This window comes from Thermobia domestica, chromosome 1 (assembly GCF_964235325.1).
Source record: "Thermobia domestica chromosome 1, izTheDome1.hap1.1, whole genome shotgun sequence".
In the NCBI taxonomy this organism is placed as follows: Eukaryota; Metazoa; Arthropoda; class Insecta; order Zygentoma; family Lepismatidae; genus Thermobia; species Thermobia domestica.
Genome location: NC_137454.1, coordinates 69,463,600 through 70,040,315, shown reverse-complemented (window position 1 = coordinate 70,040,315; position 576,716 = coordinate 69,463,600). Strand labels below are relative to the sequence as shown.

Sequence of the window (576,716 nt, the reverse complement as noted above, 5' to 3'; positions counted from 1 at the left end):
ACCACCCGGAGAGCATCTGAACTACTGTAACGCAAAATACTGCTCTGATCTTTCCCCAACTTAATAGTATGCCCCAAGCGATGAGGAAGAGTCAATCTTCTATGCTTCTATATAAAATAGTATTGAGCTAAAGCTGCAGGATACTATAGATAACGTTCATGATACACTTATTACTAGAGATGCAAGGGCTCGGAAAAAAACCGGCTTTTTTGGAAAAAACTCGGTTTTTTCTGCTTCGCTTTTTTGCTTGGGAAATTTTGGGCTTTTTTGAAAATTTTGCTTTAAACTGATAGAACAGACTTTGTTTCGCTTCTCTACAACAAAAAAAAAACTCATTTAAATAGTGGCTGATGCAGATAATAATATGAAACCTCGAAAATAAACCATGAATTTCAAAAAGATTTTTTAAAATTCTTAACATATTTACATTATGAATTCCGGGGGATTAACCAATATATGTAATAATATTTTAACCTCGTATATACTATAAGTACTTTAAAAAATGATACACAAATAACTAGCAAAATTGTATGTAGTATTTTTACTTTAAAATATCACACACCCTATTTTTGAAGCAAAATAATGAAAAACATGAGAGAAATCTGCACATCAAGAGCTTCGTTTCGGGTGGTTCTGTACATTCTTGAAATTTTTCAGTTAAGTTTTAACTTTCATATACAATGTATGAATATTTCAAACAAATTTTTCACTGATTGATCACATACGTAATAATCTGTTACCACCTATCAGTACTTTCGGATCTGCAAAATCGGTAAAGCTCCAAATTCTGTAATGCACTGACTGCTCCTTATGCTTGTTCAGAATCGGGAAAGTATCGAATTTTCTGTTCATGCATGATATACGTAATACACAGTTCATCTGAGCGTATGGTTTCCTAGGCTGTAGAATATATAACCACCATCACGGTTTCTGAAGGTTTCTAAATTTTTAAATGCTGAAAGTTTCTAAATTTTTAACAAGAAAATTCAACATAGGCTATAGTTGCGATTTTTTTTTTTTTTTTTTTTTTTTTTTTTACAAAAAGAAAAACTATGGAATACATTTAAAAAGAGTGGAAAATTCACATTTACTCTTCTAATTCATATGAAATTATTGGAGATTATCAGTGTGAATTTAGTCGAAACCGACCAGATATTTACCATTTAACAAATACTCGAAAAGAAATAGGAATATATTACCCAGTACATCAACTGTTTATTGATTTTAGAAAAGCTTACAACTCGGTAAGGAGGGAAACATTGTACATTCTTACAGAATTTGGAATACCGAAAGAGCTAGTTAGATTAATAAGTAAATCAATTCCAGAGTAAAGTCCGAGTAGAAAAATGCGAGCTTCCACGTCTAGATTGGCCTGAAACAAGGATATGCGTTATCGCCGTTATTATTCAGCTTTGTTCCGGAGTACGCTATAAGAAAAATCAAAGATAGGAACCAGGGCCTAGAGTTGAATGGTATTCACCAGGTTATGGTGTATGCTGATGATGTAAATCTGATAGAACGATCGAAACAAATGCAGAGGCCTTATTAAACGCTTGCAGGGACATGAGTAAATGCAGAGAAATCTAAATACAAGGAAGTTACGGCAAATTATGAATGCGTTAAAATGTCAATTAATACTTTCGACACAGTGGATACTTTCAAATATCTTGGATGAGTATTACCAGACCAAAATCATACCCACAAAGAAATTAAATGTCGACTAAAATCAGGAAATTCTTGTTATTATTCAGTTCAAAATATTTTGTCGTCGCGAATTCTGTCAAGGAATTTAAAGCTTAAAATATATAAAATGATAATCATGCCTGTTATGCTTTATGGTTGTGAAGCATGGTCGCTTATGCTAAAGGAAGAACGCAGACTGTAATTATTTGAGAATGAAATTCTGAGACGAATATTTGGACCCAAGAGGAACGGGAATGGGGAATGGTAGAAACTTCATAAGAAAGAACTACATAATGTATACGTTTACCAAACATCGTTCGAGTCAAGCCTAGGAGGCTCAGGTGAACAGGTCATTTAGCCAGAATGGAAGAAAGTAGGAACGCTTTCAAAGTTTTAACTGGAAACCCAATCGGGAAACGTCCATTAGGAAAATCTAGGCCCTAGCAGAAATAGGAATACAGAGTAGAAACTGGATTGAATTGGATAAGGACAGAAGTCAATGGAGAGCTTTTGTGGTCATAGAGAAAGTGAGAGTTAAGCACAAGTGCACAACAAACATGGGTGAGTGGTTAGCTTTCGCGCTTCTATCGTGAAGTCAGGGATTCAACTCCGCATTCGACCATTTTGACAAAAGTTTTTCTTAATTCCATCTGTGAATGTAGAGATAGTGCGTGTACTGTGAATCCTGGCCGACTTCCTTTCTAATCGTTTTTAAATCTTTGTTATTATTAATTACCAACAGTGATGGATTTGCGAAGAGGGTTAGGGTGGGGATGTCTTTCGGATTGAAGCCTCTACCCCGAAATTACGGAATTTCTAAAACAAACTAAATATTTGTTTTGCCTGTATTCATAAACTTCAAGCTGTTCTCAAATAAAAAATTAGGAATTTTTAGAAAAACTAATCATTAAAAAGAAACCCTCCCAAAATACTTTTCTAAATCCGCCACTGATTATCAGTATAAAATGGTATTCAAGGTTGTATCTGGAAGATTATAGTTGAATATACAAACGAAACGAAATATTTGTTATGCCTGTACTCATAAACTTAAGCTCCTCTTAAATAAAGTTAGAAATTTTTAGAAAAACCAAACATTATTGAGAAAAAAACCCTCCCAAATATTTTTCTAAGTCCGATACTGATTATTTCTATCAAACGGTATTCAAGGTTGTGTCCGGAAGATTATTATTAAATCATTGCACAGCTACAGTATAACGAAATGTGGAAGTACGCTCTGACAGATATATTGAAAAACGCACGCTCTGATGTTTATATTGAAAACCATAAGTTTAATTATGTGATAGAAGCTAGAGTACTAAGCTCTAAGAAGTGAAACACGGATGACTAAGAAATGATCTAGAGAAGAAAAAATGTCGATAATTCAGATGTTAAAATCAAGTTAAATAGCTTCTAAAATTGCCCTCAAATACTACGTACTTTATTTTTACTTTAATTCATAAACCATGTGCTCCATCCATCATGATGGTGAATTACAGAACGAAATATGGCATTCAGGTCATGAAATCTTATTTAACTTTAGAGTATACTATAAGAAAGCTATTTAAACAGAAAAATCATGAAAATGAAAAAAGCCAAAATTTCCAAAATTCTCGTTTTTTTCCCAAAAAAGCCGGCTTTTTATGTGCAAAAAACCATCGATTCAAAAAAGCCGGCTTTTTTGCATCTCTACTTATTACAGAAAATACTGGATTAGGAAACCGGAAATACTGAATCAGTATTTTTTACTACAATTATTGAGAATGAAACAACAAAATAAAACATTTTTACCAAGGTGGTTTAAACAGTTTTTTTTTTAAAAAAAAAACTGTTTGAAACCAAAAAACGAAAAATGTTCTTAAATGTATAAGTTTTTGTAAAATCTTGATGAACACACATTTGTGGGTTATCACGTTTCACTCCCGTATATTATTAGTATTATATTCAGACCTAAATTCCCCACTCATTACTCAAAGATTATACTACAAAAGCAACTTTTTATATATAAGTTTATGAATGTTTGTTTTGTGATTTTTTAATAGTTTATTATTATTGTTATGTAATTGCAATCAAAGAAAAATTCTAAATATTGTTTCGTTTTAATAATGTTTACTATTGACAAAATACATCGAAACGCCGTACTTTGTGTGTGTGTGTGTGGGGGGGGGGTATAAAATCCCACGAGAGACATTTAGTGAAATGAGAAGTATCTTTGGTATCTATTTATGCATAAATGAGTGAGCGGAAGTGGACTCAAATAATTCGTGTCTTTATTCACTTTTCTTACTGATATGCAAATTAAGTCGTCGTATTACTTTAACTTGGACTAATAAAAGTCGTTGTTAACTAACTTGGACTAAATTAGTTCTTCTGTACTCTGTAGTACTTTGAAATTGTTCATATGTAATTCAGTATAATGGTTTCACTTCTAAAACTTTATCTTTTTGTCCCTCTGAAATGACTGACAATTATGTTAACAAGTACGCCCACGTCAAGATCAGTACAAGAGGCGTCCTTCGTGAGTCGGCAGACGTATCGCATTTGTGGCCAATTAGTCCTGGTTCGGAGTTCAAATGGAGGACAATTTCTCTCTGATGTAAGTCGAGAAGGGGTTTGGATTCCACTTTAAGCTTATGTGATCCCTTCCAGCATAACCCGGTTGTTGCATAATTACACCAAGGCTTATTTCTGTCCATATATGATATGAATACATAGAGCAAATTACTTAAACCAAAAAAAAAAAAAAAAAAAAATGGTTTAAACGGAAAAAACTGATTTAAACCAAAAAAACCTTTTTTTTTAAAAAAAAAAAAAACACGATTTTTGCCAACCTTGTTTTACACTACATTCCTTAAAACTTACGATCTTGCAATTTGCACCAGAATTAATCACGAAAGTACCCGTACTTAACTGCACCACATAATTGCACTAAGGCGAATCTCTTATGTTGTTATAAATAGATTTTATGTCTCTACTAACTTGTGCTTGAAATACAAATACCACTCAAACGTGATGTCGCAGAATGATACTGTCTAGCTTCTCATACGATTCCTAGTACTTTGAAATCATTATTCGCAAAATACTACCCGTATGAAATTAATTCTGTGCATCACCTAAGGCTCTAAAAATGTAATCAATCTGCTCAAGGTAAGCATGATTCATCAGTGACAAGTTAATGAGGCAATTACATAATATTGCTTTAACGTCCGACTCTTCACAAAAAACAATGTTTGTTCCTTTTCTGTTCAAACTTGGAAGTACTTTACGAAAGACCTATAGTTCTACTTCGGTGCCACAAAAATAAGCTATTTTTGTATACCTTACATGTAAAGCGCAAATATAGTTGGCACTTAACTATATTTGCATCAGTCATTAAGTATTTGCATATTATTGATGATGTGTTAAAAGTCAAACATACTTACCAATTTCAAATGCAAAGTTGAAACTTACGTTTTAAATAGATAATTTGGATTATGGAACTAATCAAATATAAACACCCATTAACCCCCCATAAGCTGTATGTTGTCTGCACTGAGCTGCCTGTGCGTAACAACAAGAACAGTATACACCCGGCGTGCTTTGTTTTTAATAAACATATCAAACAAATGTGTTTACGAAATAAAAGTGTTTAAACATCATATCATAACTACCACACAATAAATGATCAAGAAATTGAAAAATCTAAAGACCTAATGATAATAAAATTGTAATATTGTCCCCAAAACAGACAGAAAAAAAGACTGATCTTGGGGTATATTCAGTAACGGTTTGCGTCAACGCAAGCAAATTATATTAGCGTAATAACTATTTACGTTGCGTTGATGTACGCAGAATTCTGTGAAGACTGGTGCGGAAACCGCTATGGTTATGGATAAGCTGCTGTAGATATGTTCATTAAGAAAGTTGGTTTGTTTATATCCTAGTATATACAATCATGTTCCAGCAAAAAAAAAAAAAAAAAAAAACTTTCCTTTTTGGCAAAACACATCTGCTCTGAGTTATATTTTATCAACGACTTCCGATTTTATACACACAGTAGAGATTTTATTTCCTAACACGCTATGCGAAGTGGAGAGGTAAATACGAGATCAGGTAGCTATGACAGACAAGTAGCAGAGCGGACTAAAATGTCGAAACTACAGTGGAAGACCTGATTTTTTAGTGACAAAACTAATTTAAGCTATTATTTATACGAGATATGGCAATTAAATAACGAGACTCCCCACCTCCTGTCGCTAGGATCGTGGGAGCAGGTAGCTAATGATGTGTTGTTGATTGAATCTTCATGAGCAGCCACTGTTTGTTTCATAATTCTGAAAGCTTTTCTTTTCTTTACACGCTTGCATGAAGAGGACAGTGTTCTATAGTAGTGTCGGAATCATGGTGAACAGTAAAGTTGAGCAGCGCATTAACATCAAATTTCTGGAGAAATTAAACAAAACACCAACGGAATGTTGTGCAATGTTAAAAGCGGTGTATGGTGATAATACTATGTCACATGCGCGAGTTTTCGAATGGCATAAACGATTTTCAGAAGGTAGGGAGGAGGTTGAAGATGATGAACGACCCGGCTGCCCTTTGAGTTCAAGAATGGACGAAAATGTTCAAAAAAATTAATGAACTTGTGCGGAAAGACAGACGTCTGAGCATTCTGATGATGACGAACACTAACAAAGAGACAGACAAATTTTGCATGACAATTTACACATGACAAAAGTTTGTGCAAAAATTGTCCCGAAAAACCTCTCTTAGGAACAAAAAGACATTCAAAAGACCATTTGCTGTGACGTCATGGAACGACTCAAAGCAGAAACATGGATTTTCCAGTATGACCTCGAGACTAAGCGTCAATCCAGGCACTAGAAGACTCCTACATCGCCAAGAATGAAAGAAGGACGAATGAGCAAGTCGAAAGTGAAGGCAATGCTGGTCGTTTTCTTTTTATCAGGAATATCATCATGACTGAATAGATGCCTCATGGTCAAACGGTAAATCAGACCTACTACAAAGAAGTCCTAATCAAGCTGAGGGAAAGAATAAGGAAGAAGAGACATAGTTTGTGGAAGAACGATGCATGGATCCTCAACCAAGACAATGCGCCTGACCATAATGCCCCTTCTGTGAAACAATTTTTAGCAGCCAAGCGCATTCCTGTGCTCGACCATCCTCCGTATTCCCCAGACCTGGCTCCATGTGACTTTTATCTATTCTCAAACGTGAAAAGTGCATTGAAGGGAACACATTTCCAGTCTGTGGAAGAGGTGAAAAGAGAAACTGCAGAGTTGTTGAACAGTGTGACATCTGATGACCTACACCATTGCTTTGAACAATGGAAGGCACGTATGCAGCGGTGTATAGATAAGGGAGGGGAGTATATTGAAGGGGATAAAGTCAATTATAACTTTCTTTGCAATACATCACATTTATAACACCAGTCTCGTTATTTAATTACCACACCTCGTATATTTTTGATGCATTAAAACTTTCCAGCCAACTTTTCTCCATTTCTGACTGGTTATTACAAATTATGCAGTTTGGCATTATCAACGTGGTATACGACACCCTTTCTGTTGATAGTTTCGTCTCTTTTGAATTGCTATGATGACTTGCTCTAGAGCTCTAGTTGTTGACAGTAGAGATACAAATCTATCGTCCATTACGACAGCAGCAGTTCGTGATAACGATAAAATAAACTGTGCTTAAAAGTTAATTTTCCTATAAGATCAATATTTCAGAGTTAGAATAGACATATGGAAAATCACAATTAATTCTATTCCAAATTATGAATATTTCGATAACAGTGGAAAGTGAGTAAATGTGATTTTTTCTTTCTTAATTACACAATACCTCACTCTTCGTTTCCCTTGTGTCTTGTGCACTAGACGGGAGACGAACAATTCAGAAGTCGAAGAGAACAAAGCAAGTGGAGTGTTGGTTGTTGAACGAACAGAATGTAGTTGGGTTTGATGTTCTATTAATTGGCTCTTTAATTTATAAAAGAAATTTTGTCTCGACCAATTTATTATTAAAACAACTAAAAATGTTCTCATATCCTTTAGCGTGTATAAATTAGTTTATTTGCAATGCAAAACCATGAAAATTAAATATATTAAAATGGCAAGCTCATAAATGTAAACATAGTGCATTACGTGCCAAAATCTATATATGATGAGTAAGGCGGATTTTCATGTGTCCTTTACCTCCGTGAGTTGCGAGCGATTGTGCTAAACAGCCAATGAAATCACGCATCGGAGATGGCGCGCTACACTCGGGTCAGAGTAGAAATTTGTTCAATTCTGACGGAAGTAGCGCGCGTACACTATTGTATTCACTGACTAACATGGCGGAAGTCGCAAACTTTCTATTTTACGCATGCGCATTAGCTAGGGAGTAGTAATTTGGCGCAATACACGCACGGATGTATGAAAACGAAAATAATTTACGGTGAATACGCTACATGTGATGCTTCCGTTCTAACGCGGGCATGAAAATCCGCCTTAATGAAAAAAATCTTCAAACGTTATATATGGATTCTATTCCAACCAGAGGTAACATTGCGGGAGGACGCGGGGGACGCCTTCCCCCACCTCCAAAAATATGCAAGGCATCCCCCAGTTTCTAAAAAATTACCGACTGGACCAGAATGCGATTGCGAATACGAATTTACCAGCACGTGTAAATAAATTGGAGTGCCTCGATTAGTGTCAACCTGCGAATTGCGAAAATCGACGATAAGGTGCGAATGCGAACGATCCCAACCTGCTGGGCTTGTTCGTTCGAATTCGTGCGAATGGAGAGTCTTCTCCAGAGGAATTGAGCGCTACGTGAGAGAAGAAAGTTTATTTTGCGTGAAAACAGACGACGTTGCGAGGTACGGAGATAAAAGAAATAAATAAAATAAAAAATAAGATGGAAATAGATGTTGATGCTTTAATAAATTGTATTTTTGATAAAGATCCATTGTGGAACCAATTCCATCCAGATTATCAAAAACGACAAGTCATGAACAAATTATGGGCAGATGTAACCAAGGAACTTGGAGTGGAAGGTATATGTATTTTTCTTTGTTTTGTCTTTAGAATACTAGAAAAACTTTTCTTCTTGTTGCTCTAGTTGAGGCAATAAGTTAAATTCTCCCTCTTCATTTCTTGATAAAAATGTCTTTTATCCACATTCGTCTTCTTCGAGCACTCAAGACTTTAAGGTACGAATTTTTAACCAAAAATATTTCATATTGAAGCCTTGAAAGAGACATTTCAACTTGATTCGCAGCCTCAAAACTTCGGATCTAGTACAGGAAGAAGAATTTGCAGATCGCATTCGCATTCGCAATCGCATTCGGAAGCACTGGAGGCGCGGCCTTAGGCTAAGTGAAACGATGATTAAAGCTAGTGAATGATGATGGAAGAATTGGAGGAATGAAGAGTGAGAGGAAACGGGAGTACCCCGAGAAAACCCACCGACACGATGTTTTCCACCACAAACTTACTTGGCCGGGAATCGAACCAGGGGTTCCATCCATCAGAGGTAAGCGCTTTACCACTGAGTCACCATGTCCCCCAAAAGAACGATTTTTTAATACTACTTGATATTATGACTACTAAATAAATACGTTTCATTCTTGCAGTGCTACAACCCAACCAAAAACTTTCAAATATTATGAATGAAATAAGAACTTAAAATAAATATTACTAAGCTTATTGCTGAAGTTTTATATTTCAATTTTGGAAAACGCAAAAGAATAAAATTCTAGTAACAAAATGTATAACTATTTCTAGTGTTCTCTACGGGACAAGACGAGACTAGAAACAATTTACTCATCTCATATTGATTCTTGAAGATTTTTTTTTTCTTTTCTCGGAAAGATTTTCTCTCTTGAGAGCGTACTTACAACGTTTTAACGTCCATTGTAAGCAGAAGCTGCACAACACTTTTCCAAAGTCACTGATCCTGTCTCGAGGAAGCAAGAGTGGTTACTAGGAGGCGTGTGGTTGATAGATCTTAGCACACATTGACTAAATTGTCTAAGATTTTTATAGTACTTTCATTGCACTTTCATTTCTACCTTTCACGGAACTGAAAGTTGGAACTAGGATTGTTTTCGTTTTCACTTTTCTAAAATCATCCGTGTTACAAACAAAACGTCTTGTCACTTCTGTTTTAAAACGTTTTCACTCTCCTATATAGTTCTTAAAACTTGGAAATGATCCGTTAACTATATACTTTTATTTATTTATTATTTTTTTTTAAATCTCAAAATGAGGAATGTTTTACTTGGTTGTTCTTTTTCCTAATCTCTTGAGGAGTGTTTAAAAACACAATGGTTCATCATTTAAGGAAAGAGCACCTGTGATTCAAAATGTGAATAAAGAATGAAACATTAAAATGTTGCCAATAAGTTAACTCAGGACATTTCGTAGGACAGTTTAAAAAACAAGGACAGTTCTCGATTTTCTAGGCGTCTTTGCAACACACAGGACAGCTCTTTGAAAAACAGTACTGTACTGGGAAAATGAATACGTCTAGTCACCCTAGGCTTGGGTGACATTATGGAAAAATGATTAGAAACTAATGAAAGCTTTTGAAATTTGGATATGAAGAAGAATGGAGAGAATTATCTGGCTCGAACGGAAAACTAATGAGAAAGTATTAGAAATAGTTGGAGAGAAACTATAAATTTTAGATATTATTAATGAAATAAAATGAAATTTTTCAGTTTTACGTCCCACTATTATGCCGGTTGATGATGAGTAACGCATGAAATGGTGGAATGAAGAAAGTGGGAGGGAACGAAAGAACCCCGAGAAAACCAATGCACACGGTGCTTGTCCACCACAAAGTTCCCTTGGCAGGAGTTGGGATCGAACCCGGGACCCCAAGCACCAAAGGTGAACTCTCTACCACTGAGCGTGTCGCCACGTTTGGCCTAATCCTCGTTTCGCCTAACCAATTATCTGACACTTTTATGACAAATAATAAGATTTGTGTCCGCCATTTTAGGCGAAAAAAGGATCCTCGTTTGGCCTAATCCTCGTTACGCCTAAAATGGCGGACAATAAGAAAAAATTGTGGAAATTCAACTAGAGGGAAATTATATAAGAGAAAATTTTCTAGCATATAAAGAATTAAGAAATGCAAAATATATAGATTAATATTATATTAACTATTTTCGAGGAGTTAGGATTACCAAAACTCCTTTATGTATTTACTAGGACCATGGATATATACGAAGGTGAATAGCAAAACCCGTTAAATGCACATTTTAAAATTTGTGACAAATCGAGAAAAACTATTTAAACACGTCATCATTGTAAAATAACATTAGAAACTAGAGAACATTAAAAAATTAAGAATAATGTGAGTGTTGGTCTGTCGAAAGCTGTATAATCACACTAGTCTGTGAATTGCGTTATTGAAGAAAATAGTTTGGATTTAACAGGTTTTGCGTATGTAAATGGAAATAACAGCTTTTGTATCTGGACGAGCGGCCATTTTTGTTGAGGCTCAAGATACAAAACCTATCAAAAAGAAAGGGAGTCAGAGTCAGAAATCAGTGTTATGCCTACTAAAATATTGGGGAGGGGGGAATGTATTATCAACTATACATTGCACAAGATTGGCACAAATGAATATGGACACATAAATGCTACATTAATTTTGTTCTAAAATTGAAAACAATGAATCCAAATGTGCAAAAAATTGAATTATGTAACCTCCTCTCCATCATCATCTACTAAATGGAAATCCATATCGTCGTCGTCCTCTGATGCATCACCATTTTCTTGGTTTTCTATTCCTCAGAAACCTCTTTGTAAAACGTGAGCTTTGAGCTGCTTTCAATCGTCAAACCCTTCGTAACTACAAGCGGAGTTAATTATACCTATCCGTATACATTTCCAAACTGAATGACTATATTTTGGAAGAGTTTGTATAACCTTTTATGGACTAACATAGGGTGAATATTAATTTGCCAATTATCCCAATATATGAATTTGAAATATAGCAAAACAAAATGTGCAAATGTTGAGTTTGAGCAAAACAGTGCTAGAAAGAGAATCAGAAATGGTAAATAAGTGGCAAATTTTTTTTAACATGTTGTACCAGAAACATGTTATAATTTTGAATGATAATTGACACGAGACATTTTAAGAAAGAGGTTCTGCTGAAGCTGAAGAGACCGTTTAGAAAAGAACCTAATCCAACAATGTTGTGTTCAAAGTATAGAGTTACCCTGAAATACAAAACAAACGACTTTTAACCATAGATTGTCCACTCACCTTGTCTTTTTGGCTACATTTCGTTTCCAGTTTCTCATGTGTCTTGTACGTTTTCCAGACAATTTTGGTGTTGTCTGATAACAAAATTATGATCATCGCTGGTTAGAGTATCGTTTTCTTTCGATTTTGCGTGCATTTGTCTAGTAATTATTAAAGAAAAGCAAATAAGCACAGAAAAGTTTCACGAACAGTTAGGTTAAGACGTATAGTGTCTCCATTTTCAGTCCAGGGTGCGCGGTGGCTCAGTAGTAGAGCGTTCACCTCTGGTGCTTGGGGTCCCTGGTTCGATCCCAGCTCGCGCCATGTGAACTTTGTGGTGGACAAACACCGTGCTCGTGGGTTTTCTCGGGATTCTCCCGTTTCCTCCCACTCTCTTCATTGTACCATTTCATTCATTTCTCATCATCACCGTCTCCTTTAGCCTAACCGGCGTAATCGTGGGACGTAAAACTAAAGATTTCATTTTTTCAATTTTCAGTCCAAAAATAAAAAAATAATGAAAGCACACACTTCAAATTCTGCCAAATAAAATTTCGAATGATTTACGAAGAGTTGCAATACATATTCAGATTACTAAACTAATCCTATACAGTACGAAACCTCAAATTGTTTAAAATATGGAATTAACCGGGTGTGATTCTGCTTTTCTCATTAGGTTATTTGCAGGTTTGGGATTTAACAGTTTATGAAACTGAATATGGAAGAGGGATTTAACTGATTTTGCATCTGTTGCCGTGATGGATTTAACAAGTTTTGGTAATTGGCACATATTTCAATCTCAATTTTCAACTAGTTAAAATGGCTTTTTCTACTGAATACTATTTGGAAATAATAGCTTTCCAACTAAGGTTTCCAGAGCAACCACTATCTCATTTAAAAAAAAAAATGAATTTAACGGGTTTTTGCCATTGGCCTACTCATATATCGTATATATATCGACACGTTCTCTAACGATCCAAACGATTTATGGTATGGATTCCAAATCTTAAGAATAGATTTCATCTCAGCTTGAGTCTTCTATTAAAGTAAGAACTAGTACAACTTTCGGTTTCAATATTTATTCCTAAATATTAAAAATCGTAAGAGATAATAAGAAATCGTTTTTGATGAGAATTCAGTTTCCGATAAACAGGTTGGATGTCTCACATTATCACCCTATTCCTGCCGTAAGTTATAGATATATTTCCGGTTTCAATACTGAATCTGCATAATTTGGAAATCTACAGTAATTTAACAATATAAAAAGAAACGCACATGTAAGAGAACAAGGTATAAATGTTTTCATAACTTTGCTTACTGCACCAAACACCAGTAAACCTTAACCAAGACGGACACCCAACTGAATAAGGGGTTCAGCCGGATAGTTAGTAGACAACGTTCGCTTCATCGTATGGACTTCAGAAGCCGATAACCCACGAGGTTACTACTTGTCATTATATGTCACTACGGTTAACGTTTTACACTGGCAACAGAGTGCCGTGACTGGACCATAAAAACGAGTAGCATGGTGCGATGCAGGGTTGGCAAAAAACGTTTTTTTTTTTTAAAAAAAAAAGCAACAATAAACCCGTTTTTTTAAACCCGATATTTTTTGAGTTTAAAGCAGGTTTTTGTTTAAATAATTTGCTGTATGTATTTATATCACATATGGAGAGAAATAAGTTTGTTTTATCTTGGTGTCATTATGCAACAACCGGGTTATGCTGGAAGAGGTCATATAAGCTTAAAGCGGAATCAAACCGCTTCTGGGCTTACATCCGAGAGAAATTGTCCTCCATTTGAACTCAAAACCGGGACTAATTGACCACAAATAGGATATGTCTGCCGACTCATTCATGAAGGACTTCTGGTAAAAATACGTTGTGCTGATCTTTAGGTACTTGTTAATGTAACTGTCAAGAGTCATTTCAGAAGGACAAAAAGATAACCAGTTGCACAAGTGAAACCATTATACAGAATTACATATGGACAATTTAAAAATGCTGCAGAGTACAGAAGAACTAATTTAGTCCAAGTTAGTTCATTACGACTTTTATTAGTCCAAGATAGAGAAATACAACGAGAGGAAGAAGAAATAGAATTAATTTGTATATCTGTAAGAAAAGTGAATAAAGATACGAATTATTTGAGTCCACTTTGGCTCTGACCTATTTATACATAAATAAATACCAAAGATACTTCTGATTTCAATAAATGCCTCTCGTGGGATTTGTATGAACCTTCCTCTCCCCCCCCCAAAAAAAACTACAGCATTTCGATGTTCTGTCATACGAGTGGAAACGGAGTGTACCAGCTGAACAACCACCCTCGTAAGAGATCCCGGTTGGCCTCCATCTGTTTGGAGGAGCATTCAACTTCTTCCCGCTGAAACAACCACCGAGAAGCCCGGATTTCAATCTCATTGTGCATCTCAGAGACTTATGCTATGGACATTCCCGGTAGTATGTGAAACGAGTGGAAATTCAACTCAAAAGTTGTAATTTCAAAAGTAATAATAAGAAATGAAATAAATTTTACTTCTTTCTTTGTCAGTAACACATTAAGATGTTTAAATTGTGGAATTATCCAAAGAGCAATTTGTCAGCGGAGCGATTTGTCACAAATCACTCATTGCGATCACAATTGTCCATTGTTAAGTTATGAGCAAATTTAGGGATCTTTTGTCAGATCTAGCTCGAAATAGTTACAAATTTCATACGAATTATAATTACAATAGAATCATAATCGGATCTCTTATAATGCATTAACAGTCTCAAAAAAGCGTTGAAACTGGAATGAAATCGTCTGAAAGATCAGCAAAACCTACAATAAAATAACTTTTGCACTTACATAAGAAGAAACACACAAACTATATTTCCTTTAACGTATCGATTAGCACTACCATTTGACAATATCAGATATTTGGAAACAAACTGCAAACTAAAAGTTACTTTTGAACAGCACTCACCTTTAAACAAAATTAATAACAGGTGTAAATTTTTGTGTTTCTCTCATCTCAAATATAGTCACTATACACCCTGTGGGGGCATTAATATTCTCAAAATGGAACGGAAAAGCAACTGTACAATTGTCGAAACATTTTTCCGAAAGCAAATAGTCCTATTACAAATTAGTTATGGGAAAACTAATTTGTGTTTCTCAGTTCTGGACATAGTAGGGAATATTTTTTTTCGAAAAATTTCCCTCCAGTTTTATCTCCACGATTTTTTTATAATCCACCATTTTAGGCAAAACGAGGATTAGGCCAAACGAGTATCCTTATTTCGCCTAAAATGGCGTACATAAAGTTTATCTTTTATCTGTCATAAAAGTGTCAGATAATTGGTTAGGCGAAACGAGGATTAGGCCAAACGATGCAAGATCACCACTGAGCCACCGCGGCCCCTAGATATTATTAAAAAGAGAATGGTTGGGGCATTGGTTAAGAACGAATTGTATCATGAGGGGTGTGCTAGAGGGCATGATGGCAGGAAAGAGAGGAAGGGGAGAAGGAGACTATAATTGATGAACGATATAAAAACAGAAAAATTGTTAACTGTATGTGAAGACGAAGAGGTTAGAGGAAGATTGTGGATCATGGAAGCACCTCAGTTGTGGCATGTGACTTACCAATAATGGCAAAATATCTATGGTGATGACTTTTGTGAATTAGTATTGCCTACGAGATTAGATAAAAATTAGTTTCGTCTTGAATTTGAAAATGTACTTCTCGTCTCGTAGGGAATATTAATTATTTTTCAAAGTTAAACCCTTTATACAGCAGATTTTAGACAGTCAAGAATCTTAATTTTCTTAGATAATCTACAAATTCAAGACATGACATGGACTTATAGAAACACAGCAGTCTATTATTACTCCATACATTTCTCATCCTACATTTAGTCTTTTCTATGTAAGCGTTGCTTGGGGGAATAGTAAATATGATTATGCACAATGTTCATTAAATTTGCATAATGGTCAATGCAAAACTTTTCTATAAAATTCCGACCTAAATACGAAATTAATTAACTAATCAACATATCTTGGCTTTAAAAAATATAAGTACAGTTCAAGTAAATAAAACGACCAAATTAAAGGTATCTGACTAATGAAGGAGGCATCGAAAAACAAATAGTAGAACCGACCTATTTGATTGAAAAATGGACAATTGGTTACATTATTCTAACACGAAGAAAGAGTAATGAAGATAAAACACCGTGCGATAAAGAACTTATTACAACAGACTAAAGACAGAGGAGCGGTTAATGGAGAAATTTTGTGTGCTTTTCCTATTAGTGTTTGCATATGCAAAACAAAAAAACAAAAAAAAAACAACAAAAAAAAGACAAATAGTTGCCTCAGCCTCCAATAAGAATTTCAGAAAATTCCTTGAAATTGGGTACGTAAACTATAACATACACCACATCTTTAAATTAAGAGATTTTAAGTCGAATAATCCATGCAGAATCAGGCAGACAATAAAATTTAAAAAAAACATGAGTACAGACAAGATTGTTGTAGCTAATGAATTCCACAAGTTGAGGGCAATTTAAGTAGTGCATTGCACACCTTCGTAAAGTTTGTGTAGCGCAAAATGAAACATATAATAAGCTCCGCAAATTTTGCGTATCATTGGCGCAATTCATTACAGAAAAGTACGTGGAGTTTCGTGCTATCTTGGTGTCAAATGTTTCCCGTGAAACGTCTTTCATTTGTCAAAACCAACGTATTTTGTGTGTTTTTGTGTTTACGGCGTGGCGCGTGCGAGGTGGAAACACCTTTCATATTAAAATGTAGTGCAAGGGTTATATGATTATGCATTTTTTATGATATTTTAAAGGAAGAATAATGGAGAAAACTAGGAAATGTTTTTTACATTGTTTACTGAATACTCATAAACCAATTGGACTACCGAACAAAGAAATAATTACTTTAGGAAGGGGCCCAGAAACTAAAATCACAAATAAAAGATGTTCTCGAAATCAAGGTATATTTGTTTTGATTATAATTGTTTAATAATAATAAATGGGTTTTATTTTTATAGGCACACAATTTAAGAAGGAAATACAATACGAGAACTTACTGGCGTACCGAAACTGTATTTTCACTACCTTGGAATGTATTATAAACTGACTTTTTGGTTATAGTTAAGGAGCCGTACTTCCCATTTAGGGAAGGACGAGAAACGCCATACTTTCAGGAATTATTCATTGACTATCTAGGATGTTAAAAAGTAGGTAATAGACTGAGTTCTTGCCCTTGTACTTAGGGTGTTTAGGTAGTGCAACAGTAAGATGTATCCTCGTGCACGGGAGATGAGAAGTAGCTGTTCTTAACTATTACCGACTTTTTTTTTTTTGACGTTTACTGACCAACATCGTATAGATTTATAATATATCTGCAAACGCATACACACTTAAATGCCATTAAAACGATTTATGCAATTAATTTTAGAAGAGTACCTACACTTCAGTAAAATTTATGGAAAAAGATATAATTTCTGGTTTTGAAAAAAAACTTGTAAGTAATTTGATTATATGTGTTATTATCTGTAATTTGCGTAAAACGTGAGAATACGTGCTACAAAGTGTACTCTTACGTGCAGTTTACTATACGAATCCATAATATAAGTAGTAACACACAGAGGTGTAACTTAAACAGCCAAACGTCTATGCGATTTAGCAAAGGATCGCAGTAATCGAACATCAGATGGCTCTCGCAGTGTTTTGAAATGATTCATTATTTCAGGAATTTCAATTTTGTGGAGCGTAGGTTTTGTTTAATTATTTTCCTTATGGGGTAATAAAGTAGCACGCTCTGCGATCGAGTACTAATATATAAAAATTCCAGTATTAATCTCATAAATGATAGTATCAGACTCATTTGCTGCTCTATTACTGCGATCCCATGCTAAATCGCGTAGACCAGAGTTTCTCCATCTATGGTACGCGTACCACTGGTGGTACGTACGACTTAAGTGGGTAATGCCTTGTTGGTACGCTAATGTAAAATGTTGAGAACCCTTGGCGTAGACTTTTGGCTGTTTGCGTTACATCTCTGGGCCAATGTTCCGTTAAGGGTGTCCAGTAATTTCTTCCACACGAAATTTGCAATTCCTCCACTTCTTTCTATTGATTTTCGTGTGATTACATAATATGAGATATTAGGTTAGGTTAGTTTTGGACCACCTTAATGGAACATGGACCCATCTCTGTCTTGTTATTTGCGGTAGTAGTAGTAGGAACGGGTTATAAGCGCCATAGGAGTTTGTTGGGTTCTTGACATAAAATGGGCAAATTAAACGACTTCTCCAGATTTGTCCGTACATTTTATAATCTGCGGATTCCTATAGTGAAACTGCACCCACTTTTAATTTTACGAGAACGTACAATTAAACATGGAAGCCATAGTAAGCAGGGTTATAAGTCTGTAATGATCAGAGTATGCGTAAAGCGTCCGACTCCTTCGAGTCATCGATCTGAATTAACGTACTGGCAGTGATTTTCATGTTCAAAAGCAATGTAAGGAAAAGGCGGTATTCAGTAATGTGTTCAATTATCAGACAAAATTGTAAAAAGTGCATAACCACGTAGAGCACGAAATGTTTTAGTTGCTCCATGAAATGAAATGTTTTAAGTTTCCCGTCCCACGATTATGCTCTTTAGGCTTAGGGAGGCAGATGGTTAAGGTAAGTGAATTATGATGGTAGAATTGGTGGAATAGGAATGTGGGAGAAAACAGGGGTACCTCGAGAAAACTCACGAACACGATGTTGTCGATCACAAACTTACTTGGTCGGGGATCAAACCAGGGGCGGATCCAGGACGGACTTCTGGGTGGGTGGGGGCTGTGGGTTGTAATACTGCTACTTAGAGCTACTTTTAAGAGCTCCAAAATTTGGGATGGGTTTTATTCATATGTAAAATAAGAAAGTTTCCTCTTCTGGGGGGTGAAGGGGGCGATTGCCTTCATGGATCAAACCAAATATAGCCAGAGATAAGCGTTCTACCACTGAACCATTGTACTCCTACTATAGGGGAGGCAGCTAGAGAACATCTCTGACAGTTCGCAATGACGTAGCCACTATTCACGTATCAAGGCTTTTTTCGGTGCATCCATAGTGGCAATTTAACCCCTTCCATTACGATTTATTTTCTGAATTCTAGTAATTGAAGTATAAGTAATAAAAATGTATTATATTTGGTTTATCATTATATAACTTTTAAAGCATCTATATAGAAACCCTGCGTGATGCTACAATAGTTTAAATTTTATGACTAGTGTAGCTCGTCATTGTGTGATTTGGCACCAGGAGGTCATGACGAGCTAGACTCGTCATTTCAGTGCAAGGGGTTAATTAATGGTGTAATACAGAATGACCGTGGTTGTTAACTAATACCAAACTAGGGGCTGCATTATCCTTCGATGTGGTAAGATACTCAGAGACCATTTCTTGTTGGCCCTGCTATAGTGCTCTATAAGGAGGCCATGAAGAATTGAAGTGCTATGTGAAGGAAGTTTATAAAGTGATCATAGAAGTCCTGCGACACACGCAAGATGTGATTTTATGTCATATGAAGTGTTGTACCACTATCCTCGTATATGCATATACCACCGTCGCAGACGTGCTTGCTCTCTCCAAATGCACTGGTGCGCGGTCCTCTCTCCCTGCTGCTCCTGCTCTGATTCGGTTAGATAGTCGTGCTTCTTAGGGATCACGTAGCACAAGTTGGTTTGTGATTTTAAGTTTGTGTTTTACTGTCGACTAGTTTTTATGCAAACTCAGCCCTTCTAAAGTCGATTTGCACTCATTAATGCAACTCCGTCCTTAAGGAACATTGCAGTATGAGTGCATTTCTTGCTAAGAGGAGTTAATATTTCATCGATTTAAGCACTCCTTTTGTAAAATGAGATAGCACGGAACACTCGTGAAAGAAAAACGTGTCAATCTGTGCCAGTTTAGAGGACAGCAATGTAGGTTTACAGGAAGTCGTATTAATAGAATCCGATATAGGTTTAAATTTCTTGGACATGAACATACAACGGAAAAATAACAAACATATCACTTCGATTAACATGATAGATATAGCCTCAGATCTTTTAGTGCACAAGGATTCTTGACACACTCACCAAATAAAAGTCAATATTTGGAAAAAATTCTGCTACGAACATTCCAGTAGTCCAAAGAAGACGACGACTTTCAAAGAGATATACATAAATTATTCATTTGAAGAAAGCAAAATGGGTTCGATTACTGCACCCTACTGAAATGGAAACTATCACCGTTTAGATGAGGTGGAAAATTTATAATTGTTAAAAAAAAAAAAAAAAAAAAAAAAAGTTTCACTTTCTCTCTGGCCAGGAATTTCCGAAGGAATAAACAAAATAGGCAACACGTATAATATAAGTTTTTCGGGGAAATCAGGAACTAACTTTGAAAATTCATTGTCTTCCTACAAAACTTACTACAGAGTGAAATTGGCTTCCCCAGGGATTTATGCTGTACTTGCACTTAATAATGAATCCACATAGGAATGACTAAAAGGAACATCTCCACAAGAGTTAAAGAACTTATGGAGACAACAGGTAAACACCCTTCCACTTCAGACTTACCAAGACATCTACAGGAGTCAGAACACGAAAATTAAAAAAAGTGGAAGTTTTACATGCTTGCTCCAACATCATTCAAAGATATGTCTTCAGATTTTTTTTTTTTTTTTTTTTTTTTTTTTTAATTAGGACATAAGACCCAAAACTATTTAGTTAAGGAAATCTTGATCGTAGTTGAAATTATAAAAAAATAAGAGTTTTATTTTCATCGTACAAACTTTTACAGGTTCACTTTCAGCATTTTTTTTTTTTTTTATTTTACCTAATCCAAGACTTGTCACAGTTTGTAGTTGAGAAAAATCTTGATGTTGATAGTAGTAGAGATGCAAGGGCTCGAAAAAAACGGCTTTTTTTTTAAAAAAAAAAGCTCGGTTTTTCTGCTTCGCTTTTTTGCTTGGGATTTTTTTTTTAATTTTGCTTTAAACCAGACTTTGTTTCGCTTCTCTACAACAAAAAACTGGTTTGATTAGTGGTTGATGCAAATAATAATAATATGAAACCTCGAAAATAAACCATGAATTACAAAAAGATTGTTTTTAAAATTTTTAACATATTTACATTATGAATTCCAAAGGATTAACCAATATATGTAATAATATTTTAACCTCTTATATACAATAAGTACTTAAAAAATGATACGCAAATAACTACCAAAATTTTATGTAGTATATTTACTTCAAAATATGACACACCCTCTTTTTGAAGCAAAATAAAGAAAAACATGAGAGAAATCTGCACATCAAGAGCTTCGTTTCGGGTGGTTCTGTATATTCTTGAAATTTTTCAGTTAAGTTTTAACTTTCATATACATTCTATGAATATTTCGAACAAATTTTTCACTGATTGATCACATACGTAATAATCTGTTACCATCTATCACGTGCTTCGGATCTGCAAAATCGGTAAAGCTCCAAATTCTGTTATGCACTGACTGTTCCTTAAGCTTGTTCAGAATCGGGAAAGTATCGAATTTTCTGTTCATGGATCATATACGTAATAGACGGTTCATCTGAGCGTATGGTTTCCTAGGCTGCGGAATATATAACCATCATCACGGTTTACCCAGTCCTGAAGGTTTCTGAAATTTTAACAAGAAAATGCAACATATCGTTACGAAACTTGTATTTATTTTATTTTATTTTTTATTTTATTTATTTATTTATTTTTTTTACAAAAAAGAAAAACGATGGAATATATTTAAAAAGAGTGGAAGAAACAGTCACTGTTCCAGTTCACAAGAAAGACGACAAAATTGATTGTAATAATTATCGAAGCATTTCTCTTAACATTCTATTAATAAGATTGACCCCATACGCTGATTAAATTATTGGAGATTGTCAGTGTGGATTTAGTCGAAATCGACCAGGTATTTACCATTCGACAAATACTCGAAAAGAAATGGGAATATATTACCCAGTACATCAACTGTTTATTGATTTTAGAAAAGCTTACAACTCGGTAAGGAGGGAAACATTGTACATTCTTACAGAATTTGGAATACCGAAAGAGCTAGTTAGATTAATAAGTAAAGTCCGAGTAGAAAAATGCGAGCTTCCACGTCTAGATTGGCCTGAAACAAGGATATGCGTTATCGCCGTTATTATTCAGCTTTGTTCCGGAGTACGCTATAAGAAAAATCAAAGATAGGAACCAGGGCCTAGAGTTGAATGGTATTCACCAGGTTATGGTGTATGCTGATGATGTAAATCTGATAGAAGAACAATCGAAAGAAATGCAGAGGCCTTATTAAACGCTTGCAGCGACATGAATAAATGCATAGAAATCTAAATACAATGAAGTTCACAAGGATCGTAATACGGCAAATTATGAATGCGTTAAAATATCAATTAATACTTTCGAAACAGTGGATACTTTTAAATATCTTGGATCAGTATTACCAGACCAAATCATACCCAGAAAGAAATTAAATGTCGACTGAAATCAGGGAATTCAATGTTATTATTCAGTTCCAAGTATTTTTTCGTCACGAATTCTGTCAAGGAATTTAAAGCTTAACATATATAAAATGATAATCATTCCTGTTATGCTTTATGAAACATGGTTGTGAAACATGGTCGCTTACGCTGAGGGAAGAACGCAGACTGAAATTATTTGAGAATAAAATTCTGAGACGAATATTTGGACCCAAGAGGAACGGAAATGGGGAAGAAACTTCGTAAGGAACAAATACATAATTTATACGGTTTACCAAACATCGTTAGAGTCATCAAGTCTAGGAGGCTCAGGTGGGCAGGTCATTTAGCCAGAATGTAAGAAAGTAGGAACGCTTTCAAAGTTTTAACTGGAAATCCAATCGGGAAACGTCCATTAGGAAAACCTAGGCCCAGATGGGAGGACAATATTAAGATGGATCTAGCAGAAATAGGAATACAGAGTAGAAACTGGATTGAATTGGATAAGGGGGATACGGACAAAATCTCGCGGCCGAAACCTCGCCGCCCAAAATCTCGCCTGCTCAAAACCTCGCGGACCAAAATCTCGCTTGGCAAAAACCTTGCGGAATGAAACCTTTCCTTAAAATTTACCCAATGAGTTTGTTAATATGCAATTTTATATTATTATTATTATTATTATTATTATTATTATTATTATTATTATTATTATTATTATTAATTATTATTATTACTACTACTACTACTACTACTACTACTACTACAACTACAACAACAACAACAATAATAATAATAAGAAGAAGAAGATACAAAATATCGTGAGCGTGGGCTTTCTTGGGTTATTCCCGGTTCCTCCTACTTTCTTCGTTCCATCATTTCCTTCATCCTGATCATCTACGTCTCCTTTAACCTACAAAACATAATCGAGGGATGTAAAAATTCAGATATTATTTCATACTTTCATAAATATTATTAGATTTTGTTAGAATTTCCTAAGGTCAGCGTCAAAGTGAAGTAAAAACCATCCCAGGCTCAAACCCCATATATGTTGCAAATTTCATCGAGACCAATCGAGTGGTTCAAGAGTTATTAAGTCACAAACGCAGCCACTTTCATTTTTATGTATTTCTATATGTCTCCACCTTCCCCTCCCTCTTCCCGTCAAAGTGAAATGATAAAAACCATCTCAAGATCTAACTTGATTTGTGTGGCAAATTAGATCGAGATTGGTCTCTTGGTTCAAGAGTTATTAAGTTTTATTTATATTTGAATATACCCCCTCCTCTTCGTTGTACCGTCAAAATGAAATTCTAAAATACACCTTAGGCACAAACCTCATTTATGTTGAAAATTTCATCGAGATCGGTCGAGTGGCTCAAGATGTCAAAAAAATAGTCATTTTCCTTTTTATATAGGATAGATTTTCAAAGCACGCGTTAGAATTTTTCTTCCCATTATTTAAAATGCAATTATGTGTTATTGCAAAATATATACAAACAGAAATAGAGCATTCAACATCGAAGAAATTGTCGTGACGACATTTTATACTGACGACATTTCCTCCAGGCGAGATTACGTCCTGCGTAGTTTAGACCAGGCGAGATTCTGTGTCCCGAAATCAGGACCGCGAGGTTTGGCCAGGCGAGATTTTGGGCCGCGAGGTTTTGTACCCAAACCTGGATAAGGACAGAAGTCAATGGAGAGCTTTTGTCCTAGAGAGAGAGAATACATTTAAGTTAAGTACAACTGCACAACAAACATGAGTGAGTGGTTAGCTTTCGCGCTTCTATCGTGAAGTCCGGGATTCAAACTCGCATTCGAACATTTTGACAAAAGTTTTTCTTAATTCCATCTGTAAATGTGGAGATAGTGCGTGTATTGTGAGTCCTGACCGACTTCCTTTCTAATCGTTTTTAAATCTTTGTTATTACTAATTACCAGCAGTGATGGATTTGCGAAGAGGGTTAGGGTAGGGATCAGGGTGCGAATTGGCGGGGGGGATGCCAGGGATTTCCCCCCCTGACAAAAATCTTTCCCACCCTGGAGAAGGAAAATTTTATCCCTGGCAGGGATAACTTTTTCCCCCTCTGGAGTATTTTTAAGTGGACATAAAGATAAGTAGGTCTACTTTGCGTAGCTAACCTAAATATTACTTGAGTGAAAATTTATGAAAGATCTCACATCTCAACTGTTTTGTACTTGTTAGTATATATATATATATATATATATATATATATATATATATATATATATATATATATATGGGGGGAGGACTGGGTGCGCATATGGGTGAAATTCATCCCCCCCTGGGAAAATTTTTCAATTCGCACACTGGTAGGGATATCTTTCGGATTGAAGCCTCTACCCCGAAATTACGGAATTTCTAAAACAAACTGAATATTAGTTTTGCCTTTACTAATAAACTTCAAGCTGTCCTCAAATAAAAAATTAGGAACTTTTAGAAAAACTAAGCATTAATAAGAAAAGTCCCTCCCAAAATACTTTTCTAAATCCGCCACTGATTATCAGTATAAAATGGTCTTCAAGGCTGTATCTGGAAGATTATAGCTGAATATACAAACGAAACGAAATATTTGTTATGCCTGTACTCATAAACTTAAGCTCCTCTTAAATAAAGTTAGAAATTTTTAGAAAAACCAAACATTATTCAGAAAAACCCCTCCCAAATATTTTTCTAAATCCGATACTGATTATTTCTATCAAATGGTATTCAAGCTTGTGTCAGGAAGATTATTGTTAAATCATTGCACAGCTACAGTATAACGGAAATGTGGAAGTACGCTTTTACGAATATATTGAAAAACGTTCGCTCTGACGGATATATTAAGAAACATAAGTTTAATTATGTGCTAGAAGCTAGAGTACTAAGCTCTAAGAAGTGAAACACGGATGACTAAAAAGAAATGATCTAGAGATGAAAAAAATGTCGATAATTCAGAAGTTAAAATCAAGTTAAATAGCTTCTAAAATTGCCCTCAAATACTACGTATTTTATTTTTACTTTAATTCATAAACCATGTTCTCCATCCATCATGATGGTGAATTCCAGAGCGAAATATGGCATTCAGGTCATGGAATCTTACTTAACTTTAGAGTATACTATAAGAAAGCTATTTAAACAGAAAAATCATGAAAATGAAAAAAGCCAAAATTTCCAAAATTCTCTTTTTTTTCCCAAAAAAGCCGGCTTTCTATGTGCAAAAAACCATCGATTCAAAAAAGCCGGCTTTTTTTTTTTTCATCTCTAGATAGTAGTAGTACACATGATGTTTAATTTCATCTGGACATTTTCCTGGCCAAGTGGAAACCAGTGTTCAAAGTAACAAGTAAAAATTAACATCAAGACATAACATTTGATGGAAAAACCGTTACTAGTTCTTGTGTTAGTGGATGGATAATAATTGTAAACGAAATGTTAAAAGTGTAACAAGTATTACAGAAATCTAGTGAGTCCGGGACTTTGGGGTTCGTTTTCTATACATGATTTACATAAGCAACAATGACGGTATTATAGGAGTTCCAGGGTGTAAAAAGGTAACAAGTAGTTGCGAACATGACTCCCGAGCAAGTCGATATATTAACATAAACGAAAAAAAGAGGACCATCGATGCAAAATTAAGCTTTGTTATTCTATAGTAAGATGCACGTCACAGCATGTGTTATCTTACTGATGTGCGTCTTAGCATAGCATATCAATAGAAATGAGTTTTCTCTTGTTTAAAAATTTTAAAGTATAATAAATTCATGAGAATCAAAATTGAAAGAAAAAGAATGTTGCACTAATACCGTTGTAAATTTTGTGCGTGGTCCAGTACTACTATTCCACATACAGTACGCAGAATCGGTCCAAATAAAATGAGAAAAATCAAAATTACGTTTCGGTCCCAGGGATATAGTTTTGCTAATACATGTGGCAGTTAAAGGGTTAAGAAATACCTGTTAACACACACAGAAACATATTGTTGGATAGATTTAATTTGTTTTTGATTCGTGGAAAAATTTCCGGCCTTTTTTTTTTTTTTTTTTCATTTACGTAACGTGTTTTTGTCATAACCGTTTTCCTTGCCTAATTGAATTAACATGTCCAGGTCTTTCTTATGAGAAAATATTTCGTAGGCCCTTAGGAGATAATGTTTTCCACACATTAGCCTTTGTTAAAACAGTATATGAACATTATTTATAGGCAAAATAATCAGAAGAGTTAAGTTCTCTGAAAGCAGAAGCGTGGAATTTATATTGAAGGTCCAGAAAATAGATGCTCTCGGAATGTTCTTTGTCAAAGGTGAATTTATGTTAGCGTTAATACCATTTCTTAGAGAATTCATATTAAGCTCATCTTTTGCTTATATCACTGGAAGCATAATCAATAAATCTATAATATTTGACATTCGAAATCCTCGGTTCAAAATGTTTCATAACTATGTTGGCTAACAGAGAGAATCCGTCATTGATCTCCAACCATCATTTTGTTTGTATGTCGAGTTTTCAAACGCGAAGTAGCTGCGATATTCCAATACTGTGTTGATTTCGTAGGTAATTAAGTACGACATGTTAGTTATTATCCTATTATGTCTCAGCCATTGCTTAGTACATTATAGTAAGGCTCATGGGCATAAAATTAAATATGTCTACCATGTCAGTGGAAGCTAATTTTAAGATATTCGTATATACCAAAGAAGTCAAATCATAGAAAGAAATGCAGAGGTTTTATTAAACACTTCCAAGGTTAAGGGTTTTAGGTTAGCACAAAACTAAGTACAGGGAAATTAACCATGTCCGTAATACTGCCAATTATAGATACGTTAAAATATTTAGGATCAACATTAACAAACCAAAACATGTCCGCGAAGAAATTAAATGTCGACTGAAACGCGGAATTTATGTTATTATTCAGTCCAAACTCTTTTGTCTTCTAGAATTCTGTGTAAAACTTTGATGCTTTAAAATATATAAAACTATAATCATGCCTGTTATTCTATATGGTTGCGAAACATGGTCGCTTACTCTGAGGGAAGAACGTAGACTGAAAATATTTGAGAACAAGATCTTGCGACGGATATTCTGATCCAAGAGGAACGGGAATGGGAAATGGTGGAAACTTCATAACGAGGGACTGCATAATTTGTACCGTTTACCAAACATCGTTAGGGTCATCAAGTCTAGGAGGCTCAGGTGGGCAGAATACAAAAAAGTGGGAACGCTTTCAAAATTTTAACTGGAAACCCAAACGGGAAAATACCGTTAGGGAGACCTGGACGCAAATGGGAGAAAAATATTATGGTGAATCTTGCAGAAATAAGAATACAAAGGGCCCATGATATTTGGGCGCAAAACCTTTTATCCAAATAGGTTTATCTACATACATATGTTATAGCGTATTTCATAACTAGAATCCGGATGTTTAGACACTAAAATATGAAAATAGGCACTGGAAATTTCAAAGAACTTCCACAAATAATTTTGCAGAAACTAAAAATAACATCTTAAACATAGCAAAATTTCTGCATATCATGCACAACTTGTCTCTACTAGTTGAAAAGAAATGAGAAGGAACTGCAGCAGTCCAGTCTCCGTACTATGTGGCTTAGTTTTAAAAGAATATATTTTTTAAATAAAATAAGAGAATGTAATGGAGTCATATAATTTGTGTAAAAAAAAAAAAAGAAAAAAAAGCGTACGTTTTTCGTTAATGTTCAGTTATTTTAAAGATGGACTACATATTCATACTTCATTGTGTACTTAATTTTCTGAGTCAGACATTATAAAATTTATTTTAAAATGTGTACAATACGGTATAGATTTTCATTTCCGCATTTTTTAAAAATAATAAATTATTAAAACGCATGGCACAAAACATAAGAAATGTTAATTAAGTACTAGCCCATACCAAGCGGTCAGAAGAATCGAGTAAGAGCTACTTTGGAATAAAAATGGTGTTTTTAGTGCTATAGGTGGTTCAGGAAGTGAGTATTTATTGAATGCGTTTTTGTTATTCGATCTGTCCATTAGACCGGATAGTTGAGACTCTATTGTATTAATAGAAAGTTATTTCAGATTTAATAAAAATAGACACTTATAGACACTAACTATACATTGAAATAGGAAGAATTGGCCAAATAAAATTTACTGTAGGCAGCCTGTGACACCTCAAAATAAACTTTTGTCCCTTATAATATATCTAACGTAGAGGAACAATACGATTGGGCGGCACGAGAAGAACAGCATTATTTCCAATAAGGATATGGAATCTGTAGGGCAAAGTTCTCAATAACCAGTCAAAGACCGAACAACCATACCGAAGCAGCTAATCGTGGACTGCAGTCGGAGCTTCAAATAGATCACCCTTTGATTTGGCGCTTTATTGATGCACTTCCGAGGACCAAAACAAAACAAAAAGCGAGACTTAGTGTACAATGCAATGTTTCGAGAAGAGCCGTCCAAGAATCGAAGAAAATAGTCTATATTCAGGAAGATGAAAGAATTCGCCGTATTGTACACAATTTTGAAACTGTTGACATTGTAGAATACTCACAGGGTTTGGCCAATAATTCCGTCATGGAATGATAATGTCATGGTAAATGTAAGACTAAAATTATTCGATATCGATATTAGACTTCACTGTTTACTTCTTGTTTCACTGTTGTTACCTTCCCAATTATCTCTGTTGCAAATACATAGTAATAAGAGTAATACAGCGTTATGAATAACTATGAAGTTATGAATAACCAAAATGCCTATTCCTTTACGTTAAAGATGATAGAAAGGTAACTTCACAGAAGTTTATCTTGGGGTGTCATAGGATGCCTAAAGTAAATTTTATTTTAGTACAATACAGATTCATGGTGAAAAAATTTCTGCATGTCGTGGTCTCTCACTTACCTGAAAATAGGATATATCATTCTAGAAACAAAATAATTAGACACGTACTTTTCTTTTTGCATTATACAAATATTTACTAGAAGTAAACCAAGTATTTGATGTAACGGAGTCTTTCAGTGACTGTTTACCATAGAACATACTAGAATATAACGAAAATTTAAGAGTTTTTAAAGATGGCTTTTCAAAGAAAATTGGGGTCACGTTTCACTTTTATAATTTTTTAAAATTTTAACTTGTGCAGTTTTTTATGTTAGAGTTCCTGAAACAACGGAATGAAAATAACATGTATCAATGTAGCCAATACTGTATAAATTTAGAAACATCCATTCTGACCAACAAGAACAATGACCTCTATTGAGTAATGTTTGGAAATGTAATACCTCTCTAAATAATCGAAAGGTGGATAATTGTGTAAATTCAAATGAATACATCAAGAAACAAATGAAGTTGAATGTAAATTCCTTTGATGCTGCAGATAAATAGCTACAGGCAAATGGTTATCCATCTGACCCATATATTCACATGGTCAATATCTTGCAATGTTTGGTTTATGTTGAATTTTGAATCGGATCCCATTGAGTGCCCAAAATGCAACTTTGTGGTGTTTTAGTACACAAATGAGACTATAATCTGGCCAATTTTGAACAAATTCAGAGGAACATTTCTGTACGAAATTCAAAATTCAAATTTTAATTTGAATTTTTGAAATGTTATTTTTTATTGTACAGGTTTTTTCAATATAATACAACTTGTAGAACAATCTTTAAGCTTTCCAATGGTGTTTGTTCCATGTCTCTAATGCACATATTAACCATTTTATGACAATTTTTAATAATCACTGTAACTGAAAAAATGGCCTTTTTTGAAATTTTTGTACACCCTGTATGGGGACACTTCCAAGAGGAGAGGGGTAATATTTGGGATTTTTTCATCTCTCATTGTACTAAAGCTGTGCACAAATTTTTACAAAAATCTGAGATGGTCAAGTCTGATGACTTGTTGATTTGACATGGAATGTCCCTACACATTTTTAGTGCGTAAACATCCGGGTTCTAGTTATGAAATGCATTATAACCCATTTAAGAAGATTGACCTATTTAGATATACGGCTTTGCGCCCAAACGGCCACGCCCTAATGCCTGCGCCACAATGTCCCGCTCCGGAATACAAAGTAGAAAGTAGATCCAGTAGAGTAAGATCAGAAGTCAATGGAAAGCTTTTGTCAATATGGCATTGAACCTTCGGGTTCCATAGACCATAGAGTTAGTTAGTTAGATTAAATCGTGGACAACATTCATTGTTCTTAATTATGTTTTAATAAATGAGAATTTTCGTTTACTGTTATGTATTTCATTGTAATAAAATTGATTACGACATTTCGCTTCAGTTTCTCTAGCTCTTAAACCTCTCGAAGGTTATCACATTGAATGAGACGATATTCTTTCTGCCTGGTAAGTTTGAGTTCAGTTAGATGAAACACTACTAACGTTATGTAAAAACCTTAAAAATGAGATTTGTATCTAATTGTTAGGTCCACTTAAGAACACACAAAGCAATTTATACTATATTGTCACCGCAAACAAGTTTGCATTTAATACGGATATGTGTAGAGAGTTAATGCCACTAGGAGGTAGCTAGCTGTTCCTATACAAAGATATACAAAGAGGAAAAATGCACGACTGGATCACAAATCGAACTCAGGTCTCCGACTGACCGTGCTATACATTGTTGGCATTTTTGAAGTCATCTCAGTCACTCAGACCGTACGGACTATACCACAACTGCTACTGTACTTCGACAACCCATTGTTTACATTCAGAAGATTATGACTGTTAAATTAAGAGCACGACTACTATACCATCGTTAATGTTTTGTAATAACGTTTTAACGATAAGTTCATGTAATGTGATATTGAAAAGTAACTGACTTTAATGTTGCATGCCGTTTCTTTGGCTTCTAGTGAGGTGCATGTCGCGTAGAGAGAATCTTCATGTTTGTTCATTCAGACATAGAAGTATGCTAATAAATGTCAACATTAAAAAATAAATTTATATCCTTTTTGCAGTTACTTTGTTAGCGGATTGTGGTGCCTGTATAGTGCAAGTAACGCAGACTGGTGCAAATGCAAGCGGTGTAAATGGAATTCCACTAAAAAGAAACGAATCTAAGATATTAAAACACTGTGACAAATTAGAATTGTTAAGTGGTGAATATATTCATGTAATAAAGTTCGATCCGGCACCGTCTCGTGACAGTGATAAAGACAGGAATGGTGACTATAAGAGTACAAAAGAACTTAGTAAAAAAGGAGGAAGGGAGAGAAGTCCTGAAGATGATGAAACCGAAGTAGTTAAACAGAAGAAAAAGAAATATGATAGTATTCATAATACCAGTGATATCCGTAAGGACAATGTTGAGCATACTTCGAATTCAGGAAAAATGCTACAAGATACCTGGGAATCCATTGAAAATGGGAAGCTGCTGATTTTCACAGCAAAAGGTGTTGAAGGGCGTAGTAAGGTGAATGTTTTAGTATGTAGTAAGTTCTAATATAATTTTATCTTTCAAAATATAGAGCAGTGTTCAAGGGTTGTTTTAATTTAAATCAATAATATTTTCAGTCATTCGTAGAAATAGTTTGGCGTGGTTATAAAAACAAATATTATTTGTATATTCATAACAGTAAGTGTCCTAGAACAGTGGTCTTTAACCTTTTGATATTCGTGGTCCAGCAAAAGTCGGGGAGAAATGTTGGGAACCGATAAAATAGAAAACATCGTACTTAATTAGATATTTAATTCTAGTATTTATTATTAACTGTCTCGTAGGTTTCAGTCACTACGGCATGGCGCGTCCTTAGATTGCAGATCGAGGAGAAGGCCTCTGGATATAGAGGTTAGCTGCAAATATATTGAATAAGCAATCGCGGACAGACCAAAAGGAGTAGTTCTCCAACTTAGGGTTTGGCGTGGGACTAACAGCCTCATCCTGTAAAAAAGACACTTGTTCACAAACATTTACGGAAGCCTCATATCAGGGCCTATAGCTTGGTACTGCTTCAGCAAAATAAAATAAACATGAGATTGGGAACATGAAATATAAGAAGTCTTTATAGGGCAGGCACGTTAATATCTGTAACTAGTGAGTTAAAGAAATGTAGGATGGGCCTAGTAGAAGGAAGCTAGATGTGAAGAAAAGAGGGCAATGAAGTCCGGAAATTTAACGCTCTTTTACGGGGAAGGGAATAAAAATCACCAACTAGAAACAGGGTTTTTCGTTCACAAACGAATAATATCAGCAATTAAACGGGTTGAATGTGTTAATGGCAGACTATCTCTTATTACTCTTAAGGGTGGGTGGTGTGATATTGTTCTAAATGTACATGCCCCAACAGAAAATAAGGATGACAATATAAAAGAGAGTTTCTACGAAGAAGTAGAATGAGCACTTGACCAACTCCTGCGATGCCATATGAAAATTCTATTAGCAGATTTCAATGCGAAGATATGACGAGAGAATATTTTCAATTCGATTATAGGGAATGAAAGTTTACATAAAGAAAGTAATGACAACGGTGTTAGACTCGTGAACTTTGTAACATACTCGAAAGAGCCATAGTGGGGAGATTCTTGTCCACGAGCTTTAACGTCACTAATGACGTGAAACAAAGAGATGCGTTGTCGTCATTATTATTCAATTTGTCCTGGATGATATATGGGAAATCAAAGATAGCAACCAAAACCAATATCTGAATGGTATTTACAGGGTTATGACATAGGCTGATGATGTAAATATAATAATGAATGATAGGAGATCAATAGAAAGAAATGCAGAGAAAACTAAGTACGTGGAAGTTCACCGGGATCGTAACACTGCAAAGTATGGATGCGTTAAAATATCAAATAATAATTTCGAAAAAGAGGATACTTTCTAATGTCTTTGATCAATATTAACATATTAAAACTATATCCACGAAGAAATTAAATATCGGTTCAAAGCAGGGAATTCGTGTTCTTCAGTTTAAAATCTTTTGTCTTCGCGAAATCTGTCGAGAAATTTGAAGCTTAAAATATATAAAATGATAATCATGCCTGTTGTGCTGTATGGTTTCGAAATATTGTTGCTTACTCTGAGGAGAATAAAAGTACTTGAGAATAAAATATTCGGACCCAAGAGGAACGAGAATGGGGAATAGCGGAAATTTCATAACCGGGAACTGCATAATTTATACCGTTTACGAAACATTGTTAGGGTCATTATGTCTAAGAGGTTCAGATGGACAGGTCATGCAGTCAGAATGGAAGTAAGTAAGAACACTTTCAAAGTTTTGACTAGAAATCCAATCTGAAAATGATCAGTAGGAAGACTAGGCGTAAATGGTAGGACAATATTAAGGTGGATCTCACAGAAATAGGAATACAAAGTAGAAACTGGATCCATTTGGCTAAGGATAAAAGTCAATGGAGACTTTTGTGAACGCGGCATTGAACCTCCGGGTTCCATAGGCCATAGAGTTAGTTATAACTAACACTATATTCCAGCTCAAACCTCTTGACGTTTGAATCGTGTCCTCCTTTTCACAATACCCAATGCAAGTTAGGCGACATTGTCAAATAGCTTTGTTCCTGGATTAGGAGAAAGCAATTTCAAAGATACGTCCTTATGATATGTCATTTTAGCGTTAATAAATTTGTAAGAACGAATTTATTTTTCAATATCTTAATTTCTCGCGTTAGTGTTTCACGTTATGCCTGTGCACGAAAGGAAGTGGAATCCGACAACGTCGCATCTGTACAGCATTGGCTTTCGGCAGACGTCAAGAGGTTTGAACCGGACTTTATTTATTATTTAAATAATTAATTTCGAATTTACGAATTTTATCACAACTGCATTTTATATTTGAGTTTGGAGTTGTACAGCCATACAACTATTTAACTTTTCTCTAAACTTATTTTGTATTTTATTTATTTATTTACTCAATGCGACATTTGCTGGTGTTCTGGTGTTTACTTTCCAGAATATTGTCGATTCATTAATCCAACGTTGAAACTACAGGACATAGAGCGGAATAACGTCCAGTAGTTGCTGTATTTTGACTTAATTACACAGACAGCAGAGAAAGTTGTTTTACAGTTAAAAGGAAATCACTAACAATTTCTAAGCTTTTGTGCTCAAATCAGAATATTCTTCACTTACAAGTAACTAAAACGGATTTAGTGACTTCTTTTTGAATCTAGAGTAGAGAGTTATATCAGAAAAAAGTTCAGGTAAACTTTCCTTCATATCTTGAAGAGTGAGTTCATGGCGGTCTATACCTTCGTGGAAGGATCGATCGGTTTTCTTGCTGGGGATTCTTTTCCTGACGGTTTCAATGGTAGGATAATTAAAGTTTTTAAAATGAATGTGTTAACATGTTGGTGTATAACACGTAATATCTGTTTGCTATTTATGTTAGCGACATTCAGAAGGGGGAACAATTCCAAATTATTTTATGTAATTTTTTTTTTTTTTCAAAAGTTACTCTCTTCCTCAGAGTAGACATATTTACAAGTATGTGATGAGAAATTATGAGAGATAAGAAGAGATAAATTTAGATCATTAAGAAGAGAAAATATATATTGGTATTCTTTGAAACAGCCGAATTTTCACAGGACTCACACAATTCACAGATGATCGGGCATTATGTCGTAGGGTGAAGCTGACCACCTTCTAATGCTGATCTGCAAATAATTTCGCGGACCGCCAGTTGAAAACCATTGGCCTAGAATACTCATCCCGAGGTAATAGCGTGTGATCTATATAGAAATGTCTTGGTATCTAATAGTGAATACTGATATTTATGTTTCAAACTGCTTTCTATCTAAAAAGAATAATCTATCTTAAATATGTTCTTGATTTACACAATTACAAATAACAATGATTATCAATAGTTCATTTCAGTGAGTAATATTACAGTATTTTGATTAAGTACATTTATGAATGATATTGTAAAATTTCGTTTAAAAATAAAAAAGTTTCACATTGTAAATTAGAGAATTCGTTGCAGCGAAACGAAATATTTTGTGTAATAATCCGGCACTGGGCTAAGTGAGATGTATGATAAATGCAGGTAAATAATGGAAGAATTGGTGTAACCGAAACAAGAACATTGAGAAAATTTATGAATGCGATGTACACCGAATGCGAATAAACTCTCAAGACCTGGGATCGAACTACAAATATTTCGATGTGAGCGCTTACCATTAGCTATAGCTTTTATAAGTTTTTTTTAAATGGAAAAAAAAATCAGATTTTTTTATATCCTATAAATACAGTATTTCCGTTCCTTTCCAGATTGCAGCATATGACATAGATGGAACTATAATTGTAACAAAGTCTGGGCGTGTGTTTCCTAAGGATAGTAATGATTGGATGATTGCATTTAATGCTATTCAGCCGACACTTGCACGTCTGTGGAAGGAAGGTTTTAAAATTGTCTTTTTTACAAATCAAGCTGGTATAGCGACTGGGAAGGTTAAGCCAGAAGAATTTAAATCAAAAGTTGAGTCCATCGTTAAGAGAGTTGGTGTTCCTGTCCAAGTGTTGGTTAGTACGGGAAAGGCTATTTATCGAAAACCTGCTCCTGGAATGTGGAATATACTAGTAGAAAAGGTAAGAAATATTGCGAATATTTTGCAGAATAACCTTTCAGAATTTAAAAACGTTTGTTTATCTTCTTACATACATACAGTACTTACCTAAACTTTAAATGCGAGTAACATACATATTGATGTAATTACAAGCACAGCCTTCATATATCTCAATGAACATATGTTTCTACCGTGTGAATTAATAAAGTCGATAATACAGTACGTATTTAAAAGGACCATACTTTTTTTTTTCTTTATTACACTTTTGTAGTCACCGTTGTTATTTTCCCAGTGTAACAAACCAATTACCGGTTTGTTTACATTGGATCCGTATTGTTATGTGTACCGGTTGAAATCGAAGTTGGTTCCCGCATAATATTACTGTGCCCAGTTTTGTTACGTGTAAGTCTACACTAATTTAATGTTAATTTGTTTTTCAGTTTCGTTACGTGTAAGTTTACACTAATTTAATGTTAATTTGTTTTATATTGTTAGTACAAGGAATGGCACAAAAGAATACATGCACTCAATTACACATCCGGAAATCTTTTAAAACTAGTCCTTACTGATTCACTTCAAACTGTAACCGTTTCTTTAACGTCCATATCGTATTCTTAGCTCACACATACGAACAATTAATATAAGTAAAATTAAATACTATTGAAAATTTTACCTTAAAATTTCATCGAATACGATGTAGTTATATTTTATTCATTTGTTACCTACTTCGGCTTTCTTTTGTTACATTATATTACTGCTAACATGGCGATTTCTTTGGTTATTGCCGCAAGAGGGCGTTCGAATCGCCATACGTGGAAATAACATTGTAAAAGATGGCGGCTCGGCGGTGAAAGGAAGTTCTCCGTTACTATGGCAATTTCTAAATAATCACCGGGAGAGAATAATCTTTTAATTATTTATTTATTGAATAGAGTTTTCGGTAAGTTAGATATTAAAATAGATATAGAAATTCATGACTTTTACAGTTAGATTCTTGTACTGATATGTATTTATGGTAAAATAATGCGAATTATAATCAAAGATATAATAGTAGAAACCGCGTTTATAGAGGCCTGGCTACGAGTGTAAGATGACGCAGTGGATTAGTAGATTTCAGTGTGGAAAAATGATGGCTTGTTAGCTCCTCTAAAAAAATTTTAGAAATTTTGTAACTAAAAGTGTAATTCGGCCTGTAACCTAATCAAAATCATGGTTTAGACTAACCTAAGACGTTATTTGGAAGAAATAGATACGGAGGAGTCTAACAAAAGTCAAAATTTAGTGAAAACCTTTTTCGGCCACAAGCCATCAAATGTCATCTCCGCCATTACTAGACATATGCAGTAATGGAATGGGAGATGTAATTCATCGAAGCTGATTGCTGCGGCGGACCGGAAAGATATTCTACGTTCGTGGAGTGTGTAGCCGGTGTACCGAAGGAGTCATCTCTCGATTTTAAATAAGCAAGTAGATGAAACCTACTCTGCGAGAGGACTATTATTCTGTGAAACCTGCGGATAATCGGGTAACATCTTTTCTTATTTTTCTTATAAACAGTATAGCAGTTCAGCAAATGGCGTCTTTAAGAATCAGGATGTGTAACTAAAGTTAAAGGGCGTTACGCGTCTCTGAGCTTGTCAATCGTCAGTATCCACTTATGCTACAAGCATGTATAATTGAATTATTAAATCTTATGTGTGCCTCTACGTAAATTTGAAAAATATGTATGTTGATATTAGGGTAATATTTTACTTTGTACGTACCTTTCGATGGCAATGTACCTTGAAAATTTTGAATATTTAGATTAGATCGGTTATGTTAAATACATTACTGAATTATGTCTCAAATTATGTCCCGTGATGATGCCTTATTTTGTGAAATATTTGCTGTAGGTTAGGTTAGGTCTAATTTTGCAAATGTGTGATCCATAATATCTATGTAGGTTAGGTTAGATTCGCTTTTACCCGTGTTTTCCAAATTTAATACGTGTCTTTTATATATTGCAATGTGATATATGCTATTTTGTTGGGAAATCTTTATCATGAACGCACATGCGAATATTCCGCTATAACGGTCCGATTTTACGGTATCAAAAAAAATCAAGGTTATATTAGATTTAATGTTCAGGTTGCATTAACTTTAGCAAAAAAAAAAAAAGACACAACGATAAAGCTATTATTTATCATCAGAAGTTTCCAGATTCTTGTTTTGTGGCCAACCAAGAATAAGAGTCAACATTGTCCAGATTAAATTAGTATATATAAAGAAAATAAGCAATTAGAACCTTCTAAGTTCAAGTTTATGAATTGTATTTGAAATCATAAAGTCAAATTCTCAAGACTAATTTATTTGTGCCATTAGTTAACGATTACATGATGACAGATTTAAAAAAAATTGTGTCATTAAACATTTGCCTCCATCATGGTATCTCAAAGATACTTTACCAACATCTTATATGGAAATATGTTATCATAATGGTTTAACATATTCGTATTATCAAACATAATTCTCAACATTGATACATATAGGAAATTCTTAATACTAAAACAAAATCGGCGATCCATCCTCTCTATTTCTATATTTCTAAATAAACATCTTAATCAAGCGTTCATTCTTTATAGTATCCCTGTCGTATATCAAATGAAATACAAACATAGGCCATATCATTACTACTACAACGTCAATCTTTTAACTTAAAGTGAATAAGTAGCATTATTACTTCACATTAGCCTATTCATCATTTTCATAATACATATAACGTGGAAAACACTGCTATTAATGAAGAATGAAATATTTACAAATGTATAGTGAGTGAAAGAGAGGAAAAAAAATCTACTCGACAGGTTCAAATATTGAAACGCCTTTCCAATTATTATCATTTTAACTTATTATTGTTTCTGTTCATAATCAGTTAAGCTTGAAGAGTGATGGATACGCGTAAGGAATCATATTCTAGTTGGGTGAAGCAAGTTGAGACATATTACAAAGTTATTAGTTTCGATGAGGCAAAATATATGTTTAATGAACAGGCACATAACTATAATCATGGCACGCTCAAAGTAAACATCAACGTTGCACGAAGTGATAGTTTTAGAAGTAATGTTATTAAATCCGAAAATATGTCCAAATAAATTTCACCGGATCAGCACAGGCCGATATCAACATCAAAGAGTACGCTAATTGAAAATATATATATCGCGAGACAATGTGACAAGACACATGAAAGAGAATTTTAAATTACGAGTATATTACTAGATACTATGAAAAGGACACATCACTAAATAATAAAACACGTTCAAAGCACAATTTTCCCGATTTCACACGTATTGCGCATGCAGAAATGTATTATTAATCAGTATAAAAAAAAAAAACACACGATGAAATATGGAAAGCGCACATACAAAATATATTACGAAATGATATCAAAAGGACACACGGCAAAATATGGAAGAACACGTTCAAAGTACAATTATTACCGGCAATACACTTACGATATACTTTTCCCTAACCTACACAAATGTATTTTTAAAAAAAACAAAACAGTAGTATATAAATGAAGGCACTCCCAAAGAAATTTCATCATCATTAACATTTATCAATGGCATACGTTACAGAGCATTTAATATTCTAACATAAACCGTCAAGTTATCACGAGTGCGTTCAAAGTGAAGTTCACCCCGAAAAAAAAAAAATAAAATATATCACATGGCAAAACGAAAGGTACATATTAGATTTGAAATCACAGGCAAAATTACATTCTCTAACCTAACCAAAATATTATGGGACACATCTTTCAGATTTAACCTACCTACAGACACATATTAAATTCGAAAGCACGGACAAAATTTAATTTCCTAACCTAGCCGACATAAATATTATGGTTCACACATTTAAGTTTGACCTAACCTAACCTACAGCAAATATTCCACAAAATAAAACGTCATCAAGGGACATGCGTTTAACTGAGCTTACCTAACCTAAACATTCAAAGATCTTAAAGTACATTACTATAGAAGAGTGCGTGCAAAGTAAAGGTTTACCGTATCAACACATAAGATTTAATACTTCGATCATACATGCTTATGGCATGCAATTATAAGTACATGAGTGGACTATGATAATGAGCTTGAAAGACACGTGACGCTTTTCGATTTAACTACGCATAGTAATCTTGAAGCACTTCATGATTGAACAAGAAAAACAAAGAAAAGATGTTACCAGTTAGGAAAATTCCACAGATTATGCGAGTCCAATCCTTCCCACTTCTTACACTCCAAAATTGATTCCACTGGATCACCAGTTCGGTACCCTACAAACGCAGGAGACCGTCCGTGTGGCCCATTGTCTTCAACTTCGAAAAATTACATCCCCCTTGCCATCACTATACTTCACCAGTAATGGCGGAGATGGTACTTGGCGGCCTTGGGCCTAACGGTGTTTAAATTAATTTTGAAGTCAGGCTCCTCGGTTAATTTCTTCACTTTCTAATTGTCTCGGTTCACCAAAAGATTAAAATTTAGATAAGGTTAACTTTCCGAATATATACTTTAGCTATCAAATTTCCAAATTTAAAGGAGCCTAACTCAGACCGCCTTCTATGTTCTTTACTTCATGGTGGTCAACTACGTCATCTTAGTCGCGTCACCAGACCTTAATAATCGCGGTTTTAATATTACATGATCAATTACGAACTAAAACAAATTTATATATCTTCTGTTACTATACAAAACTCTATTCAAATAAGCAACCGTTCTATCTATTAAATGACATTTCATAGTTATCGGAAACAACCACATAACATAAATTTTCAAACTCACCTAGCCACGTCTTGAAAACATTTCCCGTTGCTGTGACGACAAGCTGCTCTCACTGTTCAAGCAGGTCGCCATTTGCAAAGTAAATGCCCGCATAGCGATTCAAACGCCCTCTTGTAGTGATAGCCATAATGAGTAACAAATAAACATCAGAATGAGTAACAAATGAACATCAGGGCGCATAACAAATGAAACACGGGTAGTATCACGTGAATAATTGACAGACATACGTATATGAGGTAAGGTAAAATATAAAATAAATTTGTACTATATTAAACTATGAGTGAAATTATTACAGTAACGCGAAACAGTTGTAGAAAGAAACAGTTCGAAGTTTTAGTGGTAAATCATTGTTGTGTTTGCGTATCTCATATAAAACTGATCACTTTTCGTGTCATTTATTTCATCTGCAACAAACCAATTAACGTCAAAACGAATCTTTGGAAACACTAGGGTGCAGTATTACAATACACGAACCAACTTTAACGCTGCCTTAACAACCGGTAAACATTGCAATACGGGTAAACATTACAATCCGGGAGCCAATTCAAATAGAGTGTAAACAACCGTTACTCGGTCTGTTACATTTTTCCCGGCGGCTTTAAGAAAAAAAAAACTTTTTTTTTTTAATTTATTTTTTTTTAATTTTTTTTTTATTTTTTTTTTATGACTATTTAAAGTCTTTTAACAATTCTTCTCTCTTTTCTGGAGAGCAATTGAACAATTTTACGTTCGATAAATTTTGAGTTGGCACTTCTCTCCCCTCCAAATCTTTTAAAGAAACGGAATTGTGATGCACTCGAGTCACAACGAAAGGTCCCGTAAATACTGGCATGTACTTGTGTGTGACCTACTTAAATGCATCCGAGTGAAAATGGGTCTTAACCATAACCAAATCCATTTCCTTAATTTCAATCACATTATTTTGCGATTTTCGTTTTCGTTTTGACAACAAACGGGGTTCCACCTGAATATGCCGTTTAGAATTTTCTACTGTCTTCAGTTCAGACGACCACGGAAATTTTTTTCTCGAAATCTATCGGCAGCTGAAAAAGAGATGAACACCTCAGCAGGCGTACATCCAATGGTGCTATTATAAGAATAGTTTAGCAGATCTTGTGCTGTCTTTAGCACTGTTTTCCACTTAGTGTGGTTATGGCTGCACAATAATCGAATAATTCGGTTGAGTTCTCGATGCGAACGTTCAACGACGCCATTCCCAGAAGGGTTATATGGCGAGACCAAGATGTGCTGAATCTGGTGATCATTGCAGTAATTCTTCCACGTGTTCGAGAGGAACTGTGGGTCCTGGTCGGATATGATAAAATTTGGGTAAGGGAAGAGATAGAAATATTCCTTTTCTAGAGTCCGAACAATCTCAGCAGCCGTGGCAGTCCTCAACGGTAAATAACATAGAAACCGTGAATAGACATCAACAATTGAAAGGATATAGTATAATTCATAGCTATATTGCAATTTCCACAAGATAGGTGCATAATTTGATATGTGGCTTATCTGCCTCAATATGCAGATCCTCACAAGCAATAATTCTATTGGAGAACTTCGTTCGGGCACACAACTCACAATTATTGATGAAATTTTGAAACGTACGGTTTTGTCCTTTCCAGGAAAACAATTCTTGAACTAATTTCAAACATTTACTAACACCAAAATGCCCCGTTTCATGAACCTTCCTAATCGTTCTCTCAATCAATAACTCTGGGATTACTAGCAGCCAACGCTTCGTTTTTGAATTTTGAATATAAACTAAATTGTTCACTAGCCGAATTCGAGAATCGGTACTGTCTGACATTTTCGTCTTTAATTCGTTACAGTACCTATCACCCTCTTGCATTTGCATTAACTCATCTACAGTGAACCACGTACTATCATAACAAACAAAATTAACAAAATTAACAGAATTAACACGGTATTCTTCAGGTTCGGCAGGGAGTTCCGGAGTATTGCGACTCAATATGTCGGCTATTTTATTGTCCACTCCCTTAATGTGCTCGAACCGAAGATCGAACCTCTGTAACTTCAGCAAAATTTTTGTGGTTCGGGGATCTAGGTTCTGTAACGTAAAAGCGTATGTCACTGCGCTGTTGTCACAATGAACTCCAGTTGGAAGATCGAATAGGAAACTTCATATAACTTTAATTTTCTACTTGCATAGCCGATAACGAGAAGTTCTCCAGTATCATCATACTGAGCCAGATAGCCAGCCAAATTCTCTAGTGATGCATCTGAAAATAAATGAAAGGGTTGATCGAAATTAGGTTGACTGAGCGCTGGAGGCTCACTCAACAACTCCCTCAATTGTTGGAATCCACTCAACAATTCCGTGCAAAGTTTTCAAAGGTTAAAATTTCGAAAAGTTGTTCGAAATAAATAAAATGTTCGTCTAAAGCAGAACTAAAGCACATCAGATTATAAAGAAAAATGAACCTATCAATAATTCGGCATTCATTCCTAATTATAAATACTGGTATACTAGAGGAAGACTATCTTTTTCCCGAAACCGCATTTTAAATATATATACTGGGCACAGGTCAATCTTAACCGAACGAAAAGAAATTTTGAAAAGGTTTGCCAAACATTATAATTTTAAAAAGTTCAGCTCGACTCCTGTGTTCAAGATACATTCTACTTATATTTCGATTCGCTGTACTTCCTCCTTCTTCCTTCAGAACAAAGTACGTCAATAAATTTTTAAGGAAGACAGTACAACTCACTTCATCTCGAAACGAATTCATTTTACATTCAAAATATTATTTTGAGGAGAGAAGTTTCAGTTGAGCAAACATCACTTTCTTTTTATGACAACTGCTCAATCTGTTTTCACGAATTAAGATCGAGATAGCTAACAAAATGGGAAACTTTATTGTTATTACTGTTAATGTCATCAATCAATTCTGCTGCAACTAGAGAATGCGGCGATACAACGAAATGGTACGTTTGAAGAGGACAGAGGAATCATCATTGGACCCGAACGAAATTAACTAACAGGTAGGTTTATACTGTTAAACCATACATTTCCGGTACCGCATACTATACTGGTACGTAAACAACTTCTGAATATTCAAAGTTAATCCTAACAATCCCTTTTCGACAGAAATTATTCCGCGGGTTTAGCCAAACCGGAAGATTCATTTATTTATTTTCTTTAAGCCGAAATTATTATGCTCACTGATCAAAGGAACTTGAGTCAACTTGCCACTCCTTTACAAAGTTTCGGTTCTTATGTTAAATAAGTCCACTAAAAGAGAAATTTCTAAATCAAATTTCTAGAATCCCCATTTTGTTAATGCATGTCTATTTTATAATATCTTACCTCCTACGTTATTTATAGAACATCATAACTTAACTTAAACCAATAGAAATACAACAAAGAAGAAGAAAACAAAATTCAGGGTTACAATTTCAATTACAGGAGGCGCTAATACAGGCGGTGAGACTTTTGCCTGTCCTATCCTATGGAGTGCTTCTAGCCACTTCCAGCAATATTTTCCACTTATCATATGTCTCCGCCCCTGGCTAGAGCAATTTCCAACTAACCATCTAAATAGTTTCAATTTACTTATATTAACATTGATGAACAATATCAAGTCAAGTTTTCCTATCTCCTTTCTCCCTTTCTGAGATCTACTCATTCTGATTAGCTTATGTCTTCGTCCCTGGCTAGAACAATTTCCTACTAACCACTTAAACAGTTTCGATTCATTTACATTAATATCCATAAACAATATCAAATTAGGTTTTCCCATCTCTTTTCTCCCTTTTTGAGATCTACCTACTCTTTTGTCATCAATATCCAAGAAATCATCAATGTCATCACCACTCATTATGTGAATCTTTATCGTATCGACTATACTAGACATCGCTACCCTGTCATGCTGCTTTTTGTCATAACCGACATACATAAAAGAGCTTTTATTTACATCATTGTGCATTACTGGGGTTTCGTTTATCAAATATCTACCGACACGTACATTAAATCTACTACTACATACTAAATCTAAACTTAAATCTACATTTACATCATCATAATAATCATCAGTCTCATCATTTAAATTATCCTTAGTCACATTTATGTGAGACTTAAACTCAGGCGCTTCTAATGCAGCCCTGTCATTTTCTAAACTATTACTATCTATCTTATCTAAGACATCACAAAAATTATTATTTGCTAATTGTAAATCTGTGCCCTCAACATTATCAGTTTCACATAACCCCACAGCTCTGATTTCTAGTTTGTGATTAGCGATTATAGTTTCAACTTCTTTTCCAGAAGTCAATGTTGATGACGTTATCGATGACCCTTTAGATGCTACATTATTTTCCAGTTCTCGTTTGACAGTGGATAAATCCGACTGTACACTGGAGAGAGACTCTTTAATCGTAACAATATCTACCTTTAAGTCATTCGTATTAGCGTCCATTTTACCATTTAACTGGTTTATATCAGATCTTAAATCATTGTTACCGGCATCCAATTTACCACTCATGACAGACATTTCTGTTCGCAAGTCTGTAATGATATCAATCAACGTTTTGAGCAATGGTTCTCCATCACTTTCAGTTTCAGGTTCCTCAACGGGTTTTTCAATTGCTGTAGCTAACATCTTATCCAACTTACAGTCGAAACAAACCCAATTATTATTCATGGTACGTAAAATTTCCTGTTCTTTCTCAGGAATATTGAGGCACCGGATAGGGAACCATAGGTTACAAGTTTCACAGCGTATAGACACACTGTCACTAGAATCGTACTTATTGTCACAACATTTAAAATGTTCGGTAGAACCATCTACACTAAGACTTTCGTCACTCATTTTGCATTAATCGAGTCACGCGTCTAATAGCTCACTGTCATCAATCCACTCATTACTTCACATACTTATCTCAGTTTGGCACACAAAACAATAATTATAAAAATATTAATACATATCCTAACACAAATTATCAACTAAACAAATATCCTTAAAGCTGAGGTCGCCAATTATAACGGTCCGATTTTCCAGGAATAAGAACATCTCGGAAATAAATCAAAGATCCTGGATGGTATCGCCAATTATAACGGTCCGATTTTACGGTATCAAAAAAAATCAAGGTTATATTAGATTTAATGTTCAGGTTGCATTAACTTTAGCAAAAGAAAAAAAAGACACAACGATAAAGCTATTATTTATCATCAGAAGTTTCCAGATTCTTGTTTTGTGGCCAACCAAGAATAAGAGTCAACATTGTCCAGATTAAATTAGTATATATAAAGAAAATAAGCAATTAGAACCTTCTAAGTTCAAGTTTATGAATTGTATTTGAAATCATAAAGTCAAATTCTCAAGACTAATTTATTTGTGCCATTAGTTAACGATTACATGATGACAGATTTAAAAAAAATTGTGTCATTAAACATTTGCCTCCATCATGGTATCTCAAAGATACTTTACCAACATCTTATATGGAAATATGTTATCATAATGGTTTAACATATTCGTATTATCAAACATAATTCTCAACATTGATACATATAGGAAATTCTTAATACTAAAACAAAATCGGCGATCCATCCTCTCTATTTCTATATTTCTAAATAAACATCTTAATCAAGCGTTCATTCTTTATAGTATCCCTGTCGTATATCAAATGAAATACAAACATAGGCCATATCATTACTACTACAACGTCAATCTTTTAACTTAAAGTGAATAAGTAGCATTATTACTTCACATTAGCCTATTCATCATTTTCATAATACATATAACGTGGAAAACACTGCTATTAATGAAGAATGAAATATTTACAAATGTATAGTGAGTGAAAGAGAGGAAAAAAAAATCTACTCGACAGGTTCAAATATTGAAACGCCTTTCCAATTATTATCATTTTAACTTATTATTGTTTCTGTTCATAATCAGTTAAGCTTGAAGAGTGATGGATACGCGTAAGGAATCATATTCTAGTTGGGTGAAGCAAGTTGAGACATATTACAAAGTTATTAGTTTCGATGAGGCAAAATATATGTTTAATGAACAGGCACATAACTATAATCATGGCACGCTCAAAGTAAACATCAACGTTGCACGAAGTGATAGTTTTAGAAGTAATGTTATTAAATCCGAAAATATGTCCAAATAAATTTCACCGGATCAGCACAGGCCGATATCAACATCAAAGAGTACGCTAATTGAAAATATATATATCGCGAGACAATGTGACAAGACACATGAAAGAGAATTTTAAATTACGAGTATATTACTAGATACTATGAAAAGGACACATCACTAAATAATAAAACACGTTCAAAGCACAATTTTCCCGATTTCACACGTATTGCGCATGCAGAAATGTATTATTAATCAGTATAAAAAAAAAAACACACGATGAAATATGGAAAGCGCACATACAAAATATATTACGAAATGATATCAAAAGGACACACGGCAAAATATGGAAGAACACGTTCAAAGTACAATTATTACCGGCAATACACTTACGATATACTTTTCCCTAACCTACACAAATGTATTTTTAAAAAAAACAAAACAGTAGTATATAAATGAAGGCACTCCCAAAGAAATTTCATCATCATTAACATTTATCAATGGCATACGTTACAGAGCATTTAATATTCTAACATAAACCGTCAAGTTATCACGAGTGCGTTCAAAGTGAAGTTCACCCCGAAAAAAAAAAATAAAATATATCACATGGCAAAACGAAAGGTACATATTAGATTTGAAATCACAGGCAAAATTACATTCTCTAACCTAACCAAAATATTATGGGACACATCTTTCAGATTTAACCTACCTACAGACACATATTAAATTCGAAAGCACGGACAAAATTTAATTTCCTAACCTAGCCGACATAAATATTATGGTTCACACATTTAAGTTTGACCTAACCTAACCTACAGCAAATATTCCACAAAATAAAACGTCATCAAGGGACATGCGTTTAACTGAGCTTACCTAACCTAAACATTCAAAGATCTTAAAGTACATTACTATAGAAGAGTGCGTGCAAAGTAAAGGTTTACCGTATCAACACATAAGATTTAATACTTCGATCATACATGCTTATGGCATGCAATTATAAGTACATGAGTGGACTATGATAATGAGCTTGAAAGACACGTGACGCTTTTCGATTTAACTACGCATAGTAATCTTGAAGCACTTCATGATTGAACAAGAAAAACAAAGAAAAGATGTTACCAGTTAGGAAAATTCCACAGATTATGCGAGTCCAATCCTTCCCACTTCTTACACTCCAAAATTGATTCCACTGGATCACCAGTTCGGTACCCTACAAACGCAGGAGACCGTCCGTGTGGCCCATTGTCTTCAACTTCGAAAAATTACATCCCCCTTGCCATCACTATACTTCACCAGTAATGGCGGAGATGGTACTTGGCGGCCTTGGGCCTAACGGTGTTTAAATTAATTTTGAAGTCAGGCTCCTCGGTTAATTTCTTCACTTTCTAATTGTCTCGGTTCACCAAAAGATTAAAATTTAGATAAGGTTAACTTTCCGAATATATACTTTAGCTATCAAATTTCCAAATTTAAAGGAGCCTAACTCAGACCGCCTTCTATGTTCTTTACTTCATGGTGGTCAACTACGTCATCTTAGTCGCGTCACCAGACCTTAATAATCGCGGTTTTAATATTACATGATCAATTACGAACTAAAACAAATTTATATATCTTCTGTTACTATACAAAACTCTATTCAAATAAGCAACCGTTCTATCTATTAAATGACATTTCATAGTTATCGGAAACAACCACATAACATAAATTTTCAAACTCACCTAGCCACGTCTTGAAAACATTTCCCGTTGCTGTGACGACCGCTGCTCTCACTGTTCAAGCAGGTCGCCATTTGCAAAGTAAATGCCCGCATAGCGATTCAAACGCCCTCTTGTAGTGATAGCCATAATGAGTAACAAATAAACATCAGAATGAGTAACAAATGAACATCAGGGCGCATAACAAATGAAACACGGGTAGTATCACGTGAATAATTGACAGACATACGTATATGAGGTAAGGTAAAATATAAAATAAATTTGTACTATATTAAACTATGAGTGAAATTATTACAGTAACGCGAAACAGTTGTAGAAAGAAACAGTTCGAAGTTTTAGTGGTAAATCATTGTTGTGTTTGCGTATCTCATATAAAACTGATCACTTTTCGTGTCATTTATTTCATCTGCAACAAACCAATTAACGTCAAAACGAATCTTTGGAAACACTAGGGTGCAGTATTACAATACACGAACCAACTTTAACGCTGCCTTAACAACCGGTAAACATTGCAATACGGGTAAACATTACAATCCGGGAGCCAATTCAAATAGAATGTAAACAACCGTTACTCGGTCTGTTACACCGCGTCTGAGAATTTAAGTATTTCGTAATTCATTTCATTCGCTTCAATATTGCTTTATGATGTATGTCAGTCGTAAACACTAAGATGAAATTTCTTTGAGAGTGCTCTGATATATATATATTAACGTGTCTTTTAATCGTATTTGTAATACATGCATGTAGGTTAGATAAAATTTCCATTTCTTACGTGTAGAACCGGTAACAATTGTGATGTGAGCGTACTTTCCTATATTTTGTCGTGTGTCCCTTTGATATTAATTTGTAATGTATTTTTGTATCCGTGCTTGCCATATTTTGTCATGTGCATATTCAAGACGTGTAATGTCGATAAAATTGCATTTCAAACGTGTCTATTATTATTATTTTGTCGTGTGCCCTTTTATAGTATCTCTTAATACATTAGTGGTTTAAAATCTTCTTTCGTATGTATGATCTTATTTCGTTGCACCATATATTTAGTTTTGTAGGTTAGGAAAATTTGAATATAACATATCCTCCGATGTTAATATCGTATCTTGATGAGTGCGAGTAATAGATCTGTGCCGATGTGGGAGAACTTTACTCTGGACATACCTCCGGAGTTCGACATTCGACATTACTATTTACAAAATACTATTTCGTGCTATGTTTGTTTATTTTCAGTTAGGTAGATATTTACTTTGAACGTGCCATAATTACAGTGCAGAATTAAATGTTCGTGCCTACATTGATATTTGCCTCGTTGGAAACCAATAACGTTGGAATGTTTTTCAACTTGCTATTCTCCAGTAGAGCGTATCCATCTCTCTATAAGTTTAATTAGTTGTAAACAGAGATAATAAGTTAAAAATAATAATAATTCTTTAAAGAGGCGTTTCAGTAATTGGACCCTGTCGAGCATATGTAGATTTTTTTTTTTTCGTTCTCGATAGACATTTGTAAATATATCGCTTTCATTATTAGTAGTGCTTTCATATTAAATGTATTATGCGAATGATGCATAGGCTAACGTAAAGTAATACATGATGCTACTCGTATTTTTTTTTTTTTTTTTTTTTTATTATTTAATTGAAAAATGGAATTGTAGTAGCGATGATACTGCCTATGTCTGCATAACTTGCATATTGTTTGATGAATGACAGGGACATTACAAGCAATGAACGCCCAAGTAAAAGAATCTTCTGTAACTACATAAGTAGAGGGGATGGATCGCCAATTCTTTGATTGATAATGAGTTTTATATGTATTAATGAGATATGTTTGAGAATCATGTTGGAGACTAGATATGTTAAAACAATATAACAATATCATTTCATAAAATGTTGATAAAGTATCTTAGAGATACCACAATGGAGGCAAATGTTTTTAATTTTTTTTTCTCTTTCAATCTGTTATGATGTAAATTGTTAATAAATTGGCACGAATAAATAGTCATAAAAAAAAATTTAGCTCTGTAATTTCAAATATAATTTATACAATTAGAATTTATGAAGTTTTTTTTTTCTTCTTAAAAGTACTCATTAAGCTGAACAATGTTGACTCTTATTCTTGGTTGGCCACAAAACAAGAATCTGGAAACTTCTGATGATAAATAATAGCTTTATCGTTGTGTTGCTCTTTTCTTTTGCTAAAGCTAATGCAACCTAAAAATTAAATCTAATATAACCTTGAATTTTTTTTTTATACCCTGAAAACGTATTTGTTATAATTGGCAATACCATCCAGGATCTTTGATTTATTTCCGAGATGTTCTTATTCCTGGAAACTCGTATTGTTATAATTGGCGACCTCAGCTTTAGGATATTTGTTAAGTTGATAATTTGCGTATGTCTTAATATATTTTATAATTATTGTTTTGTGTGCCAAACTGAGATAAGCATGTAAAGTAATGAGTGGATAAAGTAATGAGTGGATATGACGATGACAAGTTGTTAGACGCGTGACCCGATTAATGTAAAAAAAAAATGAGTGACGAAAGTCTTAGTGTAGATGGTTCTACCGAACATTTTAAATGTTGTGATAATAAGTGTAATACTAGTGACAGTGTATCCATACGCTGTGAAACTTGTGATCAATGGTTCCACATCCGTTGTTTGAACATTCCTGATGAGGAACAGGAAGTGTTACGTACCACTAACAATAAATGGGTTTGTTTTGACTGCAAATTGGATGGTGCGTTGGATACAGAAACTGAACCACCTGTGGTGCGAAATCCGAAAAAGAAAGGTGTACCCGAAATCGAAATTGGTGGGGGACCATTACTTAAAACCTTAATTGGGATCATTAAAGATTTGAGAACTGAAATGTCAGTTATGAATAATAAAATGGATGCTAACAAAAATGAATTGAAGGTAGACATTGTCACAATTAAAGAATCTTTGTCCGTGGTACAGGAGGATTTATCCACTGTCAAACGTGAATTGAAACGTGAGGTGTCACAATTAAGAACTGAATTGGAGGAGAGTAATCAAAATTTAGGCCAAACTGTAGAAAATGTCAAAGAGTTCTGTAGTAGAGAAGTAGATAATTTGCATGTTGAAATTACCAAAGTTAGGTCAGACTTAGAAAATACAAGTAAAATTTGTAAAGAAACTGCCGAAACTGTAGATTGTAAGGTTGAAACTTTGGCTAAAGATATGGAAATCTTGAAATGTGACATTAGCAAAGTAAATGTAAGATTAAATAGTGAACTTCAAAATGTAAAAGAGAGGCAAGTTGAGGAACATAGACAATTTCGGGAAACTAATGAGAAGACAGTCAACATGATACAATCGATAGAAAAAGATGTAATTGATGTGTATCGTCATAGTCGTGATCGATGTGAACGAAATGCCGAAACCTTGAAAAATTTGATTGAGAACCGTGGTAATCTAAATTTAACTGAAACTCCTTTTGAAAGTTGTAGATCGGTTCGAAATGATAAGGCATTGCCGAGAACTCCGGTATTCAAACTCGATGAAATTTTAGCAAATGATACCGAGAATGACATGAATTATTCTTCATCTTCTTCGTCGGACTCTGAAAAATGCCGCAAAGAATCTCGCAGGGCTAATCGTTTGAAAAAGATGAAAAAGACAAAGAAATCGGTTCGTACGGGTATTAGTGAGAATCAGTGTGGTCATAGAGATTTGGTCATTAACGATCAGGACAATCCAGTAAGTTTGGAGCTAAATCAAAAGATTAAGCCTTGGGAAACTAGTCCTTCTTATAAAAGGGGGGCTGGCACGTATCTCAAAGAAATTCATCACTTCCCAAAATTTGACGGTCAATTGACGCAAGGGGTAGCACAAATTTTCTTAGATGATCTTTTACAAACGATGAGTATGTACGTTCTCACGGATAGAGATCGTGTATATATAGTGGGACGAGTTCTAGAAAAGTCAGCTAAAATTTGGTATCGTAGTGTCGCCTCTCAAATCAAATCTTTCTCTGACTTCGTGCGGCTTTTCAAGCTCCAATACATATCGGAACGACTAGAGAGGGCACAAAAGCGCCACCTCTACTCGTTACGGTATGATAAGTCAAAACATGCTTCCTTGTTAGGTTTTGTGAGGCACATTGTAGAAAAATATAATTCAATTGTAACTTCCCCGTCAGATCAAGAGCTGAAGGATCTGATCCTGGACTGCCTTCCTGAGGAAGAAGCAAAGATTTTAAAACTAGGCTCAGTGAGTACAGTGCAAGATTTAATGTTAAGAATAGCTGAGTTAGAGTGTAGTCCGACTCCCTCGTTAGGAAATCAGGGCAATCAAAAATTTCAACCTAGGAAACCACAGGTTAGGAAAACATTCTTTTTACCTAATAGCTCTAATCGAACCGACAATGCAGTACAGACCGAGCCGATTTGCAATGAAGGTAGTGTACAATTTGGAAATAAACCTCAAAATTTTAACGGGAAATTATGCCGTAATAGCTGGAAAAGAAATCGGAACCAAAAACAAGGATGGGATAAAAATAGAAATAATAACTTCAGACCCATGAACGGTATTCAGCCGGTTCCGATGTATGGGGGTGTACCAGTGCCAGTACCATATACGGTACCGGGCATGTATAACTTTAGTAATATGAAACCGGTTATGATGCCAGGTCCTTCCGTTACTATGGTAACTTCTTCGTTTCCCCAAAACTTACCTGTTGTGACTACTGTCACTTCCGCTTTACGTCCACCGTACCCTTCGGTGACTGCGGAACCAACAAGTCCGGTAGTTGTTTCGGAAAACATGTTGAGCAGTCGTCACTAAGGGGAGACGACGGCTGCTCCAACCAACTTCTCTCCCCGAATCAAAATGTTAGTAAACTTTATTCTTTTGAGAAAGAAAATGTGTCGATTGAAAATGAGTCTTCCTTGAAATTACTAACATATTTTGTGTTAAAAGAGGAAGAAGGGAATATGTCCAAACAAGATTTCGAGATATTTCCTTCCCCTTCTATAGATTGCAAGGTGGGGGAAATGCAAATTAGGTGTATCCTTGACACGGGCGCTGAGTTAAATCTTTTAAATTATAATATTTGGCAGAACCTACAAAATTCCTTTCGTTCGGCAAAACTCAAACCAGTGCCAAGTGTACACTTAACTGCGTTTGCAGGCAAAGATAATTTTCCTGTTAAGGGATTGCTTGAATTAACCTTAAATATACAAGATAATCTTTTTAATGTCCCAGTCTTTGTAGTGAAGGACATGAAAGCTGGACTGTTATTGGGCTCGCCATTTTTTGCTAAGTTTAGAGTTACTTTGGATAGTCATCACAGAAAGTTAATCTTGAAAAATAATAGTGAGGAAGAAGTAACTCTGGATATCTCTTATCCAAAGATACTCCTTGTTCATTTAGATACTAATTCTGAATCATGTGAACCTAACCAAATTCTTTCTTTTTCTAGCGAACAATGTAAGGATTATGGTGAGATTTCGGAATTAGAAATTAAAGAATATATTAAAGGTCGTGATGATTTGGATGATGATACAAAATTAAAACTAGAAAATTTGCTCCTTAAATTCAAGCACTTATTTTGCGAATATCCTAAGCCAATCCGATGCGAACCTTATAAAATAGAACTGACAGACCAAGAACCTGTGGTCGGAAAAATCTATCCGATCCCTCAAGCTATGCAAAAAGAGTTTGAGGAAGAATTGAAGAAATGGATGAGGTTGGGGATAGCTAAGGAACATCCCAGCAGTTATCGCAACCCAATTCATTGCGTGCGAAAATCCTCAGGGGGTGTTAGGCCTGTAATCGACCTGAGATTACTGAACTTAAAGGTCGTAAGTCCTAAAATACAGGTCGAACCTATTAATGAAATTCTCACTCGCATCTCTGGAGCTAAAATCTTTAGCTCCATGGATGCTACAATGGGATATTATGGTATTCGACTGCATCCAGATTCCTTCGCATCCACAAGCTTCATATATTTAGGTCGACAGTATGTATTATGTGTCCTTCCAATGGGTTTAAAGTCAAGTCCTAGTATCTTCCAAAATGTGATGAATTCATATTTTGGATTAGATACTAGACATTTTGTTGTAGTCTATCTTGACGATTTAATGTGCTTTAGTTCTACTTTCGATGAGCATTTCATTCATTTAGAACAAATTTTTGAAATTCTAACCTTTGGAAATTTTGCGCTAAATTTCAAGAAATGTCAGTCCGTCAAGTCTGAAATTTTATTTTTGGGACACATTGTGAATGGGAAGGAATTGAAGCCGAATCCCAAACACAACGAAGCGATAAAGTACTTTCCGATACCGAAAACCAAGAAGAAACTTAGATCTTTCTTGGGCATTCTTTCTTGGCGGAGAAAATTCATTCCTCAGTTCGCTGCTCTAACAGCGCCGTTTTTCGATTTGTTGAAGAAAGACAAGAAATATTGTCTAACTGAGGAATTGCTGAATAGATTCCAACAATTGAGGGAGTTGTTGAGTGAGCCTCCAGCGCTCAGTCAACCTAATTTCGATCAACCCTTTCACTTATTTTCAGATGCGTCTCTAGAAAATTTGGCCGGCTATCTGGCTCAGTATGATGATACTGGAGAACTTCTTGTTATCGGCTATGCGAGTAGAAAATTAAAGTTGTATGAAGTTTCCTATTCGATTTTTCAACTGGAGTTGCTGGCAGTATTGTTTCTGTGCGAACATTTCTCATATTACATTTTAGGTAGAAAAGTCACGGTTCATTGTGACAACAGCGCAGTGACATACGCTTTTACGTTACAGAACCTAGATCCCCGAACCACAAAAATTTTGTTGAAGTTACAGAGGTTCGATCTTCGGTTCGAGCACATAAAAGGGGTGGACAATAAAATAGCCGACATATTGAGTCGCAATACTCCGGAACTCCCTGCCGAACCTGAAGAATACCATGTTAATTCTGTTAATTTTGTTAATTTTGTTTGTTATGATGAGAGTACGTGGTTCACTGTAAATGAGTTAATGCAAATGCAAGCGGGTGATAAGTACTGTAACGAATTAAAAGCGAAAATGTCAGACAGTGCCGATTCTCGAATTCGTATAGTGAATAATTTGGTCTATATTCAAAATTCGAAAACGAAACGTTGGCTGCTAGTAATCCCAGAGTTATTGATTGAGAGAACGATTAGGAAGGTTCATGAAACGGGGCATTTTGGCGTTAGTAAATGTTTGAAATTAGTTCAGGAATTGTTTTTCTGGAAAGGACAAAAACGTACGTTCCAAAAGTTCATTAATAATTGTGAATTGTGTGCCCGAACGAAGTTCTCCAATAGAATTATTGCTCGTGAGGATCTACATATTGAGGCAGATAAGCCACATATCAAATTATGCATAGATCTCGTAGGAAAATTGCCATGTAGTTATGGATTCTACTACGTCCTCTCAATTGTTGATGTCTATTCACGGTTTCTATGTTATTTGCCGTTGAGGAATGCCACAGCTGCTGAGATTGTTCGGACTCTAGAAAAGGAATATTTCTATCTCTTCCCTTACCCAAATTCTATAATATCCGACCAGGGCCCACAGTTCCTCTCGAACACGTGGAAGAATTACTGTAAGGATCACCAAATTCAGCATATTTTGGTCTCTCCGTACAACCCTTCTGGGAATGGCATTATCGAACGTTCGCATCGAGAACTCAACCGAATTATTCGATTATTGTGCAGCCATAATCACACTAAGTGGAAAACAGTGCTAAAGACGGCACAAGACCTCTTAAACTATTCTTATAATAGCACCATTGGATGCACACCTGCCGAGGTGTTCATTTCTTTTTCAGCTACCGATAGATTTCGAGAAAAATTTCCATGGCCGTCTGAACTGAAAACAGTAGAAAATTCTAAACGGCATATTCAGGTGGAACCCCGTTTATCAAAACGAAAGCGAAAGTCGCAAAATAATGTGATTGAAATTAAGGAAATGGATTTGGTTATGGTCAAAACCCATTTTCAATCGGATGCGTTTAAGAAGGTCACACACAAGTACATGCCTGTATTCACGGGGCCTTTTGTTGTGACTCGAGTGCATCACAATTCCGTTTCTTTAAAAGATTTGGAGGGGAGAGAAGTGCCGACTCAAAATTTATCGAATGTAAAACTGTTCAATTGCTCTCCGGAAAAGAGAGAAGAATTATTAAAAGACTTTAAACAGTCATAAAAAAAAATTTTTTTGTTAATGTTCTAAATAGTTAAACAAAAATTTTTTTTTTGCTAAGCTGCCGGGAAAAATGTAACAAACCAATTACCGGTTTGTTTACATTGGATCCGTATTGTTATGTGTACCGGTTGAAATCGAAGTTGGTTCCCGCATAATATTACTGTGCCCAGTTTTGTTACGTGTAAGTCTACACTAATTTAATGTTAATTTGTTTTTCAGTTTCGTTACGTGTAAGTTTACACTAATTTAATGTTAATTTGTTTTATATTGTTAGTACAAGGAATGGCACAAAAGAATACATGCACTCAATTACACATCCGGAAATCTTTTAAAACTAGTCCTTACTGATTCACTTCAAACTGTAACCGTTTCTTTAACGTCCATATCGTATTCTTAGCTCACACATACGAACAATTAATATAAGTAAAATTAAATACTATTGAAAATTTTACCTTAAAATTTCATCGAATACGATGTAGTTATATTTTATTCATTTGTTACCTACTTCGGCTTTCTTTTGTTACATTATATTACTGCTAACATGGCGATTTCTTTGGTTATTGCCGCAAGAGGGCGTTCGAATCGCCATACGTGGAAATAACATTGTAAAAGATGGCGGCTCGGCGGTGAAAGGAAGTTCTCCGTTACTATGGCAATTTCTAAATAATCACCGGGAGAGAATAATCTTTTAATTATTTATTTATTGAATAGAGTTTTCGGTAAGTTAGATATTAAAATAGATATAGAAATTCATGACTTTTACAGTTAGATTCTTGTACTGATATGTATTTATGGTAAAATAATGCGAATTATAATCAAAGATATAATAGTAGAAACCGCGTTTATAGAGGCCTGGCTACGAGTGTAAGATGACGCAGTGGATTAGTAGATTTCAGTGTGGAAAAATGATGGCTTGTTAGCTCCTCTAAAAAAATTTTAGAAATTTTGTAACTAAAAGTGTAATTCGGCCTGTAACCTAATCAAAATCATGGTTTAGACTAACCTAAGACGTTATTTGGAAGAAATAGATACGGAGGAGTCTAACAAAAGTCAAAATTTAGTGAAAACCTTTTTCGGCCACAAGCCATCAAATGTCATCTCCGCCATTACTAGACATATGCAGTAATGGAATGGGAGATGTAATTCATCGAAGCTGATTGCTGCGGCGGACCGGAAAGATATTCTACGTTCGTGGAGTGTGTAGCCGGTGTACCGAAGGAGTCATCTCTCGATTTTAAATAAGCAAGTAGATGAAACCTACTCTGCGAGAGGACTATTATTCTGTGAAACCTGCGGATAATCGGGTAACATCTTTTCTTATTTTTCTTATAAACAGTATAGCAGTTCAGCAAATGGCGTCTTTAAGAATCAGGATGTGTAACTAAAGTTAAAGGGCGTTACGCGTCTCTGAGCTTGTCAATCGTCAGTATCCACTTATGCTACAAGCATGTATAATTGAATTATTAAATCTTATGTGTGCCTCTACGTAAATTTGAAAAATATGTATGTTGATATTAGGGTAATATTTTACTTTGTACGTACCTTTCGATGGCAATGTACCTTGAAAATTTTGAATATTTAGATTAGATCGGTTATGTTAAATACATTACTGAATTATGTCTCAAATTATGTCCCGTGATGATGCCTTATTTTGTGAAATATTTGCTGTAGGTTAGGTTAGGTCTAATTTTGCAAATGTGTGATCCATAATATCTATGTAGGTTAGGTTAGATTCGCTTTTACCCGTGTTTTCCAAATTTAATACGTGTCTTTTATATATTGCAATGTGATATATGCTATTTTGTTGGGAAATCTTTATCATGAACGCACATGCGAATATTCCGCGTCTGAGAATTTAAGTATTTCGTAATTCATTTCATTCGCTTCAATATTGCTTTATGATGTATGTCAGTCGTAAACACTAAGATGAAATTTCTTTGAGAGTGCTCTGATATATATATATTAACGTGTCTTTTAATCGTATTTGTAATACATGCATGTAGGTTAGATAAAATTTCCATTTCTTACGTGTAGAACCGGTAACAATTGTGATGTGAGCGTACTTTCCTATATTTTGTCGTGTGTCCCTTTGATATTAATTTGTAATGTATTTTTGTATCCGTGCTTGCCATATTTTGTCATGTGCATATTCAAGACGTGTAATGTCGATAAAATTGCATTTCAAACGTGTCTATTATTATTATTTTGTCGTGTGCCCTTTTATAGTATCTCTTAATACATTAGTGGTTTAAAATCTTCTTTCGTATGTATGATCTTATTTCGTTGCACCATATATTTAGTTTTGTAGGTTAGGAAAATTTGAATATAACATATCCTCCGATGTTAATATCGTATCTTGATGAGTGCGAGTAATAGATCTGTGCCGATGTGGGAGAACTTTACTCTGGACATACCTCCGGAGTTCGACATTCGACATTACTATTTACAAAATACTATTTCGTGCTATGTTTGTTTATTTTCAGTTAGGTAGATATTTACTTTGAACGTGCCATAATTACAGTGCAGAATTAAATGTTCGTGCCTACATTGATATTTGCCTCGTTGGAAACCAATAACGTTGGAATGTTTTTCAACTTGCTATTCTCCAGTAGAGCGTATCCATCCCTCTATAAGTTTAATTAGTTGTAAACAGAGATAATAAGTTAAAAATAATAATAATTCTTTAAAGAGGCGTTTCAGTAATTGGACCCTGTCGAGCATATGTAGATTTTTTTTTTTTTCGTTCTCGATAGACATTTGTAAATATATCGCTTTCATTATTAGTAGTGCTTTCATATTAAATGTATTATGCGAATGATGCATAGGCTAACGTAAAGTAATACATGATGCTACTCGTATTTTTTTTTTTTTTTTTTATTATTTAATTGAAAAATGGAATTGTAGTAGCGATGATACTGCCTATGTCTGCATAACTTGCATATTGTTTGATGAATGACAGGGACATTACAAGCAATGAACGCCCAAGTAAAAGAATCTTCTGTAACTACATAAGTAGAGGGGATGGATCGCCAATTCTTTGATTGATAATGAGTTTTATATGTATTAATGAGATATGTTTGAGAATCATGTTGGAGACTAGATATGTTAAAACAATATAACAATATCATTTCATAAAATGTTGATAAAGTATCTTAGAGATACCACAATGGAGGCAAATGTTTTTAATTTTTTTTTCTCTTTCAATCTGTTATGATGTAAATTGTTAATAAATTGGCACGAATAAATAGTCATAAAAAAAATTTAGCTCTGTAATTTCAAATATAATTTATACAATTAGAATTTATGAAGTTTTTTTTTCTTCTTAAAAGTACTCATTAAGCTGAACAATGTTGACTCTTATTCTTGGTTGGCCACAAAACAAGAATCTGGAAACTTCTGATGATAAATAATAGCTTTATCGTTGTGTTGCTCTTTTCTTTTGCTAAAGCTAATGCAACCTAAAAATTAAATCTAATATAACCTTGAATTTTTTTTTATACCCTGAAAACGTATTTGTTATAATTGGCAATACCATCCAGGATCTTTGATTTATTTCCGAGATGTTCTTATTCCTGGAAACTCGTATTGTTATACCAGTATGTGTCGAAGAGCTACCGGATTTGGCCACCCATCAAAACCATTGTTGTAAAGTTCATTGTCTGCATAAACATTTTCCTCGTTACTTCCGCTGACATGTAGAAAGCTTGCTAACAATTGAAACTGCTCTGCGAGCAATGGAACCACCAGCGTAGACATGACAGGAAAGCCTCACTTGTATATTTTTATGTATGGCAAAAATAGTTCTTCACATCAAAAGCGGAAAAACAAATGCGTTTTAAGAACTTACGTATAAACTTCGGAGTTTGGAGGCTGAAGGTGGTGGCAAAATCTGCTTGCCCATACAATCAGTCTTATGTTTCCAATTCAGTCTGTGTGGTTTAGTCGAAGCTATATTATGCCATAGATTAAGTGTATAGTAGGTTTGAGTTCAATGCGTCATTCTGAACGCGTTTCTTCAGCTCTACAGTCTTCATTGTATTTTCATTGAACGTGAATGCAGTTTTTTCTTACATGCCTTTCATATTTGACTATTCACTGTCATGTATCAAATTCAACGCATAATCTGTAATAATCAGAAAAGTACACATTTCAGATTCTACATATAATGTGCAAAGCAAATGCTAGGACGTATTTCAGAGGGCTATATTATATTTCATTAGAAGCAAGAAGTTGAAACATATTATGAGAACAGAAAACTCGTAGAGTTATATGTGCGAGGAAACTTTCACGCAAGAAATCCAAAATTAGTTCGAAGAATACATTTGTGTTAACATTTCTCGGCGAACTTCGGCTTTATTACGTTATACTTTTGTTACTTTACCGAAGTTCAATGCCTATAGCAATATTACCGTTGACTTTTTGTTTTTCAGAAGAACGATGGAGTTAGTGTTAGTCTAGAAGAGAGTTTCTACTGTGGCGATGCAGCCGGAAGGGAAGAAAATTGGGCCCCGAAAAAGAAAAAGGATTTTTCTTGTTCAGATCGCCTTTTCGCTATTAATATTGGGTTGCGCTTTTACACGCCCGAAGAACATTTCTTAAACCAGAAGCCGGCCAAATACAAGCTTCCAGTATTTAATCCCGCTGAATTAGATCCTAATGTTCCTCTGTGTGATCCTCCAGATTCTGACATCACTGTTTCACATAAAGAGGTAAGTTTTAATTGTACATATGCTTTACTAATTTGACTTTTCAAGCAACTCTCGGTGAGAAAAGACCTGGTCTCTGTCTGGAAATTCTTAACATATTGAGAATAAGGTTTATTAGCAAGATAATCCAGTTTTAACTTCTAGATTACTGACTTCGTTGTTTCGGATATTAAATCTAATTTAGAAAATTTTTTAAACATTTAGGAGCGTATAATTGTTACGTAGATCTAATGAAGATTTTACACAAATCCAACGTCCACTAAAAGGAACTTGTTTATTTTTGTTTATTTTATTTATTTAGTTTTTAATACTCGGGATTGAACACAGATTGCGATAGGAATTTGGAACTGACTTTCACAGCACAATTAGGTATTAAAACCGAAAAGGAAAGAAAATACATCACTTCTAATACTCCTTACAAACAAAAAATAATACATAAAATAAAAGACAATGCCTACGTAATAATAATAAAAACGATCCCTATGCAGAAACAATCTATTGTTAAGCCACTACAATCATCGCAAGCGTGGCATTATTTTGAACAGATTTGGTTCATCTTTTTTCTCGAAAGGCACACTCCATAATTTACAATTATTATTATCCTTCCTACCAAGTAGTACTTGAGAACAGAAAACTCATTGTAGAATCCATTTCCTTAGGAAATCAATTTTAAGTTTATCCTCACTTCTGTCAAATCATTAGCGTTAAGTATTGATGCCTTGCGATAATGAAGGCGCAACAATGAAAAGAAGTTAAATCTGTCTTTTATTACAATGAAAATATAATCTTTGTAAATAAATAACAACAATTAAGTATACGGGGTCTGCGGTTATTCGGTGGTAGAGCGCTCACCTCTGGTGCTTATGGTCTCTGATTCAATCCCAGCTTTTGCCAAGTGAGCGTTGTGTTGATAGGGGCGGATTCAAGACCGACTTCTGGGGGGGGGACGGTGGGTTGTAATACTGTTACTTTTAAGGGCTCCAAACTTTGGAATGGGTTTTATTTATATATAAAACATAAGAAAGTTTTACTCTTCTGGGGGGGGGGGGGGGAAGGGGGCGATCGCCTTATGGATCCGCCCCTGTGTATTGGACATAAACCGTCTGTGGGTTTCCATTTTTTCTCGTTTCCTTTCGCTATCTTTATTCCATCTTTTCATTCGTTATCATCACTGTCTCTCATAGCTTCGGAGCATAATTATGGACGTTAAATTAAAACTATGTACGGTATATATATTATAAATCAGAAATGGCATACTTAATTATAGATAATTTAATATTTAAGCCTGTAGATTTAGTCTGTTGCCCCGTAGATCCGTAGAATGTGTTTCAAACCTGGGCAAAGTGATCAGCGTCTGGGGAGATCTTTTAACTCTACGTGTACCAACTATTTAATATCATAATGTGATCGCACGTAAAACAAAAGCGACTTTTCCTCTTTACTACATTTGTTACACTACAAGTGTATTTTAGATGTTTTCATAGACGATGTAAAGTACAATTGGTCGAAAGAACCTATTCTGTAAGTTGCCTTGAACAAAGAACATCCTACAGCTGCTGAAATTATTGGTAGTAAACGAACTACTACAAATAATGGATCACAGAAAGGTAAAAGATTTCTATTTTTATAATATATTTCCTGCGTTCCATACCAAGTTACTTTAAATATTAATTTTTAAAATAAATGAATATATTTTGATCTTTTGAGCAACAATGTCATATGTGTAGCAGACAGTAAAACTGGTAATGTTTATATCTCAACAAATGAAAGTATTATGGTAATTTAAAATGTCCCCTTATTCAGAATCATTGGTTGGGGGCGCGGTGGCTCAGTTGTAGAGCGTTCACCTCCTGTGTTTGGGGTCCCTGGTTCGATCCCAGCTCGCGCCGTGTGAACTTTGTGGTGGACAAACACCGTGCTCGTGAGTTTTCTCGGAGTTCTCCCGTTTCCTCCCACTTTATTAATTTCACTCATTTCTCATAATCACCGTCTCCTTTAGCCTAGCCTGGAGAACCGTGGGACATAAAACTTAAAGATTTCATTTTATTTCAGAATCATTGGATTGTTTCCTTATATTGAAATTGCATTTATATCGTGCGTTTCACGTAAGAATTAACTTTGAAAAGTGTTCGAGTGAGAATGAATTTGATATTTGTAAGATTGTCGGAATGAATCTAACATCGGAAATATGCTGGAGATATGTAGTGTTGGTTGGTAAGCCTGAGAGAAAAGCATTTGGGTGGGCCGAGATGTAGAGGAACAGATATAAATAGTATTTAGGGAAGATAAATACAGTGAAACATCTCTAGTTTGGATAAGTACTCATGTTTTGAAAACTATTCAAGTAGCTAGACATCCAAGATAGAAAGTATGGACATACATTATAGTATATGTATAAGGATTTTCTTCGGTTCTAGAAAAGTAGGAGAGGTGTCCAACACAGAGGGACGGCCAACTTCAGAAATTTACTTTATTAATGCCCTTGATTGTATTGAATTGCCATAGAATATGATTCACTATCAGAGCTTTGTTTCTGCGGCTTTGAACCTTTGACTTTCTTAAGCCATAATGCAAATAAAATTAATTGCATAATTGTATAACAATAGGAATTATATTCTTTGAAATAGACATGTTATAAAAGCAAATAGACTTAATAATTGATGTTTTCCTGTACCTAGTTTAGTTTGCCGTCTCATGTTTCTGCTTTGTAAACTAATAGAGACTGTGCTCAGACAAATCGAATTTGGAATCTCGCAGATCAAAGCAAATGTTCTGGCCCAATGTTCTAGTTAGTATTTATAAGCTTTTTCTATATTTTTGCACAGTCTAATCAGATTTTCGACTGATGAAAAGCCATTGGATTCAGCTCTAAAAATGGTAGAAGCAAAAGAAAAGACAGGTATGTAATTTCAGTGTGTTTTAACAAGGTGATTATTAATGTAGAAAAGTGCTGCAATGTAACTACCATGTAGTGTATAGTTTTCTGATTATCTCTTTTAAGGTGATTCTGATGGTGGGATTCCCAGGGTCTGGGAAGAGTTTTGTGGCGACGAATCATCTAGTGTCCAAAGGTTACGTTCATGTTAATCGCGATCAACTAAAGTCGTGGCAGAAATGTGTGTCTGTTATGGAAGATTCTTTGAAGAATGGAAAAAGTGTTGTGGTGGATAACACAAACCCAGACAGGGAAACGAGACAACGATATATTGCCGTTACCAAACGCTTCAACGTACCTTGCCGTTGTTTCTTAATGAAAGCAACTCTGGAGCATGCAAAGCATAATAACAAGGTAAGATTCGTCTATCGTATGAAAAGTGTAATTACATAAATCCATTATTCTAATTTTATTTAGTCGTCGTAGTTTTTTAATATCTATGCTATGACACTTAATATTGTTGTTGCAGTAAATTGAAACATCTAGCTTGAGTTGGCTCGCTTATTGGGACGCCACGACACTCACTATTTACACAAAAAATGATGACTAAATTCTGAGACATAAATGTTATGTTCCTTAAAGAGGCGCTAAAGGAGGGAACAGGGTCTTTCGTCTGTTCCATGAAGAAATCGTCCTGGTAGTCACACAAAATTTAAGTGTTTGATTATATACGCTATGTGATGTGTTTTTTTTCCTTCCTGCAATATACTACTATTTGACTAAGTCGATAAGTAAAACTCATGTTGAAGACAAAAGTACTTTGCATTTGAGAGAATTGCCGTTTCTTGAAATACTTCTTTAGTGCATTGTCGATATTACCTGAACTTTCTGGATACACTAGTATTTATTTTCTCATTTTATGTTTTTTATAGAGATCAAAATAATTTAATTTTCACCGATTTACTCCGGCGTTAATAAAGATAGTTTGTTTCGACTTCTGTAAAACACTGAATCAAATTTCTTTTTCAATGAGAAGTTAGTTTAGTTGTGGGTTCCTTTCAGCACCGATGTTATATAAAATGGGGACTTAAAATTTTAACATAAAACCTGAACCACATGACAACCCCCCATCGGAAATCGAACTGACGTCTTCCTTAGTAAAATGAGAAGAAAGGTTCTCTGTGATCTTTCTATATAATCTGTTTGTTGTTTTGAATAATTACTTTATGTTTAAAGTTCTCTAGCCTTTAGCATAAATATCAGAATTCCTGTATAATTTATTTGCAGGTCTGGATAATTACTTTATGCTTAAAATGGTCTCTATCCTTTAACGTAGATATCAGAATCCCTATAATGTAATATGTACACTTTGAATGAAATGAAACGAAATCTTTAAGTTTTACGTCCCAATGTACACTTTGATTCTGTTATATATTTACCCTGTCAGTCCGTGTGGGAGACAAAAAAATCTCAAGAACCAACAATTTTTTTTTTTTTTTTTTTTTTGGAGAATATAGTGTTTCAAAAGTTAGGAACCGAGTTCGTTTCTGGAGCTGATATTTAACCCGGAAGTGGTAGAAACTAACCACTTCCGGTTTTTACGTTGATCAATATAGAGCAAAAACGGTTATAGGTAGTGAAGCGGTTTTCTGCAAGCGATTAAGAATCCCAAAATCCATTGTAGATCCTGTTATTTAAGAACTTTCCCACAAGAGAAGAACGCCATTTCTTGGAAACGTGTTGAAGAAACAATTCCGAAATACAGAAAATTGTGCAATCTTGTACACTTCTTCAAGGATTTTTTTTTCTTTTTTTCTTTTCGTAACAATTACCTATTACACTGAATAGTAGAGAAGAGTGTACAATGGATGAGAATGTTGAGTAGTGAGCTGTCTGTAAATGAAGACACTGTTAAAAACCAGAAAAAAAAGTTCCGAACATTCTGACTGTACCACAACGTCGTCTCGAAATATGTCTTAATCTTCAAATATTGACACTGAGCTCGTGACCGTGTTTAACCTTTCCGTGAAACACTCAAATCTATTCTATCAAATTTACTCTTTTTCAGTGAAATTATTTAAGATTTACTTTCTGTACGGGTACATACAATGTTAGTACTATTTTTATTTAAACTCCGAGAATTTATCTATCCACCAGGAAGCTCAAATCCTGGATTTTGTCCCAACAGGAAGTCGTGTAGTTTGAATCCATGAAAAGTTGTAAGTTCATGTTTCAACTAGGCTTGTTGCTGCAAAGGAAGGCTGAACTTAAAACGAAGCGTAAATGTCAAGATCTTGTATCAAATTCGCAATCCTTCGTTCCAAAGTTGGAATTTTTCTACTGAGTCCCTGGTTTCGAGGAGTTCGAACATTTGGTAATCGAATTTGTGGCTATCAGTACAAGCGTTATCAGTAGAGAGAACAAGTAGCATTCTGTGCCTGACCTTTGCTTTCACATTGTGTACAGCAGAAAATTGCATTATGTTAAAGCTAATAGCCCAAAATATGTCCTAGATACTTGCTGTTCTCTTCCTCTTGAGACATTCGCAGAAGCAAAGAAGAAAACAAGTGAAAGAAGATGATCTCTACGGCGTTCTATTCATTGAAAACAGATTTGAAGAAGAGAGAGAGAGAGAGAGAGAAATTTCTTTATTTTTGTGCTAGGACATCAGTTTGTGATGACCAAATTGAAGCAGACAATCTTCAATAACTTCTCTGTCCATTCTGTAAAGTATATTCCATTACATACTTACCAGAAATAATAACTTTTATTAAAATTGAGATTATCACATAGTTTGTGTTGCTGCAATTTATTCGTATAGAAGATTGAAAGTTGCTTAGTACAGTATTTCGGTAGATATTCAAATATGAATAACTATATGGTGTTGAGAAACCTATGATAAAAAGTATAAGACCCCCTTAATGTGGTGATATTTTCAACATCTGGTTGTACAATGTTCTTCTGATTTTTTATTTCAGTTTCGAGAATTTACTGACACTTCACATGAACAGATTGGAGATATGGTTCTCAATTCGTATAAGTAAGTATTTTGGAGAACTGTAGGTTAACATTGAATTTAAATTTCGTAAACAGTATGTTAAAGCTAATTGTAGAGGCTTAATAATTGACAGTAGCGGATTTATTATTTTAAAAATAGAAAGATGAGATAATCTGTCATAATATTGAAGGAATACATTTTAAATATGTAAACGACTCATCAACGTTCAAGTGTTTTATTATTATTATTATTATTATTATTATTATTATTATTATTATTATTATTATTATTATTATTATTATTTTATTTCTTATAATCTGTTGCCTTCTTCAGGGACTACTCTTCCTCTTCGCAAAGCCTGTTTGGTATTTGCCCAGTAGTATGATATGTTACAGTACTCGAAGAGCACACGGTTTACGAGGGGGTGTTCATTAAAGATTTCTCCTGATACTTACCGTTGACTGAAATTAACGAAATTTGGTACATAAATTAAACCTTCTCTACATAGGAACCTCCAAAAGCCACACTTTTCCCATTGCTTTAGCACCTGTGTAGACCTTATTGGTTGAAGTCCGCATATTGCTCCACAAGTCATGACGTGATTTTCTTAGAAATCAACGTTTCATCGTTTTGGAAATGCTTTCCAGTTAAAACTGTCTTCATGGTTAGAAAGAGGTGGAAGTCAGAAAAATTACGAAGGGTTAGGAGAGATTTCATACCATACGATCGTGCTTTTATCTGGGCAAAATGCGAGTTGTCAGCGAGAGTGTTTTCTCGAAGAATACGGACATCTGTGATCGGCATTCCACGTCTGTTGGTTTTGATGGAATCCCGTAATTTCTGCAGCAATGAAACATAGTATGTCCCTGTAATTTGGTATCCTTCGCCAGGAAACAAATTATCACTAATTCGTGCTGGTTCCCAAAGACTGTCAGCATGACCTTGCTCGCTGAGAGTTCGACACAGGCCTTCTTTGGAGTTAGTAAGCATGTTTCCTTTGCTTTGACTGGACCTTAGTAATGGACTCATGTTTCATCCTGAGCTATTAATTTGTATATTAAAAAAAAAAAAAAAAAAAAAAAAAAAAAAAAAAAAATGGTTTTCTGGTACAGGGTCGAAAGTTCCTGGAACAAGAGACTCTTTCATGTTTTTGAAAAGGTGTCAGTAACCGAGGACTCATCAGGGATACACCTTATGCATATGCAGATCCACATGGATTATTGTTTTCACGGACCCCACACTTAATTTTGATATCTTCAGCTAGTTGGCGAATGTTTATGCTGCGACCCTCCAAGATGCTGGCTTCCACTTGCCCAAGGTGTTTTCATCAGTGGCAGATTAAGGTCATTCTGGAATGAGGACCGTTTCTACGGAAGTCCGACCACATTTGAACTGACGATGCCGGTGCTTCGCAACATCATATAATAGGTTTTCTCTCCATATGTTTCTTTTATCTTCTCAAATATTTCCTTTGATGTGTTACCTCCCAAGCATAGAAACTTAATCACCGCACTGTATTCAATTGGATCCGTCTTTGCACTTTCTTTCATTTTAGTGCTTGTAACACAGAATAAGTTAGGAGTTAAAAGACAAAATTTTCCTCATAACCTATAGATATATATATGTATCAATACACATGTAAAAGTTGTGTTCTTCTACACTAACTGCCACTAGGTCAGAGAAAATCTTTAATGAGTTTTCCTCATAAATATGTAAACAGCTCATTGACATATAAGTTTCTCTTCCTAGGAATACGAGTAGTAATCGGGTCCAACAGGAAATGGTTCTACAAATATGAAAAGAAAAGGATGGGTACTGAAGAAGGCGACAGATCGTAAACAATGAAATTTATAAGCAATAAAATATAAAAAGAGAATACTTGAATATCGTTAAGATGTGTAAGCATATAAAATACACGTGTAGTATAGTTTGATTAATAGTCACTTCTATTTTTTGGATTAATGTGATTAATATGTATGATTGTACGTCGGGTGAAAACACCCTCCGAAATGTAACCAATGGACGGGCCGAGGTCATACGACGCCATAAACTTCACTTGGAAACAGGCTAGGGTATTTAGTAAGTCTGGAGATGTGTGTTATTGAACAGGATATGGGGGAAATACAATGGCGAGTTATGTTCCTTTACATGTTAAAAATGGGATATTCTGCACAGTCAGCCACGAAAAATTTCAATAGTAAGCCTGAACTGGTAAATGAGCGCACCATACGCAATTGGTTTATAAAATGTGTGGGTGCATTGAAAGCTGAGCCTACTACCTACCTACTGCATGTCCCGATGAGTTCCTTATGATCACCGTGGAAACGGATCTTCGGAAAATGATTGTACAATTCCAGATGAGTTAGGGTATACTCTTTATCACTGTTGTTTTACGGTTCCATTTAGTGTGTAAGGTTAAAACGTTGGACTCCTGGTATCACTGAGTTGACGTCGACCAACAGGAATCGCCATCTGGAAATGTACATTTTTTAGATTCTCTGAATCGGAACATCTCTATTGTTGAAAAATGGATTTTCCACAGTCATAAACGACCAGGAAAGTGGTAGGTAGGATTGTGATCATCCGTCCAGAACGATTCCCAAAATTTTTGGAAAGTATTGTTACGGGTATGGTTATCTATGGTTAAGGTAATCCATTATCATGTCTTTCTCCGTCGAGGTGAGAACATCACTGTTGATAATTACAATAATTTTTAGTTGCGTATCTGCTAAACTTCTTTCAATTATTTCACTACATAACAAGGAAATGCTGCAAACTTTTGAAAGCATTATAAACTATTTTTCAATTGTATTGCATTGAGAACAATAAAATTATAACTACAATATATTCAACAATGATCAATAGACAAGTGTTTTCATATTGCCTGAAGATAAATGCCTAAATGTTGCCTAAGGACTGCACACACCCAGCAAATTCCCTTCATGTCTCTTACTATCACCTCTTTCATTATCTTGATTACTTCTTGGCGGGAAAGAACTCCTCTAATGACCGCCCAGTGTAATGTGCAGTTGAAGACTTCGTCATGTCGCAGATTCTAGATTTCTTTCATCATGGAAACCGTTGCCTGAGCGATGGCAAAAGTATGTGATTGCATCCGGGGACTATTTTGACGAACCTTGTGTTGCAATTCATGTCCTTCAAAAGTGACACGCGTCCTCTGGACTTTTCAGTTGTACCAATCAAATGGAAAAATATCATATCTATATCTATATATATATACGAGGGCTAGTCAAGAAAGACTTGGACTGATTTTTTTTTCTAGGCAATTTATTATTACTCAGCAACAGGCACATGATCCTTTTCAAAGTAGTCCCCGCCCATTTGAATGCACTTTTTCATTCGAGTCTTCCAGTCCTCAAACACGTGTCGCAGGCCATTCTTTGAGAGGTCCTTCAAAACCGCCTCCGATGCCTTCAGAACCTCGGAATTGTCGGAGAAGCGGCGTCCACGCAGTCTGGATTTTAGGGCAGGAAATAGAAAAAAGTCGCACGGTGCGGTAGGCGTCTCCACCATCCTCAAACCTTTGCAACAGCTCCCTGCAAGTCTCCACTCGAATGGCCTTCTGCTCTGGTGTCAGGAGTCGCGGAATCCATCGCGCACACACTCGGCTCATGTGGAGGTGGTCATGCAAAATTTTGAAGGCACTGCCATGAGATATGCGTAGTGCGGCTGCCAGATCGTCGATACTGATGCGGCGATCTTCTCTATCAATGACTGCTGCCGTGTTAATGTTCACCTCAGTAACAGCTGACGCTGATACACCTGGTCCACCAGCTTTCGTGATTGTCATTCGGCCCTCTTTGAACTCTTTGAACCACCAGAACACGGTACTTCGTGGCAGAGCGTCATCTTTGTAGGCTGCTCTCAACATTCCTAGAGTTTCTGTTGTACTTTTCCCCAGGCGATAGCAGAACCGTATAGCTGCAAATTGTTCATCTCGTAATGACTCCATTTCTTCTACAGGCGACTTCTAGAGGCGGCGCAGAACATCACCTGCAATAAAACGTCGTGGTTACCAAACATGCAATGATTCCTTAACAACATTTTATATATATGCACAGCAAGACCCACCCTACTTGTATACCAAATTATGAAGCTCCAGCGTTAACAGAACTGCCGGGAAAAAAATCAGTCCAAGTCTTTCTTGACTTGCCCTCGTATATTTGTAATGTGTGGCGTTTTCTTGTCATGTAGTGAAGTAATTGAAAGAAATTTAGGAACTGTGCAACCAGATTTTTTTTTTTTTTTTTTTTTTTTTTTTAAGAAGCTAAGTAGAAGAGTTTTCACGTTGCTTGTTGATTGTAATGCATACATAGCAAATGCTTATATTACAATGATAGTATTGTATACCCATAACATTATATTTTCTTTTCTTTCAATGAATGTTTTCTGTACTTTTTTTAGGTCCAAATATGAAGAACCGTCTGTAGACGAAGGATTTAGTTCAATAGTAAAGATCAATTTTGTGCCGAAGTTTGAAAATCCAGAATTGGAGAAACTTTACAGAATGTATTTACTCGAAAAATAAAATAATGAAAGTAAAAGTACTATTCTTTTTTAAGTATCCTGTAATGATGTATCTAGGTACTGGAAATGTATCAAAATAAATGAAGATAATTTAAATTTCTTTATGAGTACATAATGACCATCCCTTGATAAAAGAAAATAGTAAATAAATAAAATAAAAATGCTGATAAGTGTGCGCATTGCATTATTTTCAAGATAGAGTTCTTTGGAGAGTTTTCTTTCTTCTTATGGCTGTTTAACATTGAATATTTCAGCTTTTGTAATAAGTTATTCGAAAGTTAGAAATAATCACGTTTTAGACTTACAAACTATGCCATGTATAAGTATCGGAAGTCTTATAGAACGTTTGTCTGTCTTTCTGTTGACAGGTCAGAGCAAAACGGTAAGAGAGAGAAAGTTTTTTTTTTTTTTTTTTTGAATCGATTCAGCGTTCTAAGAATATTATCCATATCTCCCTCTTACCCTCTCTTCCTCTTCCTCTTAAGTGGTAGAAATAAACCATTTCCGGTTTTAACGTTGATCCCCATTGAAAACAATGAAACATAGCAGGAAGCAGTTGTTTACGGTCGATTCAGCGTCCCAAGAATACTTGTAGATATTGCATTCACCCGTATCTCTATTGTATACTAAAACCGGAAGCTGTAGAAATCCACTATCATTTCCGGTTTTAATATTAAGCACCATAGAACAAAAACGGTAAGAGATAACGAGAAATGGCTTTCTGACGTAGATTGAGCGTCCCAAGGTTAAGCTTCATCTTTATTTTTCTGTTAAACCAAGAAGTGTTAGAAATTACGATTTCCGGTTTCAGCAGCAATTGCTATAGTGATAAAACGATAATAGCGAGAAACATTTTTTTAAATATATGGAGTGACTATTACATAGATAGGTTTCATGTCTTAACTTCATTCCTCTATTGAAACCGGAAGTAATAGAAATCTACTTTCACTTCCGCTTTCAGTCTTGATCTCCATAGACTAAATATGATAAGAGATAACATCAAATGGCTTTGTAATATTGATTCAGCGTCCCAAGAATAAATTTAATCTGCCTTTCTGTTCTTTTGCTGAAAGCGGAAGTAGTCAGTAAGACTTCCGGTTTTAATATTGATTCCTATATAGCATAGGCGTGCCCACCAAAATTTTTCTGGAGGGGACAGTACTCTTCACTCAACATTGTGGGCCAAATTTAAAGAAAGGCTGATATCATTGCACTTCTCCCCCCCCCCCCCTTCCCAATTTTCAAAATGTCACATAACATGAATTAAAGTGCTGCAATTTAGGATAAATAAATCCTATCAATGGTGATAAGAGAATCTATTCTAACGACACGAAAAATCCTATTCATGGTACTATTGACAATATTTATTAAAATTAATGGGGTTTCCAGGGCAATGATTGATTTGTAGGTTTCATGACAATACAATGAACTTATCCTCAATGAACTGAATACTTATGATCAGTGACTAAGCATATTATTCAAGTTTATGTTTTCATTTAAGATTTGTATTGTTTCCCATTTGGACACTGAAATTGGGTGTTTAAGTGTCCTGTTAAGAAGCTTCAACCTCTGATAATAAGGTCTATCTAGCCATATGAGCCCAAGAAACGTAGATCCTTTTTCAAAAAGCCTCAAAAGCCCAGCTGCTGATCCTCAAAATGTGTTGACAATTCCGTTAGTCTTTATCTTTTCCAACGTAAAGAGAATTTCTTCGTAATGTTAAACAACTCCCATTATTAGACTGAGTCTACAAATTCGCCTAGTGGGACACAAGGGTTTAATGTTTACAATGTTTGAGACGAGACCACCAGCATTAGCCTCGATCAGAGCAGAAAATCTTGACCTTACTGAAAGGGACTGCGAAAACAGTACTCCTAGTTCATGCACCCAGTACAAAGAGTTTCTCACTACTTCTGACGCACTACAGGCACCCTTAATCAAAAGATTAGTACTGTGAGCTCCACAATGTACGTACAAGGCAAGGAGTTACTGTTTACATATAATAGATGGAACACTAATGTTTGCACCACTCGTATTTCCAGAGCCATCATAAACTTGTCCTCTGAGTTGAGCAATGGGAAGCTGGAGTCTCACCATCTCATCCAGAATAACTGAAGCTATAAACTTACCAGTAGTTTATATATATATATATATATATATATATATATATATATATATATATATATATATATATATATATATATATATAATATAATATACTGTAGAACACAAGAAAACTTTCATGAGGACAGAGATCGTCATCAACTCACCTGGCACAAATACTTAATTGTTCTTCACCATTCACATCACGGGAATCATCATACACGATAGAGAACAGAGAATGGTTTTGAGATTTGATTTTGTTACATATATGAAAAGAAATTTCTTGGTTCATGGTTTCGAGATTTCGTTCTGGATTTTAACATACATGAAACTACATCTCTTCGTGTTTTCCTTTATCCAGCGCTTCAATTGTGGAAAATCTTCAGAGCGAAGGCTCATCAACTGAAATAAATTCCTGAACCGGGAGTCATGTCCTCTAAATGCAAGTCCTTGGGTGATATCAAAAAAACTGAGAAGTTACTCATTATTCCCAATTCTGTAGTAGTTACTCGCATTGGTATCAATAAAAAGAGAACTGAGCACTACTTGTCTCGGCTGACCTCGGAGAAGCCCCGCCCTTTTGAAGTAACCACACCTCTATTCTCGAGGCGAGTAACTACTCCGCATTTGATATCAATAAAAATCAAAGACTCCTCTGTGATGCTAGTAACTTCTCCAAATTTGTGGAGCAAGCTAAATAGGTGACTCCGTGCGAAATATGGCACAGTATATGATTGTTTTGCTACGTAGAAAAACTTGTAAACTGGATAGAAATGTTTCAAATGGAGATTACAAAAAACATTAAAGGTTCATGAAAGAAAATGTAGAGTGGTTATCACAACACTTTTTAGGAGAATCAACCGAAATTCGGGGTGGTGCACTACGTAATGAGGAAAAGATGTGGGTTTTCTTGCGTTACGTGAGTGATCCGGGATTCCAGGTCGGAATGTCAGGGGATTCTGGTGTTGCTCAAAGTACTGTGTCTATGACTACTACAAGTGTAATGGATGCGATTATTGCGAAATCTGAAAATTGATAGTTTCCGAAAGTGTGCGTAATATGCAAACAGCAAAGGCAGAGTGGCAAGAACAATATACATTTCAGGGTGCTATCGGAGCACTTGACTATACACACATGGCAATAAAGAAACCTAGTATTTTGGAGACAAATACACCAATAGGAAGAGCTCCTTCGTGGCTAAGCCGTTAGCGTACATGCTTTTGGCATGGGAGACCCGCGTTCGATTTCCGGCGGGAGCTCATGTGGTTCGGATTCTACGTTAACCAGTGGGTCCCGTCTCATATAGCCTCGCTACTGAAAAGGACGTTAAAATAAACTCGACGTTCGTAGGAAGGGTGTATACATGAGAATGTATTTTGTTTATGTCAAGGCGAAAGGGGGCACGTATGGTGTGGAAAACGCAATCAGATGGACATGCATTATGACGTGACTGGCTGGACTTTTTTTTTTTTTTTTAAAGGAAACAAAGGGGCCAAGTGTCTGATTTCGTTTTTAAAACCAAACAATCTACAAAGACCTTGGACAAGACGTGATATGCGCTTGTGTTAATCTTGATATTGCTGGATTTGAATCAACATCCATCAGCTCCAATAGGTTCGTTCCCATGGTTTCAGTGTTACTTTCTTGTTTCCCGTTTTTTAATTCTCGCTCGAATATTAAGATTCTCTTTTGGATTTGTGTCTCAGTCGTAGATGTATTTGGTATTTCGTTGCATTTCACTGTAATTGCCTTCAAATCTTCGACTTTCCTTCGTTTACTTTCTGGAACTGTGACTTTGAAAGTACCACTATCCACAAATGCACTGTGATTGAAGCTGTCGTTGCTACTTGCCCGTTCCATGGCGTTTAGGATACTACGCCATAGGTTAAAAACAACGAAATGACCACGCGACGGACGGGAGAAATGAGTAATCATTTCTTTTATTGATACGACTCACTGCTACGCGCAGAGGAAACGCGAGTGAACATTCATAAATCTGGAGCAGTCTAGACTTGAGTAGTGGCTGGTTTTATTGATACAAAGGAGAGGAGATTACTCCAGGTGTAGTTACTCCGATTCTCGAGCAGGACTTCTCAGGAGTAGTTACTTATTTTTATTGATATCACCCCTTGTCTTGCAAGATAACGTATACTTGAGATTACATTATTTTCCCAGGAATTTCCTGGCTTTCAGTTGTTCATCTAAAATTTGTCTGTTTAGTTGGTTTTCTATTGGATTTTTTTCTCTGCATATAGCGCAGTACAGCCAGTTTGTGGCATTCTGAAGTTTCGTGTATCCGGAATTTCTCTTTAGCCTTCTTCCAGTTGCAAAATCCTACAGTAGAGAGAGCATCTTCCATGGTTTTAGTAAGAACTTCTTTTTTTAATATTTTGCAAGATGTTCATACAGTAGAAACAGAAAATGGCGTTAATTTTGTTTGGATTGACGTGCAACCACGGAAGGAACCAAGTTGGCACAAATTTCAATGTTCGACCTTTCAGAGACTGTTGTGAAAAATTTGTAAGTAACATTAAAGTTTAATTGGGCTTTGAAAACTTCGAAGGACGGGGAGAATCTGAACCATTTGCTAGACGTGGAGATTGAGAGGTTTCTTCTATAGACATTGATGGTGATGGTGACCGATACGAGATTTGAATTTCGATTGTTATTTTCAGGTTGTAATCCATCAGCAAAACTATCATTTGAATTAATTTTTCTCTTTTTTTCTTCAATAATGGCACTGTTTTTACCCACGTACTGTCTTCTTTTCATTTCCTTATGACAGATTGATCCATTTCAAAAAATAAAACAACACTCAACAGAAACAGCAGATGAAAAACTTCATATCAACGTTATATTCACAGTAACACACATAGACACAGCTGTCTAAATAACATTACTGTTGGAGAAAATACGCTGCAAAACATTTCCTTTCAAAAACAGTGGGGCACTTGCGCACAGCCCAGGTGACGAAGTTCAACAGTACATTAGAAAGAACACGCAAAGAGACTTACGTTACCCGCACACGAAGGAAACGGTCTTTTTTAGGCAGGTTTTGAGTTATATTTCCGAAACTAAACACAGTGTTGTAAGTCTTCCACCGATTGTCAAGGTTGATGCAATAATGGTTGTCTTCTTACACGAAGCCGATACAGCAAGAGTCGGTATATTTAAAAAAATCATTCCACGTTTTCTCTTTTCTCTTTGTAATGCTATAAGTGTAGAGAGAAAGGAATCTTTTTAGATACTTAGCGACGTTTTTTCTTCCAGCTACCCCTTTCGTGGAAGACTAAAGATAAAATCTCAAGGCAGAAATATTGAAACTGAGCATGAAACTTTTGATAAGTACTAATTCGAATTCGAAATATTTTTGCCTTGTAAGCAAGTTGTAAATCTTTCACAAAGCGGTAGCTGTTCAAAAGAAAAAGAGACACTAAGAACTGCGTATTTTCAATTAGAATCTACTATTTCCATAAAGATACTAGCTCAGCCTGCGCTCACTACACAGAGCATCATTCACATATGAGCATGAATCTCCTTGTCATTCCTCACAACATTTGTACATGTCTCTCTACAGACACAAGTGAAGGACGTCTTGATAAAAATTGGCAAGGGGTATCACAAAGGGGAGATTTTTTCAATATCTTGCACCGTTTGCAAGATTTGAGCCTACTTCCGGCTGGAGTTTCTAATTCATGTATGATCAGTGTTTTCTTTCTTCTTGCATGCAGTATGCAATGAGCAAACACATTACACACACACAATGAATTATGTCAGTGATAAGCTATATGGTGTTCACTGGGCCAAACACTCTAAACAATAAAGATTCATCTTAAACTGGAGAAATAGTTATGCTTCGTTTTTCATTATCATTTGACCATGAAACAAATGCCGGAGATATATATACTAACCTCGTATAGAAATGTGCGGTGTTGGGAAGTATAACTCGAAGGATATGATGTTTTACTTTTTAAATTTTCAATACTTCCGTGTACTCCTAAAAAATGCAATAAAGAAACAACGTCCATTTAAAAAGAGTAGATAATCAACCTAACTACGAGCGCAATTTTGACCCTTTTTTTCGAACCAGATTATTTAGATATAAAAATTACAAATCCACCACTGACCACCGAACTTTAATAAAGAAGGTGAGAGCAAAGTAGAATGGGTATTGTACACTGTGCATAGGCTTTTATGACATTTAAAATCATAAAAACTTACATCTAAAACTACACTATATATAATTACATCTAAAAACTAACTTATATCTACAACTCTTCTAACTTATAATGACCCCATGGTAGGGTATTGATCCCATCCTTTAAAACACATCTCTTATCATCCACACAACTTAAAGCTAACTTATTTACCTCTATACTGTACAAATCGTGCTTATAACTTCTAATCAGATTCATCTTCTTATAATATTCTCTTTGGCTAATCAAACAGTCCTTATATTCGTTAAATGTAAGTTCTTTATACACGACACTCTTCTTAACACCTTTAGCTTTCTTACAACACTTTTCTTTATCGAACTTACCTTTAAAGTCTTTATCTGTTAAATCTATTTGAGGTGATTTTATACTGTACATCTTACTTCTTAAACCCACAAACTCTTCTATGATTGTACCTTTAATTTCATCCTTCATCTTACCAAGTATTTTCTTATTGATTTGTGGTATTTTATATTTGTTATCTTTAGGGTAATCACTCGTGTCGAAGTATTCAATATAATTTTTCATGTCCTCGTACACTTCTTCTGTTTGGATATGGTATATATAACTATCGGTATCTGTATAACATACTTCTATTTTGTCTTGATATTTTGGTTTCATCACATTATAATGGAAATCGTACATTAAATATTTTGACAAATCTAGAATTGACATACCAACATAAATCGGTTTGTTAAATTGCACTTTAACCTTGTTCATGTGAACTGCTACTAAATTTTCCGTAAAAACTGTAGTGGTCTTATAATTTGGTTTTGCTACAAGCTTCTCGTATTTTTTATCATCACTTACAAGTTTAATATTAATTCTCTTTCTAATATTTTCCATAGTTTTCCCAAATACTGAATTATTCATGAGCTTATAGAAGTCTTTTTCAAAATCATTTGTTGCTTTCGTTCTCATTTGTGTGTTTAAATCAATATATTTATTTAACCAATCTGATTGTTCGAACTCTATTACTCGATGTATCTTGTTAAGTTTTAATCCAAGTGAAAGACATTGTTTTAGGTTTCGATAGTGAATTACATATTTTTCTTTGTCATATAGGGTTGTTAATAGCTTCGATTGTTTTGAACCAGGCGGACATATATTTTGAGGAGCTAATGGATAGTCTTTGTGATAGTCATGTAATTCTTTAGGATATTCAAGATCAACTTCTAATATGTAACCAGTATCAGAATCATCAGGTATATTTGTGAAATCTATTTCTCTTATCTCATCTTCACTTAACCATCTAAATCCCTTATACGGTAAATATTGACTCATTGCCCACCCATACAAGTTATTGGCATCTAGATACATTAAGTAAGAATCTTCTTTATTCTTATCATAATCTTCCATATACTTATTGTTTGCTTTTACATACCTTTTTGAGCATTGACTAATTCCACCTCTTATACCTTTCTCCACCATTAATACCATATCATAATCCCACAATAATTCTAATTTTATATTTGTCATCTTTAACATTGCATCCCAAGCTAAACCTGGTGCTGTCATATACCAAGCAGGATCAAGATCATAAGCTTTAAGACATGTTTCTCTAAAGATCTCAAACACATCTGCTAATAATAATACATCTGTTTTCAAATATAAATCATGGTATTGTCCGAGATTCTTAATGTCAAATGTTTCCCATACTTTCTTTGCATGTTCATAATCTTCATCACTTATATGTGTGTTCATAAGCTTGTTGAAGAATGCTTCCTTTAGTGGTAATTTTCTTTCTCTAAACCTATCCCAATTGTTAACATAATCATATGGGTAAACACCTTTTCTTATTACAAGTTGAAACTGTTCTTGATTAGGATAAAAGTGTTGGGTATGTATCATTTGCTCAGGTTTCAAGTTCGATGATAATTTGTCTAAACTAGAAGCCATAAATCTAAATGAATCTACAAATTTCAATTTAATAGTTCCAACCTTTTTACTGAATGATATGTATCTTTCTTCATTATTGGGTATTAGATCTATTTCTTCTTTATTACATCCAAGTTCTTTTATAAACAAGTGTGAGTCATATCCTGTCAAGTTATGTGTGATCACTGGTACAAACTTTGGTACTTTAACTTTTAAATTGCAGTTATTACATAGAGGTGCTACAAATTTTCCTGTTATATGATCGTGATGCTTAACTTTATGATTTTCTTTAGTATACTCCTGCTTACAGTAATAACAACATTTAGATTCATTGAACTCTTTTCTCTGACTTTTTGTTAATTGTAATTCGTTATTTTGTTTGTATATGTTCGATATATGTTTAGCTTCTTTTGTTAACAGTCTTATAAATTTATTAGCAGCGTTCTTACCTCTATACAAAACAGGATTGGATTTACTTCCATCGCTCTTTACTACATAATAACAAAATCCAGATGGTTTATGTTGATATTTTTTCGTATATGGCTCGTTATCCGGATAACATTCTTCACAACCCATAACTTTATGTAACAAACATTCAAAATCAGCATAAATCACAAATGGCATTTTCATTGTGTATTGGTAGTTTTTAAATTCAACACATTTACCTTCTTCAGGCATTATTATTTTTACTGGCTCATTTAACGAACAATCTTGCTCATGTTTATTTAAAGCGTCTTGGGAGTAAAAGTATAACAAACATCTATCACATAAATATTTTCGAGCTCTCCATTTAGTTAACTGTGCACATACTAGTCTGCTTAAATCCTTAATCCAACAATAATGTGTTTTAACTTGATCTTCATTTTGTTCTTTTATATATAATAAATTGACATGATTTTCTTGCTTGTTTTGTGTGTGATGTAGTATATAGATTGAATAGTCTTTATCATATGCATAAACATTTATAGAAATATTAAGTAATTTTTCAGCTCTTGGAATATCGCATAGTTTTACAGGATTGCTTGTTTATTTTTAATTTTATCAGGTAGATCTATGTATGTTGATCCTCTATATGGTGTATATTTGACGATTGCTAGTTGTAAAAAGTTAATGTTTATAAGAGCCCAGCCAGAACCTCTAGCTTGGAACTCATCCATTCTTGTTCTTAATCTTTGTTTCATCTTAGTTATTTCCTCTTTTAAATTACTTGATTGATATATTTCTTGGTTTTCAGTGTTAAAATAGAAGTTTTGAGTTTCTCCACCTTTTTTATATGTACAACTTATATAAAGATTAGCTTTTAATGAACTATGTTTACTTAAGCTAATTTGTAATCTGTTTAATATAGCTTTAGATGTTGTAGTAATATATTGTTCAAGTGGATCTTGTGACTTATAATCTGTTGTAAATCTCCATGTTTCTAATCTTGATTTTAATGCAATGTTCTGACGTTTTACATCGATTGGTATTGATTCAACTTTGATTCTTGGTTCTTCAATTACTTCTTGTTTAAATGGGAATATATTTCTAATCTGTTCATCATCATATTGTTTAAGAAGGTCTATCAGTTCTGCTTTTCTTAATCGGGAATATCTTTTGATTCCCTTTTCTTTACATAAGTTTTTTAATTCAACAACAGTATGTTTAATTAAACTCATAATTACTCTATCGTTTTATATAGAAAATCTTACTATTACTCAATTTTTTATCTTCGCCGGATTATTTCCAGTCATTTTTGTACTATTTTTACTTCCATATACCCTAATACAACACTTAACATTGTACACTCCTGCCATTGTCTACATATTACGCGTTGTATTAGAACACGACTTTTATGGGAATAACCCATCAAAGTTGCATATACACCCTCCATTCCAAAAGAAACCGAACTTTTGAAAACAAATAGTACCACTAGTGCCATCTGTTGTAATATTTTACCGGTAGATGGCGTAGTCCCTCATTGACAACTGGTATAAATGTCATGACATATGGATGCACGGCAACAAAGTTATTGCGTTTCAACTTTCAGTGTGTTGTGTACATCGGTCGGAAAATGAGTTTCAAACAACGAGCTGCAATTGAGTTTTGTGTTAAACTGGGTAAAACTTTTAGTGAAACGCACCAAATGCTACAAAATGCATATGGTGATGAGTGTCTATCCCGTACGCAAGTTTACGAGTGGTTCAGGCGATTCAAATCGGGTGGAGAGACGCTGGATGATGATGAAAGATCAGGCCGTCTCAGAACCGGATTATCGGAAGAAAACATCGAAAAAGTGCGTGAATTCATCAAACATAACAAAAAATCGTCGGTGAAAGTTATTGAAATGGAATTAGGCATTCCTCAAACAACCGCATACCGCATTTTGACCGGCGGTTTGTACCACACAAACTCACCGAAGACCAAAAAGTTGATCGAATTGCGCATTGCAAAGACATCGTTAAAAGTGCTCGGCAGGATCGAAACTTCTTGAAATCGATTGTAACTGGTGACGAGACGTGGTGTTTTGAATATGAGCCCGAAACAAAGCAGAAAAGTGCTGAATGGAGAGCGCCGGATGAAGGAACTCCCAAAAAAAAGTTGCTTGGTGAAGTCAAAAGTTAAGGTGATGCTGATTTGTTTTTACGATTCAAAAGGAATTATCCACAAAGAATTTGTTCAGCCCGGCCAGACAGTCACTGGAGAGTTTTACTTGGGCGTCATGAAGCATTTGCTGGCAAGAATTCGTCGTATTCGGCCGAATATCGCGAAATCGGCAGTTGGACTCTTTTGGACGATAATGCACCATCACATCGTTCGCGACTTGTAACTGAATTTTTGGTCAAAAATCACATTATTCGGTTGCATCATCCACCCTATTCACCAGATCTCGCTCCGTGCGATTTCTATCTGCTCCCGAAACTGCATTTGGCGATGAAAGGAAAGTGGCAGGCATCGATTGATGCCATTGAGAAGGCGACGACCGCCGTCCTAAAGACCATTCCAATAAAGGACATGGAGAAGTCGTTTGACAACTTGTTGGAGCGTGCAAATATGTGTATCGATGCAGAAGGGGAATACATTGATTAATAAAAATGATTTGTTCCAAAATGTACATTGCTTTTTTGCTTTTTTAAAACGTTCGGTTTCTTTTGGAATGGAGGGTGTACACATATTAAAATTAAATCATTTTTGTAAACTTATTCATCATCGTCATAATCATCACTACCATATTTATATTCATCATCACTATCCAAATCAGATGTTTTTTGTTGTATTATTAATAATTCTTTTTCCTTTAACAGTATTTGCTTCTCTAGTAGTGCTGTTATGAGTTCAAGATCATGATGAAGTAGTTTAAGTCTATCATGTAATAAATCAAAATGTATCTTCATATTTATTATATAGAAAATTAGCAAAAATGATCATTATTTTTTAAAATTTATATATAAAACGATAGAGTAATTATGAGTTTAATTAAACATACTGTTGCTGAACTAAAAACCTTATGTAAAGAAAAGGGAATACGAGGTTATTCAAAGCTTACAAAAGCAGAACTAATAACCTTAATCAACGAACACAGAACAACTACCACAAGTTCACAACAACTAACTGAACTTATAAAAGACATGGCTCAAAAATTAAATCCTGAACATATCGTAAACTACTTTGAAAATCCACTTTGTAAAAATATAGTTATAGATGTACTTAATAATCGAAATGTCGAAGAATGGAGACAAATTTCAAAAATAAAGGATTTATCCGATAACTTTCTACATGCTTTCAAAAACAAGATAAATTGGTATTCAGTTACATCAACGCATAATCTATCACTTTCTTTTATTGAAAATCACAAAGAACACATTGATTGGGTTAGATTATCAAGAAGAAAAGATCTGACTCAACACGAAAGCATTATTAACAAGTATGGCGATATGATTTTCTGGGATAAATTGTGTGAGCCAAAGTATGATTCAAGGTATGGGCGATATTCTCATCTAAAACCAGAATTCGTATTAAAACATAAAGAACATGTAAGACAACATATAAGATGGTATTACTACACTGATGAATATGCTCGACAAATGACGGAAGATTTTCTTAATGAGTTTAAAGAAGAGATTGATTGGCTTGCATTCACTGAAAGAAATAACTGGAGAAAGTATACAGAGAAACAAGCTATTAATTTTTGTACACAATTCAGAGAATACTTATATTGGGATATAATCTCTTATCTTACAAATTTGCTCACACTTGAGTTCCTAAGAACCTTTAAAGATAAACTCTGTTGGGATGCAGTTTCTAAAAAGTGTCATATTGAAAGAAAAGAACAAACAGCCTTCTTGAGCGAATTTAATTCTCTTATCAATTGGCGAGCTATTACACCGAAACTAGATGAAACACATGTAATAAAATACCAAAATAAAGTTTATTGGCCATATGTTAGTTTAGATGATAAAAGCGAAAAATTCATTCTCGAGTTTGAAAGCAAAGGTTTAAATTTAAGTCAGATAGTATATGCTTGTTGGAATAGGAGTTTTTCTGAAAGCTTTATAATGAGAAACAAAGACAATATCAATATAGTTCAATTCTTAAGAATGAATAGACATGTTAGCGATCGCCTTAGAAACAAACTAATGTTACTTTCATCAGGTTTACGCTTAATAGAAAACTCAGAAGAATGTCCAATATGCAAAGAAACAAAAACTGAATTGTGTAAAACAGCATGCGAACATGTGTTCTGTGTTGAATGTATGGTTACCTGGTTAGTAAATAATAACACTTGTCCTTTGTGTAGAACGGTTATACATAATAATAACAATTGATAACCCGGTTTATTCTAGATATTGATAGCACGTTTTTATGAAGAATTAGGTTAGTGTAGATTAATGTTAAACTTTTATGATCAATAATCATAAAAGTTATATTTACATAACCCTTACCTTTATAAATATCTCATCATCTTCTTCTCCATCCACATGACAATCATACTTTTTCTTTTACTTTATTTAGAAGGTTGATTGAGTTTGGGTACTCCCTTACAACTAAAACAATCATCATTCATCTTAGCTTAAACACAAGTGGAATGATTCACTATTCATACTAACCTTTTATGTAATAATAACCATAAAAGACATTATATATTTACACTACAACATTACTTTTATCTATCCAACTATTATGTGATTCATCAAATCCTAACCATTTAACGTATACTTTATCACCTTTCTTTCTCAACACTTTCTCCACCAAGTATTCATCTTTATGTTTCGTCTTTAATAGTTCTGGTTCGTAAAATCTACCTTGTACATCCTCTTCTTTTAAATCTTTAATTCTATAGGTAGGTGGATTAGATGGAATAACTTCGCTAATAACAAATACTTCTGTTGAACAATTAGGTGTATATCCTTTCTCAAATAACCCTTTCGATTTACTTATACGAACATGATCGCCTAATTTGTATTTGAGCTTAACACGCTTATATTCTTTTTGATACACTTTCTTTAATATTGTTTGTTCATTCTTTTTATTAACTTGTACAGGCTTTAAACTAATTGTTCTATGAATTTGATTATTATACTCTTTAACTAGTGTTGGTAATGTATCTATCCATTTATAATTTCCTTGTGTTGTGAACTTCTTCCACATGTTCTGTTTAAGTGTTCTATTGAATCTTTCAACAACAGAAGCTTTCTTACCCCTATAGGTTGAGTAATGATTAATCTTATTTACCTCCAACTTTTTAAATTCTTTATTGTAAAACTCTTTACCTTGATCTGTTTGTAAGTTATTAGGTTTTCTAATTTTTAATATTGGCTCAAACGCTTCTGTAACATTCTTACCATGTGGTAGTCAGCGCCACCACATCGTCCCAGGCTTCTGAAACGTCTCTGGATGGTTCCCAGATTTCTCGCCAGGTGGCAGCGCAGGATCCGGCCAAGGGGGCTGTATACATCAGAGTGAGAAGAGCCCTTCTTCTTCACGTGGGACCCGAAGAGAGAACATCAACAGTGGCAGCAGCGGAAGGGTCGAAACCCGTACCGAAGGGGCAACGGAGACCAGGGTCTGGAAGATGAAGTGCATGGAGTGAAACCAAGTGCGACGAGAATTATAGACTCAGTTATTCTTTTGTGAAGTGCAATGGACAGCTGGATGTCATGATAAGTATCCTATCAACCTCATTATACCTGCACAGTCTGTATCCGATAATCATAAGTATTTTTATAAAATATATATCAAATATTTAAACCTTGATTCTCATTTAAAAATAATATTGGATACCACCTCACCACTCCACGCGCCATCTGCGCAACTAAGGAATATGCACCCTCACATTTACTCTAGCGTAAATGCGACGGTGACATACAGATTATGCGACTCATGGAGTGTTTCCAGTTTCATTAGGAATGGTGGTTATTTTTTTAGACAAGTGTATACTTACGCCTGGTTTCGCGCGGAGTTTGCAGTACCTTGTTTGCGGGCCACGTTCTTTATTTTTTTTTGTTATGGTGAAAGATAAATTGTTCATTTTAATACCTGTAAGCCCACATCAATTTCCTAGTGGTACATGTATGGTCCACGTGGTTTGAGATCCGTAGTTTACATAGGCTCTGTCCCACCCTTAAAAAAAAGCATAACTGTTGGGTAGATTGATCATTTCCGTGCCCGAGTGATATATTTATTTTATTGTAAATCAGTACTGTACAGGTATGTCTTGTAATTTCAAATATTCTCTTTTGTGTTAATTTGTACGTATGTTATAGTTGAGGTTCATGCATGCAATGTTTAGATGTGGTTGCATTGTCTTATCACTAGTGTCATTGAGTGTTTAATTTCATGTACTTGCGCAGTGGACATATAAAAGGCAAAATGGAACCGGTAGACATTGAAGCTATTTTAAGGAGTATTAGGGAAGAGATTAACAGTTGTCGTAAAGATTTCAAGGACACTCTTAGTAAAGAATTAAGTAACATCAGAACGGAATTATCTGAGCGTGTGGGTGAAATCAATGAATCCGTGTCGAAAGTGCAAGGCGAATTAAAGCAAGAAGTAGCGCAATTAAGTACGAAGGTAGTAGATTTAAGTTCAGAACAGGAACGAATTACTCGTGAAGTATCTAGCATTCAAGTTACAGGAAGCAAACAGGCGCGTATTAATGCAGAACTGCAAAGTAAGATAGAAGATTTAAGCAAAAGTTCTAGCAGTGAAATGATAGATGTAGTTAATAGGATAGATAACCTTTGTACTGAGCATGACCAACATCGTACCGCGATGAGAAAGGAAGTAGGTGAAGTCTCCAAGAAACTAGAGAGTCAGAAAAGTGAAGTTATACAATACGTTAGTGCTAGCGTTCAGGACGTTGAGTCTCAGTTGGATAGCCTTTTGTTAGAGGTTAGAGACGTACGAAGAGATTTTATGACTAAAGTTGATGAATCCGTGGTAGAGATTGAATCTAGAACGAGCGAACGTGTTTCAGCTTTAGAGAACCAACTTTCACAATTATTAGCTAAAACAGATCAAGTTGTTAGAGAGAACGCAGCCTCTCACAATGATTACCCGCATGTTATTTCGCGCCAACAGTTACCACAGGACCGAGTATTTGAACGTACTTTACATTCTTCGATTGGTGATGCTGTTGTTACGTTAAGTTCGAACAGCGCTTCACAACCACAATCTCATTCTACAGTAAATTTTGGCAATGCGCCGAGTTGTGAAGTTAGGGAACACACTCACGAAGTTTATAATAATTCATCAGACAATGAAGGTGATAACAATAGGCCGGCACGCACACCACGTTTGAAGTTAGCTGATATTAAGTTGTTGTCTAAATTTAACGGATCACCTTCAGACGTACTTCCGTCCTTGTTTTTACAGCGTTTTGAGCGGGAAATGAAATTGTTAGGTGTTCATCACTCGGATTATCTTGATGTTGTAGAATTCGTACTCGAAGAAGACGCCTTAAAATGGTTCACTCTTAATAGGAACAAGTTCCGTGATTTTTGTGACTTTAGTGACACACTCGTTAATCACTATCAGAACTCGTATGTAGTAGCTAATAAACTTACGATGTTACGCACGGAGAAATTCTCACCATCTAAGCACGGTTCAGTGGAGTCATTCATTGTTAATCGTTTCCAGCAAATGAAGGCCCTTTCACCTAATATATCTGAAGTCGAAATAATCACGTCTTTAATTCCACTGTTACCTTCGCGTTTCCAGAATTACCTTGCGGCCACCCATCACTCAAAATTCTCTGACTTTCTTGCTTGTGTTCAGCGACTGGAATCGATTCCGAATTTGTTTAGTGACGGGAATCAGGCAAATCAAAGGAACAATTATTCACGTGGAAACAACAATCAGTCATACAGGCCTGGCCTCCAGGAACGTAGATCCGCTAATATTAGGTATTCTGACCGTGCCCAACCACGCGACAATGTTAGGTACCCAGAGTCTGATAGCTTGTACGACCGTTCCAGGAACCGGTTCGATCGTAACAGTCATTCCCGCGATCATGACTACAACCGTTCAGGTAATGCTCGAGGAAAGCCTCGTGGTTCACGGCAATTTAATGTACGTCGGGACGATAGGTCTGGTTATAGTTCTTCGAATGCGCAAACTACACAAGTGAATCGAATCGAAGCTGACTCTAACGAATCTAACGATTCTTTAAACTGATTTCACACTCTAGTAAGAGGGGTACTAGAGTTGAAGCTTGCAATAATAGTGTCAATCCCTCAGAAACTGAATTTTTCTCTGTACAAGACACAGCATATCAAGTTAGATCTGTCCATCTGCCATCTAACAATTGTTCATTAGCTAATGATTCCGTAGGGCTAGACACTGCTCATGATTCAATTATCAGTGACAGTGACGGACACGTTCTAGAATTTATGAAACGTAACTGTTCGGCACGCATTAGAATTCAGTTGCTTGACAATGAATACGTGGCTCTATTAGATAGTGGTTCTGATGTAAGCATTATTGATGAAACAGTGTGGAAGAAAGTAAGTAGATTAGTGTCGTCACCACATTTAGAACCTACCAATAACGTCACTTTGATAGATTTTACCGGTAGGCGGCGAACATTAGTAAAAGGGAAAGCTTTGTTGCCACTAAAATTAGGCCAAGTTGAATTGTACGCGTATTTTCTAGTCGTAGCTAACTTGTCTGAGAAAGTGATTATGGGTTTGGATATTATGACGCAGTTAAAGTCTGTTCTTAATTTTGCGGATGAAACAGTGCAATTTTCTGTAGATGACTTCAAGGAAATCTGTCGTTTCTTACCGGTGATCGACACGAGACAAGATAAGAGTATCCCTCCCGCTTCACTCAGCAATGGTGATGCTGCATCATCTCCTGACGAAAATAGTTCCTTCGAGCCTAGAGAAACAATTATTGACGATTTTGAATGTTTCGAGGAAGTCTTGAATGATGAGAATGAACTCTTGTGTAGGGACATAAATATAGATAACGGAAACAATTATGGCATGACTTTTAGTACTAGTAACGAACATGTTTATAATGGTAGGGGAATCGATTTTAGCAAGTTTCCTCAGTACTTCGCGACAGATGAAGAAATTTTTAACGCTGCAGCGAAAGCTACAGCTCTCAGTGACGAACAGAGAAAGCATCTTTTGTCAATTTTGATGTCACATCGTCAAGTATTTGCTAACTTTCCTGGTTTATGCAGAGATTTTGAGTATGATTTGCAAGTGAATGCAAATTCCCCTGTGGTTAGGTCACCGTATCCCATTGCTATCAAATACCGAGAAGCCGTGAGAAAGGAAATAAGTAAACTTAAGTCTTTGGGTATTGTCGAGTCAAGTACTTCTTGCCACCTTAATCCGCTTCATGTAGTCCCTAAGAAAGTTAATAAAGAATCAAATGAAGTTTCTGTGAGAATCGTAGTTGATCTCAGATCTATTAATGCTCTTACACCACTACAACATGTGCGTTCTGAGAAGACCGAAGAATTACTAGCGCGTTTCCATGGTAACGATTGCTTTAGTTCCGTCGATTTTTCGAATTCGTATCTACAAATTCCATTAGTAGAATCTTCACGCCCATTCACCGCATTTTTGTTCGAGGGGGAACTACTCCAATATACATCTTTACCTTTCGGTCAGCGTAACGGGTCCAGTGCCCTCAACAGTTGCTTGCAAAAAGTATTAAAATCTGATCTACTGCCCCATATAGTGAGATACATCGACGATTTATGCCTTGTGAGTAAAGACGCGGAAGAGCATTTACGTAAATTGGACGTGTTGCTAGAAAGAATAAAGTTGTCAGGCATGACACTTAACTTGTCAAAATGTAGCTTTTTTGTGACAGAAACAAAATTTTTAGGATTTATAATTTCAACAAACGGTTTCCGTAAAGATCCCGAGAGTGTGCAGGCCATTGTCAATTTGCCCTCTCCCGTAAGCATAAAGGATCTCAGACATATTTTAGGTATCTTTTCATGGCATCGGAAGTTTATTAACAACTTTTCCACTATTGCCGCACCGCTATTCGATTTATTGAAAGCCGGACGTAAGTGGCAGTGGACACATGAACACGATAGTGCGCTTTCGACTCTAAAGAAAGAAGTCATCAAAGACGTGATGCTATCTTTCCCTGACTTTTCGAAAGTCTTCTATTTGCAGAGTGATGCAAATCCACGGGCAATTGGAGCCGTACTTTACCAATATGAGGGGGAAGAAAAGCGCGTGATTGAATATTTGAGCCGTACTCTATCTGATTGTGAAACTCGTTACACTATAACGGAACTCGAATGCCTTAGTATAGTATACGCTGTGAAGAAATGGGAATCTTATCTCGAGGGTCAACCATTTGTTATTAGGTGTGATCATAAGAGTCTCGTCTATCTGCAAAAGATACGTCATTGGAATAATAGATTGCTACGTTGGTCTCTGCAACTACAGCGCTTTGATTACAAGATTGAATACATACCTGGGCCCGAGAATAAGAACCCTGATGCATTAACTCGTGTTTTAACGACGCCTGAGCACAAAATTGTGCGTACTCATGCATTGCAGACTTTGCGAACCGACGTGAAAGATATTTCAGTAGAGGATTTGGTGGAACAACAACGGTTAGATGAAGAATTTTCTTTAGTTCTTTCTTATCTAGAAAAGGACCGTAATGATGATAGTCAAAGTAACAATGCTGACATTAGTTATCCTCCCAGTAGTAGAAAGTGGAAAGATTTATATCGTGTAGAGAACGGAATATTGCAGATTCGTGATTTTCATTTCCCGAATCGTTGGCGTATATGTGTGCCTTCGAAGTACATTCCGAAGATACTTGACAAGTATCACAATGAAATGGGTCACTTTGGTAGGGACAAGTGCCTGTCGTTAATTTCTAGAGCGTTTCACTGGCCTTACATGAATAAAGACATACGCAACTATATAAGGGACTGCCAAGTCTGCATGAGGACCAAATCACATAAAACACCTATTTATTCACCTATGCAATCTGTCACTGCGACACGGAAAGGTGAACTATTATCATGTGATTTATATGGACCTCTCCCTAGGGGACCTAAGAGAGAAAAGTTTCTATTAACTGTTCTCGATGTTTACACACGGTATCTTCAAGCATACTGCCTCACGGTCGCCACGAGCGCTTCAATTATTAAATGTCTTGAAAATTATTTCGATCATTTAGGAGTGCCTTCTTCAGTAGTCACCGACAATGGTGCACAATTTACATCTAAACGATTCAAGGAAGCTATGGCCAAGTATGGCGTTAAAATAAAGCACTGCACTCCCTTCCATCCGAAATCTAGCCTCGTTGAACGTGAGCATTCCAACATTTCGCGATTGTTCCGCCTTTTTTGTTCGGAAAAGCACACAGACTGGCCGATGTTCGTGTCTCAAATTGTTAGATTACTCAATCACTCTATTTCTGCCTCATTAGGTCTTTCACCGATTGAACTACATCTTAACATTGATCCCGCCAGCAGTATAGAAAAGCAATTTGCGGTACATTTGACCGAGAAAACGGGGGAAGACGAGTTGCAGGATTGGAAGAAGAAACTTGTAATGGCAGACCTGCGTAGAAAGAACTTATTGAAACGCAGAAATGACAAAATCAACGAAGGCGAAAGCAAAAGGCGTTCGATACAGACTCACGATTTAGTGTTCTTGAAACAACACCCTATTAGTAACTCGGTTGATAAACGGATCTCAAAGTTTGTTGATTTGTACCGGGGACCATACATTTGTACTAGACCGGTAGGGCAGAAGGTATTTGAACTTCGGGATCCTCTATCCGGAAAATCGATTGGGGTTCATTCCATTGAAAATTTAAAATTGTGGCTGCCAACTCCGCAAACAAAGGAAACTTGGCACAAAATTGCTCTCCGTCATCTCAATGACGATGATGCATGTAAATTAAAAGAGAAATTTACGATACAGAATGACATCGGAACAGACGCGCCTTCCTGTTCTCCTACACCCTAGATTTCCCCAAACATCCAGCTTCTCGAGCAGAGATGTGATTAAAAAAAAAGTAGTTGTTTTTATTAAAACACACAAGTGCCTCTTTGAACTAAAAAAGTGCCCTTCCTAAGTGCATATTCTGTGTAAATAGAAGTACTGTGTAATAACCAGTTGAGGAACGCTTCCCTGAATTGCCAGGTTGGACTGGAATTATCTTTTACAGTGTATACTGTGGGTGGATGAAAGTACTGTATATTAACAAGTTTTGAAGCCTTCACTATTATTTTGAACTGGAATTACTATTAAGTGTATATATTATGTGAATAGAAATGCTGTTTATTAACCAGTCCCAACATGCTTCATTGGACTGCCTCTTCAAACTAAAATTAACATTGAACTGAAATTACCATCAAGTGTATATATTGTGTGGTTTTGTATTTCATTGTTCTTCAGTTGCTGATGAACTGGACCTATTTGTGAATGTGCAAGTGCTTCGCAGACCTTGGGTTAAAGAAAGAAAAAAAGCACGCATCAAAATTAATCAAGAGCATAACATGATCTCTCTGTGTGTTACAGCACCATTAGGCATCAGATTTCTAATCCTTGTTTACTTTCATGCGCATTTCAGCTGGAATTCCCTGCCTTCGTGAGTTCGTCACCAAAAGTCTCACCGGAGCACCACATGTGGTAGTCAGCGCCACCACATCGTCCCAGGCTTCTGAAACGTCTCTGGATGGTTCCCAGATTTCTCGCCAGGTGGCAGCGCAGGATCCGGCCAAGGGGGCTGTATACATCAGAGTGAGAAGAGCCCTTCTTCTTCACGTGGGACCCGAAGAGAGAACATCAACAGTGGCAGCAGCGGAAGGGTCGGAACCCGTACCGAAGGGGCAACGGAGACCAGGGTCTGGAAGATGAAGTGCATGGAGTGAAACCAAGTGCGACGAGAATTATAGACTCAGTTATTCTTTTGTGAAGTGCAATGGACAGCTGGATGTCATGATAAGTATCCTATCAACCTCATTATACCTGCACAGTCTGTATCCGATAATCATAAGTATTTTTATAAAATATATATCAAATATTTAAACCTTGATTCTCATTTAAAAATAATATTGGATACCACCTCACCACTCCACGCGCCATCTGCGCAACTAAGGAATATGCACCCTCACATTTACTCTAGCGTAAATGCGACGGTGACAACCACTCTTATCTTTAACGGGAACAGCAAATGCATATTTCGAAAATACATCTATAATCGTTAAATACTTATAGTCTTTATTTAACTTAGAGATTCCTTTTAATACACCACTATCCATTTCAACAAGATCTGCTTGCCATAAATCATCTATACCTTTAACAATAACACTTAACCTAGGATAATTCTTTCTAGATGGTTTATGAATTTCTTCTATAATGTCTTCTCTAATACCTTCACCTTCATATAGTCAATCGGGCTTTTTAATGAATTGGGATTTATTAGTACCACATACAACACATATACCTTTCTTAACATATCTTCCATTCATTGTCTGTTCTACTCTAATGGTACCTTTCATTGCACCTGTTGATTTCTTACACTTAACACAATACATCATTATTTATTAAAAGAAAATAATTAAGGTTCTCTTTCTACATACATAATAACTTGCAATGATTTTCCTTCTTCCATAGCTGAATTTTTTGTGCTTGAAACATAATTATATCACCCTTTTTAATGTTTAAAGGAAAATTTACCACTAAAGTATTGTTCAAAAATATATCTAAAAAGTATCTATCAAAACTTAATTCCATATGCATTATTTTTCCATTATAGAGAAATTCATAACCATTAGAGAGATTAAATATTTTGAAAATTGGATCTGGAACATTTCTAGTTCTCAATCGACATAATAAATTTATAGTTTCTTTTTGCATAATTAAATTAAAAGCTTCCTTCTTCATCATTTGGAAATCTTCTTTTGTTGTAAGTGTATTTAATAGGGATGATATTTCTAACTTATATTGATTAAATTCTGAAACAGGAACTTTTGCTTTAAATAGAATAGTAACATTATTATTGGTCTTTTTAAATTCTTCCGTATATTCACCTTCTAAAACCTCAATATCATCTTTCTTTATATGTGTGTCTTGTAATGATTTTAATACATCTTTAAATTTGTTTCTATCACTTTCTAATTGGTTGTTAATATCGCTTTTCACTGACTCGAGCTGGTTTAACGTAATAGCATCTTGTTGATCAATACCATTAGTTATATTAACTATTCTTTTTTGTGTAAAATCAATCCACGATCTATAATTTGTTGTGAAAATTTTATTTAGTTCAGATTTAAAATTTCTACGACTCATTAAATTTTGATGTACATAATAATTTTCTCTTTTGTATTTTTCAAGTTCTTCTTTTTGAACAACACTATCTAAATTCCTTAACCGTTGCAGCTGCTCTTCACTAATATCACTTACCTTACTTCTAACATTACCAAAAATATCCATATTTATTATATAATAATTTGAATTATTTAACAGCAAGTAAAATAGTTATACGAGCTCCACCAAAATCAATCAAATCACCATTCTCATCTTTAATTGAAACTTTGAAATTATTAAATTTATTGTGATGTATTGGGAAAAATATCTTTTCTTTAGATTCATATATAATTGGTTTTCTAAACTCTGCATTTGTTCTAAATGTTGCAATTAAGTCTGTTTCGTTGTGTGTTGTATCATTGTGTTTTAAAATCATACCTTCTGCTAAATCACAGTGAATATTTATAGTATCAAACGGATGAAACCTTGTTGGCTTATCTCCAACATGTTCTATCTTTTCAGCCAAGTTCTTTTCACTAAAACCTAATACAGTATTAATGGTATCTAAGGTTATATCACATTGCTGGCTAAATATTTTAACTCTATTTTTCCTTCTATCCTCAGTAAATTGAATATTTTTAAAAGGATCGTTGGTATATGGAAGGTTTGATTTAATAAATTCTTCTAATTCTTGTAAACTATATTGACCAGGCTGAATTATGAGTTGTTTTGTAAATTGTGAGTTACTATTACAAAACGTTAATTTATTATTTTTTTCTGTAATGTTTGGAGTTAAGTATGTTGTATAAAATCTTGCAACAGCTACTTCTAAATCGTTTTCAAATGGGTAGTGCAAAGACATGTTTAATACAGATGAATAACCATTTAAATTAAATACTTTCATTTATTATATAATAAATAATTAAAATGGATAATTGGGATATTAAAGTAAGGTTAACAGAAGAAACGGCGAAGAGAAAGAGGAATGGTGAGTTGTTATCTGATGATATAAGATGTTTAATAGTTGGGCCTAGTGGTTGTGGTAAAACGACGTTAATGATTGATAATGTTGGCACCTAAATGGTTAAAATATGCAAATGTTTATATTTATTCTAAAAGTTTAAATCAACCTAAATACCAACACTTAATACAACTTTTTCGAGATATAGAACGTAATATTACAGACACAATAGCAATAATAAAAGGAAACAATGAAAAGATTATTCCATTAGATGAATGTGAGGACTATTCTGTGGTACTATTTGATGATTTCATTTTAGAAGAACAAAACCACGTTAGAGAATATTTTACTCGAGGTCGTCATAAGGGTTTGAACTGTTTCTATCTTGGACAAACATATTCTAAAGTACCAAAACAATTAATTAGGGACAACTTAAACTTTCTTTGTATATTTAGACAGGACAATGTAAATTTAAAACATATATATGATGAATTTGTTGCATCTGATATGTCGTTTGAAAAATTACAATCATTATGTAATAAGTGTTGGAGTGAAGAACATGGTTTCTTAACAATAGATATGACTAGGAAGGTGAATAATGGTAAATATAGAAATAAAATTAAAGAATTTCTAAAAGTGTAAACAAAACGTATATGAATGCAGGTGAACGTATATGTTATGTTATGTTATGATATGTTATGTTATGTTTTTATTTTTCTTTATATAATAAATGGATGTTAATAAAGCTAAGAAGTATATTAAGTTAAAAGAAGAACTTAGAAGATTTAAGGAAATTAAACAAAGTAATCGAAATAAGTATGAGAAATTTAAAGAACAAGATCAGCCTGTTATTGATGCAATTAAAGATTTAGAGCAAGATATATCAAAAGTAGCAGAAGAAAATAAAAATCTAATTCAAGAGTTAGTTCCAGTTGTGTATAAAAGTGCGAGAGTGGATTCAAGCTTATTAGATACACCACCTATGTATGATAGTCCTATAAATGACAGTGATACGCCTATAACAGAAGAAATAAAACACATGAAAAAACAAATTAAATATAAAGTAGAAGGAATAGAATCTTTAGCAACAACTCATTTTGGTAAGATTGCCTCAAGATATTATGCAACTAGAGATGATAAAAGTTTTGGAATACAACCATATGATGAAGATGGGAAAATTATACATATGATAGGAAATGCAGAAGTTAAAATTCATGGTGATGATTTAGTTATTAATAATCGACATTATACAGGAACAGAAGGTTTATGGGAATTATTGACAAAACATAATCCAACAAATTATAATGATGATGATCTAGAAAAATATAAACAAATAGTAATTGATTCTAATGTTGCATTTCATAATAATGATCCAAGTACAAGAAAACAAAAATCTAGTAAAGGTAAAAAATATAAAGAGATTATCAAACCTATTTGGGATGAATATATAAAACCAACAACACCTTCAAAAAAGACACCAAAATCTGGAGAAGGAATAAAGGTATATAACGAATTATCAAAAGAATACATATGGATGGATGATGTGAGAAAACTGATTGATCGCTTGATTGTTATTGATGGAGAAGAAAAATTTGGAAATGATAACTTTTATAATGAGAAAGTAGGTATTATGGATATGATTAATTCTAAACTTTCACAATTTATACCTAATGATCCAAAAGGTATAGGTTATTTGATAAAGATATTGAATACGCTGCCACCAAAATTTTGGAATAGTGAGAAGTATGGTAAAGGATTAGTAAATGATTTGATTAATAAACTTCCATTTGAGTTGCATATTCCAGGATTTCAATATTGTGGTCCGGGTACAAAACTTCAAGAAAGATTAGAAAGAGGTGATAAAGGTATTAACCCATTAGATGAGGCTTGTAAAGAACATGATATATACTATAGGGATAATAAAGATACAGAATCAAGACATATTGCAGATAAGGAATTAGAAAATAAAGCTTGGGAAAGAGTTTTTGCTAAAGACGCTAATTTAATAACTGAAAAACTACCTGCTCTTGGAACTGCTTTAGTGATGAATACAAAAGTAAGATTTGGTTTAGGTTTATAAGTAACAAAAGTAAGATTTGGTTTAGGTTTATAAGTACTTTTTAGATTTAGGTTTATATGTACTTTTTATGGAAATTTTTCATAAAAAGCTTTTAATTATATAATATATATGCAGTTAAATGGTTTTACATTTACGACTCCTAATGAGGAACTTAAACAATTAAATATAGATCACATTTTAACTAACAAACAACTCAAACAAAAAGAAGCAAAACTAAGTAAACGACAATGTATGTCTCTATCTCTTTTTATACCACAACTTAAGAAAATAAACAAAAAATGAAGACAAATGATAATAAAGTTCATTATGGTGGTTTTATATTTACTATTCCAACGATTTTAGCTTTAATAGGTGCGCTAGGTTCTGTTGCTGGAGGTGCGGCTGCTATTGCTAAGACTGTAGATGATGCAAAAAAGAATAAAATGGAATTAGAGGAACAAAAGCGACATAACTTAGCAATGGAAGAAAAACAAGGTGGTAAGCTTTCAAAAAACGTAAACTCCAAAACAGTAAAGAAAAAGAAGAAATTAAACCTTTAAGTAATTTAGACCTAATACAACTTGTTAAAAAACTTAAGATAAGAAACTTTAGAGGTGTATTTATGAGTGATGAATTGCCTAAACAACCAAGGAAGAATGAGTGTGGTATTGTTAATTTTGATACGTCTAAAAATATAGGAACGCATTGGATTTGTTATTGGAAAAAAGGAAATAGAAAGTATGTGTTTGATTCATTTGGAGGTAATCCGCCAAAAACACTCGTAAAATATCTTGGTCAAAATATAGAGTACAATAGCAGCCGTATACAACATTTTAACGAGGTAATTTGTGGACATTTATGCATTACAGTGTTAAAAATGTTTACAGATGGGTATAGTTTTTCAGAAATTATTAGTCAGGTGAATAGGAATAAGGATATTTGGAGAAGTTATATTTAAGTTTTTATGGGTTTATTTTATGGGCTTAATTCATAAAACGATTACAAATATTTTTATAATAAATATGGATAAGATAGAATCATATGAATTACAATCCTTTAAACCTAACCAAAAACAATCGAGAATTTAAATAAGCCAAACAGGTCTATTGAATTTGATATTGACGTGGGTGATGGCTTCATACATCCTTATTATGCTGATATTTATGTAACTTTTGAAATTAGAGGTAGAGACGCTGATGGAGAATATACTGCTGGTCAAAATATTAGACTTATTAATAATTTCTTCCCACATTTGTTTTCTCAAATTCAAGTTAGTAAGCATGGACAGATATTAGATATTATAGATTATCCTGGTTTAACTTCAACAGCTGTAAACACATGTACGATTTCAAAATCAGAAGCAAATCATTATGATGAATGTGGATGGGAAGGAATTACGTGGGCAAGAACAGATGAAGAAATAGTGTTTTTGCTAAGACTTTTGCCAGGATTTTGTTCAGATTTTAAAGATATTATGTGGAAAGGAGGATTGAAATATACATTTAAAAGAAGTGGTTCTGATGATAACGCATTTGCCATTTGGAAAACAAAAAAGCAAGATGGAACATATGAAGACAATCAACCACATCCAGGTAAAGTTAAGATTACAAATATGGAGTTAAGAATGCCTATTGTTAATTATGAACCTAACTATGCTACCTTGTTAAGATTTAATATGTTAAAAGAAGGTAAGATTCCTATTTCATTCAACACATATCAATGTTTACAGAAATCAGTTAGTGGGAAGTATTTAGAATTCGATTTAACCACACAATTTAACTCAAGTGAATTTGATATGCCTAATTTTGTGATTGCTTTTTTCCAAACAAATAGGAATGATAATCAAGAAAGAGATTCAAGCTATTTTGATCATTGTAAAGTTCAGAATATCCATTTTCGTAATTCTAGAAATGAATCATTCCCATTAGAGTCTTTAAACTTAGATTTTGCAAAACATAAGTATTTGAAAACTAATGAAATGTATACGGTATATAAGCGAGCTACAATTGGAAACACTGAGATGTATTATTACCCGAAAGAGTTTTTAAAAAATAGGCCGATGTTTGTAATTAATACAAGCAAACATAAATCAGTAACTGTAAGTGATAGAACTAATTTGAAACTGACTGTTAATTTTGAAAGCGATGTACCAGATAAAACAATTTGCTATGTTGTTATGATTGGTAAGAAAAATTTAGAGTATGATGTTGAGAAAGAAAAAATAATTGAGAAGATATAAATCAATTATATGTTTATTAGATTTGTTTAGTTTGTAAGTGTTTTTATGACAATATCATAAAAACTTATTTAATAAAATGACTATTCCAGATAACATTCCACGTGAGAATTTAATTGCGTTAATTGAAGATACTATATTAAATCTTGAGAAGTTATTAATGAAAAACAAAAGGAAGTTTAAGAGAATAAAATGTGTTTATACTACTCTTATTACGTTATCAATTCTATTATCAGCTTCTACAGGGTTCATCAATGTATTTATTCCTGTTACAGTGTATTCAATTATTACAACTGCATTTGCTTCGGCTTCTGCTGTTATCACTGGTCTATCAACACGGTTTAATATAGCTTCAAAGAAAGAATATTATAAAAATATGGTGAATCGAATTGGGCTGTTTAAAGATGATCTTAATGTAATTAAGCTCATGAATGGTGAATTAACAGATGAAAATGTAAGAGATATTGTTAACAGAATCAATGATATACTTAACGAAATTCGAGACTATTAGAAACTGATTTTTTAAAAAGTTCAATATAATAAATACGATGGCGAGTCATATTGAACTTTTAAATAAACTTGGAAGTCTTGAACAAAAACAGGTTATTGGAATAAGAGAATTAGAATTAAATACAGAATATAAGATTGTGAAAATGGAAAAGATTAAAACTAAGTTTGGAAAGAGCATTTTAGTTGAATGTGAAGAGTTTAAGGTATTTTTTCCACCTAGATTTACAAAACACTTAACAGATAAAATGATTGATGAGATCGTTAAAGATGGAATAAAAATCAAATACACTGGTTTAAAAGATAATTGTCCAACTGTTGAGTTCTGTATGTAAATTTCAAATGATGATCGGTTTTGTGAATCCAAAAAATAATAAAAATGATCAAAAATATGTCGTCAGAAGTAAAAAATGGAGTGGATAGAATGGATCTTCAAAAGATATTTATACTTACTAATTTCAATTTAATTGTGAAAAATGTACAGACCGAAGTTCAAGTTGTTTTTGATATTAACGGCTGTCTATTCAGCTTGAATTATGATCAGTGGACAGAGTTAAGAAGTCATTGTTTCCTATTGAGAACGAGGTTAGCAGAAGATTCCATTATCAATATCCGAACTTGTAATTTTAAGTATGTTTTAAGTGTATAAGTGTTTTTATGATTTCATTATGAATAGCCGAACTTGTAATTTTAAGTGTATAAGTGTTTTTATAGTTTCAAGATTATAAAAACTAAGACCTTTGGATATGTAGAACATAATATCATTTGAATTTTAAATATATATGTATAAATAAGGGATTTATTTGAGTTTTTTATAATTATATCCTTAGAGGTATGCAATTTATAAGACATTCAATAGATAGTCAATTTATTTCTCTATCGATTGTCGTTTGAATTTTGAAAATCGGTTAATAAACAACGGATCTATAGTGATATAAAAGATTCGGGAATTTTTTGCGGGTTTATTTTTTAGTTTTCGGGAAAATGTTATTCTTTAAAAAAAAGTCAGATTTTTGTGGCAGTTATGCTAGTATCTTTTATTTTTCAAAAGTAACAATAATTAGTGAAATTATTAAAAATTGGAATCGTATCCTTAAAGGTAGGCAACCAGTTATACATAAAAAAGTAGTACTTTTAAGTCTCTATCGATTGTCGTTTGAATTTTGAAAATCGGTTAATATTCGGTGAAGTTACAGCAAATTTTAACAAACATTCAAAATTTTCGGGAATTTTTTGACGCTTTATTTTTGAGTTTTCGGGAAAATGTTATTTTTTAAAAAAGTCTTAGAATTTTGTTAAGATTATGCTAGAATTTTTTATTTTTCAAATATCTGAATTTTTATTTTTGCAGTGTATACCAACTCATATTTTTTTCTGAAATTTGCCAACTTTTTATTTGATGAGTTAGCACATTATAACTATGGAGGCGTAAAACTACCCTCTTAAAAATATTTTGGGTAAACACTATAATATTTGGTAAGTGAGTTGGAAACACTGACATTTTTTTCTTTTTTGAACATTGATGTTTTAGCTATATTTGCTAGCTAGGTGGGCATTTTAAGAAGTTACTCACTTACTCAGTAGATAGCGCTGCATATCGTGTAGTTTATCACTTTGCTAATAGATGGCGTTACTTGTAGAAGTATTTGTTCATATATAAGGACCGATTTTTTCTTTATTCCACAGCACTAGCCAGTAGCTCAATTGGTTAGTGCGCGGTTCCATAAAGCTTGTGGTTCGTAAACTGATAACGTAGGTTCGAATCCTCGCCATGGAATTGCAAATTTATATCTACGGCCGGGGTATAAATTTGTAATTTCTCAATTAACTGTAAAGTAAATTGAGCTATACAGCTGTCTTTCATCACAAATGGCTACAGTGTCCTCACCTCTGACTCATGTGTGGGATAAGGCTGGGCGTCTCTGTTACTTGGGACAGCGAAAAGGGAAGGAGGGAAACCTGGCGCCAGGGGTGGGACGGGATGAATACAATCAGATTGTGAGCTGTGTGGGTGAATGTTGTGACTCGTATTCAGATAGGTAACTATACTGAGGCTGGGTGGAAAGCCACAAGTTCGCTTACAGACCTCAAAGGAAGAAAGGAAAGAAAGAAGAAAGGCACATAGAAATTGAACAAAAAATCCTAGGATCTATCTGGGGGGGGGGGGAAACAACAACAACGACAACATCAGCGCTGACCTCTCAGATGGATCCTAGGATTTCTGCGACGGCATTTCTGCTGAAATAAACTCTGATTTTTTAAACATATTTATTTAACCTATTTCTTATGATCTCGTGTTGTGGTGTTCCAATGTTAGTACTGGAATCGTTCAAAATGAATCAGTGACAGATCACCTGTTCCGGAGTTGTATGTATTCCTTCTCATTGAGTTTTTAAAACTAATTATTAACGGATTTTCATGATTCAAGTGTCAAATGAAAGCTTATAAACTGGAGATTAAGATGCAATAAATATATTTTGTGTAGGATTCCGTTGTAATATTTTAGATGTAAGTTTTTATGATTTTAAATGTCATAAAAGCCTATGCAATCTCACTTTGGGCTATCCTTCTGTGTTAAAGTACTATAGTCAGTGGTGGCTTCATAATTTTTTGGTAGTTAGGGGGTGGAGGGGGAAATGCGCTCGTAGTGAGGTTGATTATCTACTAAAAAGAATATTAAATTAGAACTCAATCTTCACAAAATTTGCAAACGGCATCTTTTCAGAGTTTCCGAGATATCATTGTTTAAAAAATTTGCCTCAAACATAAATATCCACAAACATGTAAACGTAGCATTTTAATATAGATATTTCAAAATTTTCTTTTTGCTGCAAATGAATGTGTGCACGTTTTATGGTAGTTTTCGACGTAGCTAATACTGTGTCCCTATGTTCTGTACTTCATTTGTATACCCTGGTAATTGTTACAGAATTTTCTTCAATGAAACTGTAATTCTTTCAAGTCCAGGAATTAATTGACAATCGACGTTCCCATTCCAGTATTTCATCATTTTTGCCGATATATTTGGGGAAGAATTCCTGCTTTACAATTTTCTGGGGGGGGGGACAATCCCCCTCATCCTCCCCGGCTGGCACGCCCATGTATATAGTAATAATTGTAAGTGATAATGAGAAACTGTTTCTGATATGATTTCAGCGTCCGTAAAGCTGGCTCCATCTCTGACGTTATCCCTCTAATTCAATTGAAGTTATAGATGTAGCACTGCTGGTTTCCATATTGAATTCACATAGTTTGGAAATTTTTCTTAGTTTCACAATGTGAAACGGAACTCACTTGTTTAAATGTTATAACCATAGAATTTAATTACATCAGCTTCCGAAGGAAATTAAACTCCGCCTCTTCCATATATCGAGAGGGTCAATGATTTAGTTGCGAGGGAGTCCATCTGAAAAGGAAGATAATGAGAATGTTCTTGTCTTATATAAATATATTTCAAATTTTTGATGTTATTTTCTGCTCACAAAAATAATTTCATTCTTATTTAACCTTTCACCAAATTAAAAAAAAAGAAAAGTAAAAAGAAAGTATTGCAACAAATGTGTTAGAGGCGGAAAATGAAAGATGTTAATACATACAACTTCAACTACCAACGTATCTTCATCTAAAGAAATTTTCGGAATGATCTTGAAATCCGTTTGAAAAGGTATCCAACGTGGTCACAAAATGGACAGTTTTCAATAGCGTTTTATCAATCGGACGGCCCACTGTAAGAACACATGTGATTATAGAGTGTATATATATAAAGATCTCAGCACAGGTTTTCTGTTTTCAGTGAATACAGTGCCAAAATGGAAGGAGCTATCGATTTATCAATGTTTGATAAATGAAAAATTATAATAGTGCTGCACCTTCGAACAATAATTTCTTAGACACAGCTTCTGTGTTGATCCTGATGCGTTGGTTCTAGAGGCAAGCGAAGACTACGCATTGTGCATAGCGATTCCAGGGCAACAGATCACGAAATCATTCCCAGATATCAGGACATTGTTTCCTGGTACACGGTTTATCGAATGCCCGCTTATGGGCTTGAATGCTCATAGATCTAGTTCGGTGCCGATGCTAGCTGCTCAACGACGGCAGCGCATTAAATGGTACAGACTCATTGATATCAGTTTTTTTAAAAGGCGTCTAATACGTTGAATTTAGATGCCTTGAGTGATTGGTATCGTGAATACACCTATCATACTTGAAGATTAGATAGGTATTTTGTAGGACAGAGATAGGTGGATTGTTGCGGTATAATGCTGTGGTGATGTATTCATGCAACACGAAGCTTATTATTGGAATAGAATAATCCCTGTCAGCTTATAGTTATCTGAATATCGTGGCGTAACAAGTGTACCGATTCATGTCAACTGTGTACTCTGCAGTGATGGCTATTTCCAAAAGGACAATGCTCCACTGCCAGATTCATCAGGTAGTAGTTCGAAGAGCGTGATGGTTAATTTAAGTTAATACCATGATCAAGCTTTCTAAAAGTGTAGGAGGGGATTGAAGAATGCCTTAGGGTCTCATCCTAAACGAAGAAAAATTCTGACAGTCTTCTTGCGGAAGAAAGTGGGCAATGTCAGGCGGCTAACGTACTGACTGACTCCCGGGATAAGGAGTCAGCCTCTACCAGGTGTTAACGGCCTTCTCTGAGGGGGATGAGAGGGTAAAAATCAGGGCACCTTCTTGTCCTTAGGAGGGAAAACTGTCCTAAAAGGCGGATGAACCACAAGGTGGTCAACGATATGGAGATGTGGAAATGAAATGGGAATACTACATATTTTTTCTCACGAAGGACGAAGGGAAGAGAACAAATACAATGATGGTTCTTCCTGATGTAAAGCATTCCAGAGATAAAGTAGTTCTGAGTTCGGACCTCCGAGTGAGAACTACTCCGGGAAGAATCATCAAAGGAGAAAATAATAACACTAATGGCTTTCATTTCAACATAAGAACCTGGAACGTACGAACTTTACGACGTGCGGGTAAACTTGAAAATTTAAAAGTGAAAATGGATAAATGTAAAATGAACATAGTGAGTTTAAGTGAAATGCGATGATCAGGAAAAGGTGAGATAGTATCGGGAAATTACACAATATTCTATTCGGATGGCGTTAAGGCTGAGGATGGTGTCGCGATACCAATGAAGAACGAAATAGCGAAAAGCGTAACTGAAATGGAATGCTGCAGTGACTGGTTGATGTTTGTAAAGATAAGTGCAAAACCAGTGGATATTGTGATAATTCAAGTGTATATGCCAGACCATGATGACAATGAAGTAGAAGTAATGTGTGATGAGATTAGTGACATACTTCATCAGAAGGGAAGAGGTAAGGTCAACGCCATTAACCAAGACTTCAACAGCGTAGTGGTAGAAGGTGGCGAGACCATTTGGACTGGGAAGGAGAAACGCAAGGGGCCAAATGTTTGTTGACTTCTGTAGGCACCATGGTATGGCAATGTCTAATACGTGGTTTAAGACAAGAAAAACCAAGATGTACATGTGAAAAATTCCAAGAGATAAGAAACGCTACCAAATTGATTACATTCTTGTCAAACAACATTTCAGGAATAGTATATGAGACGTGAAGACCTACCGGGAGCGGACATGAATTCGGACCAGAATTTGCTGTGGCGAAGTGCAAATCTGGTTAAAGTCAATCAAGAAAAATGGGAGAAGAAATCGAAAATGGAACTTAAAACGACTAAGAAGTATAGATAGTGATGTGAAAGAGGATACTGAAGAAAAATTCTGTTCAATGGGTGATATAGTAGACGAGGTAGTAAATGGTTGGGGAAAAGTTAAACAGATTCTACTAGACACACTCCAGTGCCAGCATGGAAAGAGCATCGAGAAAACCATGGATAACTGGAGGAATGCTTAAAAAGGTGGAGGAACGCAGAAGGGCGAAAACCACGAACATCAAGGGATACAGAAGGCTGAATAATGAATTGAGAAGAGAGACGGACAAAGCCAAAGAAAAGTACATGGAATAGATATGTGAGGAAATAATTAAACGGCCCGACAGATACGATGTAATGTATCAGAAAGCACAAGAATTAGAAGTAAAAGCTAACAAAAGTATACACACGTTTGAAATCGAAGATCAACAAAATCACATAGTCACTGTTTATCAAAGAATCCTTAGAATCTGGGAGGAATTCACTAAAGATCTGTATGATCAGAAGAATTGCCCCCAAAGACATTGCGATCGAAGCAGAGGAAGAGGTGGATAATGAAGAAAAAGGACCTAGTATATTGATTTAGTGAAGTAGTACAAGTAAAATATATAAAACGATAATCACGCCTGTTGTTTTGTGGCATGGGCGCTTACTCTGAGGGAAGAACATAGACTGAAAGTATTTGAGAACAGGATCCTTAGACGAATATTCGGACCGAAGAACGGGAATGGGGAATGACGGAAACTTCATAACGAGGAACTACATAATTTATACGGTTTACCAAACATTGTTAGGGTCATCAAGTTTAGGAAGCTCAGGTGGGCAGGCCATGTAGCCAGGATGGAAAAAGGTAGGAACGCTTTTAAAGTCTCAACTGGAAGACCAATCGAAAAACGACCATTAGGAAGACCTAGGCGCAGATGGAAAGACAATATTAAGATGGATCTCGAAGAAATAGGAATACAAAGTAGAAACTGGATCCAGTTGGCTAAGGATAGAAGTCAGTGGAGAGCTTTTGTGAACGCGGTATTGAACCTTCGGGTTAGAGTTAGTTGTACAAGCCATCAGACATACGAAGAAAGAAGACCGCTGGTGACGACGACATACGATCAGATTTGCTCAAGGGCTTAGAAGATAATGTAATGAAAGTACTGACTTCACTTATTAACAAGATCTACCTGAGTGGATAATGGCCAAAGGATTTTCTTGATATTACAATGGTTGCATTACCTAAGAAAAAGCAAGCAAAGAAGTGCAGTAATCACAAAACATTAGCTCTATTTTCCACACTGGAAAGATTATTGCATGCATACTGAACAGGCAGCTGAAAAGTAAGATAGAAGAAATGTTGGAAGAAGATCAATTTGGATTTCGCAAAAGAAAAGACATCAGATATGCTATTAGGTTAATGGGAATTATATCAGAACGAGTTCTAAACGTAAAGGAATTGAAGAAGATAAGAAACCAAATCAAGTTAAATGGATACAACTTAAATATCTATTTGATGATGGATAGCAATTTTAGTTTCTAATCCCATTCAACAATGCCCACCACTGTTGGTAAATAATTTGTTATAATTTCCCCTCTATAATATTAACAGAAAGTGTCGTAGAGTAAGGAATACATTTAAAAAGTATAAGTGAGCAAAAGAACGCTGAATATGAGTGTTTAGCGAGCAGCTTTTTGTCAGAAATTTAGTAATCACAATTTGAAACGTTTATTAGTTTATATAAGTAAAGTTAATTTATTACGACAGTTTAGAGGAATATAATGATCATAGTATCATAAGTTATTCAAAATTCAGTAAGTAAATGCAATAGAACAATTTATATGAATGTGTGAAACTTACAGTGGTGTAAGTCATATTTTCTTGTCTGACTCTTTTCTGATAAGCAGAACAACTGTTTCCTTTATCACTAGAACTTCGACTATCACCTGTTGAAATCTGCCATCTTTCAGAATAAGATTCTGATTTACTTCACAATTTCTGCTAACAGATTGTCTTATCTAGAACTGGATTTTTGTGTCGAAGTTTTTTTTTTTCTTTCTTCCAAAGTTAACTACTGTAATTTTCATGCGTCTATATAAGTGATTCTATTGTACTTCCAAACTGAATTTTGGCCAAGTTATGATGCTATGATCATAGATATCAGAAAATCATTTTGTTGCTGATTCATGTAAAACTTTCAATGTAATTTTCTAGTAATTCAGACAAAAACATACGTAACAGGAATTTCCATATGTTTATTAAAGAAGACTAGGAAGGTAAATACATAAAATATGATGAAAGTATTAAAGCCTTATGAAAATTACTCATTTACTTCCCTTGATCCATGACTCCTTTTAGATAATATGACCAACTGATGTCAGATAAATTAGGATCGGCACACGTTATACTTAATTTTCCTGTGATCGGGAAACTGGTATCGGTTACCGAAATATTCTTTATGTTGAAGTTAATGGTAATGCGATGATCCTGAAATTAAAAGAAATATATTTAGATATGGCCAATAATATACCTATATCTATATCTATATCTATATATACAGGGATTGAAAAAAAATTAAAACGTTTGCAAAAGTGTGAAAATCATACCTAGTATGGTGTGGGGCCTCCTTTTGTGTCCAAAACAGCTTGAATCCGATGTGGAATGGACGTATACAGCTCCTGAATCATGGCGTGTGGAATATTGTACCATTGTTCCTCCAAAACATGCTCCAGTTCCGTAAGGGATGCTGGTGGATGGTAATGGGACCGAAGACGCCTTTCTAACTCAGTCCACAATGGCTCAATGATGTTCAGATCTGGTGGTTGTGGGACCCAGGGGAGGTGTGATAGCTCCTGGTCATGTTCCGCAAACCATGATTCCACCGTTTTTGCAGCGTGACAGGGTGCCAAATCATCTTGGTAGATGCCATCACCATCAGGGAACAATATTTGGGCCATGGGTAGAACCTGGTCCCCCAAAATGGCCTCATACGCCTTAGCATTCATCATTCCATGCAGGGCTATGATGGGACTTGCTCAAAACCACGATATCACTGCCCATACTGTAACAGAACCACCCCCATCCTTTACAGTTGGGAGCAGACAGTCTGTATCATAGGCCTACGACGGTGTTCTCCATAAAAAATAAACACGACTGGTTGTTGGAAACAAGGTGAAGGTCGATTCATCGGAGCACATTACGTGTTTCCACTGCTCATGAGTCCACGCCTTGTGGTCCTTGCACCACTGGATACGCCTCTTCGCATTTACTGCTGTGACCAGGGGTTTGGCGATAACGGCCCTGCCATGAATTTTCATTTTATGAAGTTCTCGTCGCACTGTTTTCGATGAAACCGGGTTCTGTAGGCCGGAATTGAGTTCAGACGTAATTTTCATTGCAGTAGTCTTTTTAGCTGCTACAATCCGTTTTAATGCCTTCCGGTCCCTATCTGACAGGATTGTCTTTCGACCACTGTTGTGCTTTGCAGACGTCGTTTGCCCATGAATTGTGTATGCCCTCATGACATTAGACACAGTACCTTTCGATACCCCCACAATGTTCGCCACTGTTGCCACTGAAGCTCCAACCAGACGGGCACCAACGATCATGCCTCTTTGGAAGTCTGTCAGGTCGCCCATTTTACCGCACCACTTTTACACCACGATACTCAAACTGGTTACAGTACACAGGTGAACTGGTTACTGCTAACGGAAGAGGAAGATCCACATGACACGTTGAAAACAAAAAATGATCGGCAACCGCAACACGTGTTGTACAGTGGAGGGCCAAACTTACGTGTCCTGTATGAAGTATTTTTTTGTCTACCCCTGTATATATACTCAGATAAAGTACTAGTATTTGAACAATGATATGCATTGATAACAATTATTATATAGATGAACTGGTGTAAAAGTAATAACACAGGGTCCTAGAAATGACACAACTTTATTCATAATTTCAGTAACAATTAAATGGGTGACACGAACAACGTTTAACTATCAAAAGCCAAATTTTATTGGAGGCCACGAAAACGTTCCCAGTACTTGTGTAAGAGAGGTTGGAAGTAGATTTGTTACCATTGCGATAGATTTCAATCTTATTCTACCAACATTCCATTTTCATTGGAAGTTATCATTTCCTTTAGTTGAAAATAACATTATTCAATTTCAACATCTGTTTCGCTTTTTTTAAAAAAGTTACAACGTTGTTCGTACCCATTCAATTGTTAAAAATACCAGTTTTTTTTTTTTTTTTTGCTTTTTTTTGCTTGTTTGTTCGTTTGTTCATTTTCAAATAAGCATAGTTTGCAAAAAGACATTTATATAGAACACTTTATTTTATATAACTGGTAATGACTTTTTCACTCTATTCCATGGTAATAGTACCTTGGCAGACTTATGAGCTATGCAGCACTCAGAAGTTAGGTTTTATTAGCCCCTCATATAACCTGTAAAAATATATACACTCAAAAATAAATTGTAATGTTAACATTAGCGTACCCAATAGAATTGGGGAAATTCGGTACCGGTGCTTGGGGCAGCTAATGAATACAATAATATAAATGCAAGAAATAAGAACAATTTTTTTTTTTACAAACCCTCTTTCCTTTGATATTGTCTGATTTATCTTTGATACTGAATGCTGGATGATCGACGGAATAATAGAAGGTTTTCTGCTGAGGAAACACATTCTTAAAAGTTACAGTAGCCGATGCTCCTGCTTTGATTGTAATTGGTCCTTGAGGTTTAGGTAAGTTGCACGTTCCTATGAGCGGAACTCTGGAAAGAATGTTTATATCAGTTTGTTATAGTTTTAAATTGTTTTTAAAAACGATTTGAATTTTTCTTAATCGTTCGTTAATCGTTCCGTTTATATATATATATAATATAATATAAAAATGTAATCCAATTTAACTTTAATTTTCTCTTAACTGATTCTACAGACTGAATTGATTTGAAATTGAAATTAAGTGACAAGTGATATTTCGGGCAAAGAAATAAGAGAACAGAAAGGGATCAAATTATCTCAATAAATCTTTCAATAAGATTGGATTCCAGGAGGAACGTTGGCTCCAGGAAACGAATTCCCCCCTCCTCCAAGAGTAGTTGTTTAATAAGTAAGTTATTAATGTAATAATTGAATAGCATCTCATAAAAAATGAAGTAAATTATCTACTTCTGTTGATAAATGATTTTCTTATATACAGACCCTACTTGATATCAACTTCGTTTTTAATTCAAATTAGAATACAGCAACATATGAGCATCTCTTCTCAATTTTGGTACAAATCGAATACTTAAACTAGAAAATTCAGTTCATCGTTATGAATTTACCGTGGTATCGCTGTCGATAACAACTTCCATGTATTTTGCTGCCTTCTTGAAAGAATAATAAGATTGGTATAATTTAGAAGATTTCTTATCATAACGTATGCAAGTTTCTACATTTAAGACATAATGACATGTATATTTGCAGTCATTTGTAAGTTTATGTGATAATAGTCAATATATCATTGTCTGTAGCTAACCAGTTTCCAATCCAATGTCCCTCCTATTCAGGCTTACTTTCATCTGTAGCATACTTAGCACTCTTACATATTCTGTTTCTGATGAGATCGTGTAAAATATAGACGAATAATGTGAATTCACAGAATAGAACAATTTTTCGTATTGAAGTTTGATTTGTTATTTTTAACTATATCCTATCCTAACTCTATGAATCGGTTTCTGTTAAAAGGACATATGTACAATAAAAAAATTTGTTCAGAAATGATAAAAACTGTTTTCTTAACGAGACAGTTTGGTTTATGAAAAAATGAAAATGCTTTATTTGTATAACAAGTTTCAAGAAACGCACGTCCTTTTATCACAGATTGTAACATCTTCTTCTAAACATCAATTTCTTTAAAAAATGTTAAAATTGTGAAAAATGTTACATACGCCCTTTTAACAGAAACTGATTTATATATAAAACTACATGAACTCACTCGCTGACATAAAATTACGAGTACTTCCGGTTGACATAGAAAGTTGAAATTTGGCATGATTATAGCTTTTCGGTACTAACCCACAGGAAAATTGCCAAAAGTGAATATTTTATTTTATTTTGCGCGGAAGGGGGGGGGAGGGGTTAAACGGCAATGAAGAAATTGCCCATGTTATTTAAATTAAACTTGTCTTTTTAATTTTTAATCTGATTTTTTAGGTACTTAAAATTGGAATAAAAACTTGGAATTCGGTATGCTTGTACGTTTTCGTTAGCATTACCAAAGTAAATCACCAAAAATAAAAAATAAAATCCAACTTCAGTGGGATTTCATAGGCAATTGAAAAATCTTTCCCATGTTATTTATATGAGACATCTTCTACAGTCCAAAATTATTGGGTACTTCCTGTAGGGCTACAACGATTAAATTTAGCATGATTGTAGCTTCTCGGAACTAACCCACAGGAAAATTGCCAAAGTGAATATTTTTAATTTTTAGAAGGTCTTAAAGCGAATGAAGAAATTCCCTATGTTATTTAAATGGGCTTTTTTTTTAAAAAAACTATATCATATTTTAGGTACTCGGAATAAAAGCTTGAAATTCGATATACTTGTACGTTTTCGTAAGCGTTACCTAAGTAAATCACCAAAAATAAAAATGTTCAACTTTACAGTACTTTTACGAGAAACTGAAAAATCTTTCCCATGTTATTTATATGGAATATCTACACTCCAAAATGTTTAGCACTTCTGGCAGGATTAGAATGATGAAATTGGCATGATTGTAGTTTTCCAAAATTAAACCACCGGAAAATAGTCAAAAGTGAATATTTTTAGTTTTTAAAGGATATAAAGGGGGGATTTCATGTTGTTTAAATGGGTGTTTTTTTTAGTATAAGAAAATCTTATCTTTTAGATAGTTGAAATAGGAAAAGAAACTTGAAAGTCAGTACAATTATGGGTTTAAGAGGTGCGAGGCTGTAGGCCGATTAATCGCGAGGGTCTGGGGTCGGAGCCTTCTGCAGGGCCGGATTTAGCATTTTGGCGCCCCTAGGCCCAATAACTTTTTCCGCCCCCTAATCTGGTTAAAGTTACTTTCCTAAAAACCTTTATTAAAAAATTATATCAGGCATATATGTTAATTGCTTAAACACCACTCCACGATGCAATTTTATCACTGCAAGTTTTTTGAGGAATTTACTTGGTTTTGGGCTTAACAAAATACCGTTAATGTATTAAAAAACAATTGAACTTTACCAACAATTATTTGTTCCAATGAACTTCAAAATCAAAATGCTTTATTAGCCTGATTTTTTAAAATCAATTCAAAAAATATGTTAAGTTATGGCTATTTATTTTTATTTCTAGATATTGTTTATTTTTTTCTCTCGGCTGTGCGCCCCCTGGGAGCTTGCGCCCATAGGCCCGGGCCTATTGGGAAATCCGGCCCTGGCCTTCTGTTAGGCAAAGGCTAGTCTTTTATAAAGTTGCCTCTTATTCCAGGTTTATTTATGTGCATAAAGTTTATTTGTTGCAGCTATAATGCACATTCTTGTTTCATTCATATTTTTATTATTTGTTCTCTATTCCTGCACATTACTGATTAACATATATACTCACGTACAAACCAAAATGCTTTTATGCTATGTATGGATAAAGCGAAAATTGATTCTTTTAAATATATTTAATCTTCTGCTTTGAAATGTACCTTTAATTGCATCATTTTCCTATAAGTTTGTGTTTTAATCAAAAATACAGTTACGGAAATACAGACATGTGAATCAAACTAATTGTTTTGCAACTTGTTTGTCCTTGCGACACACACGTTAAGAAATTTTAGTAATTAAGACTATAATATCTTTTCCTTCTTTTTCTTTCCTAATGACACTTTCTACTAGCTTCAAAAGATTTTAGAAGCAAGCTGTAAATAACATAAGACCAAAAAAAAAAAAAAAAAATCTTACCTAATTTCTCCTCCTTGGGCAGATGTCGCTATCAACATAGCATTTATTTTTCCTAACGTAATAGGTTCATAAGTCACATCTACATTTGCTTTTTGACTAGGTTGCACAGGTGCACTTCTATCTGCTGAGAATTCGTTGCTATTAATCTGAAGAAGTTAGAAAGAAATAATTAGAACAGAACATGAAGTGTAACATGAAATTACGAGTTCCTGTTTCTGCTCGTTACACTATTGTTAAAATGTTTATTATTTGAGTTTAAATTTTTAGAATATTGTGAAATTTGTTTCAGGGACGTCATTTCGGACTTCGCTTGGGGGGGGGGGGGGAGGCAAGAGCACCACCGACGTAAGACTTAAGCATTTTGTACTAGTATATTAGTAGACAACCGATTAATGTATATGTATTCCTCAAATTTGGGGGGGAGGCAATTGCCCCCTCCTGCCCCCCTAAATAATGCCCCTGATTTGTTTGTTCAAGTTATATTGAGTTAAAATGTTAATATATTAAGAAATGCATTGCTCATAATTTTAAGCAACAAATAAAAAAAATTAAAAAATGCTTAAAATCATCATCCTTAAATAATGTGAAATGTTAAAGTAAGAAAATTAGATAATGATGCTTCGAGAATGTAAGGCACAATCTTTGGATTGAAGCACAACTGAAAACATCTTCAAGACGATGTTTTCGAAGTCTTCATTAAACTGAGTAGGGTAGTTGGAGAATGACAGCTTGGACTCAGTTTGTTTGACATTACTATTAAAAAAGAAATTCGTAAATGAATAAAATGTGCAGAAATGAAAAACGAACGTTTAAATCACGTAAATCTAGAGGAAGTTATTTGAAGAACTTAAAATTAATGAAATTAAATAGTGTAGTTACAATAAGGGATGAGTAGTGCTTATGTTAATTCAAATGGGTTGCATGTTGTATTTGATTGGCGGGAAAGTTCAGTGTAAATTCTAGTTTTATCAAAAAATCGGAAGATTATACAATTTACGTAAAATAATAACCAAAATTGAGCTTTATGGTCGACATAAGCTTTATATTAATAATTCCAAATGAAACTTCTTTTAAAAAGTGTAGTTCAAATGTACCATTACAGTCGGGGTAATGAAATTTTTGTTTGGAGGGTCCAATTTTTTTGAACGTACTGTATACTGTAGATTTTTCAATATATATTCTTTGGTCCATGTTGTATATTCATTTGTTCCTTATTCAAACCAAAATTAATGTGGAAGCTTTGAATAATCCAGTAGTAATTATATTTCGGAGAATAATACCTTTATTTATACATTTTTTTAAAATGTAAACCCTGTATATTAGCATTTCAAATGGATGAGTATTGAAATTATACACTTTAATGCTATACAAAAACATAGGCCCTCAATTGGATAGAAATTCTTGAAATTATCACCAATCTGATATTTGGCAGAATAATTTAGACCCCCTTCGTCCCTCTGAGATGCCCATATCCTCCCAAAATCCGGTTTCATCCAATTGTTACCATTTTCTATTCGTTTTATATTCTCCGCCGCCAAAACCCTTTGTTCTGATGGGAATTTTTCCGACACTCTAGTATTAAAACGCGCTTCTTGTCACTTTGCTACCTGAAAAGCATCAAACTGGACCATGTTAATTTCACTCCGAAATATATTGGATTTTTTCATGGAAAAGGCAGTATTATCAAGGCAAAATTAGTTGCAAATAATTACTGAATAGCCAGGAAGCAGTTGAGAGTCTCAAAGTATTAAATTTTCAGCTAAATCAGTCAGAAAATTGGTGAAATATGGAATTCAAATCAGCGAACGCCATGTTTACGTTAATAAGTAATTATGGACAGGTTCTTCAAAGTGAAGTGCCTTAATTTCTCATGTTGCCCGTGTGGAATTAGTGCCTTTCATCTGAAATTGTTCTTTCCCCCAAAAGCTCAGATTAGGGTTGCGGTAGCCTGTCCAGATATAGGTAGTTGTACGTAGTAAATGTGATTTTTTAAAATTATTAACATGGCGGTTGGTGAAGGTTTGTTTATAGTTAAGTTGAATTTCACAATGTCTGTGTAATTTAGCACAGGGACTCTCATTTATTCCTAAATTGACCAAAGCTTCCAACAGAAACGGGGTGAACGATTTTTTGTCCGCGCTTTTCCCTTCAGGAAAGGGACTCTTACCATTACTAGTTTCAATAAGTCCTTTCTGGGGCATTGAAAGAAATTGGAAAACTATGATTTAATTGGTAGAAGGGCCACTCTGCTCTGTTTATTCCATTTCTTTTCATAGTGCATAGAGCCGGCTTAGGATGGTGCTTTCAGTAATTTGTTTGATTTATGTGCAGTTGAACTGGGTGATAAGATGATTTAATATGTGTAGTGATATGTATTAATATTTGTGTTCTTGGTCTATGTGGGATGTAGCATGTATGTGTGGAATTTTAGTATTTTGACCGTAGTGATGTGTGAGTGAAAATGCGATTTATTTCTTTATGGACAGTGTATTGCTTAATTAGTCATCTCTTGTAGTCAATTTAAACGGATAAACCAATTCGCATCTCAAATTCATAGTAACACTGTACCGTAATTACTCCCGTAATTACCGTAGTACAGATTTCATTTACTAGTGCAAAGTCAGTTTTCGTACTATTAATGCCATCTTTCGCCGAATTGAGAACTAATCGCCGCTATGTTTTTGTTACTCCGATACTTAGTAAACTGGTCAACATGAAAGTGACCCTTTTTGCAGAAAATGATGAGTAAATATTAGTTCTGACCCATATGAATTGGTATTGGATAATTTACATTGTAAATTAACTTTCCTGAAAAGCACAGTCATTTATATAGTCCAGTAATCAAATATTTAATAATAGTCAAGTTTGCTTTTCCGCTTAACTTGAAGTTTGTCTATATGGCATTACTTTGTTGTCAGGCTGCAGTTTTAAATTTTCTCTTTCCGTTGCTTTCTGTGAACGATCACATTGTTGACATTTTCTGACATATTTTTGCATGTAGTTAAGAATATTGAGTTTTCGTCGCGTACAAAATAATCCAAAGCCGTAAAGTAAAATATACTATGATTTGTTTTGAAAGAATCTGATATCGGTTCTTACAAGCTCACGCGTGTTGATTAACGTATTAGAATAATGTGTTGATTTTAGTATATAAGACTGCTGTGAACATTCCTGGGCGTAATGATGGAGTATAGGGTGTCTGCAAAATAAATCGACGTTATAGAAATAAATATATATATGTGAGTAATAATAATATTAATGATATATGTATGTGTATGATAGAAAGTATGAATAAATAATAAGACACCGTGTATATACGTACCCGGTTGAAAATTTTACTACGAGACATTTGATAGTAAACATACAGGCTAACTGATCAACCGGCCTGACGATACGAATAATGGTCATATAGTGAACGATTTCAGATATTTTCCAGTTAATCACAGAATAGAATAATCGTTTGCAGGAATAATACAGTTTAAATATACGCGTTCAGCATACATTTGCGATACTACTCTGCAACTCTAAAAAAATTTTCCGTCACCCAATCAAGCTAAGTTCATTACTGTCCGCAGAGGTGACGAAGTGGATAGGATCGAATAATATAGAAAATTTATTACAGTAGAATCACGTCATTACCGTACAAGAGTCCAAAACTCCAATGTCCATAAATTTTCATTTCTTTTATTTCTAGTATATAGTGTTTGAAATTAAATGACGCCTCAAGGTTGGCACCCTTGCGGATTTGGGAGCTTCTAGTAAGATTTGGCAAACAACTTACTAGTACAAAATTTATTTTATTTAATTTTTTATAATTTGGCAAATCCCTGTTAGGATTCCTTTGTTTTATTGACTTTAGTCTAGTTTTCCATACTTTACTCGGAACTCTTCTTAGCTTCTGAGGGGTCGGATATTTTTTTTTTAGAAATTCTAAATTAGAGACCACACTGACACTTCCGGTAGTGCAGGGGTCTCCAAGGTCTCAGCCAGCTGGAATTGTGTATTTTTTATTTTTAACCTTCCCCCCCAGTTTTGAACTTGACAAATATCAACTCAACATATATCATTTGAACTTGATTTACCAACTGAGATGTCGCGATACACGATTCGTAGAGGTATCCGTTGATGTGAAATATTGAAGAAACGTTTCTCCATCATATTTTGACTCTGCGATAGCGAGCGATGGTTTAGTACACGATAAAATTTTACTTTTTTCTCCTTCATTATTCGTTCGGAATTCCCACGGAATATCAGTTATTTCTACTTTTGTTTCCATTGGTAACCATAAAAGTAAATATTGTTGTAGTTGTTTTGGGTCCAAAAGTATTGCTACCCTTTTGGAACCATATATTTATACATATTTCTGTGTTTACGTGCCTACCATGCGAATTAAATGTTTACCAGTCTTAATAAAATGCTTGAGAATATTAATCTTATTATTATGTGCAGTTAGTTAGTTATTTATAAATGTGCGATAATACTGCATTCTACTGAATACTTCTCCATTCTCTCTTAGGTGAAGTGTTGCAACCTTGAAAATTTAATTTGTCGGGGTTATTGATTTGAAAGTTTAAATGATTATTGAATATATGTATATTAAGATATAAATGAATATGAGTATGATATTGAAATATGAATATGATATTGAAATAAAATATATAATAGAGAATTGAATAAATATGTGTAAAGGGTCGTGGTATCTGCACCGAACGGCCCTTGGTCGCTATAGGTCTGAGATATCCGATAATGTAAAATGTGAATGTTAGTAGATACCGCCGCATGTTATAGATATTCTCTTCAAACTTTGTAATATTATTAAATAACATATGTAACGACTAACATTATCTGTAATACACTAACTGCATGTAGCACGGGATTTAGGCAGGTCATCGTAACCCTATTGTATCCTTAAATTTACCTTCAAGTTAGTAAACTAAAATCCTTCCGTAAAACTACATTTCGATTTCCATCTCTCTCATACGAATCCTCAAATTTGACCAGTGTTTCCACCTCAGTAGTTGTGTTCGCAATACAAACGAAAGTACTTCTGAACTCGGAAAATTCTCGTTGCTACACATACATATAGTGCGAATCTAACGATAAACGCGGTGCCTAGTAGTATATGGTAATATTAACTGTGAGGTCGTTAGTGAATGAGATAGTAAGCCAATGACAGAATAAGTAACATTAGTCACCGTGATATCAGTGACAAGACTGATCTCAACCTCAGAAATTTGAGAAATGTGTTCGACAGGTACTTCAACGAACAGAATATGTGTCAATTACGATTAATAAATGTAATCTTATGAGTGTTTATAAGGAATGCAATAAAGTGAAATGCATGGGCACCAGAAAGGGTGCTTCGACAATGCGTATGATATTATAGCTCATCTGAAAGTACGAGAGATGACTCGTTTAATTACCTTCAAAATGTCCATAAATTATATAAAGACTCATTACTAACCCTCATTCTTAAGAATTCTTTTCATTCATCATATTGCATGTTACACTTATTCACGAACGTATATCATATTTCCCAGGTTAAATAAAAATATTAAAAAAAATCTCTTTTCTGTTAATTTGTCTGTTTATATATATATATATATATATATATATATATATATATATATATATATATATATATATATACTATTACATTGCTGTTATTTAATTTCATGTGTAGATTGATACGTTTATACGTATACTTATCGCATGTTCATAAATTCTGTGTTTCATTCCTCAGTAGATGTAATAAATGTTCACCAAATTGTAGTTAGATGGTTTCTTTTAAACTATTTTCACCCATGTCGATACTCTGTCTTGTATGTGTATGCGTGAGAATGAATGATAAATTTAGTTTTAAGTGGCAGCGATTAATATTGATTTGCTATGATAGTGTTTATAATAAATGTGTAATAGCATGTTATATGTATTAGTATATGACAGAGATCATGAAAGATAACTAATTCTAGAGTAGTCTAAATCGGCTCTGGAAGAAAAGCCAAAAATAACAGGATGAGCCTGAATAACGACAGTCTTTTCAGAAATCTCAAACTTCTATTTGTGAAGGAAATATACATTATTTTAGATTTTTTCTTGGCTGATTCAAATCTGTTCCTTCGATCTCCATTACAAAAATTCAGATACTGGATACAGGTTAGTTAACATTTCGAAATAATAGACAAACAATTAAATTAAAGCTTCTCGTCACCTCGACTGGATTAGGGAAACTCCCACTTGTGCAGTTGCGTGGATCCAGGTCGGGGTAGTATGAGGGAACATGTGTTTCTTCGGGATCATTTCAGAATTGATCCTCAAGTAATAACCTTCGAATATGAATCACCTTTTAATAATTATTCAAGTTTCTTTACCATATTTCTAGTAATTCTTTATCTCTAGTTCCTTCTTCCTCTTTCCTTTTCCTCTTCCTCTTTTTCTCCTTTCTCCTACCTCCTTCTCTTCTTTCTCACTCTTTCTTTTCCTCTTTCTAATACAACTGAAGAGGAGTCATGACTTGGAGTTGACGCTAAAGACACGGTCATTAAATTGTTTTGATGTTTCTCTTCGGGAGTCCGATATGAATTAGTTAATCGTAAAACATACATACGTAGCAAGAATTCATTAATTCGATTTAATTCATTTTAAATTCATATTCACTAAAATACTTGATTAAAGATTTAATATATAGCGACTCCCCGTTCCCACTCACGACGTTTTGGTTCACAACATTAAAACAAAACATAAGACATTAAAAAGACATTAAGACATTAAAACAAAACACACACACACACACACACACACACACACACACACACATATATATATATATATATATATATATATATATATATATATATATATATATATATATATTAAAAAAGAGGTATATAGAACGTAGGATTTTCAGGCACCCCCAAGCGTTCTCTGATGCTAGAGTATTCTAGACATTCTACAAGAATGTGCCGAATATTCAGTGGGACGATAGAGTCTTTGCAATATGGGCTGTTAGCGCCACATACTAAATAGGAATGCGTGAGATGTGAAAGTTCAATACGCAGGCATGTCACTTGATCTCGACTACTAGTACGTGACGACGTGTCGTAAGTGCCCAAAACACATTTACCTGAGTTAAGTTTTTCATTGGCTTGGTTGCATTCCGTTTGCCAGTGAGAGCTCATCCGTTGAAGAAAATAACTACTAAAATCAGAACAGGGGAGGTGGTGCTCAAGTGCAATATCTGTCAATGCGGCGTTCTTGGGTGCTGTGTCCGCATGCTTGTTTCCCCAAATGCGAACTTGTGGCGGCACCCAGTAAACGACGATGACACAAGCCCTGTTGTAGAGTATATTTCACAAGCATGTCTGAACAAGGGCGTGTCTTCTAAAGAAATTCTGCAGGCTTATAATAACGCCTTGTGAATCATTGCAGATAAGTACACGGCGTATCAAAAGGTGAAAAGCATGGTGAAAGGCAAGCTTTATTGCTATTAATTCAGAAGTAAATACTGAACACAGGTGATTCACACTAAATACTGAGTTGTCCTCGTCCGCGACAAAGGCACAGCCAACAGAATTCTTACTCTTCAAACAGTTCGTATACATCATATTAAAATCGGAGTTCTGTTCTAGTATCGATTCGAACTCCTGGAGGAATTCCTGGTTGCTTGTGTGCTGCTTAGTGTGTGATGCCAACGAAGGTCGAGTAAGCAGTGATGATGAAAGATCACAAACTTGTAGCAAGCAAAGAGATGATCACTTAAATTCTTCAGCAATGAGAGACTAGTAAGTACGAATATACCATGGACGCGTAGTCCGGGGCTGTGCTGCATATATACAGGGAATAGACAAAAAATCTAAAAACACTTCATACAGGACACGTAAGTTTGGCCCTCCACTGTACAACACGTGTTGCGGTTGCCGATCGTTTTTTGTTTTCAACGTGTCATGTGGATCTTCCTCTTCCGTTAGCAGTAACCAGTTCACCTGTGAGTGTCGTGGTGTGAAAGTGGTGCGATAAAATGGGCGACCTGACAGACTTCCAAAGAGGCATGATCGTTGGTGCCCGTCTGGTTGGAGCTTCAGTGGTAACAGTGGCGAACATTGTGGGGGTATCGAAAGGCACTATGTCCAATGTTACGAGGGCATACACAATTCATGGGCAAACGACGTCTGCAAAGCACAACAGTGGTCGAAAGACAATCCTGTCTGATAGGGACCGGAGGGTATTGTAGCAGCTAAAAGGAAGACTACTGCAATGGAAATTACGTCTGAACTCAATTCCGGCCTACAGAACCCGGTTTCATCGAAAACAGTGCGACGGGAACTTCATAAAATAAAAATTCATGGCAGGGCCGTTATCGCCAAACCCCTGGTCACAGCAGTAAATGCGAAGAGGCGTATCCAGTGGTGCAAGGACCACAAGGCGTGGACTCATGAGTAGTGGAAACACGTAATGTGCTTCGATGAATCGACCTTCATTTTGTTTCCAACAACCGGTCGTGTTTACGTATGGAGAACACCGTCGCAGGCCTATAATACAGACTGTCTGCTCCCAATTGTAAAGTATGCGGGTGGTTCTCTTACAGTATGGGCAGTGATATCGTGGTTTTCTGCAGGTCCCATCATAGCCCTGCATGGAATGATAAATGCTAAGGTGTATGAGGCCATTTTGGGGGACCAGGTTCTACCCATGGCCCAAATATTGTTTCCTGATGGTGATGGTATCTACCAAGATGATTTGGCACCCTGTCACGCTGCAAAAACGGTGGAATCATGGTTTGCGGAACATGACCAGGAGCTATCACACCTCCCCTGGGTCCCACAATCACCAGATCTGAACATCATTGAGTCATTGTGGTCTGAGTTAGAAAGGCGTGTTCGGTCTCATTACCCTCCACAAGCATCACTTAAGGAACTGGAGCATGTTTTGGAGGAACCTTGGTACAAAATTCCACACACCACGATTCAGGAGCTGTATACGTCCATTCTGCGTCGGATTCAAGCTGTTTCGGACGCAAAAGGAGGCCCCACATCATACTAGGTATGATTTTCACACTTTTGCAAACGTTTTAGATTTTTTGTCCAACTCCTGTATATATATAAAAATGAAATCTTTAAGTTTTACGTCCCACGGATATGCCGGTTAGGCTAAAGGAGACGGTGATCATGAGAAATGAATGAAATGGTGGAATGAAGAAAGTGGTCGGAAACTGGAGACCCCGGGAAAACCCACGAGCATGGTTTTCTCCGTCACAAAGTCCACACGGCAGGAGCTGGGATCGAACCAGAGACTCCAAGCACCGGAGTTGAACGCTCTACCACTGAACCACCGCGCCCTCCTGTGCTGCATATTGGTTGTAAATCTGGCCACTAGCAATGGAAAGCTGTAGGCTGGTCAGAAATACAACAAATATGGGCTGCATAATTTCTGAAAAATCTCTCACAACGATAGTCTAATGGTGGCTCATTTCCTTCTGAATAAAAACTGGAAACAGGACTAGTGCGAAAGGCACCAGTAGCTAGCCGAATTCCTAGGTGATTAACAGCGTCAAGTTGTTTCAACAGGGAGAAACGAGCAAATGATTAAGCAATAAAATCGTAGTCTAACTTGGACCGAATTAGATTATGATATAATCGTAATAGAATAATATGATTAGCACCTCAGATGGAGACATCCACAATGAGGTTATTTGTTCCCGTCACTTTATGGTGAATGATTAACACATGCTCCACATTAAACATCCAAAATAAAACTTCTGAAAAGATAGTTTAAACGAAAGTTCTACAAAATAACAGATTAGAACAACTGTAAAATTAAAACACAGGTTGCAATAAATGAAATGTAGAATATAGATCAATAAATTAAAATAAAACAGCAATAGTGATAAAACGTTGGTCAGAAACGAGTCATTTCGTATGTTAAGTTTCATTTTTAATTGTATGTCAACGAAACTCGACTGTAAAGCTAATGAAGCCTCTCATACGCACTTTGCTGAAGAGAGATCTGTAATGGGTTTGAGGTGCTCTCTCTTTTCGAAGTTTCCGTCTGTCTATGAACATATGCGAACTTTTTCCTTCTAAGTGGCGAAGGAGTATGCAGAGGCAGTTTCCTCCTCCTATCTATTAAGATGACAATTGGCACGAGAACAGAGTTAAAACAATCTGAATGGTAGGGTCTATGTAGATCATTCAGCAAGTCTGCTCTGAATCGACTCCAGATTTAAACTGCATTGGAAATCTGTTGGGGGGGGGGGGTATTTGGAACAATAGGCTAAACATTTGCAGAAATATTCACTTTCTCTTACTGAATTTTGGGACTCTTTGGTTTGCGAATAGCTTGAAATTAAGATTGCACATATATCCGCAATTTTGTAAAGAGTCAAGTTTCCATGCAGTTCTTGAAACAAAAAGTGGTATTTTTTGTTAGTTGCATTTTGCCAGGGACACTGAAGAAAAATCAATTGATAAATTTAAATGTGTAAATTTATTACATGAATTTTAAAAAGAACTATACACGTGGTTAAAATTTTAATTGCGATTTGTAGATTTGACAATATAATGTTTACATTTCTTTTATTTATTTAGTTTTCATCTCTCTTTGTCTTATATCTTATGGCGACTTGTGATAATAGGGACAAAATCTAGAAATTCACTTTACTTTTCTGTGATTACATGTCAGTTAGAGTTATGTCATATGTATTTCAATACATTATTAATGTTGCAAATGCATGTTTTTGTGTTAAAAAACGTATGCTTACTACTGCACATTTAAGTAGTATAAGAAAAATTTATTTATTTGTTTTAAGTTACCTAATTCCATTTACTTACCTTAATAAGAAAATCTACTTTATTGCGTGTGACATTAGTTAATGGCACTTGGCGAACAACAGAAGACCCTAAAGAAGTGGCAAACTGAACTGGCCGTTCAAGTGGAGCTTCCAAACAGCTAAGGACAACTTCGTACGGATAGATTCCCAGTTCTGAGCTAGTGAACTCAATCTTAGCTTTCGTTTCTCCAACTTTTGCAGGAGTATAAGAGAAAGTTATGTCTTTCTGTAAATAAAAGAGAGCATTGTTTTAATTATCGCACCCATTATATAATTTTAACGAAGAAAGAAATAGTGAAAACTGTAGAAAACAATAATGTAATAAGGTATTCAATATCATTCATATCTCAAGGTACCCACAATATTAATACAACAATAAAATTTAACTTAAAGAACCTTAAACTGTGCCAATTGTTGGAGTAAAACAAATAAATCTGGTCCTTAGATAGATGAGAACTACAATTTCGATTACGCTTGGAAGGCAGGAAGATCTCTATGAATTGAGTGCTATCAGTACAACCATTTAAAAAAAAATAAATATATATTTATTTTGAAGTGTGTTTTTGGTTCTTCATTCCTCAAACTTCGATTAACTAGTCATGTCGCGGAAATTATTTATGCAGGCAAGCAATTCACGACGTTGAATATTTTGATTAAAGTGTACTTACAATATTCAATATGTTCAAATACTATAATTGAGCTGAGCGAAGCGAAGCTCTTATACTCGGGTTAGCCGTTTGGTTGTCCGCGAACTCCTCCTAGACCGTTTGGCCGATCTCAACCAAACTTAGCACGCTGATAGAGTATGTCGTGCTGAGTGACAACATAGGTCGAAATCAAAAATCCGATGTACCATCCAGGAATAATCACCGAAAAACGCTTCCTCCTAGACCGTTTGGCCGATCTCAACCAAACTTAGCACGCTGATAGAATATGTCGTGCTGAGTGAGAACATAGGTCGAAATAAAAAATCCGATGTACCATCGAGGAATAATCACCGAAAAACACTTCCTCTAGACCGTTTGGCCGATCTCAACCAAACTTAGCACGCTGATAGAGTATGTCGTGCTGAGTGAGAACATAGGTCGAAATGAAAAATCCGATGTACCATCGAGGAGTAATCACCGAAAAACGCTTCCATAGACTTAACATGGGGAAAAAGTCATGATTACGTAGTTTAAGCTCGCTCAGCTCATTTCATTGCAATCGGGTATATCCATTGCATTCCTAGTTATTATGTTTGTTAGAAGATGGCTTCTTAGTTGAGTCGGGTTAACTGCTGTATCGCCGATCCAATTTTAGAAAATTTACCGGGTGAATTGGAGGATTTAGAAAGAGTCAAAGAGCCAAACATCCGACTGCTTTGGAAAGAGCCAAACATCCGATGGTGCTAAACTGTTTTTAAGGCTATCAAACTCTCTGAATCAGATTTCCCCCCCAATTTGCACATGAACTTGCTGTTTGCGCGTTGCTCGATCTGAGAAATTGCGCCGACTGATCACTCATTACACACTTTTCCGTCCAGCTACACTACTCGTACACTGCCTGTTATGACCTGTTTACACTTGTCAATTTCATAATTAGACAACCTAAGGACTGTACTCTACAAGATTCATTGAGATTGCATCACCAACTTTTCGACTAGCCCTCGTAATTCTACAATAATAATAGCGTTTTACGGATAAAAAAATGTTCAAAGATGACACATTTGCCAATCAATAGATCTTGTTGTGTTGAACAAAATGATGTGCGTCAGTGCTAAAGGTTATACGTAGACAGGGTCGTGCCGTAGAAAATCATCGCCCGGGGCGAGAGTATACGACGACTTCCCCATACATATATTCCAAGCAATTTTTCATATCTTTTTTCCTTTTTTCTTCCGAATTTTTCGCCCACCTTACTTCGGGGCCCGGGGCCGTTGCCCCGCTCGACCCCCCACGGCACGGCCCTGTACGTAGGCCTCGAGAAAATTATATATATATATATATATATATATATATATATATATATATATATATATATATAATTGTAAACCTAAATATGGATGCTGTATGAGAATTATTCCACTTATTGAGGTGAAACTTATACTGAAATATTGCCTCATTTAGCTCCTTATTTTTACACTAGCAAGATGACAATTCATAATAATAGAGTTAAATAGCCTAAAACTATCATTCACTTTTTAATTTTAATTTCTGTTTAACTAAAATATTGTCTGAAGATAGGACATAGAGGAGGGTTACCAAAGAGTACGCACGCCCTAAGAGCGCGCAGTGCCAATTACGCTGAAGTGGTAACACACAGAATTGTTATTGCTACGCTGTTTGATGCGTCTTTGTGTGAGAGTTGATACGAAGAAAAGGGAAGTTAACGGATCGCTGCAAACAGAAAATACAGGCAAAAATAACTTTTTTGAATTCTTGATGTAATATTTTAATACTCTTAGTTAAGAAATTATTCTGATATAGCAGCTAACTACAGTACTCTTGTTGCATGGTAGGAAACATGAATGCAGATAGAATTGTTTACCATGGCTTTGTTTCGGGGGTCTTGCATATGCAGCCACATGGATGAATTTTACTCGAGTTGACTGCTGTTTCCCAAAGAGTGCGCGTTAGTGAGTTACCAAAGAACGCGCACGTACTCTTTGGGAGAATTTCTTTGATAGCGTGTGTGGGTAGCGGCATTCATATTACAGACTATGGTTATTCTCATCAGTTACTCTCGGAGTGTAATATGATGTTTGAATGGATTGTAGAATTATTTGTAATTGTTTGTCTTCGATTCAAGCACCAACTGTAAATCATATATAAGAAGTATTTTAAATTCACAAAATTTCTTAAATTACAATGATGATGTGGTGTTCTGTCCGAAGGTAGGCGTTTGGTCCATGGTAGTCTGCCATTGTCTTTCATGGTATGATGATGTCATCCTAAGTAGTGAGGAAATGATCAAAATAAAGATTCTGGAAGTGTTCTGGAGGAAGATGCTGAGTGAAATATGGCTTCGATTACTATTGTAATGAAACCACAAACTAAGAATTAAAAAAGACATACACAAGGTGTTGTTCAGGATTTTTTTCCAGTTGGTGGAATAATGTGATGAAACCACGAACTAAGAATTTAAAAAATCATCATTAATTTTACTCATAAAAATCATAATTTGTGGGTGAAACTAAACGAAGATTTTCTCTAATGTTTTAAATTTCTTGTACGTTCGTAATAAATTCTTTAAAACCACATGGACGTGTAATGAAGAAATTGCTGGAAGCAAAATAGTTTAGAATTGCCTGTATACGAACAATTGAAAGCAAACTTTAGGGTAAATTAAAGTTTACGAAGGGGTTTAGGTTTCAAGTATGATAGGTGTTGAGTGCGCCCTCTTAGGGACCACAAAACGCACTCTTTGGGACACTGGTCCTTAAGAGTACGCATTTGAGTTTTTTAACTTTTTAACGTATATCTCCATTTCTACATCTAGTAGTAAACTTTTCTATTTCTTACAATGTGGCCTAAACTTCAATTAAAATTTTGTACAATTTATATAATTTTTGCTTCATTACTTTCGGAACTATTTAAAAATGAATATTAAGTGCGTGCTCTTTGGTAACCTTCCTCTATATCAGCCGAAAGATCACATTCAGCTGAACAAACATGGTCGTGAATAAATTCTCATGCGTAGTTTTCGAAAAAATCCAAAAGAAAAGAAACGGACTACTATGGCCGTAAAAAGTATTTCGTTCGTTGCCAATAATAATTGCCAGTATTATTTATTTATTTATGTATTGTATACGTAAGCAACATATACTGTAAACAAGTAGACTGTATTATTATTATTGTTTATCTTTTTCTAAACAGTAACACACACACACACACACACATAATATATATCACTTGTAATGTTTGTGTTCTTAATGATTCATTCGATAAATTGTGCTTTAAAGAAATAAAAATAACAAATATTATTAATAATAACTATCATTCTCTTTTCTGTAGTTATTCATTGCAATTATTACTGTATTGCAACCATCGCTTCACACCACTGCGTTCATCCTTTGATAACACGAGTTTTCAACCTTTAATCATGCTCTGTTTCATCTTAACATCTTACACACTTTATTAATACAGTGTGATCAAAAAGTCTCACAAACCATGGTTCAAATGTTTTTTTTTCTTTTTCCCTGTTGTTGCAGATGACAAGTGATGGTAATTAACCCAAGGAACTTGTAGTACGACACCACAACAGCACAATGTACACACTAGGAGAAATAATTTTCTTTTTGGAAGAGTATGCAAGAAGTTTGAGTTACAAAACCACCGTGGTACGCAGGCAACATCTTGGAAAAGCATCCTTGAATAAATCCACCATTAAAGGCCTGTATGATAAATTTAAGATAATTATAATTAGGAGCGTGTCAGGTGCCCTCCCTGAGGTGGCAGATCGATAATTCTCACCAAAGACAAATTTGGAGTATTTGGAATCGATGTTAAGAGGGTCTATCATTTCCAAGTTATATTGCCACCTCGTTTTCCCGAGTTCACACCGCCAGACTTTATCTTATTGGAATATCTGAAGTCTGCAGCTTACACAACCCATCTACATACTTTTTGGAAATACTACAGACCAATCTATATATATAAAAGAGAACGTACAAATCCTTTGTTAGCTCATCACGCTAATACGGCTGAACCAATTTCTTTCATTTTTGGGGGGTTATTAAGATTTGGACCCTAGATGGTTTTTATCATATCACTTTAATTTTCAATTACCAGTGTCTTGAGATAATTGACCATTCAAGTGTCCATAACGTACAAATCCTTTGTTAGCTCATCATAGCTAAATCTAACCGTATTTATATGCAACCCACATGACCGTGTCACTCGGCGGGTTAACATAAATGACAGGCGATATAATGTTAACATTTACTCCAATCTTCTATGGTTTTTATCATATCACTTGAAAGCGAAAAAGTAAAAATTATCTAAGTAACAAAGTTTATTGCGTTCCGGGGTGACCCCAGCGAAGCGGGGTGAACGCTGCTAGTATTCAATGAACTGTGAACAACACTTCACGTAGAGCGCTTCAGAGCATGTTCAGTACCACAATCAAAGGTCCACGTGTATGAAACAGTAAATGGTGGTTATTTTCAATATCTTCTGTTGTACCTACATGGCCCTCCCCCATTGGTCAAGCTAGTATGTGCACCGCTGGCGCACATGGTCTCTGATTCGATTCCCAGCGGGAGAGCATAATAATTTAATTTCACAACCATTCACTTTCATTAATCATTCGTCTCCTTTACCCTAAAAGACATAATCGTGGGACGTTAAATTAAAATTATTTAAAAAAATTTATTATACCTCCATGAGTTGCGTAACTTTCTGATCAGCTTGTATTAACAATCTATTTATGCTATATATGACGAATCCTATATTTGCAACAAAGTACAAATAAAAAATCCATTATTCATACTGAACTATAGTAAAAGTGACAGTATAATAACTTCACTGTCACAGATACACATAACCATCTGGAAAAAAAATTAAACCTGTGGTTGAAATAATGTATATTTATACTTACTGAACAATTTGGAGGTATTGTGATTTGTGACGGTAATTGAACATCAACGTTAGTGCACGTTGATGTGAACTGAACAGGAATTGATAAAGGGTTTTCAATTGTCACTCTATTAGAAGCGCATTGTCTCGCACATGTTGTTATACTCAGAGTATCCAATGGACCGCATTTTATAACTTTGTACATCCCCTCAAAAAATTGGTATTCCTCAGTTTTATCATTCTTGAATGTAATCTGTGAAAACATGAAATATGCCTACAGTAGATTTATATAATATAAAAATATCTGTTGTTTTCTATATTTATCTACGTACATATATATTTAACAAAATATTTCCATCATAATCTAAAATAGGGTTACCAATTGGCCGGTGTGTCACCGGCCTGGCCGGAAATATTGCTGTTATTTTGATTAAAACCGGTTACCGGTACAAACTTCTTACCAGCTCCTTTATGACCGGTATTTTGAAATCTGTAATCCAGAATTCGAAATCGAACATCGAAATTCTTCAACAGTGCCAAATTTCTGTTGTATTACACATTAAGCGATATTTTATTTAACTTATGGCAGTTTTTTTCATTTATTTAACATAAGAAATTTGATGACAATTAGATTTTATTGTGACGAAATTTGATGACAATTAGATTTTATTATGAATCATTGTTTTCAACAATAGAGACAGAAGTGTATAATTTGTCGTAATTGTGCAGCATAAAGATAGGGATAAATTTAATAGTGATAAGTAGTACATTTCCTTCCCATGGATGGGTCCGAACAGAGATACTTCACACTCAGGCCTATATCATAAGGGAATTGAAAGGGGGTGCTGGTAATTTTATTTTCCAGCGTTGGCAACGCTAATCTAAAACCATAATCAATCTTAAAGGTCATTAAATTTCTTAAGCTGTGAAGTTCATTGTTTTTTGTTCACCCTATATATATGAAAGCAAGGTTAATAATAATAAAAAAAATAAAATAAGAGCTGTAATTAAAATAATATACCTCAAATGAAATTGAATGAAATCAGATTGTGAAAATTCCTTATATTTATACGATAAATAAACTATACGAGATATTCTATACATTGTTCAGCGTAAGCTCTAAACTCCGATAAACAAAATATTTGTATCCTTCCACTTGTCACAAATACTTTTGGCTAGTGATGTATCACTCCCACTTCCCACGGGGAGGAGCAAATTATGCACGTGAATTTTGACAATACTGTCTCGTGTTGTCCAGAAACTTACAGCAGCAGCAGAAAAGAAAGAAAAAAACTCGAAAGATTTTAAAAATATATATATATTTGAATTTCGCTGGTAAACAATTGTTGCATAGTGAGTAAAGGTTTGCCTTGTTGGCGTTTCACCACAACACTCGCGGAACCGGGATTCATGCCAGTCATCTTTCAGACTTTAAAAGCAGAACACCCGTCCACAGTTGAGTTGGCGCCATAATTACTGCGCATGCTTAGAGTTTATTTCTATTGTTTCATTAGCCACACTCGATTGCAGTATTATTAGATAATCCGTATCATATTTTTGTCATTTATAATAATATAGCAGTTTTATATGAAGCTTCATAGTAAAAGTAATAATGCAATCACATGAACTATTTTGCGGAGGAGTACAAGCGTCCGTAGGACAACAGCAAAATCAGCGAGATTTAGTTTCACGTGGCTTTGTTTATCGCAGTTTAGAGCTTACGCCGAACAATGTTTAGTTCTCGGAATATTTTATTTCATGAAGTTGATGTATAGACTAATAAGCTGAAGTTCCTCAGTGAAGTTCAACTAATGTTTTCATGAACTAAATTTTCCAACTTCCCCTTCCCTAAAAGAAAAAGAAAAAAATGATACCCATACTAAAAAGCAGGATAACATGTTGTCTATATTTTTCTTCTTACCTTAAACAGGACAGTGCACTCCTTGTATGCATAAAAATTGAGTCTGTATTCAATATCACTCATTCCAGGAACAACAATGTATTCTTGCCCTTCTAAAGTATAACTCGCTTCGCTCTTATCCTGTTTCACATCTAGTATTCTTCGGAACCTCTGAGGCACTTTCAACCAGTTATTGATGGTCAACAGTTCAACGTGATTAGATTTGCAAGGAATATCTCTTGCAATTTTCCCATTTAAACGAGGTGGCTCAGCAGTTCCTACCAAGGCAAACATCAGCCCTTGCCCTTCAGGTAAAGGAAAGAATACACTACCCTAGAAGTGAAATTAACAATAAGAATGTATTAATTACAACAAAGTAAAACTAAATATATGTATCAAAATAAAGGATATACACTGTATTATACTTTTTAAATTAAAAAAAAAATCAGTAGTAGATCAATCTACAATTATACTATAAATAAATGAATAATTATAATAAAGTATAACATGAAAAGTAACTGCGCTTCTGTAACATAAAATATGATGCCAAAGTCGCACTAACATAGCTAATACTTACATCATGTTTTTGTTCTGGCGTGGTCATTCGTGTTGGATAATAAGTAACTTCATACGGTTTACTTGAAAGTGGTTCAACATAGAACGAGTCTGGTCCAGAAAAATATTCACCTGTTACACAGGGTCGCAAATCCCACGCCTGGTATGTCCTGAAACAATAATGTATTTCTTCGCTAAACAAGTTTTGAGAATTTGAAATTTGTGAGATAATTGTTATATCATACAATAAGTTATATTGAATTGTATTTCTATAATCACTTAATATGTCTCTCAACATGCAAAGTGCATTATAGGTTTATAACAATTAATACTACTGTATAACGAAACTACGAGGGCGAGTCAAAAAATATCTACACTTTTCATTCTACAGTTTATTTACATGAAGCTAGAGTTATACTATATACATATTTTTCTACGTAATCTCCCTCCATATCAATGCACTTGGCCCAATGGTCAACGAGCTTACGTATTCCTTCCAAATAAAAGGTTTTCAGTTGGTCGTTAAGCCACTTTTGCACCGCAGTTTGCACGTCTAAATCCGACTTTACGAGTATGAAAACCGAGCCCGTCGTGGACGGTTTGATGGGCAGAGCCATGACTGATGTTCAAAGCAGCTGCTACCTCATCGATAGTGATTCGGCTATTCGCCAGAACCATCTCTCGAGCTTGCGGAATGTTGTCATCTGTAGTAGAGGTTGATGGCCGTCCTGCTTCCTCTTCATGCGTTACACTTGTTCGATCACTTTTAAACTTCTCGAGCCACAAAAACACAGTTTTACGTGATAGTGCACTTCTCCCATATTGTGATGATAGTCTGCGATGAATGTCTGCCCTTTGACACCCTCCGACCAGAGGAATAGGATCACTGCTCGTTGCTCCTCTTTGGTGCAAACTTCTAATGGAGCAGCTATGATATATCTGCGACAGAAGGAACAAAAATGGAGTATTTAAGATCACACTTTCACAGCATTACCACAACAGTAAACAATAAAATATGCGAGGTCAGAAGACAAAGTGCGCAATGTAAGAAAAGTTATGATAAAAGTGCAGATAATTTTTAACTCGCCCTCGTATTACGATAATATTCTATTGCTACCTGTAGCAAGACTTTTATGTAAAAATGTTGAAGTTTCTTCTGTAATTTACGTCTTTACCTGGCATTTTGAAACCTCCCCGCCACGGTCTAGTGGCTAGCGCGTGCGTTTGATGCACGTGATCCCGGGTTTGATTCCCGGTAGGAGAGAAAAAAATCATTTTACAATTGTTCACTTTCATTAATTCTCCTATTCCTTTACCCTAGAGGGCATAATCGTGGGACGTTAAACTAAAAGAAAAACATAAAATGATGTATAGTTTTAGTAGTGTGTTTCACTCCCTATACAGTTAGTATTTCCAGTAGTATCATAGACGAAAAGATGTTAGATGGCTTTGTTTGAGTTTTACGTCCCACGATTATGCCTGGGCAGATAAGGGAGGACGTGGAACTACTGATTATAGTGAAATCCGAACAACTTTTTTCGTTCAACTGCACCCCACCAGGAATAGAACCCGGGAAAGCGTGCTAGCCACTAGGCTAAGCGGGGGTCCTTCTGATAATTAGTATCAGAACATAGTCTTGAATCTCTCTGTACTCTTACTGTTCGTTCATACTTTGTAAATCGATTGAAATGTAATACCAAATAGAAAAAATATTCATTAGCCTTACTTGTTTATGATCGTCAAAGATTTTTTCTCCATTTGTCGTACAGGTACAGTAATTGATAATGTTTCCTTTGGAGATGGAAGAGGAACAGAACTTCCAGATAGAATTACTTTAAATGTTTTAAAACCTTCCACATTTAATTCAACCTAGAAAGAGAAATATACCAGATAACAAAATGAGGACTCGCAAAAGCCATTAGACTTTGAACTGCACCCCAATATTTTAATAGACAAAAATAAAGTTGGGCATTTACATGTCATGGTTATGCCTCATAGGTCAAGAGACATGGCCACCTGTCTGGAAATTAAGGCTGGGGCTAAATACTGTATAAAAGACTATTGGGTTACCTATAATTTGGGTAGAATATGTTGTTTATTTTTTAATATTTTTTATTTTGTTTTATTTATTTATTTGCACTCTCAGCGATCACATTTTTAAATAATCTAATATTGAATATATTCATATAAATTAAAACATGCATTATAACTGAATATTTAACTTTAATTGTTACGGTAATATTATAATTAAAACATTTATTTCTGATATTTTTTTAAAAATAAAATGATTGACTTAGAAATATTTAAGACATATGGTAAATTTTAGAATCTCGCTTAAAAGCCCGAAGCTGGGTATGGTGTTTCGGAAACCAGAGGCACGCAAATACTTCCAAAGAAAACCAAAAATCCAACTTTCCCATCGTCATTACAGCCAAAGATATACAATTCTTTCTATATAAAAGAAGTAATCCTGTCTGACTGATCAATGCCTAAGCCAAATCACTTAAGCTAGAAACTTGAAATTTTGACAGGGCTTAAGATTTGAGATGTAAGGAACCAGTAAGGAAGGATTATTGGAAATTAGACGGAAAAGGGGGGAAATGAGAATGTCAATTATTATGGTAAAATTTCCGTATCTCCGAATTTCTGAAGCGTAGAAATATGAAATTTGGTATATTAACTTCCCATTTAAAATGGTTAGACACGTGTTTCAGCGTTCTCTTAATATTTCTCCTAGGAAAGACGAAAACAATGTGGTAAGCAAAAGGATAGGAGTTACAATTGTTGTAATAAAATGGCCATATCTCGAAACCCCTTAAGGTAAGAGGTGTGAAAACTGGTATTTAGGCTTTAATTTAAAAATAATCAAAGATGTGCTGCAATTTTTTTTTTTTGTGTGTGTGTGTGTGTTCTTTAGAAGAAAGAAAAAAGGATGGGGTTGCAATTATTATAATAACATGCCCATATCTCGAAATCTCGCAAGATACGTGTTAGGGATATGCAATAGTATATATACTCCTTGTTCAAAAGAAGTGGCTATATGCCATAGTGTTTCCCGAAATTCCACTTCTAACGAGAGAAGGGGCAATTCCTATTTTTTTTTCTCAATATACAAAAATGACTTCCAGGGTGCCAGTCTCATTATCACACGTGTTTATCTACATTTAATTCTGACATATTCAAAACATGATTGCTACATATGCAAATATTTTGTATCTGTTACAAAAAGTTTGAGATAGAAGCTATAGATGCTTTATAAGAAGTTTTCTTTTAACATTGAAAGTATGAAATTTTATTGTGTAGAAAGAAAGCAACAAAGATGTTATACAACTTAAATGTATCAATAATTATTATTGATACATTATATCTACATACTATGTACGGCTGAAATTTCTAACATTTTGACTTCTATATTTATTTGTCTTTTCTATATTGTCTTGTATATTATTAGCTATTTGTGTACAGTAAGTGTAAAACCTTTTGTAGAACACAAGCAATTAAATTTAATTAATATAATACAATCTTTGTCGTAGCGGTGGGTTATTTTCTATTGATAGGAGAAATTCATATGCTATCTTGTACTTATATTGTCGTGCTGAGCATGTTCTCCAGACTGTAGAAATACAAAGTGTAAGTAATTGGAAAGATTTAAATGATCATAACATGTTCAACACTAACCGGGTCAACTGCTTTCATTCTGAAATATAACAATTAATCCTTTTAAGCAATATTCAAACACTGACTGAAAAGGAAACAAATTTATGGCTAATAATTACTTTACTTTTAAATTATCGAAAATTATCTTCAGGCAGTAAGTGGTGCCTTACCTCAGATCGAAGATTATCTACAATCTCTTGTGGAGAAAATTTTACTGTAAAGACAGCAGTTGTACCAGGAGTAGAATAACCGTCCTTTGGATAAATCTTAAATGATTTGTGAAGTCCGTATGTTCTCCAGTGGAATCTATAACGAAAAAAAAAAAAATGTGGTAAATGACACAGCTTTTGGTGAATACAGTAGTTATTTGGTTAACAACCAGGTGAATTCCACGTTGTCAGATGTTTCGAGAATTGGCTGATTGTTCTCATCTTCAGGGAATATATGAGAGAACCAAACAAGCACTCTTAGTGTTGGCAAAGAAAAAGGTAAAATATGATTGGTCGATAGAGATGCCCAATCAGCATCTATCTAAAGTATTGTTCTAATTGGCTGGTTGTCTGAGTTTGTACGCAGGTCCTGTTGTTTTGTTTTGTTGTTGTTCCAATGAATGAAACCCATGTTTGGCTGAGCTCTCTGGCCGGTGTGTCTGTTAAGATTGTTCCCTTCCTCCAGTATTCCTATGGGTTTCTTGACTTTTCTCTCTCAGTAGCCTGAACAGTTCGCTAGCAAAGCGGTTTCTGAAAACGAGTTGTCTTGCTCTTCAATTATATTATGTTCAGCCATTCCTGATTTTTTCACCGTTTAATATAATTAGAATCTTCTTTTCGCCGAATTTCAACAGTGTGTTTAGTTTGTCCAATGTAGACTTTACCACATTCGCATGGAATGCGATACACTTCGGTGTTCTAGGGCATAAATCATATTTAACTGGAAGTATCAGGGCCCTGAGTTTGGCAGGAAGTTTATGAATAGTGTTTATCCTGTATTTAGCTAAAATTCTGCTTAGTTTTCATGGTAGACGCTAGGTAGTTTCTCTTCGATCTTCTTTTTCTAATGGTATGAGAAGATGTAGTCTGAGAGCGGGCCTTTTGCGGCTCCTTTCTACATCTGCATTGGCTGTAGCCATTAGGAAGTAAGGTTGGTTTTAGATGTTGGAGTTCGCTTATAAGCTATGCTCATCTGGTATGGTAAGGGCTCTGTGCACCAATGTGTTAATTACTGTCATGCATTGAGACTTACGATGAAAACTTTTATTGTGAGATAGAGGTCTGTATATGTGGGTTTTCTATATACGCTGTGTCCTTGGCCGCCATCAGATTTTCTTCTAGTCAGAATGTCCAAAAACGGTAAGCTGCTATCATTTTCTATTTCTATAGTAAGCTTGATATTAGAATGGCGTGTATTGAGAAAATGTAGAAACTGCTGTTCGTGGGGCCACACAACAAAGGTGTCGTCAACATATCTATAGAATTAGGGTGACTTCAGAGGTATTAACTGTAGAATATGATGTTCGAAGTCCTCCATAAACAGCTTGCCCACAGCAAGGGAGAGAGAAGATTCCATGGCAACTCCATCGCTTTGTTCATAGTATTGGCCATCATGAAGATAATATGTGGAAGAATACTGTATGTGGCGGAAGAATTGACAAAGTCTAATGGAAAACGTTTCTCCAAGTCAAGAAAGCCATAGCAATACTGAAGGAAGGCAACAGAGACAGACATACAACTCAGTAACACATGGGTTTAATCCATTAGAACAGCTAGAAAACAAAACTATGTACTTAAGACCTGTGTACAAACTCAGACAACCGACCAATCAGAATAAGACCATAGATTGACACTGATTGGGTGTCTCTATCGACCAGTCACATTCCGCCTTTTCCTTTGGTAGCACTTATAGTATAAAGAGTCGTTCTATTTGGTTCTTTCATAATATTTGCTGAAGATCAGAAGAATGTGGTCAGTTATGGAAGCATCAGACAACGTGGAATTCACCTGGTTATTAGCCTGAGTATTCATCACAACAACAGGAAAGCTTCAGTGCTAATTTCATAGTCTTTTTTTTTTTTACTCATATTTTATTTGGTTTTAATTCCATTATATTAATGTTCGAAGATCTATGATTATTTTCCTCGTTCAACTTGTTTTCGAAATGTAAGCATAATAGATTTATAACCAAATGAGACACAGACAATAATACTAGAAAATATTTCAGTGATTATTTATTTATGTCCATAAAAACTTTGCAACGTATATTAAGAGAATTTTATTTAGAAAAAAAAATCTATCAAAATTGAAGTGTCTTTGCACATTGGGTGAAATATTTTGAGTCTTAAAGTACAAAGGAGATGAACTTACCTTGCACCTATATCTCCTACATTGCTAAGCGCAAGACAAAGTTCAGATGTACACCCTATAATAACATTCCCGAATGGTACATAATTTCTCTCCAAAGTGAACTCCATTGTCAGAGAACTACCTTTTATGAGGAAGATAGGTCGTGATTCTTCCCACGTATTCATCATGATCTAAGACGGAAATTATAGAACAAAAACATCATAATTCATGATAATTTGTACAAACATTTTGCAAATTTGATATTTGTATTTTTATTCCTTTATTTTTTTCTTTTTTTTAAGAGGTGAGTTTTCATTTAGTACTCAATCGAATCGATTCTCTACATCAAAAATGAAATTGAAAGTTACTTCTTAATCCAATTCCTCTATATAGAAATTTATTATAATGAAAGTTGTAAAATACAGAAAATATATTATGTAAGTTAAATAATGGTAATCGCGAGTTCAAACAAAATTTTTTACCCTAAAATAATTCGAGTACTGGAGAAATATTGTTCAATTACTACTCGAAAATTTTGTAATAAAAAGAACACAATTTTAGATTTTATGTCAAATATAATAATAAATAAACTCTGCTAACGACAGTAAAAAGTATTATGTGATTCCATATATGGAATATTCACGAAGCTGTTCTATATTAAGAAAATCTGTAAAATTCTCCATTATACCAACTTTGCATATTATATACTATAATTAAATAATAAACTAATAGTTGAGCACATTAAACCAATTTTATTATAAAACTATCCTATGATAGTTTCGCCAACTGAACGCTTGGCTTCAACAGACACACGTCAGATAATGCCTGATAAAGCGAAGTGTTTACTTAGCGAAATTGTCACAAAATATTAGTTTCATAATAAAATTGGTTTGCTTTGCTCAGCTATTAATTTATTACTTAATTAAGAAAATCTATATATCCTTTAATTGTAGGCAACCAACATTTATTTGCTGTTGTGCAGGTTGCATAGATGCTACGGAATGTTGTTATTATTATAGATTTTAAACAGGATATGAATAACACCAGTTAAGTCACCGTTACCCGCGAAGATGATAACGGATTAACTCTATAGGTATTAACGAACTCAGCCGAAATAATTGCTGTAGCTGTCTATAGAAATAAAAAAAACAGAATTAAAATTTCGCTTTTGTTCAAAGTTATCGTGTAAAATAACGGATGGACGTACTAACTTGTAGATCTTGTAAGTTCCACTGTGTGATCCTAATAATCTAATTGAAGATTCTTTTTTGCCATCTTACTATTTTTTTCCATTAGATGTTTGTTTTACAACTATTCTTACTGATACAACTTGTTATTTTTCAATGAACTTGTTATTTTTCGATACCTGGTTATAACATGTAATTAATTCAGAGACATTCTTTTTGAAGGCTATTGTACGTTATTATTAATTCATATAGCACATACTTTCCTTATTTTTCTTCCTTCATTCTTTAACAGATGAATTCATTCATAAATCTAAAACTAAATCTTCTTAGCCATTTTTAGCTATTGTTAATTATCTTTATTTAATCGTTTCAATCAAGATTATTTTCTTAAAGCAATTCTGCGCTAAAGTACTTTCGTATATAATAATTATCGAAGATACTTTTAAATCTGTAAGTCACAACTACGTTATGCTTTAGAATTATGAGAACAATTAACTTTCAGGCAATAAATATTATACTATGGTGTTTGTGCCATTTCAACCGTATGGTATATTATTTTTAAATAGCCAAAAAGATTCTTGCTGCTTAGATGCTGCACATATCCAGTTTATTCCTGAAAGAATTATTTAAACAATACAATATCCTTCAGCTATATTTATTTATTATATAAATGTTGTGTAAATATTGATAAGAATGAATATGAAATAAACGTTCTCAATTATAATATTCACAAGTCTCTTTCCTAAAGGTTTTCCAACTACAACTCTGTCCCTTCCGTATTTTCTGAGATCGACGAACTAAGTTAAATGGTAATCTCTGTAAAGAGTCAAAGGCAAGAACGTTCTGATTATCAAAAAGATAATATTTTACCTAAGCTTCCTGACCAATCATCATATTACAGAATTGAGGCAAATATACATATCAAATTTTTAAGTGTGTGAGAGAATCTAGCTAATGAGCCATAAATTTATATAAAACACATGTAGTACATATGGCAAACTTCAAAAGGATTTTGCTACATATCGTCAGTGTGTACCACGGCGTCTACAGATAATAGTCCCGACTTAGAAAACATTAATATCATTAAACTACTGGCCCAGGATGTGGAAGCCACAACAATAATACAATATGGTCGGAATTGTGTGTCATGGCTCGAAAAAATGTCAAAAGGAAAAATACTGTTATCAATCGTGAAGAGTATGTGATAATAATATTTAAAGAAGTAATAACAGTCTGTGTGATAGTGAGATGTAAAAACCTAACAGGCATAGGCATCAGAGCACAACGTAAGTCAGGAATGATCGAGTTCCAAAGAGCATTTGCAAAAGGAGTAAAGCTCTAGATGTTATCTTGAAGCCTGAAAGAGTCAAAGATATCTCCTGAAGTGCTTTGTTCCTGAATGGAAGCAGGGAGAAGATTTGGGAACGCAAAATTTAAGATCATGAATTATCTCAAAAATAGAAGGAAAATGACAACAGAGAAAATGAGGACAGAGACAGAGGGAAATGCGTCACAGAATCCAGAGGTAGGGTATTGTTTATTCATTTGATTTATATCTTCTAGCATCCCCCACCAAACATTATTAATTTTTTTATATATATATATATATAAATAAGAAAAGAAATACACTGCTTTATGTTATGTACTAAATTTGTATGCAGTAAGAATTTCTTTCTTTATTTTTTTATAGTTACTGAAAGTTTGTAAACATATATGAATGTTCTTTAATTTTTTGTAATAAAATATAGCAAACATATTGAATGAATGAATGAGTGATTATGATTTAATGTGGACGTCAACAGCGAGTCTATTTGTTCCCGTTATAAAAAAGCCAATAACCGATAAATTCTCCAGAGTAAACATTCAAAATAAAACTTCTAAAAAATGTAGTTTAAACAAAAGTCCTACAAAATAAAAGATTAAAACATAATTATAAATTAAGTCGCGAAATGACTAAGAGAGTAAATAAAATATAGAACATAGGTATAGCAAGAATAGTAAAACATAACAGAAGAAAATAAATTGAAAGCCTCAGAGGACATTAACTATTCCAAGTTCACACAGAATGAAGAGAATACGGTCAATAGAGACTGCATTATACCCCGAAACTTGGTTCAAATTTTTAGGTATTCCAAATGCCCTCTGAGGTCTGAGTATTCTGGACATTTTACAAGAATGTGCCGAATACTCAGCGGGACAATAGAGTCTTCGCAATACGGACGAACAGTACCACGCACTAAGTAAGAATGTGTGAGATGAGACAGGAAAAGTAATCACCGTCGTCATTAATATGCTAAGTTTTCGTTCTCTGTTAAAATAATCTTTAATTTTTGCTTACGGCACACGTGTCTCATTCATCTGATAATAGTAATGATTTCACACGTATTGCTTATCTATCTGTCTTCATAATTCTACTAAATTTATCACTATTACTTAGTGTGTCTTTATAAAAACTCTTGTATTCATAGTTGGCAAAGACAGGCGAGAAATATATTAATGCATTTTCATAAGAGAACTTAGTCATTTCAACTAAATCTATTCTTTTTTATTTATCACCATATTTAATAAGTTACTTTCATCCAAGCGATCATTTTACTGGCTTTTCTTCAATCTAACAATAGAATTTTAACACATACACATAGACAATGCATACATGTTACATTCAATAATAAACACAACTAAACCCTAATATAACAAGAACATAAATGTAGTCCTTTCATCATTCACCTTATCATTAATTTGTCATCGTATTTAGAATAAAGGCCACGATCATCGGTAAAATTCAAAAATAAATGACTAAACATTGCTGAAATCTAAAATTATGTTGGTTTAGTTTAAATTACTGATAATACCGGTAATCGTCGTGAACAGTTACAACAATATTTGAGAAATTACGAGTTTCTTCTTTTTTTTCATAAAGGTAATTTAATACTCATCTACTTTACATAATATACGTATCATGTAGTCCTGGTTATTGAAATAATATGAAATGAAATTTAATGATGTTTAAAAGGGCTGGTAATTACTTTACAAAGAAATTAAAAAAAAACTCCATTTTCTTTCTCATAAACTTGAAGCAATATTGAAATACAAATTTAATCTTTTATTTATTTATTTCATGGACTTATATTTTTCATAGCTTTAGACTGCTTACCTTCGTGTTGAATTCTTTCATTCGAACAACAGGAGAAAAAGTAATGTTTAACTCTTTTCTCGCGTTTGGCTTCAATGAAATTGCTTTACTCGGGCTGATCTTAATTGCTTTTTGTATTTCACTCCAGCCTTCAGCTTCTGGGCTATCAGGTGAAGGGTATTCTGCCAAAGCAAATTTAACTTTAACTTCGGCTTTACTCTTGTTGATCACAGGCACAATTTTAGTGGCAGTATGGCCAACAAGCATGCCTCCGAAATTAACAACTTTTTGCGTCGGGTTCTCTAGTACCACCTAAAAGTAAATGTTAATAACTTCAAATGTTTTACAATCAATTTTCTCAGCATTTACTATAACTACTATACTACTTCTCAGCAAGGAAAATAAAAACATAAATTAGGATAGTTGTAAGCTACAATAAATAAATAAATAAAGAGTATCAGTATAGAGAAGAAGAAAGATAAAGATGAAGCAGATATTGACTCTTATTTTGTGCTAATATATCACCAGTTACGCTGAAATGTTTTGGGTAGCCTCGGAATATTATTTGTAGTATTAAAAAAATATTTCGACAAATTATCCAATATGAATTAGCTAGCCCGGAAGCGGTGGTAATTTTCGGGTTACAATTAAATTATAAAGGACCCCGCTCAGAACTTATGGAAATACGGTTTCAGTTAAATTGGCTGGTATTGCAGTATGTTGTGTATTTTGGTCTCCTTATGAAAAGTCTCAATGGGCACGAAGCTCTAAAATCTCACGTTTTCGAGATATCCGCTGATTATTATCGTCACTTAAAGGCATACGCTACCTCGTAAACTGAAAATAATAATTAGACCTACAGTTTATCTATGAAGTATGAACGAGTCTCACTAGAATATACTAGGGTTTTTGGAGTCACTGATTCCGAATCCGAGGTCGGTTAACCTCCATCACGTCAGGTTCAAGGTCATTTGAAGGTCAAATCAAGAAGGAACTTTGCAAAAATCTGAACAAAAAGTACATGAATGTTCTTTGAGTCGTTTGTTCCGATTATGTCATTCTCTTGACCCGATAAGATCATTTTAAGGTCACTGCAGGGTTGTTTCAAGGTCAAACTTTAAAAACTGTCGGAAAAATCTGAAAAACTTCAGAGATAGAATTTTAGGGTTGTTAAAAAAACTTTCAAAGAATCGCAATCACTCCTACTGCACGGTTTTCAGATCACTGACTTTAACATATATATATGTGTATATATATGTGTGTGTATATATATATATATGTGTGTATGTATGTATGTATGTATATATGTATATCTATATTACGTTTCTACTTTATCTCCTTTCCCCTTCGTCGGATGCAACAAGTACTGGGATAGTTCCTTATTTGATTGTTAGTGTCATAATAAATAAATATAGTGGTCTTTTATTGATGCTGGGTAAGACTATACAATTGGCACAGCAAATTCGAGATCGCAATGCCATGCAGGCCAGAGTAGAAGCAGAGAATTTGGTAAGGAGAAATACAATGTGGCAAGACATTATTCAAGCCGATATCTCAGAATTCCTTTAATTAGATTTTGCGTTTCTTAATCGAATTACGTCGGGTGTTTATCAAATTGAACTAGCACCTTCGTATGTACAGGATTATTTAGATAATGAAAGTACTGATATTTTTCAACTTGATAGAAATAGGTTTGAGCCAGGATTGTTACGTTTTAGTGTCTTTTCAAGATTTAAACGCTACTCGATATCAGCTTTGGATACGCTTTGCAGTGAATGATGATGAATTGCCCGCCATGAAAGTAGGTGGTGGTCCGGTATTAGGGTATTATTGTACTTGTAAGTCCGGTGATAGGGCATTGGGTTGTTGTGCACATGTAGCCAGTGTCGTATGGTTTTTAGGATGGGCTCGGCATCAACAACAAATCAAATACTCTAATCGAGCTCTACTAGAATACATACAATATACTGGTAATCGTAATATGAATAATGATGGAAATGAAGGTGAAATACCGGTGATTGGAGCTCAAGAATGATGAGATGTGAGATGCAGAACAAATCTTTATTGGAAAAGAAGACACTGGAAATGACTGACCGGAAAACAAAATGGACAATACTAGCGGTAAATTCGGTCAACACCGAGCTCGAATTCAAAATCCGCTACCCTTAAAAAAACTATGATTTTTTTTCAAATTTTTCCTACAGTTTTTCAAGTTTGACCTTGAAATGACCTTGAAATAATCTTGTTGGGTCAAGAGAATGACAATCGATCCAGCGACTCAAGAAACATTCACGTACTATGACCGTCAGCATGGCCACAACGTTGCCCTTTTTGGACAGACTGTGTATTTTCTCAACTTTTAATCATCATGCAACATTATTATTTTATTAATATAAAAAGAGAAGTTATTTTTCTTGCTTCTCTCTGAACGCTTCCGAGCTGGTGACAAACTCTGTTCTTTCTTTGCTTGCAGGTGTGCCCCAGACTCTCTATCGCCGTCGATAATACAAAGAAATCACTCCTTCTGAACCAAACGCTTATCTCATTAGCAGAGTGCTTTTTAATTTTCTTGAGTGAAGTTACCAACTCATGATTTTCGCTACTGAGACTATTTTATATATATTCTTCATATCAATAATTATTAACGCTTGGAAATCTTTTTAAACACGAAATTGTTGCATTGCAGGTAGGTGCTCACCAATCCTTGCAGTCTCACGCTCTAACGTTTTGTTATCTTAACTATTCTGGGAACAGTGCTTACAGTCTGTATGAATTGCAGACAGAATGGTTAATCTCCACAATTGCCAATGTGCATTCTTTTTTACTAAACTGTTTTGTATCGAACGATGTGATGAAAATCCATCAGATATGGACTTAATTCTTAAAGTTGGTCTGCAACATTCATCTAATTGCAATCTCCAGTTTTTTGCTCCCACGAAACTAAAACGCGTGTGGCCAGAGCTATTAAATATACCACAACTATATTTGTATCATGTACTAATATACAAACTTCTATATTTCTTTTATTAAATTTTAAAATACACTGTCAACCACAGACATGCCAATCGGGATTTTCCCAGGTATTGGCAGAAGCGAGGAGTTAGTGCTTGGTATTGAGAGGAGGAGGAACCAGAAGTCTACGGCAGACGAACTTATTTATGTGCTAGTAAGTAAATGGCTATGGAGAAGTATTAAGTTTTTTTGTGGAATCATAGTTATATCATCAACTGGAAAAGTTGACAAAGTGTTGCTTACGTAACTACTTTATAAAGTGCATCATCTTTGGAGTGGCAGTGCCTCGTCAGAAGTTAGTTTTTCTCCTCCAACCCCCACACTTATTGCCCCTATTTCGCAGTGAAAGCCCCCTTCAACGTGAATAGTGATTACAAAAATAACAAAAGGGCTATATTCTCAGAGTTTTCATCTACCATGTATATATATATATATATATATATATATATATATATATATATATATATATATATATATATATATATATATATATATATATATATATTCGTGATATTAAGTGTTTTATTTTTCTCAAGTGTGTGCGCAGTGTCATTTGCTCAAGTATTCAAGTATTCATGCTATATTAAGTGAAAATTTTGTGTGTTGTTAATATCATTTCGTATACTATATATATATATATATATATATATATATATATATATATATATATATATATATATATATATATATATACTTGTACACGTCTATTCAATAAATAGGAATTCGCCCAAGACAATACTCTCTTTTTTATTTGTATGTGTTTGAATGCTTATGAATCATCAGCTTTCCAGTCGTATGTACGCAAGTGTGTGTACAAAAGTACCTTACGATTAAACCTGAGTTTCCGAACCACTGAGACTACTTATGTCATATCGCTTATTTTATCTTATTACTATCAATTTGTGCTTCGACAGGACACGATCTCAGTAGTAGTCCCCCCGTTATGCGCGAATCGACCTTTGTGACGTCATAGGTTAAAGGTCAATGACCTTGGCCCGGGGTCAATGACCTAGGGGTACTTAGGACCACCCCCTCTAAATTTCGGCAGGGGTACCTTGGCCCACCCCTTAAATTTTGGCAGGGGTACATAGGACCACCCCCCTTAAATTTTGGAAATTGCCAAATCTAAAAATTGGGTGTGGTAGCCTAGGACCAGGGTATGTACCTCTATTAGTATTGGGTGTCTATGTCGTTCCCTTTCATGGGTAAAAAATTGCCAAAAATTGAAATTTCGGGGGTTTTTGACCTAATTTATCCCCTTGGATGAGGTGTTATTACCTTATATAGTTATATGGGCGTATACAGGGGTTCATTACCTTTCATAAGACATGGGTATATTAATGCACCCCTTGAAAAATTTGGGAGGGGTACCTTGGCCCACCCCTTAAATTTTGGAAATTGCCCAATTTCAACATTTGGTATTATAGTACCGGACCCTAATATGTATTATGATAAATTTGGATGGTCCACCTCGTTTCCTTTTAGGGGTACCAAATTGTCAAAACTATAAACGTAAGCAATACGTTGTACCACGTGTTTGGTTTTCGACCTAATTTATCTCCTTGGATGAGGTCCTATTACCTTATATGATTATATGGTCATGTATAGGGGTCCATTACCTATCATAAGACATAGGTACATTTGTGCACCCCCGGTAGGGGTACCTTGGCCCACCCCTTTAATTTTGGAAATTGCCCAATTTAAACATTTGGTATTATAGTATAGAACACTAATATAGATCACTATAAATTTGGGTGGTCCACCTCGTTCCCTTTTAGGGGTACAAAATTGCCAAAATTTTAGTACAACCACGTGTTTGGTATTTGGTACATTTTATCCCCCTTTGATGAGGTTCTATTACCTTATATGATTATATGGTCATGTATAGGGGTTCATTATCTATCATAAGACATAGGTACATTGGTGCACCCCGGGAGGGGTACCTTGGCCCACCCCTTAAATTTTGGAAATTGCCCAATTTAAACATTTGGTATTATAGTACAGGTCCTCAATATGTATCATGATAAATTTGGATGGTCTACATCGTTCCCTTTTAGGGGTACAAAAATTGCCAAAATATAAACGTTGTACCACGTGTTTGTTTTTTTTTGGTCCATTTTATCCCCTTTGATGAGATCCTATGATTACAAGGGGTCCATATCCTATCATAAGACATGGGCACCCTTCTTAAATTTTGGCAATGGGGGTCCACGGAAATAGTCCAATTGAAGCATAGTACAGGACCTCAATATGTTTCGGTGGTCCTATTTTCAAATTTTTAAGTACAACCACGTGTTCGGTTACTGACTCAATGTATCCTATTTGATAAGGTATGGACGGTATCTCCTTTCAATTTGGTAGTACCCTTCGGGTGTAGTACGGTCACGTGATCAATGATTTGGTTTTGATGCGCGACGAGGTCCCTGGTCAATGTTCTCTAGGAATTAGGTGGAAACTTTGTCCAGGGTTCTCGTCTTATATCGCACAGTTCTTTAGGAGAATCTGATAACGTTGTATATGGAATGGACAATAAAAACACATAAATAAGTATAAATTGTATTTTATTCATTTTTCTGGTTTCTTCTTTTTCTTTCTTATTGACAATGTTTGTATATTGAGCTGGGTTTCTTCATTAGACCGCCTCCTCTTCTTGATTGCGATGATTTGTTTCCATGTTTTGCAGCATAGCACCCGTTTGCAAAGCTTCGTATTGTGAATTCTGTAAAAAAGAACGAGGAAAAAGATGATTAGTATAGAAATAGATGATGATTAAACAAATACACTTACAATGATAAATATGATAAAATTACCTGGAAGGTATATTGCAGCAGTCTACGATCATTAACCGTGGGTACTGTTGTGAACAAATATTGAATTTCACGCAGAGATTTTCCTTGGGCTTTACAGCACAAATAAAAATAAGCATAATAGCCACATACGGATGAACCAAGACTTTGCATTTGGCTATTATTATATTTATAGTACATACAATGAAGTTTTAAGAATGCAACATGTTGTGGTACATAAGGAGGAAGGCCATAGCTGTCAAAATATTCTCCAACACCGCGATGATCAATATAAATTGCAATCCAATGACTTCCTAGTTTTGTGGTTGGCCCACCCCTAAATTTTAGCAGGGGTACATAGGACCACCCCCCTTAAATTTTGGAAATTGCCAAATCTAAAAATTTTGTGTGGTAGCCTAGGACCATAGTATGTACCTCTATCAGTATTGGGTGTCTATGTCGTTCCCTTTCATGGGTAAAAAATTGCCAAAAATTCAAATTTCGGGGGTTTTTGACCTAATTTATCCCCTTTGATGAGGTGTTATTACCTTATATAGTTATATGGGCGTATACAGGGGTCCATTACCTTTCATAACATATGGGTATATTAATGCACCCCTTGAAAAATTTGGGAGGGGTACCTTGGCCCACCCCTTAAATTTTAGAAATTGCTCAATTTAAACATTTGGTATTATAGTACTGGATCCTAACATGTATTATGATAAATTTGGGTGGTCCACCTCGTTCCCTTTCATGGGTACGAAATGCCAAATTTTAGTACAACCACGTGTTTCGTTTTTGACCTAATTTATCCTCTTGGATGAGGTCCTATTACCTTATATGGTTATATGGTTATGTATTGGGGTCTATTCCCTATCATAAGACATAGGTACATTTGTGCCCCCCTTTAAAAATTTGGGAGGAGTACCGTGGCCCACCCCTTAAATTTTAGAAATTGACCATTTTACATATTTGGTATAATAGTATAGGACCCTAATATATATTACTATACATTTGGATGGTCCACCTCTTTCCCTTTCATGGGTACGAAATTGCCAAATTTTAGTACAACCACGTGTTTCGTTTTTGACCTAATTTATTCCCTTGGATGAGGTCCTATTATCTTATATGGTTATATGGTCATGTATATAGGTTCATTTCATATCATAAGACATGAGTACATTGATGCACCCTTTAAAATTTGGGAGGGGTATCTTGACTCATCCACTCAGTTTAGAAATTGTTTAATATAAGCATTTGGTATCTTCGTACAGGTCTTCAATATGTACGACTATAAATTTGGATGGTCTACATAGTTCCCTTTCATGGGTAAAGAACTACCAAAAATCAAATTTCGGAGGTTATTGACTCCTATTTAGCACGTTATATGGTTTATTACCTCTATATGTTTATGTTCTCTTTTAAATTTGGGAATTATAAAATAACATAATTTGGTAAACGTTTTCTAGGACCCATTGGTGTTCCTCTTATGGCCAAATATTCAAAACTTAAAGGTTATTAACCGGCTTTATTATTAAATGAGTACAGGATTTATTACTTTTCCATAAGACACAGGTGTATTTGTGTATCAATCTTAAATTTTGGGAGGAGTACATTTCTTATTGTCGTATCAATAATTGGTAAATGTTCTTTGGGTAAATCATTGTGAAATATTAGTATGATCACGTGATCAATTATTGACCTATGATGGGATTAGGAGTCCAGGACATTGGTACATTTAAACTTTGTAGGATAATTTGAGAATGCGTCATTGGTATTGATTATTACAGCCAAATATAAACGTAAGCAATACGATGTACCACGTGATTGACCTTGAGTTTTAGAAATCTGATAGCTAACCTTATTGAATCTTATGACTCATAGTCTTAAGGGAATACATGCTACAACACTGGCAAAGTTTTTGTTGATGCAATTTGATTGGTTGATCACTATCTTTCGTGCAATCTGATTGGCTGATCACTATCTTTCGTGCAATCTGATTGGTTGCTGATTTTCAAATCTTTGCTGCATTCAGTTTTAAGTTTTGTTTAACATTTAAAAATCTCGGTTTCGTTCAACATTTTGCACTCACTGATAAATATGATCAAAACCGTTTATTTGTTAACCGAATAGTTAAAAACCGGATAAAGTTTGACGGTTAACCGTGAAACGTAAAATTTTTTCAGTTTGAAAATGTTTTGTTTGAAAGTTTTTGTTTGAAAACTCTTGTTTCAAATTTGTGTTTGAATTTTTTTTTCAGAATTTTGTTTTAAATTTATGTTTCAAAATTTTTTGTTTGAAAATTTTTTTGTTTCAAATTTTTTTGTTGCAAAATTTTGTTTGAAAATTTTTTGTTTAAAATTTTTGTTCCAAATTTTTGTTTTGAAATTTTTCGTTTCCAAATATTTTTTGTTTAAAATTTTTTGTTCGAAATTTTTGTTTTGAAATTTTTCGTTTCCATTTTTTTTTGTTTTGAATTTTTTTTCAAAATTTTGTTTGAAATTTTTTTCGTTTGAAAATTTTGTTTCCAAATTTTTTCGTTTCAAAAATTTTGTTTGAAAGTTTGGTTTGACATTTTTTTTAAAGATTGTGCACTCATTAGTAACGAACCGGAACTGTTTAGAACAAAAACCTTTGTTAATATTTTTTTTTCATAGTACACGTAAGAACATGCATAGTACATGCAATAGTACACGTCAGAACATGGGGTTGTACTTGAAATGAAAAAACACAATTCATTGAAATGGATCATTTTATTACACTCCACATACATCCATACCAGATAGTGGTTCTGGATATTGTCGATACAATGTATTTTGAACTTCTTGCACTAGTTTGTCTTTAGCATATAATTTTAATTCCAGTTGAAGTCTTTTAAGGTCTAATGCAATATCAATTGGTGGAAACTCAATGTCCATTTGATCACAAATAAACTGTTTATCAATACATGTATGCACCCAAGAACGATGTTGACAACGATCACAATATCTAGATACATGTTGTACAATATGCATAACACATTTTTCAAAATAGTACTTTTTCAGGAATATACTAGTTTTGTTGCACACTTCCACTGCATGTTTCACACACTGAAATACGTTGATAAATTTGTTCCATTCTGTTTCCGTTAGATACACCATGTTGCGAGGGACATGAAATGTACTCTTTTTACGTAACAGTACCATCTTCTCTTCGAGGACTGTACGCATCACCACTTCATGATTTGAGCCTAATGATTTGACTATGGTCACATTTAGCTCATCATGAAAATAATCGTTCATTTGGTCGATTCGTGAACATAATATTTGCCATTCTTCACAGGTCAGTTGTACACCAAATTGTTCTGCTTTGCCCAATCGAATCACAGGTTCAAATGTTCTAGCACTGATACCAATCATCACATGTTTTGTTTGAAATATATTTATTGGATAATAGCTTGCGAAGATGAACTCTTTATCGTTAGAAGTACACATCTTTCCTCCTGAAAAGCACTTGCTCAAATGATTTCATGGGCTGACACTGTATTTGCTGGTTTATAGTTATTGCTGACGTCATTGGTAAGGAATGTGCTGACGTTTGAATTCATGATTTCATCACAGTTGCTGACGTCATGCCGACCAACCAAATTCATACAACTATGTCTGACGTCAAAGGAATGTGCTGATTCATGATTTCATCACAATTGCTGCCGAATCTGGCTGTGTACTAAATTCAAGTTGATGACTTCGACCCAAGAATCCTTTATAACATAAAGATACAGATCCAGTATTTAAGAAACGTAACAGTTCTTCTTGTTTTGATGCCTCCATGGGTAAATATCTTGCTGGTAAAATTATATTCTTATCATTTTCAAGCTTCACTACGATTCTTAATCCAAACTTTGTAGGGATCATTTGGCTAGCTAAGATTCTATAAGGTACATTCTGTTGTAAATCGGTAAATGATTTCATCACATCACGCGTGTTTAGAAACTGCAGACAAGTAGCCATGATGATATTATCATGAATACTAACTCGAACGATACTTATATATGATGCAAAAATGATGACGTTGCATTATCATGTTCTGACGTGTACTATGAAAAAAAAATATTGACAAAGGTTTTTGTTCTAAACAGTTCCGGTTCTTTACTAATGAGTGCACAATCTTTAAAAAAATGTCAAACCAAACTTTCAAACAAAATTTTTGAAACGAAAAAATTTGGAAACAAAATTTTCAAACGAAAAAAATTTCAAACAAAATTTTGAAAAAAAATTCAAAACAAAAAAATTGGAAACGAAAAATTTCAAAACAAAAATTTCGAACAAAAAATTTTAAACAAAAAAAATTTGGAAACGAAAAATTTCAAAACAAAAATTTGGAACAAAAATTTTAAACAAAAAATTTTCAAACAAAATTTTGCAACAAAAAAAAATTGAAACAAAAGAATTTTCAAACAAACAATTTTAAAACATAAATTTAAAACAAAATTCTGAAACAAAAAATTTCAAACACAAATTTGAAACAAGAGTTTTCAAACAAAAACTTTCAAACAAAACATTTTCAAACTGAAAAAAAATTTTACGTTTCACGGTTAACCGTCAAACTTTATCCGGTTTTTAACTATTCGGTTAACAAATAAACGGTTTTGATCATATTTATCAGTGAGTGCAAAATGTTGAACGAAACCGAGATTTTTAAATGTTAAACAAAACTTAAAACTGAATGCAGCAAAGATTTGAAAATCAGCAACCAATCAGATTGCACGAAAGATAGTGATCAGCCAATCAGATTGCACGAAAGATAGTGATCAACCAATCAAATTGCATCAACAAAAACTTTGCCAGTGTTGTAGCATGTATTCCCTTAAGACTATGAGTCATAAGATTCAATAAGGTTAGCTATCAGATTTCTAAAACTCAAGGTCAATCACGTGGTACATCGTATTGCTTACGTTTATATTTGGCTGTAATAATCAATACCAATGACGCATTCTCAAATTATCCTACAAAGTTTAAATGTACCAATGTCCTGGACTCCTAATCCCATCATAGGTCAATAATTGATCACGTGATCATACTAATATTTCACAATGATTTACCCAAAGAACATTTATCAATTATTGATACGACAATAAGAAATGTACTCCTCCCAAAATTTAAGATTGATACACAAATACACCTGTGTCTTATGGAAAAGTAATAAATCCTGTACTCATTTAATAATAAAGCCGGTTAATAACCTTTAAGTTTTGAATATTTGGCCATAAGAGGAACACCAATGGGTCCTAGAAAACGTTTACCAAATTATGTTATTTTATAATTCCCAAATTTAAAAGAGAACATAAACATATAGAGGTAATAAACCATATAACGTGCTAAATAGGAGTCAATAACCTCCGAAATTTGATTTTTGGTAGTTCTTTACCCATGAAAGGGAACTATGTAGACCATCCAAATTTATAGTCGTACATATTGAAGACCTGTACGAAGATACCAAATGCTTATATTAAACAATTTCTAAACTGAGTGGATGAGTCAAGATACCCCTCCCAAATTTTAAAGGGTGCATCAATGTACTCATGTCTTATGATATGAAATGAACCTATATACATGACCATATAACCATATAAGATAATAGGACCTCATCCAAGGGAATAAATTAGGTCAAAAACGAAACACGTGGTTGTACTAAAATTTGGCAATTTCGTACCCATGAAAGGGAAAGAGGTGGACCATCCAAATGTATAGTAATATATATTAGGGTCCTATACTATTATACCAAATATGTAAAATGGTCAATTTCTAAAATTTAAGGGGTGGGCCACGGTACTCCTCCCAAATTTTTAAAGGGGGGCACAAATGTACCTATGTCTTATGATAGGGAATAGACCCCAATACATAACCATATAACCATATAAGGTAATAGGACCTCATCCAAGAGGATAAATTAGGTCAAAAACGAAACACGTGGTTGTACTAAAATTTGGCATTTCGTACCCATGAAAGGGAACGAGGTGGACCACCCAAATTTATCATAATACATGTTAGGATCCAGTACTATAATACCAAATGTTTAAATTGAGCAATTTCTAAAATTTAAGGGGTGGGCCAAGGTACCCCTCCCAAATTTTTCAAGGGGTGCATTAATATACCCATATGTTATGAAAGGTAATGGACCCCTGTATACGCCCATATAACTATATAAGGTAATAACACCTCATCAAAGGGGATAAATTAGGTCAAAAACCCCCGAAATTTGAATTTTTGGCAATTTTTTACCCATGAAAGGGAACGACATAGACACCCAATACTGATAGAGGTACATACTATGGTCCTAGGCTACCACACAAAATTTTTAGATTTGGCAATTTCCAAAATTTAAGGGGGGTGGTCCTATGTACCCCTGCTAAAATTTAGGGGTGGGCCAACCACAAAACTAGGAAGTCATTGGATTGCAATTTATATTGATCATCGCGGTGTTGGAGAATATTTTGACAGCTATGGCCTTCCTCCTTATGTACCACAACATGTTGCATTCTTAAAACTTCATTGTATGTACTATAAATATAATAATAGCCAAATGCAAAGTCTTGGTTCATCCGTATGTGGCTATTATGCTTATTTTTATTTGTGCTGTAAAGCCCAAGGAAAATCTCTGCGTGAAATTCAATATTTGTTCACAACAGTACCCACGGTTAATGATCGTAGACTGCTGCAATATACCTTCCAGGTAATTTTATCATATTTATCATTGTAAGTGTATTTGTTTAATCATCATCTTTTTCTATACTAATCATCTTTTTCCTCGTTCTTTTTTACAGAATTCACAATACGAAGCTTTGCAAACGGGTGCTATGCTGCAAAACATGGAAACAAATAATCGCAATCAAGAAGAGGAGGCGGTCTAATGAAGAAACCCAGCTCAATATACAAACATTGTCAATAAGAAAGAAAAAGAAGAAACCAGAAAAATGAATAAAATACAATTTATACTTATTTATGTGTTTTTATTGTCCATTCCATATACAACGTTATCAGATTCTCCTAAAGAACTGTGCGATATAAGACGAGAACCCTGGACAAAGTTTCCACCTAATTCCTAGAGAACATTGACCAGGGACCTCGTCGCGCATCAAAACCAAATCATTGATCACGTGACCGTACTACACCCGAAGGGTACTACCAAATTGAAAGGAGATACCGTCCATACCTTATCAAATAGGATACATTGAGTCAGTAACCGAACACGTGGTTGTACTTAAAAATTTGAAAATAGGACCACCGAAACATATTGAGGTCCTGTACTATGCTTCAATTGGACTATTTCCGTGGACCCCCATTGCCAAAATTTAAGAAGGGTGCCCATGTCTTATGATAGGATATGGACCCCTTGTAATCATAGGATCTCATCAAAGGGGATAAAATGGACCAAAAAAAAAAAAACAAACACGTGGTACAACGTTTATATTTTGGCAATTTTTGTACCCCTAAAAGGGAACGATGTAGACCATCCAAATTTATCATGATACATATTGAGGACCTGTACTATAATACCAAATGTTTAAATTGGGCAATTTCCAAAATTTAAGGGGTGGGCCAAGGTACCCCTCCCGGGGTGCACCAATGTACCTATGTCTTATGATAGATAATGAACCCCTATACATGACCATATAATCATATAAGGTAATAGAACCTCATCAAAGGGGGATAAAATGTACCAAATACCAAACACGTGGTTGTACTAAAATTTTGGCAATTTTGTACCCCTAAAAGGGAACGAGGTGGACCACCCAAATTTATAGTGATCTATATTAGTGTTCTATACTATAATACCAAATGTTTAAATTGGGCAATTTCCAAAATTAAAGGGGTGGGCCAAGGTACCCCTACCGGGGGTGCACAAATGTACCTATGTCTTATGATAGGTAATGGACCCCTATACATGACCATATAATCATATAAGGTAATAGGACCTCATCCAAGGAGATAAATTAGGTCGAAAACCAAACACGTGGTACAACGTATTGCTTACGTTTATAGTTTTGACAATTTGGTACCCCTAAAAGGAAACGAGGTGGACCATCCAAATTTATCATGATACATATTAGGGTCCGGTACTATAATACCAAATGTTGAAATTGGGCAATTTCCAAAATTTAAGGGGTGGGCCAAGGTACCCCTCCCAAATTTTTCAAGGGGTGCATTAATATACCCATGTCTTATGAAAGGTAATGAACCCCTGTATACGCCCATATAACTATATAAGGTAATAACACCTCATCCAAGGGGATAAATTAGGTCAAAAACCCCCGAAATTTCAATTTTTGGCAATTTTTTACCCATGAAAGGGAACGACATAGACACCCAATACTAATAGAGGTACATACCCTGGTCCTAGGCTACCACACCCAATTTTTAGATTTGGCAATTTCCAAAATTTAAGGGGGGTGGTCCTATGTACCCCTGCCAAAATTTAAGGGGTGGGCCAAGGTACCCCTGCCGAAATTTAGAGGGGGTGGTCCTAAGTACCCCTAGGTCATTGACCCCGGGCCAAGGTCATTGACCTTTAACCTATGACGTCACAAAGGTCGATTCGCGCATAACGGGGGGACTACTACTATCTCTGACCCAGATTGTTATCAACTGTTTCTTTAGGGAATACTCTGGAAGCCATTGCCCAGGGGAGATGGTAGGTATCAGCACTTTTGTTCAGGTTTTTGCAACGTTCCCTCTGGATTTGGCCTTCAAATAACCTTGAAGCTGACAGGATGGAGGTTAACTGACCTCGGATTCGGAATCAGCGACCCCAAAAACCCTAGTATATACTAGTGAGACTCGTTCATACTTCATAGATAAACTGTAGATCTAATTATTATTTTCAGTTTACGAGGTAGCGTATGCCTTTAAGTGACGATAATAATCAGCGGATATCTCGAAAACGTGAGGACTTGGAGCTTCGAACCCATTGAGACTTTTCATCAGGAGACCAAAATACACAACATATTGCAATACCAGCTAATTTAACGGAAACCGGATTTCCATAAGCTCTGAGCGGGGTCCTTTCTTTTGTATCATTTTTAAAATTTCTTCTGGACTACACAACCAAACTGCGACGTGCACCATCGGATATGGGACTTGAAGTCGTCTTTCCTTCCATAAAGTTAAAGGGTGTCACAAAATTCACCCAATATTTTTAATTTTGCACCATTTATACGGTAAGGTGTTGCCCCCCCCCAAAAAAAAATGCGCGACAGCTAATAGTTCAGGGTTATTAAAAATGAAGAAGAACGTGTTTCCATTGTTGATCAATATTTTAAAAATAATAAAGATTTGGCAGCTACAGTTTGCAATTTTCGTACAAAATATGATCGGAATAGTGATTTAACTTTATCAACTGTGAAGAGATTAATACAAAAAATAGGGAGACAATCAATTTGTGATCTTAAATACTCTGGCCGTCCTTCAACAAGTCGTTCAACACAGAATATTGAAACAGTTCATGAGAGTGTTGCTGAAAGTCCATGAATATCAACTCGGCATCGTGGTCAAGAATTGGACATTTTGGGAAGCTCTCTACAGCGTGATTGCTATCACGGCATAATAAACCAGTTTTTTGTGCCTAAATTGCAAGACATAGATGTGGACGACGTGTGGTTTTAATAAGACGGTGCAACATACAATACAGCCCGAGAAACAATTCAATTACTGCATGAGTCACTTCCTAGTCATGTAATTTCTCGTTTTGGTAATTAGAATTGGTCACCGAGATCAGGGACGTACGGAAGGGGGGGACACGGGGGTCCGGACCCCCCCGAAATTTCGACTTTTTAAAAATTTAGCGTAATTTTAGGGGCAATTTTAGCAATTTTAATATAAAATAGCTTCATATTTAGTTTGAACCCCCCCGAAATAAATTCCTGGGTACGCTACTGACCGAGATCATGAGATTTAACGCCGTTGGACTTTTTCCTTTTTGGTTTTTAGAAGTCTAAGATTTATGCCAAGAAGCCCACAGCCATCCACGTTTGAAGGAGGAAATTGAACACTTCATCAACGAAATTCAGCCACGTTTATGTAAAACGATCATGGGAAATTTCTTCAACAAAAGAATACATATATGCCAGCAAAGCTGTGGAAGACATTTACTCGATATGCTATTCCATACACAACTCTATACTGTATACTTTATGGATCAATAAAAAATTTACAATTTTTAATTTCAAACCCGGGTTTTCTATCAAAATTACTGCTTGTGTGAATTTAGGACATCTGCTATGAATGTCTCAAATATAGTCGGAATTCATCAATAAAATTTGTGATGATATAACGGATATTTTCTCATATTCTACCTACTATTAAGTGACATAATTGCAGTTGTAAAGAGATATTTCATGAAACATGCGAATGAAGATACATTGTGAAATAATTTATTTCAAATAACATATGCAATGGCTTTAATTTACATATGCATGACTTTATATTAATGTATTTTACACTCTTTATTCTGATAGCACAATTTCTTGTTATCCTATCCCATTGTTCTATCATTTTATGCCTTTAGTAATTTTAGAATCCAACTTCCATTAATGGCAATTTAATATAGATTGTATGCAGCAAGTGACGAAGAGTGCTAGTTTGGTTTAATTATCGCAAGATTTATCAAATGTTAGGGTTAGTCATTCAATTGATGAATGGGATGTCGTAAGATTTTTCTACGGTAAATGGCAATTTTATTACCCTTTTAAATTTAAAAACTGAGTGCAGTACAATTAGTAATGGTTGTGCATTATAGAAGCAAGAGCATCTTTTATAATTAAAATTTCCATCGCCTTACCTTTTACTAATGTCATTAAATTCCATAAAAATGGTACAATTTTTACGATTTCAGGGAATATACTTTCTTAAATGAGGAGATAAGTAATTTACTTTGTGATTATTGGCTGTTTCAAGCTCCAGGGATTACACAAAGTCACATAGAATATATACACTAAATTTTATCAAAATTGAATACATTTTACGAAAGCTATTGTGGAACATTTCTTGAATCAATGGGGAACAATTTTCAATTCACTCTTTCATCTTCAATATATATACAGGGTGTTTCAGATAAAACGTCCAGTGCTTATAAATCCGAAACGGCTGAGAATAAAAAGATGAAACAAAAACTGAGATAGGAAAATGTCATAGGGCGAATCACATGGTGTTGTTGTGGTGACCCACAGGGCCCTCCTTCAAGGGAGCCCAGGGGCCAACTTCAAATTTTCAAATAGGAACATGTATTGAATCATACCTCATTCAATAGTACTTGAAAAACGAAACAACTTTTGTAGGAAACAATTTTCGATTTGGGCCACCGTTTTTAAATGGCCGCAAAAAGTGGGTTCTATATCAGATAAAACGTCCAGTGCTTATAAATCCGAAATGGCTGAGAATAAAAAGATGAAACAAAAACTGAGATAGGAAAATGTCATAGGGCGCATCACATGGTGTTGTCGTGGTGACCCACAAGGCCCTCCTTCAAGGGGGCCCAGGGGCCAACTTCAAATTTTCAAATGGGAACATGTATTGAATCATACCTCATTCAATAGTCCTTGAAATACGAAACAACTTTTGTAGGAAACAATTTTCGATTTGCGGCACCGTTTTCAAAATATATATATTCCATTTTCCTAATTTTTTAAACGAAAAATTACATTTTTTAAATGGGAGAGAGATTATTCATTTTTTTTATTCTTGTCAGACTAACTTCAAGCAGTGGGAGTGATTGAGGCCCCCAAAGAAAATATTGCGTTAAAACTGAATAATTTTGGTTAAGTTATGGACGAAAGTTATTTCTCATCACATTATTTAAATAAGAAAACTTCGAATTTCTTGGGAACATACCTCCTTTTACCTGCATCACTATGACTGATTTAATCTGTAACTAATGGTAATAATTGGGATGCTCTATAGAAAATGTACCCCTATGCTTTATAGAAATCGAATAATTTAGTTTAGTTTAGCTTAATTTATACAGCAAAATTGCAATATGGGGTGAATTTTACTACTTTTCCCCTTTATGCTTGTTAGAATTTAAAACGATAGTGTTACATTTCAAAATGTTGGACGAAGGTACATAGAAATTCCATTAAAATCATATATGTTTTAAGAGAGTTATCGTTGAACCAACAGACATAACATGTGTTGAATTGACTGTCTGAAGGTCGCTTCAACTTGAGTGACTAGTGGAGGGTTAATGTGGGCATCAGCACCATAGCTATTGTTCCATACTATTAGAATTAGAAAATCAGATTCATTTGTATTCATTGTGTAACTAAGTTTAACAAACTGGCTTACATAAAGTACAAAGAAAATGACGCATAATAAATTTTAAACTGTTTGCTCCTTAACCAACCCTTCTCTCGCCATCTCCGTATGCATATACCCTAAGATTATTTTCTATATCGCACAGTGGAGTATTTGACCCTAAAACCTGGACAAAAGTCGAAAAAATAAAATTTGAAGAATACATGAAATAAAGTTTATTTCTTGTTCTCCGATAACTGACGGATCTTGTAGAAACAAATTTCATTATTAAAATATAAAATGGACGTAAATAATAATTGCTGAAGTCACTAAATTTTTCTGGCCAAGCAATTTTAAATTAGTGTAGCTGCGAATACAGTTTTGAGTTATTAGTTTTAGTAATTGTATTAAAGTCATTGTCAACAAAAACTGTATTGTTTTAAAGGGCACTGATAGAGGTTTTAATTTCATGATATGTGAACGTTTTTGCTCTAAGTCTTGGTGGTTAAATATGTAATGAAGTGTCAAGAACTTTTTACAAGAAAAAAGTATAAAGTTCATAAGTTAGGAAGTGTTTTTGTTTATGTTCTTAGTCTAGTTGATCAATGATTCATTTTGCACTTAAAAGTTCAATCTTTTATTAACTTAGTCCAAGAATAAAACTTTGCCCGAAATTGCCCCATTAAAATTAATATATACAAGGATCAGGTTTTTCGAATCAATATTACACTTAGCCTACAAAATCCCTATTAACAATGGCAGGTTAAATCATAAGAAGGGAAAACCATAGTTAAAGAGATGAAGAAAAGAAATTCAAATTCCAGTTTCAGAGAAGAGATGGGTTTGTTAGTGGACATCCCTAAGCAAGGCCATGGCAATACGAACGATTGAGAACATTTCAAGGAGGATTTTGCTGGCCACGAAACTACTGCCCAAGTAACTGGTGTAGATTTGAACTTGATAGAAAAAAAAATTAAGATTATTCAGGAGGCAATTTCTAGTCTTCATGAAATAGACGTAGAGAATTTTCAGAACTTCGCTACTGCCACTGCAGAATTTTATGTGAAACTATATAATTCGTATTCGATGACTCAAGCACTAAATAAAGTTTTAATTTATTTAATCATAAAACATGCTATTTTGCTTATTAAATAACTCTTAGAGGGGGCAGCTGAGGCTAGAAACAAACATTTTCGACTCAGAGGACGCAGTTCAGCAATAATAGCAGCCGTCTTCAATGAGCGACATCCTAATCGCGCCCTCCAGCCAAAACGATAATTTCGATTCTTTCCTCTCAAGGTAACATTCTGTCCTATCTACTAGAAAAAAATAAAGAGAGAGTTTCCATCCACACATCCTAAATCCATTCACAACTTCAAAACCGTTCCACATTTTGGAAAAATAACTTTACCATTCTATTTCTTTTCAAAAGAGGATGTTGTTTAACATGTCACACAACCATGTTGCCATTTAAAATAAACAAGTTGATTCCAATATGGCGGCCACCAAGATGGCGAACGACAGCCTTTACCACGTCATAAGGTTTCTCCTTATCACCAACATTGACCCCAGTTAACTTCGGGTCGACTGGATTTAGTTTCTCAAATATTTAGCTTAGTCCAGACTTTTGGCCATACCCTGTACAGTATATCTAAAAAAGTGTATTTTATGTTTATGTTACTTTTTAATTCATTATTTGATGTAGTAAATGTTAATTAATAGCAAAACTAAGAATTTTCTCTTTAAATATTTCAAAATATTTAACTATAGACAGTTCAACGCAATATAAAATATAATTAATACACAAGATAATGTAATTTCCCTGATTTCCCTGCCTATTCAATACAACAGGGTTAGGTTTTGGTTATAATGTACCTTTAAAACTGCAGGTAAACACAAATTAATTTAATTTAGTCGATTATTTTATGATACTAAATGATAAATATTTTTGACCGGGTTTGAAGGCCAAATACTCCACTGTGTATCTCTGGATGTCCCTTTAAGTACAGATGCAATTTCAAATTGTTCCTCTAATACAGGATTCCATCTTTTTAAAAGATTCAGTGGCTACATAATTCCCCTTACTTAGAGAATGATTCCTTATTGATCATGGGCATGAAAGGAAGCTCTTGTTTCCCAAGGAAACATATTAAATAAATTAAACGTTTTAAGATTTCTCTCTCTCTCTCTCTTTTGTGTTTGTTCACTTGTTGGTTGTGCAAAGTATTATTAATTTTCTAACAAGTTATTCAAGCATCATCCGCCCATTATGATTATCTACAATTATACAGGTTTACAATGAATTAGAAATTATCTTTTGATTTCTCATAAGCTTTGATGGTTTTATGTAAGTACAGTTAAAATTACATACTTATAATAATCCATCTACCAAAAAAATGTATAAATAAAAATTAAAAATAAGTAATAGATGAGGCCAACAAAACAGTTTTGATAGCTCACTTCCACAAAGTCAATTGTAAAATAGCTTTAGGTACGTATGAAATTTGTAGCAGAGGGTAGGCCCGGGCCCTAATTAAATACCAAGTTAGGGAAATCTGCGATCACAACACAACACAATAAATAAATAATAAAAATAAATAATAAAAATAAATAACAAAAATAAATAAATTGTAACAAGCAATTATAATTGGTTATTACTCTGCAATTATCGCAAACTCACATGCAAATCGGTCACTTTGAACTATCAAGCTTTTCTTCAAACCAAAAGGTCTCTGTTTTAATTAAACCATCTTGTTGCGACTAATCGTAGAAATTATATTTATTACTGTTGGTAACAAAAGTTAAAGATTCTAACTATAACAAAATCACTCTTTTGCCAACAATGAGCAAACATTTAATGAGAACAAAACAACTGTAAACATGGTTGATTTATCAACAAACCCATGTGTACTTTCTACAGTATCCCTTTAACCTTAAAGTCACGTTTCATTTGACGGTTGAGGAGAGCATCCGAATGCTACCAAACAGAGCCGAGGATTCACTAGATGCTGAACAGCTGTAAGCATGGAAATTAAATAGGAAACTAACAAGTGAGAGTAATTTAGAGTAGGGTAATGAGCTGTTATTTCAATATGACTAATCTCTTGCACATTTTCAGCTGTTTCTTGTTGTCTCTTCACTAATTTCGCATATATATATATGAAGTACATTCTAATTGAATTTTCAGTTCTTCCGTACATTCCGATTGATCTTTTAAATACAGTACAATATATTTGTATTACTGTATCTTGTGTTATCATCGCCACATTTCCCGATGACTGGAGCTCTCTCCACTGAATGGAGCAAATACTGAAGTAATCTAAAACTTATTTGAATGTCCAAGTACTCCTATGTTGAAATCCGGGGCAATATTTCGAAAATAAACAATTCCCTACCTCAAGCCGAAAAATATTTAATCACATGGTAGCATAACTCAAAAATTACAAAGTGTATCGGCATTTTTCTTTTGAGTGAAAGTTATTAAATATTTTCAAGTCTAATCATTTTATTATTTTCCATAAATGGTTGACAGTAGTTTCTGCTTCAAGAAATAATAAAAGATTGTTGATGTGAATTTGTGTTTAGATATCTGGCTTCAGGAGGGAATCCGTTATTCTCGAAACGTTGCCACAGACTTCAACGTCGTATATTAAGTCTTATAGTCTCAAAAATTGTTCGAAAATCGCTATTGGTTATGTAAAAAATATGAGTAATGTGTCACCACTTCGCTACAAAGTGAATATATACACAAAAATGTTTCTTCATTATACTAAAAATGTCCCTAATCAAATAAAAACTTAAAGAAAGCTTATTTTTCCCTATCAATAATTGAAATTGATTACTTCGTTCCATTCAAGATAATGTATTGATTTTTCTGTATTTGTCAAAATATTCTAAATTGTAAAGTTCAATGTTCAAATGTCAATTTGATCAATGCACCAGGAACAAGGAAGAAAATTTAAAAGATAAAATAATACGAAGGCATTATAGACTAAGAGAATAGAAATGAAAACGCGTAAACATGTTGTAACGCGGAACTGCTAGAAAATACTGACATTGTAATTTCCTGTGTGTTTTCAAGGAATGCTTAATAGAATCACGAGTTATCATAATTTCATCTTATTGAGCAAATCATGAGGTGACACAGATCTGATGTCAAAATAATAAAGAAAGAACCCAATTCAAGAATAAGATGAACAACGGAAAAACAAGGAAGTATGTATTTATATAAAACATTATGATTGGGAGAACCCATGGTCTTTTCCGAGATCTGTCTATCCCGTCGTAGACATTCTGATTATTAGTCTTCGGACTGCTGGTCACCAATCAGTCAGTACAGGACTCACTCTTCATTGTCTTGAAAGTTGATTTGGAGTCAGAGAAAGAATGTTAGTTTAGTCAATATTCACAATCGTAATCAAAAACCAACAGACAGCTCTCAATTGAATCAGACACCATCCAGAGGAAGAGAGAGATCAAACCGCCATAACTGCTGTCACGTAGAAGTCCATCAGGTCCATCACCTCAGACTAACAGGAGTCACCAGGTCCATCACTCCGCAGATATAGAAGTTTGAGGTGTTACAGTACCAATTGGAATAGACAGGTCTTTAGTCTTGCTCATATGTGATGTTGCGTTCCATGGCAAATGGTGTATTTTGGTAAGACACTTTGAAAACACACACATACACTCCAACATCCAAAGAGAATTGAAATCACATTAAACTCACTCAAACAATTGCATTCATATTTTTCATTTGTACACTACACAGCGAACCAAAAGGAGTTACGTTGATTAGAGTTACTACTCACAATAGAATGAGAGTGGAAATGGCTCACTCTCATTGGTATTGGAAATAACTAGTTCTCCCCCCCCCCCCGCTAAATCATACCAAACAGAGGAGGAAGTGAAAATAATTTACTTATTCAGATTATTTTATCTCAATTTCAAGAACATTATCAATTGCATTACTTTTTCCTACTATATTGACAAACAAATGGAAGAGTGCATTCAATTTTAATTACTAGAAGGTAAATTTCTCCTTGTTTCATAATAGTTACATACTTGCATGAATACGCCTTCAGCAGAAACATGTACTCGTTTTTCTTCAGTGCCATTTAAAAGAAACAGCAAGGTACTTTCTTCAAAACATTTGTGCTTAGGAATAAATGCTATAGGTATAGCTAACTTTTCGCCGGGAATTAGAACGCCGTTTGAAAAATCTACTTTAAAGCTAGACTGTTCTGTTGATGGCAAATATTCAATCCTAGAAAGTAAATAAATTCAGAGATTATTAAAACCGGACAAATCAATTTTATTTCACTATATATCTATATTAAACGGAATAACATTTCGGCCAATATTTACATTTCGGTACACTTTTAGTGGCCAATATTTATGAATATTGAATTGAATTTGTGTAATTAGTCTTGCAGTTAGTATTAGATTATATACTTTATATATAAATTGTACTGTTGAGGTGTTGTAATAATACCTTTAAATAATAATAATAATAATAATAATAATAATAATAATAATAATAATAATAATAATAATAATAATAATAATAATAATAATAATAATAATAATAATAATAAAACAAAAGCTTCATACAGTTCTTTCATTACAATCATTCCTATATATAAATATATCACTATAAGTGTGTAGATTTGTTTATATATTTGTGCGTTTGGTTTTGTAAATCAATTAAATCGATGGAAAAATTGTTCTAAAATTACTACTTATTAAAATTATTTTTAACATTACTAAAATTAATGCACAACTTCAGATTATTCTCCTACATATCTCTCTGAAACATGTCAACTCTATACTTTTAGTAGAAGAAATTTCTTTTAAACATGAATTTACAACTGATATTTCAACAAATGAAATGGTTGTCGTTTTTCAAAAGAGATTTCAAAAAAAATATTTGAACGTTAAATTAAAACTAAGAAATTTATAAGAGGGTGGTATATATACGGAGAAATATTAGGAGAAATGTTACCAGTTAGTGGTATGGTCATTTGTATTTACAATATTTTTGCAATGGTGAAAATAAGGAATGTTTTTCATTAATTTCTTGAAAAGTTACATGATAGATAAAATATATATACAATATATGATGTGTCTGAATCTATTGAAAATCCGGACATATCTTTATAAGAGTATTTTTATCAAAACAATCAATTCTATCTTTGCAAAATGCAGAGAAATCTGTACTTAGTGGAATCCTGTACTATATTTTACTTCTGTTAAGGACAGGTTTCAGCATAACTCAGTTTACGTAAAGTTAACACAATTAGATAACCAATATCATAATGTTCATACTATAGTGCAGTCTGTTCCATTTGGTGGTCCGCGGACTCGTGAAGAAATTTAAGGGATTCGTGGCATTATCTACATTTCATAATTTATAACGTAGTCAATTTTGCGAAATCAGAAATTTTATAAGCTCTTCGACAGTGCTGGAGAAAGAATCCAATGATATTACGCATCTATCGGTAAAAACAGAGACAAACTGCAGCTGGAAAAATCATTATCAGCAAGTATGCCATCTACCGGTCTAATATGTAACTAATTCTAAAAATTATATTTTTTCTGTCGTGAATTCTGTTCGCATTGGTATGGTGAATTGGTATGGTGATAGAACTTTACAAGCTTACTACATATAAGAAATATTATGGTATCCAAACCTTTGGTGTCTGAGTTACTGGCCACCAAAATTTGGGGTCAGCTTAATGAAGGGTTATTGTATGTGGTATGGTATCGACAATCAGATCTTGATCAAATTTGATACAATGACAAACCTCATGTAGTTTAGTAGGTACATGAAACATGATATACAAATAATTGGTCCTCGTGTTACTGATCACCAAATTTGTGTTTGGACTTAGTGAAATGAAGACATTTTAATACATCAGGATCGATAAAACCCTCCAATATTGATCAAACTTGGTATGGTTGACGACTTTTGTGCACATTTGGGCATAGTATGAAATATTATGGTGCACAAATCTTTAGTTTCCTAATTGTTGGCCATCGAATTTGGGTTTGAACTTAGTGAAATCTGGGAATCTCACTGAAATACCATTGATGGATCTGTCCGATCTTCACCAAAATTGGGATGATAGAATTTCACAACTTTAGTATACATATGAAATATCATAGTGGGCATGCCTTTGGTTACTGAGTTATTGGTCGTCAAAGTTGGGATTCGATTTAGTGAAACACCACTATATGCAGCATGCTATTGACGATAGAAATCCGATCTTGACTAATTCATATGATAGTAAACTTCGTATAGTTAGTTTAGTTCATGAAAAATTATGGTACAAATAAATCATCCTCGAGTTATTGAGCACCAAATTTGTGTTTAAACTTAGTGAAATGAAGAAATTTTACTAAACTGCGATCAACGAAATCTATCCGATCTTGACCAATGAATTGGAAATGGTGAAAGAAGTTGATGAGCTTTATACATGTTCAAGCATAGTATGATATATTATGCTGAACAGATCTTCAGTTCCAAGTTAGTCGAAGTAGAATTTGAACTCAGTAAAATCAAGAAATTTCACTAAAAGTGATTGATAACATTCGATCTTGACGAAATTTCGTACGGAGGTAGATCTTTATGAGCTTAGTTTGTGAAATATGAAATATTATATTGTGCATATCTTTAATTCTCGTGTTATTTGCCATCAGAATTGGGATTTGGACTTACTTGAATCAAAACCCAAAGTTTGATAGTCAATAACTCAAGAACCAAAAGCTTACACGCCGCGGTGTTTCACATGCTTATTAAGCTTGTTAAGATCTACCAACATTTCAAATTTGGTTAAGTGAAAATGTTTAGTTCTCGAGTTATAGCGTATATTGTCCAACTCTTCTGACCCGAACTCAGTGATCCGAGCCGTATAGTCTAGCAGCTATATATTTGGCCTAGTTAGTATTTCCGAGAAAACACTGAGACTAAATCAGTGTTAAACAACTGTTAATTCTCAAATAGAACCTAACAGTAATCAAAATCTAGGACACATTACAAATAGACATCTTCCGTTTGCAGGGATTGAACCCCGTGAACGTTATAGAATGTATTCTTGAACCGGGACAAAAGGAAATGAACCTTAATAATGTTACAAAGTAGCCCTCTAGCGAACAGGGACGAACAAGAATCGAACCCAGGAACGTTATAAAGTAAGTGCAGTGTATATTTATAACTAAGATTTGTTAAAAATCGACGAAGGGCGTTTTTTTTTCGCTAGAGGGGAAATTTACTAGTCCAGCATATAGACTACTTGAATTTATTCTAAGGTTTGCTCTGTGCGGGGTTTTCTCGGGGCTCTCCCGTTTCCTCCCACTTTCTTCATTCCACCATTTCATTCATCTCTCATTATCACCGTCTCCTTTAGCCTAACCGGCATAACCGTGGGACGTAAAACTCAACAATTTCATTTCATTTCATTTTCTAAGGTTTGCTCACTGTTTATAAATATTGCCAATCCTTTCAATAAATAATAATTGGAAAATAAAAGAAAAATGAGAACATAATTCGTTTCTACTTATCGAGTTAGGATGGGTTTCCGTTTCAACATTGGATAAGTTCCATTTGATACTTAGTTAAGTGTTGTATACTTCTTTACAGCCTTATGCAATACCGAAAGGTTATAAAGAATGGGGTCTACTATTAATTAGGCTTCGAATTTCATTGGAATTTGAAAAAATGAAATGAAATGTTTGAGTTTTACGTCCCACGCTTATGCCGGCTAGGCTAAAGAAGTCGGTGATGACGAGAAATGAATGAAATGGTGGAATGAAGAAAGTGGGAGGAAACGGGAGAACCCCGAGGAAACCCACGCACACGGTGTTTGTCCATCACAAAGTTCACTTGGCGGGAGCAGGGTTTGAACCCGGGACCCCATACACCAGAGGTGAACGCTCTACTACTGAACCACCGCGGCCCCGTAGAATTTGAAATCTGTATATACTGTTTTTCAAAGCTAAACCAAGTTTTCTTATCAGCAGTAAAACTGTGATATGGTTGTTAGCGGCCACGTGCGGTTTGTCAACCAGTTGGATGTTGCCGGTATTACAAAAGCTTAGCCGCTGAAGTCTCGAACTATTCTTTCTCTGAGTGTTGCAAACCAATAAGCAGATACATAAAACCAGAATAACCATTTAAAATAGGGATAAAATACGTACAGGTCATTCAACAAGTAATTTGCTCTCCTATTAAAATAATAATAATAATAATAATAATAATAATAATAATAATAATAATAATAATAATAATAATAATAATAATAATAATAATAATAATAATAATAATAATATAGTAGTTTTTACGCCCGAGCCGTTTCGGGCTACTGTGCATTTTCGGTAATGCTCGGAAAATAGAATCGATTCTGGACCGCCCGTTGGACCGATATTGTATTTTTATCCGTATGAATCGGGTTTGCCCGATTGAACCGTACTTGAATGGGGTTGGCCTGATAACCCCGTTTTTATTAAAACAAACTTATTCTGTCAAGATTGTAAATGATGTGTTGTTTCACTTTATTATCGTAACATAAATTGTTCTAACTATCATGCACGAACTCATAACGAGTCTATCGGCTCAAACGGTCCAAACAGGCCAAACGGGTTTATCAGGTCTAAGGATCGAGTAAACCAAACACAAGGGGTATCGTGCGGGTACTGTTTACCCGAAAAGTTCAAGCACTAATTATAGGTTAAAATCATACTTAAGAGCTCTAATTGTTTGCATTCACTTTTTCTTTTTTTTTCTTTTTTTAATTTGCCGACCAACGAATTTGCGGACACATAAATATAAATGCTCAAATCTAAATTATTGCATTATATTATTGCAATGAGCATGAACGTGATTTACTATTAGGAGTTAGCGTAATGCACTAATGTTAGTCTTTTATAAATAGGATTATTATTATTATTATTATTATTATTATTATTATTATTATTATTATTATTATTATTATTATTATTATTATTATTATTTCTTGTTTATGCCCTTCATGCAACTTAGAATCCATCTCACATAAAGCACCATATCAGACCTGATTGATTATTTTTAAAATTCTCATATAAAAAAATAAAATAAAAATTGGAACTTACCCCTTCAAGAGTTTAAAACATGTCCTCATATCCGTTATCCTCACTTTCTGAGGACGATTGATCTATCTCGATGACAACATGATCCTTGTCTCCATCAAAAACATTTTGCAAAACACGATAACTTTGTTCAATGTCCTCGACGTGTCTTATGTAGTTTCTCCATTTTTCAGGAGTAACAGAGTCCACTGCATTTTTCAAAACTGAGATAAGTTCTGATGCTGGACGACCTTTTAAATTGCAAGATGCAACACGCCTTTTTATTTCTGACCAAACTTGCTCTATAGGGTTGAGCACACAATGGTATGGCGGTAATCTTAAAACAATGTGCCCGTGCGAAAGAGCAAGTTCATCAATTACGAATTTTTTTTGGTTCTCTAGGTGATGTCTCCCGAATAAGTTTCATTAAAACAGATTTTATTGGAACTGGCTGAGGTACACTAATTCCATGATTTATCATGTACTGAATTATTTTTTCTTTTGGCCACGACATATTAGGAATTGGGTTGAGAATTCGCGAGTGGTATCTGGCATTGTCCATCACTATAACGGATGGCTCTTCCAATCGCTGTAACACAGAATTAACAAACCATTCCTCGAAAACCTGTGAGGTCATGGTGCCATGGTAGTCGGCTGGGACATTTAACATGTTTCGATGTGTTACTAGCAGAGCGTCTTGAACAAAGCCATTTCGCCCACCACAGTGCACAATTACAATTCTTTCTCCTTTTGACGCAGGAGTTGCAACTGTGCAATTGTCTGTGTCATCACTCCAGTTTTTCATTTTGCATGTGTTCGTATCGAACCACGACTCGTCCAAATATACATCACTATATCCTTCTCCACGCAGTCTATTTATTTCTTCTAAGTAGCGAAATCTCCACGCAACTATTTCTACAGACTCGGATCTAGCCGTTTTACGGAGAACTCTTTTATGTGAGAAACCCATACTTCGCAGTAATCTTCGCAAAGTCCTGTCAGAATATGGAAATTCATAGTCCGTCCCGGCAGTCTTTTCTTTCATCGCTTTCCCTAAACGGCGTATTGTTGGTGATTCTCCTTTCATATAGAATTCATACACCGTTCGTCGGACTAGGTCTCTTGTAAAATCATCTATCTTATCGAAGGACGACTTAATTTTATTGATTTTTTGTTTAGTAGGTGTCTTATATGATGAAACATCCTGAATCGCGGAAATTTTCCTCACTGTGGTTATATTAACACCAGTTGCGTCTGCTGTAATTTTATTTATGTTTTTACTTGGCAAAATACCCCCACTTTTTACTATATCACGCACATACTCGCATACATTTCTCACAATACACACACTCTGTTTTCTCATTTTCGAACCGCTCCCGATCGAATATTCTTTCTTCTTGGTCGGTGTTCGTTCATTCTGATGGCTGGGACCTGGAAGATTATTTTCTTGTTCTGGCAAGGAATGCTCCTGCAACCACGGACGGAAAAATTCAGACATGTTGACAGATCACACTACACTCACTTTGTGCATCCAAAACTAGCTAAACAGAGACAAACAAACATCGCCACCTAAAGAGAGCCAAAGTAGGGACACGCCTCAGGGGTTCTCTAATATTCCCACGAGACGACATACCTAAATTGACATCTGTGCATCTGTGTAGTCTTTGAAGAAGCGGGAAAATTATATTACTGTGTGCATATTCCCAACTCTATTCTTTAAAACATCAAGTTAAAAGTACTGTATTTTGTTTCTAACTGGAATACTTGATTATACTGAAATTACATCTAATCATTATATATATATATATATATATATATATATATATATATATATATATATATATATATATATATATATATATATATATATATATATATATATATATGCGGATCCAAGGGGGAGATAAGGGGCTATAGCCCCCCTTGACGCTCAGGTTTACACTGGATAAAATGGGCTTCAATTCTGCTTTGCACTGGATAAAACGGCAAATTATGGTTTAGCCCATCCCTTGATCATATCCTGGATCCGCCACTGTATATATATATATCCATGAAAACAAAACTTTCACAATTACGTTGATATTAGTTTAATTAGTTTAACTAATAACTATACCAGTGACGTATTCTGGGTTAACTTATTATTATTATTATTATTATTATTATTATTATTATTATTATTATTATTATTATTATTATTATTATTATTATTATTATTATTTGACAGGCCCGTGAATAATACTATAATGAAAATTTAAACTTTTTTTTAAAAAAAAGAAATGGCGTAAAAAGCATTCTATTAAGTATAAAGTTCCTCATATTTATTAATGTATGCGGGATCTGAATAATGAAGCTACCATTACTAATTTCCTGTGTGTACTATCCTACTTCGCAGTTTGTCCAGTTTTTATACACGTGATGCATCACATTAGAATGGAACTGATCAATTGTTCACCTTCCTAACTATATCATAAAGTGATAAATAATGTTCTTATGAGCAGAGCAAACAAACACTCAGAATCTTTAGAATAATAATAACTAAATTCCTTGCGCAACAGCCCTTAGGAGGCCTTGACTTATGGCACTGATGACTGTGGGATGATGTATTGTCAGCACATCGGCTATCCTCGCCTTTAATGCTGGCTTCATAGACTGCAGTTCGCTACTTTTTTCTTTCAAGTGGCTTCCAAATTCAGGGGTATAAAAGCAAAATCTGCTAAATCAATTTTTCAATTTTGTCAGGAAACGAAGAAAAAATGACTCCCGTATGTTTCAGAATTGTTGATTTTTTTTAATGGTCACAGATGAGTCAAATCTACCACTAAAAAAAAAAAATCAATAATTCTGAAACATAAGGGCATCACTTTGTCTTCGTTCCCTAACAAAATTGAAAAAATGGATTTAACAGGGTTTGCTTCTATTCCCCTGAATTGTCCTCACGACGCTGAGTAAACGCTGCAACGCCAACACAATCTGGTGACTACGAATGATCACACTTATCTTTCCTCTGACCAGACCCGGCACTGCTTCACTTCGCTGACCTCACGGGTAGTGATATTCCAGTGTAGCTAGGGCGTTAGTAGTAAAATAATAAATGCATATTGAAATAGTGAGGAAATTTGCAAGGAAATATAAGGAAGTGCTAAACTGACTCCCTGGAGCTACGGTTCATGACGGATTGTGCCTAACCAATGGCGCATTGCAACAACCATCGAGAGCTCCTCCGTGGCTAAGCGGCTAGCGTACGCGGCTTTGGCGTGGGAGACCCGGGTTCGATTCCCGGCGGGAGCTCATGTGGTTCGGATTTCACGTTAATCAGTAGGCCCACGTCTCATATAGCCTCGCTGCTGAACGGGACAAAAAACTCAAACTCAACTCAACTCAACAACAACCATCGGCCACACACTGAAAATATTCGAGATAGGAAGATATCGGCTTTTAAACTGTGTTGCTATTTCTTTACGCAGTGCTCGAAGTGGGAGATCTAAAGAAGTATATCATGCATACCCCCCCCTCTTCTATTTAGATCATTGCCTTTACGTCACTTATGGAGGAAACATAATACAAAGGCTTAGATCGGGAGTAGAGAAGTTTTGCTCTCTTCGGTAATATTTACATGCTTCCCGACATAGTTTACATCAAAGTAATTTGTATTTTAAGCTAAACAAGTAGAATAAAATAGCTTTATTCTATTTCATATGACGTGGGCTGATTGCAAAGCCTAGTAAAAGCTACGGATGCCAGACGGAAGAACCGCAGTACAATGCTACTATGATAACCGTAGTGGGGTTAGTCATACTGACAGCTGAAAAAAGTTCAATGTGAGTTCGAGCGGCAACGCCGGATTCTAGTTACAAAGAAGGATTTATGGTAGGGACAAGTGAACCCTTAGATCTTGACCTTCGAGGAAAAAGTTGGCGATGTTTTGTCGCGTAGTATAGTTCAAATGCTTACAGACTATCGTACAAATACATCTTGCACAAAACAAGAAATTCCAACCAATTTATCCCGCCTCGAAGATGACTGGACTAGAGATCTTAGCTACTCCTGATACTGGTTTTATCATATAGTTACTACTTATTTTAAAATTCATGATAGCGTAAACATTTTCCATCGAATATAAAAAGGTTTATTCACGGTTGCATTGCCAAGACGTTGACCAGCCTCATAAAGTAGACGTTGACCAATAGATGTAATAGGAAGTGCTCGTCAAGCCTTATCGAGAGGTACTGTTATTTTGGCCCTAAAGCCTCAGGATGTTGGTCAGAAAGGGCAACAAAGGTAAGGGAGTCATTGATGATTGAGAGAAACAGAGGTTTTAGGAATGAAATCAATATGGGGATAAGATTAGTATGAAACCACATTTAGCACATGTGAGAAGCATCCGTAGAGAATAGCGCTAAGCTGAGAAATTGGCAAAGATTATGGGTCGAAATTGTTTTAAAACTAGATATTTCGAAAGAAAACAAAGGTAGATGAAAGGTAAAAGTGTGTCTGGTATAGAACCTTTCAAAAGCTTGCATATGACCTGCAATTTGTTTCAAGGAAACTTCAGGAACAGGGTGAAACTAGTGAGAGATTATTCTTTACTAGTGGTTCCATTTTGACTAATTGGAAAGCTTGCTCAATTAGAAAGCAGTTTATTTACATTTGTTTGCATGGGTTAATATAAGTTCCAGTTTCTTTTAAAAATACACTAGCCAAGTCTTCATTTGATAGCTTTTTTTTTTAAGTGTTTTAGATTGATAGCTGTCACAAAACAGTGTTAAAACACGTTAATTTTACTGTGTAACTAAAATTATTCGCAATATATTTCTTTATGAACTAACATTATTGGTTCTTCAGAAAAGCTCTCCACTATCAATTCAACAATATTATAAGGAGTGTTCGACGTCTGGATAAGGCAAGGGCCAAAATTGTAAGACATGAAGGAGAATGTACAAGGTGGAGTTCTTCCAATCCCACTTATGTGAAGTTTGTACGTAGGTCCTCTATTAACCTGAAACAAAGAATAAAAAAGATACATATAAAGAAAAGATAAAAAAATATGTCATACAACATTACTGGCAACATACAATGAGTAATAGACAAAATTGGAACTTTAGTTTTACATCTGTATAAAGCATATGTTCTGCTTAAAACTCGTTCTGTAATACAAAATCAAATTTCGACTGCATTCTTGAACCAAATTGAGATTTCGGATTTCTTTTGAATTCCGATCTTTGCAATATTTAGAATTATCCAAATTTGTAGCAGTCTCATCTACTGCCATTTTTTTGTTTTATAATTTGTGTATTTTGAGTTACTTGCATAATTCTAACCTTGGTGAGTTAACCAGATGTTTTTATATCTGTAGTTACTTATATTTCCATATATATTCCTGAATACAAGATGACTTTCTCCCCATTTTCTAATCAAAGAATTACAAAAAGTACATCTACAGCAAGTACTGGCTATATTTTCAGAGCTTACTATAAAACTAAAGAAACAGTCAAGTCAGATACAGACCTCTCTTAGTCTTTTTTACTGGAAGAGGCGAGGAAGAAAGTAAGGTTAGAACTTGATAGAAGCTCGTGATTCTGTTGGATAAAGAGAACCTTCACATCGTATGTCGCTAAAGCAGGACGACCTCATATTTTGTGGCATGAAATTGTGACAAAAAACTTCGTCTTGGATTCAGAAGTATTCGGTAATTTGTTTACCACTTTTAAAGTTGAACCAGAATCTTGCTATTACATCTAATAAAAGAACACTTCTTGGTGGATACGTTAGTTGTCTGCAAGAACGTATAACCATTTTACATACTTATTTTTTAAAAATAAATTAGGAACGAATGGACCACTTTAGCAACGAAAGTTGCTATATTGGTAAGGAAGTTGCCGAATCACCATTAGTAAATCGCCAAATCGTTTTTAGTAAATCGCCAAATCGTCATTAGTATCTATATTACAAAAAAGTCGCCAATCTGAAAATCGATTTTTTATCGCTATACTTTGGAAGTCGAATTCACTAGAGTTAGTGACTTTTCCCCCAAATTGACAACACTGAATTGTAGCATCTCAAATATTAAGCGATTGCTGTCGAGTTGTAATCTAATCTGATATAAATAAAATAAAAGAGTTTGTTTGTTTGTTTGTTTGTTTGTTTGTGTGTGTGTGTGTGTGTGTGTGTGTGTGTCTGTCCGTCCGTGTGTCTGTGTGCGACCTGAGGACCAGACGAATGGACCAAGAGCTACCAAATTTTGGTCACGGGTACCTTTGTCTAAGCCCCAGACCAAGACGAAGCGTTTTTTTTTTTTAATTCGAACCAGGGGGTCTCAGGGAGGCGTTTACCAGAACATGTAAAAGTAGTAAAAAATGACCGATATTAGTGCCGAATTCATAGTTTTCGCTGTCGTTGAGATCAATGGTGAAACTCCGATCGCATTAACTTCCAAATTCACCCAATTCGGTTGCGGGCCGGGGGGGAGGGGAGGGATACCGAGACAAGTAAAAATAATTTAAATGACCAATAATAGTGTCAAATCCATAGTTTTCGCGGTCGCTGAGATCAATGGTGATACTTCTATTAGTGATGACTTTCAAATTCAGCTACCATTGTATGCGAGCCGGGGTCACCTGCGAGGGGAGGAGAGTTACCGGGACATGTAAAAGTGGTAGAAAATGACCGTATTTTTGTCTTTCGTTGTTCAGTCTGTTTACATAGATATTTTAACTGACCCATGGGAAGAATTTGGTATTTCAGCTAGTACTCGAATAAGTTCATTCGTTTCGTAGTCAGTGTGAAAAGACATGATGAAGTTAAAGTAATGTAATACACTTTCATGCACATAATTGTACAAGCCTATTGTGTTTTAAAAACTCAACAAAACTAATGATTACCTTAAGCGTAACAGGAAAACCACAAACAGTTGTTTTGCGCAGAGGCATAAAACTCATGGTGACTTCACTTTTAAGCTGCGGCATAACATGACCTCTTTTAACAGAAAACGTCAAACTGAAATTCATTCTTTTTGCTTCCTGCTCGTCAAATTCCCAGTAATAATAGAGGATATATTTTCCTAAGTTGGATATTCCGAAGGTGATCGGAACCGATTTCTTTGGAAGTACCTGTAACGAATAAAAGTCAAAACAATATTTATAAAAATACTTAATAGGAATATCATGTATTTTAAGTATTTAATATAGTCTAATAAATTAGTTACAGTTAAGTGCAAGTTATCGAAATTGTTAGCTATTAAAATTGGAAGATACGACATAAGATTGGCAAGTTTTAGATATTGTAATATCATTTTGGTTAAGAGTAAACTGTATAAGGAAATGAAACCATGATATTTAAATCGCAGGCTACGCCACTATTCCAATGAAAAAAAATTCGCACCAACCACCCCAAACTCCATGCCATACTTTTTATGCAAATTCAAAAACTTCGTCAACACAACAATTTCGCAGGTAGCGACATCTATTATTGGCAAGTAAGTAATAGATAGCGCATATAGTGACATGTATCAGCTTGATTGTTTGCTATTAGGAATTAGAATGAGGTATTGATGGTGACAAAAAATAAATAAATTTGTAAACTCTAAACAATTACATCTTTCAATTAAGCACGATTCTAACCTATAGTATACACAGGCCGAAGGCTTGGGCACAACTAGTTTTAGATAGAATAAAAATTACCTGAGAAAAGTAACTATTTGAATGAAATGAGTGCTTTTTTAGGTATAAGTCAAATGATGTGTGGTTACATTTATCAGTTCAGTGGAAACAGCCCTATGTCTCATACTAGGTAAGACACTTTTAGATACTTTTAAATATAATAATAATCTTGACTGATTAAAGTAACTGTGTGAATGAAGTGACTGCTTTTCTAGGTAAAAGTCAAACAATATGTGGTTAGATCCATGAGCTCGATGAACACAGCCCTTTGGACCATTTTAGATAAAATATTTACGCATAAAGGTGGTACTTACAGCTGTTCTTGCTTTACACATGCCGAGTTCAGGATCCATAGTATGTTAGTCACTAATGTTGTAGAAGACTTAAGTGACTGACACATTTTAAGAGTAACATATATCTTTGATTTGGTAATCCTTATATCAAGTGGAGCTCGATAAATCTGATGGATATCTATCTCCATCAAAGGATTTTCATTCGTTCTTGCCTTATAGGTAACTATCAGGGACATTGAAACATCTCTTTTACAGTCTTCGTGAGACTGTTTAATGAAAAGATTTGATGGCGAAGTATGTAAGAGATCAATTGATGGTAGGCTCCATGAGATCGAATAATGCGCAAGCATTCCATAGTAAAGTGTATATGTGAGTCTCTAAATCTGGATGATTCAGCCAAATTTTGGAATTTTAAATTATTGAATGCTTGGCAAAGCACAATTGTCTAAGGCGACTTGAAAGAGATTATTGCTATAAGTTATTGTTACAAGATTGATGCTTAATAATATCTAATGCGGGTCAGGCTTTTACAATATTGTAACTAGTTTATAATTTACTTACTTCACCAAAATCGACGTTATTTATTCCACAACAATCTAGTTCAACTTTTTCATCGTTGATGTTCATGAAAGATACAAATGGCTGCACTACAAAACATTCAGTCTGAACTGTAAGCAGCAACGGGTCAGGCATTGATTTTACTACACATTTTAGTTTAAAGAAAATCTCTCCGGTTCTGTTTGGTGAAAATTTGATGCTGCAAAAGAAAATAAACAAGTTTATTAAATTAGAGAAAAGTTCAGCTATAGGCTGCTTTGCCGCGTAACTCAATTATAAATAATGTAAATATACTCGTAATATAAATTTCAAGTACAAGTAAACACAAAAATCAAATAGCAAATAGCAAGAAATACCAAATACCAAATAGCAAGAAATAAACAAATAGTTTGTTTAACTTACCAAAAAATGGTTAGTTGATAATATGTCCTCCTGTGGGAAAATTAAATATTCTCCAAACGTATCGGAACAACAAGCTAGTTACGTCTTCAGTAGTAAGATAGCAAGGATAAAAATGGGTGAGAATTATGGTATGGAAAAAGGAATTCATACCAACAAATAAATACAACGTGAGAGATGGATAATAAAAACAACGAGCAGAGATCAATGGGCGAAAGAAAGAACGAGCTGAGTTGAAAGAAGTGCAGTGTCTATGCTACGTCACTATTGCCAGATCCAAAATACACATCAAAGGTAGGTAGTCATATTTTATCACTATTGATAGAATCCAGATTTAAAACCGGTTTATATTTATGAACAAAGAATGATTCTTTTATCTCCCGTTGCTTTTTTTTTCTGAAACTAGCACACTAACCTGTTTTATATTGTGCGTATATTGTTTTAGGTGAAGTGATAATACCGACATACCCTCTTCTTCTAATTTTTTGATTGTTTAATGTGTTCTTTAATTCAGGTGTTAATATTACGTTTGGTTTTGCCTATATATGAAGTATCCCATTTACACCAAGTTCGGTATAAATGGTTTGGTTGTTGAAATTTAGCTTTACTTTTCAACATCAAGGCTATATGAGACATGGACTTACAATTTAAGGTATAATTTGAACCACCATAATGTGTTCCACGCTCTCTCACCAGAAATCGAAGTTTCTTATATACTTCAGCCAGTAACTATACATATTAAGTTAAATTGTGCATAATAAAGTCCATATATAATTTTTATTATGTAGCTTATAAAAATAATATTGTGTATTATTTCATAAGTTATTAGAATAGAAGCCTTGTACTTGTTCTAAGTATTCTATCTATTTAAAGGATTGACAAACCCTATACCATTTTCAACAAGCATACGGTCTATATAATGATTAATGATTCAAGTTTAACACAATCAAAGACGAATTAGAGCTATTCAGTTAGTTAACGGTGATCCCATACCGTATTAAGGAGGTAAGTTGCGTTTTCTTAAAAATGTTCCCATCATTTTGATAACTATCTGTATATTAAGACTGCTTTCCATGATTCAGGATATCAGTATTTGTTCCAGAATGCATAATTTAGAAATATTTCTGTGTCCAAAAAGGAAATTGAACTATTCAATATTCATGTTAGACGGCAAAAGCAAATGAAAAAAGGGCATAGTCTTTGGGAAAAGTGTTTCACGTTTCACAAATCAACAAAAATTTAATTCTAGTAACGTTTACGGAATTTTTATTTTACCTTATTTTCTGTTGACTATGAGGATGTAGAGTTCCAGACATCGGATATACTTGCAAGCAAGATGAACGAGTTTCTGAGCACAAAGTTTCACTAACGAAATTGAATTTGAATGAAGTTTCTTCGTTATTATTCAAGATCACGTCATCAGTTGTAGTCATCCCTGAAAGTTAAATATGAAGAATTATTTAAAATATGTTATCTATAATGTTACAAAAGTATCTTATAGAACTAAAAATTAAAAATTTCGTTGCTCTATTCAAGAGACAGAATTAAGTGTAGGCACAAATGAACAGGTGCAAGAAGTATTCTTTTTCTAATTTAGTTACTAAGATATACTTTAATATTGATGTATACTTTAGTTTTATCAACAATATTACCATATAATGATTATTCATCAAGAATTTTGTACGAAATTAAAAGTTTTTAAACTAACGAGAACAAGATTTGCTATATTCACTCTCAAAACTTTAACAGTACTATTTTCCATCATTTGTGATATGAACTGAAATGTGGTGGGTGAATAGTACTAGCCGTTTTAGATTTATTTAGTAAAAGAATATCAAGCATGACAAATATATTGTGTATGTGATATTACATTTTAACGTATTTTAATACAAAGCATTACTAGAATTATTTTTTAAGTATGAGTGACGTATACTAGAATTTTACAATATTTTTGAACAACGATAAAGTTACATTGAAACAAGAGCTGCTGGAATGATGGCTGCAACTAGGGAAGAACCCATGTGGGTGTAAAATAGTAATAAAAATCAAATATCACTGTTCTAGATAGATGAACTAGCTATCAAAAGTGGATAATAAGAAACCATAAATGTTAACATAAGTAGAATACCACGAATGTTACACAATTATATCTTTATATCGATTTAATAAGACAATTAAAATGAAGAGTAGCTATTCCTTATATATATTTTTACGTTAAAATTATGAGTGAATGGCGTACTCTCAAAAGAATAGTAATTTAAGAAGAAGATCTACTGTACCTTCAAAGACTGGTTTCATCACAACAATACTTCTGTTGAAGAAAACTGAAGGTTCTGTAACTGTCCCAACAAATAAGAATGGAACTTCAACTTTATATTCTGGAATATAGAATTTCCAAAATGATTCCTGAATTCCTTTCTTTTGTGAGATAAATGTAAAAACCATGTCTGTTTTTTTCCCACTTTCTACTATACCTTCTAACGTGGAACAGTAAAAAGGACATAATTCGTCTGGTCTTACTTGATCCATATTTTCCCAAATAAAGTGGTAACTATCTTCTGTCGGATTTATCACACAGAATGTTCTGTAAAATATATTGCAATACGTAAAATTAAATGTAATTAAATATAATTAAAATTATGTGAGCAAATTTCTATCATTTCCCAAGTTGGAAGTTCCCACATATATATTTGAGAAGCTTCTACGACAACTGTAGTAAAAATAATTTAATTTTGATGAAATGCAGTGTTTATTTTCTTTAAAGTTTTTCAATAATTCATATTGCTTGTAGTTGAAATCCTTGAATCTATCCCGAATTGAAAGTTTCCGCATAAATATACATCAGCAGCGATGTCATTTGTACCATAACGACACACAATAGCTAACATATAAAGTCCGCAATATAAATGGAAAATTCAAAAATAAATTCTCAGAAAAATGTGACTCAAATATACATTCCAAGAAATAATAGAATAAACAAAAACTATAAAAGTGATTTCTTAAAATCTTTCAACTCTAATGGAACATGGTTTGTGCGATGGTTTCTTTAAGACTCTTAAATCAGATCTAGGGTTGCCATAATTCAAAAATGAAAATCCGTGACGCTACTAAATTACGAGAATCTTTGAAATGCCTAAAATAAGAAGTGTTATATACTAATTTACTTTCTTCCATTATTGTCAGATGACTCTGAAAATCATTTTAAAAACAAGTTAAAGTCTCTGTAAATATGGTTCATGTTCTATGTATATAAATATATTTTTGTAATTTTTTATTTTGTAAATTTTTCTTTCTTTTTTGTTATTTCTTATATACGTTGTTGCATTGTTTCAGTGTAAAATGGACATTGATCTGTATCTGAAACATTTGTAAATAAATAAAAATAAGTAAATAAATTAGATAGAGTTGTTCAAGTATGACATAATCATATTTTTAGTCATTTTAGCAGACCTTCTCCTCCCTAGTTAAGCAAACGAAAGCAGATGATTTACCCCTCCCCCTGGTAAACATTTCTTTAATTTCTCAGAATCTGTCATGTTTCGTGACTTTCACCGTCTGTTTTAGCTCATTCATGGTAGATGTTGTATTTTTTTTTAGAACGGTTAATTCATTAATGTCAAAGTAGTTAAATCGTGAACTTAATTAAATCCATGTTTGATACATTCAGGTTTTTTTTCTACTTTTGAACTTTTCAACTCAATACTCAGAAGTTGAAGAAAATGATTATATACCTAATTCTGTGAAAAAACAAACTATAATATTTCCTTCGTTTCTTCGCTGAAATCTGGGATATTTAACTGTCCCGAAAAATATTTTCGGGACGCAGATCTCGATTCTGTGACGGTCCCGGATTTTCCGGGACGAATGGCAACCCTAATCAGGTCTGTATTCACATCATCCTTCAACGTAAAATTACTAGAAGATAGAAGCACTTTATTTAAAAGTACCTAATGTTTGAGGTTGAATTCAATCAAGAGAAACGGAACATTCGTAAAATATTTCCAAATTTCGTTAAATATGGCGTGCGCTTTCTTCGGAGTTTAAGAATTTCTTTTATTGATTTGGGTTGCAATAAGTCAAGACAAAATCCTTTACACTCGCTTCACGCTTAATGCACGATAATAATAATATAATTTAAAACAATTACCAATTGTTTTCACACTAGGCTATTAACAGTTACGAGTAAGAAATAAATAAACGAATAACAGTAACAGTTGAATTACTATCAAATTATAACCATTAAAAATAAATAAATATCTTTTGCAGAGAGGGAGAAAGCTAGAAAAAATAGCAAAGTAAATGTCTTAAATATTTTTATAATAAATATATAGAAAGAGGTTGATTCACATACTGTACAAGTTTTAAAATCTAAATCTAAAACGGATAATATTTGTTAAAAGGTTTTGGTAATAATATTGTTAAATGAATTGAGACGAACTATCTTCTAGGTAACTTTTTTCAATTGCCTGGAAGAGTGTAAAATTATTCTTTTTCTCGAGAATCTGAAAGAGAAGTAGCATCTTTTACTAAAGGTTACTCAAAAACATTAATATTGTCTCATTACTAGAAATGCGTGTACTTGGCATATACAAAATTTGTAAACTATTTCTAGATGCAAAATTTCCAAAAGGAATGCAACTAACCTAGGATGCATATAATTACCAATGTTGGATCTCTTTGGTGCTTCGTAGCGCAAAAGGGCACTTCTTCTTAGTATAGTGAACCTTTAATGTTGTTATGACATAACACTCTTTGTTGTAGAAATAAAATTCCTTTTTATTTTTGTAATTATAACGAAAAAAATTCTCAATAAAAATAATGATGAGACGAAAAAATAAACGAAGGAATTTATTTCACTATTAGGTCAGCTATTACCCATGTTATATTTTAAACTGCATGATGTAATGTTTACATACCATTTCAAAGAAGTTTGCAACAGAATTAACTTATTCGGATTCATGACAGGTAATATCAATTACTGTTTTTACAAGTTCACATATGAACATTCTTTTTAACTCTTTGAAACAATGGCATTTTAAAAGGGAAAATGTAGACTTTCAGCTAAGTATCTACTGCTTTAGCATTATTCATCCGAGCATCGCGGTTCATATGCAATTCTTTTCAGAATAAACAAGCTTTCAAATTCGTTTATAACGTACATGAAAAGGGAAATTTGAGATTATTCGGAAAATTTTCCCTAAAAATGCCATTTCGGAAAGTTTTGCGCCTCCTGAACCGAGCCTGGCTGCACATACCCGGATACAATCTACCTTGAAATATACTTCTGTTCCTCCATAACTCATGTACCAAATCACATTGTAACATCTTGAATAAATATGAGGAAAAAAAATACTTCCCAATCATGTTGGAAGATCCAAAATTTCGTATAAAAACAGTCAAAAAAAAAAAAAAAAAAAAGCTGGTACATAAAAGTAACCATAGCACTATTCATTTGAGTATCGTGATTCATACGCCACAGAAAGAACAAACGAAGTCCCACATCAATCACCGAACAGTTCTTTCTATGAAAATTAACTGCAAACGCTTTCTTTCAACACAACTGCACTGCAAAGATAACAGTTTCCTGACTTCTTAGGAGTAAATAAGGGTTGAAGTGTGGGAAGAGAGCTGATGAGGTTTATTTTGTCATCTATTGTCATGCACTCTGAACCTTATATCTATAAGGCTTTCTTATAACCTACCTTTCATCCTTGCACGACAACGAAACAATTGAATATTTTTAGTCTTGTGAGACACACGCCAGATCTCAGAAAAGATATTTAAATGTGATGTTAACGTTCCGTCTTTGCTTTCCAGCGAACAATAGAGACCCTTTTCTTTTCAAGCAACATAAAAAAAAAAATAAATAAATAAAAAAAACCAGCCCCAATAAAGAACGAATCTCTGAGAGGGGATAATAAGAGACATATGTCCATGACATAACGTACACGTTATGTCGTGTCAAAGAGTTAATTGAATACACATGAGGAAATGTACTTAAGGTTGATATTCACTTCCTAGATATACATCTTTTCAACTTGATTAAAACTGAGAACTGCGAGTACACATATAATGTAAAGATATGCATTCAAATACTTACTTAGTAATATTAACTCCTATTCCCACCACTTTTACTTCTATTACTTTCGTTTGTGGGTCAAGAGGTGCTCCTGGAAGAAGATCTTTTGGTCCAGGCAATTCAGGGTCTCGTCGGTTATTCATAATGTAATCTGATTCATCAACGTTAAAGTGACAATAGGGTAACAGACCCCTCGCCCGAATATTAATTTGCATATTTTCATCATCCGGTGACAAATTATCCATACTAAAAATAAAATAATAAAATCAAATATTAAATGTGTAGATTAATATTTGTGCAATTGACATTTTTAACAGAAAAACACCAAGAATGTCATAAAACACACACACACACACATAAATACACACACACACATATATATATATATATATATATATATATATATATATATATATATATATATATAATATAGGGGTGGGTCCAAGGAGGGCTATAGGGCTATAGTCCCCCTTGACGCTTAGGTATACACTGGATAAAATGGACTTCAATCCTGTTTTACACTGGATAAAGCGGCAAACTATGGTTTAGCCCCTCCCTTGATCATATCCTGGATCCGCCACTAATATATATATATATATATATATATATATATATATATATATATATATATATATATATCAGTGTTGGGTAAGTTACTTGTAAAAATGTAACGCGTTACAAGTTACTTTACTTTCTCTTAAAATGTAACGCGTTACTAACGCGTTACTTGCCTCAAAAAAGTAACTGTTACTTTACTTCGAAAGTAACGCGTTACTTCTAGATCCGAAACTTTGAATACATGAAAAAATCTTATTAATTCATTTTTCTGTACGACTATTACTACTGCTATTATTATTATTATTATTATTATTATTATTATTATTATTATTATTATTATTATTATTATTATTGTTATTATTAATGTTATTATTATTATTATTATTATTATTATTATTATTATTATTATTATTATTATTATTATTATTATTATTATTATTATTATTATTGTAGCAACACTGTGTATAAACATGAATGATAGGCGGTTTATATCTGAATACTAAAAAAGTAGTTGATTGCCAACCTCGGTAGCCGTGAAGTCTAGGAATCAAGGACATTGTTCACGAGCTTCTGAATTTGGGTTGAGAGTCTAGGTTGAGAATTCGCGTTCGAGCCAAACATTGTTAGGAGTTCATAGGGCACTGGCCAAATATCTTCAAAACTGCTCGGCCCGGGTTTAGAATTGTCAAGGACTCGAGCAGCTCGGCTCACAGCTCATTCACTATCGACCCAAACCGAGAAGTGAGCCGAGACAACAACTCACCCAACCGAGTCGGCTAGAGCCCTTCGCTCAGTTGAGTAGAACCGAGCAGATGGGTCATCCCAACCAAGCCAGCTCGAGCCGATGGTTCACCCCAAGCGAGCCGGCTCGAGTCATCGGCTCAGTTAAGCCGAGCCGAGCTAAGCTTGTTTTAAAAAATCTCTTGTAGTCTCGCTATCGAGACGAGATGAGATGCGAGCAGTTTCCCCTCTCGTGAGCAACACTAAAAGTATTCCATATTACTGCTTAGCTTACATTTCTCATGGCTTTCGCTTTCCAGTGTAATCAGGCCATGATTTCAAAACGAGTTAAAACGAGCGAGCCATTTATAAAACTCGACTCGACTCGAAACTCAACGCAAAAAACAGTGAATGGGCTCGGAAATCGACTCGAGAATATTACTTTTGACTCGACTCGAAACTCGACTTGAATTCGAGTTGAGTTTTAGCTTGACTCGTGCCCGTCCCTATGCGTTAGAAAAAATTGCTTATTATTATTCTGCTGAACTAATTATATAATAATAGCAATGTTGTTATGTAAAATTAAAAATACAGAATATAGAGAAACATTACACTACAACTGACAAAATGAGAACACATGAACTGGGAGTGAATCAAAACTTGCCAATAACTCTAAAATCGATACATGCTTTTTAAAGCTAGTTATTCCAAACTCTATAATCAACGGGACTTTAGAATACGCAAACTGATCTAAAATAACTCTAATATTACATACCATCAACATTACATCAATAAAGTAGACCTGCTTATCAGAACACAGTTTATTCATATTAACCCCTTACTGTATGTCGTTAATTATGGTACCCTAGTTGTTGATAAATATTTCCCGCCAGGGTACCACTTTACTTTCAAATTTTGTTCACCATCATCTTCAGCTTTTAAGAAAAAGTATTCTTTCAAATGTTCGAACGATAAAATATTTTTGTTCTCCATCTTTATAAAAACGTCAATCAAAGGAAAATAGACTACCATTGCACTCGTAGTTCACTTACTGAATGTATTGATTTGGAGCTGTCAAAATCTTTCAGGTGCTTGCAATCAGTACATGTGATTTTCCTGAGGCTGTCCTCATCTTCCAAAAACAGCAAGTGCACTATATTTTGTTATATAAATAAACAAATCAAATTGTATCTATGAATGTATTTGCAAGCCTACCAACATAAAGTTCGTAAGGCGAAACGGGAAAATGCACATCGAGATTTCCCGTTCCGTCTTACATTAAGATGAAAAGTGATAACAGGTTTTATATGCAAATTTCATTGCTAGAGGTCATAAGGCGAAACGGGAAAAGGCGAACATTGTTCCATTCTGAGAAATTCACTTCACAGGAAAGAAACATTTGTTTTCGAAATATATATATATATTGTAGTTACTCATCCGAAATGTAACGCTAAAAAAGTAACGCAAACTAGGTACGTTACTTAAAAATTTGTAACGCGTTACCGTTACAGTTACTTTGGAAAAAATGTAACGCGTTACTAGGAAACGTTACTTAAAAAGTAACGCGTTACAAGTAACGCGTTACTTGCGTTACGTTACTTCCCAAGACTGATATATATATTAAATCATTGCAGTGACTTCACTTCTATAAACATTTTTATTTCTTTCTATTTACCTGTTGTTTCAAAAAGGTTATCGCTAGAAAAGTGTAATACTTTTGAATTGCTTTAAAATTTGAATTTTAACGCCCCTTTCCTGCACCAAGGTTATTTGAGACGCGTCCTACTGTTTAAAATTGGATCCGAACTATTAGTCAGGTTTGTATCCAAGTTACGTTCTCCCAAAAGAAATTGAAGCCGAAACCACGTGCTCAGAAAGCATGGACATTAGCCACTCGGACACACGGAAACACTACTGTAACATGCGCATGCAGGAAAGAAAAACAACTTTTACATATAATCATATTAAATTTCTTATGTCAGAGATGGCAAACCTATCACTTGTTTTTTTCTAAAATATTATTTTGATTTTTAAATTATTATACCTGGCATACCTTTTGTTCGTTGTTATACTCAATTTTATTTCATTAAAGTAAAGAATAAATTATACACTGATCAATAAAATCTAACTGAAACATGGCTTGGTATATACTTAATATTTCTTAGGTTTACACTTGCTTGGGCTAATAAAGAATACTACTTCTAATCAAACAAGTATATTTTTAGCAGGTATTATGCAGTTCATAATAATAGACACTCATCGCTCTCTTGTCCCAATAGTGGGTTTGATTCTGTTATTATGCAACATTCGTAATAAGAGCGTCCGATATGCGGAACTAATTTTCGTTTTCTTGTTTCCAATCTGCTTATCAATGAGAGAGCATCTGTTGGACGAAATAGATACAGAGATCGGAGCACGAGAGATCTTGCTAGTATGGCCTTCAAGTGTATGCACGTGACAACCTAAGGTCGACTCTTGGCGAATTCAACAACCGTGATGGAACAGTACAAATATGAAGCAAACAAACAACCACACAAATTCGTCAGTGTTGATATTCTCGTAGGTATTAACATACCATGGGCGTATAGCCCAAAGACGCGATGCATATTGAAAGCCTGGACCCAATGTAGAGGAAAGTGGCAGAGAGACATATAAAGTTGTAGAAATTACAAATATAATCCACATAGGGTATGTAACTTCGGAGAAATTTCAAGATAGCAGGCTAGCACTGGGTCGTTTGCTTCAGCATAAAAGCTAGCTACTGGACTAGCGCGGAAAGCGTTAGTAGCTAGTTGAGTGACCAAATGATGAACTTTGTTAAGTTGATAAGTTGAATAAATGAGTACATGAGTAAGCAATGCAACTATAGTTCAACTTGGATCGGATTAGACTATGGTATAATCATAACAGAAAAATACGATCAGAATCATAAGTGCTAAGTAAAAGTACACGAAGCAAATTCAGAGCTCGGAGACAAGGTTAATTAATATCATAATTGTATGCTGCTCACGTTAAGCGTAGGACCGAAACTAGAGATAGCCAGAGTCTCACTCACCTGCGAATATCTTCAACTTCCCTTAGACTTTCAGTGGAATACTGGGATGTACGAAGACCATTGCAAAAGTCATACCAATCATATTTTTTTCTCGAAAATAGTAACAATTAAAAAAAAATCTGAAATATGCAAATGGAAGGTTAGTTCATATATAAACATTATCTGCAGGGAGATGGATGAACACACACACCATCATAAAGATATAGCACGAGAAAAAAGACGAAAAATATGTCATTCGTGTTTTACTGTCAATTGTAACAGTACACAATAGTACAGGGCAAGAACACGTACCTGTGACATCTTAGAGCTCCTCGAAGTGGTCTCCCTAAGAGTCCATGACACACTGCGTACTTTGTAATATACTATTGTGTACTGTTTCAATTTACAGTAAAACGCGTTTGAAACGACAATTTTTTCTCGTGCTATATCTTTACGGTGGTGTGTGTATTCATCCAACTCCCTACATGTAATGTTTACATATGAACTAACCTTCCATTTGCATATTTCAGATTTTTTTGTTCGTTACCATTTTCGTGAGAAAAAAAAATAGTTGCCATGATTTTTGCAATAACCCTCGTATGTATGAATGTAATCTCAAGCTAGGCCGCCAAAAGATATCGCCCCCTGCCTCAGTTTTCTGGCTACGGGTCTCATTAAGAAGCGATCAAAAGACAAAACCAGAAATTGTATCGTATCAAGAAATGCGAGGCGAGTGGTACCAAGATAGAAGATTGGATCGAAGAGGAAAATTCATTGGCGACATAGGTGTACATACAGAAAATCGAAAACCTGACTCGTTTGATCAGCGAACAAGATTTATTGAAACTGTTACTAAGATGTCTGGAGCAAAAATAAATAACAAGATTGTCAGCAAAGAACAGTTTATAGACAGCAGTCTGGATGTGAGACAGAACACTGTTGACAACGAAAACAAACAGTGCTTTGTGGGACACCATTATTCTGGAAATACCGCTCTGAGTGATTAAAATACAAAGGCACTCTCTAGAAAAGTCCTTTATGAGCTGTACATATGCCCAAGGAGACCCAAGTTATCAAGTTGTTTTAAAATTCTATAATTCCAAGCTTATCACAAACTTTCTCTAAACCGAACAATGTAGCAACGAGGTACTCACGAGGAAGAAAGTTTTCTTGAATCCAGCTTTGGACATGAGCAAGGTTGTCTGTAGCGGACCTGTAGTATTTAAATCCATACTGGAATTTCTTCAATAGAGGATGCAACTCCAGATATCACAGCTAGAGCTCGTTCACCATGCGCTCAAATATATGTAAGTCTAAAGAACAGTAAGACTGTAACTCGTGACATCCTTGCGGCTTTCTATGGTTTTAAGATTGGAAGGAATAGAACCTTTAGCCCTTGTGGGTAAATATCTCCTCCAATCAGATACAATTAACCAGATGCAATAAAACCAATTGAGTATCATGCAAACCGTTATGTATGTACATACCGTAAGATACTGTAAGTCAATACCTGGAGGAATATTGGACGATTTACGTAACGCAGAGACGAACTCGAGAGCGTTAAGAAAACAATTCTTAGTATTAGTGGTACAGAAATTTAATGAATTCCGCTCGCTACAAATACAAAAGGTTTAAACTTGAGATGATAGTGCTCAGAGTCAGTGGCAGAACAAAAGTATGATTCAAAATGTTAGCTAGCTTTGTGAGGTAAGTCTCCAGAACTTCATCTATTGCTAAAGCTGCCATACTACGAGTAATACTATTGCCATCAAATGAATGAATCCGACGCCGCACAGTGATCAGACATCAATGTTCGATCTTTCAACTTTTGTGCTTCAAAGATTTAATAAGAAAACGCACACGGCCACACAGAATGCGAAACTATTGAAGATTCTCTGCAAGGTGAGAATTAAAAGTGGCGACGACGAGGCATACAAGCCACATGAACCGCCATCGGACGTGTTGCTTCCGCGTTTTGGGCTGAAACCAAGTGTATCATCTTCAACAATCTATTCTAATATATTTACAGACTCAGCTACAGAAAAATCATCAGGAGGGTGACATTTTCTGAGCTAACAAAATGTTGACTAATCAACACGTTTTAATCCCTAACATAACAACTTAAAATCAACATTGTTTACCAAGCTGAGGTCCTCGGAGGACCCAATGATTTCACTTTTCTTTTTCAATTGTTCATTGCGGTAAATTACTAGATAGATCATATTAAGCCGATGGGAGGCACAAATATGAAGAAAAAATAGTTATTATAGTAGGATCACTAAAAATAAAAATATTCTTGTGACCTCCGAGGACCCTTTTGGTTAAGTTAATATCAAATAGTGTTAAAGGTAATAAAATATAAATAAACAACAATAAACAACATACTAGCCGATTAATTTAGCCTTATATTCAAGTACATCTAATGGAGAGAAAACAAGCTGGATTTCAACGCTTTTATCTGGAGAAATCGTCCCCTTTGAAGGAGTAACATTAAATGGCATATAATCATGTTCTGTCCAAGTATACTGAACTATGTCCCCTGTTTCTTGTGAGCTCGGTAAGTCTGAAGGTGATATGGATGATCCTAAAGAAAGAAAGAAATTAATTACAAGTTACATTTTTAACATCTCAATAAATTAACAAACTATACATCGTTTAAAAAGGAAGGATTCTAATTTATTCCTAAAAGAAGGACATAAAGCAGACTGCACTTGGATCAATTTTTCATTGTCAGCAATAATGGAAGAAATCTATTTTAGAAAACAAAATGCTTTTACCAGGAAGAAGCAGACATAACTCCTTATCTCTTTTAATATATGGCAGATGACTAAAATTAATTCGATCAGATACGGTATAGTACTCTAAAATTATCTATGTACCTACAGTACTGATTGTAAAGTTGGTAAAAAAATCACAAGCTTCAATTCCTCAACAGACTAGATGAAGATCATTCTCTACTTGTTGTTTATGAAAGATTAATAACTTTGTTGAGCACTTGAATTATAAATATTGGTTGCAAGAAAGAAAGGCAATAACTACGTGGGTCGTCAGAAAGTTAGTTGCACTCCTTCGTAAATATTTTCGGTCAAAGGCTATTTTGTTGAAACTGTCTGACAACACTGCAGACATGTAGCTGTATCGTGTGACGAAGCGGCTTTCACGAGGCAAGTGGAGATGTTCTGATAATCAGTCGTAAACATGTCTCGACAGATGTAAGTGGCATCCAAGTCGGAAATGCGTGCAGTGATTCGTTTTTTGTGGGCGAAAAGGTGTAACTGTACTGAAATTTATCGGCAGTTGCATAAAGTGTATGGTGAAAATGCAATGTCACGTCCAGCTATCGCGAAATGGTGCAACATGTTTGAGAACAGACGTACTACCATGAGCAAAATAAATGACGCGTCTCTTTATTTTGAAGTTTTTTTGAAAATATCTCAGTTTTCTTTATATGTTCGAAATTTCGGAAGGTTTCCCCAGCAGGACAGGTTAATAACAAACCCGTTTTTAATATTTGTGTTAGATATTAGCTTAAAATAAAGAAATTAGCAGCAAAAAACATTAAATCGACAGAAATCTCGAGAATTACCAACTCTGCTAAAGTGGGAAATTTTCAAGAACGCGAGGGAATTCTGCAGTTCAACACGAAGCAGCGACATCTATGTCATTGAGAGAAGCGTGGATTAGATCTACAAACGAAAATTTTAACGAATATTTCTAGTATGTCTTATTATATGCATTATCAGCGAACTCCAAATATATGAATCTATGCTAAGTATTAACGTATAGATAGTGCAAATAGTGGAAATTACCTATGGAAAAAGACGAATTGTTAGCCCAATCGTAATGAAAAATCGTCTTTACTGTAGAACAGGTTCAGCTTACGTAAGAGAGCAAATAGCTCAGTTAGGTAAAGCAACGAGTTTGTATACCGAAGGTAGACGATTCGAATCCCGTGGAAGTACTGTAATCATTTTTATCACTAAGGTTATTTTATTTATTTTTTATTTGGGAAAGAATCAAATTGTAACGTATGTGTAAAACTCATGACGATACCAAAAAAAAAAAAAAAAAAAAAGAGAGAAAATATCGTCGCATTTGCATTAGTGTCTCTAATTTTTGTTTGCAAACAGATTCGTAATTATTTCCCCTGTGCTCACTGATGCATAACGAATGTTTTCCAGTAAATGTTAATTCTAATTTGGAGAATTTTATAGTTTCACAATGTTTCTCACTACATAGTCTTCTATCTACGTGTTTGGATATTTTGATAACAGATTTCCCTATTAAATGTTTAATTTTCTCTATAAATATTTGTCTTAAATTGAAATTGTTTTGAATTTACTACATAAGCAAAGTTGCCCGAAGGAGGGGAGCTCAAGTAATAGATATTCTACGTAAAAGCAACCTATTGTAGAATGATGATGCTTCTTACCTTCAGCACATAATCTTAACGTTAGAGAGTCAGAGAGAGAAAAATCCTGGTTTTTCCTCCTCTATGACCACCCATCTTAAACCTCTACATATCATTGTTCGTCTCACATAATTTCGGCTCTCCAAAGACATTCATATTTATTATTATTATTATTATTATTATTATTATTATTATTATTATTATTATTATTATTATTAATGAATATGCCACCCTTACATAATGTTGTAACTTTACACATCTTAGTTTAAAGTGCTTTCTTTAGTAATAATTTGAGCAACCACGTCACAAAATTTAAAATATATGAGGGGGCACGACGTTTTATTTCCCCTCCTCTCTTTTCAGCACTCTCCAACAGAAGGTATATAATTTCTGAGAAGCAGGGCAGAGAAAATGAATAAGAAATATATTTAGAGCATCCTTTCCTCCTTCGTGAATGTAATATCACGTAGCATTTTTTATTCTACTGAAGACGACCCTAGGCCGTTATGGTTAGGTAACAAAAGAAATACCTAATATATTTATAGCGCCCCTTATCTGTAATATTACCTCTTCTTTATTTGTTCGAGGCTTCCTTACACAACCAAGGGTGACAAAAAGAATAGGAAAAGTGTCTAAAGATTACAAAAGAATTTATATTTTGTCAGAAATAAGGCAGTATATACACAACATTGCTTTCGTTAACAAGTGTTTCACCCTTGAGTCGCTTATAAAATTATGCAGAATAACTTTTGCCGATCATTGTTCTAGAGGGATTTGTCCAGGATGGTTTGGTGTCGAACTAATAACGATAAGTATATTTATTTACATCACTGTTAAAGAAATAGCAAACTTTCTGAAAGGAACTTACTTAGGAAACAGATCTTCCTTCTACTTAGCCAGAGCCCACTCTGAAAAATTGCATCTGGCGTTCTGAGTGAAAGTTCTATGGGATTATTAGAAAAATATATTCCCGTCTTCACGCTGATGGTAGAATTTCTTAAACAGTTATTGAATTACGTTCGAAGGGTAGGCGTAAATAGCGCCCCCGCAACAATGTGGCGTGGGGACCGCACAAGCTGCAAGGCCAAAAATATACAGAAAGTTATGCAGGGGCGGAGCAGGCCAAATTTTCACACGGGCAAAGTGACTTTTTGGCGCCCTTCCCCTAGTAGTAGCCTATATTTTACATTTTATCATAGTGTTTTTAATAGTTTAAACCAGGAGCGTCATTTCAGATTTTGCTTGGGGGGGGGGCAAGACCTCTTGATATAAGTAAAATTTCGCGTTTTTCACTGATTTACTGCTATTCTAATGATAAAATCTATATACATCTCAAACTCACGGGGGCAAATGCCCCTCCCTGCCCTCCCTAAGTGACGCCCCTGTTTTAAACCCATTTTCAAAAAGAAATCCAGTACCTAGGAAAAGTTCACAAAGAATATGGCCCGCTATAAACAATACCAACTCCACCCCCCCTGGTCTAGTGGCTAGCACGCCTGCCTTCTGTGGTACCGGGTCCAATTCCCGGTGGATTACTGTTGAACGATAAAAGTGGTTCGGATTCCACTATAATTAGTATCCACATCTCCCTTGCCCATTAAGGCATAACCGTGGAACGCTAAACTCAAGCAAACAAACAAACAATACTTAATTCCCGGCACTCTTTATTCTACATGCCATCTCTCAATTTTTCGATACAGCCCCCTTAGTACTATGAAACTCTCTTCTTCCATAGTGAAATGGAAAAAGATCATATAATTGCCACTACTTTACAAGAATATAAACCAAAAACGTCAGTAGAAAGCACATTATAAAATTTACTTTTTGAGGCTCGTTTTGGTGCCCCTCTTTCTCTGGCGCCCCGGGCAGTCGCCCGGCCCTTAGTCCGCCCTTGAAAGTACGGACGCATAACTAAGGACTGCTTAGGAGAGGTTAACCTTCATGTTATGCCACTGGTTTGACGTGTTTGAAATGTTCAGTAAGTGATCAGTTGGTGAAATAATTTCGACAGTTACTGATGTTTAAAGTTTAGCTAAGACAAAGCTACCTAATCAAATACATTTGATATCGCGATGTCACAATTTGATTTTTCCTCACATAAAAAAGATAAAAACAATAGTAATAAAAACCCTTACTCGTACTGGGCTTCTAACTAACTAACAACCTAATTCTTACAGACTAGTTGCTCTGACCAACTGAGTTTCGATTTCTTACGCGAAAGAAGACTGTTATATTAAGAGGCATGCTTTTCATTATCAAAACTGTTCGAAGTAATACGAACATGGCTTAAGAACAGGGACGGCACTGAATTACCACTCGATTGACCTTGAGGGCAAATCACCAAAGCGTAGCTATAAACGTAAGTTCAGCATGCATTTCTCTGGAGTTGTGTTCAGTATTCCCATCTGCCAGTCATGCTTGTTCGTAGGAGTAATATGTTACAAACCTAACCTTTCGATAGAGCACAATGACAGAGAATCAAAATTAATGAATTCTTGCCCTTGTGAACTTGGGATACCACCATGTGCAATAAAACTGTCGCGTCTTCTGAAGTGATATTTTATCGAAAATAACTCGTTTTCCTTTATATATCCGAAGTTTTTGAGGGTTTCAAAATGAGGAAACGTTACTGACAAACAAGGACGCATTTAGGGGTGGGTCCAGGTGGTCCGGACTCCCCTCTGAAATCCCATCTTCTCTGTAAATTTAGCCTAAATTTAAGGATTATCTTTTAAATTTTATTATAATTTATCCTAATATTGAAGTCGGACTTCTCCCGAAATAAATTACTGCATACGTGCCTGCTGACAATTTTCAATATATTCCTTAAATAAGTAAAATAACTAAATTAGGAGCAAAAAGCTTCAACACGGGCTAACTTTTGTCCACTGCCAATATTGTTAGAAGGGATATTAATAGCAAAAACTGCTAGGCAATGCTGAACCTTGGAACTTCACTCCGAACAGCCAGCTTATTATTGACAACTACATATGAAACATTTTATCAAAACTTATCTAGCTTTTACCTGGCATGAAATTATTATATACACCAAAATTCACTCTCCTAAAATGTGTATCTAAACATTGCTCTACGTATTTACGAAGCAATGAAAATTATTTATCGAAATATGTGAGCAGGGAATTCTAACAGCCAGCCATTTTATTTAAATCGTAGTAAACCCTGTAACCGGGCGTTAACGTGAAGACAAAGCTTGGTCCATTGGTAAAGTGTTGGAAGAATATAAACTCAATGTTCGTAGGTTCGAATCTATCCACTCACCATAACATTTTGTTCTTATGTGTAACGATGAAATAAGAAAGAAAAATGTATAACCGTTAAGACAAAACTTCAACCAAGTCTGAAGAGAACAATACTAAAATAGTAATACAATGACGTCAACCAAAAATTATTTCATGTAGCGTTTGGACGAAATTACAGCTGTTAACAATTGCAGAAATAAAAACAGGCTGTAATGCAGTCTAGACTTCTGAATGCATTTACTTCCTGAAAACTTCCGTCTCGTCATTGGTATGCCGTTAATCATTGTAAAACCTTTCAATTGGAAGTGAAATGACACAAACTAAAACAGTTTTAAATCAATAAATGTCTATGTGTAAAAGTAGGTGTCTTTTATCTGTAGTTCTGAGTTCCTTTTACTTTGAAGTGACAAATGAGAGAAGAAAGTATGGTGTTCGAAAAAAAAATCAAATTTGAGATTTCAACGAGTTTACACGTATTATAGCCCCTAACACCGAAAAAGTGATTTTTCGATACATGTCCATCAGTTCGTCCGTCCGTTCGCTACACTTTTCTGTGCACTCGCCTAGAAGCCATACCTGAAGCCATACCTCGCCTAGAAGCCATACTTGAACATACCGTAAATTAGTTGAAAAATTTACGGTATGTTCAACTTATCTGCACCAAATTTTAGTTTAAGATTTTCATAGTATTTCCTATAGTTTTTTTTATTTCCCTCCTACTCCCAAAACAAGGGTAGTTTCCTGTACGATGAAAATAAAAAAAAAGATATTTTCTCATAACTGGCTCTAACGATCTTGTTTTCTTTTTTTTTTTATAAATCAATATTTAATTATCAACCCTATTTTGTGGTATAAGGCATTTATCTGAGAAAAATCTACAAGGGGTAGTTTATACTAAGGGGGTGAGTTTTTTCTCAGTGATTTTCTCAAAATGGACTCAAATGTTTTCGTTCATATTTCAAAAATAAATATTTCGTTAATAACCGAACAATATGGCAAAACTCGTTTGTCCTGAAAAAATATGCGAGGGGTAGTTTACTCTTGGGGGTGTTTTTCCTCCACGGTTTTCTCAAAAATGAGTCAAGCAATTTTGTTCGTACTCAGAAATAAATATTTCATTAAAAATCTAGTAATATGGAATAACTCGCTTACCCTGAAAGAATCCTCAAGAGATAGTTTATTCGGGGAGTTATTTTTCCCTCACGATTTTCTCAAAAATTACTCGGACAATTTTATTGATAATTCATAAATAAGTATTTCATTAATAACCCTATATTTTAGTATAAGTCATTTCTATGAAAAACAATTACAACGGATAGTTTATTTTTGGGGTCAAGGTTTTTTCCCCGACAATTTTCTCGAACGACAGACGATTTTGTTCAAATTTCGCAAATAAATATTTCATTAATAACCAAAAGTATATCTTAACTCATTGTTCGAAACAATTCACAAGAGGTAGGTTACTCCTGACGTGTTCTTTTTGAACGACTTTCCCAAAGTGACTCATTTGATTTTTTTTCATATTTCATAAACAATGATTGCATTAATTGGTCTATTATATGTCTAATGAAAATGTGCTCAAAGTGTGAGTTAGTTTTCTAGTATGGATTTTCTTCAATCGAAGTTTTTTATTCGATAATCTGACATTCGATGTATTTGAATAATACGATAATTTTATTCGTATTATCCAAATACACACTTCAGTAACAACTGCGGCCTAACACAGTTAAGAAATTGAATTGAAAAAGTTTAGTGCGGTGGCCCTGTAATTGAATATTTTTTTAGAAACTCCCTAGCTTTTTGTGGTAAACTCAAGCTTTTCTTTTTCGAGCGACAAAAGAGAGAAGAAAATATAGTGATTGTGAAAATAATATCAAATTCAGATTTCAACGGATTTACATGTTTCATGGCGTCTACATACCGAAAATGTGACTTTTCGACACCCGTCCTTCCGGTCCGTCCGTTCGGCACACTTTTATATGCACTCGCCTAGAGGCCATACCGTTCAACTTATCTACACCAAATTTTAAACTTAGGGTTTACTTAGTATTCTTACAGGAGCTTTTCCATTTTTTCCTACCACCTAAAATAAGTGTGGTTTACAAACAGCCGAAAATCGAAAAACGCTATTTTCTCAAAAATGGTTTTAACAATTTTGTTTATTTTTCATTAATCAATATTTAATTAACAACCCTATATTGCAGTATCAGATATTTCTCTTAGAAAAATTTACGAGGGGTAGTTTATTCTTGGAGGTGACTTTTTCTCGACGATTTTCTCAGAAAAGACCCTGGCGAATTTTGTACACACTTCATAAATAAATATTTGACCTTACAACATGGTATAAGTCAATTGACCTGAAAAATATATGAGTAGTACAGTAGTTTATTCTTGGACTTGAATTTATTACCAGTGAGTTTCTCAAACACGACCAGTTGGCAACCCTGTATCTCGACAACGAAGCTGAATTCGAAAACTGCAAGAGGACCATTTGTCTCCTTTTGATGTCACGAATCACCTCCCGAAGTTTGTGGACATCTTTCAGGTTCACCCTTAATGAAGCTTCTTTTCGAAAAGTTAACTATTAACTTTAGGCATTGTTTATCTTTTTTTAAATCACAAATGTCGTTATTAATTTTAAGGCAGAGAACTACTTCTGAGAGAATAGATCTTGAAAAATAATTTTAAAACTTAGACTTTTGTTTTCGAGACATTCCAGACAAGACGAGACATTTTACAAGCTATCTCGTGTCCAAAACATTGCCTCGTATTATCTTGGATGTCACAAAGCGCGTCTTCTCTCTTTCTCGAGACATGTCTTATCTCGTGCGCATTCGTTAACACTTGGGAAGGATTATCTTTCTACTCAAAGCATTGTTTTTATAATGGTTGCATATTTATGATAATTGCTGTCCACATAAATTACAGTCCTTTCCGTTGAATTAATTTTTATTATTATTATTATTGAAATTGCAATATCTAGTTTAACGTTGGACGATTATGCACCTACGCTAAGGGAGAATGATGATGAATGAAATGGTGAAATGAAGAAAGTGGGAGGAAAATGGAAAATCTCAAGAAAACACATACCCATGCACACGGTATTTGTCCACCTCAAATTTCACTTGGCACGAAGTGGAATCGAGCCACGGACCCCCTGCACCAAAGGTCCCTGCAATGCTTCATTATTATTATTATTATTATTATTATTATTATTATTATTAATAATTGAAGCGAGCTTAACGAGTTTCAACCGTGCGGGTGCCTGTCCCTGTTCGTTCGTCTGCTCCTCTCATAAAAGACATTTCATTTTAATGAAACTAGTAAGTGCCTTCTTTTAGCTCTGCGAAATAACTATTGCTTGGAATATGAATCTGCAAAACATAAGAGGTAAAATTAACCAAATGGTGCAAGTTTCCACTTATATATACAAAACAATTTTGCAATATCAACTACGTGAATCTTGTCCCATAAAGAAGCCGAAACCCCTACACCGAAGAGCCCTCCGAGATTTGATCATTGTCCACACGGACTGAAATTGTCATTTGAAGCCAAGACTTTAATATGAAGCCAATAATTCTTTAAAATAGACGGAAAATTCGGAAGTTATAAGCATTTTCATATTTTTGCCTTTTCCCATAAGGGAGCCGTAGCCCCCTATACTGAAGACCCCCCCGGAGATTTGATCATTGTCCACTCGGACTGAAATTGTCATTTGGAACCAACACTTTAATACGAAGCAAAATATTTCTTTAAAATAGACGAAAAATTCGAAAGTTATAAACATGTTAATAATTTTGCCTTTTCTCATAAGGGGGCCGTATTAGCCTACACTGAAGAGCCCCACGAGATTTGATCATTGACCACTTGGACTGAAATTCTCATTTGAAACCAAAACTTTAATATGAATCCAAAAATTAAACTTTTACATCAATTTAAACTGACTGGGTTCCAGTTCCCCCCACTATTGTTTAGTTTAGTTAAGTGGTAATTTGTGACAGCTTCACATCATCAAAAGAATGTTTCACTTCCCCTCCCCTCCCCCAGGAGTTCGTGCTGGATCGACCACTGGAATCAATAGACACTCTTCCTATTCTTTTTGTCACCCTTGATTGTGTAGGGGCTCCCTCGTACAAATAAAGAAGCGGTAATATTACAATCAAGGGGCGCTATATATTAGGTATTTTTTTAGTTACCTACCCCTAACCGCACAGGGCCATCTTTCGTAGAATAAAAAATATTACGTGATATTCCAATCATGAAAAGGGAGAGGATGATGTAAATATATTTCTTATTCATTTTGTCTGTCCTGCTTATCAAAAATTACTTTCTGTTGGAAGGCTACTGAAATGAGAGGGGCAAAATAAAAAGTCGTACCCCCTCCTACATGGTTGCTCAAATAAGTACTAAAGAAAGCATTTTAAACTAAGATATTTAAGATTTAAACTAGGAAACTAAGATATCCTACATTATGTAAGGATGGCATATTCAGGATTATTATTATTATTATTATTATTATTATTATTATTATTATTATTATTATTATTATTATTATTATTATTATTATTATTATTATTATTATTATTATTATTATTATTATTATTATTATTATTATTATTATTATTATTATTTGAATGTTTTTGGAGCACCGAAATTTTGTGAGACGAACAATGATATGTAGAGGTTTAAGATGGGTGGTCATAGAGGAGGAAAAACCAGGATTTTTCTCTGTCTGACTCTCTAACGTAAAGATTATGTGCTGAAGGTAAGAAGCATCATCATTCTACAATAGGTTGCTTTTACGTAGAATATCAATTACTTGAGTTCTCCTCCTTGGGTCTACTTACCTTATGTAGTAAATTCAAAACAATTTCAATTCAATACAAATACATTGTAAAACTTTTCCGTAATTAAACATCTAGGGAAAATTAAACATTTAATAGGGAAATCTGTTATCAAAATATCCAAACACGTAGATAGAAGACTATCTAGTGAGAAATATTGTGAAACTTTATAAAATTCTCCAAATTAGAATTAACATTTACTGGGAAACATTCGTTATGCGACAGCGGGCATATGGTGAGCAGTGAGCACAGGGGAAATAATTACGAAACTGTTTGCAAACAAAATTAGGGACGCTAATGCAAGTGCGACAACAGCATTTTTTCTTTTTTTGGTATCGTCATGAGTTTTACACATACGTTACAATTTGATTCTTTCCCAAATAAAAAAATAAAAAAAAAATAACCGTAGTGTAGTGATAAAAATGATAACGGCACTTTCACGGGATCGAACCTGCTACCTTCAGCATACAGATTCGTTGCTTTAACTAACTGAGCTATTTGTTTTTTTACCTGAACTGAGCCTGTTCCGGTAAAGACGATATTTCATTACGATCGTCCTACCAATTCGTCCTTTTCCATAGATAATTTCCACTATTTGCTCTATCTTTATGTTAATACTTAGCATATATTCATATATTTGGAGTTTGCAGATAATGCATATAATAAGACATACTAGAAATATTCGTTAAAAGTTTAGTTTGTAGATTTAATCCACATTTCTCTCAATGACATAGATGTCGCTGCTTCGTGTTGAAATGCAGAATTCCCTCGTGTTCTTGAAAATTTCCCACTTTAGCAGAGTTGGTAATTCTCGAGATTTCTGTCGATTTAATGTTTTTTGCTTCTAATTTCTTTATTTTAAGCTAATATCTAACACAAATATTAAAAACGGGTTTGTTATTAACCTGTCCTGCTGGGGAAACCTTCCGAAATTTCGAACATATAAAGAAAACGGAGATATTTTCAAAAAACTTCAAAATAAAGAGACGCGTCATTTATTTTGCTCATGGTAGTACAGATATTGACGATGCTGAGCGCGAGGGAAGACCATCAACTACGACAAATGCAGAAATCGCTGCACGCGTGAATTAATATATTCTTGCAAACAGACACATAACAATAAACGAACTTTCAAAACGACGATACCACTCGAATGACAAGATGAAAGTTGCAGCTCAAGAATGGTTATCGGGCATTGGATGTGATTTCTTTGCAGAAGGCATAAAAAAACTTCCACAACGCCTCGACAAATGCTTAAATAACGGAGGTCATTACGTTGAACAGTAGATTGTGAATGGAAGTTTACGATACAAATAACGTTATTTTAAAATCTCTATCCTGTTTCATTTTTTTAAGAAGTGCAACTATCATTTTGACTGACCCTCGTAACTTTCTTTTACTTTAGAACAGTGAAAGATATCGATATTCACTAGCTTCAGTTTTCAACTACATCAACCATTATTGTTATTACATATATCACACAAAACATTAAAATTGCATTTTTGATACTGTAATTCATTTCTCCATAAAAACTAAAATTACCAATACAAAATTGGCAAAGTACACGTATTTTTATAGCACTAAATATTATAGTATTTAAGCTTTACCTTTATCCTTATAACAGTGCCATTAAGGCATGTCGTCAACACAAAAGAGTAATTATATAATAATGTTTCTAAACGAATGCTTGGGATATGTAAATTTATATCTTCTTTCCTATTCCTACAATTTAGTAATATCTTATGGATTTGGCAGCGACATTTTCTCTTAAATATTAGTTATCAGCAATACCAGCCATAAAACCTAATATGTTCCTGGGGAAAATATGAGATTTATTTCTTATGTTCTTCTGTAAGAGAATTTCTTTACTTTTCATCGTCAAAATATATGGTCCCTTTTATTATGAGATGTAGTAAAATTTGATTTATTAAAGCTGATCATGAGACACGATTAAATAGGAATAAAATGAGAATAATTTAAATAATATATGGAGAATTTCTCTCTAATTTATGGAGAAAGTTTGCAATTCCACGTGAAAGCTAGGGAATTGAATTAATTACGGATTAATTATGAGCATCACATTTAGTAGAATGAAAGTGTTATGAATTAGATGCTCTAACACAAGAAAACGAACCAATGACAACAAAGAGTTATAATTTACGCTAAGGGACCTGGTGCCAGTCCTTAATTGATATGACTACTGAAAGCGAATAGTTGAAACTGATTTATGGTTGAATATGGCAAAGAAGATTTTGTTGAATTATTAGTAGCTGTGGAAATTGAAGTATTTATCCATATTTAGATTTTTAGTAGCTGATTAGTTATTTTAGCATATTAGTTGCGGGATATTAGGATTTAGATGATTTCATCATGTATTGAACCTGATCACTGAGTTAAAAAAATCTAGAGATATAAAAACTGATAGAAATCAACATAGACAGCAGAGGTACAATAATTCACAAGGATTCGGAGTTTCTGGATATTACAGTCCAGAATATTGTTCACAAAGGCTTACAGACTTATCAATAATAATAATAATAATAATAATAATAATAATAATAATAATAATAATAATAATAATAATAATAATAATAATAATAATAAAAGACAGATCAGCTATGGCCTTTCAATAGATTGTCGCAGTTTTTCCTATATGATGTTTCAAGTTTAACATCTTGCCTACGTTGAGATTAAGTTGTGAAACCATTACAAGCTGCAAGAAAAATCAATGAGGAACACATAATTCTGAAAAGACAAGGCCTATGAAGGCAACGGTTATTTAAGAATTCCTTTATATTGAAGGAAGTGGACTTGCATATTGCTTTTGCCGTAAGATCTGATGGTTGAAGAGAGAAGAAGAAATTTTCCTCTTTACATTATCTGTGAATGCAAAAATTATTTAAAAACAAAGAATTCTGCTTTCTCTTCAGAAGCCATTCCCACGAGATCCTTAAACCTTCTTGGTTGCTGATATATTACATTACAGACCACTGCGTAATTAGTTGTAGTTTTTTTCTGTACTATAAGAGTTACGTAACGTTATGATTGAAATCAGTGATGGTTTCAGAAGATTTGGACCGGAGTGGGCTTTGAATAAATGAGAGGTGAAAGTAGTACTGAAAAAATACTGGTAACTTAGGTTCAATTCGATCCGAAAAATGCACCGGAGAAGGGGGAGGAAGGGGTGGTAGCTCTGGAGAAATTCTTTCCCTTTGGCCCACCTCCTGAAATAACACTGATTGAAATAATATATTTTATTTACATTGAAAATTGTTTTAACTTTAAAGGATCACACAAATAGCTATATGAGCACTACGTTCGTACCGAACTTGAATACACAGCTTCAGCTATTATAAAGAACCTTCACACAAAAACAAACATAAATAATATAGAAAAAGTTCAGAATAAATATTTAAGGTACTTGGCATATAGGGAGACACTAGTATATCCGAAGACATACAATAGTTAATCTTTAAATCTAAACTTTAATACATTAAATCTAGAATAGCGACGAATAATGCAAGAAATATTGTATAAGTATTCTCTCAAGCCTTGCTTCCATATTGTCGAACTAAAACACAATAACACAATAAGAAATTTATTTAATAATAAAATCCGTTGCATCGATTTACTTCAAGAATTTAAAATACACATTCCTACGAATGTAACTCGTCTTGAAAATTTCATTTTTTTTCTGCGACAGATTACACACGAATGTAAACAAGAGGTCACCAGTTTGAAGATTGTGTACAACTTACAACTTACAACTTACAATCAAACAAAACACAATAAATTTCGATAGTAATATTAACAGCATAAGTCAATTCAAGACTTGTAATGCAATTATTGTAATGCAATAAGAAATAATTGTAGATGAAAGAACATTAATGATATTGCAACTACATTATAACTATAAGTGTATTATAATAATGAATGTCTAAATGTGTTATAATTGCTGTAATTGGGTTATGTAACTTATTGTGTCTAGAAATAAATAAATAATATCTCAAAAGTGTATACCTGAAGATGATTTACTCTTTCCTTGTTTCTTAGTCAACGAAGTCCTTTTTCCCGACGCCATTGGTAGCGATGTAGCAATTGATGATTCGGTAGCTGCCAGTTCTGGTTTACTTTCATCACGAGATGGCATATCTGACGATTGAGGTGTGGAACACACAGGTATACATCCTTCAATATTAAATTCCAGCCTGAAACTGAGGGGCACTCTTCCTACATTTTTAAGTTCAAATCTAAATATTCTGTTCTGAAATTTAGAAGAAAAGATGTGTATTTCATTCTAATGAAAAATGAATGCAAAAAATGTTGTAAACAACATTATCAATCATTTTTGTTAAGAAAAATAAGATTAAACTTATAATTTATTGAGGAAATCATTAAATGAAGTAGGTTTATGTTTTGTTTAAGAGAAAGTTATTGTATTTTAGGTTTTACTTTAACCAACCGTAAACACCAAAAATTTAGAGTGATTTTCTAAATTTTAGTAGGAGAATTTCTTCAAAATTTCTAAATAATGTTAGGGACACGAAACGCGATAATTGGAATTAAGTAATTGAAATGAGGACGTGAGAAATGTTAAATTCTTCAACGTTAGCGTCTACGATTTGTAGACAGGTGGATCATCTTTAATTGTGCTAGCACAATTTATGAAATCTGGGCTAAAATAGGTTCTAGGATTTAGGATTTAGATTTCTGGGCTTTAGGCATCTATGGCTATGTTAGCCCATCACTTTTGAGGGATGACGTCCATTGGCGAGCACTATCCGGGGAAAGGGAAGGAAGGAAGCGGCCTGGGACATACGTGTTAGGTACTACCCCAGCATTTGCCTGGTGTGAATGAGGAAAACTCAGGAAAACCTCATTCAGAATGTCTGGCCTGGAAAAGCTTTTTACACTTTTCGGCCGAGTGCCCCCACCGGCAGTCGAACCTGGGGCCGCTTTAAAATAGCTTCTTTCGTGAAAATGATATCACTCTTTGTAATTCTGCTTTGTTACATCAAAGTCACTAGACGATAAAAACTATAGGGAAACTCACTTGACATACAGAATCGAGGAACAAGAGAAATCAGAGTATCAAGTTCAAATCTACGAGGAATCCAACAAATTAAAGAAGATATTTTAAATATTTCTATCTACAACGTTAGTAGTTAGGAATCCTCGTTAGGTTATCTTCTAGATGAAGTATTCTGAGCTTTCTGCTGTACTAGCTTTTATCTATACTTAACGAACACATCTTTACTAATAATATGTTCCTTAATTTAAGTTAAAAAGTGAGAGTATAGATACATTTGGAATGCTTGTTTATATTATTGTTTATACGAAGTGAAACTCGCCAAATGTCTAAATCTGTTCAAGGATCAGTCTATGCTTTATTGGTACTAATTCCTTCTTTTTTAAATAATCTGTGAAATTAATGTCTACATAAAAATTAATGGAAAGAAAACTGCTACCATTGCATTTTAAATGAAAAAAGAATTAGCCACACTATTTTGTTCGGTGTCTAACACTAGTAGGCAAAGGAATTAGAACCTCCCTTCGGGCAAAGCACCCAAAGATACAAACATTTTCTAAGTATTCTACAGTATATCAAGTGACCGAATGGGAAGTCAATATTAATGCAGGAACGAAAGCTCGTCTCTACGATACTTAAGGAAATCACAATTATATTAGATACTTATTAGCGTATTAAATTGTTATCTTATAATAAAAGACGTTTTAGAATCGAGATTTACATAATTTTCGCAGTATCCTTATTGTTCAATATAATTAATATAAATGTCAAAGATACAATACTATAACTTCTGAATTTGAAGTAGAAACAAATTCTACTCCATCCGTGATCTTGACAAAACAGTCGTGCTACTTGTAAATATTACTATCCTCTTAGAAGCCGTGCAAATACGAGGAAGAGTCATAAGTCTTGTAATGTTTTCACAACCTAAACAGTAGGCGCGTGTATACCCCGTTATTGACCGTAAGTACAAGGTGAAACTGGCCCTAGATATAGTATGACAAATGGACTATTTGACACGGAGGCCACCTCTTCGTCAGTATTTTCAGTCAGTTTTTACTGGTGGTGACGATGAGTGCTCAACAACGTCTGATACATCTGTTACTTATGAGTTTGAACTTGGGCATTACACTGAGGTAGAAATCTGAAACATTTGCCATGCGAAAGGAGAAAGTACAGTGAACTACAGTACAGCAACTCGTTGGTTCTAGGACTTTCATGTAGGTTATAAAAATGTCGAAGATCAGCCAAGTCCTGGTCGCCCCAGGGTAACAAATTCTGAAGTCATACGACACACGATTGAAGAAAATCTATTCGCCAGAACACGGCGATTGTCGAATCAACTTAGCATGTCCCAGACTATTGAAGTATATCATCTTCAGAAACTCGCAAAAAACATCAGGAACTGCCGCATTGTGCTACATGAGTTGACCCTAGCTCAGCTCTGAAGAAGATGTGTGCCGACAACTGCTGCAAAATGATGTGCATTTCCTGAAATAGATTGTTAATTGATAAAAAGTGGGCATTTTTTCGAAATTCAAATATGAAAAAAATAGTGGATGAAGAATTGCCAACTTCCAGGATTGGTCTTCAAACAGGGCAGTTTTGGGTATAAAATCATGCTCTGTGTGTCGTGGAACTACAAGGGAGTAATTCACTTCGAGTTCGTTTCTAACGGTCGTACCATTAATGCTGGCCTTTATTACGAACAGTTGGAGCGAATTTATTTTGCACTACACCAAAAATATTGCATTGGTGAACTTAAAGCGCACTCTGTTGCAACAGGACAACGCAAAACCACAGTAATACTAATGTTACTTGATCACACTTTTGTGTCCTTGGATCTCGCCATGGTCCACAGGTACGTAGAACTATCCCATTAAAATTTGCCAATGGGTAAACTGGACCAACACAGAAGAGATGTATAGAAGAATCGTTCCCTTTCATGGATAAACAATCACAAAATTTCAAAATTTGGAGATTTTTAAAACCTAATTTTGACGATGTTCTATCATGTTATAGATGAATATAGAGTCCATTGATTTTCATAGGACATATGTTCATTAACCCACCCCTCTAAAATTTCAGGAGAAGTATGTAGGCTCACACCCTTAAAATTTGCAAATTACTATGGTAGGCAGCATAGGACCATGATATGTACTTTTGTAATGTATATATATATCTTTGCAAATTTGGTCGATTCATCTCTTTCAGTTCTATGGGTAAAATATTGCTAAAAATTAATTTTTGTCGTAATGTATTATCTTTGGGGATATTCCATGTCAAATCACCTAGAGCACTGTGCTTCAATGTCTCGGATTCTTTCAAAATGTTTTCATACATAAATGCCAATCAAATTATGCTAAATTAATTTTTCCGATTTTTGGATGAGAAATGGGCCGGGGAGAAATTTTTGAAAAATGTAAATTTTGCTTCAGTTTCACTTTTTTGCACTCAGCATCATGGAACTAAATTACCATAACTTCCTTATTTTTGAAGTTATTGGGCTAATTCAGGTGTCAAATGAAAGCTTAATTTTTGCTCTTTCAGTGGATCTTAAGTAACCTTACAAAAGGTTACATTGTCAAACATTAATGGGCATACAAAGCAAATTTTAGGGTTTTTACAAATTGAGCCATTCCTCAAAAGTTACAACTATGAAACTTTTGAAACTTTTCTTGTACATTCATCTTAACACGTACATGATATAGTTAAATATTTTTGTAATTATTATTTTTGTACGTCAGAGTGCAATTCATGAATCGCTCTGTGCCTTCTATATTCTACTGCCCAGAAAATGAATACTTTTGTTGGATACCTTTTGAAACTGTCATTTGGGAAGATCCTATTTCATCTCTTACAAGCCAATCAGCCCGGACTTACGGGACTGAAAGCAAAATTAAAAGAAGACATCATATCATCAATGAAAAGAATGAGCTGTGAAATATAGGACACAATATTTTGTATGTAAATCTATGTAATTCTAAGAAGTATTACTAGTATGTATGTTTATTGTTTTCGTCTATGTACATTAGTCTATTATTTCTTATTTCTGTTGATAGGGTTTGTAATCAACACGTTACTAGGCCTATATTGCTAGGTCTATATTTTCCATTCACAAAACAGCTGTTATTTAATCATATCTAGTAAATGCAAACTAATCCTATAAAAAAAGTTACAAAAGTTTTATAGTTGTAAGCGGTGGTACAATTGGGAGAAAAGTTAAAAGTCATAGTTAAAGTACAAAAATATAATATTATGGTAATACCTAAACGACACATTACACCAGTTCTATTTTTAAGCATACCTAATATTTACTAAGATGATTATTTGAAAAAGTTTTAAAGTGTGACTGTTGTCACTTCAGAGTAGGGATGACCAAAATTTTCCGAAATCGGAAATTTCACTTTCCGGAATTTTTCCGAATTCCAGATTTTTCCGAAATTGGAATTTTTCCGAATTCCGAAAATTTTCCGATTTTACTTTCCGGAATGCGGAAAGTAAAAATTCCGGAATTGTTTATCGCTACTTCAGAGGAAAGGCATAATCTGTTAACAACAGTAAATCTGTATTTTTATGTACACTTAAAACACAAATAATAATAATTGCAAAAATACCAAAAGCACCTCTTTTATTTTTTAACCATATCATGTATCTGATAAAATGATTCTACAAAAAGAAGCTTCAAGAGTGTCATAGTTGTAACTTATGAGCAATGACACAATTTGCAACAAAACTTAAAACGGTATATTTCCATACATGTAAAATACCAAGAAATAATAATTACAAAAATACCAAAAGCACCCTTTTTATTGTTTAATCATATCATGTATGTGCTAAGATGATTCTATTTAAAAAGTTTCAAAAGTTTCATGGTTAACTTACAAGCAATGGCACAATTTGTAACAAAACTTAAAACTGTATATTTCCGTACATAAAAAATGATAATTACAAAAATACCAAAAAAACACCCTCTTTACTTTTTAACCCTCTTTATTTTTTTTATCATGTACGTGTTAAGGTGAATGTACAAAAAAGTTTTAAAAGTTTCATAATTGTAACTTTTGAGCAACGACACAATTTGTAAAAGAAAAAAAAAACTAAAATTTGTTTTGTACGCCATGCCTATTAATGTTTGAAAGTGTAACCTTTTGTAAGATTACTTAAGATCCACTGTAAGAGCAAATATTAAGCTTTCATTTGACACCTGGATTAGCCCAATAACTTCAAAAGTAAGGAAGTTATGTTATTTTAGTTCCATAATGCTGAGTGCCAAAAAGTGAAATTGAAGCAAAATTCACATTTTTCAAAAATTTCTCCCCGGCCCATTTCTCATCCAAAAATTCGGAAAAAATCAATTAGCATAATTTCATTGGTATTAATGTATGAAAAAAAATTGAAGAGAATCTGAGACATTGAAGCACGGCCATGTTTTAAAATTAGGTGATTTGACATGGAATGACCCTTTGATAAGATCAATGACATATGAAAAATTAATAAATACGTAAAGGACTCGAGTTTGCCAGTAAATAATAATATTTCGTTATATGGTTAGTGTACATGTTACCACAATGGAAGATCCCTGGGTTCGATTCCGTGTGGTGTTTTTGAGAAGTCCTATTTTGATTTCCTGTGAGAACAGATCTCATGTTATGCTATAAATTTATGTTATACAATCCTTTCGTTGTAAAAAGGAACATAAATCTCCAAATTAATCGTTTCTAAATGATCATCAAGTTTTAGATAGGTTGAGTTGAATCATTGATACGTCACACATTTATGTTCGATGTTGCTCATATATGTTTGTTTCGTGAAATAACAGAATCTATTGTTATGAGGAGTATAAGGTTTGAAGAAAGTCAGTTCATATACTGAATTTTACATCAGCACGTTTCTCACCTATCGGCTAATAGTGTTAAAGCACTAAGATTCCTTTCGTTTTTTAATGGTCAGAATTAAAATACAATCTTCTTGAAGTTGATTTTATCATCAGTAAGAAGAGTAGTGAAAAGATATTTTCATAATACATATTGATGAGTAGTACATTTTTGAATGGTATGATCACGACATTGCTCCAATAAAGTTTATCTATACATCTGAACATTTTACATTATTTTATTACGAATCATTTTTCGATGTCTTGATTTTGAATGTTGTAATAAATTAATGAATCATATTTTTGCAAAGATATCGAATCAATTGTATGATGTTATGGTTCAATAATTCTTGCTTACAGGAATAGGAATGTGATAATAACCAACGAAATATATTTTTGTTTGGTGATAGAAATGTGGTAATAATTAAAGAAGCACAATCTGTTTGGAAATATATCGATCCAATGAAATGATGATTCCAAAATATTGATGTGTCTGTGATGTGAAAACCGCATTTATCATATCTGGATGAAACCATATCACAAACATGCATTGTTGTAATGTTGTGTGCCGTCATGACAGCTATCGACTAATCAAATTCCTTTTCAGTTTACCGGTAAGAGGTTTACATGTGCACTAAAAGTTCAGAAACAGAATATTCTGAAATCTAAAATTTCATTGTTTTCCGATTTTTGAAATTTTGAAATTAAAAAAAAGTTTCATATTTATAATTCAGAAAATTTAAAAACTAATTTTTCGTTACAAAAAATTCAGCACTAAAATTTCAGAAACAGAATTTTCTGGAAACTAAAATTTTGCTCAAAAATCTTTCAAATTAAAGAAAAGATTTCAATTGAAATTTTTTAACAGCAAAATTTTGTGTAAGGAAAAAGATGGAACAAAATTCTATTTTTCAGATAAAAGAAAGTTATTAAAACTAATTTATCGTCACGAAAAATTTAACTGCTCCTATTATGTGAATAGATTCATTCTTATAAAAATATCTTAGTGCTGACAAACACTGAACAATGGCCCAAACATTGATGACTACTTCTTGCCGATTAACTGTTGTAGGTTTAGATTGTAATATCACCGCAGTGCTGGCCTCCAGCTTAATGTGATATACGAACGATATAAGCTCTGCTAGTTTCGAACCTAGGTCTTTGACAACAATCAAGCATTTTGAACAAACTAATAGCATTTATTGTGGTTAAACAACAAATAGCTAGTAAGCATTTTACCTCTAAATACATAGAACTAAACAACAAGGTAATGTTTGTGTATTTCTTTATTCGTTCTAAATTACATTGACGAACAAGACGTTTAGCATTGCAATGAAACGATCATGCGATATGAGCAAAATATATGAATGGTTTCCTTTAAGGTCGAACATTAATAACCAGGAAGACTGAAGATGATTCATATGAGGAAAACAAGACTAAACAGTAAAACAAGTCTAAATAGTAAAAGAATATATCTAAATATTTTAATAAAGGTAATAAAAGAATAACACAAACCTAAAAACTCATAAAATATTATTTTAATTAAATGATTGACAAGTTTTACGTTCCTTTTCAACTGCATGGCTATATGAGGCAAGAGCCTATACCATAACGTGAAATCTGATTTACATATATTGTCACAGGAATTGAACCCAGGAACCTTCCATTATGGTAACATGTAAACTAACCATATAACGAAATATTATTATTTAGCAACAATCTAGGGTCCCATATGTATATATTAAATTGCCAAATGACCTTGAACTTATCAAAGATTATAAATTAGGACAAGAATCTTTCAAAATTAATTTTCGACTATATTTTACTTATAAAAGGGAACGACTTGAACCAACCAAACTTACAAAGATACATATCATGGTCCTATATTACCTACTATTAGTAATTTGCAAATTTTAAGGAGTGAGCCTAGATACTCTTCCCGGAATTTTAGAGGGATGCATTAATATATCCATGTTCTATGAAAGACGATAGGTGCCTCTGTGCTCATCCATATAACCATATAACATAATAATCCACCATCAAAGAGGAAGGCCAAAAACATTCCAAATTTATATCCTTTTCGGCATTTTTTACCTATAAAAGGGAATGAGATGAACCACCCAAATTTACAAAGGTATATACCATGGTCCTATACTACCATACCAAATCTGAAAATTTGGCAATTTCAAAAATTTAAGGGTGGCCCTAAACGCTTCTCTCAAAATTTTAGACGGGTGCGTTAATGTACCCTTGTCCTATGATAGACAATGGACATATATACTCAACCATAACGTAATAAAACATTGTCAAAATTAGGAAAAAATCTCCAAATTTTGAATTTTTGGTACCATGAAAGGGAACATGATGGACCATCCAAACACATGGAGGTACATACCATTTTTCTATACAGCCCTCCTGGGGTTGGCCAAGTATTCATTCCAAAATTTTAGATGGGGTTGTCCTATGCACCTGTGGACCATGGCCCTTGATTCAGAGATCCAGGGGTACTAAATTGCGATCAAGTGACATCAGTAGTACAGTGAAACCTGTCTATGTTGGCCACCATTGGTTCCATTGAAAAATGGCCAACTTACAGAAAATAAGTGTGATTGGTGTATTTCTAGAATAGAATCTCTAGTAGTACTTGATTGACAGCTAGTTTTAAATAATGTATATACAGTAATCATAACAATATACAGTACTAGAAAAAATTACTACAGTATGTTTAATATATGTACTTTTACCTTCCTGAAAACTAGTCTGGTACACTTAGTTATTCAGATTGAAAACACAATAACACAAACAACCATAAAATAGAAACATATGTAGGCAGTTTATTGAAATTGATATTGTAGCACTCTGAGGTATTCAGATTGAAAACAAAAAAGCAAAATTATAAATTGAACAATTTATGTGCAGTTTATATGACTTTTTTCGACAGTAACAAGTATTTTCTGTAGATACATTTCCAAAAATAGCAAATCAGTTATTATACAAATTTATTCATGGTGGTTCATTCTAAACGTACTTCTTTTATTTCTTTAGGCACATATGCACATTCTAATTTTGTAATTAACTATCTCTTGTTAATGAGCTACAAGCGTTTCCCTTGGACTGAAAGACGTTTTGAGAAAATCTTAAGAGAATTCATATCTCAAAACCTTCGCTACCTTTCGACAAGCAGTAGGTTCCAATAAATGACAATTGAGATGGTTAGCTTTAACCGTGAGAATTTTCCGGAATTACTAAAGCTTCCCACTGATGAAAGGAGCTGATATAGCTAATGGTTTTACCAAAACAGACAGGGTAAACAAATACGCATAACCATTTCCTGAATTCCTGTACGTGCTTTTTCATATTCACATCTTCCTTCACCACCCCTTTATGAGGGTAGTGTTCTGGTCATTGACCTCCAAGAACAAATCGTGCGAATCTGTGCTTCTTTGTGTCCAGTTACAAATACAGAACATCTGCCTCTCGTATGGAAATAAGAAAAATAACAAAACGGTATTTTGCGTGGCCAAGATACACAGGTAAATTTATCATTATCATCTTAGGGTAAACATTGCGTCAATGCGACCAACTTCCAAGATAGACAGGTGGCCAACTTACAGAGTAATAAGTAACGAATGTCTTATGGGAAAATGCAGGTTCAAGACGAACTAGGCCAAGATAAGCAGGTGGCCAACTTAGAGAGGTGGCCAAGTTCACAGGTTTTACTGTACTAGCACACTCGAAAATACAACAAAAATTGCAGAAACTTGATTGAATATGTCGAGGTGGAACGCAACTTGTATACTTCTTTCTATACAGTTCAATTACTATTCTGTATATATTATTACTATTCTTTATACTAATTACCTCAAACATTAAAGTATCTTTGAAAAATATTTCAGTTACGGAGCAGGCATATATAGAATAATCCGCAACGGCTGATACATAAAAAGATATTTCTCTGGTAGAGCCAGGAACGATTTCGTACGAGGGCTCTTCTTCCATTTCTTCCACTTTCTTCTTCTTGCCTTCTTCTCTACAGAAAGAAAATTAACATTTTAAAGTACAGATATTAATAAATAGTTTGTTAAGGCTTCCTAGTAATCTAATAGTTCGCCTTCAGTAATCGTAAATTCAGGTTTGATTAGCGTTCCTATCTTTCAACTAAGATATAAGTGAAAACTAGACCAAAGGAACAGTTCCGCAGTGGTTATATGGTTAGCACTAGTGGTGGGCACAGAAACTGGTTTTTCGGTTTTTAGGAAAACCGAAACCGGTTTTTGAAAATAAAAGACGGTTTTTACTAAAACCGGGTTTGGTTTTCTCCAGAAACCGGTTTGGTTTTTACACCGAAATCGGCTTTAGTTTCTCCAAAACCGGTTCGGTTTTCTTCAAAACCGGTTCCGGTTTTGTTTTCAAAATTGGTTCTATTTCTGACCAGAATAGTGTTTCATTGTTCTCTGGAAAGCTTTCACCGAAACCGGTTTCGGTGAAAAAACCGAACTGGTTTTGGAGAAAACCGAAACCGGTTTTGCTGAAAATCGAAATGTCGGTTTTTCGGATTTCGGTTTTTCTAGAAACCACTTTCCGGTTTTTATAAAAAACGGTTTTTGCCCATCCCTACTTAGCACACGCATCTTTAGTGTGAAAGACCCAGATTCGATTTTTGGCGATAGTTCACGTGATTTGCATCTCACGTCTCATTCAATTTCCCTGCTGAAAGGGGAGTTACCTTTTAATCGAAACAACTAAAAAAATATCAGTAGTAGGAAAATGCATGACGAGTTTCCCACAAACTGAGAATCTACTTCATGATTTATGTAGATTGTCTAAGATAATTTCAGTTGATTGCATACCTACTGATGGCAATAATAATCAGGACTACATATAAGTAGTACTAGTAGAAAAAGTAGAATAATCACTAAGAAAGATGTCTAAGAGATATCATTCCTCTTAGAATATAATAACATAATTAATTATTAATGACTAATTTAACACACGTAATAAAGTATGTGGAATTATGAAGGTAACTTTTGACTAATTTCAAATTAAAAATTTTTAGGCATATTCATATTATTTTATAATTAATTTCTCAGTAATCGATAGCTCAACAATATCTGGGCCTTAATTATTAGAGAAAATTCTTTATTGTACTAATTTTTATCAATTTTTCACGTACTTGAAGCATTATTATAAAAAGAAAGTTTCTGAGCCTCCCTAATTTTTATTATTATTATAATATTATTATTGATATCTGATCGTTATTTTGAAAGTACTTATTAAGAAATATTTAACAATCAAATCTTTACATTCATTCTTCTGAGACATCCATTTTTATTCATAAATAGAGAGAAGTTGTTCGATATTGTGTTGCCTAGCATAATCTATTAAGTACAGGATTCTGTAGCAACATGATAGCACGTCTTAGTAGACAATTTTGTTTTTAGAAAACAACTTCAATAAAAATGAATTTTAGATTTCAATAAAAAATGAATTTCAACAAATAATTCAAAGTATTAAATTAAATTGTCTTCTACCCAGTATAGAAAGTAAGTTTTTGAATATGCTAGAAAGTTAATGTGGCATTCTAAATTCAAAACTATATGATTTCTATCTAATTATGGAGTTTTCTCCCTTAACCTCCTCAGTGGATTTGTACAGTATACTGTACATCGAACTTAGGTATGATTTAGGGACACTTATTGATTTAGTCGAGATAAAATTATAATTATTGGTCATCAACATTTATTTTGGACCCTTAAGGCACTTCATAATGAAAATTTTAAAAATATATATATATCTACATATATTTTTCAAAATGTACATTATAATGTACATTTCTGCTGCAGCATTTGTATACAGTACACATAAAATGACCAATATCAGAACACTACTAGATTTTCGTTTATGAAAAAGTGTACTATAGAAAGGTCTCTTTTGTGATTACGCACCATAAGAAATCACTTTTGGTACAATTCATTGAAACAATTTCTTTTTTTGGTTTAGACACAAATGCACTTGCTATTTTTGACAAAGAAAGTGAGACCTGAATTTTCCGCATGTCTGATATTTGCAACGGGTTGGTTCATCTTGATAATCATGAGTAGGAAGATGGTCTACTTTCTCCACTTTTACACTTTGTCAGTGAACTTTGTGGTGGACAAACACCATGTGCCTGGGTTTTCTCGCGGTTCTCACGTTTCCTCCCACTTTTTCATTCGACCATTTTCTCCATTTCTCATCATCACCGTCTCCTTTAACCTAGCCGGCATAATCGTGGAACGTAAAACTGAAGGATTTATTTTTTTTCATTTTTACCTGCATTGCAACCAGAATCCAACAAAAATTACACTGCACGGAGTAGAACTTCTGTAGGTAAAATGTACAGTATACTGTACATGGTTTTTCTCAAATACATTTTAACGCAAATAAAAATAATATGAGTGTTAGTTGGCATATAACATTCAAAATTAGTCTTCTGTAATACACAAACGAGCAATTGTTTATTTTGACCATCCCTGTTTACTCAATAAAAACACAGTTTTAAAACACAAGGAAAACAACAATTTTCACAAAGCAAAGACAGTGCCACATTAGTAGTTCAATGATTGACATACAAGTAGCAACACTGTCTATGCACAATGTTCAATGAACATCGAACACTGCAATTAAATGAGCAGAAATGCATGTAAGTGACTGTTAGGCGGTTTTCATTGTTAAAACAAATAGTTGAAAACTATGTACAGTATACTGTACATTTTCCTTCAATGAGTGTATTAAGAAAAAAAAACGTAAATTTGCCACGGAGGAGGTTAATAGCTGAAAACTTCAACTTAAAAATTGAACATAGTGGATAATCAATATGCGCGTTATGTGAGAATTTTGATTATTTGTATCGGCAAAATTTATGTTAACATATAGCAATTTAAATATATCTGTACCCAGGTTCTGTGGCTTCTTCTGTAATCCATTTTACAACCGTCTGTCTTGAATCCCAATCTGATGTAGGTTCAATGTCTCCAGAGTATACAATTTTTGAAACTTCACAAGGCATTGGAACCTATAATGAAAATACGTTCGATGAGTCAGTATACTAATAAATATAATTGGTTAAAGGAGGTAAGCTTATTTGCAGTTAATTTTGTCTCCTCCATATTCCTGATAGCCCAATAGTTTGAACTTTAGTTTCTGGATGTTTCGGAAAACTTAACGGCTTCTTTTATTAAACGGACAAAGCTTCTACTTATCTTTAATTGGTAAAATTTTACGTCTTTATAGTTGTGTGTAACATCTTCTGAAATAGAGTAGTCAGAGAAAATGTGTTATATGAAAGAGTTTTTGATCCCTAGCTCATTAACTAGATAGTTTATATTGTAAGGATCCCCACCTTTCAGTGTGCATTATTTCATCGAGCACATGTTATATCTATAAAACCCGTGCTATTGTTTATAGCCATCAATTCAAGCAAACAACACATGAAGTAAACAGTAAGACACGAAGGCGGCGGAACCGGAGGAGGAAGAAACCACCAAGAAGTCACCTATAAAAGAAGACCAGGAGACATCCAAATTATCAGTTGACTACTGATCGCACAACCCACGCCTGCTCCTGAGGTTGCCCTGGAAGAAGGAGTATCACTTTATCTAAATCCCTGGAGACTACCATGAGCTACGGGATTCCTAACTACAACCTAAACTTCTAGAAGCTGCCATGAGCTAAGGAGGTTACCAGTAATACCATATCCTATAGTCGCTCGAGTTTTTTTTGTTTTGTCCAAGTCCCTTGTTTTGATTTTGCGTCCTCTTTCCCTCTTTTTTCCCTGTTTTTCCTTCCAAATTAAGAAATAAAGAATCCCAAATAAAGGGAAAAGAACATTCGCAATGATGATAATTCGCCGGTTTTGAATGCTCGAGGCACCGGCTGACAGTAACGTGGCTGAGTGAATGTGAAAAAAAAGTTGCTAGAGACACCTTGAAGGCTGCCATGAGGTAAGGGATTCCCGTGCAAAAAGTATTTCTTTCCTTCACCTTTACTTCTGGCACTAAATTATTATCTTTGTACTTACAAGGAAGTTTTGTAATATTTTATAAATAAATTTGGTGAAGGGTTAAATCTCGGATTATTAGTGTTTCTATCAAAATACAATACAATATTAATAGAACTTGCTATATTCACGAATATATTTTTGATGTAACTATAAACATGTAAAATTTTACCAATTCAAGATAAAAAATATAAGCCTTGTTGGTAGATTAAGGAAACCGTTAGCTTTCCGAACTATCTAGAAACTAATATTCAAACTACTGGGCTATCAAGAACATGGAGTTGGATAAATTTAATCCTAAAACTACTTGTGGTAAATTTGATATATTTTTTTTAAATTTATTTATTGCAACGATACGATGTTAAAAATTTAATTCAGACCTCAAGAAGTGCTTCTACAGTGAATGAGATTCTCAAGTTTCGGCTACATCAGCTGATATTCAATTTGTTCTAAAAATAACAGTAGAAAATTCGAACAAGTATTTGGAGATGAAGATTAAGAAAGGTAAACTCGAAATGAAAAGCTTTAACACCGTGTTTGATATTGCAAATTGACGGTGATGAAACAATTAAATAAGAAAATGGGAAAATATTATATTTTTGTTTTCGTATTTAGCAACGTTCTGGAATCAAGTACTTCAACTCTACTCTTTTTTTTAAAAGTCACGATATTCCTCTCTGTCTATTTGTAGTGAGATAATATTAAATAATTTTCTATTATCAACTAGAAAGCAGATGCGCTTAGTGTATTGGATCAATTAACAATCCTTTAACTGCAACATTTTTCATATTTTGCAAAAACAACTTTCAAACAAGTAGCAATAGATGCTTTTATTTAATTTCTATATACTCTAAATAAAACTAAATGTGACTAGATTATAAATATTTGTATGGACTTTTTAGATCATAACATTGTTTTGCCAGAGACCTCTATAAAAATATATCATAAAACCTGAAATTTCAATATCTTTTATCATGTTTTCTTAACTACTTTCATAACAATACAATAGTATTTCAGATTTGACTTTATATTTACTGTATGATTTAATTTATTATTCTTATGGTATTTGTTTCACTGAATTTTATAATAACCATTTTCTCTTAAAATCCAAAATTATTGTGTGGTGTCACTCGGATTAAGTATAAGTTAATTTACACTATAATGAGGAAATGGTTATTCCAGTTTAACAACAATTTTTGATATGTGGAAAGAGACTTCTTGCGAACCAAAATCAAATCAAAATAATTTCATATTTTTATGCAAATATAATTACAGATCAGCGGCTTTTATTATGAAGTGCAAAGGAAGTGGACCCGGCATATAAATACTAGTAGGATACAGAGAATGTGAAAAGTTTGTAATGTTTTAGAAATAAATTCAAGTTGCATTATAACACTCTTTATATCTAAATTTATAAGAAAAGTATTCAGTGGAATAACTTATTGTAATATTTTTTATTACTTCATTAATTTCTTTTCTTATTTTAGTATTTATAGTTTACTGTATCAATTTTCTCTGCATATATTCTTCAGTTTTGTCTTCTTTACTTTAATTCATTAACTAGCAAACCTGGAAAATGAATGAATAATCAGCAAATACGTTGAATAAATAAATTATACTTTTTAAAAAGAAAGTAATTGACTCATTTCTAGTACTCGTATTTTAAAAAGACGTATTGCATATTTAAGAGGTTTCCTGATTGCTTTCGGTCACTGCGACTTTTTCCAACAGGTTAAGTTGTAAAGCAATTCGATCTTCATGTAAGTGACTTAATTTGTAGAATAAGGCTCAGAATAAATGGCTGAAAAAGTTCAGGAAAACTCTTAAAAGACGCAAGAAACAAAGAGATCCACACTAATACTTTATATTTCAATTTTTAAATAAAGCGTTAGATGTAGATATCTCTCTCGAATTATGTATAATAAAGATTCCACGTATCTTCGCGTGTTTTTATTTTTAAATTTGTATTATTTCGATACCTATACATATTAATTTTCTTATATATAATTGAAATTTCTCTGAATATTGCTGTATGGCACATTTCACTGAAAATGAGAGAAACGAAGAAAACTGTAGTTAGCTTGCATATGCAGCAATGCTTCGCGTAGAGTTTGGCAATATACCAGTGCCATATCTTGGGCAATGGAGGACGAGTCTTTCAGTAAACTGATTCCGCTGGTCACTTAGTACATTCTAAACATACAGCGTTATTCGGGACGATGCTTCAATTCGAATAAAATATGAATATTTTAACATATTACATTATGCATAATTTTCCTGTAAAGTTACTTTCAATTAATTAATACATATAAGCGATGCTTTCCAAAATATAATGAAATATTTCAATAATAATTGATGCAATTACTTATCCTCACTTTAAAATTACTTTTTTTCTTTTAGAAGAAAAAATAAGATGTTCTAAAAGTTCTAAATTAGCTAAGAAAACTACGCAGATTCGTTACTAAAAAGCTTACTTGTGTCAATGTAGTAGGCGTTTTAGGCACAAACATAGCAGTAACTTCTTTCGTCATCTCCGGTCTCAAGTGGCCTGTGTAAGGAGTAAAAAACACTGGCTGATCAGTCTTCCATGTAAACTTGAAGATGTCTTTTTCGGATTTATTTCGAAGTCGAAAGGTATATTTACCAAGTTTGTTTATAAAACAAAGCCCATAATCAATATGATTGGCAGTGTTGTCATCTTGTTGTGTCGTGATTAGGTCTGAAGCAGGGGTAAAATTTTCTATTGATATATCGTCAGTGTAAGCATCACCCATTACCAGAATTGTAATCTTCTCAAAAGGATTATCTACAATGAAGAGATGTACTTCCGCGGCAATAGAGCCAGCCTCAGATGGTTGAAAGGTAACGTCAAATGCTGCTTCATTACCAGGATTAAGCAAAAGGTAAGAAGAATATTTTATATCTGGTAAAGAAAAGCAAATAAGAAATTTGATTTCATAATAAAATAATCATAACCGTAAAATAAATATAATATATTTCTAATAACATAAACAACATAAAATAACGAAAACGAAACTAGCCAATATTTAAAAAAAAATATTACCAGTGTCTTCCCACGGATAGCGGAAAGCTTCAGTTTCTTTTGTAGGACTTATAGCAAATCCTGCTTCAATGTAGCAAAATTCCACAACCACCTGGAACACAAAGCCAAAGTAATTTAGTTTATAAATACAGAGTTAGTTGCAGGTAGCTGTTTTGAGTATAATTTTTGAATATGTTTTGACACTTATTTCAATTAATGTACTCATATTCCGTATAAGATTATTACATGTAGATCTATTATTCAATTAAATCAGTATGAAGACATTACGTAATACAAAACTTCATATAACTCAAAACTTACTGATACCAATTAATTTAAAAGAAAACTTATTTTATGAAAACAGAAAGATACCTTTAAACAGAAGTAAAATTTTAATACTTTATACGATAGATTTTTAACTATTAGGAAATGGAAGCGAAATGTGCTAGTCTAACAATGTCACTAATGAGAAGTAATTAAATATACGTAGGAATAGGCAGAAACATACAAACATTTTCACGATAAAATAAAATCATGTTCTGTTAATGAGTCAATAGTATTACCACTAATGTACAACATGTGAGGAATGATTTCAATCTCGTGCAGTGTTTGGAAGAATTGTTTCGTTATGCTTTTAACATCTTACATAATTTTCAATAATAAATCAAGAAAAGTAATGACGGGAGGACGTGATGACCATCTCACGTTCCCAAGTTATGAAACAATTGCAACGTAAACAAATTACATAAAACATCCTTATTTACGTGGGCTATATGAGATGTAACTCAGTCTTGCTGAAACCATAAGTTCTCTTACTTAGAGATAACATAGATTATTGCCACAAGTAACTTGTTCAGCATGTATATGCAATATCCGACAGTTATTGACATTGTATTTCCAACATTGTTCTCAAAAAAATAATGCTCACTTATACGTATGACATAGCATGCCAAACAATTATCTTCATACTACGCAAGGGTCGCTGATGAGGCTCAGGGGATTGTCAATAACTAATTAGCGTGAGAAAATTCTGCTTGTCAACACCGTTGTAAACATGAAAATATGTTTCATAAAAAAGTTATTATTTTGCAACAAACGAAAAGATCATAAACAACTTTAAATTGTTCGTTGTTTTAAACTTCATTGCTATGTTCCCTGGATTTCAGTGGAATGGAAGGATCTGGAAAACAGTCTGTCTTGATAGGTGTAGAGCAGCAGCGTACCCCTTAACTGACCTTCATGGACGTTGGATTACTACATTCGGGTGGCTGTTTTTCTGTACTAACAGATCTACGGCAGTCTCTTGATTTCATGTCGCATTCAAAGTCATCTTCTAGAAACTTTGATATCTACTAACAGGTCGCGTTCTGTGACCAAACTGTGTATTCGTTTTATTCTATGTGTGTCGATTACGTATCACATATGGTCAATTAACCTGTCATTAAACTCCATCTAATTAGCCGTAGCAGATGATCTTCAAATATACAGTAACACGGTCGAAAACAGATGTTAATGATCCACGATAAAGTAAACTCCAAGAACATAGCTTTCACGTAGTAACTGTTTCAGACAACGTTGACACCTAGCACTGTTTCTCATTCCCATACAGTGCGCGTGATAAATTGGCAAAACCGTAGCAAAATAAATAACATACCACAGAAGTGTTATATTTTGAAATAAATTTATTGTTACATGTAAATATATAAATATAACCCTTATTTATTAAATTTTCAAACAAAAAAACTCCATTTGTTGTAATACTAGATTCAATACGGTTTGAGAATCTTGAGCATACTTGGATCAATTTTTTATTTATCCGTGTACATCATTAACGTTTTCGATCTTACTTGTTAGTTTTAGAAGCCTCTCTACTGAATAAAGTTGTTTATTAACGTTTCTCTCACAAATGATTCATCTTCTCTAGGACTAAGTCCTTCTCATCGTAGAAGAATATCGAGATTTAACTTTTTTGGGATTTTTCAATTTCGTTAGCATTTCTTTGGTTTCTTCAAAGATTCTTTCTTATGTATGCTGTGCCATTAACTGGCCTCTTGTAAGAACATACGATCTACATATCTTAAACAACAATCGTGCGAACCGTTGTATCCGACATGTTCCGTTGCGGGATCTTATGGATAATCTGAATTTTGTGGGCGATATCTAGACTTTTTTTTTTTTTGCTGGTGTGGTGATACTATCATCATACATCATCTTCATGTGTGTAAACTGTACGTAAAAGGATGGTATTGAAGTCCGCAATTTCTTTAGCAGTTCACTCTGCACGTGATACATAATTTACGGTTGCTCTAAGATTGTATCCCTACGACATGACATGGCATTTAACACTTATGTACTAGAAAAGAAAATGTTGCATCATATCTTTACAGAGTCCTTTTTTTTTAATTAATAAGAAACGTATCAAGTAAGGAGATACAAAGCTATTGTTAATTTATCTCTCGTATCCTATATATACAGAATACTATTCTACAAGTCAAAATAAAGTGAAAAATACCCTATGTGATCAAAAGTAACCGGACACGTGGCTGAAAATGACTTACAAGTTCGTGGCGCCCTCCATCGGCATTGCTGGAATTCAATATGGTGTTGGCCCACCCTTAGCCTTGATGACAGCTTCCACTCTCGCAGGCATACTTTCAATCAGGTGCTGGAAGGTTTCTTGGGGAATGACAACCCATTCTTCACGGAGTGCTGAACTGAGGAGAGCTATTGATGTAGGTCGGTGAGGCCTGGCACGAAGTCGGCGTTCCAAAACATCCCAAAGGTGTTCTATAGGATTCAAGTCAGGACTCTGTACAGGCCAGTCCATTACCGGGGAGGTAACCACTCCGCCACAGGCCGTGCAGTATGAACAGGTGCTCGATCGTATTGAAAGATGCAATCGCCATCCCCGAATTGCTCTTTAACAGTTGGAAGGTGGTTAAAACATCAATGTAGGGCTGCGCTATGAGAGTGCCACGCAAAACAACAAGAGGTGCAAGCCCCCTCCAAGAAAAACACGACCACACCATAACACCACCACCTCGGAATTTTACTGTTGGCACTACACACGCTGACAGATTACGTTCACCGGGCATTCGCCATACCCACACCCTGCCATCGGATCGCGACATTGTGTACTGTGATCCGTCACTCCACACACTCCTTACACCAAGCGAGGCGTCGTTTGGCACTTACCTGTGTGATGTGTGGCTTATAAGCAGCCGCTCGACCATGAAATCCAAGTTTTCTCACCTCATGTCTAACTGACATAGTACTTGGACTGGAGTTTGGAATTCCTGTGTGATGTTCTGGATAGATGTCTGCCTATTATACTTTACGACCCTCTTCAACTGTCGGCAGTCTCTGTCAGTCAACAGACGAGGTCGGCCTGTACGCTTTTGTGCTGCACGTGCCCTTCACGTTTCCACTTCACTATCACATCAGACACAGTGGACCTAGGGATGTTTAGGAGTGTGGGAATCTCGCGTACAGACTTCTGACACAAGTGACACCCAATCACTTGACCACGTTCGAAGTCCGTGAGTTCCGCGGAGGGCCCCATTCTGCTTTCTCACGATGTCTTATGACTACTGAGGTACCTGGCAGTAGGTGACAGCACAATGCACCTAATATGAAAAACTTATGTTTTGGGGGTGTCCGGCTACTTTTCATCACATAGTGTATATATCATTGTATACTTTTCGGGTCTTCGTCTGGAGACACAAATTGCACTATGTGGCAACGACGCAGATAAAGAATTATAGATTAGATCTACGAAATCATCAAATAGTTACATCCATCCATTTCAGATGATAGTTAAAGTCGATAGATTGTTGAGATTAACACCACTTATTAGGGTAAGAATCGATGTAACTGCTTCGTAGATTCGTAGAACAATGCTAATGGTTCCAAGTTAATGTACAACTTTGCCACATAGTGTTTTTCTTATTACCCATAGCAGCTGAAGGAGGCTCCGGAGGGTCAACATTATGTAGCATTTTCGCTTTATTTTGACATTTTCAATGTATTATTAAATTTCAACTGATATTCAAAGCTAACGTATTTAGCCAATATTATAAAAAATGTTGAATAAATCTCACCTTACACCTCAAAGTGCCTGTGTTTTTAAATGATATTTGTTTTGTCAGAGTTTGGCCGATAACTAATGGGCGGAAAGAAAGAAGTGGGAGCCCACTTTTACTCTTTAGTGTAGGAGATAAGACAGTAACTTGGGGCAAACAACCTTCACCCATAACATCAAGGGCAAACTTCTGAGGAGCTTTGTTTTGTAAACTAGATTCTACCGTTACCTCCAGCACAGTATTGTAAGTCTGTAAAATAAATAAATAAATAAATAAAATTTTAAAAAATCGTCAGTATAACAGAACACCCTAACAGAACAAAAATATAATACTTAACTTTATTTTTAATTCCACAATAAGAATCTTAAAAACAGACATAGACTTAACTAGATTGGATATAAGAAAACATTTCACACATATACAGTACGAAGCTGAAAGATCAAAGCTAATAAGGAGATAAACGAATATTTAATAATATCCCTTTAATATTTTTCTCTTATGTAGGTAAATCAATAAGCAAGGCAAAAATTGTATTTAATATTTATTCAGTATTAAGAAATCATTATTTGGAGTGGAATTTTTTTTAACATACTGCTTCAGTGATTTTAAATTATGTTTTAAAAAATGATCAACATTACGGCATAAATTGTGCTTTTTCTGTCATTTGTTTCGTATGCAAGTTTGCACTTAAAACAAGCTGCATATTGTGAGGTATGAATGAATAAATGATTATGAGTTGATGGGAACGTCAGCAATGAGGCTATTTGTTCTCGTCACGATAAGGGCAATGTCTGACACGTGTTCTATATTAAATATTCAAAGTAAAGCTTCTAAAAAATACTTCAAACAAAAGTTCTACAAAATAAGATATTTAAAGATAACATTAGCCAGGGAAAGACTAAACAAATAAATACAACATAGAGTATATAACAAGGAAATAAATCAAAATAACAACAATAATAATAGTAACAAATCACAACAGGGCAAATCACAACATAACACACTAAACTATATAGCACGCTGACTCTTCCAATCACGAATAAAAGTGAGAATACAGTCATTGCAGAAAACATCATTTCCCAAAGATTTTTAAGTATTCCTAAACGTTCTCTAGGATCTATACTGGACATTTTTATATTGTATATACAAATACCATTACTATTAAATATATATTTAAGTCAAAATATGCTCAATGTTTGATTGTTCAAGCTCATACACTTTAACAAATATATTAAATTAACATTAGAATTACTGAAGTAATTTCAGTATAAACATGGAAATTATTATTTATTAAAATTACCTGAATAGCTGCTGGAGTAAAAGTCAATGTAATATATTGTACGGCATGACTAGGAATGGAGGCTTTCCCTGGAGATACAGTAAAAAACGGCTCGACGATTGCAGCTCTCGAAGATTTTGACGTTGGAGGAGCAGGTAAAGCAGCACTAATATCTGTGGTGATCATTTCGTCATTTTCGAAATGAAGACGTGCTGAAACTGTCTTGCCAACGCACACATTACAAAACATGAATTTGGCTTCCTCCTTGAGATAAACACAATAATGACTTCCCTGTAAAAAAGTTACAAAAAATATATTATCCAGATATACAACAGAATTCACTGTAATATAGCATCGAAACATATAGAAACTTAATATCGACACTTTCGTGAGTGCAACTTTTCTTCTTCAATACGGTAGACAATGTTTGCGTAATGCTTGCTTGGGAATATTATGTGAAGGCATATTTTACTTTGTGGAAGTAATTTTTCGTTCTAGAAGGTAAATAAAACCAGAGCTACCCACTGTAAAGGCACCCGATTGCCTCCACAATCTGCTTTATTTGATTATTTTAGTTTAAAAGAAATTTGGAAACATTCATTTAATTCATTCAAGATAATTACTTCAGTTTCTGAAACTTTTTACCCCTATTGTACTCAGTCAGCCGAAGCATTTGTGAATTCACTCATTAATTTCATCAGGTTGTAGCATTACAGGAAATAAAACCACAGACTGAGTCTTTTTACTATCGCAAATGCATTCATTTTGAAGTGCATGTCAATTCTCCCCGGACACAGACCTCTGAAGGTAAACGAACGCCGACATCAGTGAATGAATAAGAGATGCGTAACTCTTCGCTACATCTTTTGGAGACAAGAGTTTGTTTCCAGGCTGAAGAAGAACTATCGCTAGTTTCGAACGAGGTTTAACGCCATAGAACCACCCATCTCCAATGTGGACCCAGTTCCACAAGTGATCTTGGACAAAGCATCGTCGTTGCCCCTGCTGTTGACAGGATCCACAGCATGAACCTTACAAGTGAATACAAATAACCTAATAGTTTTGCTCCATACATTGTGGATTTAAATTAGATGAAAAGAAATGTTTCCAAATTATGTGAAATGTTTATGCCGAAAGTTTAATTTTTTTTAAAAAAAATTAAATCCCGCGAATATGCACCAAGGCTAAGAATGACAATGGTGCAATAAAGAAGTTTGGAGGAAACGGGAGAACTCGGAATAAAATCACGCACATGATGCTTGCTCACCACAAAGCTCGTTTGATTTGAGCTAGGATCAAACCAGAGACTCCACGCGCCAGAGGCGAGCACTTTACCACTGAGCCATCGCGGATAAGTTTAATTATGGCAATGTTTTGTTAATAAAATTCAATTTCTATTATAGATATTATGCAATATAGACTTTCTTGATTAGACTTGAATTTAGTATTCCGCAATAATAGCACAAATTAAAAATTGGCTTTTAGTCAGTCCTTGATCAGAAAGGAAATATTAATAATAATTTAATTTAATTACATATTTGTAGTGCTAAGTACAGCGTTAGCCAAATATAGCACTATACGATGGTAATTAGATATATAATGTAAATAAATATATTTTTATCTAACATCGTATGAAGTATAAAATTTAGTGTTGAATATCATTGTAAATCAAGTATAAAACATAGAGTTAAAACAGAGTAGTATAAAGTAATAGCTCTCACAATCAAGATTAAATTTGTTTAATGCTAATGCTTAAATATGCGAGCAACATGACGGATTTTGAATGGGTACGAACAAAGTTAACAAAGGATTGAAAATTTGACTTTTTTAAAAAAACTTTTATTTAGAAAAACTGCTTAGGTAAGTACCTCGTCCAATTACATAGATAATATTCAACAAATATGACGATCACAATGGCGTTTACAGCAATTTGATATATCAAACTGTTCTGGAGATACAGTAAAACTGTTAAAGTTTGCAACACTGCTTAAAATTATGTAATTCCGTGAACTTACTGTAATTACATCTACAAAATAATATTGTTATAATATCATAGAATCAAAGATTGTTTTAAAGAGTTCGCACAAATACGCCATTTTAAGCAGTATATCAAATTTTACCATTTTTCGTATCTCCCAAATAGTTTGAGATATCGAATTGCTGTAAGTGGCATTATGAACTTTATGTCTTTTCAAAAATCATGCACGTAATTCGATGTAAAACTTAAGTAAACACTTCCTCGAAATAAAGTCCTTTGAAAAATTCAAATTTTTAATTCCTTGTAACATTGTTTGTATTTGTTCGAAATATGTCATACGATGACCGTAGTATTCGACATTAAGGGGGTTTGGATATGAATTATCCTGACCGTCTCACTTGCGTTATTACTATTGTAGAACTCTCCAAAAGTTGGTTGTTTTCGATGTTTGTGATACTGTAGCATCTCTACGTTGCAATATTGCATAATAAGTGTGGTATTGTATGTTTTCATTTAATACGTAGAATTGAAACATGTAATAACTTGACGTAATGCTATTTGAAAAAAAAAAAAAAACACAACTTTATGTTGGGTTGGTAAGACTGTTAATTTTGTAGTCAGTGGCGGTGAGTAATCATCCAAATATGTTCCCCTGCCTATATTTGGATAGTACGGAATTTCAATATGGTACAAACTAACTTGTTTTGTTCTAATTTCATTTTCTATAAAGCTTATCTAAAATACTTACTTAACTCTGTAACGCAACCTATAGTCATAACTGTAACATATACACGAAAAATTACATACTTACCTTATGAGCAAAATCACAGGCTGCCAAATTTTCTCGAATAAAATGCTCTTGAAATATTCTGTTGATATCAGAAAAGTTAATATACGGTAAACATACTATCACCATGCATTTTATTATTGGATCTTGCATCTCATTAGGTTTCTCGGACACACTAACAACGAACTCCTTTGAAAGAGAAATGTCAAGGTAAAGAAGTTTAAAATTCTATATCAGATATCACTACAACAGATCTATAACTAGAAACCATTTTTAGTTTTTTTCAGTAGAAACAAAGATTCATCTCCCTATTCATTTTTCGTTATTAGAATGCTAGGAATATTGGTCAGCCAGATATACCACTTTGCGAAACTAGAAGTTATGAACATTTGAAACGTACATAAAAATGTTCGCTTCCTTACTACTACTTTCAGAGCAATCAAAATTACAGGGTTTTGCACTTTACTATTGAATACGCTAACTATGTTAATTAAAATACTTGAAAGACATAAATATTGTAACTTTTCTTGAGGAATACTTCTGTTGTAATTAAATTCAAATTTAATTAAATTATATTTCTTCACGTATTCATTTCTGTGTAGTGTACTTTAAATAGACCCATGGGCATAATAATGTGCATTATTCCTTATCTTCTTCTAACACTGGTATTATTATTATTATTATTATTATTATTATTATTATTATTATTATTATTATTATTATTAGTAGTAGTAGTAGTAGTAGTAGTAGTAGTAGTAGTAGTAGTATTTGCTGTAAAACACTCAAAAAATGAATTGCCAGTCATTATAGTATATTATTACGATAGTATATCTTGTATATAATTGAAGTTAAATTGTAATATAAAGTTTGCACTGTTACATTGACATATAATTTAATTGTCAGAAGTACATGATATTTCAAAAAGAATTTTCGGTTTAAAAAGACTATATTTTTTTAGATGCATGGATCATGTGCATTAAAAACCTTGGAATAAAATTTAAAAGACACGTCAAAAATTAAGTTTCTCTTGGCGCCAATTACAAGTTGTCAGTTCACGTGGCTACCGGTAGGAGTCTCTCTGGTGCAGTAGGAGTTTAGCTAGTTCGCCCATTATGTGATTTTCTTTGTGAGTGTTTGTGAAAGTCTCCGTCTATGTGTCTATTCCTTCAATAGCTGTGAGCGATAAGCATCAATTAATGTCCATGTATTACACTACCTTAAAACATATAAAAAGGGGTGACTGTGAAACCATTAATATCACTATTAATATCAAAATTAATTTTGGAATTTCAGTCTTGATAACAAAAACTCAGAAAACATCATAAACATTATAACAAAATTAATCTCAGTGTCCCCAAGAAATAACTAAATTGGTATAAATTCATGTTCTCAACATTTAAACTTATTACTTTTACAGGGAATTTATTACTCAATTGCCGAACCTTGGAAGAAGGCGTTTTAAAGGAGGCTGAAACGAAAAAAAGGGAAAAAAACCTGTGACACCGCATAGAAATAATGTGATTGCAGTAACATCACACATGCTCGCACAAGTAGGGGACGCGTTTACCTATTGTCTAGATTGTATCCCGTGACTTTGGTGGAGGGCACATTGAATATTTGTGTTCCTAAACGTATTTTAATACATACATCAAAATTCTAAGCGTATGCATATAAAAGATACCTTGTAAAAATTGATGACTTTTAAAAGAAAGCACCTTGTACTTGATCTCAGTTTGAATTAAAGTTTGAAAGAGGGAAAGTAATTAAATGAAACTCTTATTAGTATTTGATTACAGCAGGTGAAAAGTATTTTATAAATATTTTCTCATTCCGTGAATAACTTCTAGAACTTTTTAAAAAGTTTGTAACAGAAATTATAAGATTTCTTCCATTTCAAATTTTCTTTCAATAGACAAGTGCACAGAGATAATAGAAGGAAACGTTTTGAGCGAAGTAGAAGCAAGAAAACTGAGTTTTCTTTGCAGAAACAAATTAGCAATATAAGAAATAACTTTTGTTTGTTAAACACTGAAAGTTTATGATTTGAGAAAAGTAATGGAAGAGGTCCATACCCAAATCAAACAACTACAGACAAGGCAAATCCATTACAGACGGACTTTAAAGATCTCTTATTATGGCTGTGATTTACCAAAGTACAAAGTGTTTGATTAACTTATATATGATTGGAACTCATAGATGATCTTGTATTATTGTAGATACTTTGTATAATACTGTACAGTAAAAGATGTTCTCTTTCATTTCTGCTTTGTTTCAATTTGAAATTCAATTCTGGAATCTAATGTATAACTACAAGTCGCTAAATAATTCAAAATATACCTTACATGTTATAATTTCAAGATTTCTAATTGCCTGTACTAATGACGAAGAGAATCAATAAAAAATTCGAGGACCTTTGTATTTTGCCATTTAATAGAAAGACAGGAAGAAACTCTATACAAAGATTTAAAATGTGGAAATTATTAATGTTTTCTTTGAAGAAAATGTAATATAGTCTCACCGCATTAAGGAAATTGCATGTTACTGTGCTCTATACATGTTGCTGCTTAATACACATTACGTTAGTACTACGTAAAAGTTCTCAAGTGCATAAAAGTGGTATGATATACTGGTTCCCGCTGAATATTGGTTCCACTATTTTATATAGAAGGCAAACCACGACAAATTCATCCCTTTGTCGTCCCTGGATTTAAGAGTCTCTCCTCTTGTTGTATTGATCTTTTAAATAGTACCGAATTAAGATTTTTTAATAAAAATTTCAAATGTCAACAATGCATGATATGTTGCGTTAATTAGTGAATTATTAATCAAATAAATCCTGGCAAATTTTACTAAGGACAGAACATAGAATTGATTTAGAATGTGGATGAGTCCAAACCTTACATTCAACGGTTAGTGTATTTCTGTATCTACGATATATATCTGTTGAAATAACTATTTCTACAGAATCAAATGCTACGTATGTATCCACTTAAGATTAACATTTAAGATGTTTGTGGTAAAAAAAAAAGGAACTCCAAATATATTTTATCCATTTCTTGAAGTATTTCGTTCTGTAGTTTTATTCCGTTTTTTAAAAAATTAAGTTGATATCACACTCTTATTTAATTTTAGAGTATTCTTCCTTTCTTTTGCAGAAGCGGGAATATCTTACCAGGTTTTCAAATTTTAATTTCAAAATTCTGTTTTCTTTTTATAAAAATTGTGATAAATCGTATACCAAATTCCATTATTATTACTGTATTGTTATTAATATGCAGAAGTGAGTCCTAAAGCCAAGGTAATTCATAAAAAAGAAGTCACTATTGTTTTCTAAGAGTAAAAACAGTGCATAAATGTAATAGAGATTAAAAAGTTCTTTGAAAACAAAGATAAGTGTAATAGTAAAATACGTATTGTAGCGTACTGCCTTTGCAACCAATTGGAACTTCCGTGCCTGAGTACGCCTAAGAGGGAAGATTAACTGAAAGTTTCCATTAATGATTCATAACAGTACTTTTCAAATGACGTAACATTAAAAAATGTACTTAATAAATAAAAAATGAATGAATGAATGATAACGGTTTAAGTCGCCATCAGAAGTGAGGCTATTTGTCCCCGTCAAGATAAGGTTGACATCTTGTACATTAAATATCCAAAATAAGTTGTCTAAAAAATGCAGTTCAAATTCAAATAAAAGACTTACAAAAAAAGGCATTGAAAATAATAAATAATTAGAAATAGTGTAAGTAAAAGGCTAATAGTCACCGCAAGAAACAAGCCACATTTCTAATTATTATCAACGCTCGCAATATAGTGATAAATAATAAATATTGTCTATTTGTCATTTCATAACTTCATTATAACTAGTCTTCTAAGCAAGTGAAATATAATCTATGATGTAGGTGTTATAGATACATATTATTATTCATTTGTATTTGGTTCCTATTGTTAAGCTTGAGAGTTTCTGTTATTAAATAAAATATTGAAAGGAGAATCGTTTGGGATAGAGAACTCAGGAAAATGCAAAGAAAGAGGAGGAGGTGAGAGGAATGAGAAATTCCCCGTGGTGTGCTTGAAGAATCATTAAAAGAGAGCTATAATTGAAATTATGTCACTGATTCAAGGGAAGATTGCTTTTGAGTCAATGAATTTTCCAGCTTCTCAACCCATACACCTTAGTAAGTTAAAGTCATCTCAAGGTTATGAAGTTAAGAGAAAAGAATTCTGATTTATAATGTCTTGATAAATACCACTTACTTCTTCATATGGTCCACTGGCTTCAGCTGTGCATTCAACTGTAACTTTAAACTTATCATCCGGTAATACTTCGCCGGCGTTAGGCATTATCCAGAAACTCGCTGCTGTAGTACGGCTGCCTTCAAATCTGAAAAATTTTGACAATTATTTGAAACTTATTATAAACTTATTATAAACGATTATTATAAACATATGAAGTAATGTATTGTTACGATACTACGCTTTGCTTGAGTACCGTACCACATGCATACCAATCTGGTGTTCTGTACTTTTGAAATTGTTTTATTTTATCCAAAATTTGATGTTTGTCTTCTTATAAATCATCTTGTGTATACAGATTTCGGATACACCAAATTTCTTGTCCACCAAAGGTATGGAAATTGAAGCACTGTTCTCAAATTGGACTTTTAATGCACTGAAAAGTCTCTGGTTTAATTTGACCGCTTTTCTTCTTTAACTCACTCTTCTTTCTAATACATTATCCTCAAAACTTTGTAGTCAATCCTTTAAGTACTTTTGCGCCCATAAAATTTCGCACAGTACTGGTAAATAATTTATCAGAGTTGATGTTCTCTTCATCATATTTCTAAACTATACTAGAAGTTATTTAGACTCCTTCTGACTTCATCGACCATAGGGATGCGCTCGAGTCGAGACATGTCTCGAATCTCGACTCGACTCGACTCGAATTCGAGTCGAGATTCGAGTCGAGACACACTTTATAAAATTCGAGACGAGTCGAGACAAACGTATTTCTCGACTCGAATTTTCGAGTCGAGACACGAGTCGAGTCGAGACGGCTCTTAAAAATCTCGACTCGACTCGAATGTCTCGAAAATCTTTCTATAATCTTTAATATTATTTTGAAGAAAGTATTCACTCAGAAACAGCCTTGAAACCAATTCCAGCTTTTATTCCTTCAGAAAGGTACAGAACGCATAAAATTAATAGTTAATCTTTAAAGATCAAGATTTAATTTTCAGCTCAATTCAGTTAATTAGAACTAATAGTTAATGTCGTTGTATTTGGTTGTACTGCAAGTATAATGATAATAATAATAATAATTGATTATCTAGTTTGTATAAAACTATTATCCGTAGTCTAAATCTAGTTTGTATAAAACTATTGTGATAAAGTGAACTTCATAAATTCTCTGAATGAGCAGTTGGTAGTCTATAGTAATTTAGCATAGTTATAATTATTGTGTTTTCGTTCCCATAAACGCAATAGGGTTACGTAAGTTCTGGATTATTCGCTTGCCCAACTATTCTGAGGCTTTAATATGTTGCAGCATATCACGAGCTACGGATAATATATAATGTAACATTTGTTGTACATCACATATTATGATACGAGACTATTTTACATAGTATATCTTATCTAATATAAATAAAATAAAGAGTTTGTTTGTGTGTTTGTCTGTCTGTCTGTGCGACCTGGGGACCAGACGAGTGGACCGAGAGTTCCCAAAATTTGGTCACGGGTACCTTAGTCCAGGCCCCAGATCAAGACGAAGCGTTTTTTTTAAATTTCGAACCAGGGGGGTCTCGGGGGGACGTTTACTGGGACCGACCTGGGGACCAGACAAGTTGACCGAGAGTTACCAAATTTTGGTCACGGATACCTTGGTCCAGGTCCCAGTCTAAGGCGAAGCGTTTTTGTCAAAATTGGAACCAGGGGGTCTCAGGGGGGCGTTTAGCGAGACATGTAGTAAAAGTAATCCAAATTGATCGACATTAGTGTCAAATCCATAATTTTCACGGTCGCTTAGATTAATGGTGACACTTCCATCAGCGATGACTTGCAAATTCAGCTACTACTGTATGCGGGCCGGGTGTCAGCGGGTGAGGAATACCGAGACATGTATAAATAGTCCATATTGATTGATACTAGTGTCAAATCCATAGTTTTCGCGGTCACTGAAATGAATGGTGATACTTTCACAAGTGTTGACTTCCAAATACAGCCCCCATGTGAAGAATGGGTATATTAAGCTAGTATTACAATAAATGGACTGCTTGGATGCCAAGAACTAGTACAGATAAGTACCATTCACTTCTATGAATAGGTATTTTTTAAAAGGATTTTTGTAAACACTAAGTTATAAAACAATGAACTACATACAGTAGCTATGGTTTTGGTTCCCAACATAAAAGAAATATGGATTGTTCATGAGATATTGAACTTCAACTTTCACTCCTGGAAAATTTCAATTTTGGAGTTAAGCCACTTGGCATCAAAGCAGTTCACTGTAAGATAAATACATTCCGCACATTAGTAACATAGTTGTTCAGGGGCCTTCGATTTCCATCCTCTCAAATGAAAGCTGAACGATTGCTTGATACATGCTGACTATATAGGAGAAATAGTGTATTAAGTTTTCGAGCTTTGGTGCGTATCCGTATTTACACTCTGATATAACTTTAAGTTCACACTCAAATCGAGCTAATTGTTTAATGCATTTCGAAAGCTTTTGTTTTTATGCAGCTCATTAAGGAAAATCTATTTCATAATCGTAACATTTATGTACTAAGAAACTATGAATGTAAAGTGGACTCGACCTAGCCCCGTGGCCGCTGACTCAGTGGCACAGCTCTCACCCTTGGTGTGTGAGGACTTTGATTCTGTGTGTGTGTGTGAACTCCGCGGCTAGTGTATGCGTCTTTTCCGTGGAAGACTCGGGTTCAATTCTCGGCGCGAGCTCATGTGGTTCGGATTCCACGTTAATCAGTAGGACTACATTTCATATATCCTCGCTGCTGAAAGAGACGGTAAAGTCAAAATCAACTCAACAATATATATATGTGTGTGCTTATGTGAATTTCCTCGTGGCTGTATGGTTAACACATACGCCTTGATCGCGGGAGACTCTGGTTCGATTTACGGTGGAAGCTCATAAAGTTCTTACCGGTATCCCACTTTAAACTGTAGATCCATGCCTCATATAACCATAGGTATAATATATATGCCTTTGATAGACTTATTTTCCGACTTGGAAGCCATCGAAAATTTCCGGACACAGAGTCCCGTAGACCGAAAATGAGAAACATGGGTACAGAGTAAAACAGCCATAGAAATTTAAGCTTTTTAGGCTAACTTAATCCTTACATATAATGCAACTAGCTTGGCCAAGTTATAATGGAGGAAATGCTATCATTGCAACACTCTGAGAATAGAAAATGTTCGTCAGGTATTACTATCGCCCCCTCTCCTGCAGAATGAAAACACTGACTAAAACTCAATATTATATATATAACTATTTTGTGTAATGTAACAAACAGTGGCGGGTAATATTCATGATTTCTTGCAGAGGTCCTTACGAGGGTTTGCTTCCATCTTCCTCTCCCCAAGAACTAAGATAAATTTAAAAAAATGTGATTACTTGTTAATCTTGTAAAGTTGCGATTACTTGTTAATCTTGTACAAAGGACGCAATTAAAGTCCCAGTGTAACACCCTTTCACATTTAGATTTTTGCCCTGGAAGAAAACCAGTTATTATTGTTTCTTGATTTCTCAGTCTCACCTACATAAACATACGAATAGAATTAAAGGATAGGACATGTTTAGAGTGCTTGCACGTGACATCTAACTATATTTCTTATCAAATGTGTCACAAATGAAAATGTCCGTTTGCACTGCCTCTATTTTCTGGTACACATGTTTCATTTATGTTATGTTGCTAAAATTCGTTAGGAAACAAGTACAGACTGCGCCTGTGTGCCTGACAAAACGTAAATGTACTGGATAATTATTTCTTCACTTTCTTCCAGAAAAAAAGTAATCCATCTCATGTCGGCTAACAAAAGGAGGTAGCGGACCAAAGATAGCCGTTGTTTACCTAAGGTCGTTACACAGCAGGGGTTTCATTCAGTCAGAGGGAAAAGAAAAAATAATTAAAGATTTCTACATTTGTTTTGAACTGCAATATACTTCTTTCTTTTATTTTAAGAACCATTTCCTTCTCATTTGTCTGCATCAGAAAAAAAATGCAAAAAAAAAATCACTAGAATGTGCCTATTTACCCAAAGTACGTACTAGATCACTAGTTCAATAGTAAAATCACTAAATCTAGTACGAAATCATAAATGTGGCATCCCTGGGTTGGAGCGAAAGTAATGGTTGGAGTAAAAACTAGTCCGTATTTCTACTGCGTTCTGTTGTTGAATTCACAGAAATGTTCAAAAATAAATTCAAGAAGTAAAACACGATCCTACAAAAGACTGTTTACTTGCTCACTGGTTTTAGTATTGTGAACTGAAACTAAAGTACTACTTACAACGTTACCCCCACATAAAATATAAATTCACCCTTTCTCCCTTCCCTTATTCGAATACAATGAACCGACTCTTTTGCTGAAGAAATATGCTAAAAGAAAATTGAAACATCTGTGTCTAAACTTTCTTTGAAGCGCAGTCATTTGTATTTGTAAGGTTTTGCGAGTGTTTTCGAGATAGCCAAATCTTTTACCATGGACTCCTGCTGCGAACTGACCGTGAGTAAACACCCGATCTCGCTGTGCTCAATTTCTCTCGCACACGTGAAATGGGTTTGTTGTTTCCAAAACAAATAGGAAGTTATTGTGCTTTTGCATTTCTGCACGCACACAGGTACCATTGTTGTTTTAATGATCAGAAGAAATATCAAAACCATCCGATATATATGATACAAAACAGCTAACAGAGGGAGGCAAAGATAAAAGTAGGCCTATACCAAGTTTTCCGCGTGGTACCATTATGGAGAATAAATATTTGATAAAGTCACGTAGATGCGCTTAAACCTATTCCATCTGTCCTTATAATTTTTCTGGTCTCATCAGTTTCTCAGGAGAATACGTACAACATATGTCCAAATTCCATATACGAGGGCTATCCAGAAAGTAGATTACGTTTTCGTCTGTGTCCGCTAGGGGCGGGGCTAACGCGGCCATCTTGGGGTCAGAGCGTTGCGCAGCTCAGTCGGCATCTAGCCGTGCTAGTGAGAGGTTCGTGCTGTGCTCCGTTAAGATACTGTGACGGTTTGAAATGTCTGCGTTAATTGAAAATCCCGCGAGCTGCGAGGTGCGTGCAGTAATAAGGTTTCTGACAGCAAAAAACTGTAAACCGATAGAAATCTATCGGCAGCTGTGTGAAGTGTATGGGGACAACATTATCACTGAAGGTGGAGTGCGACAGTGGGTCATAAGATTTAAAAATGGCCGAACCAATGTTCACGACGAAGATCGAAGTGGGAGACCCAGCAAAGTGACTGCCGAACTTGTCGAAAAAGTCGATGTTAAAGTCCGTGAAAATCGAAAGTTCACAATAACGGAACTTTCTTTGAGTTTTCCACAAATTTCGCGAAGTTTGTTGCACGAAATCATCAGCGAAAAGCTTGGTTACCACAAGTTTTGTGCAAGATGGATTCCAAAAATCTTGACAGAGGACCACAAAAATCAGCGAATGGCTGCAGCGTTGCACTTTTTGGACGCCTACAATAAGGATGGTGACTCTTTACTCGATCGCATCGTTACTGGTGACGAAACATGGGTGAAACACGTGAACTGTGAAACGAAATTGCAATCAATGCAGTGGGGGCACACAGGTTCTCCCCAAAAACCCAAGAAATGCATGCAAACAATGTCGGCAAGGAAGATGATGGCGACTGTTTTTTGGGACAGAAAAGGTGTGATTTTGGTGGACTTCCTGGAAAGAGGCACTACAATAAACGCTCAAAGGTATTGCCAAACTCTGCAAAACCTCAGAAGAGCAATTCAAAACAAGCGCAGAGGAATGTTGAGCTCTAAGATCTTGTTGATTCACGACAACGCCCGGCCCCACACGGCAAATGTCACGCGTGAAGTTCTTGAATCTTTTCAGTGGGAGTTGTTTCCTCATCCGCCGTACAGTCCCGACCTGGCACCGAGCGACTTCCACCTATTCCCAGCAATGAAGAAGTGGCTGGCTATGCAGCGTTTTGATGACGACGAACAGCTGCAAGAAGAGGTAACGAAGTGGTTGAAGTCGCAGGCGGCCGAATTTTTCGACGAAGGAATTTCCAAGCTCGTACATCGCTACGATAAATGCCTTAATTTGAATGGTGACTATGTCGAAAAGTAGTATTTGTGTGTGGCTTTCATCTGTATATAATAAAATTTGTTTCCTATACTTTGTTGATTTTTTATTCCAAAACGTAATCTACTTTCTGGATAGCCCTCGTATACTCTTTCTAAACTAATGAGTAAACTCATTAAGAACACCAACTGATATCAATAAACAGGAAAGAAAACAATACTTTATACTTCTATCATTTGGTACACATCTCTATGAAGCACAGCTTGTTTCTTTTCGAAATAGCTCCTTCGTGTCACAGCTGTGGTTAGTTTTGTTATGTGTTAGGATAAAAGAGAGAAATGCAACATTTGCTTCGCGGTGAAGTTATATATATTATTAAGATGAGCGGTGATAAGCGAGGTTTAACAAAGAGTGCCTTTCGGATGCACAATTTAACGGGTAGTTGCAGTCCGTGTTGAGAATCGAACCAAAGCTATGTAAGACATGTTAATATTGAGCTCTTTTGTGGTAAAAGTGAACTTCAGAAACACACAAAAGACTTGAAACATCAAGCTAATGTAAAGCAATTGAAAAATAGCCTACCTATCGCTGCATCTTTTCTGTGGCTAGGAACATGCAGTGTGTAGCAACAAGAATCGTGTTAAGGACTTTTTTTTTCGAACATAACATTCCCTTCCACACCATAAAAGACAATATAATGTTTGTTAAAAGAAAGTGCACATAATATTTTTAAATTTTGTTTGTGATCCTATCATGCATAATTATAAATAATGCCTTTCATACTACGAGAATGAGTTCAACTATACGTCATGGCCCCTCTAAAGCGGGGCCGCGGTGGCTCAGTGGTAGATCGTTCACCTCTGGTGCTTGGGGACCCTGGTTCGATCCCAGCTCGCACCAAGTGAACTTTGTGGTGGACAAACACCGTGTGCATGGGTTTCCTCGGGGTTCTTCCGTTCACCCACTTTCTTTATTCCACGATTTCACTAATTTCTCATCATCACCCCTCTCCTTTAGCCTAACCGGCATAACCGTGGGACGTAAAACTCAAAGATTTCACTTCATTTTTTCCCTCGAAAGCGATATTTTTGAAAATTATTTATTGTTAGATATTGTAAATTTACGGTATCTATTTTAGTGGACGGGAAATTTTGCATGTAATCGGATAATTTCATGGCTTCTAACAGGAATTCGCAGTTACGAAATTTGCATCACTGTCTTTTGAAAGGATGCCTAGAAAAAATACTACTAGAAAATAACTGAAAACACAAAATGGATTTGATAGCCAAATTCACGTCATCTTGGTGCGTCATCATTTTTCTTTAAATATTTGTATTTAGTATTAGATTAGAGTTTAGTGTCCCTTTCAGCATCAAGGCTATATGAGACGTGAACTTACAAATTAACGTGGGTTCAGAACCACAGGAGTTCCCATCGGAAATCGAACCTAGGTCTCCCGCACCAAAGACGCGTACGCTAATCATATGGACAAGGGTGTTCGATATTTAGTAATGTGTACATAAAGTTGTGAAATTGCGCTTGTATAATGGAATGCAATTCCTTCTACTGACATAAACCTTCACAATACTTAGCTGGACAAAGTATCTTTAAAAAGAAAATGTCACTCTTTATGTTTCAGTTCCTGGTTCGACTGAAGGATGGAACAAATTGCAATGAGCGTTTTTGTATCCTACTTTGTGTAGTTGATTCATCATAAACTTGGTATTTGATACGGATATGAACTATTACACTTATTTGGTGTTTATTTCTAAATAATAAGTCCTAATACAATTTCATAAAGTTGTAATTCTGCTTTAGTTTGTATCACTTTACACAATGACAAATCCAAAAGGTGTGTTGTATCGGTGCAGTACCAGTTTTTCACGTTTTTCAAAATGTTCCAAAACCCAAAGAATAATCTTTAATTTCTGATATTTTAGTCGTCACAAATTACAATTTTATAATGTAGTCAATGTTTATAATTACTGGGCAGTTGGGCGTTTAAACTAATGACATCATAATAAAGTCAAAACCATAATTTTGAGTTGAATTGATTCTGAGTTTAACGTCCCGTTCAGCAGCGAGGCTATGTGAGACGTGGACCTACTGATTAACGTGGAATCCGAACCACATGAACTCCCACCGGGAATCAAGCCCAGGTTTCCAACGCCAAAGGCAAGTATGCTAACCGTTAGCCACGAAGGAGCTCCACCATAATTTTAGTGGGCGATAAGAAATATCTCGCCAGTGCTTTTACAATAAATAAAATTTTATAAGTATTAAAGAATAGTGGTAAGAGATTTTATAATAGCTCTTTTATTTATGAGATATGAGTATTTAAAAAAAAACAACAACTAAAGAATAGGTTGGCGGAACCACAAAAGACTCGTAAATTAAACTTTCTTATAAATACATACGCACCTTACTCACCTTTTATAATTGCTATGCTTACGTTCTCCATAAAAACAGAAATTCTCTTTTAGTGATATTTTACACAAGATCATGAAGTGGGTTCAAATTTAATTAAAGGCAAAATACAATACAATAATCCACAAATATTGCCTCAAGTGAGTTTAAAGATTTCTAAACACTAGTGCGAAACCGGGCTCTGCCGTTGCGATCGATTTACAGGTCTTGAGACGAAAGTAAGAAGGGACTTACGCACACAGTAAGTAAAAACAATTAATTGCCTGTAACTTTCCCCCAAATGGGTGTATCTTAAAACTAACCTCACCATTATTTTTCTAATTAAATTCTAGCCCGAAATTATGTATCACATTACCCTATTCCCATTTTGAAAACTTGACCTTAATTCAAAATGGCGGATTTCAAGATGGCTGCCATCAAGGTCATATCTACCATACGACTTCCCCCCCAGGACTTATATGTATCCACATGGTTTTTCTTCACTTTTCTTCATTAACGCTCCGTTTACAAAGGGTAGTAAGGGACTTCTGTAGTAATCTCTAATAACCACATCACAACTCTTAAAAGTTATTAAAAAAAAAATAGAAAACATGCACCATGACAAAAATTTGTCATCACAAGTAATGATGCATACATGCCTTCTATCAGCAAAAAAAGTTTCATTGAAATTGGAGCCGGACATTTGAGTGATGTCCCTTGTTGGATGTGATTGAACGTGACATCAGAACAAATCGCCCCCTTCCCGGAATTTACGGGAATTAGGTGACCTGAGTGAGCACATGTGGTGCCAGCTCTCTCCAGCGACCTATCAAGGATCATTGCGTGTATGCCAAGACGTGTCGCCGTTTTTATCCATGCCAAAAGTTGACATACTGACAATTAGGTAGGTAGTCATGATGGTCTGGCTGATGTGTGCGTATATTTTAACTCGTACATTTTGTCTCGACTCGAATTCCGAGACGTCTCGACTCGAATTCGAGTCGAGTCGAGACACAGACTGTCGAGTCGAGACAGAAACATATTTTCGAGTCGAGACACGAGTCGAGACAACATTTTCTCGAGACGAGTCGAGACAGGCTTAAATCTCGACTCGACTCGACTCGAATGTATCCCTAATCGACCACTTTCACGTCTACTGCGAATACACGACTGGATAAACTATCTGCCGACGGGCTTTGGTTTGCTCATATACTATGTTCCTCGCCTATTTACGTTACGTCCAATACAGTGCAGAATTTTAGTGGACACGCCTTAAACATTATTCTATTTAAGTTAGAGATGCAATATTTACAGTAGCACCTATGAATGAAACCTTATCCATTACATATTTTTCTTTCACAGTGAATAGAATTTGGTATACTCACATTTACAAGACGCGATAATTATATGCTTACTATCTTACCGAGAACGAAGATGTGTGAGAAATCAACATCAGCTCGATAAGTTTTTCCAAAAATCAACATACAAAAATATATATAGGATAAAATTACAACTTTATACGAAAATAAACTGTAATAGGAATATGAAGAAGTTTTGGAAATCTTCTTCCATAAAAGTTAATCCCTCTAGTGAACAGTGGCGTACAGAGAATTTTATCAAGGGGGAAGGGGCTGAAGCACTCAATCTCATCTTTTCAGGACACATGCCATATTTGTACATATCTATTAATATAGTAAATGTTTATTTTTCCATAATATCTTGCTTGCGAAGGGGGTTAAAACTGCGAAATACCCTTTACGTACGCCACTGATAGTGAATAGAATGAATAGCATATACTTCTAACATTAGATCTTTATTATCTTTCCCAACATAATAATATTTGTTTCATTCAAAAGTTCGTTCTGCTTTCCTGATGACTCTAGTATGCTTAGTTGTCATATCAGTGTCCAGTACGCTTGTGAAACTGTCACACAGGATACATGTTGGCATAAACTTGTCCAATTGATGCAATTATGCGTAGAAATTTACTATTGTAGATGGAAGAAAATAAGCAATATTTTCAGCATATTATTTTAAAAAGGGTAAAAATGTAACTAAGATATGAAAAATGTTTCTACAGTGTATGAAAAAATTTCTGTAACTGATCGAACATGTAAAAATGGTTCGTGAAGTTACTGCTGAAGATTTCTCGCTGGACAATATTCCACGGTCAATTTAATTTGATAGTGATAAAAATGAAGATATTAATTCAGAACAATCTATGTTACATCAGGCAGGAGATAGCCGGCATGATCGAAATACCCAAATCTAACGATGAATATCATTTACACCAGAATGGCAATGCTAATCGCTTTGATGTTTTGGTTCTTATTAAGAAAACAATTTTGAGGAAAAAGTAATTCCTTGACTATATTTCCACTGAGATTTTATATTTAAAAGCGATAAAAACTTCAGGTTTTTCAAATACTTATGACTCGCAGTGAGCAGTAAACAGTGTGGAAAAATATGCAATGTAAGAGATCTTGTTGCAAGCAAGTTGAACCAGTAACAACCATACCAAGAGCAGTCTTCACTAACGTTTAAGTTGGAAAGAGTGCTCTATTATGAGCTTTTCTCAAAGCCAAACGACTCTCTCCAACGATTATTACTTCCAATTAGGGTAACTGAAAGCACTAGTCGACGAAAACTTGTCCAGAACTAGTCAAGAGAAAGCACATACCATCTTTCGTCAGGATAACTCAAAGCAGTGCTTTTTAATGATCTGGCAAAATTGTTATAGATTAGCTGGAAAAACCTGAATTCATTCACACTATTCACCAAACATTTTAATCTTTATAACATTCTTCTAAGGGAAAAAGCTAATTTACTGGAATACTGCAAACATCACATGTAATATTTGTTTGGGATAAAATTATTAAGTAGCCTGAAAGATGGCAGAAAGTATTGGAACAAAATGGAAACTGTACCTTTTATGTTTACGTAAGGCTGAACGAAACTATTTTTGTTAATCTAATATTTATAAATATCTTTTATATGCTCTAGTTTCTTACTAAGCTTAAAATACTAATAAATGAGAACACTGAACCTCTTTCCTTTAGGTTGACTTGTAGCAGTTGGTGTCTTGGATTCTCGTACACTAGCTCGCATGCTTTCTTTAGTCTCTGCGAGGGAAATCCTACCTCCTTTTTCAACCTGTAATTTACATATAAATTTACATATAAATATAAGCAAATAAAGAAGAAAGGCCACATTGCCAATTCCCATTTCCTAAGAAGGTCGTATATGATACTTTTGAACATATATAATTTTTGTAGTTGTTTTAGAGTAATCTTATTAGAGCTACAGTAACAATTTATATGAAAATGTATAACTCTATAATATATCATATTAAAAATGATACCATAAAGCAAGAAAATTTATTATACTTTTATTCAGTGTTGGGAAGTACCTAGGTACATTTAGTATTTGATACCTAGCACCTGTACCTAGTACCTATTTTTAGGTACATTTCTTAGGTGTATATATATTACAAAATCAAGATCTTAGATCTACAAAACCAGCGGATGTTTTCGAGGATATATGCGGCTTTTTTCTTCCAGTCCCATGTCCAACAAGATGGAATTCTCCATTTGACTCGATCACAAAGATTGTTTCGATCAAAAGTCATCTAGGAGACCTATGCGAGCGATTGAACATAGGCAGGTTCAAAACATCTGACATTGATTTTTTGAGTGAATATATCACACTTATGAATCTTTTGGCGTCAGCGCTGGACAAACTGCAGGGTGACAACTGTTATTTGGAATTTGTTTTACTATAGTGAATCAAGTGAAATCGGAACTTCACTCCTTAACACATTTGGAATTCTATTCTCCTCTTGTAAGCTCTATCTTGGATGACTGTATCAAAAGCCTTCCTAAGACACGCTTTCATCGGCAGGTAATACAGCCTAAATGCAAATACTGTCCTATTTGGATGACAAAAGCAAAGATCTGTCAGTATTGCATTCGTTCCCAATTGCGAAACAGATCTATTTGAAATATAATACAATTTTGCCCTCATCTGCCCTAGTCGGACGATTCTTTAGCACCGGAGGACAAATTTTGGCTGCGAGAAGAATCCGTCTAAATGGCGATATGTTTAAAACTTTACTACTTTTAAAATTAAGTTACGCTAAGGAGAAGAAATGAAAAATCAGAAAGTTTGCTACTGGTGAAACTCGAACTGCTTCATTTAGACTCGCAGTGTATTAGTAAAAGCTACAGTGGGGCACAAGGGGAATAAGTGTTTGTATTTTTGAACCATGGAAAAAAAAACTACTCACTTTTTATTAATATAAATTTCGTGTAGTCATTTTCAAATAATGTAAACTAGACCTCTTCTTAAACAGCGACCTAGTACAAATTATTTGTGTTTACTGTTCGCTGTCAATGTTATACTTGCGCACGGGAAATCCTGGAATAGAATTTCTGTTAAGGAAATACATTGAGCTTTCGAGAAAATTGTGTAGTCTGTGATCATGTGTACTTTCTTTCGAGATTCTTCGTCATTTCTGGACTAGTTAGTAAGTGTTCTGCAAAAATTGTATTCATTAAGTGGTAGTATTTCAGTTACATGTATTAACTGATAATTGTTGTTGTGAAAATAATATTTAGCAGTACAAAATCAAAGAAAAATCCGGAAATTTCAGATATAAATGCGAGAAACAACTGGAGCAAAATGAAATGGATAAATTTTGCTCGGTTAGTGAGCATAATTTTTTTTTCTGGTTGATTTGCAATACATCTCTTCGGATAAGGTTTGTTACAAACCTCAGCATACAGTTTCCAAAGAAAATATTTTATATATCGAAAGAGTTTGAGAAATGAACCAGAAAATACAACTATGTTCACTGAGCGACAAAATGGATATGCACTCATAATCTACAAAACTCAACTGTCCTTATCTAATGTACAATAACCCCCCCCCCACCCATGGTCTATTATTATAATTGAATAAGTTATTATTATTAATTAAGTTATTATTATTATAACTTCATTTGACAGACGACTGTTCATTTTTATATGAAAATTCTTGGGTAGCAACTAGTACCTAGAAAAGTACCCTAGGTACTTTGATCAATATCTGTACCTGTAGGGCCGGACTGGCTACTAGTTGGCCCTGGCTGCTGACATATTGGGTTGGCCCCGAATTCTCAATCCCCCCTACCGCCAATTCCCCAATTACTGTTTTCCTATCCTACTGTTAAAAGCACTCTATTATCTTTAGATAAAGCACTCATTTCTTTAGTAACCACACCGTACGTTATAATATACGGTAATCATCATAATGTAGAATCAGGGTATATGTTATGTAAGAATATTTATGAGAACAACACAGACAGTAATCGTTAGCATTTTCTTTTCTTCATCTCGCCTTGGGATGACTGAGATTTGTAATTTGTTGATAAAAAATTACGGACAAATCAATTTAAAGTCAGCACTGGCGGTTTCAGTATTCGGGAACAAGGGATATGATAGGCTGCAAAAAAAGCATAACCTGCATGTATTCCGAAATATTTTTCGACGGGGGGTGGGGGGTGGTATATACCTTCCGGAACAAGCACGACAAAATCTTCTCGTAAGGACAGGAATATCAGTAAGCACATGTGGTCCACGAACTACGTCAAGTATCCAGATTGGGTGTACGTACTTATGCAAATTGTGTGCACATATAGGGCTACAGGCGGGTAGTAATGGAACCACCTAATATGGTTGCTACGTGATAAAAGATCAGGAAAGAAATTATTAATAGTAAATCTTAATATTGCTTTCATAAAGTGATTTAATAAATTTTCATTTCGACTTACGTAATTTTATTCCAAATTAATGTGTATATCCAGTTCTTATCGCAATAGCAATTTGTAGTATATGAATATACGACGATAACCGTGAAGCCGAATTCAACAGATGCCATGGTTTATTTAAAAGAAACAGCTACGTACTAAGAATTTACTAATTTTTCATTTGTCAATCCTGTAGATTCAAGAAGTCCGAATTTATAATCCTCTAGTTAATATAGCACTAACTTCTATTCCCACGGTCATTTTCGAAACGTCACGATAAGGATATACACTACCTCACATTGTGACTTATAACTGACCGCGGTTCGATATATTGACTGATAAAATTGGCAACTACTGAGATGAAAGCAAACACTCATAAGTAGATCGGAGTTTTATGCAAATGCATATTTTGTTTGCTTATATGCATCTCTGTTAAACTTGGTAGGAGTTTTTAACAACCGAATACAGTTCGAATTTGATGTTTTATAGTGCATATAAATGCATATTTCGAAGGTTAAAGCATATATTAACGCTTAAGAGCATATTCAGCATATTATGTACGTTTTGTTTCAGATATACGCTTATAGTATGCAATAAATCCAATTTTAGATTGTATTTTCAATGAATTTAAATGTCTATGTAGCTTTTTTTTTTTTTTTTTATGGAAGGATAGAGGAATATATATGGACTAATATTGTTAGCAACAGATCACCAGAGCAAAGACGCTTATAATTGGCAAGACTTTTAGAGAAATCTGATAAAGTCTCATTGTAATATCGTGTCGACATCAATTCAGGAACAAGAGACATGAAGAATGATGCTCTGTGAATGCTTAGTTCTAGTTAATGAAATTGAGCATGAGCTCCAGTCACTTCCTGGTGAATTAGGATGCTCTGTGGAAAAGAAATTAACGGATATTCTTACCAGAAACCCAGAGTACAAAATAATTAAAGCCATGGGAAATATACCTTCTAGGGTTATATCCCAATTTGCCAGAAAATATAGATACTAATCTTGCTCCTTTCTATAAATGTTGTCCGGTAACATCTGTTGGTGTTGGCAGATTATTTTCTGGCTACAAATGTCACAAACTGATACCAGAAAATGTAGAAAAACATCTCATGATATACCGTAGGGTTAATTGCAGGAAGGACTAAATCCTAGTCCTTAGAAACGAAAACTTACTTTTTTGTATATAAAATATAATTGTGAAGGAAAACTAGAAATTGTGTTCCACTATGATCATTTTAATCAACGTTGCCAACCTCGGAAAACAAAATTATCGATTTTCGTCCTTAAAATTATCATATATTACAAAAAATTATCGTATATTCGTTATAGGCGTGATAATTGCATAAATAAGTATAATACTACTAATAATAGCAATAATATATAATAAACTTATATAGTAATCTTCAGTTTCGAACTCCACATCGGTGTCACTATCCTTATCATACTTAATTACGCAAAGTAATTACGCGATACGTAATTTCACTTGCCACAGAACGATTCTAACTTCTTTGTTTTTCACATCCAAACAAAGGCGCTAACATTCATGTGAGCGAATAATAGAGCCATCTATCATGAACAAACAATATTGCCACCTCCACGTAAATGTGATGGATGCAGGAATGCAGGGTTACCAATTCTCAAATCGTTATTGATTTATTTTGGCGAGAATGACTGTTAAAAATGTGTGTTTTATAATTCTTTAATGCACACCTACAATTTATTGGCACATTCAAGGCTGCTAAAAAGTGTACGTTCTAAAATTATCGTATATTCACCTATTATCGCAAGGGCATTATCGTATATCGTATTAAGGTTTAAATTATCATATATCACAATAAATTATCGTATGGTTGGCAACCCTGATTTTAATCTCATCTATGTATGCTTCAAACATTTTAGAATATATACAATGCAAATATAAGAGAAGACTCTGGAACGTAAAGTACACTTTCCATATTATATTTCACTTACAAAACTTCTGTCACATCGATGTATATTTGAAAGTGTTCTTTTTTATTGTACTGTTAGTGCATATTAAGTGCATATTTTTACACATTTAACAGCATAGTTGCTTACATATTTCATGAATTTTAAGTGCATAAAAATCCGCTTACTACTCATGAGTGACCCCACAATGCCAAAAACACGGGATCTTGTTACAGAGGAGACGGCGCGACGCCGTGATATCATAAATCATGAAAATGATCTCAGATCTCTTTCAATTGGGTGTCAAATTGTTATTTTTCCTAGGCCAAGAAACTACGCTTTCAAGAATTGTATTGTCAGGCCCCTATACTTTCGGCTCGCTTTTATATTGCGCGATAGGAAGCATGTTGGATTTCACTATTGTTATTGCTTGCACCATAGAGGTCTGCACGAGCCGGAATTTTTAGTCCAGGCCCGGCCCGGCCCGTGAATTTATGAGAGATCTGACCAGAGTCCGTTATATAAATTAGCATTTATGCCCGAGCCCGGCCCGAGCTCTAATGATAATCAAATGAGCTCGAAATAAGATCGAATTACAGAAACTTAATAATTAACGCAAAATTGTATTTTTATTTACAACAATTAGGGGCTTAATTTTGCAGCTGTGATTTAAAAGTTCTCCAGAAAGAACGGTCCAATAAATATCGTTGTACAGCACATTTACAAAGTTAGGCCCGAAAAGGTCCGAGAAACATGGTTGTATATTTGAAATTTATGGCCCAAGCCAGCCCGGACCTGAAGGGATATATACTTTGTAGGCCCGAGAGCTGCCCGTGGGCCGGGTCGGGTTTAAGCCAGTGCAGACCTCTATTGCACAGACATGATTTTCAATCTGACATGGACCATTCTTATTTTGAGTGGACGTGAGTCTCAACAAACTTTTAATGAAACGCTCAAAGAGCTTGATTTATGCAGATTGCCGTTGTGACTCTTCACAACAATATTAGTTGTAGTACACATTTTCCATTTTTTTTATTTTTCTCCTGGCCCTCTCTCTTTATTAAAATTTTGATTTGGCCCCCTTTTGATTTGGCCCCTGTCTGGGTGGCGATCACCGCCTAGCCACCTGGGCCAATCCGGGCCTCTGTACCTGTACCTAGGTACATGACCAGCTAGTACCTAATACCTGTACCTAGATACAATTTTTGTCAGTACCTTGTACCTGTACTTAGGTACAAAAAATGAGCACCTAACCTAACACTGCTTTTACTTTTTAAGAAGTATGTTTCTAGTATATTGCATATTTCTTACATAATTTAAGATTTTTTATAATAGACTCGAACCAGACCATAAGGTCGAACTTTATGACTCCGGAAGAGTACAAACGATGTTATAGGAGGAAGGTTTCCCACCCCTGGTCTACTTAAAAACCTATGAGAATTTTGAAAATCAGAAAGAAAGTCTATCAAAACGCTTAAGCAAGGATACAAAATTTTCTCGGAATTAAAGAGCAAAAAGTAATTACATCACAGAGCCAGTTCGTGATATATATTGCATTAGTGTAGCATTAGTCGCTGCATTAGTAGCTACAGAAAAGAAAGTAAAATATATTTTGTTAAGTGAAATGATCACTTTCAGTTAGGTGTTACCATCAGGCCAATAGTTTACCATATGTGTAAGCTCAATTAACATAATATTATTAATACCAACTGCATCTCTAGGTATATTATCGTAGGCTAAATACTACACTGTTTATCGGTAAAAGTTAGAAAATATTTTTTTTAAACATGGAAATTTTCTTCTTATTCGTAATTGAGTACTAACTAGCCCCGAAAGTATTGAGTAACTTTTTTGTTGTTGTTTTTTAGTTAACCTCAGAAGTATGAAATGAATTACCGGTATTTCTGCATCCAACTACATTCGCAAGATCTGTTACTTCTGCAACAATTAAAAGAGGAAAAAATAAATAAAAAATTCGTTCCAATCGCGCTTGTACTTACAGATGCTCTGTTGATTTCAGATGCCCTCAATATCTTATTAATGACAAACTTGAAATCAAATAATCCATGGTTTTCAATAGTTATTGTGGAAGTTTTCTTTGTTCCAACAGCCATAGGTCCAAAATTGATTTCTTCAGTTGGAATAATTTTGAATCTTGAAAATTAACAAAAAAGTTTACTAAAATAATTATATGAGAAAGAATTAATTGACATGTTATTAATATAGTATAACCAAGGAGTTATTTACATGGAAGTAAAGGAGCTATCACCATTTAAAAAAATCGATACACTAGAAAGCCCAAGGAAATACGCAGAAGTTCGTCAAGGAGGGTTCAAGCTCGCAAATCCATATACTTTCAGGTGTTTGTATACATATGGTAAATATTTATTGCTTCATTATATCTTTCATAAGGGGAATTGAAACTTTGAAATCTGCTCCTTACGTATACTACTGTATACAACAACAACTTGAAATTTCATTGTTAGCATTGAGAGTTCTTAGCAAGTAAAATAAAGTAACAAAATCTGAACCAGGGGTGGATCCAGGGGGGGGCTATCCTGGTTACTTTCTTATTTTATATATAAATAAAACCCATCCCAGAGTTTGGAGCACTTAAAAATAGCTCTAAGTAGCAGTATTACAATTCACTGCCGCCGCCCCCCCCCCCCAGAAGTCCGTCCTGGATCCGCCTCTAATCTGAACAAAGCAGTGTAGTTTTAAAGCACATATTTATCTACTGTGTTATGGTTTCCACAATTTATCTTTCGTTTTTACCAGACGTAGTATCTTCTAATGTGTCTGATAAAGACAAGGATAAATTGCCGAATCTCTAACATAGTTGTTAAATCCTATAGTTTTAAAACTGTAGAACTGTGGTCAGAGTTTATTGTTTAATTTACTACTTATTAATGCCCTTATTACAGCAATAATAGTAAAATAATTGAATGTTCAATCCAGTTTTGACTAAAATGCTGATATTGCAGTATAAATGAAAACGAAAGATAGAGAGAAGAACACGGAAAACTCAATTGTCTTCTGGTCTTCTTGATCTCCTGAATTTTGACATTCAAGAGGTGAGATGATACAAGAAAAAAACAAATATACAGGGTCGAAGCAACAGTTTCTTGCGCCGTTTGTAGTGACAACAATACACTCACCGCTTTTGCAGTCCCGAGTAATTTTGTTGGTGGTTGTGAAGGTGACATTCAAAGCAAAATTTACCAAAAATTTACCCCTTTCCATTTATAAACTTCCCCGTAACAAAACTAACATTATAAAGTGACTTTATTTACATTTTGATGTTGATAAATCATGTATTAGGTCATCAAAGTTATTTCTTTCTTTTTGTAATGTCTCACGTTCAATGTTGATTAAATTTATGTGGTTTAAATTGTAATTCTGCTGTATTGTTTCTTTCTTCTTTTATTTCGTAACTTAATTTAGAAAATGAACGTTCAATGCTTGTATTACTAACCTTACTGAATGAAATATTCAATGCATCATACCACGTTAATGTTAATTCTATAAATTAAGTAGCCTACAACTTAGCAGCAAAATAAAACGGGGTTCAATACCAACTTTTCTTTAACTTTTTTTTTTTTTTTTTTTTTTGCAACAGAACTTGAAAAACGACAATCGACAGTACTGAATTAAAGTTTTCAACGTAGTTATAAATTACTCCCGATACCGTTAATCTTTTCCAGGCTGTGGTAAGTGTACTTCTCACCGAAAACTTCATTTTCGAATTCTCCCTGGGAAGAGTTCGTATATCTTAGTACTAAGTATTGTAGTAATATTAGAACTTGAAAACTATTGTAATTCTCATCCTGCATTCGGTTGGTTTATTATAAAATCACAGATTATCACATGTAAACATTTCAAGAAAATAACGAAAACAATTCATTTCAAAGATTATGAGATCAATCGTCCAAGAGATCACCCAAAATTATGATAAAATTTGTAAGTTTAGGCCACATATCGCGTTGTCTACCTAAACAACATAATTTATGAGGCATATAAAATATCTATTACGCTATCTGTTGATGAAAGTATAATACTTTTCATAGGCAGGTCAATACTGGAACAATATATACCCTAGCAACAGGCCCGTATCCACGGGGGGCAAGAGGGGGCCGGGCCCCCCTAAATTTTGGCTGGCCCCCATAAAATTTCACGGTAGGCTTGCAAATGAACTATAATATGGTGATGAAGTATAATATGATTGGGTCGCCCCCCTAACTTCTACCGTCCCCCCCTAAAATTTTGGGCTGGCTACGGGCCTGCCTAGCAATCCGTGAAGAGAAGATAAAAGATGTGGTGTCCAATAGATTTTAGAACTGGGAATGTGTTAGCTTTGAGTCTACCACAACTGTCTCAAGAAAGAACAAAGATGGAATAAGTTGCCAGGTGAGGGGTCATGCTGATATCGTTACACATGCTGTGATAAAATTAGGGCAGGCGTTGAGAACTTCTACCAGCTTCGAGAACATATCCATGGTATCCATCATATGCTACCTGAAAATGGTTGAGTTGAGTTGATTTTGAGTTTAACGTCCCTTTTCAGCAGCGAGGCTATATGAGACGTGGACCTACTGATTAACGTGGAATCCGAACCACATGAGCTCCCGCCGGGAATCGAACCCGGGTCTCCCGCGCCACAGGCGTGTACGCTAACCGCTTAGCCACGGATGAGCTCTACCTGAAAATGGTAACATTATATGCTATGTATATGTGTTGATCTAGGAATTGTAGACACGTTTGTATTCTGGAAAGTGAAGTAAACAGAAGAGATCAGTGTTCTCAAGACTAACTTCGCTTTCGTCTTTGGCTAGCAAGACAATTGATTGCAGGTTTCTAAATAGCAAATACAAAAGATTATCTATTACCTGAGGACAGTCTCAGGGGAAGTAAGTTTCAACACAATTACTGATTATTTGCCTGCTTTGGACAAAGCTTATAGATGCTGCCTTTGGTGTTCCACGAAAAGTAACTGAAAAGAAAACTAATATAAACAAAACTTGTAATGTCTCTTTGTGTTTCGTTTCATTCCAAGTAAAATGTGGTTATTGAATGCTATATTATCTTATTAATGTTCTCTGTGAGGGCTTAGACTGTAAAAAGTTCATTATCTGTAATTTGTTTGTGTGACAAATAATAATAATAATAATAATAATAATAATAATAATAATAATAATAATAATAATAATAATAATAATAATAATAATAATAATAATAATAATAATAATAATAGACATTTAGAAATTGCTGAACATTTTATAGTGACACACTACGAGCAAAGTAAGTACATTTCTCACTACAAATGTCAAGTAATCGTCTTCTAAAACAATTCAACGTATTTCATTTCATACACACATTCTGATTCTAGACACTCATTATTGGATCATTGAAATAAAAAGGATTGAAAAAGGGTAAAACGAACCCGGAAATATATTTACACAATCTTATAATCCGATTGTTACAATTGATTCTGACTGGTCAAACTTGCGAAATAATAATTGCCAGTCTTCTACTGCATAGCGCATCTAATTCTACCTATTATCTTACCTGGAATACACAGCTGTTCCAGATATAAAAAATGGCACTTGGGCTACCTTGTCAGTAATGTCTGGATTGTGCGTATCTGTGAACAGACATTTTAATATAGGAGCCGATTTTATTCTCATTTCGTGTTGTGGAACGAACAATATCTAAAAAAAAAAAAAAAAAAAAAAGTCAAATATAATTAATTCCTTAATCACTATAACTATGTAAATTAAAATATTATTTTGCTTTGAATATTTTGTATAAACAACAAAATGATTTGTTTAAAATGTGATTTTCATTACTTCTCCTATGAGCAAATAAAATAGTAATAGTAATAATAATAATAATAATAATAATCTAAATAAAATAAAGAGTTTGCTTGTGTGTTTGTTTGTCTGTCTGTCTATATGCGGCCTAGAAACCAGACGAGACGAGTGGACCGAGAGTTACCAAATTTTGATTACGGATACCTTGGTCCAAGTCCCAGATCAAGACGAAGACTTTTATTTTAAATTTCGAACCAGAGGATCTCAGGGGGGGGGCGCTCACCGGGACCGGCCTGGGGACCAGACAAGTTGACCTAGAGCTACCAAATTTTGGTCACAGATACCTTGGTCTATGCCCCAGACCAAGACGAAGCGCTTTTGTCCAAATTCGAACCAGGGGGCGTTTACTGGGCACGTAAAAATAGTAGAAAATGATCGATATTGGTGTCGAATTCATAGTCTTCGCGATCTCTGAGATCAATGATGAAACTCCGATTGCATTAACTTCCAAATACACCCTATTCGGCTGCAGGCCGGGGGGTCACCGGGTGGCGGGATACCGAGGCATGTAAAAGTAACCCAAAATGACCGATATTAGTGTCAAATCCGTAGTTTTCGCGGTCGCTGAGCTCAATGGTGATACTTCCTATAGCGATGACTTGCAAACTCAGCTACCATTGTATGCGAGCCGGAGGTCAATGGGGAAGGGGAATACCAAGACAGGTAAAAATAGGCCAAAATGACCGATATTAGTGTCAAATCCATAGTTTTCGCGGTCGTTGAGATGAATGGTGATACTCCCACAGGCTTGACTTCCAAATACAGCCCCCATGCGGAAAATGGGCATATTCAGCTAGTAATAATAATAATAATACTTTCCTTCATCGGAATCATATAGTGAGATAATACTTGTTAAACACAATCTCGTTAAACATAGATTTAATTATATTATCATCACTTTCTCTTATGACGTGACATATGAAAATATACCACTATTTCAAGTATATATTTCTATTTTCATAGAATCAAATTTTGGTTTCGTTTACTCAATTACGTACAAGTGAAAAAAGTTTTCTTTACCTGAACATTAATAGGTCTTTCCCCATGCGGAGCTGTACCATTATTTGGAACTACAGCAAATGATTTGCGAACCACCTTCATGTCAAAATCTGGTATGTCTTGAAATATGAACCTAATTGAAAACAAATATCTTAAGGTTTAAATTGTTAAATAATAAGAATAATTATTTATTTCATTTCGTTTTGATACAAATAAATAAACTAAAAATTAGGGATGCACACGAGACGAGTCGAGACAGGATTTTCCTGACAAAATTCGAGTCGAGATACGGTTCTTGCAATAGAAAAATATACATTTTTCGAGTCGAGACATCACTTTTACAACACATTTTCGAGACGAGACAGCCACAAATCTTGTCTCGTGCTCATCTCTACTAAAAATGAATTATGCAATTACAAAGAAAGGTTTGTACGCTACCCTGGCTGGAATTCGAAACCCAAACCCCTCATTTGGCAGGCAGTAGCTCTGATCAATTGAGTTACCAGAGTAACACGACAAATTTTATGTTTCTGATGCAATCATCAGGCATGTAGTAGGTCGGCTCGAATTCCAGTGGGTTGAGCACTCAGAGCATTGTAAAGGAGATTTTAAATACAGGATAGGGCAAGAAAAACAAATAACCGAAAATAATTAAAATGATATAGAATAATTTATTATTTTCTTGAATGCTTAAGTGATTTTTGCACTCTTATGCTACATTCTTATGCTAATGTTAAGTTTTTAATAGTTTCTTTCATTATAGATAAAAAAAATTGTTAATAGATGAATATGAATATGGTAATACAACAGTTAAGCGATACAGAGTAGTAGTCTGATATCATTAGATTTTACAGACATTCTGTGATCTGCATGATCTTAATTTCAATCAGAAAGTCTTTCAAAAAGAAAGAGCCATCATCCATATAAGCCAGGGAATAGAGCAGTGTTACAGAAATTGTTTCAAAAACGCTTATTTCCAGATGACTGACTTAGAAGTCGAGACCCAACAACATGTGATACTTTCCTCTGGGGAATGTTAAAAGAGAAATGTTTTAAGCCAGGCCCACGAACTATGGAATATCTTTGTGGGAATAGTAATGAACTATAAAATAGTAATTGGGGCTATATCCCTAAAAAGTGGTCAGCATCAACGAACGCGTGGAATATGTTATGTATGATGGCATACATAAGATGTCATTGTAGGATAGACATAAATAAACTGAAGTTACTATGTGTCGGTTATCTTTTTCTTTGCCCTACTCTCTCTATATATGTATATTAGCCCGTGTAACAATGAAGTAATCCTGAATTACCAATAGGTCGTACAATCCGAAACGAAAACAATATAAGGATATCATGAGTTAAAAGTTTGTAATATTTCGGCCACTTACTTTATGCATCAACTTAAGACAAAAGCCGACAAGCACGAAATGTAGAAACCATTGTCTTTCATTGTCTGAAACCAACCTTTTGATCAGTTCTTGATCCAAAGACGGTACCAGTTCTTGACCTTGAAAGCGAAAAATATCAATATTCTAGTATCATCTACCTCTTGGTTGTTGAGATAACTCGAACAAGTAAGTGAACCACGGTTCAGAACAAGTTATAAGTAGAGGGTGCGAGATCCGGGCTGTATGCTGGGTATGGCATCAGTTCAACTCACTCTTGTTCTTGGAGTTTATTTTAGATCATTCGAGAAGTCTGAGGTCTCATTGCTAAAGAAGGGCTGGTTTTCTTTCATTAAATTGAGTATTTCTAGCATAAAATGGAATACAGCCACGGCACCTGCTCAAAATATAGGTTGTCATTGATTGTACAAGAGTCCGAAATAAACTCGTAGTTAATTCTTCCTCCATCGTTGATCAAATACAGAGAATAAGCATGCGTTCGAAACACCTGTGCTTAGGGACACTTTTCGGCACCTGGTCTTCATTTAACTATTGTTTATGCACGAGGAAAAATATAGTTTTCGTGGCATGTTACTATTCTCTTCAGGAAACGCAGATCCTGTAGATTTTTAAAGAAGTACTTTTATTATTATTATTATTATTATTATTATTATTATTATTATTATTATTATTATTATTATTATTATTATTATTATTATTATTATTATTATTATTAGATCCAGTACCGTAGTCTCTACGCTTGAGCTGTACTCAATGAGTGAGGCACATTCGGCAGCTACAAATGTTTTCGTTGAGTTCGTAAAGATGGCCAACATTACTGGACTGTGAGATACCAAGCTTGTCTGCTGTCCTCCCAGTGCCGATTTTTCTGTAAATTTTTTTTTTGGGGGGGGCAATCCAGATGCAGAAGGGATATATGAGGATTTTAAGACAAATTGCATTCAAATTATAGCAAATATTGTATATTCATAAATACAATATGAGGGGGCCCATATGAGCTTTGGGGGGCCCGGGACCCCTCGTCCCCCTTAGGATCGGCGCCCTTGCCAGTGCTAGTCATCGGATTTACCTCTATGGTTTGAAACACGACCTCACAGTTTTCAGCGTAATTAACCTCGTCCGATAGAAAAGATCCTTCCGATCCAAGAGAAATCATATCCGACTAATAGATGACTTGCAATATAGGTGAAGATCATAACGTCGCTTACCGTAATTTGATATCTCAACCCACTTGGGAGATATGAAAAACATGGGTAGATATTACTGTACTCCATAAGATGACTTAATTGTGGGAAATTGTTTCTAAATATGTTATTTTCACCTGCTTCTATAGCATTACAGTATTAGTGCTTGGTACTTGTAATTACAATTTGTCGCAATTATAATTTTAAGCAGAGTTGCTAACTTTACCAATGCTCGTCATATCTGCGGAATGGATAGATATATTGCTGGAAAAAGCGTTCTAATCTTTACGTTTATTGAAAACCATGTGTAAAGATAACCAAGAAAGTTCTGTCGTTTTTTGTGGAGGTCTGTGTTCCATTGACCCTCACACCGTGAGTTGAATGCGAATGGAAATAAGGTGAAGATCAGTTTTGGTGTACACTGAGAAAAAAAATTGTAGGTGGCATACTTAAAAAGATAGGTTACATGCGTAATTCCTGTAGTTTTTGGACTTAACGTACACCAGACGTATAACTGAAAACGCATGTTTTATAATACTTTCTGTATAAGTGTTCCATCTATACGTACTTTCTGTATGAAACAATGTAGGCGGTCAGGATCTCACATACAAATGGACGTATATAGCATATAGCTGACGAAGGTAACATAAGTATATACATGTGATATACGGAAAACTGTTAGATGTCATACATCCTGCAACGGCATGATGTAACATCAAACGGCAGTGCCTATGTATCATACGGATAACGTATGCTCCGTATTGATTTCTATAGTAAGCAAGAGGATACCGTATATTTGTACAATATACCGCTGTCCGGAGAACGGATTTTTCTCAGTGTAGGTATATCCAACATACTACCTGTTGTGGCACTTCAGTTGCACCGTGAACTTGCATAAGGACAGAGTAAACACGGGACCTTACAGGGTGTTTGCTGTACGAGTTTAAACTGGGGTCAAACGCCGCTGCAGAGGGTCAGAAGATATGTCACGCCTTTTATGAGGGCTCGTAACTACACGGACAGTGCAGGGGTGGTTTAACAAGTTTAAGGACGGTGACGAAACCCTCGAAGACACACCACGTGCCGGAGGACCAACACATGTACAATATGAAGATTTTCATGCAGTAATTGAGGCGAACAGTGGCCAGACATGTGAGGAACTGGGATTACAATTCAGTGTGCGTGTAGAAAACATTCGGCAGCACCTCTATCAAGTTGGGAAGCACTATAAGTTGGGTAGATGGGTCCCACATAATTTGATTCCGGGCCAGAAGGTAATGCGAGCAGACCCCGTGTTTCTTTACTGTCTGGTCTGAGAAAGGAGCCATTTCTGGACAGGGTGTTGACATGTGATAAGAAGTGGGTCCTGTACGAAGTTCCACGGCGCCGTCATCATTGGTTAGCATCCCATGAACCGGTTCCAAAACAGCCAAAACCAGCACTACACCAGAAGAAGATCCTCCTGTGTGTTTGGTGGACTGCTCGCGGCATCGTGCATCAGGAACTGCTACCAGCTGGTCAGAGCATCAATGCAACTATATACTGTCAGCAGTTGAGCCGTGTTTAAGATAAACTCAAAACTCTGGAGCCAGCACTTCTGAATCGCAAAAGGGTCCTCCTGATACACGATAATGCTAAGCCCCACATGGCTGGGGTGACCCGGGACACCATTCAACGCGGGAAACACTATTGCATCCGCCATACTCCCCGGACATTGCACCGTCTGATTATTACCTGTTCCATTCCTTGGACAATCACCTTAGAGGACACCAGTTCAAATCCCTAGTAGAGGTGCAAAATGCACTTGATACCTTCTTCGCTTCACGGCCCACCAAGTTCAACCGCGATTGAATTCCTGGCTTTCCAGAACGTTAGCAGAAGGTCATCGATGCTGATGGAGAGTATTTTTGATCTTCGAGGCACGTCTTTAGGTGACATATCGATGTCGGAAATTGCGGGTGAAAAAGCGACAGGACTTTCTTGGTTATCTTTATATATGATTACATGTGATATATCTAAGCTCATTTCTGAAATAAAAACTTTTGAAGAAAATGAGTTTTTAATCTCTTGTAACTTTGTTCTTACTTGTTAGAAATTCGTCATATCATGGTGATAGTATTCGACACTAAGGTATTTTCAATGTCATTACTGTTTAAAAGGACTGCAAAATTTGGATGTTTATTGATGTTTATGGTACTGTAGCATCCTCAGTTTGTAACACGGAATAATATGCTTAAATGAAAATGAAATGAAATGAAATCTTTTAGTTTAACGTCCCACAGCATGCGTTTTAGCCTAAGGGAGGCGATGATTAAAGCAAGTGAATGATGACGGAAGAATGGGTGGAATGGGAAAGTGGGATTTAATGGAAGTACCCTGAGAAAACCCAAGGGCACGATGTTGTCTACCATAAACTTAATTGGCCGAGGATTGAAGCAAGAATCTCACGCACCAAAGGTAAGTGCTATACCACTGAGCCACCTTGGCCCCCCAATAAATGTGATATTGTAAGTTTTCGTTTACCTTACAGATTTGAAATATGTAATAACATAAGGTAGTGCCATTTAAAAATATTCGTTGAGTTGGCAACATTGCTAATTAGAAAGGTATTGTGGAGTATGTCAAACAATGAAATGAAATGAAATATTTTAGTTGAACGTCCCACAATTGGACGGACTCAGGGTAAAAGGTAACAAGTCACGTTTTTTTTTTTTTTTTTTTTTTTTTTTTACAATTTTCGGTTTTTAACAGAATTGTAGTATTTTAAATGGCTCTTTTTTGTATGAAAAGCCCTATGAGAAAAACGTGACCAAAAACAAGTACAAGGGACATGCAAAAGGGAATAATTAAGCTACACTGGAATCCACACTGGGTAAAAGGGAATAAGATGATTCTCCTGGAAAATGAATAAAAATGACTTGTTACCTTTTACCCTGAATCTGTCCAATTATGCCTTTTAGGCTAAGGAAGATGATGATTAAGGCAAGTGAACGATGATGAAATAAGAAAGTGGGAGGAAACGGGAGTAGCCCGATAAAAACAATGGATGCGATGTTGTCCACCACGAACTTACTTGTTCGGGGATCGAAGTAGGGATCCCACACACCAGTCGTAAGCTCTCTATCACTGAGCCACCACGCCCCTCATGCTAAATGATGTCCTCCTGACGATATTTGCATGTTGCAAAAGTTCATCAAAGTTTGTAAATTAGTTTAAAAGATACAAGGGCATTCCAAGATAATTTTGTCCACCGAATCTATATCAAATAAACAATATTTTTCAATGTATTGATTCTTATTATTATGTAGTGAGATGAAACTGAAACATTACTTGCAATAACTCAGAATGATCATTATGCAATTGCAATACTACAATGCTTATATATCAATCAAAGGCTATACTTACTTGAATTGAAGTTCATATTTTCCTTTGTTCTTCAATACAACCGTTTGCCTGTTGTCTGATTCCACTTTTACTATGCCAAAATTTATGTTTCTAGCAGAATCTTGTGGAAAAACAATATCCATTAGTGCATCGTAAGCTTCAGCATTTATGTGTATTTGTTCAGCGAAAGCCATATCCCTGCTTTCACGAAGTGCATCTTCATCCATGTAAACCTATTATGTAAAACAGTTTAATGTAAATAATTCATTGATTTTTTTTACATATACTTACATCGTAACATTTAAAACTCACTACTATTGCTCAGTAGTAAAATATTTGAATTACAGTCAAGTGAAGAAGTTACGTAGCTTAAGATTTACGAAATCAAGTTAATTAGGTTATATATTAAGGTTTGTATCCTAAATCCTTTTTTAAACTTATAAAATAATATTTACAAATTTTCTTTATCATGTGGTTATTTCTTCCTACTTGACAGTGGTATGTGAAAATATGTGAATGTCAAGTCATGAGTGAACGAATAACTATAATTTAATGGAGGTGTCAGCAACAAGACTATTTGTTCTCGTCACGTAATGGCCAATGTCCGACTAAAGCTTCACATTCAAAAATACTTTAAAAAAAAAAGTGTAGTTCATATCGGGTCCATTTAGCTATAGTATGGAATCTTCAAATTTGAATTTTAACTAGCTCAGAATTTTGTCCAATTTTTGTCCATTTTTATTCACCCAACAAAAATTTTGTGTCATTCAAATTAACAAAGGAGGACCATCTCAAAATTTGGGTCAATTCGATCACCTGTAGTGCGACACCTTCAAATTCGAATTTTAACTAGCTTAGAATTCTATCCAATTTTTGTTTAACTAAGAAAACATTTTGTACCATTCAAATTAACAAAGAGGGCCATTTCAAAATTTGGGACATCTCCGTATTTGAAGTTTAACTAGCTCAGGAGTTTGCCCAATTTTTGTACATTTTTGTACCACCAAGAAAATATTTTGTACCATTCAAATAAACGAGGGAGTGATCGAAGTGGCCAAATTTTGAAATGGCCCTCCCTCGTTTATTTGAATGATACAAGGTGTTTTCTTTGTTGGACAAAAATCTGAGCTAGTTTAACCCTTTAGCGCGCAGCTTTGCATATATGCAAAGTTTACTTTGAAATTGTATTGTACCGTGTAGTTTCTAGTTCGGACATAGAAAAGAAGCTTTGCATATCAGCTAAGATATTCTTTCACTAATGAAGTTCTTAATTTCCCGCTAGATGTCATAGTAAGCCAGGTTGGACTCTGTCTTACTTGTTGCACGCGGAGTTACGCCATATTGTCATTTTTGAGCTTTCTTTGCTCTTTTAGGTAAACAGCTTCGAACTGTTGACTTTTTCTGTATTAGACAGAAGTATAATGACAGAAGTACAAAAGTGCAAGTACGCTTACATTCGTCGCTTTTTATTGGTTCTATCTGGTTTTAGTGGACTTTGCAGATGTAAACGTGCAACTTTGCATAGACCCTATATGCAAACACCATAAAATATCCAATAGACCCCATATTAGTTGCATTAATGTTTTTCTTTATAATTCCTATGTTTCCTACACCAAAACCACTCCATTTTTTTTTAAAAAAAAAGTCAGTCTGATCGAAAAAATGCTGCGTTAAAGGGTTAAGTTAAATTTGAAGACGTCGCACTACAACTAAATTAACCTCTTCAAATCGAAGTACAAAATATAAGACATTAAAACAATAACAAAATATAAAAATTATAACGGAGGGTCGTAAAAAAAAAGAAAAACTAGAATAACAATACAAAATAAGAAAACAATTTTAAAATAACAATATTAATAACACGTGACACAAAAATTCTAATAATACAACCTTAGAGCGCGTTAACTATTCCAGTTACATGAACGAAAGTGAGAACGTGGTTACTAAAGATCACATTGTCTTCCAGAACCGAAAGATTTTTCAGGCATTCCTAAGCGCTTTGAAAGCTCTCTATATTTGTCCCAATTTTACCACGGTATAAGGGAAAAAGATCTCCTAAACGATATATAGTATTCTTTTTATGAAGATGAATATATAGATAAAGGCATAAGACTATTAATTATACTTATTTCAGCAATATAAGTTTTTTTTTCTATAATAAACTTCATTTGTTTCAGAAACAAAGTTACGGGGAAGGAGTCCACTAAAAAATAAACATCAGGAGGAGGAAACAGTTCTCAACTTTGAAGTTAGCAACTGAAGAGGTGAATGATCTCACTAGATATAATTCTGAAATTAACTTTTTCTGGCGCTGAAACTGATTCTTTTAATTTTAATTATGAAGTATATAAAACTTAACATAGTATTAAGGAAATACAGGTATATACATTATAGTTCCATCTGTAAAAATTATCACGGAAAATACATGCTTTTCTTGATTCTACTGACTGCAAGCAACATACTTTGATTTTAAATTTATGTAAGATTAACGTAATATTGGACGGAAGAAGTGAAAAAGACGTAAGTTCAAGAATAACGCATGCTAAACAAGCATTCAATAGGAAAAGAGAACTGCTAACATCAAGAAATGTGTCGTTGGACGTTCGTAAACGATTTATTAAGTCTCTATTACGGAGCATGGTGATTTACGAATCAAAGACGATGACACTGAGAAAAGCTGAAATATCCAAGCTGGAAGCATTTGAAACGTGGTGTTGGCGCAGAATGCGGCGCAGGGAAAAGAAATGAAGACGTACTAAAGAAACTTAATGAAGGACGCCAGGTCATAAAGATAATAGGAAAAAGAAGAAACTGCATGCTTGGCAGTCCGACATGCATCTTATTCAGCACTCCGATTGGATCACTGTGTTGATAGAGGGAAAGGCAGAAGGAAAAGCAGGAAGAGAAAGACCAAAGATAGAATATCTAGATACAGTTATGAAGAAGAGACTTTATCAAAGTATAAAACAGCTCTCCCAAGGGGGAGAAAAGTTTTAAAATTTCAATGTTGCCCACTAACCTATGGTTGAACAGAGAAAGAAGAAGAATGTAATATAGTGTATGATAGAACTATGCGAAGCTGTTGGTATGTTAAAAAATTACAGGAAGCAAGGTGACCTTTTACTACATAATTATATATTAATTGATATAGATAAAGTGTATTAAAACGCATAAAGTCATTGTCAGTCATAAAGTCATAAACGCATTGTCAAAGCCATCCATAAAGTCATTGTATACTCTATGAGTTTCAGCAGAGGAATAATACAACGGATAATAGTAAACCTTTGTGTGCTCTGTTTGGAGAGGGGGTAGTATATGACTACGTGCAGAAAAAGATAGGTAGAGAAATTTAAAGAAGGAGATCTAAAGATTTAAGATGAACCACGCTCTGTACGATCTTATCTGATTAATCTAAAAAATATAAAAGCTCTATCTTATCTGATTAATCTGATCTAAAAGCTCTTCATAACTTTTTGATAGAAAAGCATTTTTAACTACATCAGAAATTGCACAGAACCGTGGTGTTGGACAAAAAACTGTTTCTGACCATATCAGACAGTTAGAATTTCTGAAAGAGTATTTAAGTGGACTCCACATGAATATCTGAGAAAAATCGACAAATATGTGTGACTATCAGTTCTCTCCTTGCTAGGCAAAGAAATGAACCATTTCTAGACCGTCTAGCATTGGCGTTACTAGGATATTTTGGTAGGGGGCCATGATCGCTTATTTCTAAGAATTGAAGGAACTTTTTAGTTTCAGCCTTTAGTCCAATGGTATTATATGGTCAACAGTGTATTAGGGAGACCTGGATAACCCGGTCATTCTCTAGTAAAACACATGCCGTCCTGTAAATTGGACTGAAAAATGGATTAGTGACGAGAATGTGGTTAGAAAAAGTGCTTATTGCCAACTAGGACTAGCTGTTCCCTCTGCACCAAGATTAGGTTTAACTCTAAAGAAGATATTGTTGTTAATATAGTATGATATGAGATAACCAATTAATTATAAATTGTTAAAGCAAACGAGACAATGAATTGCGTTACTTTGTACCTTCACTTGTAAACCTTGTACGAAAAACTCAAGTAGCTCGGGAGGCTCGGGTTCGACACTGTAGGAGCTCATGTGGTTCAAATTTTACGTTAAGTAGTAGGTCTACATCTCATATAGCCTAGATGCTGAAAGGGACGCTTAACCGTACTCCAGCCAACCAGCAAAACACAAAGCAAAGCGGTTAGCTGTAGCGAACATAAAATGTGTCATTTTGTTGCATGATAATGCAAGACCTCATGACTCTTTAACGATCCAGCAAAAAGCATCTGTATTTGATGAGTTTTAAGTCATCCACCACAAAAGGATTGAAAAGTGCTTTTCAGATGGGAAGAGATTGTGAACGACCAGAGTAATTATGTGAAAGAATAAAATAACCCTAGTAACAAAAAGCTTTCGGCCAGTTGGCACGTGCTTGACTTTTGGCTTTCTACGCTTGCACTTGAAACGCATGCTTTCATACAATCTACCTTTCGTTGTACTTGCAAGCGATGCTTTAGACCCTTCGCAGAGCGTCATAGCATCACTGGTCGTTCATTGGCTATTTACTTGACTCGTAAAACGCTTACGTCAAGCTTGAATCGAACACTGAATGCAAGATTGCCCCAATGGAACCTCGTTACTGGAATCCAGCTAGCGACATGCTTGCACGTTTTCCAACCAACCTGGATGCAAGCTTGGCCAATTCAAGCTTGCAGCAAGCAGTTTGCAAGTTGTCTCTACTACTAGGGAATTATTAACCTGAAAATAACATCACTTCCTTAGGAGCTGGAAAACGGATAGATCTTTCTGATAGACTTTATATTTCAACTACACAGCAATACATACAGTATAGTGTTCACAAAAGTATTTATAACAAAGTATTCAATAAGTAACGTCTGGTACTACATTCGTTAATTTTCTTTTAAAATATATATGTATAGTTCCAAACCTTTTACAACTTCGCAGGATTTTCAAGTAAGCCTAATATCAAATTATCATATAATATAATATTTCCAAAACAAACTCAATCAGTCAATTCCAGTAACATAAATTTTGCTATAGTAATATCGAATTTGCAAGATTTTGTAACTGTAATCATTATCGAAACTGAATAAGAAATTTTAAAAGCAGTAATTACACACTTACTTCTATATATATAGGTTTCTTGGAAATAACTTGAACGTACGACGCCTTGTATGTCAACTTTAGCTTAAAATTGCTCAACGGAGTAAGAACACCGTTGTGTGCTGATATGGAGAAATCTTCACCCAATTCTTCCATACCTGTCAATTTCCAGTAAAATGGAAGTGGACACTTATTGTGTAATGTAATTATCTTAAAATCTGATCGCATGAGCAATAAACGTTCGAAAAGTATTAATTTGGGTTCAACATCTAAATCACCTCTTGTTGCGTTGCAAATAAGCTGAAAGAGAAAATGTATTGGTATGACAAAAGTTAGTAAATAAACGGTTAAAAATATTGTACCTAAAATTATGCTGTCAAATTAATTATTTAAGATGTCTAATGGAATAATTTTTTGAGATCTAAAACCATCATCAAAGTTTTCTGGAAGTACTAAGTAAATTATTACAGATATTTCATACCTACCTTTGAACAGCTACATCTCAGGTACAGTACAAGTATCTAACCTTATATACTACATTATGTGTCTATTTAATTGAGTCTTCCGATTAGGATCAAGACTTAAATTTTCGATGACTCTCTTAACAACATTTAGTCTTCATATAATTTGTTTTAGGTCACTCGTGATAACGTGTACGTAGTATTTCACAGGATAGGAAACAGTGGCGGATCTAGCCCGGGGTCGTGGGGCCTAGTCCCCTTAGTTTTTTGAGTGACAAAAGTAATTTAAGTTTTTCTTTATATATATTTTTGCAATTTTATAGTAAACTCATGATATACCTATCATAGTTTGGGTTCTGGTTGACCCCCAGTTTTTACCTTCTAGATCCGACTCTGATAGAAAATACGTTGTATTTGATTTTATATAGGAGTAATCAGTATATAATTAAAGTTTCCATAGACTGAATACGAGTAGAAACTGTCCACACAGATGATGAATAACGTTCAATAGTATGGATCCGGACTTCAGATTTCGGCCCCTATGATTACATCTGTTCATCAAAATGAAGAACCTCTTAAAAATAAGACATTCACAGAGGATAATGGCTTACATAATGTTATTTATTAACATACAACTATATCATAACCATAAGGTTGATTTGAATAGACTTTTATGAAGCATCCATGTCTGGTGGTTTGATGCATGTAACTACAAAGAACTTACTTAAACTATTACTGAAAATTCTACCTTCCCACAGCTTGTTCTTCTACACCGAATAAAGTTAGTCCCGATCGTTTCTAAGTTATTCAAATATCAAATATAGACTCGCATTCTAATTCTCGAGTAGGTTTATACTTGTTTGTGTGAAAAACCGTTATTTGACATTCAAAAGCAGAATGTCCTTCATTTCAGATGTTATAAAATGATCCCAATCCAAGAATAGATTTCGTGGTGAGAATTAGAATAGTTTTAAAGCAGTAATGGTGAGAGTTTAGTTTAAAAAGAAGTGTGGGGGATGGGAAGTGGTTAGTACTATATATTTGCTAGGTTTATTTTTGTAACTTAGTCCCCTCCGGTTTTAACTTCTATTTAAAAAAGCGAAATATTCCCCATTCGTTAGATATCTCATAGATCGGGCACTAACTCACTCACTCTATGGTCTAAGGAATCCGAATGTTCATCCCGGCAGGAAGAAAACTTTGCTATATTAGGTCGTACTCTGTAAAACCAATTTAGTCTGGATTCAAGCGAACCTTTTAAATATCAGATTTGATATTTTGCTCATGTTTTATATTTTCCTCCCGCCTTCTCAAAACTACATACAAACAAATTAAAGTTTTGAACATTAGGAGTAAAGGCTATTTCCTTTCAACGGAAGTTCTACTTCTAATAGCTTTGTATTAAGCAATTTATAATATAAAATATTCATGTCACTTGTAGATATAATTGTATATGGTTCTCTAATGAGCTGGCAAGAATTGTCTTTACTGTAGTATGGTAAAACAAGTGAACAATGTTTGACAGTATTTGTTTAGATATATTTGAAATTGTCAATTTACTTACAAAAAAACTGAGGAAAATTTCATAATCATACATTAATTTTACTTATTTACCTTAATGAACAATATTTCAGGGTTGTTTTTGATGCTACAAACTAGAGTTTCAGAGAATGTCCCATAGAAATTAATCGATGCTGTGACATTGAGTTCCTCAGTACAATTAGGCTAGAAAAGAGAACGATTTTAAGTCTATTAAATAATTAAAATAAAATTGAAATTCATAAAATGTAATTAAAATCGTTGTATACATACAGTATATACCAGTATATGCACAGTTTAAAATTACAATGGTGTAAATAACTTTTTCAAAAAGAAAGACTTAGACACAAAGAACAGATTTAAATAGGTCAAACTATTAACAGAAAACGTAAGTCAAAGCTTCATTTAACAGCCAACAGATAGCAGTGGAAGTTCTAGTGATAAAGGAAACAGCTGTTCTGTTCTCAAACTTATTACAGTACATTGTGCATTAAATCTGGATAAAAAGAAACTGTAAATTATGTCATTGTAATTTCAACCCGTCCGTATAAACATGAATTATATTTTGCCTTCAAAATGCATAAGAAAACGCCGTGTTTATGTAAAACAAGTGTTTGAATTTCATTTTCTCAAGTGAGTACTCAAAAGAGATACTTTGAACTTTGTAATGTATTGTAATATTTTGTAATATATATATATATATATATATATATATATATATATATATATATATATATATATATATATATATATATATATATATATATTCGAAACTATAAAAATTACAATATTCAAGTTGGTTGAAACTGGCACTTTTGCATTTTGCTCCAACGGTTCCAGTTAGCGTTGCTCAATTTTGATGTGGATGACAAAATATAATTGCATTTACACAGTCTAGCTATGAGTACGAACGGTTCATTTTGATAGTTCTAACTTTTATAACTTTGTATTACGAACTGGCTATTGCACTGAGAAGCTTAACCTTGAGGAACACACAAATGTGTTATGGCACCCTAACTAACTAACTCTATAGCCTATAGAACCCGGAGGTTCAATGCCACGTAAACAAAAGTTCTCCATTGACTTCTATCCTTAGCCAACTAGATCCGTCCTCTCATCTGCGCCTAGGTCTTCCTAATGGTTGTATTCCGATTGGACTTCCAGTTAAAACTTTGAAAGCGTTCCTACTTTCTTATATTCTGGCTACACGACCTGCCTATCTGAGCGTCCTAGATTTGATGACCTAACAAATGGTACCCTACTTTACTCTATCTTTGTTTGACTATAGAAATCATTCTATACGTTTTAGTTTAATGTTCTCTTGCTACTTTTAGTTGTCTTAACCTACTAATCTAAGTGTTTTGACGTGTTTTTGTTGAATTGAAGTTTTTAGTTGGTTTTCACGGCTTAAGTTTACTTTGGAGTTCCTTGGCACGCCATCTGTCTATCGCTGAATATTTTTTCTTATTTGAAGTTTTGTGATAACTGTTTAAATTTTTAGCAAGTAACAGTGTCACGTGTAAACCACGTGAAGAACTTGGATTTGTAAGATGCGATATTTCCTCAATTAATCTTGAAATGGGAAGTGTGGAACTAGATCGATACTTATTCCTGTTTAAGTAAAGAGATTAGACTGGAGATGGAATAAATTCTTAAGATACCTAATTAACTATAGAAAACTGCTCCTCGCTATCTATTACGGTTTTTCACTAAAATTAAAGAGAACAAATCGAAAGAAGCTACGAAAATCAAAACAGAGGTCATAAAATTGTGAAACATAAATAATAAAATATGAAATATATATATATAACTAAAAATAATTTTCAAAAATAGAGCAATAATAGACATATAACAGAAAAAAAAACAGAAAAGTAAAACTTCAGACTTCTTTCGTATTTCTCTGGAATTTCGTGATACAAGGTCGGTACGTTAACCATTTTCTGTAAAAGAAAATTAGAAATAAATTCAAGAGAAATAAAAGCTGAAAATGAACTTATAGGACTAGCGTAACTAGTGAGAATAATGTAAAGCAAATATATTAGTAAGAAAATATATTACACTGTACATTTAGTCTTGTTCAAAAGAACCTAGCCACCCATTTCTCATTGTAAATCTCTGCACCCTTAATATAGTTGAAACTAAATCTTTGATTAATTGTGATCTTTTTTTAAAGCCTAACCAAGTATCAGAATTTCCTACATACGTTTCCCTGAGTATGGCGTTTCAAAGTAAGGTGATGGGCAATATTGTTTTAAACCAAGACTGTACTGTACATACTGCATGAGTTTCAGGCATCGTTTGAAAAGAAGTCTCGTACCTTTACAAGTAGTTCTGTAGTGTCCAAAGTGAAGACATCAGATACTTTTTCTCCAAAGAAAGAAAAAGAAATTTCGGCTTCAAAAGGGCTGATATTTTTGAAGAAAAACGTAGCTCGTCTTGAACTACCTGGAGATCTTGCTCTACGAAAGAAAAGAAAAGATATATAACACAAAATATATCGATTTCTTCAACTCGTATATATATGGCTTACACAGAAACTACACACACTTCTCTTGAATAAGTGCTTAAATACAGGTTGGTCCAAATAAGATAGACTCTGTGTAAGCCGGCCCATCCTTACGTTCAAGGTTGCGTAGGTTTGTAATGTTCTTGTTGTATATGAAATTAATACTTGCAATGCTTATAGTTGCCGTCATCATACTGTGCTTACATGATTGTATCTAAGGTTATTTCTTGTGCTTCAGGCATAATGATCCTCATAATAGATAAGAGGGTGTTTGTGTTAGACACCTGCGTGGAACACTACTGTTACAAAGCATGTAGAGAGTTTAATAAAAACCTGTAACGTCTGCCATATAGAAACTAAGAACCAAATGGGATTCTACCGGATCTGTTGGCAACCATCATAAGTTGTGTTTACAAACACCATATACAGTAAAACCTGTCAACTTGGCCACCTCTCTAAGTTGGCCATCTGCTGATATTGGCCTAATTCGTCTTAAACCTGCATTTTCTCATAAGACACTCGTTACTTATTACTCTGTAAGTTGGCCACCTGTCTATCTTGGAACTTGGCCACATTGAAGCAATGTTTACTCTATGTTGATAACGATAAATTTACCTGCGCATCTTGGCCACGCAAAATACCGTTTTGTTATTTTTTCTTATCTCTTTCATATTCCCATATGAGAGGTAGATGTTCTGTATTTGTGACTGGAGATAAAGAAACATGGATTACTACGACTTGTTCTTGGAGGTCCATGGCCAGCACCCTAACCTGATAAAGGGGTGGTGAAGGAAGATGTGAATAAGGAAAGGCACATACAGGAATTCAGGAAATGGTTGTACGTATTTGTTTACCCTGTCTGTATTGGTAAAACCATTTGCTTTATCGGCCCCTTTCATCAGTGGAGAGCTTCAGTAATTCCAAAAAATTCTCAAGGTTAGAGAGCTAACCATCTCAACTGTCAACTATTGGCACCTGACGGCTTGTCGAATGGTAGCGGAGGTTTCGAGATATATAAATTTCCTTAAGATTTTCTCAAAACATCTTTTGCTCCGAGAGAAACACTTGTAGCTCATTAACAAGAGGCAGTTAAATACAAAATTAGAATGTTCATATGTGCCAAAAAGAATAAAAGAAATATATCTAGAATGAACCACCTGAATACATTTTTTATTAGTAACTGATTTGCTATTTTCGTCTACAGAAAATATTTGTGCCACTGTCGAAAAAAGTAATATAAACTGCATATAAATTGTTCAATTTATAATTGTGCTTTTCTCGTTTTCAATCTGAGTAACTGAGTATGCTACAATATCAATTCAATAAATTGTGTACGTATGCTTCTATTTTGTGGTTAGTTGTGTTATTGTGGTTTCAATACGAATAATTCAGTGTACCCGGTGGCGTAATTTGAAGCTTCAGCGCTCCCCGCAAACCTTAGTTGTGCGCTCCTACTTTCTATATATGTTACGCCCCCCGCGCCTAGGGGGTTGCGAGGGTGCTATTTACGCCAATGAGTGTACCAGACTAGTTTTCAGGAAGAGAAAGGTTTCATATTAAACATACTGTAGTATTTTTTTCTAGTACTGTATGTTCTTATGATTACTCTATATACATTATTTAAAAGTAGCTGTCGTGCCATTGCTTACTAAAATTTTACAATCAAGTGATACTAGAAATCCTATTCTAAAAATACACCAACAACACTTATATTCTGTAAGTTGGCCACTATTCAATGGAACGGATGGTGGCCAACATAGACAGGTTTCACTGTATAACTTTTGGCATATGATAACACAGTTCGAATAAATAAAATAGGCGGCAGGCAGAGGTACGCATTCTGAAGCAAGATCTTCACATAGAACTTTACATGATCTTTGTCATGCTGCTACTGAGGCTACAAAACAAGAAGCACCAAGTAATCGCCGAACTGTTTAATGACGATCAAATTGTGAATAGCGCTTTGGGGCCACCGAAATCACTCGATCTTATGGAACATTTCAAAAGGAAAGTATCGAACTATACAGCAGCTCCAAAACAACAACACCAAAGTAATTGCTAAGCTTACGCAGAAATATTGGATTAGATTGACCAACTGCATTCAACATATGCGAATCTCATTTATCAGTGCACAAAAAAGATTTGCGTGTTTGTCAAATTGCCTACGGCAACGTATAAATATCATTAACGTTAATAACTATAGTGTAACTTCATTGCATTTCCGTGTTTTCTTTATATTTCCTGTCTCACACAACTTTCCATGTCCGGGTCACTTTCATTTAAACCGCAGTTTATACAAAAGTAAAACCAATCTTTTCCCTAAAAGATAACAACTAAGCACGGGCGCCGATTTCTCTGTAATTTTTTTTTGGGGGGGGGGGGGGGAATTCAGATGCAGAAGGTATATATATATATGAGGATTTTAAGACAAATTGCACTCAAATTATCCCAAATATTGTATATTCATAAATACAATAGGGGCCCCACATGAGCTTTGGGGGGAAGTCCGAGTCCCCTAGACCCCCCAGGATCGGCGCCCTTGCAACTAAGGAGGATTTTATGCAAGGGAAGAGCATATTTGTTTTCTTTGTGCCTTTTGGAACAATGGATAGCAATAACCTTTTGTGACGAGGGCAACAATCCATTTGATGATTTTATTATTGATAAGAAAAGTTCATGTAGTTCATAAATTTGGTTCAATTATATAAATAAGGGTTCGGAAAATATTGAAAATTGAACACAATTGAACAATTGGAAATTGTGCAATTTTATCTGTTAAAACATTAGTGTGTTTACGCATATTACATAAATAATTATTCACTTTCACATTACATACTGAAATAACCTATATTATTTTATAATTAATTAAACTACCTAGGTATAGTAACACTATGCACAGGGCGACCATACGTTCCGTTTCGACGGGGATAGTCCCGTTTTGGGAGCATGTCTCGGCCGTCCCGTCAGTAAATAAAAAAAAAAGTAGTATTTGTCCCGTATTATGCGCATGAAAGAAGTAAATAACAAACCCACTACCTTTACTCCTTGTAAACACTTTGATCGCCATCTCTAATTTTGAAATTTTGCCATTCACACCATGCATGTTATAGAATTGTGCTTGCATTAATATGGAGGACTGTTATAATCATTTTGAAAATTGAACATCGGTTATTTTGGAAAGTGCAAATTTATAGTGCCGGTCCTATGTGACCGGCGAGGCATGGTAAGCAGTTTATTGCTTCAGGGCACCGTGCCGGTCAAATTGCCGGTCATCTTTATATGTCTCCAAATGAAACCTTCAAATGCCGGTCACATATGACCAACGCGGCTTAAGCGGAATGCTCTGTGCCGGTCCCAGATGACACCCACAGCAGACAAAGTGTTTAGTTGAAATTCCCTATATTAAATATGATCTATAGTTTGCAGTAGGGTCTACTTCTCCAAAGGTAGCAGAGGTTTTAGCAGTTGCTTATTTGTTGAACAAGCTTCAACGTGTCTTTCTTTTTCCATAAACATCGAATTACTTGACCCCGCCCTGTAACGAAGAGAGAGAGAGGAGGGGGAGCTCTGATATCAGGCAGTATTCGTAGTTTGAGGGAAATTTCCCTAATCCTGGGAAGTTTCGTAGGTAAATTGAACAGAAAGGGAAAAAGGAAATTTCTTGAATAAAACGTGAAAATCCAGGTAAATTCTGTCTTCTGACTTATTTACTAATATAAATATTTAAATTCTCCAGAAATAAACTAATACAATAGCAGAATGGAAATGAAATTTTTTGAGTTTTACGTCCGACGAATATGCCGGTTAGGCTAAAGGAGACGGTGATGATGAGAAATGAATGAAATGATGGATTGAAGAAAGTGGGAGGAAACGGGAGAACACCGAGAAAACCCACGCACACGGTGTTTATCCATCACAAAGTTCACTTGGCGGAAGCAGGGTTTGAACCCGGGACCCCATGCACCAGAGGTGAACGCAGCGTGGGTGGTGTTCAAAGTATTGCATCCATTGTTGGTTGGGCGTATTTGTGTATAGTTTTTGGTATAAAAAAAGAAAAAGGAAGGCAGAAGTAAAACATAGAAGCAAAAAAAGAAAAAAATAATGTGGTTGACACCTCCTTCAATATAGATAAATTAATCTTATCATATAACTTCTGTCATAGAAATTGAACATTCAACAAACTAAGGAAAATTTGATAAGAAAAGGGAGAATTTTATGTCAGTCGAGGGAAATTTTTTAACGCAAACCTACGAACTCTGATATTAGGGCGCTATATTAAAAAAAGAAAGAAAAAAATAGACCTAAAAGCCCAGGGTTGCTATTTCAGCACCAGTTGCAATCCTAGCTACATTCTTTTTTTTACTTCTAACCATTTTATAGGCAATTTTCATATTCATTCTTACATCTCGTAAAATACAGTCATTATAAGTAAATTGTATGTAGGTAGAGGAAATTTAAACGCGAAATTTTATAACGCCAAATTTCTGTTAACGCCAATATTATTTTATATTACAATATAAATGTATTAGGTGTTTCTAAGGCAAACAGGAACTAATTTACTCACTGACCTGTTTCTCATTTTTCATGATTTAAAAAAAGCCGGAACCTGTCCCGTTTGCAGCTGAAAATTTTATGGTCACCCTAAGGATAGTTTTAGACGGTAGCATTTATCGTATCATTTCTCGTAGCAGATGTGCTGCCAAAAATCTCGTATAACATTCTATGGGTCAAAGGTACAATCATGTCCAAAATTATTGTCGCATGACTATAAATATGTTGTTGTAGTAATATAATTTGATAACGAATTCGCCCGGTATTTCATATAATGTTAGTATGTGTATAATCGACAAGGACATGTATGTGGCAAATTTCATGTCAAAAGAGCAGTAAAAAAGAACAATAAAACGAAAACAAACCTTTCTTGTCCATTTAGCAACATTTTGTTTTACTCATTCTAATTTTCGTATTTATAATTCTTTTCCTATGAAATTTACCACAAATATACTTTTCCCGATTATACACATACAGGTAGTATCAGTATTAAAAGTACTCTGCAAAATCACTATCAAATTATATTCTTACAAGAAGACAGTTATAGATATGCGACAATCATTTTGGACATGAGTGTACATGGTGCTTTTACACGGTAGCATTTTGATAAGCATCTTGTCGTGACGTAGTAAACAAATCACTGGAGAAGAGCGCAATTATGGTTCCGAAACTAAAGCGTGAGGTTCTAAAGCTTTAGTGGTTGTAACAACAGTTCTTGCTGGTTATATTAAAATACGAAAAGCACAAAAAAGTAGCTATGTGGGCAAAGAGCATCTGTACTCCAACTCATTTTTCTTTCCTATAATTCAATTTCCCACACAAAACAAAGAGCATGGATATTTGGCACAAAATCTTTCGCTTTGTTTTAACACATCACGGCGCTGCAATCGGGACAGAAATGCTGGGGAAAATGCTACGAAATAGAGCAGGTTCTAACGACAAGAAACGCCCATGGCATAAGATATGCCATGGCATGTGAAATGCTATAGTAGTTGCTACTTTACACGTTAGGATATCGATGATACGATTTTTGCTACGAGAAATGCTTCCGTCTAACTAAAACTAGCCTAACTGTGCAGTGATGAAAATTGCCGCAAAACAAAAGCACAATTCGCATGGACTTGGTGGTAGTACGCTGATGACGATAGTGCAAATAGTTTTTCACTATTACATAAATTTTTTCTCTGGAAACGCAATAGCAGTACGACTGAATGTTCCTGTTGTCGCAGGACTTACCAGCACAGCTTTTTCCTAGGACTGTTGTTATCGAAATTTCAGGGGGGAGGGGTGTAAAGGGAAAGAGTAGATAGCTACCTTATAGAGGTAGAGTGGAGTTGCAGTTATTCGTGCAATCAGTCCGTTAGCAGAACCACGCAGTGTTTGTTTCTACAGTGTGTGTAGTGCAAGTCCTCACACGAGTACGTGAAGAATACTGTTTGAGTGCGTTCGCGTGTTTCTTGTGTTCAGCGATGTCTAGAAGTGTAATAATTTACCAAACCTTTTTTCTAAGTGAGTTTTACAACTATGTCCCACAGACATCTTCTTTCCCCATTCGTTAAAAAAGCCGAACGGATTATATTTTGAATCAAAGGTAGATGAGGGTTAGTGTTGTGCCCGACAGAACTGTTGCTCCCGTTGTTCCCACTATTTAAGAGGCTCGTTGCATGGAACCCACCCGTCTATGCAATTTGTTGCACCACAGTTGTGGATGGAACCTAGAGTAACAGTAACAGGAATCTAAAGTAAATTAAACATACAGTTCTATATCCAAATTTGGAATATGCAATGCACCCAGTGCCGTATTCTACTTCTCTTCCAGTTCCAAAACTACCAGCAGAATGAAGAGTAGAAGAAGAAAATATGACAGGCCACGAAGATATTGGTTACACGCAATCATCACGGTTTCAACCACAACCACTGCCTCAGACAAAATTGAACGATTTTTTAAAGACATATTTCAAAATGACAAGCAGAATTACTTGGGTCTCGTCTAAAGGAAAAAACATTGCTACAATCAAATATCTTTCCATAAATGACAGCTTGGCTTTTCCAATTTTTTCTCAATTACAGATAGTCTGGTATATTGTAATGACATAAATGAGCTGCTTACAGAATTAGATCTTGAGTCACAATCCGGAAGAATAATACCAATTTTAGATTTTCACAAAATAGTCTCAAACCTGTTCTCTTGCTTAACGGTAACGAGATACTTTCTATACTAGTGGTCCATTCCGTTCAGTAAGAACAAACTTACGAGAACTTGAGACTACTTTTTAAGTCTATTGGCTATTGAAGCCATAAATGCAAAATTTGTAGTGGTCTCAAAGTTCTGGGGCTTATACTTCGAATGCAGACTGGTTACATAAAAAAAATATTGCCGTTTTTTTGTGTCACTGAGACAGTAAACAAAGGAAAGACCGTTATGTACTAAGGCTTTACAGTATGTATTATGTACTAAGACTGAGTGAAAGCTTCAATCCTGGTAAAAAAAAAAAAAAAAAAAAAAAAAATGTGTCGCATAAAACCGTTGTTAATAAAGACACGGGCTCCACCTGAAATTGGGCTTCATGAAGAATGTTGTTAACAGAAGTTTTCAATTCGTGCTGTCAAAATTTCCTGCTATTAGTGTTGCAAAAGTTTAGTATTTTAATTGGTCTTTAGCTTTGTGACTCGATGAAAGACTAATTTTGGATGCTAAAACGTCAGTTTAGCTTGCCTTCAAAGGTGAATACAACAATCAGTGGTGCCCACCCCCTTATGTCCATGACACCCCCCCCCAATTGTCCATCCGTAGGTGTTCTTCCACGAAAAAAAAAATCTTTTCGATTAATTTTTACATCCCGTCAAACATATTTATATAGATTTTTAACCCCCCCAAATATTTCAATGACGCAGTTTGCGTCATAGCCCCCCTTTGTGGGCACCCATGCAACAATTTCTGACAGGACTGAAAATTACAAACACATATTCTGAACTGTTACAAGACTATGGAGTGCAACATATATCTAAAATACACTTCTTGTATTCTCATTTGGATATTTTACGTCTAATCTCAGATATGTGAATGACAAATATGAAGACTGATTTCACTAAGAAATTGACGCCATGCAAAGACGATATAGGGAAGGATATTCACCAAAACTTTTGGTATATTGCTGCTGGATACTTCTACAAAAAGTTTTACTATCTACTCCAAAACTGAAAGTTTTCTGGAAAAGTTTCTAACTTGAAAGTACGTTTAAAGTTTTTTTTCATGCGTTTCATAAAATTTTGTTAATTCTGTAATGCAAAATATTATTTTTGCTATTTTATACAGCTACAAATTCCCCATGTATTATATTGAAGTCATTCCCAAGTGTCGCGAAAGTTACTGCTTTACTTTTCATGAATTACAATATATTGCTCACTGTATGAAATACAGGCTAACAGGTATGTGTGGCAGTCCCGTCCCTTCCGTATGTAGCTTGCTGTATTGTTCAGGAAATATCTTGAATTATGTCATAGCTGAACTTAATTGAAAATCATAATAATAATAACTAGAGCTGTTATCTAAAAATACATATTAATACATACTACATTCAACAGTTTAAAAATATCGAATGCATACTTACGATTTATCTGGCTTTTCCTTTGGACCTTTGAGAGTGAGCAGAGGGCCGAAATGAAAAGCGTTTATGTCATAAAAGTACGTTACTGTAAAAACATCATCAGAAGGTTTCGTTTCTTCTACCTGTTGGAATGAAAATTCAATAGATTTTAAAATCAAGACACCAAACTAACTGATTAATAGATTAAGGATTAATGGAGACGTCAGTGGCGCCAAGTCTATTTGTTTCTGTCACGATAAGGTCAATGACCGACACATGCAAACCCTTAAAAGTAGTCGAATTAAGATTCTCAATGAAGTGAAGTTGGAAGAAATAATAGAATAAAAATAAAAGAATCGATAAAAGAATTAAATCAAAGGTCGTGAAAAAGCTAAAATAATATATAACAACATACGTATAAGACGAGAACAACTGAAAAAGATATCATTAATATCAACATATGCCAGATAAAATCTGAAAAAGAAACACCTGAGAGAATGTCAACTATTCGAATCTCACGAATAAAACAATAACACAGTCACTAAAAATCACACTATCTCCCAAAACCTACACTGAAAAAAAATTGTACGTGACGTACTTAAAAAAGTAGGTTACATGCGTATTTCCTGTAGTTTTTGGACTTAACGTACAGCAGACTATAACTGAAAACGCATGTTTTATAATGCTTTCCGTATAACTGTTACATCTATTCGTACTTTCCATATGAAACAATATAGGCGGTCAGGATCTCACATACAAATGGAAGTATATAACATATAGCTGACGAAAGTAACATAAGTATATGCATGTGATATACGGAAAACTGTTAGATGTCAGACATCCTGCAACGGCATGATGTAACATCCAAGGTCAGTGCGTATGTAGCATATATATAATGTATGCTCCATACTGATTTCTGTAGTAAGCAAGAGGATTCCGTATATTTATACAATATACCGCTGTTCGGAGAACGTATTTTTCTCAGTGTAAATTATATTATTAGATAATCCTCTGAGGTTTTAGTATTGTGGACATTTCAGTGAGCCGGATACGCACTGGAACGATCCTTTTCACAACACGCCACCAAACTTAATCATAGTTGAAATAATTTTAGGTTACTTATAACTAACAGTACAAGTTTTAATAATTAACTGTAAAAGTGCAAATTTTGAATCTAAAAATGAATTAAAACTTGTGGAAAATCGACGGTTGCAAAATAAACCCAATTCACGACAAATCTTATCCATCGAATCTATTTTCGTCCTTCATATTTTATCCTAATAAATCAAGGACACTCAGCCGAGCTCTTCCGATCAGGATCAAAGTTGATAAGGTGGTAAACTTTGCATATGAGCATATGAAATATTATGTTATGCAGGCTTACGGTTTCCGAAAAATTTTGCACCCGATTTTCCAAAATATAAACCCATACACCAAATTCATCCAATCAGGATCAAATTAGCACACGTTACAAATTTGACCTGCTATATAAGCATGTGAAATATTATATTATGCAGACTTTTGTTTCCCGGGTTATGGGAAGTCAAATTTTTTGTCATGCGTTCCAAAACAAAAAGCCATACACTGAACTTACCCGAAAGTGATCAAACTTGAGATGGTGGTAATCCTTGGTCTCTTCAATAGCGCGTGAAATATTACCTTGTACAGGCTTTGAGTTCTTAAGTTATACACAATCGAATTTCTAAATTATTCGACATAATAAAAATATAACACATGTCATTTAAGTAGTAATCAAAGGTCAGTCTTGGGCAGAAAAATAAAAGTCTAATGAAGGACATCTTTATGATTATGAATATTTCGTTTGTAATATAATTGTGTTATTATTTTTAGCATATACATATGGGCCAATCCATCTGAAGTGGTCCAAAGATGGTGAAAATGGTTGCTCGACCATCTCTGAAAGTTATAAAAATTTGAGTGTGACGAACCGTGTGTATGAGAAGATCAATAACATCAGTCACGTTGTCCTATGTACAAGTGTTCCTGAATGGTGGCAATCTTTGTTGTCGGTGGAGTGCCATTTTTGCATTTGCAAGTGTTTACGAAAACTACAGTTGCTCAGAACGTACGAATCAGACGAACACCAAACACAAATGAATGTTTACAGGAAAGACTGAGATACACGAAGATTGTATACTTTTGCTTCTAAATAAATATGCAGAGTTGCAAACCAATACATGAAATCACCAGAAAAAGTACAGAAAATTACACTTTTAAAGGGGTTGTATTTTGGAATGGTATAAAGTGGAGGTTCGTAATTTTTGTGCTGAATACTATTTCGTGTAAAGAGTCTGCATAAATATCCACAGCTATGATACTACTGGCACCGTAGATTTATGGGGGTCCGAAAGTTGAAGTTTGTGATTTTCATGCTCTTTTTGGGGCGTAATATCTCAAAGTGCTAAAAATTGCTGCTTACGCCACGAAGTAATCCTGTATGTGAATAAACTATTGCATATATATATATATATATATATATATATATATATATATATATATATATATATATATGTGTGTGTGTGTCTGATATTACATGGAGAGAAAGTGAGGACATGGTAAAAACGCGAAGAAACACTTGCGTGACTATTGTCGCAGCCTTGAAAAAATTAAATGTTTTGATATGTTTCATGCTAGATCTCAAAACAAGCCTATGCATGGTGCAGCAATTAGACCCGCTTTTGTTTGTGTTCAGCTGTGCAAAAGATTGCAAGTGGCGTTTGTTCCATCTTTCTAGCTTCATGATTATTGCCACGTCTATATGGTAAGGGGGTTAGCTCTCCCAATGGCGGCGATTGGACGTTAAAAGTGGTGGGGGCAAGACATGATCTGAATATTTGTATAACAGTGTTAGTTTACCTGGTTGATGTAACACTTTGTTTGACGAGAGGTTGTATAACTAATAGGACTGTATAACTAATTACTTAGAAGCAAAAGTTTATATTTTTCGTGTATTTCAGTCTTTCCTGCAAACATTCGTTTGTGTTTGGTGTTCGTCTGATTCGTACGTCCTGAGCAACTGTAATTTTCGTAAACGCTTGCAAATGCTAAAATTGAAACTCCACCGACAACAAAGATGGCCGTCATTCAGGAACAACTGTACACATGACAACGTGAATAATGTTATTAACTTTCTCATACATAAAGTTAATCACACTCCAATTTCTATAATTTTCGGAGATGGTCGAGCAACCTGCTCTGGACCACTTCGTATGGATTAATTCATGTAGCAATACACAGAACATTTTACATTGAAGAAATCGGTGTAGCGAGGTTTAGTAATGACGGAACTCTTTCCTAGATGAGTCCCGTGACGATCTAGTCAGGCGATATTTTCGCTCGCAAGGTTTCGGCGGCAAGGTTCTAATTACTCGAGATTTTTGGTAAAGCGAGATTTTGGCACGGGAGGTCTTGGGCACAAAGTTTTGACCAAGCGAGATTTTGGTCCGTGAGGTTTCGGGCGCTGAGATTTTGGCCTGTGATATTCTGGCTACAAAGTTTTGTGTTCAAACCAGAGCGTATCGTAAGTGGGAGGCAGAGGGTTTACAATGCATGTAACAAATAAAGTCACTCACGAGCTCCTCATGGTAGCGAGGTGAAATTCGGTATACAAATTTCTTATTTAAATAAAATAGACACCTGTCGCAAATTCCACATTCTCGAAAATTCCGCTTCTAAAAAAAGAAGGGCGATGCAGGGCCACCATTAGAAGAAGAGACACAATTACCATTAGGCGAGAGTTTTTACGTTATAATAAGGTATAAGCTGTAATATTATCCTTATCCTTAAGTTAATAAAAAATTGCTATTGCGTACGTTAAAACACTGCACTATTGATTTATGTTGTAATAATGTAAGTGTATTATAAACTCTTCTGGAAACAGAGGTTATTCTCTGTAAAGACATTTATACTTACTTTCTCGAACATCACTGATGGGGTAGTATCAATCCGAGGTATATCACAAACCCCTTCACAAATTATCGAGTATTTCTCAAGACCGCCAGTCACTTCAACACCAAATGTTTGAATGTAAGTCTCACATTTTGTGGGACAAAAACGAAATTTAACCTCCAGTGAGTCATTAGGTGGAAGGACCCATCTTGTTTTCATCTTTAACATTTCTGAAATATGCCAAATATTAAACATAAAAACCACGAATTCATTACAAACTTATTTTTAAAATGTGGTATTAATAGTAGTACATATACACTAAAGTTGCACCTCTCACACCTTGGTATATATTATGTATTAAAATTTCATATTCTACACAATGAAATAACAGTAACAATTCGAACCATAAAGAACAATACTCTAGAGCTTGATTGAGTATTACATCAACACATTAAGGTAGGTATCCCTCCCTCCGCATGCTGTGGACTCTAGTTAGTCTCTGTAATGTAATCCTTCCAACTTTTGTAGAACATACAGATGCTTATCAACTTAGTGGAAATACTAGAAGGAAACGCAGCATACTTGATTATTACGGTGCGGTACCACCGTTGTCTCTAAAACAGCGCTGATTCCTCTTGGCATGGTTGGAGGTCAAAATTGCGAATGCAGTTATTGTGAATTGAAAGTAACATTAAAAAAACACATTTGCGCTATTTTGTTCGATGACCCATTATTTTCAGCAACACCACAACCACGGCACTTAGAAGTTCTGTGGTTTCCGGTCAAATAAATGGACGCGTGGATCTTATAGGCCCCTTTAGAAACTAATGTAACATCTTTCAGGGAGTTCTGAAGAGACTAAAACAAATTATAACCTGACGGTGCCTTGTCCGGCTATACGGCGGATGTATTAAAACCTCACAGCCACGTCCTCTGAAATTCTAAGGGTCGTTAAAGATACATGCGGTCTGGCGTTGTCAGCATGGTATACAACACCCCTTCTGTTCACCAGTTTCGGCCGTTTTCTTTGAATTGTTACGTACACGCGCGTAATACAAGTCCACGTCTATCTTTCTACCCGGCGTCAGCAGCTCATAGTGCATGATACCCTCTCAATCTCACGAAATGTACAACATAACATTCCAGAGGGTTAGTATGGGCTTTGCTACATACTATGCAATTTTCACTTGTTTTGAACACGGTGTTTTTGCTTGTTGTTATCGCAGGTTATCTTTTTATTACTCATGATCAACCGTTTGAGAAATGGCCGGGGTTCGTTACATTTCAGTAGGTTAGATATTCGATTGAGTACATGCTTTTCATCATATTGCACCCGAACGTCCAGCTTCTTTTAGTCATCTTTTTTTCTTTTAATTGTGTAATACTATTTGATAATGGATGTTTAGGTCATTGATGATATCATGACTATTTATACGGCAGCCTTGTTGAGTTCACTTTTGCTGTGATTGGACTCCTTCTCGAGGACACCGGAATTTCCAGAAAGAAAGCAACTGAACCATCTTTAGGTTGTTGCTTTTGATAAAGTATCTTGCCAATGAACTGCACAAATTTCTCGAGCATTTGCGCCATTATCGAAATGAGATTGTAAAACTTAGCTCAAGTTTTAGGGAAGGTTCATTCATCTTCACGTTACAATATCTTTTATTTGATTGTAAGAATTCCAACATGTTTCGCACATATACTTGCTTTAACTACCAGCAGTCAATCGATATGAGGCATGACCCACTGCAACTCATCATAACCCAGAGGTTTTGGACATTTACGCCATCTCGTACGCAGGGCCGGGTGTACCATATGTGCAACACGTGCATTTACACGGGGTGCCAAGTTGCGAGGGGCGGCAAAATCTGTAATAACTACATTATTCAAAATAAATAAATAAATAAATAAATAAATAAATAAATAAATAAATAAAAATAAAAATTTCTTGTTGGAAACATTCATGATGATGGTAGTTAAATTTACTAAGCTCACCTATTTGATTACTATATTCATAAACCATGTTTTGGTCCCATTAGTGTAAGGTCACATCGACAGGGCAAAAGCAAATGATCAAACAAATCCCAGCATGAATTGCTTGATTGTTGTCAAATATTCTCGGACAATAGCGAACACCTGTTCCATGTAGTTAGTTACCACAGTTTTGATATGAAACTTAGTCTTATCTTCATCACAAACAAATTTTCCTTATCACTTAAGATGGAAACAATATTTTAAAAATTTATTGATAGATGTGGAAGTAAAATCAAGAACTAAAGATAAAAGAGCTAGTTGCACTGGAATTGCAAACTGATTTATTGAGATTGAAGCTCGATATTGGATTCTATAACAAGGATTACCATCTTTCCCCTGCAGGTGTCCTTGCTTTATCTTTCACACAAGGAAAAAAAAAAAAAACAGACACAACGAGATTGTATTTGTAGTACTTAGGTCTTTTTGAGTCTGAGTGCATTTTACCTCACCTTCGTTGTTCGTGATGAGGTAGCATACTTAAAATGTCGGCTTTTAAGATTTGTTCTTTCTAGAAACCGGGGAGGGGGCGGCAAACGATGTCATTGCACGGGGCGGCAAATTGTCTAGAGCAGGCCCTGCTTGTATGCTGGGAGTTCAATACTTTTTAAAGTACCCAATATTATTTTATATAAATACTAATAATGTATACTATAGAACAAGAATAGTAACGTAAATAATATACATGCTTACGTTCTTTTACTTGATTGTACAAGAACTTTAGTTTCTTGTCAACAGACTCAGTTGATGGTGTCGTCTTCTTTTTAAGTTCCTTTTTGCCTTTCTTCTGTTTCCCGACAGTTTTACCAGACTAAAAGTTATGAAAACAACTCTTTTATAAACCACATAAAAGCTACAAGTAACATAAATATAGATGATCATAAGTTTATCTTGAAAATTATATAGACCTATATAGGGATATATATATATATATATATATATATATATATATATATATATATATATATATATATATATATATATATAGTCTATTAGACCACCTGTCCGTGGCCTTCTTTTTCTCGGCTCGTAGTGCATGTGAAGAATCGTATGTGAAGAATCAAATGGTGACGCTCCCATATTCAGTGGCGTAGCGGAAATACTACTACGGGATCAATTCCAAAATTTCAAATGGAAAGTGGTATCAATTTCGACTTCTTTGGATGCACTATTGAAAAGTACTTCTACAGAAAACACTTTTCGTTAAATTCTACGGTTTGGTATCTACGTCTGTTATTTGTTGTAGAATTGCTATTATCAGATCACCCGTCCCACGCATTTTTCTCAGCTCGTAATACACGTAGACATTTCAAACAAAAAATTGAATTACCAAATTGTATGTGAAGAATCAAATGGTGCTTCCATATCCAGTGGCGTAGAGGAAATACTACTACCAGAGTTCAACTCCAAAATTTCAAATGGAAAGGAGTATCAATTTCGATTTCTTTGGAAGCACTATTGGAAAAGAAACAACTTTTACAGGAAACACTTTTCGTTAAATTCTACAATTTGGCATCGACGTGTGTTACTGGTTCTTGAATTGCAGCTACAGAACAATAGTTTTATAGTTGGCATAACTACAAAAGAACACCACATAAAACATGTTCTATCAAATAGTACTGTTGAAAACTCTTTACAGCATTCAGTATCAAATGTTACGACATATCTCGTGCAAGTATCAACAAACGAGAACAATATTGCAGAACAATACGTAGTTTAAATTCCGGGGTCAGAACGAATTTAAAACAGGAAAAGAGAGAAGCACTCTTTGGTTTTAAGTAAAACTACGTATGAAACAATTTTGGATATAAAGTCCCAGCAATAAAACATCCAAAGATAACCAAAAATTTCAAACTCATTGCATTTCGGAACTCATTGCACAAATAATAATTGTTCAAGAAGAGTACAAACAAATAAACTGAAGATAATAAAGAAAATAAATAACGTGAATTGCAAGTTATGAACATTCTTATCAATATATCACACTTGGACCTACAGAAGTCTCTCAATAAACATTCAAAGGATCGTCCAGCACCTGCGACACAGTTGCGAACGCGTACCGGGACATTTTTGAGTGATTTTAACACTTTTGCACTTAATCCATGGAACACATTACGAATCCTCTCCATCATGTCGTCCCTTGTAGTATGACGCCTTTGGTAATCCAGCTCCTTGACACATCCCCAAAATAAAAAAAATAAAAAAAATCGAGCGGAGTCAAATCTGAGGAATAAGCTGGCCAGGAGACCGGACTCCTCTTCCGATCCATCTGTTTGGGAGTTGAGTTGATTTTGAGTTTTGTCCCGTTCAGCAGCGAGGCTATATGAGACGTGGACCTACTGATTAACGTGGAATCCAAACCATATGAGCTCCCGTTGGGAGTCGAACCCGGGCTTCCCACGCCAAAGGCGCGTACGCTAACTGCTTAGCCACGGAGGAGCTCTCCATCTGTTTGGAATAAACGAGCTGCAGTTCGTCTAGCAACTCTCGCAAAATGAGCAGCAACCTTCTTGTTGTAGCCACATCATTTTACAAGTTGTTAGTGGGATGTCTTTCATGAGCTCACAAAGAATATCTCACAAGAAAGTTGCATACCCTACTCCTGTTAATTGTACTTCCGAAAAAATGGGGACCAATATTATTTGGCCTCTCACTATACTACACCAGACATTTAGACCCCAGATATGTTGATTGTCAACTTCACATACCAAGTGAGGATTCTCGCTGGACCAGTAGTGAGCGTTGTGTGTTAACATCTCCATTACTCTTGAAGGTCGCCTCATCCGTCCATAGACTATTCTGGTGGAAACATGGGTTACTGGCGCTCATCCACTGACAAAACCCCAAACGGTTATGAAATCTTGTTCTCGAAGTTCCTGATGCAGATGAACATGGTAAAAATTGATCGCATTATTGTGCAGAATCTTCCAAACCGTCATGTGGCTAATAGCAACATCCCTGGCTAATCGTCTTGTCGAGGTTTGCTGATCCATATGGACTGCGACAAGGATGTCGGGAGACAGTTTATTCTGACCACGACTCCTGATCTGCTGACATTTGTTGTGGTGAGTTGGGACGTGCCCAGTCCTCTGCAAAGGAAGTGCCAAGATCCGAAATACTTTTCTCAACTGCCGAGCACGATCGGGAAACTGTTCACCACACAGCCGCGCGCCTTGCTATGATTCTGTCGACATTCACCCAACCCAATTAACGTATCAAAAGCTTCAATATTCGAAAATATCGTACGTTGGGGGTAAATCGGATCAGTGTTGGGGGAAATCGGATTACAATGATTGTGATATGCAAATGCCGCAAATAAACATTTTCTATTGCCTACTGATTGAAATATGCCTTTAATGGCTTAAAAAAAACAACATCAAGCGGCTGCAGAACATGTGTTGTGTAAGGTTTCAACAACAACCCTTCTATATCATATTTTTCACATACGTCTAGTACAGACAGGGATGTGTGGGAACAATACCCATCCATAATTAAAATAACTTTACCAGGACTTCGATGTTTGTGGATATGTTCCACCCATTTCACGAAACCTCCTCGTTCGCCCATCCTAATTCCGTCATACACACGTCGAATCCTGGTGGAATACCATCGCAATATTCAACTTTCAGTCTCTTGCTCTTGAAAATAACAAACGGTGGAATGTAAACTCCTATTGCTGACACAAGTTAGTACCGTCACGTTCTCTCCACGTTTCATATTTGTCATTGCTTGCCCTGGGGTCGAACCAGTGACTCCTGAAACCAGAGGTGAATGCTCTACCACTGAACTACAGTGTCCCCTATGATCATAGCAACATCATATAAGAGTTAAAAAAAAATAAAACGATATAGATAGAGACAGGAAGTTTCAATACTTCCCAAATCTTCTTACAAACATCTAACTCAAATTACAAATTCAGTGATCCGATTTACCTCAAACTGCACTTTTCTTCTTCCTTCGTTACACAGTACGTTTAGTATTTTTTTTTTTTTGCACAATTTGTTGTACAGCGGGGGACACTTCTAAATGGTACACCTTAGCCGTAAATCTCCATATGGCTGTACCATTTAGAAGTGTCCCCCGCTGTACAGCCTAATGAAGCATGCATTAGTCAATGAAATAATAGCATTGAAAACCAAATACAATTCTTTCACAGTTCGAAAAAGCTTATTTTGCAACAATGAAAAGTTACATTTGCTATTTTTTGCCACTCAAAAAACACACGTCCTTAAACAATGCTGTCTGGAACTTTTCTGGCGCCACCAAATCAACAGTGTCTTCCGTCAGTACCTATTTCTTCTGACAGGTGACACCACAATGCGCCCCACGTCGACGCAAAGAGTATTCTTTTAACGTCCAATCACAAGGGTTGTTTTTGACTGATCCGATTTCCCCCATGATCCGATTTTCCCCCACCTACCCTATAACACTTATTTTCATTTTAAGCATTTCAAAGAATCTCGTGATTTAGTAGCGTCCCGGGTTTGCATTTTTGAAAATGGCAACCCTAATTTTGGTTATTCTATTTTTTGCTTCAGCCATCTTGTGTAGTAACAATGAGTTCGTATAATACAGATGATGTAAGCAGTTGCAAGATTTATTACAGGTTTCTAGTAGTATTCTAGACTTTGCGTAATTAAATGCACGTGTTAGTAAATACGCCACTTTGCAACACCTTTTTCTTTTAGCTTGGGTACAAAATAGAAGTAAGTCACATCATTGCCGCATTTTCTTCTACACGCAGGAAAGGCTACTGTGCAACGCACATGTCTTATTCTTTGTGTTGCATGAAAATTAAGGGCATAAAAAATCAAACACCCTTAACACGGCGTATTTGCCTGCACCTACCTTATTTGAAAAACATTACATTCTACACTTAGAAGGAACAATATTAACACCTACCCACAAAGCTCACAGTAATTACATGTGTAATGGATATCTGTTGATTCGATAGGGGGTGCAATTTCATGAGCCTAGCCATCGCAGGATTCACATTACACCCAGCCTTTATTGAACGTTTCACCACAAATTATGCATTCAGTGGTGCTTTCCTGTTCGTCTGGTCGTATTTTCTCTTTGTCGGTGTGGTGGTTCATTAGCTTCTTGCGACCTTCCTTTGGTAGTTCGTGTGCTGAAGTCACTTTTCTTTCAATTTGCATCTTATATGGTGAAGATATTAGTATTGCACTCACTCCAGTTGTTCTGGTTTGTGAAGCTAAACGTCTCTTGCGATTTTCCGGTAAAGATGATAACTGTTCACTAATGGAGAGCTCTTTACTGGTTGATGGACGAGAAGATTCTGATTCCTCGGTCATATGTGGAAAACGTGGATCCGCTGCAGACGACAAACAGGAAGTAGCCCCCTTTTCCTCAACCGCTGCCGAAGTTGAAGGTTGTGGGTGGTAGACCTAGTCTAATATCTCGCAACACGAATCACGTTTGCGGACAGATAGTCGGTGTCTGTGAATATCTGAGGGTTCAGTGAATATATTCCGGTGCACGCAAAATCAATTCAGGGCAATATCCATGCGACACATCTTTCGGTATGCCTCTGAAACAAGTTGCGCTACATCGTATTCTGTTATCTTTACTCTAGCATTCTTGCGCATTCACAGTGAACAAGCTTAATTGTATGCGCCTTTAAACGGTTTCATGAAACACCTGTCAGTGGGTTGAGTCTTATGAGTGATATGTGGAGCAGTGTTTCTTCCAGACATGTTTTTTGGGGAGTACTGCCCCCCCGGAGCTCTGAGAGTGTTCCCGGACGAGACCAAAATAATACGTCTATAATATAATAATAAATAAAATAGTACCAGCAGTGCCCCCCGGAATACTACGTGTGCTCCCCCGGAACACTTTTTCTGAAAGGACGACTGATGTGGAGGAGTACTGAGCAATGAATGCTGTGAACCCTCGCATATTGAATCACCTTCAGTTCTTTATGGCTGCCATGTTCGTAAACAATTAGCAGAACTGAGCTCTGACGGAAAGGATGACAGAATTTCACAAGCGTTGCAACCAAGTTTAAAAAGTATTACACGTTATCCAACCAGTACATTCTGCTACAGCAATGCTCTCGAGTGGAGCAACAACCATCTGTTTCTCATTCATTCTCTGATGCGGAAATATGAAGAGGGGTGGTACAAACTGACCAGTAGCACTCATGTAGAATATCAACATTATATATCCACTTTTTTCGCCCAACGTCAACTTAACACAACTCGTTTCTCTTTTTCACGTATCACTTATCACTAGTGTATCGTATACGACGATACACCAGTCTCATCCACGTTCAATGTTTGTGATGGTAGAAAAGAATATTTCTCCATCGGTGTGCACTAATTCGTAAAGAACTTTGCAACTTCTTCCTTATTGAAAGTTGTTGTTCTCAATATACTATTTGTAGACACAGGAGTTCTAAGAAAAAAATCGGGATGTCACTTCATAAACTCGTAGTAAGCACTTTGAGAAAACTCTGTTTATCTTTGTTGAACTTGTGATTCATTTTCAGTTCTTCGGCTAAGATAAACTAGCATCAGATATTCTTTTCGTGATAATGGCATTAAGCGATCAGTTAACTGTTTCACATGGCATTTCAGCTCTTTTTCATACATATCGGGAAAAGAATTTTCGAATCTCCTAACTTACGTGTAACTTACGTAATTTCATTCCTTGCCTTCGGTCGTGCAAAAAATCTGTTTGCTTGAGCCGAGAAAAATACCTGGTACCGGTGGTCTGATAGTAGTAATTCTACAACAAATAACAGACGTAGATGCCAAACCGTAGAATTTAACGAAAAGTGTTTCCCATAAAAGTTGTTTCTTTTTCAATGGTGCTTCCAAAGAAATCGAAATTGATACCATTTTCCATTTGAAATTTTGGAGTTGACTCCTGTAGTAGTATTCCTGCTACGCCACTGGATATGGAAGCATCACCATTTGATTCTTTACATACGATTTAGTAATTCAATTTTTTGTTTGAAATGTCTATGTGCACTACGAACAGAGAAAAATGCCTGGGATGGGTGGTCTGATACCCATATATATATATATATAGGGTGTTTCAAAACAACACCGTCAACGTTTGGGAGGTGATTCCTAATGCCAAGATAAGACGAAAAGTATAGACCAACTTGGATGCACAAATGCTTCCTTTCGGAGTTAAAGGGTACCCATTTTGAAACACACTGTATATATATATATATATATATATATATATATATATATATATATATATATATATATATATATATATATATATATATATATATATATTGAGAAAAAGATTTGCAACTTTTTATTAAACCATATTAATAACAGCATTACATAGCCTACACCATAAGAAGGTAGTATCTTGTTATCCCTGAATCTACTAATTAACAGTACTAACTAAGAATTCCATAATTGATAATACTACTCTAAGGAAAACTTTTTTTTTTTTTTTGAATTGCTAAATTCTTGCAATTAATTTCAATGTATAGCAAATATTTGCATACGAAGTTTTGATTATCAAGTGTAATAGTACACTTTTCATCTTTTATCTCTTATTAGCAGAACTCACCGTTCTGCGTGCGGGGAGTCTCTATGCCTAAGATGTTCCGAGATATGAACATGTTAGTGAACTACTGAATCATTTTTGTTTCTTTGTAGGTTACTATTTTTAAAAATTCTAAAACACGTATTTAACTAAAGATTAATACCAAATTTAATGTCCCGAAACTTAGGAATTCCTGGACATCTTTCTACAATAATCATAAAAAGGATGAAAGACACATTTAATTATTTTAAATGAAAAGTCTAAGTATCAGTTTTTAAGTTGCTAAACTTAAAGGATTCAGATATATTGATATTTTATTTTAATAATTGTGGCCCATTACTCTTCCACGTCGAACTTTTAGAAATTTTCTTTAGTGGTACCTTATGCTACAATTCTTATGCATTGTCCAAATTTTGTTTCTAGCTTAAAGAATTTGGGTTGGACGTTGATCAGACAGCCAGTCAACACTTGTTCTTTCATGTATTATTATTTAATTATTATTAATAATAATTAGTTGTCTAAAAATGTTTAAGTTACTTACATCAGATAAATTATCAGAATTAGCTTCTGCATCGTTCGAAACATTTTGCTCTTCTGGAGGATTAGGGTCAACAGGGAGCATAAAAATATATTCTGGTATGTCACTCAATATTCGACGTATTGGAGCTCTCATAGTGCTGTAAGTATGTGGAGGATACTCCATACGAACTCGTGTTCCATATGGTAAAGCTTAAAGTAAAAGAAATGAAAAATTAATATAATTATTTATGCCAAAAAAAAAAGTTTCAAAGGTCAACTTTTATCTAGTGTCAAAGAAAGCATCTGTTATGTGAGTATTGACAGCTAGATATAAAGGTTTAAATGAAACAAATTGCAAACGGACTGATATATACAGATACTGTATGTAGCCAACTGTGGATTTACTAATAGCTGGACAGTGTAAACTAAAGTTTATTTTCCAGAAAATAAAAAGAAAATAATATGCTATTTTATAATAATCATTAAAATTACCTTGCATTATATTCATACTAACTTACATATATTCACACTACTAAATTGTCAAAATAAAAACTTAACTGTTTTGTTTTTAAAGCATAATTTACAATAAACAAATACTAACCATGTTTCATGTTCCTTAGTTACTAGCATTCTTATTAATCCTTTTGGAATTTTTAAGGTAAATTTTTGACTTTCAAGCAAGCAGCTACTACATCATCACTATTTATCCTAGAATCACGGTTCCTATCTCGTTATCTTTAGCATAAAGCAACCTTCTACACGGTACGATTCGCATGTCCATATTATATACCTGTAAAGGCTAAATCGAGGAAAATGGGGATTTTTTTCTGTAAAAACCCTTTTTTCGAATGTTAGGGCCCTCTGGACTGAGTCTGTAGAAGTAAATGTAGAGAGGTACGTTAGAGGAGGAGGAAACAAGCCATAACACGTATATTCTGTCTGATGTGTCATGTCGACATGTGTCCTTGGACCCAATAATACCTTTTATACAGAATTTGCGAGAAAACAAAATAAACCTTTTGCGTTGTACTTTTTAAGGCCAAACAGATGACATCATGACCTCCATCAACGAGCTCCTTCTCAAAACACATTTGACCTAGTTCGCAGTGCATGTATGACTGAACAATAAAAAATCCAATAGTAATAGATGATATAGAGCGTTTTAAAACAATACACACGTATGATATATATATATATATATATATATATATATATATATATATATATATATATATATATATATGGCGCAAAACTTCCAGTCATCAGGGATTAGAAATTTAGAGCTGGCGACCACCTGTTCAGTAGGAAAGGTTTCTGCCTAAACTCACAGGGCTGCGCAGTTTCTGTTTCGCACGAAAATAATTGTCACTGAGTGAGAGAAAACACGGAATGTGAAGTCTTTCTTTGTCAAACCAAAGGCCGGAGGAGGAACCTCTCATAATTTGTACGTGAGAGATACTGGTGACCATCATTTTTGGATTGGCAAGTGCGTCTGACTTTGAAATTTTGCGCCCTATATATATATTCGGGATTTATGATATATATGTATATCATAAATCCCGAAAGGGTTAAGAAGAAATACTATTTCTAATGTAAGAATAGAAAAAGAGCTTAGTATATGACTATAGCAAGAAAATATTAAGTTACATAAAAAGTTTGATGTAGGCTTATATTAATTATATTCTTGAGCTTAAAAATAGCGAAAAGTATTTTAACATAGATATAATATAATGATAAAAACTTTAAAAAAATATTTAAGGTTGTATACTTTAGAACTAACTGCTATCATTGTATCGTGCATATAAATATTTTCAAATCCAACTCAACTGCACTTTTCCAACCAAAAACTGAAATTCCATTTAAAATTTCACAATAGTTCTCTGTAAGTCTCTTTTACCGTAACACTTCATGATTTTTCATTCACTTAATATAATGCTGTTTTATTATATTAATATTTGAAATCTGAGAATAGTACACAGAACAAACTTATCAATACAATTATATAACACTACTCATTTGATTATACATATACTTACGTTGACATAGTTGTAATTCACTGGTATCTATTTGTCCCATAACAAAATTAATTAAGTCCTGAGGTTTTGAACAATTAACAACCCAATGATAAACCCCAAGCGATTGTTTTCGATATTTTGTTTCTTCACTGGATTCCTGAAACCAACACAATATTAACGTATATTGAATACACTAACAGAATAGGAGGAGAGAAGTAATGTAACTGGGACATTCCATGTGAAATCAACCAATGAAATGGCAAAATCTGACCTGACGATCTTAGATTTTTGGAAAAATTGGTGCACAGCTTTATTACAGTGGAAGATGAAAAAATCCCAAATATTACCTCTCTCTCCTCCTGAAAGTGTCCCCATACAGGGTGTTCAAAAATGTCAAAAAAAAAACGGAATTTTTCAGTTACAGTGTGTAGTGTGCCACACGCGCCATCTCAATTGGCGCCAAAATTTTTGCCACACTCCACAATTACTCAAACAATTAACGACAATTATTTTTCTAATTGCGTAGACAAGTTTATTTTTTCTTAAATCTTAAAACAAGGAAAAGCGAGAGAACAGGGAAATGTTAGTCATTCACTTCGCGCTCATTCGGCTCTTTCCAGCTGTCTTTATTTTTTTTCTTGGATGAAATATTCTGTCTGCTTCATCCCTCCCAGCCAGCTGACTGTCTGCTCAAGAATCAGTTAAACTATAACCTTTCTCGTCTGGAGAAGATAATATTTCCACCTACAGGAAAGTAATAGATTCCTACTTTTGGTTATCACAACTCTTAAACAAATAGATACGACAGCATTAATCCGATTTTCATTTAGTTAACTTAAAGGTTAAAAAGGTTATTTTGCTAGCCAGTAATATATTCAATAACTCTGACACAGAGTCTCATCTTCCCGTAATACAACCACAAGTGTTCGAGTATAAATTTGATTATTCACTCTGTTTTTGGACGTTTTAGTAATATAAATTGTCACAGACCTAAGTTATTATTTTAAAGCACACTTGCAAAGTTTGAACTTTTGAACTCTTGAAATTTTATTAGAAATATAATGTGTCTGGAGAGTCATGGTGTAATTAAAGTTGTCTTAGTAAATTGTACTATCTGTAACTAAAAGTGACTCTTTGTACACATGAGGTCAAATGTTAACCTTCTCAGGTTATCAGGGTTTTTGTATCAAGAAATTTTCCCATGTAAAGGAAGCTTTTAGGATACGCCCTCCGCCTGCTTACGCAGTCGCAGAAACTTAAATTCGTTTCATAAATAATTAGAAATCCAATCAGGTAAAACCCTGACTTACCCCTGCCTTCACACGTCCCTAACCTAGTGCCGTGTGAGAATGATAAGGACAAACAAAAAGTGAGGACATCTCTCTTTAGATTGATTAAGTCAGTTAATTGGGGGATTATTCGATAGTTTTTCGAAGAGGCGCGGGCCTCCGCCCGTTGCCCCCTTCGGGGGAATTCCGATCACCTTTAGAAATGGCACAAGCTCCCGCTTGTTGCTTCCTTCAGTTAAAGTTCCATCAAACTCCACGACATGGACTTATCGTCCACAGTCTAACTTGGAACTACGCCGGAACGTTGACACTCTTGTTATAGCCCGTTCTTCGGTCGGGAGAAACTTTGTTACATCCCTCACCGACTTGTGCTATTGTGTCGGCAGTGACTGTTAACTTCCATCATACGGCGTAAGGACGGTATTCCTTCCACCACGGACATTTCGTAAAGATTCATCATTGGAGACGAGCAGTGTGTGTTATCACTAATTCAACCTTAAGTGCTCAACTGGACAGTACTTCTGTTCTCACTGTGAGTATACAGCCAATCTACAAACTTAGTTACTTCTACTCAGATTCTGTTTACCTAATCTGAGCACTGGCTCTACACAGATCTTTTCAAGATTTCTCATTAACTCAACCTTTGTGTACCTAAACGCTTCCTAAAACAATACTCGTTAACCTGTGCTAACGCTGAGTTACGTATCTATCGAAGACCTCATGTAGGAAAGTCACCCTGTAATGTATCAAGTCCACGGACTTATTCGAGCCAGCTAATAAAATTCTTCCTAACTCGAACTTGCGTTGTTTACGTCATTCCAAAAACAATCTCAATACTTCCTTTTGGTGAACGTTTCATAATCTTTCTCAATATCTATATTAACGCCTCGTATCGACGTGCCCATGTTGTAGTCTACTGGAGAAGGCAGATGACCTGTGGAATGAAATCCTGTTGGACGTAGTTCGAATCTGGGAACTGCATTCACCATTCGTCTCACCTCTATTCCATCATCCATCCAGGAGAAGACCAGCCTGTGCGAAGTCCCAAATATTCCGAAGACTTCTAATCCCGTACGAAGCTCAGTGACGACCTTGTCTTACATGAAGTCCTGATCATCGTCCGTCTATCCTGCTCTTGTATTTCAGCCGCTCGAGGTACAAGTGAGAATTTTTATCGTAATAGTGTTTTTAGTGCTTTTAAGTGATTGTGCTACCTGGTGCGTACGAAACGGCTACAGCAACGTCGAAGATAACCCCGGAGTCGTCCCATCTCGACTTGGAGTGCCTGGAGGTAGGACCACGGACCTCAGGTGGGTTATCACTGTTTAATTAATATTTTCATGTAACTGTCATTTGCATTATCTTTTCATCAAGTCGCTTAACTGTAAAGGGGATCACCTCCCAAGTAGTTTCAAAATTACTTTGAAACCTTTTGTTGCTTAAATATCGTTTGTGTGAATTGCTAATTACTTTTGATTTCCTAGATCTCTTTTAATTCGAGCAGTAATCTCGTGTTTAATTATAACGATATAATATGTTTTGATATGCTAATTTGCTAAGTATTCTGAACTGGCTGATAGCAGTGGTATTCCAACTCGCTGACGCCTTCTCGCTAATATCTTAATACTCGTAATCATTGTTCTCTTGCGTACTGACCACACTCGTCCTCATTTTGACGAAAACCGCCTTGCTTTTGTTATTTGTATTGTTACGGGACCCTAAAGCTGTCCCCCTTGACGAGTGGTCATTCGATAGCCTATTTGCTTGAGATGGACATCTGCGCCTTTGCGCCCTCACTAGGTTGTTATTGAAATTGTATGTTATTTAACCATCTATCATCCGAGCTGCATAGCTTCTCCTTGACACGGACTAATTTGAAGTCCCAATATAAACAGCCTTTTTCAAGGCTACCTCTTGCTATTATTCATTATTATTGTGCTAATAACAACCTCCTCCACCAAGGCATACTTTGGCGACATTAAATGGTGGAATGTGCACGCGCGACATAATTGTTGTCGGCCTGTGACATGCGATACCCCGCGTCACGCACATAATTTGATAACTGAATCGGAAGGATATGTCACCGCTGACATAAAATGGTGGCAAGCGGTAAGGATCTGTAACCATAAAATGGTGGCTACATTGAGATTCGAACCCTGGTCCACATAAATGGTGGCCCCGATGTGAATTAATCTTGTTGTGATATAATTATCCTCTGGCGGTATATAAATACTTGTTGTTCTGGGCTATCGTTCTCTATATCGGTGTCTTCACACCCTGTCAGTACGCCCATAAATTAGTTAAGCGCTCGTGTATATAAAACCTATATTTTGGCTTCTACCAGAGCTTACTTGGGAGCGTGAACAAACTATTCGTTGTTCTTTAAATGCAAATGATAGAATCGGTGTTTTACAACTTTCTAACACTGAGAATCCTACCAGTCCACCACGAAGGTCTAGTGTTCCCCTTGAGACCGTTCGTGGCCGCGACAAGTGATTATTAAAAATTGTCATAAAATGGTTAATATCTGCACTAGAGACGTGGAACAAACACCATTGGAAAGCTTAAAGATTGCTCTACAAGTTGTACTATATCAAAAAACCTGTAAAATAAAAAATAGCACTTCAAAAATTTAAATTAATATTTGAATTTTGAATTTGGCATAGAAATATTCCTCTGAATTTGTTCAAAAATTGTTCAAATTGAAGTCTCATATGTGTACTAAAACACCACAAAGTTGCATTTTGGGCACTCAATGGGATCCAATTCAAAATTCAACATAAACCAAGCATTGCACGATATTGACCATGTGGATATCTGGGTTCAAATCGATAACCATTTGCCTGCAGTTATTTACCTGCAGCATCAAAGGAATTTATATTCAATTTCATTTGTTTCTTGATGTATTCATTTGAATTTACACAATTATCCACCTTTTGAGTTATTTAGAGAGGTATTACGTTTCCAAACAGTACTTAATACAGGCCATTATTCTTGTTAGTCAGTACGAATGTTTCTAAATTTATTTTGGCTACATTGATACATGTTACTTTCATTCCTTTGTTTCAGAATTGCTATTACAGAACATATTATGACAGGGAGGGATATATTTTCCTCCCTTTCACAATATTTGTATCAAATGGTGTTATGAAACACAGTGACACTGCTCACAATCACTTCACACACTTTCAGCACAAACATTAAGTCAATAAATCCTTTTTCCTATTTCAATGATGCACTTCCACATGTCTGTAACAGCAATCCTGAAACAAAGGAATGAAGATAACATGTATCAATATAGCCAATATAAATTTAGAAACATCCATATTGACCAACAAGAATAATGACTTGTATTGAGTACTGTTCTGAAACGTAATACCTCTCTAAATAACTCGAAAGGTGGACAAATGTGTAAATTCAAATGAACACATCAAGAAACAAATGAAATTGAATATAAATTCCTTTGATGCTCCAGGTAAATAGCTCCAGGCAAATGGTTATCGATCTGAACCCAGATATTCACATGGTCAATATCGTGCAATGCTTGGTTTATGTTGAATTTTGAATCGGATCCCATTGAGTGCCCAAAATACAACTTTGTGGTGTTTTAGTACATATATGAGACTTCAATTTGAACAATTTTGAACAAATTCAGAGGGACATTTCTATGCCAAATGCAAAATTCAAATCTTAATTTGAATTTTTGAAGTGGTATTTTTTTTTAATTTTACAGGTTTTTTGATATAGTACAACTTGTAGAGCAATCTTTAAGCTTTGGTGTTTGTTTCACGTCTCTAGTGCATATATTATTTTATGACAATTTTTAATAATCACTATAACTGAAAAAATGTCGTTTTTTGACATTTTTGGACACTCTATATAGAGACACTTTCAGGTTGGGAGAGGTAATATTTGGGATTTTTTTAATCTTCCACTGTAATAAAGCTGTGCACCAGTTTTTACAAAAATCTGAGATGGTCAAGTCTGATGACTTGTTGATTTGACATTGAATGTCCCAACTCTTTTATTTAAAACTATCTCTTAAGAGATGTAGAAAAATAATGCAACATGAAAGTGGTATATAATAGATTAATGTTCAAAATAAAGACCCTAAAATAGAATATTTAAAAATACAATTTCCACTAGTTCGGGTAAGCGTTTGTTTTGACAAATGCACTAATTACTCGGGTGGAATTTTTCATATTTATTGAATATCATAGAACAGTTATGAATGAATAGTCACAATACTTACCTCATCAAGAAACCTAGCCTGTCTTGTGTTTGTTAGTGTGTCAGCAGGGACCAGGTATTGCAATACGTACCTGAGAGCATAACACACATACTGCACTTACAGGATAGACGAAAGTTATCGCTTTCGAAGGGTTCCTTGTCTTTTGAAACTCATAACACTCATCTTATTCTCTCATCTCACATCTCATTGTTGTTCATCTCTAATTTCGATCAGTGGGCCTGGGGCCCATCACTGGTTGACCCGATATGGCGACTGGAGGACAACATGTCGGACTTCCTACGGTAATAGCTGGCCCTACCGTATCTTCTGCAGATTCGGATATCAGACGTAGGCACCGAGATTCACACCATACCGACAATAGCTCGGAAAGATCACGATCTCCAGTTATAGGTCACCATCATACACCATCTCCGAAACGTCATCGCCGAGATAGCATCTCCGACTCTGATAGTGAGCGACTTAGAATCGACGACACTGAGTTTCCGTCGCTATCTGACAGTACAAAACAACCAATCTATTCGTTCTTACAAATTTTGACACGAAATATCAGAACGAAAAGCAGATCTATCTTCAGCTCACTAAATATTATCGGCGAGCTCAGATCTCACAAATTGTTGCCAGCAGAAATGGGATGATCATCAAATCTCCTGATCAGTATCTGGCTACCACTATTCGTAACAAGTTCAGTTATGAAATGTTTGGAAAGAATGCACAGCTCACTAAACTGACTGACCGGAGAATCAAACAGCCGCCTCCGCCATCTTGCAGGCCTGCTTTCTCCGTAGTCATAAGAGGTGTAAATCCTGACCTTACTGATGACGAGATTCTACAAGAACTCACAGAAGAAGGGCACAAATTTTCCAAGTGCATCCGCATTCGAAACGACCGAGGTCCCACTTTATGGTCCGAGTGTTATCTCAAACGCAGGACACCATCAACCAGCTACTTGATAACGGAGCTTATATCTATCGCAAACGGCATCGTGTCGAGCCATCACGCACTGCACGACCATTACCAATCCGTTGCGAGCGTTGTCAAGAATATAACACGCACACCACCGCTAACTGCAGGAATAACTTGAAATGTGGATACTGTGCTGGACTCCCGAACGTACCTGTCCACACGTACCTGTCCGAACCTGCAACGTCCACCGTAGTGCTCCGCTTGTCCTGAACAACACCCGACTTATAGCTTTAAGTGTCAAGCTCGATCCGCACCTTCACCGGATAAACCTCACTTAGTGGCACCACTTCGCACTCAAAGTGAACCAACGACCAACTCCACTCCTACCTCCAATATACCACCTGATTCTCAGCCTGTTACAGTATCTCAACTTCTTCAGTTCATCACATTAACACTACAAAACGTCCATCCTTTTCTACGGCCGCATGTATTACTACAAGTACAGTATGCTGCCCGCAGCATATTCCACGTTACCTTTAATGCCACCTATACAGGCCAACGAGTTCACTTTCACACCACCCGCTTGGAAACATCTGTTTGAGATTATGAATTTCTTTATGGATATCATTATTATCTTTCTCAACATCAGTTCCCTCAATCAACATAAACCTCTCTTCGAACAACTTCTTCTGGAAGAACATGCATCAGCGTTTCTACTAAACAAAACACATCTCACACCTCGCATGTCTTGTAAGTTCTCAGGATACCAGATCTTTCGAGCCGACAATCAAACACCAGCTCTCCGCGCCAATGGCGGCTTACTCATTGGATTTGCTTCTCAGTTACCTTATCGTACTTTCCAAGCTCCTCTTTCCAACCTTCCAGAATATCTTATCACAACCGTTTATTTCAAGGCTTTATACATCACCTTGCCGACCATCTACGTTCGCCCCGGCCATGCAATACCATACTCCTTTTTTCAGTATATCGCAAACAATTTTCGCCACTTCATTATCATGGCCGATATTAACATTCATAATAGACCCGCTTGCCAGAAGGCTCAATTCCAAAACTTCGTTACAACACGCATACCTTGGATTCTGCATAAACTACCAAAATCAACACGCCCTCAGATACCACACCGGATGTTGTCATCACCTCAACTACCCTTGCCGGCAAATGCCATATCGAAGTCTTAGACCCTCTTGGCAGCGACCACCTTTCAGTCAAGTTAACTATCAAACGTTCTTTTTGCCACCACTGTTCTGAAAACATTCCACCGAGGGAGGTCCCTAGATTTGACAAAGCTAATTGGGATAACTACAGACTTCATCTCACTTCTAAGCTTGAACATCTCGAGCCACCAAATACTGAGGATGAACTATACTCGGCGCTGGATACTATCACCTCTTCTATCCATACAGCATCTGCCGAGAATATACCTACCTCGCAAGTACATCCATGGCGTCCTCGATTACCACCTCAACACCTTCACATGATCAGACGTTCTCGACAATTTTACCGAGATTACGCACGTACAAAGAGCGAAGAGGCTCTACGCCATCACCGAAAACTCCAACGTACGCTTCGTAACTACGTTATAGCCTATAAACTTCGAAACTGGGTCAAAACGTGCAATACACTGGACGCAACTTCACATCCTACCAAATACTGGAAGAGATTTAATGCATTGACTGGCAAACTCACTCGAACACCTTATCCTCTCATTGACGGTGATCATCCACTCACCTTAGATAGTGCCAAAGCTGATGCCTTTGCGAATCACCTCCAAACCATCTTCACGCCATTTTCTTCTGAAAGATCTGAACGACGCCATCCTGCATATACGTTTAATGTTGATTCTCGTCATCTTCAACCTAGTACAGAGCATACCTTGCCAGCTCATCACGAACTTACCACACCTATCACAGTTCCAGAAATTCGTGAAGTCACAGCTCGCAAACGTAACACTGCTCCAGGCATGGACCTTATCACCTACCGTCACATTAAAGAGAGCCCTTTCTGTTTACTACTCCTGTTAGCCCATATTTTCACTTTCATTTTACGTACCGGTATCCTTCCCGTCAATTGGAAAACCTCCAAGACCTTAATGTTTTTAAAACCGAACAAGCCAGCTACCTCAGTATCATCATACCGTCCAATCCAATTAACCACTGTTTTCTGCAAAATTCTCGAACGCATTCTTGTTAACAGACTTCATCCACATTTCTCTCTCCATCGCATCAATCCACTCCATCAAGCAGGTTTCCGTCCTCGCATTGGTGTTCATGACCAGCTCATACGCCTTACCAATCTCATTACGAATCACTTTAACCGCTCATAGCCATCATCTTTACTTCTATTCAACCTTGAGAAAGCTTTCAATAAGGTATGGCATCTTGCGCTTTTCTTTAAGCTTCTGTCCTGTAAACTACCAATGTGCTACATCCGATTCATTTTCAACTTTCTATCATGTCGCATAACTCCTTATCACACCCTGTCTTTATTCATTTCAGTGTTCCACAGGGCTCAGCATTATCTCCACTTTTGTATTTGCTCTTCGTTGCCGATCTTCTTCCACTTCCTTCAAATGTACATTTCTTTCAGTTTGCAGATGACACAGCCTTTCTTGCTCTCGGCAAAACGATCCATCAATTGAACACAGCACTCCAATCTGCCATCAATATCTTTGTTAGTTGGTGCTCGAAATGACGATTACGCCTAAATTCTGAGGAGACTCAAGCAATAGTTTTTCTTGACCCTAAGAGACGGTCCCGCGTCCATAGAAACCCAACACGCATGAACCTTACTGTTCTTGATACTCCCATCAAACCTACCAAACACGTTAAGTACCTAGGCGTTACATTCGATACTCACCTCACATGGCGTCCTCACTTAGCTCAGATTATCACTAAAGCCTACAATAGACTGAATCTTCTTCGCCGACTTTCTGGCACAACCTAGGGCCTACAAGCAGATACCATTCTCACTACATATAAGGTGTTCCTACGACCCGTCCTCACCTATGGGTTCACAGCTTGGGTCGCTGCACATTCAACCTTTTACAACAAGCTCAAGATCCTAGAACGACACGCCCTGCGTCTTGCATATCGTATAAAGCTACCCAGCCCTACACAAGAACTGTATGATCGCATCTCCTTTCCTCACATCCTGTACCACATTGAAAAGCTTCGACTTTCCTACATCACCAATAGACTGGCTCAGAAGGATCCCCTTTTCCTTGATATTCTACACAGTGATATCGATTATGCTCCACAACATCCTGTTCGCCACCCGCCACTCTCCCTCCTCTTTACTTTATACCGTTATTCACTCCCACCAAATCATCCAGATCAAGACATCGTAGCTGCCTTTGCCATTCATTCAGATTCACACTACATCTTCCCATCATACGCACAGTAATCCATCTCTTCTAACAGGGCTCATTGTGTCCCAGGATCGGGAGATAACATGGATTCATCTAAATAACCCTTCCCTTTAGTGTGTTGCGGCGTTCAGTGCACCTCACTCTCATCTCCATCTCATCACCCATCCTAATGATTATGGCTAAAGGCCATAATGTCTGCTATGGTACTTTAATACTATATAAGTTATGATCAGTAAAGTTAATATACATTATTAAATCACTTAGACCATCCCTGCTGCCTCCTTTCCATATTAATATTCCTTCTTTTCCCGAGAAAAGGGCGTAACCCTTGTAAGGGGCTAGCATGCCTTCAGCATGCTTGCATTGTGTAAAAAAAATGAATAGTTTTGACTGAATGAGGACGCCAGTAGCGAGGCTACTTGTCCCGTTTAGAAAGGTCAATGACTGCCACATACTGAATATTAAATATTCATAATAAAACTACCTTAAAAATTCATTTCAAATAAAAAATACCCTACAGAATAAGATATTCAACAAAAAATAACTACAAAAATTATAACAGAGATAGTAAACAGGACCGGCCCTATTATATATGCCACACGTGCATTTGCACGGGGCGGGAAGTTTCAAAGGATAACAATATCTGTTATAACTATATTATTTAAAATAAATATTTCCTGTTGCAAACAGACTTCATAGTCATGGTAGTTAAATTTACTAAGCTGACCTTCTATTTGAATACTACAGTCATAAATCATGGTTAGATCGCATTCGTTAAAGGACAATGGACAGTGCTAAAGCAAATGATCTAACAAATCCCAGCTTGAGTTGCTTGATTGTTGTCAAATACAAGAACTCAACTCTCAAACAGTAGCAAGTGCCTGTTCCATTTAGTTAGTTACCACAGTTTTGACATGAAAATTACTCACGTGTTTGTCAGAAACAAGTTCCTTATCATTGAAGTTGGAAACAACTGTTTTTTTTTTTTTTTTAAATTAACAGATGTAGAAGGAAAATCAAGAAACAAAGATAAAAGAGCTAGTTACACTGGAATTACAAGCTGATATAATGAGAGTGAAGCTCGACATTGAATTCTATATACGTATTAAAAAGTTTGGTATCTATCCTCTGCAGATGTGTTTCCTTTATATTTCACTAACATAATAGATTATTATTTTAAAAAAAGAACGAGGTTGTATTTGTAGTGTTTAGGCCTTTCTGAATGTGAATGCTCTCTTCCTCTCCTTCTTTGTTCATGACGGGGTATTATACTTAAAATCATAGATTTCAAGATTTGTTATTTCTGAAGAAAGGGAAACGGGAAGCGATGCAATTGCACGGGACGGCAAATTGCTTAGGGCCGGCCCTAATAGTAAGTGGGATAAAAGAACAAAATATAAAACATAAAATGAAAATAATTCAAAAATAACAATATTAGCAACATATAACACAAAAAAATCTAATAAAAGAACCGCAGATTGCGATACGATTCTAATTTTCCAAATAAAACTGAGAACGCGGTCGCTTAAGACAACACAATCCCACATAACTTGATTAAGACTTTTAGGCATTCCTAGGCGTTCTCTGAGGTCTGACTATTCTAAGAATACTACAATGTGCCAAATACTCAATGGGTCTATACCATAGGCGCAAATCTGTCTTCAACATTGGGGGGGACGGGTAAGACATTACAATATATATATATATATATATATATATATATATATATATATATATATATATATATATATATATATATATATATATATATAAGTGATGTTCAAAATATTTATGAAGTTGAAAACAATGCCGTGAAGGATCAGGGGAGCAGAATTGTCTTCAGTGACGTATTTAGGAGGCTATCGGGCTCATCCTCCCCTCGAAATAATTTGTTAGTTGTACGCATTCCACGTACAACAATAATCCTTCTTACCATTTCTAAGAATGTCATTGACTTTCCATTTTCTTATGCTTTTTGTTCAGAAATAATACTGTATTTGTCAAATTTCATTCCATGTAAGAACTGCGTCCTTAATTGTTCTTTCTGTCATCCTTTCTCTTTTTCTGTTTCTTTTTCTTGACGTTACTACTTTCAGTTTGCCTATCATACTTTATCGACCGTTGTCAGTTGTGATTCAAGTTGACCGTCATCAGTAACACCAAAACTAAGAGGAGTTGATAAGCGAAACTAGTGTTCCACACCAACATGCGCGGACATCAACATGACAGGACTTTAGTTATTATAACAAAGGAACTATTATATCGTTTAGTCATTTTTAAAAGAAGGAAATGTTTGAATTAAAGAAAATCAAAACGGGGTAATAATTAGCCCGGGAAATTAGGACAGCCAAGAGGATGCTTTCTTTTTCTTGTATGAATAGAATAAAGGGTTAGATTCACTTCTAAATTTTTGTATCATATCATATAGGATTTATCGATCTGTAATTCTTGCCATTATAACTTCAATTTATGCATAAATTAAAATATATTTAATTTTCAAACTAAGGTGGGCAATTGCCCACTTCCTTCCTTGTGTTGGGCATAGCCCTCGAAAGAAAATCCTAAATACGCCATTGGTTGTCTTCAACATTGGAAGGTGGGCAGATTTGAGGCTTATTCTAGATAAGGGAGATGAAACTCATATTACGGTAGATGAATCTGATCAACTGTTGTAGAGTATATTATATATTAGGCGATGTAGATGAAGTAGTAGTACATATCAGTATTACAAATCACTGCCGTGAAAACATTCTGAAATCTGAATACATGCATATTTATAATTGGTATGTTTCTAATTAGGCATCCACAAAGATCCACGTTAAAATTGTTTTATAGTAATATAATAATATAAATGACGACTTCCCCAAAACTATGAAGAAAGAATATCAATTATGTATGACGCAACAATACTCTTTGAGCAAAATGATTATAATCTCAATAACATTACAGGAATTGTTTCAGAAATCTGACGCATGTCATACACTTTACTTAACAGATGTAACCTTAAAATTATAGAAAAAAATATTCCAGCAATTGAATTCTTTTCTTTGCTTACGAAACATCCTCTGTTTCTCTCTCTCTCAAAAAAAAAAAAAAAAAAAAAAAAGGGGGGGGGACACGCGGAAATACGTAGGAACAAACCATGGTTCGAACTAGTAGAGAAGAGAAAACAGGCAAAATTACGTTGGCTACAAAATCCGAATGAAATAACTACCCAAAATTTCGTAGACATCAGGCGAGGAACTTTCAAAACTTTTAGAACAAAGAAACGCGATATTTTGAAAGCTAAAATTTAGGAACTTGAAGATAATAGTAAAAATAAAAACATTCGGGACATGTAGAAAGGGATCAACGAATTTAAGAAAGGCTATCAACCTCGTTCTTATATATGAAAGAAAGCTGATGGAACAGTTCTCACTGATACATAGCATTTTAAATAGATGGAAAGATTTCTTTGACGATTTGCTTAACACGCAACCAAAAACTAATGTGCGTGGAGAAAGGAAGATACACACCACAGAACCATACATTCCAGAACCCAATCGAATAGAAGTAAAAATCGCTATAAAGAAATTAAAGAAATACAAATCTCGGGTGTAAACGAAATTCTGGCTGAGTTAATTTTAGCTGGAGGCAAAAAATTGTGGGACAAAATACACAAACTCATTCTCCTTATCTACAACAAGGAAGAATTGCCACAAGAGTGGGAAGAATCAATCATTGTTCCAATCCACAAGAAAGGCGACAAAACTGACTGTAATAATTATCGAGGCATCTCTCTTCTGTTAACATCCTTTCAAACATTCTATTAGCAAGATTGACCCCATACGCAGATGAAATTTTTGGAGATTATCAGTGTGGATTTAGACGAAATCGATAAACTAATATTTACCATTCGCCAAATACTCGAAAACAAGCGGGAATACAGTAGTCCGGTATATCAACTATTTATTGGTTTTAGAAAGGCTTATAACTCGGTTAGGAGAGAAACATTGTACAACGTTCTTACAGAATTTGGAATACCGAAAAAGCTAATTAGACCAATTAAGGCATGTTTAAATGAATCCCAAAGTAAAGTCAAGGTAGGAAAATTTTTGGCCACGTGTTTTCGCATTAAGAATGGCCTGAAACAAGAAGATGCGTTGTCGCCATTATTATTCAACTTTGTCCTGGAATACGCTATAAGGAAAATTAAAGATAACAACCAGAGCCTAGAGCTGAACGGTGTTCACCACGTTATGCGTACGCTGATTATGTAAATTTAGTAGAGGATGATAGGAGAAAAATAGAAAGAAATGCAGAGGTCTTATTAGACGCGCTTGCATGGACATGGGTTTAGAAGTAAATGCAGAGAAAACTAAATACATGGAAGTGCGTCGGGACCGTAATACGGCAAATTATGTATGTGTTAAAATATTAAATAACACTTTTGATAAAGTGGATACTTTCAAATATCTAGGATCAATATTAACAGACGAAAATCATATTCACGAAGAAATTAAATATCTACTAAAAACAGGGAATTCGTGTTATTATTCAGTTCAAAACCTCTTGTCGTCGCGAATTCTGTCGAGGGATTTGAAGCTTAAAATGTATAAAACGATAATCATACCTGTTGTTCTGTATGGTTTCGAAACATGGTTGCTTACTGAGTGCAGAGCATAGACTGAAAGTATTCGAGAACAAGATCCCGAGAGAAATATTCGGACCAAGAGGAACGGGAATGGGGAATGGTGGAAACTTCCCCAAAGTCCCATAACGTCGAACTACGTAAATTATACGGCTTACCAAACATTGTTAAGGTCATCAAGTCTAGGAGGCTTAGGTGCGCAGGACATGTAGCCAGGATGGAAGAAAATAGGAATGCTTTCAAAGTGTTAGCGGTAAGACCAATCGGAAAACGACTATTAAGAAGACCTAGGCGCAGATGGGAAGACAATATTAAGATGGATCTCGCAGAGATAGGAATACAAAGTAGAAACTGGATCCAGTTGGCTAAGAATAGAAGTCAGTGGAGAGCTTTTGTGAACGCGGCATTGAACCTCCGGGTCCCATAGGCTATAGAGTTAGTTAGCTTACGAAGCATGCGTAGATGCCTAGGCTGATACTACAAATAGATTAAATGCGCATTTACTGAAAAGATGGATTCTACTGACATTGGATAGTCTATATACTCTTCTTGTGCTAGGGCTAGGGGAGAGGAGGAGATAAGATTTCATATCAGGTTACGTCACGCACAGTCGCACGCCTTCATTTTCATTAAAAATGAAAAACCCAAGAGAAACAAATTTCATCTCACTTTCCTTTGTGGCAGTCGGACACAACTCATCACAGTTATCTGCAAAAAGCACTTTTCAAATCGGATAAATATTAGTTTATCGATTTCGTCTAAATCCACACTGATAATCTCCAAAAATTTCATCTGCGTATGGGGTCAATCTTGCTAATAGAATGTTTGAAAGGATGTTAACAGAAGAGAGATGCCTCGATAATTATTACAGTCAGTTTTGTCGCCTTTCTTGTGGATTGGAACAATGATTGATTCTTCCCACTCTTGTGGCAATTCTTCCTTGTTGTAGATAAGGAGAATGAGTTTGTGTATTTTGTCCCACAATTTTTTGCCTCCAGCTAAAATTAACTCAGCCAGAATTTCGTTTACACCCGAGATTTGTATTTCTTTAATTTCTTTATAGCGATTTTTACTTCTATTCGATTGGGTTCTGGAATGTATGGTTCTGCGGTGTGTATCTTCCTTTCTCCACGCACATTAGTTTTTGGTTGCGTGTTAAGCAAATCGTCAAAGAAATCTTTCCATCTATTTAAAATGCTATGTATCAGTGAGAACTGTTCCATCAGCTTTCTTTCATATATAAGAACGAGGTTGATAGCCTTTCTTAAATTCGTTGATCCCTTTCTACATGTCCCGAATGTTTTTATTTTTACTATTATCTTCAAGTTCCTAAATTTTAGCTTTCAAAATATCGCGTTTCTTTGTTCTAAAAGTTTTGAAAGTTCCTCGCCTGATGTCTACGAAATTTTGGGTAGTTATTTCATTCGGATTTTGTAGCCAACGTAATTTTGCCTGTTTTCTCTTCTCTACTAGTTCGAACCATGGTTTGTTCCTACGTATTTCCGCGTGTCCCCCCCCTTTTTTTTTTTTTTTTTTGAGAGAGAGAGAAACAGAGGATGTTTCGTAAGCAAAGAAAAGAATTCAATTGCTGGAATATTTTTTTCTATAATTTTAAGGTTACATCTGTTAAGTAAAGTGTATGACATGCGTCAGATTTCTGAAACAATTCCTGTAATGTTATTGAGATTATAATCATTTTGCTCAAAGAGTATTGTTGCGTCATACATAATTGATATTCTTTCTTCATAGTTTTGGGGAAGTCGTCATTTATATTATTATATTACTATAAAACAATTTTAACGTGGATCTTTGTGGATGCCTAATTAGAAACATACCAATTATAAATATGCATGTATTCAGATTTCAGAATGTTTTCACGGCAGTGATTTGTAATACTGATATGTACTACTACTTCATCTACATCGCCTAATATATAATATACTCTACAACAGTTGATCAGATTCATCTACCGTAATATGAGTTTCATCTCCCTTATCTAGAATAAGCCTCAAATCTGCCCACCTTCCAATGTTGAAGACAACCAATGGCGTATTTAGGATTTTCTTTCGAGGGCTATGCCCAACACAAGGAAGGAAGTGGGCAATTGCCCACCTTAGTTTGAAAATTAAATATATTTTAATTTATGCATAAATTGAAGTTATAATGGCAAGAATTACAGATCGATAAATCCTATATGATATGATACAAAAATTTAGAAGTGAATCTAACCCTTTATTCTATTCATACAAGAAAAAGAAAGCATCCTCTTGGCTGTCCTAATTTCCCGGGCTAATTATTACCCCGTTTTGATTTTCTTTAATTCAAACATTTCCTTCTTTTAAAAATGACTAAACGATATAATAGTTCCTTTGTTATAATAACTAAAGTCCTGTCATGTTGATGTCCGCGCATGTTGGTGTGGAACACTAGTTTCGCTTATCAACTCCTCTTAGTTTTGGTGTTACTGATGACGGTCAACTTGAATCACAACTGACAACGGTCGATAAAGTATGATAGGCAAACTGAAAGTAGTAACGTCAAGAAAAAGAAACAGAAAAAGAGAAAGGATGACAGAAAGAACAATTAAGGACGCAGTTCTTACATGGAATGAAATTTGACAAATACAGTATTATTTCTGAACAAAAAGCATAAGAAAATGGAAAGTCAATGACATTCTTAGAAATGGTAAGAAGGATTATTGTTGTACGTGGAATGCGTACAACTAACAAATTATTTCGAGGGGAGGATGAGCCCGATAGCCTCCTAAATACGTCACTGAAGACAATTCTGCTCCCCTGATCCTTCACGGCATTGTTTTCAACTTCATAAATATTTTGAACATCACTTATATATATATATATATATTGTAATGTCTTACCCGTCCCCCCCAATGTTGAAGACAGATTTGCGCCTATGCCTACAGCTGAAACAACTTTCCAGCATGAGGAGAGGGGCATATCCTAATCTGGCATTTATTGCAATTTGTGCCCAAATAGCGGAAGTGGAATTAATACATATTGATGAGACTACTAAACTCACTACAGCACGAAGTTCAGTTTGAGATACTACAGAATACGATTCTTTTTTTAAAAAAATGGAAAAGCCAAGAGAAATCAATTTCATCTTACATTCCTTTGGGGCAGTCGGACACAAATCATGACACTTATCCGAAAAAGCACTTTTAAATCAGATTATTGGGGGGACAGTCCCCCCCAGGTTCAAGATTGGTGGGGACATGTCCCCCTCGTCCCCCCCGGGATTTGCGCCAGTGGTCTATACAATCTTCACAATACAGACGGATAACAATACAGACGAAAAAGCTGCACGTCATGTTTAAGACTTATCACAATATTACTAAAATGACACTTGTAGGCTCCTAGTCTTCTAATATGAAAATATACTAAATTTTTTACACTTATTATTTTGTCTCACTGTATAGCTCTAGCATTTGGAAAATAGGCACTTTCTGCTACATATAGCACAGAAACTTGGGGGCATAATGCACAACTACAAAATACACAATCACTTCTGCAACACACAATGCGTAATGAAAACTAATATAAATAAAAAGAGTAAAATGAACACACACTATTTGGATAAAAGATCAACCACATTTCACAGCAGAACACAATATCACCACACTGACATTTGGCTTAAGGAATATAGTCTTTCATGTCTTCATCTTCAACCGCATCAGGCAAAGTGTTGCAGACATCTGTGCTTGTTTTCAGGCTCCTATAGAATTCCCAAAAAGTCTCGGAGATGAATGGCAAAAGGTCAAGTAGATTCCTCTTCTTTTCCACCGATATAGGATTTGGTCCATTGTAGCAAACCTTTGGTACAAGCTTTCTTGTCTGTCTCCCTCTCCTCCTGAAGCTGACTTTTCTGAAAATTCCGTCCTTGTCCAGATGTGTTTTAAAAGAAAAGCTGCCAGGATTCTGCTGATCGTAACGAAGCCACTGAATGTCTCTCCAAAAGATCCGTTCTTCTTCCATGTCAGTTTTTCGTAAAATTAAATCCTGTTTCAGTGGTGATGAGAAGTCAAGGAAGTCTGCAGTTGACATTTCTGTAACAAGGAATGGTGTTTTCCTGCCTGTAACACGAACTAATTGGGCCCAATCATGCGGATGATGTATTGGAAGTCCATACTTCTTCTTTCTTTCAATTAAGCTGTGGTCTCCATCACTTTCCATGTGAGTGTGACCAGGGATTAAAAATTTATGGTCGATGGATAATATATTTGGATTGTTTTGGATAGCGACCATGCACATCACAGCCATATGGCTATTTTTGTTTTGTCCTTGGCAAGAATCAGAGTACATTATTACATGACGTACATTAGGTTCTAGTCCCATTAAATAGATACAGGAAGCAATGTTCGTGTAGATACAGGAAGCAATTTCGTTGGCTCCTCTTGCTTCCTGCCCTTCATGCCACATGAAACAATGCGCTTGTTGCGTTTTACAGTTATGAACTGTTAGGTTGTAAGTCCAAAGCTGCCTCTTATAGAATGCAATAGAGTTAGTAACAACTGGTGTCGGAAGGCACTGTTGAAGATCGAAAGTGAGGGTAAGAGTATCTGGATTGTTGCTTGATGTTTCCTTATCTCTTCTTTTTTCTTCGTATGCCAAATCTGCCTTTTCAATGTGCTTTTCCCATTCTTCTTTCATCATTAATCTATCGTTACCTTCGGACAGTTTCATTCTCATTTGAAATTTGTCACATACATGGCATGTATCAGTTTTATTTTTCTTAATAACTATGTTAAATTCATGAAAAATAGACTCGTAAATTCTACGACTCACGGGATTCTCTGGACATTGTTTTGTGTATTCCCTGTATAGATCTGAGAAAGTAAAGTGACTTGGTAAATACGTTTTGTCAGATTTTTTCCGAGTATAGTGACTCTCGTAAGTTGGTATAGAGAGAATATGTCTTCTAACAGCTGCTGTTGTCTGATCTGGCAATTTAGAAACTGCTGGATGTTTCCCTCTCATGTCCTGGTCTGGAATTCCACATAATTGTGACCGTTTCTTTTGAATAACTGTTTCAATGAAAGTCTTTGTTTCACCAAATGTTTTTATAAAACACGATTTACAAATTCCCTCAAGTTTTCCATTTATACTTAAATTGTATTTTACAGTTATCTGTCTAAATCGGTGCTTATTAGGATCATTTGTCCGTATTCTTGTATTAACCTTATCTTGAATATCGATCAAACTGGAAATGTACAGAGCCCGTTTGCCGAAGCTTCCCATATTCCAATAATCTTTGTGTAGTTCTACTGTGTATTCGTCTTTTATTCTTTCAGTACACTTCATTCTGCATGTTGCTAGCGGTTGCATAACTTTTCCTTCACCACTTTTCCTGATTTTGTTGTGTATTGTTTTCCTGTGTTTCGGGCTTCTTTTCTTTGTTGCCGCACTTCTCTTGTATCACATTTGCTTCCTCTCTTTTCTATCCCTTCATGAACTGACTCGTTTGTTTCTTTCTCAATACTAATATCTTGACGTTGGCTGAAGAGATCTTGATCACGTGTTACATCTTGATTAGAAGTATTGGGTAGATGTTCGTGTGGTTCTCCAAAAGTCTTAAAGGATTCCTTATAGCGTATTTCTTTACCTCTCACCATAACTGAACTATTGTCTCCTATTTCGATGTTTTTAGCAAACTGACGTTTAACCTTCTTTCGTCTTTTTATTCTACCACTTTTCTTTTCTCTCGTTATTACCTTCCTATCAACCACGTTTTCATCTAAATCCGAAAGTGTTTCTGAATAGTCGTTTGGGTTAAAAAGAGGATCTTTATCGCTATCATCAGAACAGTCAATTATTTGCCTTATCTGATTGCTGAATGTCATCAAGAGAGTCTTCCATTTTGCGTTTTTTACTAACGCAACAATCATCTTATTCCTAGAAAGCATTTCTAACAACTGCTGCTGTGGGGTGTGCTATTAATTTCACGTAGAGAAGGAAATAAGTAAATTTTCCGACCGTAGTCATATTAGTGATTAAATAACGTTTCGAATGAAATATTTCTATTGTATTGTCGGCGGCTTTATTAGAAATTCTTGAAGCTAGAATTTGTTTCTCAGCTTTGCCTTTCAAAAGCTAGCTTTAAAAAAGAAAACAAAACATATAAAAGAACCGACATTTTATTTTGAGCTTTGCTTTTTTTTTTTTCAATCTAAAGAAACTACACGAAGCTATTGTTGTATTATTACTATTATTGTTTTCGGCTTGTAACACGAGTATATCCCTCGCACCACCTGCAAGCATAATAGAATACTCTTATATACACACACACTTCTAAAATATTTTTTCAAGGACAGAAGGAATAATATCAAGTTTCATACAGTATATCGATGGGTCTGACTTCATCGAGGGAGTCGAGGGACTCGAGGGAGTCGAGGGAGTAAAAATAATTACTAGAGGGATCGAAGGACTAAAAATATTCAATCGAGGGAGTAAAAATATTCACACCAGGGAGTAAAAATAATCACTTGAGGGAGTCGAGGAAATAAAAATATACACACGAACGAGTCGAGGGAGTAAAAATATTCACTCGAGGGAGTCGAGGGAGTAAAATATTCACTCGAGGGAGTCGAGGGAGTAAAAACATACACTCAAGGGAGTCAAGGGAGTAAAAATATTCACACGAGAGAGTCGAAAGAGTAAAAATATTCACTCGAGGGAGTAAAAATATTCACACGAGGGAGTCGAAGCAGTAAAAATATACACTCGAGGGAGTCGAAGGAGTAAAAATTTCACTCGAGGGAGTAAAAATATTCACTCGAGGGAGTAAAAATATTCACTCGAGGGAGTCGAGGGAGTCGAGGGAGTAAAAATATTCACGCGAGGGAGTAAAAATATTCACTGGAGGGAGTCGAGGGAGTAAAAATATTCACTCGAGGGAGTGAAAATATTCACTCGAGTGAATACTTTTACTTCCTCGAGTGAATATTTTTACTCCCTCGACTCCCTCAAGTAAATATTTTTACTCCCTCGACTCGTTCGAGTGAATATTTTTACTCCCTTGACTCCCTCGAGTGAATATTTTTACTCCCTCGAGTGAAAATTTTTACTCCCTCGAGTGAAAATTTTTACTCCCTCGACTCCCTCGAGTGAATATTTTTACTCCCTCGACTCCCTCGACTCCCTCGAGTAAATATTTTTACTCCCTCGACTCGCTCGAGTGAATATTTTTACTCCCTCGACTTCCTCGAGTGAATATTTTTACTCCTTCGAGTGAAAATTTTTACTCCCTCGAGTGAATACTTTTACTCCCTCGAGTGAATATTTTTACTTCCTCGACTCCCTCGAGTAAATATTTTTGCTCCCTCGACTCGTTCGAGTGAATATTTTTACTCTCTCGACTCCCTCGAGTGAATATTTTTACTCTCTCGACTCCCTCGAGTGAATATTTTTACTCCCTCGAGTGAAAATTTTTACTCCCTCGAGTGAAAATTTTTACTCCCTCGAGTGAAAATTTTTACTCCCTCGACTCCCTCGAGTGAATATTTTTACTCCCTCGAGTGTATATTTTTACTCCCTCGACTCCCTCGAGTAAATATTTTTACTCTCTCGATTCGCTCGGGTGAATATTTTTACTTCCTCGACTCCCTCGGGTGAATATTTTTACTGCCTCGACTCCCTTGAGTGAATACTTTTACTCCCTCGACTCCCTCGAGTGGATATTTTTACTCCCTCGAGCGAAAATTTTTACTCCCTCGACTCCCTCGAGTGAATATTTTTACTCCCTCGATTCCCTCGAGTGAATATTTTTACTCTCTCGACTCCCTTGAGTGAATATTTTTACTTTCTCGACTCCCTCGAGTGAATATTTTTACTCCCTCGACTCCCTCGAGTGAATATTTTTTCTTCCTCGACTCCCTCGAGTGAATATTTTTACTCCCTCGAGTGAAAATTTTTACTCCCTCGACTCCCCCGAGTGAATATTTTTACTCTCTCGAGTGAAAATTTTTACTCCCTCGACTCCCTCGAGTGAATATTTTTACTCCCTCGAGTGAAAATTTTTACTCTCATGACTCACTCGAGTGTATGTTTTTACTCCCTCGACTCTCTCGAGTGAATATTTTTACTCCCTCGACTCCCTCGAGTAAATATTTTTACTCCCTCGACTCGTTCGAGTGAATATTTTTACTCCCTCGACTCCCTCGAGTGAATATTTTTACTCCCTCGAGTGAAAATTTTTACTCCCTCGAGTGAAAATATTTACTCCCTCGACTCCCTCGAGTGAAAATTTTTACTCCCTCGACCCCCTCGAGTGAATATTTTTACTCTCTCGACTCCCTCGTGTGAATATTTTTACTCCCTCGACTCACTCGAGTGTATGTTTTTACTCCCTCGACTCCCTCGAGTGAATATTTTTACTCCCTCGACTCTCTCGAGTGAATATTTTTACACTCTCGACTCCCTCGAGTAAATATTTTTACTCCTTTGACTCGTTCGAGTGAATATTTTTACACTCTCGACTCCCTCGAGTGAATATTTTTACTCCCTCGAGTGAAAATTTTTACTCCCCCGACTCTCTCGAGTGAATATTTTTACTCCTTCGAGTGAAAATTTTTACTCCCTCGACTCCCTCGAGTAAATATTTTTACTCCCTCGACTCGCTCGAGTGAATATTTTTACTCCCTCGACTCCCTCGGGTGAATATTTTTACTGCCTCGACTCCCTTGAGTGAATATTTTTACTCCCTCGACTCCCTCGAGTGAATATTTTTACTCTCTCGAGTGAAAATTTTTACTCCCTCGACTCCCTCGAGTGAATATTTTTACTCCCTCGAGTGAAAATTTTTACTCCCTCGATTCCCTCGAGTGAATATTTTTACTCCCTCGACTCCCTCGAGTGAATATTTTTACTCCCTCGACTCGTTCGTGTGTATATTTTTACTTCCTCGACTTCTTGAAGTGATTATTTTTACTCCCTGGTGTGAATATTTTTACTCCCTTGATTGATTTTTTTTAGTCCTTCGACTCCCTATACTAATTATTTTACACCCTCGACTTCCTCGATGAAGTCAGTCCCCATATCGATGCCACAAAATCAGGTGTAAAATCGGACAAGTCATTTAATCTTGACTTAACCTACTACGCACATAAAGTAAGAATAGTTCAGTCAGACAAGTCACGTTTTTCTGACTTAACCGTCTTTACACACGCAAAACATATATATACAGAGGGTTGATTAATTCGTGTGTCAATTTCATTTGTTCACTGTGCAAAAGTGGTATGAGGTAAAGCCGTGCAATTTCGTGTAACTTTAGACGAAGGACATAAGTTTTGTTTCGCCATAGAAGCATGCCACTCGTACTAAAGATTGAAGAGATATAGGGTCAAAGGTCACATTTCGATTTTTTTCCTTATGGGATTGCAATGGTAAATTCTGAAAGAGCCTGAGAAAACTTAAATCGCAGTGATAACAAAGAACAAGCTGTATTGTATGATTCTATGTCGCAAGCCAACCAAATATGCGTCAATCAAGTATCAAGGTCAGAGGTCACGGTGAGATCAAGGTCACAGGTCATCTTGAAAACCCATTTGAATACACTGAGAACAACGCAACGTCCCTACCTCATCATGTCAAATGGGTTCTCAAGATGACCTGTGACCTTGATCTGACCGTGACCTCTGACGATGACACTTAATTGACGCATAGTTGGTCGGCTTGTGACATAGAATCATACCATACAGCTTTTTCTTTGTTATCACTTCGATTTAAGTTTTTTTAGGCTCTTTCAGAATTTAACATTGCAATCCCATAAGGAAAAAATCGAAATTTGACCTTTGTCCCTATATCTTTTCGATCTTCAGTACAAGTGATATGCTTCTATTCGAAACCAAACTTATGTCCTTCGTCTAAAGTTATACCAAATTGCACGGCTTTACCTCCTACCACTTTTGCACAGTGAACAAATGAAATTGACACACGAATTAATCAACCCTCTGTATATATATATATATATATATATATATATATATATATATATATATATATATATAGAGAGAGAGAGAGAGAGAGAGAGAGAGAGAGAGAGACTAGCAGCTGGTAAATGACTAAGTCTGGTCAGAGTTACCAACATCGGAGAACAAAATTATCAATTTTCGTTTCTAAAATTATCGTATATTACAAAAAAAAAAAAAAAAAAAAATCGTGCACGTGATAATTGTAGTGTAGAAAATATATAATAAACTTATTTAGCAATCTTCACTGTCCAACTCCTAATCGGCACCACTGTCCTATTTTTTTTTTTTTTTTTGTTTGTTTGTTGTTGTTATTAACACTCCTGCACTTTGAACAACAACAATATTTCTATCCTCTCCTAAACATAGTTGAATTTAAAGAATGCATGCAGGGTTGCCATTTGCCAATTCGCAAATCGTTATCGATTTATTTGATCAGAAGTGACTGTTAAAAACTTTAGTATGTGTGTGTTTTATTATTATTCAGTGCACATCTGCAATTTATTTGCTCACTTAAAGACTGCAAAAACGTGTGCGTTGTAAAATTATCGTATATTCACTTATTATTGTAAGGGCATTATCATATATATCATTAAGGTCTAAATGACCGTATATCTCGATAAATCATCGTTTGGTTGGCAAGCCTGAGTCTGACCCACTGAGACTCATATACTCTCAGATTTTGCACACAGATGCCATTTCGTGTGCAAAAGGTTTAACACATTTTAGACTATCTGATATAGCTGTTTTAGTGAATCTCACATTTTACAAATACAATAGAAACAGGCCCGTAGCCAGTCCAGAAATGTAGGGGCTCGATATAGTTCATCATCATATTATAGTTCATTTGCAAGCCAACCGTGGAAATTTTAGGGGACAGTAAAAATTTAGGGGGCCCGGCCCCCTAGACCCCCGTGGATACGGGCCTGAATGGAAATGCATTTTTTTATAAGCACGCGTAAACTAGTTGTCATAAATGCAGAAATACCACCATTTACAACCTACGTGAGATTTAAAAGATCAATCACAAACCTCGTAAGAATGTGTATTGTTATGTTAGAACACACGAAAAGAACCAACACATTTTTATTGCTCTAATCGTTGAATAAATTAACAACAATAGTGATGAAAAATAATTACAAAAAAAATGTCGATTTAAGAGCAAAAAATAAAATAAGAAATACAACAATGTTCCTTTATAACCATAGCAGCATTTTATTCATTTATTTTCATTTTCCCTCATTGCTTACACTAACACTTTCTTTCAAATTTCCTTATTTTCTCATCTTCAACAGTCCTCTACACACACACATATTGGCGTCCTCCTACTTCATCATTCTGTGTACCCCTTTTTTTCTGATAATAAATTCTTTGATAAAGTATCGCAGCAAAATTTTTGGGATTGAAAGAATACGAAAGGGTTTGCGTCGTGAAATACCAAGGAATTTGTTAGAATTCCCTCACCCTTCATCTCATCATCATCCACTTGCAAGTTACTTGATAAAGTATCGCATCAAAACCTTTGGCATTAAAGGAATGCCAAAGAGTTTGCTAGGTGAAATATCAAGGAATTTGCTAGAATCTGGTTCTCCGGCGTAAGATCGTGTGGTGCATACGTTCCTCTCCAGTCAAAAGTAGGCCCTCACAGAAGTAGAAACCTTGACGAGGTTGTGGGACTTTCAACCAATATCTGCCTGCACCAACCTTCCTACTTTGCTTTGGATGAAAAATATCTTGTTCTTTTCTTTGCAGGAGAACAGAAGTCCAGAGATATTTTAAAAATCATCACTCGTGGAAGACACAAACAAAATATAGAACAGACCTGTGCTAAATAGAAGGAATATTACCTGTTTGAAAGTTATGGAATAAGAACATCATCATCTCTGTATCTCTGAAGACACCGTGGCAATAAAAATCCAACATCTAAAACTCCAGAAGATTGAAGAATGAATACAATTAACAATTTGTGACAACAGTAAAATAGAGGTGCTTGAAAGGCGTTTAGAAGTGTTCAGCTCATTAGTTTGGAGCTATAATGTAGTGTAGCCCTAATCTATGGAATGGTACAACTCAACCAATTAGTGGATGGAAACTTAAGTGCTTGATGTTCTTGAAGAAGACCGACTTATTCACTAAGCCTGATAGTTGGATTATATTCATGAGTGGTTGATTTTAAGATGTAAAAGAAAAATGTGGTCAAGATTCGATAAATATCGAGAGACTGGAGCTTAATTCTATAATGATACCGTCGACTGCCATGACTCGTTGCAAGTAAAATCAGAGTGGTCTTGAGGTTGCCCTAGAAAGTATTTTGTTCCTTCCTTTCAAAATTAAGAATAGTTGATATGGAAGGGAAATTTGATTCAGCACTACGAAGGAATTTACGAAATCAGAAAGGATCATTTCTCTTATTCTAAAGAAAAAGGAAAAACATACAAGTTCTCATCTCACTGAAGCAAAAGTTGACTACATGGAAAAACAAAGAACTTCCATGGAAATCAAAATTCTTACATTCAGCGAATCTATTGTATTAAAATGTTATTTGAGCAATTATTCTCAAAATTTACCAAAATTCCTCCCCGAGACTAGTGCTCTCAAACGGGTCGGGTTGGTCGGGTCAGCTCGGGTCGGGTTAGGCTACTTGGGTAAGGTTGTCGGGTCGGGTCAATCGGGTCAGCTCGGGTCGGGTCGTCGGATCGGGTCAGTTCATTTTGGAGTCGAAAGCTGCTGTTTTCACTAGCTGCCTAATTAAAAATACCAATTTTCAATTGATTTTATAGAAACCATAAATCTATTTTGAATACTTGCAGCTAGTGTTTTTATGGTAAATGTTTATTTTTGTACTAGTGTGTACTTTAATTTTTAAATGTGGAAGATTGATTTTACCAATAGATTGTAATATTAATATCTACGCCAATATGGAGTCTGGATTTAGAACAAAACTAGAAGTTGTTTAAGCAAGGCCAAAAGAAAGATTGGATATGGACGACCAAGCCCAAGCAGGGCCGCGGTGGCTCAGTGGTAGAGAATTCATCTCTGGTACATGGTATCCATGGTTCGATCCCAGGTTGTGCTAAGTGGGCTTTATGGTGGAGAAACGCAGTGTAGTGGGTTTTCTCGAGATTCTCCTGTTTCCTCCCACTTTCTTCATTCCACCATTTCATTCATTTCTCATGGTCACCATATCCCTTAGCCTCGGTGCAGAATCGAGGGACTTTAAACTGAATATTTCATTTTATTTCACCAAGCTAAAGGACATCGATACAAGAACAAGATAAAGATTGGATATGCAAGACGAATTGCATAGTAATCTTGCTCTTGGCCTTGTTTTGGTGATCACAAAGTAGCGATGAGCATATTTTCTTGCTTTTCGTATAGTACGAAAGACCATAATCAAAATCACACTTGGTCTTCATTTGTACCAATGAGGCGAGCATTCTGGGCTCTTGTATAGCATGAAAGACCACCAAGACTATGAAATGCATGACCAAGACTTGACTGTGCAAGACAAAAAATAAGACGCAGTATTGATGACCAAGATCCAGGGTGGTCTTTATTTGGATTTCATTTGTTGGGCTGAAAGTGATGAAATAAAATTAGTACTTTATAATTAATTATCATACTGTATTTTTAAATTTTAAATTACAACATTCATATTATGTATCTTCTTACTTGCAACTATATATACTGTAAAATACGTTTTAATTACCGAGAAAGAAAAATCAAAGTGGCGCGGGTCCCGGAATTATAAGAACCTATTTTGGAATGAAAGTTGAAGGGTTGGAAAAAATCACAGGTGTTCTCCCGTTTCCTCAAACCTTATCATTGTAGTTAAACGATTTCCTTTTGTCTCCGGAGCTCCTCCGTGGCTAAGCGGTTAGCGTACGCGCCTTTGGCGCGGGAGACCCGGGTTCGATTCCCGGCGGGAGCTCATGTGGTTCGGATTCCACGTTAATCAGTAGGTCCACGTCTCATATAGCCTCGCTGCTGAAAAGGGACGTTAAACTCAAAATCAACTCAACTCAACTCCTTTTGTCTCCGCCAAGAGACTCTTGCTACTGCCTTCCGAGAAAACCCCCTGCCGTCCAAGCAGGTGAGAACACTGACCTTGAATAAAAATTTCGTCACATAGAACTAAAGCAATAAATAAATAAGTAAATAAATATCTCCCACGTCGGACATTGGTATCAGTTATAAAAAGAAATAACCAAACCTCACAAGTGCCAAATATTCATTAAAATGCATATACAAATCCCCCGCTTGATCTAGCTAGTGGTTAACGTGTAAGACTTCGGTACACGTGGTCCGGGTTTAATTCCCAATGGGAGTGCATTTTGGCGTTCACCCAGTGTCGTGATCATGGTGCTCTCAAAAAAAGTCGGGTTGCCGGGTCGGGTCAGTCGGATCAGCTCGGGTCGGGTTGTCCGGTCAGGCTACTCGGGTCAGGTCAGTCAGGTCAGCTCGGGTCGGGTTGTCGGATCAGGTCAATCGGATTGGATTACGGGTCGGGTCGGGTCGGTCTTCAACCCGACCCGTTAAGAGCACTACCCGAGACACGTTATATTATAAAGGAATCCAAGAAAATTCTGTCGCTTTTTCACCCACCAACTTCGAACATCGATATGTCACCTAAGACGTACCTGGAAGATCAAAAATGGTCCCTAGCAACATCGCCGACCTTCTGCCAACATTCTAGAAGGCCATGGATTCCATCGCGGTAGAATTTGGTGGGCCGTAAAACGAGATATCAAGTGTATTTTTCACCTCAACTAGAGATTTGAACTGGCGTTTTCCAAGGATTGGAACAGGTGATAATCGGACGGTGCTGTGTCCGAGGAGTATGACGAATGCAATTGTGTTTCCCATCCAAGGAATAGAATGGTGTCCTGGGTCATCCTAGCCATGTGGGGCTTAGCACCGTCCTGTAACAATTAACCCCTTTGCGATTCAGAAGTGTTGCCTGCAGAGGTTTGAGTTTTTCTTGAACACGTCTCAACTGCTGACAGTATACAGTTGCATTGATGCTCTGACCTGTTGGTAACAATTCCCGATGCACGATACCGCTAGCAGTCCATCAAACACACAGAAGGACCTTCTTCTGGTGCAGAGCTGGTTTAGGTTGTTTTGGAACCAGTTCATGGGATGCTAACCAATGATGACGGCACCGTGGAGCTTCGTACAGGACCCACTTCTCATCACATGTCAACATCCTGTCCAGAAATGGCTCCTTTCTCAGACGAGACAGCAAAGAAACACTGGTGTCTGCTTGCGTTACCTTCTGGCCTGGAGTCAAATCATGTGGTATCCATCGACCCAACTTGTAGTGCTTCCCAAGTTGACGGAGGTGGTGCCGAATGGTTTCTCCACTCACAATGAATTGTAGTTTCAGTTCCTCACATGTCTGGCCACTTTTCGCCTCAATTGCTGTCTGAAGATCTTCATTTTGTACATATGTTAGTCTTCCTTCACGTGGTGCCTCTTTGAGTGTTTCGTCAGCGTAATTAAACTTGTTAAACCACCCCTGTGCTGTCTGCGTAGTCACGACACTCTCACCAAAGGCCTCATTCCGCCCCGCTGCAGCAGCGTTTGACCCTAGTTTGAACTCGTACAGCATACACGCTCTTATGACCCCCTTTGGAGGTCTCATGTTCACTTTGTCTTTACGCAAGTTCACGGTGGAACTGAATTACAGCAACCAGGTAGTATGTTGGATATACCCACACCAACAATAGACCCTCGCCTCATCTCCATTCGCATTCAACTCACGGTGTGAGGGTAAATTGAACACAGACCTTCACAAAAAGTGACAAAACTTTCCTGGTTACCTTTATACAGGGTGTTCCTGAGCGACCCAGACACTACCTTTTACTCGAGAACGGTACATGCTATCTAGTTGAAATAAAAAATTGCATCACAAATGTGAGTCCAAAGAATCCGTAGAAATTATTTACAAAATCCCGAAAGCCCCCCTTCGTGGTGTAATGGGGGGACACATGCTCCGTTCTTGCGATTTTCAAATGGGAACGATATGTTTCGAATGAACATTCGAAAAGGTGGGGAAAAATAAGATTGTCCTACGAAACATTTGTCCGTACTACCTACCGTTTAACGTATACCAATTGTTTTTTTTTTTTTTTTCAAAAAAATTGAATGTGCACGAAACAGAGTATGCGGAGTTTACTAATTAAGATAATGTAAGCACCGTCACAGTTTCGGGAAGTGCAAGACACACGCTTTCCAATGATATTCCACATGGTGACTCAGGGTCTTAAAAAGGAAGAAACTATGTGATCCAGAAAAGGGCGCCCAAAGTAAGGTTAGAACTCGAAAATTTCAAATAGAAAGGTGGGTCGAGTAATACCTCGTTGCAAAGGTCTCTGTAAATGTTAAAAGAATACGAACACGATTTTGGAATCCACTAACCACTTTCAACATGGCGACCATAACAATATCGAAACCCTAAATTTCTGGTTCGTCATGAAGAAATAAAACGTACTATTGAAGTTGCCTACTTGACTAAAAAAGGGCGGACACGTAATAGTACCACAAAGAAGCAAGTTCCATTTGACTGCTCGTAAGCTTTTCACAATGTCCAGTTCAATGCAAGTTATGTTGCACAGGTGGAGGTGTGCCTAGCTCTTCTGCCAGTTCTAGTGTGCTTCCACTGATAACATGGATACGCCACTCCAATCTTGGTCTCATTCAGCGTTGTCTGTTGTAAGACGATGCGTCGTCGAAGGGATTATGTGAAAAGTCTGGATTTGTTAACGTACATTCCTCGTGGTGTGTGCATTTCTGTCAATTACTTCGCATTGGCAAATCGTGGCATGTAAGTTGAAATGCCTTTCACAAACGAAGAAGCATTTGATATGCTCATGGTGCTGGGTGAGTGCCAACGAAATAGTTCCACTGCTGTTCGTGTGTATGTTGTTAGGTATCTCAATCGGGAGCGTCGTTCAAGACATGTGTTTAGCAACCTTGCCGAACGTCTACGCAGAAGTGGAAACGTTCAGCCTTCTATCAGTCACAGGAATGAACGCATAACACGCCCTGTTCGAGATATTAGGTCTGCTGATGTACTAGTAGCCTTCCATGTTAATCCTCACACGAGTATCAGGCTAGTAGCTCGCGATTCTGGTGTCAGCGCAACTACGGTGTCAAGGATTTTGAAAGCTAAAACATTTCATCCATACTATATTTCCTTGCACCAAGAGCTACATGGCATTGATTTTCAAAGCAGGCTCGACTTTTGCATGTGGTTTCAAGCTCAAGTGCATGCAAATGCTCGATTCTTTGACGAAATAGTATTGTGGTCTGATGAGGATACATTTAAAAGTGATAGTGAGGTAAATCGTTACAACATGTATTATTGGGCTGTCGTAAACGCACAGTGGATGCAAGAGGTTGATCATCAACGGAAATGGTCTGTGAATGTGTGGTGTGGAATTATCGGCGGAAGAATAATTGGACCTCATTTTTTTAAACGAGTCTTACGGGTGCTGTTTACCGTACATTTCTGCAAGAACAATTGCCCATTCTTCTCGAAGACGTCCCATTACACATCAGGACACACATGTGGCTACAACAAGATGGTTGCCCAGCATATGTTGAACTGACAGCGAGGAATCAGGTGAATGCAATGTTTTGTGGTCGCTGGGTAGGTAGGGGTGAACCTGTGCCCTGGCCTCCTAGGTCACCAGACTTAACATGTTTAGATTATTATCTATGGCGACGACTTAAGGAAATCGTTTATCATCTCCCCACAATAAAGTACAACATGATGGAGCGCATAGTTGCTGCATGTAGGCAAATTAGTGAGGAGGAAATTATTGCGGCACAGAATCATTTCAGTTACCGTGTGCAGAAATGCATTGAGGCACAGGGCAAGCATTTCGAACATCTACTGTAAGTTGGTAAATGTGCATCGAAGACAGTGCTTTACCCATTCTTTTCGTTTTCGTTCATCATTCGTTTCTCATTGTGTTTCGTTTTTCTATTTATTTCACTTCAGACTAATGCACTATCTTTTGTCAAGTAACGTTTGGCAATCATTTTCTGTACAATGAAGGAAGGACCTTTTCAGTTGGCGAAGCAGCCGTTAAACACGCCAGTGAATTCATTATTGTGAGTGGAAATCGTTGCCAGTCCTAAGCCTGGAAAAAGTGTGAAGGGCGGTCCAAGTTACATTATTTCTTCATGACGAACCAGAAATTAAGGGTTTCGATATTGTTATGGTCACCATGTTGAAAGTGGTTAGTGGATTCCAAAATCGTGTTCGAATTCTTTTAACATTTGCAGAGACCTTTCCAACGAGGTATTACTCGACCCACCTTTCTATTTGAAATTTTCGAGTTCTAACCTTACTTTGGATCCCCTTTTTTTGGGTCACACAGTTTCTTCCTTTTTTTAGACCCTGAGTCACCATGTGGAATATCATTGGAATACGTGTGTCTTGCACTTCTCGAAACCGTGACGGTGCTTACATTAACTTAATTAGTAAACTCCGTATACTCTATTTCGTGCATCTTCATTAAAAAGAAAAGGTATACGGAAAACGGTAGATAGTACGGACAAATGTTTCGTAGGACAATCTTATTTTTCCCCACCTTTTCGAATGTGCATTCGAAACATATTGTTCTCATTTGAAAATCGCAAGAACGGGGCATGTGCCTCCCCATTACACCACGAAGGGGGCTTTCAGGATTTTGTAAATAATTTCTATGGATTTTTTGGACCCACATTTGTGATGCAATCTTTTATTTCAACTAGATAGCATGTACCGTTCTCGAGAAAAAGGTAGTGTCTGGGTCGCTCTGGAACACCCTGTGTATTTAGGAATACATCACAAATCGATAAAAGGAGAAAAGATTGAAATAATTAAGAGTTATTGCGTATTTGTCTGAAATTGAAATAAATTCGTAATCACACAGAATAGAACATTCACGAAACTTAACGTTCGAAATGAAGTGAAAATGAAATGAAATGAAATCTTTCAGTTTAACGTCCCACAATTTACCTCTTTTGGTGAAGGGAGAGGATGATTAAGGCAAGTGAATGATGATGAAAGATGTGATGGAATGAGAAATTAGGAGGAAATGGGATTACTCCGAGAAAATACTGTCCACCACAAACTTACTTGGCCGGGGATCGAGCTAGGGGCCCCATGCACGAAAGGTATGCGCTCTTCCACCGTGTCTCCCTCGAAATGAAATTAATCTTAAGTTTAGGCAGTGTATATTAATATATGAATAAATAAAAAAGAATAAACACAAAAGGATATAATCCTTCCCACTATGCATGTATCTTTACTCACATAAGTAAAGGATAGGAGACTCAAAAAGAAAGTGAATTGCTATGTGTGGATATTGGAGTGAGTTTGTAGCAAATTTGTAGAAGTAACACGATATCAAGTGGATTTTTTTTCTAATAAATTCATATCAGTCCGAGTACGCGTCATTGCCTCTCTTGAGGCCCTTGAAGTCGCCAGACTGCAATTGGTTTTGCCATTTAGATTTAGGCAAAGCGCCTGCAATGTCCATCAACTCGCCATACGTAACTTCTCTACTGGTTGCCTAACACCGTAGTTTCGGCCTGCAAGAATGTTAATCTTATGGGCTCAAAACGGTCCCTAAAATGTTGAATAGAACAATAACGACACGGTTTTTGAAAATTTGAATGAGAGCTGGACAATCTACACAAAAATTTGGAATCTATCAGCGAAAACGTTACGTTTCTAGCTCGTGTGGTTTTCGAGATCTCATTGTCAAAAGGATTGGGGATAAACATATAAACCTAGCATTTTAATATATAGATTTCTTGCGAGTCAGTGCAAATAAGCACACGGCTTAGCGAACTATGAGTCATAAGATTCAATAAGGTTAGCTATGTATCCCTGTACACTACCTCATCAAGGTCAATCACGTGGTACATCGTATTGCTTACGTTTATATTTGGCTGTAATAATCAATACCAATGACGCATTCTCAAATTATCCTATAAAGTTTAAATGTACCAATGTCCTGGGCTCCTAATCCCATCATAGGTCAATAACTGATCACGTGATCATACTCATATTTGACAATGATTTACCCAAAGAAAGAGATACCACCCAATTCTAAGAACAATTACCAATTATTGATATGACAATAAGAAATGTACCCCCTCCCAAAATTTAAGATTGGTACACAAACACACCTGTGTCTTATGAAAAAAGTAATAAATCCTGTACTTATTCAATAATAAAGCCGGTCAATAACCTTTAAATTTTGAATATTTGGCCATAAGAGGGACACCAATGGGTCCTAGAAAACGTTTACCGAATTTTGTTATTTGATAATTCCCAAATTTAAAAGGGAACATAAACATATGAAGGTAATAAACCTCTGTACATATCCATATAACGCGTTAAAACCTTATAAGACGGGGTCAATAACCTCCAAAATTTGATTTTTGGTAGTTCTTTACCCATGAAAGGGAACGATGTGGACCATCCAAATTTATAGTGGTACATATTGAGGTCCTGTACTATGATACCAAATGCTTATATTAAACAATTTCTAAAACCGAGTGGATGAGCCAAGATACCCCTCCCAAATTTTTAAAGTATGCGTCAATGTACCCATGTCTTATGATAGGAAATGAACCCATATACATGTCCATATAACCATATAACGTAATAGAACATCATCAAAGGGGAAAAATTGGGCCAGAAACCAAACACATGGTACAACATATTGCTTATGTTTATATTTTAGCAATTTTCTACCCATGAAAGGGAACAAGATGGACCATCCAAATTTATCATGATACATGTTGAGGCATGTACTATGATACCGAATCCCCTCCCTGGGGTGCATCAATGTACACATGTCTTATAATAGGAAATGGACCAATACATACATGGCCATATAACCATATAAGGTAATAGGACCTCATCCAAGGGGATAAATTGAGCCAAAACCAAACACGTGGTTGTACTAAAATTTGGCAATTTCGTACCCATGAAAGGAAACGAGGTGAATCATCCAAATTTATACTAATCTATATTAGGGTCCTATACTATAATACCAAACATGTAAAAGGGGCAATTTCCAAAATTAAAGGGGTGGGCCAAAGTACCCCTCCCAAAAAATTTAAACGGGGTGCACAAATGTACCTATGTCTTATGATAGGAAATGAATCCCCATACGTGACCATATAACGATATAAGGTAATAGGACTTCATCCAATGGAATAAATTAGGTAAAAAAAAAACGAAACACGTGGTACAACGTATTGCTTACGTTTATATTTTGGCAATTTTGTACCCCTAAACGGGAACGAGTTTATAGTAATATATATATATATTAGGGTCCTATACTATTATACCAAATGTTTAAATTGGGCAATTTCCAAAATTTAAGGGGTGGGCCAAGGTACCTCTACCGGGGTGCATTAATATACCCATGTTTTATGAAAGGTAATGAACCCTGTATACGCCCATATAACCATATAGGATAATAACACCTCATCAAAGGCGATAAATTAGGTCAAAAGTCCAAACACGTGGTTGTACTAAAATTTTGGCAATTTGGTACCCCTAAAAGGGAACGAGGTGGACCACCCAAATTTATAGTAATATATATTAGGGTCCTATACTATTATACCAAATGTGTAAAATGGGCAATTTCTAAAATTGAAGGGGTGGGCCAAGGTACCCCTCCCAAATTTTTCAAGGGGTGCACCAATATACCCATGTCTTATGATAGGAAATAGACCCCTATACATAACCATATAACTATATAATGTAGTAGGACCTCATCCAAGGGGATAAATGGGCCAAAAGAACAAACACGTGGTACAACGTATTGCTTACGTTTATATTTTTGACAATTTTATACCCCTAAAAGGGAACGAGGTGGACCATCCAAATTTATCATAATACATATTAGGGTCCTATACTATAATACCCAATGTTTAAATTGGTCAATTTCCAAAATTTAAGGGGTGGGCCAAGGTACCCCTCCCAAATTTTTCAAGGGGTGCATTAATGTACCCATGTCTTATGAAAGGTAATGGACACCTGTATACGCCCATATAACCATATAAGGTAATAGGACCTCATCAACGGGGATAAAATCGACCAAAATCCAAACACGTGGTACTACGTATTGCTTACGTTTATATTTTGGCAATTTTGTACCCCCTAAAAGGGAACGAGGTGGACCATCCAAATTTATCATAATACATATTAGGGTCCTGTACTATAATACCCAATGTTTAAATTGGGCAATTTCCAAAATTTAAGGGGTGGGCCAAGGTACCCCTCCCAAATTTTTCAATGGATGCATTAATATACCCATATCTTATGAAAGGTAATGGACCCCTGTATACGCTCATATAACTATATAGGGTAATAACACCTCATCCAAGGGGATAAATTAGGTCAAAAACCTCCAAAATTTGAATTTTTGGCAATTTTTTACCCATGAAAGGGAACGACATAGACCCCCAATACTGATAGAGGTACATACTATGGTCCTAGGCTACCACACCAAATTTTTAGATTTGGCAATTTCCAAAATTTAAGGGGTGGGCCAAGGTACCCCTCCCAAATTTTTCAAGGGGTGCACCAATGTACCCATGTCTTATGATAGATAATGGACCACTATACTTGACCATATAACTATATAAGGTAATAGGACCTCATCCAAGGAGATAAATTAGGTCGAAAACCAAACACGTGGTACAACGTATTGCTTACGTTTATATTTTGGCAATTTTGTACCCCTAGAAGGAAACAAGGTGGACCGCCCAAATTTATCATAATACATATTAGGGTCCTGTACTATAATACCCAATGTTTAAATTGGGCAATTTCCAAAATTTAAGGGGTGGGCCAAGGTACCCCTCCCAAATTTTTCAAGGGGTGCATTAATATATCCATATGTTATGAAAGGTAATGGACCCCTGTATACGCCCATATAACTATATAGGGTAATAATACCTCATCCAAGGGGATAAATTAGGTCAAAAACCCCCGAAATTTGAATTTTTGGCAATTTTTTACCCATGAAAGGGAACGACATAGACACCCAATACTGATAGGGGTACATAGTGTGGTCCTAGGCTACCATACCAAATTTTTAGATTTGGCAATTTCCAAAATTTAAGGGGGGTGGTCCTATGCACCTCTGCCAAAATTTAGGGGGTGGGCCATGGTACCCCTGCCAAAATTTAGAGGGGGTGGTCCTAGGTACCCCAAGGTCATTGACCCTGGGCCAAGGTCATTGACCTTTGACCTATGACGTCACAAAAATTTTTGCTGACTCGGCGAGCCATAACGGGGCCACTACTACTCTAAACTATACGATCAGCACCCCAGGTGAGGTGGGATAGTAGTCAAAGTTAGTTCAGAGCACGAATACAAGAATGCTTCCCAATTTAAGCAACGATCAAAAGTCAAACCTAACAATCGGACTGTATCAACAAATAAGACAAATGCCACTGATATACGAATCCACATCAACTTGGCAAGTTCGTTCGCGGCAGAAGTGCTCATGCTAAGTTTCTTGACAAGAAAACCGAAACTTATTTAAAATATGTTAATCCTTCTCTTGTTCCCAAATAGAAAGTCAATAATATCTACTAAAACATATAGACTATTACATTTGGCACATTAAAACTAGAGTGTAATAGCATTAGTTCAACTGAAAGTGTTTTTAATTTAGGGAGGGTAAAGGGTTAATTGCAATTCCCTAATTTTAAGATATATATATATATGCTAATCAATTATACTAATAAAAAAATATGAAGTTCTGCGTATATAAGTAGAGAATCCGCTCCAATTCTCCAAGGCAAAATCTATAATGACGCTTCTTAACTGAAGAATGTTATAATAATGGTACAAACCAGTTGTAATTCTTCTTCCAAGCTCGTCTTTGCTGTATCCGGTTTCTTTGCCTTTTTCTTATCTTTTCCTTCCTTACCACCTTTTGGTGGTGACTTATCAGCTACAGGAACTGGTGTCTACAATAAACAAAACATGTTTCAATAAATCATTGTTGTATCCAAGTAAGGCTTGTAATCATAATGTCCTTATAAAAAATTATTAACAAGGTCCTTCTACTATAGATTTACCGTAATCTAATTACTTATAACAGAACCTAATTGTTCCCTACAACATACTTTTATTTTTCTTCTCTTCCATATTCAGCAAATACCCAAAAACGAAGTTTATCATCAGTAAGATATAATTTACCTATGCCACAAAATGCAAATGTTTTTCATTAATGGTACGAGGTTTCTTTTCTGATATAAACGAAATATTATACTTGAACCGTACGTTACAAATCACAAAAATCTGAGAAGAATTGAGGAGCGTTTTTTCAAAACTCGATACAGCACAAAACATCATTTTTACAGGAATTGCATTTTTGTTATGACTGTACATAACCTTTCATTACAGAAACGTAATTGTAGGTAATACTAGTTATTGTCCTGGGACAAGTTCAGACAGCGTGAATCTCCTTGACTATTTAAAAATGCAGTTTTTTTTCAAAATTCGATATAGAACATGAACGAAAAACAATGACTGAATTTGATTTGCTGCTAACATTATTGTATTTATTACTTTTGTGATTGTATTTTTTATTTCGTCATGATGTATTCTCTATTTAGTTTTTATTAGTATTTTGTTTTATTGAGTTGATTTTGTGTATAGTGTAATGGGTTACATCTACATTGTTACATGAATGAAAAAAATAATAATTATGGAAAATGTAAAAAAGTAACAACAAAATGTAAGAAAACAAAATGATTACAGTAGTAAATAATGAAGCATACATTTACGATGTATCTCGGAGAACATCTTCATAAAATCCTTTTGCTTCTGGTATTTCAAAAAAAGTGTATGAGTTTCTTTACGTTCTTCTTCTTCTTCTTACTTGACACCATGTTCATCTACTGTAGGCTTGCGGACCTCGGTATTTCTTTGTGGCATGTTTTAATTCCAGATTTGAAAATAGACACCACCACAGGTAAGTGTTCGGTACACTTACAGAAACAGTGCGTGAGACCGGGTGCAATTGTAACAAATTTTACATTTTTTCCTCACATGTTAATGCTCCTGTAAGTCTGAAAATTATGTAATATCTTAAGTTTTGTTGATCCATTCAATTTTTTCATACATGACAATTTTCTAGTACAGAAAGTTAGGAGGCATTTTATGACAGCATCTGTCTTGTTAGAAACGTCCTCGTGCCCAGGTCAATTGTAACATGATGCTTTTAATGAAACGTACAATATATATAGCATGGCAAAACTATATATATTATTAAATAATACTGATACTACTACTACTACTAATAATAATAATAATAATAATAATAATACAGTAATAGGTTTAACGACGGATGGGGGCAACAAACTAAGAGTGTGGATTACATCCTCAAATTTAAAAGTAGACCTATTAAAAATATACAATTGCTACGCGTCAACAAGATGCATGAATGATGAGTTACATGTTACTGGTATTGTGCCACATTAGCTCGAAATAACTTTTCTTCGGCTTAACTTAAACATGGACAAGCAAGCCAAGATTAAAATGTGGCGTAACATAAAAATTCAAGTCAGTGACGTAACAATGGTGTTTGGAGTCCTTAAGCAAAATCCGTATGGCGCCCCCATACCCACCTAAATATGCCAAAGCGCAATGCGCCCCTAGGCAATACCTATCCTGCCTACCCTATTGTTATGCCACTGCTTCAAGTGCTAATGATATGTACCCACAGGGCATTTGTAACCCATATACACATCCCTCAAAGAACGACGCGAACAGAGAATGCGCTAATGTACGAGAGAGGTTAAGTAAAACAAGTGAAAATTTACATTGTTGATTATTTCTGATGAATCAGAAAGGTAGCCTTGTTACGGTATGTTTTCACTACCGGTAACATTAGATAAAATTCTATATTACAGTACTCCTTGTACATTTTATCGGTAGGTTATTTTTATTATAATATGTATTACTGCTGACTAGCATATTGTAAATCAGTACCGACAATATGACATTGATAGCTACATAACGTAAGTGATGTAGCATGACAACTCAGATGATGTACTTTGCAGTCACTATATTTATCTTGTTAATACTACGGAATTATACTACGATGAAATGAGATAACCTATTTATCATTACGATTGTAGTCAATAATAATGAAATTGTTTTAAATCCAAAAGTTATTCGGCATTAATGTACGAAAAAAACGTTATAGGTTATTTTTGTTTACATAAGTTTAGGCCTAATGTTTGACTGGAAGAAAGATATAATTTATTGTTTATATTTATAGAGATTCAAATTATATTTAGCATAATTGCCATTATTCTTATAAAAGTACGAACACCTTAATGTGTTCCATGATAAGCTTACCTGTTCTGGGGTTTTGAAGCCTGACCTTGCACGAATTGTGCGTCTTTCTGAGATGTAAACAAATGTCTGCCATGTTATGTCTCCAAGTGGAAATAGCCACATTAAATACTCAATATAGAAGAAAAAGAATAATGGAATATGCGGAAATAAATAAACAAATTCTCTTTTCTTTTTGTTAAAACTGATTTTATATTTTACGAGCCATAAAAATTAAATATCAATACTTATTATAGTTAAATCTAGTGTTGTCAAGAGGGGGTGTGTGAGGTGTACAGAAGATCCTATATACAATATAACAGGAAAAGAGCCCAAGAGCCCTGCTAAAATATAAAAAGGAAATGTGCATCTAAAAGGAAATTTGGAACGTAAAACCTGTCAAAACCTGAAATTTGGCCAACCTGGCACATAATTAGGCAAAATAGGGCTCTTGTGAGATATTAATTGTGACGAAAAATGTTTCTTCTGGGGACGGCCTATCTTTAACATGGCAATTCAACTGGAGGTTGATTAAAAGAGATGGAAGCCGTCCAAGATGTTTTTCTTGGTGCTACTCAAGGTAATTTGGAAACAAGGAGGATGCTCAGGTAATATTGGAACCAACCAGACAGTCAACCAGGTGGTAAATTTTAGTACTGTATGAGCATCTCAGGATACGGGTTAGTGACCATATCCTCCATTTTGTTGACCTCTAGAAGTTTCATGAGAAATTCTCTTTATACCCTTTGGAGTATTAGTGACTTTGGGGTATCAGTGACATTGTTTTGATGACTAAATTCAAAATTGTTAATCAGGGACAATAGTCATTCCTCCATTATGTATGTGATGATGATGAAGAGTTGTTAAGCGTATCGCTAAGTCACACAAGCTCAGACAGTCTTTAGAGGGGAAGGATATGAGTAATGACAAAATCTAATAGTCATGAACTTCGAGTCTTATAATTAGCTGCTGCTATGAGACAAGATAGTGAAAGCTCTGCACATCGTCCTGATGTTGACATCTTAAAAGCATGTATTTGATATCTATATATATAAAAGAGAACGTACAAAATCCTTTGTCCGCTCATCACGCTAATACGGCTGAACCAATTTCTTTCATTTTTGGGGGGTTATTAGGATTTGGACCCTAGATGATTTTTATCATATCACTTTAATTTTTAATTACCAGTGTCTTGAGATAATTGACCATTCAAGTGTCCATAACGTACAAATCCTTTGTTATTAGTTCATCATAGGTAAAAATAAACGTATTTATATGCAACCCGCATGACCGTGTCACTCGGCGGGTTAACATAAATGACAGGCGATATACAGCGGAAAATAGCTTGAATCTTCTGTTTAAAATTTTTTAATTGATTTGCTTATTTTTACAGACACTTTTACAATATGCCAGCACCGGGATGACCGCAGCGAAGCGGGGCGGGTTAACATAAATGACAGGCGATATAATGTTAAGATTTACTGCAATCTTCTATGGTTTTTATCATATCACTTGAAAGCGAAAAAGTAAAAATTATCTAAGTAACAAAGTTTATTGCGTTCCGGGGTGACCGCAGCGAAGCGGGGTGAACGCTGCTAGTATATATATATATACTGTTGACGGTACCGATTCCATAGTCACTTTAAGTTAGGATTTCTTTTTTTTTTTCATGAGCGTTGTTGTTCTGATACTACTAACATATAAATTCAAAATTCCACAGAAATTGAATTATGCTGCATAATCAAAACCTCATTTGCATACTTTCGAGAAACTATTGAAAAGTAAATTTGTTATTCCTGATAGCGTAAATAGATGTTGACTCCAGCGTGCAATTTATTTATGTGTCTGATTTCTTTTATTATTGTGTGAATTTCGTATGGTGTGAATATATATATATAATGTGTAAGTTATCCGCCCTCTTAAATATGAAATGTGGTTTCAATATTCGTACTAGATGATGTAGGAGTAGGATAGTTATAGGTTAGGTTAGATTAGATTAGTTACGTAGATTTTTTTCTTATTGTGTGTTGTATTGCTTTGATATTAATGTCATGCACGGTCTTGCGGATAACTAAATGAATATTGTTAAATGAAATGAGATGTAAATATCAAGCCTTTGCCCTCCGTAAAGGGAATGTATTCAGTATTTCAAATATGCTGAATTATAGGAAAAATAATAGTAACATTTTTTTGCGTTGTGTGTTTATTGATTGGAGATTATAAGTATGGGCACGCCTGGTGAGATATGGACTGTAACCTCAACTGTAAACTATACTATGTTTAGTGGTAGCAATGAGTTATTTTCCTTTTCCAATTTCTTAAAGGAATCTTGTTATCTATTCTTGAAAATGACTCCTTAAGAGATGAAGGAGTATTGCTGTTATTTAAAGAATATGAAATTGCAATAAAATATATACAAATATTTAAAATTTTTATTTGGTCAAATCGAAACAGTACATATTCGTACATACAGTTGATTGATTAATATTGTCTTCAAGTTGAAGTATTATAAATAAAATTAATGATAGTCTTCATTTAAGTAAAGCTTAAAGGTTTCGATGCTGGGTGTCGCTTCAGCAAGATCTTGGAATTAATGACACAACATTTTTTTTAAATAGTCAGATGCAATAAACGTTCGTTAATTTCAGAAACAAAACTTGTCTGGTCAGAATTTGAGTTAGTCCTTTTAAGCCATTGTGGTTGTTCTGTACTGCATTGGATTGGCGAGCGAATGGTGGTGATGGCCACACTACTCTTCGGGCATGTGTTCAGTGGGGTATAGACGAACCAATAATTATGGCCTAAAAGGAAAACATCATGAATAGGATTTTTTTCCCTTTTCTTCAAAATTTATTTAAAATTTTATGATTCGTACTAGATATAAATATAAAATAAAATATCTACATTAAATTAACATTATGGGAAATTTAAGCGTTACAAAATTGGCGACCCTTTAGCCACGGATATATGAGGATAAAATAAAAGCGGAAGTGTACATTTACTGGCATGAAACCTTTAGGGTAGGTAAGCGAAAAGCAAATGAGGTTAAGTTAGTGTCTTTTCTTTCCCCTTTTTGATCTGTTTGAGATTGTGTGACAAGCGAAATATGATATTATAATGTTCAATAATTTTGATGAAGAGAGGTGTGAGCCAGATACTCATGCGTGTTGTGGAAAGACTCGAATTTTAGATTGCGTGGAATCTGTAGGATGTGATAGTTGTGGACAACTATTCCACACGACATGTATTAAGTTAAGTCAGTCTGATGTGACAAATATTAAAGAAAATGAAGGTAAATGGATTTGTCAAAAGTGCTCAGCCATGAACAAGACGGGTGATAACCCCAGTGAAATTGACAGAGAACACACGGTAGTGTCACGTAAATCGGTCCCTCAAATTGAAATAGCAGGAGGGCCGCTTTTGGAAAGTCTAAAAGGTATAATTGGAAGTTTGGAAACAAAACTGGACAGAAAGTTGTCTTCTGTTGAGGCTCAATTGTCGACTGTAAACTCTGAAATTCAGTCAGTAAAATCACAGTTAATGCAAAACTTAAACCAGGTTAGATTAGAACTTTCGGGTGAGATAGCTTCTGCAGTGAGTGATGTAAATAAAGTCAAATCTGACTTAGAAATATTAGCAAATGATGTTGAGAAAAATCGAGAGGTAGTATCCCAAGAAATTAATTCCAAAATTGACGATGTGAATAGTGGTTTAGGAAAATGAGCATATTTCTCAACTCAACAAAAAATTAAGTAGTATTTGTTTCGGCCTCCGTAGACTAAGAGGTAATGTCACAACAGAGGCCTTAGTTTCGGTGTACTATGCAAAATTCCATTCTTTAATAACTTACGGTATTATTTTTTGGGGTTATTCTACTGAATGTATTAGCAAGTTTCGCTTACAAAAGAAAGCACTAAGGGTTGTGTTTGGATTGTCACCAAAATCTTCTTGCAAGCCCATCTTTCGAGGACAAAAAATATTACCATTACCTTGTGCGTATCTATATAAAGTTATCTTGTTTACCGTAAGTAACAAACACTTATTTATTGAAAACAGTAACGTCCATAAATACAATACTCGATTCGTTAATAATTTGCATGTTATCCCCCAAAATTTCTCGTTTTTTCAAAAAAGTGTATATATTAACTGTACAAAAATTTTCAATAAGTTACCTGACTGGCAAACCTTGCAGACAGGCCTCGTTCAACAGTACACACAATAATTGCGATGTATAATGTTTCTATCACTGTGCGAAACCATAAAAAAAAACAATAAAATAATAATAATAATAATAAAGAACTGGAAGACCAAGAGTGTTGAGTGAACAAGTTAAACGTTACATTATTAGGGAAAGAAAAAAGGTTCCAAAAAGTAGTGCTGTGCAATTGGCAACGGATCTGGAAACACGCGGTGTTAAAGTATCAGCCAGTACAGTGCGGAATATTTGCAGGGTATCATGGTCGGATAGCCAGGAAAATGTTCTGGGTGAACAAGACAAATCGTATAAAGAGACTAAAGTTTGAAAAAGAGTATAAAGATAAGGGATCAGGCTTCTTTCTGGAATAGGGTCATATTTTCGGACGAAAGTAAATTTAATGTTATCGAGTCCAATGGGAGGCGTATGGTATGGCGCAAGGTGAATACAGAGATAAATCCTCAAAATCTCGTCCCTAAAGTAAGACACGGAGGAGGGTCCGTGCTCGTCTGGGGTTGTATGAGTGCCTCAGGAGTGGGTCGTCTCCACCTTATCGATGGAGTGATGATCCACAAAGTGTATATTAACATATTAAAGGAATATCTCCATACTAGTGCGCAGAAGATGGTTCTTGAAAACAATTTATTGTTCAGCAAGACAACGACTCCAAACATACAGCGGAAAATACTCGATTGTAGCTACTCTATACAGGGGCGGATCCAGGACGGACTTCTGGGGAAGGGGCGGTCGGCAGTAATACTGCTACTTTTAAGAGCTCCAAACTTTTATGGATGGTTTTATTTATATATAAAATAAGAAAGTTTCCTCTTGTGGGGGGGGCGATGGCCCCGATCGCCCCCCTCTGGATCTGCCCAAGAGGTTTGCTATCTTTCTCAAAGACTTATCCTTCTTATGCACTTTAATAATTACTTTTCTTGTCTCCTAATTTGTTTCTGTTCGGTTGCTTCCCATTTCGACAGCCCACCGTGCAGTTTTTTCACTCCTATTCACAATTAAACTCATTCTGTTACTCGTCATGCTATACAGAGGTGTATACTCAGGTGAATACTAGTGAACCCCAGTTGTGGTATCTTTGTTTCGTATTCGTACGTCAGGTGTACGATCACTTTTTGCGTCTACTCTATACATTTTCTACGGAATTTATTTACTTTCTGACCATTAAACTTGTCTTTGTGGTTCTTTATTGATATATTCATAAAGCTTAGTTTTCATTATTCATATTGTGTGTGTTATTACACTTCTTAAATTTTCTGTTTCTTTTTCGCAGGCATTCTCGTTTCAATAGCATAGGTGTACGAACACTTTCTGCACTCACTGTATGTACAGTAAATACAAATTTATAATTTTTGACTTTACGAAGTATACAATGTAATTGTTCAATAATTAACATAAGCAGGCTTTCATTAATTTATATTAATATAATAATTAACAAAACTAATAAGCGGGTGATTGATGACTCAGTGATAGAGTTTTCATCTATGGTATTCTAACCCAGGACATGTGGGATTTCGATGGCTAATTTTGTGTTCGAAAATTTTCCCGGTGGTACTCTTGGTTCCCTTTCTTATATTTGTTCCATCATCACTCATTAACGAATTTAGTTTATCAAAACTCTATAGCCATATATTCATTCTGTCCGTCAGTGAAACAAACAGTCTCAAGAACTATCTGATGGATTACCAATCAATTTTGGCCATGATGTACAGAGTCAATAGTTAAGAATCGAGTTCCCTGATGAATGTAATATTCAAACCGGAAGCGGTACAAATCAACCATTTCCGGTTTTAACGTTAATCATTATATAGTAAATATGGTAATAGATAGCGAGAAGCGGTTTCCAGTAATCGACATATATAACATTCATGTAGATAGAATGTTACCCAGTTTGTGCATCTGCTGAAAATAATGAGCTTAGGTATTTAGAGAGCATTTTCCGCTTTAGAAAATGTGTGCTTGGTAAAGAATGTAGAGAATTAGCTGAGTCAGGCACGTAGCTAGAATATGGTAATAGGAAGGGGGGGGGGTCTGTCACGAAATACTGTGGTTATTTACCAGGGGCTCAATCATTCTAAACTATTTTATTGGCAACATATATTGGTTCGTTTAGCCAAGATTTCTAATGGGGGCATGATATGAAATACTGTGGTTACACACCAGAGGCTCGATCAATCTAAATATTTCACTGACAACATACCCATATTGATTGGTTAGGACAATAAAATGAGGATATATTAGTAAGTATTTTAATAAGAAGCTATGAAGAAATCTCGAGTAAAATAATACAAAAAAGTATTGAAAAAGATATAGTCTTCCGAGGTCATTCGAATGGTGTCGAGAATTTTGCGTCTGGGAAATTTGCGCCCTACCTCAAGAACAGGGAAAATTGCGCCTGCGATGTACCTCCACCGGGAAGTTTGAGCCCTGCGAAATAAAAGAACCTATTGGAGCTTACGCATTTCCTCGGAGGGGCTGACATTACAGCATAAACAATCCTCCCCCCACAACCATGCCATTTGTGATTTATTTTCATTGTGGCTATATAAGGGGAGAATAAACTTCTGTTTTTTAACGTACCCGTACGGAACCGTATCATAAGAATTGAATTCTTTAAATCGACGTTTTGTGTACTGGATACTGTACATTTTTTCTTCTTTGCGTGTGACGATGGTATGGTCTTTGGTCCTGCATATTTTATGGGGGATAGTGATGGTGACTTGTCCACGGCATTGATTTGTAATCATTTCTTTTAGCGTATTGAAATTTAATTGTTGTCCTGCATTGTAGTTTAATGTAAATCCTCTAATTTTACATATGTAACTGGTGACGTTGGTATCCGGATTGTATATTTCTAGGCTGTAATTTTTTGGTCCTCCACTGACAAATGTCTTGATGTATGCTCGTGGTCCGTAAGATTCCATCTCATTCGATAAGCATCCCAAGTACGTTGAAGGTTCAATGGTTGGCTCCCCGGGCTTTTCTGTAAAAATCACAGAATCCGTGTCGAAATATAAAACACGTTCCTGCAACATTTCCAGGTACTTGTACAGTTCCAGACGTGCCTGACATGTTGTAAATGCACCTAACACGACATTGGTGTTTCGGTTTTGAACAGGCACATGTTCATTGTACTCCCAGAATGCATACAACATCGTATCATTGATGGGTACAATTTGATGGAGTTTAATGTCGGGGGAAGTGAGTTTTTCATAAAATTCTTCCGGCCGATCAATAATTGTGGTCTGGCTAAAGTTTGTACGCTGGCAAAGCTTTCCCCATAATGAGTTCCCACAAAGCTTAGATAAACTTCTTCGTGCAGGATTATTTTCAATTTTGGACGGATCCAATGCAATACCTTCACGCTCCAGGACGGTTTGTATGAATTTTGATTTGTCTTCTTCGGTGACACAGGAACTGGGCCAGCCAGACGCTTCCATTTTTGATTTCAAAAACGTATTGATATATTCCGTGAACAAGCCACCTGTTTTCGTGATGGGATCATATTGTTCAATGTCATAATCCCAAATTTCAAAAATTTCCACTGGTTGATATCCTAATTCTACTGCTTTCTGTATTTCATATGATACCCATGTTCCAGTGAGGCACCGCTCCTGATCGTTGTGCGTACACGTTGCTGTAGGGTCTGGGTTCATTTCTTCGGCACACGCAGCACACAGTGGAAAGAGTAGTTTCTTGTTACATCGGTAAGGCAGGAGACCATGATAAAGATGGCGACTTGGTAATATCGTCATTTTGATCAGACCATTGACTTTATTTATTGGTGGTATATTTTCATCACCCTGTAGATAAATTCGTGGATGCCCTACAGGGTATTTAGCACACTTATTGATGTAAGGATAAAGCGAGACAATATCGAAATATTTTATTACTTCTCCTGCTTTTTCGTCGACTTGGTGGTACAATTTCACGCAATTGGTCCTTCCTCCAAAAAAGCTATCTCTTGGATTTAATGGTCTGCGGTTCATGTACGGGTGATTCTTCAGATACGTCGCCATTGCAGGATTTTGTTTTAAGAACTGATTAAATTCGCACTCCCACATTTCATGTACAATGTACCCCAATTCACGCAGTCTTGCATTTTTTCTTTGCGTTCGTTCATAACGGAATTCCATGGTGTCTTCTGGATTGTTGTAGATGGGCTGATTACGGCCTGTAGTAAAACATACTTTACACCCGTGATAAAAGCAGCCGGCATGCTCGTAGACGTGCTCCTCTAACGTCTCAGGATCTTGGTAGTAACCATCAACATGGAATCCCGCAATAAACACTTCTTTTTGTCGGGCCGCATGTAAGATTTGTTTTTCTTCGGTTTTTTCAATGTAGGCCAGCCATTGCATTGCAGCGATCGATTGGGTACTTCTCCATCGATAGCCATGTGCCGGTAGAATTCCAATGGTGTTGGGTTTGAGGAAATTCCGGCGGAATACTAAATTGGAAGCACTGGCAATCGTGATCGTCTCCAAGAAGGGATTCACTTTGGTTTCTGTTTCAAATGACGTCATAAACGAAACGCATGCTTGTCGCAGTACATTGACATCTTGAATACAATACTTGAGAATTTCTTTCTGGAAATCAAACGTGTCATTACGATGATTGTTGTACCAATGCATGAACTTGTTTCTGTCTTCGACGGCCATTTCATCTGCACCATAATACTTCGTTTCTGGAAGTGGTCCAATATACGATTGATTCTCCTTGGTGTTGAAGAAATGCGGGAAGTAGCCTTTGGTTGCGGGTAAATTGAACGCTTTTGACAATTTACTTAATGCCATAGGTAGGAAGTTCAACGAGTCAATGAACGTCAGATTATTCAACGTTAAACTCAGTATCTTGGTCCCATTTAATATGACGTCGGGTCTCCATTGGCATTGTTCTACCATAGCCTTTAGGATAAAATGTCCATCGTATCCCTTAGCGTTGTGCGCGACACAGAAAATCCTATTTATATTGGGACGACGTTCCCGCAAGTACTGAAGAAAATTATAAACTGGATCCTCTCCTTGGAAAATATGCTGACGCTGACCACACGTACTGCAAGACTGCTGGATATTATTGTTTTCAACACATGCATAACATACTTGTTGTGCAACCAATAAATTTGGAATGTGTACATACGTATTATCGCCAATATTCGTGTCCTGCATAGATTCTATATCATAGAATATCAATAAGGCTTTCTTTGCGTGCATGAGTGAAGGAACACCTGGTTTCAAGCATTGTCGATCAGGAAGCATAAAACATTGATGCGATCCCGGAACAATCTTCTTACAAACATTGCAAAAGATCTCATTGCAATCATGAAGGCGTTCTCCACTTCGTACAAAGGAATATACTCTGTAGCATCTAGTACATTGCTTCACCATTTTGCATACAGGTTCCCCATGATGATATACAATATTACGATGATTGTTAAAACATTCTTCGCCGTAAAATTGACGATTGCAGTCGTTGCATAATACCGGCGTTTGGTTCTTGTCGCATAGAGGTCTCTGTAAACATTTGGAGCATGCTACAGGACAATTTTTCACATGCTCATTACGTTTACTATACTTTTTATGGCACGCTTCACAGTAGAACTTGGTTGCAAAACAAGCAGTTAAAGATTGAATGATGTCAAAATGGCCAGCCAAACAAATCAAATTTATGGGAGTGCGATTTTCATCATTGGGCCCCTCGTACATGATATCATGACCTGAAAAACTAGTATACACTGTAATTTTATATTCTTTGAGGTATGCCTGGAATTGTCGTATTTCATTTACACAGGCACCATGATCCAAATTGACTCCTGCATTTGAACATAACGCATCAACTTCATCGTCCACAATACATTTTCTCTGATGTTGATACTGTGTATATCGTTTTACATCTACATTCTTGTATTTTTTCAGGCCAATAGCAATAACAAGGGCGTACGCCAGGCACCTTGAATCTTGATTTTTTACACGTACAATCCCTCGCTTGATTCGTAACAATTCTTCGTTTTGAAGTACTCCTTGCCGCAAACCGCCGCCATAGCCACGTGGAATATCCACACGATGAAAATGCACGGTGAATGGCTCGTGCAGGAGAAATGCATTGTTACTTTGTAACACTCTTTCGAACGAGGCCCACATCGTTTCCAGTGTCAAGTTTCGTGCTTGGCGAAAACTCACCCAAAATGGTTTATTGGTATTTCGTGGTGATATTACCGATAAACCAACCATCGCCTCATCGTCAACATTGGCTAATAAATGGTCTAGCATTGCTTGGAAACTGTTATGTACATACTGTATGATATCGGTTCCTACGGGCGGTGCGTTGAATTGAATTTCGAGCATTCTGCCCTCAATGTTAAATCGTCTATAATGACGAGTGATTTCATTGCGAACAGTAAAACCCGATTCGGCCATGGTTAAAAATGAAAACAAACAAACAGGTACGGTAAAACAAATATGTAATGGGAAAAAAGGAATTGAGCAGCGTGAATTTACTACAAAAGAAAAGAAGAAAGAAAAATCTTAATCACCTGATAAACAGGAAATCATAACGTTAATGATAAATTCTTAACTAAGCAATTCATGTAAAGGTCCTGAGTTTGATTCCTGGCGGGGCGTTCAGAATCTCATTATGAAAGCACGTGTACTAGAAATCAAAGTTTTTTTTTAAAAAAAATAATTATGTTACTGAAATGTGTGTTTTATTGCTGTCAAACTCGAGACCATTACATCAGCATGTAACTGACCTACCATTCTATAGTGATAAAAAGAATGCATGAAATGAATGAATGTTTTAACAGTGCTGAGATGTGACAAAGTACGCGTAAGCATTTTTTTTTCCCACTCACAACGACCTTTAAATGATGCGTTTGCAAGTTAAAGAGATTCATCAAACATTAACGATACACATACGTAATTGTCGAAACAAAATCTGTATAGCGTATTTTTTTTTATTATTGTGACTAAGCGGTTAGCGTACATGCTTCGGACGTGGAAGGCCCTGGTTCAATCCTCGGTGGGTTTGCTTTTCCACGTCGGGGGCATGTCAAGCCTTTTCTGAAATTTAATATTCTCATGCGTTATCATACATTCTTTTCAAAACTAAGCTAAATGGTTGACGTGCACACCTCATAATACATAAACGTACATAAATCGTCTATAATGACGAGTGATTTCATTACAAACAGTAAAACCCGATTCGGCCATGATTAAAATGAAAACAAACAAACAGGTACGGTAAAACAAATATGTAATGGGAAAAAAGGAATTGAGCAGCGTGAATTTACTACAAAAGAAAAGAAGAAAGAAAAATCTTAATCACCTGATAAACAGGAAATCATAACATTCATGATAAATTCTTAACTAAGCAATTCATGTAAAGGTCCTGAGTTTGATTCCTGGCGGTGTCGTTCAGAATCTCCTTATGAAAGCACGTGTACTAGAAATCAAAGTTTTTTAAAAAATAATTATGTTACTGAAATGAGTGTTTTATTGCTGTCAAACTTGAGACCATTGCATCAGCATGTAACTGACCTACCATTCTATAGTGATAAAAAGAATGCATGAATGAATGAATGTTTCAACAGTACTGAGATGTGATAAAGCACGCGTAAGCATTTTTTTTCTACTCACAACGACCTTTAAATGATGCGTTTGCAAGTTGAAGAGATTCACCGAACATTAACGTTACGCATACGTAATTGTCAAAACAAAATCTGTATAGCGTAAATCTTTTAACCAAATATTCATGCACTCTTTTTTATTTAAGCGGTTAGCGTACATGCTTCGGATGTGGAAGGTCCTGGTTCAATCCACGGTGAGGTTTGCTTTTCACATCGGATCGCTCTCAAGCTTTCTGAAATTTAATATTCTCACGCGTTATCATACATTCTTTTCAAAACTAAGCTAAATGGTTGACGTACACACCTCTGGCCTTGGTTCAATCCCGGGTGATTGTCCGAATATCACGTTAAGCTGAAGGGACGCTAATGCTTTCAAAGAGAATCGAACCATATTATTCTCAGGCATAGTTTCTGAAATTTTGTAATGTATTCTTTTCAAAACTAAGCGTACACATTTTTCTGGCCATGGTTCAATTCCCGACGGGTGCTCGCTAAAGGGACGCTAAACCATATCATTTATCGTGCTTACTTCTAATGTGTGGGGTCCTGATTCGTACTCCCACTTTCCCATTCCACTAATTTCTTCATAGTCTAAATATTTCGTACTAAAGTAAAACAGTGTATTCGTGATCCGCCCACAAATATAAAATAAAAATGATTTTCGAATCTTGTGTGAAAAATAAAATCTCACTGAACTTACCTCAAATTCAATGAACAAAAAGTCGGTGCAGTAAAGCTTCTTAAATGAAGACACTTTTCAAGAACAAACCTTCTCACTCGATAGTTGAGAGCGGTGTAGGATTTGAAAAATGAAATTTAGATTTTTATTTAGGTCGTTGTGAAAACGATGTCACCGTCAGCCAATCAGAAACGAGGAAATTTATAAAATGACATCACAACGAACCAATCAAAACGCTCGCTGCTTTTGTCATGAATCACGAACCAAAACGATGTGTAACAATCGATCGTGACGTCATTCACGTTTCTCAATAGTATCGCAATTCCGATGCCAATTCCCTTCTGCCAGGATCATGTCACTACTTGTCGTAACTGTGACGACATTTCATTTTCCTCATATTCCATACGAGAATGTCAATGTTTGCTTTTTTCATGAATCATGCTGACACGTTCGTAATAAAACAAAAGTAATGCGATCCGCTGACGTTTGCATTTTCAATCATATGTGCTTCTATGTCGTCACACAAAGAAGTCTATCAGCATTTTATTTTAATCCACGTTACACTGTCAGATTTATTTTCTTAAAGTATATGTGTATCCTTTTCAAGAACCATGGTTCGAAACCCACCAAGCACGATTAAAACCGAATTCATTCATAGCTAAACGGTTAGCATACACATCTTTAGTTTGAAAGACCTGAGTTCGATTCCTGGAGAAACATTTCTTAGGATTTTTCTAAAACTTGGTTTAAATTTCTAGTTCGAAAATTTTAAAAGTTTAGTTCGATAAAAAGTTTGATTTGAAAATTTTTAGATGTGATTTACATCTTTAGTTCGAAACTTTTGTTTTTAAAAAATGTTTTAGTTCGACAAAATTTTGTTTCAATTTTTTTTAGTTCGAAATTTTTTTTGGGGTTCGAAAATTTTTTGTTTGAAACTTTTTTGTTTCAAAATTTTTAGTTCGAAAATTTTTTGTTTGAAAATTTTTGTTTAAAATTTTTTAGTTTTGAAATTTTTTTAGTTCGAAAAAATTTTAGTTTAAAATTTCTTGTACTCTGCGGAACCGTTTCGAAAAGAATCGGAGCAGTTTAGGTAAGAAAAAATCTGGCAACACTGTTTCCATTAATGAAGCGCTTACTGAGCAATAAATCGCTTAAACTCACAACAATGTGTTATAAGAAATCTACATGCGACAAGAACGGAACCCTCTTTCATCATTAGAGAATAAATGTATCCTTTTAGAGACACGCTAATTCAAGTACAGGATCTTCATACGTAAACATACAAGGTAACAGACATCTTGCACATAAAAGGAAACGATAATATTTAAGATGAACTTCAGTACAGTAACAATAAAAGGGAACGTAATTCTAAAATCCCTGGTCAAGGGTGGATCGCCATCATATCACTCTGAATTTCCCGCATGGGGTGGGGCTAAGATCATGTGACTTCTATCCGCCAATCAAAATTGAGGTACCAAAACATTCATCTTACACATAAAATGAAACAAATGAGTGAGGGATTTCCACACGTTATACCATGTAACCTGTTCACTGTGTGGCGGGTCTAAAATCATGTGACCTCTATCAGCCAATCAGTATCGTAGTATCAAAGTAAACATCAAAATTGATACCATAATTTAAAAAATCCTAGGACCTAAGATCATGTGACCTCAGGTACCAAAGCACTCATCTTACCCGTAAAAAAAAAACGAATTTCAAAAATCCCGAGTGATGAATTTCCCTGCAAGGGTAAAACATGACGTCATACCATGTGACCTGTTCACCGTGTAGCGGGTCTAAGATCATGTAACCTCTATCAGCCAATCAGAATCGAGGTAGCAAAGTACTCATCAAAGAGGATATCCAAATTTGAAATATCCTAGAGTCTAAGATCACGTGACCGCTATCAACCAATCAAATTCAAGGTATCAAAGCACTCATCTTACCCGTAAAAGAGAACATTTTTTAAAAAAGTCCCAAAGCCTAAGATCACGTGACCTCTATCAGCCAATCAACATCGTGGTACCAAAGGATTCATATTACCGTAAAAGGGAACGAATTTTCAAATATCCCAGGGGTCTAAGATCACGTGACATTTGTCAACCAATCATAAACACTCATCTTACCCGTAAAAGGGAACACATTTCAAAAATCCTGTGTGAGGGATTTCCCCGCGGGGTGACTCATGACGTCATACCACGTGACCTGAAAAATTTGAATTTCCCGCGTGGGCGGGGCCTAACGTCACGTGACCTCTCTCAGCCAATCAGAATCGAGAAAATTTTTGCTGACTCGGCGCAATATACGCGGGGGCCTACTACTGGTATAGACGAACCAATAATTATGGCCCAAAAGGAAAACATCATGAATAGGATTTTTTTCCTTTTCTTCAAAATTTATTTAAAATTTTATGATTCGTACTAGATATAAATATAAAATAAAATATCTACATTAAATTAACATTATTGGAAATTTAAGCGTTACAGCCTATTTGACATATGAGTCTTTAAAAATTTATGGGCTATTTAAAGATATCAAAAGGAAGGAACATATTGAAACATCGAAAAGCAGTGAACCGCAGCCAGCCACAAAGGTTTGTGGGGATGTATAAAGACGTTAGGGGAGGCCCCATAATGAAATATAGGATGAAAGTCTGTTCTTTCCCTATAATAACCATAATGATATACACTAAGGCCACCAAGGATTTTTTTGGGTTGTCGAGTTACCCCTACGTACTTGGGGCCAAGGAAAAGCATATACTTAATACACATGTTATTTTATTAATTACATCAATTGTATTATCTTCGATTATATCTAGTTTATTTTGATAATGGTTCAATTACAACTTTGTCTGGGACGATTGTAACATGTTACAATCTTCCCCGATAGCCATGTTACATTTGTACCCGTTCAACGATCAGTGATAAATACCATGATTTCTCGTAACTACCTTGAGTCAAAGCATCAAACACAATATTCATGTTGTCAAGGAAAGAACATAGATTACACACTCATAGGGTATTTGTTTGCAGTAAACGCATATCTATCAAGAGAAAATAAAATCAAGCCAGTTAAAAATTTACTTACCTCTGTTAAAATCAGGTTTTTCCTTGTCCAGTCTTCCACACTTTACTAACAACATTTTTTTTTCTTTCCAAATACGCCTTGCATGAGTGACTCCAATGACATGTGCAAATGATATTTCGAAACATTTCTACAAGTAATGGCCAATGTTACAATTGATCCGCGTTACAATTGTCCCCGGTCTCCCCTACATACTTCTGTACGATATGACACGTTGCATCCCTATGTGAAATGGGAAGTTTGGTTTCTAAATTTTCTGATAAGTTTCCTTGAGTGTTTTGATTTGCCAGTCCCTATTGAGAACTTTAAGAAATCCATGGGATTTCAGATTTCGATAGCATTCATTGGATGACAAAATAACCTCCTTTCTTCTGTGCTCCTTCTCAACCGTAACAAACACACAATCAGGAGCCATGTACATGTGTCCTCTGATGGAAAAGAAGGACGTATAGATGTAAATTTTGTACTTCTTTCCAAAAAGGCAATGGGCATGGTCATTACTACACTGTTTTTATGTTGAAATTGACATGAATCTGAAAAAATGAATAGTGGATGGATACGTTTCTATTTTTCTTTCAAGATCTAACAGAAAATGTAACAAAGCAGATAAAACCTTATACATTCATCCGTGACTTTGAATGTGCTTTCGAGAGATTGGTTCATTCTATGTAACTCTAGTGACAGATGTAGACGTGAAGCGAGACCTTCTTTGTCAGGTCGGTGTTTCGGCTATGTGCTGTATCGAGTTTTGAGAAATCGCTGTGCATTCGCTCTATCGAGTGCTGACAAAACGAACACGATTAAGTATGCTATACACACGGCACATATTGAGATTTGCCAATTCTGATTTCACACTTCGATTGGGAGCATAAAAAGCATACCTATCTCATATATACCTCCGTTTCTCAAAATTTGTACTCTATCGAGTTTTTTTAAAAAAAACTCTCCTCAGTTGTTTGAAGAACATAATCAGCTTAACTTTATTTGGATTTATAGCATGTTGTTAATTTACAACATTTAATAAATGTATGTAATAAAAATATATTATCTGAAATATTACAGCAAGTTGTTTTATTGTGTTGGTTGGTTGTATCTGAATCATCATCATCATCGGTATTCTGCCTTTATTGGCAGGCCACTTGCTGCAACTGAGAAGATTCTATGCTCTACGTTCTTTCGCTAACCTCTTAGGGTACGAACATGCCGAAGAGACCTCGCGATCGAGGTCGAGGTTTAAGTCGTGGTCGCTACCTCGATGTCTAGGTCGCGGTGGATGAAGGGCGCACATAACGAGGAGGTCGCACCCTAGCTGTGAGTTCTCAGTTTGAGGAGAAACATTACTGTGACGCGTGTGAAATTATTCCGTTAGTGCATAAAAATTACTGTGAAACCACATTTTGAAATTGAAAAGACCAAACAATTTATAAATAGAGATGAAAGCGAGACGAAATATAAGAAATGCCAAGGAATCGTCTCTTGTTTCGAAAAAAAATATTTGAGTCTCATCTCTTGTCCATCTCTATCAATAAATCAAAGATTTTTACATTTTTTTCAATATCCTGTGAAGAAATGCGCTCTTTCAGCACGCAGACTAGAAATCATTTACCAGTAAAATTACAAAAAAAGAAGAAGAAGAATAAGTATGTCTTCAGGTTTCGAAATAAAGGGGGTATTGACTTCAGCAAATGAAGTTTCGTCACGCGATTTCATTATTCGACATTTCCTCCCTATGGATACGTGCCTGTCTTTACAAGTATTTCTATACCTTATACCAGTAACGAATTTAAAAGAAACCCTTTTTATATTAATCTCGGAATTGGGGGGTGGCGTGGAGTTTTTAAGCATAGATATGATTAACAGTAGCTTCTTTTCTTCTTTAGAAATTCCACAATTTACGAACTCAGCCTGAAAGTCCCCTCCCTGTGACCTCCACTTCCTTATATAATAACAAGCTACAATATAATCCTCAAATAAATATAATAACTTACCTGACATTCCCATGTCAGTTGCTATTTTCTTCCATTCTCTATTTAAAACGTGCCTATTGTGATATTGTTTGTGTTTTTTTATCCCATATTGCTGGAACGCTGCACGGAATAAAGTCTTCATTTGTTTAGAATTTCGTCTACAGAGGATTGTGTGTGTCTACGCTTTGCTGCACTATTATATTTTTTATGAAAGACATATTAATAGAACTAATGAGGAATGCTTCAGCAATGTGGAATAAGAAACACAAACATCAAAATAGGCACGTTTTAAATAGAGAATGGAAGAAAATAGCAACTGAAATGGGAATGTCAGATAAGTTATTAATTTGAGAATTATACGTACTGTAGCTTATTATTATATAAGGCAGTGGCGGTTACAGGGAGGCTGCTTTCGGGCTGAAGTCCATAAATTGTAGAATTTTTAAAGAAAAAAAGAAGCCACTGTTAATCATATCTATCCTTTAAAACTACATCCCCCAATTCCGAGATTAATAAAAAGAGTTTCTTCTAAATTCGTTATTGATATAAGGTAAAGAAATACCTTTAAAGGTTGACACGTATCCATAAGGAGGAAACGTCGAATAATGGAATTTCAGTGCCGAAACTTCATTTGCTGCAGATAATACCCTCTCCAGCTCGAAACCTGAAGATATACCTGATTTATTTATTTATTAAATTTTACTGGGAAACGATTTCTCGCCTTAGTGCTGAAAGTAGGCATTTCTTCACAGAAAATTGAATAAAAGTAAAAATCTTTGTTTAGAATATTGATTGAGATGAACAAGAGACGAGACTCAAATATTTTTGCAGGGGGCACGGTGGCTCAGTATTAGAGCGTTCACCTCCGGTGCTTGGGGTCCCAAGTTCGACCCAGCTCCCGCCGTGTGGACTTCGTGGTGGACAAACATCGTGCTCGTGGGTTTTCTCGGGGTTCTCCCGTTTCCTCCACTTTCTTCATTCCACCATTTCATTCATTACTCATCGTCATAGTCTCCTTTAACCTAACCGGTATAGGAATGGGACGTAAAACTTAAATATTTCATTTCATTTTTTAAAATATTTTTGTGAAATAAGAGACGAGACTGGCATTTCTCATATCTCGTCTCGCGTCCATCCCTATTTATAAACTGTTTGATTCTTTCAATTTCAAAATGTGGTTTCGCAGTGATTTTTATGCACTGACGAAATAATTTCATATGCGTCACAGCAAAGTTTCTCCTTAAACTGAGAACTTAACAGCGAGGGTGCGACCTCCTCGCTATGTGCGCCCTTTATCCATAGCGACCTAGACATCGAGGTAGCGAGCGCGACTTAAACCTTGACCTCGATCGCGGTGTAACTTCGGCATGCATTTACTCTTAGGGTACGAACATGCCGAAGAGACCTCGGGATCGAGGTCGAGGTTTAAGTCGCAGTCGCTACCTCGATGTCTAAGTCGCGGTGGATAAAGAGCGCACATAGCGAGGAGGTCGCACCCTCGCTGTAAGTTCTCAGTTTGAGGAGAAACATTACTGTGACGCGTGTGAAATTATTCCGTCAGTGCATAAAAATTGCTGTGAAACCACATTTTGAAATTGAAAGGACCAAAAAGTTTATAAATAGAGATGAAAGCGAGACGAGATATGAGAAATGCCAAGGAATCGTCTCTTGTTTCGAAAAAAAATATTTGAGTCTCATCTCTTGTCCATCTTTATCAATAAATCAAAGATTTTTACATTTTTTCAATATTCTGTGAAGAAATGCGCTCTTTCAACACGCAGACTAGAAATCATTTGCCAGTAAAATTACCAAAAAAAAAAAAAAAAAAGTATGTCTTCAGGTTTCGAAATGGAGGGGGTATTAACTTCAGCAAATGAAGTTTCGTCACTGTAATTCCATTATTCGACATTTCCTTCCTATGGATACTTGCCTGTTTTTACAAGTATTTCTTTACCTTATATCAGTAACAAATTTAGAAGAAACCCTTTTTATAATAATCTCGGAATTGGGGAGGGGGGGTGGAGTTTTTAAGCATAGATATGATTAGCAGTAGCTTCTGTTTTCCTTTAGAAATCCCACAACTTACGAACTCAGCCCGAAAGTCCTCTCCCTGTAACCGCCACTGCCTTATATAATAATAAGCTATAATATAATTTTCAAATAAATATAATAACTTATCTGATATTCCCATGTCAGTTGCTATTTTCTTCCATTCTCTATTTAAAACGTGCCTATTATGATATTGTTTGTGTTTTTTATCCCATATTGCTGGAATATTCCTCACTAATTCTATTAATATGTCTTTCATAATCAAATTTAATACTGCAGCAAAAACTCTCCAGCATAGACACACACAATCCTCTGCAGACGAAATTCGAAACAAATGAAGAATTTATTCCGTGCAGCGCTTCAGGGAGAACCAATGAGAACACGAGCCACAGCGATGCTTCCGCTGAACATCGATGTAAAAACAAACTCGGTTGTTTATCATCGCGACCACTAATTCGCCTTCACGGTTGACCTCTAGGTCGCGATGTAGCGTACATCTTCGGCATGCGCTTACTCATTTGAATCCATGGATTTGTGCCAGTATCGAGGGTGCAACCGCGACTTAGGCTAGTTTTAGACGGAAGCATTTATCGTAACAGATGTGCTGTCAAAAATTTCATATAATATTCTATGGCATCAAAAGTATATGGTGCTTTTAAACGGTAGCATTTTGATAAGCATCTGTCGTGACGTAGCAAACAAATCACTGGAGAAGAGCGCAATTATGGCTCTGAAATTAAGCGTGAAGTAGCTAAAGCTATAGTAATTGTAACAACAGTTCTCGCCGGCCATATTAAAAAACGAAAATCACAAAGAAGTATGGGGACAAAAAGCATCCCTAATCCAACTCATTTTTGTTTACTACAATTCAATTTCCCACACAATACAAAGAGCATGGATATTTAGCCCAAAATCTTTCGCTTCTTTTTAACACACCACGGCGCTGCAATCGGACCAGAAGAAATGCTGGGGAAAATGCTACGAAATAGAGCAGGTTCTATCGACAAGAAATGCCATAGGATATGCCATGGCATGGGAAATGCTATATCATTTGCTACTTTACATCATCGGTAGGATATCGATGATACGATTTTTGCTATGAGAAATGCTACAATAAATGCTTCCGTCTAAAACTAGCCTAAAACCTCGACCTCGATCGCGAGATCTCTTCGGCATGTTCGTATCCTTAGTCTTAAAAATGAATATATATATATATATAACGTTTCGTTACGAAGGCCGAGAAATTGTTTAATAGAAAAGTCTTTACCTCCACATAAAGTTCGCCTGCAAATCTATCCCAACCTTCCAATATAGGAATTATGTCAGCGTAATCTGTTTCAAAACTTTCAAATCGTTTGGCCAATTCGCCACGTTCATCGAGTTCTAATTCATCTTTAAAAAAAAGATAAATGGTTTTACTTTAAATGAATAAACAGAGATATAACAGAAACAAGAAGCAATAGAAGTACTGATGCTCTATAGTATTTTAAAATATACGCTTAATGAAGTTTCTTTAAGCTAAACATAGCTTCAATCGCATTGTTTATCTGTATGTTCTACTCGAGGAAATTGAACCAATTTATCACACACACACACACACACACACACACACATATATATATATATATATATATATATATATATATATATATATATATATATATATATATATATATATATATATGCAGTATTGCGCTAAATTCGTTGTACAAAAGCAGAGGATTGATTCCTGAGAGTAAAACAAGCAAAATAGTTCATATAAACATAGGGTGAAAACCTCATCGTTTACGTGTTATAGGCTACCGAAATCATGAAAAAATAAATGTTGAAGGTTCATAACTCCAAAACTATGGGACCTACCTTGGTCTGGTCAAGATTTCACTTAGGAACTAGTATGTGCTCTATCCAAAAATGCGTGTTTCAGAATCCTGAGGTGCTTTCACAAGAATTTTTATAAAGGGAGTTTGACTAGAGGCCTATGATATGAAGTACTCTCCAACTACCTCCATAAAAATTGTTGCGTGAGTACCTTAGGATTCTAAAACATGTACTTTGGATAGAGCACATACTAGTTTCTAAGTGAAGTCTTGACCCGACTACAGTAGGTCCCATAGTTTTGGAGCTATGGACCTTTAGAATTCATTTTTTCATGTTTTCGACAGCCTATAACACGTAAACGATGGGGTTTTTGCCCTATGTTTATACAAACTTTTTTGTTTGTTTTACTCTCAGGAATCACTCCTCTGCTATTGTACAACGAAATTTGCGCCATACTACATATATATATATATATATATATATACATATACATATATATATATATATATATATATATATATATATATATATATATATATATATATATATATATATATATATGATCGGATCCAGGATATGATAAAGGGAGGGGCTAAGCCGTATTTTGCCGTTTTATCCAGTTCAAAACAGGATTAAAGCCCATTTTATCCAGTGTATATCTGAGCGACAAGGGAGGGGGGCTGTAGCCCCTATAGCCCCCTTGGATCCGCCACTGTATATATAAGCAAGTTAAACAACGAGACTATGGTTCTCTCTCCCGTACTTCGAAATGAGGAGTGTATTTCCAAAACATGCTAAATCCGTTTGGTAGAATTCTTCAGAAAGGGTAAAATAAATTTTAAAAAACTATATCTTTTTACATTCAAACACTATGATAAGTGATATTTCAAACAGAATTTACCACAGAAAATAATGTTTTGACAAAATAATAATAATTACAAAATTTAACGTATGAGGTTCCATAGTATACTTCTTCCATATTCAATACAAAATTGGACATTTTGGATTTGGCATATTTTGGAAATACACTTCTTAAATATTATACGGAAAATTGTGAATTAAGAAGCTACAATGAAGAGAAAGACTGAGACTTCAGATTAAATGCACTACTGTTACAAGAACTGAGTAGTTGTGGCTTAATAGAACATACGTTTACTTCTGGGCAATAACAGTATTAGTTAATAAAACTTAACAAAAGGCAATGTTGCGCTTCTCCCTATTCTAGTGGGTGCATGAGATCTTAGATTCAATTTCCGGCAAGAAATGTTTGAACAACAGTGGTTTATATCCACTTAAACTATAGGTCTTGTCCCACATAGCCTTACTGCTGAGAAAGGACGCAAAATACAAATCAATAAATCAATCTAAAGATTGTGTCGTAGGTAAAAGAGAACAGGTGAATGTTCCCAAAACGTAAATATATATATATATATATATATATATATATATATATATATATATATATATATATATATATATATATATATATATATATATATATATATATAAAACTTCAGCGTTAGTATGATATAATTCATTTTCATTTTTAAAAAAATAAATCACAATGATTCCTCCTTCATATACTTACTATATTATTATTTGGTGAAGATTATTAAGTAAAGTGTCAACTTAGAATCGAATTCGTAATTGACAGTTCTTAATCTAGCTAAAGCTTTCTAGAAGTTTTAATCCTATTAAGTATTTTTACAATAATGAGCATGAAAATCTGAGCTTGAAATGCGAGGAAAGAATTTAAAACTGCCAGAAAAAGTAATATGCAAAAAGACACTTATATTGTGTTTGTCTGGTAGTTTGAAAATGCCTCCTCACCACTTACGTAAGTAGAAACGAATAGTAAGTCACTAGAACTGAAGTATGGACTTCAAAGTGGTTGGCTGAATCCAGACGGTCCTTTTCTATTGTATATGAAACATCAGAATGCAATTTATACCTTTCATATTTCCTTGTCTTAGCCAAATTTACTAATTACGCTGCCGAGAATCATCATGGACGGCCAAGCTTTGCAACGAGACCCCATGCTGCTCACAAAGTTCCTAATGAGTAGTTGTGATACGGAGTCCCATTCGTCCATCAGCGCTGTTGACAACTACTGGATGATCCTTGCTGCATCTAGACACGCTCGGAGAAATATTCACATAGCCTCTTAAACGAGCTCGAAGGCGTTCAAGTCGATAGAACAAGCAGACCACTCTATTCACCAAATATCTTCTCGTGTCGAGAGCTCCGCCACTCCCAATGTCATACGTTGAATAATCCTATCTCCAGTGCCGATTACATTTAAGGACAAGTTTAGTTGAGGGGTTAAGACATCCCTAGAACCCCTATAGGTGAGGATGGGAAGGGGTCACATGTAAAAATAATCGTTTAGGTCGCTGAGAAGAATACAAGTGACATTATCGATGCAATTTAAGTCAAGTTCAGTTCCCAGTGGCAAGGGGATGAGAAGGGGAGAAAAATAAAATATTCAAAATGACGGTATTAATCTCGAATCAATAATTTTCGGATTCACTAAGCTGATTGATGACATTTGGACAGGAACGGACGTGTCAGCTGGTCCAGAAACTGACAGGTGCAATTTCCAAAGGCGTTACTCGTCCTTATTTATTCTTCTGTTCTTTATTTTCTGAGAAGGATCAATGCCGAAGGTGTTGCGCATACATCTGTATATATATATATATATATATATATATATATATATATATATATATATATATATATATATATATATATATATATATATATATATATATATATATATATATGTACGTACTTATGTGTGTACGTGTGTGTGTGTGTGTGTGTCTGTATGTATTTTCCAGCATAGCTCTGGAGCGCCTGGAACAATTTTAACCACACTTTAATTGATTGAGAGGCTAAAATTGAATAGGGAACTAGGAACCCAGCGACACAAAAGTTTCCTCAAGTACCATTCTTACTTTTAAGTCTTTGATTTATTTGATTTTTACTAGTATTTGATTTATTCATTCTGTTTTCAAAATCGACTATCTTTTTATCATCTAGTTGGTGTCACTAATAACTTTTCAGACGCTCGATCTCTAGAGGGGAAGGTAGTCGAAACGATTAGATGTATGCCATGGCTTGTAATAATTAATCAACTCCTGAACCTACTTTTAAATTCTGGGATGCAGCGTGTGCGAAGAGTAGGATAGCGATGCTGATATGGTCTCGATAGTGCTCATAAAAGTTTGGCTGCATTAACAAGCTTTAGAACGTATCTTGTTTCTTTCTCTCTTTTATTTTCACGTTCTTACCTTCTGTCAATCCCTCAATAGCTTCCTGATATTGACTTTTCCTGCTTTTTCTCCTGCCAAGATCTACAGACATTTTGCCCTTCGTCAATAATGGATTCTTTCCGCTTTCCGCTTCAGCTGCTGTATCAGGCTGGCCTTGTCCATGGCCTGGTTTCGGAGTTTTTCCCGGTTTTTCGGATTTTCCTGCAATGCTTTTCTTAGCTTTTTTCTGCGTCACCTATAATAAAGTGTAAGGTATTTGATAAGATATTTGCACACTCTACTTGATTACATTTTTAAAATAGTAAATAAATAAGAGTCTAAATTAGCTTTACTCACTTTGTTCGGGCCATTCTGCCCTCTGTTTGTTTCATAAAATTAAGAAGAAAAGACAGACTTATGTTTTTTCAGTGTTTGAGCCTATTGGTAGCATTTCCAAAACTTGGAACAAAATATATGTTTTATGTAGTGTCACTTTTGCTGTAGAGATCTCTCTGCAGGTCAATATGGTTTATATTTGTAGTATCTTACTCTGGCGGTCTCTTGTCTTTCTTTTCAAAAATACCGTTAGGCCGCCTCCCGCATCTTTTTGTCAGTGTTGTGTTGTGCTTTCCTGCAAAAACCTCGTGTGCGGGATCTTCAGTGTTTGTGTATTGGATTTTCTTCATTCTAATACTTATCAATTCCAGCAACTATACAAATTTATACAGTCCACAATTCCAGAAGCAAAATAAATTGTTATTGTTTTCAGTAACTCATTATCTGTTTAATTAAATGCGCAAAACAATAAATTATTGTTTGGTCGGCGTATACATGGTCCTCCGAACCGGATTACTAGTGCCTATGTGAACTGTTGCTGTGAACAATAATAGACTAGTGATTGAGTGTTTTCTTTTCTCACGAACATAGTGTAGTGTTTTAGAGATGGAGCCGCTAAAAATTAAGAAAAGAACATTAAAGTCAAAAATTACGCGCGAAGAAAAAGCCATCACAGAGTTGGACGCTACCGCAGCGGCAGCCATCTTGGTGCATCAGGCGAAGGCCAGTGAACTCCAGCAGGAGTGTTCAAAGCTGCTGGATGATATTTCGGCGGTGGCAGGAGATGAGGAGTTCGAAAAAGTAGAGGAAGAGTTAGCGGAAATAGACAAGAGAATAGTTCAGATGTGTGTTCAATTGATGGATTTTCAATTGGAGGGAAGTAAAGAAGCTCAGCCTTCGTCTTCGTCTGAAAGGCAACCTGCTAGTGACGTAAGACTACCGCAGTTTCAGTTGCCAGTGTTTTCGGGAAACCTCCATGAGTGGTTATCGTTTCACGATTTATTTGTGGCTTCAGTACACAATAACAAAAATCTCTCAGGTGCTCAAAAGTTGCAGTACCTTAAAACATCCTTGAAAGGGGAACCAGCACAACTCCTTCAAGCGATGCAAACCACGGACAGCAACTACAAAGAGGCGTGGGACATTTTAAACGCACGTTATCACAATAAGAGGGAAATAGTGAACGCGACAATTAAGCGCTTAGTCACGCAACCCGTAATACAACAAGAATCGCCAGCCGCCCTACGTAAGTTAATTGATACCACAATGGAGTGCACGCGGTCCCTCAAGGTGCTCGAGCAACCAGTCGAACACTGGGATGTTATCTTGGTTTATCATATCACGGATAAACTGGACAGTGAAAGTCGTAGACAGTGGGAACTTTCATTGAAAACAAATGAACAGCCATCATTTGAGCAGCTCGCAGAGTTCCTCGATAACAGAGCCCGCGCGCTCGCAGTGTCTGCCGGCGGGAAAACGCGCGTCGCCGGAAGTAGCGAGCAAGTGAAGAATCGCGACAAAAAACAAACTTCCTCCCATGTTACCACCAGTGAACGTGGTCAAACATTATGTGACGTATGCAGTGCAATCCACCCCCTCTACAAATGTGCGGAGTTCACAAAACTCAAAGTGTCGGATCGTGTCACCCTGGTGAAAGAGAAAAAGCTGTGTTTTAATTGTCTGCGGAAATCGTGTAGAAAGGATACGTGCGCATCTAGTACGTGTCGCAAGTGCGCTAAAAAACATCATACTCTCTTGCACTACGAGAGAGCTGAGTCACCAGTGCGTGAATCAAATATCACGGCCCATGTTGCAGCGGACGCAAGTGTACCACAGGTGTTACTATGTACTGCCATCGTGAAAGTAAGAGGAAATAATGGTGTGTATTACCCCTTCAGAGCGATGCTAGATTGCGCGAGTGAATCTAGTTTTGTCACCGAGAACTGTGTACAAAAGCTGGGTCTCAAGAAAAAGAAATCCAGTATTGTGATTTCGGGGATTACAGGAGCAGGAGTGGCGACAGCGAGTGCAATGGTGGACTTAGAGTTTCAGTCATTCGGGGGAAGAAGTGAAACTTTTGAAACTCGTGCTGTGGTAGTTCAGAAAGTTACATCTGATCTACCCAAACAAAAGTGTCCTGGTGCTACAAACTGGTCTCATTTAGAGGGCCTAAGATTAGCAGATCCCACTTTCAACGTAGTGGGCCCCATTGACATTCTGTTGGGAGCGGACGTGTTTCCATCACTTATGTTGAGCGGGAAGTGTATGGGGCCACCCGGGACGCCTGTCGCATTAGAAACTAGTCTCGGCTGGGTGCTACCTGGCAATATAGGTCCGACAAGTGGGAAGCTAACGGTAACGTCACATCGAGTTTCCTGCGAGATCGATGAAGCTTTTCGCCAGTTTTGGGAGTTAGAAGAGCTCCCACTTACAAAACACCTGTCCAAGGAAGAAAGGAGCTGTGAAGAACATTTTGTAGCTACACACCACCGTGACGAGCACGGAATTTATGTGGTGAGACTACCTTTCAGGGGTAACACAGCCCCATTAGGCAGATCACGTGAAATCGCAGTGAAGAGGCTATTAAATACCGAACGGAAGTTAGCTAAACAACCCTCCCTTCAGCAACAATATCGCGACTTCATGAGGGAATATATTCAGTTAGGACATATGGAACTCATTCCCCCAAGCGAGAGAAACGTTCCAGTTGAAACTAGTTGTTACCTACCACATCATGCTGTTTTGAAGCCCACCAGCTCCACTACGAAGGTGCGAGTGGTCTTCGATGGGAGTGCAAGAACAACTTCGGGTGTATCTCTAAATCAGAAGCTCATGGTGGGGCCAAAATTGCAGGACGATATTTTCCCGATTCTTGTTCGTTTTCGTGAGCATCGTGTTCCCTTATGTGCGGATATTGCAAAAATGTACCGGGCAGTGTTAGTACATAAGGACGACGTCGACTTCCAAAGAATTGTGTGGAGAGATTCTCCAAGTTCACCAATCGAAGACTACCGTTTGTTAACAGTGACGTACGGTACTGCATCTGCTAGCTTCTTGGCAACCAGATGCTTGCTCCAGGTAGTTGAAGAAGAAGGGGAGAAGTATCCTTTAGCAGCGAAGGCGGTGAGAAGAGATTTTTTCATGGATGACTTCCTCGGAGGTGCAGCTAGTGTGAGCGAAGCAATTGAGCTACAACAGCTGATTCAACTTTTGCGAGAAGGAGGCTTCGAACTTCGAAAGTGGCTATCTAGCGAACCGGAAGTGCTCTAGGCTGTTCCTCCCCATATGCGTGAAATTGACCTACAATTCAACTTTGACACCGATAACAATATCAAGACCCTCGGAGTACAGTGGTCACCTGTTAGCGACGAGTTTGGGTTCAACGTGCCTCCCTCTCCCTCTGCAGTGTGGACAAAACGAAAAGTGTTGTCAGAGATTGCCAAGATTTTCGATCCCCTTGGCCTCCTCTCCCCAGTAACCATCAGGGGCAAGATGATGTTACAATCATTGTGGAAGGAAAGTTTCGGTTGGGACGACCCCCTCCCCTTTGAAACAAGTGCAGCCTGGCGAGATTACTGCGATGAGTTGTTTGTGCTTCGTGAAGTGAAGGTCGAACGATGCATTGTGCCCTCTGACGCCGTCAGCTGTCAATTAATAGGCTTCTCTGATGCTAGTGAGCGGGCCTATTCTGCAGTCGCCTATTTACGAGCAGAGCGTCTTAACGGTCGTGTCGACGTGCGACTCATTGCTGCAAAGACCAAAGTTGCTCCCATCAAAACAGTTTCCCTACCCCGATTGGAACTGTGCGTCGCATTGTTGCTGGCCAAATTGTTGAAAACAGTTGCAAGTGCCATCAGTGTAAACGTCCAGGATACAAGGGCCTTCACTGACTCCACTGTTGTGTTGGCCTGGTTAGCCCAGTCACCTGACAAGTGGAAAACTTTCGTTTCAAATCGGGTACCGAAAATACAAGGAATTTTGCCTTCGTCATAATGGTCACATACCAAGAGTGAAGATAATGCAGCTGATTGTGCGTCAGGGGGGGTAAAGCCCGGCGAGCTCTTAGAACATCCCCTGTGGTGGAGCGGTCCAGAGTGGTTGCGCGAAGCAATGTTGCCATAGCCTCCATATCCTCTCGCTGACTTTACTACAGAAGTGGAAGAAAAGAAAAAAATTTATCACCTTTATGTGTGTGCAGTCTGAAAATGACATTGTGAACCGTTTCTCCTCCCTAGTGAGATTGAAGCGTGTAGTGGGTTGTGTGAACAGCACATGAACTGTGTTTATTTATATTATTTGCATATCAAATTTTTTTCTTCATTTTGGGAATATTTAATATTTTAATTAGGTCTATTTACATATTCATTTTATTCGTTTTGCATATGTAGCAGCGGGAACAGACGACATATTAGTATTTTATGTATATATATTATTGGTTTAGTGTATTTGATTATATATAGAGCAACAACAGGACTGGACATGATAATGGGACAGAGATATTTAATATAATTTACATATTATACTGGAGAAGATAGAAGATTTTGAGCTTCACATACGCTAGTTTGCTTTTCGTAGAGGCAGAGAAGTCCTCAAGAAAAAAAACTTTAAGAAAGCTTGCTTCTCTGTTAGGGCTTTGTTCTACTGCAGCTTGGAGATGTACAGTTATCCACTGTAGCCACCCTATTTTGATATTGTGTCTATGAGCTCCAATACTTCGTCCATAAGCAGAGATAGTCACAATTCCTAGTGTATTATTTGTTAGGAACATACACTGATACTGTGGAGACAGCAAGTCGATGTTCACAATAATTTCGAAGCAAGCAAAATTTTAGCGTATCCGTGACGAATTGACGATACAATAAAGTGTAAACTTTGCAAGCCACACCTCTTTTTCACGTCCTACATACAGGATGCGTGGCTTGGGCTAACGAACTTCTGCCTGAGAGGAGAAGTTGAAAAATTTGAAATTTTGGACGAGTCCATTTTAGTCCTAGTTGTAATAATTCAGAAACATCCGTCAGATGTCTCTGGTGTGTGGTAATTTTCGTCTGCTTTCCCCTGTTTGGTCTGCTACCTGAGTATGCTTAAATAATGTGTAAATAAACTTTCTGAATGTATCCGTATTATTTAGATATATTTAAATCGATATTTTGTGTGTTATACATGAATGGCTTGTTCTAATAGTAATCATGGACCTGGTTGATGGTTTTGAGAGGTGACCTATGGGCAAACACAAACCTAGTTTTTTTTTAACCTTGTCCATACATCAAGGCTGAATGTAAAAGAAGGGAACCCTCAACCAAGAATCTATCCTTATTTTCAGGTGCGAGATCATGACAACCTTATAGGGACTGTTCTAGTATTATATAATATAGGTAGTTTGTATTATTTTATTCTACGCCGTAAAAACAGTCTAAAGTTAAAAGCATGAAAAATAAACATTCCAGGCTTACGCCATGCTAAATGTCAATTGGTCAGGAAGTAAAGTAATTCATAACTAGATGGCAGCACAAGTCACGACAGTATCACGAACATGTCTAGTGACAAGTTGAGTATTATTTTTTTGTGTTTAACTAAACATTACAAGTGAACAGAATATTGTGCTCGTGAGTTCTACACCTCAAATAAAAGCTTATTAAATAAGCTAGCGCATGCATAGAGTAGCATAAAACAGTTTCATTAGTGTGAGCTAAAAAACGCATAAATTTAAACAAACTTGTAGAGTTTTCAAGTTAAGTAGGTCACAAGCAAGCGTCCGGTGAGGGTGAATCCTACCCTACCTATTTTGGAGAAGTGGTTGAAAGTGGTTTGACCCGACGCGGCGTTCAAACAGACAATGAACTTCCGAACTAATAAAACTGAAAGCGCGGAGTACAGTTGACAGTTGATTCAGAATTTCGAGAGGATACATATCGGTTGCGAAAATTCGTTTTTTTTTCGAAGTGGCAGTTAATTCTTAGTTTTGTGGAATACACATAGCCTACGACAACTACGGTTTTCGAAATGACAGTCTTTTCTTAGTTTAAAAGCATATACATAATTTGCTACGAATTCGGTTTTAGACAGTGGTTTGATAGTGTTTAAAACAATGTGTGGCGAATTCAGGATTGGTGACAATGTTATTTTAACCTGTGAAGTGTTTTGCCTAAACTATACACAAAATCATGTTTCAAGCTCAAGAGAGTATGTGCCTATTTTATTCGTTGTGAATATTAATCAAACACTAAATTATTGGTCTTGCAGAACTTAGACGCCAGTCATGTTAGACCGTGACCAATGTTGCTTTACTTCGCAGCTTGTTTCGATAAATAGTACACGCGTACAAGAGACTCAGCAAACAGCCTTGTACTAATCTTCCGTGTAAATAGTTTAATAATTTTATGTATTTTCGTGATGCTGCGAATGAGAAATTAATACGAACATGATTAGAAGGACAACCCTCAAAACCGCCACTGAAGGAGCGAAGCCCAGCTGCTAGTGCTGACCGACAACGCAGAAGGAGAAACAGCTGAGATTCAGAGGTCCGTAAGAAGAGGTGATATGGTAACTCAGTCAACCTTGCCCATCAACAACAGGGAGCAGAAGGAATCGACATCGTGGTGCAGTGAAGTTGGAATGAACTCAGATGGACACTTCAAGAGTGAAGACATCGATAAAAGTATTTTAACTTAGTGCACGAACAATGCGTTAAGCGATAGCTCCGCTTCCTAATAGTGTTTTACAAAATTTAAAAAGAAATTTTTTTCTTTCTTTTTTCTCTTGTCTCATTTTCGAGGCTGTGCGCGTGAGTGCTGTAATACTTTAGCTGTGAATAATTGGAATGTTAGTCCTGCACATTAAAAGGATTGGAGAGAAAATTTTGGATTCTCTTTTTCTGCAAACAGCTTGGCCGTCAGGTATGTGTGACAATTTCCTGTCCTTATGTCTTTCTTTCAGGCCAGATGCCAGATTTATGCTTGTACCGTGAATGCGATGAGCATGTTTTATACTGCTGTTGGTGATTTTCACACTCAGGGTGGATGTTAAAACTACACATCCTTGAAATCAAGAGTTTCATGCTACTTATTTACTAGATTAACTTTTCAAAATTTAATTATTATTAAATCAGACTCTACCGACTGATCTAGTTAAACTTTGTGAGTGGAAGGGTGTGTATAATCTTTGTAATTATTCGCTTGTGTGTGATGTTTCCTCCCACATTTTCATTCTAGTAAATTAATTAGTATTCAAAATTATGCATCACATACATTAATTCTTCCCCCCGTTCACAAAGAACTTGGCTGCCGTTCGCGTGGGGCACGGCACACACCATCCTGAGTGTAACTTTTGAGTAATGTCCCTTGTAAAGTTTGTTTTGAATAGTTAACGTTGTGGCAAGAAAGTTAAGTTTAAAGTTTTCATTTGTCTGTTTTATTTGAATATGATGCCACAACGAAAAGAGAAAATTACCCAGCGGATTCACGGTTATTAGGACAAGCCAGACGCGAGTCAGTATATGTTTTTCTTTCAGGTTGTCGCGCCATCCAGAAAGTTTATGATTTATTTGTGATAGCTCATTCGTGCGTTAATTGTGTTATTGCTTTTGTGTTGTATGTGCATATATTTTTTTAAGTGTTTTGAAATCCTTAGGGTTTTGGAGGGGAATAATTTATTAGATATCAGAGAATTAGGAACAACTAGGCACATTAGCGAATATTTTGATTAATGTTACTATTAGTGTTATAACGCATTTATGGTTTTAACGCACAGAAAAGCGAAATAAATGGAAGGTTCCACTGACAACAGTTTAGTTCAAGATCAATTTGCGCAGATTATTGAGTTCCCGTCGGAGTCTCAGGACACCGTTAGTGATGCAATAGGCGATGTAAATACTTCTCTCCAGGAAGTAGTTCCGCCTGGAGAAAGTTCCGTACGCAATGAAAGGGTGAACGAACCGGAGCAGGTTAGGGAACCGATTCCTTCCACCTCAGCGCAAGTCACAAATACCGTTACTGACCCGTGTCTCGCGTCGCTGTTTAATATGATTAAAGAGATGGCTGAGAGACAAGAAAAGTCATTAACAGAAATTTCAGATAAATTAGAGAAACAAGAAAAAACACAAGAAAGGTCACTGTTAGAGATTGCAGATAGATTAGAAAAACATGAGAAAAATCTAGAGAAGCAGGAAAGGGTACAGAAGAGGACATTAGAAGAGATATCGCACAGGCAGGAGAACTCTAGTAGAGTTATGCTAGAGAAGTTAGAAGCTGTCGAGAAGCAGATTACTGCCAGTTTCAGGCAGGAAATGCTTCAAAATGTCTCAGAGCTGGAGGTCAGGATTGATTCCTCAGCGGAAGCTCTTGAGTCACGGATCGCAGCATCTTGCCAGGAGCTGAAGACTTCTGTCGAGGCTACAGAAGAACGAGTGAACCAACTGGAGTTAAACACTGAGAGTAGGATAGGCGAAATATCTGAGGTCCTTGGTTCGGATCTGGCTCAAGTCTCTCGTGATGTCAATCATTTACGTGGTGACATGGAGAGAGTGGGCGAGAATGTGACCGCTATGTCGAGCGAGGTAGATAGAGTAAAGGCCACCGTAGAGAGCTCCGTAGGGCACTTACAGTCAAAATTAATACGCGCAGAATTGCGATGGGAGGAACAGTTGGAACTGTTAAGGGAGTCGGTGCGAGAGAGCAGTTCCAGCTGTCAAAACACAGCCTCTGTTTCGCAGGATGGAGTTGACACGCCGGTCGCTGGACCGAGCCATGTGAGACAGTCCCCTGAGCTCTCCAGACGTGAGAGTTCAGATGAGCAGGCTGCCCCTCCCACCACCAACAACAATAACACCAGCAATGGTAGTGGTAGTGTCTCTACTTGTCAAGTAGCTTCTGCATTAGGACTACTGCATAGGGACCTATCTCTTCCCACTTTTTCTGGCTCTGAATCAGAGGGGCAGGCCCACAACTTTTTGGTCGAGTTAGAGAATTATTTTGATTTGACTGGTGTGCCAGAAGAGAGACGGCTTGCATTTTCACACCAACAGTATTCTCGAAGCCCCTTTGCCTCCCCAAGTATTGTTGAGGGTGTTACCGCGACAGTTGCCGTTCTCGATCTATAGGTGCATAGTTTCTTCGAAACCGCGCACTATAGACGAGTTGTTAAATATAGTAGGTGAGCTGCAGTCCACCTATCAGCCACCGAATTCTAATAATAGGAGCGGAATCAATGCCCTAACAGTTGAAGAAGAAGAAGAAGAAGAAACAGGGCGCTCTTCCCCCCACCAAGGAACAGTAGGTCGAGTAACCCCACAAGAAACAGAAGGTTCCATAGGGACACTGGACCTTATCAGACTAGGGGTAACAAGAGAGGCTATAATAATAGAGATAGCAACCAAAACGGCAATTGGCGTTCGAGAAACTCCAATGGTCACTCTCGTGATGATGGAGGGTCTCGAACTGGGAACCAAAGCAACAGAGGGCAAAGGCGAGGGAGGAACTGGGGTCGTGGTAACATGCAGCAACGAGACAACAATAGAAATAGTGACTATGCTGCAGAGGTGAACCAGCTCCGTGTTCACGACCAAAGGGCTACACAGTCCACGAGACAAGTCTCGTCCCGTGGCAATTCTCGTGCGAATAGCCCAGGGAGCAATCAGCGAAACTGAGAACTGTTCGCATGTTCTCAGAACATTACCTTGGATACTAGCGTGCTGAATATTCTTGGAAGACCGGCAAATTTTAATACTGGGAATATGCGTAATAGTGTAGTGGAACATAGTCATACATTAGAAGAAAAGGAAGAAGATAGTTGTGAGACATATGTGAAAATTATTGAGACACTTGAGAATGAGGACTGCGATACTTGTAAAAGAATTATAGGCACCACACATTTCAATCGTGGAGGAAACAACGACATTCGTCATTCTGAAATTGTTTTTGAAAAGAAATGGGGACAAAATTAGAATTGATAAGAATTTGTTCGATAAGACGAATGCGATTTTAGGGATCTTTTAGATACTTCAAATGAGAAACTACCTACAAACAATTTAGTGACACTTCCAGAAGTAGAAGTAGGTTTGTTTGAAAACAGAATTCTGGCTTTATTGGATAGCGGAGCAAGTATTTCTGCGATCTCGCTCCAATGTTGGGAAACAATAAGACAGCGTGACCCCCCACCAACGTTTATTAAGTCATCCAATATATGTGTCAGTTCTGCGTTCGGTCGTTCCGTTGCGTCGATCATTGGCCAAGTTTTATTAGAACTAATTATTGCGGGAAAGGAGTTCTATACTTCAGCAATAATTGTGAAAGGGCTCAACCGTGAACACATTTTGGGTTCACAGTTGTTTGTAGAAAGTAGGGCAATAATCGATTATGAGAGGAACGTCCTTTTGTTGAATTACCCCCACCACATAGAAGTTTCTTTTCGAGACATTGAGGTCGAAGAAGAAGATCTAGTCATAAGAAAATTATCCTGGGAGTTCGAAGATGATGTGGTTGATTTATATAATCCCACTGTTAGTAGTACGTGCGCGTCAAGGATAGGACCGCTGACTACGCCGCAGTTCGCGCTAGCGTCGGCAGATGGATGCCACCAGCAAGAGTTGGCTACTCTGCGCAGCCGGTTGGACGATGGGAAATTCCCAACCGCAGCCGAACTCACCAATGTTGTGTACTCGCCACAGGAGTGGGCGAAGGTTCGAACCCAGGCTACACCCATTGATATTAGAGACCATGTCGAAAAGTATACGGATTTGAGTGGGGATGAGAAACAGAAGTTGTACGCCGTGCTCTACAAACATAGAGAGATCTTTGATGAGAAGCCCGGTACAGTAAAGGACTACCACCACACCATAGAAGTGACCGATGACCGACCAATGAAGACCCGGATGTATCCATACCCGCTACGTCACAGAACTGCTGTCACGAACACTATTAATCGATGGTTGGCATGGGGGATCATAAAGAAGCATCCCACTTCTTATCTAAGTCCGCTGGTCATAGTACCGAAGAAGAATGGGTCACTACGTATATGCCTGGATGCGCGCAAGCTCGGATCAATTACGCGTTGCCAATTCGATCAGCCAATCCCTGCACTTAGTACTCTTCAGGATCTTTGTGAGAGGCGCTGGTTCAGCAGCCTAGATGCAGTGGATTCTTTCCAACAAATCCTCGTTGAAGAAAATAGCCAGAAATATTTAGGTTTCCTTCACGATGGAATAACGTATGTTTTTAAGCTGCCATTTGGCACGAAGCAGAGCTTGGCTTCATGTGTGCGTGCAATCAATTCCATTCTCGGGGATGAGTGTCGTGATTTCTGCGGCCACTATGTGGACGACGTGACAATATCGTCATTTTCTTTTGAAGAGCACATGCGCCACCTAGATGTAGTCTTAGGAAAGTTGAAGTTAGGAGGTCTTACACTAAGACTTAAAAAGTGTCAGTTTGCACGCCGTAGAATTTCAATTCTAGGTTATGACCTCTCGCCTGCTGGAATTGAGAAGTCGCAGGAGAAACTAGAGAGGGTCATGGAGTTTAGAAAACCCAGAAATGTCAAGGAATTAAGAAGTTTTATTGGGTACTGCCAATTTTACAGAATATTCAGTACGCAGTATTCAGAAATATTGTATCCCTTATTTCAATTGCTAAAGAAGGGAGTGAAATTTAAATGGCTTCCCTGTCATGACGAAGCGTTTCAAAGGATACGTGAAGTCTTTAGAGAAAAAGTAGTGCTAAAGAAGCCACTCCCTGACAGCTTATTTTGGAATGTGATGCATCCGACGTAAGCTGTTCGTCACATCTTTATCAATTAGATGATGATGGTGAGGTCCGTGTAATAGGGATGACGTCACGCATCTTCAATGCGGCAGAGAGGAACTATGGAATTTCTGAGAAGGAAATGGCAGGAGTAATAGATGGGGTCAACAAGTTCAAACACTATTTAGTTGGAAATCATTTCAAAATTCGCAGCGACCATCAATCTATTCGCTTCTTGCTGTTATGTAGGTTAACTTCTCAGCGTCTCATGCGTTGGGTGCTTACTTTGAGCATGTTATCATTCGAGTTTCAGTATGTGAAGTCAAAGGACAACTTGAGCGATTATCATTCTAGGTACCCACCAAATACAGGAGTGCAATTTGATAAGGCAAAGAAGCTTGTTTTGAATGAATCTCTCATTACCATTCTGACACACATTCCTAGTCAGATGAGAGAATTGATTGCAGTGTTGCCAGAGCTGCAAACTTCTGACCCTGTATTTGGCGACGTCAAGAGAAGGCTGCAGAGTCAGGAAAACTCTGGGAAAACCGCCAGTGAACATCACCAGTACATACTATCAAATGGACGGCTATGTAAACGTGACCGGTCTGGTCTACGGATTTGCATACCGGAAGTACTTGTGCAGCCATTGTTGGAATACTACCACAATGAGCGAGGACACCTGTCTGCGAGTAAACTCGTGCCGATGCTAACAGAGTACTTCGTATGGCCGAAGATGAGAAGTGCCATCAAGAAATTCTCAGCTTCCTGTGGTTTGTGCCAGAAAGCATCCCTCCCTCACATGTATCGTTCGGGACCACTGAACCCAGTTTTAGTGCGCCGTCCTGGATATATGATATGCCTGGACTGGTTGGGGCCTCTCCCCTTGGGGGTAGGCAACGTGAGTTACATTCTGGTGTGCGTGGATGCTTTCTCAAAATTGATTGGCTTATACGCTTGCAGAAGGGCCACCACAGATACAGCATTGAAGAAGCTGAAGGAGTTCCTGAAACTGTGCCCGTCCGCCGAAATTATTTTGACTGACAATGGGACACAGTTCTCAAGTGCGAAATGGAAGAAGGAACTCTCGGACATAAACCTTAAGCCCATCTATAGTACACCGTACTATCCACAAGGAAACATGGCCGAGGTGGGTGTGAAATCGACAGTGAGAATGTTAAGAAAACTGTGCCATGACAAGCAGAAAGAATGGCCCAAACATCTTGAGAAAATAGAAAAGTGTCTCAACTCAAGTATACATCTGTCGACTGGTTTGAGTCCATACCAAGTGCACCTGGGAGAATCACCATCAAGAGAATTGGCGAAAATATTTGAGATCCCAGAAGTAGAGAGACACAAGTCTTACAGTACTACGCAGAGTTAGCAGCACGAAATTTGAAGAAGTCTGCACAGAGAAGAAAAAAGGCCTTCGATAAACGTCGCGAGCCAGCGCGTTTCGAGGTTGGAGAACTAGTACTGGTCAGAGCTTTTCCCAAGTCTGACGCTTTCTCGGGCATAACGAAGAAGATGCTCCTCCTTTACACGGGACCTTACACGATCCTTTCAACATCAAATAACAATGTGTGTACTCTCGGTGATCCTGAGACGAGAGAAGTAAAAATGAAACGAAAGGTGTTCCACTTGAAGAGGTACGTACAGCGCGAAGCCGCACCTCAGCAGGAACCAGCTGACCTGATGACGTCGTAGGAGAGGAATGTAAACAAAACGCGTTATACAGAAAGAAAACTAAATAATCCCATCATTCACACTCGCACCTCTTTTTCTCTGGCACAAGAGAGTTGATGCGCTGAATGGTATGTTGTATATAAATAGGTTGTTTATTGCTACGTAGTATTAATAGCTAGTTTTTTCTTTCTTTTTCTTTTTCATTATTAAGGGTATATAGTCATGTATGTTAGGAATATTTTGTTTAACTTTAAGAATATACGGATCATGTATGATATTTGCGTAAAGTGTATTGTGTCCACTTCTGAGAAAATGCAACGATTAAGTAATTAACGGTTGCATTTCCTTAGGAGGGGAATAATGTGAACAGCACATGAACTGTGTTTATTTATATTATTTGCATATCAAAATTTTTTCTTTATTTTGGGAATATTTAATATTTTAATTAGGTCTATTTACATATTCATTTTATTCGTTTTGCATATGTAGCAGCGGGAACATACGACATATTAGTATTTTATGTATATATATTATTGGTTTAGTGTATTTGATTATATATAGAGCAACAACAGGACTGGACATGATAATGGGACAGAGATATTTAATATAATTTACATATTATACTGGAGAAGATAGAAGATTTTGAGCTTCACATACGCTAGTTTGCTTTTCGTAGAGGCAGAGAAGTCCTCAAGAAAAAAAAACTTTAAGAAAGCTTGCTTCTCTGTTAGGGCTTTGTTCTACTGCAGCTTGGAGATGTACAGTTATCCACTGTAGCCACCCTATTTTGATATTGTGTCTATGAGCTCCAATACTTCGTCCATAAGCAGAGATAGTCACAATTCCTAGTGTATTATTTGTTAGGAACATACACTGATACTGTGGAGACAGCAAGTCGATGTTCACAATAATTTCGAAGCAAGCAAAATTTTAGCGTATCCGTGACGAATTGACGATACAATAAAGTGTCAACTTTGCAAGCCACACCTCTTTTTCACGTCCTACATACAGGATGCGTGGCTTGGGCTAACGAACTTCTGCCTGAGAGGAGAAGTTGAAAAATTTGAAATTTTGGACGAGTCCATTTTAGTCCTAGTTGTAATAATTCAGAAACATCCGTCAGATGTCTCTGGTGTGTGGTAATTTTCGTCTGCTTTCCCCTGTTTGGTCTGCTACCTGAGTATGCTTAAATAATGTGTAAATAAACTTTCTGAATGTATCCGTATTATTTAGATATATTTAAATCGATATTTTGTGTGTTATACATGAATGGCTTGTTCTAATAGTAATCATGGACCTGGTTGATGGTTTTGAGAGGTGACCTATGGGCAAACACAAACCTAGTTTTTTTTAACCTTGTCCATACATCAAGGCTGAATGTAAAAGAAGGGAACCCTCAACCAAGAATCTATCCTTATTTTCAGGTGCCAGATCATGACAACCTTATAGGGACTGTTCTAGTATTATATAATATAGGTAGTTTGTATTATTTTATTCTACGCCGTAAAAACAGTCTAAAGTTAAAAGCATGAAAAATAAACATTCCAGGCTTACGCCATGCTAAATGTCAATTGGTCAGGAAGTAAAGTAATTCATAACTAGATGGCAGCACAAGTCACGACAGTATCACGAACATGTCTAGTGACAAGTTGAGTATTATTTTTTTGTGTTTAACTAAACATTACAAGTGAACAGAATATTGTGCTCGTGAGTTCTACACCTCAAATAAAAGCTTATTAAATAAGCTAGCGCATGCATAGAGTAGCATAAAACAGTTTCATTAGTGTGAGCTAAAAAACGCATAAATTTAAACAAACTTGTAGAGTTTTCAAGTTAAGTAGGTCACAAGCAAGCGTCCGGTGAGGGTGAATCCTACCCTACCTATTTTGGAGAAGTGGTTGAAAGTGGTTTGACCCGACGCGGCGTTCAAACAGACAATGAACTTCCGTGCTAATAAAACTGAAAGCGCGGAGTACAGTTGACAGTTGATTCAGAATTTCGAGAGGATACATATCGGTTGCGAAAATTCGGTTTTTTTCGAAGTGGCAGTTAATTCTTAGTTTTGTGGAATACACATAGCCTACGACAACTACGGTTTTCAAAATGACAGTCTTTTCTTAGTTTAAAAGCATATACATAGTTTGCTACGAATTCGGTTTTAGACAGTGGTTTGATAGTGTTTAAAACAATGTGTGGCGAATTCAGGATTGAAGTGACAATGTTATTTTAACCTGTGAAGTGTTTTGCCTAAACTATACACAAAATCATGTTTCAAGCTCAAGAGAGTATGTGCCTATTTTATTCGTTGTGAATATTAATCAAATACTAAATTATTGGTCTTGCAGAACTTAGACGCCAGTCATGTTAGACCGTGACCAATGTTGCTTTACTTCGCAGCTTGTTTCGATAAGTAGTACACGCGTACAAGAGACTCAGCAAACAGCCTTGTACTAATCTTCCGTGTAAATAGTTTAATAATTTTATGTATTTTCGTGATGCTGCGAATGAGAAATTAATACGAACATGATTAGAAGGACAACCCTCAAAACCGCCACTGAAGGAGCGAAGCCCAGCTGCTAGTGCTGACCGACAACGCAGAAGGAGAAACAGCTGAGATTCAGAGGTCCGTAAGAAGAGGTGATATGGTAACTCAGTCAACCTTGCCCATCAACAACAGGGAGCAGAAGGAATCGACATCGTGGTGCAGTGAAGTTGGAATGAACTCAGATGGACACTTCAAGAGTGAAGACATCGATAAAAGTATTTTAACTTAGTGCACGAACAATGCGTTAAGCGATAGCTCCGCTTCCTAATAGTGTTTTACAAAATTTAAAAAGAAATTTTTTTCTTTCTTTTTTCTCTTGTCTCATTTTCGAGGCTGTGCGCGTGAGTGCTGTAATACTTTAGCTGTGAATAATTGGAATGTTAGTCCTGCACATTAAAAGGATTGGAGAGAAAATTTTGGATTCTCTTTTTCTGCAAACAGCTTGGCCGTCAGGTATGTGTGACAATTTCCTGTCCTTATGTCTTTCTTTCAGGCCAGATGCCAGATTTATGCTTGTACCGTGAATGCGATGAGCATGTTTTATACTGCTGTTGGTGATTTTCACACTCAGGGTGGATGTTAAAACTACACATCCTTGAAATCAAGAGTTTCATGCTACTTATTTACTAGATTAACTTTTCAAAATTTAATTATTATTAAATCAGACTCTACCGACTGATCTAGTTAAACTTTGTGAGTGGAAGGATGTGTATAATCTTTGTAATTATTCGCTTGTGTGTGATGTTTCCTCCCACATTTTCATTCTAGTAAATTAATTAGTATTCAAAATTATGCATCACATACATTAATTCTTCCCCCCGTTCACAGTTGGTGTCGCAGGTTTGTTTACAACTGCAGGAATCCGGTGCAGAAACGCCAGGGGGCACTTACATCGGAAGAAATGGAAGAGAGCCTTTTGTGTTTGGTAAAGGAGGTGCAGAAAAGAGAATTTCACACTGAAGTCCAGTGCTTAGTGGATGAAGAGCCCATTCCAAATAAGAATAATATTTTATGCTTGTCTCCCTTCATTGACGAAAATGGCATCTTGCGTGTGTTGTGGGGGGGGGGAGATTACTAAACGCCGACATTTCTGTGGATAGAAAGCATCCCGTGCTGTTGCCCAATATGCATAAATTAACGGAATTTCTGAGCAATCACGAGCATTTAAACACTTTCCACGGTGGCCCTCAATTAGTGTTATCTACGCTACGGCAACATTTCTGGATTGTGGGTGCGAGAAATCTCGTGAGGAAGATAATCCGGAAGTGTGTAAAATGTTGTCGGTTTGAAGGAAGAACAGTTGACGCAACTAATGGGTTCCCTGCCCCCCTCTCGCGTAAACCCAAGCCGATGCTTTTTCCACACAGGTGTGGATTATGCAGGGCCGGTGCTACTCAAAGCCAGCCGGGGGCGCAGCCGTTTGAGGTTTAAGGCATACATCTGTCTTTTTGTGTGTTTTACCACTAAGGCTCTTTTTAGACGTTATGATAAATCATCAAGGGTAGAGATTTTTTTATCATATGCATGTGAGATATTTTCTATTTACACACAGCGATATTTTCCGTAGATATCTCTAGCACATGGTCAATAGGGTCTGACATCTTTCGGAGATTATGCGAACTACTTCAGAAATTTTGAGTTTCTCCTAGACGAACAAAACATGACCACGCTGTTTGTGAGTGTGTGTGTGTGTGTATGTGTGTGCACCGTGTCACTCGGAAAATGACAATTCCTGTTTCTCGCTTATTTGTTCGCGCCGTAGTGAGATAAAGACCTCACTACTAATAATGATCAACTGAACTGAAATTACGGATTTTGTGTTGCACACACGCGCGAACAAAGAAAGAAATTATACCACTCTCCTCCCGTTAGCACCAACCAATCAGAAACTGTAAAATAAAATAATTTTGTTCATCTAGCGAAATGACTCATTTTTGAACTATGTGCATACGGAAAGGTGAAAGTGTCAGGCAGCATATTATCAACGGTAAACGCCCTTAAGCTATCTACATCTGGAACAAAATTATCTAAAGTCTAGCTATTTATAAGGAACAGTTCTTTGTAGCATAGTTTCCCATAATGAGTAACCTACACAGAATTTACGTGAAGCCTATTAAAAAAAAAGGATTTACGCATACACACACACATTATATGTATCGAGGGGGAGAGAGAAATCATATGGAATATACATATATATAATCTATTTAAAACAAAACATTTCGCTTGCCTCTTCGTTTTCGAAGTATAGACTTTTTCAGTATTAGGTCCTCAGTAGATATTTACAATTACGATTATTAACTTTTAGCATAGAAACAGAGATCTTTTCAAAAGTGGACTGTGTAAAGCTCTCAGAAACTTTAGAACTCCTTCGTGACTAAGCGGTTAGCTTACGCGCCTTGACGTGGGAGGCTCGAGTTTGATTCCCGGCGGGAGCTCATGTGGTTCGAATTCCACGTTAATCAGTAGGTATCGTCTCATACAGTCTCGATACTGAAAGGGACGTTAAACTTAAAATCAACTCAACTCTCAGAAACTAGAGATAAAGTTGTAAAATAACTGCCAGCAGTGTTTTGTCCAGTCTCCTAGATTTTGGGAAGCATATAAAGCTCTAGGGGGAGACCATATTCATGATTTTTTGAAATGGAATAAAGAGCTTGAAATGAAAAGAACGATTATGCGGCTTTTGCAATTATCACGTCTGTGGCAATGATATAATTGTATTTGTTTAAAAAAAGAAAAGAAATATAGAACGGTGTAACTTATTTAGACGAAATAGGGTTATTTCCTCAACTGTCTATTTCCCCAACTTTCCAGAAAGGTGTCATTTCCTCAAGTGCTTATCTTTCTTCTTAATCTGACGATCATTAACCAAAAGAAGGAGAACAACTTCTGAAATTCTTAACTAATACAAGAAAGAAGAGGGGTGGTACTTCGTTGCTGGCTATTTGAGCTGTTGCTGATAACTAGGGTTGCAGGGTGTCAAATAAAATCATACTTTGTCGAACAAAATTGCATATAATGTTACTTGTTTCATAATATTAATGCAACTGAAAATGAATGTAAGGTATGTCTGCAGAGTATGAAATGTCTGTTTTACAATGAATTCATTGAACTGTTCTTTACTAACAAATCTCAAGGCAGAATCAAAGTTTCCTTGAGCGCTTAAAACCTTGCACTTACAAGAAACATTATTTTTATTATTAAAATTGCTTATGTCTTCAGTGATTTGAAGCTGTAACTGTCGGGAACTTAAGTCGTGTAGTACCCCAAAAGTTCCATAATACCTATTTATTTATCTATTTAATACCTATTTATTTTAAATTTATTTTCATCATTTGAAAACATGACAAATTCTAGTGAGATTAACAGTTTTCTTTTAAAAGCCATTCGACGTGGAATTGATGATATTCTACATTTTTAAATAAATCTAAAATAAGGCATTATTATGCTGTATAGAACATAGTGATCCAAAACAGTGCTATTCAACCTTTTTTCTCGGTTACCCCTAGACACAATTCGCCATTCAATTGTGTACTCCTGAAGCTGTTTAAGAGAAATTAAATCGAAATGAACTTATTAAACTTAATACACGTTTTGTTGATTAAAAAGGGGGACAAATAGAGACCCAACAAAATGACAATCTGTGGGCCAATCAAAACACTATTTATAGGGGGATAAGTGCACATCCGAAAAAATTAACATGAGCAATTTAAAAATATATGGGGGACATTCAGTTCTACTGAAGAGGATTTTCGCCTCATCCTCCCTGATAATTCGTACACTAAAGACAATGTTAAAAATTCAAAAACTAAAAGTAACTTTAGACCTAACCTGTTAAAGAGATAACTGAGCTTGTTTCCGGAACGCCAACTACTCTATTCTTGGTCGAAACTTCGAGAGTGCGAGAATCATTGCGGATTCTGGATTCAAGCAATTTCTGTTTCGTTTTTATTGATGTTAATGCAGAGAAACACTGTTCACACACACATGTTTATGGAGTTGAGTTGATTTTGAGTTTAACGTCCCTTTTCAGCAGCGAGGCTATATGAGACGTGGACCTACTGATTAACGTGGAATCCGAACCACATGAGCTCCCGCCGGGAACCGAACCCGGGTCTCCCGCGCCAAAGGCGCGTACGCTAACCGCTTAGCCACGGAAGGGCTCTCACATGTTGATGGAATGGAAGAAGTTGTCAAATAGCACTGTCACTAATTTCATTTTACTCTTTTCGAGCATAAATACAAAAGTCACAAATTTACAAGTTATCCAATTTCATTTGCAGTGAACTGTCAACGGACATTTCCAGCAGACCCCCAGAGGCAGCATTACGTACCCCCAGAACAGTGACGACGCCAGTTGTAAGTTCCTAGGGGGGCAAAAGAGGGGCAGATACATTTTCGGGGGGCGGCTATTTTCCACACCAAAAATGACATTTATTATGTTTGACTTACTTTAGATTGTGTATTTCGTTGTTGTTTTTATATTACGCCTATATGATAAACTTATTTCAAGTAAAATTTGTAACTAACAAATAAGTAACGTCTGCATATGAAATATTTTTCAATGCAACTTTTGAAACCTAAATTGAATTACTTTCGCGTTTGCTACAAGTAACAATTTCGTCTAGTACTATATGCTACATATAAATTTACGAGAGGCTGCTGAAAATCTCCAACCCAGAAGGGGTGTAGGTACTAGGTAGAAAGATGAAACTGTGGTTTTGAAAAACATGTTTTCAACAAATTTTCATATTAATAATGAAATTTTTATTGCTTTCTCAGGCCTCTGAAGTGATTATTTGTGCCCAAACAGCGAATTTCACGAACATCCAGATCACAACTATTATAACATTTTTGTTCCACCAAGGATAGTCACCAAAGTAAATTAATGAGAAAATCAGTGAAACACTACGGGACTCTCCTCCATTATATACAGTGGTGAAGAAGTGATGATGGCTTAGTTCAAACGTGGCGGTTTCTCAACAAATTATGCTTTACATCCAGAATGACTTTACATCCACTGACTGTTCCCGAAATCATGGATGCAATTTGTGACATTATTCTTGAAAATTGCAGCATTTCAGCCAGTGGTAGATATAACCTGGGGCTGGGGTTCCTACGCCACCCCAGTTTTTGACTGTCAAAAAGAATTTAAGCTATTATTTATACACTTTTTAAAGTGTATAGTAAACTCACGATATACTTATTATAATCTGAGGTTTGGCTGCAACCACCTTCCCCAGTTTTTACCGTCTCAGTAAAACTTGTGTCAGAGATTGTGGGCATTTCTTTGGAACGCGTCAGTAGTATAATTCAGAATGGCTTGGGTATGCGCAAGTTCTTAACACAATGGGTTCCCAAAAAATCTGTCAGGAGAATAAAAAAGTGACGGCATTAAGAGAAGTCTTCTTCCAATTTGAGTGTAATGATGATAATTTCGCTCACGAATAGTAACCATGAACGAAATATGGTTGTACCACTATGATCCTGAAAAGAAACAACAGTCAATGGAGTAGTAGCACTCATTTCTCCCTCGCCCCAAGAAGTTCAAGACACAGAAGTAGTTTGAAAAACTGTTTGGAACATTCTTCTGGGATAAGTATGGAGTCGTACTTAGGGATGCACACGAGACAAGATTTATGGCTGTCTCGTCTCGAAAATGTGCTGTAAAAGTGATGTCTCGACTCGAAAAATGTATATTTCTCTATTGGAAGAGCCATGTCTCGACTCGAATTTTGTCAGGAAAATCCTGTCTCGACTCGTCTCGTGCGCACCTCTAGTCGTACTCATAGACTACCTCCGCAACGGTCAGATATTTAATTCAGAATCTCTACATTACTCACAAAACTGAAAGAAAAATTCGAAGTTCAACACCGCGGAAAATGAAAGGAAAGGAATTGTGTTCCTTTAAGAGAATAGGTCTACACCTGTCCATCGAACCCCTGCGAACACAATTAGCATTGCATAATCTAGGATTTCAATGCCTAGAACATCATCCTTATTCCCCAGATTTAGCTCCGTCTAACTATTGCCTGTATTTATTTCCCAAACTTAGATCTGATTGAACTTTAGATCTGATAAGGGTAGTGTTACGAACAGTGGTGCGAGGAAGTCTCCAGATTTTTTTAACTTCTGCAAAACTGGAGCACTGTACAAGGTAGTATATTGACTCTCGGGGAAGTGTAAAAGAAGTAAAACTTCACAATTCCACGCGCACTCCTGGGTTGGGCTACGAATTTTTCAGCAGCTCCACGTACATTTCTAGTCAATATGGTAGACATCATGTCAGTACTTTGAAACAAAATAAGTAAGGGAGCACTAGTGCATACCAATTACTAACTAAAGATCAACACTCTGACAATACGTTTTATTGGGAGCTAAATAAATAATCGATTTAATTCCATACATTTATTATTATTATCATTTGCAGGAAGGGAAAACACAACTTTTTTTCCTTCAAAAAATTAAGCCCTGGTAGTCGCAAATTAAGCTGTTATAAGCCCATCCTCCGAATATATAAATAAATACTAGCAGAATATCGAATCACACCTTTAACTGTAACAATATTTTCCTCTTATTGGAGTCCTATCTGATCGATGAAAAAATAAAAAATAAAAAAGTAGTAAAACGAAGACTCGAACACGGGTCGCGGGAATGGGAATTTGCACGGACCCAATGAGCTACGGAATAAGACACAAATCATACTATATATATGGCAATAACCGTAAGCTTCACGCTGTGAAAGAACGTTGTCACTTTTTTTTTTTTAAAGAAGGAATTCAAACCTTATAAAACGTTATGACAAGTGCCTCAATTTGAATGGTGAATATGTTGACAAGTAATGTAATGTGATATTTTTCCCATGTGTATAATAAACATGTTGTATCTGCGAGTGTGTGCCATTGATATCAAACGGCAGTCCTTTTCCGAATTGACCTCATAGTATTTAGTACATTGATCTTAATTTCAATGTGATTGATTACTCAAGCGACTCTCCAAAACCAGGACTGGAAGTCAAATTTATCTTGACATAAATTTGATTTCTCCAGCCATACAAACAAATGGCACAACCGAACAGTGGCGTCTAAAAGCTTGGGGCTCTCCCGTAGATAGCGTGGAGTGGGACCCCTTCTCTATGTCCCACTTCACAATTTTGAGCTCCCTGATGGTGTGGGCCCCCCACAATGCGGGGTCTGCGAACCCCTTATTTACGCCCCTGCAACCGAATACTGGAGCTACGATAAGCGCATTAATTAGATTAATAATGCTGTGAGTTATAATGTAGATAGATATAGATATAATCTATTTAAAACAAAACATTTTACTTGATTTTTCATTTCCGAAGTTTAGAATTTTGCAGTATTAGTTTCTCAAGGAATAACTGCAAATTAGAATATTAACTTTTAGCATAGAAATGAACTATGACCATTCATTTCTATGAACTATGAACTATGTAAAGCTCTTCAAGCGTTGTGAGATAAAGTTGTAAAATAACCACCAACAGTGTTTTGTCTAATTCTGTTAATTTTGAGGAGAATCTAACACTCTAGGGGATATTCATGACCTTTTAACTTTTGTTGCAGGTCTTTTCAAAAATACTTAGAGGAATTCTACAACTTTGGGGGGGGGGGGTCGTTTAGAAGACACTGCACTGTAATATATTTGCAAATTACGTAGGCTATAAGCAATGGCAATAGATTTTTATTTATAAGTTATTTTATACTAGATGGAAAATCAATCTAACAACTCTGTTTAATTTGAATTATCTGTATTATCTGTGGAATCAAAAATATTATATAAACTCATGATAACTATTATTTACAACCGTTGTCAATCCAATGTTTGATAAAGATCTTTCAACATTTCTCCAGAACATTCCATCTTGGGCAACCCTCTTTCAAACCATTCCTCAGTGCTTCTTAATTTGACCATACCATACGGTATCAGGGCCTCTTCTAGGTCACTTCTTATCATTTACACAGAAAATAACAGAAGAACATATTATTGAGAGTGGTCAAAAGAGCAGGAAATATTTCAGCCCAAACTAATGGAGGAAGTGGCCAGTGGACATCTTGACAGAGGACGAAATGGCAGGTGGATATAATGATGGTTTATAATTACAAGTACATTGCTATTTAATTGAATTTTACATTATAAAATTTCTAATTTATTATATGCGCTCATTTAATCATTGTATATATATCTATATATCTATATCTATATATCTATATCTATATATATAATGTTATTACATATATAATCTTAGAAGTTCTAGGGAGAAGATTAACCCGACTAACATAATGGTTAACGCGGTGACTTTTGGTTCAAATATTTTAATACGATATTTAAAATAAAATTCAATTTATATAGAAGTAAAGTAAGTATGAAATAACTATACATAAATTCAAAATTCGAAATTTTAATTATGAAGTATCAATATACAATTTTGGAATTGGAAATTGATTATAATAACATGAGATAAGCACTAAAGCGCTTGATTGACAAACCAGAGTAAGAACTGAAAATAAAACAATATTGAATAGGTTTACAACAGGGGTGGCTAGGCTTTCTTAGTTTAGAGGGCTACTTCTCATTTCCGAATTCTCTAGTGATCTACTAATCAAAATATAGATTAATAATGAAGACGTGATGGACAGTAAAGAAGTAAATACGAACAATAAAATTAAGATTAATTAAATATTTTTTTTAAAAAACCTAATTAATTCATTTATATTTTCTCAGAAATTTTCATTTGTTATCAGAAACTAGAAATCAGTCCATCGAGACTGATTGACACAGATAGTGTGACACAGACCACCGCGGGCTACCTCTCACGATTGCCGATAGAATAGAGACCATGGTTGATGTGTTAGCCATCTCTGGTCGGTTATAATGACTTGTTTCGAAGACATGAAAAGGGTTTCAATCAAGGACGTGCCGCTTCTGATGTATGTGGTCCAGGTTTCAATTCCCGGTTTTATGTCATTTTAAACTATGGATCTACCTTTGCTTTAGCCGAGGTTAAACTTCAGATATCAAAGCAAACCAAATTGAAGCGGTTAATTTGTTGTAGCTTTCGTAGTTTGGAAGTCCCCTTGCATTTCATGAACAGAAACCGGGGAAAAGATATTTCTTTCATTTTTGTCAACAGAACAGACCACTGGACGACAGGTATAAACAAATTCTTAACAAAACCTGTTTTTAACCAGATATTTCCCGCTTTCCTTCCAAGAAGCTGGCATCCAAGGAGGGTTGGAAGCGGTGACCTATTCATTCCTTTGTTTCTCTACGGGGGGCTATACCTGGCTTGCATGCGATAAGTTGAACATGTCGAACTTATCGCATCGTATCATATGCCGAAGAGATATCATGAGATAAACTAATTTAGACATGATGATTTCTAAAATTTATCTCTACCCTTGATGATTTATCATAACGTCTAAACGGCCTCTAAGGCTATACACCTAGAATTAGTAGCGGATGCAAGCACTACTTCCTTTCTCGCTGCCCTAAGGCGTTTTGTGGCTCATCGGGGCGTACCTAGTGACATCTACAGCGATTGTGGGCGGAACTTTGTAGGAGCTAGCAAAGAGCTAAAGGAATTGTTAGAGGCCGTTTAGACGTTATGATAAATCATCAAGGGTAGAGATAAATTTCAGAAATCATAACGTCTAAATTAGTTTATCTCATGATATCTCTCCTGCATATGATACGATGCGATAAGTTCGACATGTTCAACTTATCGCATGCAAGCCAGGTATAGCCCCCCGTAGAGAAACAAAGGAATGAATAGGTCACCGCTTCCAACCCTCCTTGGATGCCAGCTTCTTGGAAGGAAAGCGGGAAATATCTGGTTAAAAACAGGTTTTGTTAAGAATTTGCTTATACCTGTCGTCCAGTGGTTTGTTCTGTTGACAAAAAGGAAAGAAATATCTTTCCCGGTTTCTGTTTATGAAATGCGAGGAGACTTCCAAACTACGAAAGCTACAATAAATTAACCGCTTCAATTTGGTTTGCTTTGATATCTGAAGTTTAACCTCGGCTAAAGCAAAGGTAGATCCATAGTTTAAAATGAGATAAAACCGACTAGCACCGGGAATTGAAACCTGGACCACATACATCAGAAGCGACACGTCCCTGATTGAAACCCTTTTCATGTCTTCGAAACAAGTCATTATAACCAACCAGAGATGGCCAACACATCAACCATGGTCTCTAGCCTACCGGCAATCGTGAGAGGTAGCCCGCGGTGGTCTGTGTCACACTATCTGCATCAATCAGTCTCGATGAACTGATTTCTAGTTTCTGATAACAAATGAACGTTTCTGAGAAAATAAAAATGAATTAATTAGGTTTTTAAAAAAATATTTAATCTTAATTTTATTGTTCGTATTTACTTCTTCTTTACTGTCCATCACGTCCTCATTATTAATCTATATTTTGATTAGTAGATCACTAGAGAATTCGGAAATGAGAAGTAGCCCTCAAACCTTAGAAAGCCTAGCCACCCCTGTTGTAAACCTATTCAATATTGTTTTATTTTCGGTTCTTACTCTGGTTTGTCAATCAAGCGCTTTAGTGCTTATCTCATGTTATTATAATCAATTTCGAATTCCAAAATTGTATATAGATACTTCATAATTAAAATTTCGAATTTTGAATTTATGTATAGTTATTTCATACTTACTTTACTTCTATATAAATTGTATTTTATTTTAAATATCGTATTAAAATATTTGAACCAAAAGTCACCGCGTTAACCATTATGTTAGTCGGGTTAATCTTCTCCCTAGAACTTCTAAGATTATATGTAATAACATTATATAATATACTGTTCCATAATTCATGCAATTTCATGTCATAATATATATATATATATATATATATATATATATATATATAGAGAGAGAGAGAGAGAGAGAGAGAGAGAGAGAGAGAGAGAGAGAGAGAGAGATATAGATATATATAGAATGATTAAATGAGCGCATACAGTAAATTAGAAATTTTATAATGTAAAATTCAATTAAATAACAATGTACTTGTAATTATACGATAATCATGCCTGTTGTTCTGTATGGTTGCGAAACATGGTCACACTCTGAGGGAAGAACATAGACTGAAAGTATTTGAGAACAGGATCCTGAAAAGAATATTCGGACCCAAGAGGAACGAGAATGGGGAATGGCGGAAGCTTCATAACGAGGAACTACATAGTTTATATGGTTTACCCAACATTGTTAGGGTCGTCAAGTCTAGGAGGCTTAGGTGGGCAGGTCATGTAGCTAGAATGGAAGAAAGTAGAAACGCTTTCAAAGTCTTGACTGGTAGACCCATAGGAAAACGACCATTAGGAAGACCTAGGCGCAGATGGGAGGATAATATTAAGATGGATCTCGCAGAGATAGGAATACAAAGTTGAAACTGGATCCAATTAGCTAAGGATAGAAGTCAGTGGAGAGCTTTTGTGAACGCGGTACTGAACCTCCGGGTTCCATAGGCCATAGAGTTAGTTAGTTAGTTAGTACTTGTAATTATAAACCATCATTATATCCACCTGCCATTTCGTCCTCTGTCAAGATGTCCACTGGCCACTTCCTCCATTAGTTTGGGCTGAAATATTTCCTGCTCTTTTGACCACTCTCAATAATATGTTCTGTTATTTTCTGTGTAAATGATAAGAAGTGACCTAGAAGAGGCCCTGATACCGTATGGTATGGTCAAATTAAGAAGCACTGAGGAATGATTTGAAAGAGGGTTGTCCAAGATGGAATGTTCTGGAGAAATGTTGAAAGATCTTTATCAAACATTGGATTGACAACGGTTGTAAATAATAATTATCATGATTTTATATAATATTTTTGATTCCCCAGATAATACAGATAATTCAAATTAAACAGAGTTGTTAGATTGATTTTCCATCTAGTATAAAATAACTTATAAATAAAAATTTATTGCCATTGCTTATAGCCTACCCAATTTGCAAATATATTACAGTGCAGTGTCTTCTAAACGACCCCCCCCCCAAGTTGTAGAATTCGTCTAAAGATTTTTGAAAATACCTGCAACAAAAGTTAAAAAGTCATGAATATCCCCTAGAGTGTTAGATTCTCCTCAAAATTAACAGAATTAGACAAAACACTGCTGGTGGTTATTTTACAGCTTTATCTCACAACGCTTGAAGAGCTTTACATAGTTCATAGTTCATAGAAATGAATAGTCATAGTTCATTTCTATGCTAAAAGTTAATGTTCTAATTTGCAGTTATTCATTGAGAAACTAATACTGCAAAATTCTAAACTTCGGAAATGAAAAACCAAGTAAAATGTTTTGTTTTAAATAGATTATATCTATATCTATCTACATTATAACTCACAGCATTATTAATCTAATTAATGCGCTTATCGTAGCTCCAGTATTCGGTTGCAGGGGCGTAAATAAGGGGTTCGCGGACCCCGCATTGTGGGGGGCCCACACCATCAGGGAGCTCAAAATTGTGAAGTGGGACGTAGAGAAGGGGTCCCAGTCCACGCTGTCTACGGGAGAGCCCAAGCTTTCAGACGCCACTGTTCAGTTGTGCCATTTGTTTGTATGGCTGGAGAAATCAAATTTATGTCAAGATAAATTTGACTTCCAGTTCTGGTTTTGGTGAGTCGCTTGAGTAATCAATCACATTGAAATTAAGATCAATGTACTAAATACTATGAGGTCAATTCGGAAAAGGACTGCCGTTTGATATCAATGGCACACACTCGCAGATACAAAATGTTTATTATACACATGGGAAAAATATCACATTACATTACTTTTCAACATATTCACCATTCAAATTGAGGCACTTGTCATAACGTTTTATAAGGTTTGAATTCCTTCTTTAAAAAAAAAAAAAGTGACAACGTTCTTTCACAGCGTGAAGCTTAGGGTTATTGCCATATATATAGTATGATTTGTGTCTTATTCCATAGCTCATTGGGTCCGTACAGATTCCCATTCCCGCGACCAGTGTTCGAGTTTTCGTTTTACTACTTTTTTATTTTTATTTTTTCATCGATCAGATAGGACTCCAGTAAAGAGGAAAATATTGTTACAGTTAAAGGTATGATTCGATATTCTGCTAGTATTTATTTATATATTTATTGTCAAGCGAACAAAATGAAGTAGAATTTTACAAGCGTAAAACTGTTCTAGATTTTACTATTAATAAGTTTACAGCTCAAAAATAAATTGAATGCTCTTCAATTATAGTCCATAATTAGCTATGGTCAAGAAGATGGATTTAAGTTGTTTTGTGTGTGGTCCGCACATTGGCATCCATCATCTTTAATTCTGGAACTAAATATAACTAATTTTATTTTTCGTTTAGAAATAAAATAGTCACCTTTAGCTCTGAACGAAACAGAGAGCATAGTGCAAAAGGTCACTATGGCATTACATTTCGTTATGTAAAGAAATGAAAAAAAAGTAAATTTATACTTGAAAATGTCGAAGATAATTAGACAAATATTATGAACAATTCTATAATGGAATTAAGCAATAATTTATAATAAAATAAAACTGCAATGAAATGCAGGTGATATGAAGTTAACAAAAATGTTTGCCCCTATATGCTGAAATACAAGTTTCTTGATCAGATAGGGAAACTTCGTCTTGAAATATACACCATGAATTTGATTCTCGATAGAATCTGAAATATGTTAAGATCATGGGATTATTTATCGTAGGATCATAGTTTATACTTCATTTTCTTCAGCACAGTGGCGGATCGAAGGAGGCAGGGTGCGAATTACCAAGGGGGGGGGTGAGGGGGATTTTCCCCCTCAATCACATTTTGTTTCCCCCCAAAGAAGTCAGCTGAAGTATCCCCACCGGGGATGCTCGCTTTCCCCCCTCAAACTATGCTTAGTATAACTCCAAATTTCACTGATTTTTGTTATTTCTTGTAAATTTAATCTTCTAGCTGTATTTCGAAATGATCGATGTAAACTGTTCAGTTTTGGTCATTTCTACTTACCACCTAATTACCCACTATTTTCAATGTTGTTTAGTTGAACTATATTATTATGACTACGGTTGTTAGTTGCAACTGTACCTTCGTACTCTTCAGTTCGTCATCGTTTGTGAATTTGAATGTACTAATTGCGTATAACAAAGCCACATATAGATTTATAAATGTTCTTAGCGGTTGGCCAAGAAGAAGTAAACAAATAGCTTCTTCTACCATACTTGGCGAAGTTCGGATATGTCATATTCATCCTCTATATTTGTATCGATTATCATCTTATTTTAATTTTTGTTATAACATGTTATTTCATTTTCCAGTGTACTCTTTGTTAGCACATGGTCTTCATTCCCTAGTAGGTTGTGTGTATGCAACTCAAAAGTTGCATTTAATTTGTGATAATTAGCACAATAATCACTGCTTTTACAGTTTACGGAAATGAACTTTTGAAACTGTACTCAAAATCTGAGATTATTTCTCGTATTCTCTCGTAACTGTATACTGTATTCTCTCGTAAGTATATGTTAACGTACACGCTGGGGGATACGCTCATAGTGAGCAGACATGTTAATGATGGTGATTTTTAGGTGAATAAGCGAATAATTCAAGATTTGTTTCAGCATTTGTTAATACGACTGGTTCTCCGTGTCATTGTCCGTGTCTGTATAAGCATTTCAACTGGAGCGGTTTTTTTTTTTTTTTTTTTTAAAGTTAACCCTTCATTTTTCCATCTTTTCGCTGTACATTTTGCTGTCCACGCTAATAATGTTATCTGAAAAACTTCAATGTTTTACTTTATTTGAGTAACGTAGCCCATAGTGAATCAACTCATCTTCAACCTAACAGTAAAGTAATTTTTAAGTGTTGACTTTCTGTGCCCATCAAGGAATCGATATTTGGAGAAAAAAAAAAAGTCGTGATGAGCACAGCTTTAGCTGGAAGTAGAAGCACAAGCTCGAAATTTGAATTAAGAGATTTTAAATATTTGCCTTCGATTTGACCTTGATGTGAGAAATCGGGACCAGTAACAATCCATTTATTTGATAGGCTAATATCTAGATTTTCTTTTTTTTAAAAAAAAATGTCCGGTTTAACTGATAATTTTAGTGGTTTTCACAAGACTGAAGTAGATTTCTTTTCGCAACCTGTATGTATTAATGCAAAGTGGAAGCTTTCAATATGAGTGGAAAAATTAACATATGCTTGTGATCATGGCTATCGCTCGAGCCGAATTATTAACTAAATAAACCTTAGAGAGCTACGGGGACAAGAGTGAGTACAACATTAAAACACGTTCAGAAAGGTTTAGTGGAGTATGTGTATGTCAGACAATATATATGTGCATAGTTATTGTCGGTAGATTTATTAAATTAATAAATCTCTTATTTATTACAGATGTCACTCACTCACTCACTCACTCACACACACAGACATATATATATATATATATATATATATATATATATATATATATATATATATATATATATATATATATGGGGGGTAGGGCATTTATTGTCTCATTTTGAAATTTAAACCTTCAGACTATGTCCTTTGGCCTAATTTTATCTCCCCCGAATATAGATTATTTAATTCGCACACTGGAAGGAGGGGCTATAGGGGCTCTAGCCCAGCCTTGACGCTCAGGTATACACTGGATAAAATGGGGTTCAATTCTGATTTACACTGGATAAAGCTACAAACTACGATTTAGTCCCTTTCTTTATCATATCCTGGATCCGCCACTGATAGAGCATCATTTTCAACAGTACCACTCATTTGTCCGTATTATACACCAGAAACTGTAAAAAAATCGAGGAAAACCGGGAGATTTTTCGATTTTTTCGAAATTATTGCGTCCTTCTGGCCCGGGCTTGGGTTCAGGTAGGGATATGTTTTTTTCTTTTTTTTAAACGTAGTTACGTAGACAATACGTGTGCAATATTTCAATCCTGTATCTTGAAAATTAAGGTCGGGAAAAAAATTTTGCAAGATATATATATATATAATATACTGTTCCATAATTCATGCAATTTTCTACAGCACTGGGAGAATATGAAGTTTTCACACTATTAATGTAAAATTTGGCACTCTTATTGAGAAATATATGAATTTTTTGAATTTCTAAAGGAAATAAGAGAAAATTTCTGTTTAGCCCCCCTTTTGGGGGTGTAAACACAAAAGTTCATTTTCCTTATGGGAGATTCAATGTTAAATTTTGGAAGCAGATTTCTCCAATAATTATTCGTAAAGATTTTGGGGCAAATGAATTGTATTTGTTACAAAATGCAAAAACACTCATTAACAAAGCTAATAAAGCTGTCTCAAACATTATTTTGGGAAGGCCCCCCTTTTGGGGGCAAGGGGCGTAAAAAGGTGGTAGGTGATGTGTTACCAAAATCCCAAAATTTATTTTCGGTGTGCCAGTAAGCGTCAGGTTAATCACGAATGACACATAATTAATGCTCCAATGCTCCTTGCATGTGCCAGGGACTTATATGGGGCTATAGCCCCCTCTCAAAAATATAAAAAAACTCCATAAATATCCTTAGTAGGGACATACGACAAGAAGGTATTTTTTGTTAATTGATGTGAAATTTGGCGTCACTGTAGCAAAAGAGTATGCGGTTTTCAAATCTGGAATGATATTTTGGTAACGCACCATCTTAGGGGGGCAGAGGGGGCGAAGCATACTTTGGTGGATCTTTATAAAAATTTCAAATTTTATTTTGGAAATTTCAGGCAGCGTTAGATTAATCACAAATGATACAAAATTAATATTCCGATGCTTTTTGCATGTACCAGTGATTGATATTGGGCTACAGCCACCCTTTCAAAATTCATGTAATTTACGATAAATATTCTTCGCAGGTCTTAGGGGGGCACAGGGGGTGAATCAACAGATGATGGATCTTTATAACAATTCAAAAGTTTGTTCCGGAAATGCCAGTAAGCGTCAGATTATTCACAAATGTCACAGAATTAATATTCCAATGCTCCTTACATGTGCCAGTGACTTATATGGGGTTATAGCCCCCTTTTAAAAATAAAAAAATCACCATAAATATCCTTAGTAGGGACATACGAGAAGAAGGTATTTCTTTGTTAATTAATAAAAAATTTGGCGGCATTGTAGCAAAAAAAGTATGCGTTTATGAAATCTGGAATGTTATTTTGATAACGCACCATCTTAGGGGGCAGAGGGGGCGAAGCATAATTTGGTGGATCTTTATAAAAATTTCAAATTTTATTTTGGAAATTTCAGGAAGCGTTAGATTAATCATAAATGATACAAAATTAATATTCCGATGCTTTTTGCATGTACCAGTGACTGATATTGGGCTACAGCCACCCTTTCAAAATTCATGTAATTTACGATAAATATTCTTTGCAGGGACGTACGGGAAGAAGGTAAATATGCTTTACAATTAATGTGGAATTTGTCATTATTGTAGAAGAATGTTTTGATTTTTTTAAAATCTTGAATCTAGTGTAAATGAATATCGTCTGTCAGTGTACCAGATTGAGGATATAACTTTGTTGTTTTGTTATCACCGGAATATAATCAAAGATTTTTGCGTTTTTATAAAACAAATTGGACTCTTTTTATAGCATAAAATCACACATACAAGTTACCTGTATATTTTCTGCCCACTTCAGCAAACCAACTCGAACACAAAATGACAATGGAAAATGCCGCGGGTATCACGAACGAAAAAACCTTAATGAGAAGTAATATTTTAAAAGTTAAAAGTGTAATAGGTGACCTTTAAGTTTCAATAATGTTTTCTTTATTCATAAAAAAAAAAACATATATTTTTCCTACTTCTTCCACAATAACTGTATGATCCCGCTTTCCACGCAGTAGCTTACTCGTATACTGCACTTGTAAGCACGTCAGGAAATCGTATACTACGGACACATGGTTCTTATAACCGTGTTTCTCTTTTCAATTTTTGGCTTTATCATTTCAAGTAATTCTTCAAATAATTTATCCGGCATTCTAAAATAGTTCGTGTACATTATACTGTCTAAAGTCCTGATTACCTGTACGAGGTTAGCATGAATCCCATGTCCGTATCGTCTTCTAATCCAATCTTTTACCCAGACTTTTCGATTTCTTTTCTTTTTTAAACATAAATACAATGATACCATTGCCACAGACGTGATAAAACTAAAAGTTGCAGCATCCCTGTCTTCCATTCCAAGGTCTTTATCTCACTACGGCGGGAACAAATCAGCGAGAAACAGGAATTGTCCTTTTCTGACTGACACGGTGCTCACACATACACACACACACTCACACTCACAAACAGCGTGGTCATCTTTTGTTCGTCTAGGAGACACTCAAAGTTTCTGAAGTAGTTCGCATAATCTCCGAAAGATGTCAGACCCTATAGACCATGTGCTAGAGATATCTACGGAAAATATCGCTGTGTGTAAATAGAAAATATCTCACCTGCATATGATAAAAAAATCTCTACCCTTGATGATTTATCATAACGTCTAAAAAGGGCCTTAAGAGTGAGTGTTCACACGGCCAAAAATGAAGAAACTGCTGCCTACCTCAGCAAACAAGGAATATCTTGGCATTTTAACCCCCCATCCGCACCTCATTTTGGTGGGATTTGGGAAGCAAATATACGTAGAGTAAAGCATCATTTCAAGCGCATCGTGGGAGAGGTGGCGTTGAGCTTTGAGGAAATGTATACCACGCTAGTTCAAATTGAAGCAATTCTGAACTCCCGCCCCCTCACTCCTCTCTCGGATGACCCCAACGATCTGGCCGCTCTTACACCTGCTCATTTCCTTGTGGGAGAATCATTACTTTCTATCCCGGATAAGGATTTCACTTCATCCCAGCTCTCTCATCTGAAAAGGTGGCAATTGGTGCAGCAGTTGTCGCAGCATTTTTGGCGCCGTTGGTCCCAAGAATATTTGTGCAGTCTCCAGTCAAGAACGAAGTGGCGGAAAAACCGAGACAATATCAAGATTGGTGACATGGTTATTTCGAAGGAATCCCATCTGCCTCCCCAGCAATGGAGATTAGGGCGTGTTCAGTGCATATTTCCAGGAAATGATGGCTTAGTGCGAGCAGTTACTGTAAAGACTGCCTTCGGGGAGTTGAAGCGCCCCATTGCGAAGCTGGTTCCATTGCCTTTCAACCCTTCAAAGTAAAGTGAAGTCATGCGAAACGCTACAACCTCGCTCATCAAGCATGTCTTATTATTGCATATGAATGATATATATTTTTTGTCTTGTGTGTGTGTGTGTGTGTTTTTTTTTTTAAGAATTATTACGCATTATTATTATTTCGTTTGTAGTGTATTTCCTGTGTGACACCCGATCATTCATTGTGTGCGTGTGTTATTTGAAACTAGAGCGTTTCAAGGTGGGGGCTATGTTCGGGCCATTCTGCCCTCTGTTTGTTTCATAAAATTAAGAAGAAAAGACAGACTTATGTTTTTTCAATGTTTGAGCCTATTGGTAGCATTTCCAAAACTTGGAACAAAATATATGTTTTATGTAGTGTCAGTTTTGCTGTAGAGATCTCTCTGCAGGTCAATATGGTTTATATTTGTAGTATCTTCTCTGGCGGTCTCTTGTCTTTCTTTTCAAAAATACCGTTAGGCCGCCTCCCGCATCTTTTTGTCAGTGTTGTGTTGTGCTTTCCTGCAAAAGCCTCGTGTGCAGGATCTTCAGTGTTTGTGTATTGGATTTTCTTCATTCTAATACTTATCAATTCCAGCAACTATACAAATTTTGGGCCTAGGACAAATCTGCCAATTACCAAATGTGCCAATCGTGAAAATGGACAAATCTGCCAATGGACAAATCCGCCAATGGACAAATCTGCCAATTGACAAATCTGCCAATTACCAAATCTGCCAATTACCAAATGTGCCAAACGCAAAAATGACCAAATGCGCCAATTGTGAAAATGGACAAATCTGCCAATTACCAAATCTGCCAATTACCAAATGCGCCAAACGCGAAAATGACCAAATGCGCCAATTGTGAAAATGGACAAATCAGCCAATTGACAAATCTGCCAATTGACAAATCTGCCAATTACCAAATGCGCCAATCGCGAAAATGACCAAATGCGCCAATCGTGAGAATGGACAGATCTGCCAATGGACAAATCTGCCAATGGACAAATCTGCCAATGACCAAATCTGCCAATGACCAAATCCGCCAATTACCAAATCCGCCAATTACCAAATCCGCCAATTACCAAATCTGCCAATGGACAAATCTGCCAACGGATAAGTCACCGAACTATCATTTTATTTTAGATGTATTCTTCAATCATCATCCTACAATATTACGAAAAAGAAGAAGAATTATTTATGAAAGAAAGCGGAAAAGGGTATTTTAATTTTGATGTGTTTTACTTTAATTAATTCGCAATTATGTTTCAAAATGAATGTTTACTGATGTTGGTTGTTGGAGTTTAGTGTCCCATTGCTGTACATAGGTTATATGAGACGTGACGTAACGCGATTGAATTTTAATGCCCTCTTACTGGGAATCGAACCCGAAAAGACTAATGTTTGTTGTAATTATTCGATAGCCAACAAATAATTTTCAGAGTAAGTTTCTCTTTATGTAGTTAATACGTTTAAAGTGGATTGAATATGATCCAAGATTAGTTCATATAAAAGGAAAATTAGTATAATTGAGTTCACTTCGCATCTATTAGTAAATACACATTAGTAACTGGTGTTTTGTAACTTGTATGCTTAGTGATTTTGTAATAGTTAATATTTTTCACTTTAGAAATCTGTAATCAGGATCACAAAATTGTTAACAATCGGATTGTACGTTTTGTTACTTGATTTCTCTTAACACTGGCTCACATATTTCCAAGAATGAAACGCGTAGTTCTAACAGTCTTCCAATGACGAGACATATATCATTCCATTGATAATATTGAGGTAAACAAAATGTTATACATGCGTGTAAAAACCCATGTAAACTTTTCTAGAACATGTAGTAAAATATTGTATTCGTAGATATGAACATTGATGCTCTGTTACAGCTACTTACTGATATAAAAGTGAAATTGAATTATATCGTCATTAACCATGCACACTGATCTTGGAATTGGCCTCCCTGGATGTAGATATCTTTATTCGAATTTGTGACAAGGATATACACATATTTCAATACCTCCCCAAAATTATACAGAAGTCGTCGTCGCTGTCATTAAGATCTTTATTACACCAATTCTAAGACTACATTACTCAGTTAATGAGATATAGTCCACACTGTTGATTGATTTTCTTCCTTTAAAAATAGCATTGTCAAACACATTATATATGTATAAATCGATAAATCACATCGAACCAAATAAAATGAGATGCTCGAATGCAAGTTTAGTTTATAAAAAAAAAAAAAAAAAAATGCTGCACTAACAACTGTATCTTTTGTTGCCAATAATCAGTGACAGCTTTCATTCATTGTCCTGGCAGTAGCGAACTAGCAGAGTTTCCTTGTCTTTTCGTAAGGTGACACATACACTTTTTCGAACATGATAGTTGTAATCGTAGGTAATAACAATCAAGTTAATTAAAAAGTCTTGGTAATGAGTATTTTCAAATTGGTTAAAATGAATACGAACCTGTTTTCGGAACGGGTAATTTGAATAGGGACATCAAAATATAAGCCGTCACTTTAGAATCTTTTTAAAGAAAATTACAAAAGTGTTTACTTAAAATATTTACTTTATATTTTACAAGGCTATGAAAATATTTCTTCACATTCTTTCAAATATTCACAACTTTCACAATTACAAACTAGAATTTCTCACCAAGTACAAGATCGTATAAAAAATAAATACCAAAATTTATAGTTGTAAAAGAATTTTTTTTCTGTTATAACTTTCGATTTTAAATTTCACGACTGTAAATCAGGTCAAGAGGACAAAAGTTACTTGTAATATGGGCAAAGTTCCTACAATCTAGAACCCCGCAAACCTGACTCTTAATAAATTATATAGAAAAAAAAAACTATATATTCTAAACGTTCTAAATAGAGTACTCAAAAAAGATCTCAAGATACGTGTTTGCAAACAAGTCATGATTATACTAACTACTGCCTACTTATTAACGATGTTATTATTGCTAAAATAATTGCGTTTCTTCTTACTTTCCTTATCCATTTTCTGTTAAAGATTATGGATTCTTGTTCAAGACTTTTTATTATTAACTTTTACCGACTGTATTTTTCTACTTATAATAAGGAATACATATATTGGTTTATTTCGAAAATGTAAAAAAGAAGCAGACATCCGCTTAATGAATTAGGTCAGCCATAGACAGGGCTGCTCGTATATTTCATGGTCTTTCACACAAATTCTATGCGAGGTCCAACCAAACTTGTGAAATCTCCATCCCCGTAAAGGTCGTCAGCACAGTTGCAACTTCGTTTTTGTTGAAATAGTCAAGTAACAATATTTATATGGTTCAAGTCCTTTTTCTTTATTATTTCTTCTACTACTTTTAAATTTGAAAATTGAAAGAGCTTTTGTGTAAAGTGTATCCCTCTCATAGTGGGCTACTTACATGATGATGCACCACAGGCACTTCGTCGGTAACTTCAAACTTGAAATACTCATAACGGAATAAATTGAGTTGAGTTGATTTTAGTTTAGCGTCCCTTTCAGCAGCGAGGCTATATGAGACGTGGACCTACTGATTAACGTGGAATCCGAACCACATGAGCTCCCGCCGGGAATCGAACTCGGGTCTCATACGCCAAAGGCGCGTACGCTAACCGCTTAGCCACGGAGGAGCTCTCATAACAGAATAAACAAAATAAACAAAGAAAAGAAATAAACTGGCTCCCCAAAGACCCGCTTTTCCACAATATTAGCCACGGTTACCCCCTTTGCGGTCATATTAGTAAAGAAACGCAGTTTTTCCTTTACATAATTTATTTCCTCTACATACATTTACAGTCTTTTTAAAATTAAATAATATACAATAAGCCAATACATTACTCACATATTTATCTTCGTATTCTCTTGTATTTCTTTCATTATAATATATTCATGGGCATATATAGATTGATCCTTTGGAACAAATGCTATAACTTCAATAAAAGTATCACAAATTGCCTACTTATAATACAGCATATACAGGGTGCGGCACGTAAAACCGGCCCGTAAAGTGAACACATAAAATGAAATGTAATGTGTTGAATATGATTAACTACAACATATAAATGAAATGAACCTGTTGACTCAATCTCCTGGTTGACTTTCGAAGACTTCTTGTCATTGTCTCCTCCACCTGCATCTTTAATTCAGGTGTGCAGACAGATGGTCGTCTGTTCCTGGGAGCATTTTGAACCGATCCTGTACGCCGCCATTTTTCAATCAATTCCTGAATGGTGCTTTTTGCTGGCACAGAACGTCCTGGAAATTTCTCCGGAAACAAATTCTTTGTTTTCACAAGAGATCCAGTGAGAATGAACCCTTCAACAATGGCAACACGCTCGGGTATCGAATACGGCATTATCACACACTGACACTCACCCGGCTTAACACAATGAGGCCTTTTTCTCAACTGGTTTCGACAAGTTTCACTGGCTGCGGCTGCACGTGACTGCTGCAGGTCACGTAAGTCGACCCGACCTCAACACGCCATCTCTTGGTAGGAAGGTAGATTATTTAAGTGTTGCCAAAAACACAATATACCAGAATATTACGACGGGCCGGTTTTACGTGCCGCACCCTGTATAAAGTATATATATTCTCTTATTATTTGTGTAAGTGTTATTCTCTTACATACAATTTTTACTTTATGGTTTTTCAATGAATAGGTTAGGTTCTCTAAAATAGCGATGTGTATGACATGTTCCCTTTTCTGTACTTATAAATTTATTTATACAAAACTTAACATTTCGACTCATATTTCTTTGATTGACTAACTAGTTATATATTTTTCATTATTCATTTCGATAACCTGAGAATGGTTGTAAACTATAAATTTATAAAGTAAGTAGTCATAACTTCGAAATCAACATGTTTTCTTCTTCCATTTCTCATTCAGTCACTTTCTTTTAGAAAAAATGTACTGTGTCTTTTTTACAATTGCAAACGTAATATAGAGTCACAATGATACAATTTAATGGCATATAAATATTATAATGTCTTAGGAATGTTCGTTAAAATGACGTACATTAAAGCTTATACATACCAAGTTTTTGATAAAGTTATTACAACCCATTATGTATCAATAGTGGCATCTTAGGAAGAAGGGCAATGCATTATACGACATTACATTAGTTGAATCGCTTTTGGCGTTCTTTTAGGTACCTCATTGCAACCACAACCTTGAGCTACACCACGAGATGTAGAAAGAGTAGAAACAACATTCTAGATAAGTGTGTTAAGTCTGGTGAAGATACTATTACAGTATTGAAACTTTACAGTTTATATAGTGTTTTTACTAAAAAGTGCTGTACCTTGTCATGACAATTGAGTTAAATATAAAATTTGTTTACAAGGTCTACAGGTGGTTTATTTAACTTTAGAAATATTCTTTGAACATATCGTTGTGCATGTTAAGGAGATGCAAAGAATTTTCACCTATACAAAATTAAACATCACTTTCATTATTGCTTACAGTAACTGTTTACATATACTTAATTTTCAACTCTTTTCATCTCTGAAGCAAAAACAGATAATTTTTCCAGATATATTTATTTCCTTTCTACAGAAAGTAATTTATTACTTGAATTATTAAAGGTAAACTAAAATATTGCTCTGAATTTTACCACTATTTTACGTATTTATTTATAGACCATTCTCGTGGGTAATGATGTATATAGTTATTCGCTGTAAGTCGTAAGTAAGACACGTGCGGATAACCATAATTGATAGGACGATCACTACCAACTTCATTGGAACATGTGTGGGCCCACGTGAACGCACGAACAGTAACCAATCTACTATTGAATCGCACGTTTATGTTCTTTTCCTACGATTTTTCTCCATCTGTTCATCGCTTACAGGATCTTCGTCATTGACTAGGCACATGGAGGACGCTGATATTTCGATAATATTGTCGTTTTACCCTTTAACACAATGGCGACTATTGAGTGTGTATGAATTTCGCATATAGGATGAATACCAAAATTTTACTATAGGGCATTAAGCTACATATCTCACACATCTGTTGTTCCGCTATGGGTGCTTTCATCCTCAATTGTCATCTCTATAAATATTTGAACAACTTTTTGCGATTTCATCTTCGAGGAGGATAACACACTTTCATAACATGAATCAGGTGTATTCTAGTCACTTTATACACCTTCTACTCTCGTTTGATAACCTACCCTTGGTTCATCAAACATAGCCCTAGCATGCGATTCTGACAGACACATGATTATGACAGCATTTCCTACGATCACCGCCTAGCTACTTTAAGACTATATACCTGCTCAAATATCAGTTTGTATTTGTACTGGAAGGTGATATTAACATGAGTACTATGCGTTTTTTCACAGCCTTTATAACGTATGTCTGATGCGAGCAAGTGATGCAGTCATGAACACCAAGTTTCCCTTCTTCTTTTGAGCAAGCTTTCGTATAGATGAATGAATTCTTATTCTATGTATTTATCTTGAATGGGGGCAGACATCAAAGGGTATAAGAGTTAAAATGGTCTAAAGCAAATATTGTAATCCTCGGAGTGTATAAGAGTTAAAATGGTCCTAAACTAATATTGTAATCTTCTGAAAGTCCTTTTTGCACATTTATCTACAATATCTATAAACCCTCCCTTTGAGCCTTCGCGTTAATCTAGTCGCTAGTACGTGAGCATTTTGTATAAGGGGTCCCGGCCTTGATTCCTGGTAAGAGATATTTTGTGATTTGGACTGTCCGTTACATTTCTGTTTGTCACGAACGTGTATGCTTAAGTTGAATTGCAACCAAAAAAGATGACTACACAGTCGGGTGTCGCTGTTGCAACTAATTAAAGGAAATTAAGCTGCTATAGTGGCTGGTGGGTGGGTTTTTGGTGTATGGGTCCGAGGTTTCATCCGCAGTGGAGATTCTCTGTGATTTTAACTGTCCTCGATCTTTCTGTGTCCGTGTCTCTGTCATGTCTCATTCAGTACAATTAGAATCAAAAGATAATTACAGAGAATATTGTCTCAGTTGGGGCGAGTTAAGAGGCTGACAGCTGCTCAGGAAATGCGCATTGCACATTTAAGTCGGCCATACATTGATGTATTTTTCGGCCGCAACCATAAAATTTCATACGCTAGTCTTGTTAGCAGCTGTCAATACGTTAGTGTATGGGACCTGGCGTAAGTTTACGTAACGAATTTTTATACGCTGGAAAAGTCTGTCTGCTTTTAACTTCGAGCGTAAATACGGCGCGTAAAAACGGCTCAGATGAAAGAGTTTTCAAGCAGCAGGTGGTCCCTTGCCCTTTCCAGGCCTTCTCCCCGTTCTGGTTTTATTGTTTTCAGAAGAGAAAACCTGTTCTTGTGTTGTCCTCTCGGATCGTTGCTGAGGTTTGCTGGCAGACTCACCAGAAATCATCATTCCAATCTAGTTTCAGTCTTTCTATACAATACATGATTTCAGCTAAATTAATATTTTCTATTGCACAAAACGAGATATTATTTCCTAATTAAAATTCATAATTAATTTTCAGTACATAGAGAAAAAGCTATTTAAATCCAATACTTCCTAATCAGAATTCGCAAATGGTGAGAGCTCCTCCGTGGCTATATGGTCACCGTACGCTTCTCTGGCGCGGGACATCCTGTTCGATTCTCGGCAGGAGCTCATGCAGTTTGGATCCCACTTCTCATATAGCCTCGCTGTTTAAGAGGTCGCTAAATTGAAACCCAATCCAAGATGATGTCTTTCGACTACGAATTTAACATTAAATTTAGTATTTGCATATTAGTCCCCCCCCCCCCACACACAGAGGTCGAGATGGTTATAAAGATGAAGTCACACCTTTAGAATTGCTCATGTTCTGATATTAAAAAGAGAAGTATAACATGACTTTTAATAGGATGTGACCAATTCTCGCCAAACTGAAAATGTCACGCTATTTATAAAAGAGAGAGAAAGCAAGAGAAGGGAAAGAAGGAAGGTTAGGGCAACCAACAGCAATGTTACTTCCAGATATACTTTCGGGCACTTGGTTCTCTCAGTCGAATATGAATAAAAATGTCCCCAGTAGCAAAGATAAATTACATTTCACTCTTGTGAAGAACACTTCACCAAACAATGTCCAAGTGCAGCTTTCTGATAGTTTGTTTTGTCCCACGCTACCCATACAATACTTTTAGAAGAAATCATCACCAGTATAGAGGCTAGAGGTACCTACTAGGTATATTTAAGATAAAAAGTAGTAATCCTGACCTTCAACAAGATACTATCTCGATATCTGCCTGATAAAACTGAGCAAAAATTTGCGTTTGAGTATTGAAATTCGCTTAAAAGTTTTTTGCTATTTCGACCACCTGCTGCTTGTTATTTTAAGTACCTTCTCAATCTTACAAGAACTTGTAGCAAAATGGGTTCAGAAAGTCACTATTCTTTTTTTCGTGACTTTACTCGTGAAAAAGAAAATGTGATAAACCACAATACATAGCCTAATGCTTCTTTCTTTGTGTATTATTTCAAACCTCAGAATGTACACATATTTAAGTTTAATAGACCTAATAATTCTATTTCTCTATTAATGCTCACATACTAAGTATAAATAGAAGAATCACTGTACCGCTTGTTTTAGTGTGCTTGCTTTCCAGTGATAAAAGTTCTAGTTCAATCCAGGATACCAGCTATGTTGAATATTTTTCAACATTTTATTATATCTCGTCATGATGGGGACTGTACCACCACTTACTTGAAAACTTATGTAGGTTTAAAACAGAACATACCTAACATCAAAATTTAAATGACACCCATTTGCAGGAAATAGGAATACACTCATAATAGTTCATGTTAACTTGTAGTATTCCATTAAAGCATTTCTCAACCTTTGTGGTATGGTTACTATCAATCTTTCCCAGATAAACGTTAACTTAAGGTATATTACCACAAAATATTAAATAACAATGAATACCTGACACTTAAATAATTTCTTTCCTGAAGAACTCAATCATTTTACTGAGCTCCTACGTCACTAAACGGTTAGCGTACGTGTCTTTGGCGTGGAAGATCCGGGTTCGCTTCCCGGTGGGACATGTGGTTCGGATTCCACGTTAATCAGTAGGTCTCATATCATATAGCCTCGCTGTTGAAAGGGAAGTTAAACTCAAAATCAACTCAAGTTATATCGTTTTACTATGTTTGTAAGTAGCATGTCCATCACTGTCAGGAGAATTGATATAATAATTGACGCAACTTCCTACTTAATAGTGTGTTATTTTAGTGGTATTTTAACTACTAGAGCTTCGAAATTAATTGATATTTAATTGTTTTCAGTTTCGTATAACATACAAGTTTGTTTACATTTTTTCTTTATTACTGTGCTTAGTGAGTAATTAGATTTGAATCAAATTAAGTACAGCAAACAGAGCTTTTGAAGAAAGGGGATATTACAACTGGATTTTCAATAATTACATAGGAATATACTTTTAATGAAAATATTCCTGTTGTCTCGTTAAGTTATTTGATATGTTTCATATCAAATCTAACTCAAAATTAAAATAAGGTTTATTTGCACTCACAGTAAAGGAAAAATATATTTGACGAACAGTATCACTGGCACGTACATATTTCATACCAAGGTTGTTCGGTCGTTAATAACGCCAGAAGCAAACATATTTTACAAGAGGGAATCATATCATCTTCCATGATCTCAATATAAATGAATCGGTCGCTCATAGGACAGATAACAGTTCCTGTCGCTAATAGGACTGTCGCTTCTGGGACTAATTCACAAGGAATTCAAAACTTGACTTCTTGCAAAGGGCTTTGTTTCGAAAAAGAGCTGAGGTAAGTATCACATCTAATTACGTAGATTATTTTCAAAAGATGTAATGAACATAATGCCGTTTACAGCAATTTGGGTGGCGTGTTGTTTGCAACGGTGTTGTTTGCCACGACTCGATTTTCGAGTTGTTTGCCACGAAGTATTTGCATTCCGATCTTATCATATCTTATTATCGTGAAAATTTACACACATCTAGAGTAAGAGGAAGGGTTGCCAGGCACCTCTGTTTTTGATCCTCTGGAACAAGTGGTAAATGTTCTCGCCTTTGGGACGAGAGAGGTCTCATTAGAGTCGCTGTTGAACGAGACTCAAAACAAACATCAAACAAGAGACATTAAACAAAACAAGAGACATTACACTCAAAACAAATGAACACAGAACATCATTAATATCACAATAACTTAATAAATTGATATAATTGCATTTTCTCTTCTAACGGAGTTTTAATATTATCTCCTGTTGTATAATTTTCTGTTTTCAATTTCAATTACGCCCTACCACTGGCGCAAATCCCAGGGGGGATGAGGGGGACATGTCCCCTCCAATCTTGGAACTGAGGGGGACTGTCCCCCCCAATAATCTGACAAAAAGTGCTTTTTGGGAAAGTGTGATGATTTGTGTCTGACTTCCACAAAGGAATGTAAGATGAAATTGATTTCTCTTGACTTTTCCATTTTTTAAAAAAAAATCGTATTCTGTAGTATTTCAAACTGAACTTCGTGCTGTAGTGCGTTTAATAGTCTCATCAATATGTATTAATTCCACTTCCGCTACTTGGGCACAAATTGCAATAAATGCCAGAGGAGGATATGCCTCTCTCCTCATGCTGGAAAGTTGTCTCAGCTGTAGGTACGGGCACAAATTCCGGGGAAATGGGGAGACATGTCCCCCCAACATAGGAACTAGAGACTCTCCCAATAATCCGATTTGAAAAGTGTTTTTTGCAGATAAGTGTGATGATTTGTGTCCGACTGCCACAAAGGAAAGTGAAATGAAGTTTGTTTCTCTTGGCTTTTCCATTTTTAATAAAAATGAAGGCGTGCAACTGTGTGTGACGTAACCTGATATGAAATCTTATCTCCTCCTTTCCCCTAGGCCCTAGCACGGGAAGAGTATAGACTATCCAATGTCAGTAGAACTCATCTTTTCAGTAAATGCGTATTTAATCTATTTGTAGTATCAGCCTAGGCATCTGCTCATGCTTCGTAAGCTAACTACCTTTGTAGCCTATGGAACCCGGAGGTTCAATGCCGCGTTCACAAAAGCTCTCCACTGACTTCTATCCTTAACCAACTGGATCCAGTTTCTACTTTGTATTCCTATTTTTACGAGATCCATCTTAATATTGCCTTCCCATCTGCGCCTAGGTCTTCCTAATAGTCGTTTTCCGATTTGTCTTACCGCTAACACTTTGAAAGCGTTCCTACTTTCTTCCATCCTGGCTATATGTCCTGCCCACTTAAGCCTCTTAGACTTGATGACCATAACTATGTTTGATAAGCAGTATAATTTACGTAGTTCCTCGTTATGAAGTTTCCGCCATTTCCCATTCCCATTCCTCTTGGGTCCGAATATTCGTCTGAGCATTTTGTTCTCAGATACTTTACGTCTATGTTCTTCCCTCAGAATAAGCGACCATTCCTCAACAGAATTCGCGACGACAAGAGATTTTGAACTGAATAATAACACGAATTTCCTGTTTTTAGTCGACATTTAATTTCTTCGTGAATAGGATTTTCGTCTGTTAATATTGATCCTAGATATTTTAAAGTATCCACTCTATCAAAAGTATTATTTAATATTTTAACGCATTCATAATTTCCCGTATTACGGTCCCGACGCACTTTCATGTATTTAGTTTTCTCTGCATTTACTTCTAAACCCTTGTCCCTGCAAGCGTTTAATAAGATCTCTGCATTTCTTTCTATTGTTCTCCTACTATCTATTAAATTTACATCATAAGCGTACGCATAACCTGGTGAACACCGTTCAGCTCTAGGCCCTGGTTGCTATCTTTGATTTTCCTTGTGGCGTATTCCAGGGCAAAGTTGAATAATAATGGCGACAACGCATCTCCTTGTTTCAGGTCATTCTCGACGTGAAAGCTCGTGGCCAAAAATTTTCCTACCCGGACTTTATTTTGGGATTTATTTAAACATGCTTTAATTGATCTAATTAGCTTTTCCGGCATTCCAAATTCTGTAAGAACGTTGTACAATGTTTCTCTCCTAACCGAGTCGTAAGCCTTTCTAAAATCAATAAATAGTTGATGTACCGGGCTACTGTATTCCCACTTCTTTTCGAGTATTTGGCGAATGGTAAATATTTGGTCGATAGTTGATCGATTTCTTCTAAATCCACACTGATAATCTCCAATAATTTCATCTGCGTATGGGGTCAATCTTGCTAATAGCAGGTTCGAAAGGATTTTATAGGATGTTGACAGAAGAGAGATGCCTCGATAATTATTACAGTCAGTTTTGTCGCCTTTCTTGTGGATTGAAACAATGATTGATTCTTTCCACTCTTGTGGCAATTCTTCCTTGTTGTAGATAAGGAGAATGAGTTTGTGTATCTTGTTCCACAATTTTTCGCCTCCAGCTAAAATTAACTCAGCCGGAATTTCGTTTACACCCGGAGATTTGTGTTTCTTTAATTTCTTTATAGCGATTTCTACTTCTATTCGGTTGGGTTCTGGAATATACGGTTCTGCTGTGAGTATCTCCCTTTCTCCACGCACATTTGTTTTTGACTGGGTGTTAAGCAAATCGTCAAAGAAATCTTTCCATCTATTTAAAATGCTATCTATATTAGTGAAAACTCTTCCATCAGCTTTCTTTAATATATAAGCACGAGGTTGATAGCCTTCCTTAAATCCGTTGATCCCTTTATACATGTCTCGAATGTTTTTATTTTTACTATTATTTTCAAGTTCTTAAATTTTAGCTTTCAAAAAATCGCGTTTCTTTGTTTGGAAGTTTCCCGCCTGATATCGTCGAAATTGTGTGTAGTTATTTCATTCGGATTTTTTAGCCAACATAATTTTGCCTGTTTTCTCTTCTCTGCTAGATCGAACCATGGTTTGTTTCTACGTATTTCCGTGTACCAATTTTACTTTTGAGAGAGGATGCTTCGTAAGCAAAGAAAAGAATTCAATTGCTGGAATATTTTTCTCCATAATCTTAAGGTTACATCTGTTAACTAAAGAGTATATGACATGCGTTAGATTTCTATAACGATTCATGTAGTGTTATTGAGATTATCATCATTTTGCTCAAACAGTATTGTTGCGTCATACATAATTGATATTCTTTCTTCATAGTTTTGGGGAAGTCATTTATATTATTATATTATTATAAAACAATTTTAACGTTGATCTTTGTGGATGCCTAATTAGAAATATACCAATTATAAATATGCGTGTATTCAGATTTCAGAATGTGTTCACGGCAGTGATTTGTAATACTGATATGTACAACTACTTCACCTATATCGCCTAATATATAATATACTCCACAACAGTTGATCAGATTCATCTACCGTAATATGAGTTTCATCTCCCTTCTCTAGAATAAGGCGTACTTAGTATTTTGTTTCGAGGGGCTATGCCCAACACAAGGAAGGAAGTGGGAGTGCAATTGCCCCTTTGAGTTTGAGAATTAAATATATTTTAATTTATGCATAAATTGAAGTTATAGTGGCAAGAATTGCAGACCGATAAATCCTATATATGATATGATAGAAAAACTTATGAGTGAATCTAACCCTTTATTCTATTCACACAAGAAAAAGGAAGCATCCTCTTGGCCTTCCTAACTCCCTTGACTAATTATTCCCCCGTTTTGATTTTCTTTAATTCAAATATTTCCTTCTTTTAAAAATAACTAAACGATATATTTTTTCCTTTATTATAATAACTAAAGTCCTGTCATGTTGATATCCGCGCATGTTGGTGTGGAACACCAGTTTCTCTTATCGACTCCTCTTAGTTTTGGTGTTACTGACAACGGCCCACTTGAATCACAACTGACAACGGTCGATAAAGTATGATAGGCGAAATGAAAGAAAGTAACGTCCAGAAAAAGAAACAGAAAAGTAGAAAGGACGAAAGAAAAAAACAAAAGGACGCAGTTCTTACATGGAATGAAATTTGACAAATACAGTATTATTTGTGAACAAAGAGCATAAGAAAATGGAAAGTCAATTGCATTCTTAGAAATGGTAAGAAGGATTATTGTTGTACGTGGAATGCGAAAAACTAACAAATTTATTTCGGGGGGGGGGGGGTGACTTGAGCCCGATAGCCTCCTAAATACGCCACTGAAGACAATTCTGCTCCTCTGATCCTTCACAGCATTGTTTTTCAACTTCATAAATATTTTGAACATCGCTTATATATATATATATATATATATATATATGAGAACGGTCTTACTCGTCCCCCCTCCCCCCAATGTTGAAGACAGATTTGCGCCGATGCGTCCTACCCTTATGCCGTGTAAGCTAAAGGATATGGTAATGATAAGAATGAATGAAAAATAGTGTAATGAAGAAAATGGGAGGAAGAAGAACCCCGAGAAACCTCAAACACACTGTGTTTGTCCACCACAAAATCCACTTCGCGCGAGGAAATTCTGAAGTTCAGGAAACACAAATATAACATCAATTTATAATTTTTATTGTGAAGATCCGAGAAAGTAGCTGCACAGAGACTGACTTATATACTTGTTTCTCTTTGACAAAATTACAACTGAAGTCATCAGAGTAGATTGTAATTAATTTCTTGATTGTGACACTGTCATCCAAAGTGTTTACTCTGAGAATTGCTTGAAAAGTCAAGTAAATATATCTCATTTCTGTACACTGAGAATCCACCTGAGATACGATCTTGTGTACGATTACATCAAAAAGCCAATATTTTAAATTGTTCTTCTCTGATTTCTTCTCGGAGTGGTTCAGTATCAAATGCGGGATTCAATTTCTTACATTGATATGATCTAGATTTTATCTTCAAACGTCCGGAAGAATTAATGGTTGTAACTTAGAGAAATGTAACCTACCCGTTTCTTCTGCCATAGGTTTTATAGTCTTAAATCGTACACAGGGCTCCCTTGTGGCTATGTGGATAGCGTACGCGCCTTTGGTATGGGAGACCCGGGTTCGATTACCGGCAAAAACTCATGTGTATCGGAAACTATGTTAAGTTGTAGGCCCAAGGCTCATAGTCTTCTGCTGAATGGGATGCTTAACTCAAATCCACTCCAATTCGTGTACATTCCATCTTGTTTCAGAAATGCTATGGAGGGATTGCCGACCCTTGTATTTTAATAATCTCTGTGGGACAGATTTGATTTTCAGTCTTATCGTCCCGTTCAGCATCGAGGCTATATGAGACGTGGACCTACAATTTAACGTGGAATCCGAACCAAATAAGCTCCCGCCAAGAATAGAACCTGGGTCCCTACGCTAACCGCTCATCCACTCGGGAGCTCTTTGTGCGGACTTGAAAATACCCCAGTAACTATACATAAGTCACTAAATTTTTGTATTATCAATAGACTAAATTTTTCTCCTTTCACCAAAGGTGTTTAAAAGATCGCTAAATCCAGATTTTTAAATCTAATTTTAATTTGATCTCTAGAAAGGATATGAAATATATACGTATATATATATATATATATATATATATATATATATATATATATATATATATATATATATATATATATATATATATATATATATATCGCGTATCGCGCCCCCTCTGGAAGGTTTGGGTCCCCATTTATCGGGATTCCTATACCCCCCTTATTGTTAGTCCTGATGATATGCCTAGATTTAACGTTGGCTACATAGTCGAACACAAACAAATTGTAGGCAATATCAATTTTGAAAATGCACTTGGAGAGTTTCTAAGCAAACAAATTATTATATTGAGTGCTTGAACTCACCTTGAATAAATTTAACTGTGGCGTTAACAGCCGATAGCGTAGTAACCCAATAACGTGCTTGGGACAATTCGTATTGTATGCATTCTGTTTATAATATAATAGATTTGATCATTATAATATGCTCATCTGGCAACCCTTAGCTTATAAGTCGATTTTGTATAAGTCTTCACGATTGTGGTATAAGATAAGCTAGAGAGAACAATACCGTGGCAAACAACACCAAAATGGAGTCATGGCAAACAACACGTAATAGCAATTTGATATTTTACATGGTTTAGGAGATGTGATAATGAATGTTAATGTTGGCAATACTGCTAAAAGTCGTGAAATTAGGAGAATATGTAGTAATCGCGACTACCAAAAACTGTTGGTCAAGTGTCAAAAGTACGAAAACAAACAACGATCGTTTTAAAAATTTCTCGCAACTACGTCATTTTAAGAAGTATTGCCAACTGTAGCAAGTATAGTGTAATGTCCAAGAGGTCGGGCACCCAAAAATATAACCTCAGTGCAGAAAGGGGGCAATCACTCCAGCAAATAACAAAAACATTCATTTTTTACAGTTATAAATTCATCAAAATTAAAATATAAGAACAAACAAATTATCTCATTGCGTTAGAGCATGTACGATTTATTGAACTTTTACATCATATCTCTCCGGTCTTCATAAAATAACCAACTTTTTTTTTTTTTTTTTACATATACTGAGTAAACGTTAATGTTATTTTAAATGGTTACCTCGTTCAAATCCTCAAATATTTGATTTGATTGCTTTCTATTAATTACTTTTAGTTTCTTGCTTGATATTCATAAATACTTTCTTTCTGTATGCTTTTTACTAGACTATCCAGTTATTTGATGATAATACAAACATAGTTTGGTGTTTTCCGTTTGGCAGATTTGTCAATTGGCAGATTTGGTAATTGGCAGATTTGGTAATTGGCGGATTTGGTCATTGGCAGATTTGGTCATTGGCAGATTTGGTAATTGGCAGATTTGTCAATTGGCTGATTTGTCCATTTTCACGATTGGCGCATTTGGTCATTTTCGCGTTTGGCAGATTTGGTAATTGGCAGATTTGGTAATTGGCGGATTTGTCAATTGGCAGATTTGTCCATTCTCGTCATTGGCGCATTTAGTCATTTTCGCGTTTGGCAGATTTGGTAATTGGCAGATTTGGTCATTGGCAGATTTGGTAATTGGCAGATTTGGTCATTGGCAGATTTGGTAATTGGCAGATTTGTCCATTGGCTGATTTGTCCATTTTCACAATTGGCGCATTTGGTCATTTTCGCGTTTGGCGCATTTGGTAATTGGCAGATTTGGTAATTGGCGGATTTGTCATTTGGCGGATTTGTCCGGGTCCCCAAATTTTTACAGTCCACAATTCCAGAAGCAAAATAAATTGTTGTTTTCAGTAACTCATTATCTGTTTAATTAAATGCGCAAAACAATAAATTATTGTTTGGTCGGCGTAAACACACTTCCTTTCTAAATATTGGTGCATAAACATTTCGCACATTCACTTGGGGTAAAAGCCAACATTTGGATTAATATGTATTTTAAAGCTTCCAGGTTAGCTACTTCGGAGGAGAATTTTCAGGAACAATTAATTTTTATTGTTAATAGGGGTTACGATAGGAGCATCATCATATGGGCGCGATACGATAGATACCTTGCAAGATTGGCATCTGTTAGCTTTTCATGGTGGGGTGCTGACTGCCACGAGTGCTGACTGCCACAGCCAATTATTGGTACTGATTGCCACGACTGGCGCTGATTGCCAATTATTGGTGCTGATTGCCACGACTGGCGCTGATTGCCAATATCAAGGTGCTGACTGCCACGATGGCGTGCTGACTGCCACGAGCGTAAGAGAAAGTTGCTACACCTAACATTACCGGACGCCAAGAAGCATGAAAGAAACTAGATGATCCTTAGGATCGTGTTGTTCAGACCAACACGTAACAAAGGTAAACAGGTCTCTGTATGTACACTCATGTCCAAAATTATTGTCACATGATTATAAATATGTTGTTCTAGTAATATAATTTGATAACGAATTCGCCCGTATAATGTTAGTATGTGTATAATCGGCAAAGACAAGTATGTCGTAAATTTCATGTCAAAAGAGCAGTAAATAAGAACAATAAAACGAAAATAAAATTTTCTTGTCCATTTAGTTACATTTCATTTTACTCATTATGATTTTCGTATTTATAATTCTTTTCCTATGAAACTTATCACAAATATAAATTTCCTGATTATACACATAATATAAATATTAAAAGTACTCTGCAAAATTATCAAATTGTATTCTTACAAGAAGATAGTTCTAGATATGCGACAATAATTTTGGACATGAGTGTACTTTCAGTTTTGTCAGGGAGCGGTGGGTACAAAATTGGTACGATTTATGTGTTCTCACTTGAACTCTCTATGTCAGCATGAACTGTGTACAGCTGTGCAAATTGTTTCGATCAGCTCTTGAAAGTTCCATCAAAAACCACTGCTGGCTGTACCTCACAAGGGAAGTTCAGGAGAAAGCACTCGCCTGCAGAGAAACTAAGCATGCCATTTGAAGTCCCAATTCATGCTGATTATAACAAGCTAATAAAATTCATGTACGGTTGAGAACGGTTCGAGATATTCAACTTGGAAGTTTATATGAGAAAATGAAGATATACGCATTTATACGCGTTAAGTACAACATAATTAGTAACGAATATTGACATACGAATTGAAAGCTATCGGAAGTAACAGAAAAAAAGTGTTTCGCAATAACTAACGGGTTTGTTAGATACAATTAGTCATTACATTGTTCACAATAATCATAGATTAGACATGAAAATTGATCATTGTTGTTCTTCTGTTTTATGAAGAAATGACGCAGGCAAAATACTACCTTGCACCATGAACATTTTATATGTGCAATTGTGTTGCATCCGTCAAGAGAACAGTTCGCAGAACCAAAGCAAAAAGCAAATTCGACAAGTGATTCAAAAGTTATAGGCCTATAATTTGTTCGTAACCTGCCTTGCAGAACGCAAACTGAAACAATCCAATGTATCGCAGTGATCGGAAGTGATTCGTATGGTCACGAACTTTATTTGATTGTTTCGTTGGTACATTATAACGTCCAGATGAAGATTCATACTATGTATATACAAATCTCCTGCCATAATCTTTGATTGATCGGAATCAAAACACATCAAATGGTTGCACAAATCGTGTGCAATTCTGTGGTATCTTCTCAACCATTAGGTCTTTGCCATCCGTCATGCAACTTGTAATGGACAATTTGTCTGTGAATGGACCCCAGTGATAAAGCAATAGCAATTTCAAACCATCAGGTTTCGCCATGGGTGAGAATACTTAACGCATTGAAACGTACATCCACTCATTTTCTCATATAAATTTCCAAGCTGAATATCTCAACAGTTCTCAACGTACAGGAGTTTTATTACCTGTTGTAATCAGCATTAATTGGTCCTTCAAATGACATGCTTATTTTTCTGCAAGCGAGTGCTTCTCCCAAACTTCCCTTGTCAGCTGGCTTCAGACCATCATATCCATTAAATAATACAATAAAACAATTAATATAAACAATGAATTGTGCAAATTGTACATATAACAGAAAAACAATCCCTTTATAAACATCCAAGTGTATGTCGTTCCACTTAGTGAGCAACTTTGCAACTTATAGGATGCCACATAGATTTGCTGTGATGATTACTAAATTAATTAATAATCATAAATTTAGTATTAGGGATTAATTTCTCTCTTTCGAAATAGAGTTTCTCCCAGGCTCGTGGCAGTCAGCACGCCGTCGTGGCAGTCAGCACCTTCATATTTGCAATCAGCGACAGTCGTGGCAGTCAGCACCCGTGGCAATCAGCACCTATCCCTTTTAATACCTATAAGACAACACATGTTGGGAAAATCAAGCTTCGCCTCAAAAACTTTTTTCTTCCAGTTATTTGTTTGTTTGTCATATAGAGTGTTTAAAATGGCAAATAAACATAACTTAAAGTGAGCGTTAGGTCCTATCAAACACAAAGCTGTTTCAGCAACTAGGAGAACTAGTTTTGTATGTAGGTACAGTACCACTGAAAAGTTTTCGAACACCCCTGAAGTTTTGTAAGAATCTACTGTAATAATATTATTTTGGTACGAGAACTTTACAGCCCTGTATGAGAGGCACTCCTGCTTATAACATCAAATTTGATGACAGTTGAATCGCGGTCTGAGAGGTACTGTAGATGATATGTCAAATTATAATTATTAAAATTGAACTAAAAAAAGACAATATGATATAGATATTGCATAGTATAAACAAAAGTGTGGAAGGGCGGCAAGATATTAGTTTTGTTTGGGAAGTATAGACATAGAGGGTCAATTCTACTGGCAAAAATTTGAAAGAGAAAATAGTTTTTCAAATTTTGCAGTTCTTTATAACTTGTTGATATGCTAATATTTAAAACACCAAAAATACCATACTTTGAAAAGTGCTTACGATGGTTTCGTATACTCCATTGTTGCTCGTTGAAATACTAACGACGAGCATTATATATACACTTCCACTGAGCGACAATTGAGCAGAGAGGGATGTATATTGGATGTATATTGCCCGTCGTAAACATTTTTTCAAAGAATGGTGTTTTTGGCTTTTTTAAAACCAGCATATCTATAAGGTATATGTAACTGCAAAATTTTGAAGACTACTTTCTCTTTCAAATTTTGTTACTTCATTGACCCTCTATGTCTACACTTTCCAAACAAAATTAATATCTTGCCTCACTTTCCACACTGTTGTTTATACTATGCAAAAAAATATTTCAAATTGTCGTTTTTGGTTTCAGTTTTTGGAATTATAAATTGACATATCATCTGCAGTATCTCTCAGACCTCAATTCAACTGTCGTCAAATTCTATGCTTTAGACAGGAGTGCATCTGATGCAAGGCGGTAAAGTTCTCGTACCAAAATAGTAGGATCACAGTAAACGATTACAAAAGTTCAGGGTGTTCGAAAACTTTTGAGCAGTAGTGTATATATATTCCATAAGTGGGTGAACCAAACCTTATGTGCTTGTAATGATCCATATCCGAACACACTTTTGCATGACCAGCAGGAATATCAGTGGCGTATTTACGATTTTGTTTCGAAGGGGGGGGGGGACTTTGCTAACTTTCAGGGAGGCTTTGCTTGAAAATGAGAAAATTCTGCAAGATATTTCATATACTTTACTATAGTAAGATTTCGGGGGGCTTAAGCCTGGAAGCCCCCCCTAAATACTCCACTGAGGAATATAAACACAAAACTTAAGAAATACACATATTTAATGGAATCACAAGATAATAAAGTTTCTGGCCTTTACAAGGATTTAAGAATTTCCAAACATTAAATTTAAATCATTACACTATCCATCCTTAATTGATAGGAGTTTATAACTGGATAAAGACGATGAACGTGAAACTTAATACTGAGATAAGTAATTTAGATAGAAACTGGGATAAGAAACACAAATGTAGTCAATAAAATTCAAGAATAAAGTCAACTTTATTCCAATTTAATTACATTTGTTAAATTTTATTTAAAAATACACTATACATTAAAATACTGAAATACAAAAATTTTCATTAAGATAGATAAATCCATGACTGGAGGCTACAACATTGATTCACATACAAACACAAACATAGCTGACTTACTGTTTAAGCGCAAGTGTTTGTTTCTTCTTTTAAATTCTGGATGATTTTAACAAAATAATTAATTAAATTCGTGGATATAGAATATCATAGATGCAAATATAATAGTATTATGTATTTATACTAATAGATTCTTCGTTTTTAAAAAGGGAATTTCTTTCTATGATGCTAAAAATTCATATGCATCAAGATCCCCCTTCCTTAATATTTATTTTTCTACGTAATTTCATAAGAAGCTGGTGTACAACAATGTATGAGTGATAATGCCGCAGCCTCAGTTAATTGCATTTGTCGCTGATTGGTGTTTGGAGTTCACGTGATGTTTCTTATTGGTTGTTGGAAGTAATATGGCATAAGGAGAGACATTTGAGTTTAGGGGTCACATGGATAAAATGGGGATTTTGAATGTGTGCCTCTAAGTGACTGATCTTGGGGGTTATGATTCCTCAGGGTTCCATGGTGTTGTACCCCTATAAGCCCATTAGATCGGGTTCAGTACTTTCGCTGCTACACAAAGATGTGGCCTGGGCAGATGTAACCTAACTTACAGCGAACATTTCAACCAGTAGACGACAGTTGATAAGCTTTTGAAGCACTGAAACAGGCTTTTGCTGTGGACTTGATATATGAAAAAAAAATCTCCATTTTGAGATTAATCTGTGTTGTTTGGAGCGTGTTGTTCAATGAGTGTTATGCATGAATTATAATATATAATATAATATAATTCGTTGGGTGTATAACATATTATTTCACTACATTCTGCATTTGAGAAGAAAGAAAAAAGAAACTGATTATATATGAATTAGAAAATGGTTCAAATTAACTTAAAAAAAATATCAAATCTGAAAAGGTATTGAAGGAATTTATGGACCTACTTCAACTTAACATCATTCGAATATCTCTTTCCTCTCTGCAGAAGAAGATCTTGTATAACAAACAGTCTGGAGTGAAATTGAAATTGAAGTCGAACTCAAGTTGCCTTGGGAGAAAACGGACGTAGTAGCTACCGACCAATTACTTAATGTTTCACAAAAACTGTTAACTAGTTGAAAAATTTTCATGTAAGACTAGCCCAGGCACTAAGGCCTATATACAAAGATGAGCATTGCTTGAGTTATCCATCATTTCCTTTCTGCCACTCAGAAACAGGTCAAATAGACCTTTTTCAATGAGGAAAATGTCTCGAAATGTTCCTCAAGTTCAGACTTGGTTATTCAGCTTCAGAAGAAGAAAATATAACAGACGTTATTTTGTACTTATTTAAAATGTATGAAGACGTCCAGGAATATTATTGACAGTTAAGTTTCGAAATATTTTAAGTAAAATATGATTAGCAAATGTTTTACCTAGGTAACTAGTACTTTAACTTTCCATCTTTACACGAAGGAAGTGGTATCACACGAAATTATCAAGCTACAGTCCTGGGTTCGAATTCCGTTATATCAATTAATTTCCTTCATCAAATTTTGTTGTTTAGTGATTTTGTTCCAAAATGTTCTCAAAAATGAATCAAGTAAACTTGTTCATATTTCATAAATAAATCTTCCATTAATATCCTGACAGTACAACATAAAACTAGTAATCTCTGTGTTAGTTTTCTCTGCATTTAATTCTAATTTCATGTCCCTGAAAGCGTTTAATAAGACCTCTCCATTTCTTTCTATTGTTCTGCTATAATCCCCCATTATATTTACATCGTCAGCATATGGCATAACCTGCTGAATAATAGCTTATAATTTGCTTTCTATCATCGATCTAATAGTCCTGTAGTTATCATCATTATGAGCAAGAACTGAACTGAAGCAAATGGAAATTTTATCTGTAAATTTTAAAAATCTCACACCTTAGAAGATACATTGTGAGGTTATCCTACCTTACAGGCGTAATCTACGAGTAGTTACAAGATTCACAGATTCTTCGCAGGAGGCGCCAGATGGAGAGGGCGCCAAACTGAAAAATGAATTTTGTGTTTTAAATGTGAATATTTATTAAGAGAAAATTTTATGATGAAAAATTTTCCAAATAGCTTCAAATGAATATTGTACAGACTGAGATACAACATCAAAAGAGAAATAAAGTCCAATCTTTTTGTGGTTGGCTGTAAAACACCTCTTTATTTCCACCAATGTCACACTCGCAAGTGATGCTAGTTTGAGGAAAATTTCCTAGGTGCAGGGAGATTTAGGAAAGACTGTTTCAAGAGGGAGAAAAGGAAGATTTTACGAATATGAGATAAAATAGATTGAAATTTAGCTTTTCGAAAGATGTTATATTAAGCCCTACGCCAGTATGGCTGAAGACAGCGGCATTCTTCCACAATTCCACCATATGCACAAAATACAAATATAACAAACTCTTCATTCCTCTCCCAACAACCCTTTCGCAACCTTACTAGAGAATATCATTGCCAAATGTGTCTTTGAAACGGGAATGGATCAACAAACAAAAGGAAGTGAACTGCACGTTTGGCTTATGGATTGGATGGCATTATCACAGTAGAAAGAAATGTCTTCATATTTCATTTCTGGGTGTTTCGACTTGTCGCAAACAGTGTCCCCGCACAGTGCTTCAGTTCAATCACCACAGTCAAGGGTTGAGAAAGGTCAGCGTAGATGAAATGCACATTATAGAAGTTCAAGGGACTAAGCTTTTGTTGTCCATTGGTCCACGGAAGAGGGCAAATACTAAGGAAAGACGGGCGATACAAATGGAATTTTTGAACACTTCTAACTCTGAGGGAAATTTTAATCCTCACCTAATATCAGTGGCTCACAATCACTGCCCACTGCTTAATGCTCATTTTGTTAATGTTTATTAGTCTATTTGTCATTCGTCAACATCTCCGTTTCTATTCCGAGTCTTTCGTTTTATTTATTTATTTATAATGTGTGTTTTCACTTTTCAATAGTGTTTTGTATTTCACGTAATAATAATGGCCAACGATAAAAGAAGTAAACATTTTATTGAAAAGAAAGCTACGAAACTTGAAAGAACGTGAGAAGCAAGTGAAGGCTTTAAAAGTTTCTTTCGACTTCTGGACAAAATTTCAAAAGTGGTAATCATACAAATGTTAAGGTTGGGCAGTTGTCAATACCAGTTACTTTAATGGAGCTTAGCAAGTCGACAAACTTTTGTATTTGTAAGTTTATTTTACTTGATTATAGTAATTTAATCGTTAAATTAAAATGGAATGGCCAGTAGAACTGCCCCAAAGATATTGCGATCGAAGCAGAGGAAGAGGTGGATGATGAAGAAAAAGGACCCAGTATATTGAAAAGTGAAGCAGTACAAGCTATCAAGGACGTGCGAAGGAGGAAGGCAACTGGAGATGATGACATACCAACAGATTTGCTCAAGAGATTAGGAGACAATGCAATGAAAGACTGACTTCACGTGGAGAATGGCCAAAGGATTTTCTTGATGTTGCAATGACTGCATTACCCAAGAAAAAGGAAGCAAAGAAGTTCAGCGATCACAGAACCATTAGCTTTATTTTCCACACTGGAAAGATAATTGCGCGCATACTAGTAATATGTTACTAATAATATGATACTAAATGTAGCAACAATCAATTGTCACGTTAAGTAATCAGAATTCTAATAAAATGACAAGTGTCATATATTTGTGGTATTTATTAAAACCGTCACCATAAATGCAAACGATATAGATACAAACGATATTTACAAAATCATAATGTGAAATATAGGTAGTACAATGGTAGGGGTCTATCAAGGAGAAATCCCTGATACTCTCGTGTGTTTATAATGTCCGTAGTCCTCCCCTCACGACATTTATGTCATGCAAAAGTTCATCAGCGCAAAGCTTATACTCACAAACACAGGCCTTCCATCACCGCTGTCAGTCCTGGGTGGTTCCTCTGGATGCAGAATGAATGTACCATACCACACTCTTAGCAGGTGTAGGTCGAAAGATAATAATTTTTAAAAATGCCTGGTTTTATAGTATCACAAAAACTGTTTTTAGCAAGGCACTGTTTATGCTGGAAAATATGTTTTTTCAATTTAAAATAGACACCTTGAAAGATTTTAACTTATATGTTTTTACACCATCACCTTGAATAAGCTTGATATTATCACTTTGAAGGTTTTTATATTTTGAAGCCACCGAAAAATCCGTTTGCGTAGGACGTGTTGTTTTTCGTGGTTGTATCGTATTGTTAATCTTGATCTTAAATAGAATATTTACAAGGAGAAATCACGAAGTAGAAATCACGAAGTATATGAGTGTTTAATAATTTTAAACTTTTCATCGTTTATTGATTTTGGGAATATAATAATCCCCCTTTTAATAAAGTACAATGGTCAACTGTTCATGAGAACCAGTGACATGGAATCCCTTAAAATTTTTCATCGTTTATTGATTTTGACCTTCATAACCATGAGGCTGGTGCATAAAAGAAAGAAAAAAAAACACTAGAGGAAGGAGGCACTAGTAAACACACACACAAGAAAAAAAATCACTAAAACTGCTGGGTCCGTGTAGATGTCGAGCGTGATCCCAATAGTGTATCCGGAAAGGCTGGAACTCGGGAAATCCTGATCGTGGTGGTGCAGCACGTCGAGAGTCAAGGGCTATCTCCTGGAAGTCTGCTATCTGGAAGGCTTGATCCTTGAGCCAAAATGGACAGCATCTTGTGGTCTGGAAGTCGAGAGGTCCATCATCCAGAAAAAAAACTGTAACTGGTAGGCATCATCCATGGAAACGGGTAGCAAGATGATGGGTAGCCCAGGTGCGTTTGTGAAAATAGGCCGGATGCGGAAAAGAAATTACATGACAGGAGGCACTGAATTACTTGTTAATCACCATTGTGAAAACGTTTGTTTTTAAAAAAAAAGACTAAAAGAAAGAAGAAAAGGGAGAAGAGAAAATTAGGAAGAAGTGTAATGCTATTGCAAAAGTAACGTACAAGGAACAAAATGGATAACTAAAAAATACGTATAATGGCGTACTGAAAAGAAGAAGGCACCTGATCAATCTTTAGGGAGATGCGGATATTCCGGGGTGTGTGAAAAGGCGAGACCCTTATGTTTTTATTATTATTATTATTATGATGATCATGTTTACTATTACTGTATGTGGTGTGGACGGAAGTATGGTCGTGGATAGCGAAAGATTCCGTTATAGTAGAAGTATAGAAATGAAGAGTGAATTTGCCATTAAGTAGGACAAAATATATATATATATTAGTGAGACGTAGTTTTATTCCTGGCCAAGATACCGTAAGTTGACCTGGAAGACAAATGATTCGGGAGAAAACTGCGTGAGGTTGCCAGTTATGAGCAAAAGGAGCTTGTATACGGGTGGTGAGAAAAAAATGGAGACGCGAGTGGCAGTGGCAATTTAATGTGTGCCGTTCGCGAATGTGTGGTGGTGGTTTTGTGTTTTATTATCATCATAATGAGAGGATTTGTTAAGATATGTGGAACGAGGAATGAAAATGGCGGAGGACAGAGTACGAGGTAAGTACCAAAAAAATTGTGTATGGATGAGAGAAAGCATTTCGTCCTAGCGACCTTAGTGATATCATGTGGGGTCGGACCAGCCGTTCCCAAAAAAGGACGCAAGAAGGAAATGAGATGGAGAGTCTTTCCTTGCGCGCCTAGGAAAGAAAATGACGAGAATAATGAATGATGCCGGTATATTGCTTATGGGGAGAAGGGAAAGCGTAGAGGTTGTTATGAGCGTAACTAGGAGTCGTTGCACGGGAGAAATGGTGTGTGTACAGCGGGTTGCCTAAAACAGGAGACGAAGCATATGCAATAATAATGAACTACCGGAAGAAAAAAAATTCCGCACGGGAGAAATATTGCCTGTAATGTGTGTTGCCTACCTGTATCTGTAATTATGGCATAACGAGAGACAAAGTCGGAAGTTTTGCCAGTGTGGTACTACAGAAAGGGATCATGTTTCACTAGGAACGTTAAATTAGATAATCAAAACATAACGTGAAATGTAATTGGTAGTTGGGTTTTGAAGTAATGTGTGGTCGGATCCTATTTAGAGGTACTGAGGAAGCGCTTGTACTTATACTCAAATTCTGGGTCTGGGTTTGTAGGTGGGATGTACAGTTTCAAACGGGTCTTAGCAATGACCGTTGGCTTCCCATCAATATCTAGAAGATACTCATCAGCCGAGACATTCGAAATCACTTTGTAGGGTCCCTTATAAAGACGGGATAATGGCTTACAAGTGTTAGGTTTTGTTGAGGTATCTAAGACCATAACTAAACTGTCAGGGAAGAACTGTGTTGGATTTTTGACCTTCTCAATGCGCTTCTTCAGATCAGTGAAAACTTGGTGTTTTCGAAATTCAACGAGGTCCCTCATTTCTTTGAGTGCAAGTAGGCGATCATTAGTATTCAAAGTTTCTTGTTGAACATGTAGCAAATTGTCTAATGGTAAAGTGGGATGAACGCCATAGAGGAGAAAATGAGGAGATAGACCAATGGAAGTTAAGGGTGATTTATTCAGAGCCGCAGTGGCATGCGCAAGGAAGCGAGGCCAAAATTTCTGGTTGTCTTGGCACAGAAATTTGAGACTCGTTTGCAAGGAGCCTAATCTTTGTTCGACTGTGCCTAGAGAACGATGTTGATAGGGTAGGCCGTACTTAACTGTTATGTTAAGAGACTTGAGGAAGTTTAACGATACTGTAGACCGGTGTGAACTCTGAAGATCTAAGTAGATTGTGCGAGGAGTATTATATGGAAGAATGATATGGTTTGTGATGAAATTGATGAAGTTGTCGCTGTTTGGAGTTGTTATGGGATGAGTAATGGTGAATCCAGTACAGTGATCCGTAGCTGCATAAAAGTATTGAAAACCTTCGGGATCGCTGGGTATTAGTTTGCCTGCTAGGTCCAAAGAAAATGTTTCAAATAGGCCTGACTGAGGAAAACGCTGAATTGTGGGGTTATTAGGCATGTAATTGCGTTTAAAGATGGCGCAGCCTTTACATGATTTAAGTTTCTGAGCTAGCCATGATTTTAGGCGCGGAAAGAAATACTTGTATCGCAACATCCAATACATCTTGGTGAAACCTATATGAGTCATTGAGTCATGATACTCATCGAATAAAGCTGGTTTAAGACTGTCGGGTACGCAGAGCAGTAATCGAGAGTTAGGTACTCGGTACAGTTTTTTGTAAAGTATGCCTTTCTGAATAACGTATTGTTTGTTGAGACGTTGGAATGAAGGATCTGTCTCGTCTCGTTTGTTGAGAGTCTCGATAATTTTGGAGAAGAATTTATCTTCACCCTGTAGGCGAGATAGGTCCAAGTTGTTATCGATAGTTAGAAGTACAGAATCAGGCACAACTTCATTGTCCATGTCTATCGTGTCTTGCGTAAGAGGAGCAGGATTCCTACTAAGATAATCAGCTATGGGGTTCTGATGGCTTTTTGCATGTTTGATTGTAAAGTCAAATGTATTAATGTAGCTTAACCATCTCAAAATTTTTGGGGATGGAACAATTGTTTTCCGAACAGCAAGAAGAGAAATATTGTCAGTAACTAGGGTGAAATGGTGGCCTAACAAATATTTTTCTAATTTCCGGAGAGAAAAGTACACTGCATATAATTCTTGATGGAAGATTGGAAGGGGGGAAACGGTTTTGGGATGTCTCGAAGAGACATAGCAAACAGGTTGCACAATGTTAGTAGTGAGATCTTTCTGTAATAACACCGCCCCGACGCCTACTGATGCGGCGTCTGTCATGAGAATGTGGTGTGTATTGCGGGTGGAATATAGCGCAAGTACGGGGGGTGAGGTTAGAAGTTTCTGCATTGTTTCAAACGCTTGAACGCGCTCAGGAGTCCAGATGAGCTTTTTAGGATTGTTTGACAGAGCCTGATAAAGGGGTGCAAGAATGATGGAAAATTTTTTGAAAAAACGTCGGAAAAAATTTGCACTGGCTAACCAGCTTTTGAGGCTTTTGAGAGTGGCCGGTCTGGGTGCCTGAGCTAAAGCTGAAATCTTATCAGGGTCAGGTTGTAGAGTGTGATTGTCAATAATATGGCCTAAACATTTAATTCTTTTTGATCCGAAAACTGATTTTTTAATGTTAAAGAGCAGAGAATGTTTGGCGGCTTGCTGAAAGAAGGCACGAAGCACAATCATCATCTGATCGAATGAATCTGCGTGGACATACATGTCGTCAACGAATGATGTAATATTGTTGGGGAAGATGTCCCTATAAATAGTTTGAAGAGCTTGTTGAAGTAAAATGGAGGCATTTTTGAAACCCTGAGGAACAGATGTCAATTGAAGATGATTGAAGGGGAGAGAAAGACCCTTAATGGAGAACGCAGTGGCCGGTCTGTCCTTGGGATCTAAGTCTAATTGATAGAAACTGGAGTGTAAATCAAAGGAGTTGAACCAAACTGAGTCAGAAAGAGACTCTAGAACGTCCTGTATATCTTCTAAAGGAGAAGCTATTGTTCTGGAACGGGAATTGAGGCCCCTGAGATCAAAAACGGCCCTTAGCTCTGTTTTGGAATTTGGTTTTAAAACAAATAATATGTTATTTCTATACTGAGAATCTGATTGTTCAAACACTCCTTGATTAATGAGGCGCAGGACGAGTTCTCTTGCTCGCGGTCTAAGTCTGTGTGGAATGACGAATTGGGGGGACTGAAAGGGAACGTCTGATTCTAAGTCTAACGTGGCCGAAAAGGTGGGTATTTTTGTAAAATCATTGTCGTGCCATTGAAAAAGAAAAGCATATTCAGAAAGTAGCGCCTTCATTTGAGCAGTTTGATGTTCGTTCATGTCAGGAGAAAAGTGAAATTTGTTAATGTCAATGAGATGACCGATTTCTTTAAGGCGTTGTGATTTGTGTCGTGAAGCGTCCTCGTCCGTGGGAAAATGAACCTGTCTAATGGTGTAAGCGTTAGTGTTTTGTTCCGGTGGTGAAAATATGGAACCAATAACAATGGGAGCATTGGCCTTTATAATCTGGGGACGAGACGAGACGTTTGCAAGTGGCAAAACAAGGTTATCTATGGAAACAACGGTATGCGTCATATAGCAGTTACTTAAGTTTCGTAAGATAGGAGTATGTAGCCGGAAGGATGTATTTGGAAAGTGACCGTTAACCTTGAGAGGAACTGCTTTAGCTGAACGGGGTGGTATGACAAGTCTCCTACGTGCTTGAAAAACAATGTGAGGAGTGGGATGTTTTTTGAAAAAGTGAAATGTGTTTGTATTAACGCTGTGTATTGCATTATCGGCTGGAGGCATGCGACCTAGATGACGTAATGATAGGATGCCTTTGTCAAAATCAAGGGTTGCTTGATGGTCTTGAAGAAATTTACTGGAAAGGATAGCAGGAAAGTTTTTGAAAGGAACCAAACGAAAAAGTACAGAGTATTGATGACCATTAAAATGCAAGTTGAGGATGGTAGCACGGGAGAGATGTACCGGAGATGATGAAAGACCATTTAGAACCGTGTGAAGCTTAAAAGTACGAACCGAAGGGTCGAGTTGGTCGACTGGAAAGAGACTGACTTCAGCACCAGAGTCAAGGCAAAAGAAAACATCCTTGGTCATGCAACGGGCTTTTACGTAAGGTAATTTGCCTTTGAAATGAAACGGTAATTGGAGGTAATCTGAGGAAGAGGGAGGGGAAGAAGGGGATGAGGGAGAATTAAGCGCGAGGAGACTGGTGCGCTCTCGCGCTAATTTTGGGCGTTTTTTGGTTTATTGGTACGAGAGTTTGTGGAGACAGGGGAAGGGGAGGGGAGTGAGGGTAGGTGGGTAGGGGTAGGATATTGAAAAAAGGGATGATAGAATGGATATGGGGGAATGGGTATGGTTGGCTGTTGTGTAGTATAGACGTTTTGGGGTTGGGAAGAATGCTTATTAAAACGCTTATTGTTCTTGCCTTTACGAGAGCCGTTATTGTGATCATTTCGTGGAGTGTTACGGGTTGGGGGAGACTGAGGGACAGTTTGACAATGAGAGGAGGCGGTACATTGACAACAATGATATGGGTGTGTGGAGCAATGAGTACACGAGGTAGAAGAAGAAGAGGTCGGATTGGTGGAATGAGAATGTTGGAGACAGGAGGACGGCGGATGGGGTGAGAGGGACCGTGGAAAGGGAAGGGATTTATGGTTAGGAGAGAGGGTGTTGTGATTGTGAGGACTAGGAGAACGAGAACGGGTAGGAGCGAAATGAACAGTGGTAGGTTGAGAATTTGAAAGGGTGTTGAGATGAAGCTGTAACTGTGAAACTTGATGAGTTAGTTCTTGAATGGCGCTAGAAGTTGGGACATCTGAAGTTTGGCGTGAAAAGGAAGAGTCGGTTTCTCGCTTTTGGGCCATGAGCTGAGTGCGTTCTAAGGTTGTAACCTCATCAATAAATGTGGCATAGTCAGATATGGTGCGAGTACCAAACCAACGTATGTTCTCGGGTGTCATACTCGACACGCATTCTAAAAGAAACTCCTGAAAATCTAATTGCGTGTATGCCTGATCTGCCACAAATTTCTTTGCGAAAACGTAATGAGAAAGTGGTTCATTAGGGAGTTGAACTCGAGCCCTATACTGATGAATGCGAGATCGTGGAACCTGTTCGTCGCCAAATTGTTTTAGGAATTTTTGTTGGACGGTTGACCAGGGAAGGGTAGACAGATTTTGGGTGGAGAACCAATGTTGAGCGGGTCCAGAAAGGGACTTTTCGAAAATCTTTATGCATTTTGAGTCATCCCAGTTATTGACCAGTGCGATCTTCAAAAAATTTTGTAAAAATAAATCCGCGCGTTGTTCCTTGGACGCACTGTATATATCGGGAATGATGGAAGAAATACCTGCCATATTGTTTGAATTTTGAGCTTGAGGTGTGTTTAAGGGAATGAAAGAAGCCTGACTGCGAGTCGTGGGCATGACAAGAGAATGTGAGAAATGAAATGACCACAATGGAGTTAACAAAGCAAAAAAGTGCCTTATATGTGTGAAAAGAGGAACACAAACACTAAGAACCACACGAGAGAGATTCCTCTGGGGGAGCCATAATATGTTACTAATAATATGATACTAAATGTAGCAACAATCAATTGTCACGTTAAGTAATCAGAATTCTAATAAAATGACAAGTGTCATATATTTGTGGTATTTATTAAAACCGTCACCATAAATGCAAACGATATAGATACAAACGATATTTACAAAATCATAATGTGAAATATAGGTAGTACAATGGTAGGGGTCTATCAAGGAGAAATCCCTGATACTCTCGTGTGTTTATAATGTCCGTAGTCCTCCCCTCACGACATTTATGTCATGCAAAAGTTCATCAGCGCAAAGCTTATACTCACAAACACAGGCCTTCCATCACCGCTGTCAGTCCTGGGTGGTTCCTCTGGATGCAGAATGAATGTACCATACCACACTCTTAGCAGGTGTAGGTCGAAAGATAATAATTTTTAAAAATGCCTGGTTTTATAGTATCACAAAAACTGTTTTTAGCAAGGCACTGTTTATGCTGGAAAATATGTTTTTTCAATTTAAAATAGACACCTTGAAAGATTTTAACTTATATGTTTTTACACCATCACCTTGAATAAGCTTGATATTATCACTTTGAAGGTTTTTATATTTTGAAGCCACCGAAAAATCCGTTTGCGTAGGACGTGTTGTTTTTCGTGGTTGTATCGTATTGTTAATCTTGATCTTAAATAGAATATTTACAAGGAGAAATCACGAAGTAGAAATCACGAAGTATATGAGTGTTTAATAATTTTAAACTTTTCATCGTTTATTGATTTTGGGAATATAATACTAGACAGACGGCTGGAAAATAAGATAGAGATGTTGAAGGAAGATCAATTCGGATTCCGGAAAGGAAAAGGCACCAGAGTTGCCATTGGGTTGATGAGGATTATCTCAGAACAAGTTCTGGACGTAAAGGAAGAGTTGTATTTGTGCTTCATAGACTGGCAAAAAGCTTTCGATCGGGTCAATTGGACGAAACTTTTGCAAATACTTAAAGAAATTGGGGTCAACTGGAGATACCGACGGCTCATTCGTAACCTGTACATAGGACAACGAGTCAAAATGCTTAATGAAGGAGAAACCAATAGTGTGGAGATTGGAAGAGGAGTCAGACAAAGATGTAGTATGACGCCCCAATCATTCAATATTTACAGTGAATGGTTAATGAAGGAAGCATTAATGGGAATTGGAGATTTCAAGATTGGAGGGCAGATCATTAAGAAAATCAGGTATGCAGATGATACGTTATTATAGCTAGAACCGAAGAAGGACTACAGGAGATGATTGACAAAATAGTTAACACTGAAAAACTATATGGAATGGAAATCAACATCGAAAAATCGAAAGTTATGAGAATATCCCGTGAAGATGCGCCCTTACGGGTTAGAGTAGAACAAAGAGTACTTGAAGAGGTAGTCCATTTCAAATATCTATGAAGTAAAGACGCATACTGCGCCAATGAAATCAGGTAGAGAATTGCCATAGCTAAAGAAGCATTCAACAAGAAAAGGTCACTCTTAACTAGCACCCTTAATATTGGATTAAGGAAGAAATTGGTCAAGTGCTATATATGGAGCATTGGTCTTTATGGTTCAGAGACTTAGACATTACGGAAGTTAGAGAAGAAATATTTAGAGAGCTTCGAAATGAGGATGGAGAAGATAAAATGGACATGAAGAATAACAAACGAAGACGTTTTAAAACGGATAGGAGAGAAGAGGATGCTTCTAGCCACCATCCTTTGTAGAAAGGCCAATTGGATTGGATACATCTTGCGAAGAAATTCCCAGAAATTCTTCAAATTCCCATTCAGAAGAAGAACCCAACTGATCGATGACTTGAAAATTAGAAGAAAATATTGGGAGTTAAAAGAGGAACCTGAAAATCGAGAAACATTTACAGGCCTAAACTGAAAATTAAGAAGAAGAGAAAAAGAAACCTCAGTTCCAGGACCTGCCGAAGGCAGAATACTTAATAATAAATACACAAAATTGTTTGCATTTTGTAGGTTATTCCGAAAAATCTTCAGACCTAAAAGAGAAATCTTATATGTACCACTGCTTGTGTTTAAATTGTGTTACTCATTGTCTGATTTTGAACGTCTATGTTGGAAAGAGACATGAAAGGACGAAATTGTTTTATAGGCCTAAGGGGCCCTAGAAATAACTTTTGCGGGAAGAACCTGATTTAGCATTTCTTTGTCAAAATCAAACTTGTGTTAATGTTATTTTCGAAGCTCATGAAGTTTATCCTGTTTCAACTTTCATGTTTAGGTACATATCTTAGTTGTGTCTTGTGCTTATTTAATAAAAAATGCTATTAATTATTAAAATTGGAACTTTGTCCAGTACCCACCCGCAGTCAATTAGTTATAATTTCGTCATTTTTCGTTTAATATTCAAGGAGACTATAAATGTTGAAGAAATTCAAGATTTCAAGAATTTTTGTCCATTATAAATTTCTACTCTTTTTATTATCATTTAGGTGAGAGCGCCTAAATATTGTTTGCTTACACTTAAGAAATATCTAGAACCGGCTCTGACTGTCTCACACAATTAGTGAAGAGTTGGTTCTTCCAGTTGCCAAAGTAATGACACGCCTAATGTTTTGGAAAAAAATTATCAAACGAGTTATCTTCAATTTCATTACCTAACAACACCATCAAAAGAAGAATCGAAAAAATGGCTGAAAATTTACAGGACATGTTAATAGCACGAGTGATGGCCAGTGAATACTTCACTTTGCAACTGGACGAAAGTACGGACGTTTTTGATAAACCAAATTTATTAGTTTTTGTCAGATATGAACACGACAGTACCATACAAGAAGACCTTTCGTTCTCTAAACAACTTCCACTTCACACAACGGCAAAAGCTATGCTCGAAATTCCTAATTCTTTTATGGTGGAGAATCACACGAATAGTCATATTGTGTTCGCATTAGCACAGACGGTGCTCGAGTAATGACTGGCAAACAGAAAGGATTGATAGTACGCATTCAATCAGCTGCTCCTTTAGCGAAATGGACCCATTGTAGTATCCAGTGGCGTATTTAGGGGGGCTTCCGGGCTTAAGCCCCTCCGAAATCTATCTTATTATAGTAAAGTATATGAAATATCTTGCAGAATTTTCACATTTTCAGGCAAAGCTCCCCCCGAAAGTTAACAAATCCCTCCCCGCAACAAAATCGTAAATACGCCACTGGTAGTATCCATAAAGAAGCATTAGCCTCACGTGGAACAAGCTCTTTGGGACATAGGCCTACACCTCGTCTAAAACCATTCAAGTAAACTCCTCAGATGTATTTACCTCAGAAGATAGAACGATTGGTGTAACGGAAAGAAGACTCCCATAATATGGAGATGTGAATATTAGTATGGCATATGACGAAGGACAGTGGAAAGAAAACGAATTGTTTAATGTAGTCTTATTTAACATGAAGTAGGCATATGTTCTACTTCTTAGAAGGAGGATTCGTATAATTTCAAATTCATCTCATTAACAGGTAGAAACATTTGAGATCAGAACGTAATATTTATTCCATGCTAACTTAACATAGTTCTACTAGATTTATTCTCCTGTACATAATAAACTGAGTTATTTAGCTAATAAGTAATACATTCTATAATGTATTTTTGTTATTGTTACCTATAATTTGCATTAACAATAACCTAAATCTGGTGGTACACACGAATGAAAAAGTGTTGTAATAGAGGTTCTGTCACTGTACTTACATATGACAGCCTTAGCACCATCGGTGCCGAGTTTTCAAAATTCCATTGGGATGCTAATATTAACATTATGATCAGTTTATTTCTCTCTTTCTCTGTATGTGTGTGCACGCGTGCTTGTGCCTGTTTGTGCGTGCACATATATAAAGGCGGACCAATAAAGCCTACATGAAATGAAATTAAATATTTCAGTTTTACGTCACACGGTTATGCCAGCTAGGCTAACGGAGACAGTGATGATGAGGAACGAACCCAACGGTGTAATGAATAAAGTGGGAGGAAACGGGAGAACTCTGAGAAAACCCACGAACACATTGTTTGTCTACCGCAAAGCTCACTTGGGGCGAACTAGGATCGATCCAGGCACTCCATGCATGAGAGATGAACGCTCTGCCATTGAGCCACGATGCCCTCAATAAAGCCTGAAGTCTGAGTGCTGCATAGTCCACAAGCAGAAGTAGATTTTGGGGTGGTCAATGGGGCAACCGCCCCAGGCCCAGCGCTATACAATTTTTACCCTGACTCTGCAGGGTCTTATTGGTACTAGGACCCGCGCGAAACTAACGCCGCCTCTGCAAAGTCAAGTCTCCTGGGACTGAGCTTCACAGGCAAGTTTCTGGGGAAATGCTCCCGTGAAGACTAAAACCTTGATGATGTATGTCTTTTTGTTCCCACGCAAATGGTGTCACTGCATAGTGCATGGTAGCCCTACAGATTTGATAAAATGTAGGCCTACTGATTCGATGAAAAAGTTGGAACTGTTACATGAAGATTGGTTTTAAAGAATTAACAAAGTAAAATTAAAAACCAGATATATATAAGACGAATATAGGTAGGATGCATCAAATCGTTCAGATAAACGTATCTACGTATACCTAGGTATATTGCTTACTTCTTTCTGTTTCTTGTGCATCATCATCTTCTCAAGTTTTCTCTTCATATATTCCTCCTTCCTCTGCTGCGACTTTACTTTACGTATTTTCAGTGTAATCGAATCATACAATGCTTTGTCCATGTCACATAAATTATCGTAGTCCTCATCTGTGATTCCTTGAAGCCATTTTTCTTTTGCTTCGGCTTCAGCAGTTTTGGCAGCATCTGAATTAAGAAGATTTGAAACTTTCAGATTCGCAAAACAAATAAGAAGTATCAACAAAAAATGAAATACTATATTATTAACTCTATTGCTTCATTTTCGCAATGCTCCGTTTTAATTTCCTTGAGCTAATTCTAAGAGAAATAATTATATAATTGCATTTTATTAGCCTTATAAAATTACTCTTGCACTAAATTATGGTAAACCACAATTTGATTATTCTGTAATTCACAATAAGATACCACTTTACCTTCAATGAAATAATAATAATAATAATAATAATAATAATAATAATAATAATAATAATAATAATAATAATAATAATAATAATATCTAGACATTTTATTTGTATCATCCAGTGGTATCATTCAACCGGTTTGCCTGAACCAGTTGTTAAAATATCTCATGTTGCCGGAACCGGTTGCTAAAAGTGTTCTTTAGCTCTAGATGCAGTATTTACAAAGAAAACATTAATTCTCCAGTACTATTTTTGAAACAATAAACAAAATATCAAATAAAGATACTACTGTATATGGCTTAATCCTACTCACTTTTACTAAGTCATAATAATATTACTAGTAAGTCAATTTACTATATTGATCATAGAACCGGTTGTCAAATACTAATCGCATAACTAGTTGTTAAATGATTTGAATATATTCATCTTACGTAAGGTAAAAGTATACAACTATTAGAGGAAACGTATGTTTTACTGATCTTAAAAAGAATTTTCTGTGGAAACACAATTGTCTCATTTTAGAATAAAATAAAACATATTTCACAAATCACAATTTAAAATCCGCATTTTAAAGTTTTTGTTTTCTTAAAAATAACTTTCGGCTTCTATATGAGACCATTCATGAATCATATTGTTTCAAATTCTGGTTAATAATAGATAGTCCACTCATCTGTTATACACAAAGTATTATACAGGGTGGTAATGAACCATACCGACAAACTGTAAGAGGTGATTCCTCACATCAAAATATGAGAAAAAGTTTATATGGACCTTGGCGAAAAGTGCATAGTTTCAGAGCTAGGACTGTCCAAAATCGCGAAAAAACCAAATTTCAATAGGCCCTATTTCGAATTCCAGAAACTGTGGATGCTAGTTCTTATCAGCGTAAAGGCAGCCACGCATACACAATTCAAAAGTGCATATTTTATCAATTACCAATAGATATAGAGGGTATTCCCTACAGGGTGTAATCCTCAGGTATGTTCTCAATAGACTATTTTTTTTTTAAAGATATATCCTGATTTCAAGGATGGTCCAAATTGGGCAGAAGGTAAGCCTTGAGAACAATGGACATCCAATGCTTCGGAGAGAAGTTGGAAGTATTAGGAACCGGGAGCTCCATGTTTTTTTATGTTCGAAGTAACGTGTGATGCGACGTATTTCGTCACGGTATATTTCACATTTTCTTCACTTAGTAGCGTGAAAGGAAACATCGCAGTATGTGTTTTCCCGAGTACAAGAGACCTTGCTGCTGACGATCCTTAACACTTCCGACATCGTATCAACGATTCCGTGTTCACTGCTGTCAAGGCTTATCATTTGCCTACTTTGGACCAATCATAAAATCAGAGCATATCTAAAAATTCAGTTGATGGCATGTCTGAGAATTTCACCCTGCATGGAATACTTTGTACAGCCACTGAATATTAATGAAATATGAAGTTTTAGATTGCTTATGCGTGACCACCTTTACACTGATAAGAACCACCATCCACAGTCTTTCGAATTCAAAATAGGGCCTCTTGAAATTTGGATTTTTCGCGATTTTGGACAGCCCTAGCTCTGAAACTATGCACTTTTCGCTAGGTCCATATGAACTTTTTCTCTTATTCGTGGGAGGAAAGGGAAGACCATGGACGCCATACACCAAAGCTAAGCGCTCTACCACTGAGCCACCGTGCCCTTTTCATGTTTTCAAATATGTAAAAGTATTGGGAACATCCTTCTTTGAGGGTGAAATATTTCTATAGATCCCCTCACCTGAGGAATGTAACGCTCTACCCATTAGGAATTTGGTCATTTCAATGTTAGCACGTAATTATATTAAAATTTTGACATTTTTAAGTTATCATTATTGGTTTGTTTTTAAAAGTGTAGTTTTCCATTTGTACAGGGTGGTCCAGATTCGGTTTCCCTATTTCATGTTGAAATAAAACACAAAGAGTGCGGCCAATAAAGCGTTATCCTTTAGCCCCATTTTCAGCTCCCCATAAATTTGCTCGAACTTGAGTGCAAGCGATAGCGTCTATGCATAGAACACAACTCTGAAGGAACGAGAATGGTCAGATGCACCGTTCCTCCGTTATCGCGTTCCAAAGTGTGGGATGCCACGAGATGGCGCCAGTATCGAGGCGCAGCTGCGAGATCGCCTTTCAACGCCTCGAGAGTGTTTGTATAAGGTGTGAAGCTATCACGTTATAGTGGTCACAGATATAACTCCGTATCGTATTAAACTCGTTGATGAAGCTCGTTGTTGCGAGTCTGGAGCATGTACAGTAGGATGTTGTTCACACATGAACAGCATTTTTTTTTGTACTTCTCTTACGGCCACAACTATGAGTTTCCAACTCAATCTCGCTCTACAGGATTCTATCAATGCCTTTGTTGATTGGTGCTCTCACTGGAGACTAAAAATAAACGCTGGAAAAACTCAAGCAATTCTCTTTCTTGCTCCGAAGCATCGTTCCCGTGTCCACAGAAATCCAAGACTTCTGCACCTCACAGTGCAAGATGTATTGCTCAACCCTACTCGCAGTGTCAAATATCTTGGAGTCACTTTCGATCAGCATCTAACCTGGACAGCACACCTAAAAGATATCTCCAAGAAGGCTTACTCTCGCCTCAATCTCCTGAAACGTCTTGCTGGAACTACTTGGGGACTCAATGCTCATACAATTCTCAACACATACAAGGTCTTTCTCCGTCCTATTCTCACGTACGGATTTACGGCTTGGATATCTGCTCCGATCCTCTACTATGAGAAATTACGCATCCTGGAACGTCATGCTTTGCGAATCGCTTTCCGTATCAAATTACCAAGTCCCACTCAAGATCTTTATGACAGACTTACGTTTCCACACATCTTGTATCATTTAGAAACACTCCGGACCAAATACATCACCCAGCGCCTGCACAGCAATCATCCACTTCTCCAGAAAACGTTTGAAGACCACGCCCGAAGCATCTCCCCTACTGCTGCTCTTTTCCCGCCGCTCTCATTACTGTTTACTCTATACCGTTACACTCTACCTCCAGACCACCCTGACACCGCTTATTGCGAACCATACTCTACAGACGCTCATCTACCTCACATATGGCCATCATATGCACAGTAATACCTTCTGTACTAACAGGGCTCCTCTGTCTTCATTGATGCCTAGCGCCGCCCCTAGGCGAGAAGATAACCTGCATTTGTTCAACTAACAGAACCTATGTGTTGTAGTGAGTTTCGCACTTCATCTCATCTTCTCATCTCATATCATATTACAGTTATGTTTTTCCTTCACTGAAGCTTATGTATTTCCTTTACCTCATGATTATGGTTAAAGGCCATAATGACCATCACAATTGTACAATAAAGTTTATGTATCAACCCATATCCCAACCACGGCTTCCTGAACAGCACAATCTATTTTAAAAATCTCTTCCCCTACAGAGGGCGTAACCCTCTTCGGGTAGTAGCTAGCGTCGGCTAGCTGGCAAAAAAAAAAAAAAAAAAAACTATGAGTTTGATGGCTACTGCACCTCATTCTCATCTCATCCCATCCTAATTGAATGATTATGGTCAAAGGCCATAATGTCCTTGCAGCTCAAAGAAAGTCCCGCTGCTACAAATTGATGCTTTCCTCCACATTGTTTTTGATTTTTTTAAAAATTTTATATGGAAATAAAGAAATAAATAAAACCTGGGTTCTAACCATCCACCTTTTACCTATCTCTGTTCAGTTCTCCTTTCCTCCCTCATCCCTAAATAAAGAGTGTGACCCTTTGGGTGGGTGCTAGTCGTAAGCGGCTAGCAAAAAAAAAAAAAAAACTATGAGTTTGTTGTGCCCGGTCATCGATTGTCCAACGTTTCTCTTCGCATTGAAAATGCTTCCGATGATGAGGATGTTTCTGATTGAGTTTCATAAACTAAAGTGCCACATCAATCTCAACTTCGATGCTGGCGCCATCTCATGGTATCCCACACTTTTGAAACGCGATATCTCAGGAACGGTGCATCTGGCCACTCTCGTTCCTTCACAGTCGTGTTCACCGCATCGGAAGCTATCGATTGCAATCACGTTCGGGCAAATTTATGGGGAGACGAAATTGGGGCTAAAACTGGAAGCACTCTTTCCATAGATAAATGAATATAATTACATTTGATAAATACAATACCAACTTGATTTTTAGTTATGTTATTTTTTCACTACAACATCATCTAAGTGTCCCCTGAATGCAACTGCTCAGCCGTTCACGGAAATTGCCCATGGCTCGGTATAAGAGATCCGGAGGTATGGCGGAAATTACCTCCTCAATCTTGTGCTTCAGTTCTTCCAGTGCCTGCAACTGAACTCTATACACTTTGTCTTTTAAATGACCCCACAAGAAAAAAGTCAAGGGCAGACAAATCCGAAGATCTTGGGGATCATGGAACGTTCCCAAGTCTGGAAAACACTCTTCCAAGAAACATGATTCTGAGGCCTTGTCGTGTGAACCGTTGCACCAAACTTGTTGAAATCACACAGACTCCAGATTAACATTTTTCTGTCCTAGCTCTGGGAAGATAAAATTGTCAACATATATATATGTGTATCTTTCCGCTATCGCAGTAATAGGTTGCTCGCCTTCATCCTCGAAAAGTATGGCACGACAACACCCACAGCCCCCACATCACACCACACGACAAGTTTTTCACTGTGGAGAAGCTTTTCACGTAACTGATGTGGATTTTAAGGTGCCCAATATCTAAAGTTCTGTTTGTTCACATGTCCTTTCAAAAAGAAGTTCACTTCATTTGTCATGAGAATTGATTCAAGAATGTTTTGGTTCTGGTTAATCAATTCCAGTATGGCCTGGTAATACTGTGCTCCTATTCTTTTATCTGTCTCCGCTAATTCCTGCACCACTCTCCTTTTGTATGGGTGAAACTTGAGCGTATCATTCGTCCAACACTGCTCTTAGGATGATTTAATGTGAGGGAATGTCGCCGCGTTGAATGTCTGGGACTTGCAAGAATCTGCTTCTGCACGCGTTCTATGTTTTCGGGTGTACGGACTGTTCTCTTATTTGGGTGTGATTTGTCGCCTATATTACTACTCGTGCGCCATTGTTATAGCCTCAATCATTCTTGCAATTGCATTATACTTTCGTCCTTTCTATATTTATTTTCATTTCAAATTCTTTTTACATCTTTTGTTCATGTTCTCGGTTCAAGTTCAGGTTCAGCCTCTTCAATTGTTTTCTAATTTTTTGATTCAGATTCCACATCCAAGGCAATGTCATCTGGAAAGCAACAATACTAATGCTACCTATAATTTCGGATATTAATTCTCCAGTGTCAAAGCAACCTCTTCCGTAATCAAATCCTCCTTCATTATTTTTCTTGATGATAAATAATATCAGTGTAAGACAAAGTCTCTGTCGAACACTTCTTCGAATTGCACTATCTCTAATCATTTACTTTTCTATTCCAACTGTTAATAGTGGGCACATTTGTGTAAGATTCTTCAGTTTTCGATTTTTTCATTTCATCTGAGACTTCTCAAGTAGTGTCCTTAGGCAGATTACCCAGTTCACATAATCTTTCCTAAATCAACAAACGCCACATACACTTTTATTTCTTTGTCTACAAAAGCTTTTCTCTTTCACTCGATGAAAGTTTATCGAGTGCTTCTCTATTACTCTGTCTCCTAAATTAAATTTGTTCAACATTTTCATTTCTACGTCTGAAATTTGGATTAATTTCACATTTCACGCAGCAAAAATTTGTCTCTTTTGTCTTTGAGGGTGAATTTTTGCTGCGTGAAGTGTGAAACTAATATTCTGCTGGAAGAAAACACGTTTTAAGAATCCTGTATTCATAGTCTAATTCGAGCAAAACTGAAATAAAGCAAGCAAAGGATGTCTCTATAGAATGCATGATGATGATAGTTTGAAGGTCAGAATACATCAGCCACCGTAAATGGAAGGTAGCTCTTAGTGGTAATTTGAAGATTGCTGGACAATATAATTGTACTGTGTGTGACGGAGAATGGAAAGTACACCAAACCACCATGCTTGTCAGCAAAAATAAAAACACAAAAGGGAATGAAAAATAGCGCTAACAAAAACCACTCAATTAAATAACGATTTGTTTAATTTGAATTTTAGTTTAGCGACCCTTTCAGCAGCAAGGCTATATGGGACGTGGTCCTACACAGCTCCCACCGGGAATTGAACCCGGGATAAAATAAAGGTGAGAACAGAAAAATTCATATGAATTTTTTAACGTTTTATTATTATTATTATTATTATTATGAAAATAAAAATAAACGCAACATTTGACTCAGGGACAAGCAGGTCGGAATGATGGACGTCCACCTCAAACAGAGGACGTCCTTATACAATAGTCATCCTTGTACAAAACTCCAACCAACCACTCGCAAGTCTTTATGCAGTATACGCAACATAAGGGCAAGGAAATAACGTAAATAAATGGATGAAAAATTATGGACGAAGTCACTTTCTAAAGAGACAATAATTTTCAACTTGCTAACTACACTGAATTGGCACTATTGGTGTTTTTCAGGCTACACCATGAGGAGGTGGTGCCTTGCAGCCATTTAGACATGAGAGTGGCGTTTTTTTTTTTTAACTATTTCTTGGTCTTCCTCAGAAATGACACAATCGAAATAAAATAATAATAGTCATTACATTATATTGACTGATTGATGTTTTAATTAACTGTATTGTTACGGTTTTACAAATAACAAAATTATCAACATTTTGAACAATAGTGTTATATTTTGGTTTAAACAGCTATTTCTATAGAAACAACTTTACTCATACTGCGCCTTGAATGTGAAGAAAGTAATATGCAAAACCAACACGAACAGATTTTTAAAATATTTTAAGTAATTAATATTCTACTGTGCTCCACGAAACTAAATACTCTTTAATTTAATTCGCTTGCTAATGTTAATCGAGCTAACTCACAATGTGCTTGTTTGAATGGATTTTCAAGTCATTAAGGAAAAGCTCCTCCGACGATGATATTCCACCCATACAAGGGCCTGCTCGATTCCGTGACTTAGCAAAGAAACAGGTTCTCAAGAAAGATTTTCCACTGGAAATGATGATACACGATCAAAAGAAGGACAAATTTCCTGTTGGTTTGAACATTGACGAGAAGAAGAAGTTTGAGTTACATGATCCTTCAGAAAACCCTATTGATAGCATTCAGCAAAAGCAGTGTAATGAAGAAGATACAGTGCAGGAACAAAAACAGGAGACAGAGGCAAATTCATCTGAGGGAATTACAGAGATAAGTCCAGCAAAACCAGAATTAGAAGTGAACGATGAAAGTAATAATAAAGCTGCTGAAGAAAAAATTTAATATATCTAAAAAAAAAAAAAAAAATCATAGTAGTACAGTATCAGTATCAAGAAAGTTAATTTCGAAATGAAGTAAGAAAGTGGTAAAGAGGAAAATCGATTTCTTAATGGTGAATAAAAAGATGAAATAGGTTAAAACGAATATTCTGAGGGATTAGGAGAAATAAGTGATTTGTGTAGCAAATGACAGTAGGAGCAACTTACAAAAGGGTGAAAATAGTTGGAGTTTGTATTCTTTCTAATTTGTCAAAGTAACGAATAAGATGTTTACTGCGAAGAAATCGTTTTGCGTAATAAAATGTTCACCATTTTTTTCTTTCTAATCGTAGTCGTCTTTCATTTATGTGGATTATTTTATGGTCACAACTAATTGTTGCGTTATGCTATTGCTCTATTTCAGCTATTTCTTCTATTACTTTTTAGGCATCATATATCCCATAAAAAAATTGTTACAACCAAAAATATTCAACAATTTCGAGCAATTATAAAGGTAACCAAGAAAGTTCTGTCGCTTTTTGTGGAGGTTTGTGTCCAATTGGCCCTCACACCGTGAGTTGAATGCGAATGGAGATAAGGCGAAGGTCAGTTGTTGGTGTAAGTATCCAACATACTACCTCGTTATGGCAGTTCAGTTACACCGTGAACTTACTAAAGACACAGTGAACATGGGACCTCCACAGAGCGTCATAAGAACATGTATGCTGTACAAGTTCAAACTGGGGTCAAACTCCGCTGCAGCTGGGCGGAAGATATGTCAGGCCTTTGGTGAGGGTGTCGTGACTACGCGGACAGTGCAGGGATGGTTTAACGAGTTTAAGGACGGTGACGAAACCCTCGAAGACGCACCACGTGCCGGAAGACCAACACATGTACAAAGTGAAGATCTTCAGGCAGCAATTGAGGCGAACTTAGCCAGACATTTGAGGAACGGAGACTACAATTCAGTGTGAGTAGAGAAACCATTCGGTAGCACCTCCATCAACTTGGGAAGCGCTACAAGTTGGGTAGATGGGTCTCACATGTTTTGACTCCAGGGCAGAAGGCAATGCGAGCAGAGATACCTATGTTTCTTTGCTATCTCGTCTGAGGAAGGAGCTATTTATGAACAGGGTGTTGGCATGTGATGAGAAGTGGGTTCTGTACGAAGCTCCACGGCGCCGTCATCATTGGTTAGTATCACATGAACTGGTTCTATAACAGCCGAAATCAGCACTGAACCAGAAGGTCCCCCTGTGTGTTTGATGGACTGCTTGCAGCATCGCGCATTGGGAACTGCTACCAGCAACGGGTCAGAGCATCAATGCAACTATGCACTGTTACAGTTGAGCCGTGTTTAAGAAGAACACAAAACTCTGGAACCAGCACTTCTGAATCGCAAAAGGTCCTCCTGTTACAGGACAATGCTAAGCCCTACGTGGCTAGAATGAACCGAGACACCATTCTATGCCTTGGATGGGAAACACTATTGCATTAGCCATACTCCCCGGACATTGCACCATTTGATATTATCTGCTCCATTCCTTGGACAATTACCTTGGAGGACGCCAGTTCAAATCCCTAGTAGAGGTGCAAAATGCACTTGATACCTTCTTCGCTTTACAGCCCACCAAATTCTACCGCGATGGAATTCATGGCCTTCCAGAACGTTGGCAGAAACGTCGTCGATGCTGATGGGAACTATTTTTGATCTTCCAGGTATGTCTTAGGTTACATATCGATGTTCGAAAGTGGTGGGTGAAAAAGCGACAGAACTTTTTGGTTACCTTTAAACCAGGGGTGCAAATAACCACCCGCCCATTCGTCCGGGGCGAGTGGTTCATTGGTGCGGGCGAGTCACTATTATTTATTTCAAACTGTAAAAACTGGGATGTGGGCTAATAGCGAGTAAAATTTTGTTGCTTATTTGCATCCCTGCTTTAAACATTTTTATGATCTCTGTGTAGTACATAAGAGGCAGGATTGAAATGTTCATCTATACATATGAGCAGAGGTCTATCTGACACACCTGTCATCAAATAGAATTCAAATTTTTAATTAAGGGTTAAATTTGGAACGATCTCAAAATAATTGTAATATTTTATAAAATTCCATATAAGCAAATTTCTTGTCAGGTTATTTCTATTTCCGAGAATTATTCTTTTCAGCTAATATGTCTGATCTGATTTTTTTAAAAAAAAAAATGAAATATTTATGTTTTACGTCTCACGATTATACCTGCTATGCTGAATGAGATAGTGATGATGAGTGAAATGAATGAAAGGGTGGAATGAAGAAAGTGGAAGGAAACGGGAGAATCTCGAGAAAACTCACGCACATGATGTTTGTTCACCAAAGCTCATTTGGCAAGATTCCGTGCAATTTTGCACGGTGCAGTTTCACATGGTGCTCATTATCGAGCAATTTCGCATTGTCTTCATTATCAAATAAATCATTCTGCAGGTGTGGTGCATTTTCACACCGTCCACCTGTCAAGCATGTGATTCATCCTGAAACCGCTTTCACTATAGGGGGTGGGAGGACAGAACTAATGTCAACTATATAAGAACAGAAACAGAACAAACACAAGTTAAAGTAAATACGAACGATTGAATTAATACTAGTTTCAACTATTTTTCCCAATTGCACACCATATATGCAGATAAAGGAACCACACATGATAAGACATTGATTATACTAGTCGCATTGATATCAGATAAAATAGAACGAAAATACAAGGAACTGTTTACATTTCTTAAATTGTGGTCTGGCCAGAACGAATCTTGAGTGCTGAAAGTGGATTTTGAACTTGCTGCAATCAATGCATTGCGTGCGGTGTTTCCTAATTCATAGGTTTCTGGTTTCTCATGTCATTTTAACCACAGCATTTGGTGGAAGGTTTTAGATCTCATCGAAGGATACATCCACAGTGAATATGTACGTCATCATGTTCGTATGTGTAGTGTCTTAGCATTAAAATCATCGAACAGGATCGAAAAAGTTTGGCTTATCGTCATGGAGGACTGTCCGTCCGGTCAGAAAATCGAAGAGTTAAACGAATATTTCATTGAGCAATGGATGGACATTCCAAACATTCAGAGAAATATAGAACTGCAATGGTCAAAGACACAGAACAAACGATCCAGTGGAGGGTTGGCACAATAAGTTAAACCGCAGCGAAACTTATAAGTGTACTAAAAACAGATGCGACGTCTAGTTTTCATGCTTTTGCGAGACAGGGCTTAAAAATTGCAATCCGGAGAAACGTAGAAAATCAACTTACATCCCTTGACCACATATTGCAATTAGTCCTGGAGAAACTAGGAAATAGCGTGGACTTTAAAAAATGCTTGAGAAGCTTGAGCTTAAGGATGGGCACGAGTCGAGCTAAAACTTGACTCGAATTCAAGTCGAGTTTCCAGTCGAGTCAAAGGTAATTTTCTCGAGTCTAGTTTGATAAATTGCTCGCTCGCTCAGCTCGTTTTAACTCGTTTTGAAATCATGACCTGATTAGATTGGAAAGTGAAATCATGAAATGAGAAACAGTAATGTCGAATACTTTCAGTGTTGCTCACGAGAGAGGACACTGCTCACATCTCGTCTCGTCGCGATAACGAGACAATAGATCTTTATAACGAGACACCCTCAAATGTCGTGAGCACCAATATAAGTATATACTGTAGTTCTTACCATCAAAGCTAAGATCTGCACGGTCGAATTGTTGAGCCCAAGCACAAGCCCAACCCGGGTAGCGATGTCAACCGGCTCGGCTCGGTTCAACTGAGGGAATAACTCGAGTCGACTCGGTTGAGATGAGCCATCAGCTCGGTTCAATTGAGCCGATGGCTTGAGTAGTCTGGGTTAAAACGAGTCCATCGGCTCGGTTTGACGTGGCTCAACTGAGCCCATGGATCGAGCCGCCTCGGTTGGGGTGAGCCATCAGCTCGGTTTGTTTCGGCTCAGGTGAGCTATAAGCTGAGTTGTAAGCTCGGCTAACTTCTCGGTTCGACTCGACAGTGAATGAGTTGTGAGCCGAGCCGCTCGAGCCATTGACAATCCTAAACTAGGGCTGAGTAGTTTTGAAATTTTGTTTTCCCGGCACCCTATAACTTTTAACAATTTTTAGCTTGAGCCCAAATACTTGCTCCTCCAGAACTCAAACCGAGAACCTCGTGAACGATGTCCTTGCCTCCTAGACTTCACGACTACCGAGGTAGGTAGTCAATTAGTTTTTGGTATTGAGATATGTACCGTGTGTCATTCCTGTTTATACGCTGTGTTGTTATTGTTATAATAATAATAATAATAATAATAATAATAATAATAATAATAATAATAATAATAATAATAATAATAATTTGTAGAAGTTGTAATATTATTTATAATAATTATATTGTCTACTTGCAGATAGTACTTGAAACTACACACAGGACTTGGCTCGATTTGGCTCAACTCAATTCGAAACTTGACCTGAATTCGGTCGATTCTAAATTTTGTGTAATTCGTCCAGTTCTAATGAATATTTAAAAAAAACATGGCCATTAGTTCTTTATTAAATTTTTAGGGGTGCACTGGAAGTACTGAAATTTTTTAAAAGTACCTACGAGTTATATATTTCAACATCACATAGTTGTATGTAGGGGTTGTATATCTCTCAGTGTTTGTTTCATGTCCAAATGATAAGAAAACGAAGGATAACCATTTCTCCAATCTAAGATGAATCTTCATTGTTTGGAGAGTTTTTTTTTAATGAACTCCGTATGTAACTGACATAATTAATTGTGTGTGTAATTTATTTACTTATTACATAACGCATGCAAATAGAAAGAAAACACTGATCATATATGAATTAGAAATTCCAACCACAAGTGCGCTCAAATCTTGCAAACGGTGCCAGATATTGAAAAACAATAAAGAAAAAAAATCCCCTTTATGATACCCCTTGCAGATTTTTATGAAGGGGTCCTTCACTTGTATCTGTAAAGGGACATGTACAAATATGAGGAATGACAAGGAGATTCATGATCATATGTGAATGGTGCGCTACGTAGAGAGCGCAGGTTCAGCTAGTTGAAAATTAATAAATAGTCTGCACTCATTTCTGTTATGTTGTTTATTCGTGGATGTGCATTAGTTAAAGAACTTTTAGAGTTACGTACAAGGCTACCATCATGAAGTGTTTCTGTTGCAATAAATAGGTCTCTCGAAAGAAAATGAGTTCTTAATATGCTCTTTGATCCGGTAAAGTTTCGTTAATTTTAACCAAATTATTTCTTAAGAGAAAGAGCAGTAGGCAAATTTCATTAATACTCATGCACTAAAACATATACAGTAATTACTATTATTTAATATTTTAATATAGACACTTACATAAACTTTATGTACAAAATCCTGTTTGTAAACAAATACATGTTTTCTAGTGCGACAGATTATTATCTATTACAATCAAAATGAAAGTGACTATGTTTCTAACTTAATACGAGTAACTCTTGAATCATCAGACCGACCTCGATAAAATTTAGAACATCGATGAGGTTCGGGATGGTTTTTATCATTTTACTTTGAAGGTGCAGCTTGAGGGAAGGAGAGAGGGGAAAATGACATATTAGTGTCGAATCTACAATTTTCGGGCTCGCTGAAATGAACAATGACACTTCCGATGCCATTTAAATCAAAATTCAGACCCACAACTTGGAGGAAGGAGGAGATATATAAAAATTATTGAAAATGACCGATATTAGTGTCGAATCGATAGTTTTCGGGGTCGCTAAGATGAACAGTGACACTTCCGGCCGTTTAAATGCAAATTCAGTCCCGCAACTTGGCAGAAGGGAGAATATTTTCTGTCGGTACGCAACGATACGGCATACTGGCACCTTTTAATGGTAGCGGAATATTTCCTTTTCTGTCTTAAAAATGGGTTGACAAGAAACTTAAAAAAATACCAAATAGTAAATGTATAGGTTTATTGAAAAATCAGAGTTTTTTTGTTGTTTGTTTTCACTTTATCAAAACAATCAATAGGATCAATATTAACAGACGAAAATCATATTCACGAAGAAATTAAATGTGGACTAAAAGCTGGGAATTTGTGTTATTATTCGGTTCAAAATCTCTTGTCGTCGCGAATCCTGTCGAGAAATTTGAAGCTTAAAATATATAAAACGATAATCACGCCTGTTGTTCTGTATGGTTGTGAAACATGGTCACTTACTCTGAGGGAAGAACATAGACTGAAAGTATTTGAGAACAAGATCCTGAGATGAATATTCGGACCCAAGAGGAACGGGAATGGGAGAATGGCGGAAACTTCATAACGAGGAACTACATAATTTATACGGTTTACCCAACATTGTTAGGGTCGTCAAGTCTAGGAGGCTTAGGTGGGCAGGTCATGTAGCTAGAATGGAAGAAAGTAGAAACGCTTTCAAAGTCTTGACTGGAAGACCAATCGGAAAACGACCATTAGGAACATCTAGGCGCAGATGGGAGGACAATATTAAGATGAATCTCGCAGAGATAGGAATACAAAGTAGAAACTGGATCCAATTGACTAAGGATAGAAGTCAGTGGAGAGCTTTTGTGAACGCGGCCTTGAACCTCTGGGTTCCATAGGCCATAGAGTTCTATACTAATTAAGCTAACTAGGATTATATTTTAGTTTCTTTTGTAGCCATAACTCCGTTCTATCACGGTGCTAACTTTGAAGTGTTTGAATGAGTTGTGTACAAAATTTCCCTATTCTAATACAAGAAACATAAGTACTCAATTATCTTAACTCTAAAGTAGTAAATACAAAATAGATTTAATTTTGAAAGCATAATATAATAAAATATTCGAAAATTTCGATTTTACCCAAATTTTCCAGTTTTTTCAAGTTCGAGAAAACCGTACAAAAACTGTTCTTTTATCCAAAATTTCCGTTTTTTCCCAGGCCTTCACAACACTAGTCTGAACACAGTGCACCGAACACTCCTAACAATGGGCCTCCGCAGCCGACGACCCAATCGAACACATCTGGGATGTGATTGAACGTGACGTTAGGGCGCATCGCCCGCCTCCCCAGAATTTACGGGAATTAGGTGACCTGTGTGTGCATATGTGGTGTCAACTCTCTCCAGTGACCTACCAAGGATCATTGCGTGCATGCCAAGACGTGTCGCCGTTGTTATCCGTGCGAAAGGTCAACATACTGACAATTAGGTAGGTAGTCATAATGGTCTGGCTGATGTGTGCGTATATTTTAACTCGTATATTTTTTCTCAACTCGAATTTCGAGACGTCTCGACTCGAATTCGAGTCGAGTCGAGACAGATACTCTCGAGTGGAGACATGAGTCAAGACAACACTTTCTCGAGACGAGTCGAGACAGGCTTAAATCTCGACTCGACTCGACTCGTGCGCATCTCTAGTTGTACAATAGTGAAGTTTGTTTTATTTGTGTGAAAATGTCTTGGAAAACTGCTAAAAAGGAAAAGGATTTATTATTATTTTTTTACATTTACTTATACAATGATTCGCGTATTAGACATATATTGTTGTTCGTAACTTCGCGAGCAGTTAAAAATCACATTAAAAAGCAATATGTACTGTTTATTCTTTTGCAATGTATTTTGATAACAATTATCTCATACATGAAATGAGACGTTCCTTTTGATAATTTAAATTCAAGTGAATTCAGGTTTGTTAAAAATTTATCTTATGCACCAGACACTTTTCCTTCACCAATGTTGGTGGCCTCTTTTAAAAAATCTGTTTTTTGACTTTTCGAAATTTCATTTTTCGATTTATCGTTTCTCGATTTTTTCTTTTTCGTTGATTTTCGTTTCTCTATAATTTATCGTTTTTCGATGATTTTTCGTTTTTCGCTTTTCGAAAAAATCCGATAGATTTTTCGTTTGTTAATTTTGTTTTCGTCCTTCATCTGATTTTTATTTTAAAATATCAGTAACATGGATGTGTATATCGCAAATGATTGATGAAACTCACTGGATTTTGACAATTGTCATGCGATATACTTGGACAAGCTTCGTAACCATATGCAATATTATGACTTGCAGGCCTTAGATTCCTGAGTTATTGACCATCAAATTTGAGTTTGGTTCCAATGAAAGAATATTGTATAATGCTTACTATCAACGTAACTCATCCAATCACTACGAAAATTAGTGCATGAAGTATTTATTAGTGCAGGTTGCCAATTTTAGAGTTATTGTCCATCAAATTTTTATTTTAACTTCGTAATACCAACAAATTTCACTAAAAGAATTTAATTAAACTCATCCGATCTTGACCAAAGTTAATATGGTAGATCATGACAAGCTTGTATGTAAGTAAGCGAAGGACTTCTCTCCCAAGAAGTGCGTGAGATTACGGAAGATAAAGTAATGGGTGGAAGAGATGTCAGAAGAATGTGGTGGAGGAGGAGCGGTTTTATACTGCAATTCATAGAGAATATGCAAAGTTCTTTGAGTGACATTTGCCAATTCATTGAGGGAACATTATTAATCATGTTCAGAGGTAGGAAAGGAAATAACTCATTGCAACTATTATAATATTGTAAGATCATATTCTGTATAGGCAATGTTTATATGGCTTTGGATCAATGTATAGAGATTCTTGGTGACAAAGAAAATTCCAGATTTTATGCATTTTTAAAACAAAATATTCAATCTGTTTACTATGAATAAAACGTTTCATTTAGAATTAACGAAAATTTATCAGCGATAATTATGAATTATATAATTAATTAAGTTGAAAATTAAGATTAATTATAATGATACGACGAATATTCATTGTTATTTGTTGTCAAATTCTTTAATTTTGATTTAATATATATGAATTTGTACACTTTGCCTTCTATTATTTTTATAGCCTCCGCCATTGGTTCTCGATCTTGTGTTTCAAACGTGTACGATATCTTATTTTTTGTAAAGCAACCACATGACTGATGCGGCGTGTATGAAATACATCACTCAAGACACCAGTGACTGAACGAAGTAATGACATAATTCTTTTTCGAATAATTTAAGATAAGGTCTTCACTAATATTCAATTATAGAAAACAAAATGCATAGAAATGCACCGAATATACTCAACAACCTAGATTCAAATTAAAACACTCACATACCTTTTGCTTCTTTCATTTCCGATTTGTGCTTGATGTACTGTTGAAATGTATTATGCAGTATAATACAATGTATATACTTCATATTTCCCAAAGCTTTGAGTATTGAGACAATTGAAGACACTGAACAAGGCAGAAACAGCGAGTTTATTGACTCTATTACCACTCCGAATTTATACTCTTCTTTGGTTAAGCTGTAACAGAAAATATTTGAAATTTGGTAGTAAAGTAAAGAAGCACTATCATTAAGAAAACATTTTACTCATTTCTAAGACTGTTTAAGCCTTAAACAGTACGCGGGCCAGGGGTTTACAATAACGTATTTTGTATTCAGGTGGCCTCAGTTTGTCACACGTGTGTCCTATAATACATATTTTTCATTTTAAGTCAGCATTACTAATGCTAGTATAATAGCGCTACTTTCTAGTGTTCTAGTTGTGAAGAGCTTGTAATTGAGAATACTGACAAAGAAGTCTAATCTTCTTGAATCGAGAAATTTAATCATTTGTTAACATATCCTAACGATGAGAGGATGAGATCGAATTGTATTCACATTATTTGCAAGCTAATATTGGTTTTACAATTTTAGTTAGGATCTTTTGTAACATCACGTACTATTACTGGAGTAAAGAATAAATTGTACGATATTAAATAATGATTACAAAATAAATAATAATCCCACCAGAAACATAAATGTGAAGAATCGGAGCCAAGAATTCGTACACTGATGCGGAAATCAATGATTGCATACGTATTGACAATTTAAACTAACCACATGAAAACTTTTTAATGAATGATTGATATGTTCAGGAAACACCCGTTACCATTGACAGCGCTTGTAGTAAACGTTATTTCGTAAATTAGCATGTATTATATAGTTAGTATTATTTATATAGTTATTATAGTATAACAATAGTGTTTTTATGGTGTCATGCTTTATTTCTCAAATTTATCTTTCAGTATTTCTGAGGCATTCAACACCACACAGCAAATATACTAACTGGATTTATCACTCAACCAACGCTACCATTCAAAAGAAAGCATAGCCAATGAAGGTTAAACCACGAAGATTTTTGTTCTTTTATACGTTCTCTAGAGGAAGGAATGAAATTATATGAGATTTATCCAACATGCTAAACCTAAGACCGAAGTGCTTGTAAATTATTGCATTGCTAAATATGACTTCACGGAGGAACTTTGAATAGCATGTCCAACGATATTGGAACATAACATATACGGGTAGTTGTGTATTTTTGGTAGTAGAAACCAGGAATACTATTTTTTTCACTTAAGCCTGAAGGAGGTTTGAAGTTCAATGATATTGAAATCATGCTTCAATGAAAATTTACTTTAAGCTGCACACTAGGAACACAGTAGCACAGCGAGAGAAAGTGCGAAGCGGTTATGTGAATTTGAGATGAACTACATCGTGTCTATGTTTTTTTTATTGTTTTTCTTAGGCTTTTCCCGTATTCTTCCACATTCTAATTCCATAAATTCTTTCATAAACATTTCTTTCAGTAACAACCTGTGTTCCTCAGTCAACAGGGATAATTGTACGAATTCTTTTTCTGAACTACGAGCTGTAAAATCTTTAGTCTAGATAGTTATACTCTTAAGAAGCGTTGGGAGAGGACTTGACAAATTTCAGATCCTAGCTGATTTTTTTTTTTTTTTACACTAGATGCTCTGATACGTATTACATAATATAGTATTAGTATATTTACACGATAGTTTTAATGTAAAAAATGCCAAGCCTGGAAGAGTATTTTAATAATAATAGAGGGCCATTGCAAAAGTGATGGCAACTACTTTTTTTTCTCGAAAATGATAACGAATAAAAAAAAATTGTGAAATATGCAAATGGAACGTTAGTTCATATGTAAACATTACATGTAAGGAGATCGATGAACATACACACTACCATAAAGATATACCATGACAAAAAAAGACGAAAATTTTTTTCTCGCTTCAAACGTGTTTTACTATCAATAGCAACAGTACACCTTGTCAATTCTTGGGGAGACTCCTGATCCCATGGAATGCACGTAGTTTGTAATGTGCTATTGTATACAGTTACAATTGACAGAAACACTTTTGGAACAACAAAGTTTTTTCGTCTTTTTTTTATCGTGCTATATCTTTATGGTAGTGTGTGTGTTCATCCATTTCCTACAAATATTGTTTACACATAAACTAACCTTCCATTTGCATATTTCAGAATTTTTTTTTTAATTCTTTACCATTTTCGAAAAAAAAAAATAGTTGCCATGACTTTTGCAATGGCCCTCGTTTTATTGGAAGTATGCTATCCTAACACGAGGTTTTCTACACAAGCTGTATGCCTCTCAAACATATTAAAGAAGCTCTATCAGTGATACGTAAGTTATTTTTCTCACAAAAAAAAAGGAAAAAAGAATATTGTAAGTAATAAGTTTTAATTTTAGCAATAACATTATTAAAAGTGTACTGATTAAAGTTATATATATATATATATATATATATATATATATATATATATATATATATATATATATATTGTTAAACGAAAATTAGCAAGCCATGCTTAACTTTTCCTGACTCAGGTTCTTCAAACTAGTTAATATTACTTTTGAAATAGTTTGCTTATTTTGATTTTAATTGTAAAATATTATATACTAGCATTAATTACCCGCTTCGCTCTGTTAAATTAAGAAAAAAATAGTAATATGTTCCGTTAGTCAGTCACTTTTTACCCCTCCCCATGTTGCGTGGCTGAATTTGCATTTAAACGGCATCGGAAGGTCACTGTTCATCTCAGCGACCCCGAAATCTATGGACTCGATGGTAATATTGGTCATTTTCGATCATTTTTATGTATCTCGCCTTCAGCTCGCCCAAGTTGCGTTGCTGAATTTGGATGTGAAGGGGATCGGAAGTGTCACTGTTCATCTCAGCGACCCAGAAAACTATTCGACACTAATATTGGTAATTTTTGATCATTTTTATATATCTTCTCCCCTACCTCAAGTTGCGGGGCTGATTTGGATTTAAACAGCATTCAGAAGTGTCACTGTTCATCTCAGTGACCCAGAAAACTATAAAATCGACACTAATAATGGTCATTTTTGAATGTCTCTTTCATTCTCTCTCTTTTAAGTTGCACCGTGAAAGTAATACGATAAAAACTATCCCAGGTCCGAACCTCATCTATGTTGAAAATTTCATCGAGATCGGTGGGATGTAGTGATGAGCGCAAGTGTCTTGGTCTTGCACTTTCTGCAAGAGTCTTGCATGCAAGACCAAGACCAGGAATCCTGATGCAAGACCAAGACCAAGACCAAGGGGTACAAGACCAAGACCAAGACCAAGACCAAGACTTCTGCGCAAGAGTCTTGCACAAGTACCGGCTCATTGGTAGAGTATTCACTTCTGGTGTATGGGGTCCCTGGTTCGTTCCCAGCTTGCGCCATGTGAATATTTTTGGTGGAGAAACACTGTGTGCGTGGATTTTCTAGGGGTTTTCCCGTTTCCTCCTACTTTCTTTATTCCACCATTTCATTAATTTCTCATCATCATCGTCTCCCTTAGCCTCGGTGCATAATAGTGAGATATTAAACTAGATATTTCATTTCATTTCAAAACATATTAGTGATGTTCTTCTTCCAAAACTAAAGAAAAGTGTAGTATTGAACATTGGTAATTCAGTACACCATAGGTGCCGATTATATGGGTATGGCCTTGGCTCCAAGGCTCAAGCATCCGTTGGAAATTTTTAATGTGTGCTTATAAAATTAATATTGAAATAACACTTTCATGGCATTAAGGAAAACCTAGTGCATGTGACCGCTAGTTTGATTTCATGGGCGGATACTTATATGTTGAATAATTATCAATATAACTTATATCCTCCTTAGAGATGTGGCACATCGAGGATTAAGCTATATAACATTATACAACAACAAATAATCCATATTCACAAGTGATAGTGATTTTGTACAGTTATTTCAAATAACTTGGAGTTTTATGCCGTTATTTTGTATTTCTAATATAGGTCAAAAGTATTTATATAAATTGAAAATGAAAAATGAAATGAAATCTTTCAGTTTTACCTCCCATAGTTATGCCGGCTAGTCTAAAAGAGACGGTGGTGATGAGAAATGAATGAAACCATTGAATGAAGAAAGTGGGAGGAAACGGGAGAACCCCCAGAGAACCCACGAGCACGGAGTTTTTAAACAACGAAGTCCATACGGCGCGATCTGGGATCGAACTAGGGACTCCAAGCCCCAGAGGTGAACGCTCTACCACTGAGCCGCCGCGTCCCCTTATCTAAATTCAGTTTGCACAAAAGACATAGTCGTTTTCAGTTTTCAATTTATTCTAAAATATTAGGATGTTTGATTATAATCATTATTTTAATTTTTCTGTTTTTTGGTCAATATTGATAAATATATCATCATCATCATCATCATCATCATACCTATTCTCCCATTATTGGCAGGTCACCTGCTGCAACTAAAAAGTCTCTATGTACGGTACGGTGGTCCTCAGCTAGTCTCTTTGTCTTGACGTAAATTTTCTGTTTTAATACATTCCTTCACTACAGTCTCCTTCGCCCCCTCCGTTTCATTCCTTCCACCATACTCTCTAGCAACGCTCATAATACAGTTCCTCTTCAGCCAATGTCCCAAACAGTTCCTCTTCCTTCTTTTAATTACATCTGAAATTCTTCTTTTCCTCCCTACTGCTACTATTTCTAACACATTGTCATTTGTTTGCCGTTCAACCCGGCTAATTCTCTCCTTTTTTTCTTCATACCCACGTTTCGGAAGCCTCCTATTTTTTCATCGCTTTTGCGTAATGCTCATGTTTCTGCTCGATAGAATACATATTGGAATCAGTAAAACAAAATCTCAATATTTACTTGGAAGTTTGTCCAATACAAAGATTAGCTAATAGTGGTTGAAAAGATGAAAAAATCTGACGCCTTTAGGGTGTAAAAATAATATTGCAATTCATGGTACAGTGAAACCTCTGAATAACGGACACCAATGGGACGGAAATTTTTGTCCGTTACTGAGAGGTTATAGAAATTTAATTTTTCACAACGGTAATTGTATGCAGTAATATAGAGTAAATGCATTATATATTAGCGTAGATACGTAAAATTCAATATGAAAATACTCTATGTGGTACGTATTTCAATTACTGGGAAGGATGAAGGAGAAATTAATTTCTGTTAAATAATATTATTGCTGGGGGATGTGTTAATATATTTGTATACTGTAAAAGATAATGCGTGTATGGTAATTTTTTGAAGTACATGTCATCACCCTGTAAAAAAATCAATTAATTTACGTACCGCCTATACTAAAAGTAAAAATAGGTTAATAAGAGCATGCAATATTATTATTAAATACTGAAAATGTGGAGAACAAACTCACGAACTATGCTTTTTGGGGAAAAAGTTTGCAATAATTGTTTGCAATCCTAGGGACCAGAGTTGGCGTGGGTCAATGAAAACTTGACCCACGACCCACCGTGACCCAAGACCCACTGACCCACCACCCACCATGACCCACTCTGACCCACGACCCACCACCCACCATGACCCAATCTGACTCACCACCCACGGTGACCCACTCTGACCCACCATGACCCACTCTGACCCACAACCTACGGTGACCCACTCTGACCCACCACCCACCGTGACCTACTCTGACCCACCGTGACCCATCACCCACCATGAACCACTCTCATCCACTTTGACCTACTCTGACTCACCAAAATCCATCGTCATCAACTCTGAACACGATCCACGGCCTCTTCTGAACTGACTAAAGAGTTTACACTTGTAATAAAACAAGACTGAAATTGTGACTTATCGGAGTTTGAGTTTCTAGTCAATCGCTCAAGCACCACTCTGTTACAATAACGGTGGATCTGACCTTTACGATATAAAATGATAAAGTGTTTGTCAGTGAGGAAATTGAATCAGTTCGAGGTGGGGGGAAATTAGTGTGTGCCTAAAATATACTTGTACTAAGAGAGTATTCTTGCAAGTGTTAATTTCTGAACGCATTCCACAAGAAACTTCTATTCGCAGGAAAATATCTCTGTACAATATGGAAAAGGTTATGGTTTCTCAGTTCACAGCATTTTTCTCACAAAAGACTTGAAAAATCAGTTGTTCATAGGGTATAAAGGTGCTCGGGTACTCTGTGTGAGAGCATTTCCATAAAGCATGCTCATAATTGTAATTTGTGTAATCACTAAAACACCACGATAAATTTAAGTTACAAATATGCATAATTTCAATTATTATGAATATTTATTCAAAGTAGTTTACCTAAAGCAAACAAGAGACTTAATAAAAATTAGGTACAAAGTTGAATAACACAAATAAGCCATTAGTAATACAAGTATATATTTTCCGTAACTCGTAATTTTCCACCTTAAAACAAATCTGAAATCGGATTTATTTCCTGTCGGTAACTTTTTGGCGGTAAATCATCCGCAGTGGAATGATGTCCATCCTTTAGCCAAGAAATAACTAGCTCGTCTACTTTGAGCTTGTCTAGCGGTGGGTCATTAACATTGATGAGCAACAAGTTAGACAGTGTTTGAGCACTTAATCTATTTCTAATATCAGTCATCTGTAAGTCGTGGAAACTGATAATACTTCTACCCGATTTCTGCAACTTCTCATCGACAATCTACTTGTTAGACTTAAGTCTGATAACGATTTTTCTTGGTCAGGTTTGAAATACTCAGCAAGAAGTATCATCTCTCTATCACCATACAACATCTTTTCCATATCGACCATGTCAGTTGGCAATGTCGACCCATGTAGAACAGAAACTTCATCTACCACGCCTTTGATAGGGAATCTTGTGAATAAATTATCAATTAAAGCCTGATAAACTGATGATTTCTTATTTGTTTATAAATTTAATTTTTGTAGTTACACATGAAGGTTTGATACCGTTACCAAGTTTCCTCCCCCGTCTAGAAAGCGAAAGGGAACGAGGTTCCTGGAAAGTGTTCAGAGGTGAATGGGAATTTCCCTCCTTCTTCCGCTTCAATTACCACACTGCTGTTTGCCATGTGCCAAATTACGATGAATTTCAATTAAATTATCATAATATAATTATTTCTTTGTTGAATTATCAATACTTTTCAGTGGAAAAAAGGAAGAAATTTGAAAGTTCCAAATCAAAGTAAGTAGACCAACGTAACGGGAAAAAAAGTGTAAAATTTTCCATACAATTATGCGTACAATCCAAACTTAAAATTTCCGTGTAATTAAGCTCACAGTACAAATTTTATGCCTATTTTTCTCACAACTTTATGGGTTGATTGCTCTGTGCTGTAACCGCTCCATATAATAAACATACCCAGACAGCACAATGCACGTATAGTACATGTACAATTGCACGGATGTAACATGTGCATCATCTGTATAAATGCACACCTGTACATGTGATGCACATATACATCACAGGTTCTATTCAACATCTTCACTTGCACAGGACATGTGCAATGCACACGTACACGTCCTGCACAAGTGATTTACACCTACCGCGCAGGTGATTTACAGGTAGCACGTATTCGATTTACATGTAGTTCACAGGTGATTTACATGTAGGACAGCGGTGATTTACACGTAGCACACAGGTGATTTACATGTAGGACAGTGATGATTTACACGTAACACACAGGTGATTTACACGTAGCACATAGGTGATTTACACGCAGTACCCAGATGATTTACATGCACTACAGAGATGATTTACACGTACCACACAGGTGATTTACACGCAGTACCCAGATGATTTACATGTAGGACAGAGGTGATTTACATGTAGCATATAGGTGATTTACACGCAGTACCCAGATGATTTACATGTAGCACGCAGGTGATGTATATGCAGTATCCAAGTGATTTACATGTAGGACAGAGATGATGTACACGCAGTACCCAGAGGACTTACATGTAGGACACAGGTGATTTCCTCGTAGTGCAGAGGTGAAGTAAGCATATTCGAGAGGCAACGAAAAAAAAAGAGTCTGGATATTTGGTACTTTACGCAGTAACACCATCTATAACACCGATTTTTTTAAACAAGAGTTTCATTCCCATCCAATGGATGGGCGGGCCGTAGAAGGCAACACCTTCTCTGTGGCCAGAGATATTTTCAACTTTTTTGAATTATATGACATGGAGAATGATTTCAGGCTATAGAATAATGTGGATTGAAGTAAGGAACTAATAGCAAATCAAGTTGACGAGGATGTGTAAGAGGTGGCTATTGTGTTAAAATGTTTCTTGGGTACATGTGCGGAGGTTATGAGCAATATATATGTGGATTTCGGTGGTAGATACGGCGGTCAGGATTATACTGATCTATGGCTTCGGTGCAATCGTATATTGCTAACAGATGATCCAGTGGTGGGTAGGCATAGCATGGTACAGCAGGAACTTGGTCTAACAGCTCATGGACAATGGGATGTGCCAATTGGATTCGTGTCGCTATGTAGCGTTGGCGTAGATGGTAGAGGTGTGGCAAAATAGTTGGAAATTGCGCACGACGATATATTTCAGCAGTGGGAGTATCGAAAGCGAGAGAGTAGGCCAGACGTAAGGCATGTCTTTCGAGAACTTTCAGACGTTCATAGTAAGTTGGTGCTGCTGATAACCAGGCAAGATGTCCATACGTGAGTGCTGGGCGTACGAAGACTTTATATGTTAGCAGTAGAAGTTTTGTATTAAGGCTCCACGTGGTGCCTTTAAGGTTTCGTAAAAGGTTCAAACGGCGCCGGATATTAGCTTCCAATTGTTTTAGATGAGGCTTCCAAGTAAGACGTTTGTCGAATATTACTCCCAGATATTTGAGACTGTTTTGAATTGGGATTGGAGAGTCAAAAAGAGTTAAATGTAGACGTTCCGGATTGCGACTGTTACAGTATTTATTGCGTTTGAGCCCAAAGAGAGTCATTTGAGTCTTAGTTGAATTCAGCTTGAGCTTCCATTTCAGGCACCATGTAACTAGTTTGTCCAAAGCTGGTTGTAGGAGTTGATTAATGCGATCCACAGAAGATCCCAACGCGACATAAGCGGTATCATCAGCAAATTGTAAGGCATATAGTGGAGGCTGAGGTTGAGGCATGTCGGCTACATAAAGAATATATAATAGAGTAGATAAAACAGATCCTTGGGGCACACCGGCGCGGAGTTGAAAGATGCGTGACTTTGCCCTGTTGATCTGAACGAAAGCCTGGCGCTGATGTAGAAAATTGGCTATTAATCGGACATAGCTGTGAGGAAGCAGACGTCTGAGTTTGTAAATTAACCCCTCATGCCAAACAGTATCAAACGCTCTTTCAATATCAAAGGAGATCAAAACAGATGGTAAACGCTTACTAAAATGGTTGACAAGTAGTGTAGAAAGTTTGAGTAATTGATCAGCAGTGCTATAGAGTGGACAGAATCCAGCTTGAATAATTGGTATTTTGTTCGTGATTTGTAGATAGTGATGGAACCGTTTTACCAGAAGGCGTATAACACCGAATTTTTTTTGCCAGCTAGCCGACGCTAGCTACTACCCGAAGAGGGTTACGCCCTCTGTAGGGGAAGAGATTTTTAAAATAGATTGTGCTGTTCAGGAACCCGTGGTTGGGTTATGGGTTGATACATAAACTTTATTGTTCAAATTGTGATGGTCATTATGGCCTTTAACCATAATCATGAGGTAAAGGAAATACATAAGCTTCAGTGAAGGAAAAGCATAACTGTAAAATGATATGAGATGAGAAGATGAAGTGCGAAACTCACTACAACACATAGGTTCTGTTAGTTGAACAAATGCAGGTTATCTTCTCGCCTAGGGGCGGCGCTAGGCATCAATGAAGACAGAGGAGTCCTGTTAGTACAGAAGGTATTACTGTGCATATGATGGCCATATGTGAGGTAGATGAGCGTCTGTAGAGTATGGTTCGTAATAGGCGGTGTCAGGGTGGTCTGGAGGTAGAGTGTAACGGTATAGAGTAAACAATAATGAGAGCGGCGGGAAAAGAGCAGCAGTAGGGGAGATGCCTCGGGCGTGGTCTTCAAACGTTTTCTGGAGAAGTGGATGATTGCTGTGCAGGCGCTGGGTGATGTATTTGGTCCGGAGTGTTTCTAAATGATACAAGATGTGTGGAAACGTAAGTCTGTCATAAAGATCTTGAGTGGGACTTGGTAATTTGATACGGAAAGCAATTCGCAAAGCATGACGTTCCAGAATGCGTAATTTCTCATAGTAGAGGATCGGAGCAGATATCCAAGCCGTAAATCCGTACGTGAGAATAGGACGGAGAAAGACCTTGTATGTGTTGAGAATTGTATGAGCATTGAGTCCCCAAGTAGTTCCAGCAAGACGTTTCAGGAGATTGAGGCGAGAGTAAGCCTTCTTGGAGATATCTTTTAGGTGTGCTATCCAGGTTAAATGCTGATCGAAAGTGACTCCAAGATATTTGACACTGCGAGTAGGGTTGAGCAATACATCTTGCACTGTGAGGTGCAGAAGTCTTGGATTTCTGTGGACACGGGAACGATGGTTCGGAGCAAGAAAGAGAATTGCTTGAGTTTTTCCAGCGTTATTTTTAGTCTCCAGTGAGAGCACCATCAACAAAGGCATTGATAGAATCCTGTAGAGCGAGATTGAGTTGGTGAATGGTTTTCCCTGTCGCAAAGAAAGCAGTGTCATCGGCATACTGGAAGAGTTTAACTGTAGCTGGAACAGGTGGAAAGTCGGAAACAAAGAGAATATATAATAACGGGGACAAAGCCGATCCTTGGGGAACTCCGGAATGGAGAAAAATGGGAAATGAAAAACTGGAGTTGATACAGACGTATGCCAGTCGACAAGAGAGAAAATTAAAAATGAATCTCATGTAAGCAATAGGCAATCGGAGCTGTTTGAGTTTATAAATGAGAGCGGGATGCCAGACCTTGCCGAATGCCTTTTCGAGGTCAAACAGGACCAAACATGATAGATTGCCTGTGTTAAAGTGATTATAGATGGAATTGGAAAGGCGAAGCAGCTGATCATTTATGCTGAAAGAAGGTCAGAAACCAGCTTGTTCGAGTGGAATGACGTTGTGTAGTGCCAGGTACGGATGAAGACGTTTAACAATGATGCGTTCCAGTATTTTACTAAAGGTTGACGTTAATTGAATAGGGCGGTACGAGCTAACAGAGGCAACAGGTTTATGTGGTTTTAGGAACATTAGGGTTTTTGAAGTTTTCCAATCAGCAGGTATAAAACCAGTTCTAAGAATAAAGGTATAGATGAGACAAAGAAGATATAAGACTACGTACGGACTTTCTTTAATGTGTCGATATGTAATAGAGTCCATGCCAGGGGCTGTGTTACGTCTATGAGCTACCACTGAGGTTATTTCAGAAATCGAGATCGGTGCGGTAAGAGGATTTTTTCCGGGTAAAGTGTGATGAACATTAGCCTGCAGATGAGGCGAATCCAGATTGAGGTTGTCGACTGGATGAGATCGATGGGGATATTCAGGTGCGAGAGGTGTAAAGATGTCCTGGAGATACCTGGCGAAAGCATTGGCTTTATCTGTATCAGTATGAAGCGGAGTATTGTTGTCGATGAGAGGATATGTTGTGTGAGTATTGAGACCAGTAAGTTGCCGGAAACGTTTCCAATACTGAGTAGGATGTGAAAGAGAGCCGAGATTATTGCATGTTTTGACCCAGCATCGCAACTTGTAAGCTTTAAGATAGTTGTGAACTCTTCGTTGCAATTGTCTGTGATGCTGAAGAGAGTCAAGGTTGCCAGTTGCAGCATAATCTCTATAAAACTGTCGAGATCGTTTTATCAGCGGTAAGTATTGAGGAGGTAATGAGGGTCGAAAATTTGAAACTGTAGATTTGGGGATGTATTTTTCTGTGGCGTTTTGCATAACAGTGACGATAGAGTCCAGAGCATGAGATAGGTCGGATTCAGTGGTCGGTGAAGAAAGATCATTAAGATGATTCTCAAGGTATGATCGGTAGGCATTCCAATCTGCTTTATCATAGCGGTAGGTAATACGGGGCGGCGGCGTTTGAGAAGTGGTATTGCTATGAGTCTGAATAACTAATTTGATTGGAGCATGATCACTACCAATGAGGTCAAGAACATTAACAGAACTACGTTGTGATAGGTTGCTCGAAACAATGACTATATCGGGAGTAGTCTGACTCGTGGGGCGAGTCGGTTTGGGTAGTGGCAAAATCACTCCGGTGGTATGACTGATAATGTAATTGAGGAAACAATCCCGCTGTGTAACTGTCCGGCTATGTAAATTTACATCTGCCATGATTATGTAAGTACGGAAGTTGTTGGAGATATATTGAAAGAAGCTGAATGGAATATCATGACCCGGACGAACGTAAATGGTTGCCACAGCCACGTACAGTGCTTGATAATATAGTGATGTAATAAGGTATTCAGGAAGATTTGGGAGAACTGGAGAATGGTTTCGAAACGGAATAGAGGGCGAAAACCCAATCGCTACTCCCCCATTGGCTCGTCTAGCTGGCATCGTGCTATCTTGGCGCAACAATTGGAAGCGAGATATGCGGCAGGGCAGTCTATGGGTGAGATGAGTCTCATTAAGGATGAAGGTATTTATGTGTTCTTCTAGTAAAAGCGCTTCAAAAGGCGGCTTATGCTGTGATAAAGAGCGGATGTTTAGAAACAAGAGAGCGCCATAATGCAATGCAGAATAGTACGGATTGTGACTGGATAGCGGTTAGACTTCGGTTTCAAGGACATTTGAATGATAATATACGCTATTGCCTGAATACGTTGGACAGATGTTGGCATGGAAAATTGCCTTGGCCGCGGATTGAATTTGTTGAGCGATGTGATCTCGTAGAAAAGGGTGGATGTTTTGTAGCGAGAGAGTTAGAAACGTCAGTAACTGATGAATGGTGACAGGTTGTTGTAAAGCAGGATTGGTCGGGGGTTGGATTTGTTCTGGTATGCGTAATGGTGCCACAGTCTCCGGTTTCGATGGCTCTGGAGCTGGCTTGGAGCGACATTTATAACTGTATGTTGGATGAGAGTGATCTTGACACGTGGAGCAGGTCGGAGGTAGTTTGAGATTGGTACAGCTGCGTGAAGGATGTGGTCCAGAACAGTAACCACATTTAAACGGGTTTTTGCACTGTGAAGTAGAGTGCTGGCCATAAACTTGACACCGCTCGCAGCGAAGAGGTAAAGGAGCAGAGGTGCGTGATGGTTCAACGCGATGACGTTGTTTGTATATATATGCGCCACGAGTTAGTAACTCATCGATAGTCTGTTGAGAGTTAGTTAGTACCCGCACCATGTAGGTCAAACCATGGTCGTTTTTGATCCTGAGGCATTTAATGACATTATGACCTTCTAGTTTTAGTTCTTCAAAAACTTCCTCGTCAGTGTAACTCGGATCTACCCCTCGTATCACAACAGACAGTGTGGGTGTTTTTCTCGGTGGCGGCGGCTGTTTCGTGCGTTGATCACTGAGCTTGGTCATAGTTGATTTAGATCCAAAGATCTCAAAACTGAATTTGTTCCTGGTCGTACGGAGAAATTCCGGATCCGGCGTCTTAATAATCATGCCGTTCCGTGTTCTGACAATCTGAGTAATATTAGCCCGAGGCATATACTTTGTAATCTGTACCAAAAGAAGCTTAGGATTGGAAAACTTGGGATTAAAATTCTGCAGTAAGAAAGAATAAATTGGTGGTCGATTCGGAGAAGGCAGGTTGGGAAACTGGCGATCATCCTGTATGTCGATAATCATTGATGCTTCAGAGCTTGCATCGCTTAACTTATGCTGACGTTTAGCAGGCGGCAGCTTGGTGGATGCGACAGGAGAACGTTGACGAGAAGTAGAGCCCTGGCTGGTAGAAATGCGTTCCAGAGAATGGCATCTCCGTCTAATCCGGAGGAGCAAGAAGGTTCCGGTGCTATAGGCGGCAAGCCAGAATGTTGTCCAATGACAGGTTGGGACGCCATAAGTCACGGTGAAGATAATGAGTGAAACAGTGACGAAATGAAAAGATGAAATGAATGAATAATGAAGCTAAGCTTCCAAAAATATGTGCACTGATGTGTGCAGTAACGCAGTCTCCACTCGAGTGAAACCCTTAATCTCTCCCACTCTCTCGCCCGTTGCTGAGACTTGCCGTACTTGCGTCCACAAATACGTAATAATCACAGCCTGGACTTGACACTGAAAAACAATGCCTTCAATGGGAAAGCTGGAAACCAGCGAAGTTATGTGAACACCACGGTCACGGTCACGGTAATTGTGAAGTTTTGTGAAGAGTATCGGGCCGAAGCCCCTGACTCCATGAATAAGATGGCATAAAGAATATAGATAGATGTGCAGGTGGCTAGTTGGGTATTACTATTGTTTTGTTATGTCTGGTAGTCTACATCTGCAACTGTCGCAGAGTAGCTGATAATGTTATTACGAGCTATGGAAAAATATTAAATGCGTGGCGTGCGATGAACATTCCGTAGAGCGCATTCGGTGTCGATGGTGGCTATAGCTGGATTAACATGTCTTGGTAAAGTATGCCAGAACTTATGATGTAGATGCCGTAGAACTTCTCTAACAGGAGGCAGCTCTAAATCTTCCAGAATTTGTCTGTTGCGTGTATATCTGTCGTGACCAGTGATGATGCGACCGGCTCTCGTTTGCACACTTTCGAGTGTTTGAAGATGGCTATTAGAAGCATGTTGCCAGGCAGGACATGCATAAGAAAGTGTGGACAGGACTATCATCTTAAATATGTGCACGCGAACCTCATGAGAGATTGAACTGCAGCGAAAAATGGGGTACAATGCCGAGATTTTCCGTAATGCTCGTTGCTTTATATCTTTGATGTGTGGGGCGAACGTGAGCCCATGATCTAATGTCACACCCAAATATTTCGCATGCGTGGCGTGAGGAATGTGTGCGTTCTCATATATTAGATTTCGAGGGGCGCGGATGCGTCTTCTACTGTGGATGACAGCGCAACTTTTGTCGGCATTTACTTTAATTCTCCAGCGCCTGGCCCATTCTTGAAAACTGTCTAGCTGCCGTTGCATATAGATGTAGCACTGTGCAAGTGAACTACTTGTTGTGAAAAAGGCGGTATCATCGGCATACATTGCGAAAAAGCAGTTTGGTAAAGTCGGAAGATCTGCTGTATAGAGATTATATAAAAGCGGTGAAAGTACAGCGCCTTGTGGGACACCTGCTTTAATTGGCCTAGACGAGGACTTGACACCATCAACCGACACATGAAATGTTCTACCAATGAGATAAGAACGAAGTAAATGCAGAAAACGACCCGGAAAACCTTGAGTGTATAGCTTATATAATAATCCAGCGAACCATACTTTATCAAATGCTTTTGACACATTCAGGTATACTCCAAGGGTGTGGTGTTTTCTATTGAAAGCCACTGTCAAGTGATCAACTACTCGTACGAGCTGGGTAGTAGTGCTATGTTGAGCACGAAGCCCAAACTGATGGAAGGGTAGAAGATCACTGTTGGCGACATGTTGTTTCAACCTCCAGAGTAACACACGTTCAAATAATTTACTTAAGTGTGACAGAAGACTTATCGACCTATAGTTTTCCGGAAGCAGCGGATTCTTTCCGGGTTTAGGGATGGTGATGATACGAGCTTCCTTCCAGGTCTTTGGGAAGTAACATATTTGAAAGATGGCATTAAATAAATATGCCAAAAAGACCAGTAATTTTCGAGTTGGATGTTTCAGTATCTCAGGTCGAATCCCATCAGGCCCAGATGCTGTCTTTGTCGGTAGACATTTGATGTGTTTTTCTATTTCCCGAGGTGTAACTGGGTTGATGCCATGTGTGGGGCTTTGAGTTCGTATGCTATATAAGGTAGTTCTAATGTGCTGGTGGAAATAAGGATCGAGTTGGGCTGGAACTGTGCTTGCAGAGAGTCAGCGAAAGTAGCTGCTTGCAACTGAGGGTCTTGAGTCAGTCCTTGTGGTCCTTGGAGGACTCTAGCTCTAGAAGCATTAGTAGCCCGTTGGAAGGATTTAGAGTAGGGCCTATGTCCAAATTTTACGATCATTTACTGTGAGGTTACGAAAAGTATCTTCCCAGTACTGTTGGTTTTGTCGCTGAGTCAGCATCTTGATCTTTGCACGCAGTTTATTCCACAGTGTCTTGTAGGCTGGATGAAGTATGTGCTGCCAGCGACGTCTAGCCCAACGTTTTAAATGAATATAGAGTTGCAGATGTAGACTGTCGCATTGGCCTGTTTGCGGTGGAGAGATTGTAGTAGTGGAGCTTGCTGCCTCTGCTGTACGAAGTGCTACTGTGATATGAGAAACTGCCTGATCGATGTCCTGAATAGTGGCGGGCCGATCTCTTAGGTCGATCAGTGTGTTTAATTCTTGTTTAAACAAATCCCATTCAGTTTCTATGTGTTTAAGAATAGGAGCAGTGTGGGCGATGCTACGGTGGGAGACATGAAAAATGACTGGATCGTGATCTGAGTCTAGGTCCGAGAGAACATATGGATGAATACTAAAAGATACGTTTTTGCAAAGAGCAACGTCAAGCACGTCATGTTGGCCGCCGAATTTTGGATAATGAGTTGGATCTGGTGGAGCACTGATGATAAAGTTGGACGTGAGGAGGTATTGATGTAAAGCGTCTCCAGCAGTGTTTGGTGTAATGGAGTTCCATTCTCCATGCTTTGCGTTAAGGTCACCAGCTAAGACAACTTAGGGCCCTAAATTTGCGATGATGTCGAAGTCAGTCGGTTCTAAGTGTGTGGCCGGAGACCTATATCCAGTGACCAGTACTAATGGAACTCCTGGAGTTATTAGCTCAACAGCAAGTGCCTCTAAAGTAAGTAGTGGTGGTATTGTAAGCGACCTTACTGGTAATGACTTTTTGATGATGAGCAGCAATCCTCCTTTCTGTCTACCCACTCTGTCCTGTCTGTATACAATGTAATTAGATAGGCGCCAAGAAGTGATGCGAGCAGTAAAATGTGTTTCTTGGATGAACATGACATCAACTCTATGCTTTATTAGAAAGCGAAGAAGAGTTTGTTTCTGCCCCTCAAGACCGTCTGCATTCCACGTAGCAAGTATAAGTGTGTGGTGTAGGACGCCGGATTTAGAAACAGCCATCGTCAACCATTTCCGCTATTGTTTCGATTACTGCTGCAGCCTTGGAAGCTGAGTCTGCAGCTTGTCGAAAACGTGTGATACCACGTTTAATGTGTTTAAGTATTTTACGGAAATGTAAGCCTTTGAGAAATGAAAGAACTGATTTTAAGTCAACATCTTCGTTAGAGTTCTCTTGTTGGACAGCAGTAACTGGTTGGGTGTGAGAAGAAGTGGGAGCTTCAACATCATTGTTATTCTTAGTCACGGGTTGTATATTATCAGCAGTGGGAATGGAGGTTTTCTCTGAGGATGGAGTGTGGAAATTTTTCGTAGGTATACCTGGGTGTTTGTTCGGTTGTTGCACCGGCAATTTGAGAGCTTGTGAGTAGGATTTAAATACCGGACAGCCACGGTAATTTGCTGGATGATCTCCCTGACAGTTTGCGCAGGTGGCGGGTGTGGATGTGTCTGGTTTGGTACATGAATGTGTAAAATGTGATTGCCCACATTTGAGACACCTCGGGTGGGCTTGGCAGGTGTCTTGCGAATGCCCCAAGCGTTGACATCTGTAACATTGCAAGACTGAGGGAGGCTTGTAAGGTTCAATTTGAACCCGGTAGTGAAGCAAGCTGTTTATAGCGTATATTTTTTGACTGCTGCAGTATGTTCTAAAGCAACCAAGAACAGTGGCATCATTATTTTCTTGTCATCCGTCTTGCTTTTACGAGACATTTGGTGGACGCTGGTTGGTTTGTACCCCAGTCGGGAGAATTCTTCCTTTAGGTCGTCTAAATCTGTGTCAATAGGTAGTTTTCGGACAACTACCTTAATAGGTCGTTCATTTTTTGCTACACTTGTGGCATACTCAGTCTTCGTTTGCTCACAATAAGTTTTGATGGTGGTGTAATCGTCTTTGTTGGACGCTTGAATTCGAATGCGCTCTTTATTTGGTTGTGCTAATGGAGGCTCCTTCAATGCTCGTGACAAGGTCTTTATGAAAGTATATGTATTTGTAATGCCGTATATGAAAATTGGAGGAGGCTTATGATTGGGCGGCTGTTTTGGCGGAGCAGTATTATTGCTGGCATTAGCATTATCTGGTTGGGTGGAAGACAAAACATCAAACCTATTGCTGACTGGGAGAGGCGGATAGTCTGCTTTGTTGAGGTTTTCCAATGAAGACCTACGTCGCTTTAGTGTTCCCACTACTGTAAAGTCCATATCTTCAGGCTTATTTGAAGAAGACGGTTGTGAGGCACTTGATTGCTTAAGTGTACTTTGTTTTGATTTCAGCTCCCCTGGAATGGCTGTTTGCTTCTTCTTGCCCAAGGGCAGAAGAAAGTCTTCCGGTTTGTATGTGGCTCAGATTATTTTGCCCCTAATAGCAGGAATCTTCGTCGATTGAGATTTTTTCTCAGATTTGGTGTATGTCTTCTGAGAAGCCATCTTTATTGTTAGAGTAGGGGATGGCGCCAGCTTACAAGAAGGGTAGTGGCGTTCCCAATAAATGGTATGAACTTAGAGCAGTGCTCTAAGGTTTTAGTTTGTCAAGGTGCTTTTCCTCCGAAGAGGAAGCACTACGAATCGTTAACCAGTAGAGATGCCAAAGTCGTCAACGAGTTTTAGTTATCTCTGCCTCCGAAGAGGAGAGTATCAAAAATAAATCGTTAAGCCAAGAGGAATAGCAAGGTCGTCAACAGAAAAGATCAATTTCGTGCGTTAACCTCCGTAGAGGTATTAAATATAATTCGACGGTTGTTTCCTCAGCCTCAAAGAGGCAAGTAATCCAACCGTATTAATGAAGTTCGCGATTCAAACAATGGGGATAGACACACTAAATGACTTGTTTATTTTTCTCCGCCAGCTACGGATACCCTATTTTTTACCTGGTTAGAGATTCCAGGTGGCCAGTTCAAACACCACGGTCACGGTCACGGTCACGGTAATTTTGTGGTTATGTATAGAGTATCGGGCCGGAGCCCCTGACTCCATGAGTAATATGGTATAGAGAATATATCAAGATGTGCTGGTGGTTTGTTGGATGTTACTATTGTTTTGGTATGTATGGGAGACTACATCTGCAACTGTCGCAGAGTAGCTGATTATGACTTCTTTACCAGTTCTGGAGAGATTTTAAATGTGTGGCGTTCGATGGACGTTCCGCAGTGCGCATTCGGTGCCGATATTAGCTATAGCTGGATTTATATGTCTGGGTAAAGTACGCCAGAACTTATTGTGGAGATGCCGTAGTACGTCTCTGACGGTGGGTAGCTCTAAGTCTTCCAGGATCTGGCTGTTTCGTGTATATCTGTCGTGACCAGTGATTATACGACCAGCTCGAGTTTGCACACTTTCGAGAGTTTGTACGTGACTATGGGAAGCATGTTGCCAGGCAGGGCATGCATAAGAGATGGTAGACAAGATTATCATTTTGAAGATGTGAACTCGGACCTCGTGAGAAAGAGAGCTACAGCGCAAGATGGGGTACAACGCTGAGATTTTTCGTAATGCTCTCTGTTTTATGTCTCTAATGTGTGTGGCGAACGTTAGACCACAATCTAAAGTTACACCCAAATATTTAGCGTGTGTAGCATGAAGAATGCGTGTGTTTTCATAATTTAGATTTCGATGGACGCGGATGCGTCTCCGACTGTGGATGACAGCACAGCTTTTGTCGGCATTAATTTTGATTCTCCAACGTCTTGCCCATTCTTGAAAACCTATGAGTTGGCGTTGCATGTATATGTAACACTGTGCAAGTGAGATACTGGTCGTGAAAAAGGCAGTATCGTCGGCGTATGTTGCAACAAAGCAATGGGGTAAGGTCGGGATATCTGCTGTGTACAGATTATATAAAAGCGGTGAAAGTACAGCGCCTTGTGGAACACCTGCTTTAATAGGCCTAGACGTGGATTTAACACCGTCAACAGACTCATGGAATTTTCTGCCAATGAGGTAGGAACGCAGTAAATGCAGAAGACGATCTGAAAAACCTTGCGTGTATAGTTTATATAAAAGTCCAGCTAACCATACTTTATCAAAGGCTTTTGAGACATCCAGGTAGACTCCAAGGGTGTGTTGTTTTCTGTTGAAAGCCACTGTTAAATGATCCACTACTCGCACGAGTTGTGTAGTAGTGCTATGTTGTGCACGAAACCCGAACTGATGAAATGGTAGGTCTCTAGTAGTTACATGCTGTTTCAGCCTCCAGAGAAACATACGTTCAAAGAGTTTACTTAGGTGTGACAGAAGACTTATTGGCCTATAGTTTTCCGGGAGAAGTGGATTCTTCCCGGGCTTGGCGATGGTGATAATACGAGCTTCCTTCCAGGTCTTCGGGAAATAGCATAAGTGAAAGATGGCATTGAATAAATAGGTTAGAAAGACCAGTAGTTTTCTGGTTGGATGTTTTAGGATATCAGATCGAATTCTGTCGGGCCCGGATGCTGTCTTCGCCGGCAGACATTTGATATGTCTTTCTATTTCTCGAGGTGTAACTAAGATGATGTCATGTATAGGGTTTTGTGTAGTTAGGCTATGTAGTGTGGTTCGGATGTGCTGTTTGAGATAGGGATCAAGACGTGATCTGTTAGGCTGGAACTGTTCTTCCAGGGAGTCAGCGAAAATATCCTCTTGCGACTGTGGGTCTTGAGTCAGTCCTTGTGGGCCTTGAAGGACTCTAGCTCTGGAAGTATTTGTAGCACGCTGAAAGGATTTAGAGAATGTCCAAATTTTTCGATCATTTGCTGTGATATTTCGAAAAGTATCTTCCCAGTACTGTTGATTTTGTCGCTGTGTGAGCATTTTGAGCTTCGCACGCAATTTATTCCAAAATGTTTTGTATGCTGGATGTAGTGTGTGCTGCCATCGGCGTCTAGCCCAACGTTTTAAATGAACATAGATCTGCAGATGTAGACTTTCACATTGTCCTGTGTGCGTTGGAGAGATTTTGGTAGTGGAGCTCGCTGCCTCTGCTGTTCGAAGTGCTAATGTGATGTGAGAAACCGCTTGGTCGATGTCCTCAATAGTAGCTGGCCGATCTCGGAGATCGATCATAGTGTTTAGTTTTTGTTTAAAGATATCCCAATCGGTTTCTATTTGCTTAAATATAGGGGCACAATGGGCAATGCTGCGGTGTGAGACGTGTAAAATGACTGGATCATGGTCAGAGTCTAAATCTGAGATGACATAAGGATGGACAGTAAAGGACACATCTTTACAAAGAGCGACGTCAAGCACATCGGGCTGTCCGCCGAACTTTGGATGATGAGTTGGGTCTGGCGGAGCACTGAGTTGAAGTTGGACGTGAGGAGGTATTGGTGTAAATCGTCTCCAGCACTGTTTGAAGTAATCGAGTTCCATTCTCCATGCTTAGCATTAAGATCTCCAGCTAAAATGACCTTTGGCCTTAAGTTTGCGATTACATCGAAGTCTGTGGGCTCTAGTTGTGTGGCCGGGGACCTGTACCAGGTAACCAATATTAATGGAACTCCTGGAGTTATTAGCTCAACAGCAAGTGCCTCTAAAGTGAGTAGGGGTGGTATTGTAACCAACCTGACTGGGAAAGCCTTTTTGATTATAAGTAGTAATCCTCCTTTCTGTCTGCCCACTCTATCCTGCCGATAGACAATATAATTGGGGAGTCGCCAAGTAGTGATCCGAGCAGTAAAGTGTGTTTCTTGTACAAACATGACATCAACTCTGTGGTGTGTGAGAAATCTAATTAGCGTTTGTTTCTGTCCCTCGAGACCATCTGCATTCCATGTAGCAAGGATAAGTGTATGATGTAGGACGCTGGAGTTAGAAACAGCCATCGTCAACCATTTCTGCTATTGTTTCTATTACTGCTGCAGCCTTGGAAGCTGAGTCTGCTGCTTGACGGAAACGGGTAATACCACGTTTAATATGCGTTATGATTTTGTGGAAATATAACCCCTTGAGGAATGAAAGAATAGACTTTAGGTCCAGGACTTCTTTGGGGCTCTCTGTTTTTCGGCAGAAGCTGGTTGGATGTGGGAAGCAGGAGGGGCTGCAGCGTCTTCATTGTCTGTAGCCATAGGTTGCACATTAATAATAGTGGGGTCGGGAATTGTCTCTACTGCTGGTTTTTTGACAGTTTTCTCCGCTTTATCTTGAAGTTTTCTCGGCTGCTGTGCCGGCAATTTAAGAGCCTCAGAATAGGATTTGAATACTGGACATCCACGGTAATTTGCCGGGTGATCTCCCTGACAATTTGCGCAAGTGGCGGGTGTGGAGGAGTCGGATTTACTGCAGGACTGGGTGAAATGAGATTGTCCACATTTGAGACAGCGCGGATGCGCTTGGCAGGTGTCCTGTGAATGCCCCAAGCGTTGGCATCTGTAACACTGTAGCACCGAGGGAGGCTTATATGGTTCGATTTGGACCTTGTAATGAAGTAGGTTGTTGATAGCATAGATCTCGTTAATAGCTGCACTTCGTTCCAGAGCAATCAAAAACAGGGGCATCATAATTTTCTTGTTATCTGTCTTGCTTTTGCGAGACATTTGATGAACGCTTGTTGGCTTGTAGCCCAGTCGGATAAATTCATCCTTCAGATCGTCTAAGTCAGTGTCAATAGGCAGTTTTCGGACAACCACCTTAATAGGCCTTTCATTTTTTGCTACCCCTGTGGCGTACTCAGTTTTCGTTTGATCGCAGTAAGCCTTGATAGAATTGTAATCATCTTTGTTTGCCGCTTGAATCCGAATGCGCTCCTTAGTTGACTGAGCTAGAGGGGGCTTCTTCAATGCTCGTGACAAGGTCTTAATAAATGTATAGGTGTTGGTAATTCCGTAAATGAAAATCGGAGGAGGCTTGAAACTGGGTGGCTGATTTGTCGTGGCAGTTTTAGTGCTAGTACTAGCATTATCTGATTGTGCTGGGGACAAGACCTCGAACTTATTACTGAGTGGAAGAGGTGGATAGTCGGAGACAGTATTAGTGAGGTGCTCTGTCTTGATATTTGCTATAGAAGACCTACGTCGGTTCAGCGTTCCTACTACGGTGAAGTCCATGTCTTCAGGCTTACTCGAAGTGGATGGTTGTGAGGCACTGGACTGCTTAAGTGTAGTGGATTTCAATTTCGCTGGGGCAGCTACTTGCTTCTTTTTGCCTAAAGGCACTAGAAAATCTTCTGGCTTGTACGTTGGTTTTGCTATTTTGCCCCTGAGACCTGGAATCCGGGGTGATTGTACTTTTTATCTGACTTTGCTGTTGGCTTCTGAGAAGTCATCTTAATAACTAAACTGGGAGATGGCGCCAGCTTACCACAAAAGAGGGTACTGATTGCCCCTGTATACTGTAGTGTCTTAGAGCAATGCTCTAAGGGTGAATTTAATTAAGGTGCCTACTCCTCCGAAGAGCAAGCACTAATATAAATCGTTATCCGGTAGATATGCCAAAGTCGTCAACTAGTTTTGGTGATATCAGCCTCCGAAGAGGAGAATATCGAAAACAAATCGTTAACCAAGAGAATAGCAAGTTCGTCAACAGTAAAAATCAATTAGGAGTATTAGCCTCCGTAGAGGCTTAAAACCAATTCGACGGTTGTTTCCTTAATCCTCAGAGAGGTAAATAAGACAACCGTATTAATGAAGCTCGCGATTTAAACAATGGGGATGGTCACACTAAATGACTTGCTTATTTTTCTCCGCCAGCTACGGATACCCTATTTTTTTTTTTACCTGGTTAGAGATTCCAGGTGGCCAGTTCCAAACACCGAAGATTTTTTTTGTTAGGGAGGAAGGGACAATATGGGTTAACTATGAGAGTTGAAGTCTATGATAAACGATTTTCATCCTCCTGCCTCTCAGAGGGTTACGCCCTCTCTTTGGCATGCGATTCTTATGCACAAAATAGGCGCAAGGAAAGGTAGGTGATGGGCTAGGAGATATTCTTTATTAACTGCTGAAGTGGAACATCTATTAAAGGGGTTGTGAACTCATCATCATTTAATTTTATGTTATCGTTTTACATTTATTTTATGCTGAAATATATAATACATAGTGCAACAATAACTGTAAGATTAAATAATTATATAGTGCAAAAGGAGAAATATGAAATAAATGCAAAAAAAGAAAACAAACATGTTTAATCATCAGTGCAACAAAATCAAAAAATATAAAGTAGGTGTAACATGTGGCCAATGAAATTATAAGAAGTGAAAATGATAAATGAGATGAAGTGCTAGCACGTCACAAACATAAATGTGTTAATCAGACAGATGAAGGGTTATATCTTCTGTCCCGGGGCGACTCGGGACTAATGAACACAGTGGGAAGCCCTTGTTAATGGTGAGGATCTTCGTGCAATAATGGAAAAAGATGAGGAATGTGATCGGCAATGAAATAAATGTCGTAGATTTCTCGTTCGTCCGGAGTCAACTGTGTGCTGTTGATATATAGAGATATAAATATGTTTAATGGTGAATGTATGAACCGGTAGGTGGAGTCTGTGAGAGCATCGGAGTGAAGAATGTCTAAAAAGAGTGGATGACCTGTGTGTATCCGAGAGGTGATATATCTAATACGGAGGTCTGCAAGATGTTCTGTAATTTTCGGAAAGGAGATATATTCATAAGTGAGCAATGTGGGATATGATAGCTTAAGGCGATAAGCTAGACGAATAACATGTCTCTCCAGTATGCAGAGCTTTTCGTAATAAGAAGCAGAAGCATTACACCAGGCAGTATGCCCATAAGTGAGGATAGGGCGGAGGAACGCTTTATAGGTGTGAAGCAAGACATCCGCTTTTAAGCCCCAAGTTGTTCCAGTGAGTCGGCGTAAGAGATTCAATCGATTTTTAGCCTTAGTTGTTAGCCTTTTCAGGTGGGCGTTCCAGGTGAGCTTAGAATCGAAGACCACGCCTAAGTAGGTGACAGTGGGTGTAGGATGGATAAGATATCCATCAATAGTGATTCGGAGAAGAGTTGGGTTCCTGTGAACTCTGGAACGTCTTTTAGGTGGTAAGAACACTACTGCTTGTGTTTTTTCTTCGTTGATAGTCAGATGCCACTTCTTACACCAGGTGATGAAATTATTGAGTGTAGTTTGAAGAGCAGTATTAAGTTGATGTACAGTTTTGCCAAGAGCGAGGAAAGCCGTATCGTCTGCATATTGAAAAGTGAATACATTGTGCGGAGTTGAAGGTATGTCGGAAGCATAAAGTATATACAGTAAGGTGCTAAGTGCTGATCCCTGAGGAACTCCAGTAAACGGAAATACAGGCCAAGAGAGCACATTACCAACAGTGACATAAGCAATAAGAAAAGAGTGAATGAGCCTCAAATAGCACATGGGAAGATTGAACGACTGAAGTTTTTGAATTAGTCCATAATGCCAAACCTTATCAAAAGCCTTTTCTAAATCCATGAGTATAAGACATGAGGGGAATGCTTTGTTATACTGGTTTGTGATGATAGTGCTAAGGCGAAGCAATTGATCATTTATTGAGAAACGTGGTCTGAAGCCTGCTTGATGAATAGGTAGTTTGTTACGTGATTCCAGGTATGAATGAAGCCGGCACACGAGAATTTTCTCTAGTAGCTTACTGAACACTGATGTAAGTTGGATTGGTCTATAAGAGCTGACAGAATGTATAGGCTTATTTGGTTTATGAAACATGCAGACTTTTGATACTTTCCATTCCAATGGATAGAGACCAGTTTTTAGGATGAAATTGTAGATTGCGACAAGGAGGACCAGCAGCGATTGTGGAGCTTCTTGAATATGACGGTAAGATACGTTATCAATTCCTGGTGCTGTATTCTTTTTCCGCTTTAGTGCGAGTTGAAGTTCGGCAGTGGTGATAGGTGCTGTAAGAGGATGCTCCGGATCAATGACATGCTCTGTGGAAGGTTGCAGAGCAGGGATGTTAGATAGGTTTATCCGTTCCGAACGTGTGGAAGCGGCAGAAGGAGTAAATACAGTCTGTAACTGAGTAGCAAACGCGTTCGCTTTATCTTGATCCAAAAAGAGAGGCGTGCCATGGTCAATGAGAGGGTAGGTAGTTTTGGTGCTCTTTCCAGCAAGTTGATTGAAACGCTTCCAATATCTGGAAGAATGTGCGTCCTCAGATAAGTTATTACATGTTTTAATCCAGTTCCTACGTTTATATGCATCCAGATAGTTTTTAACTGTGCGTTGTCACTGACGGTGGCGCTGAAGAGACTCACGATTTCCTGTACGATAATAGTCGCGAAGATGTTGTCGTGCTTTCTGTGCAAGTGCAAGGTACGTAGGAGGCAATTTCGGTTTATAAGGATGTACTTGATCTTCCGGAATGTGATGCTGAGAGATGCGTTGTATTGCAGTAGTGATAGTATTGATACAAGCAGCGAGGTCAGTGTCATTGGTAGGTGGTGTTACACTATGAAGTGTATCATCAATTTCTTGTCGGAATTCAGGCCAATGAGCCTTATCATATCTCAGGACAGAGCGAGGCGCAAGTACAGGACGAGTTGGCAGCCCATGTGTTAACGTTAATTTTACTGGATGATGGTCACTACCAATAGAGTCGAGCACATCAAGCTGGCATTTATTGATGAGATTCACAGATATAATAACAACATCTGGTGTAGTTTGGCTTATAGGTGCTAGTGGTGTAGTTTGGCTAGTGTGCTTAGGAAGAACATGAATATAGAGCTGAAGATGGTCAGTTATATACTCTTGAAATTCATCTTTTTTCTAGCACTCCTACTATGGATGTTAATATCTGCCATGATAACGATATTGGAAAAGGTATTCGCTATATATCGGAAATATTCTAATGGTAAGGTTGGCGTGGTCTAATATAGATTGTACTGAAATTTATGGTTATTGATGGGAAGTATATGGAACAAAGGAGGTACTCCGGGATATTATCGAAAGCTTGTGGGGTATATGTCCTAATTGGGTATTTTGGAGAATGTCCTATTGCGACTCCACCTTGGCCACGAGCCATGCGGTCGTGATAATCGTGACGGAGTAATAGGTATCCAGGAATACGAGCTAATATATTTGGTTTTAATGCGGTTTCGTTGAGAGCAAATACAGTGATATGTTCCTCGAGTAACAGAGCTTCTAACAAACGTCTGTGTTGCAAAAATGATCGTATATTAACAAAGAGGAAACTAATCTCCATAGTGAAAAATATAGATGAGTTTATACTGCAGTTTCCAGTGACCCAACATGGAAATGAACATAATTGTTGGAATAGGTGGCATGAAGATTTATATGAAAAATTGATTTTGCGGCAGAAATGATATGTTGGGTAATATGGGCTCTCTGGAACGGAAATATGTTTTGAAGTACTAAACTGGTAAAACGGAGAAAATCTTCTACTGTGAGTGGAGGTAATATGGATTGATTAGGTTGCACTGTAGTGTCTGTCGTTTTTAATGGTACAGTTAATTCCGGACGTTCAGGTGTTGGTGCTGGTTTAGCTTTGCAACGGTAGCTGTACGTAGGATGAAGCCCACTACCACATGTGTTACATTTAGGTGGTCCTTGTAGGTTAGGACAAGTTTTAGTGTCATGCAGCCCCGAGCAATAGCCACATTTCGGTTGATTAGGACAATTGGCTGTAGTGTGATCATTGTATATCTGACACTTTTCACAGCGAAGCGGTAAAGGTCCGTTAGTCTTAGACGGTTCAACACGATGTATTCGCTTATAGATAGGTGCACCAAATCGAAGAAGATAATCAATAGTGTCCTGTCGCTGAGATAGAACGCGTACTAGATATGTCTGACCATTATTATTTCTAATGCGAATGCATTTATCAACTGAAATTTCTTCTTGTTTAAGTTCGTCCTGAATTTCCGCATCTGTTAGATCGGGTGAAACACCTTTAATTACAACAGATAGAAAAGGTGGCTTCCTAGGTGGCGGAGATTGTTTCTGTCTTTTATCCGTTAGCTTAGTAAGTTTAGCGTTCTTACCAAAGATTTCGTAAGAAGCTTTATTACGTATAGTTATTCCAAAGTTTGGATCTTTCGATTTTAGTATGTAGCCATTTTTGGTTTTCACTATTTGAGCTAAAGTATCCCGGACGCGAGGAACATACTTCATTATTTAGAGAAAGATCATTTTTGGATTTGTGTATTTAGCGTCGTAATCAGTAAGAAGGAAGTGATAAAGTTCGAGATTAGCTTGTAATGAAAGATTTGGAGACACCGGAGTAGAGTTTTGTTGTGGATCGATCTCGATATCCATGGAAGGTAGTGGTGAACGGGATCGTATACGTTTCGCAGACTGAGTAGATTCGTTAGATGGATGCCGATCCTTAGATGTACTTGACAAAGGCTCGTTTCCCCATGAGAAATGCCGGGTGCGAGTGGATGGTCCGCGGTGTGCCGGTTGTGTTAGAGAAGTACTTGGATTAGAATGAATAGTTTGTGGTAAGCCAGTATGTCGCACGAGTCTCGATTGTCCAAGTGAGTTGCCAGAGTCCGCCATAGTGATGAAATATCCTAGGGCCGAAGCCCAAATGAGGATGAAGGTGAAAGAAAGTATGATAAGATGAGGTTCAAAAAGCAAGCTGCCCTCCGAAAGTGAAAACTTTCGTCAATCCTCTGAGTGCAGTACGTGTGCTGTGCTCACAAATGCGTATTGCAACACTTGATCCTCGCTCGCACATTAACTCACACAAGAGAGGTTAGGCCTCTTGATTCAGTGAACACCGAAGACATTACCTTCAAAGTATATTACAAGTAACTACTAATTGTCAGTGAGAATTTTACTTTTGGAGTTTATTATTTACAACGAGCAAAGCTTTAGGTAGTATCTTTGCATGTTTGCCAAGTAACAAATAACGCAACATATTCTCTGTAATCGGTCACGAAAATAATTTTGTAAACCTATGAACGGTCTGACAGTAGTCACATCAGTACAGTGCTGCCACCTGTTGATTTTGTATCGTAGCTCAGCAGACGTTATGGAGTTTTTACAATTATTCAGTTGTTATTTGTCGAAAAGTCTCTATAACACCGCCAGGAGGAAAAACGACATCTACAAAAAATGGAGGTTATTTTATATTGTTGATGAGAATGAGAGTAAAAGAATGAAAATAAAAGTATACACTTGCACGGCATTATGGACGTCTCATACACACGTGCAGTAGCCGTGCAAATGCCCATGTGCACACAACGGCTTAAGCACCTGTAATTTAAATGTGCTTCATCCACGCAAATGCACATGTGCACATTCATGGCTCAAGCATGGGTTATGTACGTGCGTTGCATCCACGCAAATGCACGTGTGTACATAACGGCTACAGCACGGGTTATATAAATGTGTGCCTCATCCATGCAAATGCACATGTGCACATAACGACTTAAGCACGGGTTACATACGTGCGCTGCATCTATGCAAATGCATATGTGTACATAACGGTTTAAGCACGGGTTATATAAATGTGTGCTTCATCCATGCAAATGCACATGTGCACATAACGGCTTAAGCACGGGTTACACACGTGCGCTGCATCCATGCAAATGCACATGTGTACATAACGGCTTAAGCACGGGTTATATAAATGTGTGCTTCATCCATGCAAATGCACATGTGTATATAACGGCTACAACACGGGTTATATAAATGTGTGCCTCATCCATGCAAATGCACATGTGCACATAACGACTTAAGCACGGATTACGTACGTGCGCTGCATCTATGCAAATGCATATGTGTACATAACGGTTTAAGCACGGGTTATATAAATGTGTGCTTCATCCATGCAAATGCACATGTGCACATAACGGCTTAAGTACGAGTTCTGTACGTGCTCTGCATCCACGCAAATGCACATGTGTACATAACGGTTTAAGCACGGGTTACGTACGTGCGCTGCATCTACGCAAATGCACATGTGTATATAACGGCTACAACACGGGTTATATAAAGGTGTGCTTTATCCATGCAAATGCACATGTGCACATGCACGACTTAGTCACTGGCTATGTACGTGTGCATAACCCACGTAAATGCACATGTGCACATACACGGGTTAGGTATGTGTGCCTCATCCACGCAAATTCACGTGTACGGCTTTTACACGGGTTATGTATGTGTTCATCATCCACTCAAATGCACTTGTGCACATGTACGGCTTATTCATGGATAGTGCACATGTGTCGTACACGTACGTGTTGTATGGGTAAGCTTCAGCAATTATTATAACAGAAAGCAATGGATATATGAAGCCAAGCACTGTATTTTTTGTTTCTGATTTTTTTTCTTAAATAACGTCGATCGTTTTCGATCATTTTTACTAGGGATGAGCATTCGAGTCGAGTTTCGAGCCGTGTCAAACGTAGTTTTCTCGAGTCGAGTTTCGAGCTGAGTTACTGTTTTTGAGATTGAGTTTCGAGTCGAGTCGAGTTTGATACTCGCTCGTTTAGCTCGTTTTAGGTCGACTTGAATTCATAAACTGGAAAGCGAAAGCCATGAGAAATGTAAGCCGTACTGTGGAATACTTTTAGTATTGCTCACGAGAGGGGACACTGCTTGCATCTCATCTCGTCTCGATAACGAGACCACAATAGATTTTTTTTTAAAATAAAGGTCAGCCTCAAATGTCGTGAGCACCAATATATGTATATACTGTAGTTTTTACCATCAAGGATGAGATCTGCATGGTTGTATTTCTGAACCTAAGCAGAAGCCCAACCCGAGTAGTGATGTCAACGGGCTCGACTCTGTTCAACTGAGCAAACAGCTCGAGCCGAGTCGGTTGGGATGAGCTATCGGCTCGGGAGCCGACTCGTTCGGGATGAGCCACCGAATCGGTTCGGTTCGGCTCAGGTTAGCCATCGGTTTTTGCCGTCTCGGTTAGGTGAGATGTTGACTCGGTTCATTTCTCGGTTCGGCTCGATAGTAGACGAGCTGTGAGCCGAGCCACTCGATCCGTTGACAACCCTAAACCCGGGCGGAGCACCGCAGTGATTCAGATAACTGCTAACTCCAGAACAGAAAAATAACAGGGTTGCCGGGGTATTCTAAGATGGATATAGGCCTATACATGATGTGTCTCATGTAACCCCTCTTTAATCAAATTGATGTGGGTATCAATTTATTTCCTGGTATACATCTTTATGTTATAGCCGTGTTAAAGCAGCTCTCACGTTATGAATACTCGTAATTAATTAATTAATACGTAAAATTTACCATATTTTTCAATATTTTATCATATATATTTCTAATAACCCCTCCAACCATAATTATCAACATTAAATCTCCTTGTCTTTATATATGTGACTGTGTATAGCTGTGTTGAAATGGCTCCCATTATGAATGATTAATAAAAGGGATAATTCAAAATTGATCACTTTTCTGAATATCTTATCATAGGCTATATGGAGAAATTACTAATTTTTCAGTATTAACATATTGCTTTATTGGTCTGTTTTTCTGTTAGTATCAATCAATATAAAGAATTCTAGTGACAAAAGAAATCATGCTTAACTTTAAATTATCTTCATAATACTCTTTCGTAATATTCCTATATTGTCTTTAGCTTTATAATTTTCCTATGGTATTTTTAAATTCCTCATGTTTAGAATTTCTTGCGAGAAGAATAATCGTCATCTAGTTTCTACATATTATTATTATTATTATTATTATTATTATTATTATTATTATTATTATTATTATTATTATTATTATTATTATTATTATTATTATTATTACCAATATTATAAAAAGCCTATTCCGGATAACAATGTTGTTATTTGTATAATATGGGCAGCTCGTGGAAACATAATTGTATGCCACATTTTTCTGACTTTCGAGTAAGTATGAAAAGAAAGTTCATCATTCCTATGCAATTCGATACAATGACACATACCAAACAAGTTTCCCTTGTGGTTTAATACCAATCCAGTCCACCTAATAACTTAATTTTACCAGAAGTGACAATTATCATGATATTCGCTAAATCCTCTCGTATCATGGTAAAAACGAAATGAAATCTTTAAGTTTTATGTCACACGGTTTTGCCGGTTAGGCTAAAGGAGACGGTGATGATGAGAGATGAGTGAAATGGTGGAATGAAGAAAGTGTGAGGAAACGGGAGAATCCCGAGAAAACCCACGAGCACGGTGTTTGTCCACTACAAAGTCCACACGGCGCGAGCTTGGATCGAACCAGGGACCCCAAGCACCGGAGGTGAACGCTCTACTACTGAGCTACCGCGCCCCCCACATATCATGGTAAATAAAGTGATGACTTCGCTTCTTCATATTTTGTATGGCCGGAAATTCTCTTTTATCTTATTCATTGGAGGCAAACGTTCTTACAGATTTTGACTGGACTGCAACTGAACACGTGTGGTTTATTGTTTAACAGCCCTGCAACTCTGCAAGTAAACAAGTTACCACCAAACGGAATCTGTAATCAGAGGTCCCTCCCTACAGAGGTTCAGACTTTTCTTTACTGAATAGTTTTAAGCTCTTTCCTTTTTTATAGTAGGCAATAAAAATAGAAGAAAAACAATATTACTTTTCTGCGGCAGTGTGTCATTTATTTGAGCAAAGCTATGGTAGTCAAAATTTGCAGACACTCCTCAAATAACAGGAAGAATCCCACAGCTATTTACAAAGGCAATCGGAAAAACAAGTTCATTTCTCTGCTTTCATGAAATATTTACATGTGTGACACTTTGCTTGCTGAAATTAATAATAATAATAATAATAATAATAATAATAATAATAATAATAATAATAATAATAATAATAATAATAATAATAATAATAGTGAATACAATATATGATCATTATTCATAGTTTATCTTATTTCTGACAGCAGTGTTACATACATAATTTTGTCTTCTTCAATCACAAGCCACTGTTGTGCTTATCCGATTCAGATCTCTCCTCCATATCGTTCTGCTTATTTACTTAGTAAAGTACTACTAAGACTAATATTCATTCAAAACAATTCTTTGATCCAATACTTGATCCATTTTTTTGTTGTATATACCCACATTCATGTCCAGTTCCATCTAAAGAAACTAGTGTAAAAATATTTGTTCCCGAGCGTTATAGTAGTGTATGATTGAATTCCGGATATATGAAGGCCCATAAATATGCAAATTACATATGGACCGTTACAATTAGTGCAATATGCATTGGGCCGCGGAGAACATCGCATTTGAATCAATTTTACACGAATACCGAGAGAACACTTCGCGAATGTAGCATAGATTGTGTCTTACAGTTACTCATATACAGACCATGACAATAGTCTAGGAGACAAAGTTTGTTTGTCTCGTATCGAAAAAGTATCGTATAAGTGGTGGTCTCTTCGGAACTGTATATGTACCTGGAAACGTATGACTTCATGTCCACCATCAGCCATCTTTTGCAGAATTAAGTGAACGATATATATATATATATATATATATATATATATATATATATATATATATATATATATATATATATATATATATATATATATATATATATATATATATATATATATATATTACTAAGGTACCAGATACAATCTCAGAGGCCATTTTACACTGGAGCACTCAAATCAACAATAATAACAACATTGGGAAATGAAGTGGAAGGATGGCGGCCAGGGTCTGTATTTTAAGGTACCATCTCAACATTGACCTGGTGTAACTGAGGAAAACCCTGAAAAACCTCAGTCAGGATACTGAACTCTGGATTCAAGCATGGAACCTTCCGATTGCGAAGCAAAAATGCTGTAATAATAATAATAGATCTTTGAGTTTTACGTCCCAGTCTTATGTCGGCTAGGATAAAGGAGATGGGGATAATGAGAAATGAATGAAATGGTGGAATGAAGAAAGTGGGAGGAAATGGGCGGGCCCCGAGAAAACCCATGCAGACGGTGTTCGTCCGCCACAAGGTTCACTTGACGGGAGCAGAGATGGAACCCGGAACCCCATGCACCAGAGATGAACGCTCTACCAATGAGCCACGTCAGTCCTTATAATAATAATAATAATAGTAATAATAATAATAATAATAATAATAAGAAGAAGAAGTAGTGTCATTGATAATAATTGTATTGTGTATGTATGATACTTGAAGAGAGTACTTGAACTACACACACGATTAGGCTCGTTTTGACTCGACTCGACTCGAAACTCGAACCAAATTCGAGTCGAATTTGGAGTCGAGTTGGAGGAAATTTTTCGAGCCGAGTTCTCGAGTCGAGTTCAAACATGTCTGTTTAGAGTCGAGTCGAGTTTCAAAGAAAACTCGCTCAAACTCGCTCGTGCCCATCCCTAATATTTACAAACCAACTCACTACCAATTTTCCATATATAGAAAGTGCCCCTCCCCCAACATAAAGGAGAATTTTTAAAAATGATAGGACACATTCTGTTTAATTTCAATAAAGAGTTAATACACTGAATTTCAGTTCCGTAAGTTTAACGGCTTGCGAGATACCCATTTTTTTCGCAAAAATTTGGATCTTCACTACCTCCTTAGGATATTACGCATTATAATAAAAGCAATATAAGATCCCAATTTGGATTAAGGCCTAACTATATACCAAAAGTAATTTCATTTGACTTCGCAATTTGACCGTGATCATCAGGCACACATAGTTACATGCAATTTTTTATATATTACAGTGATTCAAAACTGTATTTTTTCCAGTAGTTAGCTCTAAAAACTCACAGGTCTCGAAAGCCAAGTTGTAGTGTAAGTCCTATTGCTATTGCTATTATTACTATTAAAAATATCAATATCCAAAAGTGCCCGAAGTTCTTTTTTCACTTGGTTAGATATACTCACCTCAGGCAAGTAGACAGAAACAAGTGGGAAAGGAAGGGAAATGAAGGTCTTGAAAGTAAAACGGAGACAAATTTACCAGTCTTCAGAAGATACTGTCTACAATGCAGTGAGCAGAGAGGGTCGGTAGATCATACTGAGTCGGTGGGTCGCAGTAGGTCACGGTGGGTGGTGGGTCGCAGTGGGTCATGATGGGTGGTGGGTCACAGTGGGTCATGGTGGGTGGTGGGTCGCAGTGGGTCATGGTGGATGGTGGATCGCAGTGGGTCACGGTGGGTGGTGGGTCACATGCTGTTGACCCACGACCCACTGACCCACTCAGAACACTTGACCCACCGACCCACTGACCCACTCCATCTCTGCTAGGGACACTAGTTTCTGTTTGAAATTTGTTTGTAACTGTCTGATCAATTGAAGAGCTTGTATGTCACGATTAATGGTATATTTCTGTAACTGTTCAACTGTTCGACACGCCAATTTATACAAAAAAATCTTACTTTTCCAAAAAAAGTAAGAGAGGAAACATTACTCGTTGAAAATGTAAAACAAACAATGTTTATTTTATCTATGAAATTGTCAGGAAAGATGCAAGGCCCAGAGGAAAAAGGACTAAATTTGCTAGGGAAGGGAAGATCTTTCTCATAGAATTCTTGGCCATATGACTGATCCTGCATGAGTATTATTGCTTATTGAAGGTTTACTAGGATTTCCGCCAGAAAGCAATTTATGTGGGGAAAAGACTTTCGTTTCGACTGTAATATATGACAGAACTAAGAATAATTCCTGTCCATAATGAAGAGGTTATTGAAACGTTTGGGTGAAAAAGGGATTGTCCGCGTCCGTATCTGAGAGTGTCCGTAAAGGGAGCGTTTTGTTCCGTAAGAGAACATATATTTTTGCGGGGACAAAAAAAAATCTGCCCGTATTATAGAGGTGTCCGTTATTGAGAGGTGTCCGTTAAGGGAGATTTCACTGTATTTCGGTAATCTGTGCTGTCTTGATTTCTTTTCATGCGTCTCAGGGTATCCTTCCCAGTTTGGGAAACAGTGGAGTATTGGATCTGCTAATATATATATATATATATATATATATATATATATATATATATATATATATATATATATATTACGAAACGTCGTAATCTATTTTATAAGTAATAAAGCGTGCGCACCCATTGGAAAAAAATAAAGGTCATCGCCTATATTGTACACTATCATCATACTTACACGAAGGTAAACTATGGTACATTTAGAATCATATAGCCTATTGCATTATCGTTACTATCGGCGCATTGCACAATCTATTATCCCTTATATCCAGAATAAAATTTACCTATGAAATGCATAATATTTTATTAAAAGCAAGACTTGCAAGACTCTTGCAAGCAAGACCAAGACCAAGGACTCCAGTGCAAGACCAAGACCACCCGGGTCTTGGTCTCGCATTTCCTCAGTCGGATGGTGCGAGCGTGATGAAGTCACAAAAACAGTCACTTTCATTTTCACTGTTTTATATCTTCCTCCTCCCCCTCTCCTACGCTGCATCGTCGAAGTAAATTGATAAAAACCATCCCAGGCCCGAACCTTATCCATGTTGAAAATTTGATCGAGATCGATCGGGTGGTTCAAGGGTTATTAAGTTATATATATACCTTCCCCTCTCCGAAGTTCTACCGTGAAAGTGAATAGATAAAATCCATCCCAGGCTCAAACCCCATCTCATCTATGTTAAAAATTTCATCGAGATCGGTCGCTTGGTTCTAGAGATTACGAGTCACAAACAGTCACTTTCATTTTTATAATATAGATTATTGTTGAAAATTCTTTCTTTTACGTCCCATGGTTATGCCGCTCAGGCTAAAGGAGACGGTGATGATGAGAAATGAATGAAATGATGGAATAAAGAAAGTGAGAGAAAACGGAAAAACACTGAGAAAACCCATGTACACGGTGTTTGTCCACCACAAAGTTCACTTGGCGCGAGCTGGGAAGGATTTCATTGAGTTCATAGCAAAATAAGTCGAAGAAAATTCTGTCAAGCAGACAATATTCTTTTTGGAAGCGAACAAATTATCACAAAAAGATTGAATTTCATATTATAAATAACAATAAAAAATATTATCTACTTACGCTTTCGTAATTATGCTGATGAACGTATCTGAGGAAAGAATTTGTGCTGATGGAAAATGTGGTACGTCATCTGTTGAATGCATTGCCTTCCCAAGATTTTTAGGCATTTGTGCGGTTGATGCCACAATAGTCGATTTGGGAGCATGTGCATCTTGCTTTTTACCACCTTTGACTTCTTGGGTTGGTTTTTTGGATTTTTCTTTTAAATAATTCAATATTTCTATTATGTCGTTATACAACTTATCATAAGGTCTGGGTTCATTGAAATTTAACGTTAACTTTTCTGAAATGGAATTTTATAGATTTATATACATTGTTTGCATTATGCTGCCAATACAATTTCATATTCATAGCATGTTAAAAATAAGGCATGCAATCTAAGAATATAGGTATTTTTCAGCACAGTATAACAACATAACAACTAGATTGTAATCTTAAATTCCCTGTTGTTTGATTGGATAAAAAAAGAAGAGTTGGGAGTTAAAATAGGCTACCTTTATTAGTCCATTAGTGAGAACAGTCTGTTCATAAAATACATAGTACGGCAATTAGGAAACAAGAGAGTTTTGGTATTGTGCTGGTGCTGTGCTATCAGTTAATAGCTCAGAATAATCTCTAAAATACTCATTGAATAAATGTGACAATTGGGGATGAAACTGATGCACAACACGGTACTTAACTGCGAAATTGTGGTTGAATTTAAATAAAATTCAAATGTTTTAACTTTGAGAAGGACTAGTTGGGGAAAAGGTGAGAGAGAGAGAAATAGGTTATGACTAAAAGATAAAGGGTGAGCACTAGCCTGAAATTCCGATGAGATTGGTATCGTCCTGGTCATCTGGATGATGAATGGCTTTCCCTGGAGGAGCCTGGATATACTAGAGTCAGCCAACAACTGGATTTTAATTCTGCTGGACTGCCAGGGGCGGCGAGTTTTCTCGTTACGATACGTCTCCGATGATGTTCTCCTACACCTTCACTCCACTAGTCAGATACTGGACCCTATTGAATCTGCGGCGATGAACCAACAGAATGGTACTCCCAAGATATGGAGTTGGTTGTTCTCCAATGGAGCGACGTGCCTCTCACGACGATCCTGCACTTTCCTAAACCTTGTGGCGAATACCCCCTGTCGATGTGTCCTTCGTGGTTTTGCTTAATCGAAAAACAATGAGTCTTACATTCAAGGAATTAGGAAGTGTCAGGCTACGCGGAAAAGAATGCGGAAAAGCAAGAAGGAAACTAGTCGCGTTTCTAGACAATTTCAAAAGTAACAATTAACAAGTTCATGCTTATTCAAGCTGTCTGGCAATGTACAATCATGAATAAAAGTTTTGTTTCGTTTAATTTTAAATGTTCATAATTCTGTCGTTGATAAATGTAATTTAATAAAGTAATTGCATTTAGGAAATTAAGTTAAAAATTTATACAATTATCACATGGTAACTTCACATCTAATACACAGCTACATCACCACCACCTCTCCTCGAAACTGGAAATACACGAAAATTTTAATTTTTGGTAGTACAATAAAGGAAAAAAATAATCGAAGAAATTCCAAAAAAATGTTTGTGGAAAATAAAGAATTCTCTATATGATATACTGTTTGCTTTGAATAAAGCTTCCATTACAATATGCTGACTGTGTATTTTAAGGTCAGTCCTTAGCCGGTTACTGGGAATCCTTGATGTAAGGTGATACATATGTGACGGCGTCTCTGAGAAGATGGAAAGGAAAACGAAAAACAAACACTAGAGTTTGCATAATATCGTTATGAGTAACATGTGCTTTAAAGTGTTAGTTTGGAATTGTGTAGTGCTCTTTTAGGATAGGATGGAAAAGGTAGGAATAATAATACATTAAGAATTACTAATACAAATGATTATAAACGTAGAGATAAAAAACAAAATGATAATTAATAGTAAATAGTTCATAAATGTAACAAAATCCAATATATATAAATATTCCTCTAATGCAGAAAATAACTTCAATATAGAATGTGACTAATACGCGAAAGAAAAAAACGTTGTAATACTGTCTAGCTAACCAAAGATAGTTAAGTTAGACAACACAATAAGAGTACTGATTTCAGTTTCACAAAAATAAGCTTTAAGTTATTTAGGCATAAAGCGTCCGTAGACTGGAAAAGAATTCCAAGATATGGTTATAGCCCCATATACTGGCTGTAATCAAACTATAGAAAATCAGTACGATAGATATTCATCACCTGTAACCTACAATCCTAACTAACATATAAATTCTTCTTATCTTCATCTTCTTTCTTAAATCTTGACATCTTCGGGTATCGAATCCTGGACATCGAAATGCATGGAGCATGGTTCTTGCGGTCTTGACATTGATCTTGCATCTTCTTGACGTATCCATCTAATATCAATTCATATACGTAACGTGAATTTTCTCTATTCTTCACATACTCACATTTCAAAAGAATAAAAGTAAGAAACTTCTTTAGTCATACGTTGTCTAAGCAAATAGAATGTTCCAAATCTTGAAGATACCAACGTGTTCCAAATTTGTTAACGAGGCTAGCTGATCTTAAATAACCTAGTAATTCGAAAATTCGTTTCCAACTCTTTAAACTTCTCCAAGTTTCGAATGTTCCAAGTCTCGAAGTGTTCCAAGTTTCAAAGTTCCAAGTTTAGAAGTGTTTCAAGTTTCAAAGTGTTCCACTGGTGGATTTGGATGCACAATTCAAAACCATGATAAACTAACTTTTAAGCGTGTAGAGTGCTAAAAGAAAGTTCATCATCCAATTACAAGGTGTCCCTGTCTCCAACCAATCTTCAAGAGTGCAATTCACATAGATGTTACGTGTGGACAGACGGACTAACAGGTTCTTCATCAATGGGAAAATATATTGGGAGTAACTGCTGATAGATGTCCCAATTTTCTTTATCATAAATACAAAATACAACACGTTCTATGTCGACAAGATGATTTTCTAAAAATATTCTTGTAGCTAAAGCAATTTTGGCAGCTTTTAGCTTCGGAAATTTAAACGCTCCTGTCGAAATGTTAGGTAGTACAATTGTAGAGAGAACATTTTCCAACATTACTTTAAAACAATTTTATATCTTTCACGTAAAATCTTCTCGTCTGAATTCCGAGGTCCACATGCCATAATTACATAATTAGCTGGTAAAAGATGACCATTGGCCATTTTCGCTTCTCTTGGCTTCAATGAAGATATACTCAAACATGTTAAAAACTCAGTTCCAGCAGCGTCTTGAATAGCTTTATCTGCACCACCTAAGAGAGTTAAGGTTTCATTTGTTGAATTCACTAAGGCATCTGCTTTTATATTCACTATGTTACCTTTATAAATACTAATTTTCTAATTGATGGTAGTGTTGGAAGTATACTTCGGTTCTTCTGTTGTGGTATTCTTTCCTATAGTTGACCATGTTTCTAGATTTTTGGCAATTACAACATCCTTGATATGAAGACATAGGATAAAACTTTTTCTTGTACACATTGTCTCCTGGAGTTGAAAATTTCTTCAGTAGGTGGTTCTTGATGGTCTTCGCGTCTCGTCTTCTTGTTTTTCATCGTATGGTCTTCCGTGCAGACATTCATAGGCATCTCTTTGTCAGAGTCTTCAGGATGGTCTTCCTCTTCCGGATTTTCCTTCTCATAAAACTTCTTCAGTGTCTGATCTGCTATGCTGTCTATCTTATAAGATCCTCGGGTAGTCTTGTACTTAACATAATAGGAATTTGGATTTTCCACTCATTCAATTATGCCGGGACCAATGAACTTTCCGCTAAATGCTTTGGCGTAACCTTTATTCCTTGCAGTATCTAATATCCAAACTTTTTATCCTTCTTTAAAAGCAGGTTTGGCATGCCTCTTATCAAAAAATTTTGTCGCCGTTTTATGGCGCTTATAAAGATTTTCTTGTGCTTTATCCCTAATCTCTTGTAACTGCTGTAAACAAATGGCATTATCTTCGTATTGACACGGGGTGTTTAAAATTGCCTGATGAATTAGCCTAGGTATGAAACCAAAAAGACATTCAAATGGTGAAATTTGAGATGAATTCTTGGTAACGTTGAGAGAAAAAACTATGGGCTGTAACAAATCAATCCACTGTCCTAAATCTTTGTCACATGATGCTAACTTTAATCGTTGTTCTATATTTCGAATAGTAATTTTACAAACACTATTACTATAATGCCCATGAACATTCACAAAACGCATGTTAGCTCCAATCATAGCACACAATTCTTCGAATAGTTCAGTAGTTAATTAACTACCTTTGTCTAAATCAATTTCATAGAAAATTTCATATTTTAAAACCATTTTATGTAAAGAAATGAAGCCGAAGTGCTTGCAGTAACATCAGGAATATAATCTACAATTATATATCTTGTGCAACTGTCTACTACAACCGCTATATATTTGTGATTTAACATATTATTAAGAGAATAATTCCCACCTACATCAATGTGCTAACAATAGAAGAACGAAATTGAGTTATACGTAAGCAATGTACCATATGGAGAACCAATTTTCGATTTTGAAATCTGGCACGATGTATACTCACGTCATTTCTGCTATATATATATATATATATATATATATATATATATATTTCTTCATGTTCGGAAAACACACTGTTTTACCAACATATCATAGGTTTTAGAATAACCAGAATGACCTTATCCTAATGCAGATTTATGACAAGCATTAAAAACTTTATAACGTAAAGAAGTAGAAACTGCAACTAAAAATTTTATGAATGAGATGTTTGGTCTTCTATATAAATATAATCATTAATAGTAAAATATAAAGCTTGCCACTCTATTTTAGGATTTCTATCTTCTTTTTGTTCAAACCAAGAAAAATTTCTTTGAAAAAAGGATCTTTACGTTGCTCTGTTGCCAAATTTGGTTAATCTAAAATTGGAAATGAATTACTTATGACGTGTCTAAAGAACATTTTCAGGTCTTCTGGATTCTTTTTCTCATCTTCCAAATCTCTAGCGGGGTTTGAAAATCATGAAATAGCAACTGCTTCTATATTGCTGGAGTCACTAATATGTGAAATAGCAGAATTGTACGATTCAATTTCACTCAACCATCTGGAAATTTTACTTACATTCTTTATTTGCTTCAAACACAATAAACTATGACAATTGATCTTCAAACAAAAATGACGTCCCAGGAGAAAATATCTAAATGAACGTAAGGAATACATCAACGCTAGTAATCCAAGCTAGTCTGGGTGTAATTTTCGCTCGCTAGAGGACGTTGCACGACTACAATAACTAATAGGTACTAGATTTGTGTCGTAGGGTGTATTTTTTAAGGTTGCTTTAACAGTACCGAGAGGGCAGTTTTGCTGGCATCAAAATAGAGGTAGAGAGGATAATCAGGCTTATATCTCATTAAACAAGGAGCTGAAATGATGGCTTGCTTGATATTATTGAATGCTGTCTCTTGCAGTTCTTTCCAGCGAAAAGGAGTATCTTTTTTCAACAATGAAAGTAAAGCTTCTGCCAATTGACTGAAATTAGACAAATACGAACGAACAAAAGAGGCCAAACCTAAAAAAGCTGTGGACCTGTTTCGTTGTTTTGGGACGCTCATAGTTCTAAATCGAGTTTATTATTCGTTTCGAAATAGACAAACCATCTTTACTAACCAAGACCATCTGTAGCCATCTAATGAAAAATATCCCAATTTTGTTTTCTCTGGGGAAAGCTTTAAACCAACTTCCTTTATTCTTTAAAACATCATAGGGTTAGCCGTACAATTTCATCAAAATTATCACTGGGCCAAAAAATAATCGTCTACGTAGGCATATATTTTATCTTGTGGAAGACCTTCTAAGGTCAGTTTCACTGATCTATTCATACCACTAGTAGATGTCTTTACACCCTGGGGCAAAAATTAAAATGGTATGAACCAACGCCAGGAATCGAAAAAGCTGTAATAGGTTTTGGACTCTTCAGTGAATGGGATATTAAAAATGTTCCAAAAACATCACTAGAATATAAATATTTGCGTCCTGCTAAATTAGTCAATATTTCCTGAATAGGAGGAACGTCAGGAACCATTTTTTGTTAATATAACGCGCATCCTCAAAAAATCTGTACTGTCCATTCTTCTTTTTAATAGGCATTACCGGAGATTTATAAGAACTAATACTGGGCTCAATGATCGTACTTTTCAATAAAATATATATTTGTTTTTAAACTCATCCCTTAGATGATATGGGATGGCAAATTGTGAACGATTCACTGGCTGTTATCAACTAATTCAATTTTATGATTATATCTTTTAGTACTACCATAATCAAATTCATTCCAGGAAAAGCTAGAATAAAATTCCTCTACTAAATCATACAATTGCTGTTGTTGATGTGGCAACAGTTCAGGGTTAACATTAACAGGTATTTATCATAACCTTCTGGAAAAGATTTTGTGTTTACTGCATTCACTTGATGTACTTTATTGTTAACGCAATTTTGTTTGTTTAAGTTGGTTCTACTGATAACACGTTCAGCAGAACCCAAAACAACATGTTTTTTCAAATAGAGTTTACTCTTGGTGGGATTAACTACAGAAATTACTGGGTGAATTTCGTCTACAACTGTCTTGCGCACAAAAATTTCTGCCTGTGTATCTATTAATTCATTGGGAACAAGTAAATTGCGAGTACCTGCAAGATCGTTTACTTTCTTCAACGTAACCTGAACACTTGAATTTGGAGGCAAAACTACAGAACGAGCCACTAAAAATTGAGGTTTATATAATTTCGCTATATGATTAGAAATTTCATCAAAGTATACGTATGGCGTTAATTCAACTCTTGGAGGGATACCAAATTTAACAAAACTGAAAGAATTCTTATTGTGATCTACCACAGCAAAATGAGTTTTCAAAAAATCTTGGCCACTTTTACTATTATACGGAAAATCTTTATACATTCGAAAGGGATGCGTAAAATATTGTCATCCTAATTTAAATTTTACTAAAGCAATCTGATCGCTTTCTCGAGAATTTCCAGTGATACCACGAATAAAAGTAGTATCCTTGAGTATTCTATGCTTATTACTTAAAATATTGCCAGAAATTGTGCTAATAGTACTTCCTGAATCCAATAAAAATAAATGCGGCTTATTATCAATATATATACTTTAACATGAGGCAAATTAGATTCGAATTGTATAGGCACATAATACCGCTTACTATTTCTAATATTATTACATACATTACTGTCTGCTTTATTCCTATTATTTGACTTTACATTCTGATTTACATGTACTGTGTTAACAGAAGCAATAGGCTGTGAATAAGAGGAGTATGCAAAAGATGAATATCTACGCTTCAAACGAGAACACTCATAAGATTGCATAAGCATAGATTTGTCTTTGTGTGCTTGAATTGCCTTTGCGAGCGCATTTAGCAGCACGAGACTTTCAAGTTGAACTTTGATATCCTCCAGCTGAGCGATCGAGCTAATTTTTTCTACAGGCTGAATTACAACTTCATTTACGTTCTGAGTATTAAAATCTAAAATATTTTCTTTTTGCTGTGTAATATTATTACCAACAGGATGTAAATTATTTTCGTCTAATATTGCCGAAGACTTCGATCGCTGACTACGCATGCTGACAAGAAAAGTAATTATTTCCTCTAAAGCTAAGAACTTTGCTAACTCAATAACAGACGTAAAGGATTTTCTTGACACTATAGAATAGAATGAAGGCAATAGACCGTCGATTGTCAGTTCATTTGCTCTGTTAACTGCATCTTCGGATTTTTCTCTAAAATTAATTTCCACTTGTGAAAAATGTAATCTGAAACAGGTTCAGAATCTAACTGTTCTTTATTTCTTCTTTCTTTCTCTAAAAGTTGTGAAACTATATTATCTTGATAGGCTTCTATTAATTTCTTCTTAATTTGAACATACATGAGATTGTCATATTCTGCAGTCGATTGTAAAGCTAACAAAAAAGCACGAGCCCCATTTTCCAAACAATATGGCAACAAATGACGTTTCTGTACATCAGGAAGGTTATGAAAGATAGAAAAATCCTCAAAATGATTAAAAATAACTGAACTGTTTCCTTCAATTCTTCTGAAAATCTGTGGGTTGTACTAAACGATCTAACGTAGCTGTAATGACAGAAGTATTTTCCATTATAGCTATTATTCTAAATCATTATTCCTAATCACACTAATAAATAAATATATCAGTATGCATATATATATATATCCGACATCAAAATGCAAATCATACTTCTTATATATAGTATTAGAAAAATGTAACACCTTGGCAAAATCTCTTCTCACCCACACATAAATCAATCAATAAAAAAACAATTAAACAAAAGTTACTCTAAATGAGAAAGATATGTGGCGGAAAGTGCGAAAGAATTTTGAACATGCTTCAGAAAGAAAGAAGAAGTTAGTGTTTGTTAGTAATGTAATGTACTAAATTGAATATCGAATAGTTGCTGATGTGGATGCCATAGTATTGAAGTTTAAAGCCCAATTGAAGAGTTGTTAATTATATTAATTGTGTACTGGACGTAGAAAGAGGGCTAGCGATTAATGTGTGTAAATGGTGGCATTTAGTGGTAGATTATTACGGTATATGTGGTCATATGAGGTAATGATAATAAAGATAGGTGTGAAACGGAAACTATTCTAGTTGGACTTATTTGTTTACGGATTAAGAGTGAGTCAAGTTGGTGTTGTTCTATGAACCATAAAACCACCCAATTAACGAATTGAACCCACGTTGAGTACAGTAAAGCTATTGTATTATCAATACGGAATTTACTTACAACTTTACTTACATATATGTAGAGAGGGTGAGCGGGTGGGATAGAAGTAACTTTACTAAATTTTTCTCAGCAAAACTATAAATTACATTATATTCTTTATTCAAACTGCATTTTCATTATGTTAAACTCAATAGGATTTATCTTTTAAAAATCTCTAATATGCCTGACTTATCTATCGCTCAAGAAAAAATCAACGATCAAGAATCTTAATAACTATGAGCTATGTTTTAAGGGATCTTCCCAACGGCGTAAACCTCACAGCATATCCATTTTGTGCCGGTGCTGTGCCATCAGTTAATAGCTCAGAATGATCTCTAAAATACTCATTGAGTAAATGTGACAATTGGAGATGAAACTGATGCACAACACGATACTTAACTGCGAAATTATAGTAGAATTTAATTAAAATTCAAAGGTTTGTTTTTGTTCTTTTGTAAGCAGGTATAGCACCAAATGGGCATAAAGTTTTTTTTTTTTTTTTTGTAACGTAAAGTGTGTATTAATGTTAGAACGCTACCCACAGATAATCCAGTCGCTTCAATAAGCTGTTGTGTGGTTACACATCTGTGAATGTGGTGTTTGTTAACGTCGTTCACTGTAGTTGATGATCTACCGGACCGTGTTGGTCCATCAGACTGAGATCAGCACTGTGGAACATTTGTGCAAATCGCTGGGTATTGCAGCGGTCCAAAGTCTCCCTATAAACAAGAAATAATTTACGTCGGATCGATGTGGCTGAGTAATTGCCGGTCTTGTACAGGAATTCAATAACCGAAAGTTGACAAGTGCGGCTGTTTACTTCCTTCTCCATTGTGGGCGTATCTCTAAATAGAGAAACAAAATTTGTTATACAACTTCAGCATAAAGAACATATGCACATGCATAAAAAATATGGTACTAGTGCTAGCATAAAAGAGTTATGACCCTTTGGGCGACACTTTTTGAATGCTCTTTGATTTATAGTCCCATATACAGTTGAGAAAATTATTATTGTTTTTTTTTTTTTTAATTTACTGATTTATAAGTGAGTTCCTTTTAAAAGATCTTATCTACTTATCTACAATTCAAACTACAGCTCTTTAGAAAGACAGTGAGTTCCAAGGTTTTACAAACAAGATATTACTGATCAGTGACTATAGATATTTTAAATTAAGAAATTACCCTCTGAAGGTTCCTCCATTTCTGTATCGACTGTCATGGTTGATTGTACATTATTCATTTCCAAATAAATAGAGTTTAAGTAGTTCCTCACTTCAACAAGTGCAGGATCTTCACTAGTTGTAAGAGCTTCTAGTATTTCATTATCTAAATTCATGATCTTCAGATTGAAATTGTGTGCAGTTTTATGAGCCAAATACGCGTAGTCTGAAAAAGAAACTAAGAAAGAGAAGTCCGAAATATCTACAGCTGTACAATAACCAATACTAATTTTTCAAACAGAATTCTGTTTCTAATCTTACTCGTAGGTAGGCTATAAACATACAGTGTAAATGATAGTGTTCAAAGTCTACGAGGATAAGTCGGAAAATACATTTCTCCTGTCGGTTTTGGTGTAAACCACACAAATAATATGATGCAACAATAAAGAACAAGTCATTTTATTTTCCACATAAATGCCATGGACATTGATACATTGTCATATCACTTTACAATATTAAGATACCTCTCTTAGAAAAAAATTCGTAATTTGCATTCGGAAAAACTCCTTCACGTCTGTCTCACTTCGTGGTTGCATCCGGAATATCTTCTCCTGAAAGCCTTCTTCAACACCGGGCAGTGATAGAAGTCGCTGAGCGCGAGATCGAGGCTGGACAAGGCGCTTCCAACCGAAAGTAGCAAGATGGTATTACGTTGCCAACACCGACTTTTTCATATCCGAAAGTGGCACATAATACGTAGAGATCCAGGGCCCTTCCTGGAAATAGCACAGTTCAGCTTTGTTAGTGTCTGACAATACCGCTGAGCATAGATTCTTCCAACCTTCGTACATGCTTGCAGGGCCGATAAAACTATTGAAAATACATATTTCACCAACGACTCAATAAAATAAGCGATAGTCATTTTTTAATGGTCGTGACTACGATAATATTGTAGCAGATTAACCGTAGCAAATATTGTCATATGTCAGTTGGTTATTATGGTGGTTTCATCAGTTGTCGGTGGATAGCTCGACAGTCGTACTTTTACAAATTGGCGTGTATTTATTTATTCAACAAATAACAAATCATTTTCCACACTGTCAAGAATCAAAAACTATCTGAGATCTGCTCTTTCTCGGAAAAGAGTGTAGCTGTTTTAGCCATCGAAAATGACTTGACTGGTAAACTTGGTTTTGATAACGTTATTAATGATTTTGCCAATGTCAAAGCAGGACGTAAGAAGTTTTGATACACAAAAGTTTCAGAAACGTCATTTTGTAAAATTTTAGGTACAATATCTCTTTATATCATTTCAGATTGTTTTATATTTTGCCGTCTTTTACACTATCTAATGTTGAATAGGTTAGGCAGAAGCCAGATAAGTTTTAATGATCTACTCCAAATGCTGGCCAGATATAGGAATTAAAATATACGTATTACATAAAATGCGTAATAAGAAATAAGAACAGTAATAACTAGTAATAGTAATAATTATAATTTGATAGCAAATCTAAAAGTAATATTTTAAGAAGTGGATCCAGGAGAATTGAAGTTTTGGAGAGTGATGCGATTGGTGTGGTTAAGGGGCGGCAATTTCGCTAAGGCCCATGGACGCAAAACATGTAAATCCGGCCCTGCATGCTAGGCACAGAATGAGCTGCTCATCCGAATTTTTTTTACTACCAGTGCGATAACACCATCTGTAGAATGTTGGTGGTACATCACCAAATGACGTATGGATGACCTTTGTATTAAACCTACGTTTCTATGCCTAATTTCTTTACTATTTTTCGGACATCTATTTTAAAGCAATTACACCTTAACTGTAGAAATAAAATGTTCACCTGTTCTTGGAGCGCCATGAAAAATGAATGCAATCCCATCTTTCAGACGAAAAGTTTCTTCAAGTCTGTCTGGTTCTGGCAACGCGTTTTTAATAGCAGATTTCACTGGATCCAGATCAGGTAGCTTCATTGACTCTCCACCAGCCATTATTTCCAAAAGAATATCTGAAAAAATCCGTGGATGTTCCACATAGAAAAATAGCTAATATTGACAGTAAAGTATTTAAAGACCTGATGGAAATAAACAACTGAGATAATGACTAAGAAAATTACAATCATTGGTATTGTAATATGTCATTTTGAGAGTGTGTGTGCTATCATTATTACAAATATTACACATTCTTATTCAATTATGATTGTATGGTTTGAAAACTTTTCTATTAACTGCATCTATTTAACTCTATTATTTTATCTATTAGGTTCTACGCTCGAGTAAAGTTATATTATTAACTGAGTTTTGTTGTTGTTGTTGTTTTTGTTTTCCAATCCCACACTACTTACTAATGAGTATTCAAGATTATTAAAGATCTTGTTGAACACGGCACCAATCCAAATCAATGTAACTTATGGACTCTAAAAATTCAAGAATAGTGAGGAGAGTCCATCAGTAATGTAGCAGATATACTGTTGAATAATTCAAGCAATTTTCTATACATGTATTTAGTATCATTTAATCTAGTGAAAAACTATCTACTGTAAGTCTGTGGAAAGTTAGAATTCTTGAACCATTCACATATATGCGTCTCGTGTTAGCTTCCCTGGAACTGGTCAGATTAAGGTTAGTTTAAGACAAAGATAACTTAGCGTAAGTTAATCAGGCAAAATAAATATTTAAAAAAGGAAGTAAATTCATCATTAGTTGGTAGAGTTAGGAGTTAACAGAAATCATTCTTTCACCCAATGAATGATAGTTACGTTACATGAATACTTCGGCTTCATTTATTAGGTTCACAACTTATTATTGTCAGACTACTAGGTTTCGCAAACTAAGAATACCGATATCCAAGCAAGGCTTGCAGTCTTTAAACTAGTTATTGACACATAATTTAGTTCAGGAGAGACTTTCGGTACACACTTCTCTCAACAGTTCCTGAAACCAGTGGCGGATCTAGGCCAGGGCCGGGAGGGTCTAGGCCCCCTCCCAAGGTTTTTCGGTGACAAAAATAAGTTAAGCTATTATGCATAAATTTTTGAAAGTTTATAGTAAATTCATCACACACCTATCATAGTCTGGGTTCTGGCTGCGCTACTCCCAGTTTTTACTTTCTAGATCCACCTCTGCCTGAAACACTTTAATTTACAAATATAAAAACAAATCAACAATCGTTCACCATTCAATCTTTAAGGTGCTTATCTACTTTATAAGAACATCAAAACAATATTAATGGTAGTTCCCTTTATTGAGATAATCTCAAAAGGAAACTATTGAATAAGTGAAGGTAAATTTTAGCACTCAAGAGTTTAATGTAACAACACTCTGGAGGAGAATTCTCAAATTTCTCGCTTGTGAATTTATTTTGACTTCGTAATTATTATTACCGCTTAATTTGTCATTCATAAGTGTACATAATGACTCTACTGTCCCATCTCAGTATTCCACTCAATCACTTCTTTAGCATTTGGGTTTAGTAATAAAGTTAGTAAGACAGAATCATTGATGGAAAAATTTAAATTGTGCAACTTTAGATTCTAACCACTTATCTACTGTTATCTATACAATACTTAAACCATAATGTACTCGGCATGGGTTGATTGGAAATTGGTTGCAGGAAACAAATACATGATTTCCTCTAACCTGGAACTTTGATTTAGATTTGATTTGATTTTGAGTTTAGCGTCCCTTCCAGCAGTGAGGTTATACGAGATGTGGATATGCAGCTTAACGTAGGATTCGAACCACATGATCTCCTGCCAGGAATCTATCCCGGATCTCCCACACCAAAGGCGAGAAAGCTAACCGCTTAACAACGAAGGAGTTTTGTACATCAAAAGTTTCCTTTGTATGGCATGCTATTTTCTTAGTTAATAACGAAACTACAAGTGGTAGTAAATTTAATTTCTTCAACTTCCAGTTTTAGCAGAAAGATTAGACTCATGATGGAATAAATTCTTGGGACATTTAATTGATTGCGGAAAACCGCTTCTAGCTATCTTTTATTACATTTTTTTTACTTTATAGTAAGCGACGTTGATTATTACTTAGGTTAATGGTTGATTTATATCACTTTGGGTTTTGGATATCGTCTCCATTAGCGACTATATTTCTAACAACTTTTCGATGGCAACAACTTTTCTTTCTAAATCATTATTATCGTCATTCACATGCAGAGTCGGCCTTTGTTCTTGCGGGGCCCTGTGCGAGTTGGCGCCGTGGGGCCCTACTATTTGGATTGGGGACACTCGCGCAGTCATACTCTGTAAGCTTTTGTGTAAAACAAAATGTACGATGAACTGAAGTACATACTGCTCTTTTTTTTTTAAAAAAAAAAAAGAAAGAAAAACAGAAACTACCATGCTTACTTTAAAAAACAGTTTTGTGACTTCTCAGTTGACTGAATTCTTCTATCAAAGCACTGTAGTATAAAGAAGCCACGTCGTTTTCGATGGAGAGAAGGGCGAGAGTGGTCAGTCTCTGTTGGGACAGGGTACTCCTGAGTTTTAGTCTTGAAAAGTTCCTCTCTGCAGATGCCACGGTAACCGGTTTTGTGCGTAGTATTCGTAAAGCAATGTCTACATTAGGGTAGATTTCCTTCAATTTGTTTTCACTTATATATTTAAGCACTGATAGTAGGTTGTTTTTACCATAAAAGCTCGTGAGAAAATCTTCAATTCTTCATACAGTTCCAGTCCATCCATGTCACATTTTTCTCTGGCGATTAATGTTTGTTCTAAGTTTTTGTAGCACTTCGTAAGATCTTCGTCGATTGTCAATAAATTTTTTTACCTGATATAGAAAACAAAATGTGTGTTCATGCTTCTTCAGAGCTTCGAATCGTAGTTCATAGCTTCGTCGGATAGAATCAACAATTAGATAAAAGTATTTTGTTTTGAAGCAGTCTTCTGCAGAAAGCTCTTGGTCCTCGTCCTCAGCTTCGTAAGAGAATTATCTAATTTTCTTTCTTTTTCTGACAGTCTTGAAAACAGTTTCAATTCCCACTTCTTCCGCGACTTCTTTCGCTGTTAGCAGGGTTGTCTGAAAGCCACTTTCCCGGTAGTCTTCAAGCCATTTCAGAAACACTTCCAGGTGCTTCCTTGTCACACCTAAGTTCATTTTCTCACCTTGCCACACTTTAGTGATGATATTGATCTTTGTAAGAAGCTCGTACCACATTACAACCGAGATCACAAATTCGTAAGTTGTTATTTCTGCTTTTAGTGACTGGCACTCACTGACCAATACACAATCTGTACTTCTTTCAAATCTTACACACACTGTTAAGCTGGTATCTGACTACTTTGACGGATTCTACTTTGCATTCCCACCTTGTTTCGGAGAGAAGTTTCAAAGAAATCTGGACATGTTCTTTAAGAATAGTCCATCTTTCACTTGAGTAAGCAAAAAGTGTGTACAGTCTCTGAGAATTCCAAAGGACTTGGTACGTTCACAGGAACTTGCCACGTCTCCCAACACCAAGTTCCAATTGGGACTTCCACAAGATAATAATAAAATTTAAAAAAACCGAGGGATTTCCAATGAGAATTCTTTGCATGCCACTTTTTTCTCCACGCATGTTTGCGTCACGATCATAGTCCTAGTTGTTCAGTTTCGGTGAAAGTGTAACATGCTGAGCTTTCAGCTGTAGCTTCCTTGACGGCTATAAAGCCCACAAAGTGCTCCTCGATTTCGCCTGTGATTTTGTTAATAAAACGCAGCATCAGAGAGAACTGTTCAATACGAGCGACATCTCGAGTGCAGTCAACAATAATTGAAAAGTACTTACTCTTCATCATTTTGTCCACAATTTCAGCTTAGACGTTAGTCGCAAGCAGTTGTATAAGTTCATCTTGGATATTCCTTCCAAGGTAATGGTCCTTAAATTCCTTGTTTATTGCTTGTCGCAAATGATCTCGCAGGCTTGAATCAAATAAAGCTATTAACTTGAGCAAGTCCAAAAAACTACCACTGCTTTTCTGCATCAATTTGAGTCTCAGACATGGTGTCAATAGATATTGCGAGTTTGTCCTTTTCCTAAATCTAACCATTTCAATACACACTCTTTGGGGGGCTTACTCGTTTCGTGAGATTTCACATAACTACCAAGGTGCTTCCAATCACGCATTCCCTTATAGCAGTAGTTCTCAAAGTAGGGTCCGTGGGACCTAGCCAGGGGGTCTGTGAAGCCTAAAAATTGAAATCTGTTGTAGTAAAATGGAACTCACAGCTGTTACGCAAGAAGTACTTTTCAGTTACTAAAAGAAAGCAATTAGAAATTATACCTACGTTTGTAAATTTAAATGATTTCCTACTTTACTAAATTTCTGCCCTGAAGTTGGTCGACCGTTATATAGGACTACTTCAAGTGAGAGACATTTATTTTTTGTTAGGACCCTTCAAAAACAGTTGTATATTAACTGTACAACGCCCCGGAATTTCATGCATTTCATCTTCAAGTGGCGGAAAGCTCTCACCACTACCAAATGTTAATCATTCCTCTGCTTATAAACATCAAGCCTCCCCCACCCCCAATTCTGAGATTTCTAAAAAGACGACAAGAAACCGCTTCCAAAATATGATCGTATAGGCCCTATCCGCCACTGCGAGTAACTCTTGACTCAAATTGGTTTGCGTATGCACTGTGAGTACGAAGAGTTGTCTAAAAAGACATTGTAACATTTCATGCCTTTCCCTACCACTTACTTTTGTGAGCAGACCTTTTCTGGTCTTTGCAGTATTAAAGCCTTAAAGGGAAATCATCTTAATGTGGAATCGGACCTAAGATTGATGGCGAAAAAAATTATTCCAGATTTCAATGCAATTATGGAAAAACACAAAAAAAAAATCATTCCTCACATTAGTGACTCCACATTTGAGAATGTCGTGAAAGTTACGATATTTTCAATTGAAATTTTATTCACTAGGAAACAATCATATATCTTTAGAATAATTTACTTATTACATTATTTTTCTTGATCTTTCTCTTGTCAGTGATAAACCTAATTAGTATATTTTAAATACCATGTGAAATTTCAGATAGCATTGCAAGGGGGTCCGCAGATGGCTTCCCGAATGAACAGGGGGTCCGCAGATCACTCCCCGAATCAACAGTGGGTCCGTGTCATCGAAAAGTTTGAGAACCACTGCCTTATAGGAACCGAAACTTGTACTTACACAAGAAAACAAACGTTATGCAAAACAGTAAACTACATCTTTTGCTTTCGAATAAATCTTCCAACGCCTGTCTTGCTCTCACCATTACTCAAAATTGTAATATAGTGATATTCACTAAAACGCCGTGTTTTATTCACTGAAAACACATCTACTTTCGCCCTTACACACTATCAAAGTTCGCTCCTTGTCATAATCCTGGGTCATCCTCCATATTTCCATTAGACACTGCACAGACACTTTCGTTTGTTGGTGACCGTGCTGATGGGTGAAAAATTGCGGATGAGGACGAACGCGATGATTCCACAAGTTGTAGTACTGGCTGTGATACTTCAACTCTGCTGCTGGGTCCCGCTTCTACTTTATCTGCCGTTGTATATTCACACTCACACGTGTCAGTTTATCAACGGATTCACGCACTAACACTTTTTCTTTAACTTGATTTTCAGATCCACGAAGTTATTCTTCTAACTCCTTTCTTTTTTCAGATATTTTTCTTTCGGTACTTCCTGATTAATATTTTCTACCGACATCCTGATCACGCGAAGTCATGTTTCTAAACTAGTCACTGACAATAAACCAAAATATCTATGAATATTCAGGCTTCACGTGACACTCCAACAAACCATACAAACCAAAACACTTCGGAATTTTGAACCAATAGTTAAACCAAAAGTTCTTCTTCACATCACTATAGACTGAAATAATGATGTCGTCATTTCCTCTTTGTTACCATGGTGATCGCCGCGTTGTTTTCCAAACAAACGCATGAAGCCATAAGAATACTATGAAGTATACTGTTAATAAGAACACACATTTAATAATAATTTTATAATATTTTGAGGACAAAGTAAAGTTGACAGGGAAAGATGCAGATTAAGAATATGGGTCCAATATTTAGAAAATTTTTTGAGTGAAATCTAGTTATTAACCAAGTAATATATAAGGAACCTTTTTCTACAGGAGGCACATCTCTAGGTAATCTGATAAGATAGAAATTTCATAAGTAATGCCAACGCCATTACCAGGTAATGCACAATGAACAAAAGCAACTACAAGCAATGCAAATACTCAGAAGGTACAGACTGACGAGCTGTCGGCACAATGAAAATAGAACAAATACTTAATTTGTCTGTAAGAAAAAAAATAGTCCACTTTGTAATCCTTGATGTTAATTATATTGGCATATTCAGTTATTTTACGCCCACCGTTTAAAATATGAGTACATAGTTACAGTGGTTACAAAATAAAGACACAACCAATCAATCAAAAAAAGAAAAGAGAGAGAGAGAGAGAGAGAGAGAGAGAGAGAGAGACAGGAAGCTTGTAACCATATGCGTTCTGAGAATTTTCAATCTGGACCAATTTCTGGTCAGTTAACATGCGTCGGATTTTTCCTTATATTTCCTACTTACCTTAAAAATATAACAACAAGGAAACATCCAATTATGAGTGGTTCAGCATAAGTTTTAAACACTATTTTTGTAGACCTACACGTTTGGAATGTAATGTGTGATATCGATGGTACTAAATAAAAATTGTCCACAATTTAAATTCAATATCCGATAATAAATAAGCTAAATATATTTTGGCACTTAAAGTAACCTCTAAATGTATAAAACACAAAATCTGCGATATCAGGGGAAACATTTCACTTTCAACGCTTGACATATTTTAACATATTTACCCAATTGCTTGCTTTTTCTGTTTTCGTAGTTTCATTCATTGGAATCTTTTAAAAACATAGAAGTGTTTCTTTTACTCTGATGTTTGCAATCCGGAAGTTAACACGTCACTGTTTTCGCTTTGTACTTAGGTTCTAAGTAGTGTTGCCACGAGACGAGACATTTCTCGTGTCTCGATTCGTCTCCTGTGAGACGAGACACGAGACGAGACAGAACTCTTTTAGACGAGACACGAGACGAAACGGGACGTCTCGTGAAATGTCTCGTCTCGTCTCGTGTCTCGAAAATGAAAACACTGGCGGGAATGGCCAAAATTGAAATTGCCAGTGGTCATATAGATTGCAAAAGGAAAATCCCCTTTGTGGGAAAAGATGTTGGAAAGCCTCCATAGAAAAGTGTCCTCTGTCTATTGAATGAAACAATCGTGAGACATGAGCTTCCAGAAATATCATCTTGGCCCAAATTCTTCTTGTCGTAAACTGAGGAATTCTCATTTTTTTTTCATTTCAGGCTGGAATGATATCAAACAAAACGAAGACAGGGAAGATTTTTACAAGGTAAAGACACAGAAATACCAACCAAATCTATTCAATTTGAAAACTGGGTAAGGTGTACTACACTTATCACAGGCTGTAGTTGAAAGTTCTGGCTGAGATGGCGGAAGAGAACAGCATACACTTGTCTTTATTCTCTGGTGGCGGTATTCTTTTTGCTAAATGAACCCAAAACGGCAATTGAAGTACGTCATCTTGCAACTAAAATTTTGTCTTCGCTCTCTCTCTCTCTCTCTCACACACACACACACATACTCACAAACACACTTTTACCATTTTAGCAATCGTACGCTTGGTTGTAAAATTCATGTTGTAAAATTCACCTCTTCGTTTGGAAGCCGGGTGAAGGACAAAGAAAGCAAAGATATTGTCGACGAACCCTTCAAATTGTTTGCTTTCAGCAAATTTATGATACTAACAATAACACTGGAGGTGAAGAGGTTTTACAGGGGGGCCTTCGTTTTGTTACGCGGAAATGTTTGATCTGACCAGAGTGCGAAATTGCCCTCTGCTTCTATGTTGAGAGGAGGGGAATAGTTCCCTTTCCTAGTGAATAACATTCATTAGGACCTGAATTATCTTCAAAAATGGTTTCTTACAGGCGCATAAAACCTTTCGAACTTGATAAGTGTAAAGAACATTTGGTATAATATTCATGGAACTCCGTGGAAAGCAGAAAATATCATGAGAATGATCAAAATTCGTACATTCGAGAACATAATTAACAGAAAAGAAATAGGATACCCAAACCATATTTTTAACCCTGCTATAAAATGTATATCCTATATTTTTAATAATTCCTTACTCCCATGAAATAACCTGGGGAGGATATTCTCTCCAAATTTTTCAGACTGAAATCCTTTTATCCCGTACGATTTCGCCCCCTGACGCAATACGAAAAAAACAAATGCTGTTAAAATCCATATATGACCCTTTCGGGACTCAACCCGGGCCCTTCAAGCCGATTGTCTATCGCCGCAGACCGTTCGGCTTGGTATGAAGATGTACATTGTATGATTACGAATAGATCACGATAATATAAGAAACCTAAATCCAAAATGACACCCAAAAATAAATTTTTTAAGACCACTAGCTAATCTGAGTGTACTGTCATGAGTTTGTTACACAAACGGAGCAACCACCATATAGGGGCACAGACCCCGCGGGTATGGGAACAGATTTGTATTATGGAGGTGTAGACTGGCCCCAAGCATTCTTTCCTACGATGTGTCGTTCAGCTCCCATTACTATGGCACTTTACTGTGCAGTAACCTATAAAATTTCAATCAAATACTTTCCATTACTCAATAAAATTATTTGGTTCCAAGCTCTTTTTTTTTTTTTTTAAAAAAAAAAGAAATAATTGCAACAAATCTAAATATGCTAAAATGGAGAGTAGTTTTTGGATTGGCATGGGTTAACACTGTGAAACCTAAAGGTTGGAATACATGAAATCAAAGTGTACACACACATCTATACGACACTATAAAGCAAGTGGGCTGATAGTATATGGTAGTTACGGGAATGGTGACACCTTTACATCGTACTTTGCTTGTCGTGTAAATATTATTTGACATTAGTGTCTTCATCTTCGACGTACCTATGAGCAATTTACTGTATATTCGTGCATTGAAACTGGTGAAACAAATTTCAATGTTTCAGAATGTTAAAAGAAAGTCTAGAAGCCTCAGACAACTAACAGCAGAGATATATTATCTTGTAAACTATTTGTCCTTGCCTTGTGAGCTTATTTGAATTTATTTTTAAGACCTTTAGGCAACTTTGGCCCACTCCGAATGGATGATGATGGGCAAATTAGTGGGATGAAGAAAGTGGTAGGATAGAAGACAACTTCGAGAAAACACACACAATCGATGTTTGTCCACCACAAAGCTCACATGGCACTAACCGAGATCGAACCGACTACTACACACACCAGAGGTGAATGCTTCACGGTGTAGCTACCGTGACATTTCTTGTCTTGTGTGTTCTGGGTAATAACCTAGTTGTATCTTGATTTGCATGGTGCAGTCTGCTACATTTTACTTTCGTTCCTATGGTATGCTGCTATATTTTTACGAGACAAGACGAGACGAAACGAGACAAACGAGACGAGACGAGACGGGACGGAACAGAACCTCTCGAGACGAGACACGAGACGGGACGAGCACATTTTTTCGAAACGAGACATACTTTGCACGAGACGAGACGAGACATCATGAAGTCTCGTCTCGTCTCGTGGCAACACTAGTTCTAAGGCCATGTTGTTTAAAAAATAAAACTACGATCGCCATAGCAACGAGACGGATGTGACGTCACACTATTTCAGTCTATTGCCTATCTTTAGATCGAAGAAAAGATAGTTATATATCACTAAAGAACACAGTATTTGCTAATTTCCTCCTCGCACGTACGTTTCGTATGATAGATGTTTACTAAAGTACTAACGCTATACAAGTAGACCCGACTGTTGCTATAAATCTCAATAAAACATTAAACAAACTGCTCGCTTAGAATATTGATCTATAAACTCTTTGTAAACTTATCAGTTTTCTGTACAGTTTTAGTTTTAGCTCTGCAAAATAGTAACTTAAATTTTAGTGCTATCTAGGATTATTAGTAAATATTATTTCCAATGCGCTTATTAAGTTTATGTTATATTTTATACTTGTTAGCTAAAATATAAGTATAAAATACGTAAACATTTTTTGTCATTTTCTCATGTTTTTTTTAAAAATTAAAATATGCGATGTTGAATATACTTTAATTAGTGTGCGGGGCCCTGGGCAACGGCCCGGTTCTCCAGCCCAAAAGCCGCTTCTGTTCACATGCGTTTGTCATCAAATCATTGAGGGCAACACTACAGGTCATATTAGTGGGGGATTTTAAAGTAAAGATTTTGTTTAACCCTACCTTCCAACTTGCTTTCCAAGACAACTGGATCTTTAGGTAATAACATCTCTGACTGCTCACGAGAAGTACTTTTGTCCATCTTTTTATCCGTAGCAGTCCCAGAAGGACGTGCGGAGTCTGCCGTTTTTCCACCGCGTTTTTTCTTCTTTGTATCTTCAACAACAACAGCTGCATCTATAGATAAAATAATATACATAGCATAGTTATTATAGCATAGAAAATAATATACATAGCATAGTATTTTATACATAGCATAATATACATAGCAAAATATACATAGCAAAATATACATAGCATACATAGCATATGTCACGATGCATATGAGACCATTTTCAAGTACTAAATAATACCCACATACTCGATTGGTGGATCAATAAATTGACTATATATGGTTATTAAACAAAAAATAACTCTTGCACTAGATCAACTGAAAAATAAGATCTCTGACATCTACCAGGCCATCTGTGACTTTGGTTGGAATTACACTAAATTTAATAGTTTCCGTATAAAAATAAATAAAGAAAAAATAATGTAGTTCAACATAGACATTAAGAATCAATTCATTATTTAATTTAAACCTAAAATTAAAATCACCAGAAAATAAGGAGATCAAAGATTACGAAACTTGTCTGTTCTACTTCAGATACGAAAAATGTCATCGTACTTTTCTGATGGAGCAATGTTGAACTAGAAAATAACAATTCCGTTTGGCGAATTGAAAAAAATAGCCTGAGACCAGTGCCAAGCTATTTGTGACCTTGGTTAGAATTTCACTACATTCAACAGTTTATCATTTAAAAATAGTTCAAACAAGAACCATGTAATTCAGCATAGAGATAAAGGACCAATCCATAACTTTTGAGCAAGCTTTATATGTTCTAACACAACCCCTATAAAGTTTACAAACTGCTAGGTGCAATATTATTTCAGAGACCTTTCTCTGATTTCGTAATATTTACTCACTTGCTGATTCCTCCTGAACAAGCTTCGATGTGAGCTCGTCTACTAAATATTGATAGAAGTTCTGTATTTCTGACGGCTTTCTTGTTCCCGGTAGTCTCTCTGGAAGCAAAAACTTATCTTTCATGTAATAGTTGCTTAAAAGACGATCAATCAGCTCTTCTTCTAGTAGTTGACTGATGAAAAGGACAAGAAAGAAATTGTTTCCTTTATTAGTTTATCTTAATTGTCAGTCTTTGGAAATCTGGATTCATAACACTTTATAGAAAATAAACATTCAACTAAAGATACAGCATAATAATACTACTAAAATACTAACATAATTTTCAAAAATTGATTGCAACCAGGGACGTAGCAAAGGGGGGGTCCGGACCCCCCCTTCGAGACGAGAAACGAAAAAATTAGGGAAGGATGAAACATAACGAAATGAGAAAAAGAAGGATCAGCGTTAAAAATAAACTACAGGACACTTTTGGTTACTCTTTCTTATGAGGAAATTTGTATTACTTGCAATACATGGTTGCGAGATGAGCGATATATCCTGGAAGAGTCAGGAAATTTGAAATTTCTAGAAAAGTTGCGGAATTCTCAGAATTTCTAATACTAGTCAGGAAGATTTCAAGCTTCCGAAAGCATAGTGCCGTTGTGTAACAGCGTGGACATTTTTTATCATAATTTTTCGTCATCGCTTCCTTGCAATATCAAACATGTTTATTTCAAAAACAATTTTCTACTGCTCCTTTAACCTGTCATTTTGAACAGACAGTAGTTGACGGAATAATAAAAACAAAAATATATGAGGAAAGTAAGTTCTGTTAACATTTGATTCAACAGAAAAAGGAATGCAGATATTACAAAATATTTTACAAGACATTATTGAGTATGTACTTTTTATAATAGCTGAGGTCATAATGAAAGGAAAATTGTTATATTTGAATAAATAGAGGAAGGATGTAAATATTGTATAATCTTATTCAATACTTTTTTTTATTATTTTACTCGAGATTTCTTCATACTTTATTAAAATATTTACCAACATATCCTCACAAAACAATATATGTTGATAGTAAAGTAGTTTAGATTGATCGAGCTCCTGGACCTTCAGAATTTCATGTTACGCCCCTCCTCCTCCCCCCGTTACGAAATCCTGGCTAATCGAACCAATATATGTTCCAGTAAAATTGTTTAGAATGATCGAGCCCCTGATGTGATGACCACAATATTTCATGTCACGGACCCCCCCCTTCACGAAATCCTGGCTACGTGCCTGTTGCCACTTTCAATGTACATTATTCTCAACACACAAAGTAAAACTTTAATCTTCATCTTATACAGTGTTGATTGAAGAAATTTATCTATGTTATAGAATAAATGTTTAGGTAATAATAAATTAAATATCTTTTGGCTAGATAAAATCTTGAAAGGTACATTCTGTTGTGAATCGGTTATCTTGGTAACACATTACACCATTTAACACACCATGTGTGTTTACAATTGTAAAAAATAGAGCCACGGTGAAATTACGACGAACGTTACTTATATATGAGAACAAGAATCTACATGTCATAATTTCACTTCAATTCTGCTGACGTTGCATAAACTTCTTCTGACATGTGTGATTGCATCATGGTGATGAAATTTTTGTGATCAATGTTAGAAAATTTCTTAATTCTAAATTGTTTTGGTTTCTTTCTTATACTTTCAGTTTATCAGACTTATACATTTTGAAGTAGTGAAACATCAAAGAAAATTTTCAAACTAATTTTTAAAATAGTTTTCAACAAGTGCAAACGTGTTGTAGCTAAAACATGTAATCAAAAAATTATAAAAACTTTTCAATGAATGTAAAAATATTCAAACTTGAAAAATGTAAACAAAGATGTTGAACCAAAACATTTTCAAACCGTGATAAGAAACAATTTAAACCAACATTTCCAAACTAAAATATTTGCAACCAAAATTTTCAAACACAATTTTCCAAACTTAAAATTTTCAATTTTCAAACTAAAAGTTCTCAATCCAAAATTTGGAAACTAAAATTTCTTAAAATTTTCATACTAAAAAGTTTCACACAAAATTTTCAAACTAAAAATTTAAAAGTTCAATGATCGAAAATATTTTAGCTAAAAATTGAAGCCTTTTTAAAAATTTAAATAAAGATTTAAAAGTAATCAGTCAATCAGATTGAATCAAGAATATCAATCAACAGTGACCTTAGATTGTGAGTTATAACTACAATACTCGGGTTGAAATATTTTCAAAATAAAATTTTAAAGAAAATATTTTAAAAAATAATGGTTTGAAGGTGATCAATCAATCAAATTGCATCATGAATAACTTTGCACCAATGATCTTAGACTATGAGTTGCAAGTAATTTTCTGTATGAAATTGTTGGTGCTGCACGTCAATCGGTTTTAATAGTTACCCATCAGCTACTACAAGAACTTCCACTTTAAAAAGTTCAACTACATTCTTCAGCAAAACCCCTGCCAAGTGAACTTTGTGGTGGACAAACACTGTGTGCGTGGGTTTTCTCGGGGTTCCCCGTTTCCTCCCACTTTCTTCATTCCACTATTTCATTTATTACTCATCATCACCGTCTCCTTTAGCCTAACCGGCATAACCGTGGGACGTAAAACTCAAAGATTTCATTTCATTTTTTTCTTCAGCAAACAAACATTGAGAAGCAAAAATATTGTGACAAGAAAAGAATTTCACGTGTGCGGTTCGGATTGCACGTTAATCAGTAGGTCCCTTCTCATATAGCCTCGCTGCTGAAACGGACGTTAAACTCAAAATCAACTCAATTACCTATCAAGTTTCAAATCCTAAAATTTCCCGTGGAAGATCGTAAACTGTGAGTCCTGTAAATAAAGTGTAAAAATTTTAATACTAAAAAGTTTTGAAACAGTGATTGAAAATATTAAACAAAGCTTTTCAAAATTGCTTTTAAAATTTTAAACAAAGATTTGACAGTGATTAACCAATCATATTGAACCAATAATAACTTTTTCACCAGTGACCTTAGATTATGAGTTGTAACTACAATCCTAAGATTCAAACTGCGAAATTGTTGATAGGTTTCAAACCCAAAATTTGAAGTTAGAGATATAGATCAACTAATCCGATTTTTTTTAAAAGTTAACTTTCACGACGGACTTTACATTATGTTCTACACTCATTCATATGATCATATGATAGTCTCTTATCTTCGATGAGATCAAAATTCCCCAAATTTAAATTTTGATAATTTTTACCCATGCAAACGACTATTCAAATTAACAAAAAATACATATCCAAGTCATAGAGAACAATTATGAATATTTATTTTTGACAATTTCTAAATGTAAGGCTTGTCAAGATGTACGCCTCCAGATATTTAGAAATTAGTATCTGAAGGCACTCTTGTTCAATGAAAGACAACGGGACCTTGTAATCATTCATATAATTTATTTTAATGAGCATTAAGCATAACATTCAAAATGTGCGCCTCATGCTAATTCAATTATCACACCTAAAATTTAATATTTCCGCTAGAATATCAAATGTTACTTTTTGTAAGTATATTTTTGTCAATTTTGCACCCATAAAAAAGTATAAGCAGAACCAACCAAATTTAGAAAAGTTAATATTATAATGTTGGAAAAAATTGCCAATCTATATTTTTGTCCATTCGAAAATTTAAGAGGTGGGGCAATGTATCCCTCTCAGAATTTTAAAAGAACATCAGTATTCATATCCTATGACAGAGAATTAATCACTGTACTTATCTATATAAACATATGATACGCTAAGGTTTCACCAAAAAGACATAGTAGATCAAAAATCTCCAAATTGTGAATGTTTGACGATGTTTTACCCATAAAAGGGAATAAGCAGCACTAACCAAATTTATAAAAATATATATTCCAGTAATAGAGAACATTTACCAAAGTTTTTCACAATTCCTAAATTTGAAAGGTGGGCCAATATACCCTTCTCAAAATTTAGAAGTGCATCAGAGTACATACGTCCTATAAAAATGGAATTGACTCTGTACTCAACCATATAAAAATATATTGTAGTAAAGCCTCATCTAAGAAGTTAAATTTGGTCAAAAACCTACTACGTGGTAATATGAATACTTTGCTAATTATTTTTGCCCATAGAAGGGGATAAGCAGGACCACCTTTAGTGTTAAAGAACGTTTACACAAATTTCGTTTTTGGCAATTTCCAAATTTAAGGGCTGACGTTATGTATCCTTCCCAAACTTTGAGAACGGAGTATCAATGTATTCATGTCCTAAGGAAGAGAATAGACTCCTGTACTCAGGCATATAATCATGTAACGTACTAAGGTTCACCAAAGAAGATAAGTACGTCGACAACCGTCCACGTAGATAACACGTGATAATACTAATATTCGGCAATTTTTTGCCCACAAAAGGGGATAAGCAGGACCACCCATATTCGTAGTGATGTATAATTGGATTTTAAAGAACATTTATCAAATTCTGTTTCTTGACAATTCTCAAGTTTCAGGGGTGGGCCAATGTACCTCAATCAAAAATTTATAAGAGTATATCAGTGTGTCCTTAACTCATAAAAGAGAATGGACTCTATACTCAATTACGTAACGTAATAAAAACCATATAACTTGATAACAACCCTCATCAAAGGTAATAAATTAGGTAGAAAAGAGCTCTAAATGTTGAAATTTTTGTAATTTTGTACCTGTAAGAGAGAGAACAGGATGGACCACAAAAAATTACAGTGGACTCCTAGAGAACATTTACCAATTTTTTTGACAATTTCCAAATTTTATAATGGTCTTATGTATTCTTCCGAAATCTAAGATATGAGCATCAATGTACCCAGGTATTGTGAAAGCGTATAGACCACTATACTCTACATAATCATATAAAGTAACAAAGCATCGTCAAAGATGATAAAATAGGTTAAAAACCTGTTTAATTTACATTTTGGCAATACTTTACCCATACAAAAGAACAATATGAACCACCCAAACTTTCAGAGATACATACTCCGGTCCGATCATACCAAATTTTTAAATTTGACAATTTCGAAATTTTAAGGGATAGTTCTATGTACTCCTCCCAAAATTTAGAGGGGTAGTCCTATGTACCTCTCGGTCTTTAACCCCGGATCATCCCCCCAAAAATTTCTGGCTCAGTCGCGCCAACGTGTGAGTTCGTACTATTATTGCATAATTGTACAAATAAAGTATTACCACCCCGGGCTATATTTTATGTGGGCTACCCTGTAGTCTTCTCGTTATCCGTGCGAAGTATAGAAATACTTCGAATAGTCATTTCCTTTAACTATAGTAGATATATCTATGGTATCACTAGTGCTATTTTCTGGGGAAAATGGTGTCGATAGCGAACATGAATACGTTATTCTAAAAGTTCTAATTGGTTGCAAATGAAAGCGTCAAAATCTAAACAAGTGAAAGAACTTAGCATGTCCCGCCATGTATAATATAACCTTGTTCCATTTTTCAAACAATATCAATTGAAGTATGTATTTCAATTTATTTACTTATGAAAAATCATGGTTGAGAAACCGCAATTTAAAAAAACAGAAAAAGGGCCTGGTACTATGTATTGCCAGAAAAATAACTGCATATCACTATGATATCTGCGATAGAACTATGAAGTCTCAAGCAAAAATTTGTTGAGTTAGGTATTATTGTATATGGTGTCTAAAGCTGTAAATACAACCACTATCATGTCCAGTAAACGGGAGCTCATATGCAGAATACAAAATTCATATTGATCGCACTGAGCAATGCGCACTTTTGTTCAGTGAATGTTACACCAATAAAAATTTGGATTTAACTTCTAATGTTCTCAAATACAGGTAATGATTACATGTCTCTAAAACTTAGAGTTGCATAGCAAATTATGATTAACTTCCAGTGGATGATTACATGCAATTCTTCTGTAATGTCACTATAATTTAACTTATCATCTACTATATTTAACAAAGAGTTCTTCTATTTTCTTACCTATCGAAATCACTGAAGACTATCTCTAAAGGAAATATACAGGTATTTATTATAGTCAATTGCTTCTCTTCAAATTCAGGATATGGCAGTACGGTATCAAAAGTAATCTTTGGGATCTCATTATCATTTAGTTGTAGTTGAACACCTGTGCCTTTGAGTATAACAACTAACTCTTCTGGATTGTCTTCTATTTTGAACACCAACTTTCGCTTATATGGTTTCTGGAAAACCAACATACATTGTTTAGCATTTTTAAGTTCTTCCTACATATGACTCAAACTTGAATATACAGGCACTATCGCCAAATATGCATTTAAAAAAAACTGATCAAAGGAGATATTAAAACTGGAACTAAAACACCAAATAGGTGTTAGAATATGCACTAAAAATATAAGAAAATTGCTATAATATTTTGTATAAGTCTTTATACTGCTATTCTATATATTAATCTACATGTGTATTCTTTAGGGATGGGCACGAGTAGAGCTAAAACTCGACTCGACTCGAAACTCGAAGCGAATTCGAGTCAAGTCAAAGGTAATTTTCTCGAGTCGAGCTCCGAGACGAGTCGCTGTTTTGAGGTCGAGTTTCGAGTCGAGTCGAGTTTAAAAAATGGCTCCCTCGTTTAGCTCGTTTTAACTCGTTTTGAAATCATTGCCTGATTAGACTGGATAGGGAAAGCTATAAGAAATGTAAGCAGTAATGTGGAATATTTTTAGTGTTGTTCACGAGGTGAGATACTGCTAGCATCTCGCCTCGTCTCGATTAACAAGACGACAATGGATTTTTATAACGAGACAGCCTCAAATGTCGTGAACACTAACATAAGTATATTCTGTAGTTCTCACCACCAAGGCTGAGACCTGCACGGTGAAAGTTTTGAGCCGAAGCAGAAGCCCAAACCGTGTAGTGATGTTAACGGGCTTAGCTCGGTTCAACTGAGCGAACAGCTCGAACAGGCTTGGTTAAGATGAGGCCCGATTGGTTCTACAGACCTTGGTGGTAGTTGTAAACCTGCGGAACCGCACAATGTTCCCAATGTTCCAAGTTCGAATTAACGAGAATATATATAAAGAGCTCCATATATTCGGAGGTCAATTCAAAGAATGAAGCACGACTGCATCGAAAATCAAACCCGGGAATTCGGGAGACCTTGTCATTGCCATTATTGTTATGCTAATCAGTCAATTCCTATGCCAGTGGCACATGTATTTCCACTTGCAGTACATGTAGTTTAAATGGCTAAATACAATTTAAAAAAATTAATACCGTTGGGGCAGGTCGAGTTGTCACTTTTATCACCTTTTTCAGTTGTTAGTGAAAGATAAGACCACACAAATCAGTGTTTTCTTTTTCAAAAAAGAAATATTTCAACAGTGGAAAAGTCCCCAATTAAAATACTTATCAATTGTGAAGTACAAATATTTCGGTAAGAGTTTTGATCTTTATATTACCATAGGCGCCGACTTTGGGGGGGAAGCAGGACACTTTTGGCCCCCCAATATTTAAAGGTGGGGTCCTTGCCCCACCAATATGATCCTGTTGAGAAAGAATTAACAAAGAGGAGCAAGAATTTATGTTGTAAACTTCGTCGTTCCTTTAATTCAACGTTAGGGTCAGGCTTCTTATTCAATAGAAAAGGCCGTTTTCAAAACGGTGTTGAATAGAGGACCGAAGCTACAACCAACACTCTGGCAGCACTGATATGAAAGTGAAGATCAATGCAGCGTGAATATTGCAGCGGAGTAGAGGACCGAGATCTGCGGTGGTGGGGGGCTTCATCAAACAGTTAATTGAAACCGGCTGAATATGACGACGATATGTTTATCCATTGTTTGGACCCCCCAATATTTTCTTCAAGTCGGCGCCTATGTATATTACTACTTACCACACACACACACACACACACACACACACACACACACATATATATATATATATATATATATATATATATATATATATTAGGGTGGTCCTTATTTATATGGGCAAAAATAAATTTAGGAATTTCCTTGGACTCACCCCCTAAAATGGTTCCATATGGGACAAAATTAATCCATTGAATAATTTTAAATGGTGCTCCAAACAACCTAAGATTTTGAATGCGTTTACAATACATAGTACACGTGTATATGGGGAAAAGCTGGAATAAACTCTTGTAATTTACAAACGGCTTAAGGGAATGGAAAGATATCTTGGATAATGGAACTAGAGGACATGAACAACCTAATTTTGTATAGCATTATTATGGTGGCCATCTTGAAGTCAGCCACCTTGAATTCAGGTCAAAATTTTCAAATAGGAAGAGGGTCATGTTACATATCATTTTGAGGTGGCGTTTTCCCAGAAGTACAAATCTCGTATTATTTTCAAGCTACCAATAATCTTGTAAGAGTTATTACGTGTGAAAAACGAAATGCTTCGATGCAATGTTATTTTATTGTAGTTATGGACCACATATTTGTAACAATTTTGGAAGTATTTTACATAAACTGGAAACAAACTGCTAGAGAAAGTTAAATCTTTGTTTCCCCATGAACTACCAATAAGTTTTTCCATCAAGATGATTCATAGACCATTATGAAGAAAAAAAAATATAACATGGAAGAAATTGAAATATCTCTTTTTTATGTAGTACTGTAGCTTTGGGGTAAGTTTCCAATAGGTTTTCAATCTTATATACTATATAGTTAACTTATGTCACATCTAGGAAAAGATTATCTATGAGAATTCAATATGTGCAAAAGAAACTGTTTCTGATACTAATTTTTCGTAAAAACGATGTTGTAATCTTCTGTTAGTTTCACTCCCCTTTCTGCTGCATCGTTTATTACGGAGATGAGTTTAACTATTGTCTTTCCTTGAAGATAGTCATTGTTATCTGACCATGAAATCGGATCACACTCAAGAAACCCTTTGGGTATTTTAAATCTCACGAGAAAAAATTGTTTGTTGTATCAAAATCACTGATTTCTCTTTTCGCAAGAATTTGTATGGTATTATCCTTGCGTCAAGCCTCTTTGCTGCTTCACGGTTTCTCCTTACAGTTTTAATTCTTTCAACCAATTTTTGTTTTTCCACTATGTTAACTTCATCATCAAAAAACTCCAGTGCTACGTATTCCTCCTTCAAGTACCAGAGATGCCGAGAAAATTTAGAAAGAGCCACTTCAGAAAATTCATTATCTATTTGCCTATAACAGTACAAAGTTTTCAAAAAATTGCAGGTCTTGTAATGATGAATGGGATACTTGATCACATTTAAATCAAGCTTGGACATATAATCGTATCAGAAAAATTCATGCTCTCCGAAGACCCATTTCTATTTGTTTCGTTAAACGAAAATGTTGGCGAAAGAGAAATATTTTTAAACAGTATATTGCTTTTCCCCATCTACCTTGCATGGTGAATTGTTCCAGGCAAACGAAAGAAAACTCTTCGGGGAGGTATGCCATCCAAGAATGTCAGTTCTAAAAATTTACTGTAATCTTCTCTGCGGTGTCCTGCTTCTACAAGTTTGATAGCAAAATTCAATACTTCATTTCTTACATCTGACGTCATTATCATCATCAATTCTGGAATAAAGTTAGTACAATCTATTTTAGACCAATCGTTCTGAAAATGCTTAAATAGGGGAACGTCCGGTCCAGATGCAAACGAAACACAACACTTGTCAAATACACATTTTAAAACCAATTCATAAATGTAGTGTCTACAAGGAAGGTATAGAAGATCATTTTGGAGAATCTGCTCTAGCAGAATGAAAGCACCGTTCACATGACACATATTGCAGGGAATAGTGTGACAACAAACTGTCTGCACGAACTTTACCAAGTTCATTCTTCAAGCTAATGAACTGTAGCAGAAATAATATGTTCGTTCTCCTCTTCATGATGACAAACTGAGAACACCAATTAGCCTCTCATGAGCATCTCCTGTAATAAATATTGATAACCCGTCGATAGTCTCTCTACCAGTCAAATTCGGCAGTAGTTTTCCGTCTCATTACACAACTAACGCACTTGATGCACTCCGAAATTGTTTTTGTGGTCTTATGCAACTTCGCTACGTATTTTCTCTCAGCATATTTATTACTAGTTCCTTTACATTATGGCCTAATGTTTCTGCCGTCGCTGTCAGAATATGTATTCTCGTTCTATCAGTGGACTTGTATCGATCAAGAGCAGCAACCTGTCTTGGAGTTTTAAAATTAGCTTTTCCCCTTTTACATCTCTTGCAAAGTCCGGGCGCACACAGGCACATATTTACATTTTATCTTACATACTCAACTGGGTTTTCCTCTTCATTTCTTGAAATGCTTACCTCCGTGTATTTTGGAGTAAAATTCATACAAATCATTTTCAGAAGTGCATTTTTCTGTTGCGTTCCTCTTTCTAATGAAGCCGCGCATATCCCTCTTGTTCTTTTTGAGCCAAACTCATGTCTTTACATTTGGTTGTGTAAGATTTATTACTTGTGAAAAAGAGAAATATTTTCACAGGTAATAATTCTTAGACGACTAAGGCTATCCTTAAAATAGTGCCAGATTTGTGTTTTTGGTGAAACGCCACCTCAAAAAGATATGTCATGTGACCCTCTTCCTATTTGAAAATTTTGATCTGAATCCAAGATGGCGGACTTCAAGATGGCCGCTGTGACAATACTATACAACATTAGATGTGCTTCTTCCTCTAGTTCCATTATCTAGGGTATTTTTGAGTTCCCTTAAGCCGTTTCTAAATTACAAGATTTTATTCCAGATTTTTCCCATATATTATGTACTGTAATCGGATTCAAAATTTTAGGTCGCTTGGGGCACCATTACTTATTATTCAATGAAGTTAATTTTTCTCCTTCCTTAATTTGGTCCCATATGGAACCATTTTAGGGGGTGAGTCCAAAGAAATTAGGAAATAAAAATTAAGGACCACCCTAATATATATATATATATATATATATATATATATATATATATATATATATATATATATATATAGAGAGAGAGAGAGAGAGAGAGAGAGAGAGAGAGAGAGAGAGAGTTTTCAAAATTATATGAATAATAGAAACATCTGGAGTTGGAGTTGGAAGCATGTCAGATGTAAGTGGGTTAGCAACAATTAGGTGGTAACCGCAGCGCAAGTATGTTAGTGGCGGTGTGTATTAGGCCAAACTCCGTATTACGCAAGGGATAGTAGAATGGTAGGGTGCAGTAAACTGAGAAGACGGTTATAGTGTAAAATGGGCGATCTCTCTGATTTCCAAAAAGATCAAATTGCTAGCGCTCCATTATTTGCTGTGAGCCTGACAAAAAGTGGTTGTTGGCTATGTCGCGAAGCATAGTGTCCAAGGTGAACACGGTCTACAAAGCTCGTGGCAAAAACACATCGGTGAAGAGGAACAGTAGTAGAAATAAAATCCTGAGTGACAGGTCTCCACGAGCATTAAAGCGGGTTGTCACTCAGAACCGTCGTGCGACTGCAGTGCAAGTGATGGAGGAACTCAAATACCATTTCCCACAGTCTGTATCGACGATGACAATCTGTTGTGAGTTACATGACATGGACAGGCAAAGTTGGGTTGCACGGTTGAAACCGCTGATAAGGGACTATAAAGCTTTAGCGTGAGACCAATGGTGCTGTAAACATGCAACATGGACCACTAATGACTGGACCATGTTTATGTGTGACGAACGTTCAATGAAGCGTATTATCCTCAATGTGCTCTGCCCAACCATGAAATATGACGGCCACTCTATGACGCTGTGAGAAGCCATATCCTGATGTATGTGGATCTTGCGCTGATGATGGCCGATCGCGTTTCTGCCCGAAATTATATCGACATTTTGGGGAACTATGGGCGTCTTATGTTCCAGATATTGTTTTCAAGCAATAGCACCAAAATCTAGGATGATATTGAACCTGTTCACACAGTTGGAAATGTTGCAGCGTGGTATGAGGAACATCAGGATGAACTCAACATCTCCCCTGATCGCTCAATCCGCAGGCCTGAACATTGTTGAAAATTTGTGTTTCGTGTTTTAGCGACACAAATCCGGGGCAGATTTTCATTTCCAATCTCTCTCACGGACCTGTAAGCGTAATGGTGTAATATTACATTTGCTACCATTCACTACCTCTATGTCTTCATTTCACGTCACATCAGAACTGTTCTGGAGCAAAGGTGGTCCAACATTATGCGTTCGTTTCAGGTCTTTCTATTATTTTGGTAATTATCTACCTATTTGCCACATATTTAGCTGCTTTATGTAATATACGAAATTTTCATTTAGTTCGGTATCAAATTATTACAGTATTCACCAATAAAAATAGAAATTTAAAGTTAAATCAATAATTACCGCTTCATCTGGTTCAAAATATACATCAATAGCAGCAGCTTGCCCAGGTTGAAAGGTATCCTCCTTGTAGATGATGTAAAAGTGTTTGTAATATTCTGTTTCCATTTTAGACTTTGTTATCATTATTTGAATTTGTTGCTTCCTTTCCTCAAGAGATTCTTCTTTCAATTCTTTATCTTCCGCCAATTCTTCATCTTCTTTGAAACTTCCCTTTCTTGAATATGTCTCCTCCGCGTCCTCAATTTTCGATTTTGTATCTTTTTTCTTCCCTTTTGGGGATTCTTTCTTTCCTCCTTTACTTACTTGGCCTTTCGTTTCATCCTTTTTCTCTTCTTTCTGATCTTCAATATCTTTCATTATTTCTTGTTCTTCAGCTCCTGCGTCTTCATCTTGTTTATCAGTCAACGGCAATATACTTTTAATTTGCTCCTCCATTTCCGAGTCAGTCATTTGCAGACTCTTGGTTTCTTCTGTGGATTTGTAGGGAATGAGAAGACTTTTGACTCTTACAGGTGTTCCTTTTTTCTTTTTAGGAAATTCAACAATCTCAGCTTTCCAGGAACATTCAATCCATCCTCTAAATGAAAAAAAGAAAATTAACTGTTGACGAGAATCTTTATATTATATTTGTTTACAAATTCAAATTCCAAAATATTGTAATAGTGAATAGCCTGTGAAGAATGTGATAGAATAGTGAGTAGTCTGTGAAGAATGTGGAAGAGTGTAATAGTGAATAATCTGTGAAAAAATGTGATAGTATAGTTAGTAAATAGTCTGTGAAGAGTGCGAGAGGACAATGGTCTGTGACGTTTGACATGAATCAACAGTTTTTGTGAGCAGGAGTTGGAGAATACAAGTATGTAGGCTATAAGCATTGCAAGAAATAATATTTCGTAGCATGAAGATAGTATTTTATAAAGTAATATGAAGTTTGTGTGCATGAATCTGCACCCATAAATAAAGAGTGGCTTAGTTTGGGAAGTAGTTTTTTTTTTTAATTAATAGCATATATTTATCTACCTAGGTATATATTCATGGTATACGTTAAAAAAACGATTGATAAAAAAATTCCTGTGCACTGTGTGATCTTTTCATCAGTTTACTTAGAAGTATCCTTTAAATCCGCCCTAGGTTATTTCATTTATATTCACGAAATGATAGCTAGAGTTGGGCTCTATTTATGTTTATGTAATCCTACAAGTGTATCTTGAAACTTTCGATTTTATTGTAACGAACATAACTAAGCAATGCAGCAATGATATGTTGGATATTCGCTAAAAGTTTCACGCATAACCATGAATATTGAGCTCAACCAAACCTCTAAGAAAGGATTTGTTTCGACTTGCAATAGAATTAAACTTTAAACATTATGTTGATTGGAACTTCAGGCTTAGTCAAATTACAGTAAAAAAAAAAGCCTTGCATGACAACCTAAAAAGCACTCTGAGTATGTACTGTATCTCTACTTATACATTCTAATATTCACTAAATTAAATTCTTAGCATCTTCACGAACTTAAAAATACTAATGAAAAGTAAGTAAGTAAGGATAAAAGGAATAAAACTATAAGAACGTAAAAATTGAAAAAAATACTTGATATGGGCAAATGAACATTTCGAAAGAAGAATTTGGAAACATCGCCTATTCATTTGCTTTTGTGATGTATTTAGTTTATGATATTTCTCTTGTTGTAAGGACGTACCCCATTTCTTCACATCATTTTATTCCTTTTACGAGGAACGTTTGGTGTATGAAGCACCTAAACTATGATCATCTCATTTTTTATCTCATGTTCCAAATCCATTTATAAAGCCATCAAATTTAAGTTAGAGAAGACTAGCATCAATTACCTGCTTCGCTGGGTTAAATTAAGAAAAAATAGTAATATGTTTTGTTAGTCAGTCACTTTTTCACTTTTTACTACTACTACTCCTTGATATAAGTCATTTTCGATGATTTTTATATATCCTCTCTCCTCCCCATATTTCGGGCCACGGCATCGGAAGTGTCATTGTTCATCTCAGCGACCCCGAAAAGTATGAATTCGAAACTGATATTGGTAATTTTGATTACATACATACATACATACATACTAGAGACCTGCACGGGCCGGGCCTGGCCCGAGGCCCGAAGCCCGGCCCGGCCCGCGGGCCGACTCTGTTATTTCTTTGAGCCGGGCCGGGCTTGGGCGGGCCGACACTGTTATTTCTTTGGGCCGGGCCGGGCTTGGGCTGGCCGACACTGATTTCTCTTCAGGTCGGGCTGGGCTGAGGCCGATCAATTTCAATTCTTTAATAATTACTGACTTTCGTTAAACGATAATTGGAATAAATCCAAACGTTGAAGAAATGTGTCCGTGAAAAATGTTACAAAGAATGCAATAGCTATTTACAGTTTGTGTTGCTTAGCGGCTCCACTTTCACTATAGAGGATTGCAGGCATTATGAGGTAAATTGAGCTCTGACCTTGACCTTCGCTGAACTCAAAATATAACAAGAAGGGGTGGGAATGTTTTGCCTGTCGCTAAACAATATTGCCATCTTCACTTTATGCTAAAAATCAATTAAGTTAGATTTTTGTTACAGGGAATGGAGTTTTTGTTCTCTCGATGACAGGCAAAGTTCTAGGAGGCAATGGTACCATTCGAGAGGCAAGCGTCAGGTTGTAAACCAGAGTTTAGAAAAGGTTTCTGAGGTTAGGTCAAATTTAGTACTAAATTTTGAGAAAGGTTGGTGCTCGAGCTAATTTTTTTTTTTTTAAATATCGGGCCGGGGTCGGGCCAAAAACTTTTAAAATTTATCGGGCCCGGTCCGGGCTTGGGCCAAGAATTTTAAAAAACTTATCGGGCCGGGCCGGGCTCGGGCCGAAAATCTCCTAAACTTTTCGGGCCCGGGCTGGGCCGGGCCTAGGTACGTTCGGGCTGCATTGGGCTCGGGCCGAAAAATTCGGCCCGTGCAGGTCTCTAATACATAAATACACACACACACACACACACACATATATATATATATATATATATATATATATATATATATATATATATATATATATATATATATATATCCTCCCCTCCCACAAGTTTTTCGGGGCTTAATTTGGATTTAAATGGCATCAGAAGTGTCACTATTCATCTCAACGACCTCAAAAACTATATATTCGACACTAATATCGGTCATTTTCGATCATTTGTAAATGTCTTTACCCTCCTTTAAGTTACATCGTCAAAGTGATATGAGAAAAATCATCTTATGTTCCAACTTAATCTAGGTTGAAAATTTGAACGAGATCGGTTGAGTGGTTCAATAGTTATTAAGTTTTATTTATTTTTATATATATATCTCCCCCTCCTACCTCCTCCCCTAAGTTCTATCGTCAAAGTGAATAGATAAATACCATCCCAGGCCAGAAGCTCATCTATGTTGAAAATTTGATCAAGATCGATTGGGTGCTTCAAGAGTTATTAAGTTTTATTTATTTTTATATATTTCTCCCCTCACCTCCCCCGCCCCTAAGTTCTACAGTTAAAGTGATATGATAAAAACTACCTCATATCTGAACTTCGCTATTCGCTTCAGAATATCTATTCTTTAAATGTTTACGCGTAACACGATTTGAATTTCAAATTGTCTAAGTATAGTAACAGATATGTAGATAATGTATTATTTTGGTGTCAGCAAATCACAGGTTTTCTAGTTATTCTTCTACTGAACAAAATAAACATTAAAAAGTGGAAACTGTGAGAATATACACAAATTATTGACTATCCTTGAAGTAAGTGTATATGGCTATAGTGTGACATTTTTTATACTTCATTATACTTCAGTGGCTTTGCTGAAGTAACATATTTATTATATATATAGTGACCGGCACGTAGCATGGCAGCTCAAGGTCACTGCAAAAGCAGATGAATTCTGAACAGCGATCCTTGCGTCAATCAGCTTTCCAATAACCGGCAGTGCTGCTAGTCCTACGCAATTATTCAAGCATACAATAACAACCAGTATAGTCAATCATAGAGGGATTAATAACATATAAGGGAATCCTTATAGTAGAAATGATAAAAATACATTAATAATGACATGTGTGCGTGTATTTATGTTTGAAAATTTATTTTGAGATCAAAGTGCATCATTTCATTCAAAATGATGGCATTTCTATTTTTGTAATCCATTTTTATTTTAATCCGGGAAAATGCGTAATATATTTAAATTTTATTACAACTATCCGAAAAAATAACACAATTTGAAATAAATAACTGTATCTTTAGTTTAACACGAACAATAGCACTAATTTGTCGTAAAGAATATCTCCTTTGGGCAGAAAATAAACAAAAAATTCACGTCCCTACATTAATCAATACTGTGTAAGATACAATGTGAGTGACAATATTTTCGCGTATTTACTAGAATATTATGTTTGTGTTTATACACAGACGCATATCTCATAACTCTGGGACACTGCAATATTCCTTCTCCAGTGCAAAGTAGCTAACTAACCTGCCAACCATGCAACATAATAATGTAAAAGCTCGCCTCGGCCAGCACGTTGTGACCTTGAGCAGCCATGCTACGTGCCGGTGACTATACTACATACATTATATTTATTATGTTTTACTCGACTTCGATGACTATGGAGTAGTTTTTGTACACACTTACATCATTGCTTATTAACAACAAGGGAATCAGAATGAGAGGAACGGGAACTTACGAATTTCTTATTACGAGAGTTAATACTTTAGTAGTTCCACATTTTACTTGGCCAAAATCCATCACATCCGTAGAAGGAGTTAGAAAAGGAATAGTAACCAGTGCTGTTACGTTAATAGGAATTGTCGGACCATGATGTACCTGAAAGATAACTTGTAGTCTTATTATTATAAACAACAAAACTGAAATGAAAGATAACTTGAAGAAGAGTTTTATAAATTGAAAATTCGTAAAAGAACGTTATTTTCTCATTTATCAATAGTTTATATCTAGATACGAATACATTTTCAATGAGAGAAGAACCTCAAGGAGCTGCTATCATCCAACACTTAAAGGGACTCCTCCTTGTCACTTCTAAATCAATTGACAAAATATTTTTTGGACCAAACAATATGTGAAGGGGGAAAAAGTTTGACATACTCGACAATACCATAGATTAACAGTATTGCCATCTCAATAAAATGTTATATTTTTTCTAATGGCACTACGTCAGGTTTTACATATTTTAGATCTACATATAAAACGAAACATTAAAATACAACACTTTTATTGAGTGTTGCCACCTAAGGATGCAATAGTATTACAAATATCTAAATTTGAGAGCGCTTTACAATAGTGATAGAACAACTCAGATGATCGAGGCGGTGTATCTAAAGTAACTTAGTGTCAGATACTATGACAATGATACCATGCATTTCGGATAAATAGGAACAAAGTAACAAGAAACTGAAAATTTATTTTTCTAGTACAGGCTTTATTTCAGAAAAGTGCTTAGATAAGTATCGTTATCTAAGGAGTTAGATGGTTTCCAACAGACAAAACAATCAAAATGCCGTTACAGCAACTTAATATCTCAAACCGTTCCGGAGATATGATAAATATTGATAGAGTTCGTAACACTACTTAGAAGCCTTTATGAGGTGAAAAACATGGGTGATCACTCAAAATTAAACAAATAATAATAAACTTATTAAATTACACGATCAAAGCTAAAATTGTTGCATGTTAGAAAGGTAAGATATGAAGGAATTCTAAAATTTTAGTTTTATTTTTGCCATCATCCTACTAGTATAATGTATAAGAAACTGTGAATTTTGATCGATTTTACCCCACGTTACTGTATATAATAACTGATGTTTCAGATGTATTTATTACTAATTTTGACAATTACACATTACTATTCTTACCTCAAGATAAATAGTACTGCAAACATCATGTCGCTTTTCACTGAATCTCGACGATACTGGATGAAAATGTATAAGAAGAGAAGTTTTCTCTTTGGGAGGAAGATCAAAGACACGAGAAAATTGAACCACCAGGCAGTCATAAGTAAGAGCACTTTTATTTTCTTTGTTCAAAGTAATGCTTGCTGGAAGGGGCCCTATATTTATTATGTCGATTATTTTAGTTACACTGTAACCCACACGTATGCTGCCAAGATCTGAAAATTAAATAAAAACAAGCAAATATTAACTGAAAAATAAAATTTCTTATATAATATCGTTCATTTATGCCAAGCTTTTTCTCGCTAAGCCACTACACAAACTATTTCAGACATTTTATGTTTAACACGTTCGCTGCTGAGGACGCCCATCGGCGTCCAGTACTGAATTTGGCATATGCGCCGGACGCCTCTCGGCGCTTGTCCCTGCAGCTGATTCACTTTCCCGCCAGCGCTAGTGCAGGTATTGGTGCAAGGTGCAGTACAAGTGAATCAGCTGCAGGGACAAGCGCCGAGAGGCGTCCGGCGCATATGCCAAATTTAGTACTGGACGCCGATGGGCGTTCTCAGCAGCGAACGTGTTAACGATATGGCGTTTAGCGAATTGTTGTTAATATACCAAACAGTAATCGTGTACATTTAGTAGAACACGAAAAATCAATTTCAGTACGTTCTTAAATGTCTACTTGAAACAGAATTCGTTGTTACTTCCCAATTAACAACACGTGATTATTATTCGTATCAGGTGAAAATATTCGTTATACACCTAACAAACATTAAAAAATCCGTCAAAAAAATATAGAAAAGAATCTTTCGAGGTCTTAAGAGCGCGATATATTCCAGCCTATATTACTTATGTATATGTTGATGAGTATGAACATTTTATTATGGTATTAATATTCTTTTTGGAATAGTCCTTAAATCTCATTCGAGAGTATTAACATTCTTTTTGGAATAGTCCTTAATTTTGATTCGGGAGAAATATAAACATACTAATAACATCTAAATAATAAACTAATGCAGCGATCACAGAACCATTAGCATTATTTCCCATACTGGAAAGATAATTGCGCGGATTCTGAACAGACGACTAGAAAATAAGGTAGAAGAGATATTGGAGGAAGATCAGTTCGGATTCCGGAAAGGAAAAGGGACCAGAGAAGCCATTGGGTTGATGAGAATTATCTCAGAACGAGTTCTGGACGTAAAGTTGTGTTTGTGTTGTAGTTGTGTTTGTGCTTCATAGACTGACAGAAAGCTTTCGAGAGGGTCAACTGGACGAAACTTTTGCAAATACTTAAAGAAATACAGAACTGGAAAGACCGACGGCTCACTCGCAACCTGTACAGGAGTCAAGGAGTGAAGATGCGCTTGAATAAAGGAGAAACCAAGAGTGTGGAGATTGGAAGAGGAGTCAGACAAAGATGTAGTATGTCGCCCCAATCATTCAACATTTACAGTGAATGATTAATGAAGGAAGCATTACTGGAAATTGGACATTTCAAGATTGGAGGGCAGATCAGGTATGCAGATGATATGATTATTATAGCTAGAACCGAAGAACGACTATAGGAGATGATTGACAAAATAGTTGACACTGAAAAACTATATGGAATGGAAATCAACATCGAAAAATCGAAAGTGATGAGAATGTCACGTGGAAATTCGCCCTTACGGGTCAGAGTAGAAGAGAATACTTGAATAGGTCGACCATTTCAAATATCTTAGAAGTATTTTGACGAAAGATACGCACTGCAGCAGAGAGATCAGGTCGGGAATTGCCAAAGAAGCATTCAACAAGGAAAGGTCACTCTTAACTAGCACCCTTAATATTGGACCAAGAAAGAAATTGGTCAAGTGCTTTATATGAAGCATTGGACTTTATGGTTCAGAGACTTGGACACTACAGAAATTAGAGAATAAATATTTAGAGAGCTTCGAAATGTGGTGTTGGAGGAAGATGGAGAAGATGAAATGGACAGATAATAAAAGTCGATTGTTTCTTTTTAAAAAAGAAGTAAATTTTTGGTTTATTGCCTTCATTCGATTTTCTTATCCAAATACCGCCTTTTTTCCTGTAGAGGATTCTACAAATGGAAAAAAGCACTTACAAAATTCAGAACGTGTGAATCCTAGGTTTAGTTCTGGGCTGGCTAACTTGATTCATTTTCAAACTTACATTGCACTGGTTACCAGCTAGTGTAAGTTTTTCAACCCATATACAGGAGATGGCTGTTTGGTGTCTAACCATCTTATTAACTGTCTGGAAGCTATAGCTACAGCTTGTCATATGTGTTTTACTGGTTAAACAGGGGTAAAACTGAAAGGGAACGAGAGGGGATGTCGTCCATCCACTTCCTAAAACATCTATGGCGCCCTTCCACTTCCCTAAAAATTACAATGGGCAAAGATAGGTACGGAGGACGGCGTGACGTCATTCGTCCCCTACCTTTTCAGATTCACTTTTACCCCTGTGATTAACTAAACTCAAAGTGCAAGAAAAAAGTACCGTAACAAACCAAGAAGGCTATACGTAACCATAAACGACCATTTTGGTTGTGAAGTTAGTTCAGTAGGGTGGTAAAACTTGATTATTCAGAGATTTGCTTGTTTCTTTACTGTATCCGTGTAAGCATTTCATATAGAAAATATGGAGATTCTATTTTCAACTTCCTTCTGCTCGAATTTTAGCAGACTCAATAAATGCCTTCTCTGTCCCTCTGTACATTTACATGTACTAACTAGCCTTCGCTTACTTGGGAACTTTGCCCCCAGACCCTCAAATTTGCTCGACCCACGGTCTTGTATTTGTCGTATCCCTAACATGTTTCTAAGCTTAGTTAATTTTCAGATATGGCTATCTTTTTATAACAGTTGCAACCCATTACATTTTTTCTTTAGTTAACGTGTCTTTGTTCTTAACGGATTTTGAAATATGGCCATGTTATTTTAACAATTACTACTCCTCTACCCTTTTTCCTTACCACGTTTTTCTAATTCCCTTTTAAGGGAAACATCAAAAAACACTGAAACACGTCTTTAAGTATCTTAAATTAAAAGCCTAATTGCCATTTTTCATCCTCTAACCTTCTTCGCCCACTCGTATTCTTGTATTTTCAATTATATTTTAGTTGAATTGCCAATATAGATAGACTGTCTTAGTTTTAGTAATTCTAAGGCCCTTTGCTATCCAGTACTTCTTTCCAGGTATCTAATTTGTCTTGCAGTGCTGTCTTGGTCTCTCTCTCAAAAGCACGATGTCGTCCGCAAACAGCACATTCCAAGCTGCTAACTCTTGGATATCTCTTGTAAGTTCGTTCATCACAATTGCAAAAAGTATGGGCTAAGACTAGATTCGACTTTAACTGAGAATTCTGTTATTCCCGCACGCGTTCCTCACTTCTTTCCTACATTCATCACATATATATCTCTAATTATACAAATGTATATGTTCGGAATACACGTTTTTCCAGTCTTCACCAATTAAGATCACGTGGTTCTCTATCATACGCTTTCTCTAGGTCGATGAAAACCACATAGTGGTTCTTCTCATATACTCTGTACCTTCCCTTAGCATTCTACGTGCAAATATTGAATAAGTTGTCGACCGTCTTGGTAAACAGAATTGGTTCTCTGTTATTTCGGTCTCTTCCATCAATTTTGCGTTTATCACTCTCTCACAAAACTTTCTAGCATGGTTCACGTCACTTCATAAGTTGTATTCCCAAGTGGTTCCTGCACAACTTCTTTGTTTCTAAAAACTGCATCTGCTTCTCCATTCTTTTGACATATTTCCTGTTTCCAATGTCGAGTAAACCACTGCACTCCTTCTTCATCTACACTTTTCCATGATTCGAAAAGGATCTTACCATGTGAAGTTTACCAGTTTTAATCTTTTTCATACCCTTTTCCATCTCTATTCTAACCAGTGGTAGAGTAAGTCCCTGATTCATGAGTATATTTTCGCAAGTTTCCTTCGGGTGTTTTTCATTGAGAAGTTCCTGGAAATATTCCGTTCAGAGTTTCTTTATCTTCTCCTCACTTATCAGAACTCGCTATTTTCATCCTTCATGCAACATACTATGTGAAACATATTTCTTTTACCTCTCTCTTATCTTCCAAGGCTTGTAAAATAATGTTTTCTTTCTCTTTGTTTGCAAGTTGTCATACAACTAATCATAAGCCCTGTCTCTTGCTGCTTTAGCTGCCTTCTTGGTATTCTTCGCTTCCTTATAATCCTTGAGGTCTTGTTGATTGCAGAGCTCTACAGTAGTAATCGCATGACTTGGCCTCACTTTTTGGCCCCTGGGTCCCTGCCTCAGGACCCATGGTCCCTGGCCGGGGTCAATGACCTAGGGGTACCTAGGACCACCCCCTCTAAATTTTGGCAGGGGTACCATGGCCCACCCCCTAAATTTTGGCAGGGGTACATAGGACCACCCCCCTTAAATTTTGGAAATTGCCAAATCTAAAAATTTGATGTGGTAGCCTAGGACCATAGTATGTACCTCTATCAGTATTGGGTGTCTATGTCGTTCCCTTTCATGGGTAAAAAATTGCCAAAAATTTAAATTTCGGGGTTTTTTGACCTAATTTATCCCCTTTGATGAGGTATTATTACCCTATATAGTTATATGTGCGTATACAGGTTTCCATTACCTTTCATAATATATGGGTATATTAATGCACCCCTTGAAAAATTTGGGAGGGGTACCTTGGCCCACCCCTTAAATTTTGGAAATTGACCAATTTCAACATTGGGTATTATAGTACAGGACCCTAATATGTATCATGATAAATTTGGGCGGTCCACCTCGTTTCCTTCCAGGGGCACAAAATTGCCAAAATATAAACGTAAGCAATACGTTGTACCACGTGTTTGGTTTTGACCTAATTCATTTCCTTGGATGAGGTCCTATTACCTTATATGGTTATATGGTCATGTATAGGGGTCCATTACCTTTCATAAGATATCGGTATATTTGTACACTCCTTTAAAAATTTGGGAGGGGTACTTTGGCCCACCCCTTAAATTTTGGAAATTGCCCAATTTAAACATTTGGTATTATAGTACCGGACCTTAACATGTATTATGATAAATTTGGGTGGTCCATATCGTTCCCTTTTAGGGGTACAAAATTGCCAAAATATAAACGTAAGCAATACGTTGTACCACGTGTTTGTTCTCCACCTCGTTCCCTTTCATGGGTACAAAATTGCCAAATTTTTAGTACAACCACATGTTTCGTTTTTGACCTAATTTATTCCCTTGGATGAGGTCCTATTACCTTATATGGTTATATCGTCATATATAGGGGTCAATTTCCTATCATAAGACATAGGTACATTTGTGCACCCCCGGGAGGGGTACCTTGGCCCACCCCTTTAATTTTGGAAATTGCTCAATTTAAACATTTGGTATTATAGTATAGGACCCTAACATGTATTATGATAAATTTGGTTGGTTCACCTCGTTCCCTTTCATGGGTAAAAAATTGCCAAAAATTCAAATTTCGGAGGTTTTTGACCTAATTTATCCCCTTTGATGAGGTGTTATTACCCTATATAGTTATATGGGCGTATACAGGGGTCCATTACCTTTCATAAGATATGGGTATATTTGTGCACTCATTTAAAAAATTGGGAGGGGTACTTTGGCCCACCCCTTAAATTTTGGAAATTGCCCAATTTAAACGTTGGGTATTATAGTACAAGACCCTAATATGTATTATGATAAATTTGGGTGGTCCACCTCGTTCCCTTTTAGGGGTACAAAATTGACAAAATATAAACGTAAGCATTACGTTGTACCACATGTTTGGTTTTTGACCTAATTTATTCCTTTGGATGAGGTCCTATTACCTTATATGGTAATGTATAGGTGTTCATTCCCTATCATAAGACATAGGTACATTGATGCACCCCGGGAGGGGATTCGGTATCATAGTACATGACTCAACATGTATCATGATAAATTTGGGTGGTCCACATCGTTCTCTTTTAGGGGTACAAAATTGCTAAAATATAAACATAAGCAATATGTTGTACCATGTGTTTGGTTTTTGGCCCAATCTCTCCCCTTTGATGAGGTTTTATTACCTTATATGGTTATATGGTCATGTATATAGGTTCATTTCCTATCATAAGATATGGGTACATTGATGCATTCTTTAAAAATTTGGGAGGGGTATCTTGGCTCATCCACTCGGTTTTAGAAATTGTTTAATATAAGCATTTGGTATCATAGTACAGGTCTCCAATATGTACCACTATAAATTTGGATGGTCCACATCGTTCCCTTTTCATAGGTAAAGAACTACCAAAAATCAAATTTCGGAGGTTATTGACCCCTATTTAGCATGTTATATGGATATGTACAGAGGTTTATTACCTTTATATGTTTATGTTTCCTTTTAAATTTGGGAATTATCAAATAACAAAATTCGGTAAACGTTTTCTAGGACCCATTGGTGTTCCTCTTATGGCCAAATATTCAAAATTTAAATGTTATTGACCGGCTTTATTATTGAATAAGTACAGGATTTATTACTTTTTCATAAGACACAGGTGTATCTGTGTACCAATCTTAAATTTTGGAAGGGGTACATTTCTTATTGTCATATCAATAATTGGTAATTGTTCTTAAAATTGGATAGTATCTCATTCATTGGGTAAATCATTATGATCACGTGATCGGTTATTGACCTATGATGGGATTAGGAGTCCAGGACATTGGTACATTGAAACTTTGTAGGATAATTTGATAATGCGTCATTGGTTTTGATTATTCCTGCCAAATATAAACGTAAGCAAGACGTTGTACCACGTGATTGTCCTTGATGAGGTAGTGTACAGGGATTCATTTCCTTTGTTGTGGTACTTCTTAAGTTTGAGTACACACACACTTCTAGAAAACAGTTGGTTCTACTCAGGTAAACAAATGACGGACATTATTGACCTTATTGAACATATTAACTCTAAGACTTAGATATATCAAGAGAAGTATTTTTTAAATTTGGGAATGGTGATAAACAGAATTTTAACATAAGGTGCGAAATTTGAAACAATACATTGAACTTTAGTCACAGCTCATAGTCTAAGATCATTGGTGGTGATTGATTTGACCTTGAGCTTTAGAAATCTGATAGCTAACCTTATGGAATCTTATGACTCATAGACGAAAGGCAATACATGCTACAACAGTTTAAAATTTAATCATAAGGTGATGTAATCTGACACTAGCAAAGTTATTGTTAATGCAATTTGATTGGATGATCACTATCTTTCCTGCAATCTGATTGGTTGATCACTATCTTTCGTGCAATCTGATTGGTTGATGATTTTCAAATCTTTGCTGTATTCAGTTTTAAGTTTTGTTTAACATTTAAAAATCTTGGTTTCGTTCAACATTTTGCACTCACTGATAAATATGATTAAAACCGTTTATTTGTTAATCGAATAGTTAAAAACCGGATAAAGTTTGACGGTTAACCGTGAAACGTAAAATTTTTAGTTTGAAATTTTTTGTTTGAAACTTTTTGTTTGAATATTCTTGCTTTCAAATTTTTGTTTGAATTTTTTGTTTCAAAATTTTTTTGTTTGAAATTTTTTCGTTTCAAAATTTTGTTTAAAATTTTTGTTTGAAATTTTTCGTTTCCAAATTTTTTGTTTGAAATTTTTGTTTCAAAATTTTGTTTGAAATTTTTTTCGCTTCAAAATTTTGTTTGAATTTTTTTCGTTTGAAATTTTTTGTTTGAATTTTTCGTTTCAAAATTTTGTTTCAAAGATTTTTGTTCTAAATTTTTGTTTCAAAGTTTGGTTTGACATTTTTAAAAGTTTGTGCACTCATTAGTAAAGAACCGGAACTGTTTAGAGCAAAAACCCCTGGCAACATTGTGGTGCAATAGTACACGTCAGAACATGATAATGCAACGTCATCAGTTTTGCATCATATATAAGTATCGTTCGAGTTAGTATTCATGATAACATCATCATGGCTACTTGTCTGCAGTTTCTAAACACGCGTGATGTGATGAAATCATTTACCAAGATTACTGATTTACAACAGAATGTACCTTATAGAATCTTAGCTAGCCAAATGATCCCTACAAAGTTTGGATTAAGAATCGTAGTGAAGCTTGAAAATGATAAGAATATAATTTTACCAGCAAGATATTTACCCATGGAAGCATCAAAACGAGAAGAACTGCTGCGTTTCTTAAATACTGGATCTGTATCTTTATGTTACAAAGGATTCTTGGGTCGAAGTCATCAATTTGAATTTAGTACACAGCCAGATTCGTCAGCAATTGTGATGAAATCATGAATCAGCACATTCCTTTGACGTCAGACATAGTTGTATGAATTTGGTTGGTCAGCATGACGTCAGCAACTGTGATGAAACCATGAATTCAAACGTCAGCATATTCCTTTCCAATGACGTGAGCCGTAGTTCTATAAATCAACCAATACAGTGTCATCCCACGAAATCATTTGAGCAAGTGCTTTTCAGGAGGAAAGATGTGTACTTCTAACGACAAAGAGTTCATCTTCGCAAGCTATTATCCAATAAATATATTTCAAACAAAACATGTGATGATTGGTATCAGTGCTAGAACATTTGAACCTGTGATTCGATTGGGCAAAGCAGAACAATTTGGTGTACAACTGACCTGTGAAGAATGGCAAATATTATGTTCACGAATCGACCAAATGAACGATTATTTTCATGATGAGCTAAATGTGACCATAGTCAAATCATTATGCTCAAATCATGAAGTGGTGCTGCGTACAGTCCTCGAAGAGAAGATGGTGCTGTTACGTAAAAAGAGTACATTCCATGTCCCTCGCAATATGGTGTATCTAACGGAAACAGAATGGAACAAATTTATCAGCGTATTTCAGTGTGTGAAACATGCAGTGGAAGTGTGCAACAAAACAAGTATATTCCTGAAAAAGTACTATTTTGAAAAATGTGTTATGCATATTGTACAACAAGTATCTAGATATTGTGATGGTTGTCAACATCGTTCGTGGGTGCATACCTGTATTGATAAACAGTTTATTTGTGATCAAATGGACATTGAGTTTCCACCAATTGATATTGCATTAGACCTTAAAAGACTTCAATTGGAATTAAAATTATATGCTAAAGACAAACTAGTGCAAGAAGTTCAAAATACATTGTATCGACAATATCCAGAACCACTATCTGGTATGGATGTATGTGGAGTGTAATAAAATGATCCATTTCAATGAATTGTGTTTTTTCATTTCAAGTACAACCCCAGGTTCTGACGTGTACTATTGCACCACAATGTTGTCAAAGGTTTTTGTTCTAAACAGTTCCAGTTCTTTACTAATAAGTGCACAAACTTTTAAAAATGTCAAACCAAACTTTGAAACAAAAATTTAGAACAAAAATCTTTGAAACAAAATTTTGAAACGAAAAAATTCAAACAAAAAATTTCAAACGAAAAAAAAATTCAAACAAAATTTTGAAGCGAAAAAAATTTCAAACAAAATTTTGAAACAAAAATTTCAAACAAAAAATTTGGAAACGAAAAATTTCAAACAAAAATTTTAAACAAAATTTTGAAACGAAAAAATTTCAAACAAAAAAATTTTGAAACAAAAAATTCAAACAAAAATTTGAAAGCAAGAATATTCAAACAAAAAGTTTCAAACAAAAAATTTCAAACTAAAAATTTTACGTTTCACGGTTAACCGTCAAACTTTATCCGGTTTTTAACTATTCGATTAACAAATAAACGGTTTTAATCATATTTATCAGTGAGTGCAAAATGTTGAACGAAACCAAGATTTTTAAATGTTAAACAAAACTTAAAACTGAATACAGCAAAGATTTGAAAATCATCAACCAATCAGATTGCACGAAAGATAGTGATCAACCAATCAGATTGCAGGAAAGATAGTGATCATCCAATCAAATTGCATTAACAATAACTTTGCTAGTGTCAGATTACATCACCTTATGATTAAATTTTAAACTGTTGTAGCATGTATTGCCTTTCGTCTATGAGTCATAAGATTCCATAAGGTTAGCTATCAGATTTCTAAAGCTCAAGGTCAAATCAATCACCACCAATGATCTTAGACTATGAGCTGTGACTAAAGTTCAATGTATTGTTTCAAATTTCGCACCTTATGTTAAAATTCTGTTTATCACCATTCCCAAATTTAAAAAATACTTCTCTTGATATATCTAAGTCTTAGAGTTAATATGTTCAATAAGGTCAATAATGTCCGTCATTTGTTTACCTGAGTAGAACCAACTGTTTTCTAGAAGTGTGTGTGTACTCAAACTTAAGAAGTACCACAACAAAGGAAATGAATCCCTGTACACTACCTCATCAAGGACAATCACGTGGTACAACGTCTTGCTTACGTTTATATTTGGCAGGAATAATCAAAACCAATGACGCATTATCAAATTATCCTACAAAGTTTCAATGTACCAATGTCCTGGACTCCTAATCCCATCATAGGTCAATAACCGATCACGTGATCATAATGATTTACCCAATGAATGAGATACTATCCAATTTTAAGAACAATTACCAATTATTGATATGACAATAAGAAATGTACCCCTTCCAAAATTTAAGATTGGTACACAGATACACCTGTGTCTTATGAAAAAGTAATAAATCCTGTACTTATTCAATAATAAAGCCGGTCAATAACATTTAAATTTTGAATATTTGGCCATAAGAGGAACACCAATGGGTCCTAGAAAACGTTTACCGAATTTTGTTATTTGATAATTCCCAAATTTAAAAGGAAACATAAACATATAAAGGTAATAAACCTCTGTACATATCCATATAACATGCTAAATAGGGGTCAATAACCTCCGAAATTTGATTTTTGGTAGTTCTTTACCTATGAAAAGGGAACGATGTGGACCATCCAAATTTATAGTGGTACATATTGGAGACCTGTACTATGATACCAAATGCTTATATTAAACAATTTCTAAAACCGAGTGGATGAGCCAAGATACCCCTCCCAAATTTTTAAAGAATGCATCAATGTACCCATATCTTATGATAGGAAATGAACCTATATACATGACCATATAACCATATAAGGTAATAAAACCTCATCAAAGGGGAGAGATTGGGCCAAAAACCAAACACATGGTACAACATATTGCTTATGTTTATATTTTAGCAATTTTGTACCCCTAAAAGAGAACGATGTGGACCACCCAAATTTATCATGATACATGTTGAGTCATGTACTATGATACCGAATCCCCTCCCGGGGTGCATCAATGTACCTATGTCTTATGATAGGGAATGAACACCTATACATTACCATATAAGGTAATAGGACCTCATCCAAAGGAATAAATTAGGTCAAAAACCAAACATGTGGTACAACGTAATGCTTACGTTTATATTTTGTCAATTTTGTACCCCTAAAAGGGAACGAGGTGGACCACCCAAATTTATCATAATACATATTAGGGTCTTGTACTATAATACCCAACGTTTAAATTGGGCAATTTCCAAAATTTAAGGGGTGGGCCAAAGTACCCCTCCCAATTTTTTAAATGAGTGCACAAATATACCCATATCTTATGAAAGGTAATGGACCCCTGTATACGCCCATATAACTATATAGGGTAATAACACCTCATCAAAGGGGATAAATTAGGTCAAAAACCTCCGAAATTTGAATTTTTGGCAATTTTTTACCCATGAAAGGGAACGAGGTGAACCAACCAAATTTATCATAATACATGTTAGGGTCCTATACTATAATACCAAATGTTTAAATTGAGCAATTTCCAAAATTAAAGGGGTGGGCCAAGGTACCCCTCCCGGGGGTGCACAAATGTACCTATGTCTTATGATAGGAAATTGACCCCTATATATGACGATATAACCATATAAGGTAATAGGACCTCATCCAAGGGAATAAATTAGGTCAAAAACGAAACATGTGGTTGTACTAAAAATTTGGCAATTTTGTACCCATGAAAGGGAACGAGGTGGAGAACAAACACGTGGTACAACGTATTGCTTACGTTTATATTTTGGCAATTTTGTACCCCTAAAAGGGAACGATATGGACCACCCAAATTTATCATAATACATGTTAAGGTCCGGTACTATAATACCAAATGTTTAAATTGGGCAATTTCCAAAATTTAAGGGGTGGGCCAAAGTACCCCTCCCAAATTTTTAAAGGAGTGTACAAATATACCGATATCTTATGAAAGGTAATGGACCCCTATACATGACCATATAACCATATAAGGTAATAGGACCTCATCCAAGGAAATGAATTAGGTCAAAACCAAACACGTGGTACAACGTATTGCTTACGTTTATATTTTGGCAATTTTGTGCCCCTGGAAGGAAACGAGGTGGACCGCCCAAATTTATCATGATACATATTAGGGTCCTGTACTATAATACCCAATGTTGAAATTGGTCAATTTCCAAAATTTAAGGGGTGGGCCAAGGTACCCCTCCCAAATTTTTCAAGGGGTGCATTAATATACCCATATATTATGAAAAGTAATGGAAATCTGTATACGTCCATATAACTATATAGGGTAATAATACCTCATCCAAGGGGATAAATTAGGTCAAAAAACCCCGAAATTTAAATTTTTGGCAATTTTTTACCCATGAAAGGGAACGACATAGACACCCAATACTGATAGAGGTACATACTATGGTCCTAGGCTACCACACCAAATTTTTAGATTTGGCAATTTCCAAAATTTAAGGGGGGTGGTCCTATGTACCCCTAAAAGGGAATGAGGTGGACCACCCAAATTTATCATAATACATATTAGGGTCCTGTACTATAATACCCAATGTTGAAATTGGGCAATTTCCAAAATTGAAGGGGTGGGCCAAGGTACCCCTCCCAAATTTTTCAAGGGGTGCATTAATATACCCATGTCTTATGAAAGGTAATGGACCCCTGTATACGCCCATATAACTATATAGGGTAATAACACCTCATCCAAGGGGATAAATTAGGTCAAAAACCTCCGAAATTTGAATTTTTGGCAATTTTTTACCCATGAAAGGGAACGACATAGACACCCAATACTAATAGAGGTACATACTATGGTCCTAGGCTAGTATACCAAATTTTTAGATTTGGCAATTTCCAAAATTTAAGGGGGGTGGTCCTATGTACCCCTGCCAAAATTTAGGGGGTGGGCCAAGGTACCCCTGCCAAAATTTAGAGGGGGTGGTCCTAGGTACCCCTAGGTCATTGACCCCGGCCAGGGACCATGGGTCCTGAGGCAGGGACCCAGGGGCCAAAAAGTGAGGCCAAGTCGCCCCATTACTACTTCTACCAATTTTTGTGTCGTTTTTTCCTCCTTCACAGCTGCTTAAACTTCTTCATTCTACCAGCACATTTCTTTATCTATGAGGCATTTTCTTTTTATTTCTCCCATAACTTTTCTTGCTGTTTCCCTGAGTGCTACTAGTACTCTGGTCCACTCCTCTTTCATGTGCACCGCTTCTTCCTTAATTTGCAGTACTTGCGGTGTAGTAATTTCTTTTCGAATCTTTGTAGTATTTATCCCATCTAGTTTCAATCACTTTATTTGAACGGGACATTTTGTCATCTTTTCCAACTTCTTCCTTGATGCTGATATCGACTAATACGAGGTGAAGTTGCTTCGTTAGATTCTCACCTCGTATTACTTTGCACTCCTTTGCATCATATAGGTTTTGTCTCCTCCATAAGATGAAGTCGATCTGAGACCTTGAAGTACTACTTTTATATGTAATAAGGTGTTCTTTTTTTCTTATAGAAAGTATTCAGGATATGATGGTTCCGCCTCTTGCAGTACCTTCTCATCTTCCTCATTTCTGTCTTCCAAATATATTGTTTCGTATTCTGACCTTGATCGTCCTTCATACCCACTTATATCTTCTTCAAAACTTTTGCTTCGCCTCCTCATCACACCCAACTTCTAGGACATAGACGTTGACTACATTCAAAGTTTATTTCTCCTAACACGAGTTTGACTAGAGCTCCCTCTTGGCTAAGCGGTTAGCGCACGCGCCCTTGGCGTAGAAGACCTAGGTTCGATTCCCGGCGGGAGTTCATATAGTTCGTAGGTTCACGTCTCATGTAGCCTCGCTGCTTAAAGGGGCGGTTAATTGAAACGAACTCAACTCAACGAGCTTGACTATCATAATTCTGTCCCTTACTCTTTTCACGTTCACCAATTTCTCTTTTTCATATTCTTATCCAAAACAATTGCAACGCCATTCACTCTATTGTTGTTCCCCGTGTATGTAAGTAAGCTTGTATCCGTTTCCTATTTCCTTTGTTCCTCAACCCTTCCACTTACAAGATATTCTCCTGGATGCATGCTATGCTTAATCTTCTTCTTGTCAGCGTCTCCGATAACCCGTAGCTCCTACCTGTAAAAGATCAACGTTCCACGTTCTTATTCTGATTTTGTATTGTTTCTGGACTCGCTTCTTTAATCCCTTCAGTCAATTGTTAAGAAAAGACCTTGCTCATTTCTCACGGCCTTAAAGCGATCGGCCCGCGCGTCGCTTCTAGGGTACACACTAACCTTTTTCTCACTCATATTCCTTTTTCAATCTATATTTGATTTTTCAGTTGTTTTTACAAACGGCTGTAAATCAGAGGTCAACTCCCAATCTAGAGGATCTAATTTTTTGTTTGATTTTCTTCTCTAAATTTGTCCCCTCGGGTGCAACAGCTAGTATTCATTAATTTTTAGTGATAATTTTGTTTTGCAAATATTGATTGCTGACACTATTACAGTTTTGGAATATTTATTGCTAATACTATTAAACTTTTACTTTATCATTCTTGGCCTTGAATATTACTCTAACAGTTCTACAAACAATTTGTTGGAAGTAAAAAGACTCGCTGATTCCACCGATTTGCTCCTTTTCTTTTGTATGGAATACCTTATTTTCTTTTATACTTAATTTTTTAATGATTTTTTCTTCAAAATATTTTAATTAAATGTTTTTGCATGTTATAATAGAAAAGGAAAGGTAGAATGTATTCTCTCTGCACTAAAATCGAAATACTCAAGATTTGCGAGGCAAAAGGGCTGTGGAAAAACTTCGTTTCAAAGGAACTTTTTCGTGCCCTTGCGTCTCTAGATGTAACGAACGTACGTACGTACTAATATTACAATCTTTAGAGTGCCACTTGCTTGATTCTAATAATTTAATACAATACAATGTAAATATAAAAAAGCAAATATCATTACTTGTGTGGCGAGTCCTGAAGTTTGGGAAATAGGCAGCAAAAAATTACTTCAAGACGATACACATGTAACAATATACACTCTTCTATATAAATTAGTACGTTAAAATGCACACATACTATGTTACAGTGTTGGGCAAATTTCAATTGAATTAACAATTAACAATTAATCTGTAAATTTAATTGTTAATTGCAATTAACAATTGAAATAAGTAATGGTTAATTGTTAATTGCAGTTGGCCATTAAAAAAGGAGAATCAATTGCAATTGATCAATTGATTGAAAGTAATTGCAGTGGAAAGTAATTGCAATTGAATTCTGTAATTCAATTGCAATTGAAATTAATTGGCAATTGATTCAATTGCAATTGATTTCCACAGCAATTACTTTCAATTGATTGATCAATTGCAATTGATTTTCACTGATTAATTTTCAACACTAGTTCAGAGAGGGCGTGGGGCAATGAAAACTTTAGCCACGACCAATTGACTCACAACCCGTCGTGACCCACGACCCACCGTGACCCACTCTGACCCACCATCCACAATAAACCACTCTTACCCACTGTGACCCACAGACCCACCAAAACCCATTATCAGCAACTCTGACCCATGATTCACGCCCTCTTCTCTACTGACTAAAGAGTTTAAACTTGTAATAAAACAAGTCTACAAAATTATCACTCATCGGAGTTTGAATTTCTACGATCAATCGCTCAAGCAGCACACTAATACAATAACGGCGGATTTGACCTTTCTAATATAAATGAAATAGAGTTTGTTCGTGTGTCTGTCTGTCTATCTTTGTGCGGCCTGTGGACGAGACGAGTGGACCGAAAATTTTCAAAATTTGGTCACGGGTAGCTTGGTCTAGGCCCCAGACCAAGACGAAGATTTTTTTTTAAATTCCTTACTAGGGGGTCTCCATGGGACGTTTACTGGGACCGGCCTGGAGACCAGAAAAGTCGACCGAGAGTTACCAAATTTTGGTGAAAGATACCTTGGTCCAGGTCCCACACCAAGGTAAAGGTTTTCAACAAAATTCGAACCAGGGGGTCTCAGGGGGGCGTTTACCGGGACATGTAAAAGTTGAACGATATCAGTGTCGATTTCATAGTTTTCGCGGTCGCTGAGATCAATGGTGAAATTCCGATCGCATTAACTTCCAAATTCACCGTATTCGGCTGCGGGCCGTGGGTCAACGGGGGGGGGGGATACAGAAACGTAAAAGTAATCCAAAATGACCGATATTAGTGTCAAATCCATAGTTTTCGCGGTTGCTGATATCAATGGCGACACTACCATTAGCGATGACATTCAAATTCATCCACCGTTGTATGCGGGCCTTGCGTCACCAGAGGGGGGAATTCCGAGACATGTAAAAATAATCGAAAATGACCGATATTAATGTCAAATCCATAGTTTTCGGGATAGCTGAGCTCAATGATGAAACTCAAGACCGCGTTTACTTTCATATTTAGCCCCCATCAGCTAAGAAAGGGAATCAAGAGACACGTAAAAATAATCCACAATGACCGAAGTCAAATCCGTAGTTTTCGCGGTGGCTGAGATCAATGGTGATACTTTCATTAGCGATGATTTTCAAATTTAGCCACCATTGTATGCGGGCCGGGAGTCACTGGGGGTGGGGAATTGCGAGACATGTAAAAATAATGGAAAATGACCGATATTAGTGTCAAATCCATAGTTTTTGCTGTCGCTGAGATGAATGGTGATACTTCCACAGGCGTTGACTTCCAAATACAGCCCCCATCGGCTGTGCACCAGAGGCATTGTTTTTTTTTTCAAAATTGGAACCAGAGGATTATAGGGACTTTTACCGGCATATGTAAAAAGTAGTAGAAAATAGCAGATGTTATTGTCACATTCATAGTTTTCGCGGTATTGGTTGGGGGTTGGTAGGGGCCACCCAGACGTATAGTGACACTCCCGATATTGTATACGTTCAAATTCAGCCCCCATCGGCTTTCCCAATGAAAACAAATGTACGTTGTTGGATATATATTCACACAAAATATATCCAATTTTAGAAATGTTTCTTAATTGTTCTCCCGTTGTTCAGCTCGTTTACATTGATATTTTATCTGATCCATGCGAAGAACGGGCATAACAGCTAGTACGAAATGGTAAAGTGTTTGTTATGGAACAAATTACAATGCATTCAATTATATAGATAATAATTATAATTAATAATTATTTCCTTGTTGAATTATAGATACTTTTCAGTGGAAAACTGAATAAAATTTAAAAGTTCCAAATCAACGTAAAGTAGACCAACGTAAAGGAAAAATGTATAAAATTTTCCATATAATTAAGTTTACAAACTTAAATGCAAATTTAGCTTAATTACATGGAAATTTTTTGTGTCGTTTTGTGCGCTATTTCCTCGTTTTCTGCGTCACCGGAAATTGGTCAATGTTATCCTACAAATATGGCGGAACAAGTTAATGCTGTTCCGTCAGGAACGATTTCGAGGTCGTTTCCTTCACATCATCTTGTGAGTGTTTTCTACCGTTTTGTAAACCTATTTCCACGTTTTGTGAATCAATGGTAGTGGGTCAAAATGGACATTCAATGTGGGAAGAAAAATGATCCACTCTCCCACCAGTATCGAATTTCAAGGTCGCTTTTTCGCATTGTTTAGTGCATGTTTTTACCGTTTCTGCGCATATTTTCACGTTTTGTAGGCCAACGAAAGTGGGTCAAAGACGACCTACAAATATGGCAGAAAAAGACATATTCATTCCACTTTCAAGGTCCATTTTGACCCTCTCCCACTGATGCACAAAGCGACACAAATCATGCATAAAAAATGTGAAGGAAACGACCTCGACATTCGATGGTGACGGAACAGCATTAAGTTATTCCGCTATACTTGTAGGCCATTTTGACCCATTTTCGTTGTCGCACTAAAGTGGAAATAGGAGCACAAAACAGTACAAAGCAGGCACTATACGATGCGAAAGAAACGACCTCCAAATTCGATAGTGGCGGAACAATGGCTCTATTTCCTCACACATTGATGGACCATTTTTACGCATTTCTGGTGATGCTCAAAACGTGGAAGTAGGCGAACAGAACGGTACAAAATACACAGTAAACAATGCGAAAGAACCAACCCCGAAATTCGATAGTGGCGGAACAGTGAGCCCACTTTAAAGCCCCGTTTAACTCACCTCGGGTGACGCACAAGACGAGGAAGTAGGTACAGAAAACTTTTTTTTAAAAAAAAAAATAGGCACTAAACGATGCGAAAGAAACGACCTAGAAATTCGATAGTGTCGGAACAATGTGTCATTTTGGTCACACTTTGGAGACCCATTTTGACACACTTCTGGTGACGCGCAAAACGTGGAAATAAGGGCACGAAACGGCACGAAACATTCACTAGTCGATGCGAAAGGAAGGACCACGAAATTTGGTAGTGGCGGAGCAGTGGGTCATTTTCGTCCCACATTCGAGGCCCATTTTGACCGTCTTCCAGTGACGCACAAAACGTCGAAATAGGCGCACAAAAGGGTACGCGGTGTGAAATTAACGACCTCGAGATTCAATAGTGGCGGAACTCTTGGTCATTTTCGTCCCACCTTGGGGACTCATTTTAACCCACTTCCCATGACGCACAAAACGGAAGTAAACGCACAAAACGACACAAAACGATGTGAAGGAAACGACCTCGAAATTCATTGGTGGCGGAAGTGCGATAATTTGTTCCGCCATATTTGTAGGCCCATTTTGACTCACTTCCGGTGATGCACAAAATGTGGGAATAGGCGCACAAAGCGACACAAAAAACGCACAAAAGATGCAAAACAAAGTACCTCGAAATTCGTTGGTGGTGGAACAAGTTAATGACGCCGTGAGCACCAATATAAGTATATAGTGTAGTTCTTACCAGGGGGCGCGGTGGGTCAGTGGTAGAGCGTTCACCTCCGATGTTTGAGGTCCCTGGTTCGATCCCAGCTCGTGCAGTTTGGACTTTGTGGTGGACAAACACCGTTCTCGTGGATTTTCTCGGGGTTCTCCCGTTTCCTCCCACTTTCTTCATTTCATTCATTTCCCATCATCACTGTCTTCTTTAGCCTAACCGGCATAAGCGTGGGACGTAAAACTAAAGATTTCATATCATTTTTTGTAGTTCTTACCATCAAGGCTGAGAACTGCACGGTCCAATTTTTTTAGCCAAAGTTGAAGCCCAACCGGAATAGTGATGTCAACCGGCCCGGCTCGGTTCAACTGAGCGTACAGCTTGAGCTGGCTTGGTTGGGATTACCCATCGACTGGGCTCAATTGAGCCAATGGCTTGAACCAGCTCCGTTGAAACGAGTCCATAGGCTGGGTTCGAGTTAGCTTAACTGAGCCAATGGCTCGAACCGGCTCGGTTGGGGTAAGCAATCAGCTCGGTTCGGTTCGGCTCGTGTAAGCCTTCGGCTCGAGTTGGCTCGGTTGGATGAGCTATTGGCTCGGCTCAATTCTCGGTTCGGCTCGATAAGTGAATGAGCTGTGAGCGAGCCGCTTGAGTCGTTGACAACCCAAAACCCGGGTCGAGCAGTTTTAAACATGTTTGGCTGGAGCCCCATACCTTCTAACAATTTTTGGCTCGAGCCCGAATACTTGCTCCTCCTGAACTCAAACCAAGAACCTCGTGACCGATGTCCTTGCCTCCTGAAGATTTCTTGACTACCGAGATCGACAGTTAACTAATTTTTAGTATTCCGATACAAACCGCCTATATTCCATATTTATACAGGTACACGGTGTTATAATAATAATTAGTTATAGTAGTAGTAGTAGTATCATTGATAATTATATTGTCTATGTAGGATACTTGAAGATAGTAGTACTTGAAACTACACAAAGGATTTAGCTCGAATTGGCTCGACTCGACTGGAAACTCGATCCGAATTCGAGTCGAGTTGGGGGAAATTTTTCGAGCCGAACTCAAAGATGTCTCCTTCGAGTCGAGTCGAGTTTTAAAGAGAAAACTCACTCGAACTCGCTCGTGCTCATTCCTATTGTATACATGACGGGCATATAGAGTTCTTTCGAGGGGAATAGAACCATAAACATAATATATTTTAAAAAATACTTAGTTTCACGGCTTTCTTCCCAGGGGGGAGGGAAGGGATGTAACAAGTGGATAATACAATATACACACATCTTCTCATCTTCAGTTTTAATTGCTGATTTCAATTGCAATTAACAATTACAATTAACAATTACAAGTTTCAATTGTCAATTGCAATTAACAATTGAATGTTTCAATTGCACCCTTTGCAATTGACAATTAACAATTAAAAGTTTCAATTGCCTGGTGACCAATTAACAATTAACAATTGACGAAAATTCAATTGCAAATTTCATGATTGAATTCAATTGCAATTGAAATTAATTGTCAATTACAAATTGAAATCAATTACAATTGAAATCAATTGCAATTGATTTTCAGTGCAATTACTTTCAATTGATTGATCAATTGCAATTGATTTCAATTGATTTTGCCCAACACTGCTATGTTACAATATAAATAGGTTTGTAAATATTATAAAGTAACGAAATCGCATGCACTTACCTAAAGAATAAGCTGGTACAAGAAAAAGAGGAATAATTCGTTTAGGACTATTTAATTTTTCGATTACACAACTTTGGCTTTCTCTTTCTTTGAGAAAATTTTGAACATATTTCCTTTCCAAGCTTAAATGTATATCATCAAGACTAGGATGCACGCCCTATTAAAATAACACAATATTAAACTTCCAGTAAAGAATAGAGAGAAATAAATTCAGTGCAGACGAAATAAAACACAAACACATTACACACAATGTTTACAGGAGAAGCACTGGCCTATATGCATGCACGATGTGTTCGATATGTTGTTCGTCACGCATAATACGTAGATAGATACAGACTTTGATCATCAAGTTCTGCAACTTGAAAAGTCACTGGATAAATTTCTACAGGGGAGCAAAATGTATTGTTGAGGATAGTGCCTGTCCTGAATTTCTATACAATAGAATACACCATTGTTTTAAGGTGATCCCGGATATAAGAGTTAAAGAGAATGAAATCAGGCGACATAAGAAACCATACCACTGAATACTCGACGCTCAATCCAATGTACAGAGAATTGCATATTGCGTCATTGACGAATCCTTTAACTATGGTGTGGTGGAGCTATTGCCGGATATCAACTAGGCTCGCCCCTAGGTGCTTACGATGGATGTAAATTTAGTAAGCAGATAGAAAATGCAAAAGTTGAATAATAATAATAATAATAATAATAATAATAATAATAATAATAATAATAATAAGCATGATAAAATACTAAACATATTTTCTTATTCTGTTATATGATACCTTTTTCTCCTGTTTCATTTACTTCTACGTATAATTTTAGTGTGAATAAAAAATTAGCAAAATAAACATGTATTACAGAAAAAACATAAATTTCAGCAATTAAAACAGTTATTGGTGATATTCTTGATATTTGAATACTCACACTGTTACAGACAAAAATTCAAAAGTAATTTACTTCAGTTTTGCGCCAGTGTGTATTGTAAAATTAAAACTAAACATTCTTTATAACATTATTTAATAAGAAACGTAAATTTGAAACAATTCAAATCTTTCTTTATAACAGATTCGAAATAAAAATTAAATTAAAAATGTTGAAACAAAGATATGCATGCATATTTTTTTTTATTATTATTATTTTCTATTGTGTTAACATTTTGTACGTTAGGGTAAGGGGCAGCAAACACTTTTCGGCCTAGGGGTGGAAAAACATTAAATCCGGTCTTTGGTGAGGTCTCCATCTTTTTGAAAACAGTAGAGGAAGCTCTATCTTCAGGGGAAAGGAAATACTGGCTCCTGTAATTGTTCCAAATACTTCTTAGCATTGAGGGTGGTTATCGATTAATAATAAGGGTGTTCCAAATTCCACTTTCTCACACAACTCTTTGAAGTCATCCGTTCAATGAGAATTAACACTTCCCGTTTCACGAAATCTAGTTGTTGAAGGATCTAATGCTATGTGAAACTGTTGGCCTATCTGTATGATTGTTGTTAAAGCAGGGATGCAAATAACCGCACGCCCACTCGCCCGGGGCGAGTGGTTCATCGGTGGGGCGAGTATTTAAGATACCGAAGGTAAGTAAATGATTTCTATTGTGGGATATGGACTAATAGATTTTTTTTCTTGGGCGAGTAAAATTTTGTTGCTTATTTGCATCCCTGTAGTTAAAGTCAGCAGCTATGGCATGATAGCTCCGTCCTTCCACACATTATAATCACTGCTATCCTTTCGTCTCTTGTCACAATCATTGTTATTTAATTGTGGGAAAGCAAAATTCTGTCGAGTGTAAGTGCTTACAGCTCTCAAATGACTATAGATATATAAAATTTAATTCTGCAAATGAATTCAGAGAAACTTGGTAGTCTTATTTGATACGTCAAATGGCCTTCTTTTAATTTTTAAAAACACCAGCAAAAGAAAATGGACATGAGATTTGGAACATGGAATATTAGAAGTCTTTATAGGGCAGGCGCGTTAAAATCCGTAACGAGTGAGTTAGAGAAATACAGGATGGACCTAGTAGGAGTTCAGGAAGTTAGGTGGGAAGGAAATGGATCTGTGAATTCCGGAAATTTCACGTTCCTTTACGTGGAAGGAAATAAAAATCACCAGTTAGGAACAGGGTTTTTCGTTCACAAACGAATATTACCAGCAATTAAACGGGTTGAATTTGTTACTGACATACTTTCTTTGATTACTCTTAAGGAACGGTGGTGTGATATTATTGTTTTAAATGTACATGCCCCAACTGAAGATAAGGATGACGATATAAAAAACAGTTTTTACGAAGAAGTGGAACGGATATTTGACCAACTCCCGCGATACCATATGAAAATTCTATTAGGGGATTTCAATGCGAAGGTAGGACGAGAGGATATTTTCAAACTGATTATAGGGAAGGAAAGTCTGCATAAGGAAAGTAATGACAACGGTGTTAGACTCGTGAACTTTGCAACATACAAAAACCTATTCGTGGGGAGTACAAAATTCCCACATCGCGACGTTCATAAATACACTTGGACATCACCAAACGGAAAAACACATAATCAAATTGATCACGTTTTAGTAGATAGAAGAAGGCAATCTAGCATAATTGATGTCCGGTCGTTTAGAGGGGCTGATTGTGACACTGATCACTACCTGGTAGCAGCGATAATACGAGAGAGATTATCGTTGAATAAAGGTAATATTCATTGTCCGAAAACGGAGAGATACCAGTTTCTCAAGCAAACAGACCAAAATGACTTCACAAATGCTTATGAAAGGGAGATATACAGACTAGATGCTGTGTGGAGGTGCACGGAGATTATGTTGTAAAGTGACGGATAAATTTCATACAATATTGAAAAATAAGCAGAGTTCTATGTAAGCGTTAGGCCAACGTACTTTTGGTACGCACCTCCTATTTTCATTCCACTTTCTTTGCACAGCTTCTCTTTGCGCTTTCTATCACCATCGATTCATATTATTCCTGTTCTTTCTTTCAAATATTCCGGTGCATAACTGTATGCCAAGTTGATCTACAGAGTGAAAACTTCAAGTATTGATGTATAGCCATCGACGAGAAAATGAATGTTTGTTAACAAATTACAAATGAAAGGTCTGTAACCGAAATACATAATTTTTCAAAAACATATACATACATATTAGTAGGTAATATCTGTGGATCTTAAGGTTCCCCTCAACATGCTACTTGGATCATTAAAATAAACATGGGACGTAATCAACGTTCTCACACTTCAAAAACTGCAAAAAATAAAATACTATTGCGCTCATCAAACGGCATCAATGTGCTTCCAATTCTGAATTACTGCCTTACATCACATATAAATTTTGCAATCTGTAATGTAATTAACGACATCTGTTGAGCGGAAACCGTGCTATTTTAATTTGATCCAACTTCAACGAAAATTTACAGACAGCATCTGTTAAAATGTGTGTATAGCTTTTAACTGATTCTCTACTTTCTATCGACGACTGTACTCAACATTTAAAAAATCCAATATTTCCCTCTTACCTCTTCTGTATTCCACTCTTCGTCTTCTAACCAAGGCGAATTATAATCTGAGGGTTCCTGATCCTCTTTCCCATAATAATCACCTGTCAAATCTATCCATTCATCTGTTATTCCACCTATAGCAATATATGCATCCTCTATTGTTAAATAGTTTTCCATATCCCTCGGAAGCGTGAGAAATACTTGAGGATAAACTCCCATTCCTTCAACAGTTATTATTGTTGGGTTCAAGCAGCCAATCTGTAAAAAATACGTTTAGTTTAATCTACACATAAGCATTGGAAATGAATTGAAGTCCTCATTCTTCATGCGGCAACACAAGTGGAAAATATCTGACACATTTATAAATATCTGATTCGAAAAGTTTGTTGTGAGTTGCAATTAACTGGAGAGCCCCAGCACTTCATTTAACCCAAAACAATTGTTCAATCAAACTTGTTTATAAAAAGCTTCACAGGTCAGTCTCACACGGTGTTCGTCACATCAAATTCACTGTCCACTCCCATAAATTCATGCAAGGCATTGAGAAAGGGCACACGTTTATGGAAAAGTACGCGTGTAAGTATATTTCATGCGTTTTGCCCAAAGGCTCAAATGAAACTATTAACTTAAACCCAGGGACGCGCTAAATACTTATTAATGCCGAAAATTTTTTTAAAAGGTATCTTACGTGGTTTATGAATTTTGATTTTAGATTGCCACAGATAAACTTAACCGTATCAGCAATGTGTAGATAATGAAAGCTATGAGATGAGATTTAGACTGCAATGTGTGTGTTTATGTAAAATAATAATAATGACAAGACAGTGATGAAAGTGGGGTTTTCCATTCAAAATTTCGGCATTAATACGTATGTAGATGCACTCCTGAGTTTGCTCAAAAGAAACATGATAAACATAGTAAAGCCTTCCTGTTCCGTTTTCATTTTGGGATAGATCTTTCAAACTTCATGCAAGTGAACAAGAAATAAATATTACAATGTTAATCATTTCCGGTCCAGTAGTTTCGGTGTTAAACCACATCTTTAATTTATTTTTTCTCCATGGAGCTCACTGGTTTTAGAATGAAACCACCTTTTAGTTTGAAATTTGCGAGCCATCTAGTGATAAGAGTTTAAATTATTTCCAGGATTTTCGTTGGCACTGAAACTGTGTCGCCAATTGATATTCAGCGAGCTTTCTTTGTTGTTTCTAGCAGCTTTGTTGTATAATCGGAGAAATTCAACTTTTTTACCCCTTCCGGGACAAATGTTTCAGGAGAAAATGTAATATATGAATATTTTATTCTATATTATTGATACTGTAAGTGTTCCTGTCGAATTATCTATCCTAAATATGTTATATTCTTTTGAAAATATATATGGTTTCAGATTGAAACCACTGAGCAACAATGACATTACACCACACATTGTTTACCGTGGGTTGTACCATGTTGATCAGAATTCATACATTTTCTCGGAATATTTATTTATAGTTCTTATAAAAATTAACATTTCCCAGTGACGGAAACTGTATACAATGTAAGGAAATTTGTCACTTCTGACGGAGAGGATAGGCGTGGAGGGAGTGAAATATTTTATGGTACCTCCTTGATGTCACTGTTGTAATTCATTTCTGATAAGCAACAGTCCCATGCCGTAAACGTCGCCACACGCATGGTAGAAAGACTACAAGGTGGATGCAATGCAGTGCTACATTCTTGTCGCTCTGGTGCATGAGGTCATCTTGGTCGCAGACGTGGCCAGCGAGAGTCAGATGAACTTTTAACAAGCGCTTGCTCGCTGGTATCTTACACGAAAACTTCTCCTCTATTTATAGTGATCTTCAACGAAGTAAAAATTTTAGTACAAACAATAATTATATAAACGTAATGTAATCAATGCTTAAGTTAAGTGAATTCAAAGGAAGATATTTACAATAGCAAAAGAAACAGCAATATCAGTTCATATTAAACAACTTTGAAGCTTGAACAAGCCAATATTACTACTTTTTCTGCTTTTTCTTTCTTTCTTTTCTTTTTTAAACATCTGAAGTAATATACTCGAGTATGTATAGGCCTGAACACTCTATAACACAGTGTGTCCTTAATGCATATTATTATTATATATATTTATATATGCTCAAGTATATTTTCGTAACACATTGATCGGTTTTGATTTACTATTATTATTATTTTGTTTGAAAGAGAATTCTTTACTGATGACCCCATATAAATTTTGAGAATATCTCAAGGGAGAATTCATGGTTTTCGTAAACAGAAATGCACGTACGTATATTTTCGTTATGCTTGGACAGTTTTTTTTAAGAGGTTGCTCCCACGTAAGTTTCGTCAGAATCTCAGGGGAGGTTAAAAACTTTATTGAGCAGGGACGCACGTATTTAATATTTTTTCCATATATATTAACACACAATTTTTATAACATATATATAATCCACCCAATAGTGCGCTTGCTTTCTTCTGAAATAAATCTATTTTATTTAGACGATGGCACATTAGGGGGCTCACCAGATACGGTTATATAAGATTTAAAGTTCTTATTGACAGAATCTAAGAAGATAGGTCTGCAAGTTAATCCTTCTAAATGCGAACTGTTCTTCACGTCGGGTAAATCAGATCCAATTATAGAAGTCCAGTTTCAGAATTTGTTGCCTGGAATTCGGACAACACAAGCTCACGAGCTATCGTTATTAGGAACACCACTACTTGAAGATAGCTATGAAAGTTATTTTGAAGACCATTTGAACAGTTTAAAAATGATAACACATAGATTAAAAGGACTGCCATCACATATAGCCTTCTTTCTCCTAAAAAATTGTCTAGGTGTCCCCAAATTAACTTACTTTTTGCGAACCACTCCCACATGGCTTCTCCCATCAAAAATTCTTCAGTTGGATAACTCCCTGAAAACATCTTTACAAACAATAATAAATCAAGTTTTAAATGAAAGTCAGTGGGCTCAGGCAAGTTTACCAATACGATTCGGTGGTTTAAATATTCTAAGAGCATCCGATTTGAGCCTTCCTGCGTTTCTGTCTTCTTGCTGTGGGGTGCTGTCACTAGTCTCCAACATTTTGAAAATTTGAGTTGACGAGGTGCAAATCCCTCATCTGTCAGAAGCATTGGAATTATGGAAAGGCATCTATAATAATACCATTCCGGAGGCCAAGGAATCACAAAGAAAATGAGATGAAATCCTCCTAAACGAGATAGCTGGGAAAGAGGTAATTTCACAAAATAGTTTTGACGTTGCTCGCCTAAAACCACTTCAGAAAAAAGAGTATGGCGCCTGGTTACAAGCTACACCTTCAAAAAACATCGGAACTTTTTTTAGACGATAATATTTTCAAAATATGTGTAGCATTACGCTTGGGACTAAATGTTTGCCACCCATTCACATGTGCGTGTCAAGATCGAGTGGACGAGGAAGGTTTACATGCTTTGAGCTGCATTAGAAGTGGGAGTAGAATCACACGTCACACGGAATTAAACCAAATAATCAAACGAGCACTCGCCAGCATCGATGTTCCTAGCATCATTGAGCCACAAGGATTGTATTGAAATGATGGTAAACGACCGAAACGGAGTAACTTTAATCCCTTGGAAAAAGGGACAGAGTCTTGTATGGGATGTGACATGTGTTGATACTTTCGCTCCTTCATACATAACACTAACCTGTGAGGAAGCAGGAAATGCAGCAGAAGCAGCCGCTAAACGTAAACATACAAAGTACTCCAGACTGAAAGAAGATCATCTTTTTGTTGCCTTTGCTACAGAAACGATGGGGGTTTTTAGCAAAGAAGCCAGTGAATTTTTGAATGAGTTAGGATCAACTTTAATTAAGAAGTCAGGCGACCCAAAAAGCAAACACTATTTAATACAACGAATAAGCCTAGCAATACAGAGAGGAAATGCAGTCAGCATTTTAAAATCCTTCCCATCAGTACAAGAGCTGAATGAAATTTTTTACTTAAAATAAGTAGTATAAACATGGTGATGGACAGCGATTTGTTTTTATAAGTTTATTTAGTAAATCCGTTCTATTTCCCTTTATATTTCTTCGCTGGCATTATATTCTTATTTCAATTTTTTATCATTAACTCCGAAAAGATTTGTCTAAGATGTTGAACTTAGACGGACTTCTTTCTTTTTCTAAAAAAAAAAAAATATATATATATATAGTGCTAAACTGTGGTCTCCAGTTCCTGTTCTGTGTTCTGGTAACATTGAATGTGTTTGTCGTTGTCGAAAATGGAGTGCTAAGTGTAGAAGTGTGTGATGAAATAGATTTTTTTTACGTCATTAGATGTTCGTTGCTAATTGTTATATTGTTCAAGAAAAAGAAATGTAATGTTACTGATGATAGCTTAGTTATAAAAATTTAATATTTTAAACATCGTTTTTATTTTTGATTTATAAAAAAAAAATCATATTATTTGAAATCGCTGATCGCTTATTTATAGAATTTGTATTTAAACTAAAGGTTTGGTGAAACTGACAGTTCTCTGGATATTAGTGTCAAAATTTACGCCACAGCAAATTGTATAGTTAAACATTTGTACAAAATAGACAAATACATACCATATACCATTGTGTTCTAAAAATATATAGAAATAAATATGTATATACAAAGCACCTCAAACAAAGAAATTGCAACTTGACTATTTCAAGCAAAAGAAACAAAGTACTAGGCGTAGGGCTGTTCCGATAATCGAGTAATCGATAACAATTCGATAAAATTTCAAAACCGTTTCATCGATAAAGAATTTTAATTTTATCGAATTATCGAACTTTCGAGACTCCCGAAATGTTCGAGACTCTCGAAATGATCGAGACTCCCGAAATGTTCGAGACTCTCGAAATGTTCGAGACTCCCGAAATGTTCGGGACTCCCTAAATGTTCGAGACTCTTGAAATGTTCGACACTCCTGAAATGTTCGGGACTCCCAAAATGTTCGAGACCCTCGAAGTGTTCGAGGCACTCGAAATGTAAGAAACATTAGACAACTTCGAGACACTCGAACTCTTCGAGAGTCTCGAATTGTTTGAAAGCAGGAAATACAGAAATATATCAATATGATCGCATTTGTCGAGTCGCTTGAATATTTTGAAAAGTTCGGGATTATCGGAGTGTTCGGAAGAAACAATGAATTTGAGATTATCATAGTTGTATATAATATGTATTACATATATACAGAGTGTTTATTTTAAAACTTCTCTCCTTAGCAATGAAGTGAAGGAAAAGTTTTTTCCCCACAGATCTGTATAAGGTTTAAGCAGTCTGTCAGAAGAGAGAAAGAGGAAGAGAAAACATGCATCACCTGAATGGAATTGGAATCCAAGACACCATTAGTCTACTAATAGTCTTTTGCCGATTGCGCCAATAACGGGGCAGGCAGAAAAATAATTTTAATATGATTTCGAGGGTTTAATTTAAAGTTCTGTATAGAGATAGGTAGAGGCAGTGGCGTAGCAGCTGCCCCCGCAACCCCCGCAGTGCGGGGGACCCCGACGTATAGGGGGCCCCGAAGTCTTGCGATGATTAAAGATTTAAAGAAGTAGAACTTCAATCTTACTTCTATCGGCTTTACAACTAGGGCCCCTTCTCTATACTTTGCGAGGGGGCCCGCAAAAGTGTGCTACGCCACTGGGTAGAGGTAAGGAAAGTCGATTGAAGACTTATCAAACTTCCGTTTCGAAAATTTACTCTCCGGCGCTCGAATGCCTTCGAGTATTTGAGATTGTCGTGAAACAAACCTTGAGAATTTTGGGTGCGAAGCTCACCATTTAAAGGGCGTCCTGTCTGTCTGTTTCCATGTGGCGTCCGACGATAACTTTCGAACGGATTGTCCGATTTTGATGGAACTCATTTTAAAATGCTCTCTTTTGCTTTTACCAGACACCTATTGTTTTGGTTAGGGGATTTGGCCATACCACAAGGGGATTATTTCCGAATTGAAGTATTTGTTCTTACTTTGGGCGTAGGCGTGTGAAAGCTACGATAACTTTCGAATGAATTATCTGATTTTAAAGAGGATTGGTCAAAATGCATATGGCAGGTATCTGTTGCTCTTGGTTACTTTAAGATATTTGATTTTGTGTATAAGATGCCGTGCGGCTCTGGGCATTACCAACCTCAGATTCAATGCGTACCTGGGAGGGGGGATGCGGCCAAAGCGTGGTGCCGACAACACCACATTCATCTACTACTGAGAGCACACTCCCTACATGCCCTCATGGCATGATGCTATGCACAAGGGAGAACTTTACATATGACAGAACGAAGACTAAAGGAAAATGAAATGAAGTGAAATCTTCCAGTTTAATGACCTACTATTATGTCTGTTAGGCTAAGGGAGAAGTATGATTAAGGCAAGTGAATGAATGATGATGGAATAATTGGTGGAATGGGACTGTGGAAGGAAACGGGAGTACGCCGAGAAAACCCACGGACACGATGTTGTCCATCACAAACTTACTTGGTCGGGGATCGAACCAGGGAGGGGCAAAAGGGATGACGGGGAAAGGAGAAAAACACACATCCTCTGACTTACATTTCAATGGCTCTGATTCAATTTCCATATCAAATTAAAATAACTTCCGATCACTTCTTAAGGAAAAATAGAAAACATTATTTCCTCAAGAGTTCTCTCAGCTGCTTCGTATATTGTTGCATACAGACTTTCCAAGAAAGATGGTCGTGCAGTTACTTGCTTTGCAGTTGTTGAAAGAAATATTAGACCCTATCTCTCCTGTTGTGTTCTGCATACAATAGACTACTTATCAATATTTCTTTCTTTTCCGAAACAAGAAGCCAATGCCATTGAAACCGATTGCAATTACATTGCACTTCGGTTGTAATCAGATTTTTCTATGGAAAACAAGGTTATACTGCTAATTCAAGCTGAAACGGTACTGGAAAGTGTGTTCAAGTTACTGAAGTGAAAATGTCAGCGAAAAGATCATATGGGATATTTGGATCATTCTGAAACTTGGATATTTGGATAGGGCACATACTAGTTCCTAAATAAAATCTTGACCGGACTACGGTAGATCCTATAGTATTGGAGCTATGGACCTATAAAGTTCATTTATTCATGTTTTCGGCATCCTATAACTCCAAAAGGAAGCATTTGTGCACCCAGGTTGGTCTATATTTTTTTTGTTTTATCTTGGTCTCAGAATAGGGTTGCCATATTTTGAAATTAGAAAAGCGGGGGATTCTAAACCGTAAGTACTGAAGTGAATTTGTGTATTAGAAATACTGACGATCCTTCTGACCTTTTTTTTTTTTTTTTTTTTTTTTTAGTGATTTCTTTGTTAAGTGACACTTCCAATGTACTTTTCTAACAAAACTAAAGTAAAGAAAATTTAGTTTTTGCCTTTAATGTTTTATTAAGTTCAACAAATGTGAGTCTCGAATTGTAAAGTAAGTATTAAATAAGTATTACAGTAAAATATCTCTAATAAGGATTTCCCTAAGACAAATTTTCAAAAAAAAAAAAAAAAAAAAAAAAGCAAGCGATTTATGGCAGATGTTCATACGGTTTTCTCTCTAAGGAATACAAAATAATTTCTAAACTTTTATCGTAAGAAAGCTAAAACATATTTAGGAGTCTAGGTCCATCTCTTATAAAATTTTTGATCATTTTCAAAGATTTCTACTTGAAATCATACGAAAATACCACAGTTTCACAATATATGAAATACAGTATAAACATTTTAAAAGAAAAAATACTAATAATGAATCTAATCTAAACAATATGCTAAGGATCCGTAGGTTCAATTTGCAATCATTTCTGAATATATAAAGACTAGTTGAACATATAGATTACGTAACAACATAGACGTGTTCAGTTGAACTGGACAGAATGTTATCAAAGAAATACGCACCCATGAGATCATACATTAGTATTCATGGGTTGAACCAAAATGTTTATGATTATGCCAAATTTTTTACATTTTTCATTCCCTTTAACTTCCTTTAAAAAATCTCGATGACATAAAATCTTATCATAAAATTCTACGCATGATACGTCTTTCATATTGTACAAAGCCAGTAGTAATAATTTGACAGTTTTTGCGTTCATCTTGTTTCTGTCATCTGTCCATTCGCGATTGAGATTGACACAGAAATGTAGCGGTTTACGTTGAATATAACAACACTTTATCAACAAAGTCGTTTTAGATTTTTCTCCAATCCGAAAAAGCGGGTGGTTTTTCGTGATTAAGAGATGATCAAGCGGGGGACGAATATAAGACCTGAAAATCTGGTGGTATCCGCTAAAATTAGGTAATGTGGCAACCCAAACGTTGGTGGTGTTGTTTTGAAACACTCTATATAAAATAATGCACCACGTTATTCTAAATTGATGCAAAACTCTTACGTTTTTAAAACCTACATTATTCGTCCAGGAAGCAATCTGCCTCCACCAAACGACGCTTCTGGATCCGCTAGTGTGTGGATTCATCATAATGTACAAACCAACTGTATAGAACATATGCTACACTGTATATTCACTGTCGAGGAAATAGATTTATTTCCGTTTTTCACCTTCATTAGACTTAGTGATGATTTCAAGGTTTCCCCCGCGTAGTCTTATCATACGTCCTAGATTCAATCTGGAATCCGGAAAATTGTCTGGGATTAACTAATGCCCGAAATTTTAGGGAAAATGAAAGACTGGGAAATTTCGCTGTGTTTGGTCAAGTGCTTGGCTTGCAATTCTGTCTTGTGCTGATATTTATGAAAAAATCAATAACGATAAGGTGTTCTTCGCAAGAATACTTTACTCAGGAAAATAATTAAGACAATAATATAAAAAATATATTTTAAGTATAGAAAATGAGCATAAGCATTTTAGGAAGTTAAGATTAGACTTTTCTTAACTTCTCAATAAACACACACACCATTCTTAAAAATATCCAGAAATTATGGTAATCCTACCCCGGGAGATTTTGAATACACGGAGGGTGAAAGTAGCAAAAATACTGGTAAACCACGGTAAACATGATCAGAGATATGTTTGTGGAGAAATATTCCTCCTAAACAACCCCTGAAATCACCACTGATTTGAGTAACATTTATTTTACTGAAAGGCTAAAGGGGGAGTTTGCGCCCAAAACATCATCATATCTGATTGCGGCAATGTGTGAACTAGTGGCCATTAAGAGAAAGCAAACACGACAGAAGATAATACATTTGGCTTAAAAATAAAATTTTGCTATAACATTTTAGCAACACCGTGCGTGATTACTATGGTTGAGGTGTTGGGCGTATACTATATCGTATGAAGAGCAAATTACCCTATTTGTACGTTTAAGACCTATCTCTGGCAACACTACTACACTAGCTGTTAGCAAATAACAAACAAGAGATAAAATTCAGGGAAAAATGAACGCTTTCTGTGTGTGGGAAGGGAGAGGGGACGAAAAAGCAATCCCTTTGTGCACGCTTTCCTTTCTCCTCACAAGTACAACTTTGCAATAACTTATCAGATAAAAAAAAGTTGTTTGATTAGTTTGGCTGCAAGAAGGAATCATTGGAGAGGTGAAGGAACCGAACTGTCCATCACTACTTTCGATAATACCCGAAACTTCGATAATTTCAAATACTCGAAAGGTTTCGAGTAACCGATGACAACTCGATAAATTTTCAGTCCCGAAGTTCGATAGGTCCTCAGCCTTATCGAACACCCCTAACTAGGCGTAGCTGAAGACGATGTACAGGTGTTACAGCTAGACTAGAAAACATATAAACCATAAAATTACATAATTTTCTTAATTTTCTTGATAAGTTTTCTCTTTTCTGCCCCGTGGACTAAAGAAGACAAAAGATAAATGCAAGTGCATGATTATGTGGAATTTGGTGGAATGAGAATGCGGGAGTACCCCGAGAAACTCACGGACACGATGTTGTCCACCACAAACTCACTTGACCGAGAAGCGGACCAGTATCCCTTGCACCAGAGGTGAGCCACTGAGCCACCGTGCTTCCTTGATTGGTTGAGAATCTACCATATTTTTAAATTTACTGCAGTCATTCTTAATTTTGTAATTCTGGAGGGGGCCCCTAAATATGTATATGTAATTATCCAAAGTTATGATTTAAAATGAACAAAATTTCAAAATCTGAGTGTAAAAATGTCCCGACAATGTCGCCCTGACATGGTAGGTGGATACTTTATTCTCTTGATGTAATACATTGTTATATATCTTTATAACCGTTAATTGTTATTACAAACCTTCCATTCGTTAGTTAATTTGAAGGCAACGTCCCGTTTTAGCACCGAGGCTACAGGGAATGCAGACCTCCAGAATGAAATGACCTGAACTACTTTAACGCGTTCAATGCTCTCCATTTGCGTAACTCGAGGGAGGTAAGCCTCCTAGATCATCGTGCCTCCCTTCTCGAGTTACATGCCTACCTCTGTGGGGAAAATTTTGTCTCAATATCTTATGTAGAAGGAAATGATGATAGAAATGATCACCTCTGTTGGTTCCCCTCCCTCCCCCGGGTCTTGCCTCAAAGTTCGTCTTTTTAAATCATACTATTGGATTTTTGTATGCAGAATCAACCCAAGCTACTGTAGCCCTATATACAATTTTTACATACTATTAATATTAAAAAGAAACTACATAATGAAAACGCTTTTTTATAATTTCATTTAACATTGCATTTATTTATTACTTTTATGTAAAACTTACCATTTTTTAGGTTTATTTTGTCCTGTCGCCTGCAAGCTAAAATCCATTTCTGGAGACTTTCCCCCTCTTTTTGAGGGAATCTAAAGTATTTTATATTAGTTCCCTTAGTTTTTCTGTAATAATTACTACAGTCGTACACTGCACAGATAGGCATTCTCGATATCATTTAAAAGAACAAGGTAACAAAGAATTTCCACTTGTCACTTAGAACCAAACGGTTATTGTCGAATATACAGTTAAAGGAGCAGTCTGATTGACCAAATTAAAAAGACTTAAATGATTTATTCATCTACAAGCGAGGTGTTCTTCATCTTCTCCGTGACGAATTCAGAACACGTGTCTAGTTGGTGGCTCGCGCCTACACTAGGGTAATTTTTTTAGTGTTTTTAGACTCATCTTAATTTAAACAAAACATGCATATAGGCGATTTAACATATTTTGGAGGAGTAATTTTGTGGTTCATTTGCGTATCGTCGCGTCTGTGCCGCTAGTGGGCTATTGGTGGTATAGTTTTTAAAACAGAAGTGGAGCAACCGCGGACCGTTGCTGCGAGGCCGCCAATTTTTGGCGAGATGTCGCTAGTTGGCCATCAGTGATCCAACGATGCTTATGGCATGGGGAGTGTGAGAAGTCATTGTCTTTGAAGCAGTTCCGACTTGCTATATTTCTGTCCATTTGTGATATAAATGGACAGAGCAAATTATTTAAACTAAAAAACCGGATTTAACCTGATAAAAAAACGGGTTTAAACCAAAAACTGTTTTTTTTAATAAAAACCATGTTTTTTGCCAACCCTGGAACCACTACTGTAGATAATTTTAGAAGTTAATCAATGGTAAAGTTTTGAGAAGAGAATACGGTGTAAACAATGGAAGAGGAGAAATAATGAATATAAATTCCTTTACTAAAGTGTTAATTACTTCTTTTTAGCCAAAAAGATTATTATTACTTGATATTTATGAATGTAAAAATTTCGTGTCATATCTATTTGTGCATGGATAACAAATTTCACAAATATCCAGAAATGAAGGACAAGAAACGGGTTCGATCAAACTTGTCGCCCCGGACCACAGCTCTTCCCTGCTTTTATGTATAACGTGAGTGTATGTAGCAGTTTTAAAATCCCATTTCAAGAATTAATGGTAATAATTGCTTGTAGATTCAAAAAAAAATGAATAATGGATACAATGAATAATTATGACTTGATAGATACAAAACTTACAAATATTTCTGAGAAAATGTTTTAAAAAAGTAACACACCTCAATGATAAACTGCTTATTGAAGTAATCGTTAATTCCAGGTAGAAAGTGCATGATAAACTTCTGTTCAGCACCTCCTTTAATGTTACCAGATATTGGATCTACAGTTAATTCATCTGGCTCGAGAGTAGGTGTAGAATCGTTTTCATTATCACCTTCTATACCTTCTTTTGCATCACAAGCAAATGTGAGAGGCATTATTCCTTCATTCGTAATTATAATTTCAGTTTTGACAATAGAACAAAAACTCTGTAACAAAAATAGTTTTTAAACATTAATTAGCTTTTTTTCAGAATTTAGTACAATATCTAGAACATAAATGCCGAAATGAGTTAATAACTCATACGATTTAAACAGTGAACATAAATAGGAAAAAAGAAACCACAGAGCATCTATAATCGCATACATATGTCTCACGTAACTTTTACTAAACATCAATTGTCCAAGAAACATTTGCAATAAGAGTGTATATACAGGATGTTTCAAACCAACACCGACAACGTTTGGGAGGTGATTCCTGACACCAAGATAAGACGAAAAGTATAGACCAACCTGGGTGCACAAATGCTTCCTTTCGAAGTTATAGGCTAACGAAAACATGAAAAAATTAACTTTAAAACGTCCATACCTTCTAAACTATGGGACCTACCGTAGTCGGGTCAAGACTTCACTTAGGAACTAATATATGCGCTATACAAAAATGCATGTTTCAGAATCCTGGGCACATAATTTGAAATACTCACCAACTACCTCTATAAAAACTTTTGCGTGAGTACTTAGGATTCTGAAACAGGGATATTTGGATAGGGCACATACTAGTTCCTAAATAAAGTCTTGACTTGACTACGGTACGTTCCATACTATTGGAGCTATGAACCTTTAAAGTTCACTTCTTCATGTTTTCGGGAGCCTATAACTCCGAAAGGAAGTATTTGTGCACCCAGGTTGGTCTATACTATTTGTCTTATCTTGATGTCAGGAATCACCTACAAAACTTTGTCGGTGTTGTTTTGAAACACCGTGTATACTCCACGATGGTTTCGTGTACAAATAAATTCGAAATGATGGCTCAGAAACAGAGCGACCATTTGAGGGGTGAAGCATTTTGATTCAATTTCAGGCTGTGATGTGTCTAAGTTATGTTCAGATTCTCATGTTCGTTCTCGCTTTTAAATTCCACTATTTCATTCACAATTATTTACATTAATTTTCTACGTGCTCTTTAGCCTACGGGTTATAACATAGGACGTAAAACCGAATATATTTCAATTCACTTTGTTTTCATTATATTTATTCAGTGTTAAAAATTAGATTAGTTCAAGTGCTTATTTACCTTTTATCTCATTTTCAATAACTCCGTTTCATTATATACATTATTATAAAGATTTTGATCTTCATACTGTATTCAATTGAAGCATTTCACAGAAAAATGTTGTATGTAAATTTTAAAATGTGTTGAGTTTCCAGCGGAATCATATGTTATATGAACATTGTTTCTTTCAGAGAAAATGTTCCGGAGGACACACTTAATGTTCGGATAGGTACATATTACACTGCCCAACATGATTTTTACCTCCGGCAAAATAATAGGTGATTCTGAATGATTTTGGTGAGTAGAAAACGAAAATGATAACAATTTTTGCACATCACGTCACAGTTCTGAGATATTGCATGATATATATTTTGCTCATACTTGTAATTTATTGAAATGAAGCACATAAAGTAAGCCCAGTTAACTGTAAAGAACCGAACAGTGAAAGTTTAAAATACTTTGCCATAAGTTCATTAAGTCTCTCAGAGCCCTTTCATCTCTTTTTTCAACAATTATAAGATATATATCTCAGGATAACAATTATAAGAAGTGTTGCCAACAACGTTAACAATAATGTCACCAAACGTACTATGAAAAGTCATTAGAAACATTAATCATAATGGAAATAATGCTAGTTTAATCGCTGTACATTTTAAAAGTTCGCTAAATCCCTAGTTTAACAGTGATAAGCGAAACAAATCTTGCCTCTAAGATGTTATAAAAATCGCCACATTTAGCGACAAAATCCCTAAATTAGCAACACTAATTGGAAACCCTTTAGGTTATGAATATTTCATTTATTTGGTCAATCGCGCCGCATATCACTATGTATTTTCGTTCCTATAGCCCAAAATCTTCGATAGGGTGTTGGGTTAGCGCTTGGCGGTCCTTTAAAAGCATCTTGGATACAGAAAAGAAAATTACGAAAGTTTGGTCAGAAATTTGTTAGAATTCTACAAAAACATGGGTTGCAGTATGTCCTTCAAATTCACTTCCTTCTTTCACATCTTAACTTTTCCCCTGACAATTTCGGAGATGTTAGTGATGAACAAGGGGAAGGTTTCATTAAGACATTTCCATGATGGAGAAGAAATACCAAGATCGTAAGGATCCTGCAATGATGGGAGACCATTTTTAGTTTCCTCTGCGCGAGAGTAAACAGGATTAAAAGAGGCAGCACAAACGCAAGCGTTTGAAAGGAAGGTAAGAGCCAGGGACGTACGCAGGGGGTGGGTCCTGGGGGTCCAGACGCCCCGAAATTTCGACTTTTGTGTAAATTTTGCCTAATACCAGGGACAATTTTACGAATTTTAATACCATCAGATTGAGTTTGGAACATTCCCGAAATTCCTGTGTACGCTACTGGTAAGAGGCATATTTCGTTACAATACAAAATGGTGTAGATATAGCCTGACAAAGGGGGACACTTAAAAATGAAATCATCATCAAAAGTATGAATAGATATTTCCAAGGCCTTTTATAAACATCTTATTTCCGTGAACCTCAAAGTTTTTTTTCAATTCTTCTCTACGCCATTGTTACGAATGATTGCATGCATATCAATTTACATTACTAAGCTGATCTAGAAAGAGAGTAACATGATTTTATAAGTGTGTTAAAACCATATAGGAGTGACCATGTAACAATCTGTATCGAAACGTTTTAATCTACGTATAATACAGTAGGACATCGATTATCCGCCACAGTTTCCGAGCTACTTCTCAGCCTCTGTTTAACCTATCTGCTTCAAATTTTCGGGAACATAACTAGATAGCAATAGAAGCTTACTCTCCAAATATGCTGTAAATCGATTGAATAGGGACTGAGAAATATTCCGAAAACTGTGTCTGATAACCGAGGTTGTACTGTTTATAATGTGAATAATAAATCTGTTCATATCTTTTGAACCTGACGTGACAGGGCATTCTCATGGTGATTTTCAAAATCAGCATGACCGTTTCTTTAAGAATTACCTATTTTGATCGCGGAGGTATAAAAAAAAGTTTTTATTTGTTGGGCAGTGTTATTCTTCCACGGTACTATTCTATTCATTATTATATTATAGAAGTATTATTTTCGTCTCCTACGGGGGCACTCTGAGAGCTCTGGGGGCAGTGTCCCCCAGAAACATATCTGGAAGAAACACTGGATACGAAATATAACTGACGTAGAGTCAGGTTATGTAAATCAACTATTGCTTAAATAGCATCTCCGTCTTTTCCGGAAAACGCTCGAACGTGTCTAACATTTAATGGTCTTAAGTGTAAGTACATTATAGACTCAGTATTCCAGAGTTACCTCAAGCTCTTAGTGTTGGTGGTGTGTTTCTGAAAAAGTTAAGAAAAATTTACCTAGTGTCGATATAATATCGTATTGCATATCCATTGTCTACAAACTGAAAGCTTCAAAGTAAGGGTTTTACTTTTCGCTTACGTATTTCACTTTGTTGATTGTTTTTACTGTTGTTGACATTATATATATATATATATATATATATATATATATATATATATATATATATATATATATATATATATATATATATATATATATATATATATATATATATATATATACAGATGGTGATCAGAAAAATGGAAACACCTGTAGTTGGCAACACGTCAGATGTATGGGTTGGCAGCCGGACCGCTGGTGATGGTGTGTTAGGTCGGTCTCCATATTACGTAAGGCGCAGTGGAACAGCAGTGTCCAGTGGCTGCAGCAGACGGAGGTAGTGTAAAGTGGAAGACCTCTCAGATTTTCAAAGAGAGCAAATTGTTGGTGCGCGGTTATGTGGAGTGAGTGTGACGGCAGTGCAGTGGCTACTGTGTTAGGTGTGTCGCGTGGGACAGTGTCGAAGGTGATGACGGCCTACACAACACACGGGAAAACCACATCGGGGAAACGGAACAGTGGGCGGGAAAAAATCATGAGTGACAGATCACGCCAGGTATTAAAGCGCTTTGTCACGCAGAACTGTCGTGCCACTGCGGAGCAAGTGACGGAGGAACTCAATCAGCACCTCCCCCACCCTGTTTCGACAATCACAGTCCGCCGCGAATTACATGACATGAACTTACGGGGTCGTGTTGCACGGGCCAAACCGCTCATCAGGGACCATAACGCTTTCGCACGCCGCAAATGGTGCCGCGACCAAGCAACTTGGAAACGTATGATATGGTCGGATGAGTCATCCTCCACAATATTCCCAACCACGGGCCGTGTTTATGTGTGGAGAACGCCCAAAGAAGCTTATGATCTGCAGTGTCTCCGCCCAACTGTGAAACATGGCGGCGACTCGGTGATGCTTTAAGCCGCCATATTATGGTTTTCATTGGGTCCTGTGGTCACACTTAGCGGACGAATCACTGCCAACGATTATGTCGCAATTTTAGGAGACCACTTGCATCCTATGGTCCGGATGTTGTTCCCGGACAATGACGCCATCTTCCAGGATGATAATGCACCCAATCACAAAGTTGGCGTTGTTGCAGCGTGGTTTGAATATCAGGATGAAATTCAACACTTCCCCTGTCCCGCCAATCCCCAGATCTCAACATAATTGAACATCTGTGGTCCGTCTTGGAAACACGACTCCGGCGATTTCTACCTCCATCCTCTCTCACAGAACTGGCCGATGCCCTGCACGAGGAATGGTGTAAAATTCCACTTGCTACCATTCACGACCTCTTTGCTTCCATCCCACGTCGCATCAAGGCTGTTCTGAAGGCGAAAGGTGGCCCGACACCATATTAATCTGGTAAGTTGCAATTTCGATCAGGTGTTTCCATTTTTCTGATCACCATCCTATATATATATATATATATATATATATATATATATATATATATATATATATATATATATATATATATATATATATGTGTGTGTGTGTGTGTGTGTGTGTGTGTTTGGCGATAATAGTATGTGGTTGTGCGAATGTGCAAGTTTGCTAAATTGCACCATATGTACTAAATCGCATCGGTGCAATTTAAGACGCCGTATGTTACATAATTGCTTTGTTTTCTTGGTAGGTCTAGTCGAATCATGAGCAAAAGAAAATATAGTGCTTGGCCTTCTGATGAAATATAAGAGGCTTTTCAAATGTTTCAGGAAGGCAAAATGGGTCCTAGTCAATACTGCAGACAATTCAGCATTCTGAAATTGGCATTGAAAAGACATTTAATGGGGGTGATGAAGAAACTGATCGCTGATAAACTACAAGAAGCTGATCGCTCAAAGACACCGGTAAATGGAAGAAATATTGACTTACGGAAGACACCGAAAATAAGCTCCTCTCTTTACATCTTGAAGTTTAAGGAATACATATTTCAACTTAGTATCAGGGACGTAAGAAAACTTGAGTAGTATTGATTTAGTATCATGACCATGAAAGAGATGCCGCGCCTTGATAAGAGATAGTTTATCGATTGTTTAATTAAGGATAATGGCAGATAGTGAGTATCGAAGGAGGTGATGAAATTGGGTCAGGAAGGGGAAAGGTCAATTGATTGATAAAGAACACGTGATGTGTTTCACAATGATAGATGACGAAATAATGTTAGGAAAGGTTGAATGACCACTACGAAGGTCACAGTGGATGATCCCTGGAAATGACCCCCAGGACCCAAGATTGGCCCCTGTATAGGGACCACGGTTTTTAGGGACATCCTCCCCTTTTTTAATGAAATTATATTTATGTGGACACAGGAATTGAACTCGGGAAAATAGGAAATAACTTTATTTTATTTTATTGCATTATTTAGCCATGCTTGGTGCCCGTACTAAAGACGGAGTCTTGTTCTCGCACATCCATCACCGAAGAACTTAAGACATGAACTGAGGTTTTGCGCGCTTTGGAAATTCGGATGAATTGACCTTTGTACGATTAGATGAACTTGTTGAACGACGAAACATCATGTGACGATGAGTAATTTTTACCCTTGATACATGATTAAACATCATGTGATAAGTAATTGGAGTCATTGACGTATGACTAAACATCATGTGACGATGAGTAATTGGGTCTACAACCGTATGATTAAGTAACACGTGATGAATTGAAAGTACTTTAAATACAAGTCCTAAAAGAAAAAAATATATAAAGACACACAATGCAGTCGTATGAGAAGAAGGATTACTGCGATATTGAAGCATCATTATCTGATGCTGAAACAGAATTATATGAATCATCTTCAGATGAAGAATTTGATATTGATGAAATAGATTCATCAGTATTAACAGTTTCAGAAACCCCAGCATCATCACCAACTTTATCAAGATTTTGGAGTTTAGACTGTTCTTGTAATAGTCAAAATGTGGACCGAGAATGTATAAAGAAAGCTATTGAAAAATGGGAATTTAACGACACGTTAATATGTGATGGTTGCAGAGAAGGATCGTATCATGTGTATGCGCATGATTGTATGAATCTACCCCCAAAATCATTGGAAGTCCGTGCTTGGAGTGTTATAGCAAGCCCTAGTGTTGAAGATGATGTGTTTTACCTGTATGCCAACACCCACATTATTGGAATACTAACAAGAGAAACATTTTATGAAGCATATTTGGAACTATTAAATGATATAGACTATTTTCCGGAATTACTAGAGGTTCTATTAAGAAAAGGCACAAGGAAAAATGTATCCGAATAGTGTGAGTGTTTTATGTGTGTTATGTAGTGCTAAAAATATTAATGTGAATTGTGTATTAAAAACAATAAATGTATACTTACGTGAGGATAATCCGCTGGATTGCAAATCAAGTACTCTTCGTGATATACTCTTCATTTGCAGTAAAGTATTTATCTCTTGATAAAACTCTTGGTGAACTTTTTGAATTGTATGAACAAGAACATAGT

The 576,716-nt window shown here is 36.0% G+C and overlaps 3 protein-coding genes across 10 annotated transcripts in view; 1 reads left to right on the top strand and 2 right to left on the bottom strand.

The window, feature by feature from the left end:
• Window positions 1–5,292, bottom strand: part of Gpo1 (glycerophosphate oxidase 1) — an 87,042-nt gene extending 81,750 nt beyond the window's left edge. For 2 of the 8 annotated variants that reach the window (XR_014131494.1, XM_081758434.1), the window contains exon 1: window positions 5,103–5,292. The gene's annotated coding sequence lies outside the window, so the exon portion shown is untranslated. Of the gene's footprint in view, window positions 1–4,659; window positions 4,682–5,102 lie in introns of those variants that run through there. The other 6 variants (XM_081758408.1, XM_081758444.1, XM_081758417.1 and 3 more) reach the window with 6 other exon arrangements.
• Window positions 5,293–16,533: 11,241 nt separating this feature from the next.
• Window positions 16,534–72,033, top strand: PNKP (Polynucleotide kinase 3'-phosphatase). Its single transcript, XM_081758393.1, has 7 exons — window positions 16,534–16,923; window positions 31,425–31,879; window positions 35,693–36,010; window positions 61,237–61,515; window positions 64,514–64,801; window positions 67,366–67,427; window positions 71,811–72,033. Exons 1-7 carry the CDS (start codon window positions 16,785–16,787, stop codon window positions 71,932–71,934), a joined length of 1,665 nt encoding a protein of 554 aa, XP_081614519.1. The 5' UTR covers window positions 16,534–16,784; the 3' UTR covers window positions 71,935–72,033.
• Window positions 72,034–108,541: 36,508 nt separating this feature from the next.
• LOC145685811 (hydrocephalus-inducing protein-like) lies at window positions 108,542–569,765 on the bottom strand. Its single transcript, XM_081758381.1, has 58 exons — window positions 569,545–569,765; window positions 557,581–557,820; window positions 554,061–554,217; window positions 533,167–533,420; window positions 531,981–532,120; window positions 527,274–527,850; window positions 520,920–521,140; window positions 514,911–515,083; window positions 513,948–514,121; window positions 503,470–503,634; window positions 501,648–501,851; window positions 491,667–491,949; window positions 454,591–454,781; window positions 437,684–437,889; window positions 365,150–365,366; window positions 361,306–361,430; window positions 337,932–338,048; window positions 299,616–299,751; window positions 297,602–297,789; window positions 290,218–290,335; window positions 287,518–287,723; window positions 283,609–283,727; window positions 275,258–275,399; window positions 273,016–273,126; window positions 270,962–271,240; window positions 265,805–266,016; window positions 259,828–259,939; window positions 258,503–258,645; window positions 254,938–255,091; window positions 248,261–248,367; window positions 236,758–236,884; window positions 232,525–232,689; window positions 229,757–230,026; window positions 228,475–228,705; window positions 224,396–224,486; window positions 223,806–224,254; window positions 220,229–220,347; window positions 217,155–217,323; window positions 207,409–207,652; window positions 193,259–193,457; window positions 186,583–186,807; window positions 182,762–183,066; window positions 181,758–181,917; window positions 180,087–180,282; window positions 178,456–178,683; window positions 176,404–176,573; window positions 166,538–166,739; window positions 143,431–143,721; window positions 139,111–139,280; window positions 136,921–137,056; window positions 134,820–134,962; window positions 133,116–133,263; window positions 132,560–132,871; window positions 130,661–130,891; window positions 125,082–125,306; window positions 114,256–114,401; window positions 110,904–111,084; window positions 108,542–108,793 (listed from the first exon to the last, which is right to left on the bottom strand). The coding sequence occupies exons 1-58, from the start codon at window positions 569,740–569,742 to the stop codon at window positions 108,635–108,637; spliced, it is 11,361 nt and encodes a 3,786-aa protein (XP_081614507.1). The 5' UTR covers window positions 569,743–569,765; the 3' UTR covers window positions 108,542–108,634.
• Window positions 569,766–576,716: the final 6,951 nt, after the last annotated feature.

Bases quoted from the DNA above. Each gene is read 5' to 3' on its own strand.
- LOC145685811 (XM_081758381.1), bottom strand. From the start codon at position 569,742: ATGCCTCTCACATTTGCTTGTGATGCAAAAGAAGGTATAGAAGGTGAT. The intron at 365,367-437,683 runs GTAAGCAATATA...ACTTTATTATAG, and splicing joins TGCACAAGAAACAGAAAGAA to GTGACGCAGAAAAAAGCTAA. The intron at 193,458-207,408 runs GTATACACTTTT...TTCTTTCTTTAG, and splicing joins AAAGAGTAAATCATCTTCAG to GATCATCCATATCACCTTCA.
- PNKP (XM_081758393.1), top strand. From the start codon at position 16,785: ATGGAGAAAACTAGGAAATGTTTTTTACATTGTTTACTGAATACTCAT. The intron at 64,802-67,365 runs GTAAGATTCGTC...TTTTTATTTCAG, and splicing joins ATGCAAAGCATAATAACAAG to TTTCGAGAATTTACTGACAC. The intron at 67,428-71,810 runs GTAAGTATTTTG...TACTTTTTTTAG, and splicing joins ATGGTTCTCAATTCGTATAA to GTCCAAATATGAAGAACCGT.